This window comes from Ranitomeya variabilis, chromosome 1, assembly GCF_051348905.1.
Source record: "Ranitomeya variabilis isolate aRanVar5 chromosome 1, aRanVar5.hap1, whole genome shotgun sequence".
NCBI lineage: Eukaryota > Metazoa > Chordata > Amphibia > Anura > Dendrobatidae > Ranitomeya > Ranitomeya variabilis.
In genome coordinates this window covers 1,167,449,019-1,168,025,734 of record NC_135232.1, presented here as the reverse complement: position 1 = coordinate 1,168,025,734, position 576,716 = coordinate 1,167,449,019, and the positions used below count along the sequence as shown (strand labels likewise).

At 48.6% G+C, this 576,716-nt stretch overlaps 3 protein-coding genes and 1 long non-coding RNA gene across 17 annotated transcripts in view; 2 read left to right on the top strand and 2 right to left on the bottom strand.

Moving 5' to 3' along the window:
• Positions 1–200,724, bottom strand: part of M1AP (meiosis 1 associated protein) — a 209,066-nt gene extending 8,342 nt beyond the window's left edge. The window contains exons 1-10 of one of the 5 annotated variants that reach the window (XM_077280496.1): positions 200,636–200,724; positions 183,620–183,830; positions 143,737–143,922; positions 143,503–143,659; positions 143,288–143,428; positions 129,855–129,987; positions 99,200–99,341; positions 77,711–77,911; positions 20,152–20,210; positions 19,670–19,801 (exon numbers count right to left, since the gene is read on the bottom strand). In XM_077280496.1, coding sequence (XP_077136611.1) covers positions 19,670–19,801; positions 20,152–20,210; positions 77,711–77,911; positions 99,200–99,341; positions 129,855–129,987; positions 143,288–143,428; positions 143,503–143,659; positions 143,737–143,922; positions 183,620–183,829 — 1,361 coding nt within the window. In that variant the 5' untranslated portion in view covers position 183,830; positions 200,636–200,724. Of the gene's footprint in view, positions 1–19,669; positions 19,802–20,151; positions 20,211–77,710; positions 77,912–99,199; positions 99,342–129,854; positions 129,988–143,287; positions 143,429–143,502; positions 143,660–143,736; positions 143,923–183,619; positions 183,831–195,416; positions 195,449–195,493; positions 195,537–200,635 lie in introns of those variants that run through there. The other 4 variants (XM_077280494.1, XM_077280495.1, XM_077280497.1 and 1 more) reach the window with 4 other exon arrangements.
• A 15,078-nt stretch (positions 200,725–215,802) lies between these two features.
• On the top strand, positions 215,803–490,826 carry LOXL3 (lysyl oxidase like 3). Of its 7 annotated transcripts, XM_077280490.1 has the most exons (17): positions 215,804–216,110; positions 288,648–288,959; positions 311,591–311,754; positions 324,000–324,211; positions 332,792–332,851; positions 333,946–334,005; positions 334,908–334,958; positions 342,061–342,295; positions 342,377–342,557; positions 392,769–392,923; positions 447,828–447,995; positions 456,300–456,459; positions 456,814–457,057; positions 457,318–457,433; positions 487,672–487,808; positions 488,673–488,784; positions 490,173–490,826. In XM_077280490.1, the coding sequence occupies exons 2-17, from the start codon at positions 288,656–288,658 to the stop codon at positions 490,244–490,246; spliced, it is 2,433 nt and encodes an 810-aa protein (XP_077136605.1). In that variant the 5' UTR covers positions 215,804–216,110; positions 288,648–288,655; the 3' UTR covers positions 490,247–490,826. The 7 variants fall into 7 exon arrangements, with proteins under 7 accessions (XP_077136599.1, XP_077136605.1, XP_077136598.1 ...); XM_077280484.1 differs by lacking the exons at positions 332,792–332,851; positions 447,828–447,995 and adding an exon at positions 451,744–451,899 and having other exon boundaries at positions 215,803–216,110; XM_077280483.1 differs by lacking the exon at positions 332,792–332,851 and having other exon boundaries at positions 215,805–216,110.
• HTRA2 (HtrA serine peptidase 2) lies at positions 490,814–508,709 on the bottom strand. 4 transcript variants are annotated; one of them, XR_013220142.1, is made up of 9 exons: positions 508,280–508,684; positions 504,995–505,199; positions 502,658–502,852; positions 502,505–502,537; positions 498,213–498,324; positions 495,723–495,792; positions 493,582–493,677; positions 492,800–493,511; positions 490,814–492,574 (listed from the first exon to the last, which is right to left on the bottom strand). XR_013220142.1 is itself a non-coding variant. In XM_077280491.1 (8 exons), exons 1-8 carry the CDS (start codon positions 508,633–508,635, stop codon positions 493,346–493,348), a joined length of 1,233 nt encoding a protein of 410 aa, XP_077136606.1. In that variant the 5' UTR covers positions 508,636–508,709; the 3' UTR covers positions 490,814–493,345. The 4 variants fall into 4 exon arrangements, 3 of the variants coding, with proteins under 3 accessions (XP_077136606.1, XP_077136607.1, XP_077136608.1); XM_077280491.1 differs by having other exon boundaries at positions 490,814–493,511; positions 508,280–508,709; XM_077280492.1 differs by having other exon boundaries at positions 490,814–493,511; positions 508,593–508,659.
• Positions 493,685–494,923, top strand: LOC143793485 (uncharacterized). The gene is made up of 3 exons (XR_013220143.1): positions 493,685–494,116; positions 494,328–494,591; positions 494,806–494,923. It is a non-coding gene; the product is annotated as an uncharacterized LOC143793485 (long non-coding RNA).
• Positions 508,710–576,716: the final 68,007 nt, after the last annotated feature.

Here is a 576,716-nt window from a genome sequence, read left to right as displayed (position 1 = left end):
TTGCCACATGGGTTTTTTTTTGCCTTCCTCTGGATGAACATGTTAGGGCATGTTAGGTTAGGCTATGGGTTGAACTAGATGGACTTAAAGTCTTCCTTCAACCTTAATAACTATGTTATACACTCACCTTCCGGCGGCCCCCGGATCCAGCACAGGCCTGTTGTGAAATTGGATTTTGGGCTCCCCCGGTGGCCACTGGTGGAATTGAACTGGTGTGCATCATCCTCTCTGTTCACCTGTTTCCATCAGGATGTGGGAGTCGCTATTTAGCCTTGCTCCTCTGTCACTTCCATGCCGGTCAACATTGTAATCAGAAGCCTTTCTGTGCATGTTCCTGCTGCTAGACAACTCCCAGCTAAGTTGGACTTTAGTCCTTGTTTGTTTTTGCATTTTGTTCCAGTTCACAGCTGTAGTTTCGTTTCTGTGTCTGGAAAGCTCTTGTGATCTGAAATTGCCACTCTGATGTTATGAGTTAATACTAGAGTCTTAAAGTAATTTCAGGATGTGTTTTGATAGGGTTTTCAGCTGACCATGAAAGTGCCCTTTCTGTCTTCCTGCTATCTAGTAAGCGGACCTCAATTTTGCTAAACCTATTTTCATACTACGTTTGTCATTTCATCTAAAATCACCGCCAATATTTGTGGGGGCCTCTGTCTGCCTTTCGGGGAAATTTCTCTAGAGGTGAGCCAGGACTATATTTTCCTCTGCCAGGATTAGTTAGTCCTCCGGCCGGCGCTGGGCGTCTAGGGATAAAACGCAGGCTACGCTACCCGGCTACTGTTAGTTGTGCGGCAGGTTTAGTTCATGGTCAGTTTAGTTTCCATCCTTCCAAGAGCTAGTTCTTATGTTTGCTGGGCTATGTTCTCTTGCCATTGAGAACCATAACAGTTTGACCGGCCACAAAGGGTTAAATTAATTGACAGAGAAAGGAGAGAAAAGAGAAGTCTGCTGAAGATTTTTTATTTTTTTTTTCTCCTTCAGTTCTGAGTGTGCTTGTAATTGAATCTCTTGCAAGTCTGCCTATATTGCAGCCTTTCTCTCTCTCTCTCCTTCTAATCCTGGAATGGCTCTGTGTTCACCTGTTTAAAATGGATATTCAGAGTTTAGCTGCAGGTTTGAATAATCTCACCACGAAAGTTCAAAATTTACAAGATTTTGTTGTTCATGTTCCTATATCTGAACCTAGAATTCCTTTGCCTGAATTTTTCTCGGGGAATAGATCTTGCTTTCAAAATTTCAAAAATAATTGCAAGTTGTTTTTGTCCCTGAAATCTCGCTCTGCTGGAGATCCTGCTCAGCAGGTCAGGATTGTGATTTCCTTGCTCCGGGGCGACCCTCAGGATTGGACTTTTGCATTGGCTCCAGGGGATCCTGCGTTGCTCAATGTGGATGCGTTTTTTCTGGCCTTGGGGTTGCTTTATGAGGAACCTCAGTTAGAACTTCAGGCGGAAAAGGCCTTGATGTCCCTATCTCAGGGGCAAGACGATGCTGAAATATACTGCCAGAAATTCCGTAAATGGGCTGTGCTTACTCAGTGGAATGAGTGCGCCCTGGCGGCGAATTTCAGAGAGGGTCTCTCTGATGCCATTAAGGATGTTATGGTGGGGTTCCCTGTGCCTGCGGGTCTGAATGAGTCCATGACAATGGCTATCCAGATCGATAGGCGTCTGCGGGAGCGCAAACCTGTGCACCATTTGGCGGTGTCTACTGAGAAGACGCCAGAGAATATGCAATGTGATAGAATTCTGTCCAGAAGTGAACGGCAGAATTTTAGACGAAAAAATGGGTTGTGCTTCTATTGCGGTGATTCAACTCATGTTATATCAGCATGCTCTAAGCGTACTAAGAAGCTTGATAAGTCTGTTTCAATTGGCACTTTACAGTCTAAGTTTATTCTATCTGTGACCCTGATTTGTTCTTTATCATCTATTACCGCGGATGCCTATGTCGACTCTGGCGCCGCTTTGAGTCTTATGGATTGGTCCTTTGCCAAACGCTGTGGGTATGATTTGGAGCCTCTTGAAACTCCTATACCCCTGAAGGGGATTGACTCCACCCCATTGGCTAGTAATAAACCACAATACTGGACACAAGTAACTATGCGTATTAATCCGGATCACCAGGAGATTATTCGCTTCCTTGTGTTGTATAATCTACATGATGTGTTGGTGCTTGGATTGCCATGGCTGCAATCTAATAACCCAGTCCTCGACTGGAAAGCAATGTCTGTGTTAAGCTGGGGATGTCAGGGGACTCATGGGGACGTACCTTTGGTTTCCATTTCGTCATCTATTCCCTCTGAGATTCCGGAATTTTTATCTGATTATCGTGACGTTTTTGAGGAGCCTAAAATTGGTTCACTACCTCCGCACAGAGAGTGCGATTGTACAATAGATCTGATTCCGGGCAGTAAGTTTCCAAAGGGTCGTTTATTTAACCTATCTGTGCCTGAACATGCTGCTATGCGGGAATATATTAAGGAGTCCTTGGAAAAGGGACATATTCGTCCTTCGTCATCTCCCTTAGGAGCCGGTTTTTTCTTTGTATCTAAAAAAGATGGCTCTTTGAGGCCGTGTATTGATTATCGGCTTTTGAATAAAATCACGGTTAAATATCAGTATCCTTTGCCACTGCTTACTGATTTGTTTGCTCGAATAAAGGGGGCCAAGTGGTTCTCTAAGATTGATCTTCGTGGGGCGTATAATTTAGTGCGAATTAAGCAGGGGGATGAGTGGAAAACCGCATTTAATACGCCTGAGGGCCATTTTGAGTATTTAGTAATGCCTTTTGGTCTTTCAAATGCCCCTTCAGTCTTTCAGTCCTTTATGCATGACATTTTCCGTGAATATTTGGATAAATTTTTGATTGTGTATCTGGATGATATTTTGATTTTTTCGGATGACTGGGACTCTCATGTCCAACAGGTCAGGAGGGTTTTTCAGGTTTTGCGCTCTAATTCCTTGTGTGTAAAGGGTTCTAAGTGCGTTTTTGGGGTTCAAAAGATTTCATTTTTGGGGTACATTTTTTCCCCCTCTTCCATTGAGATGGACCCTGTCAAGGTTCAGGCTATTTGTGATTGGACGCAACCCTCTTCTCTTAAGAGCCTTCAGAAGTTTTTGGGCTTTGCTAATTTTTATCGTCGATTTATAACTGGTTTTTCTGATGTCGCTAAACCGTTGACTGATTTGACTAAGAAGGGTGCTGATGTTGCTGAATGGTCCCCTGCGGCTGTGGAGGCCTTTCGGGAGCTTAAGCGCCGCTTTTCTTCCGCCCCTGTATTGCGTCAGCCTGATGTTGCTCTTCCTTTTCAGGTTGAGGTCGACGCTTCAGAAATCGGAGCTGGGGCGGTTTTGTCGCAGAAAAGTTCCGACTGCTCCGTGATGAGGCCTTGTGCGTTCTTTTCTCGTAAGTTTTCGCCCGCTGAGCGAAATTATGATATTGGTAATCGGGAGCTCTTGGCTATGAAGTGGGCTTTTGAGGAGTGGCGTCATTGGCTTGAGGGGGCTAGACATCAGGTGGTGGTATTGACCGACCACAAGAATTTGATTTATCTTGAGTCCGCCAGGCGCCTGAATCCTAGACAGGCGCGCTGGTCGTTATTTTTCTCTCGGTTTAATTTTGTGGTTTCTTACCTACCGGGTTCTAAAAATGTGAAGGCGGATGCCCTTTCTAGGAGTTTTGAGCCTGATTCCCCTGGTAATTCTGAACCTACAGGTATCCTTAAGGATGGAGTGATATTGTCTGCTGTTTCCCCAGATTTGCGACGGGTCTTGCAGGAGTTTCAGGCGGATAGACCTGATCGTTGCCCGCCTGGTAGATTGTTTGTTCCTGATGATTGGACCAGTAGAGTCATCTCGGAGGTCCATTCTTCTGCGTTAGCAGGTCATCCTGGAATCTTTGGTACCAGGGATTTGGTGGCTAGGTCCTTCTGGTGGCCTTCCCTGTCGCGAGATGTGCGAGGTTTTGTGCAGTCTTGTGATGTTTGTGCTCGGGCCAAGCCTTGTTGTTCTCGGGCTAGTGGATTGTTGTTATCCTTGCCTATTCCAAAGAGGCCTTGGACTCACATCTCCATGGATTTTATTTCTGATCTCCCTGTTTCTCAGAAGATGTCTGTCATCTGGGTGGTGTGTGACCGTTTTTCTAAGATGGTCCATTTGGTTCCCTTGCCTAAATTGCCTTCCTCATCCGAGCTGGTTCCTCTGTTTTTTCAAAATGTGGTGCGCTTGCATGGTATTCCGGAGAATATCGTTTCTGACAGGGGAACCCAATTCGTGTCTAGATTTTGGCGAGCGTTCTGTGCTAGGATGGGCATTGATTTGTCTTTTTCGTCTGCTTTCCACCCTCAGACTAATGGCCAGACCGAGCGAACTAATCAAACTTTGGAGACTTATTTGAGGTGTTTTGTGTCTGCGGATCAGGATGATTGGGTTGCCTTTTTGCCCTTGGCGGAGTTTGCCCTCAATATTCGGGCTAGTTCTGCCACCTTGGTTTCTCCTTTCTTCTGTAATTCGGGGTTTCATCCTCGTTTCTCTTCCGGTCAGGTGGAGTCTTCGGATTGTCCTGGAGTGGATGCTGTGGTGGAGAGGTTGCATCAGATTTGGGGGCATGTGGTGGACAATTTGAAGTTGTCCCAGGAGAAGACTCAGCATTTTGCCAACCGCCGTCGTCGTGTTGGTCCTCGTCTTTGTGTTGGGGACTTGGTGTGGTTGTCTTCTCGTTTTGTCCCTACGAAGGTTTCTTCTCCTAAGTTTAAGCCTCGGTTCATCGGCCCGTACAAGATATTGGAGATTCTTAACCCTGTGTCCTTTCGTTTGGACCTCCCTGCATCTTTTTCTATTCATAATGTCTTCCATCGGTCATTGTTGCGCAGGTATGAGGTTCCTGTTGTGCCTTCCGTTGAGCCTCCTGCTCCGGTGTTGGTTGAGGGTGAGTTGGAGTACGTTGTCGAGAAGATCTTGGACTCCCGTGTTTCCAGACGGAGACTTCAGTATCTGGTCAAGTGGAAGGGCTACGGTCAGGAGGATAACTCTTGGGTGACAGCCTCTGATGTTCATGCCTCCGATTTTGTCCGTGCCTTTCATAGGGCTCATCCTGATCGCCCTGGTGGTTCTGGTGAGGGTTCGGTGCCCCCTCCTTGAGGGGGGGGGTACTGTTGTGAATTTGGTTTCTGGGCTCCCCCGGTGGTTTCTGGTGGTACTGCACTTATGTGCTTCATCTCCTCTGTTCACCTGTTTCCATCAGGATGTGGGAGTTGTCTATTTAGCCTTGCTCCTCAGTCATTTCTATGCCGGCCAACAATGTTACCAGAAGCCTTTCTGTTGCATGTTCCTGCTCCTAGACTACTATCAGCTAAGTTGGACTTTGAGTCCTAAGTTTGTTTTGCATTTTTGTTCCAGTTCTCTGTGTTTGAATATTTCTGAGGCTGGAAGCTCTTGTGAGCTGAAATTGCCACTCTGGTGTCATGAGTTGATATTAGAGTCTTAAAGTAATTTCAGGATGGTGTTTTGAAAGGGTTTTCAGCTGACTGTGTAGTTCCCTTTTCTGTCTTCCTACTATCTAGTAAGCGGACCTCAATTTGCTAAACCTATCTTCATACTTCGTATGTCAATTTCCTCTAAAATCACCGACACTATATGTGGGGGCTACTGTCTGCCTTTTGGGGAAAATTTCTCTAGAGGTAAGCCAGGTCTGTATTTTCCTCTGCTAGGGTCAGTCAGTTCTCCGGCTGGCGCTGGGCGTCTAGGGATAAAATGTAGGCACGCTACCCGGCCACTGTTAGTTGTGCGGTAGGTTTAGCTCACAGTCAGCTCGAGTTCCCATCTTCCAAGAGCTAGTCCTTTGTATGCTTTACTACAGTCTCTTGCCATTGAGAACCATGACAGTTTGGCCGGCCAAGGGTTAAAATAATTGGCAGAAGAAAGGAGAGAAAAGAAGTCTGCAGAGAATTTTTTTTTTTTTTTCCCGAGTTTGCTCATTAGTTGATTCACTAGCATCTCTGATTACTGCAGCCTTCGTCTCTCTCTCCTTCTAATCCTTGAATGGTTTTGATTTCAGCTGATTAATATGGATCCTCAGAGTTTAGCTATAGGTTTGGATAATCTCGCTGGGAAGGTTCAAAGTTTACAGGATTTTGTTATTCATGCTCCTATATCTGAACCTAGAATTCCTTTACCTGAATTTTTCTCCGGGGATAGATCTCGCTTCCAGAATTTCAAACATAATTGTAAATTGTTTTTGTCTCTGAGATCTCGCTCCGCTGGAGATCCTGCACAGCAGGTCAGGATTGTAATTTCCTTGCTCCGGGGCGACCCTCAGGACTGGGCATTTGCTTTGACACCAGGGGATCCTGCGTTGCTCAATGTGGATGCGTTTTTCCTGGCTTTGGGGCTGCTTTATGAGGAACCTCATTTAGAGATTCAGGCTGAAAAAGCCTTAATGGCCCTGTCTCAAGGGCAAGATGAGGCTGAAATATACTGCCAAAAATTTCGTAAGTGGTCTGTGCTTACTCAGTGGAATGAGTGCGCCCTGGCGGCGAATTTCAGAGAGGGTCTCTCTGATGCCATTAAGGATGTTATGGTGGGGTTCCCTGTGCCTACAGGTCTGAATGAGTCCATGACAATGGCTATTCAGATTGATCGGCGTTTGCGGGAGCGCAAACCTGTGCACCATTTGGCGGTGTCTACTGAGAAGGCGCCAGAGATTATGCAATGTGATAGAATTCTGTCCAGAAGCGAACGACAGAATTTTAGGCGAAAAAATGGGTTATGCTTCTATTGTGGTGATTCAACTCATGTTATATCAGCATGCTCTAAACGTACTAAGAAGGTTGATAAGTCTGTTTCAATTGGCACTTTACAGTCTAAGTTTATTCTATCTGTGACCCTGATTTGCTCTTTATCGTCTATTACCGCGGACGCCTATGTCGACTCTGGCGCCGCTTTGAGTCTTATGGATTGGTCCTTTGCCAAACGCTGTGGGTTTGATTTAGAGCCTCTGGAAGTTTCTATACCTCTGAAGGGTATTGACTCCACGCCATTGGCTAGTAATAAACCACAATACTGGACACAAGTAACTATGCGTATTAATCCGGATCACCAGGAGATTATTCGCTTCCTTGTGTTGTATAATCTACATGATGTGTTGGTGCTTGGATTGCCATGGCTGCAATCTAATAACCCAGTCCTCGACTGGAAAGCAATGTCTGTGTTAAGCTGGGGATGTCAGGGGACTCATGGGGACGTACCTTTGGTTTCCATTTCGTCATCTATTCCCTCTGAGATTCCGGAATTTTTATCTGATTATCGTGACGTTTTTGAGGAGCCTAAAATTGGTTCACTACCTCCGCACAGAGAGTGCGATTGTACAATAGATCTGATTCCGGGCAGTAAGTTTCCAAAGGGTCGTTTATTTAACCTATCTGTGCCTGAACATGCTGCTATGCGGGAATATATTAAGGAGTCCTTGGAAAAGGGACATATTCGTCCTTCGTCATCTCCCTTAGGAGCCGGTTTTTTCTTTGTATCTAAAAAAGATGGCTCTTTGAGGCCGTGTATTGATTATCGGCTTTTGAATAAAATCACGGTTAAATATCAGTATCCTTTGCCACTGCTTACTGATTTGTTTGCTCGAATAAAGGGGGCCAAGTGGTTCTCTAAGATTGATCTTCGTGGGGCGTATAATTTAGTGCGAATTAAGCAGGGGGATGAGTGGAAAACCGCATTTAATACGCCTGAGGGCCATTTTGAGTTTTTAGTAATGCCTTTTGGTCTTTCAAATGCCCCTTCAGTCTTTCAGTCCTTTATGCATGACATTTTCCGTGAATATTTGGATAAATTTTTGATTGTGTATCTGGATGATATTTTGATTTTTTCGGATGACTGGGACTCTCATGTCCAACAGGTCAGGAGGGTTTTTCAGGTTTTGCGCTCTAATTCCTTGTGTGTAAAGGGTTCTAAGTGCGTTTTTGGGGTTCAAAAGATTTCGTTTTTGGGGTACATTTTTTCCCCCTCTTCCATTGAGATGGACCCTGTCAAGGTTCAGGCTATTTGTGATTGGACGCAACCCTCTTCTCTTAAGAGCCTTCAGAAGTTTTTGGGCTTTGCTAATTTTTATCGTCGATTTATAACTGGTTTTTCTGATGTCGCTAAACCGTTGACTGATTTGACTAAGAAGGGTGCTGATGTTGCTGAATGGTCCCCTGCGGCTGTGGAGGCCTTTCGGGAGCTTAAGCGCCGCTTTTCTTCCGCCCCTGTATTGCGTCAGCCTGATGTTGCTCTTCCTTTTCAGGTTGAGGTCGACGCTTCAGAAATCGGAGCTGGGGCGGTTTTGTCGCAGAAAAGTTCCGACTGCTCCGTGATGAGGCCTTGTGCGTTCTTTTCTCGTAAGTTTTCGCCCGCTGAGCGAAATTATGATATTGGTAATCGGGAGCTCTTGGCTATGAAGTGGGCTTTTGAGGAGTGGCGTCATTGGCTTGAGGGGGCTAGACATCAGGTGGTGGTATTGACCGACCACAAGAATTTGATTTATCTTGAGTCCGCCAGGCGCCTGAATCCTAGACAGGCGCGCTGGTCGTTATTTTTCTCTCGGTTTAATTTTGTGGTTTCTTACCTACCGGGTTCTAAAAATGTGAAGGCGGATGCCCTTTCTAGGAGTTTTGAGCCTGATTCCCCTGGTAATTCTGAACCTACAGGTATCCTTAAGGATGGAGTGATATTGTCTGCTGTTTCCCCAGATTTGCGACGGGTCTTGCAGGAGTTTCAGGCGGATAGACCTGATCGTTGCCCGCCTGGTAGATTGTTTGTTCCTGATGATTGGACCAGTAGAGTCATCTCGGAGGTCCATTCTTCTGCGTTAGCAGGTCATCCTGGAATCTTTGGTACCAGGGATTTGGTGGCTAGGTCCTTCTGGTGGCCTTCCCTGTCGCGAGATGTGCGAGGTTTTGTGCAGTCTTGTGATGTTTGTGCTCGGGCCAAGCCTTGTTGTTCTCGGGCTAGTGGATTGTTGTTATCCTTGCCTATTCCAAAGAGGCCTTGGACTCACATCTCCATGGATTTTATTTCTGATCTCCCTGTTTCTCAGAAGATGTCTGTCATCTGGGTGGTGTGTGACTGTTTTTCTAAAATGGTCCATTTGGTTCCCTTGCCTAAATTGCCTTCCTCATCCGAGCTGGTTCCTCTGTTTTTTCAAAATGTGGTGCGCTTGCATGGTATTCCGGAGAATATCGTTTCTGACAGGGGAACCCAATTCGTGTCTAGATTTTGGCGAGCGTTCTGTGCTAGGATGGGCATTGATTTGTCTTTTTCGTCTGCTTTCCACCCTCAGACTAATGGCCAGACCGAGCGAACTAATCAAACTTTGGAGACTTATTTGAGGTGTTTTGTGTCTTCGGATCAGGATGATTGGGTTGCCTTTTTGCCCTTGGCGGAGTTTGCCCTCAATAATCGGGCTAGTTCTGCCACCTTGGTTTCTCCTTTCTTCTGTAATTCGGGGTTTCATCCTCGTTTCTCTTCCGGTCAGGTGGAGTCTTCGGATTGTCCTGGAGTGGATGCTGTGGTGGAGAGGTTGCATCAGATTTGGGGGCATGTGGTGGACAATTTGAAGTTGTCCCAGGAGAAGACTCAGCATTTTGCCAACCGCCGTCGTCGTGTTGGTCCTCGTCTTTGTGTTGGGGACTTGGTGTGGTTGTCTTCTCGTTTTGTCCCTACGAAGGTTTCTTCTCCTAAGTTTAAGCCTCGGTTCATCGGCCCGTACAAGATATTGGAGATTCTTAACCCTGTGTCCTTTCGTTTGGACCTCCCTGCATCTTTTTCTATTCATAATGTCTTCCATCGGTCATTGTTGCGCAGGTATGAGGTACCGGTTGTGCCTTCCGTTGAGCCTCCTGCTCCGGTGTTGGTTGAGGGTGAGTTGGAGTACGTTGTCGAGAAGATCTTGGACTCCCGTGTTTCCAGACGGAGACTTCAGTATCTGGTCAAGTGGAAGGGCTACGGTCAGGAGGATAACTCTTGGGTGACAGCCTCTGATGTTCATGCCTCCGATTTGGTCCGTGCCTTTCATAGGGCTCATCCTGATCGCCCTGGTGGTTCTGGTGAGGGTTCGGTGCCCCCTCCTTGAGGGGGGGGTACTGTTGTGAATTTGGTTTCTGGGCTCCCCCGGTGGTTTCTGGTGGTACTGCACTTATGTGCTTCATCTCCTCTGTTCACCTGTTTCCATCAGGATGTGGGAGTTGTCTATTTAGCCTTGCTCCTCAGTCATTTCTATGCCGGCCAACAATGTTACCAGAAGCCTTTCTGTTGCATGTTCCTGCTCCTAGACTACTATCAGCTAAGTTGGACTTTGAGTCCTAAGTTTGTTTTGCATTTTTGTTCCAGTTCTCTGTGTTTGAATATTTCTGAGGCTGGAAGCTCTTGTGAGCTGAAATTGCCACTCTGGTGTCATGAGTTGATATTAGAGTCTTAAAGTAATTTCAGGATGGTGTTTTGAAAGGGTTTTCAGCTGACTGTGTAGTTCCCTTTTCTGTCTTCCTACTATCTAGTAAGCGGACCTCAATTTGCTAAACCTATCTTCATACTTCGTATGTCAATTTCCTCTAAAATCACCGACATTATATGTGGGGGCTACTGTCTGCCTTTTGGGGAAAATTTCTCTAGAGGTAAGCCAGGTCTGTATTTTCCTCTGCTAGGGTCAGTCAGTTCTCCGGCTGGCGCTGGGCGTCTAGGGATAAAACGTAGGCACGCTACCCGGCCACTGTTAGTTGTGCGGTAGGTTTAGCTCACAGTCAGCTCGAGTTCCCATCTTCCAAGAGCTAGTCCTTTGTATGCTTTACTACGGTCTCTTGCCATTGAGAACCATGACAGCTTTGTCAATGAATGCACTGATACTATGTTATGTTCCCAGCAATATTTTTCTGGCTGGTCCGAGGTGGCATCCATTTTTCTTTGATCTCTGGAGAAGTTTTGGCATGTGCTGTGGCATTTTAGGAGCAGGATGATTCTTTGATGCACTCTCAACCATTTTTCCAGTGCGTCTTCTGCGTTTGATGGACTGGGTCGTGTTTTCTCAGCTGCCAATTCCATACTGTGGCTCAGACAAGCGACTTCTTCTGGTTAACATTATGCCATCCAGTTCTGTACCATCTGTACCAAGGACGCTCTCCTGGCCATCTTCCACGCCGGCTTACCAGTCAGGTAAGCAATGAACTCACTAGTAGAGATTTGCCATCCTCCCTTGAGGACTCCATTCCCTTTACCACTTGATTGGACTTGCATTTTAAAGAATGGTTTAGGGAAAAAACTTGGATTACCGTGTGCCACATCATTGAGCGTCTTCAAAATCTCCTCCCATAATGTTCGCCCTGTAAACCTTGGAGATTAGTCAGAACAGATTACACACTTAATAGTCCTCTGCCTGTACGCACACTGGCCGGTGACCGGATCATGCAGCGTTATTTTACTGTGCTAAAGCAAGGAAATGTGCGATACATGAAATGTGAATAGCATTATGGCTTGTGAAATCTATGAAAAAACACATGAGATGCTTAGCACAAGACTTGGCCAAAAATTGTGAGCCCATCCACCAAACGTCAAGGTAATCTCAAATCTAATGGGTACCTGACCTGACTGCCTAGTGTGAACACTTACCTCTGGCTAATAACATGGTAAAGCCTGCATTTATAGGAAGGTCGGAACCAACTGTGTTTGGATGTAATTAAAATCACAGCATGGTGAAGGGCGGGGCGTTCAAGTCAGAAAAGTAGGAATTAGTCCTACAGGTAAGTATGTTTCCAGGAGTCCATCATGACAGCACCACCAGGAGGTTGTCCTTCTTATCCTTGATAGGGAAAGGAAACACAGAAGAGGTTAAATAGCCCCTCCCCACCTCCACCCCTCAGTGATTTTTCCAAGTACCGCACCAGGATGGATGCAACTATTTTATTGAAATTCCTTCTACACATGTTTATATCACATATAAGACAGGAACTCAAGGGAGGGTATATAAGGGGTGCTGTCATGATGGACTCCTGGAAACATACTTACCGGTAGGACTAATTCCTACTTTCCAGGACGTCCCTCCTGACAGCACCACCAGGAGAAATACCAAATAACTCATTTTTTAGGGCGAGATTACAGCCTGGAGGACTTTCCTCCCAAATGTAGTCTGTTGATTCACAGTTACATCTAACTTATAATGTCTACAAAAGGTATTTGACCTCGACCATGTTGCAGCTTTGCATATTTGGTCCATAGAAGCCCCAGCGCTTTCTGCCCATGAGGCTGAGATTGCTCTCAATGAATGCGCCTTGAGGCTTTCTGGAGGAGTTCTTCCTGCCGAGATATAGGCTGCCGTGATGGTAGATTTGATCCATCTTGCTAGAGTAGCTTTGGATGCTTTTTTCCCTTTGTTCTTTCCGGCCATCTGGATGAAGAGGTTAGAGTCAATCCTCCAACTATCTGTGATCTCCAAGTAGTGTAGAATTGTCCTTTTTACATCTAGAGCGTGAAGAAACCGCTCCTTGTCATTACTGAAGTTCTGGCAGAATGTAGGCAGAACAATTTCTTGACTTCTGTGGAAGTCTGAAACCACTTTAGGAAGGAAACCGGTATTTAGTTTAAGGATGATACAGTCATCCTGGACCTTTAAGTATGGATGTTTAATAGAGAAAGATTGGATTTCACCAACGCGACGCGCTGATGTTATTGCCACTAGGAAGAGAGCACTAAATGTTACAGTTCTCAGGTCTGCTTGAGCTAATGGCTCATATGGTTCCTTACAAAGTTAATTTAGCACTAAGTTTAGGTCCCAGGGAGGCACTGAACTGCGTATTGTAGGCCTAAGTCTCTGAATGGCCCTGACGAACCTCACTATCCATGGATGGGAGGCTAGCTGGAAGTCATAGAAGGAACTGAGGGCCGAGATCTGTACCTTCAGTTTACTAGGCCTCAGAACTTTATCGAACCCCGACTGGAGAAAGTCTAGAATTTTTGGAATATTTGGACCGTGAGAGAACGATACGGGAACTGTACTCTGAGAGCAGAACTTTTTCCATATCTTTCTGTATTATGCGGCAGTTACCGGTTTTCTACTGTTTTGAATAGTAGCAATGACTGGCTCCGAGAGGCCTTTTGATCTTAGGATCTCTTTTTCAGGATTCATGCTGCTAACTGTAGTAGGCCCGGGTCGTGATGGACTAGGGGCCCTTGAGACAAAAGGTCCGGTACCGCTGGTAGATGGATTGGATCCTCCCAGGAATCTTCTTTAGTAGAGGAAACCAGCTCCTTTTGGGCCAGTAAGGGGCTATTAAGATAACTGATGTCTGGCTCTCCTGAACCTTCCTCAATACTCTCGGTATTAGGGCCAATGGAGGAAAAGCGTAAGCCAACTTCATGTCCCAGTTCTGAGCCAGTGCATCTATTCCTGATGGCCTGTTTCCTGGGTTTAGTGAGAAGAATCTTTCTGTCTTTGCGTTCTTCCCTGAGGCGAATAGATCTACTTCCGGGAAGCCCCAAAGTTGGGTTATTTGGAGGAAGATTTGTTCGTTTAAGGACCATTCTGTAGGACATAGTCTCTGTCTGCTTCGGAAGTCGGCTACCTGGATTTTGGTTCCCTTCAGGTGCACTGCCGTTATTGATCTGACTGTCTGTTCTGCCCAAGAGAATATTGTGTCTGATAGGTCTTGTAAGTGGCGATGCTTTGGATCTCCTTGGTGAAGTAGAAAGGCTACTGTTGTCGAGTTGTCTGAAAAGACACGGATGTGTTGGTCTTTTAACTTTCCCTGGAATGCCTTTAAGGCCTCCCAGACTGCCCTGAGTTCTCTGTAATTTGAAGACCTGCTTTGTACTGATAGAGGCCAAGTCCCCTGGGAGTAATTCTCTTCTATGTGGGCTCCCCAGCCGCTGTGACTTGCATCTGTAGTGATGTTTACACACGGAGATGTTCTCCAAGGCCTTCCTTTCTCGAGATTTTTTGTTATGGTCCACCATGACAGTGAACTTTTTGTATCTAGGGATAATCGTATTTTGTTGTCCAGGGTTACGTCCCTGCCGTCTCAAAGTGAGAGGATCTCTTGCTGCAGGGGTCTTGAGTGATATTGGCTCCACTGGACGCTGGAAATGCAAGAGGTCATCAAGCCCAATACCCGCATGGCCTTCCTTATGGATGTTTGCTTCTGCTTTTGTAACTTTTGGATTTCTTTTTTGAATGACTCCTGCTTGTGATGAGGGAGGTATGTATGTTCCTGAACTGAGTCTAGGATTACCTGTTGTGAATTCTGTTGTGGGTTCTGCTCTTGGGCTCCCTCCGGTGGTTATAAGTGGTAGTGCTGCTGTTTGTCCTTCACAGCAGTCATCAGGTGCGTCCACTTCGGACGGGGCTATTTAGTCTGGCTTCACCCTTTAGTGAGTGCCAGTTGTTCATTGTTTCTGGAGGATTCTCATCCCTTCCTGGTCGCTCCTGCTTGCAGTTCATTTCTACAAGATAAGTTCTGCTTGTTTTTCTGCCCACATGTTGTGGGCCTCATTGTTCAGTGCATTGCATGTTTTTTCTTGCCCAGCTTTATCTGTGTAAGGATTTATGCAGCCAAGCTGGAATCTCTGGAGAGGCAGATTTACCCTCCATGTCTTTAGTTAGATGTGGAGTTTTTGTATTATCTGTGGTGGACATTTCATAGTATTTTTATACTGACCGCATAGTTCTCTGTCCTATCTTTTCTATTTAGCTAGAAGTGGCCTCCTTTGCTAAATTCTGTTTTCAGCCTGTGTATGTTTTTTCCTCTCCTCTCACAGTCAATATTTGTGGGGGGCTGCCTATCCTTTCGGAATTTTCTCTGAGGCAAGATAGTTTTCCCTTTTCTATCTATACGGTTAATTAGTCCTCCGGCTGTGTCGAGGTGTCTAGGATTGGTAGGTACATCCCACGGCTACTTCTAGTTGCGGTGTTAAGTCCAGGGTCTGCGGTCAGTACAGTTACCACATTCTCCAGAGTACGTCTCATGCCGCTCCTAGGCCACCAGATCATAACAATTACCCCAAGAAATGATTTCCTCGTTTCGGGTTTGAGGCTTGACTTTTTGGAGTTTATTAGCCATCCTAGCTTTTCCAGGAGTGAAATAGTTGTTGATAAGTTCTCTTCCATCTGTTGTGGAGAGTCTGCTATGAGTAGGATGTCGTCCAGATAAGGGACGGTGAGTATCCCTTTTTCTCTCAAGAACGCCATCACTTCTGCCATGAGTTTGGTGAATACTCTGGGAGCAGACGAGATGCCGAATGGCAGACATGTGAACTGATAGTGTATAATTTGGCCCTGGTCTATTATGACGAATCTGAGATACTGTTGGTGTGAGGCGGAGATGGGAACCTGATAATAGGCACTTTTTAGATCTAATGTGCTCATTACTGATCCTTTCTGGATCAGAGGTATTGCAGATTTGAGGGATTCCATTTTGAATTGTTTGTAAGTAACTGACCGATTCAGAGGTTTTAGGTTTATGATCGTACGGAATTCTCCGCTTCGTTTTTTTTTTTTTATGGAGAATAGACTCGAATAGTGTCCTCTGAACCTCTGGGCATGGGGTACCGGAATTATGGCTTTTATCTGGATAAGTTCTTGAATATCCTTTAGAAGCCTCTGCTGAACCGATAAAGACTGGGTCTGAGTTAGGCAAAATCTTTTGGGAGGTGTTTGGCTGAACTCTATTTTGTACCCTCGTTCTATCAAACTTAGGATCCATGGGTTCTGAGTGATGTTTTGCCAACCCTGTAGGAAGTACTGAAGCCTTCCACCCACTAGGTTGGCGTCATTGTTTATTAGTTTTTGATTTTTGGTCCTGAAAGGTACCCCTGCCTCTACCACTTTTCGGGTAGCTCCATCTTCGGCCCTTCCCTTTCCCTCTATAGTCTTGCCTGGGATGGAATCGAGACCTACGAAAGGACGGCGTGTTTTTCGGTTTTTCTTCCGGGAAACCCTTTTTCTGATCCGCTGCTTTTTCAAGCAATTCATCCAATACCGGACCGAAGACATGAAGGCCAGAGAAGGGTATTGAACACAGTTTATTCTTTGACTGTGTATCACCGGACCATGATCTGAGCCATAGAGCTCTTCTTGCTGCATTAGATAAGGCATTGTTTCTTGCAGCAAACCGCACTGACTCTGCCGAAACATCGGCCATAAAGTCTGTTGCTATCTTCAGGAGTGGTAAAGATTTTAGGATCTCGTCTCTAGGCGTTTTATTATTAATCTGGGTCTCTAGTTTTTCTACCCACAGAGACATTGACCTGGCAACTGAGGTGGCCGCAATATTGGTCTTCATGATAGCGGCTGAAGCTTCCCAGGCCTTTTTGAGGAGATCTTCAGATCTTTTGTCCATAGGATACAGGTATATCCACTTTAGGAACGGATTCCCAGATTTTGGTCTCCTCTGGATCAAAGGGCAGACGATATTTGAAATCTCTTGGGACTATCAGTTTTTTCCCTACATTACCCCATTCTTCCAAGATCATTTCTTGAATATGGCGATTTACGGGAAACACTCTGCTTCTATGAGCTCTGAGCCCCCCAAACATCTCGTCTTGGATTGTAAGGGGTTCCGTGGCCTCCTCTACCCTCATGGTATCTCTGACGGCTTGTAGTAATGTCTCTGTGTGTTCAGAAGAAAATAGATATCTCTTCTTTTCCTCTGGGAGGATATTTGAAGAGCATTCTCCCTCCATGGAATCGGATACGGAGTAAGCTGAAAGCTCCCCTTCTTCTGAACTAAGATCCTGCTCCCACCTAGGTCTCTTAGGGCGGGGAGATTCGACTGGCAACAGTGCCGATACTGTGGACTGTACTTCCTCTCTGATCATAGTTTTTATACTATCCAGAAGGGAAGTCTGTTCTCCTTTAAGCAGTCCTGCCATACATTTATCACACACTTTCTTCCCATGTCCCTCTTGTAGCCTATTGGAGCATAGAGGGCATTTACTTTTTCTGCGCTTTTGGCCTGACGCTGGACGCTTGGAAGCCTCCTTATCCTGCAATAGATACAGAGAGGCCCTATAGCTTGTGTTGTAATATGTGATACAAACCCCTGTAGCATAGCGCCTACTACGTGTCTTGGGGAACACTCGCTTGGCAGCAGAATCAAAGCACTCGGGCACGGTTTTCTATCAAAAACAGTCTTTTCGGTTTATTTCACATAATGTAAACCACATCCACAGGAACTTGGTAACAGTTTGAACAAAGTCTGCATATATTCATCTTTACCACAATTCGACTCTTACCCCGGTCAGCATTATACACGGTTTTCAGACCGTTACCCGTTGGCAACCTTTATGGGTTCCTGGACACCCCTTGGCCTCCGAGGTGCCCATACACAATGTCTCTCACTCTGACCCCGGTCAGTGTCACACGGTTCCTTCCCGTTACCTGTTGGTGCCGCACAGGTTTCCCGGATCCCTCTTCTCCACAGAGGTATCCATCAGACGTTTCTCAGTCACACTGACTTCAGGTCAGTCCCAGGTCCTCAACACAGACCTCCCAGGTCTACGGTCTCCAGGTGCTTCCAGGACGACTCCACTCGCCGGAGCCTCCAACACCAACCGTCCGTGCTATGTCCAGCACGCAGGCTCTCCAGCCTGGAATGGTCACTGTGTGCTTCCAGGATGTCTGTCCCCACCTGGGACCGTCCAGCACACAGGCCACTTTGCAGTGTCCTGCCAGGACACACGGAAGTGTGTCCACCCTGACGGACACTTACCCACTAACACTCACATTCCACCATGTGCTCCACACACCTCCTTTACATAGGTGTAACCACACCCAGGTACCTGTCACATGGCTAGTCAGGTGAGCGTGACATCACAACAGGTCCTTGCACACCATAAATATGCCTCAATGCATATCTCAAGGAGCACACACACAGTGCCCCCTAGCTGCCACAGGGGTCGCTATACCACACCCCTTATGTATAACTTACATGATCGGGGGCGAGCTCTGAGGACAGGATCTCTGGACGATCTGCACCCTCCATCTCTCTAGGATCAGTGTGCAGTCAGATGTTCGTGATTAAATAGAACTCTTACCTGTCTTCAAATCATCTGATTCGTCCTCCTTCCGAGCTCAGCTGCCGGTGATCACTGCGGGTCTCTATGACGCCCACTGCTGCTGGGCGGGAATTTTCATTCTTCAGCTGTATGATACAGCCCGACGCCGACTTCCGGTGTCCCCGAGGCCACGAGATGCCCAGGAACGCCACCGGAAGTTCCCATAGGTGATTGCAGCGTCCTTGAAGCGGCGCGCCCCAGAGACGCGGCGCACTCGCCAGCGCGTCGCGCCCCGGTGATGCGGCACGCCCCAGAGACGCGGCGCGCCCCGAAGACGCGGCGCGCCCCGATGACGCAGCGCACCCCGATGACGCAGCGCACCCCGATGACGCAGCGCACCCCGATGACGCGGCACGCCCACTGTGCCCAATCCGAGGCACTCCCCGCAGGCCCAACCCGGCGCGCTCCCTGGCGTGTGTTGGGAGGATCACCGCCAGTATCAGGGTGCAGCAAAAAGGTGCAGAGCCCTCTGAAGAGGGATGCACCGGAGTCAGGAGCACAGCTCAACCGGCGCTGAGGGACCTCCAGCGGTGTCAGCGCTATTATGCGGAGTCCTGCTCCGCCTGCTCAGAGCCCTCGGGAGAGGGATGAGGCCGCTCCGGGAGCCCTGCTCGACCGGTTACCTGGAATCTTCAGCACGGTAAGCCGTGCCACTCTCCTCTGCGTCTGTCCCTGATAGGGACAGGAAAAACACTGAGGGGTGGAGGGGCTATTTAACCTCTTCTTCTTATCCTTGATAGGGACAGGAAACACAGGACAACCTCCTGGTGGTGCTGTCAGGAGGGACGTCCTGGAAAAATAGTACATAGTAAATATAGGAAAACTGACTGAACGGCAATCTAGTCTGAACTGGTGCATAACCAAAAAAGACATATAGCAAATAGATAAATGGCTACACTCAAATTTTACTGTGCTAAAGCAAAGGAACAGTTGGTTCCGACCTTCCTATAAATGCAGGCTTTACCATGTTATTAGCCATAGGTAAGTGTTCACACTAGGCAGACAGGTCATGTACCCATCCGATCTGAGATCACCTTGACGTTTGGTGGATGGGCTCACAATTTTTGGCCAAATCTTGTGCTAAGCTCATGTGTTTTTTCATAGATTTCACAAGCCATAATGCTATTCACATTTCATGTATCGCACATTTCCTTGCCGGTGTGACCTGACCTCATGTCCCTGTCCGCTGCAGGGGTGAACTGGCCGTATGTCGCTGTCCGCTGCGGGGGTTAACTGGCTGCTCTTCGCTGTCCGCTGCAGGCGTTAACTGGCCGCTTGTCGCTGCGGGTGTTTATGACGCAGGTCTCAGCTTGATGTGTGACGTTCATCCTGAAGGTCTCACTTCATGTTGCTTATTCCACCAATTTCAGTTACGAACAGCGCAATGTGCATCTCCACAACTAAATCTACAGTCTTTGCTTTTGACGTTATGCAGCGTCCTGCAGAACATTTGGAGAAATATCTGCCATGCATATAATTAATTTCTGTGGTAACAGGACGGCGTGGATATTAACATTTTGTATCTGACCGTCCGGTAATAACTGTGCAGTGTAGCGTGCTGAACACTGGATGAGAGCACTATGGCTCATTACCTGTCTGCTGGGCCCAGAAGATACGCGACGCTGAGGATTCTCCGAGAGCTTCTCCTGCAGATGTCGGCACAGATCACTACTGATATGCAGGGGGTTGTATATAGTATCGGCTTCCAGACTGCGCAGCACACCCTACACCAGGGAGAAAAGGACGGTGCGTCACATTGTGAAGGGGATGAGACACACACAGCGAGGGAGCTGCACACACACACACAGCGAGGGAGCGGCGCACACACACCGCAAAGGAGCTGCACGCACACACAGCGAGGGAGCTGCACGCACACACAGCGAGGGAGCTGCACGCACACACAGCGAGGGAGCTGCACGCACACACAACGAGGGAGCTGCACGCACACACAGCGAGGGAGCTGCACGCACACACAGCGAGGGAGCTGCACGCACACACAGCGAGGGAGCTGCATGCACACAGCGAGGGAGCTGCACACACAGCAAAGGAGCTGCACACTCACAGCACCCCTTACTGTTGGGGTTCCTCAAGGATCAGTCCTAGGCCCCCTCCTCTTCTCTTTGTATACTGAACCTATTGGACAAACAATCAGTAGATTTGGTTTCCAGTACCAACTCTATGCTGATGACACCCAATTATACACTTCTTCTCCTGATATCACGCCTGCCTTTCTAGAAAACACCAGTGATTGTCTTACCGCTGTCTCCAAAATCATGTACTCCCTCTGTCAGAAACTGAACCTGTCAAAAACTGAACTCCTCGTGTTTTCTCTCCCTCTACTAACCTACCTTTGCCTGACATTGCCATCTCCATGTGTGGCTCCACCATTACTCTCAAGCAACATGCCCTCTGCCTTGGGGTCATACTTGATTCTGAGCTTTCATTCACCCCCCACATCCGATCACTGGCTCGCTCTTATCTGCATCTCAAAAACATTTCTAGAATTCGACCTTTTCTTACTTTCGACTCTGCAAAAACTCTTACTGTCTCACTTATTCATTCTCGTCTGGACTATTGTAACTCTCCACTAATCGGCCTCCCTCTTACCAAACTCTCCCCGCTCCAATCTGTCCTGAATGTTGCTGCCAGGATTATATTCCTCACCAATCGTTATACCAATGTGTCTACCCTGTGCCAGTCATTACACTGGTTACCCATCCACTCCAGAATCCAGTACAAAACTACTACCCTCATCCACAAAGCCCTACATGGCTCAGCACCACCCTACATCTCCTCTCTGGTCTCAGTCTACTACCCTACCCGTGCTCTCCACTCCGCTAATGACCTGAGGTTAGCATCCTCAATAATCAGAACCTCCCACTCCCGTCTCCAAGACTTTTCACGTACTGCGCCAATTCTCTGGAATGCACTACCCAGGTTAATACGATTAATCCCCAATCCCCACAGTTTTAAGCGTGCCCTAAAAACAAATTTGTTCAGACTGGCCTACCGCCTCAACGCATTAACCTAACTATCCCTGTGTGGCCCATTCAAAAAACTTCAACCATAATCAGGTTCCTCGCATCATGTTCTCATACACTTTATACAGTTAATAGCCTCTGTGTCTGTACTGCTACATACTTAGGCAGTTAACTGGTTCATGCAGCTTTACATGAAATCCCCTCTATAATATAAAGCACTGCGGAGTATGTTATTATTATTATGTGTACCAGGACCAGACTGACTAATCACGGGTCAGTGTGAAGCACCGGGCTCATTCTACATTGTATGAAGCTGTAGGATACAGGTGACACTTGTGGTGTGTGCTAGGACCAGACTGACTGATCACGGGTCAGTGTGAAGCACCGGGCTCATTCTACATTGTATGAAGCTGTAGGATACAGGTGACACTTGTGGTGTGTGCTAGGACCAGACTGACTGATCACGGGTCAGTGTGAAGCACCGGGCTCATTCTACATTGTATGAAGCTGTAGGATACAGGTGACACTTGTGGTGTGTGCTAGGACCAGACTGACTGATCACGGGTCAGTGTGAAGCACCGGGCTCATTCTACATTGTATGAAGCTGTAGGATACAGGTGACACTTGTGGTGTGTGCTAGGACCAGACTGACTGATCACGGGTCAGTGTGAAGCACCGGGCTCATTCTACATTGTATGAAGCTGTAGGATACAGGTGACACTTGTGGTGTGTGCTAGGACCAGACTGACTAATCACGGGTCAGTGTGAAGCACCGGGCTCATTCTACATTGTATGAAGCTGTAGGATACAGGTGACACTTGTGGTGTGTGCTAGGACCAGACTGACTGATCACGGGTCAGTGTGAAGCACCGGGCTCATTCTACATTGTATGAAGCTGTAGGATACAGGTCACACTTGTGGTGTGTGCTAGGACCAGACTGACTGATCACGGGTCAGTGTGAAGCACCGGGCTCATTCTACATTGTATGAAGCTGTAGGATACAGGTCACACTTGTGGTGTGTGCTAGGACCAGACTGACTGATCACGGGTCAGTGTGAAGCACCGGGCTCATTCTACATTGTATGAAGCTGTAGGATACAGGTCACACTTGTGGTGTGTGCTAGGACCAGACTGACTGATCACAGGTCAGTATGAAGAACCTGGCTCATTCTACATTGTATGAAGCTGTAGGATACAGGTGACACTTGTGGTGTGTGCTAGGACCAGACTGACTAATCACGGGTCAGTGTGAAGCACCGGGCTCATTCTACATTGTATGAAGCTGTAGGATACAGGTGACACTTGTGGTGTGTACTAGGACCAGACTGACTGATTACGGGTCAGTGTGAAGTACCGGGCTCATTCTACATTGTATGAAGCTGTAGGATACAGGTCACACTTGTGGTGTGTGCTAGGACCAGACTGACTGATCACGGGTCAGTATGAAGAACCTGGCTCATTCTACATTGTATGAAGCTGTAGGATACAGGTGACACTTGTGGTGTGTACTAGGACCAGACTGACTGATCACGGGTCAGTGTGAAGCACCGGGCTCATTCTACATTGTATGAAGCTGAAGGATACAGGTGACACTTGTGGTGTGTGCTAGGACCAGACTGACTGATCACGGGTCAGTGTGAAGCACCGGGCTCATTCTACATTGTATGATGCTGTAGGATACAGGTGACACTTGTGGTGTGTACTAGGACCAGACTGACTGATCACGGGTCAGTGTGAAGCTCCGGGCTCATTCTACATTGTATGAAGCTGTAGGATACAGGTGACACTTGTGGTGTGTGCTAGGACCAGACTGACTGATCACGGGTCAGTATGAAGCACCGGCCTCATTCTACATTGTATGAAGCTGTAGGATACGGGTGACACTTGTGGTGTGTACTAGGACCAGACTGACTGATCACGGGTCAGTGTGAAGCACCGGGCTCATTCTACATTGTATGAAGCTGTAGGATACAGGTGACACTTGTGGTGTGTGCTAGGACCAGACTGACTGATCACAGGTCAGTGTGAAGCACCGGGCTCATTCTACATTGTATGAAGCTGTAGGATACAGGTGACACTTGTGGTGTGTGCTAGGACCAGACTGACTGATCACGGGTCAGTGTGAAGCACCGGGCTCATTCTACATTGTATGAAGCTGTAGGATACAGGTGACACTTGTGGTGTGTGCTAGGACCAGACTGACTGATCACGGGTCAGTGTGAAGCATCGGGCTCATTCTACATTGTATGATGCTGTAGGATACAGGTGACACTTGTGGTGTGTGCTAGGACCAGACTGACTGATCACGGGTCAGTGTGAAGCACCAGGCTCATTCTACATTGTATGAAGCTGTAGGATACAGGTGACACTTGTGGTGTGCTAGGACCAGACTGACTGATCACGGGTCAGTGTGAAGCACCGGGCTCATTCTACATTGTATGAAGCTGTAGGATACAGGTGACACTTGTGGTGTGTGCTAGGACCAGACTGACTGATCACAGGTCAGTGTGAAGCATCGGGCTCATTCTACATTGTATGAAGCTGTAGGATACAGGTGACACTTGTGGTGTGTACTAGGACCAGACTGACTGATCACGGGTCAGTGTGAAGCACCGGGCTCATTCTACATTGTATGAAGCTGTAGGATACAGGTGACACTTGTGGTGTGTGCTAGGACCAGACTGACTGATCACGGGTCAGTGTGAAGCATCGGGCTCATTCTACATTGTATGATGCTGTAGGATACAGGTGACACTTGTGGTGTGTACTAGGACCAGACTGACTGATCACGGGTCAGTGTGAAGCACCGGGCTCATTCTACATTGTATGAAGCTGTAGGATACAGGTGACACTTGTGGTGTGTGCTAGGACCAGACTGACTGATCACGGGTCAGTGTGAAGCACCAGGCTCATTCTACATTGTATGAAGCTGTAGGATACAGGTGACACTTGTGGTGTGTGCTAGGACCAGACTGACTGATCACGGGTCAGTGTGAAGCACCGGGCTCATTCTACATTGTATGAAGCTGTAGGATACAGGTGACACTTGTGGTGTGTACTAGGACCAGACTGACTGATCACAGGTCAGTGTGAAGCATCGGGCTCATTCTACATTGTATGAAGCTGTAGGATACAGGTGACACTTGTGGTGTGTACTAGGACCAGACTGACTGATCACAGGTCAGTGTGAAGCACCGGGCTCATTCTACATTGTATGAAGCTGTAGGATACAGGTGACACTTGTGGTGTGTACTAGGACCAGACTGACTGATCACGGGTCAGTATGAAGCACCGGGCTCATTCTACATTGTATGAAGCTGTAGGATACAGGTGACACTTGTGGTGTGTGCTAGGACCAGACTGACTGATCACGGGTCAGTGTGAAGCATCGGGCTCATTCTACATTGTATGAAGCTGTAGGATACAGGTGACACCTGTGGTGTGTACTAGGACCAGACTGACTGATCACAGGTCAGTGTGAAGCACCGGGCTCATTCTACATTGTATGAAGCTGTAGGATACAGGTGACACTTGTGGTGTGTGCTAGGACCAGACTGACTGATCACGGGTCAGTGTGAAGCACCGGGCTCATTCTACATTGTATGAAGCTGTAGGATACAGGTGACAGTTGTGGTGTGTGCTAGGACCAGACTGACTGATCACGGGTCAGTGTGAAGCACCGGGCTCATTCTACATTATAAGAAGCTGTAGGATACAGGTGACACTTGTGGTGTGTGCTAGGACCAGACTGACTGACCACGGGTCAGTGTGAAGCACCGGGCTCATTCTACATTGTATGATGCTGTAGGATACAGGTGACACTTGTGTTGTGTACTAGGACCAGACTGACTGATCACGGGTCAGTGTGAAGCATCGGGCTCATTCTACATTGTATGAAGCTGTAGGATACAGGTGACACCTGTGGTGTGTACTAGGACCAGACTGACTGATCACAGGTCAGTGTGAAGCACCGGGCTCATTCTACATTGTATGAAGCTGTAGGATACAGGTGACACTTGTGGTGTGTGCTAGGACCAGACTGACTGATCACGGGTCAGTGTGAAGCACCGGGCTCATTCTACATTGTATGAAGCTGTAGGATACAGGTGACAGTTGTGGTGTGTGCTAGGACCAGACTGACTGATCACGGGTCAGTGTGAAGCACCGGGCTCATTCTACATTATAAGAAGCTGTAGGATACAGGTGACACTTGTGGTGTGTGCTAGGACCAGACTGACTGACCACGGGTCAGTGTGAAGCACCGGGCTCATTCTACATTGTATGATGCTGTAGGATACAGGTGACACTTGTGTTGTGTGCTAGGACCAGACTGACTGATCACGGGTCAGTGTGAAGCACCGGGCTCATTCTACATTGTATGAAGCTGTAGGATACAGGTGACACTTGTGGTGTGTGCTAGGACCAGACTGACTGATCACAGGTCAGTGTGAAGCACCGGGCTCATTCTACATTGTATGAAGCTGTAGGATACAGGTGACACTTGTGGTGTGTACTAGGACCAGACTGACTGATCACGGGTCAGTGTGAAGCACCGGGCTCATTCTACATTGTATGAAGCTGTAGGATACAGGTGACACTTGTGGTGTGTGCTAGGACCAGACTGACTGATCACGGGTCAGTGTGAAGCTCCGGGCTCATTCTACATTGTATGAAGCTGTAGGATACAGGTGACACTTGTGGTGTGTGCTAGGACCAGACTGACTAATCACGGGTCAGTGTGAAGCACCAGGCTCATTCTACATTGTATGAAGCTGTAGGATACAGGTGACACTTGTGGTGTGTACTAGGACCAGACTGACTGATCACGGGTCAGTGTGAAGCACCGGGCTCATTCTACATTGTATGAAGCTGTAGGATACAGGTGACACTTGTGGTGTGTGCTAGGACCAGACTGACTGATCACAGGTCAGTGTGAAGCACCGGGCTCATTCTACATTGTATGAAGCTGTAGGATACAGGTCACACTTGTGGTGTGTGCTAGGACCAGACTGACTGATCACAGGTCAGTGTGAAGCATCGGGCTCATTCTACATTGTATGAAGCTGTAGGATACAGGTGACAGTTGTGGTGTGTGCTAGGACCAGACTGACTGATCACAGGTCAGTATGAAGCACCGGGCTCATTCTACATTGTATGAAGCTGTAGGATACAGGTGACACTTGTGGTGTGTGCTAGGACCAGACTGACTGATCACGGGTCAGTGTGAAGCACCCGGCTCATTCTACATTATATGAAGCTGTAGGATACAGGTGACACTTGTGGTGTGTGCTAGGACCAGACTGACTGATCACGGGTCAGTGTGAAGCACCGGGCTCATTCTACATTGTATGAAGCTGTAGGATACAGGTGACACTTGTGGTGTGTGCTAGGACCAGACTGACTGATCACAGGTCAGTGTGAAGCACCGGGCTCATTCTACATTGTATGAAGCTGTAGGATACAGGTGACACTTGTGGTGTGTACTAGGACCAGACTGACTGATCACAGGTCAGTGTGAAGCACCGGGCTCATTCTACATTGTATGAAGCTGTAGGATACAGGTGACACTTGTGGTGTGTACTAGGACCAGACTGACTGATCACGGGTCAGTGTGAAGCACCGGGCTCATTCTACATTGTATGATGCTGTAGGATACAGGTGACACTTGTGGTGTGTACTAGGACCAGACTGACTGACCACGGGTCAGTGTGAAGCACCGGGCTCATTCTACATTGTATGAAGCTGTAGGATACAGGTGACACTTGTGGTGTGTACTAGGACCAGACTGACTGATCACAGGTCAGTGTGAAGCACCGGGCTCATTCTACATTGTATGAAGCTGTAGGATACAGGTGACACTTGTGGTGTGTACTAGGACCAGACTGAGTGATCACGGGTCAGTGTGAAGCACCGGGCTCATTCTACATTGTATGAAGCTGTAGGATACAGGTGACACTTGTGGTGTGTGCTAGGACCAGACTGACTGATCACGGGTCAGTGTGAAGCACCGGGCTCATTCTACATTGTATGAAGCTGTAGGATACAGGTGACACTTGTGGTGTGTACTAGGACCAGACTGACTGATCACAGGTCAGTGTGAAGCACCGGGCTCATTCTACATTGTATGAAGCTGTAGGATACAGGTGACACTTGTAGTGTGTGCTAGGACCAGACTGACTGATCACGGGTCAGCGTGAAGCACCGGGCTCATTCTACATTGTATGATGCTGTAGGATACAGGTGACACTTGTGGTGTGTACTAGGACCAGACTGACTGATCACAGGTCAGTGTGAAGCACCGGGCTCATTCTACATTGTATGAAGCTGTAGGATACGGGTGACACTTGTGGTGTGTGCTAGGACCAGACTGACTGATCACGGGTCAGTGTGAAGCACCGGGCTCATTCTACATTGTATGAAGCTGTAGGATACAGGTGACACTTGTGGTGTGTACTAGGACCAGACTGACTGATCACAGGTCAGTGTGAAGCACCGGGCTCATTCTACATTGTATGAAGCTGTAGGATACAGGTGACACTTGTGGTGAGTGCTAGGACCAGACTGACTGATCACGGGTCAGTGTGAAGCACCCGGCTCATTCTACATTGTATGAAGCTGTAGGATACAGGTGACACTTGTGGTGTGTGCTAGGACCAGACTGACTGATCACGGGTCAGTGTGAAGCATCGGGCTCATTCTACATTGTATGAAGCTGTAGGATACAGGTGACACTTGTGGTGTGTACTAGGACCAGACTGACTGATCACGGGTCAGTGTGAAGCACCAGGCTCATTCTACATTGTATGAAGCTGTAGGATACAGGTGACACTTGTGGTGAGTGCTAGGACCAGACTGACTGATCACGGGTCAGTGTGAAGCACCAGGCTCATTCTACATTGTATGAAGCTGTAGGATACAGGTGACACTTGTGGTGTGTACTAGGACCAGACTGACTGATCACAGGTCAGTGTGAAGCACCGGGCTCATTCTACATTGTATGAAGCTGTAGGATACAGGTGACACTTGTGGTGTGTGCCAGGACCAGACTGACTGATCACGGGTCAGTGTGAAGCACCGGGCTCATTCTACATTGTATGAAGCTGTAGGATACAGGTGACACTTGTGGTGTGTGCTAGGACCAGACTGACTGATCACAGGTCAGTGTGAAGGACCGGGCTCATTCTACATTGTATGAAGCTGTAGGATACAGGTGACACTTGTGGTGTGTGCTAGGACCAGACTGACTGATCACGGGTCAGTGTGAAGCACCCGGCTCATTCTACATTGTATGAAGCTGTAGGATACAGGTGACACTTGTGGTGTGTACTAGGACCAGACTGACTGATCACGGGTCAGTGTGAAGCACCAGGCTCATTCTACATTGTATGAAGCTGTAGGATACAGGTGACACTTGTGGTGTGTGCTAGGACCAGACTGACTGATCACGGGTCAGTGTGAAGCACCGGGCTCATTCTACATTGTATGAAGCTGTAGGATACAGGTGACACTTGTGGTGTGTACTAGGACCAGACTGACTGATCACAGGTCAGTGTGAAGCACCGGGCTCATTCTACATTGTATGAAGCTGTAGGATACAGGTGACACTTGTGGTGTGTACTAGGACCAGACTGACTGATCACGGGTCAGTGTGAAGCACCGGGCTCATTCTACATTGTATGAAGCTGTAGGATACAGGTGACACTTGTGGTGTGTGCTAGGACCAGACTGACTGATCACGGGTCAGTGTGAAGCACCGGGCTCATTCTACATTGTATGAAGCTGTAGGATACAGGTGACACTTGTGGTGTGTGCTAGGACCAGACTGACTGATCACAGGTCAGTGTGAAGCACCGGGCTCATTCTACATTGTATGAAGCTGTAGGATACAGGTGACACTTGTGGTGTGTGCTAGGACCAGACTGACTGATCACAGGTCAGTGTGAAGCACCGGGCTCATTCTACATTGTATGAAGCTGTAGGATACAGGTGACACTTGTGGTGTACTAGGACCAGACTGACTGATCACGGGTCAGTGTGAAGCACCGGGCTCATTCTACATTGTATGAAGCTGTAGGATACGGGTGACACTTGTGGTGTGTGCTAGGACCAGACTGACTGATCACAGGTCAGTGTGAAGCACCGGGCTCATTCTACATTGTATGAAGCTGTAGGATACGGGTGACACTTGTGGTGTGTGCTAGGACCAGACTGACTGATCACGGGTCAGTGTGAAGCACCGGGCTCATTCTACATTGTATGAAGCTGTAGGATACAGGTGACACTTGTGGTGTGTGCTAGGACCAGACTGACTGATCACAGGTCAGTGTGAAGCACCGGGCTCATTCTACATTGTATGAAGCTGTAGGATACAGGTGACACTTGTGGTGTGTACTAGGACCAGACTGACTGATCACGGGTCAGTGTGAAGCATCGGGCTCATTCTACATTGTATGAAGCTGTAGGATACAGGTGACACTTGTGGTGTGTGCTAGGACCAGACTGACTGATCACGGGTCAGTGTGAAGCACCGGGCTCATTCTACATTGTATGAAGCTGTAGGATACAGGTGACACTTGTGGTGTGTGCTAGGACCAGACTGACTGATCACAGGTCAGTGTGAAGCACCGGGCTCATTCTACATTGTATGAAGCTGTAGGATACAGGTGACACTTGTGGTGTACTAGGACCAGACTGACTGATCACGGGTCAGTATGAAGCACCGGGCTCATTCTACATTGTATGAAGCTGTAGGATACAGGTGACACTTGTGGTGTGTGCTAGGACCAGACTGACTGATCACAGGTCAGTATGAAGCATCGGGCTCATTCTACATTGTATGAAGCTGTAGGATACAGGTGACACCTGTGGTGTGTGCTAGGACCAGACTGACTGATCACGGGTCAGTGTGAAGCACCGGGCTCATTCTACATTATATGAAGCTGTAGGATACAGGTGACACTTGTGGTGTGTGCTAGGACCAGACTGACTGATCACGGGTCAGTGTGAAGCACCGGGCTCATTCTACATTGTATGAAGCTGTAGGATACAGGTGACACTTGTGGTGTGTGCTAGGACCAGACTGACTGATCACAGGTCAGTGTGAAGCACCGGGCTCATTCTACATTGTATGAAGCTGTAGGATACAGGTGACACTTGTGGTGTGTGCTAGGACCAGACTGACTGATCACGGGTCAGTGTGAAGCACCGGGCTCATTCTACATTGTATGAAGCTGTAGGATACAGGTGACACTTGTGGTGTGTGCTAGGACCAGACTGACTGATCACAGGTCAGTGTGAAGCACCGGGCTCATTCTACATTGTATGAAGCTGTAGGATACAGGTGACACTTGTGGTGTACTAGGACCAGACTGACTGATCACGGGTCAGTATGAAGCACCGGGCTCATTCTACATTGTATGAAGCTGTAGGATACAGGTGACACTTGTGGTGTGTGCTAGGACCAGACTGACTGATCACAGGTCAGTATGAAGCATCGGGCTCATTCTACATTGTATGAAGCTGTAGGATACAGGTGACACCTGTGGTGTGTGCTAGGACCAGACTGACTGATCACGGGTCAGTGTGAAGCACCGGGCTCATTCTACATTATATGAAGCTGTAGGATACAGGTGACACTTGTGGTGTGTGCTAGGACCAGACTGACTGATCACAGGTCAGTGTGAAGCACCGGGCTCATTCTACATTGTATGAAGCTGTAGGATACAGGTGACACTTGTGGTGTGTGCTAGGACCAGACTGACTGATCACAGGTCAGTGTGAAGCACCGGGCTCATTCTACATTGTATGAAGCTGTAGGATACAGGTGACACTTGTGGTGTGTGCTAGGACCAGACTGACTGATCACGGGTCAGTGTGAAGCACCGGGCTCATTCTACATTGTATGAAGCTGTAGGATACAGGTGACACTTGTGGTGTGTGCTAGGACCAGACTGACTGATCACGGGTCAGTGTGAAGCATCGGGCTCATTCTACATTGTATGAAGCTGTAGGATACAGGTGACACTTGTGGTGTGTGCTAGGACCAGACTGACTGATCACGGGTCATTGTGAAGCACCCGGGCTCATTCTACATTGTATGAAGCTGTAGGATACAGGTGACACTTGTGGTGTGTGCTAGGACCAGACTGACTGATCACAGGTCAGTATGAAGCACCGGGCTCATTCTACATTGTATGAAGCTGTAGGATACAGGTGACACTTGTGGTGTGTGCTAGGACCAGACTGACTGATCACGGGTCAGTATGAAGCATCGGGCTCATTCTACATTGTATGAAGCTGTAGGATACAGGTGACACTTGTGGTGTGTGCTAGGACCAGACTGACTGATCACGGGTCAGTGTGAAGCACCGGGCTCATTCTACATTGTATGAAGCTGTAGGATACAGGTGACACTTGTGGTGTGTGCTAGGACCAGACTGACTGATCACGGGTCATTGTGAAGCACCCGGGCTCATTCTACATTGTATGAAGCTGTAGGATACAGGTGACACTTGTGGTGTGTGCTAGGACCAGACTGACTGATCACAGGTCATTGTGAAGCACCCGGGCTCATTCTACATTGTATGAAGCTGTAGGATACAGGTGACACTTGTGGTGTGTGCTAGGACCAGACTGACTGATCACGGGTCAGTGTGAAGCACCGGGCTCATTCTACATTGTATGAAGCTGTAGGATACAGGTGACACTTGTGGTGTGTGCTAGGACCAGACTGACTGATCACGGGTCAGTGTGAAGCATCGGGCTCATTCTACATTGTATGAAGCTGTAGGATACAGGTGACACTTGTGGTGTGTACTAGGACCAGACTGACTGATCACGGGTCAGTGTGAAGCACCGGGCTCATTCTACATTGTATGAAGCTGTAGGATACAGGTGACACTTGTGGTGTGTGCTAGGACCAGACTGACTGATCACGGGTCAGTATGAAGCATCGGGCTCATTCTACATTATATGAAGCTGTAGGATACAGGTGATACTTGTGGTGTGTGCTAGGACCAGACTGACTGATCACAGGTCAGTGTGAAGCACCGGGCTCATTCTACATTGTATGAAGCTGTAGGATACAGGTGACACTTGTGGTGTGTGCTAGGACCAGACTGACTGATCACGGGTCATTGTGAAGCACCCGGGCTCATTCTACATTGTATGAAGCTGTAGGATACAGGTGACACTTGTGGTGTGTGCTAGGACCAGACTGACTGATCACAGGTCATTGTGAAGCACCCGGGCTCATTCTACATTGTATGAAGCTGTAGGATACAGGTGACACTTGTGGTGTGTGCTAGGACCAGACTGACTGATCACGGGTCAGTGTGAAGCACCGGGCTCATTCTACATTGTATGAAGCTGTAGGATACAGGTGACACTTGTGGTGTGTGCTAGGACCAGACTGACTGATCACGGGTCAGTGTGAAGCATCGGGCTCATTCTACATTGTATGAAGCTGTAGGATACAGGTGACACTTGTGGTGTGTACTAGGACCAGACTGACTGATCACGGGTCAGTGTGAAGCACCGGGCTCATTCTACATTGTATGAAGCTGTAGGATACAGGTGACACTTGTGGTGTGTACTAGGACCAGACTGACTGATCACGGGTCAGTGTGAAGCACCGGGCTCATTCTACATTGTATGAAGCTGTAGGATACAGGTGACACTTGTGGTGTGTGCTAGGACCAGACTGACTGATCACAGGTCAGTGTGAAGCACCGGGCTCATTCTACATTGTATGAAGCTGTAGGATACAGGTGACACTTGTGGTGTGTGCTAGGACCAGACTGACTGATCACGGGTCAGTGTGAAGCATCGGGCTCATTCTACATTGTATGAAGCTGTAGGATACAGGTGACACTTGTGGTGTGTGCTAGGACCAGACTGACTGATCACGGGTCAGTGTGAAGCACCGGGCTCATTCTACATTGTATGAAGCTGTAGGATACAGGTGACACTTGTGGTGTGTGCTAGGACCAGACTGACTGATCACGGGTCAGTGTGAAGCACCCGGCTCATTCTACATTGTATGAAGCTGTAGGATACAGGTGACACTTGTGGTGTACTAGGACCAGACTGACTGATCACAGGTCAGTGTGAAGCACCGGGCTCATTCTACATTGTATGAAGCTGTAGGATACAGGTGACACTTGTGGTGTGTACTAGGACCAGACTGACTGATCACGGGTCAGTGTGAAGCACCGGGCTCATTCTACATTGTATGAAGCTGTAGGATACAGGTGACACTTGTGGTGTGTACTAGGACCAGACTGACTGATCACGGGTCAGTGTGAAGCACCGGGCTCCTTCTACATTGTATGAAGCTGTAGGATACTGGTCACACTTGTGGTGTGTGCTAGGACCAGACTGACTGATCACGGGTCAGTGTGAAGAACCTGGCTCATTCTACATTGTATGAAGCTGTAGGATACAGGTGACACTTGTGGTGTGTACTAGGACCAGACTGACTGATCACGGGTCAGTGTGAAGCACCGGGCTCATTCTACATTGTATGAAGCTGTAGGATACAGGTGACACTTGTGGTGTGTGCTAGGACCAGACTGACTAATCACGGGTCAGTGTGAAGCATCGGGCTCATTCTACATTGTATGAAGCTGTAGGATACAGGTGACACTTGTGGTGTGTACTAGGACCAGACTGACTGATCACGGGTCAGTGTGAAGCACCGGGCTCCTTCTACATTGTATGAAGCTGTAGGATACAGGTGACACTTGTGGTGTGTGCTAGGACCAGACTGACTGATCACAGGTCAGTATGAAGCTCCGGGCTCATTCTACATTGTATGAAGCTGTAGGATACAGGTGACACTTGTGGTGTGTGCTAGGACCAGACTGACTGATCACAGGTCAGTGTGAAGCACCAGGCTCATTCTACATTGTATGAAGCTGTAGGATACAGGTGACACTTGTGGTGTGTGCTAGGACCAGACTGACTGATCACGGGTCAGTGTGAAACACCGGGCTCATTCTACATTGTATGAAGCTGTAGGATACAAATGACACTTGTGGTGTGTGCTAGGACCAGACTGACTGATCACGGGTCAGTATGAAGCACCGGGCTCATTCTACATTGTATGAAGCTGTAGGATACAGGTGACACTTGTGGTGTGTGCTAGGACCAGACTGACTGATCACAGGTCAGTGTGAAGCACCGGGCTCATTCTACATTGTATGAAGCTGTAGGATACAGGTGACACTTGTGGTGTGTGCTAGGACCAGACTGACTGATCACAGGTCAGTATGAAGCATCGGGCTCATTCTACATTGTATGAAGCTGTAGGATACAGGTGACACTTGTGGTGTGTACTAGGACCAGACTGACTGATCACGGGTCAGTGTGAAGCACCGGGCTCATTCTACATTGTATGAAGCTGTAGGATACAAATGACACTTGTGGTGTGTGCTAGGACCAGACTGACTGATCACGGGTCAGTGTGAAGCACCAGGCTCATTCTACATTGTATGATGCTGTAGGATACAGGTGACACTTGTGGTGTGTACTAGGACCAGACTGACTGATCACAGGTCAGTATGAAGCACCGGGCTCATTCTACATTGTATGATGCTGTAGGATACAGGTGACACTTGTGGTGTGTACTAGGACCAGACTGACTGATCACGGGTCAGTGTGAAGCACCGGGCTCATTCTACATTGTATGAAGCTGTAGGATACAGGTGACACTTGTGGTGTGTGCTAGGACCAGACTGACTGATCACGGGTCAGTGTGAAGCACCGGGCTCATTCTACATTGTATGAAGCTGTAGGATACAGGTGACACTTGTGGTGTGTACTAGGACCAGACTGACTGATCACAGGTCAGTATGAAGCATCGGGCTCATTCTACATTGTATGAAGCTGTAGGATACAGGTGACACTTGTGGTGTGTGCTAGGACCAGACTGACTGATCACAGGTCAGTGTGAAGCACCGGGCTCATTCTACATTGTATGAAGCTGTAGGATACAGGTGACACTTGTGGTGTGTGCTAGGACCAGACTGACTGATCACAGGTCAGTATGAAGCATCGGGCTCATTCTACATTGTATGAAGCTGTAGGATACAGGTGACACTTGTGGTGTGTGCTAGGACCAGACTGACTGATCACAGGTCAGTGTGAAGCACCAGGCTCATTCTACATTGTATGAAGCTGTAGGATACAGGTGACACTTGTGGTGTGTGCTAGGACCAGACTGACTGATCACAGGTCAGTGTGAAGCACCGGGCTCATTCTACATTGTATGAAGCTGTAGGATACAGGTGACACTTGTGGTGTGTGCTAGGACCAGACTGACTGATCACGGGTCAGTGTGAAGCAACGGGCTCATTCTACATTGTAAGAAGCTGTAGGATACAGGTGACACTTGTGGTGTGTGCTAGGACCAGACTGACTGATCACGGGTCAGTGTGAAGCACCCGGCTCATTCTACATTATATGAAGCTGTAGGATACAGGTGACAGTTGTGGTGTGTACTAGGACCAGACTGACTGATCACAGGTCAGTGTGAAGCACCGGGCTCATTCTACATTGTATGAAGCTGTAGGATACAGGTGACACTTGTGGTGTGTGCTAGGACCAGACTGACTGATCACAGGTCAGTGTGAAGCACCGGGCTCATTCTACATTGTATGAAGCTGTAGGATACAGGTGACACTTGTGGTGTGTGCTAGGACCAGACTGACTGATCACGGGTCAGTGTGAAGCACCGGGCTCATTCTACATTGTATGAAGCTGTAGGATACAGGTGACACTTGTGGTGTGTACTAGGACCAGACTGACTGATCACAGGTCAGTGTGAAGCACCGGGCTCATTCTACATTGTATGAAGCTGTAGGATACAGGTGACACTTGTGGTGTGTGCTAGGACCAGACTGACTGATCACGGGTCAGTGTGAAGCACCGGGCTCATTCTACATTGTATGAAGCTGTAGGATACAGGTGACACTTGTGGTGTGTGCTAGGACCAGACTGACTGATCACGGGTCAGTGTGAAGCACCGGGCTCATTCTACATTGTATGAAGCTGTAGGATACAGGTGACACTTGTGGTGTGTGCTAGGACCAGACTGACTGATCACGGGTCAGTGTGAAGCACCGGGCTCATTCTACATTGTAAGAAGCTGTAGGATACAGGTGACACTTGTGGTGTGTGCTAGGACCAGACTGACTGATCACGGGTCAGTGTGAAGCACCGGGCTCATTCTACATTGTATGAAGCTGTAGGATACAGGTGACACTTGTGGTGTGTGCTAGGACCAGACTGACTGATCACAGGTCAGTGTGAAGCTCCGGGCTCATTCTACATTGTATGAAGCTGTAGGATACAGGTGACACTTGTGGTCTGTACTAGCACCAGACTGACTGGTCACAGGTCAGTGTGAAGCACCGGGCTCATTCTACATTGTATGAAGCTGTAGGATACAGGTGACACTTGTGGTGTGTGCTAGGACCAGACTGACTGATCACGGGTCAGTGTGAAGCACCGGGCTCATTCTACATTATATGAAGCTGTAGGATACAGGTGACACCTGTGGTGTGTGCTAGGACCAGACTGACTGATCACGGGTCAGTGTGAAGCACCGGGCTCATTCTACATTGTATGAAGCTGTAGGATACAGGTGACACCTGTGGTGTGTGCTAGGACCAGACTGACTGATCACGGGTCAGTGTGAAGCACCGGGCTCATTCTACATTGTATGAAGCTGTAGGATACAGGTGACACTTGTGGTGTGTGCTAGGACCAGACTGACTGATCACAGGTCAGTGTGAAGCACCGGGCTCATTCTACATTGTATGAAGGTGTAGGATACAGGTGACACTTGTGGTGTGTGCTAGGACCAGACTGACTGATCACGGGTCAGTGTGAAGCAACGGGCTCATTCTACATTGTAAGAAGCTGTAGGATACAGGTGACACTTGTGGTGTGTGCTAGGACCAGACTGACTGATCACGGGTCAGTGTGAAGCACCGGGCTCATTCTACATTGTATGAAGCTGTAGGATACAGGTGACACCTGTGGTGTGTACTAGGACCAGACTGACTGATCACGGGTCAGTGTGAAGCACCAGGCTCATTCTACATTGTATGAAGCTGTAGGATACAGGTGACACCTGTGGTGTGTACTAGGACCAGACTGACTGATCACGGGTCAGTGTGAAGCACCGGGCTCATTCTACATTGTATGAAGCTGTAGGATACAGGTGACACTTGTGGTCTGTACTAGCACCAGACTGACTGATCACAGGTCAGTGTGAAGCATCGGGCTCATTCTACATTGTATGAAGCTGTAGGATACAGGTGACACTTGTGGTGTGTGCTAGGACCAGACTGACTGATCACAGGTCAGTGTGAAGCTCCGGGCTCATTCTACATTGTATGAAGCTGTAGGATACAGGTGACACTTGTGGTCTGTACTAGCACCAGACTGACTGATCACAGGTCAGTGTGAAGCACCGGGCTCATTCTACATTGTATGAAGCTGTAGGATACAGGTGACACTTGTGGTGTGTGCTAGGACCAGACTGACTGATCACGGGTCAGTGTGAAGCACCGGGCTCATTCTACATTGTATGAAGCTGTAGGATACAGGTGACACTTGTGGTGTGTACTAGGACCAGACTGACTGATCACGGGTCAGTGTGAAGCACCGGGCTCATTCTACATTGTATGAAGCTGTAGGATACAGGTGACACTTGTGGTGTGTGCTAGGACCAGACTGACTGATCACGGGTCAGTGTGAAGCACCGGGCTCATTCTACATTGTATGAAGCTGTAGGATACAGGTGACACTTGTGGTGTGTGCTAGGACCAGACTGACTGATCACAGGTCAGTGTGAAGCACCGGGCTCATTCTACATTATATGAAGCTGTAGGATACAGGTGACACTTGTGGTGTGTGCTAGGACCAGACTGACTGATCACAGGTCAGTGTGAAGCACCGGGCTCATTCTACATTATATGAAGCTGTAGGATACAGGTCACACTTGTGGTGTGTGCTAGGACCAGACTGACTGATCACGGGTCAGTGTGAAGCACCGGGCTCATTCTACATTGTATGATGCTGTAGGATACAGGTGACACTTGTGTTGTGTGCTAGGACCAGACTGACTGATCACGGGTCAGTGTGAAGCACCGGGCTCCTTCTACATTGTATGAAGCTGTAGGATACAGGTGACACTTGTGGTGTGTACTAGGACCAGACTGACTGATCACAGGTCAGTGTGAAGCATCGGGCTCATTCTACATTGTATGAAGCTGTAGGATACAGGTGACACTTGTGGTGTGTGCTAGGACCAGACTGACTGATCACAGGTCAGTGTGAAGCATCGGGCTCATTCTACATTGTATGATGCTGTAGGATACAGGTGACACTTGTGGTGTGTACTAGGACCAGACTGACTGATCACGGGTCAGTGTGAAGCACCGGGCTCATTCTACATTGTATGAAGCTGTAGGATACAGGTGACACTTGTGGTGTGTACTAGGACCAGACTGACTGATCACGGGTCAGTATGAAGCACCGGCCTCATTCTACATTGTATGAAGCTGTAGGATACGGGTGACACTTGTGGTGTGTACTAGGACCAGACTGACTGATCACGGGTCAGTGTGAAGCACCGGCCTCATTCTACATTGTATGAAGCTGTAGGATACAGGTGACAGTTGTGGTGTGTGCTAGGACCAGACTGACTGATCACGGGTCAGTGTGAAGCACCGGGCTCATTCTACATTGTATGAAGCTGTAGGATACAGGTGACACTTGTGGTGTGTGCTAGGACCAGACTGACTGATCACGGGTCAGTATGAAGCACCGGGCTCATTCTACATTGTATGAAGCTGTAGGATACAGGTGACACTTGTGGTGTGCTAGGACCAGACTGACTGATCACGGGTCAGTGTGAAGCACCGGGCTCATTCTACATTGTATGAAGCTGTAGGATACAGGTGACACTTGTGGTGTGTGCTAGGACCAGACTGACTGATCACAGGTCAGTGTGAAGCATCGGGCTCATTCTACATTGTATGAAGCTGTAGGATACAGGTGACACTTGTGTTGTGTGCTAGGACCAGACTGACTGACCACGGGTCAGTGTGAAGCATCGGGCTCATTCTACATTGTATGATGCTGTAGGATACAGGTGACACTTGTGGTGTGTGCTAGGACCAGACTGACTGATCACGGGTCAGTGTGAAGCACCGGGCTCGTTCTACATTGTATGAAGCTGTAGGATACAGGTGACACTTGTGGTGTGTGCTAGGACCAGACTGACTGATCACGGGTCAGTGTGAAGCACCGGGCTCATTCTACATTGTATGAAGCTGTAGGATACAGGTGACACTTGTGGTGTGTGCTAGGACCAGACTGACTGATCACAGGTCAGTGTGAAGCACCGGGCTCATTCTACATTGTATGAAGCTGTACAGGTGACACTTGTGGTGTGTACTAGGACCAGACTGACTGATCACAGGTCAGTGTGAAGCATCGGGCTCATTCTACATTGTATGAAGCTGTAGGATACAGGTGACACTTGTGGTGTGTGCTAGGACCAGACTGACTGATCACAGGTCAGTGTGAAGCACCGGGCTCATTCTACATTGTATGAAGCTGTAGGATACAGGTGACACTTGTGGTGTACTAGGACCAGACTGACTGATCACAGGTCAGTGTGAAGCATCGGGCTCATTCTACATTGTATGAAGCTGTAGGATACAGGTGACACTTGTGGTGTGTACTAGAACCAGACTGACTGATCACGGGTCAGTGTGAAGCACCGGGCTCATTCTACATTGTATGAAGCTGTAGGATACAGGTGACACTTGTGGTGTGTGCTAGGACCAGACTGACTGATCACGGGTCAGTGTGAAGCACCGGGCTCATTCTACATTGTATGAAGCTGTAGGATACAGGTGACACTTGTGGTGTGTGCTAGGACCAGACTGACTGATCACGGGTCAGTGTGAAGCACCGGGCTCATTCTACATTGTATGAAGCTGTAGGATACAGGTGACACTTGTGGTGTGTACTAGGACCAGACTGACTGATCACAGGTCAGTGTGAAGCATCGGGCTCATTCTACATTGTATGAAGCTGTAGGATACAGGTGACACTTGTGGTGTGTACTAGAACCAGACTGACTGATCACGGGTCAGTGTGAAGCACCGGGCTCATTCTACATTGTATGAAGCTGTAGGATACAGGTGACACTTGTGGTGTGTGCTAGGACCAGACTGACTGATCACGGGTCAGTGTGAAGCACCGGGCTCATTCTACATTGTATGAAGCTGTAGGATACAGGTGACACTTGTGGTGAGTGCTAGGACCAGACTGACTGATGACGGGACAGTATGAAGAACCGGGCTCATTCTACATTGTATGAAGCTGTACAGGTGACACTTGTGGTGTGTGCTAGGACCAGACTGACTGATCACAGGTCAGTGTGAAGCTCCGGGCTCATTCTACATTGTATGAAGCTGTAGGATACAGGTGACACCTGTGGTGTGTACTAGGACCAGACTGACTGATCACAGGTCAGTGTGAAGCATCGGGCTCATTCTACATTGTATGAAGCTGTAGGATACAGGTGACACTTGTGGTGTGTACTAGGACCAGACTGACTGATCACAGGTCAGTGTGAAGCACCGGGCTCATTCTACATTGTATGAAGCTGTAGGATACAGGTGACACCTGTGGTGTGTGCTAGGACCAGACTGACTGATCACGGGTCAGTGTGAAGCACCGGGCTCATTCTACATTGTATGAAGCTGTAGGATACAGGTGACACTTGTGTGTGTGCTAGGACCAGACTGACTGATCACGGGTCAGTGTGAAACACCGGGCTCATTCTACATTGTATGAAGCTGTAGGATACGGGTGACACTTGTGGTGTGTGCTAGGACCAGACTGACTGATCACGGGTCAGTGTGAAGCACCCGGCTCATTCTACATTGTATGAAGCTGTAGGATACAGGTGACACTTGTGGTGTGTGCTAGGACCAGACTGACTGATCACGGGTCAGTGTGAAGCACCGGGCTCATTCTACATTGTATGAAGCTGTAGGATACAGGTCACACTTGTGGTGTGTGCTAGGACAAGACTGACTGATCACGGGTCAGTGTGAAGCACCGGGCTCATTCTACATTGTATGAAGCTGTAGGATACAGGTGATACTTGTGGTGTGTGCTAGGACCAGACTGACTGATCACAGGTCAGTGTAAAGCACCGGGCTCATTCTACATTGTATGAAGCTGTAGGATACAGGTGACACCTGTGGTGTGTGCTAGGACCAGACTGACTGACCACGGGTCAGTGTGAAGCACCGGGCTCATTCTACATTGTATGAAGCTGTAGGATACAGGTGACACTTGTGGTGTGTACTAGGACCAGACTGACTGATCACAGGTTAGTGTGAAGCACCGGGCTCATTCTACATTGTATGAAGCTGTAGGATACAGGTGACACTTGTGGTGTGTGCTAGGACCAGACTGACTGATCACGGGTCAGTATGAAGCACCGGGCTCATTCTACATTGTATGAAGCTGTAGGATACAGGTGACACTTGTGGTGTGTGCTAGGACCAGACTGACTGATCACAGGTCAGTGTGAAGCACCGGGCTCATTCTACATTGTATGAAGCTGTAGGATACAGGTGACACTTGTGGTGTGTGCTAGGACCAGACTGACTGATCACGGGTCAGTGTGAAGCACCGGGCTCATTCTACATTGTATGAAGCTGTAGGATACAGGTGACACTTGTGGTGTGTGCTAGGACCAGACTGACTGATCACGGGTCAGTGTGAAGCACCCGGCTCATTCTACATTGTATGAAGCTGTAGGATACAGGTGACACTTGTGGTGTGTGCTAGGACCAGACTGACTGATGACGGGTCAGTATGAAGAACCAGGCTCATTCTACATTGTATGAAGCTGTAGGATACAGGTGACACTTGTGGTGTGTGCTAGGACCAGACTGACTGATCACAGGTCAGTGTGAAGCACCGGGCTCATTCTACATTGTATGAAGCTGTAGGATACAGGTGACACTTGTGGTGTGTGCTAGGACCAGACTGACTGATCACAGGTCAGTGTGAAGCATCGGGCTCATTCTACATTGTATGATGCTGTAGGATACAGGTGACACTTGTGGTGTGTACTAGGACCAGACTGACTGATCACGGGTCAGTGTGAAGCACCGGGCTCATTCTACATTGTATGAAGCTGTAGGATACAGGTGACACTTGTGGTGTGTGCTAGGACCAGACTGACTGATCACAGGTCAGTGTGAAGCACCGGGCTCATTCTACATTGTATGAAGCTGTAGGATACAGGTGACACTTGTGGTGTGTGCTAGGACCAGACTGACTGATCACGGGTCAGTGTGAAGCATCGGGCTCATTCTACATTGTATGAAGCTGTAGGATACAGGTGACACTTGTGGTGTGTGCTAGGACCAGACTGACTGATCACAGGTCAGTATGAAGCATCGGGCTCATTCTACATTGTATGAAGCTGTAGGATACAGGTCACACTTGTGGTGTGTGCTAGGACCAGACTGACTGATCACGGGTCAGTGTGAAGCACCCGGCTCATTCTACATTATATGAAGCTGTAGGATACAGGTGACACTTGTGGTGTGTGCTAGGACCAGACTGACTGATCACAGGTCAGTGTGAAGCACCGGGCTCATTCTACATTGTATGAAGCTGTAGGATACAGGTGACACTTGTGGTGTGTGCTAGGACCAGACTGACTGATCACAGGTCAGTGTGAAGCTCCGGGCTCATTCTACATTATATGAAGCTGTAGGATACAGGTGACACTTGTGGTGTGTACTAGGACCAGACTGACTGATCACGGGTCAGTGTGAAGCACCGGGCTCATTCTACATTGTATGAAGCTGTAGGATACAGGTCACACTTGTGGTGTGTGCTAGGACCAGACTGACTGATCACAGGTTAGTGTGAAGCACCCGGCTCATTCTACATTGTATGAAGCTGTAGGATACAGGTGACACTTGTGGTGTGTGCTAGGACCAGACTGACTGATCACGGGTCAGTGTGAAGCACCGGGCTCATTCTACATTGTATGAAGCTGTAGGATACAGGTGACACTTGTGGTGTGTGCTAGGACCAGACTGACTGATCACGGGTCAGTGTGAAGCACCGGGCTCATTCTACATTGTATGAAGCTGTAGGATACAGGTGACACTTGTGGTGTGTGCTAGGACCAGACTGACTGATCACAGGTCAGTGTGAAGCACCGGGCTCATTCTACATTGTATGATGCTGTAGGATACAGGTGACACTTGTGGTGTGTACTAGGACCAGACTGACTGATCACGGGTCAGTGTGAAGCACCGGGCTCATTCTACATTGTATGAAGCTGTAGGATACAGGTGACACTTGTGGTGTGTACTAGGACCAGACTGACTGATCACGGGTCAGTGTGAAGCACCGGGCTCATTCTACATTGTATGAAGCTGTAGGATACAGGTGACACTTGTGGTGTGTGCTAGGACCAGACTGACTGATCACGGGTCAGTGTGAAGCACCGGGCTCATTCTACATTGTATGAAGCTGTAGGATACAGGTGACACTTGTGGTGTGTGCTAGGACCAGACTGACTGATCACAGGTCAGTGTGAAGCACCGGGCTCATTCTACATTGTATGAAGGTGTAGGATACAGGTGACACTTGTGGTGTGTACTAGGACCAGACTGACTGATCACGGGTCAGTGTGAAGCACCGGGCTCATTCTACATTGTATGAAGCTGTAGGATACAGGTGACACTTGTGGTGTGTGCTAGGACCAGACTGACTGATCACGGGTCAGTGTGAAGCACCGGGCTCATTCTACATTGTATGAAGCTGTAGGATACAGGTGACACTTGTGGTGTGTGCTAGGACCAGACTGACTGATCACAGGTCAGTGTGAAGCACCGGGCTCATTCTACATTGTATGAAGCTGTAGGATACAGGTGACACTTGTGGTGTGTACTAGGACCAGACTGACTGATCACGGGTCAGTGTGAAGCACCGGGCTCATTCTACATTGTATGAAGCTGTAGGATACAGGTGACACTTGTGGTGTGTACTAGGACCAGACTGACTGATCACGGGTCAGTGTGAAGCACCGGGCTCATTCTACATTGTATGAAGCTGTAGGATACAGGTGACACTTGTGGTGTACTAGGACCAGACTGACTGATCACAGGTCAGTGTGAAGCACCGGGCTCATTCTACATTGTATGAAGCTGTAGGACACAGGTCACACTTGTGGTGTGTGCTAGGACCAGACTGACTGATCACGGGTCAGTGTGAAGCACCGGGCTCATTCTACATTGTATGAAGCTGTAGGATACAGGTGACACTTGTGGTGAGTGCTAGGACCAGACTGACTGATCACGGGTCAGTGTGAAGCATCGGGCTCATTCTACATTGTATGAAGCTGTAGGATACAGGTGACACCTGTGGTGTGTGCTAGGACCAGACTGACTGATCACAGGTCAGTATGAAGCATCGGGCTCATTCTACATTGTATGAAGCTGTAGGATACAGGTGACACTTGTGGTGTGTGCTAGGACCAGACTGACTGATCACAGGTCAGTGTGAAGCACCGGGCTCATTCTACATTGTATGAAGCTGTAGGATACAGGTGACACTTGTGGTGTGTGCTAGGACCAGACTGACTGATCACAGGTCAGTGTGAAGCACCGGGCTCATTCTACATTGTATGAAGCTGTAGGATACAGGTGACACTTGTGGTGTGTACTAGGACCAGACTGACTGACCACGGGTCAGTGTGAAGCATCGGGCTCATTCTACATTGTATGAAGCTGTAGGATACAGGTGACACTTGTGGTGTGTACTAGGACCAGACTGACTGATCACAGGTCAGTGTGAAGCACCAGGCTCATTCTACATTGTATGAAGCTGTAGGATACAGGTGACACTTGTGGTGTGTGCTAGGACCAGACTGACTGATCACAGGTCAGTGTGAAGCACCGGGCTCATTCTACATTGTATGAAGCTGTAGGATACAGGTGACACTTGTGTGTGTGCTAGGACCAGACTGACTGATCACAGGTCAGTGTGAAGCACCGGGCTCATTCTACATTGTATGAAGCTGTAGGATACAGGTGACACTTGTGGTGTGTACTAGGACCAGACTGACTGATCACGGGTCAGTGTGAAGCACCGGGCTCATTCTACATTGTATGAAGCTGTAGGATACAGGTGACACTTGTGGTGTGTGCTAGGACCAGACTGACTGATCACGGGTCAGTGTGAAGCACCGGGCTCATTCTACATTGTATGAAGCTGTAGGATACAGGTGACACTTGTGGTGTGTGCTAGGACCAGACTGACTGATCACAGGTCAGTGTGAAGCACCGGGCTCATTCTACATTGTATGAAGGTGTAGGATACAGGTGACACTTGTGGTGTGTACTAGGACCAGACTGACTGATCACGGGTCAGTGTGAAGCACCGGGCTCATTCTACATTGTATGAAGCTGTAGGATACAGGTGACACTTGTGGTGTGTGCTAGGACCAGACTGACTGATCACGGGTCAGTGTGAAGCACCGGGCTCATTCTACATTGTATGAAGCTGTAGGATACAGGTGACACTTGTGGTGTGTGCTAGGACCAGACTGACTGATCACAGGTCAGTGTGAAGCACCGGGCTCATTCTACATTGTATGAAGCTGTAGGATACAGGTGACACTTGTGGTGTGTACTAGGACCAGACTGACTGATCACGGGTCAGTGTGAAGCACCGGGCTCATTCTACATTGTATGAAGCTGTAGGATACAGGTGACACTTGTGGTGTGTACTAGGACCAGACTGACTGATCACGGGTCAGTGTGAAGCACCGGGCTCATTCTACATTGTATGAAGCTGTAGGATACAGGTGACACTTGTGGTGTACTAGGACCAGACTGACTGATCACAGGTCAGTGTGAAGCACCGGGCTCATTCTACATTGTATGAAGCTGTAGGACACAGGTCACACTTGTGGTGTGTGCTAGGACCAGACTGACTGATCACGGGTCAGTGTGAAGCACCGGGCTCATTCTACATTGTATGAAGCTGTAGGATACAGGTGACACTTGTGGTGTGTGCTAGGACCAGACTGACTGATCACAGGTCAGTGTGAAGCACCGGGCTCATTCTACATTGTATGAAGCTGTAGGATACAGGTGACACTTGTGGTGTGTGCTAGGACCAGACTGACTGATCACAGGTCAGTGTGAAGCACCGGGCTCATTCTACATTGTATGAAGCTGTAGGATACAGGTGACACTTGTGGTGTGTGCTAGGACCAGACTGACTGATCACAGGTCAGTGTGAAGCACCGGGCTCATTCTACATTGTATGAAGCTGTAGGATACAGGTGACACTTGTGTGTGTGCTAGGACCAGACTGACTGATCACAGGTCAGTGTGAAGCACCGGGCTCATTCTACATTGTATGAAGCTGTAGGATACAGGTGACACTTGTGGTGTGTACTAGGACCAGACTGACTGATCACAGGTCAGTGTGAAGCACCAGGCTCATTCTACATTGTATGAAGCTGTAGGATACAGGTGACACTTGTGGTGAGTGCTAGGACCAGACTGACTGATCACGGGTCAGTGTGAAGCACCGGGCTCATTCTACATTGTATGAAGCTGTAGGATACAGGTGACACTTGTGGTGTGTACTAGGACCAGACTGACTGATCACGGGTCAGTGTGAAGCACCGGGCTCATTCTACATTGTATGAAGCTGTAGGATACAGGTGACACTTGTGGTGTGTGCTAGGACCAGACTGACTGATCACAGGTCAGTGTGAAGCACCGGGCTCATTCTACATTGTATGAAGCTGTAGGATACAGGTGACACTTGTGGTGTGTGCTAGGACCAGACTGACTGATCACGGGTCAGTGTGAAGCACCGGGCTCATTCTACATTGTATGAAGCTGTAGGATACAGGTGACACTTGTGGTGTGTGCTAGGACCAGACTGACTGATCACAGGTCAGTGTGAAGCACCGGGCTCATTCTACATTGTATGAAGCTGTAGGATACAGGTGACACTTGTGGTGTGTACTAGGACCAGACTGACTGATCACAGGTCAGTGTGAAGCACCGGGCTCATTCTACATTGTATGAAGCTGTAGGATACAGGTGACACTTGTGGTGTGTGCTAGGACCAGACTGACTGATCACAGGTCAGTGTGAAGCACCGGGCTCATTCTACATTGTATGAAGCTGTAGGATACAGGTGACACTTGTGGTGTGTACTAGGACCAGACTGACTGATCACGGGTCAGTGTGAAGCACCGGGCTCATTCTACATTGTATGAAGCTGTAGGATACAGGTGACACTTGTGGTGTGTGCTAGGACCAGACTGACTGATCACGGGTCAGTGTGAAGCATCGGGCTCATTCTACATTGTATGATGCTGTAGGATACGGGTGACACTTGTGGTGAGTGCTAGGACCAGACTGACTGATCACAGGTCAGTGTGAAGCACCGGGCTCATTCTACATTGTATGAAGCTGTAGGATACAGGTGACACTTGTGGTGTGTGCTAGGACCAGACTGACTGATCACAGGTCAGTGTGAAGCACCGGGCTCATTCTACATTGTATGAAGCTGTAGGATACAGGTGACACTTGTGGTGTGTGCTAGGACCAGACTGACTGATCACAGGTCAGTGTGAAGCACCGGGCTCATTCTACATTGTATGAAGCTGTAGGATACAGGTGACACTTGTGGTGTGTGCTAGGACCAGACTGACTGATCACAGGTCAGTATGAAGAACCTGGCTCATTCTACATTGTATGAAGCTGTAGGATACAGGTGACACTTGTGGTGTGTGCTAGGACCAGACTGACTGATCACAGGTCAGTGTGAAGCATCGGGCTCATTCTACATTGTATGAAGCTGTAGGATACAGGTGACACTTGTGGTGTGTGCTAGGACCAGACTGACTGATCACAGGTCAGTATGAAGAACCTGGCTCATTCTACATTGTATGAAGCTGTAGGATACAGGTGACACTTGTGGTGTGTGCTAGGTCCAGACTGACTGATCACAGGTCAGTGTGAAGCACCGGGCTCATTCTACATTGTATGAAGCTGTAGGATACAGGTGACACTTGTGGTGTGTGCTAGGACCAGACTGACTGATCACGGGTCAGTGTGAAGCACCGGGCTCATTCTACATTGTATGAAGCTGTAGGATACAGGTGACACTTGTGGTGTGTACTAGGACCAGACTGACTGATCACGGGTCAGTGTGAAGCACCGGGCTCATTCTACATTGTATGAAGCTGTAGGATACAGGTGACACCTGTGGTGTGTACTAGGACCAGACTGACTGATCACGGGTCAGTGTGAAGCACCGGGCTCATTCTACATTGTATGAAGCTGTAGGATACAGGTGACACTTGTGGTGTGTGCTAGGACCAGACTGACTGATCCCAGGTCAGTGTGAAGCACCGGGCTCATTCTACATTGTATGAAGCTGTAGGATACAGGTGACACTTGTGTGTGTGCTAGGACCAGACTGACTGATCACGGGTCAGTGTGAAGCTCCGGGCTCATTCTACATTGTATGAAGCTGTAGGATACAGGTGACACTTGTGGTGTGTACTAGGACCAGACTGACTGATCACAGGTCAGTGTGAAGCACCGGGCTCATTCTACATTGTATGAAGCTGTAGGATACAGGTGACACTTGTGGTGTGTGCTAGGACCAGACTGACTGATCACGGGTCAGTGTGAAGCTCCGGGCTCATTCTACATTGTATGAAGCTGTAGGATACAGGTGACACTTGTGGTGTGTACTAGGACCAGACTGACTGATCACAGGTCAGTGTGAAGCACCGGGCTCATTCTACATTGTATGAAGCTGTAGGATACAGGTGACACTTGTGGTGTGTACTAGGACCAGACTGACTGATCACAGGTCAGTGTGAAGCACCGGGCTCATTCTACATTGTATGAAGCTGTAGGATACAGGTGACACTTGTGGTGTGTGCTAGGACCAGACTGACTGATCACGGGTCAGTGTGAAGCACCGGGCTCATTCTACATTGTATGAAGCTGTAGGATACAGGTGACACTTGTGGTGTGTACTAGGACCAGACTGACTGATCACAGGTCAGTGTGAAGCATCGGGCTCATTCTACATTGTATGAAGCTGTAGGATACAGGTGACACTTGTGGTGTACTAGGACCAGACTGACTGATCACGGGTCAGTGTGAAGCATCGGGCTCATTCTACATTGTATGAAGCTGTAGGATACAGGTGACACTTGTGGTGTGTACTAGGACCAGACTGACTGATCACGGGTCAGTGTGAAGCACCGGGCTCATTCTACATTGTATGAAGCTGTAGGATACAGGTGACACTTGTGGTGTGTGCTAGGACCAGACTGACTGATCACGGGTCAGTGTGAAGCACCGGGCTCATTCTACATTGTATGAAGGTGTAGGATACAGGTGACACTTGTGGTGTGTACTAGGACCATACTGACTGATCACGGGTCAGTGTGAAGCACCAGGCTCATTCTACATTGTATGAAGCTGTAGGATACAGGTGACACTTGTGGTGTGTACTAGGACCAGACTGACTGATCACAGGTCAGTGTGAAGCACCGGGCTCATTCTACATTGTATGATGCTGTAGGATACAGGTGACACTTGTGGTGTGTACTAGGACCAGACTGACTGATCACGGGTCAGTGTGAAGCACCGGGCTCATTCTACATTGTATGAAGCTGTAGGATACAAATGACACTTGTGGTGTGTGCTAGGACCAGACTGACTGATCACAGGTCAGTGTGAAGCACCGGGCTCATTCTACATTGTATGAAGCTGTAGGATACAGGTGACACTTGTGGTGTGTACTAGGACCAGACTGACTGATCACAGGTTAGTGTGAAGTACCGGGCTCATTCTACATTGTATGAAGCTGTAGGACACAGGTGATACTTGTGGTGTGTACTAGGACCAGACTGACTGATCACAGGTCAGTGTGAAGCACCGGGCTCATTCTACATTGTATGAAGCTGTAGGATACAGGTGACACTTGTGGTGTGTACTAGGACCAGACTGACTGATCACAGGTCAGTGTGAAGCACCGGGCTCATTCTACATTGTATGAAGCTGTAGGATACAGGTGACACTTGTGGTGTGTACTAGGACCAGACTGACTGATCACGGGTCAGTGTGAAGCACCGGGCTCATTCTACATTGTATGAAGCTGTAGGATACAGGTGACACCTGTGGTGTGTGCTAGGACCAGACTGACTGATCACGGGTCAGTGTGAAGCATCGGGCTCATTCTACATTGTATGAAGCTGTAGGATACAGGTGACACTTGTGGTGTGTACTAGGACCAGACTGACTGATCACGGGTCAGTGTGAAGCACCGGGCTCATTCTACATTGTATGAAGCTGTAGGATACAGGTGACACTTGTGGTGTGTGCTAGGACCAGACTGACTGATCACAGGTCAGTGTGAAGCACCGGGCTCATTCTACATTGTATGAAGCTGTAGGATACAGGTGACACTTGTGGTGTACTAGGACCAGACTGAGTGATCACGGGTCAGTGTGAAGCACCGGGCTCATTCTACATTGTATGAAGCTGTAGGATACAGTTGACACTTGTGGTGTGTACTAGGACCAGACTGACTGATCACGGGTCAGTGTGAAGCATCGGGCTCATTCTACATTGTATGAAGCTGTAGGATACAGTTGACACTTGTGGTGTGTACTAGGACCAGACTGACTGATCACAGGTCAGTGTGAAGCACCGGGCTCATTCTACATTGTATGAAGCTGTAGGATACAGGTGACACTTGTGGTGTACTAGGACCAGACTGACTGATCACAGGTCAGTGTGAAGCACCGGGCTCATTCTACATTGTATGAAGCTGTAGGATACAGGTGACACTTGTGGTGTACTAGGACCAGACTGACTGATCACAGGTCAGTGTGAAGCACCAGGCTCATTCTACATTGTATGAAGCTGTAGGATACAGGTGACACTTGTGGTGTGTGCTAGGACCAGACTGACTGATCACGGGTCAGTATGAAGCACCGGGCTCATTCTACATTGTATGAAGCTGTAGGATACAGGTGACACTTGTGGTGTGTGCTAGGACCAGACTGACTGATCACAGGTCAGTGTGAAGCACCGGGCTCATTCTACATTGTATGAAGCTGTAGGATACAGGTGACACTTGTGGTCTGTACTAGGACCAGACTGACTGATCACAGGTCAGTGTGAAGCACCGGGCTCATTCTACATTGTATGAAGCTGTAGGATACAGGTGACACTTGTGGTGTACTAGGACCAGACTGACTGATCACGGGTCAGTGTGAAGCACCGGGCTCATTCTACATTGTATGAAGCTGTAGGATACAGGTGACACTTGTGGTGTGTGCTAGGACCAGACTGACTGATCACAGGTCAGTGTGAAGCACCGGGCTCATTCTACATTGTATGAAGCTGTAGGATACAGGTGACACTTGTGGTGTGTGCTAGGACCAGACTGACTGATCACGGGTCAGTATGAAGCACCGGGCTCATTCTACATTGTATGAAGCTGTAGGATACAGGTGACACTTGTGTGTGTGCTAGGACCAGACTGACTGATCACGGGTCAGTGTGAAGCACCGGGCTCATTCTACATTGTATGAAGCTGTAGGATACAGGTGACACTTGTGGTGTGTGCTAGGACCAGACTGACTGATCACGGGTCAGTGTGAAGCACCAGGCTCGTTCTACATTGTATGAAGCTGTAGGATACAGGTGATACTTGTGGTGTGTGCTAGGACCAGACTGACTGATCACGGGTCAGTGTGAAGCACCAGGCTCATTCTACATTGTATGAAGCTGTAGGATACAGGTGACACTTGTGGTGTGTGCTAGGACCAGACTGACTGATCACAGGTCAGTGTGAAGCACCGGGCTCATTCTACATTGTATGAAGCTGTAGGATACAGGTGACACTTGTGGTGTGTGCTAGGACCAGACTGACTGATCACGGGTCAGTGTGAAGCACCGGGCTCATTCTACATTGTATGAAGCTGTAGGATACAGGTGACACTTGTGGTGTGTGCTAGGACCAGACTGACTGATCACAGGTCAGTGTGAAGCTCCGGGCTCATTCTACATTGTATGAAGCTGTAGGATACAGGTGACACTTGTGGTGTGTGCTAGGACCAGACTGACTGATCACAGGTCAGTATGAAGCACCGGGCTCATTCTACATTGTATGAAGCTGTAGGATACAGGTGACACTTGTGGTGTGTGCTAGGACCAGACTGACTGATCACGGGTCAGTGTGAAGCATCGAGCTCATTCTACATTGTATGAAGCTGTAGGATACAGGTGACACTTGTGGTGTGTGCTAGGACCAGACTGACTGATCACAGGTCAGTGTGAAGCACCGGGCTCATTCTACATTGTATGAAGCTGTAGGATACAGGTGACACTTGTGGTGTGTGCTAGGACCAGACTGACTGATGACGGGTCAGTATGAAGAACCAGGCTCATTCTACATTGTATGAAGCTGTAGGACACAGGTCACACTTGTGGTGTGTGCTAGGACCAGACTGACTGATCACGGGTCAGTGTGAAGCACCGGGCTCATTCTACATTGTATGAAGCTGTAGGATACAGGTGACACTTGTGGTGTGTGCTAGGACCAGACTGACTGATCACAGGTCAGTGTGAAGCACCGGGCTCATTCTACATTGTATGAAGCTGTAGGATACAGGTGACACTTGTGGTGTGTGCTAGGACCAGACTGACTGATCACAGGTCAGTGTGAAGCACCGGGCTCATTCTACATTGTATGAAGCTGTAGGATACAGGTGACACTTGTGTGTGTGCTAGGACCAGACTGACTGATCACAGGTCAGTGTGAAGCACCGGGCTCATTCTACATTGTATGAAGCTGTAGGATACAGGTGACACTTGTGGTGTGTACTAGGACCAGACTGACTGATCACAGGTCAGTGTGAAGCACCGGGCTCATTCTACATTGTATGAAGCTGTAGGATACAGGTGACACTTGTGGTGTGTGCTAGGACCAGACTGACTGATCACAGGTCAGTGTGAAGCACCGGGCTCATTCTACATTGTATGAAGCTGTAGGATACAGGTGACACTTGTGGTGTGTGCTAGGACCAGACTGACTGATCACGGGTCAGTGTGAAGCACCGGGCTCATTCTACATTGTATGAAGCTGTAGGATACAGGTGACACTTGTGGTGTGTGCTAGGACCAGACTGACTGATCACAGGTCAGTGTGAAGCACCGGGCTCATTCTACATTGTATGAAGCTGTAGGATACAGGTGACACTTGTGGTGTGTACTAGGACCAGACTGACTGATCACAGGTCAGTGTGAAGCACCGGGCTCATTCTACATTGTATGAAGCTGTAGGATACAGGTGACACTTGTGGTGTGTGCTAGGACCAGACTGACTGATCACAGGTCAGTGTGAAGCACCGGGCTCATTCTACATTGTATGAAGCTGTAGGATACAGGTGACACTTGTGGTGTGTACTAGGACCAGACTGACTGATCACGGGTCAGTGTGAAGCACCGGGCTCATTCTACATTGTATGAAGCTGTAGGATACAGGTGACACTTGTGGTGTGTGCTAGGACCAGACTGACTGATCACGGGTCAGTGTGAAGCATCGGGCTCATTCTACATTGTATGATGCTGTAGGATACAGGTGACACTTGTGGTGTGTGCTAGGACCAGACTGACTGATCACAGGTCAGTATGAAGAACCTGGCTCATTCTACATTGTATGAAGCTGTAGGATACAGGTGACACTTGTGGTGTGTGCTAGGACCAGACTGACTGATCACGGGTCAGTGTGAAGCATCGGGCTCATTCTACATTGTATGAAGCTGTAGGATACAGGTGACACTTGTGGTGTGTGCTAGGACCAGACTGACTGATCACAGGTCAGTGTGAAGCATCGGGCTCATTCTACATTGTATGAAGCTGTAGGATACAGGTGACACTTGTGGTGTGTGCTAGGACCAGACTGACTGATCACAGGTCAGTATGAAGAACCTGGCTCATTCTACATTGTATGAAGCTGTAGGATACAGGTGACACTTGTGGTGTGTGCTAGGTCCAGACTGACTGATCACGGGTCAGTGTGAAGCACCGGGCTCATTCTACATTGTATGAAGCTGTAGGATACAGGTGACACTTGTGGTGTGTGCTAGGACCAGACTGACTGATCCCAGGTCAGTGTGAAGCACCGGGCTCATTCTACATTGTATGAAGCTGTAGGATACAGGTGACACTTGTGTGTGTGCTAGGACCAGACTGACTGATCACGGGTCAGTGTGAAGCTCCGGGCTCATTCTACATTGTATGAAGCTGTAGGATACAGGTGACACTTGTGGTGTGTACTAGGACCAGACTGACTGATCACAGGTCAGTGTGAAGCACCGGGCTCATTCTACATTGTATGAAGCTGTAGGATACAGGTGACACTTGTGGTGTGTGCTAGGACCAGACTGACTGATCACGGGTCAGTGTGAAGCACCGGGCTCATTCTACATTGTATGAAGCTGTAGGATACAGGTGACACTTGTGGTGTGTGCTAGGACCAGACTGACTGATCACGGGTCAGTGTGAAGCACCGGGCTCATTCTACATTGTATGAAGCTGTAGGATACAGGTGACACTTGTGGTGTGTGCTAGGACCAGACTGACTGATCACGGGTCAGTGTGAAGCACCGGGCTCATTCTACATTGTATGAAGCTGTAGGATACAGGTGACACTTGTGGTGTGTACTAGGACCAGACTGACTGATCACAGGTCAGTGTGAAGCATCGGGCTCATTCTACATTGTATGAAGCTGTAGGATACAGGTGACACTTGTGGTGTACTAGGACCAGACTGACTGATCACGGGTCAGTGTGAAGCATCGGGCTCATTCTACATTGTATGAAGCTGTAGGATACAGGTGACACTTGTGGTGTGTGCTAGGACCAGACTGACTGATCACAGGTCAGTGTGAAGCACCGGGCTCATTCTACATTGTATGAAGCTGTAGGATACAGGTGACACTTGTGGTGTGTGCTAGGACCAGACTGACTGATCACGGGTCAGTGTGAAGCACCGGGCTCATTCTACATTGTATGAAGCTGTAGGATACAGGTGACACTTGTGGTGTGTACTAGGACCATACTGACTGATCACGGGTCAGTGTGAAGCACCAGGCTCATTCTACATTGTATGAAGCTGTAGGATACAGGTGACACTTGTGGTGTGTACTAGGACCAGACTGACTGATCACAGGTCAGTGTGAAGCACCGGGCTCATTCTACATTGTATGAAGCTGTAGGATACAAATGACACTTGTGGTGTGTGCTAGGACCAGACTGACTGATCACAGGTCAGTGTGAAGCACCGGGCTCATTCTACATTGTATGAAGCTGTAGGATACAAATGACACTTGTGGTGTGTGCTAGGACCAGACTGACTGATCACAGGTCAGTGTGAAGCACCGGGCTCATTCTACATTGTATGAAGCTGTAGGATACAGGTGACACTTGTGGTGTGTACTAGGACCAGACTGACTGATCACAGGTTAGTGTGAAGTACCGGGCTCATTCTACATTGTATGAAGCTGTAGGACACAGGTGATACTTGTGGTGTGTACTAGGACCAGACTGACTGATCACAGGTCAGTGTGAAGCACCGGGCTCATTCTACATTGTATGAAGCTGTAGGATACAGGTGACACTTGTGGTGTGTACTAGGACCAGACTGACTGATCACAGGTCAGTGTGAAGCACCGGGCTCATTCTACATTGTATGAAGCTGTAGGATACAGGTGACACTTGTGGTGTGTACTAGGACCAGACTGACTGATCACGGGTCAGTGTGAAGCACCGGGCTCATTCTACATTGTATGAAGCTGTAGGATACAGGTGACACCTGTGGTGTGTGCTAGGACCAGACTGACTGATCACGGGTCAGTGTGAAGCACCGGGCTCATTCTACATTGTATGAAGCTGTAGGATACAGGTGACACTTGTGGTGTGTGCTAGGACCAGACTGACTGATCACAGGTCAGTGTGAAGCACCGGGCTCATTCTACATTGTATGAAGCTGTAGGATACAGTTGACACTTGTGGTGTGTACTAGGACCAGACTGACTGATCACGGGTCAGTGTGAAGCATCGGGCTCATTCTACATTGTATGAAGCTGTAGGATACAGGTGACACTTGTGGTGTGTGCTAGGACCAGACTGACTGATCACAGGTCAGTGTGAAGCACCGGGCTCATTCTACATTGTATGAAGCTGTAGGATACAGGTGACACTTGTGGTGTACTAGGACCAGACTGACTGATCACAGGTCAGTGTGAAGCACCAGGCTCATTCTACATTGTATGAAGCTGTAGGATACAGGTGACACTTGTGGTGTGTGCTAGGACCAGACTGACTGATCACGGGTCAGTATGAAGCACCGGGCTCATTCTACATTGTATGAAGCTGTAGGATACAGGTGACACTTGTGGTGTGTGCTAGGACCAGACTGACTGATCACAGGTCAGTGTGAAGCACCGGGCTCATTCTACATTGTATGAAGCTGTAGGATACAGGTGACACTTGTGGTCTGTACTAGGACCAGACTGACTGATCACAGGTCAGTGTGAAGCACCGGGCTCATTCTACATTGTATGAAGCTGTAGGATACAGGTGACACTTGTGGTGTACTAGGACCAGACTGACTGATCACGGGTCAGTGTGAAGCACCGGGCTCATTCTACATTGTATGAAGCTGTAGGATACAGGTGACACTTGTGGTGTGTGCTAGGACCAGACTGACTGATCACAGGTCAGTGTGAAGCACCGGGCTCATTCTACATTGTATGAAGCTGTAGGATACAGGTGACACTTGTGGTGTGTGCTAGGACCAGACTGACTGATCACGGGTCAGTGTGAAGCACCGGGCTCATTCTACATTGTATGAAGCTGTAGGATACAGGTGACACTTGTGTGTGTGCTAGGACCAGACTGACTGATCACGGGTCAGTGTGAAGCACCGGGCTCATTCTACATTGTATGAAGCTGTAGGATACAGGTGACACTTGTGGTGTGTGCTAGGACCAGACTGACTGATCACGGGTCAGTGTGAAGCACCCGGCTCATTCTACATTGTATGAAGCTGTAGGATACAGGTGACACTTGTGGTGTGTGCTAGGACCAGACTGACTGATCACGGGTCAGTGTGAAGCACCCGGCTCATTCTACATTGTATGAAGCTGTAGGATACAGGTGACACTTGTGGTGTGTGCTAGGACCAGACTGACTGATCACAGGTCAGTGTGAAGCACCGGGCTCATTCTACATTGTATGAAGCTGTAGGATACAGGTGATACTTGTGGTGTGTGCTAGGACCAGACTGACTGATCACGGGTCAGTGTGAAGCACCGGGCTCATTCTACATTGTATGAAGCTGTAGGATACAGGTGACACTTGTGGTGTGTGCTAGGACCAGACTGACTGATCACAGGTCAGTGTGAAGCACCGGGCTCATTCTACATTGTATGAAGCTGTAGGATACAGGTGACACTTGTGGTGTGTGCTAGGACCAGACTGACTGATCACGGGTCAGTGTGAAGCACCCGGCTCATTCTACATTGTATGAAGCTGTAGGATACAGGTGACACTTGTGGTGTGTACTAGGACCAGACTGACTGATCACAGGTCAGTGTGAAGCACCGGGCTCATTCTACATTGTATGAAGCTGTAGGATACAGGTGACACTTGTGGTGTGTGCTAGGACCAGACTGACTGATCACGGGTCAGTGTGAAGCACCCGGCTCATTCTACATTGTATGAAGCTGTAGGATACAGGTGACACTTGTGGTGTGTGCTAGGACCAGACTGACTGATCACGGGTCAGTGTGAAGCACCGGGCTCATTCTACATTGTATGAAGCTGTAGGGTACAGGTGACACTTGTGGTGTGTGCTAGGACCAGACTGACTGATCACGGGTCAGTGTGAAGCACCGGGCTCATTCTACATTGTATGAAGCTGTAGGATACAGGTCACACTTGTGGTGTGTACTAGGACCAGACTGACTGATCACGGGTCAGTGTGAAGCACCGGGCTCATTCTACATTGTATGAAGCTGTAGGATACAGGTGACACTTGTGGTGTGTGCTAGGACCAGACTGACTGATCACAGGTCAGTGTGAAGCACCGGGCTCATTCTACATTGTATGAAGCTGTAGGATACAGGTGACACTTGTGGTGTGTGCTAGGACCAGACTGACTGATCACGGGTCAGTGTGAAGCACCGGGCTCATTCTACATTGTATGAAGCTGTAGGATACAGGTGACACTTGTGGTGTGTACTAGGACCAGACTGACTGATCACGGGTCAGTGTGAAGCACCGGGCTCATTCTACATTGTATGAAGCTGTAGGATACAGGTGACACTTGTGGTGTGTGCTAGGACCAGACTGACTGATCACGGGTCAGTGTGAAGCACCGGGCTCATTCTACATTGTATGAAGCTGTAGGGTACAGGTGACACTTGTGGTGTGTGCTAGGACCAGACTGACTGATCACGGGTCAGTGTGAAGCACCGGGCTCATTCTACATTGTATGAAGCTGTAGGATACAGGTGACACTTGTGGTGTGTACTAGGACCAGACTGACTGATCACGGGTCAGTGTGAAGCTCCGGGCTCATTCTACATTGTATGAAGCTGTAGGATACAGGTGACACTTGTGGTGTGTGCTAGGACCAGACTGACTGATCACAGGTCAGTGTGAAGCACCGGGCTCATTCTACATTGTATGAAGCTGTAGGATACAGGTGACACTTGTGGTGTGTGCTAGGACCAGACTGACTGATCACGGGTCAGTGTGAAGCACCGGGCTCATTCTACATTGTATGAAGCTGTAGGATACAGGTGACACTTGTGGTGTGTGCTAGGACCAGACTGACTGATCACAGGTCAGTGTGAAGCATCAGGCTCATTCTACATTGTATGAAGCTGTAGGATACAGGTGACACTTGTGGTGTGTGCTAGGACCAGACTGACTGATCACGGGTCAGTGTGAAGCACCGGGCTCATTCTACATTATATGAAGGTGTAGGATACAGGTCACACTTGTGGTGTGTGCTAGGACCAGACTGACTGATCACGGGTCAGTGTGAAGCACCGGGCTCATTCTACATTGTATGATGCTGTAGGATACAGGTGACACATGTGGTGTGTGCTAGGACCAGACTGAATGATCACGGGTCAGTGTGAAGCACCAGGCTCATTCTACATTGTATGAAGCTGTAGGATACAGGTGACACTTGTGGTGTGTACTAGGACCATACTGACTGATCACAGGTCAGTGTGAAGCACCAGGCTCATTCTACATTGTATGAAGCTGTAGGATACAGGTGACACTTGTGGTGTGTACTAGGACCAGACTGACTGATCACGGGTCAGTGTGATGCACCAGGCTCATTCTACATTGTATGAAGCTGTAGGATACAGGTGACACTTGTGGTGTGTGCTAGGACCAGACTGGCTGATCACGGGTCAGTGTGAAGCACCGGGCTCATTCTACATTGTATGAAGCTGTAGGATACAGGTGACACTTGTGGTGTGTGCTAGGACCAGACTGACTGATCACAGGTCAGTGTGAAGCACCAGGCTCATTCTACATTGTATGAAGCTGTAGGATACAGGTGACACTTGTGGTGTGTGCTAGGACCAGACTGACTGATCACGGGTCAGTGTGAAGCACCGGGCTCATTCTACATTGTATGAAGCTGTAGGATACAGGTGACACTTGTGGTGTGTGCTAGGACCAGACTGACTGATCACGGGTCAGTGTGAAGCACCGGGCTCATTCTACATTGTATGAAGCTGTAGGATACAGGTGACACTTGTGGTGTGTGCTAGGACCAGACTGACTGATCACAGGTCAGTATGAAGCACCGGGCTCATTCTACATTGTATGAAGCTGTAGGATACAGGTGACACTTGTGGTGTGTGCTAGGACCAGACTGACTGATCACGGGTCAGTGTGAAGCATCGGGCTCATTCTACATTGTATGAAGCTGTAGGATACAGGTGACACTTGTGGTGTGTGCTAGGACCAGACTGACTGATCACGGGTCAGTGTGAAGCACCGGGCTCATTCTACATTGTATGAAGCTGTAGGATACAGGTGACACTTGTGGTGTGTACTAGGACCAGACTGACTGATCACGGGTCAGTGTGAAGCACCGGGCTCATTCTACATTGTATGAAGCTGTAGGATACAGGTGACACTTGTGGTGTGTGCTAGGACCAGACTGACTGATCACGGGTCAGTGTGAAGCTCCGGGCTCATTCTACATTGTATGAAGCTGTAGGATACAGGAGACACTTGTGGTGTGTGCTAGGACCAGACTGACTGATGACGGGACAGTGTGAAGCACCAGGCTCATTCTACATTGTATGAAGCTGTAGGATACAGGTGACACTTGTGGTGTGTGCTAGGACCAGACTGACTGATCACGGGTCAGTGTGAAGCACCGGGCTCATTCTACATTGTATGAAGCTGTAGGATACAGGTGACACTTGTGGTGTGTACTAGGACCAGACTGACTGATCACGGGTCAGTGTGAAGCACCGGGCTCATTCTACATTGTATGAAGCTGTAGGACACAGGTGATACTTGTGGTGTGTGCTAGGACCAGACTGACTGATCACAGGTCAGTGTGAAGCTCCGGGCTCATTCTACATTGTATGAAGCTGTAGGATACAGGTCACACTTGTGGTGTGTACTAGGACCAGACTGACTGATCACAGGTCAGTGTGAAGCACCGGGCTCATTCTACATTGTATGAAGCTGTAGGATACAGGTGACACTTGTGGTGTGTGCTAGGACCAGACTGACTGATCACGGGTCAGTGTGAAGCACCGGGCTCATTCTACATTGTATGAAGCTGTAGGATACAGGTGACACTTGTGGTGTGTACTAGGACCAGACTGACTGATCACAGGTCAGTGTGAAGCACCAGGCTCATTCTACATTGTATGAAGCTGTAGGATACAGGTGACACTTGTGGTGTGTGCTAGGACCAGACTGACTGATCACGGGTCAGTGTGAAGCACCAGGCTCGTTCTACATTGTATGAAGCTGTAGGATACAGGTGACACTTGTGGTGTGTGCTAGGACCAGACTGACTGATCACGGGTCAGTGTGAAGCACCGGGCTCATTCTACATTGTATGAAGCTGTAGGATACAGGTGACACTTGTGGTGTGTGCTAGGACCAGACTGACTGATCACGGGTCAGTGTGAAGCACCGGGCTCATTCTACATTGTATGAAGCTGTAGGATACAGGTGACACTTGTGGTGTGTGCTAGGACCAGACTGACTGATCACAGGTCAGTGTGAAGCATCGGGCTCATTCTACATTGTATGAAGCTGTAGGATACAGGTGACACTTGTGGTGTGTGCTAGGACCAGACTGACTGATCACGGGTCAGTGTGAAGCACCGGGCTCATTCTACATTGTATGAAGCTGTAGGATACAGGTGATACTTGTGGTGTGTGCTAGGACCAGACTGACTGATGACGGGTCAGTGTGAAGCACCAGGCTCATTCTACATTGTATGAAGCTGTAGGATACAGGTGACACTTGTGGTGTGTGCTAGGACCAGACTGACTGATCACAGGTCAGTGTGAAGCATCGGGCTCATTCTACATTGTATGAAGCTGTAGGATACAAGTGACACTTGTGGTGTGTGCTAGGACCAGACTGACTGATCACGGGTCAGTGTGAAGCACCGGGCTCATTCTACATTGTATGAAGCTGTACAGGTGACACTTGTGGTGTGTGCTAGGACCAGACTGACTGGTCACGGGTCAGTGTGAAGCTCCGGGCTCATTCTACATTGTATGAAGCTGTAGGATACAGGTGACACTTGTGGTGTGTGCTAGGACCAGACTGACTGGTCACGGGTCAGTGTGAAGCTCCGGGCTCATTCTACATTGTATGAAGCTGTAGGATACAGGTGACACTTGTGGTGTGTGCTAGGACCAGACTGACTGATCACGGGTCAGTGTGAAGCACCGGGCTCATTCTACATTGTATGAAGCTGTAGGATACAGGTGACACTTGTGGTGTGTGCTAGGACCAGACTGACTGATCACAGGTCAGTGTGAAGCTCCGGGCTCATTCTACATTGTATGAAGCTGTAGGATACAGGTGACACTTGTGGTGTGTACTAGGACCAGACTGACTGATCACAGGTCAGTGTGAAGCACCGGGCTCATTCTACATTGTATGAAGCTGTAGGATACGGGTGACACTTGTGGTGTGTGCTAGGACCAGACTGACTGATCACGGGTCAGTGTGAAGCACCGGGCTCATTCTACATTGTATGAAGCTGTAGGATACAGGTGACACTTGTGGTGTGTACTAGGACCAGACTGACTGATCACAGGTCAGTGTGAAGCACCGGGCTCATTCTACATTGTATGAAGCTGTAGGATACAGGTAACACTTGTGGTGTGTGCTAGGACCAGACTGACTGATCACGGGTCAGTGTGAAGCATCGGGCTCATTCTACATTGTATGAAGCTGTAGGATACAGGTGACACTTGTGGTGTATACTAGGACCAGACTGACTGATCACGGGTCAGTGTGAAGCACCGGGCTCATTCTACATTGTATGAAGCTGTAGGATACAGGTGACACTTGTGGTGTGTGCTAGGACCAGACTGACTGATCACGGGTCAGTGTGAAGCACCGGGCTCATTCTACATTGTATGAAGCTGTAGGATACAGGTGACAGTTGTGGTGTGTGCTAGGACCAGACTGACTGATCACAGGTCAGTGTAAAGCACCGGGCTCATTCTACATTGTATGAAGCTGTAGGATACAGGTGACACTTGTGGTGTGTACTAGGACCAGACTGACTGATCACGGGTCAGTGTGAAGCACCGGGCTCATTCTACATTGTATGAAGCTGTAGGATACAGGTGACACTTGTGGTGTGTACTAGGACCAGACTGACTGATCACGGGTCAGTGTGAAGCACCGGGCTCATTCTACATTATAAGAAGCTGTAGGATACAGGTCACACTTGTGGTGTGTACTAGGACCAGACTGACTGATCACGGGTCAGTGTGAAGCACCGAGCTCATTCTACATTGTATGAAGCTGTAGGATACAGGTGACACTTGTGGTGTGTGCTAGGAGCAGACTGACTGATCACAGGTCAGTGTGAAGCACCGGGCTTTCTACATTGTATGAAGCTGTAGGATACAGGTGACACTTGTGGTGTGTACTAGGACCAGACTGACTAATCACGGGTCAGTGTGAAGCACCGGGCTCATTCTACATTGTATGAAGCTGTAGGATACAGGTGACACTTGTGGTGTGTGCTAGGACCAGACTGACTGATCACGGGTCAGTGTGAAGCACCGGGCTCATTCTACATTGTATGAAGCTGTAGGATACAGGTGACACTTGTGGTGTGTGCTAGGACCAGACTGACTGATCACGGGTCAGTGTGAAGCACCGGGCTCATTCTACATTGTATGAAGCTGTAGGATACAGGTGACACTTGTGGTGTGTGCTAGGAGCAGACTGACTGATCACAGGTCAGTGTGAAGCACCAGGCTCATTCTACATTGTATGAAGCTGTAGGATACAGGTGACACTTGTGGTGTACTAGGACCAGACTGACTGATCACAGGTCAGTGTGAAGCACCGGGCTCATTCTACATTGTATGAAGCTGTAGGATACAGGTGACACTTGTGGTGTGTGCTAGGACCAGACTGACTGATCACAGGTCAGTGTGAAGCATCGGGCTCATTCTACATTGTATGAAGCTGTAGGATACAGGTGACACTTGTGGTGTGTGCTAGGACCAGACTGACTGATCACAGGTCAGTGTGAAGCACCGGGCTCATTCTACATTGTATGAAGCTGTAGGATACAGGTGACACTTGTGGTGTGTGCTAGAACCAGACTGACTGATCACGGGTCAGTGTGAAGCACCGGGCTCATTCTACATTGTATGAAGCTGTAGGATACAGGTGACACCTGTGGTGTGTACTAGGACCAGACTGACTGATCACAGGTCAGTGTGAAGCACCGAGCTCATTCTACATTGTATGAAGCTGTAGGATACAGGTGACACTTGTGGTGTGTACTAGGACCAGACTGACTGATCACGGGTCAGTGTGAAGCACCGGGCTCATTCTACATTGTATGAAGCTGTAGGATACAGGTGACACTTGTGGTGTGTGCTAGGAGCAGACTGACTGATCATGGGTCAGTGTGAAGCACCGGGCTCATTCTACATTGTATGAAGCTGTAGGATACAGGTGACACTTGTGGTGTGTACTAGGACCAGACTGACTGATCACGGGTCAGTGTGAAGCATCGGGCTCATTCTACATTGTATGAAGCTGTAGGATACAGGTGACACTTGTGGTGTGTGCTAGGACCAGACTGACTGATCACGGGTCAGTGTGAAGCACCGGGCTCATTCTACATTGTATGAAGCTGTAGGATACAGGTGACACTTGTGGTGTGTGCTAGGACCAGACTGACTGATCACGGGTCAGTGTGAAGCACCGGGCTCATTCTACATTGTATGAAGCTGTAGGATACAGGTGACACTTGTGGTGTGTGCTAGGACCAGACTGACTGATCACGGGTCAGTGTGAAGCACCGGGCTCATTCTACATTGTATGAAGCTGTAGGATACAGGTGACACTTGTGGTGTGTGCTAGGACCAGACTGACTGATCACGGGTCAGTGTGAAGCACCGGGCTCATTCTACATTGTATGAAGCTGTAGGATACAGGTGACACTTGTGGTGTGTGCTAGGACCAGACTGACTGATCACGGGTCAGTGTGAAGCTCCGGGCTCATTCTACATTGTATGAAGCTGTAGGATACAGGTGACACTTGTGGTGTGTGCTAGGACCAGACTGACTTATCACAGGTCAGTATGAAGCATCGGGCTCATTCTACATTGTATGAAGCTGTAGGATACAGGTGACACTTGTGGTGTGTGCTAGGACCAGACTGACTGGTCACGGGTCAGTGTGAAGAACCGGGCTCATTCTACATTGTATGAAGCTGTAGGATACAGGTGACACTTGTGGTGTGTGCTAGGACCAGACTGACTGATCACAGGTCAGTGTGAAGCACCGGGCTCATTCTACATTGTATGAAGCTGTAGGATACAGGTGACACTTGTGGTGTGTGCTAGGACCAGACTGACTGATCACGGGTCAGTGTGAAGCTCCGGGCTCATTCTACATTGTATGAAGCTGTAGGATACAGGTGACACTTGTGGTGTGTGCTAGGACCAGACTGACTGACCACGGGTCAGTGTGAAGCTCCGGGCTCATTCTACATTGTATGAAGCTGTAGGATACAGGTGACACTTGTGGTGAGTGCTAGGACCAGACTGACTGATCACAGGTCAGTGTGAAGCACCGGGCTCATTCTACATTGTATGAAGCTGTAGGATACAGGTGACACTTGTGGTGAGTGCTAGGACCAGACTGACTGATCATGGGTCAGTGTGAAGCACCGGGCTCATTCTACATTGTATGAAGCTGTAGGATACAGGTGACACCTGTGGTGTGTGCTAGGACCAGACTGACTGATCACAGGTCAGTGTGAAGCACCGGGCTCATTCTACATTGTATGAAGCTGTAGGATACAGGTGACACTTGTGGTGTGTGCTAGGACCAGACTGACTGATCACGGGTCAGTGTGAAGCTCCGGGCTCATTCTACATTGTATGAAGCTGTAGGATACAGGTGACACTTGTGGTGTGTGCTAGGACCAGACTGACTTATCACAGGTCAGTATGAAGCATCGGGCTCATTCTACATTGTATGAAGCTGTAGGATACAGGTGACACTTGTGGTGTGTGCTAGGACCAGACTGACTGGTCACGGGTCAGTGTGAAGAACCGGGCTCATTCTACATTGTATGAAGCTGTAGGATACAGGTGACACTTGTGGTGTGTGCTAGGACCAGACTGACTGATCACAGGTCAGTGTGAAGCACCGGGCTCATTCTACATTGTATGAAGCTGTAGGATACAGGTGACACTTGTGGTGTGTGCTAGGACCAGACTGACTGATCACGGGTCAGTGTGAAGCTCCGGGCTCATTCTACATTGTATGAAGCTGTAGGATACAGGTGACACTTGTGTGTGTGCTAGGACCAGACTGACTTATCACAGGTCAGTATGAAGCATCGGGCTCATTCTACATTGTATGAAGCTGTAGGATACAGGTGACACTTGTGGTGTGTACTAGGACCAGACTGACTGATCACGGGTCAGTGTGAAGCACCCGGCTCATTCTACATTGTATGAAGCTGTAGGATACAGGTGACACTTGTGGTGTGTACTAGGACCAGACTGACTGATCACAGGTCAGTATGAAGCATCGGGCTCATTCTACATTGTATGAAGCTGTAGGATACTGGTGACACTTGTGGTGTGTACTAGGACCAGACTGACTGATCACGGGTCAGTATGAAGCACCGGGCTCATTCTACATTGTATGAAGCTGTAGGATACAGGTGACACTTGTGGTGTGTGCTAGGACCAGACTGACTGATCACGGGTCAGTGTGAAGCACCGGGCTCATTCTACATTGTATGAAGCTGTAGGATACAGGTGACACTTGTGGTGTACTAGGACCAGACTGACTGATCACAGGTTAGTGTGAAGGACCGGGCTCATTCTACATTGTATGAAGCTGTAGGATACAGGTGACACTTGTGGTGTGTGCTAGGACCAGACTGACTGATCACGGGTCAGTGTGAAGCACCGGGCTCATTCTACATTGTATGAAGCTGTAGGATACAGGTGACACTTGTGGTGTGTGCTAGGACCAGACTGACTGATCACAGGTTAGTGTGAAGGACCGGCCTCATTCTACATTGTATGAAGCTGTAGGATACAGGTGACACTTGTGGTGTGTGCTAGGACCAGACTGACTGATCACGGGTCAGTGTGAAGCACCGGGCTCATTCTACATTGTATGAAGCTGTAGGATACAGGTGACACTTGTGGTGTGTGCTAGGACCAGACTGACTGATCACGGGTCAGTGTGAAGCACCGGGCTCATTCTACATTGTATGAAGCTGTAGGATACAGGTGACACTTGTGGTGTGTGCTAGGACCAGACTGACTGATCACAGGTCAGTGTGAAGCTCCGGGCTCATTCTACATTGTATGAAGCTGTAGGATACAGGTGACACTTGTGGTGTGTGCTAGGACCAGACTGACTGATCACGGGTCAGTGTGAAGCACCGGGCTCATTCTACATTGTATGAAGCTGTAGGATACAGGTGACACTTGTGGTGTGTGCTAGGACCAGACTGACTGATCACAGGTCAGTGTGAAGCATCGGGCTCATTCTACATTGTATGAAGCTGTAGGATACAGGTGACACTTGTGTGTGTGCTAGGACCAGACTGACTGATCACGGGTCAGTGTGAAGCACCGGGCTCATTCTACATTGTATGAAGCTGTAGGATACAGGTGACACTTGTGGTGTGTGCTAGGACCAGACTGACTGATCACGGGTCAGTGTGAAGCACCGGGCTCATTCTACATTGTATGAAGCTGTAGGATACAGGTGACACTTGTGGTGTGTGCTAGGACCAGACTGACTGATCACGGGTCAGTGTGAAGCACCGGGCTCATTCTACATTGTATGAAGCTGTAGGATACAGGTGACACTTGTGGTGTGTACTAGGACCAGACTGACTGATCACAGGTCAGTGTGAAGCACCGGGCTCATTCTACATTGTATGAAGCTGTAGGATACAGGTGACACTTGTGGTGTGTGCTAGGACCAGACTGACTGATCACGGGTCAGTGTGAAGCACCGGGCTCATTCTACATTGTATGAAGCTGTAGGATACAGGTGACACTTGTGGTGTGTGCTAGGACCAGACTGACTGATCACAGGTCAGTGTGAAGCACCCGGCTCATTCTACATTGTATGAAGCTGTAGGATACAGGTGATACTTGTGGTGTGTGCTAGGACCAGACTGACTGATCACGGGTCAGTGTGAAGCACCGGGCTCATTCTACATTGTATGAAGCTGTAGGATACAGGTGACACTTGTGGTGTGTACTAGGACCAGACTGACTGATCACGGGTCAGTGTGAAGCACCGGGCTCATTCTACATTGTATGAAGCTGTAGGATACAGGTGACACTTGTGGTGTGTGCTAGGACCAGACTGACTGATCACAGGTCAGTATGAAGCACCGGGCTCATTCTACATTGTATGAAGCTGTAGGATACAGGTGACACTTGTGGTGTGTACTAGGACCATACTGACTGACCACGGGTCAGTGTGAAGCATCGGGCTCATTCTACATTGTATGATGCTGTAGGATACAGGTGACACTTGTGGTGAGTGCTAGGACCAGACTGACTGATCACAGGTCAGTGTGAAGCACCGAGCTCATTCTACATTATATGAAGCTGTAGGATACAGGTGACACTTGTGGTGTGTGCTAGGACCAGACTGACTGATCACGGGTCAGTGTGAAGCACCGGGCTCATTCTACATTGTATGAAGCTGTAGGATACAGGTGACACTTGTGGTGTGTGCTAGGACCAGACTGACTGATCACGGGTCAGTGTGAAGCACCGGGCTCATTCTACATTGTATGAAGCTGTAGGATACAGGTGACACTTGTGGTGTGTGCTAGGACCAGACTGACTGATCACGGGTCAGTGTGAAGCACCAGGCTCATTCTACATTGTATGAAGCTGTAGGATACAGGTGACACTTGTGGTGTGTGCTAGGACCAGACTGACTGATCACGGGTCAGTGTGAAGCACCGGGCTCATTCTACATTGTATGAAGCTGTAGGATACAGTTGACACTTGTGGTGTGTGCTAGGACCAGACTGACTGATCACGGGTCAGTGTGAAGCACCGGGCTCATTCTACATTGTATGAAGCTGTAGGATACAGGTGACACTTGTGGTGTGTACTAGGACCAGACTAACTGATCACGGGTCAGTGTGAAGCACCGGGCTCATTCTACATTGTATGAAGCTGTAGGATACAGGTGACACTTGTGGTGTGTACTAGGACCAGACTGACTGATCACAGGTCAGTGTGAAGCACCGGGCTCATTCTACATTGTATGAAGCTGTAGGATACAGGTGACACCTGTGGTGTGTGCTAGGACCAGACTGACTGATCACGGGTCAGTGTGAAGCACCGGGCTCATTCTACATTGTATGAAGCTGTAGGATACAGGTGACACTTGTGGTGTGTGCTAGGACCAGACTGACTGATCACGGGTCAGTGTGAAGCACCGGGCTCATTCTACATTGTATGAAGCTGTAGGATACAGTTGACACTTGTGGTGTGTGCTAGGACCAGACTGACTGATCACGGGTCAGTGTGAAGCACCGGGCTCATTCTACATTGTATGAAGCTGTAGGATACAGGTGACACTTGTGGTGTGTGCTAGGACCAGACTGACTGATCACAGGTCCAGTGTGAAGCACCGGGCTCATTCTACATTGTATGAAGCTGTAGGATACAGGTGACACTTGTGGTGTGTGCTAGGACCAGACTGACTGATCACAGGTCAGTGTAAAGCACCGGGCTCATTCTACATTGTATGAAGCTGTAGGATACAGGTGACACTTGTGGTGTGTGCTAGGACCAGACTGACTGATCACAGGTCAGTGTGAAGCACCGGGCTCATTCTACATTGTATGAAGCTGTAGGATACAGGTGACACCTGTGGTGTGTGCTAGGACCAGACTGACTGATCACGGGTCAGTGTGAAGCACCGGGCTCATTCTACATTGTATGAAGCTGTAGGATACAGGTGACACTTGTGGTGTGTACTAGGACCAGACTGACTGATCACAGGTCAGTGTGAAGCACCGGGCTCATTCTACATTGTATGAAGCTGTAGGATACAGGTGACACTTGTGGTGTGTACTAGGACCAGACTGACTGATCACAGGTCAGTGTGAAGCACCGGGCTCATTCTACATTGTATGAAGCTGTAGGATACAGGTGACACTTGTGGTGTGTGCTAGGACCAGACTGACTGATCACGGGTCAGTGTGAAGCACCGGGCTCATTCTACATTGTATGAAGCTGTAGGATACAGGTGACACTTGTGGTGTGTGCTAGGACCAGACTGACTGATCACAGGTCAGTGTGAAGCTCCGGGCTCATTCTACATTGTATGAAGCTGTAGGATACAGGTGACACTTGTGGTGTGTGCTAGGACCAGACTGACTGATCACGGGTCAGTGTGAAGCATCGGGCTCATTCTACATTGTATGAAGCTGTAGGATACAGGTGACACTTGTGGTGTGTGCTAGGACCAGACTGACTGATCACGGGTCAGTGTGAAGCACCGGGCTCATTCTACATTGTATGAAGCTGTAGGATACAGGTGACACTTGTGGTGTGTACTAGGACCAGACTGACTGATCACAGGTTAGTGTGAAGTACCGAGCTCATTCTACATTGTATGATGCTGTAGGATACAGGTGACACTTGTGGTGTGTGCTAGGACCAGACTGACTGATCACGGGTCAGTGTGAAGCACCGGGCTCATTCTACATTGTATGAAGCTGTACAGGTGACACTTGTGGTGTGTACTAGGACCAGACTGACTTATCACAGGTCAGTATGAAGCATCGGGCTCATTCTACATTGTATGAAGCTGTACAGGTGACACTTGTGGTGTGTGCTAGGACCAGACTGACTGGTCACGGGTCAGTGTGAAGAACCGGGCTCATTCTACATTGTATGAAGCTGTAGGATACAGGTGACACTTGTGGTGTGTGCTAGGACCAGACTGACTGATCACGGGTCAGTGTGAAGCACCGGGCTCATTCTACATTGTATGTAGCTGTAGGATACAGGTGACACTTGTGGTGTGTACTAGGACCAGACTGACTGATCACAGGTCAGTGTGAAGCACCGGGCTCATTCTACATTGTATGATGCTGTAGGATACAGGTGACACTTGTGGTGTGTACTAGGACCAGACTGACTGATCACGGGTCAGTGTGAAGCATCGGGCTCATTCTACATTGTATGAAGCTGTAGGATACAGGTGACACTTGTGGTGTGTGCTAGGACCAGACTGACTGATCACAGGTCAGTGTGAAGCACCGGGCTCATTCTACATTGTATGATGCTGTAGGATACAGGTGACACTTGTGGTGTGTGCTAGGACCAGACTGACTAATCACGGGTCAGTATGAAGCACCGGGCTCATTCTACATTGTATGAAGCTGTAGGATACAGGTGACACTTGTGGTGTGTGCTAGGACCAGACTGACTGATCACGGGTCAGTGTGAAGCACCGGGCTCATTCTACATTGTATGAAGCTGTAGGATACAGGTGACACTTGTGGTGTGTGCTAGGACCAGACTGACTGATCACGGGTCAGTGTGAAGCACCGGGCTCATTCTACATTGTATGAAGCTGTAGGATACAGGTGACACTTGTGGTGTGTGCTAGGACCAGACTGACTGACCACGGGTCAGTGTGAAGCTCCGGGCTCATTCTACATTGTATGATGCTGTAGGATACAGGTGACACTTGTGGTGTGTGCTAGGACCAGACTGACTGATCACGGGTCAGTATGAAGCACCGGGCTCATTCTACATTGTATGAAGCTGTAGGATACAGGTGACACTTGTGGTGTGTGCTAGGACCAGACTGACTGATCACGGGTCAGTGTGAAGCACCGGGCTCATTCTACATTGTATGATGCTGTAGGATACAGGTGACACTTGTGGTGTGTACTAGGACCAGACTGACTGATCACGGGTCAGTGTGAAGCACCGGGCTCATTCTACATTGTATGAAGCTGTAGGATACAGGTGACACTTGTGGTGTGTGCTAGGACCAGACTGACTGATCACAGGTCAGTATGAAGCACCGGGCTCATTCTACATTGTATGAAGCTGTAGGATACAGGTGACACTTGTGGTGTGTGCTAGGACCAGACTGACTGATCACGGGTCAGTATGAAGCACCGGGCTCATTCTACATTGTATGAAGCTGTAGGATACAGGTGACACTTGTGGTGTGTGCTAGGACCAGACTGACTGATCACGGGTCAGTATGAAGCACCGGGCTCATTCTACATTGTATGATGCTGTAGGATACAGGTCACACTTGTGGTGTGTACTAGGACCAGACTGACTGATCACAGGTCAGTGTGAAGCACCGGGCTCATTCTACATTGTATGAAGCTGTAGGATACAGGTGACACTTGTGGTGTGTGCTAGGACCAGACTGACTGATCACGGGTCAGTATGAAGCACCGGGCTCATTCTACATTGTATGAAGCTGTAGGATACAGGTGACACTTGTGGTGTGTGCTAGGACCAGACTGACTGATCACGGGTCAGTATGAAGCACCGGGCTCATTCTACATTGTATGATGCTGTAGGATACAGGTCACACTTGTGGTGTGTGCTAGGACCAGACTGACTGATCACGGGTCAGTGTGAAGCATCGGGCTCATTCTACATTGTATGAAGCTGTAGGATACAGGTGACACTTGTGGTGTGTACTAGGACCAGACTGACTGATCACAGGTCAGTGTGAAGCACCGGGCTCATTCTACATTGTATGAAGCTGTAGGATACAGGTGACACTTGTGGTGTGTGCTAGGACCAGACTGACTGATCACGGGTCAGTGTGAAGCACCGGGCTCATTCTACATTGTATGAAGCTGTAGGATACAGGTGACACTTGTGGTGTGTACTAGGACCAGACTGACTGATCACAGGTCAGTGTGAAGCACCGGGCTCATTCTACATTGTATGAAGCTGTAGGATACAGGTGACACTTGTGGTGTGTGCTAGGACCAGACTGACTGATCACAGGTCAGTATGAAGCATCGGGCTCATTCTACATTGTATGAAGCTGTAGGATACAGGTGACACTTGTGGTGTGTACTAGGACCAGACTGACTGATCACGGGTCAGTGTGAAGCACCGGGCTCATTCTACATTGTATGAAGCTGTAGGATACAGGTGACACTTGTGGTGTGTACTAGGACCAGACTGACTGATCACAGGTCAGTGTGAAGCACCGGGCTCATTCTACATTGTATGAAGCTGTAGGATACAGGTGACACTTGTGGTGTGTACTAGGACCAGACTGACTGATCACGGGTCAGTGTGAAGCACCGGGCTCATTCTACATTGTATGAAGCTGTAGGATACAGGTGACACTTGTGGTGTGTACTAGGACCAGACTGACTGATCACGGGTCAGTGTGAAGCATCGGGCTCATTCTACATTGTATGATGCTGTAGGATACAGGTGACACTTGTGGTGTGTACTAGGACCAGACTGACTGATCACGGGTCAGTGTGAAGCACCGGGCTCATTCTACATTATATGAAGCTGTAGGATACAGGTGACACTTGTGGTGTGTACTAGGACCAGACTGACTGATCACAGGTCAGTGTGAAGCACCGGGCTCATTCTACATTGTATGAAGCTGTAGGATACAGGTGACACTTGTGGTGTGTACTAGGACCAGACTGACTGATCACGGGTCAGTGTGAAGCACCGGGCTCATTCTACATTATATGAAGCTGTAGGATACAGGTCACACTTGTGGTGTGTGCTAGGACCAGACTGACTGATCACGGGTCAGTGTGAAGCACCGGGCTCATTCTACATTGTATGAAGCTGTAGGATACAGGTGATACTTGTGGTGTGTGCTAGGACCAGACTGACTGATCACGGGTCAGTGTGAAACACCGGGCTCATTCTACATTGTATGAAGCTGTAGGATACAGGTGACAGTTGTGGTGTGTGCTAGGACCAGACTGACTGATCACGGGTCAGTGTGAAGCATCGAGCTCATTCTACATTGTATGAAGCTGTAGGATACAGGTGACACTTGTGGTGTGTGCTAGGACCAGACTGACTGATCACGGGTCAGTGTGAAGCACCGGGCTCATTCTACATTGTATGAAGCTGTAGGATACAGGTGACACTTGTGGTGTGTGCTAGGACCAGACTGACTGATCACGGGTCAGTGTGAAGCATCGGGCTCATTCTACATTGTATGAAGCTGTAGGATACAGGTGACACTTGTGGTGTGTACTAGGACCAGACTGACTGATCACGGGTCAGTGTGAAGCATCGGGCTCATTCTACATTGTATGAAGCTGTAGGATACAGGTGACACTTGTGGTGTGTGCTAGGACCAGACTGACTGATCACGGGTCAGTGTGAAGCATCGGGCTCATTCTACATTGTATGAAGCTGTAGGATACAGGTGACACTTGTGGTGTGTGCTAGGACCAGACTGACTGATCACGGGTCAGTGTGAAGCACCGGGCTCATTCTACATTGTATGAAGCTGTAGGATACAGGTGACACTTGTGGTGTGTACTAGGACCAGACTGACTGATCACGGGTCAGTGTGAAGCACCGGGCTCATTCTACATTGTATGAAGCTGTAGGATACAGGTGACACTTGTGGTGTGTACTAGGACCAGACTGACTGATCACAGGTCAGTGTGAAGCACCGGGCTCATTCTACATTGTATGAAGCTGTAGGATACAGGTGACACTTGTGGTGTGTACTAGGACCAGACTGACTGATCACGGGTCAGTGTGAAGCACCGGGCTCATTCTACATTGTATGAAGCTGTAGGATACAGGTGACACTTGTGGTGTGTGCTAGGACCAGACTGACTGATCACGGGTCAGTGTGAAGCACCGGGCTCATTCTACATTGTATGAAGCTGTAGGATACAGGTGATACTTGTGGTGTGTGCTAGGACCAGACTGACTGATCACGGGTCAGTGTGAAGCACCGGGCTCATTCTACATTGTATGAAGCTGTAGGATACAGGTGACACTTGTGGTGTGTACTAGGACCAGACTGACTGATCACAGGTCAGTGTGAAGCACCGGGCTCATTCTACATTGTATGAAGCTGTAGGATACAGGTGACACTTGTGGTGTGTGCTAGGACCAGACTGACTGATCACGGGTCAGTGTGAAGCACCGGGCTCATTCTACATTGTATGAAGCTGTAGGATACAGGTGACACTTGTGGTGTGTGCTAGGACCAGACTGACTGATCACGGGTCAGTGTGAAGCACCGGGCTCATTCTACATTGTATGAAGCTGTAGGACACAGGTGACACTTGTGGTGTGTGCTAGGACCAGACTGACTGATCACGGGTCAGTGTGAAGCACCGGGCTCATTCTACATTGTATGAAGCTGTAGGATACAGGTGACACTTGTGGTGTGTGCTAGGACCAGACTGACTGATCACAGGTCAGTGTGAAGCACCAGGCTCATTCTACATTGTATGAAGCTGTAGGATACAGGTGACACTTGTGGTGTGTGCTAGGACCAGACTGACTGATCACGGGTCAGTGTGAAGCTCCGGGCTCATTCTACATTGTATGATGCTGTAGGATACAGGTGACACTTGTGGTGTGTACTAGGACCAGACTGACTGATCACGGGTCAGTGTGAAGCATCGAGCTCATTCTACATTGTATGAAGCTGTAGGATACAGGTGACACTTGTGGTGTGTGCTAGGACCAGACTGACTGATCACGGGTCAGTGTGAAGCACCGGGCTCATTCTACATTGTATGAAGCTGTAGGATACAGGTGACACTTGTGGTGTGTGCTAGGACCAGACTGACTGATCACGGGTCAGTGTGAAGCACCGGGCTCATTCTACATTGTATGAAGCTGTAGGATACAGGTGACACTTGTGGTGTGTGCTAGGACCAGACTGACTGATCACGGGTCAGTGTGAAGCACCGGGCTCATTCTACATTGTATGAAGCTGTAGGATACAGGTGACACTTGTGGTGTGTACTAGGACCAGACTGACTGATCACAGGTCAGTGTGAAGCACCGGGCTCATTCTACATTGTATGAAGCTGTAGGATACAGGTGACACTTGTGGTGTGTGCTAGGACCAGACTGACTGATCACGGGTCAGTGTGAAGCACCGGGCTCATTCTACATTGTATGAAGCTGTAGGATACAGGTGACACTTGTGGTGTGTGCTAGGACCAGACTGACTGATCACAGGTCAGTGTGAAGCACCAGGCTCATTCTACATTGTATGAAGCTGTAGGATACAGGTGATACTTGTGGTGTGTGCTAGGACCAGACTGACTGATCACGGGTCAGTGTGAAGCACCGGGCTCATTCTACATTGTATGAAGCTGTAGGATACAGGTGACACTTGTGTGTGTGCTAGGACCAGACTGACTGATCACGGGTCAGTGTGAAGCACCGGGCTCATTCTACATTGTATGAAGCTGTAGGATACAGGTGACACTTGTGGTGTGTACTAGGACCAGACTGACTGATCACAGGTCAGTGTGAAGCACCGGGCTCATTCTACATTGTATGAAGCTGTAGGATACAGGTGACACTTGTGGTGTGTACTAGGACCAGACTGACTGATCACAGGTCAGTGTGAAGCACCGGGCTCATTCTACATTGTATGAAGCTGTAGGATACAGGTGACACTTGTGGTGTGTGCTAGGACCAGACTGACTGATCACAGGTCAGTGTGAAGCACCGGGCTCATTCTACATTGTATGAAGCTGTAGGATACAGGTGACACTTGTGGTGAGTGCTAGGACCAGACTGACTGATCACGGGTCAGTGTGAAGCACCGGGCTCATTCTACATTGTATGAAGCTGTAGGGTACAGGTGACACTTGTGGTGTGTGCTAGGACCAGACTGACTGATCACGGGTCAGTGTGAAGCACCGGGCTCATTCTACATTGTATGAAGCTGTAGGGTACAGGTGACACTTGTGGTGTGTGCTAGGACCAGACTGACTGATCACGGGTCAGTGTGAAGCACCGGGCTCATTCTACATTGTATGAAGCTGTAGGGTACAGGTGACACTTGTGGTGTGTACTAGGACCAGACTGACTGATCACAGGTCAGTGTGAAGCACCGGGCTCATTCTACATTGTATGAAGCTGTAGGATACAGGTGACACTTGTGGTGTGTGCTAGGACCAGACTGACTGATCACGGGTCAGTGTGAAGCATCGGGCTCATTCTACATTGTATGAAGCTGTAGGATACAGGTGACACTTGTGGTGTGTGCTAGGACCAGACTGACTGATCACGGGTCAGTGTGAAGCACCGGGCTCATTCTACATTGTATGAAGCTGTAGGATACAGGTGACACTTGTGGTGTGTGCTAGGACCAGACTGACTGATCACGGGTCAGTGTGAAGCATCGGGCTCATTCTACATTGTATGAAGCTGTAGGATACGGGTGACACTTGTGGTGTGTGCTAGGACCAGACTGACTGATCACAGGTCAGTGTGAAGCACCGGGCTCATTCTACATGAAACGTGATCTTCATTGGTGTAAGACGCGCTGGTGACTTATCACGGGTTTGAACTCTGTCTGTACCTAAGTTTCAAAGAGCCTCATACTTTTAAAGCCTGGAATACAGGACTCAGCAGCACAGTGCTCAGGGACTACGTGTGTACCATCAGAAGTACCTGAACTCGGTGAAAAGCATCATCTGCCATGGTGGGCGGTAGAGGAGGAACCTTCATGAGGAGCACAAGTTCCCTCACAGCGAGTGGTCGAAGCAGCAGAGCAGCAGAACCAGAGGATGACACCAGGACGTGATATCGGACAGGAGGAGCAGCGGAGGAACGGCGCTGGGTGCAGCCGGCAATAAGGGACAACTGCTGAGACTAAAGACATCACACATCTGTAGGAAGCAAGATGGAGGCCGCGGGACACACAGAAACATTGGAAGGTGGAGGCAGTATGTCCTGAGTAGACTGCAATATATACTGACCCCATACATCACCTGTGTATACGGTATATACTGACCCCATACATCACCTGTGTATACGGTATATACTGACCCCATACATCACCTGTGTATACGGTATATACTGACCCCATACATCTCATCACCTGTGTATACCGTATATACCGACCCCACACATCACATCACCTGTGTATACGGTATATACCGACCCCACACATCACATCACCTGTGTATACGGTATATACTGACCCCATACATCTCATCACCTGTGTATACGGTATATACTGACCCCATACATCACATCACCTGTGTATACGGTATATACTGACCCCATACATCACCTGTGTATACCGTATATACTGACCTCACACATCCCACCACCTGTGTATACAGTATATACTGACCCCACACATTCCATCACCTGTGTATACGGTATATACTGACCCTATACATCCCATCACCTGTGTATACGGTATATACTGACCCCATACATCACCTGTGTATACGGTATATACTGACCCCATACATCTCATCACCTGTGTATACCGTATATACCGACCCCACACATCACATCACCTGTGTATACGGTATATACTGACCCCATACATCCCATCACCTGTGTATACGGTATTTACTGACCCCATACATCCCATCACCTGTGTATACGATATATACCGACCCCATACATCCCATCACCTGTGTATACGATATATACCGACCCCATACATCCCATCACCTGTGTATACGGTATATACTGACCCCACACATCGCATCACATCACCTGTGTATACGGTATATACTGACCCCATACATCACCTGTGTATACGGTATATACTGACCCCATACATCCCATCACCTGTGTATACAGTATATACTGACCCCATACATCCCATCACCTGTGTATACGGTATATACTGACCCCATACATCCCATCACCTGTGTATACAGTATATACTGACCCCATACATCCCATCACCTGTGTATACGATATATACCGACCCCATACATCCCATCACCTGTGTATACGGTATATACTGACCCACACATCCCATCACCTGTGTATACGGTATATACTGACCCCATACATCACATCACCTGTGTATACGGTATATACCGACCCCATACATCCCATCACCTGTGTATACGGTATATACTGACCCACACATCCCATCACCTGTGTATACGGTATATACTGACCCCATACATCACATCACCTGTGTATACGGTATATACCGACCCCATACATCCCATCACCTGTGTATACGGTATATACCGACCCCATACATCCCATCACCTGTGCATACAGTATATACCGACCCCATACATCACCTGTGTATACAGTATATACCGACCCCATACATCACCTGTGTATACAGTATATACTGACCCCATACATCCCATCACCTGTGTATACCGTCTATACTTACCCCACACATCCCATCACCTATGTATACAGTATATACTGACCCCACACATCCCATCACCTGTGTATACGGTATATACCGACCCCACACATCACATCACCTGTGAATACGGTATATACTGACCCCATACATCCCATCACCTGTGTATACGGTATATACTGACCCCATACATCCCATCACCTGTGTATACAGTATATACCGACCCCATACATCCCATCACCTGTGTATACGGTATATACCGACCCCATACATTGTCAAGGTGAAAATATATATATCTTTATACTCTTTTTGTACTGCTATACTTTTATACTGTGAAACAATAAGTTTTTCCTATGCTTGCAGATATAATTATTTAAGATGGCTACCAATATTCACCTTTACCCTAGTTTTCGTCTCTGAAGGAAAAAGTATCGTTTCTTCTGAAATTGAAACTTCTGGAATGCGAGGAACGGAGCATTCGCAAGGACACATCAAGACAAATCAGAAAGGACTGAATATTAGACATATACTGCTTAAACCCCGCCTATTGCATTCCTTTTTGTAGAACAATAGTACTGTATTTTTGGAAATAAACGTAGTTGCTGTACCGCTGTTGACATAAGTGGACGCACGGACATCAGCTAAAATTGAATCAGCTGCGTGCCTGAATCATTTTTACTCGGTACCAGATGCCCTGCACACACTATAATTTGGAATGACTGGTGAATGAGGGTATATTGTCGTTACGACCCCGACAATTTGGAGCCCAACGGGGGGCGTGGCCAGCGATCCGAGACCCCCTGGACCCATGCCTGGATGTCTGTGGATGATACCCGTAGTGGCTGACCTCGAGGACTGATCACCCTCTGAACACGGTAAGTGGCGATCATATACACTGTATGTGTCACACTTGCTAGTGTCTCAGCCGTTATTGGTTTGTCTGTGGTCTCCTTGGGTCTGGGGAGTGACCGGTCGAGTGGTGAGATCGAATGCGATCCTGTGCCACGCTCTGAACCAGCAACTGAGAGACGTCGCATCCTGCGCGTCCTCGTGTACACACCACACCTCCTCCACCGGTCATTGTACTCCGTTCAACCACCCTACCCATGACTATTGTCTAGTAGTGAAGTGGAGTGATAAATTGAACAAGTTGTAGATTGTGGGGCGGCTGAGAGAAAGGGATAGGAGACGCAGCCTCTGTGATATTGTACTAACAGGTAATTAAGACGTCCCAAGTGGGGGACCACCAGAATTTTGAGTACAAATAGGTAATTAAGACGCCCCGTACGGGACCACCAGAAATAGGTAATTAAGACGTCCCGAAACGGGACCACCAGAAACAGGTAATTAAGACGCTCCGTACGGGACCACCAGAATTTTTGTGGAGGGCTCTCACTAGGAGACCGCCTCCCAACGGTTTGGAATATCGTGGCAGGATAGTCTGTTAATCACTGTTGTTCAGGTTAGGGACAGACAGGAAACATTGAGCGTGAGGCTCTTTTCCTAGTACGTCGAACGTGAGGCTCCGTACTATAGATAGAACACAGTGTTGATATCGCTGCCAGTGGTCTACTGCAGAAGGCCATAGTATTCTGGGAGCCAAGCTGCGTATCTTAAAGCAAAAGAAGTCTGTGCCCCACAAGTTAGATGAGGATGCCGTGGAAGTCAAGACAATAGTAGAGTCACGGGAGGGCAAGAAGGCAGTCAAGAATGTTGAGAGGTTGTACAAACATGTCGGATTGCCCTCGTCAGGGAGATTGCAGCCGTCTATGTGGCACAATCTCATAGAAAATAAAAGGGGCATGTTGAAAGATAAAGGATTGTTAGAACAAGCGCAAGCTCATCTGCGAGTTGCGTGAGGCTTGAAGAATGAAGGATGGAAAGAGGTTGATGGAGAGGGAGGATCAGAGAATGCAGAACCCGTGTTTGGTTATAAAATGTCTTTGAACTGTAATCTCACAGATTGTAAAATGGCCGCCGCGCCACTGATGATGAAAACGCAGTCCCAGCCACCGCCCTATAATGGCGGCGGGACGAGGTCTCTGGAAGCATGGGTGTGTCCTGTTTGTGGCGTGTAGAATCCAACCTGGGTGGAAACCTGCTGTGTGTGTGGGGCGGGCCGTCCTTGGGGCTCCGCCCAGACCACGGAGGATCATAGGAAAGTTTTGTAGAAATTAAGTCTGAAAACTGCTGCAATTTGTTACTGTGTAGAAGATACGGAGCTCTTATCAGTGCTGTGTAGGAGATGGGAGGAGGGAGCGGACCACTGCGCGACTGGTTTGAGATTTCTTCTCTTTTCTCCTTATCTGTGCTGCGTGCCGGAGAAAGGGGGGCAAAGAGCTGGGCTATTGTTTTCTCCCTTCTGTGCTGACTCGCTGAGGAATGCTGTGATTCTTCTTATCTCTGCGTCCCTGAAAAGGAGGGTGCACGCATGTGGCTGCGCTCTTCAGTCTCTCTGTATGTTCTTGGTGTAGAGTACGCGCTGGTAGATTTGTGTTTTGCTTAAAGCGACAATATTGTTTTGAAGTACAAAGAAATATTATAATCTGGAAATTTGAAAGTGAAATAGACCTGTGCCTAGTCTTAGAGGAAAACTTGTAAGTAATTGAAAGATTAGTTTAGTGTCCGAAGGGTTAAGTTTCATTTCTTCTGAATCGAAACTCGGGAATGTAAAGAAGAGGAGGAATCCACCAGAAGACGTCCGGACAAATCAGAAAGAGATTGAACACTAGACGTATACTGTTTAAACCCCGCCTATTGCATTCCTTTTAGTATTGTGTATTCTAGAATAAAGTTAGTTGCAGTACCGCGTCTGACATGTGTGGATGCAGGAACATCAGCTAAGAATGAATCAGCTGCGTGTCTGACTCATTTTTAATCGGTACCAGATGTTCTGCGCTCACATTTTAATTTGGAATGACTGGTGAATGAGGGTTTATTGTCGTTACGACCCCGACAACATCACCTGTGTATACGGTATATACTGACCCACACATCCCATCACCTGTGTATACGGTATATACTGACCCCATACATCACCTGTGTATACGGTATATACCGACCCCATACATCACATCACCTGTGTATACGGTATATACCGACCCCATACATCACATCACCTGTGTATACGGTATATACTGACCTCACACATCACCTGTGTATACGGTATATACTGACCCCATACATCACCTGTGTAGACGGTATATACTGACCCCATACATCACATCACCTGTGCATACAGTATATACTGACCCCATACATCACCTGTGTATACGGTATATACTGACCCCACAGATCCCATCACCTGTGTATACGGTATATACCGACCCCATACATCACATCACCTGTGTATACGGTATATACTGAACTCACACATCACCTGTGTATACGGTATATACTGACCCCATACATCACCTGTGTATACGGTATATACTGACCCCACAGATCCCATCACCTGTGTATACGGTATATACCGACCCCATACATCACATCACCTGTGTATACGGTATATACTGACCTCACACATCACCTGTATATACGGTATATACTGACCCCATACATCCCATCACCTGTGTATACAGTATATACTGACCCCATACTGACCCCATACATCCCATCACCTATGTATACGGTATACACTGACCCCATACATCCCATCACCTGTGTATACGGTATATACTGACCCCATACATCCCATCACCTGTGTATACGGTATATACTGACCCCATACATCCCATCACCTGTGTATACGGTATATACTGACCCCATACATCACATCACCTGTGTATACAGTATATACTGACCCCATACATCCCATCACCTGTGTATACAGTATATACTGACCCCATACATCACATCACCTGTGTATACGGTATATACTGACCCCATACATCACCTGTGTATACGGCATATACTGACCCCACACATCCCATCACCTGTGTATACGGTATATACTGACCCCATACATCACCTGTGTATACGGCATATACTGACCCCACACATCCCATCACCTGTGTATACGGTATATACTGACCCCATACATCCCATCACCTGTGTATACAGTATATACTGACCCCACACATCCCATCACCTGTGTATACGGTATATACTGACCCCACAGATCCCATCACCTGTGTATACGGTATATACTGACCCCACACATCACATCACCTGTGTATACGGTATACACTGACCCCATACATCCCATCACCTGTGTATACGGTATATACTGACCCCATACATCCCATCACCTGTGTATACAGTATATACTGACCCCATACATCTCATCACCTGTGTATACGGTATATACTGACCCCTACATCCCATCACCTGTGTATACGGTACATACTGACCTCATATATCCCATCACCTGTGTATACGGTATATACTGACCCCACAGATCCCATCACCTGTGTATACGGTATATACTGACCCCACAGATCCCATCACCTGTGTATACGGTATATACTGACCCCACACATCCCATCACCTGTGTATACAGTATATACTGACCCCATACATCCCATCACCTGTGTATACGGTATATACTGACCCCACAGATCCCATCACCTGTGTATACGGTATATACTGACCCCACACATCCCATCACCTGTGTATACGGTATATACAGACCCCACACATCCCATCACCTGTGTATACAGTATATACTGACCCCATACATCCCATCACCTGTGTATACGGTATATACTGACCCCATACATCACCTGTGTATACGGTATATACTGACCCCAAACATCCCATCACCTGTGTATACGGTATATACTGACCCCATACATCACCTGTGTATACGGTATATACTGACCCCAAACATCCCATCACCTGTGTATACGGTATATACTGACCCCATACATCCCATCACCTGTGTATACGGTATATACTGACCCCATACATCACATCACCTGTGTATACGGTATATACTGACCCCACACATCCCATCACCTGTGTATACGGTATATACTTACCCCACACATCCCATCACCTATGTATAATTACCCCACACATCCCATCACCTATGTATACAGTATATACTGACCCCATACATCCCATCACCTGTGTATACGGTATATACTGACCCCATACATCACCTGTGTATACGGTATATACTGACCCCATACATCCCATCACCTGTGTATACGGTATATACTGACCCCATACATCCCATCACCTGTGTATACGGTATATACTGACCCCATACATCACATCACCTGTGTATACGGTATATACTGACCCCATACATCACCTATGTATACGGTATATACTGACCCCACACATCACATCACCTGTGTATACGGTATATACTGACCCCATAGATCACCTGTGTATACAGTATATACTGACCCCACACATCACATCAACTGTGTATACGGTATATACTGACCCCATACATCCCATCACCTGTGTATACAGTATATATTGACCCCATACATCCCATCACCTGTGTATACGGTATATTCTGACCCCATACATCACATCACCTGTGTATACAGTATATATTGACCCCATACATCTCATCACCTGTGTATACAGTATATACTGACCCCACACATCTCATCACCTGTGTATACAGTATATACTGACCCCACACATCACATCACCTGTGTATACAGTATATACTGACCCCATACATCACATCACCTGTGTATACAGTATATACTGACCCCATACATCCCATCACCTGTGTATACGGTATACACTGACCCCATACATCCCATCACCTGTGTATACGGTATATACTGACCCCATACATCACCTGTGTATACGGTATATACGGACCCCATACATCCCATCACCTGTGTATACGGTATATACTGACCCCATACATCCCATCACCTGTGTATATGGTATATACTGACCCCATACATCACATCACCTGTGTATACGGTATATACTGACCCCATACATCCCATCACCTGTGTATACGGTATATACTGACCCCATACATCCCATCACCTGTGTATACGGTATATACTGACCCAATACATCACATCACCTGTGTATACGGTATATACTGACCCCATACATCCCATCACCTGTGTATACGGTATATACTGACCCCATACATCCCATCACCTGTGTATACGGTATAAACTGACCCCACACATCACATCACCTGTGTATACGGTATATACTGACCCCATAGATCACCTGTGTATACAGTATATACTGACCCCACACATCACATCACCTGTGTATACGGTATATACTGACCCCATACATCCCATCACCTGTGTATACAGTATATATTGACCCCATACATCCCATCACCTGTGAATACGGTATATACTGACCCCATACATCACATCACCTGTGTATACGGTATACACTGACCCCATACATCCCATCACCTGTGTATACGGTATATACTGACCCCATACATCACATCACCTGTGTATACAGTATATATTGACCCCATACATCTCATCACCTGTTTATACAGTATATACTGACCCCACACATCACATCACCTGTGTATACAGTATATACTGACCCCATACATCACATCACCTGTGTATACAGTATATACTGACCCCATACATCCCATCACCTGTGTATACAGTATATACTGACCCCATACATCCCATCACCTGTGTATACGGTATATACTGACCCAATACATCACATCACCTGTGTATACGGTATATACTGACCCCATACATCCCATCACCTGTGTATACGGTATATACTGACCCCATACATCCCATCACCTGTGTATACGGTATATACTGACCCCATACATCACCTGTGTATACGGTATATACTGACCCCATACATCCCATCACCTGTGTATACGGTATATACTGACCCCATACATCCCATCACCTGTGTAAACGGTATATACTGACCCCATACATCACATCACCTGTGTATACAGTATATACTGACCCCATACATCACCTATGTATACGGTATATACTGACCCCACACATCACATCACCTGTGTATACGGTATATACTGACCCCATAGATCACCTGTGTATACAGTATATACTGACCCCACACATCACATCAACTGTGTATACGGTATATACTGACCCCATACATCCCATCACCTGTGTATACAGTATATATTGACCCCATACATCCCATCACCTGTGTATACGGTATATTCTGACCCCATACATCACATCACCTGTGTATACAGTATATATTGACCCCATACATCTCATCACCTGTGTATACAGTATATACTGACCCCACACATCTCATCACCTGTGTATACAGTATATACTGACCCCACACACCACATCACCTGTGTATACAGTATATACTGACCCCATACATCACATCACCTGTGTATACAGTATATACTGACCCCATACATCCCATCACCTGTGTATACGGTATACACTGACCCCATACATCCCATCACCTGTGTATACGGTATATACTGACCCCATACATCACCTGTGTATACGGTATATACGGACCCCATACATCCCATCACCTGTGTATACGGTATATACTGACCCCATACATCCCATCACCTGTGTATATGGTATATACTGACCCCATACATCACATCACCTGTGTATACGGTATATACTGACCCCATACATCCCATCACCTGTGTATACGGTATATACTGACCCCATACATCCCATCACCTGTGTATACGGTATATACTGACCCAATACATCACATCACCTGTGTATACGGTATATACTGACCCCATACATCCCATCACCTGTGTATACGGTATATACTGACCCCATACATCCCATCACCTGTGTATACGGTATATACTGACCCCACACATCACATCACCTGTGTATACGGTATATACTGACCCCATAGATCACCTGTGTATACAGTATATACTGACCCCACACATCACATCACCTGTGTATACAGTATATACTGACCCCATACATCACATCACCTGTGTATACAGTATATACTGACCCCACACATCACATCACCTGTGTATACAGTATATACTGACCCCATACATCACATCACCTGTGTATACAGTATATACTGACCCCATACATCCCATCACCTGTGTATACGGTATATACTGACCCCACACATCCCATCACCTGTGTATACGGTATATACCGACCCCACACATCACATCACATCACCTGTGTATACGGTATATACCGACCCCACACATCACATCACCTGTGAATACGGTATATACTGACCCCATACATCCCATCACCTGTGTATACGGTATACACTGACCCCATACATCCCATCACCTGTGTATACGGTATATACTGACCCCATACATCACCTGTGTATACGGTATATACTGACCCCATACATCCCATCACCTGTGTATACGGTATATACTGACCCCATACATCCCATCACCTGTGTATACGGTATATACTGACCCCATACATCCCATCACCTGTGTATACGGTATATACTGACCCCATACATCCCATCACCTGTGTATACGGTATATACTGACCCCATACATCACCTGTGTATACGGTATATACTGACCCCATACATCCCATCACCTGTGTATACGGTATATACTGACCCCATACATCCCATCACCTGTGTATACGGTATATACTGACCCCAAACATCACATCACCTGTGTATACGGTATATACTGACCCCATAGATCACCTGTGTATACAGTATATACTGACCCCACACATCACATCACCTGTGTATACGGTATATACTGACCCCATACATCCCATCACCTGTGTATACAGTATATATTGACCCCATACATCCCATCACCTGTGTATACAGTATATACTGACCCCATACATCACCTGTGTATACGGTATATACTGACCCCATACATCCCATCACCTGTGTATACGGTATATACTGACCCCATACATCCCATCACCTGTGTATACGGTATATACTGACCCCATACATCACATCACCTGTGTATACGGTATATACTGACCCCATAGATCACCTGTGTATACAGTATATACTGACCCCACACATCACATCACCTGTGTATACGGTATATACTGACCCCATACATCCCATCACCTGTGTATACAGTATATATTGACCCCATACATCCCATCACCTGTGTATACGGTATATACTGACCCCATACATCACCTGTGTATACGGTATATACTGACCCCATACATCACATCACCTGTGTATACAGTATATATTGACCCCATACATCTCATCACCTGTGTATACAGTATATACTGACCCCACACATCTCATCACCTGTGTATACAGTATATACTGACCCCATACATCACATCACCTGTGTATACAGTATATACTGACCCCATACATCCCATCACCTGTGTATACGGTATATACTGACCCCACACATCACATCACATGTGTATACAGTATATACTGACCCCATACATCACATCACCTGTGTATACAGTATATACTGACCCCATACATCCCATCACCTGTGTATACGGTATACACTGACCCCATACATCCCATCACCTGTGTATACGGTATATACTGACCCCATACATCACCTGTGTATACGGTATATACGGACCCCATACATCCCATCACCTGTGTATACGGTATATACTGACCCCATACATCCCATCACCTGTGTATATGGTATATACTGACCCCATACATCACATCACCTGTGTATACGGTATATACTGACCCCATACATCACCTGTGTATACAGTATATACTGACCCCACACATCCCATCACCTGTGTATAAGGTATATACTGACCCCATACATCCCATCACCTGTGTATACGGTATATACTGACCCCATACATCCCATCACCTGTGTATACGGTATATACTGACCCCATACATCCCATCATCTGTGTATACGGTATATACTGACCCCATACATCCCATCACCTGTGTATACGGTATATACTGACCCAATACATCACATCACCTGTGTATACGGTATATACTGACCCCATACATACCATCACCTGTGTATACGGTATATACTGACCCCATACATCCCATCACCTGTGTATACGGTATATACTGACCCCATACATCACCTGTGTATACGGTATATACTGACCCCACACATCACATCACCTGTGTATACGGTATATACTGACCCCATAGATCACCTGTGTATACAGTATATACTGAGCCCACACATCACATCACCTGTGCATACAGTATATATTGACCCCATACATCCCATCACCTGTGTATACGGTATATACTGACCCCATACATCACATCACCTGTGTATACAGTATATATTGACCCCATACATCTCATCACCTGTGTATACAGTATATACTGACCCCACACATCTCATCACCTGTGTATACAGTATATACTGACCCCACACATCACATCACCTGTGTATACAGTATATACTGACCCCATACATCACATCACCTGTGTATACAGTATATACTGACCCCATACATCACATCACCTGTGTATACAGTATATACTGACCCCATACATCCCATCACCTGTGTATACGGTATATACTGACCCCACACATCACATCACCTGTGTATACAGTATATACTGACCCCATACATCACATCACCTGTGTATACAGTATATACTGACCCCATACATCCCATAACCTGTGTATACGGTATATACTGACCCCATACATCCCATCACCTGTGTATATGGTATATACTGACCCCATACATCCCATCACCTGTGTATACGGTGTACACTGACCCCATACATCCCATCACCTGTGTATACGGTATATACTGACCCCATACATCACCTGTGTATACAGTATATACTGACCCCACACATCACATCACCTGTGTATACGGTATATACTGACCCCATACATCCCATCACCTGTGTATATACGGTATACACTGACCCCATACATCCCATCACCTGTGTATACGGTATATACTGACCCCATACATCCCATCACCTGTGTATATACGGTATACACTGACCCCACACATCCCATCACCTGTGTATACGGTATATACTGACCCCATACATCCCATCACCTGTGTATATACGGTATACACTGACCCCATACATCACATCACCTGTGTATACGGTATATACCGACCCCACACATCCCATCACCTGTGTATACAGTATATACTGACCCCACACATCACATCACCTGTGTATACGGTATATACCGACCCCACACATCCCATCACCTGTGTATACAGTATATACTGACCCCACACATCCAATCACCTGTGTATACGGTATATACTGACCCCATACATCCCATCACCTGTGTATAAGGTATATACTGACCCCATACATCACCTGTGTATAAGGTATATACTGACCCCATACATCATCTGTGTATACGGTATATACTGACCCCATACATCCCATCACCTGTGTATACGGTATATACTGACCCCATACATCCCATCACCTGTGTATACAGTATATACTAACCCCATACATCCCATCACCTGTGTATACGGTATATACTGACCCCATACATCCCATCACCTGTGTATACAGTATATACTAACCCCATACATCACTTCACCTGTGTATATGGTATATACTGACCCCATACATCCCATCACCTGTGTATATGGTATATACTGACCCCATACATCATCTGTGTATACGGTATATACTGACCCCATACATCCCATCACCTGTGTATACGGTATAAACTGACCCCATACATCCCATCACCTGTGTATACGGCATATACTGACCCCACACATCCCATCACCTGTGTATACGGTATATACTGACCCCATACATCCCATCACCTGTGTAAACAGTATATACTGACCCCATACATCACATCACCTGTGTATACGGTATATACTGACCCCATACATCACCTGTGTATACGGCATATACTGACCCCACAGATCCCATCACCTGTGTATACAGTATATACTGACCCCACAGATCCCATCACCTGTGTATACGGTATATACTGACCCCATACATCCCATCACCTGTGTATACGGTATATACTGACCCCATACATCACCTGTGTATACGGTATATACTGACCCCATACATTCCATCACCTGTGTATACAGTATATACTGACCCCATACATCCCATCACCTGTGTATACGGTATATACTGACCCCATACATCCCATCACCTGTGTATACGGTATATACTGACCCCACAGATCCCATCACCTGTGTATACGGTATATACTGACCCCACAGATCCCATCACCTGTGTATACGGTATATACTGACCCCACACATCTCATCACCTGTGTATACAGTATATACTGACCCCACACATCCCATCACCTGTGTATACAGTATATACTGACCCCACACATCCCATCACCTGTGTATACAGTATATACTGACCCCATACATCCCATCACCTGTGTATACGGTATATACTGACCCCATACATCACCTGTGTATACGGTATATACTGACCCCAAACATCCCATCACCTGTGTATACGGTATATACTGACCCCATACATCACCTGTGTATACGGTATATACTGACCCCAAACATCCCATCACCTGTGTATACGGTATATACTGACCCCATACATCCCATCACCTGTGTATACGGTATATACTGACCCCATACATCACATCACCTGTGTATACGGTATATACTTACCCCACACATCCCATCACCTATGTAAACAGTATATACTGACCCCACACATCCCATCACCTGTGTATACGGTATATACCGACCCCACACATCACATCACCTGTGTATACGGTATATACCGACCCCACACATCACCTGTGAATACGGTATATACTGACCCCATACATCCCATCACCTGTGTATACGGTATACACTGACCCCATACATCACCTGTGTATACGGTATATACTGACCCCATACATCCCATCAGCTGTGTATACGGTATATACTGACCCCATACATCCCATCACCTGTGTATACGGTATATACTGACCCCATACATCCCATCAGCTGTGTATACGGTATATACTGACCCCATACATCCCATCACCTGTGTATACGGTATATAATGACCCCATACATCACATCACCTGTGTATACGGTATATACTGACCCCATACATCACCTGTGTATACAGTATATACTGACCCCACACATCCCATCACCTGTGTATACGGTATATACTGACCCCATACATCCCATCACCTGTGTATACGGTATATACTGACCCCATACATCCCATCACCTGTGTATACGGTATATACTGACCCCATACATCACATCACCTGTGTATACGGTATATACTGACCCCATACATCACCTGTGTATACGGTATATACTGACCCCACACATCACATCACCTGTGTATACGGTATATACTGACCCCATAGATCACCTGTGTATACAGTATATACTGACCCCACACATCACATCACCTGTGTATACGGTATATACTGACCCCATACATCCCATCACCTGTGTATACAGTATATATTGACCCCATACATCACATCACCTGTGTATACAGTATATATTGACCCCATACATCTCATCACCTGTGTATACAGTATATACTGACCCCATACATCCCATCACCTGTGTATACGGTATATACTGACCCCACACATCACATCACCTGTGTATACAGTATATACTGACCCCATACATCACATCACCTGTGTATACAGTATATACTGACCCCATACATCCCATCACCTGTGTATACAGTATATATTGACCCCATACATCACATCACCTGTGTATACAGTATATATTGACCCCATACATCTCATCACCTGTGTATACAGTATATACTGACCCCATACATCCCATCACCTGTGTACACTGTATATACTGACCCCACACATCACATCACCTGTGTATACAGTATATACTGACCCCATACATCACATCACCTGTGTATACAGTATATACTGACCCCATACATCCCATCACCTGTGTATACAGTATACACTGACCCCATACATCCCATCACCTGTGTATACGGTATATACTGACCCCATACATCACCTGTGTATACGGTATATACTGACCCCATACATCCCATCACCTGTGTATACGGTATATACTGACCCCATATATCACCTGTGTATACGGTATATACTGACCCCATACATCCCATCACCTGTGTATACTGTATATACTGACCCCATACATCACATCACCTGTGTATACGGTATATACTGACCCCATACATCCCATCACCTGTGTATATGGTATATACTGACCCCATACATCCCATCACCTGTGTATACGGTATATACTGACCCCATACATCACCTGTGTATACGGTATATACTGACCCCACACATCACATCACCTGTGTATACGGTATATACTGACCCCATAGATCACCTGTGTATACAGTATATACTGACCCCACACATCACATCACCTGTGTATACGGTATATACTGACCCCATACATCCCATCACCTGTGTATACAGTATATACTGACCCCATACATCACATCACCTGTGTATACAGTATATACTGACCCCATACATCCCATCACCTGTGTATACGGTATATACTGACCCCACACATCCCATCACCTGTGTATACAGTATATACTGACCCCATACATCCCATCACCTGTGTATACGGTATATACTGACCCCATACATCCCATCACCTGTGTATACAGTATATACTGACCCCATACATCACATCACCTGTGTATACAGTATATACTGACCCCACACATCACATCACCTGTGTATACGGTATATACTGACCCCATAGATCACCTGTGTATACAGTATATACTGACCCCACACATCACATCACCTGTGTATACGGTATATACTGACCCCATACATCCCATCACCTGTGTATACAGTATATACTGACCCCATACATCACATCACCTGTGTATACAGTATATACTGACCCCATACATCCCATCACCTGTGTATACGGTATATACTGACCCCATACATCCCATCACCTGTGTATATGGTATATACTGACCCCATACATCCCATCACCTGTGTATACGGTATACACTGACCCCATACATCCCATCACCTGTGTATACGGTATATACTGACCCCATACATCACCTGTGTATACAGTATATACTGACCCCACACATCACATCACCTGTGTATACGGTATATACTGACCCCATACATCCCATCACCTGTGTATATACGGTATACACTGACCCCATACATCCCATCACCTGTGTATACGGTATATACTGACCCCATACATCCCATCACCTGTGTATATACGGTATACACTGACCCCACACATCCCATCACCTGTGTATACAGTATATACTGACCCCACACATCCCATCACCTGTGTATACGGTATATACTGACCCCATACATCCCATCACCTGTGTATAAGGTATATACTGACCCCATACATCACCTGTGTTTACGGTATATACTGACCCCATACATCCCATCACCTGTGTATACGGTATATACTGACCCCATACATCCCATCACCTGTGTATACAGTATATACTGACCCCATACATCCCATCACCTGTGCATACAGTATATACTGACCCCATACATCATCTGTGTTTACGGTATATACTGACCCCATACATCCCATCACCTGTGTATACGGTATATACTGACCCCATACATCCCATCACCTGTGTATACAGTATATACTGACCCCATACATCCCATCACCTGTGCATACGGTATATACTGACCCCATACATCCCATCACCTGTGTATACGGTATACACTGACCCCATACATCCCATCACCTGTGTATATACGGTATACACTGACCCCATACATCCCATCACCTGTGTATACGGTATATACTGACCTCACACATCCCACCACCTGTGTATACAGTATATACTGACCCCACACATTCCATCACCTGTGTATACGGTATATACTGACCCTATACATCCCATCACCTGTGTATATACGGTATACACTGACCCCATACATCCCATCACCTGTGTATACGGTATATACTGACCTCACACATCCCATCACCTGTGTATACAGTATATACTGACCCCACACATTCCATCACCTGTGTATACGGTATATACTGACCCCATACATCCCATCACCTGTGTATACGGTATATACTGACCCCATACATCCCATCACCTGTGTATATGGTATATACTGACCCCATACATCCCATCACCTGTGTATCCAGTATATACTGACCCCACACATCCCATCACCTGTGTATAAGGTATATACTGACCCAATACATCTCATCACCTGTGTATACGGTATATACTGACCCCACAGATCCCATCACCTGTGTATAAGGTATATACTGACCCCATACATCATCTGTGTATACGGCATATACTGACCCCATACATCCCATCACCTGTGTATAAGGTATATACTGACCCCATACATCCCATCACCTGTGTATAAGGTATATACTGACCCCATACATCACCTGTGTATACAGTATATACTGACCCCATACATCTCATCACCTGTGTATACAGTATATACTGACCCCATACATCTCATCACCTGTGTATACAGTATATACTGACCCCATACACCTCATCACCTGTTTATAAGGTACATAATGATCATCACTATGATAATATGCATATAGAAAAGGGAAGGGATGCAATAAGGATGTGAACACCTTAAATGATGAATTATTTAAGACAAATAAAGTTTAAAAAACTTTAAAACCAGTATAAAACCTGGCATCCATATGGTCCACTGTAAACATAGATCACAATATGCTCAACATAGGGTAATGTTATACAGACATTTATACAGGGGGTCTGTCACGAAAATATGAATCATTTTTTCTTTTTTTTGTTTCTGTAAAGACCCAAAATCCTGCCTGCAGCTACAATCCCCCTCTGTCAAATACTAGTCCCTCTAAGATTTCTTTATTCCTATCCCAAAATACGTAAAGCCAAATTTAATAACTCTCAGTAATCCTAGAAATTGGATTTCCAGGATCTGGGCATGTAGGGCTGCGCCTGGTGGCATTCTGTGGCTGTTAGGGCCATCAGAAACCTGGGAAATGAATTTCTGCCCCCCAGTAACATGCCATGTTTGGTCTCAAAAAAATTGTAAATTCGCAGGGGAAAATATAATGCCCTAATAGTCACCCTGTGAGCTTCCTCGCCAAAGATATGTAAAATAGTAGTTTTGATAACTTCACAAAAAAGATGTATCTTCTTGAACACAGCCCACCAGTGAGGTCAGCAAGGGAGAAGTCTCTAGGTTTGTAGGCAAAGCATAAAACAGAAACGTACATTTTGGGAGGAGTTCAAAGTTGGAGAGACAGCTGAACACCATGCTGTGCTGCTGAATCGTTCGTTTCGGCACTCTCCCCCCTTTATCGACAGGTCATACTTTTGACAGTAGTAAGTTTCATATTTGAATCCCTTTCATTTTCTAACTGCTTGTACATATTTCATTTTGTCTCTTTTTGTAATATCTTTTGTATTTTTGTAAACACTGCCAATATTTTCTGGAGTAAACACAAATTTACTAGCTTTGTTGTTTTTGCTCTACGATCAAACTGACACATACTCAATGCAAATTCCCGCTACCTGGGGTTGGTTTCTGACCCAATTTTGGCTTGGAATTGGACTCTGCTTATATCAAACGAGTAAGTAGTGGCAGCTTAGCGTCCTGGTGTTCTTGGGGGATCCTGGCAGTGACGGACCGAAGGTTCATAGGTGTATCCCCGGCCTGGTGCTATATATACCAATCCTCACTGCAGAATGCCCGATAGCCATTACATGACTCGGAAGACTTTCCGGCGACTCCTTATCCTAGGTGCAGTTCCATGACTGACCTAAGGGTAAGGGAGGCGCCAGAGCTGCAATTTCCCAACTGGAAACAAAAAGGGGTTTCCCTGACAGGGTCGATGCAGGCGCTAGCAATAATGGACTGAAGAAAAGCCCGGGAATATCAATCTAGGACCCAAAATAGGAATTCCAACATCTACAAGACTGGATAGATAATATGGTATGTGAGGGCCTTTAAGTATCGCTCCCATAATATACAGTGGGTGCGGAAAGTATTCACACCCCTTTACATTTTTCACTGTTTCATTGCAGCCATTTGGTAAATTATAAAAAGTTCATTTTTTCTCATTATTATACACTCTGCACCCCATCCTGACTGAAAAAAACAGAAATGTAGTTACTTTTGCAAATTTAATAAAAAAGAAAAACTGAAATCTCCCATGGTCATAAGTCTTCAGCCCCTTTTCTCAGTATTGAGTAGAAGCCCCTTTTGAGCTAGTACAGCCATGAGTCTTCTTGGGAATGATGCAACAAGTTTTTCACCCCTGGATTTGGGGATCCTCGGCCATGCTTCCTTGCAGATCCTCTCCAGTTCCGTCAGGTTGGATGGTGAACGTTGGTGGACGCCATTTTCAGGTCTCTCCAGAGATGCTCCATTGGGTTTAGGTCAGGGACTTGGCTGGGCCGGTCAAGAATGGTCACATAGTTGTTCTGAAGCCGCTCCTTTGTTATTTTAGCTGTGTGCTTAGGGTCATTGTCTTGTTGGTAGGTGAACCTTCAGCCACGTCTGAGGTCCAGAGCACTCTGGAAGAGGTTGTCATCCAGGATATCTCTGTACTTGGCCACATTCATGTTTCCTTCAATAGCAACCAGTTGTCCTGTCCCTGCAGCTGAAAAACACCCCCCATAGCATGATGCTGCCACCACCATGTTTCACTGTTGGGATTGTATTGGGCAGGTGATGAACAGTGCCTGGTTATCTCCACACATACCGCTTAGAATTATCACCAAAAAGGTCTATCTTCGTCTCATCAGACCAGAGAATCTTATTTCTCATAGTCTGGGAGTCCTTCATGTGTTTTGTAACAAACTGTAGGCGGGCCGTCATATGTCTTCCACTGAGAGGCGTCCATCGGGCCACTCTGCCATAAAGGCCTGACTGGTGGAGGGCTGCAGTGACAGTTGACTTTGTGGTACTTTCTCCCATCTCCCTACTGCATCTCTGGTGCTCAGCCACAGTGATCTTGGGGTTCTTCTTTACCTTTCTCGCCAAGGCTCTTCCCACGATTGCTCAGTTTGGCTGGATGGCCAGGTCAAGGAAGACTTCTGGTGGTCCCAAACTTCTTCCATTTAAGGATTATGGAGGCCACTGTGCTGTTAGGAACCTTGAGTCCTGCAGAAATTCTGTTGTATCCTTGGCCAGATCTGTGCCTTGTCACAATTCTGTCTCTGAGCTCCTTGGCCAGTTCCTTTGACCTCATGATTCTCATTTGGTTTGACATGCACTGTGAGCTGTGAGGCCTTATATAGACAGGTGTGCACCTTTCCTAATCAAGTCCTATTAGTGTAATTACACACAGCTGGCCTCCAATGAAGGAGTAGAACCATCTTAAGGAGGATCACAAGGAAGTGGACAGCATGTGACTTAAATATGAGAGTCTGAGCAAAGGGTCTGAATACTTTCCGTACTCACTGTATATCATAAAGGTCTTATATACAGCACATTCAGAGCAGTATAATGTATATACAGATAAGACATATAATAAAGCTTATCCACTACCAAGACCAGAAACTCAATAAGAAAACAACATCATTGACGTCATAAAAAGGATATACCCCAGAGACTGGTGCCTGTGAGGCCAAAAGATAATATCTAGCTCAGGGGTTCAAAAATGATTCCTAGGAGACCCTAACAAAATAAAGTACATCAAATCATTCATCAATAATGTTCCTCATAGAGGCGTATCGCCGTGGATCACCTCTTCATCAGGGACTGTGAACACCGTTACTGCAGCTCGGCCCAATTTCTAGGACTCTTCTCTGATGAATGATGATGCTCCCTACGGCATTCTATGAGTTGACCATCCGGGGATTATATGGCCACACCACCTTACTATATACCACCACATGTCACATACTATGCCCCTTACACCCCCATTAGTGTATATATGAGCTGACGAGTCCACACAGACACCCACCTGCAGGCAGTGGCACAGGGCATGGAAGGTGTCTTGGTTGGCTTCCAGCTGGTCCCAGTCTAGTTCCCAGCATGCAGTGGGAGTAAGGATAGCAGGCAGTCCATAAAGCATGGAGCCACAGACCCCAGATGAGGAGACGGCCCTGAGAAAGAAACAAATCACCTGAAGCTGTAATTACTGTAATAATTGGGTCAGCCATGTAATGGAGCCGTGCGCTGGGGTCATCCATGTAATGGACCAGTGTGCTGGGGTCAGCCTTGTAATGGAGCGGTGTACTGGGGTCAGCCATGTAATGAAGCGGTGTGCTGGGGTCATCCATGTAATGGAGCCGTGTGCTCGGGTCAGCCATGTAATGGAGCGGTGTACTGGGGTCAGCCATGTATTGGAGCAGTGTGCTGGGGTCATCCATGTAATGGAGCGGCGTGCTGGGGTCAGCCATGTAATGGAGCGGTGTGCTGGGGTCAGCCATGTATTGGAGCAGTGTGCTGGGGTCATCCATGTAATGGAGCGGTGTGCTAGGGTCATCCATGTAATGGAGCGGTGTGCTGGGGTCATCCATGTAATGGAGCCGTGTGCTTGGGTCAGCCATGTAATGGAGCGGTGTGCTGGGGTCAGCCATGTAATGGAGCGGTGTGCTGGGGTCAGCCATGTAATGGAGCGGTGTGCTGGGGTCATCCATGTAATGGAGCGGTGTGCTGGGGTCAGCCATGTAATGGAGCGGTGTGCTGGGGTCAGCCATGTATTGGAGCAGTGTGCTGGGGTCATCCATGTAATGGAGCGGTGTGCTGGGGGTCATTCATGTAATGGAGCGGTGTGCTGGGGTCATCCATATAATGGAGCGGTGTGCTGGGGTCAGCCATGTAATGGAGCGGTGTGCTGGGGTCAGCCATGTATTGGAGCAGTGTGCTGGGGTCATCAATGTAATGGAGCGGTGTGCTGGGGTCATCCATGTAATGGAGCGGTGTGCTGGGGTCATCCATGTAATGGAGCAGTGTGCTGGGGTCAGCCATGTAATGGAGCCGTGTGCTCGGGTCAGTCATGTATTGGAGCAGTGTGCTGGGGTCATCCATGTAATGGAGCGGTGTGCTGGGGTCATCCATGTAATGAAGCAGTGTGCTGGGGTCATCCATGTAATGGAGCGGTGTGCTGGGGTCATCCATGTAATGGAGCGGTGTGCTGGGGTCAGCCATGTAATGGAGCGGTGTGCTGGGGTCAGCCATGTATTGGAGCAGTGTGCTGGGGTCATCCATGTAATGGAGCGGTGTGCTGGGGGTCATTCATGTAATGGAGCGGTGTGCTGGGGTCATCCATATAATGGAGCGGTGTGCTGGGGTCAGCCATGTAATGGAGCGGTGTGCTGGGGTCAGCCATGTATTGGAGCAGTGTGCTGGGGTCATCAATGTAATGGAGCGGTGTGCTGGGGTCATCCATGTAATGGAGCGGTGTGCTGGGGTCATCCATGTAATGGAGCCGTGTGCTCGGGTCAGCCATGTAATGGAGCGGTGTGCTGGGGTCAGCCATGTATTGGAGCAGTGTGCTGGGGTCAGCCATGTAATGGAGCCGTGTGCTCGGGTCAGCCATGTATTGGAGCAGTGTGCTGGGGTCATCCATGTAATGAAGCGGTGTGCTGGGGTCAGCCATGTAATGGAGCGGTGTGCTGGGGTCAGCCGTGTAATGGATCGGTGTACTGGGGTCAGCCATGTATTGGAGCAGTGTGCTGGGGTCATCCATGTAATGGAGCGGTGTGCTGGGGTCATCCATGTAATGGAGCCGTGTGCTCGGGTCAGCCATGTAATGGAGCCGTGTGCTGGGGTCAGCCATGTATTGGAGCAGTGTGCTGGGGTCAGCCATGTAATGGAGCCGTGTGCTCGGGTCATCCATGTAATGGAGCAGTGTGCTGGGGTCATCCATGTAATGGAGCGGTGTGCTGGGGTCATCCATGTAATGGAGCGGTGTGCTAGGCTCAGCCATGTAATGGAGCGGTGTGCTGGGGTCAGCCATGTATTGGAGCAGTGTGCTGGGGTCATCCATGTAATGGAGCGGTGTGCTGGGGTCATCCATGTAATGAAGCGGTGTGCTGGGGTCATCCATGTAATGGAGCAGTGTACTGGGGTCAGCCATGTATTGGAGCAGTGTGCTGGGGTCATCCATGTAATGAAGCGGTGTGCTGGGGTCATCCATGTAATGGAGCAGTGTACTGGGGTCAGCCATGTAATGGAGCGGTGTGCTGGGGTCATCCATGTAATGGAGCCGTGTGCTCGGGTCAGCCATGTAATGGAGCGGTGTGCTGGGGTCATCCATGTAATGGAGCAGTGTGCTCGGGTCATCCATGTAATGGAGCGGTGTGCTGGGGTCATCCATGTAATGGAGCAGTGTGCTCGGGTCAGCCATGTAATGGAGCAGTGTGCTGGGGTCATCCATGTAATGAAGCGGTGTGCTGGGGTCAGCCATGTAATGGAGCGGTGTGCTGGGGTCAGCCATGTAATGGAGCAGTGTGCTGGGCTCAGCCATGTAATGGAGCGGTGTGCTGGGGTCATCCATGTAATGGAGCGGTGTGCTGGGGTCATCCATGTAATGGAGCGGTGTGCTGGGGTCAGCCATGTAATGGAGCGGTGTGCTCGGGTCAGCCATGTAATGGAGCGGTGTGCTGGGCTCAGCCATGTAATGGAGCAGTGTGCTGGGCTCAGCCATGTAATGGAGCAGTGTGCTGGGGTCATCCATGTAATGGAGCGGTGTGCTGGGGTCATCCATGTAATGGGGCGGTGTGCTGGGGTCAGCCATGTAATGGAGCGGTGTGCTGGGGTCATCCATGTAATGGAGCGGTGTGCTGGGGTCATCCATGTAATGGGGCGGTGTGCTGGGGTCAGCCATGTAATGGAGCACTGTGCTGGGGTCAGCCATGTAATGGAGCGGTGTGCTGGGGTCAGCCATGTAATGGAGCGGTGTGCTGGGGTCATCCATGTAATGGAGCGGTGTGCTGGGGTCATCCATGTAATGGAGCGGTGTGCTGGGGTCATCCATGTAATGGAGCCGTGTGCTCGGGTCATCCATGTAATGGAGCGGTGTACTGGGGTCAGCCATGTATTGGAGCGGTGTGCTGGGGTCAGCCATGTATTGGAGCGGTGTGCTGGGGTCATCCATGTAATGGAGCCGTGTGCTGGGGTCAGCCATGTATTGGAGCAGTGTGCTGGGCCCAGCCATGTAATGGAGCGGTGTACTGGGGTCAGCCATGTATTGGAGCGGTGTGCTGGGGTCAGCCATGTATTGGAGCGGTGTGCTGGGGTCATCCATGTAATGGAGCCGTGTGCTGGGGTCAGCCATGTAATGGAGCGGTGTGCTGGGGTCAGCCATGTAATGGAGTCGTGTTCTCGGGTCATCCATGTAATGGAGCGGTGTACTGGGGTCAGCCATGTATTGGAGCGGTGTGCTGGGGTCATCCATGTAATAGAGCGGTGTACTGGGGTCAGCCATGTAATGGAGCGGTGTGCTGGGGTCATCCATGTAATGGAGCGGTGTGCTCGGGTCAGCCATGTAATGGAGCCGTGTGCTGGGGTCGGCCATGTAATGGAGCGGTGTGCTGGGGTCGGCCATGTAATGGAGCGGTGTGCTGGGGTCAGCCATGTAATGGAGCAGTGTGCTGGGGTCATCCATGTAATGGGGCGGTGTGCTCGGGTCAGCCATGTAATGGAGCTGTGTGCTCGGGTCAGCCATGTAATGGGGCGGTGAGCTGGGGTCAGCCATGTAATGGGGCGGTGAGCTGGGGTCAGCCATGTAATGGAGTAGTGTGCTCGGGTCAGTCATGTAATGGTGTTGTGTGCTCGGGTCAGCCATGTAATGGGGCGGTGTGCTGGGGTCAGCCATGTAATGGAGCTGTGTGCTGGGGTCAGCCATGTAATGGTGTTGTGTGTTGGGGTCAGCCATGTAATGGGGCGGTGTGCTGGGGTCAGCCATGTATTTGAGCGATGTGCTGGGGTCATCCATGTAATGGATCTGTGTGCTGGGGTCAGCCATGTAATGGGGCGGTGAGCTGGGGTCAGCCATTTAATGGAGGGGTGTGCTGGGGTCAGCCATGTAATGGAGCGGTGTGCTGGGGTCAGCCATGTAATGCAGTCGTGTGCTCGGGTCAGTCATGTAATGGAGCGGTGTGCTGGGGTCAGCCATGTAATGGAGTCGTGTGCTAGGGTCAGCCATGTAATGGAGCGGTGTGCTGGGGTCAGCCATGTATTTGAGCGATGTGCTGGGGTCAGCCATGTAATGGAGCAGTGTGTTCGGGTCAGCCATGTTATGGAGTCGTCTGCTGGGGTCAGCCATGTATTTGAGCAATGTGCTGGGGTCATCCATGTAATGGAGCAGTGTGTTCGCGTCAGCCATGTAATTTAGGCATGTCCCCATTTCAGCCATGTAATGGAGCAGTGTGCTTGGGTCAGCCATGTAATTGAACGGTGTGTTGGGGTCAGCCATGTAATGGAGCAGTGTGCTTGGGTCAGCCATGTAATTGAACGGTGTGTTGGGGTCAGCCATGTAATGGAGCGGTGTGCTGGGGTCAGCCATGTAATGGAGCGGTGTGCTGGGGTCAGCCATGTAATTTAGGCATGTCCTCATTTCAGCCATGTAATGGAGCAGTGTGCTCGGGTCAGCCATGTAATGGAGCAGTGTGTTGGGGTCAGCCATGTAATGGAGCGGTGAGCTGGGGTCAGCCATGTAATGGAGTCGTGTGTACGGGTCAGCCATGTAATGGGGCTGTGTGCTGGGGTCAGCCATGTATTTGTGCGATGTGCTGGGGTCATCCATGTAATGGAGCAGTGTGCTGGGGTCAGCCATGTAATGGAGCGGTGTGCTGGGGTCATCCATGTAATTGAACGGTGTGTTGGGGTTAGCCATGTAATTGAACGTTGTTTTGGGGTCAGCCATGTAATGGAGTCTGCTGGGGTCAGCCATGTATTTGAGCAATGTGCTGGGGTCATCCATGTAATGGAGCAGTTTGTTCGCGTCAGCCATGTAATTTAGGCATGTCCTCATTTCAGCCATGTAATGGAGCAGTGTGCTCGGGTCAGCCATGTAATGGAACGGTGTGTTGGGGTCAGCCATGTAATGGAGCGGTGTGTTGGGGTCAGCCATGTAATGGAGCGGTGTGCTGGGGTCATCCATTGTCACGATAATATAAATATGCCATGTTTTGAGTGTACACCTAGCAGGTTCCATGGATCTTCAGAAACACGCGGTTGGCTTTCTGACCCCCCACTTCACACTGCCTAGAAAGCTCTTCTTTTCACTGCTCCCTCCTCCCCTTGCATGCAGCTGTAATGTGAAACCAGTGTGCTGTGAGCAGGCCTACTCCGCTGTGTGCAAAGAGCATGTTCGGAAGGGGGGGGGGCATTCCCTTTGTTCTCTTAAACTCGTATATAAATCGTGCAGCTTATGTCTGGAAGCAGGACAAATACATTTTTTGGCCTCTCCATCAGCCGGGCCATCACCCAGTGCGTTTTCTAATTTTCGGGACCACTGGTATCTGAGAAATGAATTACTGCTTAGCCGCATTGCCTAGCCAGGTCATGTTTGTTCTTAATAGAATGCTAATCTCAAAACAAGATTAATGATAATTCCGTTGTCGCTATACAAGGTTGCATCCTGGAGCTACGGCGGATATGAATGTTCCATAACTATGAGTCCCACTGAGAAAGTAGGAGTACATTCCATAACTCAGCCCACTCAGTGATGTCACGACCAAGGGGTATAAGTGAGTGGGAGCTCATTTTTCACTAGTCTTGGTCAAGGAAGCTAGCTGAGAGATGGTCTGTGATGCATCGCCCCTCCCCTGCACCACATGGTCTGCTATGAAAAGACATAAACTGCAAGCTTATTTTCATCCCATGTATTTTTGTAACTGTCTGTACATACGGTACTGGTCTCATTTTATAACATCTTTTTACACTTTTGCAAACACTGCCTACCTTTTAGAGTAAAATACATAAAATAACAAGCTTCATTTCTCCTTGCTCTATAACGTAGTCACGCCCTCTGGAGAAAATTACTCTAATTGGGTTGGCTCCTGACCCATTATTAATTAAGGAACAGAAGCTGGTGGCAGCGGAAGTGTCCTGTGCTGGTAACTGCCTACCTTTTGGAGTAAAATATGTAAAATTACTAGCTTCGTTTCTCCTTGCTCTATAACATACTTACACATCCTCTGAAGTAAAATACGCTACTAATTGGGTTGGCTCCGGACCCGTTATTAAGGAACAGGAGATGGTTGCAGCGGAAGTGTCCTGCTCTGGTGGGTAATGATGGCATTGACGGCACGGGTTTTTATAGTGTATTGCGCGGCTGGGAATAATTATATCACCCTCACTGCAGTGTGTGCCCCACAGCCAGTACATAGCAGGCAGCCTTTCTGGGGACTAATTATCCTAGGTGCAGTTCCCTGACTGACCTGAGGGTGAGGGGGGCGCCAGAGAGCAGCGAGTTCCAAACCGGAACTGGGAAATGGGATATAACTAAATCCCCTTCAGAAAAAAAACGGGGCCAACCAAACAAGTACAGATCATGACATATTGGCGTCAGTGGTGGAGATGATAAAAATATCCCCCCTGTGATTCATGACATCCATGTAATGGAGTCGTGTGTTCAGGTCATACATCTAATGGAGCAGCGTGCTGGGGTCAGCCATGTAATGGAGCGGTGAGCAGGGGTCAGCCATGTAATGGAGCGGTGTCCTGGAGTCAGCCATGTAATGGAGCGGTGTGCTGGGGTCAGCCATGTAATGGAGCGGTGAGCAGGGGTCAGCCATGTAATGGAGCGGTGTCCTGGAGTCAGCCATGTAATGGAGCGGTGTGCTGGGGTCAGCCATGTAATGGAGCGGTGTGCTGGGGTCATCCATGTAATGGAGCGGTGAGCTGGGGTCAGCAATGTAATGGAGCGGTGTGCTGGGGTCATCCATGTAATGGAGCGGTGAGCTGGGGTCAGCAATGTAATGGAGCAGTGTGCTGGGGTCAGCAATGTACTGGAGCGGCGTGCTGGGGTCAGCCATGTAATGGGGCGGTGTGCTCGGGTCAGCCATGTAATGGAGCGGTGTGCTGGGGTCGGCCATGTAATGGAGCGGTGTGCTGGGGTCAGCCATGTAATGGAGCAGTGTGCTGGGCTCAGCCATGTAATGCGGCCGTGTGCTCGGGTCAGCCATGTAATGGAGCGGTGTCCTGGAGTCAGCCATGTAATGGAGCGGTGTGCTGGGGTCAGCCATGTAATGGAGCGGTGTGCTGGGGTCATCCATGTAATGGAGCGGTGTGCTGGGGTCAGCAATGTAATGGAGCAGTGTGCTGGGGTCAGCCATGTAATGGGGCCGTGTGCTCGGGTCAGCCATGTAATGGAGCGGTGTGCTGGGGTCGGCCATGTAATGGAGCTGTGTGCTGGGGTCAGCCATGTAATGGAGCAGTGTGCTGGGGTCAGCCATGTAATGGAGCGGTGTGCTGGGGTCAGCCATGTAATGGAGCGGTGTGCTGGGGTCATCCATCTAATGGAGCAGTGTGCTGGGGTCATCTATGTAATGAAGACGTGTGCTGGGGTCAGCCATGTAATGGAGCAGTGTGCTCCCATACCAGGAGATACCCACTGTCTCTCAACCTTTGGTTGGCCCACAGCTTTTGTAGCTCCCGCCAGTATACTCTGTACTCACAGTCCATGCTCCTCCAGAAGACGGATACCATGATTGCAGAACATGTCTCCAGCTAGCAACAACAGTCCTTAGGATAGTTCCTCAACAGTGGCGTATCTAGGGGGGGGCAGCCGGGGCATGTGCCCCGGGCGCAGCTGGTTGGGGGGTGCAGTCGGGCCACCTAATTCGGCGGCCCGCAGTGTCTCCCCCGGCGGCTGCATTCTGCCGCCCCTGGTCTGGGAGTCAGCTGTTCTCTGTGCCGACTGTCAAGCTAACAGCTGTCACAGAGAAGCTGCAGAGCGCCGGCTCCCAACATGTGCAGAGGTGGAGGGGGCCCCTGCAGGGTGGCTGCGGCGGGCAGGGAGAAATCCCCGCAGCTCCGCTGCCCAGCGATCTGTCTTCCTGCTTCCTCTCACACAGACGCGCCGCTGGATGACGTCATCATTCAGCGGCCGGCTGTGTCAGAGGAAGGCGATGGAGCTGCTGCGGCAGAGCGCGAGGAGAGGTGAGAGGTGTGTGTGTGTGAATGTGTGTATGTGAATGTGTGTGTGTGTGTGTGTGTGAATGTGTGTGTGAATGCGTGTGTGTATGTGAATGTGTGTGTGAATGTGTGTATGTGAATGTGTGTGTGAATGTGTGTGTGTGGCTCAGTATTGGGTGTGTGTGTATCGCGCTGCAGGGGAATGTGCAGAGAAGTGAATGGCGTGTGTGTGTGGGGGAAGGAGAGGGCAATGATGGGGCTGACGGGGAGAGAGCAATGATGGGGATGGTGGAGAAGAGGGCAATAATGGGGCTGACGGGGAGAGAGCAATGATGAGGATGGTGGAGGAGAGGGCAATGATGGGGCTGACGGGGAGAGAGCAATGATGGGGATGGTGGAGGAGAGGGCAATGATGGGGCTGACGGGGAGAGAGCAATGATGGGGATGGTGGAGGAGGAGAGGGCAATGATGGGGATGGTGGAGGAGAGGGCAATGATGGGGCTGGCGGGGAGAGGGCAATGATGGGGTTGACGGAGGGCATATGTCCTGGGGGGGGGGCACCAAAATGAATTCTTGCCCCGGGTGCCAGAAACCCTAGATACACCTCTGTTCCTCAAATCCAGACGACAGATACTGCGACCGTAGCACTTGTATCCAGCTCTAGCTGGCAATCTTCATAGGCCATCCATACACTTGCACCAGGACCAAGGACCACTTCAACTAACTCACTAAATATGTTATTGTTCTACCTTTCCGGGGATAAGCCCACTGGATGTGCAAAAGTGTTCACATCCTTCCCCTTAAACATTTGCTACATGTAACCCAAAGTATGCAGAAGGTTCCAGAAGCCAGTCTGAAAAATTGTGCATTGGTCAACCCCTTTGCAGAGAGAAACAAAGACTGTGAACACCACACCAGATGCAAGACAATAAATTCTACGTTAGTCTTCAGTATTAGGGTATGTGCACACGTCGCAGATTTGCCGGTGGAAATTTCTGTGTAGATTCTTCCTCTCTTGGCAGAAACCGCTGGTGCGGATTTGATGCGTTTTTTGATGCAGATTTTCATGCATTATTTTTTAATACAGATTTGTATGTGTTTTTGAAAGCTAAATAAAGATCTATTATTGAACAAAATAAAATAAATTGTGATGTCATTTCTTGTCCAACCTCTTCATTTACATACTCCATTGAAAAATGTTTACACACACATCGATATAGATTGAGACAGATATATAGATCGATATAGAGCAATATAGATTCAAATAGATCGATCTATCTATACATCTAACCATTGATATATCCATCTATACATCTATCTATCGATATATCCATCTATACATCTATCGATATATCCATCTATACATCTATATATCCATCTATATATCCATTTATACATCTATCTATCGATATATCCATCTATCTATACATCTATCCATCGATATATCCATCTATACATCTATCGATATATCCATCTATATATCCATCTATCCATCGATATATACATCTATACATCTATCTATCCATCGATATATCCATCTATACATCTAACCATTGATATATCCATCTATACATCTATCTATCGATATATCCATCTATACATCTAACCATCGATATATCCATCTATATATCCATCTATCCATCGATATATCCATCTATACATCTATCTATCCATCTAACCATCGATATATCCATCTATCCATCGATATATCCATCTATACATCTATCCATCGATATATCCATCTATACATCTATCGATATATATACATCTATACATCTATCCATCTAACCATCGATATATATCCATCTATCCATCGATCTATCCATCTATCTATCTATCGATATATCCATCTATCCATCGATATATCCATCTATCTATCGATATATCCATCTATACATCTATACATCGATATATCCATCTATACATCTATCTATCGATATATCCATCTATACATCTATCCATCGACATATCCATCTACACATCTATCTATCGATATATCCATCTATCTATCCATCTAACCATCAATATATCCATCTATACATCTATCTATCCATCGATATATACATCTATCGATATATCCATCTATCCATCGATATATGCATCTATACATCTATCTATCGATATATCCATCTATCCATCGATATATCCATCTATCTATCGATATATCCATCTATACATCTATCTATCTATATATCCATCTATACATCTATCTATCGATATATCCATCTATACATCCATCTATCGATATATCCATCTATACATCTATCTATCCATCTATCTATCTATCCATCGATATACACTCACTGGCCACTTTATTAGGTACACCATGCTAGTAACGGGTTGGACCCCCTTTTGCCTTCAGAACTGCCTCAATTCTTCGTGGCATAGATTCAACAAGGTGCTGGAAGCATTCCTCAGAGATTTTGGTCCATATTGACATGATGGCATCACACAGTTGCCGCAGATTTGTCGGCTGCACATCCCAAAGATGCTCCATACAAGGCAGGATGGATCCATGCTTTCATGTTGTTTACGCCAAATTCTGACCCTACCATCCGAATGTCGCAGCAGAAATCGAGACTCATCAGACCAAGCAACGTTTTTCCAATCTTCTACTGTCCAATTTCGATGAGCTTGTACAAATTGTAGCCTCAGTTTCCTGTTCTTAGCTGAAAGGAGTGGTACCCGGTGTGGTCTTCTGCTGCTGTAGCCCATCTGCCTCAAAGTTCGACGCACTGTGCGTTCAGAGATGCTCTTAGGCCTACCTTGGTTGTAACGGGTGGCGATTTGAGTCACTGTTGCCTTTCTATCAGCTCGAACCAGTCTGCCCATTCTCCTCTGACCTCTGGCATCAACAAGGCATTTCCGCCCACAGAACTGCCGCTCACTGGATTTTTTTTCTTTTTCGGACCATTCTCTGTAAACCCTAGAGATGGTTGTGCGTGAAAATCCCAGTAGATCAGCAGTTTCTGAAATACTCAGACCAGCCCTTCTGGCACCAACAACCATGCCACGTTCAAAGGCGCTCAAATCACCTTTCTTCCCCATACTGATGCTCGGTTTGAACTGCAGGAGATTGTCTTGACCATGTCTACATGCCTAAATGCACTGAGTTGCCGCCATGTGATTGGCTGATTAGAAATTAAGTGTTAACAAGAAGTTGGCCAGGTGTACCTAATAAAGTGGCCAGTGAGTGTATTCATCTATACATCTATCCATCGATATATCCATCTATACATCTATCTATCGATATATCCATCTATACATCGATATATCCATCTATATCCATCGATATATTCATCTATACATCTATCCATCGATATATCCATCTATCCATCAATATATCCATCTATACATCTATCTATCGATATATCCATCTATCGATATATCCATCTATACATCGATATATCCATCTAGACATCTATCTATCCATCGATATATGCATCTATACATCTATCCATCGATATATCCATCTATCTAGCTATCGATATATATCTATCTATACATCTATCTATCGATATATCCATCTATCGATATATCCATCTATACATCGATATATCCATCTAGACATCTATCTATCCATCGATATATCCATCTATACATCTATCCATCGATATATCCAGCTATCTATCTATCGATATATATCTATCTATACATCTATCTATCGATATATCCATCTATACATCTATCTATCGCTATATCCATCTATACATCTATCTATCGATATATCCATCTATACATCTATTGTCACGGGGATACAAGGAGGGCGAGAGCTAATAACCCGGGCCCTTGTAATTTCCCTCAGACTAGGGAAACCCTGACTGACCCTCTACCTGAAGTTTACACTGAACGTGTGCATGTTCAGGCCTCCAACCTCACCCTGACTCCTGATTCAGCCCTAGAATGAACACCACCGCCCACCACCCAGTGAATGCAATAGACCAATACCCATAGTTATAACAAACAAGGATAAAGGAAAATACACCACCAGCAACGATTCTCCAACAACCAGCTCTCCACTCCGGACCGAGATAACTACGGACAAGACAGAAGCTATAATCGGCGACGCCCAAAGATCAGGAGAACCATTTAAAGGAAATGGGTATGGCCCACCTTCCAATCCGAGGATCAGATAAATTAACCCCGGAGCAGCCAGACGAAAACTAGCCGACACCAATGAGCAAACAGTGGTCAAACGCGGAATTACCGCTGTCTGTCAGACGACCTGGTCTGGGCAGTGTCCGACATGACAGTACCCCGCCTTCTACGAGGGACCCCAGGGCCCTCACGGCTTATAGGACCCGGCTTGTCCGGATGGCGACGATGAAAACACCTGACCAGCCGATCCGCATGAATGTCCGAGGCTGGTACCCAGGACCTCTCCTCAGGCCCATAACCACGCCAGTGTACCAAATATTGTAAAGTGCGGCGCACCACACGAGAGTCAACCACCCTGGAGACTTCAAATTCTAGGTTACCATCCACCAAGACTGGAGGTGGCATAGGCGCCGTGTCCACAGAACCCACCACCTTCTTAAGAAGAGACCTGTGGAACATGTTGTGTATTTTATACACCGTAGGGAGCTCCAGTCGGTACGCTACTGGGTTAATGACGGCGGTGACCCTAAATGGACCAATAAACCGTGGACCCAATTTAAGGGATGGTATCTTGAGTCTTATGTTCTTTGTGGATAACCACACCCAGTCATCCACACTCAGGCCCGGACCTGGCACACGCCTACTGTCAGCCACACGTTTGTACCTAGCACCCACACTCAACAGGCGCTGTTTCACTCTCCTCCACACTGATGACAATTGTGCTCCTAACTGGTCTTCCTCCGGAACGCCGGAAGAGCCCCCCTGACTCAACGTACAAAACTGAGGATGTAGCCCGTAAACACAAAAAAACGGAGATTCACCAGACGACTCCTGGCGGTGATTATTGATGGCAAACTCAGCCAAAGGAAGAAAGGTAGACCACTCCTCCTGGTTATAAGAGACAAAGCAGCGTAAGTACTGCTCCAAATTTTGGTTCATACGCTCGGTCTGACCATTTGACTGGGGATGAAACGCAGACGAATGAGACAACTTGATCCCCAGCCGTGAGCAAAATGCTTTCCAAAATTTTGCTACAAACTGAGTACCCCTATCTGACACGATGTTAGACGGAACTCCATGAAGCCTGACCACCTCCTGCACAAACACCTGAGCAAGAGTCTTAGCGTTAGGTAAAGAAGGCAAAGACACAAAGTGCGACATTTTTGAAAACCGATCCACAATCACCAAAATGACCGTGTTCCCAGCTGAGGGAGGCAAATCAGTGATGAAATCCATGGAGATTTCCGTCCATGGCTTACTAGGTACCTCCAGAGGAAGTAGTGTACCAACAGGACGGGAGCGGGGCTTCTTCGCCCTAGCGCACGTGGTGCAAGCTGACACGTGAGACCACGTCCTGTCGGATTTTGGGCCACCAAAACCGATGTGACACCAACTCCAAAGTACCTCTAACCCCTGGGTGGCCAGCCAGGACAGTATCATGATGCTCCGCCAACACCTTTAGGCGGAGATGAAGCGGTACAAAAGATTTGTTGATGGGAAGCTCAGATGGTACCTCCTCCTGAGCCTCGGCAATCTCAGCCTCAACCTCGGTAGTGAGAGTCGAAACCACAACACCCTTTTGGAAGATGGGTACTGGATCTTCCCGAGGTTCTCCCCCCGGAAAACACCTGGACAGAGCATCCGCCTTAGTGTTTTTAGACCCTGGTCTGTAAGTGACAACAAAGTTGAACCGCGTGAAAAACAATGCCCAGCGAGCCTGCCTGGGAGACAGACGCTTGGCAGACTCCAAATAAAGCAAATTCTTATGGTCGGTAACAACAGTGACCTGATGAATCGACCCCTCCAAGAAGTGTCGCCATTCCTCAAAGGCCAACTTAATAGCCAACAACTCCCTGTTGCCGATATCGTAGTTATGTTCAGCGGACGAGTTTTTTGGAGAAATAGGCGCACGGACGCAAACCACTCAAGGATGAGCCTTGAGATAGTACCGCCCCCACACCAACCTCAGACGCATCGACTTCCACGACAAAGGGTTTAGATACGTCTGGCTGTACAAGAATGGGGGCTGAAACAAAACTGTTCTTGATAAATTCAAATGCGCGAACAGCAGCCTCAGGCCAAACGGAGAAATTGGTACCCTTTTTAGTCATGTCAGTTAGCGGTTTAGCAATGATAGAAAAATCCATGATAAATTTCCTATAGTAGTTAGAAAACCCAAGGAACCGCTGAAGTGCTTTCAGGTTATCAGGACGTTCCCAATGCAGCACCGCTTGCACCTTAGCGGTGTCCATTTTAAAACCAGAAGCAGACACAATATAACCCAAGAACAGCAACTCTTGAACAAAAAATACACATTTCTCAAGTTTAGCATACAGCTTATTCTCTCTGAGAAGCTGTAACACCTGCCTGACATGATCTAAATGAGCATCACGGTCGCAAGAATATATGAGGATGTCATCTAGGTACACGATAACGAATTTCCCCAAAACATGCGAGAACACATCATTGATGAAATGTTGGAACACTGCAGGTGCGTTAGTTAACCCAAAAGGCATCACCAAATTTTCAAAATGACCCTCAGGGGTATTAAAAGCCGTCTTCCACTCATCACCTTGACGGACTCTTATGAGGTTGTACGCCCCCCTGAGGTCAAGCTTGGTAAACCTCTTAGCACCTGCCACCTGGTTGAACAAGTCAGGTATCAGTGGCATAGGGTATGGATCACGAACCGTAATCTGGTTCAACTCCCTGAAATCCAAACACGGGCGTAATCCGCCATCTTTCTTCTTCACGAAGAAGAACCCTGCTGCCACCGGCGAGGATGACGGCCTGATGTGCCCTTTGCTCAAACTTTCAGAAATGTAATCCTTGAGCGCTTGTCTCTCCGGACCGGAGATGTTGAACATCCTTGCTTTAGGCAACTTGGCCCCTGGTTTAAACCTGATAGAACAGTCATAGGAGCGATGTGGCGGCAACTCTTAACAACCCTTCTCAGAGAACACATCCGCATAATCCTGAAGTGACTCAGGAACGCTTGAAGTCACAGCGGAAACACATGTGGCCAGGCAATTCTCCTGACAGAAATCACTCCACTGGATTATGTCCTGAGTTTTCCAGTCAATCACCGGGTTGTGTGTAGACAACCATGGAAAACCCAGAACCAATTGTGCCGGAAGACTCTTGAGCACCTTACATGTGACCTGCTCGAAATGAAGAACCCCAATGTGGAGTTTAACCTCAGCCACAAACTCAGTAATCTCCCCCTGTGGAAGAGGAGCAGAATTGATGGTGACCACACGGATAGGAGGAGGCAGTTTTTCAATCTTAAAACCAGCAGTGCGCGCAAACTCCTCATCAATGAGATTTGTGGCGGAATCACTATCCACAAAAATAGTGATTGGTATCTCTCTGCCAGCGACAACAACTTTGGCAGGGAGCATGCACTGAGAAATCATCATGGAGGATATACATAAGCTCAGATTGGACTCCTCCACACCCTCTGAGCTCAGAAGTTTTCCGCCGTTGCGTTTTTCTTTAACAGCAGAGGACAGATATTAATAAAATAACCAGTTTTACCGCAGAAAAAACAGGCTCCCTGCTTCCCGAGTACAGGAGTACGATTCTTAACATGTGACACCCCTGCGATTTGCATAGATTCCGTGGGCTCACCTGCAGCAACCTCACGTGAACCTAAACCTTCTCCCACAGGCGGCGTCTCATGATTCCCCTGACGCAAACGGCGATCAATGCGGACAACAAGACTCATAGCGGAATCTAGTGAAGCAGGAGTCTCGTACATCAGGAGGGCTTTTTTAACCCTATTAGAAACTCCATGAATAAAGTGACTCCGCAAAGCTGGATCATTCCATTGTGTATCGATCGCCCAGCAACGAAATTCAGAACAGTAATCCTCTGCAACACGCTCCCCCTGGCAAATAGTGCGTAACTTAGATTCTGCTAGAGCCATTCTGTCTGGATCGTCGTAAATGTGTCCTAGACCAGAAAAGAAACTCTCCACTGAGTTAAATGCAACAGAATCAGACGGCAACGAACATGCCCATGCTTGGGGATCCCCGCTCAATAATGACAACACCAGGTCCACACGTTGAGCCTCATTACCAGAGAAGATTGGGCGCATACGGAAATACAGTTTGCAAGCTTCACGAAAAGAAACAAATTCACTGCGTTCCCCAGCAAATTTTTCAGGCAAAGGAAACTTGGGCTCATTAACTCCTCCTGTCGCTCCAGCCTGTATATTAGATACTGCTAGTCCCTGTTGCTGCACTGCTCCCTTCAACTCAGTGACCTGTAGGGACAGCGCCTCCAATTGGCGGGTTATGGAAGTCATGGGATCCATGACAAAACACAGAGAAGAGAAAAAAAAAAAGGAACCCCCTTTTTTTTTTGTTGTTGTTAGGCCGATTATAATGTCACGGGGATACAAGGAGGGCGAGAGCTAATAACCCGGGCCCCTGCAATTTCCCTCAGACTAGGGAAACCCTGTCTGACCCTCTACCTGAAGTTTACACTGAAGGTGTGCATGTTCAGGCCTCCACCCTCACCCTGACTCCTGATTCAGCCCTAGAATGAACACCACCGCCCACCACCCAGTGAATGCAATAGACCAATACCCACAGTTATAACAAACAAGGATAAAGGAAAATATACACCACGCCGCAGTCAATCAGGAATACACTATAAAAGTGCAGGGCAAAATAAATACAAATATAGGAAGGAGTAAATAAGACAAAGGAAAATAGACCACCAGCAACGATTCTCCAACAACCAGCTCTCCACTCCGGACCGAGAGAACTACGGATAAGACAGAAGCTATAATCGGCGACGCCCAAAGATCAGGAGAACCATTTAAAGGAAATGGGCATGGCCCAGCTTCCAATCCGAGGATCAGATAAATTAACCCCGGAGCAGCCAGACGAAAACTAGCCGACGCCAATGAGCAAATAGTGGTCAAACGCGGAATTACCGCTGTCTGTCAGACGACCTGGTCTGGACAGTGTCCGACATGACATCTATCCATCGATATATCCATCTATACATCTATCCATCAATATATTCATCTATCTATCGATATATCCATCTATACATCTATCCATCAATATATCCATCTATCTATCGATATATCCATCTATACATCTATCTATCCATATATCCATCTATCTATCCATATATCCATCTATACATCGATATATCCATCTATCTATCCATCTATATATCCATCTATACATCTATCTATCGATATATCCATCTATCGATATATCCATCTAAACATCTATCCATCGATATATCCATGTATACATCTATCCATCGATATATCCATCTATGCATCTATCTATCCATCGATATATCCATCTATACATCTATCTATCCATCGATATATCCATCTATCGATATATCCATCTATACATCTAACCATCGATATATCCATCTATACATCTATCTATCGATATATCTATCTATACATCTATCCATCGATATATCCTTATATACATCTATCTATCCATCTATATATATCCATCTATCTATCGATATATCCATCTATACATCTAACCATCGATATATCCATCTATACATCTATCTATCCATCGATATATCCATCTATCCATCTATCTATCCATCGATATATCCATCTATCCATCTATCTATCCATCGATATATCTATCGATATATCCATCTATACATCTAACCATCGATATATCCATCTATACATCTATCCATCGATATATCCATCTATACATCTATCTATCGATATATCTATACATCTATCTATCCATCGATATATCCATCTATACATCTATCTATCGATATATCCATCTATACATCTATTTATACATCTATCTATCTATCTATCTATACATCAATCTACCGTATATACTCGAGTATAAGCCGAGATTTTCAGCCCAAATTTTTGGGCTGAAAGTGCCCCCTCGGCTTATACTCGAGTCATGATCGGTGGTGGGGTCGGCGGGTGAGCACCGTCATATACTCACCTGCTTCCGGGGCTCCTGGCGCTCCCCCTGCACGTCCCACGGTCTCCGGGTGCAGCAGCCTCTTCCCCTGAGCGGTCACGTGGGACCGCTCATTAGAGAAATGAATAGGCTGCTCCACCCCCCATAGGGGCGGAGCCGCCTATTCATTTCTCTAATGAAGCGGTGCCGGTGACCGCTGACAGAGAAAGAGGCTGCGGCACCGAAGACAGGCAGGGGGAAGGAGCGGGACGCCGGGAGCAGGTAAGTATCGCATATTCACCTGTCCTCGTTCCACACGCCGGGCGTCGGCGCCATCTTCCCGGCGTCTCTCTGCACTGACTGCAGGCAGAGGGCGCGATGACGCATATAGTGTGCGCGCCGCCCTCTGCCTGATCAGTCAGTGCAGAGAGACGCCGGGAAGATGGCGCCGAGGAGCTGCAAGCAAGACAGGTGAGTATGTGTTTTTGTTTTTTTTATTGCAGCGGCAGCAGCAGCACATATTTATGTGGAGCATCTATGGGGCAATGGTGCAGAGCAGTATATGGCAGAGCTATGGGGCAATGGTGCAGAGCACTATATGGCACAGCTATGGGGCAATGGTGCAGAGCACTATATGGCACAGCTATGGGGCAACGGTGCAGAGCACTATATGGCACAGCTATGGGGCAATGGTGCAGAGCACTATATGGCACAGCTATGGGGCAACAGTGCAGAGCACTATATGGCACAGCTATGGGGCAACAGTGCAGAGCACTATATGGCACAGCTATGGGGCAATGGTGCAGAGCACTATATGGCACAGCTATGGGGCAATGGTGCAGAGCACTATATGGCACAGCTATGGGGCAACAGTGCAGAGCACTATATGGCATAGCTATGGGGCAACGGTGCAGAGCACTATATGGCACAGCTATGGGGCAACAGTGCAGAGCACTATATGGCACAGCTATGGGGCAATGGTGCAGAGCACTATATGGCACAGCTATGGGGCAACGGTGCAGAGCACTATATGGCACAGCTATGGGGCAACAGTGCAGAGCACTATATGGCACAGCTATGGGGCAATGGTGCAGAGCACTATATGGCACAGCTATGGGGCAATGGTGCAGAGCACTATATGGCAGAGCTATGGGGCAATGGTGCAGAGCATTATATGGCACAGCTATGGGGCAATGGTGCAGAGCACTATATGGCACAGCTATGGGGCAATGGTGCAGAGCACTATATGGCACAGCTATGGGGCAACGGTGCAGAGCACTATATGGCACAGCTATGGGGCAACGGTGCAGAGCACTATATGGCACAGCTATGGGGCAACGGTGCAGAGCACTATATATGGCACAGCTATGGGGCAACGGTGCAGAGCACTATATATATGGCACAGCTATGGGGCAACGGTGCAGAGCACTATATATATGGCACAGCTATGGGGCAACGGTGCAGAGCACTATATGGCAGAGCTATGGGGCAACGGTGCAGAGCACTATATGGCACAGCTATGGGGCAATGGTGCAGAGCATATATATATATGGCACAGCTATCTATGGGGCAACGGTGCAGAGCATTGTATATATGGCACAGCTTTATGTGGAGTATCTATGGGGCAACGGTGCAGAGCATTGTATATATGGCACAGCTTTATGTGGAGTATCTATGGGGCCATAATGAACGGTGCAGAGCATTATATATGGCACAGCTTTATGTGGAGCATCTATGGGGCCATAATGAATGGTATGGAGTATCTATTTCTAATTTTGAAATTCACCGGTACCTGCTGCATTTTCCACCCTAGGCTTATATTCGAGTCAATAAGTTTTCCCAGTTTTTTGTGGCAAAATTAGGGGGGGGTCGGCTTATACTCGGGTCGGCTTATACTCGAGTATATACGGTATCTATCTATCTATAGATATATCTAGATAAAAAAAGAACACAGCAGCACATGTGCATGAATCTAGGCCATGTGAAAACACAGAAAAATATTCAATATGAATTATACTTTTCAAAAATATTTTTTCACATATGCGGTAAGAATCTTCATTTCATCTATTACTGTAAGTTTAATGGAAAAAATGTTTTTGAAAAGTATAATTCATATTGAATATTTTTCTGTGTTTTCACCTGGCCTAGATTCATGCACATGTGCTGCTGTGTTCTTTTTTATGTATATGATGCAGTTTGCACGTGTTCACATTAGGAGTGCTGGTTGTTGTTTTTTCTCTCTATAGATATATAAATACAAAGCCCGGTGTTTAGTAATAAATATAATAAAATGGTACATAAAGAGTTAAAGGGAACCTGTCACCCCGTTATTTGAAGATGAGCTAAAAATAGCGTTAAATAGGGGCAGAGCTGGGCTTTACATTACTGCCTTTTTGGTGCCTTTACACCCCCGTTAGGCTGCCGAAATACCTTTGTAAAGTCGCCGTTTTGTGCTGTCACTCACGCTGGTCTGGTCCTATGGGCGTGGTGACAGCGCTGTTTCTCCCGCAGATCAGGCTCATCATTACGTTGGTGGCGTAGTGGTGTGCGCATGTCCAACAGAGAATATCCACTGCCCAGGAGATGAAAAAGAGCGCGATCTGCGCTATTCAGCCGCTTACCGGTGGGCGCGGCCATCTTCCTGTGGCCGCGCGTGCGCAGATGGAGCGCTCTGCTGCCCGGGGCTTCAGGAAAATGGCCGCGGGATGCCGCGCGTGCGCAGATGGAGATCGCGGCGGCCATTTCCCAGAAGCCCCGGGCAGCAGAGCGCTCCATCTGCGCACGCGCGGCCACAGGAAGATGGCCGCGCCCACCGGTAAGCGGCTGAATAGCGCAGATCGCGCTCTTTTTCATCTCCTGGGCAGTGGATATTCTCTGTTGGACATGCGCACACCACTACGCCACCAAGGTAATGATGAGCCTGATCTGGGGGAGAAACAGCGCTGTCACCACGCCCATAGGACCAGACCAGCGTGAGTGACAGCACAAAACGGCGACTTTGCAAAGGTATTTCGGCAGCATAGGTGGGTAATAAAGGCACAAAAAATACACTAATGTAACGCCCAGCTCTGCCCCTATTTAACGCTATTTTTAGCTCATCTTCAAAAAACGGGGTGACAGGTTCCCTTTAAATAAAGACACACACAAAAACTGCATTATTAAATGCAGAATCTGTTTAATTTAAAAAAAAAGTGGTGTGGGCTCCCGCACAACTTTCTGCGCCAGAGAGGTAAAGCCGACGGCCGATGTTTATAGCCTGGGAAAGGGTTAATAACCATGGATCTTCCCAGGCTATGAATATTATATTTAGCCTTTACTGGCTGTTAAAATAGGGGGACACCCTCCCAAAAAATTACACGGGGTCCCCCTATAATTAATAGCCAGAAAGGCTACGCAGACAGCTGCGGGCTGATATTCATAGCCTAGAGAGGGGTCATGGATATTGCCCCCCCCCCCCCCCTACAAATACCAGCCGCCCCAGAAGTGGCGCATCTGTGAGATGCACCAATTCTGCCCTTTAGCCCCTCTCTTCCCACTGCCCTGTAGTGGTGGCATATGGGGTAATAAGGGGTTAATGTCACCTTTGACCTAAGACGCCTATCCATTACTAGTCCTATAGTAGTGAAAGAATTAGACACAGCCAGAAAAAAAGTATTTTAATATTCTTAATTTCGCCATACTTACAACCATGCCTAATTTCCCGAAGCCATCAATCACCTGCAAAAAAAAATACAATACAATAAATCAGCATTATACTCCCTGTTCCGACGTAGTCCAATTAATAACGAGTGTCCCACGACGATCTCCCCTATAGACCAGTGACATCGGGAGATGTCACCGCTCTACACTGTGTTCCAAATTATTATGCAAATAATATTTCCTCCTATCTTCTCTAAATTACCTATCTGAATTGCAGTCATTGTTATTTTCCAGTCATCTACTATTCTAGTATAATTGCAATGCTTTGGAACAAACTGCCTATGAAAACAGGATCTTTTTAAAAAAAATAAACACTCAAAATGCATGTTCCAAATTATTATGCACAGCAGAGTTTTCAACCTTTTTTATTTTATTTTGAACAAAAAAATGGTCAATTGTGAAGTTCTAATCATTATCAGCTTATTACAAAATGAAATCAAACAGTTTTCAAGTGAAAACTTTATTCTAGGTGATGTTACATTTGCACGTAGGACCCCTTGCTCAAAAGAAGCTTCTGAACTCTCTCGTCCATTGAATTTGTCAGTTTTTGGATGGTTTCTGCTTCAATTGTTTTGCATGTGGACAGAATCCCCTCCCAGGGCTGTTGCTTAGATGTGACCTGCCTCCCGCCATCATAGACACTCCTTTTGATGATGCTCCAGAGGTTCTCAATGGGGTTGAGGTCAGGGGAAGATGGTGGCCACACCATAAGTTTGTCCTCTTTTATGCCCATAGCAGCCAGAGATGCAGATGTGTTTTTTGCAGCATGAGACGGTGCATTATCATGCATGAAAATGATCTTGCTGTGGAAAGCATGGTTCTTCCTCTTGAACCATGGCAGGAAGTGTTGTTTTAGAAACTCCACATAGATTATGGAGTTCATCTTTACCCCTTCAGGGATCATAAAGGGGCCGACAATCTCTCTCCCCATGATTCCAGCCCAAAACATTACTCCACCTCCTCCTTGTTGGCGCCTTAGCCGTGTTTTCATGGGGTGTCCATCAACCAGACATCCTCCACTCCATCCATCTGGACCATCGAGCGTTGCACGGCACTCATCGGTGAGCAAAACAGTTTGGAAGTCAGTCTTCATGTATCGTTTGGCCCACTGGAGCTGTTTCTGCTTGTGTGCAGTGGATAGAGGTGGTCGACAGGATGGCTTACGCACCTCTGAAGGACACTGCATCTTGTTGTTCTGGGGACGTTGGAGGCACCAGCAGCTTCAAAAACTTGTCTGCTGCTATGACCAGGCATTTTTGCAGCTGCTCTTTTAACCTTACGCAATTGCCTGTTGGAAAGAGTCCTCAATTTTTCCTTATCAGCACGCACACGTGTGTGCTGGGAATCAGCTACATACTTCTTGATTGTGCGATGATCACGATGAAGTGTCTTGGCAATGTTGATTGTAGTCATGCCTTGACCTAAATACTCCACAATTTGTTGCTTCTCAGCAGCCGACACATCCTTTTTCTTTCCCATTTTGGCCAAAAATGTAGGCTGCTTAATAATGTGGAACAGCCTTCTTAAGTAGTCTTGCCTTTATTTGGACACACCGGCCAAACTAATGTGCACAGGTATCTGCAATTGCTTTCTGTGATGTAAAGAGCCCTGACACACATCACCATCAATGAGTTTACATGACAAACAAACAAATTCTAACCTTATCACTCCTAAACTCTTTGTGCAGAATAATTTGGAACACAGTGTATAGGCTTCCCATGATGCACTGACAGGAGTGAATGGCTCCTGCAGTGCATCACTGAGGTTACCCGAGTTCAGGCTCCCTTTATGGCAATGCTGCGTGGGAATTTTCTCACACAGCGCTGAACTCTCTCCCGGCAGCGGCAGAGGGATACATCGCAAAGGATTACCTCCGCCTGTCAGTTCATTGCGGAGGCCCTGTAGAGCGCTCACATCACCCGATGTCACTGTTCTACACGGGAGATCGTCATGTGACACTCGTTATTAACTGGACTCTGGCGGAAAGGTAGTATAGGTTGGTTTATGTTATTTTTATTACAGGTGATCGAGGGCTTCGAGGACTAGGTGATTGGTGAGTATGTGCTGTATGTTATATGTTGTATGCACTGTATGGGTTTTTTTGTTTTTTTACTACTGAACACAGTCATTTGTCTGATGGGACTACTTTCTCATTATCGGCAATGCTGTCACTGTGAGCATTCATAGCTGGATGGGAGCAGTAGTCCCATCAGACAATGGATGCTTACACAGACGCTCGCACTCAGGGACACACACACAGACCCGCGCACACTGATTCACGCAGATACCGGCACACACACAGGGACACACACAGACCCGAAGACACACACAGGGAGACACACACACAGAACCGCGCGCACAGATTCATGCAGACACCGGCGCACACACACACACACAGGGACTCACACACAGACCAACACACAGGGAAACACACACACAGACTCGCGCACACAGATTCATGCAGACACCGGCACACACACACACAGGGACACACACACACCCACTCACACACAGGGAAACACACACAGAACCGCGCGCACACACAGGGACACACACACACACAACCGCGCGCACACACAGGGACACATACACACAGACCAGCGTACACAGATCCATGCAGACACCGGCACACACAGACCCGGGCGCACACACAGGGACACACACACACATGCAGACACTGGCACACAAACACAGGGACACACACAGAACCGCGCGCACAGATTCATGCAGACACCGGCACACACACACACACAGGGACTCACAAAGAAACCAACACACAGGGACACACACACAGATTCATGTAGACACTGGCACACACACACAGGGACACACACAGAACCGCGAGCACAGTTTCATGCAGACACCGTCACACACACACAGGGACTCACACAGAAACCAACACACAGGGACACACACAGATTCATGCAGACACCAGCACGCACACACAGGGACACACACACACAGACCCGCGTACACAGATCCATGCAGACACTGGCGCACACACAGACCCACGCGCACACACAGGGACACGCACACACAGGGACACACACACACAGGGACACACACAGACCCGTGCACACCCGCACACACAGATTCACGCAGACACCTGCACACACACACAAGGGATCACACACAGGGACACACACACACACAGATTCACGTAGACACCGGCACACACACACACACACACACAGGGACACACACACAGATTCACACAGACACCAGCACACAGGGACACACACACAGATTCACGTAGACACCGGCACACACACACACAGGGATCACACACATACACAGACCCGCGCACACACAGGGACACACACACACAGATTCACACAGACACCAGCACACAGGGACACACACAGAGATTCATGCAGACACCGGCACGCACATACACAGGGACACACACACAGAACCGCGCGCACACACAGGGACACACACAGACCCGCATACACAGATCAATGCAGACACCGGCACACACAGACCCGCGCGCGCACACAGGGACACACACACACAGACCCGCGCACACACACACAGGGACACACACAGACCCGTGCACACCCGCACACACAGATTCACGCAGACACCGGCACACACACACACACACACACACACACAAGGGATCACATACAGGGACACACACAGATTCACGCAGACACCTGCACACACACACAGGGATCACACACATACACAGACCCACGCACACACAGGGACACACACACAGATTCTCACAGACACCAGCACACAGCTCCGCCCACACACTCCCTCCTCCCTGTCTGCGTTTCTTCCCAGCAAAACCTCAGATCTTTTTACATCTGCGGTTTTGTTGCAGATGTGCCTGACACAATGGAAGTCAATGGGTGCAGAGACGCTGGAGATCCGCCAAAAGAATTGACATGCTGTGAAAAAAAAAACTGCGATTCCGGGCGTTTTTCCCGCAGCATGTGCACAACAAATGTCAATTTCACACAGACTAACATTGGCTGTGCACTACACTGTGGATTTGATGCGAATCTGTGCGGCCAAAAACGCAGCGGAAATGCAACAAAATCCGCAACGTGTGCACGCAGCCCTAGAGTCCATGTAGACAGGAGGAGGGGTGACACTCTGTTACAGGGAGAATATAACAACAGGATACCCTGTTGAAAAAGCTACGCGAAACGCGCGTCCGGGGGGGCCAAGCGAGGTGGGGGTACCAGCCCTGACTACTAATGGGTAAGCAGCAACTGTATATAATTGTGTGATTGTATATACGAAGAGGCCGTGGTGTGGATACTATTAGACATAATGATATATATGTACATGGCCATATATGGAATTTTATATTATGGATTCATGCTGTTACCAGAAGGATGTACTAAAGTACTCCCCCTCTAACTTGGCTACTGTCACGTTCTCCTTTTACTGTCTCTTGCTATATGGTTGTGCTGACAGCACACATATTTTGTATTTTGTATATTGATGTACTAAGGTGATTATACTAATAAACATTTTGACTATTTTTATACAACTATGTTGAAGTGGACGTTTTTGCTCCGTATTTTTGTGGTAATAGGTTCTCAATGAGGTTGAGGGCAGAAGAGGGTGATGGCCGCCCATGAGCTTCCTCTCTTTATGCCTATAGCAGTCAATGACTGGGATTTCTTTGCAGCATGAGATGGGCATGGTCAGCATGAAGATGATTTTGCTATGGATGCTACAGTTCTTTTTGTACTATGGAAGAAAGTGGTCAGTCAGAAACTCTATACACTGTGAGCAGAATTATTAGGCAAGCTGTATTGTGATCACATGATACTTTTTATACATTTTGTCCTACTCCAAGCTGTTCAGGTTTGAGAGCCAACTACCAATTAAGTAAATCAGGTGATGTCATCTCTGTAATGAGGAGGGGTGTTGCCTAATGACATCAGAACCCTATATAAGGTGTGCTTAATTATTAGGCAACTTCCTTTCCTTTGGCAAAATGGGTCAGAAGAGAGATTTGACGGCTCTGAAAAGTCCAACATTGTGAGATGTCTTGCAGAGGGATGCAGCAGTCTTGAAATTGCCAAACTTTTGAAGCGTGATCACCGAACAATCAAGGGTTTCATGGCAAATAGCCAACAGGGTCACAAGAAGCGTGTTGGGCAAAAAAGGTGCAAAATAACTGCCCATGAATTGAAGAAAATCAAGTGTGAAGCTGCCAAGATGCCATTTGCCACCAGTTTTGCCATATTTCAGAGCTGCAATGTTACTGGAGTAACAAAAAAGCACAAGGTGTGCGATACACAGGGACATGGCCAAGGTAAGGAAGGCTGAAAAACGACCACCTTTGAACAAGAAACATAAGAAAAAACGTCAAGTCTGGGCCAAGAAACATCTTAAGACTCTTCAAAGGTTTTATGGACTGATGAGATGAGAGTGACTCTTGATGGGCCAGATGGACGGGCCAGAGGCTGGATCAGTAAAGGGCAGAGAGCTCCACTCCGACTCAGACAACAGCAAGGTGGAGGTGGGGGACTGGTATGGGCTGGTATCAAAGATGAACTTGTGGGACCTTTTCGGGTTGAGGATGGAGTGACGCTCAACTCCCAGATCTACTGTCAGTTTCTGGAAGACAACGTCTTCAAGCAGTGGTACAGGAAGAAGTCGGTATGGTTCAAGAAAAACATGATTTTCATGCAGGACAATGCTCCATCACATGCCTCCAACTACTCCACAGCGTGGCTGGCCAGTAAAGGTCTCAAAAAGAAAAAATAATGACATGGCCCCCTTGTTCACCTGATCTGAACCCCATAGAGAACCTGTGGTCCCTCATAAAATGTGAGATCTACAGGGAGGGAAAACAGTCCACCTCTCGGAGCAGTGTCTGGAGGCTGTGGTGGCTGCTGCACGCAATGTTGGTGGTAAACAGATCAAGCAACTGACAGAATCTATGGATGGAGGCTGCCGAGTGTCATCATAAAGAAAGGGGGCTATATTGGTCACTAAGTTTTTGGGGTTTAGTTTTTGCATGCCAGAAATGTTTATTTCTAAATTTTGTGCAGTGATATTGGTTTACCTGGTGAAAATAAACAAGTGAGATGGGAATATATTTGTTATTTTATTAAGTTGCCTAATAATTCTGCACAGTAATAGTTACCTGCACAAACAGATATCCTCCTAAGATAGCCAAATTTAAAAAAAAAAACACTGCAACTTCCAAAAATATTAAGCTTTGATATTTATGAGTCTTTGGGTTGATTGAGAACATAGTGGTTGATCAATAATAAAAATAATCCTCTAAAATACAACTTGCCTAATAATTCTGCACTCATTTTCACACCTTTAGAGAAGCTAAATAGGCTACCAAGCTCTCCTTCCATGATTCCGACCCAAGACATGACTCCTCCACCTCCTGGATGACATCGCAGCCTTGTTGCGACATGGTGGCCATCCACTGCTCCATCCATCTCGACCATCCAGAGTTGCCCAGTATTCATCAGTAGAGTTGAGCAAATTTCTTCGGGTCCCCACTTATTCGGCAAGCTATAGCGCTTGCAGAATAACCCGGATACATGGAGCGTGCAGGCTGATGAGCAGATGATGATGCCGCAGCCGCATGTGTCGCGGCTGTGTCACTAACAAACAGGCTCTCCATTCATGTGCTGTGACAGTGACACAGCCGCGACACATGCAGCTGGGCGCCCATCAGCCGGGGCTCTCCATGTTTCGGGGTTCCCTCTGCAGCTTATTCAGCAAGCAGGATAGCGTGCCGAATATGCGGGGACCCGAAGAAATTCGCTCATCTCTACTCATCAGCAAACAAGTCTTCAAGTACGTCTGGGCCCACTGCATCCATTTCTGCTTGTGAGCGCTGTCCAGGAGTGGCCGAATAGTAGGTTTATGCACAACTGCAGCCTCTGGAGGATCCTGCACCTTGAGGATCGCAGGACTCCAGAGGCACCAGCAGCTTCACAGAACTGTTTGCTGCTTTGTAATGATATTTTAGTAGCTGCTGTGTTAATCCAATTAATTTATCTGGCAGAAATATTGGTCATTATGCCTTCATCTGCAGGAACCTTCCTCATTATGCCTTCATCTGAACAAACCCATCTGTGCAGTGAACCAGCCACAAATCTCTTCACAGTAAGATGATCACACTTAAGTTTTCGTGAAATATCTATTGTTTTTTTTATTGTGACACTTAAGCAGCAGAGGTCCTTTTTCTTTCCCATATTACTTGAATCCTGTGGCTGCTTAATAATTGGAATGTATTTAAGTAGTTTTCCTTTAATTAGGCACATAGCAACTAATTATCACAGGTGATTGAGATTGATGTCAGTGATCCAAAGACCTTAAGACACAAACCGACCATGAGGTTATAGAAAACAGAAAATGACATCTTTATCGCACTTCCATCCAATCTGCAGGATAATGTGGAACGCAGTGGTTACTTATGGGAATACACATCACAGAATAACTACTCCACATGGATAGCAGTCATTATCTGACAGTAGCTTCTCCCAGTCAGTGCCCTATAGTGCAGCCCCAACCTGGGGAAACTTTAGAAAAATACGCTTTCTAATATTTTGGTGTCCTTTCAATTCTGACCTGTCACTGTCATCACCAATCAGACATTACCAGCTCCGGCAGTGTCCGGATGTTACTGGCGCCATCACGCAGGGTAGTGGCTGCTGCCAGGTACTGCAGATCAGCACTTGTGTGAACAGTAGTCACTAAACTGTGACGAGTCATGGAGCCTAGTCCTGTAAACTGTTCACAGGTCTGCTCACTGTGCCTAGCCCAAGGACAAGCTATCAGCATCAAACGAGTGGAAATCACCTTTAAGTATTTTGCCCTCCCTTCCTGAGTTTAATTTTCACAGTTTTGGGAAATGAGATGATATTGTGGCGACTGGTACCATGGTTTTCAAGATCAGTCATGATCCACATTCTAAGAAACAACAAAATCCAACAGCGCATCACTTTTTCCCAGATTTTCCACAACCTGCCCCATAAATTATCCTGCCACAATCTGTGAACCACCAGCATTCATCTAGGTAGCAGTATACGGGATGCCAGCGTCGTGGACTAGGCAATCATTTAGCTTTCCTCCCTGGGTCCTTCCACCACGGAGTACCTTACTTCTCGCACATGAATCGTGATGTAACAATTGTAAGAGAGTCACTGGTAATGTGCTGGAGGGGAGATATGTTTCACTGAGGTTCTTAGCTTCAGTGATATGAACCTGGATGAAAGCTCCAGCACGTTAATGGCCGAGAGGGGTTAATGGGCCATGACAGGGCCAGGTTTATTGTGAACAGTAAAGAGCTGGGCAGGACGGCTGTTCACCATATCTCCACCCTAGGGTGTGGTCCAGGAAGAAAAGTGAAGCCTCTGGACTTGAATGTTCGGTGGTCTCTTAAATTAGAGCTGACCTAAACAGCCGTGCTCTTGATTAAAGGAGCTGAACCCTGATTTCTAAGCGGGGATCCCGCAATTATATGGACTGTAATGTCTGCTGATTAGTTACGAAACCCAGACTGAATGTGTCTATTTGGGTATTGTCTGGTTTGTGAGGTGTATTTTAATAAACCAGCTGAAGATGTAAATGAAAAGCATTCCTCTGACGAGCTCGTCCAGCAGCCGAGTGAGCCGCTCTACAATACACTGACCGTTAGCGTTTGGCGTCACACCATATAGTCGGTTCACCTTGTCACACATGGATCTCACTATCCACTGCCCTCTCCTGCCCCCACTGTCCACCATCATAACCTGACCCCTCTACCCCATCGTTATCTGCCTCCTGGTCCTGCTGGCGTCTGTATCAGCTGCTCTTTACCTTATGACCTTCCAGGCTTGGGTGGCTCCTGTGCCTGCAGCCATATCTGAAACTCGAGGATACGCCTCGCCTCCCTCTCCATGGAGCAGTCCTGGATTTAGCAGAGGTAGGCTCACGTCACACATGACTTCTACTACAAGGTGAAGAATACGAGAGTCAGGCACGGCAGCACACGGCCATTCCCATGCAGGAGCACAGGATAGACGGCGCTCCCTCAGGACACAAGGTCCCATGCACAGTAACCTCACAAGATAATCCCACATCTACTCTTACAAATATATATATATATTCTATACATACAGTTAGGTCCAGAAATACAGTTGCCGCCAAAAGTTTACATACCCCGGCAGAATTTTTGCTTTCTTGGCTTTTTTTCAGAGAGTATGAATGATAACACCAAACCTTTTTCTCCACTCATGGTCAGTGGTCGGGTGAAGCCATTTATTGTCAGACTACTGTGTTTTCTCTTTGTAAGTCATATTGACAACCCAAAACATCCAAATGACCCGGATGAAAAGTTCACATTCCCTGGTGATTTTGGCCTGATAACATGCACAGAAGTTGACACAAATGGGTGTGAATGGCTACTAAAGGTAACATCCTCACCTGTGACCTGTTTGCTTGTAATCAGTGTGTGTGCATAAAAGCTGAGTGAGTTTCTGGGATCCAGACAGACTCTTGCATCTTTCATCCAGCCACTGAAGTTTCTGGATTGTGAGTCATGGGGAAAACAAAAGAATTGTCAACGGATCTACGGGAAACGGTAGTTGAAGTGTATAAAACAGGATAGGGATACAAAATGATATCCAAGGAATTGATAATGCCAGTCAGCAGCGTTCACACTGTGATTAACAAATGGAAAATCAGGGGCTCTGTAAAAACAAAACCACGGTCAGGTAGACCAACAGAAATATCGTCCACAACTGCCAGGAAAATTGTTCAGGATGTAAAGTAAAACCCACAAATAACATCAGCTGGAATACAGGACTCTCTGAAAACTAGCGGTGTGGCTGTTTCAGGATGCACAATAAGGAGACACTTGAAGAAAAATGGGCTGCACGGTCGAGTCGCCAGAAGAAAGCCATTACTGCGCAAATGTCACAAAGTATCTCACCTACAATACGTAAAACAGCACAGAGACAAGCCTCAACTTCTGGAACAAGATAATTTGGAGTGATGAGACCAAAATTGAACTTTTTGGCCACAACCATAAACGTTACATTTGGAGAGAGGTCAACAAGGCCTATGATGAAAGGAACACCATTCCTACTGTAAAGCACAGAGGTGGATCGCTGATGTTTTGGGGATGTGTAAGCTACAAAGGTACAGGAAACTTGGTCAAAGTTGAAGGAAAGATGAATGCAGCACGTTATCAGCAAATACTGGAGGCAAATATGCAATCATCAGCCCGGAAGCTGCGCATGGGACGTACTTGTACATTCCAACATGACAACGATCCAAAACACAAGGCCAAGTCGACCTGTCATTGGTTACAACAGTAGGTTTTTTGTTATCATTCATATTCTCTGAAAAAAGGCCAAGAAAGCAAAAATTCTGATGGGGTATGTAAACTTTTGAGCACAATTGTATTTGGACAGTGACACAGGTTTTGGCATTTTAGCAATTTACCAAAACATATTCTACATACAGTCCTATGATCAATGGGTTAAAGTGCCAACTCTCATTTGAGTGGTAATAGAATGCACCCTAGGGAAATATGGGAGCGCTACCTAAGCGTAGTATTAAAAAAGTATAATCAAACTAGATTGAGGGTGAATCTACTCACTTTGAAAAGCTGGCAAGCAGGCGAAACTCTGAAAAACAAACAAACAATCTCCAGTTCTGATACTCCATAGTGGTTTGCTGCCAGCATGGTTACAGCAGAGAATCAGAGGGGATTCGCATCCTAGCTGGAGGAAGGATTTAGGAATTATAGCTCTATTATGTTGCTGCCTCTTTTTAAGAAGAGGTTCCCGAAAAATGTGGTAAACTTAAGTAATGGCGATCATGTGGACACAGGAGCCGGGCCCGCATGATCGTCCCCGGGAGCTAGGCTTAAGTTATAGGCAGGAGCAGTACCCACACTGCCTGGGGCCATTTAACCTTCCAAATGCTGAGATAACTGCATTCAGAGGGCTGGAACAAGGAGAGGGCTGCCTCTCCCTTCCAATGGATGCCCCCATGACATCATCGCAATGACCCGATCATTGCTAAGGCAACCCGACAGTGACCTGATACACCATGTGCACCACTGACAGGTATAAAGCATTGCAATGCATTCCACCATCGATCAGAGTAGTAAAATTAAAGTCCTACAAAGTGACAACGTAAAAAAGAAAAAAAAATTGTATAAAGACATTTTTAAAAAAAATCACAAAATAAATTTAAAAAATTATACCCATAAATGTGCATATTTATGTAAAAACTAATGATGGGCAAGTACTAAAATGTCTACATTCCTAATACTTGCACGCTCGTTTCGAGTAATAAATACCTACAAAGAGGTCTGAGGAAAAAGTGAAAATGTTCAAATGGATGTGAGGTAAGAATTTAGGGAGGGACCACAGCCTGAAGCACCCTTCTTCCAAATGTGAGAACGGAAGAGGCACCCATATCAAGCCTATAATGCCTTACACACCTGCTTGATCGAAACCTCCGATCGTTCCGCCCAGAAGGCTGCCACGGCCCATGTGGAGTGAGCCCTCAGACCTCATGGCACTGCCTTACCACTTGACATATAAGCTGCCTCCCTGATCCACCTAAAGTGCCTCTTGAAATTCTAAGTCCATTTCTAGCACCCTGAATAAAGAATTATCCCTTTTGCAAGGATTAGTAACTGACATGTACTCTAATAGGCACCTCCTGACGTCTAGCGTATGGAGCTTCACCTCCTTCTGATTCTTAGGGTTGGAAAGGACGGAAGGACGAAAGAACACCTGTAACCCATGGAATTTAGAAGCTACCTTTGGTAAGATGGATCTGGCTTCAAGATCACTCTATCCTCCAAGACCTGGCTGTATGGTGGAAGTCTGGAAAGGGCCTGAATATCCCTAACCCTTCTGTCCGATGTCAATGCTACAAGGGCTGCTTTAAGGGAAAGCACTTTTATTGGGGCTGACAATGCGCTCAAAAAGAGATTCTGTCATAACCATTAGCACTAGGTTCAGGTCCCATGGCAATATTCTCTTTTTAAGGATGAGCCTACAGCTAGCCGATGCCATAATAAACCTAGCTACCCAGTAATTCCCTGCCAGATCTTAACTAAACAGGGCCACTAGAGCCGATACCTGGACTTTGAAAGTGTGAGTGGATAGACCCATCTCAAGACCTTTTTGTAGGAACTCCATAATCCAACCTATAGAGACTCCAACACCCACCCTCCCCAACCCCCAATTTTTTAATTTGAAGTGGAAAGTAATTTTCTTCAAGGTCCAACATAAATCTTGGTCGTTGCCACTTTCCGGCTCTTTAGGAGAGTGGCTACCAGATTAGGAGAAAAATTGTTTTCCCCTCAACAGCGCCCTCTCAAATTCCACGCCGTCAAATGTGAGCCGGACACTTGTGGATGGCAGACTGGCCCTTGAGAGAGGAGATCCAGGAGCTCCGGTAGTAACTATGGATCGGTGACTGACAATCATCAGCCACGAAAACCATTTCCTTTTGGGCCAAAAGGGGGCGATTACAATAATCCTTGCCCTGTCCTCTCTGACCTTCCTTACTACTAACAGCAACAGGGTTAATGGAGGGAAGGCAAAAGCTAGTCTGAAGTTCCACTGGACAAGAAAGGAATCCACCGCCAGTGGCTCTTCCCTGTTCAATATTTCGGTTTCCACCGGTGGCGAAGAGGTACAGTACATGTCCGGACCACCACATATCTGCACAATCCGCTCAAAGATGACCTGGTTCAGTTCAGTGGTTCAGATAGGAAATGGTCTTCCTCTACATTTAATATCAGATCTGCCACTTCCATCAAGGGTCTGGATCGGGTCCCCCCTTGGTGGTTGATGTAAGCTACTGTCATCTGATTGTCGGAAAGGATCCTGACATGAGGACCCTGTAGGGATATAAGGAGCTTTCTTATAGCTAATTCCACTGCCATCAGTTATTTTAGATTAGATGAGCTACTTAACTCCTTCCCTTCCAAATCCCTTGGACCATGACCTCACCAAGATGGGCCCTGCGGAGACACCGGTGGGAAGGGGGATTTGCCCCAGGTCTGCTAGCCTAAACTGCATGGTCCTGGGATCGTCCCGCCGAACGCCCGCTCTCCCTTTAATGTAGGGTAATGCTACTCAGACAACACAGGGTGAGGGTAAAACAGTATGGTAATGATTTATTGAAAAACAAAACAGGCAGATAACACATAGAACAGTCCCAGCACAGTACCAAAGATGGTGCACATTACAGAGTTTCACCCTTCCGCTGACTTGCTGGGATAATAGTAGCTGTGACTTTAGTTCTTGCAGGGTCAGTTACTCCACCTGTGGCACGCACACGGGGAGGAGGTAACGACAAGCGTAGGAAGATGACAGTCCACCGAGTCCATACAAGGTACAAGGCCAGTTCATCCGAGGATCACAACCTGGCTTCTCCAAACGTAGAATCTCTTGCTGTACCTCTGTCTCTGTCTCTTTACACAGAGGCATGTAACCTATTTTTAGATTTATCCAGTGTCCTTCAGTCCAGCATCACAGATAAGGGAGAAGAATGGTGATGAGATCAAGTAGCATAAAGGTACCTTCACATTAAGCGACGCTGCAGCGATAGCGACAACGATGCCGATCGCTGCAGCGTCGCTGTTTGATCGCTAGAGAGCTGTCACACAGACAGCTCTCCAGCGACCAACGATGCCGAGGCCTCCGGGTAACCAGGGTAAACATCGGGTTGCTAAGCGCAGGGCCGCGCTTAGTAACCCGATGTTTACCCTGGTTACCAGCGTAAAATGTAAAAAAAACAAACAGTACATACTTACATTCGCGTCCCCCGGCGTCCGCTTCCTGCACTGTGTGAGCGCCGGCCCTAACAGCAGAGCGGTGACGTCACCGCTGTGCTGTGCTTTCACTTTCACTTTACGGCGCTGAGTCAGTGTGGGAAGCGGACGCCGGGGGATGCGAAGGTGAGTATGTACTGTTTGTTTTTTTTACATTTTACACTGGTAACCAGGGTAAACATCGGGTTACTAAGCGCGGCCCTGCGCTTAGTAACCCGATGTTTACCCTGGTTACCAGTGTAAAACATCGCTGGTATCGTTGCTTTTGGTGTCAAACACGACGATACACGCCGGTCTGACGACCAAATAAAGTTCTGAACTTTGTTCAACGACCAGCGATATCACAGCAGGATCCTGATCGCTGCTGCGTGTCAAACTAAACGATATCGCTAGCCAGGACGCTGCAACGTCACGGATCGCTAGCGATATCGTTTAGTGTGAAGGTACCTTTACTTGATTACTTAATCTATTTGCATAGTTATTCCCTCTTTGCTTTCAAAGTCAACAAACTGGCTCCATAACACAATGTAAAATTAGCATATCAGCAAACATCACTAGTCATCAAGGATAAGATCACACTATGTTATATGAAATATCAGCTTATATTGTCACCGACACTCGGCCAAGTCTCTGCTCACTCGAACCCATATAAGCCTATGGGTGCAAGTGAGACAACGCACATCACTCAGATATCATCCAAGTGATCTGCATTATACGCTGACCCCGGCAATGGAGGAGATGGAGAAATTCATTTCTCCACCTCCTCCGCAGCTGTGCTCCGATCCGCTCTCTGCGAGAGGCTCGGAGCACAGACGCATGACACTCGGCTCCTGCTGACAAGCAGAGCAGGAGCCGAGTGTCATTAGCATATCGCATCCGATGCTCTTGCATCGGATGCAATACGCTAGTGTGACCCCGGCCTTAGGAGGCATGCCACGCTTCCGGCGCATACTTAAAGCAGCAGGGCACTTGTTCTCTATTACGGATGTTTGTACTGTGATGCTCTGTGCATAAGAGGCAGCGTGTTTATTCTGTAGGCCACCCTCTGCTGTGCTCTGTGATTTGAAGACTGTTGTTTTGCATTATACTAATACCTCGGTCTCCTCAGAATCCTCTGCTGGCAGTTCCCTATCCTGGATCCCTCTGGATACTCCGGATTCCATTCCAGGATGACCAGGCCTCTCCTCACGGAACCATCCAGATACCTCTACCAGCTGGACCAGCCTTTCCAGGATTACACGGAGCTTCCGGGATTCTTTCCACTGACAGAGCCAGTATTCCACAGTCTCTTCCATAGAGTCTGTATGGGTCGTCCCTCTGGTTCAGGATTTGCGGCATTTGGGCCTCCTGGTGTTGGGAAGGGAGGAACCCCTATATAGGGGTACACCTTGCCCAGTGCCCCACTACGTGGTACAGTGTCATGATCCAGAGTCCCCCTCAGGCACAGTTTCCCTTTTGTTTAACTTTCTTGAATAAATATCTTTAGTTTTTTGAAGGTCACTCTCTTGTCTCTTGAGTATCGGGTATACAGCTACCACTATACCATCAGTGTTCTAGTGAGTCCACGATACACCTTCACGCCCTGTGGGCATAACAGCCTGATCCAGACTTCCCTGTGAAGGTGTCAAATCCCCATGCTTTGGGCAGAGGGGGGGATATAAGAGTCACTTGAAAAATGCTGGTGGAAGATACGTTTCACTGAGGCCATTAGCTTGTGATTTGAAACCCAGTAGTTTTCTCCAGCATACTATGTGTTGTGAGGGGTTAAACAGCCATTTTAAGGGCTAGGTTTTTGTGGACCAACAAAGCGAGGGTGGGATCTGGTGCTTAAATAATTAGCCTCCAGAAGCAGTCAGTTTTCAGTAGGGCTGGAGAAAGGAACTGCAGCGTTTTGTGTCCTGAGGAGGATAGACTGAACCAGAGTGTGGTTATTATCCCGAGCGAGCAAATCCTCTCAGATGCAGAGACTGTATACCATTTTGTTTTTCTTTTCCTGTTTTTTTCCGGAGGGCTGGGTTTATTTTCACTTCACATTGGTTTATGCTGCATGTATAATAAACCAATGGAAGATATAAACAGACAGTGTACCTGTGTGTACCTCCGTGTGCAGCCGAGTGAGTCAATGTACCACATTATAAAAACACAAAAACTGAGCTTGGATTACCATAAGTTGGTATACATGCAGCACATAAACGCATGTTCACACTGGCCATAAAGCGCACAAAACGTACAAGAAACAAAATGAGCAAAAACCTGCTATAACTAAATAAGTAAAAAGCAAGTGCATTTAAATAACTCAGGGTTCTTCGTTTTTTACTTATTTAGATTAAAGAAGGTTGTTATATTAGACCAAGTTGCAGCCCTGCAAATCTGGTCCAGGGAAGCCCCTGCTCTTTCGGCCCAGGATACAGAAATCGCCCTTGTGGAGTGGGTTTAATTTTAAGAGGGGGATCTTTTTACTCCAACTCATACGCTAGTGCTATGGTTGACGTGATCCACCTAGACAAAGTTAATTTCAAGGCTTTTTTCCCCTTATTCTTTCCTGCATATTGTATTAATAGATTTGTATCCTGCCTCCAAGTAGCTGTGACCTCTACATAGTGCATCACTGCCCTTCTCACATCTAGTGTGTGAAACAGCCACATTTTTTGGGGAGATGACAAAAAGATGGAAGAACGATCTCTTGGCTCAAATTTGTCTCTGACACTACTTTCGGCAAAAAGGACAGATCAAGCCTAAATATTAACCGATCCTCTAGGATCTGTAAATAGGGATCCCTGACTGACAGTGCCTGTAACTCACCCAAACGTTTTGCCGAGGTGACTGCCACCAGGAATGCAGTCGTTATAGAAAGTTGATGCTGGATTCTTCCTAGAGCACATAGGGGGATCTGCACAACGTACTTAACACAAGGTTTAGGTCCCAAGGAGGAACGATCTCAATGACTGTGGGTCTTAACCTGGTAATAGCTCGAGAGAACCTTGCTACCCAAGGGTGGTCCGCTAAAGGAAAGTCCATGAAGGCACTAAGGGCAGAGATCCGTACCTTTAACGTACTCGGCCTTAGGCACATCTCAAATCCTCTCTGAGGAAGTCCAATATTCTGGGAATGACTGGGCAGGCTGTGCTCGGAGTAGATTTCCCCACGTAAGAACAGAACCTCTTCCATATTTTGGAATAGATCGCTGTTGTCACTGGTTTCCTACTCACCTGCATAGTAGTTATCACCTTGTCTGACAACCTTCTGGAGCTTAGGATTTTCCGCTTAGGATCCAGGCCGTCAGGCGCAGAAGATGAGGGTCTTGGTGCCAGAGGGGACCCAGGGACAGCAGGTCACGTCTGTCTGGAAGGGGAACTGGATCTTTCAAAGTCATGTGCTACAATATTGGAAACCAACTTCTCTTGGACCAGAAGGGAGCTACCAATACCACTGTGGCCTGTTCTTCTCCAAATTTCCTCAGGATCCTCGGTATGAGGGGAAATGCATACAGAAGACCTACTTCCCAACTCCGAGATAGGGCATTTATGCCTTCTGGGCTGTCCCCTGGATTTATGGAGAAAAATCTTGCCATCTTTGTGTTCTTCCGGGTCAGAAACAGGTCTATACGCGGAGTTCCCCATCTCCTGGTGAGCTGGTGGAATACCTCTGGGTTCAGTTCCCACTCGAAGAACCAAAGCTTTTTTCTCCTGAGAAAATCTGCTGTTATGTTCTCGGAACCCTTCAAGTGCACCGCGGAGACGGACCGAACATTTCTTTCTGCCCATCGAAATATACTTTCTTTTAAGGTCTGTAGGAGCTGTCCCCTTGGACCTCCCTGGCACCGCAGAATTGAAACTGCTGTAATGTTGTCAGACAGGACTTTCACATGACGATCTCTGACCGTTTCCTGGCAATGTTGCAGTCTCCCATACTGATACTGCCTTTAGCTCTCTGTAATTGAAGGATCTTTTCTCGTCTTCCGGGCACCATGTAGCCTGCAGGAAATGACCCTCCACCTCTGCGCCCCATCCCTGCAAACTTGCGTTGGTGGTAATACGGACGTAGGGAGAAAGGATCCATGGCACCCCTCTTCAAAGATTGCCCCTGGATGTCCACCTTGACAAGAAATGCCTTAGACTGGCCAGGATTCTCATCTTCCTATCCAGGCCCGAGTGATGCCTGTTTCAGGACCGAACTTTGAAGCAGTCTTGAGAGCCTGACTCCAATGTACGCTTGTAATGCAGGATGTCATCAATCCTAGGATCCTCAGGGCACACCTGATGGAGGTTGTCCTCTTCCTCTGTAACGCTCGGATCCTGCTTCTGATCTCTTCCTGTTTCACGCGCGGCTGGAATGACATCCTGCGATGGGAATCGAGGAGTACTCATAAGAACACCTTCTGGTTCCCTGGACATAGGTTGGATTTCTCCCAGCTCACTTGCCAACCCAGGCCCTCTAGATCATTGATAGTTTGGGCAAGTTGTTGATTGAGGGAGATAGTCTGCTACTAACAGGATGTCTTCCAGGTAGGGGACCACGATAATCCTTTGCCTTCTCAGAAAAGCTGCCACCTTGATATGTGAGGCTGAGGATAGGTCAAATGGAAGGCATGTAAACTGGAAATGGTGGCTCCAACCCTGATGGTGTAAAGCGAACCTCAGATATTGGCGGTGGTCTGGGTGAATTGGCACATGATAGTATGCATCTCTTAGATCTAATTTGCACATGGTGTTGTCTCTCCCTATTAGCTGAATGGTTGATTTTATTGTCTCCATTTTGAATCTTTTGTACCTGACCCACTGATTCAGGGGCTTTAGATTTATGATGGTCTGATATTTGCCCAAAGGCTTTTTTATGAAGAACAGGGAAGAGTAGTGGCCCTGATTCTACCTCTACAACAGGTACCGGCTTGACTGCACCCAATTCTAAGGCTGTGTGCCCACGTTGCGTTTTTTATGTGTTTCTGCGGCGTTTTTTGCTGCAGCGGAAACACGTAAAGAAACGCATTCCCATGCAATCCTATAGGATTCCGCAGTTGCTGTGCCCATGCTGCTGATTTTCCCTCTGCGGAATCGCATAGAGGTAAAATCCACAGCATATTCATTATTTCTACGGGATCGCGGAGATTCTGCAGCCATAGGATTGCATTGAAACGCTCACTTTACGCATGTGGCTATGCCCACCATGTGTAAAGTGAGCGCTTTCATGTGCGGATGGTACCCAGGATCTGGAGGAGAGGAGACTCTCCTTCAGGCTCTGGGATCCATAATCATATAAAAAAAAAAAAAAAATTTAAATAAAAAACAGGGATATACTTACCTTCCGATGGCCCCCGTAGTCCTCTCGCCTCTCAGCGGTGCACACGGTGGCTTCCTTTCCCAGGGATGCATTGCACGAATCACCTGAGATGCCGGCGCGATCACGCGACCGTGACGTCACAAAGGTCCTTCACGCAAAGCATCCCTGGGAACAGAACGTACCGGGAGCACCGCTGAGGAAATCGGGAGCCGTCGGAAGGTGAGAATAACCATATTTTTTTTTAGTATCTTTAACATTCTATCTTTTACTATTGATGCTGCATAGGTGGCATCAATAGTAAAAAGTTGGTCACAATTGTCAAGCACTATGCTTGACAAGTGAGACCAACCTGTCAATCACTTTTCCAAGCGATGCTTCAAATCGCTTGGAAAACGCAAGCATTCTGCAAGCTAAAAACGCTTGTATTTTGCGAGAAAATGCATGCGAATTCTGCATGCATTTTACCCGCGGCAGGGAGTTGCGGAAATGCTGCGGACATCTGTACAGAGCCTCCTTTGCGCGGAAAGGGACTAGGGTGGGAGATGGGAGAAGTCTATCCTGTAACTTTCTCATATGGTCTGCAGGATCTACTGGTTGTCCGTTATGGTTCCCCATTTTCCTAGGAAAAACTGCAGTCTCCCTCTTACCTTCCTGGTGTCAAGACCTTCTATGTGAGAAGGAGAGAACTGGGTGGATCTACCCTTACCTCCCTTGGGGTATCTCCACCTGCCTGATTTTCCTTTCCCCTTATAGTCCTGCCTAGGGGACTGACGGGGCCTATGAAAGGAACGAAATCTCCTGTTTTTTTCCCCTCCGGGAACCTCTTGTCAGCGGCCCTCTCTAAAATGTCGTCTAGTACCGGACTGAAGACATGAGCACCTGAGAAAGGGATGGAGAAGAGCTTGCTTTTAGATTGGCTGTCCCCTGACCAGGATTTAAGCCAGATGGCCCGCCGCGCCGAGTTAGAGTGCACATTACTCCTAGCTGCAAACCTTACAGATTCTGCTGGAGCATCTGCCATAAACTGCGTCGCCATATTTAACATAGGCAGAGATTCTGTTATATCCTCTCTAGGGGTATTAGATTTTATCTGGGTGGACAGCTCATCAATCCAGACACACATGGACCTAGCTACCGAGGTGGCTGCTATATTGGTCTTAATAACCACCGCAAGACTCCCATCTCCTCCTTCAACAGTTCTCTGCTTTCCTGTCCATGAATCCTCAAAACAGTATAGTGGTCTTCTTTGCCACTCTGGTAATAGGAATGTCCACATTGGGGATTTCCTCCCATTCCTTGATCTCCAAAGGGTCAAAGGGGAGACGGGCCTTAAAGTCCCAAGGGATGACTATGCGCTTTTCTGTATCTTCCCATTCTTCCAGGATCATAACTCTAATGTGCTGGTTGACCAGGAACACTATTTCTTTGTGTTCTGAGTCCGCCAACCATCTCACCCTGAATTGGGCGAAGGACCTCCGTTTCTTCAATCTTCATAGTTGCTCTAACCGCCTTCAATAAGTCATCCGTATTTTCAGATGAGAAAAAAAAAATACTTCTTCCTCTCCTCGGACAGCCTCTGGAAAAACTTTCTTCACCGTCTTTAGCATCTTCCTCTGAGTAGTACGAATATGGGTACGCTTTCTCCATCTCCCATCGGGCTCTCTTTTGACAGGAGGTGCTTGGATCTGGCTGTGGCGGCAAAAGACTGGCAATGGTGCTCTGGACCCCTTCCCAAATTATGACCCGCATGTCCGTTAGGAAGGACGCCTGTTCTTCTTCTCTTAGGAATTTTGCAACACACTCCGCATATAACTGCTTTGTGTATGAATCCGCTAACTTAAGTGTTGCATGGCAGACATGTCCTCATTCTTTTCCAGGAAGTGGAGCCGAATCTTAAGGGAGTCCCTTTATCCTAATACAAAAAAATGGAGCATTTCCTATTCTTACTGAGTGACCACTAACATGTGGTAAAGCAGGGGCTATGGGGTTATTTACACTGGCCAAGGACTGCTCGGCTGGAGCTTCTGAGCAAGGTGGATTAACCTTGATGGTTCAGACTGTGCACATCACCCATTCTGCGAGTAACCTTTTTAAAAGGGTCTTACCATGTCCAGGTGGCCTCCAGATTACCCCCATAGCCCTCTCATGTGTTCCTGATTGGAACGCACGCTGCGCCCCCCCCGATCAGAAGCGTCCCTCTAAACTGGAAGTGTGCATCCTCGAAAGGTGTCCAGCCAGATACACGTTCTCCCGGTGGAACGCACGCTCACGCGTGCGACCGAAAGTCAGCGGCCGGCGGCAGCGTGGAGCCGAGAGCCCTCCGGAGAGGGAAGCGGCAACGTCGGGAGCTTCTCTGCTCCACCAACAAGCTGAGGGACCCCCGCCCAGTGAGGTATCAGCGACAGAGCTTCGACAGCGGGAAGGGAAGAGAATCTGTCCCCTCCGATCCCACTGAGCTCCGGTAAGTATAGCGCTCCTATTGCACGCCCTGTCCTGCTAGGGACAGGAAAGAAAACACTGGGGGTGAGACGGAAGGAGGGGGCTTTTAACCTCTTGTGTTTCCTGTCCCTAGAGGATAAACGGGACTAACTCCTGTCGTGCGGTCATGAGGAACGTCCTGGGAAAAATAAATCGTTATTTTTTTTGTCCAATAGGACCAATAGAGCCATGTACATTGCACAGATTTCCCACAGGGCCACGTCTGTGACTAATAATCGTACCATCATGACAGACACCGGCTGCCAGCACAACCCACCAGTACCTCGCTATCTCACAGCATGGACCCCCATCTAAGCCCTTTGAGGCTGTGCTCATGTCAGATGTGTACAGGAGCCAGCACCTGTCACTTCTGGGGCCACACACAACACCTTCCTTATTTCCCATGGTCACCCATTTCCCATTCCTGGGGTGCAGCTACTGTAAAATGTATTCTGGTTTCCTCCAGGTCTTGCATTACTCGTATGAAGGAGGCTCCATGTGCCAAATGTACATGTCCCAGGGTGTCCCTATACTCCATCCTTTACAATGCAGGCAGGAATAAAAGAAAACCTGGAAGAAACTAAACACATTCATGGTCCAAACTGACTAAGCATCTGGCACCGGCATCCAGATGACCGAGGTTGTGGTGATACAGATGAGGGACATATAACATGAAGAATGGACTCACACTCTGAGGCGCCTTCAGGAAATATCAGGTGACATTTCTCTTTCTCGCCATTGTGCTCCAGCAGCCACGACTTCAAGAAAATCTCCAAACTCAGAACATTTGGTGGAACAACATGAAGGTCAATGTCATACACATGGGAACCTGTAGAAGAGCAGAAGACAGATGAGTGTGATGACTGGCAGTGAGCAGAATTTCCACCCATGGTCCCCTCATACCTTGCTCTGGAGGTGACTCAGTAGAACCACTCTGCTCCTGCTCGAACGAGATCTGGAGAACCAGCAGCCGGCGCAATGTGCCTAGATCGGCGTACTTCAGTCCATCATCCAGGTCACGCATCAGTTCACATCCTGATCGGGGGGAGACAACAGTCACCTGGTGAGAAAATGTAGTGAGCACCACTGACAGATCTGCAGGTGTATAACATGTCTACATGTGAGAAGGCTTGTCACCTCCACAAAGCAGCCACGTGATGTAGCTCCTGAGGAGCTGTGCTGCATTCGCTGCTTGTTCTGCTGCAGGGAGTCCAGCACAGCCACAGAGAGTGCGCTGTTCTTCACAGGTCCACAACCTTCTGTGGGGATAGCCTGCACTTCAGACAGGCACCACAGGAGGCGGCACAAGTTACCCTTCATTTCCTAGACAGAAAAAAGAAAGAAAATCATAACATTGGGATTATAAAACATGAGGGAGAAAGGGGATAGTCTACAAGAAGGAAGCAGGGGAGGAGAGTAGAAAGTCTACAGGAAGAAATCCAAAGAAGAGAGTGGAGAGTCTACAAGAAGGAAGCCGAGGAGAGTGGAGATTCTACAAGAAGGAAACTGAGGAGAGTGGAGATTCTACAAGAAGGAAGCCGAGATTCTACAAGAAGGAAACCAAGGAGAGTGGAGAGTCTACAAGAAGGAAGCCAAGGAGAGTGGAGATTCTACACGAAGGAAGCAGAGGAGGAGAGTCTACAAGAGGGAAACCGAGTGGAGATTCTACAAGAAGGAAGCAGGGGAGGAGGGTAGAAAGTCTACAGGAAGACATCCAAAGAAGAGAGTGGAGAGTCTACAAGAAGGAAGCCGAGGAGAGTGGAGATTCTACAAGAAGGAAACTGAGGAGAGTGGAGATTCTACAAGAAGGAAGCCGAGATTCTACAGGAAGGAAACCGAGGAGAGTGGAGAGTCTACAAGAAGGAAGCCAAGGAGAGTGGAGATTCTACACGAAGGAAGCAGAGGAGGAGAGTCTACAAGAAGGAAGCAGAGGAGAGTGGAGATTCTACAAGAAGGAAACTGAGGAGAGTGGAGATTCTACAAGAAGGAAGCCGAGATTCTACAGGAAGGAAACCGAGGAGAGTGGAGAGTCTACAAGAAGGAAGCCAAGGAGAGTGGAGATTCTACACGAAGGAAGCAGAGGAGGAGAGTCTACAAGAAGGAAGCAGAGGAGAGTGGAGAGTCTACAAGAAGGAAACAGAGTGGAGATTCTACAAGAAGGAAGCAGGGGAGGGTAGAAAGTCAACAAGAAGAAATCCAAAGAAGAGAGTGGAGAGTCTACAAGAAGGAAGCCAAGTGGAGATTCTACAAGAAGGAAGCAGAGGAGAGTGGAGATTCTACAAGAAGGAAGCAGAGGAGAGTGGAGATTCTACCAAAAGGAAGCAGAGGAGGAGAGTGGAGATTCTACAAGGAAGCAGAGGAGGAGAGTGGAGAGTCTACAAGAAGGAAGCAGAGGAGGAGAGTGGAGAGTCTACAAAAAGGAAGCAGAGGAGGAGAGTGGAGATTCTATATGAAGGAAGCCGAGGAGAGTGGAGACTCTACAAGAAGGAAGCAGAGGAGGAGAGTGGAGATTCTACAAGAAGGAAGCAGAGGAGGAAAGTGGAGACTCTACAAGAAGGAAGCAGGGGAGGAGAGCGGAGATTCTACGAGAAGGAAGCGGAGGAGGAAAGTGGAGACTCTACAAGAAGGAAGCAGGGGAGGAGAGCGGAGATTCTACGAGAAGGAAGCGGAGGAGGAAAGTGGAGACTCTACAAGAAGGAAGCACGGGAGAAGAGTAGAAAGTATACAAGAAGAAATCCAAAGAGTAGAGTGGAGAGTCTACAAGGAGCCGAGGAGAGTGGAGATTCTACAAGAAGGAAGCCGAGGAGAGTGGAGATTCTACAAGAAGGAAGAAGAGGAAGAGAGTGGAGAGTCTACAAGAAGAAATCCAAAGAGGAGAGTGGAGATTCTACAAGAAGGAAGAAGAGGTAGAGAGTGGAGAGTCTACAAGAAGAAAGCCTAAGACAAAAGTGGAGATTCTAAAAGAAGAAAGATGAGGAGAATGGAGAGTCTACAAGAAGGAAGCAGAGGAGAGTAGCGATTCTACAAGAAGGAAGAAGAGGAAAACCTTAAAGTTACATGATTCTAATATTCAGCAAAGAGTCCATATAAGTTTTGATTTTAATATATCTTCATATGCCATACATTCTCTCCATAACAAGAGTAGTGATTGTACAAGAAGAGAGCCAAGGAGGAGAAAATATTCTACAAGAGGAGATCAGAGAGTCTACAAGAAGAAATATGAGAGTAGAGATTCTACAAGGGAGCCAAGGAGGAGACTAGAGATTCTACAAGAGAGCCAAGGAGGAGAGCAGAGATTCTACAAGGGAGCCAAGGAGGAGAGTAGAGATTCTACAAGGGAGCCAAGAAAGAGACTAGAGATTCTACAAGGGAGCCAAGGAGGAGAGTAGAGATTCTACAAGAAGAGAGCAGAGGATGAGAGTAGAGATTCTACAAGGGAGCCAAGGAGGAGAGTAGAGATTCTACAAGAAGAGAGCAGAGGACGAGAGTAAAAATTCTACAAGGGAGCCAAGAAAAAGAGTAGAGATTCTACAAGGGAGCCAAGGAGGAGAGTAGAGATTCTACAAGAAGAGAGCAGAGGATGAGAGTAGAGATTCTACAAAGGAGCCAAGGCGGAGCCATCTTCCTGTGGCCACGCGTGCGCAGATGGAGATCGCGGCGGCCTCCGCGATCTCCATCTGCGCACGCACGGCATCCCGCGGCCATTTTCCTGAAGCCCCGGGCAGCAGAGCGCTCGATCTGCGCACGCGCGGCCACAGGAAGATGGCCGCCCCCACCGATCACCAGGGGAATAGCGCAGATCGCGCTCTTTTCCCTCCCATGTGCAGTGGATTCTGGACCTTGGGCATGCGCAAACCACTACGCCACCAACGGAAAACTAAGCAAGATCTGGGGGAAGACACCACGCCCATCTGACCAGACCAGCCTGATTGACAGGCGAAAACGGCTACTTTGGTAACGTATTTTAGCAGCATAGGTGGGGAATCGGGGTCCAAAATATACACTATTGTAATGCACAGCTCAGGCCCTATTTAACAGTATTTTTATCTCATACGGAAAAAACGGGGTGACAGGTTCCCTTTAACCCATATCTGCAAGTTAATCACATTATTTCATACGAAAAGTTCCCTTTAAAGAGGTCGCAAGATTTTACAATACAAGCTGTATACATTATTACATAGATCTCCTAGACCAGATGAAGCGGGTGTACTTAGTCAGATAACCCATCGCAGGGTGGCTGTGCTGTGTGCGACAAATAAAGCAGCACCATGTGTGACGCTGTAAAGTCTGGGGGCCAGGCCTCTCAGGTGGACCCTAAACCTGACACTACAGATGGAACACTCCCAGCCTCTAATGGCCCATAGTTCAGGGTGTGAAGCAGCTGATACATGTGAAGAGGGACGTCAGTCACAGAATTAACTGTGCATCATTAATGCAAGAAGACGTCATGGCCGACATATCACACAGGTGACAGACTATAAATTATCGCTAACACAAACAGGTCGCTGCTAATGTGCAAGGGTCCCACCCACATTGAACATATGGGGAAGAGGGAAAACTACCAGTAACTGGAGAAGAGCTGACAATCCAACCAACCTTCTTATAGCTAGGGAAAGAAACTAATGAAACCAACCTTTGTAGCAGAGACCTCCTGCCATAGACCGGCAACTAAACCAAGATATCTGCTGGGAAAACAGACGAGGCTGAGATCGGTCTACGCAGAGAAGGAGCAGTAGAGAGGCTGCCTTTGTTCCAAGGAAGAAGCATCCTGGGTTCAAAGGATTTTTCAGGGAGTGTTCTAGACGTTTGGTGTCCATTGACCAGATACGAATATTGGGGTTGGCATCGATCCCATATTCACGGGCTATACATTTTCAGCATTGTAGCAAAGGGACGTATGTGACACATCCACTCACATCGCCATGGGGCCAGTAGAACCCTGCAACCTAATGTTCTGATAAAGGATGCAAATCTCTATGTAACTGTATAATCAGGAAAACCTATATGACGTCAGAATCTACTGCCCGAGACCTCCAGGGGTGAAGATATCCTGTAAGGTGGGGATCTTATCAAATTCTAACAGACCCAGCACATCCCACAATCAGCCCCCACAAGGTTCATTAAGTAGGTGTGGGGGCATAACAGAGCTAATAAGCAGTATTTGGGCCATTCGTCAGTCCTAGGAAGGTGCAGCTTGCTGTAGCTTCGGTCCGTTTTCCTGGACTGTGTCCCTCAAACCATTTCCACAACACAGATTTAGAATGTTTCATTCTTATTACTTTTTATTTTATGTAACTTTCCTCTTGGTGTGTAAAACACACTCCTGAAGCCATAGGCTACCTGTAACGACTGCCCAGTCAGCCGACAAACGATTGGTGGTGGCAGAGGGTTGTTATTGAGTTCTGGTGGAGTTGGCAGTGACAGTCCCAGGGGTGTTTATACACTGTGTTCCAAATTATTATGCAAATAACATTTCCTCATATTTTCTCTAAATTACCTATCTGAATTGCAGTCATAGTTATTTTCCAGTCATCTACTATTCTAGTATAATTGCAATGTTTTGGAACAAACTGCCTATGAAAACAGGATCTTTAAAAAAAAAAATTAACACTCAAAATGCATGTTCCAAATTATTACGCACAGCAGAGTTTTCAACCTTTTTTATTTTATTTTGAACAAAAAAATGGTCAATTGTGAAGTTATAATCATTATCAGCTTATTACAAAATGAAATCAAACAGTTTAAGTGAAAACTTTATTCTAGGTGATGTTACATTTGCACGTAGGACCCCTTGTTGGAAAGAAGCTTCTGAACTCTCTCCTCCATTGAATTTGTCAGTTTTTGGATGGTTTCTGCTCCAATAGTTTTGCATGTGGACAGAATCCCCTCCCAGAGCTGTTGCTTAGATGTGAACGGCCTCCCGCCATCATAGACACTCCTTTTGATGATGCTCCAGAGGTTCTCAATGGGGTTGAGGCCAGGGGAAGATGGTGGCCACACCATAAGTTTGTCCTCTTTTATGCCCATAGCAGCCAGAGATGCAGATGTGTTTTTTGCAGCATGAGACGGTGCATTATCATGCATGAAAATGATCTTGCTGCGGAAAGCACAGTTCTTCCTCTTGAACCATGGCAGGAAGTGTTGTTTTAGAAACTCCACATAGATTATGGAGTTCATCTTTACCCTTCAGGGATCATAAAGGGGCCGACAATCTCTCTCCCCATGATTCCAGCCAAAAACATTACTCCACCTCCTCCTTGTTGGCGCCTTAGCCGTGTTTTCATGGGGTGTCCATCAACCAGCCATCCTCCACTCCATCCATCTGGACCATCGAGCGTTGCACGGCACTCATCAATGAACAAAACAGTTTGGAAGTCAGTCTTCATGAATCGTTTGGCCCACTGGAGCTGTTTCTGCTTGTGTGCAGTGGATACAGGTGGTCGACAGGATGGCTTACGCACAGCTGCAAACCTCTGAAGGACCCTGCATCTTGTTGTTCTGGGGACGTTGGAGGGACCAGCAGCTTCAAAAACACAGACGTTACACCGTGGCATAACGCAGTGTAACGTAGTCCGTTAACGATGCCATCGAGCTCTATTTCGGGCGCATCACTAGCGCACGCCCATAATGGGCGTGCGCTAGCAATGTGCAGTCATTGAGTGGCGGACCCTGGAACGCGGGCTGCAGCGTTTCCGGGTCCGTCACAGCTAGCGCAGATAGAGCTAGCAGATGCTCTATCTGCGCTAGCAAGTTGGCACTTGTAATAAACGCAGCCCGTTTAACGCATGTGTTGAACGGGCTGCATTAATGCAATGTGAACCTAGCCTAAAAGGTAGCAGAATTGCTGGGAGTTTCTGCATCACCCCAAAGAGTTAAAGGGTAAGTGACCTGCAGGGAATCCTCCAATAGAAAGCACAAAGAGGAGCTGCAGGGAATCCTCCAATAGACGGCAGACAGAGGAGCTGCAAGGAATCCTCCAATAGACGGCACACAGAGGAGCTGCGGGGATTCCTCCTATAGACGGCACACAGAGGAGCTGCGGGGATTCCTCCAAGAGACGGCACACAGAGGAGCTGCAGGGATTCCTCCAATAGACGGCACACAGAGGAGCTGCGGGGATTCCTCCAATAGACGGCACACAGAGGAGCTGCGGGGATTCCTCCTATAGACGGCACACAGAGGAGCTGCGGGGATTCCTCCAAGAGACGGCACACAGAGGAGCTGCGGGGATTCCTCCAATAGACGGCACACAGAGGAGCTGCGGGGATTCCTCCAATAGACGGCACACAGAGGAGCTGCGGGGATTCCTCCAATAGACGGCACACAGAGAAGCTGCGGGGATTCCTCCAATAGACGGCACACAGAGGAGCTGCGGGTAAGCCTCCAATAGAAGGCACAAAAAGGAGCTACAGGGAATCCTCCAATAGACGGCAGACAGAGGAGCTGCAGGGAATCCTCCAATATAAAGCACAAAGAGGAGCTGCAGGGAATCCTCCAATAGACAGCACACAGAGGAGCTGCGGGGATTCCTCCTATAGACGGCACACAGAGGAGCTGCGGGGATTCCTCCAAGAGACGGCACACAGAGGAGCTGCGGGGATTCCTCCAATAGACGGCACACAGAGGAGCTGCGGGGATTCCTCCAATAGACGGCACACAGAGGAGCTGCGGGGATTCCTCCAATAGACGGCACACAGAGAAGCTGCGGGGATTCCTCCAATAGACGGCACACAGAGGAGCTGCGGGTAAGCCTCCAATAGAAGGCACAAAAAGGAGCTACAGGGAATCCTCCAATAGACGGCAGACAGAGTAGCTGCAGGGAATCCTCCAATATAAAGCACAAAGAGGAGCTGCAGGGAATCCTCCAATAGACAGCACACAGAGGAGCTGCAAGGAATCCTCCAATAGACGGCACACAGAGGAGCTGCGGGGATTCCTCCAATAGACGGCACACAGAGGAGCTGCGGGGATTCCTCCAATAGACGGCACACGGAGGAGCTGCGGGGATTCCTCCAATAGACGGCACACGGAGGAGCTGCGGGGATTCCTCCAATAGACGGCACACAGAGGAGCTGCGGGGATTCCTCCAATAGACGGCACACAGAGGAGCTGCGGGGATTCCTCCAATAGACGGCACACAGAGGAGCTGCGGGTAAGCCTCCAATAGAAGGCACAAAAAGGAGCTACAGGGAATCCTCCAATAGACGGCAGACAGAGTAGCTGCAGGGAATCCTCCAATATAAAGCACAAAGAGGAGCTGCAGGGAATCCTCCAATAGACAGCACACAGAGGAGCTGCAAGGAATCCTCCAATAGACGGCACACAGAGGAGCTGCGGGGATTCCTCCAATAGACGGCACACAGAGGAGCTGCGGGGATTCCTCCAATAGACGGCACACGGAGGAGCTGCGGGGATTCCTCCAATAGACGGCACACGGAGGAGCTGCGGGGATTCCTCCAATAGACGGCACACAGAGGAGCTGCGGGGATTCCTCCAATAGACGGCACACAGAGGAGCTGCGGGGATTCCTCCAATAGACGGCACACAGAGGAGCTGCGGGTAAGCCTCCAATAGAAGGCACACAGAGGAGCTGCGGGGAATCCTCCAATAGACGGCAGAAAGAGGAGCTGCAGGGAATCCTCCAATAGACGGCAGACAGAGGAGCTGCAGGGAATCCTCCAATATAAAGCACAAAGAGGAGCTGCGGGGAATCCTCCAATATAAAGCACACAGAGGAGCTTCGGGGAATCCTCCAATATACAGCACACAGAGGAGCTGCGGGTAATCCTCCAATAGACGGCACACAGAGGAGCTGCGGGGAATGCTCCAATAAACGGCACACAGAGGAGCTGCGGGGAATCCTCCAATAGACGGCACACAGAGGAGCTATGGGGAATCCTCCAATAGACGGCACACAGAGGAGCTGCGGGGAATCCTCCAATAGACAGCACACAGAGGAGCTGCGGGGAATCCTCCAATAAACGGCACACAGAGGAGCTGCGGGGAATCCTCCAATAGACGGCACACAGAGGAGCTATGGGGAATCCTCCAATAGACGGCACACAGAGGAGCTGCGGGTAATCCTCCAATAGACGGCACACAGAGGAGCTGCGGGGAATCCTCCAATAAACGGCACAGAGGAGCTGCGGGGAATCCTCCAATAGACAGCACACAGAGGAGCTACGGGGAATTCTCCAATAGACGGCACACAGAGGAGCTGCGGGGAATCCTCCAATAGACAGCACACACAGGAGCTCCAAACAAACCATTGCTCATATGAGCCTGTACGTTGACGCTTGCTTTATTAGTTTGTGAAATGCCTGCTGTCATGAACCTGGGTTGTTTGGTTGGCCCCGGATCTTTTCTGAAGGGGATTTATTTATAACCCACTTCCTAGTTTGGAACTCGCTGCTCTCTGGTGCCCCCCTTACCCTCAGGTCAGTCAGGGAACTGCACCTAGGATAATAAGTCACCAGAAAGGCTGCCTGCTATGTACTGGCTGTGGGGCAAACACTGCAGTGAGGGTGATATAATTATTCCCAGCCGCAGCCAAGTAATACACAATAAAAACCTAGTTCCGTCGCTGCCAGCATTGCCCACCAGCGTAGGACTCTTCCGCTGCCTCCAGCTCCTGTTCCTTTATTAATAACGGGTCAGGAGCCAACTCAATTATTAGCGTAATATACTTCAGAGGACGTGTAAGTACGTTATAGAGAAAGTAGACACGAAGCTAGTAATTTTATATATTTTACTCCAAAAGGTAGGCAGTGTTTACAAAAGTATCAAAAGATATTATTTCATATCACGGCTCACCATGCGGCTGGGGGGAGGGGAGCATATGTCCCAATGCATCAGTGCTGTGGAGTCGGTAGGCTACATCTTCGACTCCAACTCCTCAATTTTCATGACACCAACTCCACGACTTCGACTCCCTCATACATGGCTCATGTTTAAGTGACAAATCTACTGTGGTAAAATGGTAACATCAGGCTTTTAATCATTATTATGATACAATAATCAAGCCATTTTAGGTAGAATATAAAATATGTTTATTGGAATACAACTTTAGAACATTTTTTTTTTCATATTTACAATTTATTACACTCTGCAGTAAGTGTATAAAAAAAAGTTTTCAACAAAAACGTACTGAATAGCATTTGTGCCGTCTATGAATTTGTTCTGAGAAACAGTATCGCCTCCATCAGATGCTCCTCCATAGATGACCTCACATCTGACCTAATTATTTTAAGGCTACAGAACAACCTCTCTACACTAACTTGGGTTGGTGGCAAAGCAGTAATCACATGGGCGACATCTCCAACAATTTCAGGGTATAGAGGAATTGCCTCGTGCAGTCAGTTTTGATGAACGATTGAACTCTTCTACTTTGAGAGCAAGTGAAAAACGCTGCTGAAATCTGGTCAATCTGTTTTCTATGGGAGTGGAATATTTTTCCCTGCAGCAACTCTTTGCCTGCTCCATGTTTTCCAAATACTTGTCGAAATCAAACTCCTCATCTGAGCAGTCCTCCTGCTCTTGGCCGTCCTGTAGCTCATCCTAACGGCTACCTCAATCAAACCTTCTTTTCCTTTAGTAAGCTGTTGATCATCCAGAAATATACGATGACTCGGGTCCACATAAACAGCTGCCAGAAGAAATTTATTTTCTAATGGCAGTGTCTCTCTCCGTTTCATTGAAGCAGCAATGCCATCTGCGATTATACCTGTTATGATCTGGTGGTAGGATCTCAAAACTGACCTGACACATGTGACCAGAATATAGGACCAGTTCTGGGGAGGTGGAAGCTATACTGACCGCAATCCTGATCCTATCCACAAACACTAAAGGCAGCCGTGGAGCGTTCCTAAAATCCTAGACGCCACGTTCACAGCCTGAGAAACTGACTACCCCTAGAGAGAAAGCAAAGACCTCACTTGCCTCAGAGAAATAACCCCAAAGATTTAGTCAGCCCCCCACAAATAATAACAGTGAATTAAGGGGAAAAGACAAACGTAGAAATGAAACAGATTTAGCAAATGAGGCCCGCTAACACTAGATAGACTGAAAATATATAGGAGTCTGTGCGGTCAGTACAAAAACTATCAAAAATAAACCACGCAGTGAATACAAGAACCCCCACACCGACTCACGATGTGAGGGGCGCACTCTGCACCCCAGAACTAACCAGCAAGCGCAAGATCACATATAAGCAAGCTGGACAGAACTCATCATATACAGAGAAACGTTTTCAAGGAAATAATGAGCAAAATGAACAAACTTAACTTCTCCAGCAGGAGACTGGTCACAAGGAATATTCAGGAGCTCTCAGAAACAGGACTGAATACACCGACAGCAGGCAACAAATGAAGGGCCAGGTGAATTAAATAGTCCCAGCATAGCAGGAAATGAAGAACCTGAGCCCAGCCAAGACCAGCCATATCGCTAAAGGCCACCAGAGGGAGCCCCAGAACAAACTCACACAATACCGCTCATGACCACAGGAGGGAGCTCGAGAACGGAATTCACAACATATACCTCCTCTTTGGGACAGGCAAAACAACAAGTTCTTCCACTCCTTTATAAAAGGAGCCTGCGCTTAGTAACCCGATGTTTACCCTGGTTACCAGGGGACTTCGGCACACGACTAAACAGCGATGCCGCAGCGATCGGCATCGTTGTCTGTATCGCTGCAGCGTCGCTTATGTGAAGGTACCTTTATTGCCAGTTGCAGCGTTTGCACAACACAGCGCGTGTGATGAATGGGAAAGAGGTGTGAAGCAGCTTCAACAACATCATCTAATTGTAAAGAATCATTTTGCTGTTCTTCTGTAATATCGGTTTGTTCCTCCGTTATGGGAACAGGACTATGGCCTTCCATCTCCAACATACTGAATGTGAAATGTTCTTCTAGCTGCTGTTCACCTTCATTATTCTCATTCATCAGTTTAATTGTACTTATCATATGTGCAGCATTATCAGTTACAATAGCAAGAACCTGTTCTTTTGTGAGTGCATAAACTTGCAGAACTTTTTCCACCAAGGTCTGGAGAAACTGGCTGCTGTGAAGAGCTTTAGTATCTTTTACTGCCAGCGTCTTAGTAACAATTTTTTTGTGGTCACAAACGTATTGAACGTTGATAGCAAAATAGTTCACTCTGTGACGTGTGCAGGGATCCATTTTAATAAACACAAAGAGTCTCTTGAGAGTCTTAAAGGGAACCTGTCACCTGAATTTGGCGGGACCAGTTTTGGGTCATATGGGCGGGGTTTTCGGGTGTTTGATTCACCCTTTCCTTACCCGCTGGCTGCATGCTGGCCGCAATATTGGATTGAAGTTCATTCTTTGTCCTCCGGAGTACATGCCTGCGCAAGGCAATATTGCCGAAATCCCCGCCCATATGACCCAAAACTGGTCCCGCCAAATTCAGGTGACCGGTTCCCTTTCAGATCTTCCATTTGGCTAAGGGCTTTTTCAATCACTAATTTTCTAACACTTTCTCTTTCCAGAGAAACACCAAGTTTGCAGCCATTTCTCCAGTAAGAGCTGCAAAAGCTGGTCATGCAAATAATGATAATGGTGCACAGTCCTTCACAACAAGCTCGATGAGCTGTCTTTCAAACACATCTTCTGTCATTGTTGCAGTAACTTTGTCACATACAAAATATCTTGTAACTGATGTTTGAAATGCTCTTTCCTCCTCCTTTGCCTGGCGGGAAGTGCTGGTCTCTGGTTTCTTGGTGCTGTTGTGATCTTTTTCAATCACAGCTTTGTAAATTTATGGGTGGCAGCGTTGTAAATGTCTTAGATTGGAATCTCTTGAAGGAGCATTTTTATCACTGCCCGAGTATGCACTGATTTTAGCATCACGATTTGATTTCATCTGGGTCACTTACAGTGGGGCAAAAAAGTATTTAGTCATTCAGCAATAGTGCAAGTTCCACCACTTAAAAAGATGAGAGGCGTCTGTAATTTACATCATAGGTAGACCTCAACTATGGGAGACAAACTGAGAAAAAAAAAATCCAGAAAATCACATTGTCTGTTTTTTTATCATTTTATTTGCATATTATGGTGGAAAATAAGTATTTGGTCAGAAACAAAATTTCATCTCAATACTTTGTAATATATCCTTTGTTGGCAATGACAGAGGTCAAACGTTTTCTGTAAGTCTTCACAAGGTTGCCACACACTGTTGTTGGTATGTTGGCCCATTCCTCCATGCAGATCTCCTCTAGAGCAGTGATGTTTTTGGCTTTTCGCTTGGCAACACGGACTTTCAACTCCCTCCAAAGGTTTTCTATAGGGTTGAGATCTGGAGACTGGCTAGGCCACTCCAGGACCTTGAAATGCTTCTTACGAAGCCACTCCTTCGTTGCCCTGGCGGTGTGCTTTGGATCATTGTCATGTTGAAAGACACAGCCACGTTTCATCTTCAATGCCCTTGCTGATGGAAGGAGGTTTGCACTCAAAATCTCACGAAACATGGCCCCATTCATTCTTTCATGTACCCGGATCAGTCGTCCTGGCCCCTTTGCAGAGAAACAGCCCCAAAGCATGATGTTTCCACCACCATGCTTTACAGTAGTTTGGTGTTTGATGGATGCAACTCAGTATTCTTTTTCCTCCAAACACGACAAGTTGTGTTTCTACCAAACAGTTCCAGTTTGGTTTCATCAGACCATAGGACATTCTCCCAAAACTCCTCTGGATCATCCAAATGCTCTCTAGCAAACTTCAGACGGGCCCGGACGTGTACTGGCTTAAGCAGAGGGACACGTCTGGCACTGCAGGATCTGAGTCCATGGTGGCGTAGTGTGTTACTTATGGTAGGCCTTGTTACATTGGTCCCAGCTCTCTGCAGTTCATTCACTAGGTCCCCCCGCGTGGTTCTGGGATTTTTGCTCACCGTTCTTGTGATCATTCTGACCCCACGGGGTGGGATTTTGCGTGGAGCCCCAGATCGAGGGAGATTATCAGTGGTCTTGAATGTCTTCCATTTTCTAATTATTGCTCCCACTGTTGATTTCTTCACTCCAAGCTGGTTGGCTATTGCAGATTCAGTCTTCCCAGCCTGGTGCAGGGCTACAATTTTGTTTCTGGTGTCCTTTGACAGCTCTTTGGTCTTCACCATAGTGGAGTTTGGAGTCAGACTCTTTGAGGGTGTGCACAGGTGTCTTTTTATACTGATAACAAGTTTAAACAGGTGCCATTACTACAGGTAATGAGTGGAGGACAGAGGAGCCTCTTAAAGAAGAAGTTACAGGTCTGTGAGCCAGAAATCTTGATTGTTTGTTTCTGACCAAATACTTATTTTCCACCATAATATGCAAATAAAATGATAAAAAAAACAGACAATGTGATTTTCTGGATTTTTTTTTCTCAGTTTGTCTCCCATAGTTGAGGTCTACCTATGATGTAAATTACAGACGCCTCTCATCTTTTTAAGTGGTGGAACTTGCACTATTGCTGACTGACTAAATACTTTTTTGCCCCACTGTATACACTGACACACAAAATGTTTTTTATCTTAAGTCACTGTAAAATGCTCAAATACAGCTGACTTCACAAGATGCTTCTTGGACATTTCGTAATTATGTAAATTCGCTCACAATATATTTTAGTCTTGTAAAAAAATAAGGTATATTGTAATTCTTGCCAGGATAGGAAATCATGCACTGTATAATTTAGGATATAAATAAAACCATCCGTAGAATGTCAGTCCGCAAGGACAGGGTCCTCTCCCCTCTGCACCAGTCTGTCATCCTAAATTTGTTTACTGTAAACGTATCTAAATCTATAACCGTGTATGTATCCCCTTTTCTCATGTACAGCACCATGGAATTAATGGTGCTATATAAATAATAATAATAAAAACAATCTTTGCATAAATCAATAGGACAGATGATAAATATTAAGTTTGAAAAATATTTTAGATAGCTTTATGTCGAACTTTCAATATCAGGCTTGTCTCAGGGTACAGCTCACTAAATGCTTCACATCATATTTCTTCAGTCTATGAAGAGGGGAGGAGGGAGGGACAATGTTTGTGCTGAATCACACTCCAGAACACACACACACAAATATATATGTTCTCATCGATCCGGTTACTGTATTTCTGAATTTGAGATGTTAGAAAACAGTTTTTCCCCTTATATTCTATGTATAGTGTATATAAGTCATCAGAGCAGCTAATTTATCCGAGCATACAGAGACAACATATACTGGACTATTGATTTATGCACAGTTTAGGGTCATTCCATGTCAAGTGAACCAATGATTTTTACCTCTATATTTTAATTCTTTTGAGATTTTGTTATTTGGTAATAGTGTGTCAGAATGCAAAATGTGAAGGAAAAAAATTCTAAATATTTTTTATTTTTTTATTGATTTTCAAAGTTTGGAAAAAGTGTGAATTTCTGTGTTGCCTGCCTTTACATTTCTCCTCATAACTCAGGCTAGAAAAAAGAGAAACCAAATAAACACCAGTCTACCCAGTACTGTACAGGCTTTCACCAGATATGGCACCAGAGTATCTTTGTTATTATTTTACCCATGTGAAAGCAAACGCAACGTTTAATTTCAAAATGTCAAAAACTGCACTTGTGCCTGTTATGCTCCTAGCCACATCTGTACCAAAATACAAGCTGGAATCGTGATGGGATCATATTCTAAAAAATAAAACTATTACACTGTCAATTTAAAAATCTGGAATTCAGATCTGTTCAGCCTGTGGTGTAGAAGTGTGCGGTCTATATTTACCAAATAATCCAAGATTGTTAGATATTCCTGTATTATTTTATTATGTTACAGCTTAGAAGCAGGAGAGGACAGAGGAGAAGCTTTGTTAGGGGCAGTGACTGCAGAGCAGATGACCGGCCGGCAGCTCCAGAGGCCACATTCACACCAAATCTTATCACCGAGGGAACTCCTCAAATGGTGGGAGAAACATATTCCTAACATCCAGCTCATGTATTGTACAAACCAGGACTACGGGGAGGAGGAGATCGCTGGTGGCGGCCACTGGACTCTCCAAAGAATGAGAAAATAAAGAAGTGACTTTTCTGCACCTTCTGGTCCAGCGCCGTCCTTTGTGTATCCAAGAAAATCAGACATTGTAAAAGTGAACAAAAATCAGATATAACTCAGGTGGAGCCGAGCACCATGACAGCCGCACATACTCTGACACAGGAGACGGCCATTGCTGGTGAGCGCTTATAGGCAAGATGACATTTCACCCACTAGAAGGGACACATTGATGATAGAAGGCCAGTGTAAAAACCTACTATTAATTGTTTGATTAGTTCATATTTTATAGAACGAGGATTTAACTCCTGGACTATTCTTCTTAAACACTTCAGAAATGACAGGTTTAGTGATGAATTGTTCCATGTATAAATGGGTGGTAAAAATATTGGTTCTTTTCATGTTGTTTGTAACATATAATTAGGATGAGACTATTTAGAGAATCACACTTGAGGATATGATCACCTTTTATCTTTTGGCCTGCTCAGCATTTTCAACCTGAATGCATTGAACAAGTTGTGTCATGATTAGGATGTATTTATTCTGGCACTTCGGTATTTGTTTGTGTTTCTTTATTGTTGCATATAAATGTTGAATTCAATAAGTTGTAATTTGAAAAGAAAAAAGGAAGAAACTCACACAGACATAAAATCAGATGATTCAAGGCTTAAAAAAATTAATAAAAAAGTGACAGGTCCCAAGTTGAATCCCTGTACAAATATAAACAAGAACACAAGTAAAGGTACCTTCACACGAAACGACATTATAACGATATCGCTAGCAATCCGTGACGTTGCAGCGTCCTGGCTAGCGATATCGTTTCGTTTGACACGCAGCAGCGATCAGGATCCTGCTGTGATGTCGCTGGTCGCTGAATAAAGTCCAGAACTTTATTTGGTCGTCCGATCGCTGTGTATCGTTGTGTTTGAAAGCAAAAGCAACGATACCAGCGATATTTTACACTGGTAACCAGGGTAAACATCGGGTTACTAAGCGCAGGGCCGCGCTTAGTTACCCGATGTTTACCCTGGTTACTAGCGTAAAATGTAAAAAAAACAAACAGCACATACTCACATTGCGTCCCCTGCAGTCTGCTTCCTCCTCTGACTCAGCGCCGCAAAGTGAAAGTGAAAGCAGCACAGCGGTGACGTCACCGCTCTGCTCTCACTGTACGGCGCTCAGTCAGTCAGGAAGTGGACGCAGGGGGACGTGAATGTAAGTATGTGCTGTTTGTTTTTTTTAGATTTTACGCTGGTAACCAGGGTAAACATCGGGTTACTAAGCGCGGCCCTGCGCTTAGTTACCCGATGTTTACCCTGGTTACCAGGGGACCTCGGCATAGTTGATCGCTGGAGAGCGGTCTGTGTGACAGCTCTCCAGCGACCAAACAGCGACGCTGCAGCGATCGACATCGTTGTCGCTATCGCTGCAGCGTCGCTTCGTGTGAAGGTACCTTAACGCACATGCATGTTTTCACAATATTAAAACATACGTTTTTTTCACAATTGTGCATCAAAATTTTGAATTTGATTTCTGCAAAAATAAAAATAAAAAGAAACAGTCTTGTGACATATCAAATGAAAGCGGTACCGTTCTGAGAAAATGCTGCCTCTCCCACCTCTTTATGGTAAATCTAGCCCGAGATATGAGAAAAAATGTAAAGCCATACCAGGCCAAAATCCGCGCTTTTTTGAAACTTTAGAAATGTGTAAAAAATTAACTGATGAAGAAAAAAATTCAATTAATTTGCAATTAACTAAAGTTGTACTTCATAAAAACAAAAAAGGGTCATTCGATATCAAGTGATCCAAATAGGAATATTTTTTTTACCTGACGTCTTCAGATTTTTTTTTATTTTTTGTTTTTATGAAGTACAACTTTAGTGTCCTCTCCTGGCCGCTGGCTTCTTCCTCCGGTAAGAAAATTGCAGGCGCATGCGCAGTGCGCCCGCCATGATCTGCCGGCCGGCAGCTAGAGGAGTTGGGGCTAAAATTAGGGTTAGGGTTGGGGCTAAAGTTAGGGTTGGGGCTAAATTTAGGGTTAGGGCTAAAGTTAGGGCTAGGGTTGGGGCTAATGTTAGAACTAGGGTTGCGGCTAAAGTTAGGGTTAGAGTTGGGATTAGGGTTAGGGTTTGAATTAGGGTTGGCATTAGGGTTAAATTAGGGTTGGGATTAGGGTTAGGGGTGTATTGGGATTAGTGTTAGGTTTGAGATTAGGATTAGGGGTGTGTTGGATTTAGGGTTCTGATTAGGGTTATGGTTGTTTTGGGGTTAGGGTTGTGATTATCGTTAGAGTTGTGATTAGGATTATGGATCGGGTTGGAATTAGGGTTAGGAGTGTGTTGGTGTTAGGGTTGGAGTTAGAATTGGGGGGGGTTCCACTGTTTAGGTAAATCAGGGGGTCTCTAAATGCACTAGCCAATTTTGCGCTCAAAAAGTCAAATGGTGCTCCCTCTCTTCTGAGCTCTGCCATGCGCCCAAACAGTGGATTACCCCCACATATGGGGCATCAGCGTACTCGGGATAAATTGGACAACAACTTTTGGGGTCCAATTTCTCCTATTACCCTTGTGAAAATAAAAACTTTGGAGGCTAAAAAATCTTTTTTGCGGAAAAAAATATGTATTTTATTTTCACGACTCTGCATTACAAACTTCTGTGAAGCACTTGGGCATTCAAACTTCTCACCACACATTTAGATAAGTTCCTTGGGGGGTCTAGTTTCCAAAATGGGGTCACTTGTGGGGGGTTTCTACTGTTTAGGCACATCAGGGGCTCTGCAAACGCAACATAACGCCCGCAGACCATTCTATCAAAGTCTGCATTCCCTGCTCCTTCCCTTCCGAGCTCTGCCATGCGCCCAAACAGTGGTTTACCCCCACATATGGGGTATCAGTGTACTCAGGATAAATTGCACAATACATTTTGGGGTCTAATTTCTCCTGTTACCCTTGTGAAAGTAAAAACTTGGGGGTGAAAAAATAATTTTTTGTGGAAAAAATATTTTTTTTTATTTTCATGGCTCTACATTATAAACTTCTGTGAAGCAGTTGGGGGTTCATAGTGCTCACCACACATCTAGATAAGCTCTTTCGGGGGTCTAGTTTCCAAAATGGTGTCACTTGTGGGGGGTTTCTACTGTTTAGGTACATCAGGAGCTCTGCAAATGCAACATGACGCCCGCAGACCATCCCATCAAAGTCTGCATTCCAAGCGGCGCTTCTTCCCTTCCGAGCCTCGATGGGTGCCCAAACAGTGCCCCACACACACATATTGGGTATCAGCACACTCAGGACAAACTGGTCAACAGATTTTGGGGTCCAATGTCTCCTGTTACCCTTGAGAAAATAAAAGATTGTAGGCAAAAAAAATCGTTTTTGAGGGGAAAAAAAAGGATTTTTTATTTTCACGGCTCTACGTTATAAATTTCTGTGAAGCACTTGGGGTTTAAAGTGCTCATCACCCATCTAGATAAGTTCCTTAAGGGGTCTAGTTTCCAAAATGGAGTCACTTGTGGGGGGTTTCTACTGTTTAGGCACATCAGGGGCTCTGCAAACACGACATGGTGTCCGATCTCAATTCCAGCCAATTCTACATTGAAAAAGTAAAACGGCACTCCTTCTCTTCCAAGCTCTGCGGTGCGCCCAAACAGTGGTTTACCCCCACATGCGGGGTATCGACGTACTCAGGAGAAATTGCACAACAAGTTTTGTGGTCTAATTTCTCCTGTTACCCTTGTCAAAATACGAATTTGTGGGCGAAAAGATCATTTTTGTGTAAACAAATGCGATTTTTTATTTTCACGGCTCTACTTTATAAACTTCTGTGAAGCACTTGGGGGCTCAAAGTGCTCACCACACATCTAGATAAGTTCCTTAAGGGGTCTAGTTTCCAAAATGGTATCACTTGTGGGGGTTTCCACTGTTTAGGCACGTCAGGGGCTCTCCAAACGCGACATGGCGTCCGATCTCAATTCCAGCCAATTCTGCATTGAAAAAGTCAAACGGCGCTCCTTCTCTTCCAAGCTCTGCGGTGCGCCCAAACAGTGGTTTACCCCCACATATGGTTAAATTTCTGTTTTTACACTTGCGAAAATAAAAAAAAATGGTTCTGAATTAAAATGTTTGCAAAAAAAAAGTTAAATGTTCATTTTTTCCTTCCACATTGTTTCAGTTCCTGTGAAGCACGTAAAGGGTTAAAAAAAACTTCTTTAATGTGGTTTTGAGCACCTTGAGGGGTGCAGTTTTTAGAATGGTGTCACCCTTGGTTATTTTGTATCATATAGACCCCTCAAAATGACTTCAAATATGATGTGGTCCCTAAAAAAAAATGGTGTTGTAAAAATGAGAAATTGTTGGTCAACTTTTAACCCTTATAACTCCCTAACGAAAAAAAAATAATTGTTTTCAAAATTGTGCTGATGTAAAGTAGACATGTGGGAAATGTTACTTATTAACTATTTTTTGTGACATATCTCTCTGATTTAAGGGAATAAAAATACAAAGTTTAAAAATTGCAAAATTTTAAAAATTTTCGCCATATTTCCGTTTTTTTCATAAATGATCACAAGTAATATCGAACTAACATGAAGTACAATATGTCACGAAAAAACAATCTCAGAATCAGCAGGATCTGTTAAAGCGTTCCAGAGTTATAACCTCATAAAGTGACAGTGGTCAGAATTGTAAAAATTGGCTCGGTCATTAACTACCAAATTGGCTCTGTCACTAAGGGGTTAATCATCATAACAACTTGCTCAGCATTTCCAACCTGAAAGCACTGAACAAGCCAAAAGATAAAAGGTGATCACATCCTCAGGTGTGATTCTCTAAATTGTAACATCTAATTAGGATGAGACTAACAAGATGAAAAGAACCAATATTTTTACCCCATTTATACATATATATCACTAAACCTGTCATTTCTGAAGTGTTTAAGAAGAATAGTCCAGGAGTTAAATCCTCATACTATAAAATATTAACTAATCAAACAATAGTAGGTTTTTACACTGGCCTGTTATCATCAATGTGTCCCTTCTAGTGGGTGAAATGTGACCTTGTCCATAAGCGCTCACCAGCAATGGCCGTTTCCTTCTGTGTCAGTATGTGCGGCTGTCATGGTGTCCGGCTCCACCTGAGTTATATCTGATTTTTGTTCACTTTTATAATGTCTGGTTTTCTTGGATACACAAAGGACGGCGCTGGACCAGAAGGTGCAGAAAAGTCACTTCTACGTCTTCATTTTCCCAATCTTTGGAGAGTCCAGTGGCCGCCACCAGCGCCGATCATATTCACAGGTCACATCACCAGTTATCTCGTGCCGCCTTCTACCACCTCATGGACGTCACGGTCTTTATTTCCACTACATGGGATGACAGTCCGGTATTGCTGAGTCCCTGTGACCGATGTTATAACAAACTCTCCTCCTCCCCGTAGTCCTGGTTTGTACAATACATGAACTGGATGTTAGGAATATGTTTCTCCCTCCATTTGAGGAGTTCCCTCGGTGATAAGATTTGGTGTGAATGTGGCCTCTGGAGCTGCCGGCCGGTCATCTGCTCTGCAGTCACTGCCCCTAACAAAGCTTCTCTGTCCTCTCCTGCTTCTAAGCTGTAACATAATAATACAGTAACATCTAACAATCTTGGATTATTTGGTAAATATGGACCGCACACTTCTACACCACAGCCTGAACAGATCTCAATTTGAGATTTTCGAATTGACACTGTAATAGTTTTATTTTTTAAAATATGATCCCATCACGATCCCATTAAACGTTTTTTTTCGGAAATACGTTTTAAAGTTTTGCGTTTGCTTTCACATGGGTAAAATATTATTAACCCCTTCACCCCCAAGGGTGGTTTGCACGTTAATGACCGGGCCAATTTTTACAATTCTGACCACTGTCCCTTTATGAGGTTATAACTCTGGAACGCTTCAACGGATCTTGGCGATTCTGACATTGTTTTCTCGTGACATATTGTACTTCATGATAGTGGTAACATTTATTTGATATTACCTGCGTTTATTTGCAGAAAAAATGGAAATTTGGCGAAAATTTTGAAAATTTTGCAATTTTCCAACTTTGAATTTTTATGCCCTTAAATCACAGAGATATGTCATGCAAAATACTTAATAAGTAACATTTCCCACATGTCTACTTTACATCAGCACAATTTTGGAACCAAAATTTTTTTTTGTTAGGGAGTTATAAGGGTTAAAAGTCGACCAGCAATTTCTCATTTTTACAACACCATTTTTTTTTAGGGACCACATCTCATTTGAAGTCATTTTGAGGGGTCTATATGATAGAAAATACCCATGTGTGACACCATTCTAAAAACTGCACCCCTCAAGGTGCTCAAAACCATATTCAAGAAGTTTATTAACCCTTCTGGTGCTTCACAGGAATTTTTGGAATGTTTAAATAAAAATGAACATTTAACTTTTTTTCACAAAAAATTTACTTCAGCTCCAATTTGTTTTATTTTACCAAGGGTAACAGGAGAAAATGGACCCCAAAAGTTGTTGTACAATTTGTCCTGAGTACGCCGATACCCCATATGTGGGGGTAAACCACTGTTTGGGCGCATGACAGAGCTCGGAAGCGAAGGAGCGCCATTTGACTTTTCAATGCAAAATTGACTGGAATTGAGATGGGACGCCATGTTGCGTTTGGGGAGCCCCTGATGTGCCTAAACATTGAAACCCCCCACAAGTGATACCATTTTGGAAAGTAGACCCCCTAAGGAACTTATCTAGAGGTGTGGTGAGCACTTTGACCCACCAAGTACTTCACAGAAGTTTATAATGCAGAACCGTAAAAATAAAAAAATCATATTTTTCACAAAAATTATTTTTCGCCCCCAATTTTTTATTTTCCCAAGGGTAAGAGAAGAAATTGGACCCCAAAAGTTGTTGTACAATTTGTCCTGAGTACGCTGATACCCCATATGTGGCGATAAACCACTGTTTGGGCGCATGGGAGAGCTCGGAAGGGAAGTAGCACCGTTTGACTTTTCAATGCAAAATTGACTGGAATTGAGATGGGACGCCATGTTGCGTTTGGGGAGCCCCTGATGTGCCTAAACATTGAAACCCCCCACAAGTGACACCATTTTGGAAAGTAGACCCCCTAAGGAACTTATCTAGAGGTGTGGTGAGCACTTTGACCCACCAAGTACTTCACAGAAGTTTATAATGCAGAACCGTAAAAATAAAAAATCATATTTTTTCACAAAAATTATTTTTCGCCCCCAATTTTTTATTTTCCCAAGGGTAAGAGAAGAAATTGGACCCCAACAGTTGTTGTACAATTTGTCCTGAGTACGCTGATACCCCATATGTGGCGATAAACCACTGTTTGGGCGCATGGGAGAGCTCGGAAGGGAAGTAGCACCGTTTGACTTTTCAATGCAAAATTGACAGGAATTGAGATGGGACGCCATGTTGCGTTTGGAGAGCCACTGATGTGCCTAAACATTGAAACCCCCCACAAGTGACACCATTTTGGAAAGTAGACCCCCTAAGGAACTTATCTAGATGTGTTTTGAGCGCTTTGACCCACCAAGGGCTTCACAGAAGTTAATAATGCAGAGCCGTAAAAATATAACAAAAATTTTTTCCCACAAAAATAATTTTTTTAGCCCCCAGTTTTGTATTTTCCCGAGGGTAGCAGGAGAAATTGGACCCCAAAATCTGTTGTCCAAGTTGTCCTGAGTGCGATGATATACCATATGTGGGGAGAACCACTGTTTGGGCGCATGGGAGGGCTCGGAAAGGAAGGAGCGCCATTTGGAATGCAGACTTAGATGGAATGGTCTGCAGGCGTCACATTGCGTTTGCAGAGCCCCTAATGTACCTAAACAGTAGAAACCCCCCACAAGTGACACCATGTTGGAAAGTAGACCCCCTAAGGAACTTATCTAGATGTGTGGTGAGCGCTTTGACCCACCAAGGGCTTCACAGAAGTTTATAATGCAGAGCCGTAAAAATAAAACAAAAATTTTTTCCCACAAAAATTATTTTTCAGCCCCCAGTTTTGTATTTTCCCGAGGGTAACAGGAGAAATTGGACCCCAAAAGTTGTTGTCCAATTTGTCCTGAGTGCGCTGATACCCCATATGTGGGGGGAAACCACCGTTTGGACGCATGGAATGGCTCGGAAGTGAAGGAGCGCCATTTGGAATGCAGACTTAGATGGAATGGTCTGCAGGCGTCACATTGCGTTTGCAGAGCCCCTAATGTACCTAAACAGTAGAAACCCCCCACAAGTGACACAATGTTGGAAAGTAGACCCCCTAAGGAACTTATCTAGATGTGTGGTGAGCGCTTTGACCTACCAAGGGCTTCACAGAAGTTTATAATGCAGAGCCGTAAAAATAAAACAAAAATTTTTTCCCACAAAAATTATTTTTCAGCCCCCAGTTTTGTATTTTCCCGAGGGTAACAGGAGAAATTGGACCCCAAAAGTTGTTGTCCAATTTGTCCTGAGTGCGCTGATACCCCATATGTGGGGAGAAACCACCGTTTGGACGCATGGAAGGGCTCGGAAGTGAAGGAGCGCCATTTGGAATGCAGACTTAGATGGAATGGTCTGCAGGCGTCACATTGCGTTTGCAGAGCCCCTAATGTACTTAAACAGTAGAAACCCCCCACAAGTGACACCATGTTGGAAAGTAGACCCCCTAAGGAACTTATCTAGATGTGTGGTGAGCGCTTTGACCCACCAAGGGCTTCACAGAAGTTTATAATGCAGAGCCGTAAAAATAAAACAAAAATTTTTTCCCACAAAAATTATTTTTCAGCCCCCAGTTTTGTATTTTCCCGAGGGTAACAGGAGAAATTGGACCCCAAAAGTTGTTGTCCAATTTGTCCTGAGTGCGCTGATACCCCATATGTGGGGGGAAACCACCGTTTGGACGCATGGAAGGGCTCGGAAGTGAAGGAGCGCCATTTGGAATGCAGACTTAGATGGAATGGTCTGCAGGCGTCACATTGCGTTTGCAGAGCCCCTAATGTACTTAAACAGTAGAAACCCCCCACAAGTGACACCATGTTGGAAAGTAGACCCCCTAAGGAACTTATCTAGATGTGTGGTGAGCGCTTTGACCCACCAAGGGCTTCACAGAAGTTTATAATGCAGAGCCGTAAAAATAAAACAAAAATTTTTTCCCACAAAAATTATTTTTCAGCCCCCAGTTTTGTATTTTCCCGAGGGTAACAGGAGAAATTGGACCCCAAAAGTTGTTGTCCAATTTGTCCTGAGTGCGCTGATACCCCATATGTGGGGGGAACCACCGTTTGGATGCATGGGAGGGCTCGGAAGGGAAGGAGCGCCATTTGGAATGCAGACTTAGATGGAATGGTCTGCAGGCGTCACATTGCGTTTGCAGAGCCCCTAATGTACCTAAACAGTAGAAGCCCCGCACAAGTGACCCCATTTTGGAAACTAGACCCCCCAAGGAACTTATCTAGATGTGTTGTAAGAACTTTGAACCCCCAAGTGTTTCACTACAGTTTATAACGCAGAGCCGTGAAAATAAAAAATCTTTTTTTTTCCCACAAAAATTATTTTTTAGCCCCCAGTTTTGTATTTTCCTAGGGGTAACAGGAGAAATTGGACCCCAAAGGTTGTTGTCCTATTTGTCCTGAGTACGCTGATACCCCATATGTTGGGGTAAACCCCTGTTTGGGCACACGGGAGAGCTCGGAAGGGAAGGAGCACTGTTTTACTTTTTCAACGCAGAATTGGCTGGAATTGAGATCGGACGCCATGTCGCGTTTGGAGAGCCCCTGATGTGCCGAAACAGTGGAAACCCCCCAATTATAACTGAAACCCTAATCCAAACACACCCCTAACCCTATTCCCAACAGTAACCCTAACCACACCTCTAACCCTGACACACCCCTAACCCTAATCCCAACCCTATTCCCAACCGTAAATGTAATCTAAACCCTAACCGTAACTTTAGCCCCAACCCTAACCCTAACTTTAGCCCCAACCCTAACTGTAGCCTTAACCCTAGCCCCAACCCTAGCCCTAACCCTAGCCCTAATGGGAAAATGGAAATAAATACTTTTTTTTTATTTTTCCCTAACTAAGGGGGTGATGAAGGGGGGTTTGATTTACTTTTATAGCGGGTTCTTTAGCGGATTTTTATGATTGGCAGCCGTCACACACTGAAAGACGCTTTTTATTGCAAAAAATATTTTTTGCGTTACCACATTTTGAGAGCTATAAATTTTCCATATTTTGGTCCACAGAGTCATGTGAGGTCTTGTTTTTTGCGGGACGAGTTGACGTTTTTATTGGTAACATTTTTGGGCACGTCACATTTTTTGATCGCTTTTTATTCCGATTTTTGTGAGGCAGAATGACCAAAAACCAGCTATTCATGAATTTCTTTTGGGGGAGGCGTTTATACCGTTCCGCGTTTGGTAAAATTGATAAAGCAGTTTTATTCTTCGGGTCAGTACGATTACAGCGATATCTCATTTATATCATTTTTTTATGTTTTGGCGCTTTTATACGATAAAAACTATTTTATGGAAAAAATAATTATTTTTGCATCGCTTTATTCTCAGGACTATAACTTTTTTATTTTTCTGCTGATGATGCTGTATGGTGGCTCGTTATTTGCGGGACAAGATGACGCTTTCAGCGGTACCATGGTTATTTATATCTGTCTTTTTGATCGCGTGTTATTCCACTTTTTGTTCGGCGGTATGATAATAAAGCGTTGTTTTTTGCCTCGTTTTTTTTTTTTTTTTTCTTACGGTGTTTACTGAACGGGTTAACTAGTGGGCCAGTTTTATAGGTCGGGTCGTTACGGACGCGGCGATACTAAATATGTGTACTTTTATTGTTTTTTTTTTTATTTAGGTAAAGAAATGTATTTATGGGAATAATATATTTTTTTTTTTCATTATTTTGGAATATTTTTTTTTATTTTTTTTTTACACATTTGGAAAATTTTTTTTTTACTTTTTTACTTTGCCCCAGGGGGGGACAATACAGATCGGTGATCTGCCAGTTTGCATAGCACTCTGACAGATCACCGATCTGATTGAAGTGCAGGCTGCTTCACAGTGCCTGCTCTGAGCAGGCTTCTGTGAAGCCACCTCCCTCCCTGCAGGACCCGGATCCGCGGCCATCTTGGATCCGGGTCTGGAGCAGGCAGGGAGGGAGGTAAGACCCTCGCAGCAACGCGATCACATCGCGTTGCTGCGGGGGGCTCAGGGAAGCCCGCAGGGAGCCCTCTCCCTGCGCGATGCTTCCCTGCATCGCCGGCACATCGCGATCATGTTTGATCGCGGTGTGCCGGGGGTTAATGTGCCGGGGGCGGTCCGTGACCGCTCCTGGCACATAGTGCCGGATGTCAGCTGCGATAGTCAGCTGACACCCGGCCGCGATCGGCCGCGCTCCCCCCGTGAGCGCGGCCGATCGGCTATGACGTACTATCCCTTCGAGGGTCAGATAGGCCCAGGTCACCTCGACGGGATAGTACGTCAAAGGTCACAGAGGGGTTAAAGATACTCTTGTGACATATCTGGTGAAAGCCTGTACAGTTCTGAGTAGAATGGTGTTTATTTGGTTTCTCTATCTTTTTTCTAGCCTGAGTTATGAGGAGAAATGTAAAGGCAGGCACCACCGAAATTCACACTTTTTCCAAACTTTGAAAATCAATTAAAAAAAAAAAAAAAATCCAGAATTTTTTTTTCCTTCACATTTTTCATTCTCTGACACTATTACCAAATAACAAAATCTGAAAAAAATTTAAAATATAGAGGCAAAAATCATTGGCTCACTTGACATGGAATGACCCAAAATAAAAAAAATCTAAAGACGTCAGGTAAAAAAAATATTCATATTTGGATCACTTGATATGGAATGACCCTTTATTGAAAGGTTAGATATGCTTAGGAAGTACTTACCTTCTTTAATCCTGCTTTCCTGTTCACTCCAGAAGTTCTGAGATGAATACAGGCATTCCTTCCCTGTGTGTTTGTTATTTTTCCCATTATCTGTAGAGGAGCTTCACTACTTACCATGAACCTAACCTGCAGCACAGATTAATCTCAGCTAAAAGTCGAGACCTTAGATCAGGAATAGGACAGTTATAGGACAGACAGTTATAGGACATTTCAGAACTTTCCCAAATTCTTATGAAAAAAATATTCCCCACAAACTGCATTGAACTACTGGACCCAATTTATTATATATTTTAGGAATCAAGAGTCGGTCCTTTTTATACCGACTCCAACTCCGACTCCACAGCCATGCTCAAAGTAAATTACGCTACTAATTGGGAGGGATCCTGACCCATTATTAAGGAACAGGAGCTGATGGCAGCGTTAGACTCCTGCGCTGGTGGGTAACTGTCACGATATTGTATGAAATATCATATAAGTTTAGTTTCTCTTGTTAACCCAGGCTGTGGGCTAAAAAAACCCCTTCCCTTTCACTCCGGCAAGAGCTTGCCTTGTCAATGTATGTGGGGGAGTTTTATTGAAGAAAGGTCTGATTCCCTTCTGTAAATGCAAGAAGTCCTTTGTTCCATTATTGTAAGATATTGGGCCAATGATGTAGGCTAGAAAAAGGAAAAGTACATATTGTTAACGTTCATCGGCGGTTCTGTCTGCCACTCTAAACATGTGCTTCTAACTCCATCAGGTAAAAGGTAGGGATTTCTCTGTAATTATGCATCACAAATAGGACATATTTGATATCATTAGAATGCCAACGTTAATACGAGATGAATGCTGGGTTTGTTATGACTATGACATGTTCTGTAGCGGAGTTATAGGCATTAGACAAATTTAGGTTGAATTTAGTTAAACTGAAGAGATAGGCGGGTCTGGGAAAACCCACCCTTTTTGTGATGTCATTAGGCTGAGCTATAAGTCTGCCAGGCACCCCAGCCTGTGGTCTGTCTGCTGGAGCCTATGTGAGTCTGACTTGAAGAGCTGTTCCTAACCAGAGTCCTGATGCATTGGGACATATGGGAACTCCACTAGCCTGGTTGCCTCAAATGAGCTGAACACATGTAAGTGTTATTTCTCATTTAACCCGTTATTTTTATAATTACCTTTGTACATATTTGCAATTGTCTCTTTTGTAACATCCTTGTAATATTTTTCTATAAACACTGCCTTAAACTTTAATGGAGTATAATATTTAATACTAGATTCGTTCTTCATGCTCTAAAACGTACCCTAAATCTTCTGAAGGGAATTACGCTACTGTTTTGGGTTAGCTTCGGATCCGTTTAATCGAAGCTGGTGGCAGCAATACCGTGCACTGTGCCTTTGGGAGTCGTTGTAGCGATGGCGACATTGATAATTATTGTTCCTGCCTGAGCGGGAGTAGTTAAATCGCCTCGCTGCAGCGTGCCCAATAGCCAGTACATAGCAGGCAGCCTTTCTGGCGACTAATTACCCTAGGTGCAGTACCTAATCTGACCTGAGAGTAAGCGGGGCGCCAGAGAGCTGCAAGGTTTAAGTGGAACTGTAAGCGGGATATACATAAATCCCTGCAGTTCGTGGTATATTGAAGAGCAGTGGGATACCTAAAATAAGCCCCTGCTGTAAACTAAGAGGTCAATAGCCTTGTGTGTTTTTTTCATCACATTGTAGCAGTGGAGGGATAACTAAGATAAGCCCCCCTGCACATGTGATAGCCGTCTGTTGGCCTAAGGTCACCCCGATCCGTGACGTAGGGGTGACGGTCACGGTGTGAATCGTGACATATTGGTGGCAGCGGGGCAGGATTCGTGACAGTAATGATGGCAATGACGGAAAGGGGTTTTTATAGTGTATTGCTCGGCTGCGGCTGGGAATAATTTTATCACCCTCACTGCAGTGTGTGCCCCAAAGCCAGTACATAGCAGGCAGCCTTTCTGGCGACTAAATCTAGGTGCAGTTCCCTGACTAACCTGAGGGTAAGGGGGCCCCAGAGAGCTGCGAGTTCCCCGTACCAAAGGATAAGCTTCAGGCAGCCTGGGAAGGCCCGTACGTCATCCACCAACAGCTCAACACAGTCACCTATGCGGTTACGCTTGACCACGCTCGGGGTAGGCAAAAGGCCTTTCAAGTCAATATTATGAAGGCTCATTACGAACGTGAAGGCTGCATCCTACCGGTCTGCAACTTGCCCAAGGACAAGGAGGAAGACGCACACCTGGACATGCAGGCCCAAACCAAGGCCGGTGGGTCCATCGAGGACGTGGAGGTAAGCGACTTGCTATCTGAACCCCAGCGGTCGCAGTTGCGGACCATGCTGGAACCCTTCCGGGCCGTGTTCTCCAACCGACCTGGAAGGACTGAGTTAGCAGTCCATGAGGTGGACACAGGGAATCATGCCCCACTACGGCGAACAACTTATCGGATCTCCGACGAGGTGCAATTGGTCATGCGCCAGGAGATCGATAAGATGTTACAGCTGGGGGTGATTCAACGGTCCAAAAGCGCATGGGCCTCACCTGTAGTTCTCGTGCCAAAGAAGGATTGGTATTATTTTATTATGTTACAGCTTAGAAGCAGGAGAGGACAGAGAAGCTTTGTTAGGGGCAGTGACTGCAGAGCAGATGAGCAGCCGGCAGCTCCAGCCTCCAGAGGCCGTATTCACACCAATTCTTATCACTCAGGGAACTCCTCAAATGGAGGGAGAAACATATTCCTAACATCCAGTTCATGTATTGTACGAACCAGGACTACGGGGAGGAGGAGAGTTTGTTATAACATCGGTCACAGGGACTCAGCAATACCGGACTGTCATCCCATGTAGTGGAAATAAAGACAGTGACGTCCATGAAGTGGTAGAAGGCGGCACGAGATAACTGGTGATGTGACCTGTGAATATGATCGGCGCTGGTGGCGGCCACTGGACTCTCCAAAGATTGGGAAAATGAAGATGTAGAAGTGACTTTTCTGCACCGTCTGGTCCAGCGCCGTCCTTTGTGTATCCAAGAAAACCAGACATTGTAAAAGTGAACAAAAATCAGATATAACTCAGGTGGAGCCGGACACCATGACAGCCGCACATACTCTGACACAGAAGGAAACGGCCATTGCTAGTGAGCGCTTATGGACCAGATGACATTTCACCCACTAGAAGGGACACATTGATGATAACAGGCCAGTGTAAAAACCTACTATTAATTGTTTGATTAGTTCATATTTTATAGAACGAGGATTTAACTACTGGACTATTCTTCTTAAACACTTCATAAATGACAGGTTTAGTGATATATATGTATAAATGGGGTAAAAATATTGGTTCTTTTCATCTTGTTTGTAACATCTAATTAGGATGAGACTATTTAGAGAATCACACCTGAGGATGTGATCACCTTTTATCTTTTGGCCTGCTCAGCATTTTCAACCTGAATGCATTGAACAAGTTGTGTCATGATTAGGCTACGTTCACATTTGCGTTGTGGTGTGTTGCGTCGGCGACGCAACGCACGCAAAACGCAGCGTTTTATGACGCATGCGTTCATTTTTTTAGCGCAAAACAAATGCAACATGCTGCGTCCTCAGCGCCCTCACGCTTGCGCCAAAAAACGCATGCGTCACAAAACGCAACACAACGCATGTCCATGCGCCCATGTTAAATATAGGGGCGCATGACGTATGCGTCGCTGCGGCTGCGCCTGACGCAACGCAAATGTGAACGTAGCCTTAGGATGTATTTATTCTGGCACTTCGGTATTTGTTTTTTGTGTTTCTTTATTGTTGCATATAAATGTTGAATGCAATAAGTTGTAATTTGAAAATAAAAAAGGAAGAAACTCACACAGACATAAAATCAAATGATTCAAGGCTTAAAAAAAAAAAAAAAAAAAAAGTGACAGGTCCCAAGTTGAATCCCTGTACAAATATAAACAAGGACACAAATAACACACATGCATCTTTTCAGAATTTTAAAACATACGTTTTTTTCAGAATTGCGCATCAACATTTTTAATTTGATTTCTCAAAAACAAAATATAAAGAAACATAGTCTTGTGACATATGAAATGAAAGCCGGTACCGTTCTGAGAAAATGCTGCCTCTCCCACCTCTTTATGTTAAATCTAGCCCGAGAATCTAGCCCAAGAATGTAAAGCCATACCAGGCCAAAATTCGCGCTTTTTCAAAACTTTAGAAATGTGTAAAAAATTAACTGATGAAGAAAAAAATTCAAAACTTTTAACTTGTAATTAACTAAAGTTGTACTTCATAAAAACAAAAAATAAAAAAAATCTAAAGACGTCAGGTAAAAAAAAATATTCCTATTTGGATCACTTGATATGGAATAACCCGAAAATGCCAGATGGGCATGAGCGAGGTCCACTTCCTGGGTCATCGGGTAGGCAGAGTCTCCATGAAGCCAGAGCCTGCAAAACCCTTGACGGACCTCACCAGGAAGTGGCTACCCCAAAAAGTCGACTGGACGGACGGCTGTGAGGTGGCTTTCCGGGCTTTGAAAACAGCCCTGTGCAACTCTCCCGTGTTAAAGGCAGTCGACAGTAGACGGCCATTCCTGGTAAAGACCGACGCCAGCGAATTTGGCCTCGGTGCTTTGCTCCGCCAGGTCGACTCGAAGAACCAAGAGCAAACCGTGTTGTACCTGAGCTGGAAGCTTCTTCCGAGGGAAGTGGCCTATTCCACCATCCAGAAGGAGTGCCTGGCCATGGGACCTGCAACGTTTGCAGCCCTACTTGTACGGCACCTTCACTGTGGTGACCGACCACAACCCTCGGCGCCGGCTACAATCCATGTCTGGTACCAACGGAAGGTTGCTGCGCTACAGCCTTGCTCTCCAGCAGTATGACTTTACAGTCAAACACAAAATGGTCAGCGAGCATGGCAATGCAGACGGGTTGTCCCGCCGGGGCAAACCTGCCGAGGTGAGCATGGATGAGTACCGAGAGGGCCTGCCTCCGTAGTGCAGTCCAAAAGGGGGAGGTGTCAGGAAATAGGAAAATGTCTTGTTGTCCCATTTGCACGTCCATAACTTTCCAGTGCATTTACTGATACAAAAACCAAGCCCTATGGCACGCACATGCCTGTAGGTGATGACAGCCCCCCTTCGCCTGAGAAATAAGCAAGCTATTCTCCTCTTCACTCTTACCTGTCAGTTCTGTGTAATTCTACACCCCTCATCCCCCATCCAGCCTGATACCAGCTATATCTGGTACAGCAACTTTCAAACTGCATGGGACTTTGCTCTTGAAAAGTTACGTATAATGATCAGGGATAGAGATATAAAACTTACATATTCTGAATGTTCACCGGGAGATCTATAACTCACTGAAATCGCTATGATCAAAACCCAACGAAATGCAAGGAACGGATTTCTCCGTAAGCGGCTCATGTATCCACTGAGTGTTTAAACTTAAATGAACCCCCATGCAGTGATGAGCATAATGATAATTTTGTCTTTCTTCTACGAGGTTCATACGCTGAGATATGTGTAGAGATGGTTTTTCAGCCACCCAGTGAAGTCACCTGTTGTGAATTAGACTTTTTTGGCTCTCTCTTGTGGTCACTGGTGATTTGACTCTGGGATTGTCTTTCTCAGTTTGGCACCCACCTGGGTCGTTAGTCCAGGGGTGTTGCTATATAAGCTTCCTGGTTTCTCAGTCCAGTGCCTGGCATCGTTGTAATCAGATCCTTTCTGTTTACTCCTGTCTGCTGATCCTGGTTCTTGCAAAATTAAGCTAAGTCGTGCTTCCTTGTTTTTTGGTTATTTGTATGGCTCTTATTTTCTGTCCAGCTTGTACTAAATGGGATTCCTGATTTTGCTGGAAGCTCTAGGGGGCTGGTATTCTCCCCCCGGGCCGTTAGACGGTTCGGGGGTTCTTGAATATCCAGCGTGGAAATTTTGATAGGGTTTTTGCTGACCGTATAAGTCATCTTACTATATTCTGCTATTAGTCAGTGGGCCTCTCTTTGCTAAATATCTAGTTCATTCTTACGTTTGTCTTTTCTCCTTACCTCACCGTTATTATTTGTTGGGGGCTTGTATCCAACTTTTGGGGTCGTTTCTCTGGAGGCAAGAAAGGTCTATCTTTTCCCTTCTAGGGTTAGTTAGTTCTCCGGCTGGCGCGAGACGTCTAGAACCAACGTAGGCACGTTCCCCGGCTGCTGCTATTTGTGGTGCTAGGATTAGATATACGGTTAGCCCAGTTACCACTGCCCTATGAGCTGGTTTTTTATGTTTGCAGACTTGGTATGTACTTTTGAGACCCTCTGCCATTGGGGTTATAACAGTATGCCAGGCCAAAATTGAATGTTTAATGCATTGCAGAAGTGGGATAATAAGAAAGGAAATTCTGAGGGTTTTTTTTTTTTTTTTCCTCTCTTTGTTCCTCCCCTTTACCTCTGAGTGGCTTGTGCTTGCTGCAGACATGAATGTCCAGACCTTGATTACAAGTGTGGATCAGCTTGCTGCTCGTGTGCAGGGCATACAAGATTTTGTTACCAGTAGTCCAATGTCTGAACCTAAAATACCTATTCCTGAACTGTTCTCTGGAGACCGATTCAAGTTTAGGAATTTCAGGAATAATTGTAAATTGTTTCTATCTCTGAGACCCCGTTCATCTGGAGACTCAGCTCAGCAAGTTAAAATTGTTATCTCTTTCTTACGGGGCAACCCTCAGGATTGGGCCTTCTCGCTAGCGCCAGGAGATCCGGCATTGGCAAATATTGATGCGTTTTTTCTGGCGCTCGGATTGCTTTACGAGGAACCCAATCTTGAAATTCAGGCAGAAAAAGCCTTGCTGGCTATTTCTCAGGGCCAGGATGAGGCTGAAGTGTATTGCCAGAAATTTCGGAAATGGTCCGGGCTTACTCAGTGGAATGAGTGTGCTCTGGCCGCAAATTTCAGAAATGGCCTTTCTGAAGCCATTAAGAATGTGATGGTGGGTTTCTCCATTCCTACAAGTCTGAATGATTCCATGGCGCTGGCTATTCAAATTGACCGGCGTTTGCGGGAGCGCAAAACTGCTAATCCTCTGGTGGTGTTGTCTGAACAAACACCTGATTTAATGCAATGTGATAGAATTCAGACTAGAAATGAACGGAAAAATCATAGACGTCAGAATGGGTTGTGTTTTTACTGTGGTGATTCTACACATGTTATATCAGCATGCTCTAAACGCCTAACAAGGGTTGTTAGCCCTGTCGCCATTGGTAATTTGCAACCTAAATTTATTTTGTCTGTGACTTTAATTTGCTCATTGTCCTCCTACCCTGTTATGGCGTTTGTGGATTCAGGTGCTGCCCTGAGTCTTATGGATCTGTCATTTGCCAAGCGCTGTGGTTTTGTTCTTGAGCCTTTGGTAAATCCTATCCCTCTTAGAGGTATTGATGCTACGCCATTGGCGGAAAATAAACCGCAGTTTTGGACACAGGTAACCATGTGCATGACTCCTGAACATCGGGAGGTGATTCATTTTCTTGTTCTGCATAAAATGCATGATTTGGTCGTTTTGGGTCTGCCATGGTTACAGACCCATAATCCAGTCTTGGATTGGAAGGCAATGTCTGTGTCAAGTTGGGGCTGTCAGGGAATTCATGGTGATTCCCCGCCGGTGTCTATTGCTTCCTCTACTCCTTCGGAAGTTCCTGAGTATTTGTCTGATTATCAGGATGTATTCAGCGAGTCCAGGTCCAGTGCTCTGCCTCCTCATAGGGACTGTGACTGCGCCATAGATTTGATTCCAGGTAGTAAATTTCCTAAGGGAAGACTATTTAATCTGTCTGTACCTGAGCATACCGCAATGCGTTCGTATATCAAGGAGTCTCTGGAGAAGGGGCATATCCGTCCATCCTCTTCCCCTCTTGGTGCGGGATTCTTTTTTGTGGCCAAGAAGGACGGATCTTTGAGACCTTGTATTGACTATCGGCTTCTGAATAAAATCACTGTTAAATTTCAGTATCCTTTGCCACTTGTTTGCCCGGATTAAAGGTGCCAAGTGGTTCACCAAGATAGATCTTCGTGGTGCGTACAACCTTGTGCGCATTAAGCAGGGAGATGAATGGAAAACTGCATTTAATACGCCCGAAGGTCATTTTGAGTACTTGGTGATGCCTTTTGGGCTCTCTAATGCCCCTTCAGTGTTTCAGTCCTTTATGCATGATATTTTCCGGAAGTATCTGGATAAATTTATGATTGTTTATCTGGATGATATTCTGGTTTTTTCTGATGATTGGGACTCGCATGTAGAGCAGGTCAGGATGGTATTTCAGGTTTTGCGTGAGCATGCTTTGTTTGTTAAGGGCTCAAAGTGTCTCTTTGGAGTACAGAAGGTTCCCTTTTTGGGGTTTATTTTTTCCCCTTCTGCGGTGGAGATGGACCCAGTCAAGGTCCGAGCTATTCATGATTGGACTCAGCCCACGTCAGTTAAGAGTCTTCAGAAGTTCTTGGGTTTTGCTAACTTCTACCGTCGTTTTATCGCTAATTTTTCTAGCGTTGTTAAACCTTTGACGGATATGACCAAGAAAGGTTCTGATGTTGCTAACTGGGCTCCTGCAGCCGTGGAAGCCTTTCAAGAGTTGAAGCGCCGGTTTACTTCGGCGCCTGTTTTGTGCCAGCCTGATGTCTCACTGCCTTTTCAGGTTGAAGTGGATGCTTCTGAGATTGGGGCAGGGGCCGTTTTGTCGCAGAGAGGCCCTGGTTGCTCTGTAATGAGACCATGTGCCTTTTTCTCTAGGAAGTTTTCGCCTGCTGAGCGGAATTATGATGTTGGCAATCGGGAGTTGTTGGCCATGAAGTGGGCATTTGAGGAGTGGCGTCATTGGCTCGAGGGTGCTAAGCATCGTGTGGTGGTCTTGACTGATCACAAAAATCTGATGTATCTCGAGTCTGCTAAACGCCTGAATCCTAGACAGGCCCGCTGGTCATTGTTTTTCTCCCGTTTTGACTTTGTGGTCTCGTATTTACCAGGTTCAAAGAATGTGAAGGCTGATGCTCTTTCAAGGAGCTTTGTGCCTGACTCTCCTGGAGTCGTAGAACCAGTTGGTATTCTTAAAGAGGGCGTTATCTTGTCGGCCATTTCTCCGGATTTGCGACGTGTGTTGCAGAGATTTCAGGCTGGTAGACCTGACTCTTGTCCACCTGACAGACTGTCTGTTCCTGATAAGTGGACCAGCAGAGTCATTTCCGAGGTTCATTCCTCGGTGTTGGCAGGGCATCCGGGAATTTTTGGCACCAGAGATCTGGTGGCTAGGTCCTTTTGGTGGCCTTCCTTGTCACGGGATGTGCGGTCATTTGTGCAGTCCTGTGGGACTTGTGCTCGAGCTAAGCCTTGCTGTTCTCGTGCCAGCGGGTTGCTCTTGCCCTTGCCTGTCCCGAAGAGGCCTTGGACACACATTTCCATGGATTTCATTTCAGATCTTCCGGTGTCTCAGGGCATGTCTGTCATCTGGGTGGTATGTGATCGCTTTTCCAAGATGGTCCATTTGGTATCTTTGCCTAAGCTGCCTTCCTCTTCCGATCTGGTTCCTTTGTTCTTTCAGAATGTGGTTCGTTTACACGGCATTCCTGAGAATATTGTGTCTGACAGAGGATCCCAGTTTGTTTCCAGGTTCTGGCGATCCTTTTGTGCTAAGATGGGCATTGATTTGTCGTTTTCGTCTGCCTTTCATCCTCAGACTAATGGACAAACGGAGCGAACTAATCAGACTCTGGAGGCTTATTTGAGGTGTTTTGTTTCTGCAGATCAGGATGATTAGGTGACCTTCTTGCCGTTGGCTGAGTTTGCCCTTAATAATCGGGCTAGTTCCGCTACTTTGGTTTCGCCTTTTTTTTCAACTCTGGTTTCCATCCCCGTTTTTCCTCGGGACATGTGGAGCCTTCTGACTGTCCTGGGGTAGATTCCGTGGTGGATAGGTTGCAGCAGATCTGGAATCATGTGGTGGACAACTTGAAGTTGTCACAGGAGAAGGCTCAGCGTTTTGCCAACCGCCGCCGCGGTGTGGGTCCCCGACTTCGTGTTGGGGATTTGGTATGGCTGTCTTCTCGATTTGTTCCTATGAAGGTCTCCTCTCCTAAATTTAAGCCTCGCTTCATCGGTCCTTACAAGATATTGGAAATCCTTAATCCTGTGTCCTTTCGCTTGGATCTTCCGGTGTCGTTTGCCATTCACAACGTGTTCCATAGGTCTTTGTTGTGGCGGTACGTTGTACCTGTGGTTCCTTCTGTTGAGCCTCCTGCTCCGGTCTTGGTTGAGGGCGAGTTGGAGTACGTGGTGGAGAAGATCTTGGATTCTCGTCTCTCCAGACGGAGGCTTCAGTATCTGGTCAAGTGGAAGGGCTACGGTCAGGAGGATAATTCCTGGGTGGTTGCCTCTGATGTGCATGCGGCCGACTTAGTTCGTGCCTTTCACGCTGCTCATCCTGATCGCCCTGGTGGTCTTGGTGAGGGTTTGGTGACCCCTCCTTAAAGGGGGGGTACTGTTGTGAATTAGACTTTTTTGGCTCCCTCTTGTGGTCACTGGTGATTTGACTCTGGGATTGTCTTTCTCAGTTTGGCACCCACCTGGGTCGTTAGTCCAGGGGTGTTGCTATATAAGCTTCCTGGTTTCTCAGTCCAGTGCCTGGCATCGTTGTAATCAGATCCTTTCTGTTCACTCCTGTCTGCTGATCCTGGTTCTTGCAAAATTAAGCTAAGTCGTGCTTCCTTGTTTTTTGGTTATTTGTATGGCTCTTATTTTCTGTCCAGCTTGTACTAAATGTGATTCCTGATTTTGCTGGAAGCTCTAGGGGGCTGGTATTCTCCCCCCGGGCCGTTAGACGGTTCGGGGGTTCTTGAATATCCAGCGTGGAAATTTTGATAGGGTTTTTGCTGACCGTATAAGTCATCTTACTATATTCTGCTATTAGTCAGTGGGCCTCTCTTTGCTAAATATCTAGTTCATTCTTACGTTTGTCTTTTCTCCTTACCTCACCGTTATTATTTGTGGGGGGCTTGTATCCAACTTTTGGGGTCGTTTCTCTGGAGGCAAGAAAGGTCTATCTTTTCCCTTCCAGGGTTAGTTAGTTCTCCGGCTGGCGCGAGACGTCTAGAACCAACGTAGGCACGTTCCCCGGCTGCTGCTATTTGTGGTGCTAGGATTAGATATACGGTTAGCCCAGTTACCACTGCCCTATGAGCTGGTTTTTTATGTTTGCAGACTTGGTATGTACTTTTGAGACCCTCTGCCATTGGGGTTATAACAGTCACCACAGGGGGAGTGCCTTGGTTTTGGGCACAAGTATAATACAGTGAGAGCTCACTAATCACTAGCTCTTGGTCCAGGGACTCAGCTGAGAGAGAGGCTCTGCAAATCTGCCTTATGCATTGGGACATGCTCCCCTCCGCACAGTCGAATGGTCAGCCATGATATGAAAGAAATGTAAGTCTATTTATTTCCTCTAATCCCTTTTTATTTTGTAATTGTCTGTATATACATAATTGTCTCATTTTTATAATATCTTTTGATACTTTTGTAAACACTGCCTGCCTTTTGGAGTAAAATATATAACATTACTAGCTTAGTTTCTGCTTGCTCTATAACATACGTACACGTCCTCTGAAGTACATTAAGCTACTAACTGGGTTGGCTCCTGACCCGTTATTAATTAAGGAACAGGAGATGGTTGCAGCGGAAGTGTCCTGCGCTGGTGGGTAATGATGGCATTGACGGAACGGGGTTTTATAGTGTATTGCTCGGCTGCGGCTGGGAATAATTATATCACCCTCACTGCAGTGTGTGCCCCACAGCCAGTACATAGCAGGCAGCCTTTCTGGGGACTAATTATCCTAGGTGCAGTTCCTTCACTGACCTGAGGGTAAAGGGGGCACCAGAGAGCAGCGAGTTCCAAAGAAGAACTGGGAAGTGGGATATAAATAAATCCCATTCAGAAAAGAACCGGGGCCAACCAAACAACCCCGATTCATGACATCTGGTTACACAGCGTTGCGCAGCCGCAGCCCCACCGACGGTGCCAGAGCGCAGATCCTCACATATCGGCCTGGTTACACAGCATGGTGCAACCGCAACCCCACCGACTGTGCCAGAGCGAAGATGTTCACAGATCAGCCTGGTTACACAGCGTTGTGCAGCCGCAGCCCCACCGATGGTGCCGGAGAGCAGATATTCACAAATCAGCCTGGTTACACAGCGTTGTGCAGCCGCAGCCCCACTGACGGTGCCAGAGCGCAGATATTCACACATTAGCCTGGTTACACAGCGTTGTGCAGCCGCAGCCCCATGATGGTGTCAGAGCGCAGATATTCACATATCAGCCTGGTTACACAGCGTTGTGCAGCCGCAGCCCCACTGACGGTATAGGAGTGCAGATATTCACATATCAGCCTGGTTACACAGCGTTGTGCAGCCGCAGCCCCACTGACGGTATAGGAGTGCAGATATTCACATATCAGCCTGGTTACACAGTGTTGTGCAGCCGCAGCCCATGACGGTGTCAGAGCGCAGATATTCACATATCACCCTGGTTACACAGCGTTGTGCAGCCGCAGCCCCACAGAGTTGATGGAGCTGAGGAGCAGATATTCTCATCTTGGTGACAATAAGCATTTATGGGAACATTTCCACATGAATAATAAGCTGGGGATTTCACATGGGCATTTTCAGCAGCCTCATGCACTCTAGCTGCAGAGGTGCCGACCAGTCCTGAGGATTTTCAGGCAATCACAGCTTATCCTGACAGCAGTACTGCGAGGATTACTCTTACAAAAGGACACAGCCGGTGCCCAACACTGCTATGCTGGCAGCAGAGAGCTTCGAGCAACATTGGAGGTCACATGGCGAACCTCTGTCTGGGTCATTGGAAGCATCACACAGCCTTTATCACATGGATTTTCAGAAGAAGTACACCAGCCTCATCAGGTCTGAGATCTTTGGAATCTTGTATGCAAGTTGAATTGTGAAATCTGATCACAAAGGGTAAAAGCTGGATTTCCCAGCAGCACATGGATGGGATACACGGACCCTATTTTCTCACCAGCAGAGGGAGCAGGCACTGGTGTCTCTCTCTTACGGTATAGACACTTAGTCGCTCTCCAGATTGGGCCGTTGCTGCACCTAGACACAGGACATTACGGAGAGCCTCACACAGCACGGACCGCACTGCAGACCACCCTGGGGGAACCACATCTAGCACCAGCACGCGAGGGTAGATGCAGATATTCTCCAAACCTAGACTGGAGGACATCCTGAGAAAGGAAATGGAAGACGTGAAGGTCACAGACTGAGATAAAAAAAACAGAGAAGGGCGAGACGCGGACGTTACAGCAGAGGACAGCGCAGCAACGGTGCAGCACAGTGCGGAGAGAAGCATCACGACCGGAGAACAGGACTGAGATAACTATGGAGGACAGCGCAGCAACGGTGCAGCACAGTGCGGAGAGAAGCATCACGACCGGAGCACAGGACTGAGATAACTATGGAGGACAGCGCAGCAACGGTACGGCACAGTGAGGAGAGAAGCATCACGACCGGAGCACAGGACTGAGATAACTATAGAGGACAGCGCAGCAACGGTGCAGCACAGTGCGGAGAGAAGCATCACGACCGGAGCACAGGACTAAGATAACTATAGAGGACAGGGCAGCAATGGTGCGGCACAGTGCGGAGAGAAGCATCACGACCGGAGCACAGGACTGAGATAACTATAGAGGACAGCGCAGCAACGGTGCAGCACAGTGCGGAGAGAAGCATCACGACCGGAGCACAGGACTGAGATAACTATAGAGGACAGCGCAGCAACGGTGCAGCACAGTGCGGAGAGAAGCATCACGATCGGAGCACAGGACTGAGATAACTATGGAGGACAGCGCAGCAACGGTGCGGCACAGTGCGGAGAGAAGCATCACGACCGGTGCACAGGACTGAGATAACTATAGAGGACAGCTCAGCAACGGTGCGGCACAGTGCGGAGAGAAGCATCACGACCGGTGCACAGGACTGAGATAACTATGGAGGACAGCGCAGCAACGGTGCGGCACAGTGCGGAGAGAAGCATCACGACCGGAGCACAGGACTGAGATAACTATGGAGGACAGCTCAGCAACGGTGCGGCACAGTGCGGAGAGAAGCATCACGACCGGTGCACAGGACTGAGATAACTATGGAGGACAGCGCAGCAACGGTGCGGCACAGTGCGGAGAGAAGCATCACGACCGGAGCACAGGACTGAGATAACTATGGAGGACAGCGCAGCAACGGTGCGGCACAGTGCGGAGAGAAGCATCACGACCGGAGCACAGGACTGAGATAACTATGGAGGACAGCGCAGCAACGGTGCGGCACAGTGCGGAGAGAAGCATCACGACCGGAGCACAGGACTGAGATAACTATAGAGGACAGCGCAGCAACGGTGCAGCACAGTGCGGAGAGAAGCATCACGATCGGAGCATCACGATCGGAGCACAGGACTGAGATAACTATGGAGGACAGCGCAGCAACGGTGCGGCACAGTGCGGAGAGAAGCATCACGACCGGAGCACAGGACTGAGATAACTACAGAGGACAGCGCAGCAACGGTGCAGCACAGTGCGGAGAGAAGCATCACGATCGGAGCACAGGACTGAGATAACTATGGAGGACAGCGCAGCAACGGTGCGGCACAGTGCGGAGAGAAGCATCACGACCAGAGCACAGGACTGAGATAACTATAGAGGACAGCGCAGCAACGGTGCGGCACAGTGCGGAGAGAAGCATCACGACCGGAGCACAGGACTGAGATAACTATAGAGGACAGGGCAGCAACGGTGCAGCACAGTGCGGAGAGAAGCATTACGACCAGAGCACAGGACTGAGATAACTATAGAGGACAGCTCAGCAACGGTGCGGAACAGTGCGGAGAGAAGCATCACGACCGGTGCACAGGACTGAGATAACTATAGAGGACAGCTCAGCAACGGTGCGGCACAGTGCGGAGAGAAGCATCACGACCGGTGCACAGGACTGAGATAACTATAGAGGACAGCTCAGCAACGGTGCGGCACAGTGCGGAGAGAAGCATCACGACCGGTGCACAGGACTGAGATAACTATGGAGGACAGCGCAGCAACGGTGCGGCACAGTGCGGAGAGAAGCATCACGACCGGAGCACAGGACTGAGATAACTACAGAGGACAGCGCAGCAACGGTGCAGCACAGTGCGGAGAGAAGCATCACGATCGGAGCACAGGACTGAGATAACTATGGAGGACAGCGCAGCATCGGTGCGGCACAGTGCGGAGAGAAGCATCACGACCAGAGCACAGGACTGAGATAACTATAGAGGACAGGGCAGCAACGGTGCAGCACAGTGCGGAGAGAAGCATCACGACCAGAGCACAGGACTGAGATAACTATAGAGGACAGCTCAGCAATGGTGCAGCACAGTGCGGAGAGAAGCATCACGCATCACGACCGGTGCACAGGACTGAGATAACTATAGAGGACAGCGCAGCAACGGTGCGGCACAGTGCGGAGAGAAGCATCACGACCGGTGCACAGGACGGAGATAACTATAGACGACAGCTCAGCAACGCTGCGGCAGAGTGCGGAGAGAAGCATCACGACCGGTGCACAGGACTGAGATAACTATTGAGGACAGCGCAGCAACGGTGCAGCACAGTGCGGAGAGAAGCATCACGACCGGTGCACAGGACTGAGATAACTATAGAGGACAGCGCAGCAACGGTGCGGCACAGTGCGGAGAGATGCATCACGACCGATGCACAGGACTGAGATAACTATAGAGGACAGCGCAGCAACGGTGCGGCACAGTGCGGAGAGAAGCATCACGACCGGTGCACAGGACTGAGATAACTATAGAGGACAGCGCAGCAACGGTGAGGCACAGTGCGGAGAGAAGCATCACGACCGGTGCACAGGACTGAGATAACTATAGAGGACAGCGCAGCAACGGTGCGGCACAGTGCGGAGAGAAGCATCACGACCGGTGCACAGGACGGAGATAACTATAGAGGACAGCTCAGCAACGTTGCAGCACAGTGCGGAGAGAAGCATCACGACCGGAGCACAGGACTGAGATAACTATGGAGGACAGCGCAGCAACGGTGCGGCACAGTGCGGAGAGAAATATCAAGAGCGGAGCACAGGACTGAGATACCTATAGAGGACAGCACAGCAACGGTGCGGCACAATGTGGAGAGAAGTATCAAGAGCGGAGCACAGGACTGAGATACCTATAGAGGACAGCACAGCAACGGTGCGGCACAATGTGGAGAGAAGTATCAAGAGCGGAGCACAGGACTGAGATACCTATAGAGGACAGCACAGCAACGGTGCGGCACAGTGCGGAGAGAAATATCAAGAGCGGAGCACAGGACTGAGATACCTATAGAGGACAGCACAGCAACGGTGCGGCACAATGTGGAGAGAAGTATCAAGAGCGGAGCACAGGACTGAGATAACTATAGAGGACAGCACAGCAATGGTGCGGCACAGTGCGGAGAGAAGCATCAAGACCAAAGCACAGGACTGAGATAACTATGGAGGACAGGGCAGCAACGGTGCGGCACAGTGCGGAGAGAAATATCAAAACCGGAGCACAGAACTAATAACTATAGAGGACAGCTCAGCAACGGTGCGGCACAGTGCGGAGAGAAGCATCAAGACCAAAGCACAGGACTTCGATAACTATAGAGGACAGCGCAGCAACAGTGCAGCACAGTGCGGAGAGAAATATCAAGAGCGGAGCACAGGACTAAGATAACTATGGAGGACAGCGCAGCAACGGTGCGGCACAGAGCGGAGAGAAGCATCAAGAGCGGAGCACAGGACTAATATGTGTTCAAAGTGCTGCCCATTGTGTTGGATTGTCAATGCAACCCTCTTCTCCCACTCTTGACACACTGATAGCAACACCCCAGAAGAAATGCTAGCACAGGCTTCCAGTATCCGTTGTTTCAGATGCTGCACATCTCGTATCTTCACAGCATAGACAATTGCCTTCAGATGACCCCAAACATAAAAGTCTAAAGGGGTCAGATCAGGAGACCTTGGTGGTCATTCAACTGGTCCATGATGGCCAATCCACTTTCCAAGAAACTGTTCATGTAGGAATGCTCGGACCTGACATCCAAAATGGCCGACTTCAAAATGGCCGTCATGGTCACCACCAATCTTAAAAAGTTTACCCCTCCCATATACTAATGTGCCACAAACAGGAAGTTGATATCACCAACCATTCCCATTAAATGTATACATATAAATGGCCCACCTTGTATATACAGCGCAGCCTCCGTGTATCACATATACACATAATATACACAGCGCAGCCCCGTGTATCACATATACATAATATATACAGCGCAGCCCCGTGTATCACATATATACACATAATATATACAGAGCAGCCTCCATGTATCACATATATACACATAATATATACAGAGCAGCCCCCGTGTATCACATATACACATAATATATACAGCGCAGCCTCCGTGTATCACATATATTCACATAATATATACAGCGCAGCCTCCATGTATCACATATACACATAATATATACAGCGCAGCCCCCGTGTATCACATATATTCACATAATATATACAGCGCAGCCTCCATGTATCACATATACACATAATATATACAGCGCAGCCTCCGTGTATCACATATACACATAATATATACAGCGCAGCCTCCGTGTATCACATATACACATAATATATACAGCGCAGCCCCCGTGTATCACATATACATAATATATACAGCGCAGGCCCCGTGTATCACATATACACATAATATATACAGAGCAGCCTCTGTGTATCACATATACACATAATATATACAGCGCAGCCCCCGTGTATCACATATATACACATAATATATACAGAGCAGCCTCCGTGTATCACATATATACACATAATATATACAGAGCAGCCTCCGTGTATCACATATATACACATAATATATACAGCGCAGCCCCCGTGTATCACATATATACATAATATATACAGAGCAGCCACCGTGTATCACATATACACATAACATACACAGCGCAGCCTCCGTGTATCACATATACACATAATATATACAGCGCAGCCCTCGTGTATCACATATACATAATATATACAGCGCAGCCTCCGTGTATCACATATATACAGATAATATATACAGAGCAGCCCCCGTGTATCACATATATACATAATATATACAGAGCAGCCCCCGTGTATCACATATATACATAATATATACAGCGCAGCCTCCGTGTATCACATATACACATAATATATACAGCGCAGCCTCCGTGTATCACATATATACAGATAATATATACAGAGCAGCCCCCGTGTATCACATATACATAATATATACAGCGCAGTCTCCGTGTATTACATATACACATAATATATACAGCGCAGCCTCCGTGTATCCCATATACATAATATATACAGCGCAGCCCCCGTGTATCACATATACACATAATATATACAGCGCAGCCTCCGTGTATCACATATATACATAATATATACAGAGCAGCCTCCGTGTATCACATATACACATAATATATACAGCGCAGCCCCCGTGTATCACATATATTCACATAATATATACAGCGCAGCCCCGTGTATCACATATACATAATATATACAGCGCAGCCTCCGTGTATCACATATACACATAATATATACAGCGCAGCCCCCGTGTATCACATATATACAGATAATATATACAGAGCAGCCCCCGTGTATCACATATATACAGATAATATATACAGAGCAGCCCCCGTGTATCACATATATACAGATAATGTATACAGCGCAGCCTCCGTGTATCACATATATACAGATAATATATACAGAGCAGCCCCCGTGTATCACATATATACAGATAATATATACAGCGCAGCCTCCGTGTATCACATATACACATAATATATACAGCGCAGCCTCCGTGTATCCCATATACATAATATATACAGCGTAGCCCTCGTGTATCACATATATTCACATAATATATACAGCGCAGCCCCGTGTATCACATATACATAATATATACAGTGCAGCCTCCGTGTATCACATATACACATAATATATACAGCGCAGCCTCCGTGTATCACATATATTCACATAATATATACAGCGCAGCCCCCGTGTATCACATATACATAATATATACAGCGCAGCCTCCGTGTATCACATATATTCACATAATATATACAGCGCAACCCCGTGTATCACATATACATAATATATACAGCGCAGCCTCCGTGTATCACATATATTCACATAATATATACAGCGCAGCCCCGTGTATCACATATACACATAATATATACAGCGCAGCCCCCGTGTATCACATATATTCACATAATATATACAGCGCAGCCTCCGTGTATCACATATATACAGATAATATATACAGAGCAGCCCCATGTATCACATATACATAATATATACAGCGCAGCCTCCGTGTATCACATATATACAGATAATATATACAGCACAGCCCCCGTGTATCACATATATACAGATAATATACACAGAGCAGCCCCCCTGTATCACATATACACATAATATATACAGGGCAGCCTCCGTGTATCACATATACACATAATATATACAGCGCAGCCCCAGTGTATCACATATACACATAATATATACAGCGCAGCCCCCGTGTATCACATATACACATAAAATGAACAGCGCAGCCTCCGTGTATCACATATACACATAATATATACAGCGCAGCCTCCGTGTATCACATATACACATAATATATACAGCGCAGCCCCCGTGTATCACATATACATAATATATACAGCGCAGCCACCGTGTATCACATATACATAATATATACAGCGCAGCCCCGGTGTATCACATATACATAATATATACAGCGCAGCCCCGTGTATCACATATACACATAATATATACAGCGCAGCCTCCGTGTATCACATATACACATAATATATACAGCGCAGCCCCCGTGTATCACATATATTCACATAATATATACAGCGCAGCCCCCGTGTATCACATATACATAATATATACAGCGCAGCCCCGTGTATCACATATACACATAATATATACAGCGCAGCCCCCGTGTATCACATATACACATAATATATACAGCGCAGCCTCGGTGTATCACATATATACATAATATATACAGCGCAGCCTCCGTGTATCACATATACACATAATATATACAGCGCAGCCCCCGTGTATCACATATATACAGATAATATATACAGAGCAGCCCCCGTGTATCACATATATACAAATAATATATACAGAGCAGCCCCCGTGTATCACATATATACAGATAATATATACAGCGCAGCCTCCGTGTATCACATATATACAGATAATATATACAGAGCAGCCCCCGTGTATCACGTATATACAGATAATATATACAGCGCAGCCTCCGTGTATCCCATATACATAATATATACAGCGCAGCCTCCGTGTATCACATATACACATAATATATACAGCGCAGCCCTCGTGTATCACATATATTCACATAATATATACAGCGCAGCCCCATGTATCACATATACACATAATATATACAGAGCAGCCTCCGTGTATCCCATAAACATAATATATACAGCGCAGCCCCCGTGTATCACATATACACATAATATATACAGTGCAGCCTCCGTGTATCACATATACACATAATATATACAGCGCAGCCTCCGTGTATCACATATATTCACATAATATATACAGCGCAGCCACCGTGTATCACATATATTCACATAATATATACAGCGCAGCCCCGTGTATCACATATACATAATATATACAGCGCAGCCTCCGTGTATCACATATATTCACATAATATATACAGCGCAGCCCCGTGTATCACATATACATAATATATACAGCGCAGCCTCCGTGTATCACATATATTCACATAATATATACAGCGCAGCCCCGTGTATCACATATACACATAATATATACAGCGCAGCCCCCGTGTATCACATATATTCACATATATTCACATAATATATACAGCGCAGCCTCCGTGTATCACATATATACAGATAATATATACAGCGCAGCCCCCATGTATCACATATACATAATATATACAGCGCAGCCTCCGTGTATAACATATATACAGATAATATATACAGCGCAGCCCCCGTGTATCACATATATACACATAATATATACAGCGCAGCCCCCGTGTATCACATATACACATAATATATACAGGGCAGCCTCCGTGTATCACATATACACATAATATATACAGCGCAGCCACCGTGTATCACATATACACATAATATATACAGCGCAGCCTCCGTGTATCACATATACACATAATATATACAGCGCAGCCCCCGTGTATCACATATACACATAATATATACAGGGCAGCCTCCGTGTATCACATATACACATAATATATACAGCACAGCCTCCGTGTATCACATGTATACATAACATATACTGCGCAGCCTCCGTGTATCATATACATAATATATACAGCGTAGCCTCCGTGTATCACATATACACATAATATATACAGCGCAGCCTCCGTGTATCACATATACACATAATATATACAGCGCAGCCCCCGTGTATCACATATACACATAATATATACAGGGCAGCCCCCGTGTATCACATATACACATAATATATACAGAGCAGCCCCCGTGTATCACATATACACATAATATATACAGCGCAGCCTCCGTGTATCACATATATACAGATAATATATACAGAGCAGCCCCCGTGTATCACATATATACATAATATATACAGCGCAGCCTCCGTGTATCACATATACACATAATATATACAGCGCAGCCCCCGTGTATCACATATATTCACATAATATATACAGCGCAGCCCCCGTGTATCACATATATTCACATAATATATACAGCGCAGCCTCCATGTATCACATATACACATAATATATACAGCGCAGCCTCCGTGTATCACATATACACATAATATATACAGCGCAGCCCCCGTGTATCACATATATACAGATAATATATACAGAGCAGCCTCCGTGTATCACACATACACATAATATATACAGCGCAGCCTCCGTGTATCACATATACACATAATATATACAGCGCAGCCTCCATGTATCACATATATACACATAATATATACAGAGCAGCCCCCGTGTATCACATATACATAATATATACAGGTGTGGGACTAAATCCCCTAAGTCTTATATATATTTTTTATTCTTATATAATCTTTTCACATTTTACCTGCCGTGACCTCCATTGTATATGTTTTAATGCTGGCAAGATATATGTACGTTGTATGCTATTTAACACAGTGGATTTATGCTGGGTTATGGATTAACATATGTTTGTTTTCCTCATTTATACCTCTTTGGAGTTATGTTCCCCGGCGTAGTGATTTTTGATGGTGCGCGTGCGCGCTGTGCCTCATCTAAACATGGTATTTTTCTGTGTGGTGATGGGGTGATACAACGTGATTGCTCTTTTCATCTTCTTCCGTCTGAGACTCTAGCCTTATTATAGTTAGATTGCTGGTGGTGCGCGTGCGCGCCGCGTCTCTTCTAGCACAACGTACCTCTATGTAGCGACAATGCTGCACAGTGCGCCTGCACCTGACGTCATTGGGTATATCTTTTACCCGCATGCGCACTGTGCGAGTGACGCCAATAGGAGGCGACTCTCCTTTACATGCGTGTGGGAGAGCGCGGGCGCATGCGCCGATTAATCACCAGCAATCTGGGGTAGTATATAAGAGCGGGCAAGTGCAGGACTAACTCATATCCCCTTTGAAAAAGCTATCTAAACGCGAAACGCGCGTCAGGGGTCCTGGGGCGGACCACTGTTCCTGGTTGGACTTACAATGGGTAAGCATTGATGTCGGTCATTCCATATGCTATGTTGACTACTCTTGGATACAAGCGCTATCTTTTATGCTTTAATAGTAGTGATACTTTCTTTGAAATATATGGACTCATGCTACACCAGGTCATACTATAGAAGCAGTGTTTCCTTCTCGGAGTGCTCAACTGTTGTTCCCTTTTTTGTACCTTTCTGTATGGGTTTTTATATTTAATATTTAATAAACTGATTATCTTAAGATTATGTGGTGGTGAATTTTATATACTCCGGTCCTTTCTGTGTTTCAATAGTATATACAGCGCAGCCCCTTGTATCACATATACACATAATATATACAGCGCAGCCTCCGTGTATCACATATATACATAATATATACAGCGCAGCCTCCGTGTATCCCATATACATAATATATACAGCGCAGCCCCTTGTATCACATATACACATAATATATACAGCGCAGCCCCCGTGTATCACATATATACATAATATATACAGCGTAGCCTCCGTGTATCACATATACACATAATATATACAGTGCAGCCCCGTGTATCACATATACACATAATATAAACAGCGCAGCCTTCGTGTATCACATATACACATAATATATACAGTGCAGCCCCGTGTATCACATATACACATAATATAAACAGCGCAGCCTTCGTGTATCCCATATACATAATATATACAGCGCAGCCTTCGTGTATCCCATATACATAGTATATACAGCGCAGCCTCCGTGTATCACATATATGCATAATATATACAGCGCAGCCCCCGTGTATCACATATACATAATATATACAGCGCAGCCCCTTGTATCACATATACATAATATAAACAGCGCAGCCTCCGTGTATCACATGTATACATAACATATACAGCGCAGCCTCCGTGTATCATACATAATATATACAGCGTAGCCTCCGTGTATCACATATACACATAATATATACAGTGCAGCCCCGTGTATCACATATATGCATAATATATACAGCGCAGCCTCCGTGTATCCCATATACATAATATATACAGCGCAGCCCCCGTGTATCCCATATACATAATATATACAGCGCAGCCTCCGTGTATCACATATATTCACATAAAATATACAGCGCAGCCCCGTGTATCACATATACACATAATATATACAGCGCAGCCTCCGTGTATCACATATACACATAATATATACAGCGCAGCCTCCGTGTATCACATGTATACATAACATATACTGCGCAGCCTCCGTGTATCATATACATAATATATACAGCGTAGCCTCCGTGTATCACATATACACATAATATATACAGTGCAGCCCCGGTGTATCACATATACACATAATATATACAGCGCAGCCTCCGTGTATCACATATATACACATAATATATACAGCGCAGCCCCCGTTATCACATATACATAATATATACAGCGCAGCCTCCGTGTATCACATATATTCACATAAAATATACAGCGCAGCCCCGTGTATCACATATACATAATATATACAGCGCAGCCTCCGTGTATCACATATACATAATATATACAGCGCAGCCCCCGTGTATCACATATACACATAATATATACAGCGCAGCCTCCGTGTATCACATATACATAATATATACAGCGCAGCCTCCGTGTATCACATATATACATAATATATACAGCGCAGCCTCCGAGTATCACATATATAGATAATTATACAGCTCGGCTCCTCACCTCCCGCCTCTCTCTCTGTGCTCCGTCCTCACCTCCCACCTCTCTCCGCTCCTCACCTCCCGCCTTTCTCTGTGCTCCGCTCCTCACCTCTCGCCTCTCTCTGTGCTCAGCTCCTCACCTCCGGCCTCTCTCTGTGCTCCGCTCCTCACCTCCCGCCTCTGTGCTCCGCTCCTCACCTCCCGCCTCTGTCTGTGCTCCGCTCCTCACCTCCCACCTCTCTGTGCTCCGCTCCTCACCTCCCGCCTCTCTGTGCTCCGCTCCTCACCTCCCTCCGCTCCTCACCTCCCGCCTCTCTCTGTGCTCCGCTCTTCACCTCCCGCCTCTCTGTGCTCCGCTCCTCACCTCCCGCCTCTCTGTGCTCCGCTCCTCACCTCCCGCCTCTCTGTGCTCCGCTCCTCACCTCCCTCCGCTCCTCACCTCCCGCCTCTCTCTGTGCTCCGCTCCTCACCTCCCGCCTCTCTATGCTCCGCTCCTCACCTGCTGCCTCTCTCTCCGCTCCTCACCTCTCTGTGCTCCGCTCCTCACCTCCCATCTCTCTCTGTGCTCCGCTCACCTCCCGCCTCTCTGTGCTCCACTCCTCACCTCCCGCCTCTCTCTGTGCTCCGCTCCTCACCTCCCGCCTCTCTCTCTCTGTGCTCCGCTCACCTCTCGCCTCTCTGTGCTCCGCTTCTCACCTCCCGCCTCTCTCTGTGCTCCGCTCCTCACCTCCCGCCTCTCTCTGTGCTCCGCTCCTCACCTCCCGCCTCTCTCTCTCTGTGCTCCGCTCACCTCTCGCCTCTCTGTGCTCCGCTTCTCACCTCCCGCCTCTCTCTGTGCTCCGCTCCTCACCTCCCGCCTCTCTGTGCTCCGCTCCTCACCTCCCTCCGCTCCTCACCTCCTGCCTCTCTCTGTGCTCCGCTCCTCACCTCCCGCCTCTCTCTGTGCTCCGCTCCTCACCTCCCGCCTCTCTATGCTCCGCTCCTCACCTCCTGCCTCTCTCTCCGCTCCTCACCTCTCTCTGTGCTCCGCTCCTCACCTCCCACCTCTCTGTGCTCCGCTCACCTCCCGCCTCTCTGTGCTCCACTCCTCACCTCCCGCCTCTCTGTGCTCCACTCCTCACCTCCCGCCTCTCTCTGTGCTCCGCTCCTCACCTCCCGCCTCTCTCTCTGTGCTCCGCTCACCTCCCGCCTCTGTGCTCCGCTTCTCACCTCCCGCCTCTCTGTGCTCCGCTCCTCACCTCCCGCCTCTCTGTGCTCCGCTTCTCACCTCCCGCCTCTCTCTCCGCTCACCTCTGTGCTCCGCCCCTCACCTCCTGCCTCTCTCTCCGCTCCTCACCTGTCTCTCTGTGCTCCGCTCCTCACCTCCCACCTCTCCGCTCCTCACCTCCCGCCTCTCTCTGTGCTCCGCTCCTCACCTCCCACCTCTCTCCGCTCCTCACCTCCCGCCTCTCTGTGCTCCGCTCCTCACCTCCCACCTCTCTCCGCTCCTCACCTCCCGCCTCTCTCTGTGCTCCGCTCCTCACCTCCTGCCTCTCTCCGCTCCTCACCTCCTGCCTCTCTCTCCGCTCCTCACCTCTCTCTCTGTGCTCCGCTCCTCACCTCCTGCCTCTCTCCGCTCCTCCTCTCTGTGCTCCGCTCCTCACCTCCCGCCTCTCTCCGCTCCCCACCTCTGTGCTCCGCTCCTCACCTCCCGCCTCTCTCCGCTCCCCACCTCTCTGTGCTCCGCTCCTCACCTCCCGCCTCTATCTCTGTGCTCCGCTCCTCACCTCCCGCCTCTCTCTATGCTCCGCTCCTCACCTCCCGCCTCTCTATGCTCCGCTCCTCACCTCCCGCCTCTCTCTCTGTGCTCCGCTCCTCACCTCCCGACTCTCTGTGCTCCGCTCCTCACCTCCCGCCTCTCTCTGTGCTCCGCTCCTCACCTCCCACCTCTCTGTGCTCCGCTCCTCACCTCCCGCCTCTCTGTGCTCCGCTCCTCACCTCCCGCCTCACCTCCCGCCTCTCTGTGCTCCGCTCCTCACCTCTTTCTCTGTGCTCCGCTCCTCACCTCCCGCCTCTCTCTATGCTTCGCTCCTCAGCTCCCGCCTCTGTGCTCCGCACCTCAGCTCCCGCCTCTCTCTGTGCTCCGCTCCTCAGCTCCCGCCTCTCTCTGTGCTCCGCTCCCGCCTCTCTCTGCGCTCCGCTCCTCACCTCCCGCCTCTCTCTGTGCTCCGCTCCTCACCTCCCGCCTCTCTCTCTGTGCTCCGCTCCTCACCTCCCGCCTCTCTCTCTGTGCTCCGCTCCTCACCTCCCGCCTCTCTGTGCGCCGCTCCTCACCTCCCGCCTCTCTCTGTGCTCCGCTCCTCACCTCCCGCCTCTCTGTGCTCCGCTCCTCACCTCCCACCTCTCTCCGTGCTCCGCACCTCACCTCCCGCCTCTCTCTGTGCGCCGCTCCTCACCTCCCGCCTCTCTGTGCTCCGCTCACCTCCCGCCTCTCTCTCTGTGCTCTGCTCCTCACCTCCCGCCACTCTCTCTGTGCTCTGCTCCTCACCTCCCGCCTCTCTGTGCTCCGTTCCTCACCTCCCGCCTCTCCTGTGCTCCGCTCCTCACCTCCCACCGCTCCTCACCTCCCGCCTCTCTCTGTGCTCCGCACCTCACCTCCCGCCTCTCTGTGCGCCGCTCCTCACCTCCCGCCTCTCTCTGTGCTCCGCACCTCACCTCCCGCCTCTCTGTGCGCCTCTCCTCACCTCCCGCCTCTCTCTGTGCTCCGCTGCTTACCTCCCGCCTCTCTGTGCTCCGCTCCTCACCTCCCGCCTCTCTCCGCTCCTCACCTCCCGCCTCTCTCTGTGCCTCGCTCCTCACCTCCCGCCTCTCTCTGTGCCTCGCTCCTCACCTCCCGCCTCTCTCTGCTCCTCACCTCCCGCCTCTCTCTGCTCCTCACCTCCCGCCTCTCTCTGTGCTCCGCTCTTCACCTCCCGCCTCTCTGTGCCTCGCTCCTCACCTCCCGCCTCTCTCTGTGCTCCGCTCCTCACCTCCCGCCTCTCTCCGCTCCTCACCTCCCGCCTCTCTCTGTGCCTCGCTCCTCACCTCCCGCCTCTCTCTGTGCCTCGCTCCTCACCTCCCGCCTCTCTGTGCCTCGCTCCTCACCTCCCGCCTCTCTGTGCCTCGCTCCTCACCTCCCGCCTCTCTCTGTGCCTCGCTCCTCACCTCCCGCCTCTCTCTGCTCCTCACCTCCCGCCTCTCTGTGCCTCGCTCCTCACCTCCCGCCTCTCTCTGTGCCTCGCTCCTCACCTCCCGCCTCTCTCTGCTCCTCACCTCCCGCCTCTCTCTGTGCTCCGCTCTTCACCTCCCGCCTCTGTGCCTCGCTCCTCACCTCCCACCTCTGTGCTCCGCTCCTCACCTCCCGCCTCTCTCTGTGCTCCACTCCTCACCTCCCGCCTCTCTGTGCTCCGCTCCTCACCTCTCTCTGTGCTCCGCTCCTCACCTCCCGCCTCTCTCTGTGCTCCGCTCCTCACCTCCCGCCTCTCTGTGCTCCGCTCCTCACCTCCCGCCTCTCTCTGTGCTCCGCTCCTCACCTCCCGCCTCTCTGTGCTCCGCTCCTCACCTCCCGCCTCTCTCCGCTCCTCACCTCCCGCCTCTCTCTGTGCTCCGCTCCTCACCTCCCGCCTCTCTCTCTGTGCTCCGCTCCTCACCTCCCGCCTCTCTCTGTGCTCCGCTCCTCACCTCTCTCTGTGCTCCGCTCCTCACCTCCCGCCTCTCTCTGTGCTCCGCTCCTCACCTCCCGCCTCTCTCCGCTCCTCACCTCCCGCCTCTCTCTGTGCTCCGCTCCTCACCTCCCGCCTCTCTCTGTGCTCCGCTCCTCACCTCCCGCCTCTCTCCGCTCCTCACCTCCCGCCTCTCTCTGTGCTCCGCTCCTCACCTCCCGCCTCTCTCTGTGCTCCGCTCCTCACCTCCCGCCTCTCTCCGCTCCTCACCTCCCGCCTCTCTCTGTGCTCCGCTCCTCACCTCCCGCCTCTCTCTGTGCTCCGCTCCTCACCTCCCGCCTCTCTCTGTGCTCCGCTCCTCACCTCTCTCTGTGCTCCGCTCCTCACCTCCCGCCTCTCTCTGTGCTCCGCTCCTCACCTCCCGCCTCTCTGTGCTCCGCTCCTCACCTCCCGCCTCTCTCTGTGCTCCGCTCCTCACCTCCCGCCTCTCTCTGTGCTCCGCTCCTCACCTCCCGCCTCTCTCCGCTCCTCACCTCCCGCCTCTCTCTGTGCTCCGCTCCTCACCTCCCGCCTCTCTGTGCTCCGCTCCTCACCTCCCGCCTCTCTCCGCTCCTCACCTCCCGCCTCTCTCTGTGCTCCGCTCCTCACCTCCCGCCTCTCTCTGTGCTCCGCTCCTCACCTCCCGCCTCTCTCTGTGCTCCGCTCCTCACCTCTCTCTGTGCTCCGCTCCTCACCTCTCTCTGTGCTCCGCTCCTCACCTCCCACCTCTCTCTCTGTACTCCGCTCCTCACCTCCCGCCTCTCTCTCTGTGCTCCGCTCCTCACCTCCCGCCTCTCTGTGCTCCGCTCCTCACCTCCCACCTCTCTCTCTGTGCTCCGCTCCTCACCTCCCACCTCTCTCTCTGTGCTCCGCTCCTCACCTCCCGCCTCTATCTCTGTGCTCCGCTCCTCACCTCCCGCCTCTCTGTGCTCCGCTCCTCACCTCTCTCTGTGCTCCGCTCCTCACCTCTCTCTCTGTGCTCCGCTCCTCACCTCCCACCTCTCTCTGTGCTCCGCTCCTCACCTCCCGCCTCTCTCTCTGTGCTCCGCTCCTCACCTCCCGCCTCTCTCTGTGCTCCGCTCCTCACCTCTCTCTCTGTGCTCCGCTCCTCACCTCCCGCCTCTCTCTCTGTGCTCCGCTCCTCACCTCCCGCCTCTCTCTCCGCTCCTCACCTCCCGCCTCTCTCTGTGCTCCGCTCCTCACCTCCCGCCTCTCTGTGCTCCGCTCCTCACCTCCCGCCTCTCTCTCTGTGCTCCGCTCCTCACCTCCCGCCTCTCTGTGCTCCGCTCCTCACCTCTCTCTCTGTGCTCCGCTCCTCACCTCCCACCTCTCTGTGCTCCGCTCCTCACCTCCCGCCTCTCTGTGCTCCGCTCCTCACCTCTCTCTGTGCTCCGCTCCTCACCTCCCACCTCTCTCTCTGTGCTCCGCCCCTCACCTCCCGCCTCTCTCTCTGTGCTCCGCTCCTCACCTCCCGCCTCTCTCTCCGCTCCTCACCTCCCGCCTCTCTCTGTGTGCTCCGCTCCTCACCTCCCGCCTCTCTCTCCGCTCCTCACCTCCCGCCTCTCTCTGTGCTCCGCTCCTCACCTCCCGCCTCTCTCTGTGCTCCGCTCCTCACCTCCCGCCTCTCTCTGTGCTCCGCTCCTCACCTCTCTCTGTGCTCCGCTCCTCACCTGTCTCTCTGTGCTCCGCTCCTCACCTCCCGCCTCTCTCTGTGCTCCGCTCCTCACCTCCCGCCTCTCTCTGTGCTCCGCTCCTCACCTCCCGCCTCTCTCTCTCTCTTCTCCTCAGAGTCGCTGACTTCCGGCTTTGGACCCCGCCCCTTTCCTTTCCACCTGCGTTTGTTTCAGCCAATAGTTCATAAACCCGCGAGGTAGCAAAAGCGCAGACTGCTCAGTCAGCCAATCACAGGCCGAGAACGGAAGCCCGCGAAATGCACGAGCTCAGAGAGCGTGTCACCTCAGAGACAGTCACATCACACAGGTGGAGGACGGAGGTTATAGTGAGGAGGTGGTAGATGGAGGATATGGTGAGGAGGTGGTAGATGGAGGATATAGTGAGGAGGTGGTAGATGGAGGTTATGGTGAGGAGGTGGTAGATGGAGGTTATAGTGAGGAGGTGGTAGATGGAGGATATGGTGAGGAGGTGGTAGATGGAGGTTATAGTGAGGTGGTGGTAGATGGAGGTTATGGTGAGGAGGTGGTAGATGGAGGTTATAGTGAGGAGGTGGTAGATGGAGGATATGGTGAGGAGGTGGTAGATGGAGGATATAGTGAGGAGGTGGTAGATGGAGGATATGGTGAGGAGGTGGTAGATGGAGGTTATAGTGAGGAGATGGTAGATGGAGGTTATAGTGAGGTGGTGGTAGATGGAGGTTATAGTGAGGTGTTGGTAGATGGAGGTTATAGTGAGGTGGTGGTAGATGGAGGTTATAGTGAGGAGGTGGTAGATGGAGGATATGGTGAGGAGGTGGTAGATGGAGGTCATAGTGAGGTGGTAGATGGAGGTTATAGTGAGGAGGTGGTAGATGGAGGTTATAGTGAGGTTGTGGTAGATGGAGGTTATAGTGAGGTGGTGGTAGATGGAGGATATGGTGAGGAGGTGGTAGATGGAGGTTATAGGGAGGAGGTGGTAGATGGAGGTTATAGTGAGGAGGTGGTAGATGGAGGATATGGTGAGGAGGTGGTAGATGGAGGTTATAGTGAGGAGGTGGTAGATGGAGGTTATAGTGAGGAGGTGGTAGATGGAGGTTATAGTGAGGAGGTGGTAGATGGAGGTTATAGTGAGGAGGTGGTAGATGGAGGTTATAGTGAGGAGGTGGTAGATGGAGGTTATAGTGAGGAGGTGGTAGATGGAGGTTATAGTGAGGAGGTGGTAGATGGAGGTTATGGTGAGGAGGTGGTAGATGGAGGATATGGTGAGGAGGTGGTAGATGGAGGTTATAGTGAGGAGGTGGTAGATGGAGGTTATAGTGAGGAGGTGGTAGATGGAGGTTATAGTGAGGAGGTGGTAGATGGAGGTTATAGTTAGTAGGTGGTAGATGGAGGTTATAGTGAGGAGGTGGTAGATGGAGGATATAGTGAGGAGGTGGTAGATGGAGGATATGGTGAGGAGATGGTAGATGGAGGATATAGTGAGGTGGTGGTAGATGGAGGTTATAGTGAGGAGGTGGTAGATGGAGGTTATAGTGAGGAGGTGGTAGATGGAAGTTATAGTGAGGAGGTGGTAGATGGAGGTCATAGTGAGGTGGTGGTAGATGGAGGTTATAGTGAGGTGGTAGATGGAGGTTATAGTGAGGTGGTAGATGGAGGTTATAGTGAGGTGGTGGTAGATGGAGGTCATAGTGAGGTGGTGGTAGATGGAGGTTATAGTGAGGTGGTGGTAGATGGAGGTTATAGTGAGGTGGTGGTAGATGGAGGTCATAGTGAGGTGGTAGATGGAGGTTATAGTGAGGAGGTGGTAGATGGAGGTTATAGTGAGGTGTTAGATGGAGGTTATAGTGAGGTGGTGGTAGATGGAGGTTATAGTGAGGAGATGGTAGATGGAGGTTATAGTGAGGTGGTGGTAGATGGAGGTTATAGTGAGGTGGTGGTAGATGGAGGTTATAGTGAGGAGGTGGTAGATGGAGGTTATAGTGAGGTGATGGTAGATGGAGGTTATAGTGAGGAGGTGGTAGATGGAGGATATGGTGAGGAGGTGGTAGATGGAGGTCATAGTGAGGTGGTAGATGGAGGTTATAGTGAGGAGGTGGTAGATGGAGGTTATAGTGAGGTGGTGGTAGATGGAGGTTATAGTGAGGTGGTGGTAGATGGAGGATATGGTGAGGAGGTGGTAGATGGAGGTTATAGGGAGGAGGTGGTAGATGGAGGTTATAGTGAGGAGGTGGTAGATGGAGGATATAGTGAGGAGGTGGTAGATGGAGGATATGGTGAGGAGATGGTAGATGGAGGATATGGTGAGGAGGTGGTAGATGGAGGTTATAGTGAGGAGGTGGTAGATGGAGGTTATAGTGAGGAGGTGGTAGATGGAGGTTATAGTGAGGTGGTGGTAGATGGAGGTTATAGTGAGGTGGTGGTAGATGGAGGTTATAGTGAGGTGGTGGTAGATGGAGGTTATAGTAAGGTGGTAGATGGAGGTCATAGTGAGGTGGTGGTAGATGGAGGTTATAGTGAGGTGGTGGTAGATGGAGGTTATAGTGAGGTGGTGGTAGATGGAGGTTATAGTGAGGTGGTAGATGGAGGTTATAGTGAGGAGGTGGTAGATGGAGGTTATAGTGAGGAGGTGGTAGATGGAGGTTATAGTGAGGAGGTGGTAGATGGAGGTTATAGTGAGGTGGTGGTAGATGGAGGTTATAGTGAGGTGGTGGTAGATGGAGGTTATAGTGAGGAGATGGTAGATGGAGGTTATAGTTAGGTGGTGGTAGATGGAGGTTATAGTGAGGTGGTGGTAGATGGAGGTTATAGTGAGGTGGTGGTAGATGGAGGTTATAGTGAGGAGGTGGTAGATGGAGGTTATAGTGAGGAGGTGGTAGATGGAGCTTATAGTGAGGAGGTGGTAGATGGAGGATATGGTGAGGAGGTGGTAGATGGAGGTTATAGTGAGGAGGTGGTAGATGGAGGTGGTAGATGGAGGTTATAGTGAGGAGGTGGTAGATGGAGGTTATAGTTAGGAGGTAGTAGATGGAGGTTATAGTGAGGAGGTGGTAGATGGAGGATATGGTGAGGAGATGGTAGATGGAGGATATGGTGAGGAGGTGGTAGATGGAGGTTATAGTGAGGAGGTGGTAGATGGAGGTTATAGTGAGGAGGTGGTAGATGGAGGTCATAGTGAGGTGGTGGTAGATGGAGGTTATAGTGAGGTGGTAGATGGAGGTTATAGTGAGGTGGTAGATGGAGGTTATAGTGAGGTGGTGGTAGATGGAGGTCATAGTGAGGTGGTGGTAGATGGAGGTTATAGTGAGGTGGTGGTAGATGGAGGTCATAGTGAGGTGGTGGTAGATGGAGGTTATAGTGAGGTGGTGGTAGATGGAGGTTATAGTGAGGTGGTGGTAGATGGAGGTCATAGTGAGGTGGTAGATGGAGGTTATAGTGAGGAGGTGGTAGATGGAGGTTATAGTGAGGTGGTGGTAGATGGATGTTATAGTGAGGAGATGGTAAATGGCGGTTATAGTGAGGTGGTGGTAGATGGAGGTTATAGTGAGGTGGTGGTAGATGGAGGTTATAGTGAGGAGGTGGTAGATGGAGGTTATAGTGAGGTGGTGGTAGATGGAGGTTATAGTGAGGAGGTGGTAGATGGAGGATATGGTGAGGAGGTGGTAGATGGAGGTCATAGTGAGGTGGTAGATTGAGGTTATAGTGAGGAGGTGGTAGATGGAGGTTATAGTGAGGTGGTGGTTGAATGAGGTTATAGTGAGGTGGTGGTAGATGGAGGATATGGTGAGGAGGTGGTAGATGGATGTTATAGGGAGGAGGTGGTAGATGGAGGTTATAGTGAGGAGGTGGTAGATGGAGGATATAGTGAGGAGGTGGTAGATGGAGGATATGGTGAGGAGATGGTAGATGGAGGATATGGTGAGGAGGTGGTAGATGGAGGTTATAGTGAGGAGGTGGTAGATGGAGGTTATAGTGAGGAGGTGGTAGATGGAGGTTATAGTGAGGTGGTGGTAGATGGAGGTTATAGTGAGGTGGTGGTAGATGGAGGTTATAGTGAGGTGGTGGTAGATGGAGGTTATAGTGAGGTGGTAGATGGAGGTTATAGTGAGGTGGTAGATGGAGGTCATAGTGAGGTGGTGGTAGATGGAGGTCATAGTGAGGTGGTGGTAGATGGAGGTTATAGTGAGGTGGTGGTAGATGGAGGTTATAGTGAGGTGGTGGTAGATGGAGGTTATAGTGAGGTGGTAGATGGAGGTTATAGTGAGGAGGTGGTAGATGGAGGTTATAGTGAGGAGGTGGTAGATGGAGGTTATAGTGAGGTGGTGGTAGATGGAGGTTATAGTGAGGTGGTGGTAGATGGAGGTTATAGTGAGGAGATGGTAGATGGAGGTTATAGTGAGGTGGTGGTAGATGGAGGTTATAGTGAGGTGGTGGTAGATGGAGGTTATAGTGAGGAGGTGGTAGATGGAGGTTATAGTGAGGTGGTGGTAGATGGAGGTTATAGTGAGGAGGTGGTAGATGGAGGTTATAGTGAGGTGGTGGTAGATGGAGGTTATAGTGAGGTGGTGGTAGATGGAGGTTATAGTGAGGTGGTGGTAGATGGAGGTTATAGTGAGGAGGTGGTAGATGGAGGTCATAGTGAGGTGGTAGATGGAGGTTATAGTGAGGTGGTGGTAGATGGAGGATATAGTGAGGTGGTGGTAGATGGAGGTTATAGTGAGGTGGTGGTAGATGGAGGTTATAGTGAGGACGTGGTAGATGGAGGTCATAGTGAGGTGGTAGATGGAGGTTATAGTGAGGTGGTGGTAGATGGAGGTTATAGTGAGGTGGTGGTAGATGGAGGTTATAGTGAGGAGATGGTAGCTGGAGGTTATAGTGAGGTGGTGGTAGATGGAGGTTATAGTGAGGTGGTGGTAGATGGAGGTTATAGTGAGGAGGTGGTAGATGGAGGTTATAGTGAGGTGGTGGTAGATGGAGGTTATAGTGAGGAGGTGGTAGATGGAGGTTATAGTGAGGTGGTGGTAGATGGAGGTTATAGTGAGGTGGTGGTAGATGGAGGTTATAGTGAGGTGGTGGTAGATGGAGGTTATAGTGAGGAGATGGTGGTGGTAGATGGAGGTTATAGTGAGGTGGCGGTGGTAGATGGGGGTTATATTGAGGAGATGGTGGTAGTTGGAGGTTATAGTGAGATGGTGGTAGATGAAGATTATAGTGAGGAGGTGGTAGATGGAGATTATAGTGAGGAGATGTTGGTGGTACATGGAGGTTATAGTGAGGTTGTTGTAGATGGAGGTTATAGTGAGGAGATGGTAGTGGTAGATGGAGGTTATAGTGAGGAGATGGTGGTGGTAGATGGAGGTTATAGTGAGATGGCGGTGGTAGTTGGAGGTTATAGTGAGGTAGCGGTGGTAGATGGAAGTTAAAGTGAGGTTGTGGTAGATGGAGGTTATAGTGAGGAGATGGTAGATGGAGATTATAGTGAGGTTGTTGTAGATGGAGGTTATAGTGAGGAGATGGTGGTGGTAGATGGAGGTTATAGTGAGGAGATGGTGGTAGATGGAGGTCATAGTGAGGTGGCGGTGGTAGATGGGGGTTATATTGAGGAGATGGTGGTAGTTGGAGGTTATAGTGAGGTGGTGGTAGATGGAGATTATAGTGAGGAGGTGGTAGATGGAGGTTATAGTGAGGAGATGGTGGTGGTACATGGAGGTTATAGTGAGGTGGTTGTGGTAGATGGAGGTTATAGTGAGGAGGTGGTAGATGGAGGTTATAGTGAGGTGGTGGTAGATGGAGGTAACAGTGAGGAGGTGGTAGATGGAGGTTATAGTGAGGTGGTGGTAGATGAAAGTTATTGTGAGATGGTAGGTGGAGGTTATAGTGAGGAGGTGGTAGATGGAGGTTATAGTGAGATGGTGGTAGATGGAGGTCATAGTGAGGAGATGGTAGATGGAGGTTATAGTGAGGGGGTGGTGGTAGATGGAGACTATATTGAGGTGGTGGTACAGGGAGGTTATAGTGAGGAGATGGTGGTGGTACATGGAAGTTATAGTGAGGTGGTTGTGGTAGATGGAGGTTATAGTGAGGAGATGGTGTGGTAGATGGAGGTTATAGTGAGGTGGTGGAACAGGGAGGTTATAGTGAGGTGGTGGAACAGGGAGGTTATAGTGAGGAGATGTTGGTGGTACATGGAGGTTATAGTGAGGTGGTTGTAGATGGAGGTTATAGTGAGGAGATGGTGGTGGTAGATGGAGGTTATAGTGCGGTGGTAGATGGGGGTTATATTGAGGAGATGGTGGTTGGAGGTTATAGTGAGGAGGTGGTAGATGGAGGTTATAGTGGGATGGTGGTAGATGGATGTTATAGTGAGGTGGTGGTGGTAGATGGAGGTTATCGTGAGGAGATGGTGGTAGATGGAGGTTATAGTGAGGTGGCGGTGGTAGATGGAGGTTATAGTGAGGAGATGGTGGTAGATGGAGGCTATAGTGAGGTGGTGGTAGATGGAGGTTATAGTGAGGTAGCGGTGGTAGTTGGAGGTTATAATGAGGTGGCGGTGGTAGATGGAGGTTATAGTGAGGAGGTGATAGATGGAGGTTATAGTGAGGAGGTGGTAGATGGAGGTTATAGTGAGGAGGTGGTTGATGGAGGTTATAGTGAGGTTGTTGTAGATGGAGGTTATAGTGAGGAGATGGTGGTGGTAGATGGAGGTTATAGTGAGATGGCAGTGGTAGTTGGAGGTTATAGTGAGGTGGCGGTGGTAGATTGAGGTTATAGTGAGGTTGTGGTAGATGGAGGTTATAGTGAGGAGATGGTAGATGGAGGTTATAGTGAGGAGATGGTAGATGGAGATTATAGTGAGGTTGTTGTAGATGGAGGTTATAGTGAGGAGATGGTTGTGGTAGATGGAGGTTATAGTGAGAAGATGGTGATAGATGGAGGCTATAGTGAGGAGGTGGTAGATGGAGGTTATAGTGAGGTTGTGGTATATAGAGGTTATAGTGAGGAGATGATGGTGGTAGATGGAGGTTATAGTGAGGAGATGGTAGATGGAGATTATAGTGAGGTTGTTGTAGATGGAGGTTATATTGAGGAGATGGTTGTGGTAGATGGAGGTTATAGTGAGGAGATGGTAGATGGAGATTATAGTGAGGTTGTGGTAGATGGAGGTTATAGTGATGAGATGATGGTGGTAGATGGAGGTTATAGTGAGGAGGTGGTAGATGGAGGTTATAGTGATGAGATGATGGTGGTAGATGGAGTTTATAGTGAGGTTGTGGTAGATGGAGGTTATAGTGATGAGATGATGGTGGTAGATGGAGATTATAGTGAGGTTGTGGTAGATGGAGGTTATAGTGATGAGATGATGGTGGTAGATGGAGGTTATAGTGAGGAGGTGGTAGATGGAGGTTATAGTGAGGTTGTGGTATATGGAGTGTAAGAGTCATGTCGGTCTGGTAGTCGGGGGCAGGTATATCTCGCCCAGGTATTTGTCCTATGTGAATTAGGCCGCTCAGTATCTTCAGGATACTGAGGGGTTAATAAGTGCAGGAATAAAGGCTGACCAGCTGGAGGTTTCAGGTGTCAGCCTGGGGCACACAGAATGCCTGTCTGTGTGAGACAAACGTGAGTGAGAGCTGTGCTCATGATCTGTGTAATGTTAGCTGGGAGGAAGAGGCCCCCCCAGTTGTTAGATAGGGACGTATTTGTTTAGTTAGCGCCGGACAGGCTAGGATTTATTTTTATGTTTTGTTTTCTTTATTTGCTTTCACTTTAATAAACCTGACTTGAGGTCAGTCAACTTGGAAACCTGCTGTCGCCTCAGAACTCAATGCACAAACCACGTGACCTTTGACCCCAGCAAAGGCGATCCCGGACTGTTTTGTCACATTGTGGTGGAGAATTGCGGGCAATACGTGGCACAGGCGACAGTATGGAAGACGTGGTGAAAGCCCTAGTGCAGGCCACCGCCACACAGCATGAAGCTAATCGCTTGATGGCCGCACAGCTGAAGGAATTAGTGGACATGACGGCTGCAGACCGCCACCTTCTCCAACAGGTGGCGCAGTGCCTGGTGAGCATGCCTGAGGTAGACCCGGAAGCAGAGTCCAGAAGGATCCATGTGAGTCGGTACTGGCAAAAGTTGACTGCAGAAGATGACGTCGAAGCATACCTGACAACGTTTGAGCGGACGGCGTTGAGGGAAAAGTGGCCGAAGGCACGATGGGCCGATTTGATTGCTCCGTTTCTCTCCGGCAAGGCCCAAAAAGCTTATCATGACTTGGACCCAGAAGTCGCTCAGGACTTTGAGAAGCTGAAAGTTGAGATCCTGGCCCGGCTAGGTGTAACGACGGCTGTCCGTGCACAGAGGGTACATGAGTGGACATACCAGCCAGATAAACCGCCGTGGTCTCAGATGTTCGACCTGATCTACTTGACAAAGAAATGGCTGCAACCCGAGGTACTAACAACCCCGGAGATAATCCAGCGGGTTGTCCTGGATAAGTATCTGAGAGTGCTACCTCCAGCGCTGAAAAGGTGGGTAAGCCAAGGAAATCCCACGACAGCGGATCAACTTGTGGAGTTGGTTGAGCGTTATTCCGTGGCAGAAGGACTTCCCGACGAAACCGCTAGCACCCGGTCTGTGCCTTCTCCTCGTGGAACCGGTAAGACTGTTCCAGCGACTACGGGTGAAGGAAAATCACCAAAAACTGTGGGGGAGGAACCCGGGACTGCTCGCACCCCGAGACCGAGAGTATGGGACGGTGGTCTCAGTAGGGGGCCTGTTAGGTGTTTCCGCTGCCGTGAGAAGGGCCATGTTTCTGTGAACTGTCCTGTTACCACTGAACCCATGCAGTGCGATGTTATAGACTCTAAGAATGTCTTTGGTTACACGGCTGGTGAATGTGAATGCGGGTCAAAGTGATATAGCAAAACACCTGTGTGAATTATCTGTTGATGGGAAAAGTGTTGTGGCGTTACTAGACTCTGGAAGCGTGGTGACTCTGGTGAAAACTAGCCTGGTGGCACTTCCGTCTGGTTCGTCTGACAAATTTTCTGTAACGTGTGTGCATGGTGACACCTGCTCGTACCTAACGGCGGTCATGTCGATTTCCACTCCCTATGGGTCTGTGCAACACAAAGTGGGACTTGTTCCTGCATTGTTACAGGATGTAATCCTGGGCAGGGATTTTCCCCATTTCTGGCAGTTGTGGGAGAATCAGTTGCTCCTTCACCGTAGCTGTGAATCTGTTCCCATGCCATCTGGAGGTCCCGAACTCCTAGAGGAGGTCCCACAGGCAGACGTTACTGGGGAGGTTATTGAATCTAACCTTCAGTTCCCCTTCTCAGTTATGGCGGGGGAACAGTTGTGTGCAACAGTTAGTGGTACCCAAACCTTATCGGCGGAAGGTACTGGACCTGGCCCACGGACATATAATGGGGGGACATCTGGGGGTACAGAAAACCACAGAAAGGATATCGCATTGTTTTGTGTGGCCCGGAATACATAATGATGTGCGTAACTATTGTGAGTCCTGTCCAGAGTGCCAAGTCTCTGCGCCTAAAACTCGGTTCTGTAGCCCTTTGGTACCCCTCCCTATCATTGGGGTCCCTTTTGAGAGAATTGGGATGGATCTGGTTGGGCCCCTTCCCCGGTCCGCACGTGGGCACCAACATATCCTCGTCATCATGGACTATGCCACTCGTTACCCCGAAGCCATCCCTTTGCGTAACACTGCTACCAAAACGATCGCCAAAGAGTTGGTACAAGTGTTTAGTCGGGTGGGAATTCCAAAACAGATACTCACCGACCAGGGGACTCCCTTTATGTCAAGGGTGATGAAGGAGCTCTGCAGGCTCTTACAAATAGACCAGTTGCGTACTTCTGTCTATCACCCTCAAACAGATGGGTTGGTTGAGCGGTTCAATAAAACCTTAAAGCAGATGCTCCGGAAGGCGATAGACAAAGATGGGAAGAACTGGGATTACTTGTTACCCTATTTGCTGTTTGCCATTAGGGAAGTTCCCCAGTCTTCCACAGGGTTCTCGCCTTTCGAGCTATTATACGCCCGTCGTCCCCGTGGACTGTTGGACGTCACAAAAGAAACCTGGGAAGGTCAAGTCACTTCCTTTAAAACGGTGATAGACCATGTAACGCAAATGCAGGACCGTATTGCTGCTGTCATGCCCGTTGTTAGGGAACATATGTTACAGGCCCAGGGAGCCCAGAGGCTAAGTTATGATAGAGGCGCCAAGGTCCGTACGTTTGCACCCGGGGATAGGGTGTTGATCCTAATCCCTACGGTGGATAGTAAATTTCTGGCGAAATGGCAGGGCCCCTTTGAGGTCATGGAACGAGTTGGAGAAGTGAACTATAAAGTGCACCAGCCTGGTAAGAGAAAACCAGAACAGATTTATCATGTGAATCTGATAAAACCCTGGAAAGACCGCGCTGCCCTAACAGCGGATCTGCCCCATCCGGTTTGCTCACCTACCGTACCGGAGGTGCAGATTGCCGAGACTCTCTGAACGACAAAAATCTGAGGTTAAGCAGTTTTTGTTACAGAACCAACAGTTTTTCTCGGAAAAACCTGGCCAGACTAGGCTAGTGAAACATGAGATTGTCACAGAGCCTGGTGTCACAGTTCATGTGAAGCCATACCGGATTCCGGAAGCACGCCGTGAAGCCGTCTCCCGGGAGGTGAAGGCAATGTTGGACTTTAGGAGTCATTGAAGAGTCGCACAGCGCCTGGTCCAGTCCAATCGTGTTGATACCTAAGCCGGATGGCTCTATACGGTTTTGCAATGACTTTAGGAAACTGAATGCGGTTTCTAAATTTGATGCCTACCCTATGCCCCGGGTCGATGAGTTGATCAATCGGCTGGGTAAAGCCCGATACATTACGACCCTGGATCTAACAAAGGGGTACTGGCAGATCCCTCTGGCTGAGGCAGCCAGAGAGAAGACGGCATTTGCTACACCGGAAGGGCTGTTCCAGTATATCTACATGCCGTTTGGACTTCACGAAGCCCCAGCAACGTTCCAGAGATTGATGGATCGAGTCTTGAGGCCCCACAGGCAGTACGCTTCTGCCTACCTAGACGACATCATAATTTACAGCGTGGACTGGGAAGCTCACCTCCGGAAGGTACAGGCGGTGATTGATGACCTGAGAGACGCAGGCTTAACGGCGAATCCCAAGAAATGTCACATCGGCCTTGAAGAAGCCCGATACTTGGGCTACGTGATTGGCAGAGGAGTGGTTAAACCCCAGATCGACAAAATACAGGCAATTCAGGGCTGGCCACAACCAGTGAACAAGAAACAAGTTCAAGCTTTCCTGGGCATTGCTGGCTATTATCGCCGGTTCATACCCAACTTTGCGGCCATGGCTACCCCCTTGACGGATCTTACCAAAGGGAGGGATTCCGTCATGGTAAAATGGTCCTCAGTGGCTGAAGAGGCCTTCCACAGTCTGAAACGGGCTTTGTGCTCTCAGCCCGTACTAGTTACTCCTGATTTCAGCAGCGAATTTGTGGTGCAAACTGATGCTTCTGATACTGGTGTCGGAGCTGTACTTTCCCAGGTAAGGGACGGAGTCGAACACCCGGTCCTCTACCTCAGTCGGAAACTGAATGTACATGAGCAGAGGTATGCCGTGATTGAAAAAGAGTGCCTAGCCATCAAATGGGCTCTCGACTCCCTCAAATATTACCTGGCAGGTAGGAAGTTTAGGCTGGTCACGGACCATGCCCCTCTCAAGTGGATGCATCTCCACAAGGACCGTAATAGTCGGGTAACCCGGTGGCTCCTTGCCCTGCAGGCTTACTCTTTCACGGTGGAGCACCGCCCCGGGGTGCAGATGGGGAACGCTGATGCCCTGTCCCGAGTACACTGTTTTGAGAGTATTCTTGCTCGACCTGAGTGGTCTGAGCAGGGGGGGAGGATATGTAAGAGTCATGTCGGTCTGGTAGTCGGGGGCAGGTATATCTCGCCCAGGTATTTGTCCTATGTGAATTAGGCCGTTCAGTATCTTCAGGATACCGAGGGGTTAATAAGTGCAGGAATAAAGGCTGACCAGCTGGAGGTTTCAGGTGTCAGCCTGGGGCACACAGAATGCCTGTCTGTGTGAGACAAACGTGAGTGAGAGCTGTGCTCATGATCTGTGTAATGTTAGCTGGGAGGGAGAAGCCCCCCCAGTTGTTAGATAGCAACGTATTTGTTTAGTTAGCGCCGGACAGGCAAGGATTTATTTTTATGTTTTGTTTTCTGTATTTGCTTTCACTTTAATAAACCTGACCTGAGGTCAGTCAACTTGGAAACCTGCTGTTGCCTCAGAGTTCAATGCACAAACCACGTGACCTTTGACCCCAGCAAAGGCGATCCCGGAGTGTTTTGTCACAGGAGGTTATAGTGAGGAGATGGTAGATGGAGGTTATAGTGAGGTTGTAGATGGAGGTTATAGTGAGGAGATGGTGGTAGATGGAGGTTATAGTGAGGTTGTGGTAGATGGAGGTTATAGTGAGGAGATGGTAGATGGAGATTATAGTGAGGTTGTTGTAGATGGAGGTTATAGTGAGGAGATGGTGGTAGATGGAGGTTATAGTGAGGAGATGGTGGTGGTAGATGGAGGCTATAGTGAGGAGATGGTGGTAGATGGAGGTTATAGTGAGGTTGTGGTAGTTGGAGGTTATAGTGAGGAGGTGGTAGATGGACGTTATAGTGAGGTGGTGGTGGTAGATGGAGGTTATAGTGAGGTGGTGGTGGTAGATGGAGGTTATAGTGAGGTTGTGGTAGTTGGAGGTTATAGTGAGGAGGTGGTTGATGGACGTTATAGTGAGGTGGTAGATGGACGTTATAGTGAGGTTGTGGTAGATGGAGGTTATAGTGAGGTTGTAGATGGAGGTTATAGTGAGGAGATGGTGGTGGTAGATGGAGGTTATAGTGAGGAGGTGGTAGATGGAGGCTATAGTGAGGAGATGGTGGTAGATGGAGGTTATAGTGAGGTTGTGGTAGTTGGAGGTTATAGTGAGGAGGTGGTAGATGGAGGTTATAGTGAGGTGGTGGTGGTAGATGGAGGTTATAGTGAGGTGGTGGTGGTAGATGGAGGTTATAGTGAGGTTGTGGTAGATGGAGGTTATAGTGAGGAGGTGGTAGATGGACGTTATAGTGAGGTTGTGGTAGATGGAGGTTATAGTGAGGTTGTTGTAGATGGAGGTTATAGTGAGGAGATGGTGGTGGTAGATGGAGGTTATAGTGAGGTGGTGGTAGATGGAGGTTATAGTGAGGTGGTGGTAGATGGAGGTTATAGTGAGGAGGTGGTAGATGGAGGTTATAGTGAGGAGATGGTAGATGGAGGTTATAGTGAGGTGATGGTAGATGGAGGTTATAGTGAGGTTGTGGTAGTTGGAGGTTATAGTGAGGTTGTGGTAGATGGACGTTATAGTGAGGTGCCAAAACCAATCACCAAAGCAACAGATACACCAAAAGAGACCAAATGGATCAATAATAGTATTTTATTAATGTTTACCAGTGATACAGTCTATGAATATTAATAAAAATACAAAAAAGAAAGTCACAGAATATCATTAAAAAAATGTGTATGACACGAACGGTATATATAAAAATAGATATGCAGGTACCCTCAAGCACAGTATCAAAAATTATAAAATATATCTGTGCAAGGTATATACTTTCCCCTAATTCCTGAGAATTTAGTAAAATCCAATAAAAATCAAGTGGAAAAATTAATAAAAACTCCAAATATATTGTGCAATATGTGCAAAAATGTGCAAAAATATTAAAGTGCCAATAAGAAAGAAGTTGATATTAAAGAGCAGGATTTCTCCTGTCCTACAGTGTTGCGCCCACAAAGTGCCATGTGCTAAAGGAAGATTCCCAGGAAACTCAAACGCCCGACGCGCGTTTCAGAACTAAATTCCTTCGTCAGGGGATGACGCGCGTCGGGCGTGTGTGTATGCAGGACGGTACGGTACCCTAAGGTAATAGTGATTATATTTAACTAGTTTGAGTTTCCTGGGAATCTTCCTTTAGCACATGGCACTTTGTGGGCGCAACACTGTGTAGGACAGGAGAAATCCTGCTCTTTAATATCAACTTCTTTCTTATTGGCACTTTAATATTTTTGCACATTTTTGCACATATTGCACAATATATTTGGAGTGTATCACTGCTAAACATTAATAAAATACTATTATTGATCCATTTGGTCTCTTTTGGTGTATCTGTTGCTTTGGTGATTGGTTTTGGTTCCTTGTTTAAGTGGTTTCCACTTCTTTTCTTTCAAAAGACACCCTGGTGAATAAATGTCAGTATATTTATGGTTATTATTTTTATTTTTATAAACATTGACATATAGTTTGTTTACAACTGGCTTGATTTTTTGGTAAGTTTCTTCCGTTATAGTGAGGTGGTAGTTGGAGGTTATAGTGAGGTTGTGGTAGATGGACGTTATAGTGAGGTGGTAGTTGATTTTTGTAGTGAGATTTTTCCATGATTTGAACGCAATTAAGAAGTGCAAAAAAGCAGCAAAACGTTGTCGTCATTTTTGGTGAAAACAAAACTCTGCTACAGCAGGATAAGAAACACATTTATTTTTGTGATTTTCTCCCGTTTATACCATAGTTTATTGGTATCCTCACATGAGCATGGCTTTTAGTACCGTACTTGTACAACTAAATTAATTTTAATTAAAGTAAGTCATGCCTGACCAATTCAATGCCCAACCAATGTGTGAAAGTGAACAATGCTCGACCATCTCCACTTCCCCCACTCTTTTACATTTGCAGTTGTATATTTTTTCATTGACTCATATGAACTTTGTTGTTTAGCATAGTCATTATTTTTCAGGCATATAAAAAAAAACTTTTTTGACTAAATAATTTAATAAAATTGCCTTTTAAAAATTATTTAGGATTTCAAAAACGTTGTGCTTTGGGGACCTAACCCCTTGTTTTGTTCATGCTTGCATAGTCGAAGCAAAGCTGTAATTTGTGATCCTGAAATTGACAGCAAAAAAGCCATTAAAACATTTTTTTTGTCTGCAGTTTTTTTTACTTCCAAGAGATCAGGTTATGGCTGGAGGAAAAAAGAAATATGTGAACCTAGCCTAATAGGGGCTGATATTGCCGTGGTTGTTAGCTGGTCCTACAATGCTGGACACAGTGTGGAGTGTGATGTGGACACTTTCTCCCCCTCCATAGCTCAATGCACAAAAGATAGAATTATTGGGGAATCTGAGTAAGTTGTGAGAGTGAGCGTTCTGAGGAGCTGCGGAGACCTCGCGGTGCTGTGCGCTCACATGTGTTTGGCTAGGTGTGTACATGGTTATGTGGCACTCTAAGTCCCCCTTCCCTCCGTCCTTGTTTGCTTAAAATCCTGTGGGACACAGAGGGGAAAGTATGAACACTGAGACAGTCAGATGTAGAGAGACAGTGGGGGAAGAGCGTTGTAGGAGTCTCACAGAGTGAGACACCAGACTGAAGGAAGGAGGAGAGAAGCGCCAGAAGGAAGTGGAAGAAGAAGGACTTTGGGAAGAGGCTACGTGCAGGCAAGCAAACTTCAAAAGGTAAATAAAAGCACAAGGAAGCGTTCTCCTAAACATACGAGTGTGCGAATGGATGGAAAGTGTATGCAGGGTGACTGACAAGAGCGTGCGATTATATGACAGAGTGTACAGTGTAAGTGTGCGATGCAGAAGAGAGGACAGCATAAGTGTGTGATGCAGAAGAGAGAACGGCGTAAGTGTGCCATGCAGAAGAGAGGACAGCGTAAGTGTGCCATGCAGAAGAGAGGACAGCGTAAGTGTGTGATGCAGAAGAGAGAACAGCGTTAGTGTGTGATGCAGAAGAGAGGACAGAGTAAGTGCGATGCAGAAGAGAGTACAGAGTAAGTGTGTGATGCAAAAGAGTACAGAGTAGATTTGCGATGCAGAAGAGAGGACAGCGTAAGTGTGCGATGCAGAAGAGAGTACAGAGTAAGTGTATGATGCAGAAGAGAGGACGTTGTAAGTGTGTGATGCAGAAGAGAGGACAGCGTAAGTGTGCGATGCAGAAGAGAGGACAGCGTAAGTGTGCGATGCAGAAGAGAGGACAGCGTAAGTGTGCGATGCAGAAGAGAGTACAGAGTAAGTGTGTGATGCAGAAGAGAGGACAGCGTAAGTGTGCGATGCAGAAGAGAGGACAGCGTAAGTGTGCGATGCAGAAGAGAGGACAGCGTAAGTGTGCGATGCAAAAGAGAATACAGCGTAAGTGTGCGATGCAGAAGAGAGTACAGCGTAAGTGTGCGATGCAGAAGAAAGGACAGAGTAAGTGTGCGATGCAGAAGAGAGGACGGCGTAAGTGTGTGATGCAGAAGAGAGGATGGCGTAAGTGTGATGCAGAAGAGAGGACAGCGTAAGTGTGCGATGCAGAAGAGAGTACAGAGTAAGTGTGCGATGCAGAAGAGAGGACAGCGTAAGTGTGTGATGCAGAAGAGAGGACAAAGTGTGTGATGCAGAAGAGAAGACAAAGTGTGTGATGCAGAAGAGAGGACAGCGTAAGTGTGCGATGCAGAAGAGAGTACAGAGTAAGTGTGCGATGCAAAAGAGTACAGAGTAAGTTTGCGATGCAGAAGAGAGGACAGCGTAAGTGTGTGATGCAGAAGAGAGGACAGCGTAAGTGTGCAATGCAGAAGAGAGTACAGAACAGAGTAAGTTTGCAATGCAGAAGATAGTACAGAGTAAGTGTGCGATGCAGAAGAGAGGACGTCGTAAGTGTGCGATGCAGAAGAGAGGACGTCGTAAGTGTGCGATGCAGAAGAGAGGACGTCGTAAGTGTGCGATGCAGAAGAGAGGACGTCGTAAGTGTGCGATGCAGAAGAGAGTACAGAGTAAGTGTGCGATGCAGAAGAGAGGACAGCGTAAGTGTGTGATGCAGAAGAGAGGACAGAGTAAGTGTGCGGTGCAGAAGAGAGTACTGCGTAAGTGTGCGATGCAGAAGAGAGGACAGCGTACGTGTGCGATGCAGTAGAGAGGACAGCGTAAGTGTGATGCAGAAGAAAGGACAGTAAGTGTGCGATGCAGAAGAGAGGACAGCGTAAGTGTGCGATGCAGAAGAAAAGACAGTGTAAGTGCGATGCAGAAGAGAGGACAGCGTAAGTGTGCGATGCAGAAGAGAGTACAGAGTACGTGTGTGATGCAGAAGAGAGGACAGCATAAGTGTGCAATGCAGAAGAGAGTACATCGTACGTGTGTGATGCACAAGAGAGGACAGCGTAAGTGTGTGATGCAGAAGAGAGGACAGCATAAGTGTGTGATGCAGAAGAGTACAGAGTACGTGTGTGATGCAGAAGAGAGGACAGCGTAAGTGTGTAATGCAGAAGAGAGGACAGAGTAAGTGTGCGATGCAGAAGAGAGTACAGAGTAAGTGTGCGATGCAGAAGAGAGGACAGAGTAAGTGTGATGCAGAAGAGGACAGCATAAGTGTGCGATGCAGAAGAGAGGACAGAGTAAGTGTGCGATGCAGAAGAGAGGACAGAGTAAGTGTGCGATGCAGAAGAGAGGACAGCATAAGTGTGTGATGCAGAAGAGAGTACAGAGTAAGTGTGTGATGCAGAAGAAAATACAGAGTACGTGTGTGATGCAGAAGAGAGGACAGCGTAAGTGTGCAATGCAGAAGAGAGTACAGCGTAAGTGTGCTATGCAGAAGAGAGTACAGCGTAAGTGTGCGATGCAGAAGAGAGTACAGAGTACGTGTGTGATGCAGAAGAGAGGACAGCGTAAGTGTGATGCAGAAGAGAGGACAGCGTAAGTGCGATGCAGAAGAGAGTACAGCGTAAGTGTGCGATGCAGAAGAGAGGACAGCGTAAGTGTGCGATGCAGAAGAGAGGACAGCGTAAGTGCGATGCAGAAGAGAGGACAGCGTAAGTGTGATGCAGAAGAGAGGACAGCGTAAGTGTGCGATGCAGAAGAGAGGACAGCGTAAGTGTGTGATGCAGTAGAGAGGACAGCGTAAGTGTGCGATGCAGAAGAGAGGACAGCGTACGTGTGTGATGCAGAAGAGAGGACAGCGTAAGTGTGTGATGCAGAAGAGAGTACAGCGTAAGTGTGTGATGCAGTAGAGAGGACAGCAGAGTAGAGTAGAGTAACTGAGCGACACAGGAGAGGGAGCAGAGTAACTGTGACACAGGAAAGGGAGCAGAGTATGGTGATTGTGTGCGGCACAGGAGAGGAGAGTTCAGGCTGTGTGATATGACATGTGCTGTATGTTATTTGACCACCCTAGGAAGCTCTGGCTATTATATTTCTATATACTGCCTGTGTCAAACACATCCCTACCTGACTTTATGTTCGGTGGGCCTGACCAGGCCCAGTCCTCAAGAAGACGTTTAGTATCATTATCTGCAGGTCATGAAAGTATTGTCCTCTGTTTCCCTGCATATACGGCTCATTGCTCCGTATTGTAATACATGATTTTCCATTTTCTCTGGCTCTGGTGTTTTAACCACTGAACAGATACCAGACAATAGCAGAATGAGGCAGGGATTTACAGTGCATTCAAAAAGTCTTCATACCCCATGAACATTTCTACATTTTTTTTATGTTACATCCACAAACTTAAAATGTATTTTATTGGGATTTTATATGACACCAATTCATAGTAGCAAGTATTTTGTGACATGTAAAGGAAATGATTCTGGGTTTTCAAAATATTTTAAAAATATGATTCTGACAATTGTGAGGTGCGTTTGCGTTCAGCCTCCTGCAGTTTGATAACCCGAAATAAAATCCTGAGTGACCAATTGACCTCCAGACATCACATAATTAGTACCTTGAGTCCACCTTTGTGTAACTTCTTATCAGTATAACTACAGTTATTCTGTGAAGGCCTCAGAGGTTTCAGAACATTAGGGATCAAAGAGCATCATGAAAACCAAGGAGCCCACCAGACAGGTCAGGCATAAAGTTATGGAGAAGATAAAAGCAGGGTTTGGTTATAAAAAGAAAAGAAAATAGCCCAAGCGTTAATCATCTCACACATCACTGTTCAATCCATTATCCAGAAATGGAAGGAGAATAGCACAACTGCAAACCTACCAAGACATGGCCTACACTGTCCACCAAAGCAAGGAGAACACTTATCAGAGAGGCAGCTAAATGGCCAATGGTCACTGGAGAAGTTGCAAAGAACCACAGCTCAGGTGGGAGCATATGTCCACAGGACAACTGTTAGTTGTATACTCCACAAATCTGGTCTTTATGGCAGATGGGCAAGAAGAAAGACATTTTTAAAGCAAGCCATAGGAAGTTCCCTTTACAGTTTGTAAAAAGCCATGTAGGGGACACAGTGAGCATGTGGAAGAAGAGGTTCTGGTCAGATGAGTTTGGGCTAAATGCAAAACACTATTGTGGAGAAACGGAGTCAGTGGGAGCTCTCATCCGCTGGCTCGGCTGCCTTTAGCAAGACTGCATGGACCAGGGCTCATACCACTGAACGCCTGCTCTATCTCTCGGTGGGCAATACACTACGCAGAAAACAGGGTTAAGGTAAAACAGTGTGGCAGTACTTTATTGAACCACAACACACAATAGCAAACAGAACAATCCCAGCAATTACCCCACGATGGTGCACATTACAGGGCCTCACCCTTCCGCTGACTCACCGGGATAATGGTAGATGTTATGTCCGAGCTCCCAGGGTCGCTACTCCATCTGTGGTATGCATGCAGAGAGGAGGTAACGACAAGCGTAGGGAGATATCCGAGAGCAGTCCTGTGTTTCAGCTGGGTCGGATGTACCCTCAGCTGAGATACAGAAGAGTCACACCAACCAGAAGAAAAGAAGTCTCTTATACCTGAGGCCTGTAAGCTATTTTAGAACCCAGTGTCCTTCAGTCCCCCTCACAGCCTTTCCCTATCTACCTTCGAAGTCAACAAACTGGTTGTAGAACACAATACACAATTAGCATATCAGCACACAATAAACAAAGATAAACACATACTATGTACAGTCACTATTACAGACTTATATGTTAAATGGTATATCAGTTTGCAAGTCTGTCTTCTTGACCCACCAGACATAAACACTTAAATCCACAAGCCAATATACAGATAAAAATTCAATTCTTCTTGGTTTCCAAGAAAACTAACACCCTTAAAAACACCATCCCCACCATCACACGTGGTGGAGGCAGCATCATGCTTTGTGGACGCTTTTCTTCAGCAGGGGGAGGAAATCTGGTCTGCATGATGGGAAGGTGGATGTAACTAAATACAGGACAATACTGGAGGAAAACTTGTGAAAGGCTGCAAAAGACTTGAGACCGGGGCATAGATCCAACGTCCAGAAGGACAAGTACCCTAAATATCCTGCCAGAGCTGCAATGAAGGGTTTAATCAGTCTATTCATGTGTGTGATCAGCCCAATCACAGTCCTGACTCACATCCCAGAGAATCTGTGGCAAGATGTGAAGATTGCTGATCACAGAAGTCTCCATCCAACCTCACTGAGTGAGGGCGAGTGTGCAAAGAAGAAGGGGCAAAATGTCAGATGTGCAAGCTGGAGAGACAGACCCCAAAACACTGCAGCAGTAATTGCAGTGAAAGGTTGTCCTACAAAGCAATGACTCAGGGGCTGAATGCTAATGCACATCACAATGGTCAGTTTTATATATATATATTTATTTATTTATTTAAAAAAAAAAATTAGAAAACCTTATCATTTCATTTAACCCTTCGCAAATACTTGCTACTTTGTGTCGGTATCACATACAATCCCAATAAAATATATTTAAGTTTGTGAGTGTAAAGTGGAAGAGTTCATGGGGATGTTTTTTCAAGGCACTGTAAGCTTTTAGAAGAAAAACCATTTTTACTGCTTCAGTGCATATGAAATAAATGCAAGTTTGTAAGGTTAATTCTCTCCCTATACGTGTAAGCAGGTGTTGTGCAATTCTTTGTGTCTCCATATTTACAGACTGAGCACTGTGTAGTCTGATCCAGGAGTCACGTCCTTCCATTTGTCCCCTAATTATTGATAAGGTTTTCTTAGATCAGCTCTAACCCTCCACTGAGGTTTTCATTTGTTGGCGCTCACCCTCCAGCGAGGTTTTCATTTGTTGGCGCTCACCCTCCAGTGAGGTTTCCTTAGATCGGTGCTCACCCTCCAGTGAGGTTTTCTTAGATCGGTGCTCACCCTCCTGTGAGGTTTTGATTTGTTGGTGCTCACCCTCCACTGAGGTTTTCATTTGTTGGCGCTCACCCTCCAGTGAGGTTTTCATTTGTTGGCGCTCACCCTCCAGTGAGGTTTTCTTAGATCGGTGCTCACCCTCCTGTGAGGTTTTCATTTGTTGGCGCTCACCCTCCAGTGAGGTTTCCTTAGATCGGTGCTCACCCTCCAGTGAGGTTTTCATTTGTTGGCGCTCACCCTCCAGTGAGGTTTTCATTTGTTGGTGCTCACCCTCCAGTGAGGTTATCTTAGATCAGTGCTCACCCTCCAGTGAGGTTTACATTTGTTTGCGCTCACCCTCCAGTGAGGTTTTCTTAGATCGATGCTCCCCCTCCAGTGAGGTTTTCATTTGTTGGCGCTCACCCTCCAGTAAGGTTTCCTTAGATCGGTGCTCACCCTCCAGTGAGGTTTTCATTTGTTGGCGCTCACCCTCCAGTGAGGTTTTCATTTGTTGGTGCTCACCCTCCAGTGAGGTTTTCTTAGATCGGTGCTCACCCTCCAGTGAGGTTTTCATTTGTTGGCGCTCACCCTCCAGTGAGGTTTTCTTAGATCGGTGCTCACCCTCCAGTGAGGTTTTCTTAGTTCGGCGCTCACCCTCTAGTGAGGTTTTCATTTGTTGGCGCTCACCCTCCAGTGAGGTTTTCTTAGATCGGTGCTCACTCTCCAGTGAGGTTTTGATTTGTTGGTGCTCACCCTCCAGTGAGGTTTTCTTACATCAGTGCACACCCTCCAGTGAGGTTTTCATTTGTTGGCGCTCACCCTCCAGTGAGGTTTTCTTAGATCGGTGCTCACTCTCCAGTGAGGTTTTGATTTGTTGGCACTCACCGTCCAGTGAGGTTTTCTTAGATCGGTGCTCACCCTCCAGTGAAGTTTTCTTAGTTCGGCGCTCACCCTCTAGTGAGGTTTTCATTTGTTGGCGCTCACCCTCCAGTGAGGTTTTCTTGGATCGGTGCTCACTCTCCAGTGAGGTTTTGATTTGTTGGTGCTCACCCTCCAGTGAGGTTTTCTTACATCAGTGCACACCCTCCAGTGAGGTTTTCAATTGTTGTCCCTCTCCCTCTAGTGAGATTTTCATTTGTTGGCGCTCACCCTCCAGTGAGGTTTTCTTAGATCAGCGCTCACCCTCCTGTAAGGTTTCTTGTTGTTGGTGCTCCCCCTCCTGTGTGGGTTTCATATGTGGGTTCTTTCCTTCCTAGGAGGGATTCATATATTGGTTCTCCCTCTCCAGTGAGGTTGTCATGACTCTGGATGGGCTGGTTCTGGCTCCTTCCTGGTCAGGTCTGGGTTAAATTTGTCCGCCTCTCTTTGGTTCTGGGGGGCTATTTAATGCTGGTAGTTCCTGGGTTCTGAGTTTGTTATACTTCCGTCTATTCGGTTTGAGATGGCTGACCCAGGTTATTCGTCTGTGCGTGTGTCTCTTGCTGTGTATGACCCGGTTTGCTCCCTGACTACTGCCCCTGTTTTCTGCTTGGTACTTCTCTGTCTGTCCTGGTTTTCTGACCCCTTGGCTTGTCTCTGATTAATCTGCTGTTTTGCCCCTTGGTACCTCGCTCCCGTCTGGCTCCCGACCCTTGGCTTGTCCTTTGACTATGTCTCTGTCTTAGTACACTGTATCCTGTGTTTTTTGTAGACCCTCCTTTCTCGCATGGTAGCTCCGCCCCATAATCCCTGCAGTGATCACGCGACCTGCCTAGTTCATGTCCAGTGTGCACTGTGTGCCTCATTCCTCCCCTCCCTGCACTCCCGATCTCCACGTCACCAGGCAGCTTCATTACAGAGGTTTTATATGTCTGTTGTCCCCCTCCTCTGAGGGTTTCATATGTCGGTTTTCTCCCTCCTGTGAGGTTTTCTTACGTCGGTGCTTACCCTTCAGTGAGGGTTTCATATGTGGGTTCTCCCCCTCCTGTGAGGGTTTCATTGTCTGTTCTCCCCCTCCTGTGAGGGTTTCATATGTGGGTTCTCTCCCTCCTGTGAGGGTGTCATTGTCTGTTCTCCCCCTCCTGTGAGGGTTTTATATGTCTGTTATCTCCCTCCTGTGAGGGTTTTATATGTCGGTTCTCTCCCTCCTGTGAGGGTTTCATATGTGGGTTCTCCCCCTCCGGTTAGGGTTTCATTGTCTGTTCTCCCCCTCCTGTGAGGGTTTTATATGTCTGTTATCTCCCGCCTGTGAGGGTTTTATATGTGGGTTCTCTCCCTCCTGTGAGGGTTTCATATGTGGGTTCTCCCCCTCCTGTGAGGGTTTCATATGTGGGTTCTCTCCCTCCTGTGAGGGTTTCATATGTGGGTTCTCCCCCTCCTGTGAGGGTTTCATATGTGGGTTCTCCCCCTCCTGTGAGGGTTTCATATATGGGTTCTCTCCCTCCTGTGAGGGTTTCATTGTCTGTTCTCCCCCTCCTGTGAGGGTTTTATATGTCTGTTATCTCCCTCCTGTGAGGGTTTTATATGTCGGTTCTCCCCCTCCTGTGAGGGTTTTATATGTCGGTTCTCCCCCTCCTGTGAGGGTTTCATATGAAGGTTCTCTCCCTCCTGTGAGGGTTTCATATGTTGGTTCTCTACCTACTTTGGTGGTTTCATGTCTGTTTTCTCCTGTGAGGGTTTCATTGTCTGTTCTCCCCCTCCTGTGAGGGTTTTATATGTCTGTTATCTCCCGCCTGTGAGGGTTTTATATGTGGGTTCTCCCCCTCCTGTGAGGTTTTCTTACGTCGGTGCTTACCCTTCAGTGAGGGTTTCATATGTGGGTTCTCCCCCTCCTGTGAGGGTTTCATTGTCTGTTCTCCCCCTCCTGTGAGGGTTTCATATGTGGGTTCTCTCCCTCCTGTGAGGGTGTCATTGTCTGTTCTCCCCCTCCTGTGAGGGTTTTATATGTCTGTTATCTCCCTCCTGTGAGGGTTTTATATGTCGGTTCTCTCCCTCCTGTGAGGGTTTCATATGTGGGTTCTCCCCCTCCGGTTAGGGTTTCATTGTCTGTTCTCCCCCTCCTGTGAGGGTTTTATATGTCTGTTATCTCCCGCCTGTGAGGGTTTTATATGTGGGTTCTCTCCCTCCTGTGAGGGTTTCATATGTGGGTTCTCCCCCTCCTGTGAGGGTTTCATATGTGGGTTCTCTCCCTCCTGTGAGGGTTTCATATGTGGGTTCTCCCCCTCCTGTGAGGGTTTCATATGTGGGTTCTCCCCCTCCTGTGAGGGTTTCATATATGGGTTCTCTCCCTCCTGTGAGGGTTTCATTGTCTGTTCTCCCCCTCCTGTGAGGGTTTTATATGTCTGTTATCTCCCTCCTGTGAGGGTTTTATATGTCGGTTCTCCCCCTCCTGTGAGGGTTTTATATGTCGGTTCTCCCCCTCCTGTGAGGGTTTCATATGAAGGTTCTCTCCCTCCTGTGAGGGTTTCATATGTTGGTTCTCTACCTACTCTGGTGGTTTCATGTCTGTTTTCTCCTGTGAGGGTTTCATTGTCTGTTCTCCCCCTCCTGTGAGGGTTTTATATGTCTGTTATCTCCCGCCTGTGAGGGTTTTATATGTGGGTTCTCCCCCTCCTGTGAGGTTTTCTTACGTCGGTGCTTACCCTTCTGTGAGGGTTTCATATGTGGGTTCTCCCCCTCCTGTGAGGGTTTCATTGTCTGTTCTCCCCCTCCTGTGAGGGTTTCATATGTGGGTTCTCTCCCTCCTGTGAGGGTGTCATTGTCTGTTCTCCCCCTCCTGTGAGGGTTTTATATGTCTGTTATCTCCCTCCTGTGAGGGTTTTATATGTCGGTTCTCTCCCTCCTGTGAGGGTTTCATATGTGGGTTCTCCCCCTCCGGTTAGGGTTTCATTGTCTGTTCTCCCCCTCCTGTGAGGGTTTTATATGTCTGTTATCTCCCGCCTGTGAGGGTTTTATATGTGGGTTCTCTCCCTCCTGTGAGGGTTTCATATGTGGGTTCTCCCCCTCCTGTGAGGGTTTCATATGTGGGTTCTCTCCCTCCTGTGAGGGTTTCATATGTGGGTTCTCCCCCTCCTGTGAGGGTTTCATATGTGGGTTCTCCCCCTCCTGTGAGGGTTTCATATATGGGTTCTCTCCCTCCTGTGAGGGTTTCATTGTCTGTTCTCCCCCTCCTGTGAGGGTTTTATATGTCTGTTATCTCCCTCCTGTGAGGGTTTTATATGTCGGTTCTCCCCCTCCTGTGAGGGTTTTATATGTCAGTTCTCCCCCTCCTGTGAGGGTTTCATATGAAGGTTCTCTCCCTCCTGTGAGGGTTTCATATGTTGGTTCTCTACCTACTCTGGTGGTTTCATGTCTGTTTTCTCCTGTGAGGGTTTCATTGTCTGTTCTCCCCCTCCTGTGAGGGTTTTATATGTCTGTTATCTCCCGCCTGTGAGGGTTTTATATGTGGGTTCTCCCCCTCCTGTGAGGTTTTCTTACGTCGGTGCTTACCCTTCAGTGAGGGTTTCATATGTGGGTTCTCCCCCTCCTGTGAGGGTTTCATTGTCTGTTCTCCCCCTCCTGTGAGGGTTTCATATGTGGGTTCTCTCCCTCCTGTGAGGGTGTCATTGTCTGTTCTCCCCCTCCTGTGAGGGTTTTATATGTCTGTTATCTCCCTCCTGTGAGGGTTTTATATGTCGGTTCTCTCCCTCCTGTGAGGGTTTCATATGTGGGTTCTCCCCCTCCGGTTAGGGTTTCATTGTCTGTTCTCCCCCTCCTGTGAGGGTTTTATATGTCTGTTATCTCCCGCCTGTGAGGGTTTTATATGTGGGTTCTCTCCCTCCTGTGAGGGTTTCATATGTGGGTTCTCCCCCTCCTGTGAGGGTTTCATATGTGGGTTCTCTCCCTCCTGTGAGGGTTTCATATGTGGGTTCTCCCCCTCCTGTGAGGGTTTCATATGTGGGTTCTCCCCCTCCTGTGAGGGTTTCATATATGGGTTCTCTCCCTCCTGTGAGGGTTTCATTGTCTGTTCTCCCCCTCCTGTGAGGGTTTTATATGTCTGTTATCTCCCTCCTGTGAGGGTTTTATATGTCGGTTCTCCCCCTCCTGTGAGGGTTTTATATGTCGGTTCTCCCCCTCCTGTGAGGGTTTCATATGAAGGTTCTCTCCCTCCTGTGAGGGTTTCATGTGTTGGTTCTCTACCTACTCTGGTGGTTTCATGTCTGTTTTCTCCTGTGAGGGTTTCATTGTCTGTTCTCCCCCTCCTGTGAGGGTTTTATATGTCTGTTATCTCCCGCCTGTGAGGGTTTTATATGTGGGTTCTCCCCCTCCTGTGAGGTTTTCTTACGTCGGTGCTTACCCTTCAGTGAGGGTTTCATATGTGGGTTCTCCCCCTCCTGTGAGGGTTTCATTGTCTGTTCTCCCCCTCCTGTGAGGGTTTCATATGTGGGTTCTCTCCCTCCTGTGAGGGTGTCATTGTCTGTTCTCCCCCTCCTGTGAGGGTTTTATATGTCTGTTATCTCCCTCCTGTGAGGGTTTTATATGTCGGTTCTCTCCCTCCTGTGAGGGTTTCATATGTGGGTTCTCCCCCTCCGGTTAGGGTTTCATTGTCTGTTCTCCCCCTCCTGTGAGGGTTTTATATGTCTGTTATCTCCCGCCTGTGAGGGTTTTATATGTGGGTTCTCTCCCTCCTGTGAGGGTTTCATATGTGGGTTCTCCCCCTCCTGTGAGGGTTTCATATGTGGGTTCTCTCCCTCCTGTGAGGGTTTCATATGTGGGTTCTCCCCCTCCTGTGAGGGTTTCATATGTGGGTTCTCCCCCTCCTGTGAGGGTTTCATATATGGGTTCTCTCCCTCCTGTGAGGGTTTCATTGTCTGTTCTCCCCCTCCTGTGAGGGTTTTATATGTCTGTTATCTCCCTCCTGTGAGGGTTTTATATGTCGGTTCTCCCCCTCCTGTGAGGGTTTTATATGTCGGTTCTCCCCCTCCTGTGAGGGTTTCATATGAAGGTTCTCTCCCTCCTGTGAGGGTTTCATATGTTGGTTCTCTACCTACTCTGGTGGTTTCATGTCTGTTTTCTCCTGTGAGGGTTTCATTGTCTGTTCTCCCCCTCCTGTGAGGGTTTTATATGTCTGTTATCTCCCGCCTGTGAGGGTTTTATATGTGGGTTCTCCCCCTCCTGTGAGGTTTTCTTACGTCGGTGCTTACCCTTCAGTGAGGGTTTCATATGTGGGTTCTCCCCCTCCTGTGAGGGTTTCATTGTCTGTTCTCCCCCTCCTGTGAGGGTTTCATATGTGGGTTCTCTCCCTCCTGTGAGGGTGTCATTGTCTGTTCTCCCCCTCCTGTGAGGGTTTTATATGTCTGTTATCTCCCTCCTGTGAGGGTTTTATATGTCGGTTCTCTCCCTCCTGTGAGGGTTTCATATGTGGGTTCTCCCCCTCCGGTTAGGGTTTCATTGTCTGTTCTCCCCCTCCTGTGAGGGTTTTATATGTCTGTTATCTCCCGCCTGTGAGGGTTTTATATGTGGGTTCTCTCCCTCCTGTGAGGGTTTCATATGTGGGTTCTCCCCCTCCTGTGAGGGTTTCATATGTGGGTTCTCTCCCTCCTGTGAGGGTTTCATATGTGGGTTCTCCCCCTCCTGTGAGGGTTTCATATGTGGGTTCTCCCCCTCCTGTGAGGGTTTCATATATGGGTTCTCTCCCTCCTGTGAGGGTTTCATTGTCTGTTCTCCCCCTCCTGTGAGGGTTTTATATGTCTGTTATCTCCCTCCTGTGAGGGTTTTATATGTCGGTTCTCCCCCTCCTGTGAGGGTTTTATATGTCGGTTCTCCCCCTCCTGTGAGGGTTTCATATGAAGGTTCTCTCCCTCCTGTGAGGGTTTCATATGTTGGTTCTCTACCTACTCTGGTGGTTTCATGTCTGTTTTCTCCTGTGAGGGTTTCATTGTCTGTTCTCCCCCTCCTGTGAGGGTTTTATATGTCTGTTATCTCCCGCCTGTGAGGGTTTTATATGTGGGTTCTCCCCCTCCTGTGAGGTTTTCTTACGTCGGTGCTTACCCTTCAGTGAGGGTTTCATATGTGGGTTCTCCCCCTCCTGTGAGGGTTTCATTGTCTGTTCTCCCCCTCCTGTGAGGGTTTCATATGTGGGTTCTCTCCCTCCTGTGAGGGTGTCATTGTCTGTTCTCCCCCTCCTGTGAGGGTTTTATATGTCTGTTATCTCCCTCCTGTGAGGGTTTTATATGTCGGTTCTCTCCCTCCTGTGAGGGTTTCATATGTGGGTTCTCCCCCTCCGGTTAGGGTTTCATTGTCTGTTCTCCCCCTCCTGTGAGGGTTTTATATGTCTGTTATCTCCCGCCTGTGAGGGTTTTATATGTGGGTTCTCTCCCTCCTGTGAGGGTTTCATATGTGGGTTCTCCCCCTCCTGTGAGGGTTTCATATGTGGGTTCTCTCCCTCCTGTGAGGGTTTCATATGTGGGTTCTCCCCCTCCTGTGAGGGTTTCATATGTGGGTTCTCCCCCTCCTGTGAGGGTTTCATATATGGGTTCTCTCCCTCCTGTGAGGGTTTCATTGTCTGTTCTCCCCCTCCTGTGAGGGTTTTATATGTCTGTTATCTCCCTCCTGTGAGGGTTTTATATGTCGGTTCTCCCCCTCCTGTGAGGGTTTTATATGTCGGTTCTCCCCCTCCTGTGAGGGTTTCATATGAAGGTTCTCTCCCTCCTGTGAGGGTTTCATATGTTGGTTCTCTACCTACTCTGGTGGTTTCATGTCTGTTTTCTCCTGTGAGGGTTTCATTGTCTGTTCTCCCCCTCCTGTGAGGGTTTTATATGTCTGTTATCTCCCGCCTGTGAGGGTTTTATATGTGGGTTCTCCCCCTCCTGTGAGGGTTTCATATGTGGGTTCTCCCCCTCCTGTGAGGGTTTCATATATGGGTTCTCCCCCTCCTGTGAGGGTTTCATATATGGGTTCTCCCCCTCCTGTGAGGGTTTCATATGTGGGTTCTCTCCCTCCTGTGAGGGTTTCATATATGGGTTCTCCCCCTCCTGTGAGGGTTTCATATGTGGGTTCTCCCCCTCCTGTGAGGGTTTTATATGTCGCTTCTCCCACTCCTGTGAGGGTTTCATATGTCGGTTCTCTCCCTCCTGTGAGGGTTTCTTACATCGGTGTTTACCCTTCCGTGCAGGAAAGATATATATCTTTGTACCGTGTTAGCCAGTAGATAGAATAATATTTGGAATTGAGAGTCCTCAGTGGTTGATACCTTTTAGTCTATGCCTGATGAAGAGACCTGAGTAGTCTCGAAAGCTGCAATTTGTTACCATCTTTTCAGTTAGCCATTAAAAGGTATCAACCACTGAGGACTCTCAACTCTAAATGTTATTCTACCCTTCAGTGAGGATTCCCTGCACTGGTGAATTATGTCCCTCTAGTCTTGACTTTTGGATATATATATAGCTGGAGGAGCCAGTTGTGTGCACACCAGTAAATCACACAGCAGATAAATGGGAGACATGGTGCTTGAGGTTGTAGGTCTGTCTCCTGCGCTTGCCAGTGATTTAGCGCTTTGCATACAATAACACATATGGAACCTCACTATGTGTCAGCCAGCATGGAGCTACTGCTTGGTCTTAGATGGTGGTCAGGACATAGCACTATGGCTGATTAGAGCATGTATGAACATTATAAATCAGACACAATCCCATAACTTGCTCACAAAGTAACAAGACTAAGTCCAGCTATGTTGGCTATTGGCTTCTTGGTAAATGGTGTCTCTGTTGGTCAGATTCTGGCCGTACATGGCTGCCGATGTAGTCTACGTACCAGGACTGCTGATCTTGTTGACTTGTCTGATTGACAAGTTCTCTGTATTATTTTCATCTCACGTGATGTCTGGGCTCCTGCTTCGTCCTGTGCATGTTCTTGCATTATAGGCCCTAAGCTCAGGGGTGGACGGTTCACTGAGTGACTGTATGGACACAGTGCACATCTCGGCGGCCACTCTGCTGTCACAATGGTGTATAGTAACTTTTCATTGTCAGACCGGTGACTATTGATTACGACAAGAAAGCTTTATGGGGTAAGAAGCGTGGAGACTTGTGGAGCGATTTGTAATAAGTAATTAACCAGCTGCACAGTGGGGAGAAGTGAATTTGAATAAAGGCACCTATTCATGGGATGATAATCGTCTCCGTGTGAACAAGCCACAATCAGCAAAGTGCTACTTCATTATCGTTGGGTCACAAGCGATCGGCTAATTTATGTGGCTTGCATGTCTTCCTGCATCAGCTGAGTTGTGCTGCCCACAATATGTACTGTACGGGGACCGAGAGATCATGGTAACTATCAATGGCCCTCACAATTTGTACCAGCCAGAGTTAAGGTACCGTCACACTAAGCGACGCTGCAGCGATACAGACAACGATGCCGATCGCTGCAGCGTCGCTGTGTGGTTGCTGGAGAGCTGTCACACAGACCGCTCTCCAGCGACCAACGATGCCGAGGTCCCCGGGTAACCAGGGTAAACATCGGGTTGCTAAGCGCAGGGCCGCGCTTAGTAACCCGATGTTTACCCTGGTTACCAGTGTAAAATGTAAAAAAACAAACAGTACATACTCACCTTCGCGTCCCCCGGCGTCCGCTTCCTGCACTGACTGTGAGTGCCGGCCCTAACAGCAGAGCGGTGACGTCACCGCTGTGCTGTGCTTTCACTTTACGGCCGGCGCTCAGTCAGTGCAGGAAGCGGACGCCGGGGGACGCGCAGGTGAGTATGTACTGTTTGTTTTTTTTACATTTTACACTGGTAACCAGGGTAAACATCGGGTTACTAAGCGCGGCCCTGCGCTTAGTAACCCGATATTTACCCTGGTTACCATTGTAAAACATCGCTGGTATCGTTGCTTTTGCTGTCAAACACAACGGTTACACGGCGATCTGATGACCAAATAAAGTTCTGAACTTTAATCAACGACCAGCGATATCACAGCAGGATCCTGATCGCTGCTGCGTGTCAAACACAACGATATCGCTATCCAGGACGCTGCAACGTCACGGATCGCTAGCGATATCGTTTAGTGTGACGGTACCTTAAGGCCTCTTTCACACTTCCGTTTTTTACAGTCAGTCACAATCCGTCAGAATGTTGAAAAGACGGATCCTGTGCGGATTGTAAATAAATGGATGCACTGGGTCCGTTTTTTTGGCGGATCCGTAGAGGCTATGTGCACACGTTGTGTATTATTATTATTTATTATTATAGCGCCATTTATTCCAATATGCTTTACATGTGAGGAGGGGTGTAAATAATAAAAACAGGTACAATAATCTTGAACAATACAAGTCACAACTGGTACAGGAGGAGAGAGGACCCTGCCCTCGAGGGCTCACAATCTACAAGGAAAATGCATATGGAGCGCCCCCACTGCCGCAGGGCCAAGGGGTACCCGGTACCGGGCCTCTCTGTCTCAGTTCTGAGGTTGTCACGGTGGCTAGACCCGGTCCGTGACCCTGCTGAGGGGCGTCCAGTGAAAGTGGAGAGTGATGATGTTGTGGTGTGGTGCAAGTCGTGATGAATAACGAGGACACCAGGTTGCAGTCTCTTTACCTCTTTACTGAAGGCTTCTGGATCCTCAATCCGGAGTACGGTTAACAGGGCTTTCTGAGACCGGCCGGTCCGATGGCACCTCCAGAGTTCCCTTTGCAGGTGGAAATCTGTGCCTACCTTCTAGCGCTTGTGTGTTGTAGTCCTTCCCTGCTTAGCACCACGGGATAGTCCTCACAACTGTTGTGTCTGTTTCTGAAGTTCCCTCACAACTGCTTCTGATGTTCTTCTTCGTCCCCCAGATGATATGGCTAGGACGCACCCGTATGACGGGTAGGCCTGGAGGTCTTCCTGGACCCTAGAGTCGCCCCTCTCCAACTGTTGCCCCCTATGTCTGCTTAGGTGATTTGGGTGAGACAGCCCGCCTATAACTGACTGTCCTGCCATAGGTTTGAAGTAAGGCCTGGAGCTCAATACTTCCTCAGCGTTTCCGGCCACCGGCTACGCGCCTCAGTAGGATGTTGCCTCGTCTTACAGCACGACTCCTACTGGTGTTTCTCCTTGTTGCGTTGATCTCGTTTCTCACTCTTCACAATATACCTCGCTTCTTGTCCTTTCTTGGGGTACCGCCGCAATGAAGTGCAGGCTCGGTCCCGTAACATTCTTTCTGTTCGCTAGGCCTCTGTCAGGATCCCACCCCTGACAGGGATCCCCCTGAATCTTCCCCTGCAACACCCTCTGCCACAGGATGTTGCCTGGTTCCAACCCAGTCAGCTTTCTGTCTAACTTCCTATCTAACCCCCAGTTTTACCAGAATGTGAGGAGTGGCCTAATACATAGCACCCTTAGCTCCCCCTGGAGGCCAGACTGTGAAGTGTATTGGTGTCTGTGATACCTGGTCAGGTGAACTCCTTAAGTGCCATCAAACGTACCAATACCCCCCTTAGCGGCGGAGCATCAGTACTGCAACGACCAGGACTCTGGGGCGCTGCACATAGACAACACAAACCATGATAAAAATAATAATAAAAAGAAAAAATAGTGATCATCTTACCTTCTGGCATCCCTCGCAGCCTTCCCGCGGTCCCCGCAGCCTTCCCGATGCTCCCGGCAGCTCCCGTTCCCAGTGATGCCTTGCGAAATGACCCGATGACATATCGGTCTCGCGAGACCGCTACGTCATCACAGGTCATTGTCTCGCCGGAAGGTAAGAATATCACGATTTTTTTTTTTATTATTATTTTTAACATGGGTTGTGTTGTGTATGCATTTTCGCAGTGAAAAAATGTGGCGAAGACGCATACACAACATGTGCACATAGCCTTAGATTCTGGCAACAACTGCTTTGACGGATCCATCAAAAAAATGGATCCAGTGCATCCGTTTTTTACAATCTGCACAGGATCCGTCTTTTCAACATTTTTACGGATTGTGACTGATTGTAAAAATGGAAGTGTGAAAGAGGCTTTAGAGGGTGCAGATCTACTTTTTATCTCATTGCTGCATGCTTCTTGTGGCCAGAAATGCTGAGTAACCCATATGGAGGAGTCAGGGAGATTTATGACTTCAGAAGACCACAAGAACAAGGAGATGTTCTGAGGACAACACTCTGCACATCTGTGTTACAGGCCTGTCACACTCACAGTTCTGCAATGTGTCCACATGTGGAAGGCCAATGGGGAATTGGCATCCATCATCATTATAAGCTGAGGTAACACATTGCAAACATCCCTACTTATCTCCAGAGCAGGGCTGAGTGAGATCCTTTCTGGTGCCTCAATCCCAGAAAGATAATTTTCCTACATTAATCTACCTGGTGTGGTTGGACACGATGACCCTTGAAGTCCCTTCCAACTCAAACATTCTATGAAAACCTTTAAAAGCCCCGTATACATGACGCTAATGTAATCTGCCCATACTGAAATCGATGGGGGTGCCGACCGGCTAATGCTTTGGAAAGTTGTCCATCAGGCATGTCCTATTCCGATCTGTCCATCACTTTGTTCAACCAGAATTAAGCCACCAGCCAACGTGTCAGTCGGCAACTTTCCCATAGAGAACATGCTCTGCTCCAGCTGCATACTACGTGTTTGTTGCCTTGAGAAAAGCAATAAACAGTTAACTGTCCCCCTGACATCAGGACTGGATTTAAGGGGCTGTGAGAAATTTATGTAGAGTGCTATAATTATACATTACATGATCTTTGGATTTTGCCAGACTCCACTGGAATTTAGGTCAGGAAATCTTGGCAGCACATACTGAACATATGGAAATAAATCAGTTTTTCTGAAGCTGACACACTCCTCAGCCGTAGGACAGAGTAGCATGTGTGCTTTGTCCATGGTGCTTCACTAAACCTTGCACACAGGGTCTACAGAAGAACTCGCTGCTCCAATGCGGAGATCCGTCCTGTAATTCAAGGTGTTAGGAATCGAGTTCCCACCGCTGCACAGGAGGAATCTCGAACCATGTCCTCTGCGGTCTCCCATTCTGCATCAGCCGCAGTGGAGACATCGGTCCCAGCGTCTGGCTCAGGCAGATACTGTGCGTTCGGTTACTGCTGCCCTTCCAGGCTCATCCTTTGTAACCAGCATTGATCAGAGGCAAGCAGACGTTCTAGGGACTAAGTCCTGCTTTTCTTCTACTGAGCATGCCCACGGGATGACCTCTCATTGGTGGTCGGGGGTCACATGCTCAGGTCCTGTAGCAGCTCCGATTGGAGCACTAGGAAGGTCCTGGAAGGCTACAGATATAAAAGGTTTGCATGGCCGCTCAGCCATGCGCTAGTATAAATCAGTTATAGTGTGTTTGTGGATGTATGCCTGTTTTGGTGAAAGCTCCGAATCATTCCCATCCCTAGTGTTGATGAATGCTCACGAATGTTGGAGCTGTCTAGTGTCAGTTAGTGCCATCCAGCACCAGGCACAATCTATAGCATCTAACAGCAGCGTTAGCCAGTGCGCTTAGGCCTCTTTCAAACTTCTGTCGGCACGGGGCCGTCGCAAAACGTCGGCCCGACGGACGTTGTGCAAAATTGTGCACAACGTGGGCAGCGGATGCTGTTTTCCGACGCATCCGCTGCCCATTCTGAAGTCCGGGGAGGAGCGGGTGGAGTTCCGGTCAGCCATGCGCTGTTGGAAATGGCGGATCCGACGGACAAAAAACCACTTTGAACGTTTTTTCGGCACGACGGTCTGCTAAAACACGACGCATCCGTTTGCACGACAGATGCGACGTGTAGCCATCCGTCGCAATCTGTTGTCAATAAAAGTATGGCAAAAAAACGCATCCTGAGAGCACATTTGCAGGATCCCTTTTTTTACTAAAACGACGGATTACGACGGATAGCAAAAAACAGAAGTGTGAAAGAGGCCTTACCTGTCCCTAGTTTGGGCGGTTAGTGGTGTTCTTGAATAGAAGATCCAGCTCAGAAAGTATTTAAAGATAAAAAAATTCTTTATTCCAAAAATTATTAAAAATGGAAACACTGCATGTCAAAATCAGCGAAAAACATTTACAGAGGGACATCCATGAAACAGCTGAACGCGTTTCGAACACTCAGTGTTCTTAGTCCACAGCCAGTGGTGTTAGTGGTGTTCGCCAGAGCGGCGCTGCACGCACCCAGTGCGGTAAATCATTATTTAGGTTTTTCCCTGGCACCGCAGTTGCGGCGGTGAGCACTGGTGGTCTAGAGGGACTCTAACCCCCGTGTCCTTTGGGCAGAGTCCTGTGACCCAATATTAGCGTTCACTCTGCGGTATTGCGGCCCCGTGACGCAACAGGGTTTGCTTTCTTACATACCAGGTGAAGCTAACCCGTGTTTGTTCACATTATACCGCCATAAACTGTCCGCCATTACCGAGCAGCAGGTGTCGTCTCTGCACGGTGGACCCCGGGCTGCGAACGCACCTTATACCATCCTTAGGGCTGGCGGAAAGCACCAAATAATTCTAACACAAGGTTTCTGGATTTCCTAAGCACTATGAAAGCCATAGGAGTGGAGGAGGATCTGGTGATGACTTATATCTTTGATACCCCTCTGTTTTGGTCTTGAGTTGGGAATTAGATGAACATTTTCATTGCAGGGACATTTCCAGCTTTGGGCTCATCCAATTTGCAGACTTCCTTGTCATCAGCGTCCTCTGAAGACATTTCTGGCTGGACCACTTCTGATCTTCTGCTACTAGAGTCAATGGTAGTACAACCTCCTGATCTGTAACCTGAAGTTCTTGTCACTTTCCACCTCCAGCTTAAGATTGCTCTGCATTCATACTGTATTTGAGGAGATCAATATAAAATTATAAATAATAGTGCTACATAATGTAGAAGAGCAAGACTCCCCAAATAACAAGAGGGGCATTTATGTGTGATGAGGATATGATGTATGTGGTTTCTCCTTTCTACTTCATGTTGGAAGGCTAATGCTCCTGCGTCATCCTCTTTTTGATAGTTGATCTTTCGTCCTCCATATTGGATTGTTGCATCTTTCATCTACGTACAGTACTTCTTTACCATTGCTCGGTTCTGCCAATGATCTAAGTTGAATAATACGAACTTTCCCCTTTAATCTATAGGAATCCTCTCATGCTGCACCAGTCCTATGGAATGTACTATTACTACTGACTTTTTAATTCCTCACATCCCAATCTTTCATTAGTATTGCCCACCATGCACCCTAATGCCCTCATGTCTGTGTCCGCACATACATAGCGCAGGGTCGGATCAAGCAGCTTTGTGTCCATTCTGTGTATAGATCTTTCTACTCTTGTTTCTGTCACCCCTATCTTTATATAGATTGTAAGCTTCTGGGATCCCCCTGTACCTTCTGAATTTTACAGGACTATGGAATATGTTGGCACTATCATAACACTTGGATTTGCTATATAAAAAGGGTTATGATTGATAAGTTCAGATGTCGTGAAGGTCTCTGTCCACATTAGGGTGCTGTTTCTGGGGTTGGCAGTAATCCTGGTATCACGGGTTTACCGTGAAAGAGAGGAGCCAGAAGACCACAGCATCTGATTTCTCATACGCCTGCACTGATTAGAAGCACTTCACTTGCATATTAAGCAGTGCAGGTTTATTTTAGCAGTGCAGGGGTTAATCTGCTAGTTGGAAGCTCCTGGAAGATTTCCTGCATTAAGGTTCTCTGCTGTTCACTATTAGCCACTCCCCTCTCCTATGTATTCTGGGCCCTGGCTAGCATTCATTGCCAGAGATAGCATGGTTGGAGATAGTGGTTTGTGATTGTTTGAGAAGGTGTTTGGTCAATTTTTCTGAGACTGTTGCTAGTGTAATGTTGCGGTAGCACTGTACGCAGTGAAGAGGCAGTGACCCACAAAGTTCAAACATAAAAGTCTCTTTAATGTGTTACTTTAAACATAAAGGTACATAGCATCTCATAGTACATGTCATCAAAGTTCAATACACACAGTTGCATCTCGTCTCAGTGCCCGTTTCATAGCACTACACATCATATGGCTTTTAGATTGCAGTCCCTAAATACGCCAGACCTCTCCTTGTCCAGTATCCTTGGGGGCGACTGCATGCCATATTACAGTCTCCAAACACAGCTTCACATGTTGCAGACACTACACACGCCAGTCCTCCTGTGATTAGTTCCCGTGGGTGTCCTGCACCGCTGTATCACAGACTCCTTACTCACACAGCCCAGGATATCCTCCGGATAGCAGCGGGGCACCATATCCACCTGTTTGCAATCGTTACACATGCCAGTCCTCTTTCGGGCACAGGACATCCACCTCCAGTACACCTCCCGGCACAGGACTGTCCACATCCAACTTTCGGGCACAGGACATCCACCTCTGGGCACAGAACTGTCCACATCCGAGACCAGTTACCATGGATGACTTGCATCGCTGTGTATAGCTGCTGGCTCCGCTGGCCTGTGCTGCTTCACACACACAACCAGCGCTCTGCAGGCCTCTGCTTTGTTCCAACAGCACACACCAGACTGACACTGACCTTGCACCTGACTCACCCATACCCGCCAAGCATGGGCATTCTCTCTCCTGTTGGACTCCCAATCGCTCCGGGTCGTGGAGGAATTTTTTCTGGCGATGGGTCATATATACAATGACTGCATCTCCCTGGCTGAGTCCACACTACGTCAGCTTCAGCAGGGAGACTAGCGGGCGGAGGAGTATTGCTCCAAGTTTTGGCAGTGGTCCACTTACAGTAAGTGGAATGACTGTGCGCTCCTTAGACAGTTCTGTCAAGGGCTATCGGTAATGGTGATGGATGCCTTTGCCTTATGAGACTCCAGTTTTCCTTGAGGTAGACATATCTCTGGCTATTTGGGTGGATCGCTCTTTTCACCAGAGACATAAGGAGACACCCCAATCTACAGGACATCCGGGGCCAAGGGAACTCAGGTCTGAGTGATCTGAGGAAACCATGCAGTTCGGTGGGGCGAGTCTTTCTAGCAATCAAACTAGTTTGGCATAAAGGGAGATTGTGTTTTTACTATGGGAGAAACGGCCATTTTGTGGGTGCTTTTCCTTCACTACCTCACTGTAAACAGCTGCCGGAGAACTAAGGAGCCCGGGTCATGGGTAGGTTAGCAACCCGCGTGAATATATCTCCTCTCTGAGTAGGACACAATTTTTTCTACCAGCTGAACTCCATCTGGGCAAAAGTAAGTTGGTTATTTCTACCTTTCTGGACAGTCGACTCAAAGGATAGGATGGCTAGCACTCAACTAAAAGTTAGAATGACGGTGCTAGTGAAAGGGGCCAGTGGTCCCATAAACAATAGTTCCAAAAAATCACTGCACACGTACAAGTTGAAAATTATGCTTCAAGTGCGGATTTATTAATAGTGATTGTTGAAGCGACAGGCAAAATGACGTTTCGGCCAGTTAATAGCCTTGATCACATAATCGCCCATTTAATGAAGCATCTTAGGTCAAAGATAGTTATTATTCCTGTGGTGTAGTATTTCATACAATATGATATGGTGTATCCCCACTGGTACAGACTGGACTTATGTTAAGGTGAGGTACCCAGAGTAATGGGTTCTAAATTGGACAGGGATCTTTTCACAGGTGCTGACAAAAGACGGTTCCACACAGTAGGTTCTGGTGTGGAGCTGTCGCTATCAGTTGGTGGCACAGTGGTAGAAGCTGACACTTCAGTGTCTAAGCATGGTGTAGCCTAAGGCCCTAAGGGGTACATCAAGATGTCCGGAAGTATGTAACCACCTGCAGTGTCTGTGCCCGTTTTATAACCTCTCATACTCATCCGTCTGAGTCTCTCCAACCATTGGTGATTCCCAGTAGACCTTGGACTCATTTATTTGGCGATTTTCATCACTGATCTTCCCATGTTGGCAGTTAATGGTGTAATTTTGGTGGTGGATAGATTCAGTAAAATGCCACATTTCATTGTGCTACACGCTTAGCCTAACGCCAAGACCTTGGCGCAAATTTTCATCAGAGGTCGTAAAATTACATGTGATTCCCTACCGATATTGCTTCTGATTGTGGGGTGTAGTTTATTTCCAAATTTTGGAGGGGTTTGTACTTGTCTGGAGATCCATCTGTCATTCTCTTTTGCATTTCACCCACAGTCTAATGGGCAAACTGAACAGGTTGACCAGAATCTTGAGACTTATCTTGGGTGTTTTTGTGTCTGAGAATCAGGAGGATTAGGTCACCTACTTACCTCTAGCTGAATTTGATGTAAATAATCTGTGTCATGAGTCTACGGGTAAGTCCCTGTTGTTCGGGGCATACGGGTTTCATCCTCAGTTCTGCTCATTCAATAGGAATCGTTCTTCTGGAAAACCCGAAGAACGGTTTTCAGCATCAATTACGTCTGTATGGCAAGGGATTCTTGATAATTTGATGGAGATAGGGTCCAACTATAAGAGTGTGGAGTGTGGCTGATCGCAAACTTTTGGTGGATATGGACCTGTGTGTTGGTGACCTGGTGTGGTTGTCCTCAAGGAACATTAAGCTGAAGGTTCTCTCTTGGAAACTGAGTCATAGGTTCATCGGTCCTTATAAGATCGTGGCTGTCGTGAATCTCAAAGCATTCCATCTTCCTTTGCCCCCCCCCACACTTTTAGGATTGTTAAATATGCTTATTTCGCACATTTATTTAATCAAGACTATTCACCAGGTGCATTACTCTTAAAGAAAAATGTCATGATATTCTCATTAAAACGGTGGTGGTTTATTGAATTGTCCACAGAATAACCACATTGCAGCAAAACATAAAAAATAGCCGAAATAGTTACGAACAGATTGTCCATGTGTAGATATCAGCACTTATACTCATCTTTCCCAAAGTTTGGATGATAAAAGCCGTCTATCTGTGTGAAGTCTGAAGGTTATCATGATGGCTGCCAGCTAACAGCTGTTGCCTTCCTTGTCAAACGTCCATGGAGAATGATGGTGAAATAGGAGGTGGCAGTCCCACGTGACAAAAGGCCCCACACCCTCCTAAAAGACGCTTATATATCTTTTTTACAGACCACGTGTTCCCTGTATATGGAGTTGACTTATACATACACAGAAATAGCTTTTGGTAATGTCAGCAAGAAGCGATGTGCACTGCTCAGTACTGCATTGAGATTAAGAATAATTCAATTAATTAATATTTAACAAGGATTCAGATTGTATTTAATTGATCTATACTCAAAAAATATGTTGAATTTTCTGTACAATCACTGTACCGCCATTTCCAGTCACTGTGGATGGAAATTTAGAATTTCAAATAGCTAAAATTGGTTATTCTCGCTTAGTTTGTCGCTTCAGTATCTGGTTCACTGGAAGGGTTACGGTCCTGAAAAGAGGATGTGGATATCAGCATCTGACATCCATGAGGCCAGGTTGATCCAGTCTTTTTACATGGCACACCCTGATAAATCTGGATCTGAGGTTCCGGAGGTCCCTCGTAGAAGCAGGGTAATGTCACGGGTTTATCTAGACAGAGTGGAGCCAGAAGACCACAGTGTCTGATTTCTCCTACTTTTTCACTTCACCTGCATATTAAATGGTGCAAGTTTCTTTCAGCAATGCAGGGATTAATCTGCTTCCTGCATTAAGGCTCTCAGCTGTTCACTGTTAGCTGCTCCCATCTATAGATTCTGGGACCTGGCAAGCACACATTGAGCACTCAGCTTAATGCTGCATGGTTGTTTGTGGTTGTTGTTTGAGAAGGCGTTTGTATTTATCTTAGACTGTTGCAAGGTTTTGGGTGTGTGCTAGTCCCCTTTTTCTCCTACTTTAGTATTTCTCCATCCTCCACTCCTCGGTGTTTACCTCTGTTGTTTGTGTGAGTAATTTGTATGATTGGTGTTTTTTCCTTTATCCCACTCTGTTTATCCCTGTTTTACCTTGTTAGTCTTGTTGCTGTATTACGTGTGACAGGGTCACTGGCACCGTATATGAGGGGAGATATGTGTCGCAAAAGGTTGTTATCCTGCGTGATGTAAAAACCCATGTTTCGCTCCAGCATGCTGTGTGCTGAGAGCTTAATCAGCAGTTACCAGGGTTTGGGTTTTTTTGTGAGTAGGTGTAAGAGATGGGCAGGACGCCTACTCACCATATATCCACCTCCAGGGTGTGGTTAGTGGGAGTTAAATGTCCAGCTACTGTTTTTTTTTTTTTTTGTCTGGTGTGTTTAGAGGAATGAAGTCTCCAGGCTGAAGCTTCGGTGGGAGCTGCACTATCTTTTGTCCTTGAAGGCTGGAGCCATACTGGGGAGGACTTTTGTATGGACTTTTTAATTTCATTTGTGCCAGATAGACCATTTTGTGCTACTATTTTGTCTTTATAGACTCAAGGAGGGAAGGGAAAAGGGAAAGTCAGCTCACCACATCCAGGAGCATCTCGTCAGGGAAAAGTAGTCAGCACTGAGCCGTCCCGGTCTCTATCGTAATCAGCAAATGCAGAAGAAAAGAGGTATCTATCTGGGAATAGGATGTTGTAGATAAAAAGCAGCTATTATCATACCAAATATAAAAAATCAATGTGCTGGCCACTTTTGGACAGAACAGTAATGAACACCAACACGTTTCAGCTAAGAGCCTTAATCATGGTGTAACACAATAAACTAAACAGGGTTCTGATATAACCTGCTTGATCCTAACACCGGTGTGGATGTGAAGGGTTTGATTATTGTAACCAAATTTAACCCTTTAGTGAAAGGTAAGGACAAATGAGATCCAATACATAAATGGAAAAACGCATATAAAACCCAACAAGTACACAGACAACAGCCAAGTTACAAAAAAGTAAAATAATTGTATTGTAGAATTAGGTCTTGTCTATGTAGAATTCATACCAAGGGGGACTCTGGTTTGTACTTTAGAAATCCAAAAAGATTCCCTATGAAGTATTTTATGTTTAGGGAGTATTTAAATGTTTAGAGACTGCGGAGATATTAACTGTTGTATGTCTAATATAAGGGACTTATCCCACGCGGTCAACCCCTATTAGAAGGGACTTATCTCACGCGGTCAACCCCTATTAGAAGGCACTTATCCCACGCGATTAACCCCTATTAGAAGGCACTTATCCCACGCGGTCAACCCCTATTAGAAGGCATTTATCCCACGCGATTAACCCCTATTAGAAGGCATTTATCCCACGCGATTAACCCCTATTAGAAGGCATTTATCCCACGCGATTAACCCCTATTAGAAGGCACTTATCCCACGCGGTCAACCCCTATTAGAAGGCACTTATCCCACACGGTCAACCCCTATTAGAAGGCACTTATCCCACGCGGTCAACCCCTATTAGAAGGCATTTATCCCACGCGGTCAACCCCTATTAGAAGGCACTTATCCCACGCGGTCAACCCCTATTACAAGGCACTTATCCCACGCGGTCAACCCCTATTACAAGGCACTTATCCCACGCAGTCAACCCCTATTAGAAGGCACTTATCTCATGCGGTTAACCTTACACCTGCTAATATCTCCGCAGTCTCTAAACACGTTTCCCACATATACCAACTCTTCCAGATTTTGTGGCATGGAGAAGATTTTCAAACCTAATAGAGGAGGCGATATTAAACATAAAATACTTCATAGGGAATTTTTTGGGAATTCTAAAGTACAAACCAGGGTCCCCCTTGGTATGAATTTTAGACAAGACCTAATTCTACAATACAATTATTTTACTTTTTTGTAACTTTCTTGGCTGTTCTCTGTGTACTTGTTGTGTTTTATATGCATTTTTCCATTTATGTATTGGATCTCATTTGCCCCTCTTACCTTTCTCTAAAGGGTTAAATTAGGTTACAATAATCAAACCTTTCACATCCACACCGGTGTTAAGGTACCGTCACACTAGGCGATATCGCCAGCGATCCGTGACGTTGCAGCGACCTGGATAGCGATATCGCTGTATTTGACACGCAGCAGCGATCTGGATCCCGCTGTGAAATTGCTGGTCGCTGCTAGAAGGTCTGCACATTATTTGGTCGCTAGGTCGCCGTGTATCGCCGTGTTTGACAGCAAAAGCAAGGATACCAGCGATATTTTACACTGGTAACCAGGGTAAACATCGGGTTACTAAGCGCAGGGCCGCGCTTAGTAACCCGATGTTTACCCTGGTTACCAGCGTAAAAGTTAAAAAAACAAACAGCACATACTCACCAGCGCGTCCCCCAGCCTCTGCTTCCTGACACTGACTGAGCGCCGGCCCTAAACTGAAAGTGAAAGCACAGCGGTAACGTCACCGCTGTGCTGTAGGGCCGGAGCTCAGTCAGTGTCAGGAAGCAGAGGCTGGGGGACGCGCTGGTGAGTATGTGCTGTTTGTTTTTTTAACTTTTACGCTGGTAACCAGGGTAAACATCGGGTTACTAAGCGCGGCCCTGCGCTTAGCAACCCGATGCTTACCCTGGTTACCCGGGGACCTCGGCATCGTTGGTCGCTGGAGAGCGGTCTGTGTGACAGCTCTCCAGCGACCAAACAGCGACGCTGCAGCGATCGGCATCGCTGTGGCTATCGCTGCAGCGTCGCTTAATGTGACGGTACCTTTAGGATCAAGCAGGTTATATCAGAACCCTGTTTAGTTTATTTTGCTACACCATGATTGAGGCTCTTGGCTGAAAAGTGTTGGTCTTCATTACTGTTCTGTCCAAAAGTGGCCAGCACATTGATTTTTTTTATTTTTGGTATGATAAAAGCTACTTTTTATGTTCAACATCCGTTTCCAAGATATTCTGTCACTGGAGATTACCTCTTTTCTTCTGTATTTTGTCTTTGGGTGGTTTATTGCTTCATAAACCATAGAGACTTTAATATCAAGAGTTCCTTTGTCTACCTCGGGGAGCAGCTGAGCGATTTGACCTACACATACGGTACACTACTACTCTTCCCTGTATGGTGGAATGGTACAGACTGAGGGTGAATTCAGGTGCTAAGGAGAGGTACGTGGCCCCGGCATCTTCACCATCAGAAGTATTCCGGAGAACAGGACGAGCTAGGGCGCACCTAGCGTTAGGGACAGGGAAGGAGCCCCTGGTCCCGGGACACTAGACAACAGAGTCGATACACCTGGTGGACATTTGTAATGGCTGACACTGCTGCTAATTGAGATGTTTGGAGAGGTCTTGGCAGGACAGGAAGACTTCTGTACATAAAAAGGGCTCTATACACAGATTGAGGAGATGTTTATCCCTGACTCCGGCCTGAAGGAGTCATGAACATGTATAGGTCCTTTCTCTCTGCAGTAATGGCATATATACTATATATAGTCCTCACAGGCTTCTCTGTTACATTATAGTCTCTGTATTAGTAGCTACAAAGCTGCTGATGAAGGATCCATGTCTGTCTGATGTTATCTAATGATGAATGGCCTTCACCAAATAATGCAACACATCACACTTCACATGAAGTAAAAAAAGGACATCCCTGCTCACATGTGTAAGACCGAGCTGGGGAAGATCCAAAATGATATACATGGTGGACCCATGGAATGTAATGGACGTCCCTAGTCATGTGTACAAGGCTGAGCTGGAAAGGATCCAAAGTAATACTCACGGTGAACACATGGAATATAATATACCTCTGGTCACCCGTGTATAAGGCCAAGCTGGAGAAGATCAGAGTGATCTACGTGGACACATGGTGTATAATAGCCATCTCTGATCAACTGGAGCTGGAGAAGATCCAGAATGATGTGTATACTGTACACATTGAATATAATGGACATCTCTGATCACATGTATGAGACTAAGCTGGAGAAGATCCAGAGTGATGTGTATGGTGGACACATGGAATATAATTTACATCTCTGGTAATCTGTGTATAAGACCGAGATGGAGAAGATCCAGAGTGATATAAAAGGTGGATACATGGACTATAATAGGTCAACTGTATATAAGATTGAGCTAAAGAAGATCCAGAGTGATGAAAATGGGAGGAATAGGGCTAAGCAAGAGCACGTGGAAAAGTCAACAAGTGTGATGCAGCAGCAAAAAAGGCAAATACAATTCTGGGATGTATTAACAGAAGCATAGAGTCTTGATCACGTGAAGTCATTATTGCCCTCTACTCCTCTTTGGTCAGACCTTATCTGGAATATTGTGTCCAGTTCTGGGCAGCACATTTTAAAAAAGACATCAACAAACGGGAACAGGTTCAGAGAAGAGCGACCAGAATGGTGACCGGTCTGCAAACCATGTCCAATGAGGAACGGTTACAGGATTTGGGAATGTTTAGCTTGCAAAAAAGAAGACTGAGAGGAGACTTAATAGCGGTCTACAAATATCTCACGGGCTGTCACATTGTAGAAGGATCATCTTTATTCTCATTTGCACAAGGAAAGACTAGAAACAATGGGATGAAACTGGGAGAACAAAAAACGTTTTGACAGTTAGGGTGATCAATGAGAGGAACAGGCTGCCACGAGAGGTGGTGAGCTCTCCTTCAATGGAAGTCTTCAAACAGAGGCAGGACAGACATCTGTCTGGGATGATTTAGTGAATCCTGTTTTGAGCACGGGGTTGGACCAGGTGACCCAGGAGGTCCCTTCCAATTCTACCATTCTATGATTCTATGAATATGGTGGACACATGGACTATAATGGACATATCTGTGTTGTGGTAAATCAGCTCACACGGCTGTACACGGAGGTAGGAAAGTAGACATGGGAACACTGTTGCTTTAGTAATGTCCTTGGTTTATTAGATGCCTCATAAACTAAGGTGAAGCACAAAGTAAACACATCCCTCTGGGCTAAAACAGCAAAGCAAAACAAAATGGTAGCATTAAGCACAGTCCTTTTTATTAGCGGGGCTCAGCCTGCTCAGGGTTAGCAAGACCCACGGTTCAAGTATCAGCAAACCACAAACACTTCTCTGGAGTGTTCCTCTCCAGATACTAAACCCCTACTGCCTCTGGAGGCCAGCTATTTAGGCCCCAGACCACACCTTGGGGTGGAGATAAGGTAGACAACCTCCCACTCACTCTATGGTTGTCCACTAAAAACCCAGACCTTTATTTAAATTGGCTTCTAACTCCTTGCAACACTTAGGCTGGGTTCACATTTGCATTCAGGAGGGCTGCAGATGGCTGCGTACTTCCTCCCTTAAGCTCCACCCACTTCTGTATGTGTGTTGCGTTTCCCTGCGTACCTATCTTTAACATTGGGTACGCAAGGACATGCGTTGTATGCGGATGCGTCCGCATGCGGCGATTTCACGTGTGCGGCAACCGGTCACACTATAGAGCTGTGTACTGTAAGAGCGGTCACACTATAGAGCCCTGTACTGTAAGAGCGGTCACACTATAGAGCTCCGTACTGTAAGAGCGGTCACACTATAGAGCTCTGTACTGTAAGAGCGATCACACTATAGAGCTCTGTACTGTAAGAGCGGTCACACTATAGAGCTCTGTACTGTAAGAGCGGTCACACTATAGAGCTGTGTACTGTAAGAGCGGTCACACTATAGAGCTCTGTACTGTAAGAGCGGTCACACTATAGAGCTGTGTACTGTAAGAGCGGTCACACTATAGAGCTGTGTACTGTAAGAGCGATCACACTATAGAGCTCCGTACTGTAAGAGCGGTCACACTATAGAGCTCTGTACTGTAAGAGCGATCACACTATAGAGCTCTGTACTGTAAGAGCGGTCACACTATAGAGCTCTGTACTGTAAGAGCGGTCACACTATAGAGCTGTGTACTGTAAGAGCGGTCACACTATAGAGCTCTGTACTGTAAGAGTGGTCACACTATAGAGCTGTGTACTGTAAGAGCGGTCACACTATAGAGCTGTGTACTGTAAGAGCGGTCACACTATAGAGCTGTGTACTGTAAGAGCGGTCACACTATAGAGCTCTGTACTGTAAGAGCGGTCACACTATAGAGCTGTGTACTGTAAGAGGGGTCACACTATAGAGCTCTGTACTGTAAGAGCAGTCACACTATAGAGCTCTGTACTGTAAGAGCGGTCACACTATAGAGCTCTGTACTGTAAGAGCGGTCACACTATAGAGCTCTGTACTGTAAGAGCGGTCACACTATAGAGCTCTGTACTGTAAGAGCGGTCACACTATGGAGCTCTGTACTGTAAGAGCGGTCACACTATAGAGCTCTGTACTGTAAGAGCGCTCACACTATAGAGCTCTGTACTGTAAGAGCGGTCACACTATAGAGCTGTGTACTGTAAGAGGGGTCACACTATAGAGCTCTGTACTGTAAGAGCGGTCACACTATAGAGCTCTGTACTGTAAGAGCGGTCACACTATGGAGCTCTGTACTGTAAGAGCGGTCACAATATAGAGCTCTGTACTGTAAGAGCAGTCACACTATGGAGCTCTGTACTGTAAGAGCGGTCACACTATAGAGCTGTGTACTGTAAGAGCGGTCACACTATGGAGCTCTGTACTGTAAGAGCGGTCACACTATAGAGCTCTGTACTGTAAGAGCGGTCACACTATAGAGCTCTGTACTGTAAGAGCGGTCACACTATAGAGCTGTGTACTGTAAGAGGGGTCACACTATAGAGCTCTGTACTGTAAGAGCGGTCACACTATACAGCTCTGTACTGTAAGAGCGGTCACACTATAGAGCTCTGTACTGTAAGAGCGGTCACACTATAGAGCTCTGTACTGTAAGAGCGGTCACACTATGGAGCTCTGTACTGTAAGAGCGGTCACACTATAGAGCTCTGTACTGTAAGAGCGGTCACACTATAGAGCTCTGTACTGTAAGAGCGGTTACACTATAGAGCTCTGTACTGTAAGAGCGGTCACACTATAGAGCTCTGTACTGTAAGAGCGGTCACACTATAGAGCTCTGTACTGTAAGAGCGGTCACACTATAGAGCTCTGTACTGTAAGAGCGGTCACACTATAGAGCTCTGTACTGTAAGAGCGGTCACACTGTAGAGCTCTGTACTGTAAGAGGGGTCACACTATGGAGCTCTGTACTGTAAGAGCGGTCACACTATGGAGCTCTGTACTGTAAGAGCGGTCACACTATAGAGCTCTGTACTGTAAGAGCGGTCACACTATAGAGCTGTGTACTGTAAGAGCGGTCACACTATAGAGCTCTGTACTGTAAGAGCGGTCACACTATAGAGCTCTGTACTGTAAGAGCGGTCACACTATAGAGCTCTGTACAGTAAGAGCGGTCACACTATAGAGCTGTGTACTGTAAGAGCGGTCACACTATAGAGCTCTGTACTGTAAGAGCGGTCACACTATAGAGCTCTGTACTGTAAGAGCGGTCACACTATAGAGCTCTGTACTGTAAGAGCGGTCACACTATAGAGCTCTGTACTGTAAGAGCGGCCACACTATGGAGCTCTGTACTGTAAGAGCGGTCACACTATAGAGCTCTGTACTGTAAGAGCGGTCACACTATAGAGCTCTGTACTGTAAGAGCGGTCACACTATAGAGCTCTGTACTGTAAGAGCGGTCACACTATAGAGCTCTGTACTGTAAGAGCGGTCACACTATAGAGCTCTGCACTGTAAGAGCGGTCACACTATAGAGCTGTGTACTGTAAGAGCGGTCACACTATAGAGCTCTGTACTGTAAGAGCGGTCACACTATAGAGCTCTGTACTGTAAGAGCGGTCACACTATAGAGCTCTGTACTGTAAGAGCGGTCACACTATAGAGCTCTGTACTGTAAGAGCGGTCACACTATGGAGCTCTGTACTGTAAGAGCGGTCACACTATAGAGCTCTGTACTGTAAGAGCGGTCACACTATAGAGCTGTGTACTGTAAGAGCGGTCACACTATAGAGCTCTGTACTGTAAGAGCGGTCACACTATAGAGCTCTGTACTGTAAGAGCGGTCACACTATAGAGCTCTGTACTGTAAGAGCGGTCACACTATGGAGCTCTGTACTGTAAGAGCGGTCACACTATAGAGCTCTGTACTGTAAGAGCGGTCACACTATAGAGCTCTGTACTGTAAGAGCGGTCACACTATAGAGCTCTGTACTGTAAGAGCGGTCACACTATAGAGCTCTGTACTGTAAGAGCGGTCACACTATGGAGCTCTGTACTGTAAGAGCGGTCACACTATAGAGCGCTGTACTGTAAGAGCGGTCACACTATGGAGCTCTGTACTGTAAGAGCGGTCACACTATAGAGCTCTGTACTGTAAGAGCGGTCACACTATAGAGCTCTGTACTGTAAGGGCGGTCACACTATAGAGCTCTGTACTGTAAGAGCGGTCACACTATGGAGCTCTGTACTGTAAGAGCGGTCACACTATAGAGCTGTGTACTGTAAGAGCGGTCACACTATGGAGCTCTGTACTGTAAGAGCGGTCACACTATAGAGCTCTGTACTGTAAGAGCGGTCACACTATAGAGCTCTGTACTGTAAGAGCGGTCACACTATAGAGCTCTGTACTGTAAGAGCGGTCACACTATAGAGCTCTGTACTGTAAGAGCGGTCACACTATGGAGCTCTGTACTGTAAGAGCGGTCACACTATAGAGCGCTGTACTGTAAGAGCGGTCACACTATGGAGCTCTGTACTGTAAGAGCGGTCACACTATAGAGCTCTGTACTGTAAGAGCGGTCACACTATAGAGCTCTGTACTGTAAGAGCGGTCACACTATAGAGCTCTGTACTGTAAGAGCGGTCACACTATGGAGCTCTGTACTGTAAGAGCGGTCACACTATAGAGCTGTGTACTGTAAGAGCGGTCACACTATAGAGCTCTGTACTGTAAGAGCGGTCACACTATAGAGCTCTGTACTGTAAGAGCGGTCACACTATAGAGCTCTGTACTGTAAGAGCGGTCACACTATAGAGCTCTGTACTGTAAGAGCGGTCACACTATGGAGCTCTGTACTGTAAGGGTACGTTCACACAGGACTTTTTTGCTGCTTTTTTTTGCTGCTTTTTTTAATGCTAATTTAGGTGCGTTTTTTTGGTGCGTTTTTGGTGCGTTTTTTGGGTACGTTCACACAGGACTTTTTTGCTGCAGATTTTTGCTGCTTTTTTATGCCAATTTTCAGCTGCTAGGACACCTCACAATGGCTCTTCACACCTTACTACCAGGAACTCCCTCACAATAGATCACCATCAGGACACCTCACAATGGCTCTTCACACCTCACAATGGCTCACAATGGCTCTTCACACCTCACTAACCACACCCCTAAGCTCTTGGCTGTGAGATCCCTTCCTGCTGGCCATGATTTTCTGCACAAAAAACGCAGCAAATAATGCTACATGCGTTTTTTCAGCGTTTTTGCAGCGTTTTTTTCATCACCCATTCAAGTCAATGGGTGAAAAAACGCTGCAAAAACGCAGCAAAAACGCTGAAAGAAGTGACATGCCCTATGTCCAAAAAAAGCAGCAAAGCAGAAAAAAACTGATCAAACAAAAAACCAACGTGTGTGCATGAGATTTCTGAAATCTCATAGGCTTTACTGGTACTGTAAAAAGCAGCTGAAAATTAGCATAAAAAAAGCAGCAAAAAAAAGCAGCAAAAAAGTCCTGTGTGAACGTACCCTAAGAGCGGTCACACTATAGAGCTCTGTACTCTAAGAGCTGTCACACTATAGAGCTCTGTACTGTAAGAGCGGTCACACTATAGAGCTCTGTACTGTAAGAGCGGTCACACTATAGAGCTCTGTACTGTAAGAGCGGTCACACTATAGAGGTCTGTACTGTAAGAGCGGTCACACTATAGAGCTCTGTACTGTAAGAGCGGTCACACTATAGAGCTCTGTACTGTAAGAGCGGTCACACTATAGAGCTCTGTACTGTAAGAGCGGTCACACTATAGAGCTCTGTACTGTAAGAGCAGTCACACTATAGAGCTCTGTACTGTAAGAGCGGTCACACTATAGAACTCTGTACTGTAAGAGCGGTCACACTATAGAGCTCTGTACTGTAAGAGCGGTCACACTATAGAGCTCTGTACTGTAAGAGCGGTCACACTGTAGATAATCTACTGTAAGAGCGGTCACACTATAGAGCTCTGTACTGTAAGAGCGGTCACACTATAGAGCTGTGTACTGTAAGAGCGGTCACACTATGGAGCTCTGTACTGTAAGAGCGGTCACACTGTATAGAGCTCTGTACTGTAAGAGCGGTCACACTATAGAGCTCTGTACTGTAAGAGCGGTCACACTATGGAGCTCTGTACTGTAAGAGCGGTCACACTATAGAGCTCTGTACTGTAAGAGCGGTCACACTATAGAGCTCTGTACTGTAAGAGCGGTCACACTATAGAGCTCTGTACTGTAAGAGCGGTCACACTATAGAGCTCTGTACTGTAAGAGCGGTCACACTATAGAGCTCTGCACTGTAAGAGCGGTCACACTATAGAGCTGTGTACTGTAAGAGCGGTCACACTATAGAGCTGTGTACTGTAAGAGCGGTCACACTATGGAGCTCTGTACTGTAAGAGCGGTCACACTATAGAGCTCTGTACTGTAAGAGCGGTCACACTATAGAGCTCTGTACTGTAAGAGCGGTCACACTATAGAGCTCTGTACTGTAAGAGCGGTCACACTATAGAGCTCTGTACTGTAAGAGCGGTCACACTATAGAGCTCTGTACTGTAAGAGCGGTCACACTATAGAGCTCTGTACTGTAAGAGCGGTCACACTATAGAGCTCTGTACTGTAAGAGCGGTCACACTATGGAGCTCTGTACTGTAAGAGCGGTCACACTATAGAGCTGTGTACTGTAAGAGCGGTCACACTATAGAGCTCTGTACTGTAAGAGCGGTCACACTATAGAGCTGTGTACTGTAAGAGCGGTCACACTATAGAGCTCTGTACTGTAAGAGCAGTCACACTATAGAGCTCTATACTGTAAGAGCAGTCACACTATAGAGCTCTGTACTGTAAGAGCGGTCACACTATAGAGCTCTGTACTGTAAGAGCAGTCACACTATAGAGCTCTGTACTGTAAGAGCGGTCACACTATGGAGCTCTGTACTGTAAGAGCGGTCACACTATAGAGCCCTGTACTGTAAGAGCGGTCACACTATAGAGCTCTGTACTGTAAGAGCGGTCACACTATAGAGCTCTGTACTGTAAGAGCGGTCACACTATAGAGCTCTGTACTGTAAGAGCGGTCACACTATAGAGCTCTGTACTGTAAGAGAGGTCACTATAGAGCTCTGTACTGTAAGAGCGGTCACACTATAGAGCTCTGTACTGTAAGAGCGGTCACACTATGGAGCTCTGTACTGTAAGAGCGGTCACACTATAGAGCTCTGTACTGTAAGAGCGGTCACACTATAGAGCTCTGTACTGTAAGAGCGGTCACACTATAGAGCTCTGTACTGTAAGAGCGGTCACACTATGGAGCTCTGTACTGTAAGGGTACGTTCACACAGGACTTTTTTGCTGCTTTTTTTTGCTGCTTTTTTTAATGCTAATTTAGGTGCGTTTTTTTGGTGCGTTTTTGGTGCGTTTTTTGGGTACGTTCACACAGGACTTTTTTGCTGCAGATTTTTGCTGCTTTTTTTATGCCAATTTTCAGCTGCTAGGACACCTCACAATGGCTCTTCACACCTTACTACCAGGAACTCCCTCACAATAGATCACAATCAGGACACCTCACAATGGCTCTTCACACCTCACAATGGCTCACAATGGCTCTTCACACCTCACTAACCACACCCCTAAGCTCTTGGCTGTGAGATCCCTTCCTGCTGGCCATGATTTTCTGCACAAAAAACGCAGCAAATAATGCTACATGCGTTTTTTCAGCGTTTTTGCAGCGTTTTTTTCATCACCCATTCAAGTCAATGGGTGAAAAAACGCTGCAAAAACGCAGCAAAAACGCTGAAAGAAGTGACATGCCCTATGTCCAAAAAAAGCAGCAAAGCAGAAAAAAACTGATCAAACAAAAAACCAACGTGTGTGCATGAGATTTCTGAAATCTCATAGGCTTTACTGGTACTGTAAAAAGCAGCTGAAAATTAGCATAAAAAAAGCAGCAAAAAAAAGCAGCAAAAAAGTCCTGTGTGAACGTACCCTAAGAGCGGTCACACTATAGAGCTCTGTACTCTAAGAGCTGTCACACTATAGAGCTCTGTACTGTAAGAGCAGTCACACTATAGAGCTCTGTACTGTAAGAGCGGTCACACTATAGAGCTCTGTACTGTAAGAGCGGTCACACTATAGAGCTCTGTACTGTAAGAGCGGTCACACTATAGAGCTCTGTACTGTAAGAGCGGTCACACTATAGAGCTCTGTACTGTAAGAGAGGTCACACTATAGAGCTCTGTACTGTAAGAGCGGTCACACTATAGAGCTCTGTACTGTAAGAGCGGTCACACTATAGAGCTCTGTACTGTAAGAGCGGTCACACTATAGAGCTCTGTACTATAAGAGCAGTCACACTATAGAGGTCTGTACTGTAAGAGCGGTCACACTATAGAGCTCTGTACTGTAAGAGCGGTCACACTATAGAGCTCTGTACTGTAAGAGCAGTCACACTATAGAGCTCTGTACTGTAAGAGCGGTCACACTATAGAGCTCTGTACTGTAAGAGCAGTCACACTATAGAGCTCTGTACTGTAAGAGCGGTCACACTATAGAACTCTGTACTGTAAGAGCGGTCACACTATAGAGCTCTGTACTGTAAGAGCGGTCACACTATAGAGCTCTGTACTGTAAGAGCGGTCACACTGTAGATAATCTACTGTAAGAGCGGTCACACTATAGAGCTCTGTACTGTAAGAGCGGTCACACTATAGAGCTGTGTACTGTAAGAGCGGTCACACTATAGAGCTGTGTACTGTAAGAGCGGTCACACTATAGAGCTCTGTACTGTAAGAGGGGTCACACTATAGAGCTCCGTACTGTAAGAGCGGTCACACTATAGAGCTCTGTACTGTAAGAGCGGTCACACTATAGAGCTCTGTACTGTAAGAGCGGTCACACTATAGAGCTGTGTACTGTAAGAGCGGTCACACTATAGAGCTCTGTACTGTAAGAGCGGTCACACTATAGAGCTCTGTACTGTAAGAGCGGTCACACTGTAGATAATCTACTGTAAGAGCGGTCAAGCTGTAGATTCTCTGCTGTAAGAGCGGTCACGCTGTAGATTCTCTACTGTAAGAGCGGTCACGCTGTAGATTCTCTGCTGTAAGAGCACTGTCACGGGGCTACCGCGACAGAGAGGTTCCAGAGAACCGCAGCGCTCTGGGCCTCGTTCACACACGGAGAACAGAAGCTCTTCTCCTCAATTCTGACCTGGCTGTCTTGTGCCAGCAGGGCAGGAGTTAAACCTTGTTGCTGAGAGCTTGGTATCTCAGCTGAAATGGTTTTTGTAATCTCCTCTCCTATATAGACTCAGCTTGGACTACAACTGTTGTCAGTGATCAGTTCTGCTGCCTGGCTTGGAGTGGGAAGGAGCGTGGTGTTAGGAGCTTGGAGGTTTATCTACAGAGATTGTTGTCTGCTGTTGTGGTTGCATGGTAAACCTGTTTTCCTTCCTAGTTCCCCCCCCCCCCCCACACTTCCCTTCTCTGTGTTTCCTCTGTGGCTGTGTGAGCATTTGGTGAGTTTGAGTTTTTAGTTACCTTGTCTGCATACCCTGTTTACTTGTCATATTTATACACTGTTGCAGTCCTCCTCCCTGGGGGGAGAGGGGGCCACTGATAGGGCCTGCACAGGAGACAGGGATACGCTGGCGGCTCAGGCCTCCTAACCATTATAGGTACCCCTGAGATAAGGGTAAGCCAGGGCCCCTATATAGTGGCAGGGACAGGTGCGGGTCCCAGTTCGCCGTCCTGCCCCTTTATCGGCGTGACCGTATCACTGACCTTTAAAATTTTCTTGGTCCAATATGGACCCTATTGCTGCTTTAGCTGGACAATTGCAGCAACTCAGTCTAGAGGTGGCTGACCTCCGCTCGGCGGTTGTGCAGCGCACTCCAGTGGCCACTGCAGGGGTTGCTACACCTCCACAAGCTTCGCTGGAGCCTAAAATTGCATTACCTGACAGGTTCTCTGGGGGGCGCGACAAATTTGTTACATTCAGGTTGCGTCCTCACACTTCAGGTTCAGAGGAGCAGAGGATTGGAATTGTAGTATCGCTCCTACAGGGTGATCCTCAGGCCTGGGCTTTTTCACTTCCCACTGACGCTTTGCCGTTACGGTCTGTGGAGGAGTTTTTTCGAGCCTTAGGTCAAGTGTATGATGATCCTGACCGCGTCTCCCTCGCTGAGTCCACAATACGCCACCTTCGGCAGGGAGACAGGCCAGTAGAGGAGTACTGCTCTGTGTTTCGGAGATGGGCTACTGACACAAGTGGAATGACCCTGCACTCCGCAGTCAATTTTATCAGGGACTATCTGATAAGATAAAAGATGCCTTCACCCTACAGGAGACACCAACCACACTGGAGGCAGCCATGTCTCTAGCGATCTGTGTGGACCGCCGCCTGCGCCAGAGACTTAATGAATCGCCGCTATTCAAGGGTAACTCAGATTTGGACTTACCAGAACCTGAGTCTCCAGGGGAACCTATGCAGTTAGGTGGCGCTTCTCGTCCTAAGGGGGCTGCCGAAGTATGACGTAAGGGAGGTGCATGTTTTTTTTTGTGGCAGAAGGGGTCATTATGTAAATGTGTGTCCATCTAGAAGACCACGCCGGAAAACTATTGAGCCCGGGTTGCGGGGAGGTTGGCAACTCGGGTGTACTTGTTTCCTTCATAGGTAAGCCACCATTTTTCTTACTAGCCGAGATTCGTCTTGGTGAAAGTAGGCTCATAATATCTGCCTTCCTGGAGTCTGGGGCAGGGTTTAATTTAATTGATGCTGGGTTTATTCATGCACAGGGGCTTAAGCCTCAAGAGTTGTCTATACCCATACCTATAATTGCTATTGATTCCGCACCTTTGAGCAGGGGACTTTCACTCAGATCGTCCGTGGGGTGAGCCTACAAATAGGGGCGTTGCACTCCAAGTCAATAGATTGTTATGTGTTGGGGGGGATTGCCGCCGCCTGTAGTTCTCGGTTTACCATGGCTCACGTTACACAATCCGGTGTTAGACTGTCAGACTCGGGAGGTTACTAGATGGAGTGAGTTTTGCCATGAACATTGTCTGAGCACTCGGCTGGCCGGGTTGAGTTCTCAGGTTCTGCCAGACTTCTCAGATTTTGAGGATGTATTCTCTGAGGGGAGTCAGTAGCTACCTCCACACCGCTCTTATGATTGCGCCATACGTCTCATTCCTGGTGCTAAACTGCCTAAGAGTAGGCTATACAACATCTCTGCCCCAGAGAAACAGGCCATGAAGGACTATATCATGGAGAGTCTGGCCAAGGGTCATATCAGACCCTCGTCATCACCCATTGCTGCTGGGTTCTTCTTTGTAAAGAAGAAGGACGGGGGTTTACGCCCATGCTTAGATTTCCGTGAATTAAATCAAATTACGTTCTGGGATTCTTTCCCGCTCCCTCTTATTCCGGACCTCTTTAATCAAATTGTGGGGGCCAAGTGGTTCTCCAAATTAGACCTCAGGGGGGCATATAATCTCATTCGCCTGAAGGAGGGGGATGAATGGAAAACTGCATTTAATACTCCAGAGGGACACTACGAGAACCTGGTTATGCCTTTTGGGTTATGTAATGCTCCTGCTGTGTTTCCACACATTGTCAATGATATATTTAGTCACCTGGTAGGTTTGTGGTGGTATATCTTGATGACATCTTAATTTATTCCCCTGACCTCAAGTTCCATCAGGTTCATGTAAGGCAGGTCCTTCAGGTACTCAGGGACAATAAACTATTTGCCAAACTTGAGAATGCATGTTCGCGGTCAAAGAGATTCCGTTTTTGGGTTATTTCTTGTCCTCCACAGGATTTCGTATGGATCCGGCTAAGGTCAAGGCGGTCTTGGAGTGGGAGCGTCCTGAAGACCTTAAGGCCTTACAGAGGTTTTTAGGTTTTGCAAACTACTATCTGTAAGGACTCTGGATTCCTTGTTTATCTGTGGTGTTTTATTGCCATTTTCCAAGATGGCGTCTGCTGCTTCAAATCTGCTCATGTGATCGGACTTCCCTGTCTTTATAAGCCTGGCTTGCTTCATTCTCTTTGCTTGTGTATTCTGCCTGAATCCCTGGCTTGTGCTGCAAGAGACTTCCCCTCTCCAGATTCTCCAGCTTTGCCTATTCAGCTAACCTTCTCAGCTCTCAGAGGTTCTCCTGCATTTCTCTGCATTCTTCTCCTGCCTGCTGGGACATGTAAGCTCATCCTTCTACAGCTAAGCTTGTTTGATTTTCACTACTGGTTTATGTGACTGTTTCTGGACTCGAAGCTCTGCACTGCTTCTGGACTCGTTGCTAATACTGCCAGCCCTGGTATGAACTGTGTCTTATCCTCTGCATTTCCCCAGAAGGTGCTACGCCCATAAGACTTTGCCTGCAGCAGAGCTGCAAATAAACTATTTCTAAGGCTGGGGTCACACTTGGCGTAAGACAATACGCCACGTATTATACATCCGTACTATGGCCGTAATACGGAGAAATGTTCCCAAAATATTGATCCGTAGTAAGGGTGTGTCAGCGTATTTTGCGCATGGCATCCTCCATATGTAATCCGTATGGCATCCGTACTGCGAGATTTTCGCGCAGGCTTGCAAAACCGACATCTAATGGATTTATGTGCTCAAATGTTAGGGAAAACATATATACAGTATATATATATATATATATATGTCTGTATTTAGATTTCATTCAGCGTGATATCTGTGATAAGCCGGTAATTCAATTGCCGGCTTTTGCTCTCTCCTGCACAAACCCGACAGGATATGAGACATGATTACATACAGTAAACCATCTCATATCCCCTTTTTTTTGCATATTCCACACTACTAATGTTAGTAGTGTGTATGTGCAAAATTTCAGCGCTGTAGCTGCTAAAATAAAGGGTTAAATGGCGGAAAAAATTGGCGTGGGCTCCCGCGCAATTTTCTCCGCCAGAATGGTAAAGCCAGTGACTGAGGGCAGATATTAATAGCCAGGAGAGGGTCCATGGTTATTGGGCCCCCCCCCTGGCTACAAACATCTGCCCCCAGCCACCCCAGAAAAGGCACATCTGGAAGATGCGCCTATTCTGGCACTTGGCCACTCTCTTCCCACTCCCTGTAGCGGTGGGATATGGGGTAATGAGGGGTTAATGTCACCTTGCTATTGTAAGGTGACATTAAGCCAGATTAATAATGGAGAGGCGTCAATTATGTCACCTATCCATTATTAATCCAATTGTATGAAAGGGTTAAAAAAACACACACACACGATTTAAAAGTATTTTAATGCAATAAACACAGCGGTTGTTTTAATAATTTATTGTTCTCTCAATCCATTTCCAGGCCCTCGCTTGGCAAAATAATAAACCCACAATATACATACCTTCTGATGTCCGATCACGTCCCACGAGGTAATCCATCTGAAGCGGTTAACTAATATTACAGGCACGAGCTGCGATAAACCACTCGCTCATACCTGTAATCCCCGGGTGCTGAAAGGAAAGCTGGATCTGTACTTACATTGAGTCGCGGTGAGGCGCCCTCTGCTGGATGTTCTCATGAACTGCAGCCTGGGAACTTTTTCCCACGCTCCAGGTCATATGAGGACATCCACCAGGGGGCGCATCACCGCGACTGAAGGAAATGTAGGTCAATGACCTACATTTCATTCATTCGCCGGGGATTACAGGCACGGAGCACCGCTGCATTAGCAGGGCTCCTGCCTGTAATATTTGTTAACCCCTTCAGATGGATTACCTCGTGGGACGAGACGGTTCACCAGAAGGTATGTATCTTGTGCGTTTATTATTTTGCCAAGCGAGGGCCTGGAAATGGATTGAGAGAGCAATAAATTATTACAACAACCGCTGTGTTTATTTCATTAAAATACTTTTAAATCATGTGTGTGTTTTTTTAACCCTTTCAATCAATTGGATTAATAATGGATAGGTGTCATAATTGACGCCTCTCCATTATTAACCTGGCTTAATGTCACCTTCCAATAGCAAGGTGGCATTAACCCTTCATTACCCCATATCCCACCGCTACAGGGAGTGGGAAGAGAGTGGCCAAGTGCCAGAATAGGCGCATCTTCCAGATGTGCCTTTTCTGGAGTGGCTGGGGCAGATGTTTGTAGCCAGGGGGGCCAATAACCATGGACCCTCTCCTGGCTATTAATATCTGCCCTCAGTCACTGGCGTTACCATTCTGGCGGAGAAAATTGCGCGGTAGCCCACGCCAATTTTTTCCGCCATTTAACCCTTTATTTTAGCAGCTACAGCGCTGAAATTTTGCACATACACACTACTAACATTAGTAGTGTGGAATATGCAAAAAAAAAGGGGATATGAGATGGTTTACTGTATGTAATCATGTCTCATATCCTGTCGGGTTTGTGCAGGAGAAATGAAAAGCCGGCAATTGAATTACCGACTTTTCACTAACACCGCTGCGTATTTCTCGCAAGTCACACTGCTGGTCCGTGTGGAATCCGTATTTTTCTCGCCCCCATAGACTTTCATTGGCGATTTTTTTTTTTTGCGCAATACGCTGACAAACGCAGCATGCTGCGATTTTGTACGGCCGTAGAAAGCCGTATAATACTGAACCGTAATATACGGCTGATAGGAGCAGCCCCATTGAGAATCATTGTGCCGTATGTTATGCGAGTTTTACGGACGTAGTTTCTGCGCTCTTACGTCCGTAAAATACGCATGTGTGACCCCGGCCTAAGAAGGACCCAGTTTGCCGTCCACTTGAACTGTTGTGCACATGCTGCATACACGTTTGTGCGTTTGAATATTGACTTTGCCTGCAGCCGAGATGCAAGGAACTTATCCTGATTTCACCTTATTTGCTGTGTTTTGAACTTGCTCACACTTTGCACCAGTGTTTGTTTGAATAATACAGACTTATCACTATATTTGGTTCTGCTGCTTATTTGTCTCAAGCCAAGAGATTCCTGAGTGTTCCACTATAATTGTTACACTATCTCAAATTTATTAAAGACTTTTCAGTAGTAGCCAAACCTTTAACAGACATGACCAAAAGAGGTACGGACTTCTCTGTCTGGTCCAGTGCGGCCTGCCAGGCTTTTGAAACTTTGAAGAAGTGTTTTTCCACTGCACCCATACTAATACAGCCTGACATCACGCAGCCATTTGTGGTAGAGGTGGATGCCTCTGAGGTGGGAGCTGTATTGTCACAGGGGATTTCTCCGAGTAAGTGGCGTCCATGTGCATTTTTCTCGAAAAAATTATCTCCTACTGAAAAGAATTATGATATTGGTAACAGGGAGCTGTTGGCAATTAAATGGACATTTGAAGAATGGCGTCATTTTTTGGAGGGAGCACTTCACCCAGTCATGGTGATCACAGATCACAAAAATCTGTTGTATTTAGAATCTGCAAAGCGTCTGACACCTAGGCAAGCTAGGTGGTCTCTGTTCTTCGTCAGGTTCAATTTCTACAATACGTATAGGCCAGGAAGCAAGAACGTCAAGGCTGATGCGTTATCCCGTTGTTTTTCGGGGGGTGGGGATAATTATGAGCCAGGTCCTGTACTGCAGAAGGGTGTATTTGTTGCCGCAATTAATTCGGATCTTGAGAGAGAGAGATCCTAGAGGCGCAGGGGGACGCCCCAACAGCCTGTCCTTTAGGTAAACTTTATGTTCCTAATCTTTGTCTTAGGGTCATCAATGAACATCATGATTCGGTTTTGGCCGGACACCCTGGAAGTAAAGTTACCATGGACCTTCTCACTCGGCGTTTTTGGTGGTCTGGGGTAAATCATGATGTACAGGGATATGTCGCTGCCTGCAGTGTGTGTGTGTGCACGTTCCAAGACCTCTCGTACTCGTCCGTCCGGGTCTCTCCAACCTCTGGAGATTCCCAATAGACCTTGGACCCATTTGTCAATAGACTTCATCACCGACTTACCGGTTTCTGAGGGTAATACAGTTATTTTAGCCGTAGTTGACAGATTTAGCAAGATGTCACATTTTATTGCTCTTCCCGCGTTACCTAATGGCAAGACTCTGGCACAGATCTTTATCAAGGAGGTTGTGAGATTGCATGGTGTTCCTTCAGATATTGTGTCAGACCGTGGGGTGCAGTTTATTTCTAAGTTTTGGAGGGCTTGTTGCAGCCGGCTGGGGATTCATTTGTCGTTTTCTTCAGCTTTTCATCCTCAATCCAATGGTCAGACAGAACGTGTAAATCAAAATCTTGAAACTTTTTTCAGGTGTTTCATTTCAGAAAATCAGGAGGACTGGGTTAAGTACTTACCGTTGGCAGAGTTTGCAATAAAAAACACCGTACTCAGGAGTCTACTGGTAAGTGCCCGTTTTTCGGGGCATATGGTTTTCATCCCCAATTCAGTTCATTTAATAGGAAGCATTCTTCAGGGGTTCCTGAAGAGGAGAGGTTTTCTTCGTCCATCACGTCCGTATGGCAAGGGGTTCTTGATAAATTAAAGAGGATGAGTTCCTGAAATAAGAATGCGGCTGATTGGAGACATATGGAAGGTCCGGACCTATGTGTGGGTGATTGGGTTTGGTTGTCCTCAAAGAATATTAAACTGAGAGTTCCCTCATGGAAATTGGGCCCTAGGTTTATTGGCCCTTATAGGATTATGGCCGTCGTCAATCCTGTTGCATTTCGGCTGGCTTTACCTCAGTCGTTTAGGATCCATAATGTTTTTCATCGCTCCTTACTCAAGAGGTTTGTGGCGTCACCTAATCCATCACCTTCACCTCCCTCTCTAGTCCTTGTTGATGGAAATCTCGAGTACCAGATAGCCAGGGTCATGGATTCTCGATTTGTTTTGTCTCTACAGTATCTAGTACATTGGAAAGGGTACGGTCCTGAGGAGAGGATGTGGGTACCTGCAGCCGATGTCCATGCGGTTAGGTTAGTCCGGGCATTTCATACAGCTCATCCTGAGAAACCTGGTCCTGAGGTTCCAGAGGTCCCTCGTAGAAGGGGGGTACTGTCACGGGGCTACCACGACAGAGAGGTTCCAGAGAACAGCAGCGCTCTGGGCCTCGTTCACACATGGTGAACAGAAGCTCGTCTCCTCAATTCTGATCTGGCTGTCTTGTGCCAGCAGGGCAGGAGATAAACCTTGTTGCTGAGAGCTTGGTCTCTCAGGTGAAATGGTTTTTGTAATCTCCTCTCCTATATAGACTCAGCTTGGACTACAACTGTTGTCAGTGATCAGTTCTGCTGCCTGGCTTGGAGTGGAAAGGAGCGTTGTGTTAGGAGCTTGGAGGTTTTTCTACAGAGACTGTTGTCTGCTGTTTTGGTTGCATGGTAAACCTGTTTTCCTTCCTAGTTTTTCCCCTCTCTTCCCTTCTCTGTGGCTGTGTGAGCATTTGGTGAGTTTGAGTTTTTAGTTACCTTGTCTGCATACCCTGTTTACTTGTCGTATTTATACACTGGTGCAGTCCTCCTCCCTGGGGGGGGAGAGGGGGCCACTGATAGGGCCTGCACAGGAGACAGATGCGCTGGCGGCTCAGGCCTCCTAACCATTATAGGTACCCCTGAGATAAGGGTAAGCCAGGGCCCCTATATAGTGGCAGGGACAGGTGCGGGTCCCAGTACGCCGTCCTGCCCCTTTATCGCCGTTATCGGCGTGACAAGCGCTCACGCTGTAGATTCTCTACTGTAGGAGCGCTCACGCTGTAGATTCTCTGCTGTAGGAGCAGTCACGCTGTAGATTCTCTGCTGTAAGATAGGCACACAGCTCTATGAGCCGGTATACATGTGTACAGGGTTTTTCACCCTTAGTATGGCATTTCGCTCACTTGTGTCTGGAGGATCCTGCCCGTTTGCTGTCGTCTGCATTTTATCCGGGGCCCATGAGCCGACTCTTTCTCTGGCTCTGCTGGTCCTTAGTTTTCTGCTGGAATTTATCTTGGGAAATCGGACACACTGAACCTCAGCTGACCACAGTTACTTCACTGAAAGTCTCAGTTTATTACATTTCCATTAACATGAAGTGCGTCATCCGGCCAGAGATAATGTGGCTACTGGTGGTGGCGCTGTGTTATGTCATACCTTCTGTCCATATATTTACCCTCCACTCCTGGCCTCCTATCATGGCCCTTCTTACATCCCAGCTTCCACCTTTCTGAGCACAGAGGAGATCCCGGATTGTTCTCCACCTGGTTGTCTTTTTTACTTATATTTTTGTATATGAATATTCTAGAATTCCTGGAATTCTTTCCATGCTTGAATCAGATCCCTGGGGGGGAGATTTCCTTCTGCCTGGCCAGCCGAGACATGAATCCAGTCATAAGGCTGTAACAGCCTGAGGGACAAAGTGATGTCAGCGGTGACTACAGATGAACGAATATTTCAAATAGGTCGGTTCGGATTACGTTCGCCGAATTTACAATATTCACCGATTAATTCGCTGAACATTAATGAACACCATTCACGTCAATGGGAGACAAAAGGAAACACATGCACAACACCTTATAACGGCCCCAAAAGCAGCCAAACACATCAAATGAGGGACAGACACCAGGAAAGTGGCCTCAATTCACCCACAATGTAGATTGTAGCATGGAACTGCAGCAATCAGCCAGGCATGAGGTATCGGGGGTCCAGGACAGCATCTACAGCTTTCCAATGAGCGTCACAGTAAGACGAGTGGGTGAGGGATCGGTGTAGACCTCCTGTGCTGGGTGAGGGGTCGGTGTAGACCTCCTGTGCTGGGTGAGGGGTCGGTGTAGACCTCCTGTGCTGGGTGAGGGGTCGGTGTAGACCTCCTGTGCTGGGTGAGGGGTCGGTGTAGGCCTCCTTTGCTGGGTGAGGGATCGGTGTAGACCTCCTGTGCTGGGTGAGGGGTCGGTGTAGGCCTCCTTTGCTGGGTGAGGGGTCGATGTAGGCCTCCTGTGCTGGGTGAGGGGTCGGTGTAGGCCTCCTGTGCTGGGAGCCCTGATACCACATGTAACACCTCTACCTGATCTCATGCTCAGCCACACTCAGGTGGCACAAATATCAGTTTTCTAGACTACCATTGTCAGAAAAATGTAAGGATAGTAACACGGGTAGTTGAGTCCAAGGTAGTGGAGGCCTGATGATGTCGGTGGCCTACTGCTACAGGCAACACGCATGAAGGAGACCCAACCAGGAGTGCACATTTCCAAAAATTATCGGCAGACACCACAAAAGTGGCATCAATTTCACCACAGCAGAAATAGTAGAATAGGGAGCGACAGGTCTTCTATTACACCCAATCCAGCAGATGGACACCCAACCAGGAGGGCCTGACACCACAGAAGTGGAATACGGTAGCTGTCACATGAATACAAATAGTATAATTGTCTTTTTGACTTGTTCATCTTAATGAAAGTTAGGCGGTCAACACTTTCAGGGGACAACTATATGCTCTTATCCGTCAGGACACCACCAGCAGCGCTGGGATCGACATGTCTTCTACTACAGCTAACCCAGCAGATGTAGACCAACCAGGGCTGTTCACATTTCCACAAATTTGTGTTAACATCAGCAGGAGCCACACTAAAGATATCACAGTGCAGTGCCTGGGGGAGGCAGAGTTGGCACACAGGACGTGCCTGGGGGAGGCAGAGACGGCAGATAGGAAGTGCCTGAGGGAGGCAGAGGTGGCACACAGGAAGTGCCTGGGGGAGGCCGAGGTGGCACACAGGAAGTGCCTGGGGGAGGCCGAGACGGCACACAGGAAGTGCCTGGGGGAGGCAGAGACGGCACACAGGAAGTGCCTGGGGGAGGCAGAGATGGCACACAGGAAGTGCCTGGGGGAGGCAGAGATGGCACACAGGAAGTGCCTGGGGGAGGCAGAGATGGCACACAGGAAGTGCCTGGGGGAGGCCGAGATGGCACACAGGAAGTGCCTGGGGGAGGCCGAGATGGCACACAGGAAGTGCCTGGGGGAGGCCGAGATGGCACACAGGAAGTGCCTGGGGGAGGCCGAGATGGCACACAGGAAGTGCCTGGGGGAGGCCGAGATGGCACACAGGAAGTGCCTGGGGGAGGCCGAGATGGCACACAGGAAGTGCCTGGGGGAGGCCGAGATGGCACACAGGAAGTGCCTGGGGGAGGCCGAGATGGCACACAGGAAGTGCCTGGGGGAGGCCGAGACGGCACACAGGAAGTGCCTGGGGGAGGCCGAGACGGCACACAGGAAGTGCCTGGGGGAGGCCGAGACGGCAGATATGAAGGGCTTGGGGGAGGCATAGACAGCAGACTGGAAGGGTTTGAGGGAGGCAGAGATTGCACAGAGGAAGGGACTGGAGGAGGCAGAAATAGCATATAGGAAGTGCCTGGGAGAGGCAGAGACAGCACGGAAGGACATTCAGTTTAATAATCTTACAATGTCTGAATGAGGTAAAAATACCCGAATGCCAAGAATTGAGGTTGTCACAAATTTTTGCATGTAGGGGGATGAAGTTCATGTCAGAGTCACAAGAAAGGCTCATCGGAATCAGAGTCCCAGATATTTTATGGCTTAATCAGAATATATACCCTCTCATATGTCGTCACTTACGGTCTGTGAACAGGCTCCACTTCAGATCTAGGTCATGGTAACGTTACCCAACCGCATCAGCTCTAATAGGAGATTGGGAGGAGAACGTTTGGTTTGGATGCGAAAAACAATCCGTTGTCTGAGTAAGCTGCTATTTTCTTGTTGATTGGAGGTGTCATAGAAAACAATAAAGTCCCCTAAGATGTCTCTGGGAAGGGGGCATTCAGCCCGTTACTCTCTCTCACAGAATTTCCAGTAGGAGAAAGAGGTGACATTCTGATCCTCTTTCAGTAGTAGAAGCAAATGTTTAACATAGGGAAGTGCGACAATTACATATAGCTAAGGGTACTGTCACACAGTGCCATTTTGATCGCTACGACGGCACGATCCGTGATGTCGCAGCGATCGTATGATTATCGCTCCAGCGTCGTAGACTGCGGTCACACTGTGCAATCACGGCGCTGGAGCGATGCCGAAGTCCCCGGGTAACCAGGGTAAACATCGGGTTACTAAGCGCAGGGCCGCGCTTAGTAACCCGATGTTTACCCTGGTTACCAGCGTAAACGTAAAAAAACAAACAGTACATACTCACATTCCGGTGTCTGTCCCCCGGCGTTCTGCTTCTCTGCACTGTGTAAGCGCCATAGCCGGAAAGCACAGCGGTGACGTCAGGCGTCACCGCTGTGCTCGCTTTCCGGCCGGCGCTCACAGTGCAGAGAAGCTGAGACGCTGGGGGACAGACACCGGAATGTGAGTATGTACTGTTTGTTTTTTTTACATTTACGCTGGTAACCACGGTAAACATCGGGTTACTAAGCGCGGCCCTGCGCTTAGTTACCCGATGTTTACCCTGGTTACAAGCGAACACATCGCTGGATCGGTGTCACACACAACGATCCAGCGATGTCAGCGGGTGATCAAGCGACGAAAGAAAGTTCCAAACGATCTGCTACGACGTACGATTCTCAGCAGGGGCCTGATCGCTGCTGCGTGTCAGACACTGCGATATCGTAACGATATCGCTAGAACGTCACGAATCGTACCGTCGTAGCGATCAAAGTGCCAATGTGTGACAGTACCCTAAGAAGGGAAAAACAGATTACAGGTAATTAAGCAGGAAAGATCTTTTCTGAGGTCCAGATAAGGCTATTTGTTTACACATAGATAGAAAAGTGGCAAAGTCTCCTTTATTCCCAGGAAAGAACTCCTGAGTTGAAGGCCATGTGCACACGTTCAGGATTTTTCACGTTTTTTTCCGCGTTTTTTCGCTATAAAACATGATAAAAACGCGAAAAAAACGCTTACATATGCCTCCTATTATTTACAGGGTATTCCGCATTTTTTGTGCAAATGTTGCGATTTTTTTCCACGAAAAAAATCGCATCGCGGAAAAAAAAGCAACATGTTCATTAAAAATGCGGAATTGCAGGGATTCCGCACACCTAGGAGTGCATTGATCTTCTTACTTACCGCACGGGGCTGTGCACACCATGCGGGAAGTAAGCAGATCATGTGCGGTTGGTACCCAGGGTGGAGGAGAGGAGACTCTCCTCCACGGACTGGGCACCGTATAATTGGTAAAAAAAAAGAATTAAAATAAAAAATAGTCCTATACTCACCCTCTGATGGACCCCGAAGTGTTCCCGCCTCTCCGGTGCATGCTCTCTCTTCGGTTCCTATAGATGGTGTGGTTCAGGACCTGTGATGATGTCACTGTCTTGTGATTGGTCGCGTGACCGCTCATGTGACTCACGCGACCAATCACAAGCCGCGACGTCATCACAGGTCCTGAACCACACCGGCATCTATAGGAACGGACGCCGCTGAGGAGATCGTCTGGGTGAGTATAACCATTTTTTATTTTTTTTATTATTTTTAAACATTCTATCTTTTACTATAGATGCTGCATAGGTTGCATCTATAGTAACAAGTTGGTCACACTTGTCAAACAGTATGTTTGACAAGTGTGACCAACTTGTCAGTCAGTTTTCCAAGCGATGCTACAGATCACTTGGAAAACTTTAGCATTCTGCAAGCTAATTACGCTTGCAGAATGCTAAAAAACGCGAAAAAAAAATGCAAAAAAAAAATGCGGATTTCTTGCAGAAAATTTCCGTTTTTCTTCAGGAAATTTCTGCAAGAAATCCGGACGTGTGCACATACCTGAAAGGAAACTTTACATCTACAACTATACATTTAGGCATCGGTAGAAAGTTATGAATATTGGGGTTTCTATAGATATGATATTGATGGGACATACATCTTCAACTTCAGGATTAATAGGGGAAAAATATGCATAACAATTTTTCATAACTGTGACACCTGCCAATAAGCCCCAAATCAGTAGTGTCCAGATTATACAGCCATATTATGCTTGTTTACTATGAAAAGGTAAAATCTCATTAAAAAATATGGCGTCGGCGATATCGAACGAATGCTTGTGATTGTCAGGAGTGAAGATATTGTGAATGTTGGGAATATCATAATTTTCTGAAACTGAAGCCACATCTCATGACCAGCCCTGTTGTGAGTCATCAAGGGGAGCAGTGTGCCTGTAAATGCCAACTTCTAATATTTCTGACTCAGTTATTGGATGTCATTCTTTAATTTTTGAGCTTGGGTAGAATGCTGATGTAGTTTTATGTACACTGTGTGCAGAGTTATTCGGCAAGTTGTATTTTGATCACCTGATACTTTTTATACATGGTGTCTTACTCCAAGCTGTTCAGGTTTGAGAGCCAACTACCAATTAAGTAAATCAGGTGATGTGCATCTCTGTAATGAGGAGGGGTGCTGTCTAATGACATGAAAACCCTATATAAGGTGTGCTTAATTATTAGGCAACTTCCTTTCCTTGTTCACCTGATCTGAACCCCATAGAGAACCTGTGGTCCCTCATAAAATGTGAGATCTACAGGGAGGGAAAACAGTCCACCTCTCGGAGCAGTGTCTGGAGGCTGTGGTGGCTGCTGCACACAATGTTGGTGGTAAACAGATCAAGCAACTGACAGAATCTATGGATGGAGGCTGCTGAGTGTCATCATAAAGAAAGGGGGCTATATTGGGCACTAATCTTGGGGGGTTTTGTTTTTGCATGCCAGAAATGTTTATTTCTAAATTTTGTGGAGTTATATTGGTTTACCTGGTGAAAATAAACAAGTGAGATGGGAATATATTTGGTTTTTATTAAGTTGCCTAATAATTCTGCACAGTAATAGTTACCTGCACAAACAGATATCCTCCTAAGATAGCCAAATCTAAAAAAACCCACTCCAACCTCCAAAAATATTAAGCTTTGATATTTATGAGTCTTTTGGGTTGATTGAGAACATAGTTGTTGATCAATAATAAAAATAATACTCTAAAATACAACTTGCCTAATAATTCTGCACACAGTGTTTGATGCAGAAATATGGAAAATTCTGAAAGGTTCACAAACTTTCAAACAGCACTGTATGTTTTTTTTTGTACAGTCGTCCCAATTTTCCATATGTGGCCAGTGGTTTGTAGTGCCTGATATAATGACATGATCGTATCTGACCTGGTGTCACTCCGCGTTCCCGAGCTTCATTCATGGCCATGACGCTGAGATCCAGGGAATGTGATGCCGATATGGTCTGGACTCAGGAATCCTCAGCGAGAAGTCACCAGACGTCTGACCAGGGAGTTTCAGGCCGTGGAGGCCTCCTGGCATTAGCCTGTTTGTTTTTCCTGGGTTGTGGGGCGGTTACTGACTTCGCACAGAGCACAAGCGCTTCATTCAGCGGCTTCAGAGAAAGAGACGGATTTATTAGATTCATAATGGTGGATTGTGACTGCAGAGCCGACTCTGGAAGACCATGGAGGTTATGCTCTATAGAGGTGGGGGAGGTCAAGACTGTACAGGGCTGTGTGTACTGCAATGGATTATGACATACCTCCAGAAGACTCCTCGTGAAGGCTCTGCCATCATCCTCCTGAAGTGGTGGACTGATGTGTGCAAGTCTGGTGTAGCCGGGGGTCTCCACCATTAGTGTCCTGCCATAGTGACCACTGGAGATCTAGGTCTTCACCTCCCGAGTCCCCTGGTGAAGGTCCTGCCACATCCTCCCCAGCCTTGCTGTGTCCCGAGCCGAAGTGGTGAGTGCCCCCGCCAGACTGATGTGTGTAAGTCTGGTGTAGCCGGGGGTCTCCACCATTAGTGTCCTGCCATAGTGACCACTGGAGATCTAGGTCTTCACCTCCCGAGTCCCCTGGTGAAGGTCCTGCCACATCCTCCCCAGCCTTGCTGTGTCCCGAGCCGAAGTGGTGAGTGCCCCCGCCAGACTGATGTGTGTAAGTCTGGTGTAGCCGGGGGTCTCCACCATTAGTGTCCTGCCATAGTGACCACTGGAGATCTAGGTCTTCACCTCCCGAGTCCCCTGGTGAAGATCCTGCCACATCCTCCCCAGCCTTGCTGTGTCCCCAGCCGAAGTGGTGAGCGCCCCCGCCGGACTGATGTGTGTAAGTCTGGTGTAGCCGGGGGTCTCCACCATTAGTGTCCTGCCATAGTGATCACTGGAGATCTAGGTCCTCACCTCCCGAGACACCTGGTGAAGGTCCTGCCACCATCCTCCCCAGCCGAAGTTGTGAGCACCCCCGCCAGACTGATGTGTGTAAGGCTACTTTCACACATCAGTTTTTTGGTTTCAGGCTAAATCCGGCAAATTTAAAAAAAAAAACGGATCTGGCGTAAATTGTGAAAGACTGATGCACCGCATCCGTTTTTTAGCTGGATCCGGCTTTCTTTAATGCGCATGGATTTTTGACTTCCTGATTCCGGGGACGAGAGAGAGAGAGACTGCTTCATTTGTATGGGAAATGCTTTGAAAACTGGATCCGGGCGCCGGATTCATACTTTCACACCTCCGTTTCATGTGTTTTTGACCGATTCCGTCACTGTGTGTTTTTTTGCGCCAGACAGAAAAACGTTGCAGTGGACGTTTTCTCCATCTGCTGGAAATGATTATTTGGACGGATCCGGAAAAAAACGGATGAAACGTGTGGCAATCAGGCACAATCCGGTGCTAATACAACTCTATGGGAAAAAAACGGATCCGGCGTAAAAAAAACGGATCCGTTTTTTCCAAAAATGCCGGATTGTGCCTGCATCAAAAAACCTGATTTGTGAAAGTAGCCTAAGTGTGGTGTAGCTGGGGGTCTCCACCATTAGTATCTTGCCATAGTGACCACTGGAGATCTAGATCCTCACCCCCTGCCACCCGAGACCCCTGGTGGTAGGCCCTGCCACCATCCTCCTGAAGTGGTGAGCATCCCCACCGGAGTCTGCAGCAGTTCTGTACTCCGCAGCAGTTCTGTACTCTGCAGTTCTGTCTCCACCATTAGTGTCCTGCCATAGTGATCACTGGAGATCTAGGTCCTCACCTCCTGCGACCCGAGACCCTTGGTGAAGGCCCTGCCACCATCCTACCCAGCCCTGCTGTGCCCCCAGCCGATGTGGTGAGCGTCCCCACCGGACTGATGCGTGTAAGTCTGGTGTAGCCGGGGGTCTCCACCGTTAGTGTCCTGCCATAGTGACCACTGGAGATCTAGGTCCTCACCTCCTGCGACCCGAGACTCCTGGTGAAGGCCCTGCCACCATACTCCTGAAGTGGTGAGCGTCCCCACCGGACTGCGCAGCAGTTCTGTACTCCGCAACTGTTCTGTACTCCATGCAGCAGTTCTGTGCTCTGCAGCAGTTCTGTGCTCTGCAGCAGTTCTGTGCTCCATGCAGCAGTTCTGTACTCCATGCAGCAGTTCTGTACTCCGCAGCAGTTCTGTACTCCGCAGCAGTTCTGTACTCCGCAGCAGTTCTGTACTCCGCAGCAGTTCTGTACTCCGCAGCAGTTCTGTACTCCGCAGCAGTTCTGTACTCCGCAGCAGTTCTGTACTCCGCAGCAGTTCTGTACTCCGCAGCAGTTCTGTACTCCGCAGCAGTTCTGTACTCCGCAGCAGTTCTGTACTCCGCGCGGCAGTTCTGTACTCCGCGCGGCAGTTCTGTACTCCGCGCGGCAGTTCTGTACTCCGCGCGGCAGTTCTGTACTCCATGCGGCAGTTCTGTACTCTGCCATTCTGTACTCCATGCGGCAGTTCTGTACTCCATGCGGCAGTTCTGTACTCCGCAGCAGTTCTGTACTCTGCAGTTCTGTACTCCATGCAGCAGTTCTGTACTCTGCCATTCTGTACTCCATGCAGTTCTGTACTCCGCAGCAGTTCTGTACTCCATGCAGCACTTCTGTACTCCGCCATTCTGTACTCCATGCAGTTCTGTACTCCATGCAGTTCTGTACTCCATGCAGTTCTGTACTCCGCAGCAGTTCTGTACTCCATGCAGCAGTTCTGTACTCCATGCAGCAGTTCTGTACTCCATACAGCAGTTCTGTACTGTATGCAGTTCTGTACTCCACAGCAGTTCTGTACTCCGCAGCAGTTCTGTACTCCACCATTCTGTACTCCGCAGCAGTTCTGTACTCCATGCAGCAGTTCTGCACTCCATGCAGCAGTTCTGTACTCCGCAGCAGTTCTGTACTCCGCAGCAGTTCTGTACTCCGCAGCAGTTCTGTACTCCGCAGCAGTTCTGTACTCCGCAGCAGTTCTGTACTCCGCAGCAGTTCTGTACTCCGCAGCAGTTCTGTACTCCATGCAGTTCTGTACTCCGCAGCAGTTCTGTACTCCGCAGCAGTTCTGTACTCCGCAGCAGTTCTGTACTCCGCAGCAGTTCTGTACTCCGCAGCAGTTCTGTACTCCGCAGCAGTTCTGTACTCCACTCAGCATCTCTGTATTCCACGCAATTATGTACCCCGCTCCGTTCTATACTCTGCACAGTTCTGTACTTTGCGCAGCACTTCTTTGCTCCACGCAGTTCTGTACTCCGAACAGTGGCTGTTCCCGAGTGCGACTGCTCCAATCACATTCACTTCACTAAAAGCTGAACTTTAGCAACAGTAACAGCCACAGCACACTGGTCCTTCTCTGTCCACTGCTTACATCGGCCACCGCTGGATAGTTGTGGTGTCGTGGGTGCACTGAACTGGTGTTGATTCCAAATGAGGATAGCAAATTAATGTCTCATTGCAAAAACCCCTTTAATGTTTGTATTCCTGGTGGTCTATGGTAAAGTAGATGTTTAATGCTAGCGTCCCTGGTGGTCTAGGGCATTAAAGTATTAATGTTAGCTTCCCTGGTGGTATAGGGCTGAGAAGGATTAATGTTAGTGTCCCTGGTGGTCTAGGGCATAAAAGGATTAATATTGATATATTTGGTGGTCTAGGACATACAAGGATTAATGTTAGTGTCCCTGGTGGTTAAGTCTATTGTCAGTGTCCCTTTTGGTCTAGTGTAATGTTAGTGTCCCTTGTGGTTCCGTCTAATGTTAGTGTCCCTGTTGGTCTAGTGTAGTGTTAGCGTCCCTGTGGGTCTAGTGTAGTGTTAGCGTCCCTGTTGGTCTAGTCTAATGTTAGTGTCCCTGTTGGTCTAGTGTAGAGTTAGCGTCCCTGTGGGTCTAGTGTAGTGTTAGCGTCTCTGTTGGTCTAGTCTAATGTTAGTGTTCCTGTTGGTCTAGTGTAGAGTTAGCGTCCCTGTTGGTCTAGTGTAGTGTAAGGCTAGTTTCACACTAGCGTTAACTGCAATACGTCGCAAATGCGTCGTTTTGCCGAAAATACGCATCCAGCAAAAGTTCTTGCTGGATACGTTTTTTCGTCATAGACTAACATTAGCGACGCATTGCAAAACGTCGCGTCCGTTTTGCGACGCTTGGGCGTGTGTTAGCGGACCATCGGGAGAAAAAAACGTTACATGTAACGTTTTTTGCTCCCGACGGTCCGCTTTTTCCGACCGCGCATGCGCGGCCGGAACTCCGCCCCCACCTCCCCGCACTTCTCCGCACCTCACAATGGGGCAGCGGATGCGTGGGAAAAATGCATCCGCTGCCCCCGTTGTGCGGCGGAGACCACACTAGCGTCGGGAACCTCGGCCCGACGCACAGCGACGGGTTGTTCCCGACGCTAGTGTGAAAGTAGCCTTAGCGTCCCTGTTGGTCTAGTGTAGTGTTAGCGTCCCTGTTGGTCTAGTGTAGAGTTAGCGTCCCTGTTGGCCTAGTGTAGTGTTAGCGTCCCTCTTGGTCTAGTGTAGAGTTAGCGTCCCTCTTGGTCTAGTGTAGAGTTAGCGTCCCTCTTGGTCTAGTGTAGTGTTAGCGTCCCTGTTGGTCTAGTGTAGTGTTAGCGTCCCTGTTGGTCTAGTGTAGTGTTAGCGTCCCTGTTGGTCTAGTGTAGAGTTAGCGTCCCTCTTGGTCTAGTGTAGTGTTAGCGCCCCTCTTGGTCTAGTGTAGTGTTAGCGTCCCTCTTAGTCTAGTGTAGAGTTAGCGTCCCTGTTGGTCTAGTGTAGAGTTAGCGTCCCTGTTGGTCTAGTGTAGAGTTAGCGTCCCTGTTGGTCTAGTGTAGAGTTAGCGTCCCTGTTGGTCTAGTGTAGAGTTAGCATCCCTCTTGGTCTAGTGTAGTGTTAGCGTCCCTCTTGGTCTAGTGTAGTGTTAGCGTCCCTCTTGGTCTAGTGTAGTGTTAGCGTCTCTGTTGGTCTAGTGTAGTGTTAGCGTCCCTGTTGGTCTAGTGTAGAGTTAGCGTCCTGTCATGTTCCCAATGGCAGGGAATTAAACACATAACACGGGCAAAAACAGGACGAGCTCTAGGGTGATGGAACCTGAGCTGACCGCGATCCTGAACCTCAACACTCAACTAACAGCAGCCGGGGAACGTTCCTGGGGGACTCTAGACGTCTCGCGCCAGCCGGAGATCTAGCTACCCCTGTCAGAAGAATCACAGACCTATCTTGCCTCCAGAGAAATATTCCCACAGAAATAGCAGCCCCCCACATATGACGGTGAAATGAGAGGAAGGCACAAACGTAGTTATGAAAACAGATTCAGCAAAATGAGGCCCGCTTAAGCTAGATAGCAGAGGATACAAAAGGTGAACTGCGCGGTCAGCTTAAAACCCTTCAAAATATCATCCTGAAATTACTTGAACTCATGTGCCAACTCATGGTACATGAGTGGTAATTTCAGCCCACTAGAGCAACCAGCAGCAGAGAATTACATATCCGCAAGCTGGACAAAAAACATGAAAGCAAACATGAAACAGGGAAATCCAGACTTAGCTTGTCTTGAAGGCCTAGGAGCAGGTAGCAAAGGTAACAGAGACACACTGATACATTGATAGCCGGCAAGGGAATGACAGGAAGGCCAGGTTAAATAGGAAACACCCAGCCTCTGATGGACAGGTGGAAACCAGAGACCGCAACCCACCAAAGTCACCCAGTACCAGTTGTAACCACCAGAGGGAGCCCAAAAACAGAATCCACAACAGTACCCCCCCCTTGAGGAGGGGTCACCGAACCCTCACGAGAACCCCCAGGGCGATCAGGATGAGCTCTATGGAAGGCGCGGACCAAATCAGTCGCATGAACATCAGAGGCGACCACCCAGGAATTATCCTCCTGACCATAACCCTTCCACTTAACGAAATACTGGAGTTTACGTCTGGAAACACGAGAATCCAAGATCTTCTCAACAACATACTCCAATTCTCCCTCCACCAGCACCGGAGCAGGAGGCTCAACCGAAGGAACAACGGGCACCTCATACCTCCGCAATAACGACCGATGGAACACATTATGAATAGCAAACGATGCTGGGAGATCCAAACGAAAAGATACAGGGTTAAGAATCTCCAAGATCTTATAAGGACCGATGAACCGAGGCTTGAACTTAGGAGACCTTCATAGGGACAAAACGAGAAGACAACCACACCAAGTCCCCAACAAGAAGTCGGGGACCCACGCGGCGACAGCGATTAGCAAACTGCTGAGCCTTCTCCTGAGACAACTTCAAATTGTCCACCACCTGATTCCAAATCTGATGTAGCCTGTCCACCACCACGTCCACTCCAGGACAATCCGAAGGCTCCACCTGACCAGAGGAAAAACGAGGATGAAACCCCGAATTACAAAAGAAAGGAGAAACCAAAGTAGCAGAACTAGCCAGATTATTAAGGGCAAATTCGGCCAGTGGCAAAAAGGCAACCCAGTCATCTTGATCAGCAGAAACAAAACACCTTAAATAAGTTTCCAAGGTCTGATTAGTTTGCTCCGTCTGGCCATTCGTCTGAGGATGGAATGCAGACGAGAAAGACAAATTAATGCCCATCTTAGCACAAAACGTCCGCCAAAATCTAGACACAAACTGGGATCCCCTGTCAGAAACGATATTCTCCGGAATCCCATGCAAACGAACCACGTTCTGAAAAAATAAAGGGACCAACTCAGAGGAGGAAGGCAAGTTAGGCAAGGGTACCAAATGAACCATCTTAGAAAAGCGGTCACACACAACCCAGATAACGGACATTTTCTGTGAGACAGGGAGATCTGAAATAAAATCCATGGAAATGTGCGTCCAAGGCCTCTTCGGGATAGGCAAGGATAACAACAACCCACTGGCCCGAGAACAGCAAGGCTTAGCCCGAGCACACACTTCACAAGACTGCACAAAGGTGCGCACATCCCTTGACAAGGAAGGCCACCAAAAAGACCTGGCCACCAAGTCTCTAGTACCAAATATTCCAGGATGACCAGCCAACACAGAAGAATGGACCTCGGAGATGACTCTACTGGTCCAATCATCCGGAACAAACAGTCTTTCTGGTGGACAAAGATCAGGTTTATCCGCCTGAAACTCCTGCAATGCACGTCGCAAGTCTGGGGAGACGGCGGACAATATTACCCCCTCCCTAAGGATACCAGTAGGCCCAGAGTCTCCAGGAGAGTCAGGCACAAAACTCCTGGAAAGAGCATCTGCCTTCACATTCTTTGAACCTGGCAGGTATGAAACCACAAAATTGAAACGAGAAAAAAACAACGACCAACGAGCCTGTCTAGGATTCAGACGCCTGGCAGACTCAAGGTAAATCAGATTTTTGTGATCAGTCAAGACCACCACACGATGTCTAGCACCCTCAAGCCAATGACGCCACTCCTCAAATGCCCACTTCATGGCCAAAAGCTCCCGATTACCCACATCATAATTGCGCTCGGCGGGCGAGAATTTTCTAGAAAAGAACGCACATGGCTTCATCACCGAGCCATCAGAACTTCTCTGTGACAAAACCGCCCCCGCTCCAATCTCGGAAGCATCAACCTCAACCTGAAAAGGAAGTGAAACATCTGGTTGACATAACACAGGAGCAGAAGAAAACCGGCGCTTAAGTTCCTGAAAGGCCTCCACAGCCGTAGGAGACCAATTAGCAACATCAGCACCCTTTTTAGTCAAATCAGTCAAAGGTTTAACAACACTGGAAAAATTAGTAATGAACCGACGATAAAAATTAGCAAAACCCAAGAACTTCTGAAGACTCTTAACAGATGTAGGCTGTGTCCAGTCAGAAATCGCCTGAACCTTGACGGGATCCATCTCAATAGTAGAAGGAGAAAAAATGTACCCCAAAAAAGAAATCTTCTGGACTCCGAAGAGACATTTTGAGCCCTTCACAAACCGAGAATTGGCCCGCAGAACCTGAAACACCTTCCTGACCTGTAGAACATGAGACTCCCAGTCATCAGAAAACACCAAAATATCATCCAAATACACAATCATAAACTTATCCAGATATTCACGGAAAATATTGTGCATAAAGGACTGAAAGACTGAAGGAGCATTAGAAAGTCCAAAAGGCATTACCAAATACTCAAAATGGCCCTCAGGCGTATTAAATGCGGTTTTCCACTCATCACCCTGCTTTATCCGCACAAGATTATACGCACCGCGAAGATCTATCTTAGTGAACCACCTAGCCCCCTTAATGCGAGCAAACAAATCAGTCAATAATGGCAATGGATACTGGTATTTGACTGTAATCTTATTCAGAAGGCGATAATCTATACAAGGCCTCAGGGAACCATCTTTTTTTGCCACAAAAAAAAAACCTGCTCCCAGAGGGGACGAAGATGGACGAATATGTCCCTTTTCCAAGGACTCCTTAATATAATTCCGCATAGCAGTATGCTCTGGCACTGACAGATTAAATAAACGACTCTTAGGGAACTTACTGCCAGGAATTAATTCTATAGCACAGTCACAATCCCTATGAGGAGGGAGCGAATTGAGCTTAGGCTCCTCAAAAACATCCCTATAGTCAGACAAAAACGCAGGGATCTCAGAAGGAGTAGATGAAGCGATTGAAATCAGAGGTGCATCATCATGAACCCCCTGACATCCCCAGCTTAACACAGACATTGTTTTCCAATCCAGGACTGGATTATGAGTTTGTAACCATGGCAGACCAAGCACTAGTACATCATGTACATTATACAGTACAAGGAAGCGAATCACCTCCTGATGAACGGGAGTCATGCGCATGGTCACTTGTGTCCAGTACTGCGGTTTATTCATAGCCAATGGTGTAGAGTCAATTCCCTTCAAAGGAATAGGAACTTCCAGAGGCTCCAGACTAAAACCGCAGCGTTTGGCAAATGACCAATCCATAAGACTCAGGGCAGTGCCCGAATCCACATAGGCATCGACGGAAATGGATGACAGTGAACAAATCAGAGTTACAGACAAAATGAACTTAGACTGCAGAGTACTAATGGCAAAAGATTTATCAACCTTTTTTGTGCGTTTAGAGCATGCTGATATAACATGAGCTGAATCACCACAATAAAAACACAATCCGCTTTTCCGCCTATAATTTTGCCGTTCACTTCTGGACTGAATTCTATCACATTGCATAGTCTCAGGTGCCTGTTCAGAAGACACCGCCAACTGGTGCACAGGTTTGCGCTCCCGTAAACGCCGATCAATCTGAATGGCCATAGCCATAGACTCATTCAGACCTGTAGGCGCAGGGAACCCCACCATAATATCCTTAATGGCCTCAGAAAGACCATCTCTGAAGTTTGCAGCCAGGGCGCACTCATTCCACTGAGTAAGCACCGACCATTTCCGAAATTTTTGACAATATACTTCCGCTTCATCTTGCCCCTGAGAGAGGGCTAATAAAGCCTTTTCAGCCTGAATCTCCAGATTAGGTTCCTCATAGAGCAATCCCAGTGCCAGAAAAAACGCATCCACACTGAGCAATGCAGGATCCCCTGGTGCCAATGCAAATGCCCAATTCTGAGGGTCGCCCCGCAGGAAAGATATTACAATCTTGACCTGCTGAACAGGGTCTCCAGAGGAGCGAGATTTCAAAGAAAGAAACAATTTGCAATTGTTCCTGAAATTATGGAAGGTAGATCTATCTCCAGAAAAAAACTCTGGAATAGGAATTCTAGGTTCAGACATAGGAGTGTGAACAACAAAATCCTGTATATTCTGAACTTTTGCAGCAAGATTATTCAGGCTGGAAGCCAAACTCTGGACATCCATGTTAAACAGCTAAGGTCAGAGCCATTCAAGGGTTAAGAGGAGGTAAGAAGCAGCTAGACAGCAATTAAGGGCTAGGCAGCAAAACTCTGAGGGGGAAAAAAAAAAAAAAAAATTTCCCTTCAACACTTCTTTTCCTCCTGCTTCAGCCCAAACAATTAACACTTTGTGGGCCGGCTATACTGTCATGTTCCCAATGGCAGGGAATTAAACACATAACACGGGCAAAAACAGGACGAGCTCTAGGGTGATGGAACCTGAGCTGACCGCGATCCTGAACCTCAACACTCAACTAACAGCAGCCGGGGAACATTCCTGGGGGCAGGGCCGGACTGGCCATAGGGCACTTCTGGCAAATGCCAGAAGGGCCGGTGCCAGTGGTGGGCCGCTCAATCCGCCGCCCCCGCCGTCGCATTCAACTATACCGGCGTATAGACGCCGGTACAGTTGAATGCAATGATGGAGGAGAGCGTCTACAGACGCTCCTCTCCCATCATTCCCCGCTCTGCCTCTGACACTGCGGGTGCGCGATGATGTCATATCATCACGTACCTGCTGTGTCCCGGGCAGACTGCAGCTGCTGAGACAGGAGCAGGAACCAGGAAGCAACGCTGGGCACGAGGAGAGGTGAGGAGAGTTTTGTTTTTTTTCTGGACTGTGGGGCCATTCTCGGAGGAGGTGAGGGGAGGAAGAGAAGAGATGTGGGCTGTATATAGTTCTCTGTGGGCTGTGCTCTGTGCTGTATACTGCTGTGGGCTGTATATAGTTCTCTGTGGGCTGTGCTCTGTGCTGTATACTGCTGTGGGCTGTATATAGTTCTCTGTGGGCTGTGCTCTGTGCTGTATACTACTGTGGGCTGTATATAGTTCTCTGTGGGCTGTGCTCTGTGCTGTATACTGCTGTGGGCTGTATATAGTTCTCTGTGGGCTGTGCTCTGTGCTGTATACTGCTGTGGGCTGTATATAGTTCTCTGTGGGCTGTGCTCTGTGCTGTATACTACTGTGGGCTGTATATAGCTCTCTGGGCTGTGCTCTGTGCTGTATACTACTGTGGGCTGTATATAGTTCTCTGTGGGCTGTGCTCTGTGCTGTATACTACTGTGTGCTGTATATAGTTCTCTGTGGGCTGTGCTGTATATAGTACTCTGTGGGCTGTGCTGTATATAGTACTCTGGGCTGTGCTGTATATAGTACTCTGTGGGCTGTGCTGTATATAGTACTCTGTGGGCTGTGCTGTATATAGTTCTCTGTGGGCTGTGCTCTGTGCTGTATACTATTGTGGGCTGTATATAGTTCTCTGTGGGCTGTGCTCTGTGCTGTATACTGCTGTGGGCTGTATATAGTTCTCTGTGGGCTGTGCTCTGTGCTGTATACTGCTGTGGGCTGTATATAGTTCTCTGTGGGCTGTGCTCTGTGCTGTATACTGCTGTGGGCTGTATATAGTTCTCTGTGGGCTGTGCTCTGTGCTGTATACTGCTGTGGGCTGTATATAGTTCTCTGTGGGCTGTGCTCTGTGCTGTATACTGCTGTGGGCTGTATATAGTTCTCTGTGGGCTGTGCTCTGTGCTGTATACTGCTGTGGGCTGTATATAGCTCTCTGTGGGCTGTGCTCTGTGCTGTATACTACTGTGGGCTGTATATAGCTCTCTGTGGGCTGTGCTCTGTGATGTATACTACTGTGGGCTGTATATAGCTCTCTGTGGGCTGTGCTGTATACTGCTGTGTGCTCTGTGCTATATATAGTACTCTGTGGGCTGTGCTCTGTGCTGTATACTACTGTGTGCTATATATAGTTCTCTGGGCTGTGCTCTGTGCTGTATACTACTGTGTGCTCTGTGCTATATATAGTACTCTGTGGGCTGTGCTCTGTGCTGTATACTACTGTGTGCTATATATAGTTCTCTGGGCTGTGCTCTGTGCTGTATACTACTGTGGGCTGTATATAGTACTCTGTGGGCTGTGCTCTGTGCTGTATACTACTGTGGGCTGTATATAGTTCTCTGTGGGCTGTGCTCTGTGCTGTATACCACTGTGGGCTGTATATAGTTCTCTGTGGGCTGTGCTCTGTGCTGTATACTACTGTGGGCTGTATATAGTACTCTGTGGGCTGTGCTCTGTGCTGTATACTACTGTGGGCTGTATATAGTACTCTGTGGGCTGTGCTCTGTGCTGTATACTACTGTGGGCTGTATATAGTACTCTGTGGGCTGTGCTCTGTGCTGTATACTGCTGTGGGCTGTATATAGCTCTCTGTGGGCTGTGCTCTGTGCTGTATACTACTGTGGGCTGTATATAGCTCTCTGTGGGCTGTGCTCTGTGCTGTATACTACTGTGTGCTCTGTGCTATATATAGTACTCTGTGGGCTGTGCTCTGTGCTGTATACTACTGTGTGCTATATATAGTTCTCTGGGCTGTGCTCTGTGCTGTATACTACTGTGGGCTGTATATAGTACTCTATGGGCTGTGCTCTGTGCTGTATACTACTGTGGGCTGTATATAGTACTCTGTGGGCTGTGCTCTGTGCTGTATACTACTGTGGGCTGTATATAGTTATCTGTGGGCTGTGCTCTGTGCTGTATGCTACTGTGGGCTGTATATAGTTCTCTGTGGGCTGTGCTCTGTGCTGTATATAGTTCTCTGTGGGCTGTGCTCTGTGCTGTATACTACTGTGGGCTGTATATAGTTCTCTGTGGGCTGTGCTCTGTGCTGTATACTACTGTGGGCTGTATATAGTTCTCTGTGGGCTGTGCTCTGTGCTGTATACTACTGTGTGCTGTATATAGTTCTCTGTGGGCTGTGCTGTATATAGTACTCTGTGGGCTGTGCTGTATATAGTACTCTGTGGGCTGTGCTGTATATAGTACTCTGTGGGCTGTGCTGTATATAGTACTCTGTGGGCTGTGCTGTGTATAGTACTCTGTGGGCTGTGCTGTATATAGTACTCTGTGGGCTGTGCTGTATATAGTACTCTCTGGGCTGTGCTGTATATAGTACTCTGTGGGCTGTGCTGTATATAGTACTCTCTGGGCTGTGCTTTATATAGTACTCTGGGCTGTGCTGTATATAGTACTCTGTGGGCTGTGCTGTGTATAGTGCTCTGTGGGCTGTGCTGTATATAGTACTCTGGGCTGTGCTGTATATAGTTCTCTGTGGGCTGTGCTGTATATAGTTCTCTGTGGGCTGTGCTGTATATATTACTTTGTGGGCTGTGCTGTATATATTACTTTGTGGGCTGTGCTGTATATATTACTCTGTGGGCTGTGCTGTATACTACTGTGTGGACTGTGCTGTATACTTCTACGTGGGCTGTGCTGTATACTACTGTGTGGTCTGTGCTGTATACTACTGTGTGGTCTGTGCTGAATACTGCTGTGTGGGCTGTGTTATCTACTACGCGAGCTGTGCTATAGTATGCAGGCTGTGCTGTATACTATGCGGTTTGTGCTATATAATATGCGGGCTTTGCTATATACTATGGGGAGTATATTATATTCTATGGGGGAGGCCATGTTATGTACTATGTGGCTGTGTTATATACTATTGTGGGGGTATATTATATTCTATGGGGGAGGCTGCGTTATATACTATGGGGGGCTGCATTATATTCTATGGGGGGCTACATTATATATTATGGGGAGGTGGGCTGTATTATATTCTATGGGGGTTACATACTCTGGGGTGGCTGCATTATACTCTGTGGGGTGGCTGCATTATACTCTGGGGTGGCTGCATTATACTCTGGGGTGGCTGCATTATACTCTGGGGTGGCTGCATTATACTATATGTGGGCTGCATTATACTGTATCGAGGACTATGGGGAATACGTTATACTATATGAAGAACTATGGGGTGCATTATACTATGGGAAGTGAATTGTACTACATGGATGACTGTGGCGGTGCATTATACTATATGGAGCACTATGAGGATTGTATTATGCTATATGGAGGACTATGAGGATTGTATTATGCTATATGGAGGACTATGAGGAGTGTATTATACTATGTGGAGGACTGAGCAGTGTATTTTAATATATGGAGGACTATAGGGAGTGTATTATACTATATGGAGGACTATGGAGCACATTATAATATATGGAGGACTATGGGGTGTATTTTACTAAACAAGTAAAATGCTGCATATTCGGATTGTTTTTGCTGGAACAAAAAGCCTTGTTGTCAGCAGCACATTGCCAGTGTAAACTGTAGATGTGCTGCTGAAAACATGATACTGTATGGTGATCTGTTAGTGATCTATTAGTGATCGTTCTGTCTCATCATTATTCCTCAGCTGGTGGAAAGAGGCCGGGAAACAAGCGTTGAACAACTTCAGTATTGTCGATCAAACTCGTTTAGCGGCCTGAACTCAGCGCACGTAAATACAACAGAAAGGCTTCTGTGTGATGTGCAATATGTTAGCATTTGGGGACCCATTTTAAACTTTGCCTAGGGCCCCACTTTGCCTAACACCGGCCCTGCCTACAAGTGTACAAAGATATTATACAGTCACCTGTGGGCCTGTGTAACTTCAAATGCCAGGGCTGAATTTTAGTCCCAGTCCGGCCCTGCCTGGGGGGACTCTAGACGTGTCGCGCCAGCCGGAGATCTAGCTACCCCTATCAGAAGAATCACAGACCTATCTTGCCTCCAGAGAAATATTCCCACAGAAATAGCAGCCCCCCACATATAATGACGGTGAAATGAGAGGAAGGCACAAACGTAGTTATGAAAACAGATTCAGCAAAATGAGGCCCGCTTAAGCTAGATAGCAGAGGATACAAAAGGTAAACTGCGCAGTCAGCTGAAAAACCCTTCAAAATACCATCCTGAAATTACTTGAACTCATGTGCCAACTCATGGTACATGAGTGGTAATTTCAGCCCACTAGAGCAACCAGCAGCAGAGAATTACATATCTGCAAGCTGGACAAAAAACATGAAAGCAAACATGAAACAGGGAAATCCAGACTTGGCTTGTCTTGAAGGCCTAGGAGCAGGTAGCAAAGGTAACAGAGACACACTGATACATTGATAGCCGGCAAGGGAATGACAGGAAGGCCAGGTTAAATAGGAAACACCCAGCCTCTGATGGACAGGTGGAAACCAGAGACCGCAACCCACCAAAGTCACCCAGTACCAGTTGTAACCACCAGAGGGAGCCCAAAAACAGAATCCACAACAGCGTCCCTCTTGGTCTAGTGTAGTGTTAGCGTCCCTCTTGGTCTAGTGTAGAGTTAGCGTCCCTCTTGGTCTAGTGTAGTGTTAGCGTCCCTGGTTGTCTAGTGTAATGTTAGCGTCCCTATTGGTCTAGTGTAATGCTTTCGTCCCTGTTGGTTTAGTGTAGAGTTAGCGTCCCTCTTGGTCTAGTGTAGAGTTAGTGTCCCTCTTGGTGTAGTGTAGTGTTAGCGTCTCTCTTCGTCTAGTGTAAACTTAGCATCCCTGTTGGTCTAGTGTAGAGTTAGCGTCCCTCTTGGTCTAGTGTAGTGTTAGCGTCCCTGGTGGTCTAGTCTAATGTTAGTGTCCCTCTTGGTCTAGTGTAGTTTTAGCATCCCTCTTGGTCTAGTGTAGTGTTAGCGTCCCTCTTGGTCTAGTGTAGTGGTAGCGTCCCTGTTGGTCTAGTGTAATGTTAGTGTCCCTGTTCGTCTAGTGTAGTGTTAGCGTCCCTCTTGGTCTAGTGTAGTGTTAGCGTCCCTCTTGGTCTAGTGTAGAGTTAGCGTCCCTCTTGGTCTAGTGTAGTTTTAGCGTCCCTCTTGGTCTAGTGTAGACTTAGCGTCCCTGTTGGTCTAGTGTAGAGTTAGCGTCCCTCTTGGTCTAGTGTAGACTTAGCATCCCTGTTGGTCTAGTGTAGAGTTAGCATCCCTCTTGGTCTAGTGTAGTGTTAGCGTCCCTCTTGGTCTAGTGTAGAGTTAGCGTCCCTCTTGGTCTAATGTAGTTTTAGCGTCCCTCTTGGTCTAGTGTAGACTTAGCGTCCCTGTTGGTCTAGTGTAGAGTTAGCGTCCCTCTTGGTCTAGTGTAGAATTAGCGTCCCTGTTGGTCTAGTGTAGAGTTAGCGTCCCTGTTGGTCTAGTGTAATGTTAGTGTATCGGGCAGTCTAGTATAATGTTAGTGTCCCTGGTGGTCTAGTGTAGTGTTAGTGTCCCTGGTGGTCTAGTGTAGTGTTAGTGTCCCTGGTGGTCTAGTGTAGTGTTAGCGTCCCTGTTGATCTAGTGTAGTGTTAGTGTCCCTGTTAGTCTAGTGTAGAGTTAGCATCCCTCTTGGTCTAGTGTAGTGTTGGCGTCCCTCTTGGTCTAGTGTAGAGTTAGCGTCCCTCTTGGTCTAGTGTAGAGTTAGCGTCCCTCTTGGTCTAGTGTAGTGTTAGCGTCCCTGGTTGTCTAGTGTAATGTTAGCGTCCCTATTGGTCTAGTGTAATGCTTTCGTCCCTGTTGGTTTAGTGTAGAGTTAGCGTCCCTCTTGGTCTAGTGTAGAGTTAGTGTCCCTCTTGGTGTAGTGTAGTGTTAGCGTCTCTCTTCGTCTAGTGTAAACTTAGCATCCCTGTTGGTCTAGTGTAGAGTTAGCGTCCCTCTTGGTCTAGTGTAGTGTTAGCGTCCCTGGTGGTCTAGTCTAATGTTAGTGTCCCTCTTGGTCTAGTGTAGTTTTAGCATCCCTCTTGGTCTAGTGTAGTGTTAGCGTCCCTCTTGGTCTAGTGTAGTGGTAGCGTCCCTGTTGGTCTAGTGTAATGTTAGTGTCCCTGTTCGTCTAGTGTAGTGTTAGCGTCCCTCTTGGTCTAGTGTAGTGTTAGCGTCCCTCTTGGTCTAGTGTAGAGTTAGCGTCCCTCTTGGTCTAGTGTAGTTTTAGCGTCCCTCTTGGTCTAGTGTAGAGTTAGTGTCCCTCTTGGTCTAGTGTAGTGTTAGCGTCCCTCTTGGTCTAGTGTAATGTTACTGTCCCTCGTGGCCTAGTCTAATGTTAGTGTCCCGGGCGGTCTAGTATAATGTTAGTGTCCCTGTTGGTCTAGTGTAATGTTAACGTCCCTGTTAGTCTAGTGTAGAGTTAGCGTCCCTCTTGGTCTAGTGTAGTGTTAGCGTCCCTCTTGGTCTAGTGTAGAGTTAGTGTCCCTCTTGGTCTAGTGTAGTGTTAGCGTCCCTCTTGGTCTAGTGTAGTGTTAGTGTCCCTCTTGGTCTAGTGTAGTGTTAGTGTCCCTCTTGGTCTAGTGTAGTGTTAGTGTCCCTCTTGGTCTAGTGTAGTTTTAGCGTCCCTCTTGGTCTAGTGTAGAGTTAGCGTCCCTCTTGGTCTAGTGTAGAGTTAGCGTCCCTCTTGGTCTAGTATAATGTTAGTGTCCCTGGTGGTCTAGTATAATGTTAGTGTCCCTGGTGGTCTAGTGTAGTGTTAGTGTCCCTGGTGGTCTAGTGTAGTGTTAGCGTCCCTCTTGGTCTAGTGTAGTTTTAGCGTCCCTCTTGGTCTAGTGTAGAGTTAGCGTCCCTCTTGGTCTAGTGTAGAATTAGCGTCCCTGTTGGTCTAGTGTAGAGTTAGCGTCCCTGTTGGTCTAGTATAATGTTAGTGTCCCTGGTGGTCTAGTGTAGTGTTAGTGTCCCTGGTGGTCTAGTGTAGTGTTAGCGTCCCTGTTGGTCTAGTGTAGTGTTAGCGTCCCTGGTGGTCTAGTGTAGTGTTAGCGTCCCTGTTGGTCTAGTGTAGTGTTAGCGTCCCTCTTGGTCTAGTGTAGTGGTAGCGTCCCTGTTGGTCTAGTGTAATGTTAGTGTCCCTGTTCGTCTAGTGTAGTGTTAGCGTCCCTCTTGGTCTAGTGTAGTGTTAGCGTCCCTCTTGGTCTAGTGTAGAGTTAGCGTCCCTCTTGGTCTAGTGTAGTTTTAGCATCCCTCTTGGTCTAGTGTAGAGTTAGTGTCCCTCTTGGTCTAGTGTAGTGTTAGCGTCCCTCTTGGTCTAGTGTAATGTTACTGTCCCTCGTGGCCTAGTCTAATGTTAGTGTCCCGGGCGGTCTAGTATAATGTTAGTGTCCCTGTTGGTCTAGTGTAATGTTAGCGTCCCTGTTAGTCTAGTGTAGAGTTAGCGTCCCTCTTGGTCTAGTGTAGTGTTAGCGTCCCTCTTGGTCTAGTGTAGAGTTAGTGTCCCTCTTGGTCTAGTGTAGTGTTAGCGTCCCTCTTGGTCTAGTGTAATGTTAGTGTCCCTCTTGGTCTAGTGTAGTGTTAGCGTCCCTCTTGGTCTAGTGTAGAGTTAGCGTCCTTGTTGGTCTAGTGTAGTGTTAGCGTCCCTGGTTGTCTAGTGTAATGTTAGCGTCCCTGTTGGTCTAGTGTAGTGTTAGTGTCCCTCTTGGTCTAGTGTAGAGTTAGCATCCCTCTTGGTCTAGTGTAGAGTTAGCGTCCCTCTTGGTCTAGTGTAGAGTTAGCGTCCCTGTTGGCCTAGTGTAGAGTTAGCGTCCCTCTTGGTCTAGTGTAGAGTTAGCATCCCTCTTGGTCTAGTGTAGAGTTAGCATCCCTCTTGGTCTAGTGTAGAGTTAGCGTCCCTCTTGGTCTAGTGTAGAGTTAGCGTCCCTGTTGGCCTAGTGTAGAGTTAGCGTCCCTCTTGGTCTAGTGTAGAGTTAGCATCCCTCTTGGTCTAGTGTAGAGTTAGCATCCCTCTTGGTCTAGTGTAGTGTTAGCGTCCCTGGTTGTCTAGTGTAATGTTAGTGTCCCTGGTGGTCTAGTGTAGTGTTAGTGTCCCTCTTGGTCTAGTGTAGTGTTAGTGTCCCTCTTGGTCTAGTGTAGAGTTAGCGTCCCTCTTGGTCTAGTGTAGAGTTAGCGTCCCTGTTGGTCTAGTGTAATGTTAGTGTCCCTGGTGGTCTAGTGTAATGTTACTGTCCCTCGTGGCCTAATCTAATGTTAGTGTCCCTGGTGGTCTACTATAATGTTAGTGTCCCGGGCGGTCTAGTGTAATGTTAGTGTCCCTGGTGGTCTAGTGTCATGCCAGTATCGTTTCCTGTGGAGGGCTCGGGCTGTGTAACCCCGTCCTCCCCATCATTTCTTCTCCTGGCTGTGGTCACCGCCTTCACGTTCTGGGGTGTTGTGGAGGATCGCCCTCCAGTGGTCAGTAACGACTGTGCTTTGTGTCCTCAGGTCACACCATGGGACGTCTCTGCGCTGGGTTGTGGGTGGTCTGCGTACTCTCAGCCATCGTTCCTGGATGGACACAACACACCCCACAACCTTCCAGCCGCTCGCCCACACAGAGCAGCAGCCTGAAGTTTCGCCTGGCCGGGTACCCCCGAAAGCACAACGAGGGGCGGATCGAAGTCTTCTACAACCAGGAATGGGGCACAATCTGCGACGATGACTTCACCATGGAGAACGCTCACATTCTGTGCCGCCATCTGGGGTTTACGGAGGCCACGGGGTGGACGCACAGCGCCAAATACGGGAAAGGAATAGGTAGGTTACCGCCAGCACCCACCGTACACCCCGCACCCAATACCGGCTGTCACCCACAGCTCGGCCATTCCTGTGTGATCACTGGAAAGTGAAAGGGTTATTGGTCATGTCTGTGCCCCGCTCCAGTCACATCCAGAGCTGCATTCAGAATTCTGCATGTTTCCCAGGATCAGAATGTAAGGGCGTGTGCAGACCAATGCTGCGGGTCGGACGCTGCTTGCATGTGCAGCATCCAGATTGTACAGAATAATGGGGGGATTTCAACAAATCCCATGTCCACTACACGTCCACAGACACCCACGGAGACCAACACCGGAGCGTCACTCCAGACCGCAGCATGTCTGAGCCGCGCGTCTCCCAACACAAATGTCACCCAGGGAATGTGCTGGACGCCGTGAAACCGCATGGTGCAGTGATCACAGAGGAGTCACATGCGCTCAATAGGCAGGCGAACACACGGTGCGTCCACATACGGTGCGTCCACAGCGCTGCCATGTCCGGACCGTCTACACACACCCATAGACGGCAGAGAACACACCGTGCATCCACAGCGCTGCCACTTCCTGATCGTCTGCACACACCCATAGATGGCAGAGAACATACGGTGCGTCCACAGCGCTGCCATGTCCGGACCGTCTACACACACCCATAGACGGCAGAGAACACACCGTGCGTCCACAGCGCTGCCACTTCCTGATCGTCTGCACACACCCATAGATGGCAGAGAACATACGGTGCGTCCACAGCGCTGCCACTTCCTGATCGTCTGCACACACCCATAGATGGCAGAGGACACATGGTGCGTCCACAGCGCTGCCACATCCGGATCGTCTGCACACACCCATAGACGGCAGAGAACATACAGTGCATCCACAGTGCTGCCACTACCGGATCGTCTGCACACACCCATAGACGGCAGAGAACACACGGTGCGTCCACAGCGCTGCCACTACCGGATCGTCTGCACACACCCATAGATGGCAGAGAACATACGGTGCATCCACAGTGCTGCCACTACCGGATCGTCTGCACACACCCATAGACGGCAGAGAACATACGGTGCGTCCACAGCGCTGCCACTACCGGATCGTCTGCACACACCCATAGATGGCAGAGAACACACGGTGCGTCCACAGCGCTGCCACATCCTGATCGTCTGCACACACCCATAGATGGCAGAGGACACATGGTGCGTCCACAGCGCTGTCACATCCTGATCGTCTGCACACACCCATAGACGGCACAGAACACACGGTGCGTCCACAGCGCTGCCACATCCGGATCGTCTGCACACACCCATAGACGGCAGAGAACATACGGTGCGTCCACAGTGCTGCCACTTCCTGATCGTCTGCACACACCCATAGACGGCAGATAACACACGGTGCGTCCACAGCGCTGCCACATCCGGATCGTCTGCACACACCCATAGACGGCAGAGAACACACGGTGCGTCCACAGCGCTGCCACATCCGGATCCTCTGCACACACCCATAGACGGCAGAGAACACACGGTGCGTCCACAGTGCTGCCACATCCGGATCGTCTGCACACACCCATAGACTGCAGAGAACATACGGTGCGTCCACAGCGCTGCCACATCCGGATCCTCTGCACACACCCATAGACGGCAGAGAACATACGGTGCGTCCACAGTGCTGCCACTTCCTGATCGTCTGCACACACCCATAGACGGCAGAGAACACACGGTGCGTCCACAGCGCTGACACTTCCTGATCGTCTGCACACACCCATAGACGGCAGAGAACACACGGAGCGTCCACAGTGCTGCCACTTCCTGATCGTCTGCACACACCCATAGATGGCAGAGAACACACGGTGCGTCCACAGCGCTGCCACATCCTGATCGTCTGCACACACCCATAGATGGCAGAGGACACACGGTGCGTCCACAGCGCTGACACTTCCTGATCGTCTGCACACACCCATAGATGGCAGAGAACATACGGTGCGTCCACAGCGCTGTCACATCCTGATCGTCTGCACACACCCATAGACGGCAGAGAACATACGGTGCGTCCACAGTGCTGCCACTTCCGGATCGTCTGTACACACCCATAGATGGCAGAGAACACACGGTGCGTCCACAGCGCTGCCACTTCCTGATCGTCTGCACACACCCATAGACAGCAGAGAACATACGGTGCGTCCACAGCGCTGCCACTTCCTGATCGTCTGCACACACCCATAGACGGCAGAGAACACACGGTGCGTCCACAGCGCTGCCACTTCCTGATCCTCTGCACACACCCATAGACTGCAGAGAACATACGGTGCGTCCACAGCGCTGCCACTTCCTGATCGTCTGCACACACCCATAGACTGCAGAGAACATACGGTGCGTCCACAGCGCTGCCACTTCCTGATCGTCTGCACACACCCATAGACAGCAGAGAACATACGGTGCGTCCACAGCGCTGCCACTTCCTGATCGTCTGCACACACCCATAGACGGCAGAGAACATACGGTGCGTCCACAGCGCTGCCACTTCCTGATCGTCTGCACACACCCATAGACTGCAGAGAACATACGGTGCGTCCACAGCGCTGCCACTTCCTGATCGTCTGCACACACCCATAGACAGCAGAGAACATACGGTGCGTCCACAGCGCTGCCACTTCCTGATCGTCTGCACACACCCATAGACTGCAGAGAACATACGGTGCGTCCACAGCGCTGCCACATCCGGATCCTCTGCACACACCCATAGATGGCAGAGGACACACGGTGCGTCCACAGCGCTGACACTTCCTGATCGTCTGCACACACCCATAGATGGCAGAGAACATACGGTGCGTCCACAGCGCTGTCACATCCTGATCGTCTGCACACACCCATAGACGGCAGAGAACATACGGTGCGTCCACAGTGCTGCCACTTCCGGATCGTCTGTACACACCCATAGATGGCAGAGAACACACGGTGCGTCCACAGCGCTGCCACTTCCTGATCGTCTGCACACACCCATAGACAGCAGAGAACATACGGTGCGTCCACAGCGCTGCCACTTCCTGATCGTCTGCACACACCCATAGACGGCAGAGAACATACGGTGCGTCCACAGCGCTGCCACTTCCTGATCGTCTGCACACACCCATAGATGGCAGAGAACATACGGTGCGTCCACAGTGCTGTCACATCCTGATCGTCTGCACACACCCATAGATGGCAGAGGACACACGGTGCGTCCACAGCGCTGCCACATCCGGATCGTCTGCACACACCCATAGACGGCAGAGAACATACGGTGCGTCCACAGCGCTGCCACTTCCTGATCGTCTGCACACACCCATAGACGGCAGAGAACACACGGTGCGTCCACAGCGCTGCCACTTCCTGATCGTCTGCACACACCCATAGATGGCAGAGAACACACGGTGCGTCCACAGCGCTGCCACTTCCTGATCGTCTGCACACACCCATAGACGGCAGAGAACATACGGTGCGTCCACAGTGCTGCCACTTCCTGATCGTCTGCACACACCCATAGATGGCAGAGAACATACGGTGCGTCCACAGCGCTGCCACTTCCTGATCGTCTGCACACACCCATAGATGGCAGAGAACACACGGTGCGTCCACAGCGCTGCCACTTCCTGATCGTCTGCACACACCCATAGACGGCAGAGAACATACGGTGCGTCCACAGTGCTGCCACTTCCGGATCGTCTGCACACACCCATAGATGGCAGAGAACATACGGAGCGTCCACAGCGCTGCCACTTCCTGATCGTCTGCACACACCCATAGATGGCAGAGAACATACGGTGCGTCCACAGCGCTGCCACTTCCGGATCGTCTGCACACACCCATAGATGGCAGAGAACACACGGTGCGTCCACAGCGCTGCCACTTCCTGATCGTCTGCACACACCCATAGACGGCAGAGAACATACAGTGCGTCCACAGCGCTGCCACTTCCTGATCGTCTGCACACACCCATAGACGGCAGAGAACATACGGTGCGTCCACAGAGCTGCCACATCCGGATCGTCTGCACACACCCATAGACGGCAGAGAACATACGGTGCGTCCACAGCGCTGCCACTTCCTGATCGCCTGCACACACCCATAGATGGCAGAGAACATACGGAGCGTCCACAGCGCTGCCACTTCCTGATCGCCTGCACATACCCATAGATGGCAGAGAACATACGGTGCGTCCACAGCGCTGCCACTTCCTGATCGTCTGCACACACCCATAGATGGCAGAGAACATACGGTGCGTCCACAGCGCTGCCACTTCCGGATCGTCTGCACACACCCATAGATGGCAGAGAACACACGGTGCGTCCACAGCGCTGCCACATCCGGATCGTCTGCACACACCCATAGACGGCAGAGAACACACGGTGCGTCCACAGCGCTGCCACTTCCTGATCGTCTGCACACACCCATAGACGGCAGAGAACACACGGTGCGTCCACAGCGCTGCCACTTCCTGATCGTCTGCACACACCCATAGACTGCAGAGAACACACGGTGCGTCCACAGCGCTGCCACTTCCGGATCGTCTGCACACACCCATAGACGGCAGAGAACATACGGTGCGTCCACAGCGCTGCCACTTCCGGATCCTCTGCACACACCCATAGACTGCAGAGAACATACGGAGCGTCCACAGCGCTGCCACTTCCTGATCGTCTGCACACACCCATAGACGGCAGAGAACATACGGTGCGTCCACAGCGCTGCCACTTCCTGATCGTCTGCACACACCCATAGATGGCAGAGAACATACGATGTGTCCACAGCGCTGCCACTTCCTGATCCTCTGCACACACCCATAGACGGCAGAGAACATACGGTGCGTCCACAGCGCTGCCACTTCCTGATCTTCTGCACACACCCATAGACGGCAGAGAACACACGGTGCGTCCACAGCGCTGCCACTACCGGATCCTCTGCACACACCCATAGATGGCAGAGAACACACGGTGCGTCCACAGCGCTGCCACTTCCTGATCGTCTGCACACACCCATAGACGGCAGAGAACATACGGTGCGTCCACAGCGCTGCCACATCCGGATTCTCTGCACACACCCATAGACTGCAGAGAACATACGGTGCGTTCACAGCGCTGCCATATCCTGATCGTCTGCACACACCCATAGACGGCAGAGAACATACGGTGCGTCCACAGCGCTGCCACTTCCTGATCGTCTGCACACACCCATAGACGGCAGAGAACACACGGTGCGTCCACAGCGCTGCCACTACCGGATCCTCTGCACACACCCGTAGATGGCAGAGAACATACGGTGCGTCCACAGCGCTGCCACTTCCTGATCGTCTGCACACACCCATAGATGGCAGAGAACATACGGTGCGTCCACAGCGCTGCCACTTCCTGATCGTCTGCACACACCCATAGACGGCAGAGAGCATACGGTGCGTCCACAGCGCTGCCACTTCCTGATCCTCTGCACACACCCATAGACTGCAGAGAACATACGGTGCGTTCACAGCGCTGCCATATCCTGATCGTCTGCACACACCCATAGATGGCAGAGAACACACGGTGCGTCCACAGCGCTGCCACTTCCTGATCGCCTGCACACACCCATAGACGGCAGAGAACATACGGTGCGTCCACAGCGCTGCCACTTCCGGATCGTCTGCACACACCCATAGACGGCAGAGAACACACGGTGCGTCCACAGCGCTGCCACTTCCTGATCGTCTGCACACACCCATAGACGGCAGAGAACATACGATGTGTCCACAGCGCTGCCACTTCCTGATCCTCTGCACACACCCATAGACGGCAGAGAACATACGGTGCGTCCACAGCGCTGCCACTTCCTGATCTTCTGCACACACCCATAGACGGCAGAGAACACACGGTGCGTCCACAGCGCTGCCACTACCGGATCCTCTGCACACACCCATAGATGGCAGAGAACACACGGTGCGTCCACAGCGCTGCCACTTCCTGATCCTCTGCACACACCCATAGACGGCAGAGAACATACGGAGCGTCCACAGCGCTGCCACATCCGGATCCTCTGCACACACCCATAGACTGCAGAGAACATACGGTGCGTTCACAGCGCTGCCATATCCTGATCGTCTGCACACACCCATAGACAGCAGAGAACACACGGTGCGTCCACAGCGCTGCCACTTCCGGATCGTCTGCACACACCCATAGACGGCAGAGAACATACGGTGCGTCCACAGCGCTGCCACTTCCGGATCGTCTGCACAGACCCATAGACGGCAGAGAACATACGGTGCGTCCACAGCGCTGCCACTTCCTGATCGTCTGCACACACCCATAGACGGCAGAGAACATACGGTGCGTCCACAGCGCTGCCACTTCCGGATCGTCTGCACACACCCATAGATGGCAGAGAACATACGGTGCGTCCACAGCGCTGCCACTTCCGGATCCTCTGCACACACCCATAGACGGCAGAGAACATACGGTGCGTCCACAGCGCTGCCACTTCCTGATCGTCTGCACACACCCATAGATGGCAGAGAACATACGATGTGTCCACAGCGCTGCCACATCCTGATCCTCTGCACACACCCATAGACGGCAGAGAACATACGGTGCGTCCACAGCGCTGCCACTACCGGATCCTCTGCACACACCCATAGATGGCAGAGAACACACGGTGCGTCCACAGCGCTGCCACTTCCTGATCGTCTGCACACACCCATAGATGGCAGAGAACATACGGTGCGTCCACAGCGCTGCCACATCCGGATTCTCTGCACACACCCATAGACTGCAGAGAACATACGGTGCGTTCACAGCGCTGCCATATCCTGATCATCTGCACACACCCATAGACAGCAGAGAACACACGGTGCGTCCACAGCGCTGCCACTTCCTGATCGTCTGCACACACCCATAGACGGCAGAGAACATACGGTGCGTCCACAGCGCTGCCACTTCCTGATCGTCTGCACACACCCATAGATGGCAGAGAACATACGATGTGTCCACAGCGCTGCCACATCCTGATCCTCTGCACACACCCATAGACGGCAGAGAACATACGGTGCGTCCACAGCGCTGCCACTTCCTGATCGTCTGCACACACCCATAGACGGCAGAGAACACACGGTGCGTCCACAGCGCTGCCACTTCCTGATCGTCTGCACACACCCATAGTCTGCAGAGAACATACGGTGCGTCCACAGCGCTGCCACTACCGGATCCTCTGCACACACCCATAGATGGCAGAGAACATACGGTGCGTCCACAGCGCTGCCACTTCCTGATCGTCTGCACACACCCATAGACGGCAGAGAGCATACGGTGCGTCCACAGCGCTGCCACTTCCTGATCGTCTGCACACACCCATAGACGGCAGAGAACACACGGTGCGTCCACAGCGCTGCCACTTCCTGATCGTCTGCACACACCCATAGACGGCAGAGAACATACGGTGCGTTCACAGCGCTGCCATATCCTGATCGTCTGCACACACCCATAGATGGCAGAGAACACACGGTGCGTCCACAGCGCTGCCACTTCCGGATCGTCTGCACACACCCATAGACGGCAGAGAACACACGGTGCGTCCACAGCGCTGCCACTTCCTGATCGTCTGCACACACCCATAGACGGCAGAGAACATACGGTGCGTCCACAGCGCTGCCACTTCCTGATCGTCTGCACACACTCATAGACGGCAGAGAACACACGGTGCGTCCACAGCGCTGCCACATCCGGATCCTCTGCACACACCCATAGATGGCAGAGAACATACGGTGCGTCCACAGCGCTGCCACTTCCTGATCGTCTGCACACACCCATAGACGGCAGAGAACATACGGTGCGTCCACAGCGCTGCCACTTCCTGATCGTCTGCACACACCCATAGATGGCAGAGAACACACGGTGCGTCCACAGCGCTGCCACATCTGGATCGTCTGCACACACCCATAGACGGCAGAGAACACACGGAGCGTCCACAGCGCTGCCACTTCCGGATCGTCTGCACACACCCATAGACGGCAGAGAACACACGGTGCGTCCACAGCGCTGCCACTTCCGGATCGTCTGCACAGACCCATAGACGGCAGAGAACACACGGTGCGTCCACAGCGCTGCCACTTCCTGATCGTCTGCACACACCCATAGACGGCAGAGAACATACGGTGCGTCCACAGAGCTGCCACTTCCTGATCGTCTGCACACACCCATAGATGGCAGAGAACATACGATGTGTCCACAGCGCTGCCACATCCGGATCGTCTGCACAGACCCATAGACGGCAGAGAACATACGGTACGTCCACAGCGCTGCCACTTCCGGATCGTCTGCACACACCCATAGACAGCAGAGAACATACGGAGCGTCCACAGCGCTGCCACTTCCGGATCGTCTGCACACACCCATAGACGGCAGAGAACATACGGTGCGTCCACAGCGCTGCCACTTCCTGATCGTCTGCACACACCCATAGACGGCAGAGAACACACGGTGCGTCCACAGCGCTGCCACTTCCTGATCGTCTGCACACACCCATAGTCTGCAGAGAACATACGGTGCGTCCACAGCGCTGCCACTACCGGATCCTCTGCACACACCCATAGATGGCAGAGAACATACGGTGCGTCCACACGCTGCCACTTCCTGATCGTCTGCACACACCCATAGACGGCAGAGAGCATACGGTGCGTCCACAGCGCTGCCACTTCCTGATCGTCTGCACACACCCATAGACGGCAGAGAACACACGGTGCGTCCACAGCGCTGCCACTTCCTGATCGTCTGCACACACCCATAGACGGCAGAGAACATACGGTGCGTTCACAGCGCTGCCATATCCTGATCGTCTGCACACACCCATAGATGGCAGAGAACACACGGTGCGTCCACAGCGCTGCCACTTCCGGATCGTCTGCACACACCCATAGACGGCAGAGAACACACGGTGCGTCCACAGCGCTGCCACTTCCTGATCGTCTGCACACACCCATAGACGGCAGAGAACATACGGTGCGTCCACAGCGCTGCCACTTCCTGATCGTCTGCACACACTCATAGACGGCAGAGAACACACGGTGCGTCCACAGCGCTGCCACATCCGGATCCTCTGCACACACCCATAGATGGCAGAGAACATACGGTGCCTCCACAGCGCTGCCACTTCCTGATCGTCTGCACACACCCATAGACGGCAGAGAACATACGGTGCGTCCACAGCGCTGCCACTTCCTGATCGTCTGCACACACCCATAGATGGCAGAGAACACACGGTGCGTCCACAGCGCTGCCACATCTGGATCGTCTGCACACACCCATAGACGGCAGAGAACACACGGAGCGTCCACAGCGCTGCCACTTCCGGATCGTCTGCACACACCCATAGATGGCAGAGAACACACGGTGCGTCCACAGCGCTGCCACTTCCTGATCGTCTGCACACACCCATAGACTGCAGAGAACATACGGTGCGTCCACAGCGCTGCCACATCCTGATCGTCTGCACACACCCATAGACTGCAGAGAACATACGGTGCGTCCACAGCGCTGCCACTTCCGGATCGTCTGCACACACCCATAGACGGCAGAGAACACACGGTGCGTCCACAGCGCTGCCACTTCCGGATCGTCTGCACAGACCCATAGACGGCAGAGAACACACGGTGCGTCCACAGCGCTGCCACTTCCTGATCGTCTGCACACACCCATAGACGGCAGAGAACATACGGTGCGTCCACAGCGCTGCCACTTCCTGATAGTCTGCACACACCCATAGACGGCAGAGAACATACGGTGCGTCCACAGCGCTGCCACTTCCGGGTCCTCTGCACACACCCATAGATGGCAGAGAACATACGGTGCGTCCACAGCGCTGCCACTTCCGGATCGTCTGCACAGACCCATAGACGGCAGAGAACACACGGTGCGTCCACAGCGCTGCCACTTCCTGATCGTCTGCACACACCCATAGACGGCAGAGAACATACGGTGCGTCCACAGCGCTGCCACTTCCGGGTCCTCTGCACACACCCATAGACTGCAGAGAACATACGGTGCGTCCACAGCGCTGCCACTTCCGGATCGTCTGCACACACCCATAGATGGCAGAGAACATACGGTGCGTCCACAGCGCTGCCACTTCCGGATCGTCTGCACAGACCCATAGACGGCAGAGAACACACGGTGCGTCCACAGCGCTGCCATATCCGGATCGTCTGCACACACCCATAGATGGCAGAGAACACACGGTGCGTCCACAGCGCTGACACTTCCTGATCATCTGCACACACCCATAGATGGCAGAGAACATACGGTGCGTCCACAGCGCTGCCACTTCCTGATCGTCTGCACACACCCATAGACTGCAGAGAACACACGGTGCGTCCACAGCACTGCCACTTCCGGATCGTCTGCACAGACCCATAGATGGCAGAGAACACACGGTGCGTCCACAGCGCTGCCACTTCCGGATCGTCTGCACACACCCATAGACGGCAGAGAACATACGGTGCGTCCACAGCGCTGCCACATCCGGATCCTCTGCACACACCCATAGACTGCAGAGAACACACGGTGCGTCCACAGCGCTGCCACTTCCAGATCGTCTGCACACACCCATAGATGGCAGAGAACATACGGTGCGTCCACAGCGCTACCATATCCAGATCATCTGCACACACCCATAGATGGCAGAGAACATACGGTGCGTCCACAGCGCTGCCACATCCGGATCGTCTGCACACAGCCATAGATGGCAGAGAACATACGGTGCGTCCACAGCGCTGCCATATCCGGATCGTCTGCACACACCCATAGACGGCAGAGAACATACGGTGCGTCCACAGCGCTGTCACATCCTGATCGTCTGCACACACCCATAGATGGCAGAGGACACACGGTGCGTCCACAGCGCTGCCACTTCCGGATCGTCTGTACACACCCATAGATGGCAGAGAACACACGGTGCGTCCACAGCGCTGCCACTTCCTGATCGTCTGCACACACCCATAGACAGCAGAGAACATACGGTGCGTCCACAGCGCTGCCACTTCCTGATCGTCTGCACACACCCATAGACGGCAGAGAACATACGGTGCGTCCACAGAGCTGTCACATCCTGATCGTCTGCACACACCCATAGATGGCAGAGAACATACGGTGCGTCCACAGCGCTGCCACTTCCTGATCGTCTGCACACACCCATAGATGGCAGAGAACATACGGTGCGTCCACAGCGCTGCCACTTCCTGATCGTCTGCACACACCCATAGACGGCAGAGAACATACGGTGCGTCCACAGCGCTGTCACATCCTGATCGTCTGCACACACCCATAGATGGCAGAGGACACACGGTGCGTCCACAGCGCTGCCACATCCGGATCGTCTGCACACACCCATAGACGGCAGAGAACATACGGTGCGTCCACAGCGCTGCCACTTCCTGATCGTCTTCACACACCCATAGATGGCAGAGAACACACGGTGCGTCCACAGCGCTGCCACTTCCTGATCGTCTGCACACACCCATAGACGGCAGAGAACATACGGTGCGTCCACAGTGCTGCCACTTCCTGATCGTCTGCACACACCCATAGACGGCAGAGAACATACGGTGCGTCCACAGTGCTGCCACTTCCGGATCGTCTGTACACACCCATAGATGGCAGAGAACACACGGTGCGTCCACAGCGCTGCCACTTCCTGATCGTCTGCACACACCCATAGACAGCAGAGAACATACGGTGCGTCCACAGCGCTGCCACTTCCTGATCGTCTGCACACACCCATAGACGGCAGAGAACATACGGTGCGTCCACAGAGCTGTCACATCCTGATCGTCTGCACACACCCATAGATGGCAGAGAACATACGGTGCGTCCACAGCGCTGTCACATCCTGATCGTCTGCACACACCCATAGATGGCAGAGGACACACGGTGCGTCCACAGCGCTGCCACATCCGGATCGTCTGCACACACCCATAGACGGCAGAGAACATACGGTGCGTCCACAGCGCTGCCACTTCCTGATCGTCTGCACACACCCATAGACGGCAGAGAACATACGGTGCGTCCACAGCGCTGCCACTTCCTGATCGTCTGCACACACCCATAGACGGCAGAGAACACACGGTGCGTCCACAGCGCTGCCACTTCCTGATCGTCTGCACACACCCATAGACGGCAGAGAACACACGGTGCGTCCACAGCGCTGCCACTTCCGGATCGTCTGCACACACCCATAGACGGCAGAGAACATACGGTGCGTCCACAGCGCTGCCACTTCCTGATCGCCTGCACACACCCATAGATGGCAGAGAACATACGGAGCGTCCACAGCGCTGCCACTTCCTGATCGCCTGCACACACCCATAGATGGCAGAGAACATACGGTGCGTCCACAGCGCTGCCACTTCCGGATCGTCTGCACACACCCATAGATGGCAGAGAACACACGGTGCGTCCACAGCGCTGCCACTTCCTGATCGTCTGCACACACCCATAGACGGCAGAGAACATACGGTGCGTCCACAGAGCTGCCACATCCGGATCGTCTGCACACACCCATAGACGGCAGAGAACATACGGTGCGTCCACAGCGCTGCCACTTCCTGATCGCCTGCACACACCCATAGATGGCAGAGAACATACGGAGCGTCCACAGCGCTGCCACTTCCTGATCGCCTGCACATACCCATAGATGGCAGAGAACATACGGTGCGTCCACAGCGCTGCCACTTCCTGATCGTCTGCACACACCCATAGATGGCAGAGAACATACGGTGCGTCCACAGCGCTGCCACTTCCGGATCGTCTGCACACACCCATAGATGGCAGAGAACACACGGTGCGTCCACAGCGCTGCCACATCCGGATCGTCTGCACACACCCATAGACGGCAGAGAACACACGGTGCGTCCACAGCGCTGCCACTTCCTGATCGTCTGCACACACCCATAGACGGCAGAGAACACACGGTGCGTCCACAGCGCTGCCACTTCCTGATCGTCTGCACACACCCATAGACTGCAGAGAACACACGGTGCGTCCACAGCGCTGCCACTTCCGGATCGTCTGCACACACCCATAGACGGCAGAGAACATACGGTGCGTCCACAGCACTGCCACTTCCGGATCCTCTGCACACACCCATATACTGCAGAGAACATACGGAGCGTCCACAGCGCTGCCACTTCCTGATCGTCTGCACACACCCATAGACGGCAGAGAACATACGGTGCGTCCACAGCGCTGCCACTTCCTGATCGTCTGCACACACCCATAGATGGCAGAGAACATACGATGTGTCCACAGCGCTGCCACTTCCTGATCCTCTGCACACACCCATAGACGGCAGAGAACATACGGTGCGTCCACAGCGCTGCCACTTCCTGATCTTCTGCACACACCCATAGACGGCAGAGAACACACGGTGCGTCCACAGCGCTGCCACTACCGGATCCTCTGCACACACCCATAGATGGCAGAGAACACACGGTGCGTCCACAGCGCTGCCACTTCCTGATCGTCTGCACACACCCATAGATGGCAGAGAACATACGGTGCGTCCACAGCGCTGCCACATCCGGATTCTCTGCACACACCCATAGACTGCAGAGAACATACGGTGCGTTCACAGCGCTGCCATATCCTGATCGTCTGCACACACCCATAGACGGCAGAGAACATACGGTGCGTCCACAGCGCTGCCACTTCCTGATCGTCTGCACACACCCATAGACGGCAGAGAACACACGGTGCGTCCACAGCGCTGCCACTACCGGATCCTCTGCACACACCCATAGATGGCAGAGAACATACGGTGCGTCCACAGCGCTGCCACTTCCTGATCGTCTGCACACACCCATAGATGGCAGAGAACATACGGTGCGTCCACAGCGCTGCCACTTCCTGATCGTCTGCACACACCCATAGACGGCAGAGAGCATACGGTGCGTCCACAGCGCTGCCACTTCCTGATCGTCTGCACACACCCATAGACTGCAGAGAACATACGGTGCGTTCACAGCGCTGCCATATCCTGATCGTCTGCACACACCCATAGATGGCAGAGAACACACGGTGCGTCCACAGCGCTGCCACTTCCTGATCGCCTGCACACACCCATAGACGGCAGAGAACATACGGTGCGTCCACAGCGCTGCCACTTCCGGATCGTCTGCACACACCCATAGACGGCAGAGAACACACGGTGCGTCCACAGCGCTGCCACTTCCTGATCGTCTGCACACACCCATAGACGGCAGAGAACATACGATGTGTCCACAGCGCTGCCACTTCCTGATCCTCTGCACACACCCATAGACGGCAGAGAACATACGGTGCGTCCACAGCGCTGCCACTTCCTGATCTTCTGCACACACCCATAGACGGCAGAGAACACACGGTGCGTCCACAGCGCTGCCACTACCGGATCCTCTGCACACACCCATAGATGGCAGAGAACACACGGTGCGTCCACAGCGCTGCCACTTCCTGATCCTCTGCACACACCCATAGACGGCAGAGAACATACGGAGCGTCCACAGCGCTGCCACATCCGGATCCTCTGCACACACCCATAGACTGCAGAGAACATACGGTGCGTTCACAGCGCTGCCATATCCTGATCGTCTGCACACACCCATAGACAGCAGAGAACACACGGTGCGTCCACAGCGCTGCCACTTCCGGATCGTCTGCACACACCCATAGACGGCAGAGAACATACGGTGCGTCCACAGCGCTGCCACTTCCGGATCGTCTGCACAGACCCATAGACGGCAGAGAACATACGGTGCGTCCACAGCGCTGCCACTTCCTGATCGTCTGCACACACCCATAGATGGCAGAGAACACACGGTGCGTCCACAGCGCTGCCACTTCCTGATCGTCTGCACACACCCATAGACGGCAGAGAACATACGGTGCGTCCACAGCGCTGCCACTTCCGGATCGTCTGCACACACCCATAGATGGCAGAGAACATACGGTGCGTCCACAGCGCTGCCACTTCCGGATCCTCTGCACACACCCATAGACGGCAGAGAACATACGGTGCGTCCACAGCGCTGCCACTACCGGATCCTCTGCACACACCCATAGATGGCAGAGAACACACGGTGCGTCCACAGCGCTGCCACTTCCTGATCGTCTGCACACACCCATAGACTGCAGAGAACATACGGTGCGTTCACAGCGCTGCCATATCCTGATCGTCTGCACACACCCATAGATGGCAGAGAACATACGGTGCGTCCACAGCGCTGCCACTTCCTGATCGTCTGCACACACCCATAGACGGCAGAGAACATACGGTGCGTCAACAGCGCTGCCACTTCCTGATCGTCTGCACACACCCATAGATGGCAGAGAACATACGATGTGTCCACAGCGCTGCCACATCCTGATCCTCTGCACACACCCATAGACGGCAGAGAACATACGGTGCGTCCACAGCGCTGCCACTTCCTGATCGTCTGCACACACCCATAGACGGCAGAGAACACACGGTGCGTCCACAGCGCTGCCACTTCCTGATCGTCTGCACACACCCATAGTCTGCAGAGAACATACGGTGCGTCCACAGCGCTGCCACTACCGGATCCTCTGCACACACCCATAGATGGCAGAGAACATACGGTGCGTCCACAGCGCTGCCACTTCCTGATCGTCTGCACACACCCATAGACGGCAGAGAGCATACTGTGCGTCCACAGCGCTGCCACTTCCTGATCGTCTGCACACACCCATAGACGGCAGAGAACACACGGTGCGTCCACAGCGCTGCCACTTCCTGATCGTCTGCACACACCCATAGATGGCAGAGAACACACGGTGCGTCCACAGCGCTGCCACTTCCTGATCGTCTGCACACACCCATAGACGGCAGAGAACACACGGTGCGTCCACAGCGCTGCCACTTCCTGATCGTCTGCACGCACCCATAGACGGCAGAGAACATACGGTGCGTCCACAGCGCTGCCACTTCCTGATCGTCTGCACACACTCATAGACGGCAGAGAACACACGGTGCGTCCACAGCGCTGCCACATCCGGATCCTCTGCACACACCCATAGATGGCAGAGAACACACGGTGCGTCCACAGCGCTGCCACTTCCTGATCGTCTGCACACACCCATAGACGGCAGAGAACATACAGTGCGTCCACAGCGCTGCCACTTCCTGATCGTCTGCACACACCCATAGATGGCAGAGAACATACGGTGCGTCCACAGCGCTGCCACTTCCTGATCGTCTGCACACACCCATAGATGGCAGAGAACATACGGTGCGTCCACAGCGCTGCCACTTCCTGATCGTCTGCACACACCCATAGACGGCAGAGAACATACGGTGCGTCCACAGCGCTGCCACTTCCTGATCGTCTGCACACACCCATAGATGGCAGAGAACACACGGTGCGTCCACAGCGCTGCCACATCTGGATCGTCTGCACACACCCATAGACGGCAGAGAACACACGGAGCGTCCACAGCGCTGCCACTTCCGGATCGTCTGCACACACCCATAGACGGCAGAGAACACACGGTGCGTCCACAGCGCTGCCACTTCCGGATCGTCTGCACAGACCCATAGACGGCAGAGAACACACGGTGCGTCCACAGCGCTGCCACTTCCTGATCGTCTGCACACACCCATAGACGGCAGAGAACATACGGTGCGTCCACAGCGCTGCCACTTCCTGATCCTCTGCACACACCCATAGATGGCAGAGAACATACGGTGCGTCCACAGCGCTGACACTTCCGGATCCTCTGCACACACCCATAGATGGCAGAGAACATACGGAGCGTCCACAGCGCTGCCACATCCTGATCCTCTGCACACACCCATAGACGGCAGAGAACATACGGTGCGTCCACAGCGCAGCCACTTCCTGATCGTCTGCACACACCCATAGACGGCAGAGAACATACGGTGCGTCCACAGCGCTGCCACTTCCTGATCGTCTGCACACACCCATAGACGGCAGAGAACATACGGTGCGTCCACAGCGCTGCCACTTCCTGATCGTCTGCACACACCCATAGATGGCAGAGAACATACGGTGCGTCCACAGCGCTGACACTTCCCGATCGTCTGCACACACCCATAGATGGCAGAGAACATACGGTGCGTCCACAGCGCTGCCACTTCCTGATCGTCTGCACACACCCATAGACTGCAGAGAACACACGGTGCGTCCACAGCGCTGCCACTTCCTGATCGTCTGCACACACCCATAGATGGCAGAGAACATACGATGTGTCCACAGCGCTGCCACATCCTGATCCTCTGCACACACCCATAGACTGCAGAGAACACACGGTGCGTCCACAGCGCTGCCACTTCCTGATCGTCTGCACACACCCATAGATGGCAGAGAACATACGGTGCGTCCACAGCGCTGCCACTTCCTGATCGTCTGCACACACCCATAGACGGCAGAGAGCATACGGTGCGTCCACAGCGCTGCCACTTCCTGATCGTCTGCACACACCCATAGACTGCAGAGAACATACGGTGCGTTCACAGCGCTGCCATATCCTGATCGTCTGCACACACCCATAGATGGCAGAGAACACACGGTGCGTCCACAGCGCTGCCACTTCCTGATCGCCTGCACACACCCATAGACGGCAGAGAACATACGGTGCGTCCACAGCGCTGCCACTTCCGGATCGTCTGCACACACCCATAGACGGCAGAGAACACACGGTGCGTCCACAGCGCTGCCACTTCCTGATCGTCTGCACACACCCATAGACGGCAGAGAACATACGATGTGTCCACAGCGCTGCCACTTCCTGATCCTCTGCACACACCCATAGACGGCAGAGAACATACGGTGCGTCCACAGCGCTGCCACTTCCTGATCTTCTGCACACACCCATAGACGGCAGAGAACACACGGTGCGTCCACAGCGCTGCCACTACCGGATCCTCTGCACACACCCATAGATGGCAGAGAACACATGGTGCGTCCACAGCGCTGCCACTTCCTGATCCTCTGCACACACCCATAGACGGCAGAGAACATACGGAGCGTCCACAGCGCTGCCACATCCGGATCCTCTGCACACACCCATAGACTGCAGAGAACATACGGTGCGTTCACAGCGCTGCCATATCCTGATCGTCTGCACACACCCATAGACAGCAGAGAACACACGGTGCGTCCACAGCGCTGCCACTTCCGGATCGTCTGCACACACCCATAGACGGCAGAGAACATACGGTGCGTCCACAGCGCTGCCACTTCCGGATCGTCTGCACAGACCCATAGACGGCAGAGAACATACGGTGCGTCCACAGCGCTGCCACTTCCTGATCGTCTGCACACACCCATAGATGGCAGAGAACACACGGTGCGTCCACAGCGCTGCCACTTCCTGATCGTCTGCACACACCCATAGACGGCAGAGAACATACGGTGCGTCCACAGCGCTGCCACTTCCGGATCGTCTGCACACACCCATAGATGGCAGAGAACATACGGTGCGTCCACAGCGCTGCCACTTCCGGATCCTCTGCACACACCCATAGACGGCAGAGAACATACGGTGCGTCCACAGCGCTGCCACTACCGGATCCTCTGCACACACCCATAGATGGCAGAGAACACACGGTGCGTCCACAGCGCTGCCACTTCCTGATCGTCTGCACACACCCATAGACTGCAGAGAACATACGGTGCGTTCACAGCGCTGCCATATCCTGATCGTCTGCACACACCCATAGATGGCAGAGAACATACGGTGCGTCCACAGCGCTGCCACTTCCTGATCGTCTGCACACACCCATAGACGGCAGAGAACATACGGTGCGTCCACAGCGCTGCCACTTCCTGATCGTCTGCACACACCCATAGATGGCAGAGAACATACGATGTGTCCACAGCGCTGCCACATCCTGATCCTCTGCACACACCCATAGACGGCAGAGAACATACGGTGCGTCCACAGCGCTGCCACTTCCTGATCGTCTGCACACACCCATAGACGGCAGAGAACACACGGTGCGTCCACAGCGCTGCCACTTCCTGATCGTCTGCACACACCCATAGTCTGCAGAGAACATACGGTGCGTCCACAGCGCTGCCACTACCGGATCCTCTGCACACACCCATAGATGGCAGAGAACATACGGTGCGTCCACAGCGCTGCCACTTCCTGATCGTCTGCACACACCCATAGACGGCAGAGAGCATACGGTGCGTCCACAGCGCTGCCACTTCCTGATCGTCTGCACACACCCATAGACGGCAGAGAACACACGGTGCGTCCACAGCGCTGCCACTTCCTGATCGTCTGCACACACCCATAGATGGCAGAGAACACACGGTGCGTCCACAGCGCTGCCACTTCCTGATCGTCTGCACACACCCATAGACGGCAGAGAACACACGGTGCGTCCACAGCGCTGCCACTTCCTGATCGTCTGCACGCACCCATAGACGGCAGAGAACATACGGTGCGTCCACAGCGCTGCCACTTCCTGATCGTCTGCACACACTCATAGACGGCAGAGAACACACGGTGCGTCCACAGCGCTGCCACATCCGGATCCTCTGCACACACCCATAGATGGCAGAGAACACACGGTGCGTCCACAGCGCTGCCACTTCCTGATCGTCTGCACACACCCATAGACGGCAGAGAACATACAGTGCGTCCACAGCGCTGCCACTTCCTGATCGTCTGCACACACCCATAGATGGCAGAGAACATACGGTGCGTCCACAGCGCTGCCACTTCCTGATCGTCTGCACACACCCATAGATGGCAGAGAACATACGGTGCGTCCACAGCGCTGCCACATCCTGATCCTCTGCACACACCCATAGACTGCAGAGAACATACGGTGCGTCCACAGCGCTGCCACTTCCTGATCGTCTGCACACACCCATAGACGGCAGAGAACATACGGTGCGTCCACAGCGCTGCCACTTCCTGATCGTCTGCACACACCCATAGATGGCAGAGAACACACGGTGCGTCCACAGCGCTGCCACATCTGGATCGTCTGCACACACCCATAGACGGCAGAGAACACACGGAGCGTCCACAGCGCTGCCACTTCCGGATCGTCTGCACACACCCATAGACGGCAGAGAACACACGGTGCGTCCACAGCGCTGCCACTTCCGGATCGTCTGCACAGACCCATAGACGGCAGAGAACACACGGTGCGTCCACAGCGCTGCCACTTCCTGATCGTCTGCACACACCCATAGACGGCAGAGAACATACGGTGCGTCCACAGCGCTGCCACTTCCGGATCGTCTGCACACACCCATAGATGGCAGAGAACACACGGTGCGTCCACAGCGCTGCCACTACCGGATCGTCTGCACACACCCATAGACAGCAGAGAACATACGGTGCGTCCACAGCGCTGCCACTTCCTGATCCTCTGCACACACCCATAGATGGCAGAGAACATACGGTGCGTCCACAGCGCTGACACTTCCGGATCCTCTGCACACACCCATAGATGGCAGAGAACATACGGAGCGTCCACAGCGCTGCCACATCCTGATCCTCTGCACACACCCATAGACGGCAGAGAACATACGGTGCGTCCACAGCGCTGCCACTTCCTGATCGTCTGCACACACCCATAGACGGCAGAGAACATACGGTGCGTCCACAGCGCTGCCACTTCCTGATCGTCTGCACACACCCATAGACGGCAGAGAACATACGGTGCGTCCACAGCGCTGCCACTTCCTGATCGTCTGCACACACCCATAGATGGCAGAGAACATACGGTGCGTCCACAGCGCTGACACTTCCTGATCGTCTGCACACACCCATAGATGGCAGAGAACATACGGTGCGTCCACAGCGCTGCCACTTCCTGATCGTCTGCACACACCCATAGACTGCAGAGAACACACGGTGCGTCCACAGCGCTGCCACTTCCTGATCGTCTGCACACACCCATAGATGGCAGAGAACATACGATGTGTCCACAGCGCTGCCACATCCTGATCCTCTGCACACACCCATAGACTGCAGAGAACACACGGTGCGTCCACAGCGCTGCCACTTCCGGATCGTCTGCACACACCCATAGACGGCAGAGAACATACGGTGCGTCCACAGCGCTGCCACATCCGGATCCTCTGCACACACCCATAGACTGCAGAGAACACACGGTGCGTCCACAGCGCTGCCACTTCCTGATCGTCTGCACACACCCATAGATGGCAGAGAACATACGATGTGTCCACAGCGCTGCCACATCCTGATCCTCTGCACACACCCATAGATGGCAGAGAACACACGGTGCGTCCACAGCGCTGCCACTTCCGGATCGTCTGCACACACCCATAGACGGCAGAGAACATACGGTGCGTCCACAGCGCTGCCACATCCGGATCCTCTGCACACACCCATAGACTGCAGAGAACACACGGTGCGTCCACAGCGCTGCCACTTCCAGATCGTCTGCACACACCCATAGACGGCAGAGAACACACGGTGCGTCCACAGCGCTACCATATCCAGATCGTCTGCACACACCCATAGATGGCAGAGAACACACGGTGCGTCCACAGCGCTACCATATCCGGATCGTCTGCACACACCCATAGATGGCAGAGAACATACGGTGCGTCCACAGCGCTGCCATATCCGGATCGTCTGCACACACCCATAGACGGCAGAGAACATACGGTGCGTCCACAGCGCTGACACTTCCGGATCGTCTGCACACACCCATAGACGGCAGAGAACATACGGTGCGTCCACAGCGCTGCCACTTCCGGATCGTCTGCACACACCCATAGATGGCAGAGAACACACGGTGCGTCCACAGCGCTACCATATCCGGATCGTCTGCACACACCCATAGACGGCAGAGAACATACGGTGCGTCCACAGCGCTGCCATATCCGGATCGTCTGCACACACCCATAGATGGCAGAGAACATACGGTGCGTCCACAGCGCTGCCACTTCCGGATCGTCTGCACAGACCCATAGATGGCAGAGAACACACGGTGCGTCCACAGCGCTGCCACTTCCTGATCGTCTGCACACACCCATAGACGGCAGAGAACACACGGTGCGTCCACAGCGCTGCCACTTCCGGATCGTCTGCACACACCCATAGACGGCACAGAACACACGGTGCGTCCACAGCGCTGCCACATCCTGATCGTCTGCACACACCCATAGACGGCAGAGAACATACGGTGCGTCCACAGTGCTGCCACATCCGGATCGTCTGCACACACCCATAGACGGCAGAGAACACACGGTGCGTCCACAGCGCTGCCACTTCCTGATCGTCTGCACACACCCATAGATGGCAGAGAACATACGGTGCGTCCACAGCGCTACCATATCCGGATCGTCTGCACACACACCCATAGACGGCAGAGAACATACGGTGCGTCCACAGCGCTGCCACTTCCGGATCGTCTGCACACACCCTAATACATGGTGTAGATTATCCACAGTCTGTTTCCAGTGATGGCAGCACTGGATGCAACTGTTGTAATAGAGTGTGATGTCCTCTTGACTTGGTGACTGATTACATGGAGGCAGATTGTAACCTCCGTTCTCTTAGTAGGTAAAATTTTTAGAGTTGTAGTCCGGTGGTCCATGGCCACCATTATTCCTGACGTTTCTGTTTTCCAGGTCGTATCTGGTTGGATAATGTGATTTGTTCAGGAAGTGAGAAGAGTATCGCTGATTGCAGCTCCCGGGGCTGGGGCAATAGTGACTGCACCCATGAAGAGGACGCAGGGGTGGTGTGTAAGGACGAGAGGATTCCCGGCTATGTGGAGCCCAACACCATAGAGGTAATGATGCACGAACTGCAAGGCAGGAGTCACTGAGGGGAGCAAAGAGTGTGGCTACAAAGAGGGATATAGGAGGGTAGGTGCAGTGAATGACACAGCATAGTCCCAGGGCAGAAGGCAGAGAGCGTGGCTGCTGCAAGAGAGGAGGCGGAGAGCGTGGCTGCTGCAAGACAGAAGGCGGAGAGCGTGGCTGCTGCAAGACAGGAGGCGGAGAGCGTGGCTGCTGCAAGACAGGAGGCGGAGAGCGTGGCTGCTGCAAGACAGGAGGCACAGAGCGTGGCTGATTGCAAGACAGGAGGCAGAGAGCGTGGCTGATTACAAGACAGGAGGCAGAGAGCGTGGCTGCAAGACAGGAGGCAGAGAGCATAGTAGAAGGATGAGAGGCAGGTGTCATGCTGGAGCAAGGAAATCCCCGACGAGCAGCGCAAAAGAGGAAAAGAAGGTAAAGGGAGCCCTGCAAATAGGGAAAAGGGAGAGGGGAAACCACCTGACCTGAGGCTGCACCCTGTGCTCCATATCGTCCCTAGATGGGTCCTTCCCACCATGCGCCGTCATGTGCATATGCCCTGGCTCTCCCTGAATTAGCCCCAACTGGTGAGTAGGCCAGCAAGACTGTAGTCTTACTACTAAAGTGAGGGAGACAGGGAGAAATCAAACAACTGGAACAGCTTCTCCAGTGAGGTCAGAAAAGAAAACCTATAACCTGCACAGGAGAGAGCTAGGAGGGAGTGTAAATAATGGAAGCGAACGGCAATAAGAGGCAGCAGCTGAGATTAGAGTCATTTGGAATCCCAGCAGGATCAAAAGGGAAGTTATTAACCCTTCCACACCAAGTGAAAACCAATCCGCTCCACTTAAATTAATTGTTGTGCGAACTCCAAAGAGGACCTGCGATCTGCCAATCACTGCAACTCCCTGATCCCAGAGACCCCAAGAGTCTCAGCAGGCTATGAGCGTGGCTGTGAAACTGCAGATAGAGAGCACAGCTGAAAGTCAGGAGGCAGAGAGTGTGGCTGCGGTGTGGGGGACAGGCTGCCAGTGTGGAGGCAGATAATGTGTCTGTGAGATTGGAAGTAGGACGCGTGGCTTCAACATGGCAGACATAGGCCGTTACTGCGAGATAGGAGGCAGAGACTGTGGCCAAGAAGTGGGAAGCTGAGAGCGTGGCTGCGAGGCAGGTCTGGAGCAGGAGGACAGAGGAGTCTGAAGGAAGAGGAAAGGGGATTCTGAAGGAAGAGGGTGGGTAGGTGGGTCTGATGGAAGAGGACAGAAAATTTTGGAGGAAGAGGAGAAAAGAGGAATCTAGAGAAGGGAAACAGAAGGGTCTGGAAGAGGAGGATATAGCAGTCATGAGGAGGAGGGCATATGTGTCTGGAGAAGGAAGATAGAGGTTCTACATGAGGAAGAGAAGTCTTAAGGTGTCTGAAGAATTCTGAAGAATTAAAAGGACATAGTCTGGAGAAGGAGGAAAATGACAGAGGTGTCTGGAGAAGGAAAGGGTGTCTGAAGGTAAAAGACCAAGGTGATGACAGAAATAGGATAGACTGGTTTGGTGGAAGAATACAGAGAAGTCTGGAGGAAGAGAATAATAGAGGAATTTGGTGAAGGGAGACAGAGTGATGTGGAGGCAGAGAAGGTAGAGGTAACCCTAAGGTAGAGAAGGACAGGGCAGCCTGGAGGAGAAGGAGTGTACATATGTGTCTGACAAAGGAGGATAGAGACTGCACGAACAGAAAGTGATTTTAAAGAGGGGTCTTGTCTGGAGGAGGACGGTGGGATTTGGACTGGAAGAACACAGGGGTCTGCTCTGCAGGAGGACATGGTGGATGAAAGAGGGGTGTAGAGGAGGACAATGTCAGTGGCATCTGGAGAAGGGCAGAGGCGTCTAAAGAAAGAAGATAGTTTCTTCTGGCAGAGGAGGAGTATAGACTGGCCTGGAGCGGGTGGAGGAAGAGAATGACTAATGGGTCTGAAGGAGGAAGAGGACATAGGTGCCTGAATAAAGATAATGACTGAAGGAGGGGGAGGAAATTGTGGAGGGAGCGGAAGATGGAGAAGGAGGAAAGAAAAAAAATCTTGAGGAGTACAGAGGGGTATGGAGGTGAGGAGGGTTTCAAAAAGGTCTGGAGGCGTACAGGTGTATATATACTTTAGAGGATAGAGGGGTCTAAAGGAGGAGGACAGAGGAGTATTGAAGAAGAGTAGCAGGACTGAGGAGTCTGGAGGAGGAGTAGCACAGAGAAGCCAGAAGAAGGGTGGAGAGAAACAGAGGGCTCTGGAGAAGGCAGAGGAGGACATAGGTGTCTGAAGGGGGAAGACAGACACAAAGGAGGCAGATGGGTTTGGAGGATGAAGACAGAGCTGTCTGGAGGAGAAGTATGAAATGATGTCTTGGAGGATGACAGAGAATGAAGGAGGAAGCCAAAGTGGTATGAAAGTGGAGAATGGAGCAGTCTGGAAGAGGAGGACAGAACCATCTTGAGGAAGTGTACAAAAGGGTTTGGAGTCGAGAGAATAAAAACAGGTTTTGGCTGCGGAAAGTAAGGATGATAAAAAGGTTTGGATCAGGAGTAGGACAGAGGGGTTGAGAGGAGGATAAAAATGAATGGGGTCTGGAGAAAGTCAAAGGTGTCTAAAGAAAGAATAGAGTGGTCTGGAGGAAGAGAACAGAGGAATCTGGAGAAGGGAGATAGAGGGGTCTGGAAGAGGAGATCAGAAGGGTCTGAAGAAGGATAGGTAGCACAGATTGGTCTAGAGGAAGAGGATGACAAAGTGGTCTGAAGGAGGAAGATGACATGGGTGTTTGAATGAGGAGAATAGAGACTGAAAGAGGATGACAAAGTGGTCAGACAGGAAGAGTCTTGATGTGGTAGGATAGAGAGGTCTTGAAGATAAGTATAGGGGGATCTGGTAGTCAGGAGAAACAAAACGTGTCTGAAGGAAGAAAAGGACAACAGTAAGGTCTAGAGGAGGACAGGGAGGTCTGAAGAATAAGGATAGAGGTGTCTAAAGGATGAGAACAAAGGGGTTTGAAGGAGTAGTATGGAGAAGTCTAGAGCAGGAAGACAAAGGAGAACAGAAAGGTCTAGAAGAGGAAGAGGAGGACAAAAGGGTCTGGGGGATGAGGAGGAGTACAGAGGAGTATGGCAGAAGAAGGACCGAGGTCTGGAGGAGGACACGGATCTTGAGGAGGACAGAGGGGTCTGAAAGAAGAATATACGCATTTGAAAGAAGACAATAGAGGGGTCTGGTGAAAGAGGTTGGAAGGGTTTGGAGGAGAATAGATGGTTATGGAGGAGAACAAAGTGATCTGACAGGAAGATGGAAGAGTCGTGATGGAGGAGGACAGAGGGCTTGAGAAATATGGGGGGATCTGGAGGTAAGGAGAAACAAAGTGTCTGAAGGAAAAGGACAGCAGTAAATTCTAGCCGAGAACACCGGTCTGAAGAATGAAGATAGTGGTGTCTAAAGGATGAGGATAAAAGGGTTAGAAGGCGTAGGATATAGAAGCCTGGAGAAGAAAGACAAAGGGGTCTTGAGGAGGAAAACCAAAACCTCTGGGGGATCAATAGGAGGACAGAGGAGTCTGTAGCAGGAGGACAAAGGAGTCAGAGAGAAGGATATTGGTGTTTGAAAGTGAGTGATAGAGGTGTCTGAAGGAATAGAATAGATGGGTCTAGGGGATTAGGAGGAGAACATGGATGTCTGGATCAAGAGGAGGACAGAGGGGTCTGGAGGAGAAAGATAGATGTCTGAAGGAAGAGAATAGATGGGTCTAGGGGATTAGGAGGAGAACATGGGTGTCTGGATCAGGAGGAGGACAGATGAGTCTGCAGGAGAAAGATAGATGTCTGAAGGAAGAGAATAGATGGATCTAGGGGATTAGGAGGAGAACATGGGTGTCTGGATCAGGAGGAGGACAGAGGGGTCTGGAGGAGAAAGATAGATGTCTGAAGGAAGAGAATAGATGGGTCTAGGGGATTAGGAGGAGAACATGGGTGTCTGGATCAGGAGGAGGACAGAGGGGTCTGGAGGAGAAAGATAGATGTCTGAAGGAAGAGAATAGATGGGTCTAGGGGATTAGGAGGAGAACATGGGTGTCTGGATCAGGAGGAGGACAGAGGGGTCTGGAGGAGAAACATAGATGTCTGAAGGAAGAGAATAGATGGGTCTAGGGGATTAGGAGGAGAACATGGGTGTCTGGATCAGGAGGAGGACAGAGGGGTCTGGAGGAGAAAGATAGATGTCTGAAGGAAGAGAATAGATGGGTCTAGGGGATTAGGAGGAGAACACGGGTGTCTGTGTAGAGACCGCAGGTAAAGAAGGATGCAGGGACAAATAGGAGCCAGAAAGCAAATAGCGTTTTTAACTTTCTTTTTAACTTCCAACCAAAAAGATAACAAACGTTTTCCACGCAGGGAACTTATATACAAGAACACAATCTCGCAGTAAATCCCAATTATTATATGGCCGCCCTGAACTACACCCGTAGAACGCGGCAGCGCCTCACTAGTGACTCCCTACTAAGATAAAGTCAACAACGGTCACTTATCAGTGCTGGTTCAGCGATGTAGTCCTGACGGTGAGGCTCCGACAACGCCGTAGTCCTGATGGCGGAGGAAGGAGGTGTCTTCTGGCGACGGGCCCAGGCGTAGAGTCGAGTCCAGAATGTCTTTTGCGGTGCTGCGTTCCCTCCTGCAGGCGGACGTTGATCCGAGGTAACAGCCTCCCAGTCCAGAGAGGAGTCTTTTTGAGGAGGATTAGGAGAATAATCAGTATCAGTCACAGCTGAGACGAAACCATGCGAGTCTGTGGCACTCTCTGGCAAGGTGTTCTCAGGGAGCGCGGTAATACTGTCCCTGAGCTGGTCAGCACTACCCCTCTGCCTGGGGGGTCGCTGACGACGAATGCGTCTCTTTTTGGGGGCTCCAGTAATTGCCCGCAGTGTCTGTTGCACGTTTTCCCCCTGCTTCCTGCAAGTCTCACTGCGGCCTGCACACTCACAGCAACTGCGCTGCAGTTTCCTCTCCTCAGAGATTTCCCGCGCTTCTCTGCCCCTGCTTTCGCGCGTTTTGCTTTTTATCCTCTCCTCTCCCTGCGTCACTCTGCCTCCTGTCACATGAGCCTGGCTTCCCATGCACCCCTCAAATCCGTCCCCCGGAACCCCGACTCCCGGCAACAATGGTTCCACCCGTCTGCACAGCTCACCAGGTCCCTGTCCCCTACATTCCCCCACCCTGTATGCTCGCCAGTCCCTAGGCGAGGCCTTCGCACTGACAGGTCGCCCACCTGACGGATTGTTCCACACTTGGGTCTGTCTAGTGTGTAAGTCAGGACTGTAGCGAGTTGGGGGTCTACCGGCAGTAGAACGTTCAGAACGTCGTGGCTCGGGTCCTTGTATAGGGGGTGTTGGGGAAATGTCGTCAGCGGAAGAGTGACTGGTCAGGGGTAGTGTAGTAGTCGAGATAGGGGGAGTATTTTGACGCCGTTCTTCTTCTTCATCATCTTCTTCATCCCACCAATGGTTGTTGGGGGACTCAGTCGTAGGTGGCTCTTCCCTGATTGCGGATTCCGGGGTGTCCGAGTCAACAGAGCGACACAACCGGAGCATGTTGCGATGAAGAATGCGAGTACCTGTACTTCCGAGGGCCTCAGACTGCACTTCATATACAGGTCCATGCGGGTCTATACGGCGAAGCACCCGATAGGGTGTTTTTTCCCAACGATGGTCTAACTTGTTTTGCGGTCTTTGCTCTCGAACGAGTACTCGATCACCTGGCCGGAACTCTGGGGGTTTTGCTGTAGGGGTGCTCCGATGCTCCACTTCCCGAATTCGAGTGTGTACCAGTCGGTGTAAGGTCTGCAGCCGATGCCGATGATCACGCACCCACGAAGCCATCCCTGTTCGGGGGCCTTCTTCCTCCGAAGACAGTTCCAGATCTGTCATGCCTTTTCCTGGGCGCCCAAAGACCACTTCATACGGGGTGCGTCCTGTGACTTGATGAACTCTATTGTTGTAGACCCACACTAGGTCAGACACGTACTCCGGCCAGCGGGCCTTCTGATCTTGTTCTAGCGCACGCAGCATTTGAAGCAAAGTCCGGTTAAACCGCTCACAAGCCCCATTTCCCTGGGGATGATACGGTGTGGTGCGTGACTTATCAATGCCGTAGAGGCGATGCAGCTCTTCCATGACCTTGCCCAAGAAACAGGCGCCTTGATCCGAATGTATTCGCCTCGGACAGCCGTAAACTTGAATAAAGTTCTTACAGATAGCGCTCGCCGCCGACTCAGCTGTCTGATCACGGGTAGGGATGACTACCGCGAATTTTGAAAAATGATCTACCATAACGAGGCAGTGTTCGTAGCCTTGATGCGCTGCTCCAATGGTAATGTAGTCTATCATTAATACTTCAAAAGGGGCAGACGTCGTGATGCTCTGCACAGGCGCCCTTTCCTCCGGTGACTTGGTTAGCTCACATTGTCGACATTGTCTACAGGCAGTTTGTACTTCCGCAAGCAGCCGAGGATGATAGAACCGAGTTTGCAGCCACTTAAACGTCCTCTTCACTCCGAAGTGTGCCCCGGACTCATGAGCTTCTTTAGCAACTGCGGCCACCACAGGCCCTGGTAAGACCATCTGCCAGGTCGGCTCAGAATCTGCCAGAGCCATGGTTAAGTGGCATAAGAGCCCGTCCTGAAGAGTTAGGCGCTCCCACTGCCGCAGAAGAAGGTTCAGATCTGACGGGAGAATTTGTCCAGGGGTTCTCACGGGCAATAGACCATTCGTTATCCACTGTCGCAATGGAGCTAGTTCCTGGTCTTCCTGTTGTAGCCGTATCCATTCGTCCCGACTCTGAACCAACAGTCCTGCAGCCGTTCCGTTCCCGGTCTGTTCCCGGCTCACAGCCGTCTGAGCAGCGCCCCCGATGGCGTAGGGGATTTCTTCTCCCTCCAGCTCCTCATCTCGGTTAGTTCTTGGGGGATTTTTCCGCAGACGAGATAATGCGTCAGCATGAACATTCTCCGCTCCTCGCTTGTAAAGGATACGGTATCTGTACTTGGCCATCCGGGCTACCCAGCGCTGTTCTAGGGCACCCAATTTCGCATTTTCCAGATGTGCCAATGGGTTGTTATCCGTGCGTATCAGCACCTCGGAACCGGCCAGGTACTCAGCGAACCGCTCCGTCATAGCCCACACCACGGCCAGCAGCTCCACCTTGAAAGAACTGTAATTGTCTGGGTTCAACTCAGAGTCATGAAGAGACCGACTCGCATAGGCGATCACTCTCTCCCGCCCATCCTGAACCTGAGACAACACAGCCCCCAATCCCTGAGAGCTGCCGTCGGTGTGTAGGATGAACGGTTGCGAAAAGTCCGCATAAGCCAACACCGGCGGCTCCATGAGAGCTGTCTTCAAGTCCCGGAACGCTGCTTCTTGTGGCTCCTGCCATTGTATCTTCTTTCCCCGTTCCTTGGGGGAGCTTCCTTTCAGCAGGACTTGTAGATTGTGAGAACGGCGAGCAAAATTCTTCACGAAGCGCCGGTAGTACCCATCGAGGCCCAAGAACGCCCGTACATCTTTAGCGGTCTCCGGTGTGGGCCACTCCTGGATTGCAGCAATCTTCTCCTGCGATGGCCGGACTCCTTCGGCGGACACCACATGCCCCAGGTACTCGATCTGTTCCCGGAACAAGTGACACTTCTGGGGCTTCACCTTAAGCCCGTATTTCAGCAACCGGTCTAGTACCTGTTCCAGTCGGCACAGATGTTCCTCGAATGTTGGGGCGTAGATGATGATGTCATCCAGATAAATGAGAGTGGCCTCGAAGTTCAAATCCCCCAGACACCGCTCCATTAATCGTTGGAAGGTGCCTGGAGCGTTGGCCAGCCCAAACGGCATTCGATTGAACTCAAATAGTCCCATGGGAAGGATGAACGCTGTCTTAGGACGATCTGCTTCTGTCATCGGGACCTGCCAGTATCCGCTGGCTAGGTCTAAGGTGGAAAAATATTTGGCCCGACCCAGCACGGAGAGAGACTCCTCGATACGGGGAAGTGGATAAGAGTCTCGGACGGTGCATGCATTTAGCTTACGATAGTCCACACAGAACCGGAGCGTGCCGTCCTTTTTCCGCACCAGCACGATCGGGGCAGCCCACGGGCTCTGACTCTCGCGGATCACTCCCTTTTGTAGCATCTGGCCTAACAACGTCTTTACTTCCTGGTACATCTGCGGGGGAATCTGTCTGTACCGCTCCCTGATGGGCACTGTATCTCCGGTCGGAATTCCATGTTCGATGGCCGTGGTACAGCCAAAATCATCTTCATGTTGCGCAAACACTTCAGCATAGTGTCCAAGGAGCCGCTGCACTCGCGAGACTTGTGATGGATCCAGACCCGGTAATTCTGCTCGCATATGTTCCAGAATAGTTTGACCTTTTCGTAACGCTATCAGCTCAGGATCCTGTGTAGACCGGACACTGACCATCCAGGGATCAGGGGAATCCACCTTTAACTGTAAAGTATCTGGAGGAGGCATCACTTCTAACGGTCGTAACACTTTGGCCATCTCACTTCGGACCCGTAGCACGACATCGTGTTCGTCCACATTCACACATCGCACTGGTACGGCCCCATTTTTAACAGTAGCCAGAGATCGGGCCACCAGCAGTCCTGTGGGCAAAGGGGACGTAAAGGTGGGCTCAACCTGCACTTGCACTCCTTCCAGAGGGATGCGAGCTCGGATGGGCAGGGATATAACAGTCTGTCCTGGGGGAAACGTCACTTCTGCTGTCGGAGAGGTGATTACTTTCCCTAGTATGTCTCCCTCCTGAAAGGTCTCTTGCACACGGACTTCCCTCACTAACTGTCTGAACACGGAGCCTTGAGGTGTACTGGTCCCCCACTGATTGAGTGTCTCTTGTGTGGTCTCCCCTAACAGCAAACTGCCAAAGTCCTTCAATACATTCATCCCCAAAGTCACGATATGTTGTAGGCTGGGATCCCCCCGTGTCAACACAACCCCCCGGCGGCCCAGGTCTTTCCCACATAAAGATATTTGCATCCAGGTGACCCCTTCCACTGGGATGGGCAGCTGATTGGCGGCCTGCAACCGGATTACGGGGCCCCATTGGGGTCTGACTGACACAGGGAAGTGTTTTCTAAAATAGGCCTCGGGCATAGTCGTGACTTGAGATCCGGTGTCCACCAGACAACGTACAGCCCGCCCTTCAAACTCTGCCCAAACCAGGGGGCAGCTGGCAACCAAATTTTCGGGACTTTCACCACCCATCCGCGGGGATTCTGACTCCGAGCGTCGTCCCCTTAGCTCGGAGTCCTCTAGTTTAACGCCCGCCGTGACGAGGCCCTCCCTCTCCGGGGGCACTCCCGTGCGAAATGTCCTGCCTCCCCGCAACTATAGCAAGCACCGGAGACCGGATAATATCCTGAACGAGCGCCACGAGCTGGACTCCCAGACCCTTGCCCCCGGGGTAGCTCCCTTGGGCTTCGCGCATTTTTTTTTACTTCGGCCAGTTCGTCTCGGATTTGTTTGAGCTCCTGCCGCATCTCCTGAACCCACGACGGCTCACCCCCTCCTGGTGCAGCGGTCTGGATAACCCGAGCCTCTCCTGTCAGGACCGTCACCCCCCTCTCTTGCTCCCGGGTGCGGGCCTCATTGCCTATGTCGGAGAAAGTCAGGCGCGGGTCGACCCGCACTCGTTCACGTAGAGCCTGTTTGGTCAACTCATCCCGCAGTCCCGTCACCAGTTGGTCGCGCAGGGTCACGTCGACATGTCCCATCCCCATACCATCTTTCCGCACGATTGCAATGTTTAGCTCTTGCAGAGCATTCATGTACTGAGTGACAGTCTCGCCCTCTTTTTGTCGCCGTCCAAACAACCGGGCCCGCAGCTCTCCCACGTCGGTGGGATCCCCGTGCGTCCCCTCTAACACATGTAACACCCCGGTAAAAGTATTCCGCTCTGTGGGGGGTCTCAACATCACTGAATCTCGGGCCTCTCCGTCTAATGCCATAATGGCTACCTCAGCTTCCAGGGCCGGGGTCATAGGATGCATTCTCAACAGCCCCCTCATCCTCTCAGTCCAGCTCCACAACAACATGTTGCTCCCATTAAACTTGGGCAAATTGTTTAACATGGCCCCCAATGAGAGAGAAGCTCTAGGCCCAGCCCCATCCTCCGTATCTTCTGGCTCCTTCTTTGGATCCTGCATCCTGCCGACTACGCCAAATGTAGAGACCGCAGGTAAAGAAGGATGCAGGGACAAATAGGAGCCAGAAAGCAAATAGCGTTTTTAACTTTCTTTTTAACTTCCAACCAAAAAGATAACAAACGTTTTCCACGCAGGGAACTTATATACAAGAACACAATCTCGCAGTAAATCCCAATTATTATATGGCCGCCCTGAACTACACCCGTAGAACGCGGCAGCGCCTCACTAGTGACTCCCTACTAAGATAAAGTCAACAACGGTCACTTATCAGTGCTGGTTCAGCGATGTAGTCCTGACGGTGAGGCTCCGACAACGCCGTAGTCCTGATGGCGGAGGAAGGAGGTGTCTTCTGGCGACGGGCCCAGGCGTAGAGTCGAGTCCAGAATGTCTTTTGCGGTGCTGCGTTCCCTCCTGCAGGCGGACGTTGATCCGAGGTAACAGCCTCCCAGTCCAGAGAGGAGTCTTTTTGAGGAGGATTAGGAGAATAATCAGTATCAGTCACAGCTGAGACGAAACCATGCGAGTCTGTGGCACTCTCTGGCAAGGTGTTCTCAGGGAGCGCGGTAATACTGTCCCTGAGCTGGTCAGCACTACCCCTCTGCCTGGGGGGTCGCTGACGACGAATGCGTCTCTTTTTGGGGGCTCCAGTAATTGCCCGCAGTGTCTGTTGCACGTTTTCCCCCTGCTTCCTGCAAGTCTCACTGCGGCCTGCACACTCACAGCAACTGCGCTGCAGTTTCCTCTCCTCAGAGATTTCCCGCGCTTCTCTGCCCCTGCTTTCGCGCGTTTTGCTTTTTATCCTCTCCTCTCCCTGCGTCACTCTGCCTCCTGTCACATGAGCCTGGCTTCCCATGCGCCCCTCAAATCCGTCCCCCGGAACCCCAACTCCCGGCAACAATGGTTCCACCCGTCTGCACAGCTCACCAGGTCCCTGTCCCCTACATCTGGATCAGGAGGAGGACAGAGGGGTCTGGAGGAGAAAGATAGATGTCTGAAGGAAGAGAATAGATAGGCCTAGGGGATTAGGAGGAGAACACGGGTGTCTGGATCAGGAGGAGGACAGAGGAGTCTGGAGGAGAAAGATAGATGTCTGAAGGAAGAGAATAAATGGGTCTAGGGGATTAGGAGGAGAACACGGGTGTCTGGATCAGGAGGAGGACAGAGGAGTCTGGAGGAGAAAGATAGATGTCTGAAGGAAGAGAATAAATAGGCCTAGGGGATTAGGAGGAGAACACGGGTGTCTGGATCAGGAGGAGGACAGAGGAGTCTGGAGGAGAAAGATAGATGTCTGAAGGAAGAGAATAGATAGGCCTAGGGGATTAGGAGGAGAACACGGGTGTCTGGATCAGGAGGAGGACAGAGGGGTCTGGAGGAGAAAGATAGATGTCTGAAGGAAGAGAATAGATGGGTCTAGGGGATTAGGAGGAGAACACGGGTGTCTGGATCAGGAGGAGGACAGAGGAGTCTGGAGGAGAAAGATAGATGTCTGAAGGAAGAGAATAGATGGGTCTAGGGGATTAGGAGGAGAACACGGGTGTCTGGATCAGGAGGAGGACAGAGGGGTCTGGAGGAGAAAGATAGATGTCTGAAGGAAGAGAATAGATGGGCCTAGGGGATTAGGAGGAGAACACGGGTGTCTGGATCAGGAGGAGGACAGAGGAGTCTGGAGGAGAAAGATAGATGTCTGAAGGAAGAGAATAAATAGGCCTAGGGGATTAGGAGGAGAACACGGGTGTCTGGATCAGGAGGAGGACAGAGGGGTCTGGAGGAGAAAGATAGATGTCTGAAGGAAGAGAATAGATGGGTCTAGGGGATTAGGAGGAGAACACGGGTGTCTGGATCAGGAGGAGGACAGAGGAGTCTGGAGGAGAAAGATAGATGTCTGAAGGAAGAGAATAGATGGGTCTGGTGGAGTCAAGAGGGAGGAGTCAGACAGGACTCAGGAAGGAGGGCCCAGAAGATGACTGACAATAGCTGTATAAGTAGAGCTCTGTGTACTCTCATCATAGACAGAGCAGAAGCAGCTGGAGGAGATCCGCCTGCGCCCCGTCATCGCCACCGCCAAGAATCGGCTACCCATCACTGAGGGCGTCCTGGAGATCAAGAGCAGTGACTCCTGGGAGCAAGTGTGTGACGAGGGCTGGACCCAGAAGAACTCTCATGTGGTCTGTGGGATGATGGGATTCCCTTCCGATAAGAAATACAACAAGAACTTCTACAAGTAAGATGATGGGAGTGATCACCTCCAGAGCAGTGTATAGATGATGGGAGTGATCACCTCCAGAGCAGTATATAGATGATGGGAGTGATCACCTCCAGAGCAGTATATAGATGATGGGAGCGATCACCCCCAGAGCAGTATATAGATGATGGGAGTGATCACCTCCAGAGCAGTATATGATGGGAGCGATCACCTCCAGAGCAGTATATAGATGATGGGAGCGATCACCTCCAGAGCAGTATATAGATGATGGGAGTGATCACCTCCAGAGCAGTATATAGATGATGGGAGGGATCACCTCCAGAGCAGTATATGATGGGAGCGATCACCTCCAGAGCAGTATATAGATGATGGGAGTGATCACCTCCAGAGCAGTATATAGATGATGGGAGTGATCACCTCCAGAGCAGTATATAGATGATGGGAGCGATCACCCCCAGAGCAGTATATGATGGGAGCGATCACCTCCAGAGCAGTATATGATGGGAGTGATTACCTCCAGAGCGGTAAAGTGATCACCATATAGTGTCATAGACAGTTGCCAAAGACGCCAGGTATATTTTGTCATCTGAGTTATTGTAAGGCTCACCGGGTGAGGTGGATCCACTAAGCCTCAGTCTAAGCAGTCACACAGACCCCGGCAGTGGTGCAGATTCCCCAAGAACACATGGAACCAAGAGGACATAGACAGACAGCAATCACAGGAGCAGTCGGCCCGATGGAGTGGAATCCAAAAGGGATGAAAAAACTTTAAGCACCAGAGACACAGATGATGGCGCTCACCGACATAAGAAGCACAATAGACACAGATGATGGCACTCACCAACATAAGCACAATAGACACAGATGGTGGAGCTCACCAACATAAGAAGCACAATAGACACAGATGATGGCGCTCACCAACATAATAAGCACAATAGACACAGATGGTGGCGCTCACCGACATAAGAAGCATAATAGACATATATGGTGGCGCTCACCGATATAAGCATAATAGACACAGATGGTGGCGTTCACAGACATAAGCATAATAGACACAGATGGTGGCGCTCACCAACATAAGAAGCACAATAGACAGATGATGGCGCTCACCAACATAAGAAGCACAATAGACACAGATGATGGCGCTCACCGACATAAGAAGCATAATAGACACAGATGGTGGCGCTCACCGACATAAGAAGCATAATAGACACAGATGGTGGCGCTCACCGACATAAGAAGCATAATAGACACAGATGGTGGCGCTCACCAACATAAGCATAATAGACACAGATGGTGGCGCTCACCAACATAAGCATAATAGACACAGATGGTGGTGCTCACCAACATAAGAAGCATAATAGACACAGATGGTGGCGTTCCCCGACATAAGCATAATTTACACAGATGGTGGCACTCACCAACATAAGAAGCACAATAGACACAGATGATGGTGCTCACCAACATAAGCATAATAGACAGATGATGGCGGTCACCGACATAAGAAGCACAATAGACACAGATGGTGGCGCTCACCAACATAAGAAGCATAATAGACACAGATGGTGGCGCTCACCGACATAAGAAGCATAATAGACATATATGGTGGCGCTCACCAACATAAGAAGCATAATAGACACAGATGGTGGCGCTCACCAACATAACCATAATAGACACAGATGGTCATGCTCACTGACATAAAAAGCACAATAGACACAGATGATGGTGCTCACCAACATAAGCATAATAGACACAGATGATGGTGCTCACCGACATAAGAAGCACAATAGACACAGATGGTGGCGCTCACCGACATAAGAAGCATAATAGACAAAGATGGTGGTTCTCACCAACATAAGCATAATAGACACAGATGATGGCGCTCACCGACATAAGAAGCATAATAGACAAAGATGGTGGTTCTCACCAACATAAGCATAATAGACACAGATGGTGGCGCTCACCGACATAAGAAGCATAATAGACAAAGATGGTGGTTCTCACCAACATAAGCATAATAGACATATATGGTGGTGCTCACCAACATAAGCATAATAGACACAGATGGTGGCGCTCACCAACATAAGCATAATAGACACAGATGGTGGCGTTCACCGACATAAGCATAATAGACACAGATGGTGGCGCTCACCAACATAAGAAGCACAATAGACACAGATGGTGGCGCTCACCAACATAAGAAGCACAATAGACACAGATGGTGGCGCTCACCAACATAAGAAGCATAATAGACACAGATGGTGGCGCTCACCAACATAAGAAGCATAATAGACACAGATGGTGGCGCTCACCAACATAAGCATAATAGACACAGATGGTCATGCTCACTGACATAAAAAGCACAATAGACACAGATGATGGTGCTCACCGACATAAGAAGCATAATAGACACAGATGATGGTGCTCACCAACATAAGCACAATAGACACAGATGATGGTGCTCACCGACATAAGAAGCACAATAGACACAGATGGTGGCGCTCACCGACATAAGAAGCATAATAGACAAAGATGGTGGCGCTCACCAACATAAGAAGCATAATAGACAAAGATGGTGGTTCTCACCAACATAAGCATAATAGACATATATGGTGGTGCTCACCAACATAAGCATAATATACACAGATGATGGCGCTCACCGACATAAGAAGCATAATAGACCAGATGGTGGCGCTCACCAACATAAGAAGCACAATAGACACAGATAATGGCGCTCACCAACATAAGAAGCATAATAGACACAGATGGTGGCGCTCACCGACATAAGAAGCATAATAGACACAGATGGTGGCGCTCACCAACAAAAGCATAATAGACACAGATGGTGGCGCTCACCAACATAAGCATAATAGACACAGATGGTGGCGTTCACCGACATAAGCATAATAGACACAGATGGTGGCGCTCACCAACATAAGAAGCACAATAGACACAGATGGTGGCGCTCACCAACATAAGAAGCACAATAGACACAGATGGTGGTGCTCACCAACATAAGAAGCATAATAGACACAGATGGTGGCGCTCACCAACATAAGAAGCATAATAGACACAGATGGTGGCGCTCACCAACATAAGCATAATAGACACAGATGGTCATGCTCACTGACATAAAAAGCACAATAGACACAGATGATGGTGCTCACCGACATAAGAAGCATAATAGACACAGATGATGGTGCTCACCAACATAAGCACAATAGACACAGATGATGGTGCTCACCGACATAAGAAGCACAATAGACACAGATGGTGGCGCTCACCGACATAAGAAGCATAATAGACAAAGATGGTGGCGCTCACCAACATAAGAAGCATAATAGACAAAGATGGTGGTTCTCACCAACATAAGCATAATAGACACAGATGATGGCGCTCACCAACATAAGAAGCATAATAGACACAGATGATGGCGCTCACCAACATAAGAAGCATAATAGACACAGATGATGGCGCTTACCAACATAAGAAGCACAATAGACACAGATGGTAGTTCTCACCAACATAAGCATAATAGACACAGATGATGGCGCTCACCGACATAAGCACAATAGACACAGATGGTGGCGCTCACCAACATAAGAAGCATAATAGACCAGATGGTGGCGCTCACCGACATAAGAAGCACAATAAATACAGATAGTCGGGATCACCGACATAAGACTCTGAAATCTAATGCTAACACACAGCTATGAGTCCTAATGGGTTTTATGTACGATCAGGGAGATGACGTCACTAAGCAATGTCGAGCAATGTGCAAAACCCGATGTGGAGCACAACAGAGGGTGGCGGGCCCTTGGGAACGAAGCAGAGCCCAGGATAGGAGTGTAACTGTTATAAACTGATTCCAGGTATATTACAATCTGGGCTATAATCTGACACCCAGAGGACAAAACAGTCTACAGGAGGAAATAAGAGTTTAGAAGAAGTCCCTGAGGGGTCTGAGGAGGACATAGGAGTCTGAGGAAAGGGAACAGAAGTCTGATGGAGGAAGATAGAAGAATTAGAGGGAGAAGGAAGATAGAAGAGACTGTAGTGGGGAGGAGGACTGAGGAGTCTGCAAGAGGATGATAAAGGAGCCTGTAGGGGGAAGAAAGGAGGAAAGAAGAGGGTGAAGACAGAGGAATTTGGAGGAGAACATAGAAGCCTGAAGGGAGTGGGAAAGTGAAGTCTATAGGAGGGCAGAGTGGTCTGGAGAAGAGGAAAATGGGGTATTGGACTATCGAGGAGGGGAAGTGCAGATAAGTCTGGGGGAGAACACAGGGGTCTGGAAGGACTGAGGAATCTTGCCTTGCGCAGGAGTGTACTATGGAGGACAGAGAATGAACTTCAATCCCATATTGCAGCCAGCATGCAGCCAGAGGGTAAGGAAAGGGTGAATCAAACACCCCAAAACCCCGCCCCTATGGCTAAAGATTGTTCCCTCCAAATTCAGGTGACAGTGTCCCTTTAAGTCCATCTAGTCCAACCCATAGCCTAACCTAACATGCCCTAACATGTTGATCCAGAGGAAGGCAAAAAAAAACCCCATGTGGTAAGAGTAACTCCACCATGGGGAAAAAATTTCTTCCCGACCACATACGGCAATCAGACTAGTTCCCTGGATCAACGCCTTATCAAGGAATCTAATATATATACCCTGTAACATTATACTTTTCCAGAAAGGCATCCAGTCCCCTCTTAAATGTAAGTAATGACTCACTCATTACAACATCATACGGCAGAGAGTTCCATAGTCTCACTGCTCTTACAGTAAAGAATCCGCGTCTGTTATTATGCTTAAACCTTCTTTCCTCCAGTCGTAGAGGATGCCCCCTTGTCCCTGTCTCAGGTCTATGATTAAAGATCATCAGAAAGGTCTTTGTACTGGTCTTTGTACTTTGTGGCTGGTCTTCCTCCATAGGTGGTTGTGGCTCTAGCCTCGTGTCCTCCTCACTTGTGAGGGTCACTGTCCTCTATAGTTGGGGTGCAGGGTTGCGTCTCTGGCCTCGTGTCCTCCTCACTTGTGAGGGTCACTGTCGTCTATAGTTGGGGTGCAGGGTTGCGTCTCTGGCCTCGTGTCCTCCTCACTTGTGAGGGTCACTGTCCTCTATAGTTGGGGTGCAGGGTTGCGTCTCTGGCCTCGTGTCCTCCTCACTTGTGAGGGTCACTGTCCTCTATAGTTGGGGTGCAGGGTTGCGTCTCTGGCCTCGTGTCCTCCTCACTTGTGAGGGTCACTGTCCTCTATAGTTGGGGTGCAGGGTTGCGTCTCTGGCCTCGTGTCCTCCTCACTTGTGAGGGTCACTGTCCTCTATAGTTGGGGTGCAGGGTTGCGTCTCTAGCCTCGTGTCCTCCTCACTTGTGAGGGTCACTGTCCTCTATAGTTGGGGTGCAGGGTTGCGTCTCTGGCCTGGTTTCCTGCTCACTTGTGGGGTCACTGTCCTAAGCAAGGGAAGAAGGAAAAGAGTCAGCTTACCCACATGGAAGTCCAAGGCTCAGACCCAGAAGTGCCTCAGGATTATCAGTTGAAAAAGGAAAGGATGTTCCAGCGTCAGGATCTTCTTAAAATCAAATTTATTAGGTAAGAATAAAAATATATAACAAACAAGTCACAACCCCACAGGGATACTTTGTTATAGCCAACACGTTCCAGACTAGGTGTGATGTATTATATACAGTCTGTACAGAGTCTTGTGCTTGGGTGCGCGGAACACAGGTTCCTTTAAGAAGTGCTTGTATTACTTCATACAAGTCAGCATGCCACAGGGAAAAGGTTTCACACAATTGCAGGTTCAGAGGCAGGAGACACGGCAGGCCGGAATAACCCTTAAATTCAGCATAAATCACAGACATAGGTTCAGAGTCTCTCTCTTACGTCCTTAGCAAATGTTGATGGCAAACAGAGGGATTCCAGTGGCCACACGTGACCCAAAGTTCCACAGTAGGAGATGGCTGGAATACTATGTCCAAGACTTCCAGGAGCAGGTCACAGGGGAGCAAAGATTGAACAGCTGAGGCGGCTTAAAAAGGCAAGAGGCAAAGAACAGGGCGGAAACATAGAAACTAGAAGCTCCATACTGAGTGAGGGCAAGGTAGCTGCAGCAGGACAGAAAGCAAAATGGCCTACAGGGAAAACTAGGCTTCAACAGCAAAAAATAACAGCGGATTTGGCAAAGAGACTGAGAACCTTCCACTAGGCGTCTTTAATCATTGCATGTAAATGTATCCCTGCAGGATTGTGACTTGTTTGTTATATATTTTATTCTTACCTAATAAATTTGATGAGTTTAAGAAGATCCTGATGCTGGAACACCCTTTCCTTTGTCCACTGTCCTTTATAGTTGTAGTGCAGGGGGGCTGGTGTTCCTCCATAGAGAGCTGTCTCTGACCTTGTATCCACTAAATAATGGAGGTCACCTTCCTCTATATTCGGGGGCAGGGGTAGTTGGTGTTCCTCCATAGAGGACTTTGTCTCTGGCCTTGTGTCCACCTTACATGTTGGGGTCTCTGTCCTCCACAGTTGGGGTGTAGGTATCAGTCTCTGGCATGGTGTCTGCTTATTTCTGGAGGGCAATGTCCTCTGTAGTCGGGGTGCAGGGGTGGCTGGTGTTCTTCCATAGAGGGCTGTCCGCTAATTTCTGGTGGCCACTGTCCTTGCTTGATGTCCTTTTTTGTGGGGGTCACTGTCCTCTATAGTTGGGGTGCAAGGATGAGTCTGTGGCCTAGGGTCCACTTCACTTGTGGGGATCACTGTTCTCTGTAGTTGTGGTGCAGGGTTGGTGGTGTTTTTCCACAGAGGGCTGTGTCTCTGGCCTTGTGTCCACCTTACATGTTGGGGGTCACTGTCCTCCACAGTTGGGGTGTAGGTATCAGTCTCTGGCATGGTGTCTGCTTATTTCTGGAGGGCAATGTCCTCTGTAGTCAGGGTGCAGGGGTGGCTGGTGTTCTTCCATAGAGGGCTGTCCGCTAATTTCTGGTGGCCACTGTCCTTGCTTGATGTCCTTTTTTGTGGGGGTCACTGTCCTCTATAGTTGGGGTGCAAGGATGAGTCTGTGGCCTAGGGTCCACTTCACTTGTGGGGATCACTGTTCTCTGTAGTTGTGGTGCAGGGTTGGTGGTGTTTTTCCACAGAGGGCTGTGTCTCTGGCCTTGTGTCCACCTTACATGTTGGGGTCACTGTCCTCCACAGTTGGGGTGTAGGTATCAGTCTCTGGCATGGTGTCTGCTTATTTCTGGAGGGCAATGTCCTCTGTAGTCGGGGTGCAGGGGTGGCTGGTGTTCTTCCATAGAGGGCTGTCCGCTAATTTCTGGTGGCCACTGTCCTGGCTTGATGTCCTTTTTTGTGGGGGTCACTGTCCTCTATAGTTGGGGTGCAAGGATGAGTCTGTGGCCTAGGGTCCACTTCACTTGTGGGGATCACTGTTCTCTGTAGTTGTGGTGCAGGGTTGGTGGTGTTTTTCCACAGAGGGCTGTGTCTCTGGCCTTGTGTCCACCTTACATGTTGGGGTCACTGTCCTCCACAGTTGGGGTGTAGGGATGAGTCTCTGGCATGGTGTCTGCTTATTTCTGGAGGGCAATGCCCTCTGTAGTCGGGGTGCAGGGGTGGCTGGTGTTCTTCCATAGAGGGCTGTCCGCTAATTTCTGGTGGCCACTGTCCTGGCTTGATGTCCTTTTTTGTGGGGGTCACTGTCCTCTATAGTTGGGGTGCAAGGATGAGTCTGTGGCCTAGGGTCCACTTCACTTGTGGGGATCACTGTTCTCTGTAGTTGTGGTGCAGGGTTGGTGGTGTTTTTCCACAGAGGACTTTGTCTCTGGCCTTGTGTCCACCTTACATGTTGGGGTCACTGTCCTCCACAGTTGGGGTGTAGGTATCAGTCTCTGGCATGGTGTCTGCTTATTTCTGGAGGGCAATGTCCTCTGTAGTCGGGGTGCAGGGGTGGCTGGTGTTCTTCCATAGAGGGCTGTCCGCTAATTTCTGGTGGCCACTGTCCTGGCTTGATGTCCTTTTTTGTGTGGGTCACTGTCCTCTATAGTTGGGGTGCAAGGATGAATCTGTGGCATTGTGTCCTCTTCACTTGTGGGGATCACTGTTCTCTGTAGTTGTGGTGCAGGGTTGGTGGTGTTTTTCCACAGAGGGCTGTGTCTCTGGCCTTGTGTCCACCTTACATGTTGGGGTCACTGTCCTCCACAGTTGGGGTGTAGGTATCAGTCTCTGGCATGGTGTCTGCTTATTTCTGGAGGGCAATGTCCTCTGTAGTCGGGGTGCAGGGGTGGCTGGTGTTCTTCCATAGAGGGCTGTCCGCTAATTTCTGGTGGCCACTGTCCTGGCTTGATGTCCTTTTTTGTGTGGGTCACTGTCCTCTATAGTTGGGGTGCAAGGATGAATCTGTGGCATTGTGTCCTCTTCACTTGTGGGGATCACTGTTCTCTGTAGTTGTGGTGCAGGGATGGTGGTGTTTTTCCACAGAGGGCTGTGTCTCTGGCTTGGTGTCCGCTCACTTTTGGGGGTCACTGTTCTCTATACTTGAGGTACAGGGGTCACTGGGGTTGGAGTTTGGCCCTGTCTCTTTGTGACCTTTTAAATCTCACATTTTTCAGACAAGTTAAAACATCTTCAAACAAAAAACGTTCCTCCAAGGCAAAGCATCAGCTCAGAAGGTAACACCGGGCAGTTTATTTCATGACCGCAAATAAACTCCCATGTGGTGTATTGACCACATCAGTACTGCAGATCTGAGGCCCCACAGTGGCCACTGTGATAACCCGTCCTAACTCCTAGGCCTTCCTAACCTTGGACTAATATTGCCATAATCCAAAAGAGAGAAAAAAAAAAGCAGCATAGAGTCCGGATAAATATATTAACAAACTTTATTAACAATTATTCCAAGCTTAAAATGGACAGAGGGAAATGGTCCCCGTGCTGTACTCAGCACGCACCTACAAGGACAGGGGATAGGTGCCTACAGTATACATATATCCACATTTTAACCGAAGCTGGTATAACAGAAGATTAAAGTGACTGTGCATAGGATTCAAAAAGCCTGCATTGGACACACAGGTCCATAAAATTATCTGACAAGCACATTTCACACTAAGTATACAGTACTATACATACCAAGTAATGTGGAGACAAGTCACGGCGTGGATTGGCCCTTCATCCCTGTATGCTGCTTTCCAGTAATACCTGTTGGATGTAGCTTCACTTGAGATAATGATGAGCCTTGCCTACTATTATTAAGCTTTGCTTATATAGCGCTATCTTATTCCGCAGCGCTTTACAGACATTATCATCACTGTCCCCATTGGGGCTCACAATCTAGATTCCCCATCAGTATGTCTTTGGAGTGTGGGAAGAAACCGGAGAACCCGGAGGAAACCCACGCAAACACAAGGAGAACATACAAACTCCTTGCAGATGTTGTCCTTGGTGTGATTTGAACCCAGGACCCCAGTGCTGCAAGGCTGTATTGCTAACCACTGAGCCACCATGTTAGCCCAATCGCTTGGGGGTCATTTGCATACTTTCTCCCAGGGAGCATTGCTTGGTTCATAAGCCATTGTTCTTGGTACTTTACCATTAGACCACACTGAAGTGAAGCCTCCCTCAGTGTGGGTAATTGGCTGATATGGAGACTCCTCGATCCTGCTGTGTGATCGTTGTCCATGGTGCAGCAACCACCTGTCTTCTCTGAGAATGGTCAGCATTTGATAATCTCCGCCTAATATTACATTCATCCATTATTTTCCCTCAGCCGTATGAAGAAACAAGCCGCCTCTAAACGGGTGTTCAAGGTAGCAGCCTCCAGCCCAAGGTACCAGGAGAGTTTATTTCCTGTGATTCCTTCACTGTAAGGATTGGAGAATAAACTTCTGTGCAAATTATAAGAAGTAGATCATTGTGAAGGCCACATGGATGTGGTCATCTCCACCTATACGTAGACATCTTTACCTTGATGGGGTCATCTCCATCTAGACGTGGCCATCTCCACCTATATGTGGTCATGTCAGCTAGAAGCAGTCTTCTGGAGAAAGCTGTGGATATGGCTGCCCACAGTAAAAGCTGATAAGTTTGTGATACAAGTCTGACCTGAGGCATAGCCTCGGTTGGCCCTCTAGATTACATTCATTTGTTACTGTCTTATGTGGCTTTAATGCGTTGTTCAGGCTCTCGTGGCCAATGGAATAATGTCCATGTCTCAGTGACTCATCATGCACTAGCGCTCTCATCGTGACTGGTGTCCCATGTGATGTGCTGTTGTCCGAAAGTAGGATGATGAATTATTATTATTATTATTATTTATTGTTATAGCGCCATTTATTCCATGGCGCTTTACAAGTGAGGAGGGGTATACATAATAACAAGTACAATAATCTTGAACAATACAAGTCATAACTGGTACAGTAGGAGAGAGGACCCTGCCCGCGAAGGCTCACAATCTACAAGGGATGGGTGAGAATACAGTAGGTGAGGGTAGAGCTGGTCATGCAGCGGTTTGGTCGATCGGTGGTTACTGCAGGTTGTAGGCTTGTCGGAAGAGGTGGGTCTTCAGATTCTTTTGGTGACCTGACTAATAAGCTTTGAGATGATCAGCATGCAGGTGAATATTCCTTGGACAGGGAAGTTCAGCCGGCCTGGGTAGTGACACTGTGCAAAGTCTTCATACCTCCTTCCCATATTTCCAACAATTTGTGATTTCCTGCCTCTGTCTGACAGATCCCCTCCTAAACAAGAACCCAAAAAGAAGGACGTGAAGACCAACAACAGGTACCAGGCAGATAACATGTCCATCATGAGATGTGGCTAAAGATGAGCAAATCCAACCTGACACAAAAGTCAATTCTGATACAGGAATTCACAAAAACAACAATTTCTCCAAAGATCTAAATAAGTATTTGTCCCTTCCACGTGTTCCTCAATATCAAAATGTTTGTCACACTGAATGGTTCTGATCTTAAACATTATATTATAAATAGGAAAAATGAAACATGGGTACTGTTTGTCACCCATGTAAGGATTGTGACCCGAGAGCCTTAGGATTGTGCCTCATCAGTCACAGACCTTGTTGTCTTCTTCATTCCTCCAGAATCTGGGGATGGATAATTCTCCTTGAAGCCTCAGGGAGGCACCATTGATATACCTCAGGCTGAGCATTGATGGTCCCCTTGGATATCACAGCTCTCTCCTTGTAAACGCAGTGCTAGATGTTTGTCAGCTTTTCTGATGGCTTTTATAAGCTGCCCGGCCTTATGGTGGAGTCGTAAGCTGAGCATGGAGACTGAACTCCAGAGACTCCTTTGAGATGTTTTGTCACTTTCTGGGGACTGGAGGATAAATAACACTCACTTTTTGGGTACCTGTAGATAATGCATACAGTCGTCATCAAGCATATTTCTCATCTATCTTGTAGACAGTGTCCATTCAAGAGAGGTGACCACTTTGTTATGGCTCAGAATATGGTAAGGTCAGGATCGTACAACACGAGTCTGCAGATGATCAAACGGCTGGACCTAGATCCATAAGGAGGCACTTACTTTCTCACACATTTGACACAGAGAATAGATTTGTCTAGTAATCCAATCAGTGTGACAAACACAATACTGTGTGAGGATTAGAGCCCTACATCTGCTCATCTATAGATCCAGCCTCATATCACATCTGGGTGGTGGCTTTGCTGGTCCTGATGGCGTTCCTTCCCCTTCATGTTTTGTGTGATCATTGCATGATTGAGTGGTGAGGATGGTGAATAATGTGTGGGAGGCTGGGGGTTGGGAGGTATTACTCATCTCCGTGTAGATGATGTACCTCACACGTACAACTCTCTCCTCCTCAACCAGGACATTACCTGCTGTCTCGTTGGTCTCCATGTCGTTATTGAGGGTGATGTCCCTTTTATATTTCATTTTCTGATCTAATAAGAGTGTAATGGCATCAGTATTGGACAAATAATGGGCATCTTGGTCCGTTCTCTTTCCTCCTTCTAAGTCTCCACCATTTCGCTAAAATACTTCACCCTTCCATCTTAGCCTTCTATCACTGTTTGAAGTCTCCTCTACTTCCCATTTACGAGCTCTTCCTATCTCCAGGACATATGCTTCCAACCAAAGAGTATGATCCATCTGCATGCCTGAGCGAGAGTGACCCTCGGCCTTTCCAGTGTATAGCTCCTCTGCTCTACCAGTTACCCTAAAGTACAGCCGGTCTCTGCTCTGTAGGCCAAGTACTTACCCCTCTAGAATAACTCTTTTCCTTGCTTACAGCAAAGCAACTCTCCATTTTTCCAGAATGCAGTGAATATAAAATAATCCTACCAAGAGAAGTCATTTCAAGAACTTTCCCCCCTTTCGTGTGACCGTAATCTGCACAAATCAATTAAGGAATAAACTGAAGTCTTTTTGGGTGTAAAAAGAAAAAAAAAAAGAAGTAAAGTAACATGGGTGAATAAATCTGCACGCCCTTACACTAATACTTTGCTGCAGACCCTTTGAATTTCTGGCAGCGGTCAGGGCTTTTGGGTTGGGTCTATCAGTGCGCACATCTAGGATTGGCGATCTTTGCTCCTCCTGGCAGCTGCTCCACATCTGTGATATTGCGGGACCATCTGCTGTGTTTAGCGCACTCTTCAGGTCTCCACAGACTGTGCTTGGGTCAGGTCTGTGCTCGGCTGTTCCAGAACCTCCATCTTCTGGGGAAGCTGTTCTCTTGGTGGCGAGTCCGAAAGGTTCTGATGTATAATTGACTGATATTTGGACTGTTCATATTTCCCTCCCCCTTGTCTAAAGCTCCAGTTGCAGCTGATGAAAAACAGCCCCAAAGCATAAAGCTGCCCCCATCATGCCTCACTGTGGGGATGATGATCTTCTGGTAATGCGTGGTGTCGGCTATACATCAAACATGCCGTTTCAAAAAGTTCCCACTCGATCTCATCAAACATAACACGTTGCCCACATGATTTAGGCAGACTTGATTGAGGTTTTGGCAGAACACCGCCGCGCCTGGATATTTTTCTGTGTAAGAAGAGGCTACCATCTTTCATGCGACCCCATGGGCTGGACATCTGAAGAATGCAGGAGATTGTTGTCACATGCAGGACATAACCAGAACTGACTAGAAATTCCTGCAGCTCCTTTAATGTTCTTGTCGGACTCTTGCAGCCTCCAGCACCAATTTGTTATGATCCGGTGACCTTGGAGCCGCATGAGACTTTCTCAGGAGTAGGTGGAACCTGTACTGACCGCAAACCCTAAACTGACACCGCAACTAGAAGTAGCCGTGGGGTGTGCCTAACAAACCCTAGACACCTCGACACAGCCGGAGGACTAAATACCCCTATAGATGGAAATGGGAATTCTATCTTGCCTCAGAGCAGAACCCCAAAGGATAGGCAGCCCCCCACAAATATTGACTGTGAGTATTAGAGGAAAGACACACGCAGGCAGAAATCAGGATTTAGCAAAAGAGGCCACGCTAGCTAAATAGGAAAGGATAGGACAGAATACTAAGCGGTCAGTATTAAAACCCTAAAAATATCCACAGCAGATAATACAAAAATTCCACCATCTAACTAAAGACATGGAATGTATATCTGCATCTCCAGAAAATCCAACTAGACTGAAATATCCAAACACAGTCTAAGCTGGACAAGAAAAAAACAATGAATAGCACTGAATTGTAAAGCACACAGCATGTGTGCTGCAGAAACAAAACCAGACACTTATCTTAGGTGATTTGGCAGCAGGGCAGGAGGAACCAGACAGAGATGCAAAACCTCCAAGAACAATGGACAACTGGCAAGGGCTAATGAATCCTGCACACCTAAATATCCCAGTCAGAGCTGCAATCAGCAGGGACACCTGCCCAGGACTGCAACCCAGGGACAACTGCATTACTATCAACAACCACCGGAGGGAACCCAAGAGCAGAATTCACAACACCAATTGTCTCCATGTCTTTTTAGCAATGTTTTGATTGACGTTCAGTTCTCGGTAATGTCACTGTAGTGCCAAAATGTAACCCCTTCTTGATGACGTCTCACAGTGTTCATGGTGGATCTAATGCCTGGAAAATGTTTTTGTCTTTTCTCCTGACTGACAACTTTCCACACTGAGATCCTTTGCTGTGTTGTCAGCTGTTTACAGACCAGAAAATGTGAGGAAAATCCCCGTAGAGCAGCGTCACTTTCTCTGGGGTTAATCAGAGTCACTGTAAATGTCGGTGGCCGAGCACTGACTACTTTGTAACATGACGTGGAATGTGATCGGCTGATATGTAACACAACCACATACCAATTACAAGAGGGTGTGCAAACTTATACAACTGCATTAATTTAGTTTTGCTATTTTTATTTTCCCTTCGAATGATTTCAGTTTGTTTCTCAGCGGATTTCTACAGATTGTAAGCGACATTAAAGGGGAAAAAGTTCTGAAATGATTCTATTTGGTAGGATTATTATATATAACAAAACCTGGGATTTTAACAATAGAGAGGAAGAGAAAGTTATAAGGAAAAGGCGTGCGCCCATTATAACAAATGCTACATTTTATTACAGACAATTAGCAAAGCAGAAAATCAGCATAGACAGAAAGTAAAAAAACATGTAAATGAATACACAGGAAAACTGTCCGGGCCTGGAAATGACAGTCTGGTGAGGGCGTCTCCAACAGGCAAACACGGAGGTGGCAGAAACCTGGTGCAGATCGTGTCAATTCCTCATGACGTAATATAATGAGAAATAGATGGCATAAATACACAATTCACATGAAGACCTGAGTGGAAAAACACAGCACAAAATCCACCACATATACCATACATCAGCAGCATCTACACTTATGATAATTACCAGGGTAAGTTAGCAGCACCTGAAGAAGCAGAATCCCACGTGTTTCGCTGCTTTCCAGCAGTGTCATCAGGGGGAATCTGCTTATGTTGATTGCTTGGTTTATATTGGGGCAATGGGCTTGGCCAATGTGGGGGGCAGAAGTATGGTATATGTGGTGGATTTTGTGCTGTGTTTTTCCACTTCATGTGAATTGTGTATTTATGCCATCTATTTCTCATTATATTACGTCATGAGGAATTGGCACAATTTGCACCAGGTTTCTGCCACCTTCGTGTTTGCCTGTTGGAGACGCCCTCATCAGATTGTCATTTCCAAGCCCTGCCAGTTTTTCATGTGTATACATTTACATGTTTTTGTTCCTTTCTGTCTATGATGATTTTCTGCTTTGTTAATTGTCTGTAATAAACTGTATCATTTTTATAATGGGCGCACGCCTTTTCCTTCTAACTTCCTCTTCCTGCCTATTATTAATAGCCCTTGTAGGGTTTATATAGCACCCGCTGTATTATCTGCTGTGCCCTCCTTCTCTATTAGTTCCAAAACCTGGGATTCTATCACGGGCGTGTAAACTTTACATCCATTGTTGCGCTTCTCTCTTTCAGTATTGTCCTCTGTCATTCCAGCATTGTCCTTTTCTCTTCCATCATTGTCCTTCTCTGCTTTTCCAGTATAGTCCTTCTCTGCTCTTCTAGTATAATTCTTGTCTGCTCTTTCACTGTAGTCCTTCTCTGCTCTTCTGCAATAGTCCTTCTCTGCTCTTCCACTATTGTTCTTCTCTGCTCTTCCAATAAAGTCATTCTCTGCTCTTCCAGTAAATCCTTCTCTGCTCTTCCAGAATTGTCTTTCTCTGCTCTTCCAATAAAGTCCTTCTCCGCTCTTCCTGCATTGTCATTCTCTGCTTTTCCAGTAAACTCCTTCTCTGCTCTTGTACTATTGTTCTTCTCTACAGTTTCGGCATTGCCCTTCTCTGCTCTTACAGTATTGCCATGTTCCTATCTTCCAGTAATGTCTTTCACTGTTCTTTCGTATTGTCCTTCTCAGCTCTTCCAGTATAGTCTTTTTTCTGTTCTTCCAGCATTGTCTCTCTCTGCTCTTCTGTATTGTCTCTCTCTGCTCTTCCGTATTGTCCTCTGTTCTTCCAGCACTGTCATTCTCTGCTCTTCCAGTATTGTCCTTCTCAGCTCTTCCAGCATTGTCCTTCTCTGCTCTTCCGTATTGTCTCTCTCTGCTCTTCCGTATTGTCCTCTGTTCTTCCAGCATTGTCCTTCTCTGCTCTTCCGTATTTTCCTTCTAAGCTCTTCCATTATAGTCTTTATCTGTTCTTCCAGCATTGTCTTTCTCTGCTCTTCTGTATTGTCCTTCTCAGCTCTTCCATCATTGTCCTTCTCTGCTCTTCCGTATTGTCCTCCTCTGCACTTCCATATTGTTCTTCTCTGCTCTTCATGCAATATTCTTTTCTGCTCTTTCCTTTTCTGTTCTTCCAGCATTGTCCTTCTTTGCTTTTCCAGCATTGTCATTCTCAGTTCTTTCTGCATTGTCCTTCTCTGCTCTTCCGTATTGTCTCTCTCTGCTCTTCCGTATTGTCCTCTGTTCTTCCAGCATTGTCCTTCTCTGCTCTTCCGTATTGTCCTCTGTTCTTCCAGCATTGTCCTTCTCTGCTCTTTCGTATTTTCCTTCTAAGCGCTTCCATTATAGTCTTTATCTGTTCTTCCAGCATTGTCCTTCTCTGCTCTTCTGTATTGTCCTTCTCTGCTCTTCCGTATTGTCCTCCTCTGCACTTCCATATTGTTCTTCTCTGCTCTTCATGCAATATTCTTTTCTGCTCTTTCCTTTTCTGTTCTTCCAGCATTGTCCTTCTTTGCTTTTCCAGCATTGTCATTCTCAGTTCTTTCTGCATTGTCCTTCTCAGCTCTTCTGTATTGTCCTTCTCAGCTCTTCCATCATTGTCCTTCTCAGCTCTTCCATCATTGTCCTTCTCTGCTCTTCCGTATTGTTCTTCTCTGCTCTTCATGCAATATTCTTCTCTGCTCTTTCCTTTTCTGTTCTTCCAGCATTGTCCTTCTTTGCTTTTCCAGCATTGTCATTCTCAGTTCTTTCTGCATTGTCCTTCTCAGCTCTTCTGTATTGTCCTTTCCTGCTCTTTCAGCATTGTCCTTCTTTACTCTTACAGTATTGCCGTGTTCCTCTCTTCCAGTTTAGTCTTTCTCTGTCCTTCCAGTGCAACCATCATGCTTTAGAACATTCTTTTTTAACCTTTTTTCTCCAGTACTTCTCATTTATGAAGACATCTTTTTGATTTGTGGGGTTGAGGATTTTTGCACTCCCGTTCTGGTGAGCATTCTGAGCACTCATACAATGGCTCTGTCTCTACAAGGGACTGAGAAGGCCTCAGATAGATTTCACTCTTTTTAGCATTGTTTCTTCATTAGTTCTAGTTGGAGGTTGAGATGCCTTCATATGTTTTTTCTTTTTAACCCTTATTTCCAGTCAAGGACTTTGTAACTTCTCTGAGTGTTTCTGCTTTTTCATACTCATGTATGGCAGAAGGCAGGTGAGCATAAACACGCGGGGCTTCTTTAATCTGTCTCAAATTGTCTTGTGAGATCTTCAGTGATTAATCACACACTTCACAAATGGAGACAAGTGAATCAATCACTGTTCCCCCGATCCATCAGTCAGTAGGATCACTTTGTGAATGATTTCACAATTGTATGGAAGGAAGCATATTGAATGCCGAGTCCTGCGAGTCCTCAGCTGGGTGATGGCTTTGTCTTTACTCACCGCTGCATTTGACCATATCTTTCTTTAGATTAGATTTTGCTCATCCTTCTTTTTTTGGTTTATACTTCACATCAGTACTTGTGAGACTGGCTCCAAAATACAGAGGATGTGAATTTCTGGTTTCTCCTTACAATACTGATGCACGGAAAGCAAGTATGAAAGTTTCCTGAGTGCCCTGTTGTCCTGGTTGGGGTGCGCTGGTCCCTGGTGCTCAGATTGATCATTAGTCTTTCTGTTACTCTCCCGCAGGCTTTATCTGGACAGACAGAAGCCATCGTTCCGCTTGCACTCAGTGAAGTGCTTGGGCACCGAGGTTCACTTGTCTCTGTGCCCTTTTGAAGTCTATAAGGTGAACAACTCTGCAGCGTGCCAGGACGGGGGCCCAGTGGTCATAAGCTGCACTCTCGGCTCTGCATTTGCAGCTCAAAACACAGCACATATGGCAATGAAGAAGAAGAAAGTTGTGCAGGAGGCACAACGGGAGGTCAGCAATTGTAAGGGGTCACTGGGCGCTCTCTGTGCTTCACCGTGTGTCCTCACTGTCCAATTCTTCTCTGTCCTACAGGAAATCATCCGACTGAAAGGAGGTTCTCGCCCTGGTGAGGGTCGTGTTGAGGTTTTGAAGAATGGTCAGTGGGGCACTGTGTGCGATGACCGCTGGGACCTGCAGGCAGCCAGTGTGATTTGTAGAGAGCTGGGCTTTGGAAGTGCCAAGGAAGCCTTGCCTGGTGCTCGCATGGGTCAAGGTGAGTGGTCTCCAGATAAGTAGTGGTGGTACCTCCATTCTGAAAGTGATACACAGGATGAAGCAGAATGCCCTAGATCATTCATCACCACGCTGCATACCACATTTCTCATCCTGAGGCTGGTAGAGCGCCTTTCCAAAGATCTGGAGATTTACGGTAGTGATGAGCGAATTTTTTCGGAAAACGATCGTCAAACATAAATTTGGCACAAATAAGGCACATTTGGATTCGTGATCGGAAACACGATAAATCGGGAAAAAATGGTAAAATGCGGGAAAATATTTGCGTTGCCACAAAAATATTTTCAGTACTTTAGCAATGATAAAGGTGGTGTATCATGAGCGTTTCACACGTGGTTGATGAGGCGAGGGGGTTTGCAGAGCTTCGAGTCAGTCATTTTTTCCCCCTAACTTTATGTGTGCACATTGCGGCTAGCCACAACGGTTTGTATCATTGGCTGCTGAAATCACATGTCCTTCTTCATATAAATAGTGGACATCTTGTTGTAGCGCTATTTTGACACTGTAACAGCTCAGACAGTCTGCTCCTGACGCTGACACTGTTAGCACCAAGATTTTAGCTAGTTAGCTAAGTGGCTGTTAAATTTACCTTCCAGCACTTTTTTTGGCCATTACTGAGGTCCACAGACAAAGCCAGCAGGACACGTGTCCCACAAGTGTGTTGTGCACTTCTTCTATTGTGCTCCATGCACGAGTATAGCATTCTGAATAATATTTTTTCACTACCTAAATTTGAAACAGCGTGCTGTATCCCACCTTGTAATTTAATGTTGTGGTGATATGAAACTGTCTGCCGACCTAAATCACATTCAAAAAAATTATAATTTTTCAGTTGCAAAAAGTTAAACAGCCCACTGTATCACACTTTGTCATTTTGTTGGGTTGAAATTAAGCTGTAAAGGCCTGATCCAGAGGCCACAAAATAAAATTCTTCTGTTCCTAGTGTCATACAGTAGGGGACCTGACTTTCAAATAGTTTGTAGCATCTAGTGTGTTATAGAGGCCTGATCAGGAAGCCACAAAAAGTCTGTTTCTAGTGTCATACTTTCAAATTGTTTGTAGCATAACTTCTTTGTCATACAGGCCTCATCCACACTCAAACAATTCTTTCTTCTGTGACTAAAATGATACAGCACTCCATATTTCCACTTTGAAATTACTGTCTCTGAAATTCAGCTGTTTGCAGAGGTAATGCAGAGTTTAAAATCAATTTTTTGTTGCTAATACTGTGCTCCTACCACACTATCTGAGCAACATGACCGGGAAAAAGTGAATCTATGGTGGAAGGGGAATTAGGCTTGGTGTTCAAGGTGTACGTAGGGTAGGTGGTAATGTTTGTGAAAGCCCTAGTGAACCAACGTCACATCCTATGCAAAGACAACTGACAACTTCTGTTACTGGACAGACTACCTTTCTTTGACAGATGCACAGGGGTACACCTTGTCGATGATGCCCAGAAAGAGCATGTGCTCAAGTGGATGGCAAGAGCAGCTTCAAGTGGCCTCTCCTCCTCTTCCTCCACCTCAACATCACACACAGTACAGTCCACAATTGTGGCACCCAAATTCCCCTTGCTTCTCCCCGCGTCCCAACTCTCCAACCATACAACTGACTGTACGGAACCACAAATTGGTGAGTCTCAAGAGCTGCTCACACATTCTATGCCATGTTCATCAGAAGTGTACTCAAAAGCTTCACAGAGTCAAGAGGAGGAAGTCTGCACCGATGCCCAAAATATTTTTAGCTTTTGTCCGGGGCAGGATGAAGTAGGGTCCGAGCAGCATCTTGACACTCGCCATTAGACTTTAACCCCTTGGGGGGTGATCCTGATGAGACTCAGATAACTGAGGCTTATGTGGACAGTACTGTGCTGTCAGGGCAGGAAGAGGAGGAGGGTGACTCCAAGGGCAAGGAATGTGATAACATAGAGGATAATGATGATGAGATATTAGATCCCAGTTGATGTGAACATAGAGGCACACAGGTAAGTAGGTCATCTGAGGAGGAAGACAAGGAGTTTACGTTGCGCTGTACATTGCAGACACATAGTGATGCAGCCACAACCAGCAAGGTATCCTCAGCCACAACTGTGGCGATGACAAGTAGCGTCTGCGAGTCTGCAGCTCCCAGGGGTGGCAAGGGTTGCCTTGCCCAGGCCTTTTTTGACACTGCAAAGGATGAGCCAACTCACGTAATCTGCCAACTTTGCAAAAAAAACTGAGTCGAGGTGAAAAGTGCAATAATTTGACTACTACATGTATGAACCTTCACATGCGCAATCAACATGCTTTACTGTGGGAATCCCACTGCACAAGAATGCGGACCAGTGGACCTCAACAACTATCAGCTGCCCAATTGCAACTGACGCTGCTTCCTCCTCCTCTGTTATCGTGACAGCTATTGACACACAGGTCTTCGACCGCAGAAACTTTGGTTCTTTACCCGCTCCAGTCGCGCTGACTGAAAGCCCGCCTTCAGATGTAATGGAAGTGGACGTGCCTGCTGTTTTTGACCCATCTGAGAGAATGAGCACACCAAAACTTTCTCAATCCATCGTATCATTTCCACCTGCACCTCTCTCACAGTCCAGCAATTTGTCCAATTCACCGTACTCCGCCTTCTCTCAGTACTGTAGCCAGCCCACAGTACCGCAGTTGTGGTCACTTGAAAGATTGTTTCCTTCTACGCATGGCAAAGGTAAGAGGTTGACCTCCATCATCTCCAATCTGATGGCCACGGAAATGCTGCCTTCCGCCTGGTAGATATAGATGGTTTCCGAAAGCTGATGACCGTTGCAGTCCCCTAGTACAAATTGCCCATTCGCCATTACTTTTCTAAGAAAGCTGTGCCTGTGCTACATGCCATGCCACAGACAACCTCATCTGTTCCTTGACTAAATCTCTGTCTGCCAGGGTTCATTTCACCACAGACATTTGGAAGAGTAAGCATGGCCAAGAGTGTTACAACTCGCTGACTGGACACTGGGTGACTCTGGTGGCTGTGGGGACAGGCGCTGCTCCACAAGTTTGGGAATCCCCAAGGCTTGCAGGACCAACCTTTACATTTCCCACTTCTTCTCGGATTCAGTCACAAGGGTTTTTCCTGGGGGAATTTTTTTTTTTTGTAAATTCTTTATAAACAAACGTAGTCATACAAGCAAGTTTACATAGATCATGTCAATTAGCTCATAAATTAAAGCATTAGGAAGTTCGAGGACTACGTGATTAGATAGGGAGAAGGGGGAGGGGATGTTAGGATAATGGGAGGGGACAGCTTTGGAAGAGAGGGGGGGGAAGGGAACCAGAGTATGAGGTTAAAAGGGGAAAGGAAAAGAAGGGGGCAAGAGACGGGAGATAAAATAGTGGGGAGAACAGGGGGTTTCAACTAAGACAACTAAGACATGGTACAATGGGTTGAGTCCTAGCAATTAACATAATGAGTTTAATGAAATTACAACTAGTGACAACTTAAACAGTACAGGCATACATTCAAAGAATAAGGCAAATTAAGCAGTTTGGGCTGCTCGGAATTCCTTCCAAGGGGACCAAATTCGCTCGAACATGTCGTGGCTGTTCATTTCCCAACTAGATAGTTCTTCAAGCCGTAAGATTTGGTCAACCTTGGAGAACCACTCTGTCATGGTAGGAGGGGAAACATCTCTCCAATGCAAGGTGATTATATGTTTTGCTGCGCTAATCAGCAGTGGAAGAAGTCTGTGCTTCTTGGGCCCAGGGCCGGTTTTAGGCAAAGTGGGGCCCTAGGCAAAAGTTTAAAATGGGGCCCCAAATACTAACATATTGCACATCACACAAAAATAGTAAAAATCTAATCTAATGTAATCTAATGTAAAAAAATACACACAGATACACATTCATATACCCTCATACATACACATACCGTACATACAGTTAGGTCCATATATATTTGGACAGAGACAACATTTTTCTAATTTTGATTATAGACATTACCACAATGAATTTTAAACAAAACAATTCAGATGCAGTTGAAGTTCAGACTTTCAGCTTTCATTTGAGGGTATCCACATTAAAATTGGATGAAGGGTTTAGGAGTTTCAGCTCCTTAACATGTGCCACCCTGTTTTTAAAGGGACCAAAAGTAATTGGACAGATTCAATAATTTTAAATAAAATGTTCATTTCTAGTACTTGGTTGAAAACCCTTTGTTGGCAATGACTGCCTGAAGTCTTGAACTCATGGACATCACCAGACGCTGTGTTTCCTCCTTTTTGATGCTCGGCCAGGCCTTCACTGCGGTGGTTTTCAGTTGCTGTTTGTTTGTGGCCTTTCTGTCTGAAGTTTAGTCTTTAACAAGTGAAATGCTGCTCAATTGGGTTGAGATCAGGTGACTGACTTGGCCATTCAAGAATATTCCACTTCTTTGCTTTAATAGACTCCTGGGTTGCTTTGGCTTTATGTTTTGGGTCATTGTCCATCTGTAGTATGAAACGACGACCAATCAGTTTGGCTGCATTTGGCTGGATCTGAGCACACAGTATGGCTCTGAATACCTCAGAATTCATTCCTGTGTCACATCATCCATAACCACTAGTGACCCAGTGCCACTGGCAGCCATGCATGCCCAAGCCATCACACTGCCTCCGCCGGGTTTTACAGATGATGTGGTATGCTTTGGACCATGAGCTGTACCACGCCTTCACCATACTTTTCTCTTTCCATCATTCTGGTAGAGGTTGATCTTGGGTTCATCTTTCCACAGAATGTTCTTCCAGAACTGTGCTGGCTTTTTTAGATGTTTTTAGCCTTTTTCTTCTTGATGCTTATGAGTGGCTTGCACCGTGCAGTGAACCCTCTGTAGTTACTTTCATGCAGTCTTCTCTTTATGGTAGATTTGGATATTGATACGCCGACCTCCTGGAGAGTGTTGTTCACTTGGTTGGCTGTTGTGAAGGGGTTTCTCTTCACCATGGAGATTATTCTGCGATCATCCACCACTGTTGTCTTCCATGGGCGCCCAGGTCTTTTTGCATTGATGAGTTCACCAGTGCTTTCTTTCTTTCTCAGGATGTACCAAACTGTAGATTTTGCCACTCCTAATATTGTAGCAATTTCTCGGATGTTTTTTTCTCTGTTTTTGTAGCTTAAGGATGGCTTGTTTCACCTTCATGGAGAGCACTTTTGACCGCACGTTTACTTCATAGGAAAACCTTCCAAATGCAGCACCACACCTCAAATCAACTCCAGGCCTTTTATCTGCTTAGTTGAGAATGACATAACAAAGGGATTGCCCACACCTGTTCATGAAATAGCCCTGGAGTCAATTGTCCAATTACTTTTGGTCCCTTTAAAAAACAGGGTGGCACAGGTTAAGGAGCTGAAACTCCTAAACTCTTCATCCAATTTTAATGTGGATACCCTCAAATGAAAGCTGAAAGTCTGAACTTCAACTGCATCTGAATTGTTTTGTTTAAAATTAAATTGTGGTAATGCCTATAACCAAAATGAGAAAAATGTTGTCTCTGTCCAAATATATATGGACCTAACTGTACACACATGCATATACCGTACATTCACATACATACCGTACATACACACAGATACACGTACATATACCGTACATACATATACATGCATATACCTTACATACATACACAGATACACATCCATATACCCTCATACATACACATACCGTACATACACACACATACCGTACATACACACAGATACACATACATATACCGTACATACATATACATGCATATACCATACATACACACACCACCGTACATACATATACACGTACTGTACACACATACTGTACATACACACATAGTTATATACACATACCGTACATACATATACCATACATACACACAAATACACATAAATACAGTATACCGTAAATACATACACATACCGTACATAGATATGCCGTGCATACACACAGATACACACATATATGTACATAGATACACATACATGTACCGTACATACACACATTATATACACATGCCGCACACACATGCACATAAACATACATATATACCATATATACATACAAATTTATTGCACTTACAGATACACATACATATACTGTACATACACACACGCAGCCATACAAATATACCATGCATACACACATACCGTACATATATACACAGATACACACAGATAGAAACATACACATAGATACACACTGTACATACACAGATGCACACATACATACATACACATACATACTAATCTGTGATATCAGGTGATCAGAGGAGCCTTGGCTGAGGTCACATAGTTCAGCTGGAGAGGGCTGCAGACCCCACTACTGTGGGGGATGGGGCACAGAGCAGACAGCACTGATATCAGCCCCCTGGTGCTGCCGTGCAGTGAGCCTCCTCCCCCATCTCTTCTCTGTGAGGAGACGCTGCAGCCTGCTCTGATTAGAACAGTGGAGGGAGCAGAGGACCCCCTGTAAGTCCTGCTCTTCCTCCACTGCTGTCTATGTGCTGTGCCCTGGGGCCCCTGACTGTAGGTGAGCACTCACCATTAGGACGCTCCATGCAGCAGGACAGACGGCAGCCAGTGAGCGCTCTCCTCAGTCTAGTGAGGAAAGCTTTCATTGGCCAGCGTCTCTCCCTGCATGACACGCCCCTTTTTGATCTCCTGCACTTCGCGCCTCGCTCTCTCCCTGGCACCCGGTGTTCCATGATTACAGGAGGGAGTGAGAGGGGCCCGATCCTGCATGATACCGGGTCTGTCTGCAGGGGGCCCCCTCCACCTCTGGGCCCCGGAGCAGTGCCATCAGCAGTATGTCCACCACTGGCTGGGGGCCCCTAGGGCAGCGGGGGCCCTAGGCAGCTGCCTAGTCTGCCTGCCCCTAACGCCGGCCCTGCTTGGGCCTGTAATTTTTGGATGGGTAAGAGAGTAAAATTTCGGAAGCCTGTAACTTAGTCTTGGTTAACTGCAGTTTTTGCACAGTTTTATTAATATCCCTCCAAAATTTTCTCAATTTAGGGCAGTCCCAGAATATATGAGTATGATGGCCTAAAGAGTTATGGCAGCGCCAACAAGAACTATCGTCGGCAACACCTGATTGGGTCAGTTTAGCTGGGGTCAAATGCCACCTAGTCAGTATTTTATATGAATTCTCCTGAAGAGAAACCGCGTGCATTGGCTAAAATTTTCGAAATTTCAACCCCCGTGAAGGTAACCCCCAATTCTAGCTCCAGTGGATAAATACAGGTTTAGACTGGTCAGATGGGGAATTAAGGTGTGCATAGACACGAGAGATGTTTTTCATTTTTGGTTGGATGAGGGGCTCTAGACACTGTCAAGCCAAGACCAGTTGGTTTTGTTCGGGAACTTCTGTTTGAAATTGAGAAGCGTGCGTCTAATATGTTGTGTTTGGAGAAAATGTTTGGGCTGTTTCAGGGAATCTGAAGGCCAAGTCCCTCCGAGAAAGATTCTATTATTATAGAAGTTTTTCAGGGGTTCTTTGGGAAGAGAAGACCATAAACCATATGGGTCTCTATAACTAGGGTCCAGCAGAAATAGTATAGTGCAAATTGGGGCCAACATGGAGGGGAAGGAGTCTAAAGGAAGTTCCTTGTTTAATAAGCGTTTAATTCGAAGTGTAGTTAAAGTCACCTCATCCAGTCTAAGCTTGGTAGGAGGCTTAGCCATTGACCAGAGGCAGGGGACTCCATCAGGCCCTAGTAATGTAGGTCCATGTTATCTTGTTCTCCTTTCTCATAGCTAGATACAATCCTCAACCATCTACATAAGTGTACCGCTCGGAAATATAAAGCTGGGTCAGGAACTCTCAATCCACCTGATGAGCTCGAGTGGGAAAGAAAACTATATGTAATTCTAGCTGGTTTCTGTTTCCAGATGAACTTGGTTATTAGGGATTTTAAGTTCCTAAAATAGATTTGTGGGACATTAATAGGGACCATGTTCAAGGTGTATAAGATGATTGGCATAACATACGCCTTAAAAACATTAATGCGTCCCAACCATGACAGTGTGGGCAGATTATACGATTTCAACAGGCACTCTACCTTTTTGAATAATGTGAAGTAGTTGGCTTGAAAGAGGTTACTAGGGTCTCTTGTTATAGTTATTCCTAAGTGTTTTATGGAATACGTGGACCAAGTAAAGGGGGATTGGGTACGTAATTGGGAGTGTGGGAGGGAGATATTTAAGGCTACAGATTTTGAGGTGTTTATTTTGAAATTAGATAGTTGTCCGAATTGCTGAAAGATGTCCAGAATTACCGGAAAAGCCTGGGAAGGGTTGGTGAATAAGAATAACAAATCGTCAGCAAATGCTAACGTTTTTAATTCTAAAGAGCCAATCTTCAGACCTCTAATAAGTGTTTCCTGTCTGATTTTTTGTATTAATATTTCAATGACTAGAATAAATAAAGATGGGGACAAAGGGCATCCCTGTCTCGTGACATTGTGAATATTAAAGCTATTTGACAGGGTGCCATTTATTCGCACTTTAGCAGTAGGTTGTGAATAAAAGGAAAAAATTGCATTAATAAACTGTAACGGAAAGCCAAACTTAATCAATGCCTGTTCCATATATCTTCAGCCCACCGTATCAAAAGCTTTCTCAGCGTCCGTTGACAGAAGGGCCAGAGGAATCCCCCTATTCTTAGCTTGATCTGTGTGAATCAGTTTGGGTAAGAAAGTGCTTAATCTATTTGCTAAGATTTTTGTCCAGAGCTTAATATCTGAATTAAGTAAAGAAATAGGTCTCTAGCTAGAGCATGCAGCTGGATCTTTACCCTCTTTTGGGATTACGGAGATAAAGGCTTCTAAGGATTGCTTGGGCAAGGGTTGGCCTTCCAGAAATGAGTTGAACAGAGATACTAAATGGGGCTGTAGCTGTTTAATGAATTTTTTGTAATAAATAATAGGCAGTCCATCCGGACCTGGGGCTTTTCCATTGGGGATCGTTGCTAGAGTGTCCAGTATCTCTTTAGGGGAAATGGGTGCTAATAATCTCTGATGGCCTTCTATAGAAACCTTGGGGAGCTTTAAGGGTAGTAGAAATTTGTTTATTTTATTAGAAGCCTCAGATGGATCCCCTAAGTTTGGTGGTGTGGGTAAGTTATAAAGGCCTTCATAAAAAATTCTAAACTCCTCAGCAATGTCAGAGGTCCTATGTTTAAGCGATTTGTCAGTTGATTGAATGTGATTTATAAACTTCTTTTCATTGCGCTTCTTAAGTAGTGAGGACATTAGTTTACTGCCTCTATTACCATGTAAATAAAATTTTTGCTGACCTCTCATGTAAATTTTGGCTGACTGTATATTGAGAAGGTTTTTTAGAGTACGTCTCAAATCTAATAACGCCTTTTGTATTAACATACTTTGGGATTTTTTATGGATCTTCTCTAGGGTATTAATTTGATGTATTATTGATATTGTTTGTTTTGCCCTTTTTTTTGACAAAGAATTCCAGAGCTATGAGTTCACCCCTCATAACGGCTTTGTGTGTTTCCCAGATAATGGGAGTTGGTGGTCCTGAATGGGAATTTTCCTGGAAAAAGCGGTCAAGAGTGTCTGCTAGTGTAGTTGTGTGGGGACCTGAGTCCAACAAAGTTTTGTTTAAGGTCCAGGACATTGTTCGCTTGGGTAAGGATGAAATACTAATTTCTAAAAAGACGGGGGCATGGTCTGACAGTGTCATAATATCAATTGTAGCCGATTTGATGAGTTGAAGACAAGGCATCGGAGTTAAAAGATAATCTATTCTATGATAGGTGTTGTGTGGGGGTGAGTAAAAGATATAGTCTCTATCGGCAGGATGAAGGGTCCTCCAGGTATCAACTAGGTTTAATGATTGCAGAAAGAGGTGCAGCTTCCTAAGGGCTTTTTGAGATATGTGGGTCTTTCCAGTTGATGTATCTAGTAATGGGTTGAGAGGTAAGTTAAAATCTCCACCAACTACCGTCATCCCTTCCGCAAATAGCTTCAGAATGTTCAATGTTTTACATAGCCAACCTATTTGATCACGATTTGGAGCATAAAGGTTACAAAAAGTTATTTTGGTGTTAGCAACAAGGCCTTTAAGCATGATAAATCTTCCCTCAGAGTCTGACAAGGAGTCTTCAAGCGTAAAAGGCACATTTTTTCCAATGATTATACTAACTCCTCTAGAAGCTGAGGTACCTGTGCTATGAAACCAATACGGGAAGTAGGATCTAGGCATGTTGGGAACTTTGTTTTGTTTAAAGTGGGTCTCCTGTAAGAAGGCAATTCTTGTCTTTTTAGAGTGTAAAAATCTCAGGATTTGGCTCCTTTTATTTGGTGAGCGTATGCCTTTGACATTATATGAGGCCACAACAATGGTGGCATATTATTATTATTATTATTATTTATTGTTATAGCGCCATTTATTCCATGGCGCTTTACATGTGAGGAGGGGTATACATTATAAAAACAAGTACAATAATCTTAAACAATACTAGTCATAACTGGTACAGGAGCAGTGAGGACCCTGCCCGTGAGGGCTCACAGTCTACAAGGGATGGGTGAGAATACAGTAGGTGAGGATAGAGCTGGTCATGCAGCGGTTGGTCGATCGGTAGTTACTGCAGGTTGTAGGCTTGTCGGAAGAGGTGGGTCTTCAGGTTCTTTTTGAAGGTTTCGATGGTGGGCGAGAGTCTGATGTGTTGTGGTAGAGAGTTCCAGAGTAGGGGTGATACGCGAGAGAAATCTTGTATACGATTGTGGGAAGAGGAGATAAGAGGGGAGTAGAGAAGGAGATCTTGTGAGGATCGGAGGTTGCGTGTAGGTAAGTACCGGGAGACGAGGTCACAGATGTATGGAGGAGACAGGTTGTGGATGGCTTTGTATGTCATGGTTAGGCTTTTATACTGGAGTCTCTGGGTAATGGGGAGCCAGTGAAGGGATTGACAGAGGGGAGAGGCCGGGGAATAGCGGGGGGACAGGTGGATTAGTCTGACAGCAGAATTTAGAATAGATTGGAGGGGTGCGAGAGTGTTAGAGGGGAGGCCACAGAGCAGGAGGTTGCAGTAGTCAAGGCAGGAGATGATGAGGGCATGGACTAGGGTTTTTGCAGATTCTTGGTGGAGGAATGTACGGATTCGTGAAATATTTTTGAGATGAAGTCGGCAGGAAGTGGAAAGGGCTTGGATATGTGGTTTGAAGGAGAGATCAGCGTCAAGGATTACCCCGAGGCCGCGAGCTTGTGGGACTGGGGAGAGTGGGTAGCCATTTACTGTAATGGATAGGTTCGTTGGGGGGGGTCGCGTGAGATGGGAGAAAGATGATGAATTCTGTTTTGTCCATGTTAAGTTTCAGAAATCTAGCGGAGAAGAAGGATGAAATAGACAGACATTGAGGGATTCTGGTTAGTAGGGAGGTGATATCTGGTCCAGAGATGTAGATCTGTGTGTCATCAGCATAGAGATAATACTGAAAGCCATGAGATTCTATGAGCTGTCCCAGGCCAAAGGTGTAAATAATGAAGAGCAGGGGCCCTAGGACTGAACCTTGTGGGACTCCGACAGATAGGGGGCGAGGTGAGGAGGTGGTCTGTGAGTGGGAGACGCTGAATGTCCGGTCTGTTAGGTATGATGAGATCCAGGATAGGGCCAAGTCTGTGATGCCAAGGGATGAGAGGGTCTGTAATAATAGGGAATGGTCCACAGTGTCAAAGGCAGCCAACAGGTCGAGGAGGAGGAGGATGACAGAGTAGTGTCGCTTGCTCTTGGCGGTTAAGAGGTAATTGGTGACCTTAGTTAGGGCAGTTTCAGTGGAATGGTGTGACCGGAAGCCAGATTGTAAGCGTTCAAAGAGGGAGCAAGAAGATAGATGGGAGGACAGTTCAAGGTAGACATGTTGTTCCAGTAGTTTGGAGGCATAGGGGAGAAGTGATACAGAGGATGGGTCAAGAGAAGGCTTTTTGAGGATAGGTGTGATGGAGGCATGTTTAAAGCTTGAGGGGAAAACACCAGTTGTTAGTGATAGGTTGAAGAGATGGGTTAGGGTTAGGATGAAGACTGTGGTGAGGTTTGGGATGAAGTGGGATGGGAGCGGGTCAAGTGCACAGGTGGTGAGATGCGATCTTGAGAGTAGAGTGAAGAGTTGATCTTCTGTAATGGTGGAGAAGTTGGTTTTGGGGGTGGAGGGTAGGGAAGTCAGGAGGAAATGCTCTGGGGGTTGTTGACCAAAACTGTCTCTGATGTTATCAATCTTCTGCTTGAAAAATGAGGCAAAGTCTTCAGCTGAGATAAGTGGGGAGGGAGGAGGTGCTGGGGGACGGAGGAGAGAATTGAAGGTGTTGAATAACTGTTTAGGGTTGTGAGACAGGGAGGATATGAGAGATGAGAAGTAGGTTTGTTTAGCTGTGGTGAGTGTGGTCTTGAAAGTAGTGAGGGACTGTTTGAATGCGATGAAGTGTTCGTTGGAGTGGGATCTTTTCCATCTGCGCTCATCAACCCTGGAATCTCGCCTCAGTTCTTTGGTCAGGCTGGTGTGGCAGGGCTGTCTGTTAATTTTGCGAGCTTTGGTATGTGTAAGTGGGGCAGCAGATTCCAAAGCTACAGCTATTGTGGTGTTATATAGAGTGGCAGCGTCATCCACATTGTGTAAGGAACTTATATCTGTGAAAGGGAGGAGGGATTCAGAGAATGAATGTAGGTCAAGATGTTTAAGATTTCTGCGAGGGTGTAAAAGTTTGTGGGGTAGGGATTGTAGACATGGAGTGGAGAACGAAGAGAGAAGGTTGTGGTCAGAGTGAGGAAGAGGTGAGTTAGAGAGGTTAGATAGGGAGCAGAGGCGGGTGAAGATGAGGTCCAGTGTGTGACCATCTTTGTGGGTGGCTGTAGAAGACCATTGAGTGAGGCCAAAGGAGGAAGTGAGAGATAGAAGTTTAGTGGCAGCTGAGAGGGAAGTGTCAATGGGGATGTTGAAGTCGCCCATGATGATAGTGGGGATGTCCGTGGAAAGGAAATTAAATAGCCAGGTGGTGAAGTGGTCAAAGAAGGTGGTGGCTGGCCCTGGGGGGCGGTAAATGACAGCCAGTTGGAGGTTGGAGGGGGAGTAGATGCACACAGAGTGCACCTCAAAGGAAGGGAGGGTGACAAAGGGTGGCAGTGGGATTGGGGTGAAGGAGCAGTTATCTGACAGGAGAAAACCAACTCCTCCGCCATGTTTGCTGCTGGGGCGGGGTGTGTGAGAAAGGTGGAAGCCACCGTAAGAGAGTGCAGCAGGGGAGGCTGTGTCAGAAGGGGTGAGCCAGGTTTCGGTGATGGCGAGGAAGGAAAGTTTGGTAGTAAATGAATCAATATCAGTCATGACTGGATAGATGGGGAGGCTAGGAGTGCTCGTATGTATGGACTGTACCTGTGCCAAAACAATAAGAACCAGGGAAACAATAGAAACTGGGGGAGAGAAAGATAAACAATTGTATACAAACAAAATGCCCATCTGCCGCAGAGGCGGGGGCCAGGGAATCCTCCCATAGCAGATAGGGTGGGTGTGTTCCCACGCACAAGCAGCGATCTGTCAAGTGAAAAAGAACAATTTTCTAACATCAAGAATCAGCATATATCTATTACTATCTGAAAGATGAAAAAACAACAGTTGAAGACATTGATAATCTCCATACATATCAATCTGGTTGCATGGAGTGTGAAGACTCATGGGGGGAGGCTTCTTTTTAGCTCCCGATTTCCCCTGTCTGGGGGATGCCAGCCTTTTAACTGGAGACCAGTCACGCTGGTCCCCTGAAATCGCTCTTAATGGGGGAGGCGAATAAGGGTCCATATCCATGGGGAGCCAGGAGGGGATCTCCAGTGGAGCCAAATTAAAGGTGTCCCACACTTTAGGGAGGTCCTCTGGGCTTCTGACAACTACTTGTTTGCCCCCACTATGTATGGCCAGGCCAAAAGGGAAAAGCCATTTATAGAGAATTTTGTTGGAGTGTAAGGCATCCAGTAAGGGTCTCAATACCCTACGTTTCATCAAGGTGGATGGAACAAAGTCTTGATATAGTTGTATGGAGGACCCTTCTTAGCAAAGCGATTTATGATCCCTAGAGGCCGTCATTATAGCAGCAGTATCTAGGTAGCTCAGTAATCCACAAATTACATCTCTCGGCAGGTCAGAAGACTTTGGTTTTGATCTTAGCGATCTGTGGACTCCCTCAATGACGATCTGGTCACATTTATCTTGTGGTAGCAGCAGAGCGAAAATCTCTCTGGTAGCCTTCTCAAGTATCTCCTGGGAAACACTTTCAGGCAGGCCCTTGATTCTTATATTCTTTCTACGGCTCTGATTCTCCTGGTCCTCCAATGCAAGAGATGCATTATTCAGTTGTAGTCTGTGGAAATCAAAGTGGTCCTTCATTGAATTTGACTGGCTGATAAGGGAGGATTGTGCGTTCTCTAGTGATTCAACTCTGTTTCCTATGTGTGAAAGATCAGCCCTCATGCCAGCTATTTCAGCTATTAAAGGTTTCATGGCCTGAGAGAGCGACTTTTTGAGAAACGATCTGGATAATTTTCCTGAGTCAGATTGAGGGAAGTCACTCCCAGAAGCCTCATCACTAGAATCAGAGTCCTCAACTAGGTCCTCAGTGCCAATATTGGAGTTAGAGTTCTTTGGCGTTGCTCTGGCTGCTGTTTTATGTTTGAGGAACTTCTCCATTTCTCCCTGTTTTCCTTGGTAAAGAGCTGAGGCTAAGCTCTTAGTGCATTCCTTGCTTGTCTTCACCATTATAATAACTCAGAATTAGAGATGTAAGATTATAAAATCACCGCTCACCCACAGGAAATCAGACTATGTGAACATGTCTTAGCAAATGGCCCCCATATTTAGTACAAATAAAGGCTCAATGATAAGGATGAGGGCGAACTGTGAGTCACAGAGTGGTTGGTAGCTTATTGCATTTACGTAATGAGGTGAGGACCCCGTCGCCTCCAAACTTATTTTATTAATGGGGCGATGCTTCAAATTAATCTTAAATCAGGAGGATCCAGAAGCATATAGGGGAAGGAGGGAAGTCATTAGGTGTCGCAGAGATCAGTTTAATGCCCCCAGCTGCTCCTTAGGTTCAGGTCCTGGACCTGCAGCAGAGGCTGAGAGAGGCGTGGACGGCAAGCTGATCGCGTCCATCGCCTGTACAGCTCTGCAAGATGGCGGCGGCCGCGTGTGATTACCTCCGTGGGCGGAGCTTTCCCGGTCAGTCTCCCGCCGCCTCGTCCCGCACCGTCTCAGGGAAACCGGAGGGTCTACGCCCCACGCCTCCCTCATCCACCGGAATTCCGGTCTTCGCGTCTCTGACCTCGCGGCCAGGTACGTACCCCTGTGGTGTCTTCGGCGGGTGCCGGCTTCTGCTGCCGGTGCCTCACAATGCGCCCTCGGCTGCGTCACAACTCCTCCAAATCGCCGCGGTCTGGGGCAGCTGCAGCTGAGGTCTTCCAGCGGTGAGTAAGTGGAGAAATGAAGGGGCGAGAGGTCGTGCTATAGTCCCAGTCTGCGGCGACACCAGGCCTCCATCTGCCTCAATACTCCAGTGCACTCCTCTCAAAAGGTGGACAAAAAGCTCCCTGAGATGCTGTAACAGAGTCCCGTCGTCTAGGATAGCCCTTGGGGTCAATCCTTTGCCGAAACCGTCAGCTAAATCTCCTCAAAAAGGGATAATTGTGTGGCTAGGAGCGGGAGCTAACATAAAGCTCGTCCGACCTCGTTGCATCCCAGGCCACGCCCCCTTTCCTGGGGGAATTTGCGACAGGCTGACTATAGCAACAGTAACCATCTTGGACGGTTCAATGCTAAACTGAGGATTCTCCTCTTGATCCCCGGACAGAAATGAGCGAGAGAGGGCATTCGCTCTGACCGTCTTGTCACCGGACCTGAATTGTAATAAAAAGTTAAAACGGGCAAAAAACAAAGACCACCTGGCTTGGCTTGGATTAAGTCTCTGGGCGGAGTGAAGGTACACCAGGTTCTTACGTAGATGACCACAGGGTAGCCTGCGCCCTCCAGCAGGTATCGCCACTCCTCCAAAGCCATCTTAACCCCTTCATGCCGCGGCCCTTTTTCGTTTTTGTGTTTTCGTTTTTCGCTCCCCTCCTTCCCAGAGCCAAAACTTTTTTATTTTTCCGTCAATTTGGCCATGTGAGGGCTTATTTTTTGCGGGACGAGTTGTACTTTTGAACGACATCATTGGTTTTACCATGTCGTGTACTAGAAAACAGGAAAAAAATTCCAAGTGCGGTGAAATTGCAAAAAAAGTGCAATCCCACACTTGTTTTTTGTTTGGCTTTTTTGCTAGGTTCACTAAATGCTAAAACTGACCTGCCATTATGATTCTCTAGGTCATTACGAGTTCATAGACACCTAACATGTCTAGGTTATTTTTTATCCAAGTGGTGAAAAAAAATTCCAAACTTTGCTTAAAAAAAAAAAAAAAAAAAAGTGCCATTTTCCGATACCCGTAGCGTCTCCAATTTTCGTGATCTGGGGTCAGGTGAGGGCTTATTTTTTGCGTGCCGAGCTGATGTTTTTAATTATACCATTTCGGCGCAGATGCGTTCTTTTGATCGCCCGTTATTGCATTTTAACGCAACGTCGCGGCGACCAAAAAAACGTAATTCTGGCGTTTCGGATTTTTTTTTCGCTACGTTATTTAGCGATCAGGTTAATGCTTTTTTTTAATTGATAGATCGGGCGATTCTGAACGCGGCGATACCAAATATGTGTAGGTTTGGGTTTTTTTTAATTGTTTTATTTAGGATGGGGCGAAAGGGGGGTGATTTAAACTTTTATATTTTTAATATTTTTTTCACATTTTTAAAAACTTTTTTTTTTCACTTTTGCCATGCTTCAATAGCCTCCAAGGGAGGCTAGAAGCAGGCACAGCCCGATCGGCTCTGCTACATAACAGCGATCATCAGATCGCTGCTACACAGCAGAAATGCAGGTGTGCTGTGAGCGCCGACCACAGGGGGGCGCTCACAGCAGGCCGGCATCAGTAACCATAGAGGTCTCAAGGACCTCTATGGTTACCATCCTGATGCATCGCCGACCCCCGATCATGTGACGGGGGTCGGCGATGACGTCATTTCCGTCCGCCCGGCCGGATGCGGTAGTTAAATGCCGCTGTCTGCATTTGACAGCGGCATTTAACAGGTTAATAGCGGCGGGTGAATAGCGATTTGCGCGCACATGTCAGCTGTACAAAACAGCTGACATGTCGCGACTTTGATGTGCGCTCACCGCCGGAGCGCACATCAAAGCAGGGGACCCGACATGCGCAGTACATGTACGGCGCATGTCGCGAAAGGGTTAATTGCGAGTAACTCCCTGTCACCAATGGAGTAGTTGTGCTCTGAAGCGGAGAAGCCTTAGAGAAGAAACCGCAGGACACACAGCAACCCGAGGATGACTTCTGGGTGAGCACAGCTCCAGCCCCTAACGAGGATGTGTCCACCTCTAGGGCGAACTGTTTGTTCAAATCCAGACAATGCAGAATGGGAGTGGTGGAGAAGGACCATTTAAGAGCGGAAGGCCACCTCAGCCTCGGAGGACCAGTTCTTTGGATCGGCTTCTTTTCGGGTCATAGCAGAGATCAGCGAGGTCAAAATGGAGAAGTGAGAAATGAATTGTCGATAATAGTTAGAAAAGCCAAGGAATCTCTGTGTTGCTTTGACTCCAATGGGCAGCAGCCATTTAAGGATGGAAGAGACTTTCTCAGAATCCATCCTGCGGCTGGTATCTGAGATAATGTAACCCAAGGAGGGAAGGGCGGACGGACTGTTCAAAAATGCATTTCTTGTACTTGGCGTAGAGGCGATTCTCCCTAAGACGCTGAAGAACTTGCCGAACGGCTCGTCCATGGGAGGCCAGATCCCGGGAAATTACCAAAATATCATCCAGATACACCACAACGCAGGTATAAAGCAGGTCCCGGAAGATATCATTGATGAACTCCTGAAAAACTGCCGATGCATTGCTGAGACCGAAGGGCATCATTCAGTATTCATAATGTCTGTCCCTGGTGTTGAAAGCCATCTTCCATTCATCTACCTGGCGAATGTGGATTAGATTGTAGGCGCCCCTTAAATCTAATTTGGTGAAGATCCTGGCACCTCTTAATCAGTCAAAGAACTCAGGGATCAATGGAATAGGGTATTTATTTTTCACCATGATCTGGTTGAGACGCTGATAGTCTATACTGGGTCGGATTGATCCATCTCTCTTTTTAAGGAAGAAAAACCCAGCCACAGCAGGAGAGGGGGACTCCTGAATGAACCTCTGGCCAAATTTTCCAGAATTTAGTCCGACATAGCCTTAGTTTCAGCTGGGGACAAAGGATAAATTCGACCTCTAAGGGGCGTAGATCCATGAATTAAGTCGATAGGGCAGTCATACAGTCTGTGGGGCGGCAAAGTCTCTGCTTTCTTTTTGTCAAATACATCGGTAAAGGACCAATATGCAGATGACAAACCAGGCAACGATGCTGGAGAAGACGGGACCTTAGCTGGACGTACTGGAGCCAGACACTTTTCATGACAGGAATGTCCCCAGTGGAGCACCTCTCCAGTTGCCCTAGTCCAACTCAGGTTCGTGCTTTTGTAGCCATGGTAGACCTAAGAGAAAGACCTGAGACATGTGGGAAAGGACATAGAAGATTGTCTTCTCAGTATGAAGCATCCCAGTACGGACCTCAAGCGGCTCAAGGGCCAGATGAACCGTCTCTTGAAGAATTCTCCCATCAACAGATGTTATAGCCAGGGGGTCTTGGAGCGGATGAACTGGGATTCAGAAGCAATCTACTACAGCCCGGAGGGTAAAATTTCCTGCTGCCCCTGAATCCAAATACGCAGTCTCAATAACCTGGGATTCACCGGTTGTCACGACCACAGTAAGAGTCAGGGGTAGGGAGATGTCTTTTCCATCTAGGAAAACCTCTCCTACCAACTCTAGGCACTGGAGTTTCCCGGCTTCTCCGAACAGGCGCTTATGAAGTGGCCTACGTCTCCACAATACACTCACTGGCTTTTAGCACGGCGATCCCTCTGTCGCTGACTGATGAGGGCAAAGCAGTCGACCTGCATGGGTTCCAGTGAGGCCTCGACAAGAGAGGGTGGAGGAACAAGCAGCCTTTGACAGGGCTGAGCCAGGCGCCGCGGTCCTTTTTCACGTGCCATGTCATGAGCACGCTCATGGAAGCATAGGTCTATATCGATGGCGAGGGAGACTAGGTCATCGAAGGTAGTTGGTAGGTCTTGACCAGCTAGCTTATCCCTAATGTTTCTGGAAAGCCCTTCCCAGAATGTCACCACCTAAGGTTCATTATTCCATCCGAGTTTGGACGCTAGGGTACGGAAGCATACCGAATATTGTCCCATAGAAGAGCTGGACTACGTAAACGGAGAAGAGCGGAAGCTGAAGAGGTGGTTCATCCAGGTTCATCGAATACTTTACGGAAAGCCTCGAAGAATACAGGCAAATTGGAGATGATAGGATCCTCTTTTGTCCCCAATGGGTTCAACCACGACAGGGCCTTACCTCCAAGGTGCAACATAAGTATGGCTACTTTTGTTCGGTCTGTTGGGAATTGATGAGGAAGAAGTACATAATGTAGCCGGCACTGACTTTGAACCCTCGGCAGAGCTTCAGATTGCCATCAAAGTGGTGTGGGGCTGTGAGTCGGAGACCTGAAACTCGAACTAAGCAAACAGACTGAGAAGTTTCTTGAGAAGATACGGCTGATGGAACGTGAGGAGACTCTGGAGAGATGTTTAAGGCCTCCAACTTGGTAGTCAGGGACTGCAACTGCATCGACATCCTCTCCTGCATGCTTTTCTGTCGACAAAGCTCTTGGTACATGGTCTAATCAGGCGGGATGCGGGGTCCATGGCTTGAGCAAACTGTTACGGACGTAGTTTGTGGAACCTCTGTGCCTCGGACCGCGGAGAGCCTGGAGGGGCGTGACTAAGGGAGCACCAGACTGTTCACTAGAGCCTCTGATGGTGAGGTTAGACTTGACTACCGATAAACGCCAGGTGCCACTCCAGAAAAGACCAACGGACGCTCGGCAGCTGGACCCAGAAAAACAGACTGGATGGTGCAGCAGGCAGAGTTTGAATCAGAGTGCAACAAGCAGAGTACAAATCAGAGTGCAGCAGGCAGGATCTGCACCAGAGTGCAGCAGGCAGGATCTGCACCAGAGTGCAGCAGACAGGATCTGCACCAGAGTGCAGCAAGGACTGGTATGCAGCTTTACACAACTTAGACTGCAGAACAGAAAGGTTTCCCAGGCACCTCCCCAGTGAGGAGGAAGTAATATATACATAATGCTCCACAGCCATTGGCTAGAGAGGAAATAGCAAGTGCACTTGCAGACCCTTTAAGAGGGTGGAAGCGTGCGCACACATGCTCTAAGGACATGGCTGGAGGCCCGGCTGGAAGCATGCAGAGCATGGGGAAGGGAAGCACTGACTGCAATGAGGGTGAGTGAAGTGACATGCCGGAGATCCTGCCTGTCAGAGCAGGGATCCGGCATGGTGCTAACAATCTGCTGGGTCCCAATTATACTATTTCTATTCTCGTGACATTTATTCATCTTCGGTGGTGTTAGGCCCTCATTTTTTAAATTGTGAAAACTACAGCTTGGGTGTCCATCTGTTGCATTGGGTGTAGTGGAAGACCTGTCGGTCCCTATTCTACTATTTTCTACTGTTGTGAAATTGCAGTAGGAATCCATGACTGTCAGGCCTCCACTACCTTGTACTCAACTACCCGTGTTACTATCCTTAAATTTTTCTGACAACGGTAGTCTACAAAACTGATATTTGCGCCACCTGAGTGTGGCTCAGCAGGAAAGCAGGTAGAGGTGTTGCATGTGGTGTTAGGGCTCCGCGCAAGGGGGCCCTACACCAATCCCTCACCCACCTCGTCTTACTGTGACGTTCACTTGAAAGCTGTAAATGCTGTCCCAGACCCCGATGCCTCATGCCTGGCTGCAGGGACGCCATCAGGGCATTACTGCCCTTACTGGCATATGGGGCCCAATTAACAGAGGGGCCCGCAATGGGCCCCCTCTGTTCTGCTCATCGGGCCCCAGCGGCAGGATTCTGCCAGCGCAATAACTGCCCGTGCTTCCTCAGACACACGGGCAGCTGACATCAGTGGGCACGTCGCCGGCACATGATGTCACTGTCATACGCCGGAACGACGCTGTGCGCCTCAGATGCATCGACCGGAGGACACCCATGGAGCTTGGCCAGGTGAGGAGAAACTTATTTTTTTATACAGTCGTGGTATGGGCTGCATTATACTGTTTGGTGCATTGTATTATTGGGGTGCATTATACTGCTATGGGTGTGCATTATACTATGGGGGTGCATTATAATGCAATGGGGTGCACAATACTATGGACGTGCATTATATTATGGGGTGCATTATACTGCTGTGTGGGTGCATTATTCTATGGGGGTGCATTTTATTATGAGGGGCATTATACTACTATGGGGTGCATTATACTACTATAGGGTGCATTATACTACTATGGGGTGCATTATACTGCTATAGGGTGCATTATACTACTATTGGGCTGCATTATACTACTATGGGGTGCATTCTACTATGGGGCTGTATTCTACTATGGGCTGCATTATACTGCTATGGAATGCATTATATTACTATGGGGTGCATTATACTGCTATGGGGTGCATTATACTACTATGGGGGAGCATTATACTACTATGGGGTACATTATACTACTATGGGGTGCATTATACTGCTATGGGGTGCATTATACTACTATGGGGCTGCATTATACTACTATGGGGCTGCGTTCTACTATGGGGCTCCATTCTACTATGGGCTGCGTTATACTGCTATGGGGTGCATTATATTACTATGGGGTGCATTATACTGCTATGGGGTGCATTATACTACTATAGGGTGCATTATGCTACTATGGGGTGCATTATACTGCTATAGGGTGCATTATACTACTATGGGGCTGCGTTCTACTATGGGGCTCCATTCTACTATGGGCTGCGTTATACTGCTATGGGGTGCATTATATTACTATGGGGTGCATTATACTGCTATGGGGTGCATTATACTACTATGGGGTGCATTATACTACTGTAGGGTGCATTATACTACTATGGGGTGCATTATACTGCTATAGGGTGCATTATACTACTATTGGGCTGCATTATACTACTATGGGGTGCATTCTACTATGGGGCTGTATTCTACTATGGGCTGCATTATACTGCTATGGAATGCATTATATTACTATGGGGTGCATTATACTGCTATGGGGTGCATTATACTACTATGGGGGAGCATTATACTACTATGGGGTGCATTATACTACTATGGGGTGCATTATACTGCTATGGGGTGCATTATACTACTATGGGGCTGCATTATACTACTATGGGGCTGCGTTCTACTATGGGGCTCCATTCTACTATGGGCTGCGTTATACTGCTATGGGGTGCATTATATTACTATGGGGTGCATTATACTACTATGGGGGAGCATTATACAGCTATGGGGTGCATTATACTACTATGGGGAAGCATTATACTACTATGGGGTGCACTATACTACTATGGGGTGCATTATACTGCTATAGGGTGCATTATACTACTATGGGGCTGCATTATACTACTATGGGTGCATTCTACTATGGGGCTGCATTCTACTATGGGCTGCATTGTACTGCTATGGGGTGCATTATATTACTATGGGGTGCATTATACTGCTATGGGGTGCATTATACTTCTATGGGGTGCATTATACTACTACGGGGAGCATTATACTGCTATGGGGTGCATTATACTACTATGGGGGAGCATTATACTACTATGGGGTGCATTATGCTACTATGGGGTGCATTATACTGCTATGGGGTGCATTATACTACTATTGGGCTGAATTATACTGCTATGGGGTGCAGTCTACTATGGGGCTGCATTCTACTATGGGCTCCATTATACTGCTATGGGGTGCATTATATTAATATGGGGTGCATTATACTGCTATGGGATGCATTACACTAGTATGGGGCTGAATTATACTGCTATGGGGTGCATTCTACTATGGGGCTGCATTATACTGTTATGGGGTGCATTATATTATGGGGTGCACTATACTATGGAGTGCATTATACTACTATGGGGCTGCATTAAAATGCTGCGGGGGTGCATTATATTATGGGGTGCATTATAATACTATGGGGCTGCACTATACTATGGGGGTGAATTATACTACTGTGGGGGTGCATTATACTACTATGTGATGCATTATACTGCCATGGGGCTAATTATACTATTGGGCTGCATTATACCTGTGAAGGAAGCCCAGTTCCTCCCACGTCACGAATCCGTGATGTCACTACACAGGCACAGCTTTCCGGCGCCCCCTTTGTCTCTCAAGTCAGTAAGGGAACTGCACCTAGAGCAAATGGCCTCCGGGGAGACTGCCCTGTTACCCACGCTGGGTATTCTAAGATTCGCAATCAGAGTAAAAGGATCAGCCCAAAATTAATTTATGATTTAATTGCCTTAAGGGCGCACTAGGTAATTACAAGAAATATACAGTCAAAATATATCAAGAGTTACAGTCAGAGTAAAATATAGCAATCATAAGACAAGGCTTAGAGGTATAAAGCTGGAGGTCAATTAACCAGGTTGAAGGTCGCTTGTGGAAGCCGGGGGGCTCAGCGTTCCGCAGGTCCAAGACTTAGTTGCCGGGCAGCCCCCAGAAAGCGTGTGCTTGCTCCCCTCTGGCTGGCATATGCCCTGTTCCTTAGTTCCTTAGTAAGTCATCTTCCTCTGTTCTGACCCACTCTCCATGTGTCCCAGCTCTTAACCCTGCTGTGTCCCTCCCCCTGTAGCTGAGTGGGCTTAGCAATCTCCACCCCTCTGCATCCCTGCAAGATTTATTCCAATATCTAATAAATGGGATAACTGCTCTCAGGGTGATCGGATCAGTACCCGGGCAGTACCAGCGCATGTGGTTTGTTCTGCCGGTTGTACAGGGATCAAACCTGGGCCCATTAGGTCGCTGTGGGAGGCTGATCTCTATATCTCAGGTTTCAGTACTCCCACAGACCCGGGAGTCGCACTGTCAGATGCGCAATTTCTTTAGGGCGAGGGGGATATTTTTTATGAGCCGGTACCTCGGACGATGCGTCCATAATTCACGATTCCATGTTGGAGACGGTTCGACTGGACGGCCATAATAGATGTGTATCCTGTGGCCACTTGGCATGTGTGCTTTAATTAAGCCCCTCAGGCACCTCTATGTTCCCTGCTGGTGTGGCTTCCTCACTCAGGCTTTGAAATGCCATCTGCCTGCTACACTGTGCTCAGTCCATCACCATACTAAAAGGAACTTTATTCATTAGAAAAGGTGGGGGCCAGGAGCACTCCTCTCTGCAGACCTGTGACCAGGAGACAAAATGGAGTCACGCCAATCTCTGTTAGTATGCCCATCCAAGATGGCGGCTGTTCCCTCATCACAATACTGCTATGGGGCAGCATTATACCGTTATGGGGTTGCATTATACTATTATGGATGACTATGGGGGCAATATGGAGAGACATGTTGCAGAATAGAAGGGCACGTGGGGTCCAGAATGGGAGGACACGTGGGGTCCAGAATGTGAGATATTATTACTGTAGGGGCTAATTAAAGGTTAATATTTTTGAGGATACTGTTTTCAGTGTGGTGAAGGAGAGGTCCTGCTACTGTGCAGGGCGACATGGTCGCTTTTTTCTTCATCTGGCATTGTAGTTGGGGAAAAATTGAGGAATGTGTTCTAGATAACTGTGTTATTTTTTGCAGTGATGAGTCCTGGCTGGAAGAAGTGATGGCGATCTGAACTGGATGAAGAAGAAAAGTGAAGATGAAGGACTTCAACTAGAGATGTCACCAGTGAGTCAGTGTGTTACCTGTACTCTTACACTATATACTGTATACAGAGCTCCAGTGTATAATGTCACTGGTGATAACTGTATTACCTGTACACTATACACTATATACAGAGCTCCTGTGTATTATAATTCTATGTGTCTGAAAGGAAGAGGGGGAGCTACAGTTCAGTATCATAATACAGTAGTATAGTGGGGTTTTTAATACAATGACAAGCGTATAATTTAGGAAGAAATTTACTGCTGTAATAAATGTAAAAATTGTCCAAGAAAATAATAATAGAATATAGTAGTTATAATAAACCAGCTGACCAAGGATTTACAGGAAAATCAACCTAATATAAAAAATTATAATTGTGTGTGTGTATATATATATATATATATATATATATATATATACATATATACGTGTATATATATATATATATATATAATAGCAAAAAATTGGAACAGCACAACTCCTTTACTTTAGTTTGAACCTGCTATTATATAAATTCACATCAATTGCATAAAGTGCTTAAGTGCTAAAATGGTGTCCGGTGCTCACATTATTCCACATTCCATCTAGTGGATTGTTTATAATCTTAACAGTTGTTCCTGCTTACCTCCGGAGTGACATGTCGCTAATGGGGCATATCGGCGTTCTAAATTGTCCTAACGCTTACCGATACGTCATAATCATGTGTGCGACTGGAGGCCAATCATATACAAGAGGCGGTGTCTAGATACAGACGCATGCGCTGTAACGTCTGTTAGCGCCATATTGGATGTGGCAACCGCACAGGATTCCATCTGCCGCCATCTTAGCTGTGGAATATCCTGATATAAGCGATAACTATATACTCAGAAAGGGAGATCAATTACCTCCATACCGCTCTATACCAATAACAGTTGTGGCACCGCTTGCAAAGTGCTTGCCATCCACTCATCCATTTATTTCAGCGCTTATAATACAAGCTTATTCCGCCTGCTATGACGCAGCATTCTTTCATTGCCGCATGGACATTCTCATGCCTAATCCCGCCCTGGCTACCAGAACTGGCCTTATCACAGACCATCCTCCAGTAACCAAACAGTGTCTAGAGGGGGCATTAAGCCTTTCACGGCAAAACTGCCTCACCTCCTGACTCCTGCATAGCGGTGGCAATACAGTCCCGGCTACCATCTAAACCAAAGCTGTGTGAACAGACACACTAGTACAACCCCTAGGTTTTACACATCACTTCACAAACCATTAGTATAACTAAAGAATAATGTCCAAGAATACCAGTATATCATTTTGCAAATAATTTTTTGTTACTATTGGCCTCCAAATCGCATCACACATATGACTAGTATTATTTTTTGCACATTAAGTTTATATTTTGTAACTAAGAGCCTCAACATCTCTCCATCACCGCACGTCACTTCAGGCAAGTTCTTATAGCCAGTTACAGGCAGCAGAAACACCTCGATAAAACAAGTGCATAAAATTAGGAACATAACCATAACAGATCAATTCCTAAATATAAAATAATAATAAACTAACACTTCAGTATCTTCAACATTACTGTACTAGACAGGAAAATAATGCTTTACAAAATTGTATGCATCTTAAAATCTATATTTAGGACTTTAGGCCTAAGGGTATTCAGTTTATAGATCCACATTAGTTCTCTCTTCTTAATAATAATAATAATAATAATAATAATCTTTATTTATATAGCGCCAACATATTCCGCAGCGCATTACAATTTAACAGTTTCAAACAACAATCATAGGTAACAATGTTAGCAATACAATAATAAAGCAAAATTAAGCCGCCCCTGCTCGTGAGAGCTTACAATCTACAATGAGGTGGGGAGATACAAAGTACAGGTGTGTATTTACAATGATGTATTTACAATGATGGTCCAGCCATCTTCAGGGGGTGGGGGGTAGATGGAGATAGTGAATGGGCTACACACACACAAACATAAAATGACTTTGATTAGGGACCATGATAGGCCGCTCTGAACAAATGAGTTTTGAGTGAGCGCCTAAAGCTATGCAAGTTGTGGATGGTCCTAATATCTTGGGGTAGAGCATTCCAGAGGATTGGCGCAGCACGGGAGAAGTCTTGGAGTCGGGAGTGGAGGTACGGATTAGTGCAGAGGTTAGTCGAAAGTCGTTTGCAGAGCGCAGCGGTCGGCTAGGACAATAGACAGAAATGAGGGAGGAGATGTAAGGGGGGCCGCACTATGGAGAGCTTTGTGGGTGAGAACAAAGGGAAGGTGCCACCAGTTTTCTTGTAGTTTGTTTTTTTGTGAAATTAAACTTAAAATAGTAAATAAAATGTATTAATGCAATGTTTGCACTGTTTGCAAACATTTCTATATGAAAAATATTATATATTTTCTTACAAATATATATATTGAGCACTAGGGGGAGCATTTTCCGTTTTAGACCTCAAGCAGCTATAGTAAGACTTACCAGCTTTACTGTTAGCTGGAAAATCGGGGCAGTAACTGCTGACATCAGCATTTCCCTCCCCTTTTGGGTGGTCTAATATCCCTGGGGCAGAATGAAGAGCAGCATCACAGGGCAGCGCCATTTTGTGTGTGACTGCCCTGTGATCTGCTATCACCAGCAGTTTATAGTTTATGTGGTGTGTATGGAGCAGCATTGTCTGTGCAGGGCTGTCTGTGCCTCATCCCTCAGTAAGATAAGAAGGAGCTCCAGGTCTGCAGTGAATGGCCAGGCATTGTGGAGGGAGGGGAGAGATACATTGTATCAGGTGTCACCTCTCTCTGCAGGCTGGGAATGCAGCTTACCAGAGATCACAGGGTCTGTGTGTGACTGCCCTGTGATCTGCTATCACCAGCAGGTACTGCATCAGAAGCACAGTTACATAGTTTCTGTGGTGTGTCCACATACAGCAGCATTGTCTGAGCAGAGCTGTCTGTGCCTCATCCCTCAGTAAGATAAGCAGGAGCTCCAGGTCTGCAGTGAATGGCCGGCATTGTGGAGGGAGGGGAGAGATACATTGTATCAGGTGTCACCTCTCTCTGCAGGCTGTGAATGCAGCTTACCAGAGATCACAGGGACTGTGTGTGAGGGGCAGAGGATGTCTGCCCAGTGCCTGGAGCTGTCTGTGCCTCATCCCTCAGTAAGATAAGCAGGAGCTCCAGGTCTGCAGTGAATGGCCAGGCATTGTGGAGGGAGGGGAGAGATACATTGTATCAGGTGTCACCTCTCTCTGCAGGCTGGGAATGCAGCTTACCAGAGATCACAGGGTCTGTGTGTGACTGCCCTGTGATCTGCTATCACCAGCAGTTTATAGTTTATGTGGTGTGTATGGAGCAGCATTGTCTGTGCAGAGCTGTCTGTGCCTCATCCCTCAGTAAGATAAGAAGGAGCTCCAGGTCTGCAGTGAATGGCCGGGCATTGTGGAGGGAGGGGAGAGATACATTGTATCAGGTGTCACCTCTCTGCAGGCTGGGAATGCAGCTCCTGTGATAGAGAGTAAGTGGAGCTGGGCAGAGAGCACTGGGCTATAATAAAATGGCAGCTAGTCACACCTACAGCAGTGAGTTGTGCAGCCCACAGAGGCATGCCCAGCTCACTGCTAACACCTCTCCTATGTTAAAGATAGGGTCAGCGCCGGTCTATTAGCTCCTATGTCCATGGGGTGCTGTAAAATGACACTGTTAGTGCCCTGCTACTGCTGCAAAACCAAGATGTCAGCCCCCAGTTCCTTCTTTAAACTCATATAACACACGAAATCTGTTTCACATGCATTTAAAACTTGGTTATAGCAGCATGTTATGCTACATTACAGTGATTTATTAATGATCTACAAACGCGGTACCTTACCTTTAAGGACTTGCTCCCTATCACCACCCCTCCTATCTATTGGTACCCTATCTATAATTTTGAATTTTAGATCTCTCTCAGAATGATTACAGTCAATAAAGTACTTATTTATATGTCTTTCTTGTTATGGGGTGTTCAAAAGTGTCCCCCTTGACCATATACAGTTAGGTCCATATATATTTGGACAGAGACAACATTTTTCTAATTTTGGTTATAAACATTACCACAATGAATTTTAAACAAAACAATTCAGATGCAGTTGAAGTTCAGACTTTCAGCTTTCATTTGAGGGTATCCACATTAAAATTGGATGAAGGGTTTAGGAGTTTCAGCTCCTTAACATGTGCCACCCTGTTTTTAAAGGGACCAAAAGTAATTGGACAGATTCAATAATTTTAAATAAAATGTTCATTTCTAGTACTTGGTTGAAAACCCTTTGTTGGCAATGACTGCCTGAAGTCTTGAACTCATGGACATCACCAGACGCTGTGTTTCCTCCTTTTTGATGCTCGGCCAGGCCTTCACTGCGGTGGTTTTCAGTTGCTGGTTGTTTGTGGCCTTTCTGTCTGAAGTTTAGTCTTTAACAAGTGAAATGCTGCTCAATTGGGTTGAGATCAGGTGGCTGACTTGGCCATTCAAGAATCTTCCACTCCTTTGCTTTAATAAACTCCTGGGTTGCTTTGGCTTTATGTTTTGGGTCATTGTCCATCTGTAGTATGAAATGACGACCAATCAGTTTGGCTGCATTTGGCTGGATCTGAGCACACAGTATGGCTCTGAAGACCTCAGAATTCATTCCTGTGTCACATCACCAATAAACACTAGTGACCCAGTGCCACTGGCAGCCATGCATGCCCAAGCCATCACACTGCCTCCGCCGTGTTTTACAGATGATGTGGTATGCTTTGGATCATGAGCTGTACCACACCTTCAACGTACTTTTCTCTTTCCATCATTCTGGTAGAGGTTGATCTTGGTTTCATCTGTCCAAAGAATGTTCTTCCAGACCTGTGCTGGCTTTTTTAGATGTTTTTTAGCCTTTTTATTCTTGACACTTATGAGTGGCTGCACCGTGCAGTGAACCCTCTGTATTTACTTTCATGCAGTCTTCTCTTTATGGTAGATTTGGATATTGATACGCCGACCTCCTGGAGATCGTGTTCACTTGGTTGGCTGTTGTGAAGGGGTTTCTCTTCACCATGGAGATTATTCTGCGATCATCCACCACTGTTGTCTTCCGTGGGCACCCAGGTCTTTTTGCATTGATGAGTTCACCAGTGCTTTCTTTCCTTCTCAGGATGTACCAAACTGTAGATTTTGCCACTCCTAATATTGTAGCAATTTCTCGGATGGTTTTTTTCTGTTTTCGCAGCTTAAGAATGGCTTGTTTCACCTTCATGGAGAGCTCCTTTACCGCATGTTTACTTCATAGGAAAACCTTCCAAATGCAGCACCACACCTCAAATCAACTCCAGGCCTTTTATCTGCTTAGTTGAGAATGACATAATGAAGGGATTGCCCACACCTGTCCATGAAATAGCCTTGGAGTCAATTGTCCAATTACTTTTGGTCCCTTTAAAAAACAGGGTGGCACAGGTTAAGGAGCTGAAACTCCTAAACCCTTCATCCAATTTTAATGTGGATACCCTCAAATGAAAGCTAAAAGTCTGAACTTCAACTGCATCTGAACTGTTTTGTTTAAAATTAAATTGTGGTAATGTCTATAACCAAAATGAGAAAAATGTTGTCTCTGTCCAAATATATATGGACCTAACTGTATGTACAATTCACACAATTTAGGCAAGGAAAACATCCATTTTTTCTGGAGCCAGTCAGGAACAACTGTCTGTTCGTCTTACTTGGACCTACATCCGATTTAATCAAAAAGTCCCTAATATTCTTGTTCTTTTTATATGAATATAAAGGTGGTAATCTCAGCTCTTGTATATCCGGCAAACATTTCCCCAGCATCCCCCAATGTTTAGTTATAACCTTCGCCACCAACTTACTCTCCTCTCCATATGTGGTAACGAATGGGACACGTCTCTGTTTACTTTTACCTCCCTCTTTTGCCTCCTTCTGAATAAGTTTAGTTCTATTCTCTTGTAATGCCTTCTTTTTGGTTAGTTCCAATAAGTTTCTGGGGTAACCCCTATCCATGAATTTTTTAACCATTGAGTCCACCTCTGTACCTAGATCTTCCTCCTTCTTAACAATACGTCTTACTCTCAGCAATTGACTTAACGGAATAGACTATCAAATAATAACAAATTGTTTCTATCTATATTTTTTACAAAGAGTGTGGTACTCAATTCTCCTCTATCTAGACTGACAAGTACATCAAGGAACTGAATATTTTCTCTAGACATAACCAATGTGAATTTGATACTATCGTTAACAGTATTTAAATACGCATGAAAGTTTTCCAATTCACTCTGAGACCCTGTCCATAGGAGGAAGACATCATCTATGTACCTCCACCACACCAAAACATGTCGGAAGTGGTGGGATACAGAGATGAGGTCCTCCTCCAGGACTTCCATGACCAAATTTGCATAAGCGGGGGCCATATTGGCCCCCATAGCGGTTCCACGCTTTTGCGTATAAAACGCATCACTGAACATGAAGTAATTTCACTTCAAAATAACTTCCAAGATTCTCAATAAAAATGTTTTACCTTCCAGTGTGAACCTCGGTGGATCTAGTTTCTTTTCAACTGCCCTTAAACCCTGTTCGTGGTCAATGGACGTGTAGAGAGACACTACGTCAAAGGATGCGAGTATCACATCACCCTCTAGACGCAGTGCATCCAATTTTTTTAAAAAGTCAGTTGTATCTCTAACATATGACTTACATTAATCATCCACAAAAAACAGTGCAAAAAAAGACTTAATAAAATTATTATTTTATTAGAATTCATACATATAAAAAACTAAATTTGATCAAGTAAAGCTGATATACAGAAACACAAATGTAATGGTAAAATTAGACGCCACCCAAACAACATACATTAATAACATTAATAATCCTCCACAATGGTATAAAATAAACCAGCACTAATTTCCACAAAAATAGGACAATATATAAAAATAAATTGAGCAGAAAATGAAATAAATATTAATTTAAAAAAACAAAATACGTGTAAAAAAGTATATATATATATGATGTGCATATAATCAAAGTGCAATGTGCTATATAAAGTGCCAAAGTATTCACACCTGGGCCTATAATACACAGGCCCATAAAACTATATGCACTACCAAACAAGAATAAGTGCAATGTGCTAAATAAAGTGCCCAAAATACTTCTCAAAATATTTATATTTCAACTAGGCCTATATTGCACAAGCCCATACAAAATGTGCAAATGTGCTAAATAAAGTGGCTACACAGTATATATTGCACTACATATAATCACAAAAGCACAAAGGATAACGCTATATAGATCATAAAGTACTCAGTGCTAAAGTGCAAACAGTGCTGGACGGATAAAATCAATTACCATACAAGCATACCAGGGAGGATAATGTTAAATAAATATAGTGGCTCATAATACCTACATGTGTACAATCATACAAATTGGGATTGTTTCTTGTTTGGTAGTGCATATAGTTTTATGGGCCTGTGTATTATAGGCCCAGGTGTGAATACATGTGAATGTACTCATATCCTTATCATTAAACCATTCTCTTAAGGTACCGTCACATTTAGCGACGCTGCAGCGATCTAGACAACGATGCCGATCGCTGCAGCGTTGCTGTGTGGTCGCTGGTGAGCTGTCACACAGACCGCTCTCCAGCGACCAACTATGCGAAGTCCCCTGGTAACCAGGGTAAACATCGGGTTACTAAGCGCAGGGCCGCGCTTAGTAACCCGATGTTTACCCTGGTTACCAGTGAAGACATCGCTGGATCGGTGTCACACACGCCGACTCAGCAATGTCTACGGGAGATCCAGCGACGAAATAAAGTTCTGGCCTTTCTCCTTCGACCAACGATGGCACAGCAGGATCCTGATCGCTGCTGCCTGACAAACTCAACGATATCGCTATCCAGGACGCTGCAACGTCACGGATCGCTAGCGATATCGTTTAGTGTGAAGGTACCTTTAGTTTAATCTGTCTAAAGAAACGTTCAAGGTCCAGCTGCAACTCAAACCAGTCTATATGTGCACATGGACTGAAACTTAACCCTTTACTTAACCTGCATGTCCGTTAGTACCTTTTTTGAAATATTTACTATGAGTTCTGTTCCCTTCTCCTGAGATTTATAGTCTTCTGGGGTTGTGCCTTGGGTTTTTCTGGCTTCTTTTTGCCTCCGATGCTGGCGCCTACCTCCCCGCCTTTTTCTTCTTCTGTAGTTTTGGTCATATCTGTAAGGAACATAATCATAGTCGGTAGTCAAAGGATACACTATCAATTAGCCTAGTAATAGCCAAAAGTGGCATTAAAGCTATGCCTCCTGAAAGCTGTTCATTACCTTAGTAGGACAGGTGAAGCGATAGTGTGGCAGATGGTGCTGGCCACGGACGTTTGTCATAAGGCTGTGCTCTCTCTCCCACACTGACACTATATACAGAGCTCCTGTGTAAGATAATATCACTGGTTATCACTGTATTACCTGTACACTGTATACTATATACAGAGCTCCTGTGTATAATGTCACTGGTGATCCCTGTATTACCTGTACACTGACATTATATATACAGCTTCTGTGTATAATGTCACTGATTATCACTGTATTACCTGTACACGGACACTGTATACAGAGCTCCTATGCTTATTGTCACTGGTGATCACAGTATTACCTGTACCCTGACGCTATATACAGAGCTCCTGTGTATAATGTCACTGGTGATCACTGTATTACCTGTACACGGACACTGTATACAGAGCTCCTGTGCTTATTGTCACTGGTGATCACAGTATTACCTGTACCCTGATGCTATAAACAGAGCTCCTGTGCATATTGTCACTGGTGATCCCTGTATTATCTGTACACTGACACTATATACAGAGCTCCTGTATATAATGTCACTGGTGATCACTGTATTACCTGTACACAGACACTATATACAGAGCTCCTGTATATAATGTCACTGGTGATCACTGTATTACCTGTACCCTGACGCTATATACAGAGCTCCTGTGTATAATGTCACTGGTGATCCCTGTATTACCTGTACACTGACATTATATATACAGCTTCTGTGTATAATGTCACTGATTATCACTGTATTACCTGTACACGGACACTGTATACAGAGCTCCTATGCTTATTGTCACTGGTGATCACAGTATTACCTGTACCCTGACGCTATATACAGAGCTCCTGTGTATAATGTCACTGGTGATCACTGTATTACCTGTACACGGACACTGTATACAGAGCTCCTGTGCTTATTGTCACTGGTGATCACAGTATTACCTGTACCCTGATGCTATAAACAGAGCTCCTGTGCATATTGTCACTGGTGATCCCTGTATTATCTGTACACTGACACTATATACAGAGCTCCTGTATATAATGTCACTGGTGATCACTGTATTATCTGTACACAGACACTATATACAGAGCTCCTGTATATAATGTCACTGGTGATCACTGTATTACCTGTACCCTGACGCTATATACAGAGCTCCTGTGTATAATGTCACTGGTGATCCCTGTATTACCTGTACACTGACATTATATATACAGCTTCTGTGTATAATGTCACTGATTATCACTGTATTACCTGTACACGGACACTGTATACAGAGCTCCTGTGCATATTGTCACTGGTGATCACAGTATTACCTGTACCCTGACGCTATATACAGAGCTCCTGTGTATAATGTCACTGGTGATCCCTGTATTACCTGTACACTGACACTATATACAGAGCTCCTGTATATAATGTCACTGGTGATCACTGTATTACCTGTACACTGACACTGTATACAGAGCTCCTGTGTATAATGTCACTGGTGATCACTGTATTACCTGTACACTGACACTGTATATAGAGCTCCTGTGTATAATGTCACTGGTGATCACAGTATTACCTGTACCCTGACGCTATATACAGAGCTGTGTATAATGTCACTGGTGATCCCTGTATTATCTGTACACTGACACTATATACAGAGCTCCTGTATATAATGTGACTGGTGAGAGTCTGATGTGCTGGGGTAGAGAGTTCCAGAGTATAGGGGAAGCACGGGAGAAGTCTTGGATGCGGTTGTGGGAAGAAGAGATGAGAGGGGAGTAGAGAAGGAGGCCTTGAGAGGATCGGAGGTTGCGTGTTGGTAGGTACCGGGAGATCATGTCACAGATGTATGGAGATAGGTTGTGGATGGCTTTGTAGGTCATTGTGAGGGTTTTGAACTGGAGTCTCTGGGCGATAGGAAGCCAGTGAAGGGCTTGGCATAGGGGAGAGGCTGGGGAATAGTGGGGAGACAGGTAGATTAGTCGGGCAGCAGAGTGTAGGATGGATTGGAGTGGTGCCAGAGTGCTAGAGGGGAGTCCAGAGAGTAGGAGGTTGCAGTAGTCGAGGCGGGAGATGATAAGGGCATGCACTAGTGTTTTTGCGGTGTCGCGGTCAAGGAATGCGCGGATCCGGGAAATGTTTTTGAGTTTGAGGCGGCAGGAGGAGGCAAGGGCTTGGATTTGTGGCTTGAAAGAGAGGGCAGAGTCGAGGATCACCCCGAGGCATCGGGCGTGTGGGACTGGGGAAGGTGAGCAGTCATTGACATTGATGGATAGGTCTGGTGGAGGGGTAGAGTGAGATGGGGGAAAGATGATGAATTCTGTTTTGTCCATGTTCAGTTGTAGAAAGCGAGCAGAAAAGAAGGCTGAAATAACAGACAGACAGTGTGGGATTTTGGTAAGTAAGGAGGTGAGGTCAGGTCCGGATAGGTAGATCTGCGTGTCATCAGCATAGAGATGGTACTGCATACCGTGGGATTCTGTGAGCTGTCCTAGACCGAAGGTGTAGATGGAGAAGAGTTGGGGTCCTAGAACAGAGCCTTGAGGAACACCAACTGACAAGGGGCGAGGTGAGGAGGTGGTGTGGGGGAGGGAGACACTGAATGTCCGGTCTGTCAGATATGACGAGATCCAGGAAAGGGCCAAGTCTGTGATGCCAAGAGATGAGAGGATTTGTAGCAGAAGGGAGTGGTCCACAGTGTCAAAGGCAGAAGACAGGTCCAGGAGAAGGAGGACAGAGTAGTGTCGCTTGCTCTTGGCGGTTAGTAGGTCATTGGTGACTTTAGTTAGGGCAGTTTCAGTTGAGTGATGGGAACGGAAGCCAGATTGTAACCGATCAAAGAGGGAGCAGGAGGAGAGGTGGGTGGACAGTTCAAGATGGACATGTTGCTCCAGCAATTTGGAGGCATAAGGGAGAAGAGATATCGGGCGATAGCTAGATACAGAGGATGGGTCGAGGGAGGGCTTTTTGAGGATGGGTGTGATCTTGGCATGTTTGAAGGATGAGGGGAAGACACCTGTTGTGAGTGAGAGGTTGAAGAGGTGCGTTAGGGTTGGGATGAAGACCGCGGAAATGTTAGGGACGAGGTGGGACGGGAGCGGGTCGAGCGTGCAAGTGGTGAAATGTGATCTTGACAGGAGGGTGGAGAGCTGATCTTCTGTCATGGTGGAGAAGCTGGTTTTGGAGGAGCAGGGGTGAGCAGCTAAGAGGGGCAGTGGGTGCTGTGGGCCAAAGCTTTCTCTGATCGTATTGATCTTCTGTTTAATGAAAGAGGCAAAGTCTTCAGCAGAAATGAGAGGGGAGGGAGGGAGTGAAGGGGGATGGAGTAGAGAATTGAAAGTGTTGAAAAGCTGTTTAGGGTTGTGAGACAGGGAGGATATGAGAGATGAGAAGTTTGTTTTGCGGCAGTGAGCGCAGCCTTGAAGCTGGCGAGGGACTGCTTGTATGCGGTGAAGTGGTCAGCAGAGCGGGATCGCTTCCATCTCCGCTCAGCGATCCTGGAAGCCCGTCTCAGTTCTTTGGTCAGGCTGGTCAGCCAAGGCTGCCTGTTGATTGTACGAGTTTTGCTATGCATGAGCGGGGCGGCCGAATTGAGTGTTGCTGTTATTGTGGTGTTATAAAAAGCAGCAGCAGCATCTGTGTCATGAAGGGAAGCTATGTCAGTAAGAGGGAGAAGGGACTCGGAGAGAGATTGTAAGATGAGATGTTTGAGATTTCTGTGAGGGTGAGTGAGTTTGTGGAGAGGGGGTTGCACACTAGGAGAGGAGAGGGAAGAGAATGTCAGTAGGTTGTGGTCAGACAGGGGGAGGGGTGAATTAGTGAGATTGGTAAGGGAGCAGAGGCGGGAGAAGATGAGGTCCAGCAGGTGGCCATCTTTGTGAGTGGCCTCAGAGGACCATTGAGTGAGGCCAAAGGAGGCAGTCAGTGATAAAAGTTTAGAGGCAGCTGAGGTGGAAGTGTCAATGGGGATGTTGAAATCACCCATGATGATAGTGGGGATGTCAACAGAGAGGAAATGAAGTAGCTAGGTGGTGAAGTGGTCGGGAAAGGTGGAGATGGCTAGTTCTGGGGGGCAATAGATGACAGCCAGCTGGAGGTTGGAGGGGGAATAGATGCGGATGGAGTGCACCTCAAATGAGGGAAGAGTAGCGGAGGGTGGTAGCGGGATTGGAGTGAAGGAGCAGTTGTCGGACAGGAGCATGCCAACCCCTCCACCACGTTTGTTGGTGCAGCGAGAGGTGTGAGAGAGGTGGAGACCGCCGTAGGAAAGCACGGCTGGAGAGGCTGAGTCAGAGGGGGTGAGCCAGGTTTCAGTGATGCCGAGGAAGGAGAGTTTGTTGGTGATGAAGAGGTCATGGATAAATGGCAGTTTGGTGCAGACGGAGCGTGCGTTCAGTAGTGCTCCAGGTAAGGGGACCGGGGGAGTGGGGGCTGGATGAATGGGTATGAGGTTGTCATAGTTGGGAAAACGTGCGGAGGATCGAGGTAGGGGGTTAGAAATGAGTGTGGGGATGTGTTGAGGAGGGCCGGGATTTGGGGATAGATCACCAGCAATGAGGAGTAGCAGACTGAGCGTTAGAAGGTGGGAGCAGGATAGGACATGATGTGGCCGTGTGTGTCTGGAGAAAAAGGATTGTATGTGGAGGAACAGTTCTGAGGAGAAGGTGAGATGGCTGGGGAGGATGGAGGAAGAAATGACTAGTTCCTTACAAGGTGGAGGGATTGCAGGAGATTGTAAGAAGGAAAGTAGTATGGGGGTGAAAGAGAAAAGAAACCGAAACATTGTAGTGGTTTGGTGTTCTGTTACCTTCCAGTCAATTCCAGTCTAATTCAAAGTCATAATTAAAAATATGTAATTTAAAAGATGATCATCCTGTCTGTCTGGGATCACATGAAGAGAGGAGGATCCGCACCAGCCTCATACACAGAAGATCTGGGGTGATGATCCGGCCCCGATTTCACATCATCCTGTCTGTCTGGAATCACATGAAGAGACAGAAAGATCTGCACAAACATCATACACAGAAGATCTGGGGTGATGATCCGGCCCCGGAGCCCTGATCGCACATCATCCTGTCTGTCTGGGATCATATGAAGTGAAGAAACAGAAGGATCCACACAAGCCTCATACACAGAAGATCTGCAGTGATGAGTCGGCCCCGGAACCCGATCTCACATCATCCTGTCTTTCTGGGATCACATGAAGAGACAGAAAGATCCGCACAAGCCTCATACACAGAAGATCTGAGGGTGATGATCCGGCCCCGGAGCCCCGATCTCACATCATGCAGTCTGTCTTGGATCACATGAAGAGAGAAGGATCCGCACAAGCCTCATACACAGAAGATCTGACGGTGATGATCCGGCCCTGGAGCCCTGATCTCACATCATCCTGTCTGTCTGGGATCATATGAAGTGAAGAAACAGAAGGATCAGCACAAGCCTCATACACAGAAGATCTGCAGTGATGATCCGGCCCCGGAACCCCGATCTCACATCATCCTGTCTGGGATCATGTGAAGCAAGAAGGATCCACACAAGCCTCATACACAGAAGATCTGGGGTGATGATCCGGCCCCGGAGCCCCGATCTCACATCATCCCGTCTGTCTGGGATCACATGAAGAGACAGAAGGATCCGCACAAGCCTTATACACAGAAGATCTGGGGTGATGATCCGGCCTCGGGGCCCTGATCTCACATCATCCTGTCTGTCTGGGATCATGTGAAGAGAGAAGGATCCACACAAGCCTCATACACAGAAGATCTGGGTTCATGATCCAGCCCCGGAGCCCGGATCTCACATCATCCCGTCTGTCTGGGATCATGTGAAGCAAGAAGGATCCACACAAGCCTCATACACAGAAGATCTTGGGTCATGATCCAGCCCCGGAGCCCGGATCTCACATCATCCCGTCTGTCTGGGATCACATGAAGAGGGAAGGATCTGCACCAGCCTCATACACAGAAGATCTGGGGTGATGATCCTGCCCCGAAGCCCCGATCTCACATCATCCCGTCTGTCTGGGATCATGTGAAGCAAGAAGGATCCGCACAAGCGTCGTATACAGAAGATCTGAGGGATGTTCTCCAAGATGTTTGGCACAACCTCCTACCGAGATCCTCCATAACCTGCGTACAACTGATGAATGACCAAGAACTGGTCATCAGAATTAAAGGATACATCACCTGAGAAGAGCTGAATACCAAATCCAAGAAATGTGAATACCAACTAGAAGAAATTATTATTTATTTTCATTGCACCATTGATTCCATGGAGGTGTACATGTGAGGAGTTGCAGTTGTTGAGGCGGCAGGAGCTTGAATGTGCAGGACAGGGCAGAGTCGAGGGTAACTCCAAGGCAGCGGACTTCTTGAACTGTGGACAGGGTGGTGTTGTTAGTTGTGATATATTGGTGCAGGGGTTAGTTGAGATAGACGAAAGATGATGAGTTGTGTTTTGTCCACGTTGAGTTTTAGGAAGTGAGAGGCGGAGGATATGGCTAAGGGCTTGCTCACACTAGCATGTAACACGGCCCATTGATGTGCGATAAAACATGACGTAGCACTCGGCCCAGTGTTATACTATGGGGCAGCTCACAACTGCCATTATTTTTTCATGCTGATTTGAAAGCATGCTGTGAGTGCATCCCAGAATTAGATCACATGCACCCAAACAAGTCTATAGGTGCGTGTAAAACATCGGACTGCACTCAGATGTCATCTGAGTGCAGTGTGATTAATCTGGATGCCGACATTTGTGGAAATGGAGAAATTACTTTCTCCGTCCCCTCTGCGTCTTATCTCCGATTCTCTCAAGCCGAGACTAACTGAGCACAGAGCACTGACCCTCGGCTCACACTCTCAGCAGAGCCTGAGCCGCGCATCATTAGCATTTCTTTAGTGATGGTGAGGAGGAAGGTTACCAGGTAGGGGTTGTGATGCTTGTGCAGTAAAGACTTGTCTTGTTTGGTCAATCTTATTTTTGAAATATTCAGCAAAGTCTTCTGCAGCAATAAGAGAGGTTGGAGGGGGCGGTGGAGGAAGTTAAAGGTGTTGAATAGCTTTTTGGGGTTGTAGGATATAGAGGAGACAAGGGTGGTGAAGTAGTCTTGTTTAGTAGAGGTGAGGGCCGACTTGAATATTAGAGTTTCTTTTTTAATGCAGTGAAGGCGTCTTGTAAGTGCATTTTCTTCCAGTGCAGTTCTGCAACCCTGGACACTGGAGTCTTGTGCCTGGATTGTCCATTAATTCGTCACACTCTGCCAAGTGCAAGAGGGATGCCCGTGTCAATAGCTGATGCCAGTGTGGTGCTGTAGACATCAGTGGCACTGCCTGTGTCGTGGAGTGAAGATATGGAGGACAGTGGTAGAATAGAGTCAGCGAGTGTGGGTGTCTAGATGAGCGAGGTTTCGGTGGGGGTGTGCTAGTTGCTGGACATGGACTGCAGGTGAGGAGGACAGGGATGAGAACACAAGTGGATTGTGCTCAGATAAGTGGAGAGGTGAGGTTAGAAAGGGAGCAGAGGCAGGTGAAGATAAGGTCTAATGCATGTCCGTCTGGGTGAGTGGATGTGGGGGACCACTGAGAAAGACCAAGGCATGAAGCAAGCGACAGGAGTTTGGAGGCTGCTGACTCATGGGTGTCCGTGGGGTTGTTGAAGTCACCCATGATGATGTGGGAATGTCAGCAGAAAGTATAGAAGCCAGGTAAAGTGGTCCATAAGGGCTGTGGCCGGTATGAGTGCTACTTGGAGGTTGGAGGGAGAGTAGGTATAGACACAATGCACTTCAAACTAAGGGAGGATGAAGGAGGGTAGAGGTGGGATTTGGTTGAAGGTGCAGTTATTAGAAAGAATACCCGCTCCTCCACCATGTTTATTGCCAGAACGAGGAGTGTGGGTGAAGTGAAGCCCACCATAACACAGCACAGCAGGAGAAGCTATAGCAGAGGGTTTCAGCCATGTTTCAATGAGGCCCAGTATGGATAGGTTATGAAAGGTAAAGAGATTGTGGATGACGTGGAGCTTATTGCAGATGGAACGGCGTTACAGAAAATGGATTGATGGAGTGGGGGTCAAAGGAATGTGGTTATGTTGGACAGATGGCAATATTTTCTTGGAGGTGGTGGTTGATAAGAGGGAGAATTAATTGGGCGTAACAGCTGTGGTGGTCCTAGATTAGGAGATATATCTCCAGCAATGAGGAGCAGAGCGAGGGAGATGTGAGAAGGAGAAGAAAGAAGGAGGGAGGGGAGATGGGAGGAGATGTTAGAAGGAGGGAGAGGAGAAGGGAGAAACAGAGGGGAGAAGGAGTGTGGGGGGTTGGAGGGCACCCAGGTCCGCTAGCTGAAACCGCATGGGCCAGGGATCGTCTCGCCGAACGCCCGCTCTCCCTTTAACATGGGCATAACACTACTCAGACAGCACAGGTTGAGGGTAAACAGTATGGCAATGTTTATTGAACCACAAAACAGGTAGATAACACATAGAACAGTCCCATCACAGTACCCAAGATGGTGCACTTTACAGAGTCCCACCCTTCCACTGACTCCTCGGGATAATGGCAGATGTTATGTCAGAGTTCCCAGGGTCGGCTACCCCACCTGTGGCACACACACAGAGGAGGTAACGACAAGCATAAGAAGATGACAGTCCATTGAGTCCATACAAGGTACAAGGTTAATTGACACAAGAGTCACAACCTGGCTTATCCAAACATCTCAATGGAGCTAGGCGACTGGTGGGTCCCAATCCTGGCTTTCTCTAAACGTATCCATGGTCAATGGAGCAAATCTGTATTCTTCCAACCAGAGCCAAAAACCCCTAGGTTGTTTCCTGTAGAATGATAGATCCATGTCCCTTGTGATGGTGCCATGATATTGGCTGCTGTCCTAGTGATCAAGGGTAAGAGCACACTATGTTATATGGAATATCATCTTACAAGTCACTATAACAGGCTTACGCAAGCAAAAGTATAGATAACAGCATATTCTTCTTGGTTTGCTAAAAATATTCATCTGACTAATTAAAGTGTAATCCGGTTTCTTCACAAGGAGATGGAAGAACGAGATGTTAGAAGGAGGGAGAAGAGATGGAAGAAAGAGATGTGAGAAGGAGGGCGAGGAGATGGGAGAAGGAGAGAAGAAGGGAGAAGAGGTGGGAGAATGAGATTGGAGAATTAGATGGGAGAAGGAGATTTGAGAAGGAGGAGGAGATGGGAGGAGATTTGAGAAGGAGGGAGAGGAGATGGGAGAAGGAGATGAGAGAATGAGACGAGAGAAGGAGGGAGAAGAGATGGGACAAGGAGGGAGAGAAGATGACAGGAGGAGATGACAGAAGGAGATGGGAGAAGGAAGGAGAGCTGATGGGAGAAGGAGGGAGAAGAGATGGGAGGGGAGAAGGAGGGAGAGGAGATGGGAAAAATAGCGAAGGAGGGAGAGGAGATGGGAAAAGGTGATATGAGAAGGAAGGAGAGGCGATGGGTTAAGGAGATGTGAGAAGGAGAGAAAGGAGATGGCAGAAAGGATGAAATGGGAGGAGATCAGAGAGGGAGGGAGAGGAGATGGGAGGAGAGAAAGAGGGATACGAGATGGGAGAAGGAGAGAATGACGGCAAAGAGATGGGAGAAGGAGGGAGAGGAGAAGGTGGGAGAGGAGATGAGAGAAGGAAAGGAGGGATAGGAGATGAAAGAAGGAGGGAGATGAGGAGGTGGGAGAAGTAAATGGAAGAAAAATGGATAAGGAGATGTGAAGAGGGAGAGGAGATGGGAGAAGGATGGAGAGGAGATGAGAGAAGTAAAGGAGGGAGAGGAGATGGGAGAAGCAGATGGGAGAAAGATGGAGAGGAGATGGAAGAAGGAGATGAAATGAGAGAAGGAGATATGAGGAGGGATACAAGATGGGAGAAGGATATCAGAGAAGGAGGGAGAGGAGATGGGAGAAATAGATCTGAGAACGAGGGAGAGGAGATGGGAGGAGATGTAAGGAGGGAGAAGAGAAAGAGGGAGAGGAGATGAGAGAAGGAAAGGAGGGAGAGGAGATGGGAGAAGGAGAGGAGGGAGATGAGAAGGAAGGAGAGGAGGTGGGAGAAACAGATGGGAGAAAAATGTAGAGGAGATGGGAGAAGGAGGGAGAGGAGATGAGAGGAGGGAGAGGAGATGGGAGAAGGAGATGAAATGAGAGGAGATATGAGAAGGAGGGAGAGAAGATCGGAGGAGGATATCAGAGAAGGAGGGAGAGGAGATGGGAGAAATAGATCAGAACGAGGGAGAGGAGATGGAGATGTGAAAAGGAGGGAGAGGAGATTGGAGGAGATGTGAGAAGAAGGGAGAGGACATGGAAGGAGAGGAGATGGGGAAGGAGGGAGTGGAGAAGGGAGAAGGAGATGTGAGGAGGGAGAGGGGATGGGAGGAGGGAGAGGAGATGGGGAAGGAGAGAGACCATCTTGTTTTAGCACAAGCGATCTGAGGTTACTGAGCAGGTCTGCAGATGAGGTTAGGATGTAAGAGGGAGAGTGAGATAAACATTTGTTTGAAGAGTACTGGAGTTTAGGTGTAGTGAAGGAAAGTAAGAATTAGTGGAGCTAAACCTGTAGGAAGAGATGTAAGCATGGAGAAAAGTAAGTGTGGGAGATAAAGGGGAAAGCAGAGTTAACAGTGGTAGCTCTTATTATTATTATTATTTATTATTATAGTGCCATTTATTTCATGGCACTTTACATGTGAGGAGTGGTGTTAATTATAAAAAACAAGTACAGTAGTCTTAAACAATGCAAGTCATGACTGGTACAGGAGGAGAGAGGACCCTGCCTGCGAAGGCTCACAATCTACAAGGGATGGGTGAGGATACAGGAGGAGAGAGGACCCTGCCTGCGAGGGCTCGCAATCTACAAGGGATGGGTGAGGATACAGTATCTATCCATCTATACCCTTGGCCTAGGACAACTCATAAAGTCCCATGGCTTCCAGTACCACCTGTATGCAGATGACACTCAGATCTACCTCTCTGGCCCAGATGTCGCCTCTCTGCTGTCCAGAATCTCAGTGTCTATCAGCCATATCCTCATACCTCCCAACTTTTGAAGATGGGAAAGAGGGACAAAGTTTGCGGCGCGCTTTGCGCGCCGCAGCAAATTTTAGGCCACGCCTCTGACCACACCCATTCATAATTAGTCACACCCATATCCACATCCCAACCACACCCATTTAGCACTGCCGATCACACTGTTTCATATACAATAATTATAAACAAAAAAATATGGCCACACAGTGCCCCATACTGTATAATGGCCACACATGATGCTCCATACTGTACGATGACCACACATGACGCTCCATAATATATAATGACCACACATGACGCTCCATAATATATAATGAACACACATGACGCTCCATACTGTATAATGAACACACATGATGCTCCATACTGTATGACCGCACATGATGCTCCATAGTGTATAATGACCGCACATGATGCTCCATAGTGTATAATGACCGCACATGATGCTCCATACTGTATAATGAACACACATGATGCTCCATACTGTATGACCGCACATGATGCTCCATAGTGTATAATGACCGCACATGATGCTCCATACTGTATAATGACTGCACATGATGCTCCATACTGTATAATGACCGCACATGATGCTCCATACTGTATGACCGCAAATGATGCTCCATACTGTATAATGACCGCACATGATGGTCCATACTGTATAATGACCGCACATGATGCTCCATACTGTATAATGACTGCACATGATGCTCCATACTGTATAATGACCGCACATGATGCTCCATACTGTATGACCGCAAATGATGCTCCATACTGTATAATGACCGCACATGATGCTCCAGACTGTATAATGACCGCACATGATGCTCCATACTGTATAATGACCGCACATGATGCTCCATACTGTATGACCGCAAATGATGCTCCATACTGTATAATGACCGCACATGATGCTCCATATTGTATAATGACCACACATGATGCTCCATACTGTATAATGACCGCACATGATGCTCAATACTGTATAATGACTGCACATGGTGCTCCATACTGTATAATGACCGCACATGATGCTCCATACTGTATAATGGCCACACATGATGCTCCATACTGTATAATGACCGCACATGATGCTCCATACTGTATAATGACCGCACATGATGCTCCATACTGTATAATGGCCGCACATGATGCTCCATACTGTCTAATGACCGCACATGATGCTCCATACTGTATAATGACCGCACATGATGCTCCATACTGTATAATGACCGCACATGATGCTCCATATTGTATAATGACCGCACATGATGCTCCATACTGTATAATGGCCGCACATGATGCTCCATACTGTCTAATGACCGCACATGATGCTCCATACTGTATAATGACCGCACATGATGCTCCATACTGTATAATGACCGCACATGATGCTCCATACTGTATAATGACCGCACATGATGCTCCATATTGTATAATGACCACACATGATGCTCCATACTGTATAATGACACACAGGCACGCAGCTCACACGCACGCAGCTCACACACGCACGCAGCTCACACACGCACGCAGCTCACACACGCACGCAGCTCACAAACACATGCAGCTTTGACACAAATGCATCACACACGCAGCCATCACACACACACGCAGCCATCACACATACACACGCAGCCATCACACACACACACACGCAGCCATCTCACACACACACAGCCATCACACACACACACCCAGCCATCACACACACACACGCAGCCATCACACACACGCAGCCATCACACACACACACACACGCAGCCATCACACACACACGCAGCCATCACACACACACAGCCATCACACACACACAGCCATCACACACACACACGCAGCCATCACACACACACACACGCAGCCATCTCACACACACACAGCCATCACACACACACACCCAGCCATCACACACACACACGCAGCCATCACACACACACACACACACGCAGCCATCACACACACACGCAGCCATCACATACACACACACACGCAGCCATCACACACACACGCAGCCATCACACACACACACACACGCAGCCATCACACACACACACACACACGCAGCCATCACACACATCACACACACACAATCTCCTCTGTGATGCAGGGGCGGCTGATGTCCATGTGCAGCTCTCTGCTGAAGTCTTCAGTCTCCTGCTCACAGCTCTGCACTATCCCGGCACCTCCCCCGTCTCTCCTTCTCTGCCGGGATAGCAGATAAGAGCAGGAGAAGCCAGAGCTCCGTGCACACACAGCCAGAGGTAGTGAATCGCTGACCTTTCTTCTTGATTGCTGCAGGCTCTCTCCTTCAGCGTGGCAGCGCCGCACAGGGGGCGGGGGCGGGGGGGGGGTGTTGCGCGGGCGGTCAGGAGGCAGCTTTTATTAAAAAAAAAAAAAAAACAGGCTGGCTCTCTCTACGTCCCGGAAGTGGGCGGGGCTTCACCGGCGGCCGCAAATTCGGGATTTTAAATGCCCGAAGCGGGACAGCGGGACCCCGGTGCCAAAGCGGGACTGTCCCGCTGAAATCGGGACGGTTGGGAGGTATGATATCCTCCTTCTTCAACTCTCGCTTCCTAAAACTCAATGTAGACAAAACCGAACTCATTATTTTTCCCCCACCTCACGTATCCCCCCTACCTGATCTATCTATTATGGTAAACGGCATCACGCTCTCTCCCGCACCTGAAATCCGCTGCCTCGGGGTAACTCTCGACTCTGCCCTGTCCTTCAAACCGCACGTCAAAACTCTTGCCACCTCCTGTCGCCTCCAACTCAAAAATATTGCCAGAATCCATCCCTTACTCAGCCCACAATCTACTAAAACTCTTGTGCATGCCCTCATCATCTCCTGCCTCGATTACTGCAACACCCTCTTCTGTGGCCTTCCCACTAACTCCCTTGCACCACTCCAGTCTGTTCTCAACTCTGCTGCCCGGCTAATCCACCTCTCTCCTCGCTACTCCCCTGCTTCTCCCCTCTTCAATTCCCTCCACTGGCTCCCAATTCCCCAACGAATCCAGTTCAAACTACTAACACTGATCTACAAAGCCATCCACAACCTGTCCCCTCCCTATATTTCTGAACTAATGTCCCACTATCTTCCCTCACGCAATCTTCGATCCTCCCAAGACCTCCTACTCTCCTCCGCACTTATTCGTTCCTTACACAACCGCCTCCAAGATTTCTCCCGAATATTCCCCATCCTATGGAATTCCACGCCTCAACACATCCGATTATCCACCACCCTCGGATCCTTCAGACGGAACCTGAAAACCCATCTCTTCAAGAAAGCCTACAGCCTGCAATAACCATTCTGCCCCTCACCAACCACCCGAGCTGCCACCTCACCAACCACCAGAGCTGCCGCATCCCCAACCTTCAGTCTCTTCCCCAGTATCCCGTAGAATGTAAGTCCGCAAGGACAGGGTCCTCTCTACCCTCTGTACCAGTCTGTCATCGTAAATTTGTGTACTGTAAATGATATCTATAACCCTGTATGTAACCCCTGTCTCATGTACAGCACCATGGAATTAATGGTGCAATATAAATATAATACAGTAGGTGAGGGCAGAGCTGGTCATGCATTGGTTTGGTGGATCTGTGGTTACTGCAGGTTGTAGGCTTGCCGGAAGAGGTAGGTCTTCAGGTTCTTTTTGAAGGTTTCGATTGTAGGCGAGAGTCTGATATGTTGTGGTAGAGGGTTCCAGAGTAGGGGTGATACGCGGGAGAAATCTTGTATACGATTGTGGGAAGAGGAGATAAGAGGGGAGTAGAGAAGGAGATCTTGTGAGGATCGGAGGTGGCGTGCAGGAAAGTACCGGGAGACGAGGTCACAGATGTATGGAGGAGACAGGTTGTGGATGGCTTTGTTTGTCATGGTTAGGGTTTTGAACTGGAGTGTTTGGATAATGGGGAGCCAGTGCAGGGATTGACAGAGTGGAGAGGCTGGAAAATAGTCGAGGGACAGGTGGATTAGTCAGGCAGCGAAGTTTAGAATAGATTGGAGGGGTGCGAGAGTGTTAGAGGGGAGGCCACAGAGCAGGAGGTTGCAGTAGTCAAGGCGGGAGATGAGGGCATGGACTAGGGTTTTTGCAGATTCTTTGTTGAGGAATGTACGGATCTGGGAAATATTTCTGAGTTGAAGTTGGCAGGAAGTGGAAAGGGCTTGGATATGTGGTTTGAAGGAGAGATCAGTGTCAAGGATTACCCCGAGACAGCGAGCTTGCGGGAATGGGAAGAGTGATCAGCCATTTACTGTAATGGATAGGTCTGTTGGGGGAGTCAAGTAAGATGGGGGAAAGATGAATTCTGTTTTGTTCATATTAAGTTTTAGAAATCTAGCGGAGAAGGATGAAATAGGGGAGAGACATTAAGGGATTCTGGTGAGTAGGAAGATGATATCTGGTCCAGAAAGGTAGATCTGTGTGTCACCAGCATAGATGTGACACTGAAAGCCGTGAGATTCTATGAGCTGTCCCAGGCCGAAGGTGTAAATCGAGAAGAGCAGAGGCCCTAGAAGTGAACCTTGCGTGACTCCGACAGATAGAGGGCGAGGTGAGGAGGTGGTGTGTGAATGGGAGACACTAAATGTCGGGTCAGTTAGGTATGATGAGATCCTCTACCACAACATATCAGAGTCTCGCTTACCAGGGAAACCTTCAACAGGAACCTGAAGACCTACCCCTTCCAACAAGCCTACAACCTGCAGTAACCACCGATCGACCAAACCGCTGCACGACCAGCTCTGCCCTCACTTACTATATCCTCACCCATCCCTTGTAGATTGGTAGTCCTCACAGGCAGGGTCCTCCATCCTCCTGTACCAGTGGTATTGTTTGAGACTACTGTACTTGTTTTTATTATGTACACCCCTCCTCATATGAAAAGTGCCATGGAATAAATGGTGCTATAATAATAAATAATAATAATTATAATAATAATAATTGCACATGAAATATACCAAGTGAGCCCAGAAAGTAGGAGCTGCCGGGAGACAGGTCGGGCAATCGGAGAAATAGGATAAATTAACAGACAGGTGTGAATACAAAACAGACATACCAAAAATAGACAGACCGGTGTGAACTGTGACCGGTGAATGTGAGGAATATTCAGGAAGCAGCATACCAAACATAGATTGACCAAAGCGCTTAAGGGATGATGTCTGCTGACTTCTTACAGAAGGAAAAACATCTGTTACTGAAATTATCACCAGAAAATCTTTCCCAGAAGAGTGGGAGCTGTTGTATCTGCGGAGTAGTGTCCATGGATGCGCAGCTCCTGGAGACAGGACGTGGAGAGCTTCAGAGACTACATCCATGGAGACTTCGTCTTCTGCTTTCTGTAGGGCATCTGAAATAAGGTCCACATTGCTCTCCTGCCCATGAGCAGATCTGGTGTTTGGATCACACTAGTTCGGTGGTGACTGCACGTCTGTGGGGTGCACCTTAAACCGGGGTAGTGCATGTAGCAGGCACAAAGCCTTCCCTAGACTATCCCACTTCCATATGTAAAGCAAGGTCTCCCGAGATGGTAAATCCCCCACAGTAGGGCACATCATTTACTTCTGTGCATTGAGATGCTCACGCTCATGACACAGCTGTATAGCAGAGCAGTGATAACCTGCCATGGAGGCGCACGAGGTCTCTACTGTACACCCGTTTAGCTCTCATTTCGTGAAAACAATTGTGGCGTACCCCATTGTACAGAGGGAATGAGTGTGGTGGAGGTGAAGCCTCTGGGGATGAGACCTAGAACTCCAGGCACAGCATGTGCAGAGGGTGTGGACACTGTAAACAAATGTATGACCTACACCAAAAAGGAGCAATATGTATCGGAGACATTACATTGTCATATTGCATCATCGCATAAATACTTTATCTAATGGCCGTGCCTTTTCTCTGACAGGTATGGGTCCCGTGCACATGAATGAGGTCAGATGTACTGGGAACGAGCAGTCCCTCTTTGACTGTCAGTATAAGAACATCACACAAGAGGACTGCAAGCACAGCGAAGACGCCTCCGTCAAGTGCAATATTCCATACATGGGCTACGACAAAGTGGTCAGTATGTCACATCTACCCACGGGTTTACCATCCTGTAGTCAGATGGGTGAGGAATGCGTGGAGATGACACAAGTGTGGAGGAGACAATGATGTGTGGATGAGCTGGACGTAATGACAGTCATTATTCTGATGGGTGCCTCTGTCCTGCATGAAGCCAGATCTCATACTGGGAAAATCATGTGCGCATGACATTTTATAGGGATCATTTCCAGGATCAACACATTTAAATTCATGTCCACAGTGCTGAGCAATCACTAGGCAAGTCCAAGTAGCTGCAGGGACATCCACAGTCCATATAGTCTTCATGTCTCCAGTCTTTTACTGAGTCCCAGTGACTCCTGACCAGCACTTAACAGTCTAGTTTCTCCTTTCTCTGACCTTCATACAGTCCTGGTGACCCCAGTCCTTCTCTGACCTTCATACAGTCCTGATGACCCCAGTCCTTCTCTGACCTTCATACAGTCCTGATGACCCCAGTCCTTCTCTGACCTTCATACAGTCCTAGTGACCCTAGTCCTTCTCTGATCTTCATACAGTCCCGGTGACCCCAGTCCTTCTCTGACGTTCATACAGTCCTGGTGACCCCAGTCCTTCTCTGACCTTCATGCAGTCCCGGTGTCCCCAGTCCTTCTCTGACCTTCATACAGTCCTGATGACCCCAGTCCTTCTCTGACCTTCATACAGTCCTGGTGACCCCAGTCCTTCTCTGACCTTCATACAGTCCTGATGACCCCAGTCCTTCTCTGACCTTCATACAGTCCAGGTGACCCCAGTCCTTCTCTGACCTTCATACAGTCCCAGTGACACCAGTCCTTCGCTGACATTCATACAGTCCTAGTGACCGCAGTCCTTCTATGCCCTTCATAGAGTCGCGGTGACCCCAGCCGTTCTCTGATCTTTATAGTCCCAGTGACCTTAGTCATTCTCCACCTTTCATAATGTCTTAGTGACCCCAGTTCTTATCTGAAATTCATACAGTCCCGGTGACCCCAGTCCTTCTCTGACCTTCACACAGTCCCGGTGACACCAGTCCTTCTCTGACATTTTACAGTCCTAGTGACCCCAGCCCTTCTCTGACGTTCATACAGTTCTTGTGACCCCAGTCGTTCTACGCCCTTCATACAGTCCCGGTGACCCCAGCCCTTCACTGATGTTCATAGTCCCAGTGACCTCAGTCATTTTCTGATCTTCATAGTCCAAGTGACCTTATTCATTCTCTGCCTTTCATACAGTCCCAGTGACCCCAGTTCTTCTCTGATCTTCATACAGTCCTAGTGACCTCAGTCTTTCTCTGATCTTCATACAGTCCCAGTGACCTCAGTTCTTCTCTGATCTTCATACAGTCCCAGTGACCCCAGTTCTTCTCTGATCTTCATACAGTCCCAGTGCCCCAGTTCTTCTCTGATCTTCATACAGTCCCAGTGACCCCAGTCTTTCTCTGATCTTCATACAGTCCCAGTGACCTCAGTTCTTCTCTGATCTTCATACAGTCCCAGTGACCCTAGTTCTTCTCTGATCTTCATACAGTCCCAGTGCCCCAGTTCTTCTCTGATCTTCATACAGTCCCAGTGACCCCAGTCTTTCTCTGATCTTCATACAGTCCCAGTGACCCCAGTCTTTCTCTGATCTTCATACAGTCCCAGTGACCTCAGTTCTTCTCTGATCTTCATACAGTCCCAGTGACCCTAGTTCTTCTCTGATCTTCATACAGTCCCAGTGCCCCAGTTCTTCTCTGATCTTCATACAGTCCCAGTGACCCCAGTTCTTCTCTGATCTTCATACAGTCCCAGTGCCCCAGTTCTTCTCTGATCTTCATACAGTCCCAGTGACCCCAGTTCTCTTATCTTCATACAGTCCCAGTGACCCCAGTCATTCTCTGCCCTTCATACAGTCCTAGTGACCCCAGTTCTTCTCTGATCTTCATACAGTCCTAGTGACCCCTGTTCTCTGCTCTTTATACAGTACCAGTGACCCCAGTTCTTCTCTGATCTTCATACAGTCGCAGTGACCCCAGTCATTATCTGATCTTCATACAGTACCAGTGACTCTAGTTCTTCTCTGATCTTCATACAGTCCCAGTGACCCCAGTCATTATTTGATCTTCATACAGTCCCAGTGACCCAAGTTCTTCTCTGATCTTCATACAGTGTCAGTGACCCCAGTTCTTATCTGATCTTCATACAGTCCCAGTGACCCCAGTTCTTCTCCGCTCTTCATACAGTCCCAGTGACCCCAGTTCTCTTATCTTCATACAGTACCAGTGACCCCAGTTCTTCTCTGATCTTCATACAGTCCCAGTGACCCCATTCCTTCTCAGCTCTTCATACAGTCCCAGTGACCCCAGTCATTATCTGATCTTCATACAGTACCAGTGACTCTAGTTCTTCTCTGATCTTCATACAGTTCCAGTGACTCCAGTTCTTCTCTGATCTTCATACAGTCCCAGTGACTCCAGTTCTTCTCTGATCTTCATACAGTACCAGTGACCCCATTCCTTCTCAGCTCTTCATACAGTCCCAGTGACCCCAGTCATTATCTGATCTTCATACAGTACCAGTGACTCTAGTTCTTCTCTGATCTTCATACAGTTCCAGTGACTCCAGTTCTTCTCTGATCTTCATACAGTCCCAGTGACCTCAGTTCTTCTCTGATATTCATACAGTCCCAGTGACCGCAGTTCTTCTCTGATCTTCATACAGTCCCAGTGACCTCAGTTCTTCTCTGATATTCATACAGTCCCAGTGACCGCAGTTCTTCTATGATCTTCATACAGTCTCAGTGACCCCAGTTCTTCTCTGATCTTCATACAGTCCCAGTGACCGCAGTTCTTCCTCTGATATTCATACAGTCCCAGTGACCCCAGTTCTTCTGTGATCTTCATACAGTACCAGTGACCCCATTTCTCTGATCTTCATACTGTCCCAGTGACTCTAGTTCTTCTCTGATCTTTATACAGTCCCTAGTGACCCCAGTCCTTCTATGCCCTTCATAGAGTCGCGGTGACCCCAGCCCTTCTCTGATCTTTATAGTCCCAGTGACCTTAGTCATTCTCCGCCTTTCATAATGTCTTAGTGACCTCAGTTCTTATCTGAAATTCATACAGTCCCGGTGATACCAGTCCTTCTCTGACCTTCACACAGTCCTAGTGACCCCATCCCTTCTCTGACATTCATACAGTTCTTGTGACCCCAGTCATTCTACGCCCTTCATACAGTCCCGGTGACCCCAGCCCTTCACTGATGTTCATAGTCCCAGTGACCTCAGTCATTTTCTGATCTTCATAGTCCAAGTGACCTTATTCATTCTCTGCCTTTCATACAGTCCCAGTGACCCCAGTTCTTCTCTGATCTTCATACAGTCCCAGTGACCCCAGTTCTTCTCTGATGTTCATACAGTCCCAGTGACCCCAGTTCTTCTCTGATCTTCATACAGTCCCAGTGACCCCAGTTCTTCTCTGATCTTCATACAGTCCCAGTGACTCCAGTTCTTCTCTGATCTTCATACAGTCCCGAGGACCGCAGTTCTTCTCTGATCTTTATACAGTCCCAGTGACCCCAGTTCTTCTCTGATCTTCATACAGTCCCAGTGACCCCAGTTCTTCTCTGATCTTCATACAGTCCCAGTGACCCCAGTCTTTCTCTGATCTTCATACAGTCCCAGTGACCCCAGTTCTTCTCTGATCTTCATAGAGTCCCAGTGACCTCAGTTCTTCTCTGATCTTCATACAGTCCCAGTGACCCCAGTTCTTCTCTGATCTTCATACAGTCTCAGTGACCTCAGTTCTTCTCTGATCTTCATACAGTCCCAGTGACTCTAGTTGTTCTCTGCTCTTCATACAGTCCCAGTGACCCCAGTTCTTCTCTGATCTTCATACAGTCGCAGTGACTCCAGTCATTATCTGATCTTCATACAGTACCAGTGACTCTAGTTCTTCTCTGCTCTTCATACAGTCCCAGTGACAATAGTCATTTTCTTATCTTTTTACAGTCAGTGACCCCAGTTCTTCTCTTAGTGTAGTCCTTGTTCCAGTAGTCATTCTCTGATCTTCAAACAGTCCCAGTGACCCCATTTCTCTGATCTTCATACAGTCCCAGTGACTCTACTTCTTCTCTGATCTTCATACAGTCCCAGTGACCGCAGTTCTTCTCTGATCTTCATACAGTCCCAGTGACCCCAGTTCTTCTCTGATCTTCATACAGTCCCAGTGACCCCAGTTCTTCTCTGATCTTCATACAGTCCCAGTGACCCCAGTTCTTCTCTGATCTTCATACAGTCCCAGTGACCCCAGTTCTTCTCTGATCTTCATAGAGTCCCAGTGACCTCAGTTCTTCTCTGATCTTCATAGAGTCCCAGTGACCGCAGTTCTTCTCTGATCTTCATACAGTCCCAGTGACCCCAGTTCTTCTCTGATCTTCATACAGTCCCAGTGACCCCAGTTCTTCTCTGATCTTCATACAGTCCCAGTGACCCCAGTTCTTCTCTGATCTTCATACAGTCCCAGTGACCCCAGTTCTTCTCTGATCTTCATAGAGTCCCAGTGACCTCAGTTCTTCTCTGATCTTCATAGAGTCCCAGTGACCCCAGTTCTTCTCTGATCTTCATACAGTCCCAGTGACCGCAGTTCTTCTCTGATCTTTATACAGTCCCAGTGACCCCAGTTCTTCTCTGATCTTCATACAGTCCCAGTGACCCCAGTTCTTCTCTGATCTTCATACAGTCCCAGTGACCCCAGTTCTTCTCTGATCTTCATAGAGTCCCAGTGACCCCAGTTCTTCTCTGATCTTCATACAGTCCCAGTGACCCCAGTTCTTCTCTGATCTTCATACAGTCCCAGTGACCTCAGTTCTTCTCTGATCTTCATACAGTCCCAGTGACCCCAGTTCTTCTCTGATCTTCATACAGTCCCAGTGACCCCAGTTCTTCTCTGATCTTCATACAGTCCCAGTGACCCCAGTTCTTCTCTGATCTTCATACAGTCCCAGTGACCCCAGTTCTTCTCTGATGTTCATACAGTCCCAGTGACCCCAGTTCTTCTCTGATCTTCATACAGTCTCAGTGACCTCAGTTCTTCTCTGATCTTCATACAGTCCCAGTGACTCTAGTTCTTCTCTGCTCTTCATACAGTCCCAGTGACCCCAGTTCTTCTCTGATCTTCATACAGTCCCAGTGACCCCAGTTCTTCTCTGATCTTCATACAGTCCCAGTGACCCCAGTTCTTCTCTGATCTTCATACAGTCCCAGTGACCCCAGTTCTTCTCTGATCTTCATACAGTCTCAGTGACCTCAGTTCTTCTCTGATCTTCATACAGTCCCAGTGACCCCAGTTCTTCTCTGATCTTCATAGAGTCCCAGTGACCCCAGTTCTTCTCTGATCTTCATACAGTCCCAGTGACCCCAGTTCTTCTCTGATCTTCATACAGTCCCAGTGACCTCAGTTCTTCTCTGATCTTCATACAGTCCCAGTGACCCCAGTTCTTCTCTGATCTTCATACAGTCCCAGTGACCCCAGTTCTTCTCTGATCTTCATACAGTCCCAGTGACCCCAGTTCTTCTCTGATCTTCATACAGTCCCAGTGACCCCAGTTCTTCTCTGATGTTCATACAGTCCCAGTGACCCCAGTTCTTCTCTGATCTTCATACAGTCTCAGTGACCTCAGTTCTTCTCTGATCTTCATACAGTCCCAGTGACCCCAGTTCTTCTCTGATCTTCATACAGTCCCAGTGACCCCAGTTCTTCTCTGATCTTCATACAGTCCCAGTGACCCCAGTTCTTCTCTAATCTTCATACAGTCTCAGTGACCTCAGTTCTTCTCTGATCTTCATACAGTCCCAGTGACCCCAGTTCTTCTCTGATCTTCATACAGTCCCAGTGACCCCAGTTCTTCTCTGATCTTCATACAGTCCCAGTGACCCCAGTTCTTCTCTGATCTTCATACAGTCTCAGTGACCTCAGTTCTTCTCTGATCTTCATACAGTCCCAGTGACCCCAGTTCTTCTCTGATCTTCATACAGTCCCAGTGACCCCAGTTCTTCTCTGATCTTCATACAGTCCCAGTGACCCCAGTTCTTCTCTGATCTTCATACAGTCTCAGTGACCTCAGTTCTTCTCTGATCTTCATACAGTCCCAGTGACCCCAGTTCTTCTCTGATCTTCATAGAGTCCCAGTGACCCCAGTTCTTCTCTGATCTTCATACAGTCCCAGTGCCCCAGTTCTTCTCTGATCTTCATACAGTCTCAGTGACCTCAGTTCTTCTCTGATCTTCATACAGTCCCAGTGACCCCAGTTCTTCTCTGATCTTCATAGAGTCCCAGTGACCCCAGTTCTTCTCTGATCTTCATACAGTCTCAGTGACCTCAGTTCTTCTCCGATCTTCATACAGTCCCAGTGACTCTAGTTCTTCTCTGCTCTTCATACAGTCCCAGTGACAATAGTCATTTTCTTATCTTTTTACAGTCAGTGACCCCAGTTCTTCTCTTAGTGTAGTCCTTGTTCCAGTAGTCATTCTCTGATCTTCAAACAGTCCCTGTGACCCATCATTTTCTGATCTTACATAGATTGAAAAAAGACCATGATCCATCAAGTTCAACCTTTCTCCACCAATTGTACATTTCGCCACTAATTTAACTATAACCTGATGAAATCATCCAGCCCCTTTATTAAAAGCTGTTATAGTGTCGGCCATTACTACCTCTTGTGATCGGCGCTCCACAGTCTGACTGCTCTAACTGTAAAGAAGCCTTTCCTGCTTAGCTGCCGGAATCGCCTTTCTTCCATCTGTAATAAGTGTCCCTCAGTCCTTAGCATGTTCTTTGGAAGGAATAAGTCCTGTGCCCGTGTTTTGTACTGGCCACACTTACACACGTGGTCAAAATTTGTTGGTCCACCTCGTTTAATGCCAGAAAAACCCTCAATGGTCACAGAAATAACTTGAATCTGACAAAAGTAATAATAAATAAAAGATCTATGAAAATGAACAAATGAAAGTCAGACATTACTTTTCAGCCATGCGTCCACAGAATTTACAAAAATAAATCTCGTCTCCGCTAGGTGTCTATTTCTAAGCTAAACAAGCCCAACATTTCCAACCTTTCATCATATGAGAGGTCTCCATCCCTTGTATCTAGTTGCCCGTCTTTGAACTGATTCTTACTTCTGAATGTCCTTTTTTAAATATGGAGCCCAAAACTGTTTCCCATATTCTAGATGTGGCCTCACCAGTGATTTATAAAGGGGTAATAATACATTGGGATCACGGGATTTCATCTGTCTTCTTATACATCCTAAAATCTTCTTTGCTTTTGCGGCTGCTGCCTGACATTGAGTGCTGCTGCTCAGCTTACTTGTAACCAGAATCCCCCATCCTTTTCCTGTTCTATAGTACCAAGTACAGTGCTGCTTACCATTATTGGTGCCCCTTCACTTTTTTCATAGACTGTACAATATCTTCAGAAATAAATGGAAATGTACTACAGTTATATCCTTAGGATATAATTAATTGCCCAAAGTAATACAACAATAAAACATTGTTTTTTAAACTTACATTTTGCAATTTTAGAGAAGAAACTGAATAATCATCATGTACAGCAACAACTGCCCCTTATTAATACTTGGCTGCCCACCCTTTAACATTGATGGCGGCCTCCAGACTTTTCGTGTAGCCATCTATAAGCTTCTTGTACCTCTCCACTGGTATTTTCTCCCACTCTTCCTTTGCAGTTTGTTCGAGCTCTTGAATGTTTGCGGGTTCTTTTTCCCAATGGCAGATTTCAGCTCACCCCAAAGATTTTCAACGGGATTGAGGCCATGACTCATTGCTAGCTATTTTAAATCAGTTCATTTTTTCATTTTCAACCATTCCTATGTTCTTTCGGATGTGTGCTTTGAGTCATTGTCTTGCTGGAGGACCCATGATCTTCGATTGAAACCAAATTTTCTTACACTGGGTAGGACATTTCTCTCTAAAATCTGTTGATAATTCTCTGATTTCATGATTCCTCTGATACTGTCAAGGCCTCCGGTAGCAGGCACAGCAAAGCAACCCAACTGCATTATGGATCCTCCACCATGGTTAACTGTTGGTAGGGTGTTCTTTTCATTTTAAGCTTAACTGTGCAGTCTGAGCTTTAACCCCTTCTCCCCGAATCCTGTTTGCACCTTCCTGTCCAGGCTAATTTTTACAATTCTGACCACTGTCAATTTATGAGGTCATAACTCTGGAATGCTTGTACATATCCAGGTGATTCTGAGACTGTTTTCTCATGACATCTTGTACTTTATGATAGTCATAAAATTTCTTTGATATATTTATGAAAAAAATTGAAATTTGGCGAAAATGTTGAAAATTTCTCAATTTTCAAGCTTTTAATTTTGATGCCATTAAATCAGAGAGTCATATCACACAAAATACTTAATAAGTAACATTTCCCACATGTCTACTTTACATGAGCACAATTTTGGAAACATTTTTTTTTTGTTAGGAAGTTATAAGGGTTAAAAGTTGACCAGCGATTTCTCATTTTTACAACAAAATTTGCAAAACCATTTTTTTAGGGACCACCTCACATTTGAAGTGACTTTGAGGGGTCTATATGACAGAAAATACCCCAAAATGACATCATTGTAAAAACTGCACCCCTGAAGGTGCGCAACACCACATTCAAGAAGTTTATTAACCCTTTAGGTGCTTGACAGGAATTTTTGGAATGTGGAAGAAAAAAATAAATGTTTACTTTTCTTTCACAAAAATTTTCATTTAGCTCTAATGTTTTTTACTTTCACAGGAGAATATGGACCATACATTTTGTTGTGCAATTTCTCCGGAGCATGACAATACCCCATATGTGGGGAAATCTACTGTTTGACACACGGCAGGGCCCAGAAGGAAGGGAAGGAGCGCCATTTGAATTTTTGAATGTAAAATTTGCTGGCATAATTAGCGGACATCATGTCGGGTTTGGAGACCCCTGATGTGCTTAAACAGTGGAAACCCCCACAAGTGACTCCATTTTGGAAACAAGGCCCCTTATGGAACTTATCTAGATGTGTACTGAGCACACTGAACCCGCAGGTGCTTTACAGAAGTTTATAACGTAGAGCCATGGAAATAACAAAATCACATTTTTCACAAATAAATCTTTTTTAGCTCCAAGTTTTGCATTTTTATAAGTGTAACAGTAGAAATTGTGCCATACAATTTGTTGTGCCATTTCTCCTGAGTACGTTGATACCCAATACATGGGGGAAATCTGCTGTTTGGGCGCACGGCAGGGCTTGGAAGGGAAGGAGCACTATTTGACTTTTTGAATGGAAAATTTGGTGGCATAATTAACGAACGCTCTGTCGCATTTGGATAGCCTCTGATGTGCCTAAACAGTGGAAACCCTCCACAAGTGACACCATTTTGGAAACTAGACCCCTTTGTGACCTTTTCTAGATGTGTATTGAGCACCTTGGACCCCCAGGTGCTTCACAGAAGTTTATAATGTTAAGCTGTGGAAAAAAAAAATCACATTTTTCCCTCAAAATTTTTTTTTAGCTACAAGTTGCGAATGGTTTGTTGTGCAAGTGCTCCTGAGTTCACAGATAACCGATATGTGGTTGAAAACTATTTTTGAGGCACAGTGCAAAGTTCAGAACGGAAGAAGCTGCATGTTACAGTGCAGATTTTGCTGCACTTGTTTGAGGGTGCCATGTTACATTGACAGAGCCTCCGAGGTGCCAGAAGAGCAGAACCCCCCATAAATTACCCCATTTTACCAATTAAACCTCTCAATTAATTCATCTAGGAGTGCAGTGATTATATTGATGTAAGGAGGAAGACCAGGCTGCGGGTACCTGTCCTGTGCCGGGTCCGGAACGGTCGTTGCTGTCTCCTCTGTTGTCAGAGGGAAAGAATAAAAGACCGGACAAATCTCCTTACCCGGAAGCAGGGGGCATGGCTATGGCGCAGCGCGTGCGGATGCAGTTAGTTTTGGCATGAGCAGGGAGCAAGCAACAGGCGAAGGAGTGTGCGAAGGGCCTTGTACGCGGCTCTCACTGCCACTTGCGGGATCTTTGAGTAGAAAGGTGCTGTGCGCTCCAGTACTGTGAGCACAGCGGGTGTACAGAGTAGAGGAGGCCCGGTACCAGAGAAATATCTGCGGCCCTCCTTGTCAGTGAACCTTTTAGAAATAACTTATCGTGTCCTTGGTACTCTTCCACAGCAGATGATTCCGCAGGGAGTTGCAGCGTCAGCCACAGCTGAAATAATGTCCAGAAATGAATCCACATGGCGGTCAGTCTTCTGGCGGCAGCGGTCAGTGTCCGGTACCTTCCGCTGAGCCCCTAGTCCATGAATTGCTGAGGCCGAAGTAAAGAGGGCCACAGTGTCCCTCAGGTCCTGGGTGCACCTGCCAAGACTGTTCTCATTCTGCACTTACTGTTCTGTATATTTTCCCCTTAATTATTTGTCTCCTTGCGAGGAGTAAATCCCTTGTTTAATTAAACTGTTTAATTTGTTAACTCTTACTCTGCCTTCTGTCTGTCACTGCATTCGGCAACCTGCTAACACTTGGCGTAGTCGGCAGGATGCAGTCCATAGGCACAGAAGTGACAGACCAAGCGGCCAGCTTAGTAACCTCCCAAAGTTTACAGGAAGCAATTCACTGTTATGAGATTGGACCTAGTGTGTTAAGGGTATGTTGAGAATGCACCCCATGACCCCCCGCGATGCAGGCAGAGATTGCTACGATGACCCTGGACGGAGAAGCAAGGTGCTCCGTCATGCTCCGGCCCCCGCACGAGCGAGACACTTTCACCAAAGTCTTACAAATCCTAGAAGAAATGCACGGGGACCCCATGGGCTTCTGTGAATTGCAAATGCACTTGTTTAGACGTGTCCAAAGGGAGACAGTTGTCCGTGAATCAATATATGAATGTGCTGCAGGAGATTTACGCTGCAATCACTAAGCGGGACAATATGGGTGTAGGGCCTCCTGACGTCATCCTGAGAGACCAGTTGGTGACAGGCTTCAGGGATGCGCTGCTTAAACAGGCCCGCGGGAGCGCTTGCGAGTAAATCCGCACATGACTTTTCTGTAAGTTGGGGCAGAGGCGCGCGCATGTGAGCAGGAGCAGGGGACGACAACCTTGGCGGGGAAGGTCCGGAGCGGGAAGGTATCTGTTTCGCCTGAAGCTAAACCAGGTTGGGTGAGAGAAATCCGGAAGGAAATCCAAAACATGTGGGAAAAGTGGTCCAATGTTATGATCCGGTGGTAGGATCACCAAACTGACATGATAGGTAAACCTGAATAGTAGAACAAGCTCCGGGGATGTGGGAACTATACCGACCGCAATCCTGATCCTATCCATACACACTAAAGGCAGCCGTGGAGCGTTACCTAAAAACCTAGACGCCTCATCACAGCCTGAGAAACTGGCTACCCCTAGAGAGAAAGCCAAGCCTCACTTGCCTCAGAGAAATAACCCCAAAGTTTAGACAGCCCCCCACAAATAATAACGGTGAGTTAAGGGGAAAATACAAACGTAGGAATGTAAAACAGGTTTAAGCAAATGAGGCCCGCTAACACTAAATAGACAGAAGAGAGCAAGGGATCTGTGCGGTCGGTACAAAAACTATCAAAAACTATCCACGCAGAAAGTACAAGAACCCCCACACCAACTCACGATGTGAGGGGCGCACTCTGCACCCCAGAGCTACCAGCAAGCGAAAAATCACATATAAGCAAGCTGGACAGAACACATCATATACTGAGAAACATTTTCAAGGAAACAATGAGCAAAAAGAACTAGCAAAACTTAGCTTCTCAGAAAGAAACAGGTCACCAGGGAAATCCAGGAGAGGTCAGAACCAGTACTGAATGCAACAACAGCAGGCAACAAGTAAAGGTCCAGGTGGAGTTAAATAGGAACCAGCATAGCAGGAAATGAGGCAGCTGAGCCCAGCTCCAGACCCGCAGTATCGCTAAAGGCCACCAGAGGGAGCCCAGATGGAATTCACAACAGTCCAAGTTACAGAAGCCGCAAGCAACCCTGAACCACTCCGGAGCCAGATCTGACCCCGAACCTGGCCAAGAAACAAGACAATCCCGTGCAGAGAGACAGCCGATTTGTTTCACTTGTGGAGCCACTGGACTTTATGCCCAAGGATGCTCGCAATGGGGCCAACCACTTGCCCATCGGCCGTTAAACTAGTGGGCTCCATGGCTGGGGGACGCCGCCCGGAGCCTGAGCAGCCAAGGAGAGAAGGAAGTCCCACAAGTCTGGTTTCTCTGAGTCCTCTCGTATGGACTGAAATGGATGGCTAGGCTGTCCGCCGTCTGGTTGATATCGGCTCCCAAGTGACCACCATGCCCGAGACTTATTTCAGACGTCATTTCCCGGAGGCAATACGACCTCAATGGGGCCCAGTGATCAAGCTAACGGCAGCCAATCAGTTGCCCATCCCGTTCGCAGGGGTGGTCTGGATGCAAATCACTGTGTGTGGCAAAAGATGTGGGCTGGAAAGGAGTTGTGTTAACCGCCAGGGACCCTGGTAACGGCCCCACTGTAACTTTAGGAATGAATGTGTTGAAGGAACTCGGAACATCCTGGTCAGTGAGTCGCCAGATGCATTTCTAAATCGATGGAGCCCTCGTACCTCTCAGAGAAAAGTGTTCCAACAGTTGATACAGGTGGCCAAGGCCCAAGAAATGTTACGTGAAGGAAAAGTCCTGGGGAAAGTGATAGTCCCGGCCTCTGCTAAACTCGTTTTACCACTAGGTCAGACTATGCCCGTACGAGCCTGCACGCCTCTTGAAGGGGTAGAAGTCCAGGTAGAACCAGCTCTAATGGATCAACTGCTTCCTGGGCTCCTCATTGCACGGACGTTAGCTACCGTTCACGACGGTAATGCACTAGTGCGGTGTGTCACCCTTGGAGAGGACAGTCTCACGCTCCTGACCAAAAGTGAAGTGGCACAGATAATGGGTATGCCAGAGAGAACTGATGCAACCAGAGGCCGTAAGTTGGCTGTGAAACAAGGAGATCCCTGGACAGTGACCGTTAATGTGTCCTCAGAGTCACCTCCTAACAACCTCAAGGAAGGGCGCCATATCCTGTTGCAGATGCAGGCTGAGCTAACGGAACTCTCACTGCAACAGGTACAACAAGTGGAAGTGTTGCTGGAATGTTACCAGGACGTTTTTGCTCATCATGACAATGATTTCGGGTGTACCACAGCCATCTCTCACGAGTGAGACTCTTACCCACTACCGAGAATGGAAGAGTCGTCGTCTGCCCTGGAAAAAGCGAAGTACTTCTCGTCGTTGGACCTGGCCAGTGGATACTGGCAAGTGCCTATGGCTGAGCATGACCAGCTGAAGATGGCATTTATACTGCTTATGGAATTGTTCGAGTTCAATCGGATGCCCTTCGGCCTTACCAACGCGCCTGGGACCTTCCAGCGTCTGATGGAGAGATGTTTGGGAGACTTGAACTTTGAAGCTACCCTCATTTATCTAGATGACATCATTGTTTACGCTGCTACTTTTGAGGAGCATCTTCGGCTGCTGGAGCAGGTGTTGAGTCAGCGGCAGAAGCATGGACTGAAAGTGAAACCCCGAAAGTGTCACCTTTTCCATAAGCAAATTGAATACCAAGGACATGTGGTGTCCTCTGAGGGAGTGAGACCGGCGCGCGAGGAGATCGTGGTTATGCAAGACTGGCCTACTACGAAGACAGTGAAGGACATGTGGGCATTTCTGGGGCTTACTGGATATTATCGACGGTTCATGAAAAACTTCACCCGTATTGTCAACCCATTACTGGAAGTAGGAATAGAAGAGAACGCGGCAACACTCACCGACCTGTGATGAAGACTTTTCCTTTTATTAAAGCGACTGTGAACACATCTTCACGGCACGGGAGAGACAAGGAACAAAAGAGTTGAGCGGGGAGAGGACAACGGCCGTTTTACGCCAACACCGGCGCTTCTACGGGTCCACACTGAGAGGAAATGACGCCGGGAGAGATAAGTGGAAAACCACCGCCTCCCCAGACGTAAGTCCCAATCAGTGCGAGCAAAAAACAGGTGCAAGTTAAAATACAATTAAAAAAATGAATATCAACATCAGCAGAGGAACATATATAGAATAATATTATACATGTACACCTAGCGCAGCGAAATAATGATGTTAAATGCAAATAATCATTTAAAACAACACTGAGACCGTACAAAGGACATTTTAAATAACACTGAGACCGGTATCAATGCGTGGTATCCAAAAACCCATTATTATACCTTGTTCCTCTATATCAACTAATCCATTTATCTATATGTATGACTGGCCAAGAGATAGCAACGAAAAATGGACATCCACTATTCAGGCAGATGCACCGCTGATTAATAACAATAAGAGTAGCAATATTATAGCGGTTACCAATATTCTAACAAAACTCTTCACAAGAAGACTGACATGTCGATTTTCTCATTAAGACCAGCCGGTCCTGTCGCCCTCGTCCTCATAATCCATCTAGCCTCCCATTGTAATAATAACTTCTGCAGGTCTCCTCCTTGTTTTGGCAAAAAAACTTTTTCAATACCTGCAAAAGTCAATATATCGGGGTTGCCCTCATGGCATTCTCTAATATGTTGGATCAATCTGGGAACACCTTTTCCTGAATGAATGGACTTATAATGTTCCCTGAAACGCATATATAATTTTCTTATTGTTTTCCCGATGTAAAATCTTCTGCAAGGACAGAAAACCACATATACCACGTAGTCTGTCTTGCAGGTAATCAATTGTTTGACACTGTGTGAACAAGGACCAATGTTCAGAACGGAATCCTGAATGTGGAACCGGCAATACCGACATTGTCCACATCGGTGATTCCCTTTCGGGGTCATCTGCTCCAACCAAGTAGTTTTGTCGTTGACTATACGGTTCCGGACTAACACATCTCTCATTCTTTTACCTCGTCTATTAGAGATAAGAGGTCCACCTGCGGCTTTGCTGGCCAAATCTCTATCTCTTTCTAGTACATGCCAGTGTTTTCTTATTATCGATCTAATATCCCTATCCATAGGGCTATATTGAAAACAAAAGGTAAAACGCCAAGGGAGAGTCTCAATAGAGTGGGTAGAGTGGGGATGGGTATTGACCTGTTCTATGGCATTCACTAGAATGTCCTCAGGATACCCTCTATCACGAAACCCGAAACCGTTGGCACAATTCTTTTGATTGTTCCTCAAAACCTCTAGGTGTATTATTAACCCTTTTTGTCCTCAACAATTGGCTATAGGGCAATGATCTTTTAATGTGAGGGGGATGGAAGCTGTCAAAGTGTAACAGTGAATTGACGGCAGTGGGTTTTCGGAAGACAGACGTACACAGCCTGTCCTCCTGAATATTGATCCAAGAATTCCAATTTTTCACCACCAAAAATTGGAAGTGAAAGACATACCCATGGTATTTTTTGTGTTCAAAAAATCTACAAACTGGATAAATTTGCCCTCAGTTCCATCCCAAATCAAGAACACGTCATCGACGTATCTTAAATATACTCTAATATGTTTCAAAAAGACATTCAAACTAGAGTACACATAGTCTTCTTCGAACACCGCCATGTACAGGTTGGCGAAAGTACATGCAGCCGGGGTCCCCATGGCAGTGCCAGTGGTCTGCCTGTACCAGGTGTCGAGGAAAGTGAAGACATTGTGAGTGAGGATAAAATGAAGACCCTCACACACAAAGTCCACATAACCCGGACTCTTATCAGTGGTCTCTAGAATACGTCTAATGGAGTGAATACCCAGCTCCTGCAGGATATTGGTGTACAGACTGACCACATCTATGGATGCCAAGGAGAACCCCGGCTGCCAATCCACATTCTGTATGTGTTCCAAGAAGGAATTCGTATCCTTGATATATGAGGGGATATCTTTTAAAAGGGGACGTAAAAGCCAATCGATGTATTGGGAAAGGGGCTCGGTAAGTGATCCGATCCCCGACACAATCGATCTCCCAGGGGGCAGCGTGACAGATTTATGAATTTTAGGGAGATAGTACCAATGAGGTTTTGTGGGAAACTGAGGAAGTAATCTTTCTGCTTTTTTTTGTGTGATAATTTTATTCTCCACTGCTCTCCTCAAGAGGGAGCAGAGTTCCCCTTTAAATTTTTGTGTACAGTCTCCCTTCAATTGAAGATAGGTGTTAGTATCTGACAACTGCCGTTGGGCTTCCACTATATATGCCTCTCTTGATATTAACACGACTTTACCCCCTTTGTCGGCTGGACGTATTATAACATCCGTCCAGGCGGCCATATCTTTTACTGCCTCTTTTTCAGCCACAGTCAAATTAGCAGGTGATTTTTTTGTACAATAGGGCTTCCATGTCCTTTAATACAAGTGTCTCAAATAAATCCACCATATTCCCGGGAGAAGTGGGGAGCATATATGTGGAAGAAATTCCACCAAGAAAGGGACCATCAGCCATAGCTGTAGAGCCCCCATGATTGGATGGGGTATTGGCAACGTCCAGGAGGAGCATAGCATCCTCCCGCACATCAGCCAGGACCTCCTCTTTATCACCAGCCATGAACCCGAAAGCTCCCACATGGCATGGCTGTTCACCCTCCCGGACTACAGGATCAGTCACATTTGAGGAAAAAGATTTGTGTAAATTAATTTTTCTAATGGCCTTGAACAGGTCAATCTGAAAAGTGGGGAAATCAAAGGTTTCGGGTATACAAAAATTCAGGCCTTTCGAGAGTAATGTTAGATGCGCGGGATCCAGTTCACGTTGAGTTAAATTGACGACACAGTCACCAGGATTCAGTACAGATCCATATGGTCCAAACTGCTCCTAGTACAGTTCCCTAAGGTCCCCACTGCTCCCAATACAGATCCCTGCAGGCCCCACTGCTCCCGGTACAGATCCATGTGGTCCCTACTGCTCCCAGTACAGATCCCTGCGGTCCCCACTGTTCCCAGTGCAGATCCCTGTGGTCCCCACTACTCCTGGGACAGATCTCTGTGGTCTCCACTGCTCTCAGAACATAGCTCTGTGGTCCCCACTGCTGCCAGTACAGATCCCTGCAGTCCCAACTGTTTCCAGCACAGATCCTTGCGGTCCCCACTGCTCCCAGTACAGATCCCTGCGGTCCCCACTTCTCCCAGTACAGATCCATGTAGTCCCCACTGTTCCCAGCACAGATCCCTGCGGTCCCCACTGCCCCAGTACAGATCCCTGTAGTCCCCACTGTTCCCAGCACAGATCCCTGCGGTCCCCACTGCCCCAGTACAGATCCCTGCAGTCCCCACTGCTGCCAGTACAGATCCCTGTGGTCCCTACTTCTCCCAGTGCAGATCCCTGTGGTCAATACTGCTCTCGGTACAGATCCTTGCGGTCCCCACTGCTCCCAGTGCAGACCCTTTGGTGCCCTCTGCTCCTAAGACAGATCTCTGTGGTCTCCACTGCTCCCAGTACAGCTCTCTGTGGTCCCCACTGCTCCCAGTACAGATCCCTGCAGTCCCAAATGCTCCCAATACAGATCCCTGCAGTACCCACTGCTGCCAGTACAGATCCCTATGGTCCCCACTTCTCCCAGTACAGATCCCTGCGGTCCCCACTGTTCCCAGTACAGATCCCTGTGGTCCCCACTGCTCCCAATACAGATCTCTGTGGCCCCCACTACTCCCGGTACATGTCCCTGTGGTCCCCACTGCTGCCTCTATCCCATTTAGAGAGCGTAACATTTATGACGACTCTTTGTTTCCTCCTCATTTAGCCAATTCCTTACCCATCTGCATATAGTTTCCCCCAGTCCTTCTGTAGCTTCAGTATAAGGCTGTTATGTGGTACAGGATCAAAGTCCAGATAAATACTATCAGCTGCACGACCAACATCCAGATCTGCACTTACCTCCTCCTAGAAAACCAACATGTTGTCAGACACGACTTATCTTTCATGAATCCATGCTGGTTGTCAATTATTATATTATTCTCTGTAATATATCTCTGTGGTCATCTCTTATAATGCCCTCATATATGTGACAGTACCGATGCCAGACTTACTGGACGGAAGTCTCCTGGATCCACCTTCTTACCTTTCTTAAATATCGGTACCACGTAAGCCATCCTCAAATCCTGTGGCACTACCCCTGTTACAAGAGTCTAAGAAAGAGATATGTAGCGCCCCCACTGCCGCAGGGCCGAGGGGTACCCGGTACCGGGCCTGTGAGTCTCTGCTCTGGGGTTGTCACGGTGGCTAGGCCCGGTCCGTGACCCTGCTGAGGGGGCGTACAGTGATAGATGTGGGTAGATGATGGTGGTGGTGATGCTGTAGTGGTGCGGTGCAGTAAATAACGAGGACACCAAGTTGCAGTCTCTTTACCTCTTTACTGAAGATCTCTGGGTCCTCAGTCCGAAGTCCAGATAGCCAGGCTGCGCAAGTCCGGCCGGTCCAATGGCACCTCCAGAGTTTTCTTAGCAGGTGGAAATCTGTGCCTTCCTTCTAGCGCTATGTGTTGCGGTCCTTCCCTGCTGTGCTTACGGAAAGTCCCCACAACTGTTGTGTCCGTTTCTTAAGTTCCCTCACAACTCGATTAGATGATGTTCTGCTAATTATCCGTCCCTCCCTGATGTTACGGTTAGGACGGCACCCGTTTGACGGGTAGGCTCGGAGCTCTTCCGGGACCCTAGAGTCGCCCCTCTCCACTAGTTGCCCCCCAAGACTGCATAGGTGATTTAGGTGAGACAGCCCGCCTTAGACTGACTGTCCTGCCGCTGTTTAGAGTATCGCTTGAAGCTGAATATTGTAATACTCCCTCGGCGTTCCGGCCACCGGTAGTGCGCCTCAGTAGGATGTTGCCTCGGTCTTACAGCACGACCCCTACTGGTATTCTCCTTCTTGCTTTGATCTCGTTTCTCACTCAGCACAATCTATCTCGCTTCCAATCCCTTCTTGGGCACCGCCGCTATACTGAGCAGGCACGGTCCCGTTACTTTCGCTCAAGTTGCCAGGCCTCTGTCCGGATCCCACCCCTGACAGAGACCCTACCGAATCTTCTCCCGCAACACCCTCTGCCACAAGGTGTTGCCTGGTTCCAACCCAGTCAGCTTTCTGTCTAACTTCCTGCCTGACCCCCAGTTTTACCAGTATGTGGAGAGTGGCCTAATGAATAGAACCCTTAGCTCCCCCTGGAGGCCCGGCGGTGAAATGCATTGGTGTCTGTGATACCTGATCAGATGAACTCCTTCAGTGCCATCGGACGTACCACAGCTCCCCTTAGTGGCGGAGCCACAGTACTGCAACGACCAGAACTCTGGGGTGCTGCACTCCCCCCCGGTTAAATCCAGTACTCCGGGACTGGGAAGAAAACAACAATACAGTTTAGCAAAAAGACATACAATTTTGTTGAGTGCAATAACAATAAGTATATTTAAACAGAGCTTCCCTTTATGGGAGGTGAGGACACTTGAACGTTACAAACATGGTTAAATATCATAGCAACATGCTATGAATAACTTTTCTTACCCAACCGGGTATTCTACTTAGTACAAATTTTCGAACAATAATTTAACATTGCCTTTAAGGACGTACACTCTGAATCCGCTAAAGACCTTCTTATAATCACATTATAAGGCAATTTAACTTTTACATTCTCCTTCTTTAAATCTGCAGGACCGCCTGTCCTAACGGCGCCAGACCTACTGCCTCTCCTTTCTTACAGGACCGCTCCTTTCAGCCCGAGCCTTCTGTCTTTTCAACTACTATACACAGTATAGAACATAACATTTCTTTCAGTTTAGGATCAATGAGCCCTTTCTTCAAGGCTCCTAAGAGGACTTACTAACTAACCCCAGTAGGGAGCACCTTTAATAAGGTGCAAACTATTTACAGAGAGTGTGTATCATGCACTGTTCATGACTGCGGCAGTTCTGGAAACTTGTGCAAAACTTGGAAAAAGCAAACAAAACAATAGGGATCCCGGGTCAACAAAGGGATCCCTTTAAGAGTTAACCCTAGACGGGTTTAGCAGCAAAACAGTAGAACAGTAACTATTTACATGTGCAGAAGTAGTAATATCTTACTCATTTTTCGGTAGCCCCCACCGGGGCTTCACCTGGCAGGTGGCCCTCTGCAGGCCAGGCAGGTCGGACTCCAAGCTCACTCCCGCGGCCAGGTGCACCCCGTGGGTTCGGGTCTCCTGCACGACCAGGTCGTGCGCCGCGATGAGTGTCTGTGTGGGCCGATGGATAATGCTGGCAGCAGCAGCGGCGGCAGCAGCGGCTTCAGCGGCGAGCTCCTCCCCCTCGGTGCGGGATACCGCCAGAACGGCCGTGCAGCGCTGCATATCCCGGGCCCACCAGCCGCTCCCCTTTAGGTGCCGGCGGTATGTGACCACATCCCCCGGCTTCAGGAAGGACTTGGCGCCGTCTCCACACAGGCAGGGCTCCACTTCATCCCGGGTGATGCGGACTCTCAGGGCTGTCCCGATCTCCTGCACAAAGCCCTTTCCCGTCTGGGGCAGGTAAACAACCACAACGCCCCACTTCGGCAGGGAGCCCTCCAGCAGTTCTCCTTGCGCCTCCCGCTCCACTTCTCGCTGGAACTCCACGATCAGGTGGTTTCGGTATTCCCCCCAGGGGAAGGGCCCGAGGTCATGCCCCCCCGGTGCATTGGTGCCAGACGGCGGGGACATCGGGGCGCCACTGGTCGCAGCAGTGGCCGGGTCGTGTGTAGAGGTGAGGTGGCCTCCCCGGGAGTCGCGGCATTGGGTACCTTCACTCACGGTAGCTCCTCCGGTGCCGCTCTCCTCTCCTGCGGAAGGCGTATGAACCGGAGACCATTCAGGCACGGGATGCCCCATCGGCAACTCCCCAGGATCCAAATCTTCCAGCGGGGGCATATCGGAATAATCCGCTGGTGACGGGGGTCGATGCCGGGCCATTCTTTTCTGCAGGCCTTCTCTGGTCTCCAGTTCCACCTCATCTGAGTCATAGTTTCGTTTCTTTGGTCTCCGCCCGCCATAGAAGATCAAGAGGCGGATCTCTCCTGTCGACGGGCCCGCCCTTAAGATGCAACAATATTTAGACTGGGCGGCCATTGTCCTTCGCGCTCTTTAATTTGTCTACGCCTATTCCACGCCCCTCTTCTTCTCTTGCGCTCTCCTCAGCGCTGCAATGGCGGCGGATTTTGGCGGCAAGTGGCCCGGCACAGTCTTTACAATAAAGTCCAGTCCACGCACAACAAATCACAGTTCCAAGGCACACATGACCTGATTTTTCAGGCTTAAGTAGATCCTGTTCGTGACGCCAAGTTGTAGCGCCCCCACTGCCGCAGGGCCGAGGGGTACCCGGTACCGGGCCTGTGAGTCTCTGCTCTGGGGTTGTCACGGTGGCTAGGCCCGGTTCGTGACCCTGCTGAGGGGGCGTACAGTGATAGATGTGGGTAGATGATGGTGGTGGTGATGCTGTAGTGGTGCGGTGCAGTAAATAACGAGGACACCAAGTTGCAGTCTCTTTACCTCTTTACTGAAGATCTCTGGGTCCTCAGTCCGAAGTCCAGATAGCCAGGCTGCGCAAGTCCGGCCGGTCCAATGGCACCTCCAGAGTTCTCTTAGCAGGTGGAAATCTGTGCCTTCCTTCTAGCGCTATGTGTTGCGGTCCTTCCCTGCTGTGCTTACGGAAAGTCCCCACAACTGTTGTGTCCGTTTCTTAAGTTCCCTCACAACTCGATTAGATGATGTTCTGCTAATTATCCGTCCCTCCCTGATGTTACGGTTAGGACAGCACCCGTTTGACGGGTAGGCTCGGAGCTCTTCCGGGACCCTAGAGTCGCCCCTCTCCACTAGTTGCCCCCCAAGACTGCATAGGTGATTTAGGTGAGACAGCCCGCCTTAGACTGACTGTCCTGCCGCTGTTTAGAGTATTGCTTGAAGCTGAATATTGTAATACTCCCTCGGCGTTCCGGCCGCCGGTTGTGCGCCTCAGTAGGATGTTGCCTCGGTCTTACAGCACGACCCCTACTGGTATTCTCCTTCTTGCTTTGATCTCGTTTCTCACTCAGCACAATCTATCTCGCTTCCAATCCCTTCTTGGGCACCGCCGCTATACTGAGCAGGCACGGTCCCGTTACTTTCGCTCAAGTTGCCAAGCCTCTGTCAGGATCCCGCCCCTGACAGAGACCCTACCGAATCTTCTCCCGCAACACCCTCTGCCACAAGGTGTTGCCTGGTTCCAACCCAGTCAGCTTTCTGTCTAACTTCCTGCCTGACCCCCAGTTTTACCAGTATGTGGAGAGTGGCCTAATGAATAGAACCCTTAGCTCCCCCTGGAGGCCCGGCGGTGAAATGCATTGGTGTCTGTGATACCTGATCAGATGAACTCCTTCAGTGCCATCGGACGTACCACAGCTCCCCTTAGTGGCGGAGCCACAGTACTGCAACGACCAGGACTCTGGGGCGCTGCACTTACAGCGGTCTGTCAATTATTGAGCTCAGCTCGCTCAGTATCGGTGGATGAATGCTGTCTGGACTGATTTGCTCAGATGCCCGTGTGCTTCTTCTTGTGCTATACTAGTTATACCACGTGGTGAATTTTGATTTTTTGCCCTGTTGAATGATCCCTGGAACAGACAGTTCATTGGTGAACACGGATGAAAAGTGCCTGCTTAATATCTTGGCCTTTTCTTTGTCCTCTATAATTATCTTGTTATTATCATCTCCAGGGGCACAGAATTCCAGAGGATGAGGGATACATGGGAGAACTCTTGCAGGCAATTGGGGGAGAAACGTATTAGAGTGGAGGAGAGAATGAGGTCTTTAGAGAACTAGACATTACATGAGGGAAATATTTGGAGATTACATTGGAGATATATGAAGGAAACAGATTATAGACAGCATTGTAGGTCAATGTTAATAGTTTGAACTGTAGACGTTGGGAACTTGGGCACCAATAAATGGATCTGGAGAGGGGAGTAGCAGAGGAGAAAGGTGGATTAATTGGGCAGTAGTAGTATTGTCAGGTAGGCCACAGAGAAAGATATTGCAGTAGCCAAGGCGGAAGATGAGGGCACTAACATTTTAGTAGATTCAGGGTGGAGAAAAGAACAGGTTCTGGAAATATTTTTGAGTTGGAGGCGAGAGGAGGTAGTCGATGCTTGGATGTGCAGTTTGAAGGACAAGGCAAAGTCACAGGGTTATTCTGAGATAGCGGCAAGGGAAAGTGTGGTGCTATTTAGGGTTGAGCGAAACGGATCGGTCAATTTCATAAGTCGCCGACTTTCGGCAATTCGGGTTTCGTGAAACCCGAGCCGATCACAGTGTGGGATCAGCCACGTGGTCGGCGATCTTGGCGCCAAAGTTGCGTTTCATATGACGCGTTCAGCGCCATTTCTCAGCCAATGAAGGTGGACGCAGAGTGTGGGCAGCGCGATGACATAGGTCTCAGTCCCCACCATCTTAGAGAAGGGCATTGCAGTGATTGGCTTGCTTTCTGCGGCGTCACAGGGGCTATAAAGGGGCGTGCACGCCGACCGCCATCTTACTTCTGGCGATCGTAGCATAGGGAGAGGTTGCTGCTGCTTCGTCAGAAGCAGGGATATTGTTAGGGAGGAAATATTAACCCCAAAACCGCTTGTGCTGTAGCGATTTCCACTGTCCAACACCACCTTTTCTTTGCAGGGACTGTGGAGGCTAGATTTCAGTGCATCAGCTCTGCAGCTTATAAGGCTCCCTGATAGCTGCGTTGCTGTGTGTACGCCGCTGTGCAAACCAACTGCTTTTGTAAAAGCAAAAATCCTGTTGCTCTTTCCTTTCTGCACAGTTATCTTGTTTATTTGTCCACACTTTTGTGTGCAGCAGTCCTTTTTATTGCTGGCTACCATACTTGTCCTGACTGAGATCATTGTAGGGAGATTGTTATAGTAGTGCAGGCCCTTTTTTTTTTTTAATATACAGTATCTGCCAGCCACTGTCTGCCACTGAAACTGTGTAGTGTAATAAAGTGGGCCTGATTTTTTCTGCTGTCTCCCACAAATTAAAAGGGAGATTTATACTGCCACTGAGTGCATCTGCGTCAGTCCTGTTTGTGGCATATCTGCCAGCCACTGTCTGCCACTGAAACTGTGTAGTCTAATACAGTGGGCCTGATTTTCCCAGCACTTTCCAACACCTATTAAGGGAAATTTAAATTCACAACAAGCTAACGTACACCTTCTACCTGGTTTTACAGTACCATATAACGGTTGTTAGTTTGGTTACATTTTTCCAAGAATGAGGAAGTCTGGTGGAAGAGGTCGTGGCCGTGGGCGGTCATTGCCAGCTGGTAATGATGGTAGTGGTGGTGGTCGTGGAGCAAGCAATATAGCACCTAAGTCTCGAGTTGTTGAGCCAGCGTCTTCGTCTGGCTACACAAGGCCTCGAACGCTCCCTTTTCTGGGAGTAGGAAAACCGCTTTTAAAGCCGGAGCAGCAGGAAAAAGTTTTGGCTTTCCTTGCTGACTCTGCCTCTAGCTCTTTCGCCTCCTCTTCGGAAAGTGCAAAATTTAAAAGCAGCGCGTCGTTAGTGGATGCTCCCGGTTAGGAACAAGTCACTTCCTTGTGTCCTTCACCCAAAGCAAAAGTGAAGGATGCGGCAGGTGACGCAACAGTTTACTCCATGGAGCTCTTTACACATACCGTGCCAGGGTTAGAAAGGGAAATAGTTCACAGCCCATTACAAGATGAATCGGACATGGAGTGCACAGATGCACAGCCACGGCTAGATTATTATGCTGTTCCATTGACTCAGATCACAACATTGCCCTCGCAGTGTACTGAGGCAGAATCTGACCCTGATGAGATTATGTGTTGTGAATTCGGTTTGTGGGCTCCCCCGGTGGTTTGTTATGGTAGTGTCTCTTATGTGCCTTCTTCCATCTCTGATTACCTGTCGCCACCCTCTAGGGGAGTTTCCTATTTAAGGCTGCTTGGCTGTTAGTCATATGCCGGCCATCAATGTGCTAGTAGCATTCTGTTGCATTCACCTGCTTCAAGTCCCAGTTCAGCTAAGTTGAATTTTGTTTCTTGTTTTGCTATTTTTGTCCAGCTATCTGCAATGTGACCTTTCAGTGCTGGAAGCTCTTGTGGACAGAAAATTACTACTCCAGTGGCATGAGTTGTCACTGGAGTTTAAAGTAGTTTCTGGATGGTGTTTTTGAATAGTGTTTTTAGGTTGACCGTGAAGTAACACTTTCCTGTCCTTCTGCTATCTAGTAAGCGGACCTCACTGTGCTAAATCTGCTGTTCATCCTACGTATGTTATTTCCTCTGAACTCACCGTCAATATCTGTGGGGGCCTACTATCATCTTTTGGGGTTCCTCACTGGAGGTAAGGCAGGCCTGTATATTCCTCTTATAGGGGTAGTTAGATCTCCGGCTGGCGCGTGGTGTCTAGGGCATCGTAGGTACATCCCCCGGCTACTGTAAGTGTTGGGTCAGGTTCAGGTCACGGTCGACCTTAGTTTCCATCACCCGAGAGCTAGTCCGTTTTGTATTTTTATTCCCCTGGTCATTGGGGTAACCATAACAGTTTGGCCGGCCTGTAAAAAATCTATGTGTTAAAATATGCACTAAAGCAGGAAGGAGGAGAAAAGGTTTTTTTTTTTTTTTCTGTGTTTGAAAGTGCACCTTAGTTTGCTCATTTGTATTCCTTGCTTAAATTGCAGTCTTCAGCCTTTTTTTTTTTCTCCTCTCCTCTTAACCTCTGAATGCTTGGGTTACACCCATTTGAATCATGGATTCACAGAGTTTAGTTGCAGGTTTGAATAACCTTGCGACAAAAGTACAGAACCTACAAGATTTTGTTATACGTGCTCCAATGTCTGAACCTAAGATTCCTCTGCCTGAATACTTTACCGGAGACAGATCCCGGTTTTTGAGTTTCAGGGAAAATTGCAAATTGTTTTTGTCTCTGAGATCTCACTCTGCTGGTGATCATACTCAACAAGTTAAAATTGTTATCTCTCTACTGCGCGGCGACCCACAAAGTTGGGCATTTGCATTATCGCCAGGGGATCCTGCGTTGTTAAATGTAGATGCGTTTTTTCAGGCTTTGGGGTTGCTTTATGAAGAGCCTAATTTGGAGATTTTGGCTGAGAAAGCCTTGATAGCTCTTTCCCAAGGGCAAGATGAAGCTGAGATATACTGCCAGAAATTCCGTAAATGGTCGGTGCTTACTAGATGGAATGAGTGCGCTTTAGCAGCTAATTTCAGAGAAGGTCTCTCTGATGCCGTGAAGGATGTCATGGTGGGGTTCCCAGTGCCTACAGGTCTGAATGATGCCATGAAATTGGCTATCCAGATTGATCGGCGTTTGCGGGAGCGCAAATCTGTGCACCATATGGCGGGGTCTTCTGAGGAAAAATCTGTGCACCATATGGCGGTATCTTCTGAGCAAAAACCTGTGCACCATATGGCGGTGTCTTCTGAGCAAAGACCTGTGCACCATTTGGCGGTGACCTCTGAAAAGGCATTAGAGCATATGCAATGCGATCGTGTTTTGTCTAGAGGCGAACGTCAAAATTACAGGCGCAAAAATGGATTGTGCTTCTACTGTGGTGATCCAGCTCATGTTATATCAGCATGCTCTAAACGTATAAATAAGGTTGATAAAAAGGTTGATAAATCTTTTTCTACAGGTACCTTGCAGTCAAAATTTCTTTTGTCCGTGACATTGATTTGTACTTTATCATCTGTTACTGTGAATGCTTATGTGGATTCTGGCGCCGCTCTGAGTCTCATGGATTGGTCCTTTGCCAAGCGTTGTGGGTTTGATTTGGAGCCGTTGGAAGTTTCTATTCCCCTGAAGGGTATTGATTCTACACCTTTGGCTAGCAATAAACCACAATATTGGACACAAGTGACTATGCGTCTTACCCCAGACCATCAGGAGATTATTCGTTTCCTTGTATTATATAACCTACATGATGTCTTAGTGCTTGGATTACCATGGTTACAGATTCATAATCCCGTCTTGGACTGGAAATCTATGTCTGTGTTGAGCTGGGGATGTCGGGGTATTCATGGGGATGCACCTTTGGTTCCTATTTCTTCATCTACTCCCTCTGAGATCCCAGCATTTCTGTCAGATTTTTATGATGTCTTTCAAGAGCCTAAAGTTGATTCTCTCCCTCCCCACAGAGAGTGTGACTGCGCTATTGAATTGATCCCCGGTAGTAAGTTTCCTAAGGGTCGCTTGTTTAATTTGTCTGTGCCCGAACATACTGCTATGCGGGAGTATATCAGAGAATCCTTGGAAAAGGGTCATATTCGCCCCTCGTTGTCTCCACTAGGGGCAGGATTTTTCTTTGTAGGTAAAAAGGATGGTTCATTGAGACCTTGTATCGACTATCGACTTTTGAATAAGATTACAGTTAAATACCAGTACCCGTTACCTTTACTGACTGATCTGTTTGCTCGTATAAAGGGGGCTAAGTGGTTCACTAAGATCGATCTACGTGGTGCGTATAATTTGGTGCGGATTAAGCAGGGGGATGAGTGGAAGACCGCATTTAATACGCCTGAAGGCCATTTTGAGTATTTGGTAATGCCTTTCGGTCTCGCAAATGCCCCTTCCGTTTTTCAGTCCTTTATGCACGATATTTTCCGTGAATATCTGGATAAGTTTATGATTGTGTATTTGGATGATATTCTTGTTTTTTCGGAGGACTGGGAATCTCACGTTCAACAGGTCAGGAGAGTTTTTCAGGTTTTGCGAGCTAATTCTCTTTTTGTAAAGGGCTCAAAGTGTAGTTTTGGAGTTCAGAGAATTTCCTTTTTGGGATATATTTTTTCCCCTTCATCTATGGAGATGGACCCTGTCAAGGTCCAGGCTATTTGTGATTGGATGCAACCTACTTCTTTGAAGAGTCTGCAGAAGTTCTTGGGTTTTGCTAATTTCTATCGCCGATTTATAGCGGGTTTTTCTGCCATTGCTAAACCTTTGACTGATTTGACCAAAAAGGGTGCTGATGTTGCTAATTGGTCCTCTGCGGCTGTGGAGGCCTTTCAAGAGCTTAAGCGCCGCTTTTCTTCCGCTCCTGTGTTGCGCCAACCTGATGTGTTACTTCCGTTCCAGGTTGAGGTGGATGCTTCGGAGATCGGAGCAGGTGCAGTTTTGTCGCAGAAAGATCCTGACTGCTCAGTAATGAGACCATGTGCGTTTTTCTCCCGAAAGTTTTCGCCCGCTGAGCGAAATTATGATGTGGGAAATCGGGAACTTCTGGCCATGAAGTGGGCGTTTGAGGAGTGGCGTCATTGGCTTGAGGGTGCTAGACACCAGGTGGTGGTCCTCACTGACCACAAGAATCTAATTTATCTTGAGTCGGCCAGGCGTCTGAATCCTAGACAGGCGCGCTGGTCGTTGTTTTTCTCCCGATTTAACTTTGTGGTGTCATATCTGCCTGGGTCCAAGAATGTGAAGGCGGATGCCCTCTCTAGGAGTTTTGAGCCTGACTCGCCTGGTGATTCCGAACCTACCGGCATCCTGAAGGATGGGGTGATATTGTCAGCTGTCTCCCCAGACCTGCGGCGTTCTTTGCAGGAGTTTCAGGTGGATAGGCCTGATCGCTGTCCGCCTGGTAGACTGTTTGTCCCTGATGATTGGACCAGTAGAGTTATCTCGGAGGTTCATTCTTCCGCGTTGACAGGTCATCCTGGAATTTTTGGCACCAGGGATTTGGTGTCTAGGTCCTTCTGGTGGCCTTCTTTGTCTCGAGATGTGCGCATGTTTGTGCAGTCTTGTGATGTTTGTGCTCGGGCCAAGCCCTGCTGTTCTAGGGCCAGTGGGTTGTTGTTGCCCTTGCCTATTCCTAAGAGGCCTTGGACGCACATCTCTATGGACTTTATTTCTGACCTTCCGGTTTCTCGTAGGATGTCTGTCATCTGGGTGATTTGTGACCGTTTTTCTAAGATGGTTCATTTGGTACCTTTACCCAAATTGCCCTCCTCCTCTGAGTTGGTTCCTCTATTTTTTCAGAATGTGGTGCGTTTGCATGGTATTCCTGAGAATATAGTGTCTGACAGGGGTACTCAGTTTGTGTCTAGATTTTGGCGGACGTTCTGTGCCAGGATGGGTATCGATTTGTCTTTTTCGTCTGCATTCCATCCTCAGACTAATGGCCAGACTGAGCGTACTAATCAGACCTTGGAGACTTACTTGAGGTGTTTTGTGTCCGCTGATCAGGATGATTGGCTTGACTTTTTGCCGTTGGCAGAGTTTGCCCTTAACAATCGGGCCAGTTCTGCTACTTTGGTTTCTCCATTTTTTTGTAATTCAGGGTTTCACCCTCGGTTTTCGTCCGGTCAATTGGAGTCTTCGGATTGTCCTGGAGTGGATGCTGTGGTTGATAGGATGCATCGGATTTGGGGACAGGTTGTGGACAATCTAAAGTTGTCCCAGGAGAAGACTCAACAGTTCACTAATCGTCATCGGCGTATTGGTCCTCGTCTTTGTGTTGGGGACCTGGTGTGGCTGTCTTCTCGATTTGTTCCTATGAAGGTCTCGTCTCCTAAGTTTAAGCCTCGGTTTATCGGCCCTTATAGGATTCTGGAGGTTCTTAATCCTGTGTCCTTTCGTTTGGACCTCCCAGCATCTTTTAATATCCATAATGTTTTCCATCGGTCATTATTGCGGAGGTATGAGGTACCGGTTGTTCCTTCTGCTGATCCACCTGCTCCTGTGTTGGTTGAGGGTGAATTGGAGTATGTGGTGGAAAAGATCTTGGACTCCCGTGTTTCCAGACGGAAACTTCAGTATCTGGTTAAGTGGAAAGGTTATGGCCAGGAGGATAATTCTTGGGTGACAGCATCCGATGTTCATGCTCCCGATTTGGTTCGTGCATTTCATAGTGCTCATCCAGATCGCCCTGGTGGTTCTGGTGAGGGTTCGGTGCCCCCTCCTTAAGGGGGGGGTACTGTTGTGAATTCGGTTTGTGGGCTCCCCCGGTGGTTTGTTATGGTAGTGTCTCTTATGTGCCTTCTTCCATCTCTGATTACCTGTCGCCACCCTCTAGGGGAGTTTCCTATTTAAGGCTGCTTGGCTGTTAGTCATATGCCGGCCATCAATGTGCTAGTAGCATTCTGTTGCATTCACCTGCTTCAAGTCCCAGTTCAGCTAAGTTGAATTTTGTTTCTTGTTTTGCTATTTTTGTCCAGCTATCTGCAATGTGACCTTTCAGTGCTGGAAGCTCTTGTGGACAGAAAATTACTACTCCAGTGGCATGAGTTGTCACTGGAGTTTAAAGTAGTTTCTGGATGGTGTTTTTGAATAGTGTTTTTAGGTTGACCGTGAAGTAACACTTTCCTGTCCTTCTGCTATCTAGTAAGCGGACCTCACTGTGCTAAATCTGCTGTTCATCCTACGTATGTTATTTCCTCTGAACTCACCGTCAATATCTGTGGGGGCCTACTATCATCTTTTGGGGTTCCTCACTGGAGGTAAGGCAGGCCTGTATATTCCTCTTATAGGGGTAGTTAGATCTCCGGCTGGCGCGTGGTGTCTAGGGCATCGTAGGTACATCCCCCGGCTACTGTAAGTGTTGGGTCAGGTTCAGGTCACGGTCGACCTTAGTTTCCATCACCCGAGAGCTAGTCCGTTTTGTATTTTTATTCCCCTGGTCATTGGGGTAACCATAACAATTATGGTGCCCCGTCCCGAACGCTATAGCACCGGCTTACACGGTGACACAGAGGAAGGTGCACAGGACATAGAAGAGGAGGTGATAGATGACCCTGTTGTTGACCCCGATTGACAGCCATTGGGGGAACAGGGTGCCGCTGGCAGTAGCTCTGAAGCGGAGGAGGAGGAGCCGCAGCAGGCATCAACATCGCAACAGCTGTCATCTGCCAGGCCCGTATCTGGCCAAAAACGTGTGTCCAAACCAAAAACAGTTGTAGGACAGCGTGGCCATCCGGTTAAAGTAGCACAGTGTGCAATGCCTGAAAAGGTATTCGATAGTAGGAAGAGTGCAGTCTGGCAATTTTTTAACCAAGATCCGAATGATCAGTGCAAAGTGATCTGTAAGAAATGCTCAAGGACCATTAGCAGAGGTCAGAATGTCAAAAATTTAAATACAAGTTGCATGCGTAGACATTTAACCACCTTGCACTTGCAAGCCTGGACTAACTACCAAATGTCCCGTAAAGTTGTTGCACCCGCTGACAATGAAGCTAGTCAGCAACGCTATATTCCTTCCCTCACTGTAAGCCCACCGGTTACGACACCACCTGCAGCAAATGTGGAGTTATTGTCGCAAGGCCAAACCAGTCAGGGAATCACCAGGTTCTTGGTAGGAAACACTGTATGTAGGCCAACAGCAAAGAATACCATCACCAAATCAGTCTGCCATGTCCACCACCACCCCTGCTAGTTCCACCATATGCAGCTCTCCAGTCCAGCTCACCCTACAAGAGACTCTCGTTAGGAAAAGGAAGTACTCATCCTCTCATCCGCGTACACAGGGTTTGAGCGACCACATTGCTAGACTAATCTAGTTAGAGATGATGCCCTACCGGTTGGTTGAAAGCGAAGCTTTCAAAGCCCTGATGGCCTACGCAGTACCACGCTATGACCTACCCAGTTGACACTTCTTTGCAAGGAAAGCCATCCCAGCCCTCCACCAGCATGTGAAAGACCGCATTGTCCATGCACTCAGGCAATCTGTCAGTAGAAAGGTGCACCTCACAACAGATGCATGGACCAGTAGGCATGGCCAGGGACGTTACGTTTCCATCACGGCACACTGGGTTAATGTGGTGGATGCAGGGTCCACAGGGGACAGCCATAGTGGCACAGTTCTGCCTAGCCCACGGTGTAGGAAACAGTTGGCTGTAGGCGTTCACCATCCGTCCTCCTCCTCCTCGTCCTCCAGCAGAAGCGAGAGCTCATCCACAGACCGCAGTCGCATGACCACTCCATCCGCAGCTGCCAGTGTTGCACACAAGGTGTCCCATTATGGAACAGCTAGTGGTAAGCGTCAGCAGGCTGTGTTGGAAATGAAGTGTTTGGGCAACAACAGACACACCGCGGAAGTTCTGTCCGAGTTCTTGCAGCAAGAAACTCAGTCATGGCTGGGCAGTGTACATCTTGAGGCAGGCAAGGTAGTCAGTGATAACGGAAGGAATTTTATGGCTGCCATAGCCCTTTCACAACTGAAACACATACCTTGCCTGGCTCACACCTTGAACCTGGTGGTGCTGTGCTTCCTGAAAAGTTATCCGGGGTTACCCGACCTGCTCCTCAAAGTGCGCAGACTTTGCTCGCATATCCGCCGTTCGCCCGTACACTCCAGCCGTATGCAGAACCATTAGCGATCGCTGAAGCTTCTCCAGCATCGCCTAATCATCGACGTTGCAACAAGGTGGAACTCCACACTGCACATGCTTCAGAGGCTATGCGAACAGAGGCGTGCTGTTATGTATTTGTGGGAGGATACACATACACGGGCAGGCAGTTGGATGGCAGACATGGAGTTGTCAGGTGTGCAGTGGTCGAAGCTACAAGACCTGTGTCAAGTCCTTCAGTGTTTTGAGGAATGCACATGGCTGGTTAGTGCAGACAACGCCATCATAAGCATGAGCATCCCCCTAATGCGTCTGCTGATGCAAAGTTTGACGCACATAAAGGAGCAGGCGTCTGCAGCCGAGGACGAGGGAAGCCTTGATGACAGTCAGGCATTGTCTGGTCCGGGAAGTCTCCTGGACGAGGTGGCGGACGAAGAGGAGGAGGACGAAGAGGATGATGGGGATGAATATTTATGGGAGGAGGAAGCTTCTCAGGGGGCAATAGAAACTGGTGGCATTGCAAGGTCAGGTACAGGGTTTTTGAGGGAGACAAGTGATATTGATTTGCCAGAAAGTGCTCCCCAGCCCAGCACAAGCAGTGAATTGACACCTGGAACATTGGCCCACATGGCTGATTATGCCTTGCGTATCCTAAAAAGGGACCCCCGCATTATCAAAATGATGACCGATGACGATTACTGGTTGGCCTGCCTCCTGGATCCACGCTATAAAGGGAAATTGCAAAATATCATGCCACATGACAACCTTGAGCAAATATTGGCTACCAAACAAGCAACTCTTGTAGACCGTTTGGTTCTGGCATTCCCAGCACACAGCGCCGGTGATGGTTCTCACACAAGCTGCAGGGGGCAACATGGCAGAGGTGTTAGAGGTGCACAAATCAGAAGTGGCGTTGGACAGAGGGGTTTTATGACCAGGTTGTGGAGTGATTTCGCAATGACCGCAGACACGACAGGTACTGCAGCATCGATTCAAAGTGACAGGAGACAACATTTGTCCAGTATGGTTACGAACTATTTTTCCTCCCTTATCGATGTTCTCCCTCACAGGTCATTCCCCTTTGATTACTGGGCATTTAAAATAGACACCTGGCCTGAATTGGCAGAATATGCATTACAGAAGCTTGCTTGCCCTGCTGCCAGTGTGCTATCAGAAAGAGTATTCAGTGCTGCTGGTTCAATACTGACCGAAAAAAGGACTCGTCTGGCGACCCAAAATGTTGATGATCTAACCTTCATTAAAATGAACCACTCATGGATTTCAAATTATTTTGCCCCACCTTCCCCTGCTGACACGTAGCTTTCCTGTAAAAAGGTCTTGCTTTTGGACTCGTCTTACTGACTGCTCCAATTTCTCCATTTTTACACCTTAGGCCATTTTTACACCTCCCTAAATGGGCAGACTCCCCCCACGGGGCCGTGGTCACCACTTGGCGCAAGCACCCGTGCGAGTGCCATTTGGCTGAACAGGTGGGTGTGCCCACTTTTGGGCGACGGCACTGGCACAGGGTCCCTCATAGTACAATGAAGTGTCTCTGGCGGTGGTGGTGCACACCCAATGTCAGACACACCGTCGTAACATGAGGGGCCCTGGGCCAGTACCGCTGCCCACGAAAGAGTGTCCCCCCCCCCAGCTCAAACAGTGCTCTACCACTTGCAAAATTACCTCTCACTGCTCCACCACTGTTTAGTCTGTGCTGTTAAATCCTTCAATGGCACTGCCAATACCAATTTGTTGACATGATTGTTGCTAGTAAAAATATTCAGGGGCCCTGTCCTACGTTTACACCAGTTAATACTTTGCGCCAACTACCACTGTCTGCAAGTCAGCAGAGGAGCCCACCCCTGTACCTAGGTATGCCACCTGTTTATTTGTGAATTTTTTTTGGGCCAGACATTAACCTCACTTTATTGTTTTGGCCTGCTAACTGTGTCAGACACTCCTTACAGTTGTCCTCCACTGACCACACCAATGCTGCCTGTGTACCCCTGTAACCAATTTAAAGCTGCATAGAGCCTATTTTTTTATTTTAGGCCTAGGAAGTCTGTCTGCGGTGCCTCCTTCCAATTATCCTCCGCTGACCACACTAATGCTGCCTGTGTACCCCTGTAACCTTTTTAAAACTGCATTGAGCCAACTTTTTTGTTTAAGGCCTACTACCTGTGTCTGTCTGCGCCACTCAATACAGCTGTCCTCCTCTGAAAAAAGCTGAGCTTCAATTGTCAGGTTTTCAGCCTATAGGAATTTGAAAACTGCATTGGGGCTACTAGTTTGGTTGGGCCTACTAACGGTGTCTGCCTCTCCTTGGTGTTCTCCTTTTTTTTTTTTCCTGAGCTTGAATCTTCGGGCTTTCGGCCTATATTTTTTATATGAAACTGCATTTGGGATACAAGTTGGGTTGGGCCTGCTAACGGTGTCTGCCGCTTCCAGGTGTTGTCCTCCACTGAACAAAGCTGAGCTTCAATCTTCAGGCTTTCGGCCTATATTTTTAATATGAAACTGCATTTGGGATACTAGTTGGGTTGGGCCTACTAACGGTGTTTGCCACTCCCTGGTGTTGTCCTCCACTGAAGAAAGCTGAGCTTCAATCTTCAGGCTTTCTAGAGCAGGTGCAGAGAAGAGCGACCAAGGTTATTAGAGGACTGGGGGTCTGCAATACCAAGATAGGTTATTACACTTGGGGCTGTTTATATTTTTTATATTATATATTATTATATTATTTATATTATTTTTATATTTTTAATATTAAACGGCATTTGGGATACTAGTTGGGTTGGGCCTACTAACGGTGTCTTCCGCTCCCTGGTGTTGTCCTCCACTGAACAAAGCTGAGCTTCAATCTTCAGGCTTTCGGCCTATATTATCAGATATTAAACTGCATTTGGCCTACTAGTCTGGTTGGGCCTACTAACGTTGTCTGCCGCTCCCTGGTGTTGTCCTCCACCGAACAAAGCTGAGCTTCAATCTTGGTGTTCTCCTGGTTTTTTTTCCTGAGCTTCAATCTTCAGGCTTCGGCCTATATTTTTAATATGAAACTGCATTTGGGATACTAGCTTGGTTGGGCCCTACTAACGGTGTCTGCCGCTCCTTGGTGTTCTCCTCCACTGAACAAAGCAGTGCCGCCTGTTTACTCCTGTTACCAATTTTGAACTTTATTTGGCCCACTTTATTATTTGGGCCTACTAACTGTGTCTGCCTCTCATTACAGTTGTTCTACACTGAACAAAACAATGCCGCCTGGTTAGTCCTGTTACCAATTTTGAACTGCATTTAGCCTACTTTATTATTTGGGCCAATATCTGTGTTTCCTCCTCATCCTGCCCATTGCCCAGCCAGTGCTACATGAGTCTGCTGGTACATTGACCCAGACCACTACATTCCCCTTGCCCTCTACACATCCAGAATCTGACCCTGCTGAAAGTCAGCTTCCCCTTTCCGCATACTATACCACCTTACACGGGGACAAAGAGGAAGGCGCAGATGAAAGTGCAGGTTCCTTCATCAGGTGAGGAGGGCATACTTGTTGGCGACGTCACTGTCACAGGGCCCCTCATAGTACGCAAAAGTGTTGCTGCCGGTGGGAGGCACCCCCGCCGTCAAACACAACGCCGAACTTTGAGGGGCCATGTGCCAGTGCCAATGTGCCTGCTTGCTCAGGATCACAGCACTTGCAAAGTTGAAATACTGACCTCTCCCTGCTCCACCGCCGTGACGTAGTCCGCGTTTCCTGGGCCCACGAAAAACTTGAGCCAGCCCTACCCCCCCCCACAACTTTAGTCAAATGACCCCCAATTTTAAATGCCTAACTATTATTATAAGGTAAATTAAGATTGACAAGCTTAAGTGACACGAATTGATGTTTTTGACATTAAAATGGGCACTGTGGGTGTTTTCCTGTCCTCCACTCACTGCTGACTTTGCTTCCCCATTGACTTGCATTGGGTATCGTGTTTCGGTCGACCCCGACTTTGCGCGATAATCGGCCGATTTCACTCGACTCGACTTTTGACAAAGTCGGGTTTCGCGAAACCAGACTTGATCCTAAAAAAGTAAAAGTCGCTCAACTCTAGTGCTATTTATTTTGAAGGATCAGGTAGGGGAATTTAGTGGGATGGAGGAAAGATGAGGACTTCATTTTTGTCCACATTGAGCTTTAGAGAGCGTGATGAGAAGGCAGATATGGCTGATACACACTCTGATATTCTGGACAGCAGAGAGGTGACATCTGGGACAGACAGGTAGATCTGTGAGTCTTCAGTGTATAGGTGGTAATGGAAGCCATGGGTCTTTGATTTGTCTTGGGCCAAAGATAGAAATGTGAACAGTAGGCATCCTAAGACAGAGCCTTAAGGGACTCTGACAGAAATAGGGAGGAAATGGGAGATGCTAAATGTGCAGTTACTAGGATATAAGGAGATCCAAGAGATGATATGGTCTTTGACGTCAAGAGAATAGAAAATTTGCAGCAGGAGGGAGTGGTTGACTATGTTGAAGGCAGAGAACAGGTATATAAGGAGGAATATAGATAATTCTTTTAGCTTTGGCAGTAAGTTATTAGTAATTTTGGTCAGGTCCGTTTCAGTGGAGTGGAGGGACAGAAGCTGGATTGTAGGTTGTCGAAGAGCGAACTGGATGACGGTGGGAGGAAAGTTTAATGTGGACATGCTGTTTGGAGGCGAACGGGAGCAGAGACATGAGATAGCTGGATATAGAGGTCGGGTCGGCGGATGGGATCTTTAGGATAGGTTTGATTGTGGCGTGACTGAAAGCAGATGGGAAGGAACCAGGAGTTACTGAAGGTTGAAGAGATGGGTTAGGGCTGGGAAAAGCATGGCGGTGAGATTGGAAAGGAGGTGGGATGGGGTCAAATACACAAGTGGTGACAATTGATTTGGAGGAATGAGAAAGTTCTCATTCAGTGATGGCGAGGAGGAAGGTTATAGAGGAAGGGCATTGGTCTGTTATACATAGGGGTTGTAGTTGTTGATTGGTAAAGACTTCCCTAATTTTGTATTTAAAACATGTGGCAAAATCTGTAGAGATGAGGGAGGCCGGAGGGGGCAGTGATGGATGGTAAAGGGATTTGAAAGTGTTGCATAACTGTTTAGAGTTGTGGGATAAAGAAGATATGAAGTTTGTGAAGTCATCCTCTTTAGCAGAGGTGAGGGCCAACTTAAATGTGAAATTTGCTTGTTTAAATGTGGTCCCATCTTCCTGTGAGTGACTTTTCTTCCAGCGCCCCTCAGTAACCCTGGATACTTGCCGAAGATTTTTAGTGAGATTGGTCCCAGGGTTATCTATTGATTCGTCAAACTCTGCCGTGCACGAGAGGGGCAACCGAGTCAAGTGCTGATTTTAGTGTTGCATTGTAGAAAATGGTGGCAGTGTCTGTGTCGTAGAGATATGGAGGACAGAGGTATAATACAATCAGAGAGTGTGTGAATGTTTAAGTGTGCGTGATTTCTGTGGAGCTGTGCTCGCTGCTGGACTGAGGGGGCAGGTGAGGACAGGGATGAGTCATGATACACCTGATGAAGGTTAGCCAGCTGAAACGAATCGTGTTTGTTTTATTACGTTTTTTAAATTTGTCCTAAGTAATTTTGTAAACCTTTGCTAGTTTTTTTAAATTAAAAATTTCCATCCATCCCTCTGGATCCTCGATGCATCTGAATGGAAGCGGCTTCTGGCTTGGTCTTTTGTTTCTTTGCTCTAGTACACATGTAAAGCTTTTACTCATTTTCCTGTATTGGCTGTTACATTCAACATGAACAATTGAACATGGTCGCCCACTTTGAGCAGGACAACCATTCACAAGGCTAATGTTCACGTATGTAAGAATCAAAATAGCAGATGGAAATCGCTTTCTATGATGTGGAAATATAAAGTTTAGCCTTCTGACAATGGTGTCCAAAGACACGGCTCATCCTGGCACAGGTAAAAAGTGGTATTGTAACATATAGTAACATAGTTAGTAAGGTTGAAAAAGCCATTTGTCCATCCAGTTCAGCCTATATTCCATCATAATAAATCCCCAGATCTACGTCCTTCTACAGAACCTAATAATTGTATGATACAATATTGTTCTGCTCCAGGAAGACATCCAGGCCTCTCTTGAACCCCTCGACTGAGTTCGCCATCACCACCTCCTCAGGCAAGCAATTCCAGATTCTCACTGCCCTAACAGTAAAGAATCCTCTTCTATGTTGGTGGAAAAACCTTCTCTCCTCCAGACGCAAAGAATGCCCCCTTGTGCCCGTCACCTTCCTTGGTATAAACAGATCCTCAGCGAGATATTTGTATTGTCCCCTTATATACTTATACATGGTTATTAGATCGCCCCTCAGTCGTCTATTTTCTAGAATTAATAATCCTAATTTTGCTAATCTCTCTGGGTATTGTAGTCCCCCATCCCCTTTATTAATTTTGTTGCCCTCCTTATAGTAACATACAGTGGGGCAAAAAAGTATTTAGTCAGTCAGCAATAGTGCAAGTTCCACCACTTAAAAAGATGAGAGGCGTCTGTAATTTACATCATAGGTAGACCTCAACTATGGGAGACAAACTGAGAAAAAAAAATCCAGAAAATCACATTGTCTGTTTTTTTATCATTTTATTTGCATTTTATGGTGGAAAATAAGTATTTGGTCAGAAACAAAATTTCATCTCAATACTTTGTAATATATCCTTTGTTGGCAATGACAGAGGTCAAACGTTTTCTGTAAGTCTTCACAAGGTTGCCACACACTGTTGTTGGTATGTTGGCCCATTCCTCCATGCAGATCTCCTCTAGAGCAGTGATGTTTTTGGCTTTTCGCTTGGCAACACGGACTTTCAACTCCCTCCAATGGTTTTCTATAGGGTTGAGATCTGGAGACTGGCTAGGCCACTCCAGGACCTTGAAATGCTTCTTACGAAGCCACTCCTTCGTTGCCCTGGCGGTGTGCTTTGGATCATTGTCATGTTGAAAGACCCAGCCACGTTTCATCTTCAATGCCCTTGCTGATGGAAGGAGGTTTGCACTCAAAATCTCACGATACATGGCCCCATTCATTCTTTCATGTACCCGGATCAGTCGTCCTGGCCCCTTTGCAGAGAAACAGCCCCAAAGCATGATGTTTCCACCACCATGCTTTACAGTAGGTATGGTGTTTGATGGATGCAACTCAGTATTCTTTTTCCTCCTAACACGACAAGTTGTGTTTCTACCAAACAGTTCCAGTTTGGTTTCATCAGACCATAGGACATTCTCCCAAAACTCCTCTGGGTCATCCAAATGCTCTCTAGCAAACTTCAGACGGGCCCGGACATGTACTGGCTTAAGCAGTGGGACACGTCTGGCTCTGCAGGATCTGAGTCCATGGTGGCGTAGTGTGTTACTTATGGTAGGCCTTGTTACATTGGTCCCAGCTCTCTGCAGTTCATTCACTAGGTCCCCCCGCGTGGTTCTGGGATTTTTGCTCACCGTTCTTGTGATCATTCTGACCCCACGGGGTGGGATTTTGTGTGGAGCCCCAGATCGAGGGAGATTATCAGTGGTCTTGTATGTCTTCCATTTTCTAATTATTGCTCCCACTGTTGATTTCTTCACTCCAAGCTGGTTGGCTATTGCAGATTCTGTCTTCCCAGCCTGGTGCAGGGCTACAATTTTGTTTCTGGTGTCCTTTGACAGCTCTTTGGTCTTCACCATAGTGGAGTTTGGAGTCAGACTGTTTGAGGGTGTGCACAGGTGTCTTTTTATACTGATAACAAGTTTAAACAGGTGCCATTACTACAGGTAATGAGGGGAGGAAAGAGGAGACTCTTAAAGAAGAAGTTACAGGTCTGTGAGAGCCAGAAATCTGGATTGTTGGTTTCTGACCAAATACTTATTTTCCACCAGAATATGCAAATAAAATGATAAAAAAAACCAGACAATGTGATTTTCCGGATTTTTTTTTCTCAGTTTGTCTCCCATAGTTGAGGTCTAACTATGATGTAAATTACAGACGCCTCTCATCTTTTTAAGTGGTGGAACTTGCACTATTGCTGACTGACTAAATACTTTTTTGCCCCACTGTATGTGTGTTATGCAGAGTATAATACAGTATGTCGCTTGGTGTGTGATATGCAGAGAGTACTATGTCGCTCGGTGCCTAATGCAAAGCGTGTAATATGGCACTCGGTATATGATATGCACAGTATTGTGGTTCCCCCATCCCCTTTATTAATTTTGTTGCCCTCCTTTGTACTCGCTCTAGTTCCATTATATCCCTCCTGAGCACCGGTGCCCAAAACTGGACACAGTACTCCATGTGCGGTGTAACTAGGGATTTGTACAGAGGCAGTATAATGCTCTCATCATGTGTATCCAGACCTCTTTTAATGCACCCCATGATCCTGTTTGCCTTGGCAGCTGCTGCCTGGCACTGGCTGCTCCAGGTAAGTTTATCATTAACTAGGATCCCCAAGTCCTTCTCCCTGTCAGATTTACCCAGTGGTTTCCCGTTCAGTGTGTAATGGTGATATTGATTCCTTCTTCCCATGTGTATAACCTTACATTTATCATTGTTAAACCTCATCTGCCACCTTTCAGCCCAAGTTTCCAACTTATCCAGATCCATCTGTAGCAGAATACTATCTTCTCTTGTATTGACTGCTTTACATAGTTTTGTATCATCTGCAAATATCAATATTTTACTGTGTAAACCTTCTACCAGATCATTAATGAATATGTTGAAGAGAACAGGTCCCAACACCGACCCCTGCGGTACCCCACTGGTCACAGCGACCCAGTTAGAGTATCTACCATTTATTACCACCCTCTGCTTTCTATCACTAAGGCTACTTTCACACTAGCGTTGTTCACTGCACGTCTGCAATGCGTCGTTGTGGAGAAAAAACGCATCCTGCAAAGTTGTCCCCAGGATGCGTTTTTTCTCCGGTTGCGTTGTGTTTTGGCGCACCGCCGGCACAAAAAAAAGTTACATGTAACTTTTTTTGTGCTTTGGGACCGCCCCCTCCTCCCCGGACCTTGCAATGGGGCAGCGGAAGCGTCTTAAGACTGCTTCCGCTGCCCACGTTGGGCATTTTTATCACAGTATGTGTCGGTACGTCGGGCCTATGCAGCGCGATGGCCCCGTACCGACGCTAGTGTGAAAGCAGCCTTAGCCAGTTACTTACCCATTTACACACATTTTCCCCCAGACCAAGCATTCTCATTTTGTGTACCAACCTCTTGTGCGGCTCGGTATCAAACGCTTTGGAAAAATCCAGATATACCACGTCCAATGACTCACCGTGGTCTAGCCTATAGCTTACCTCTTCATAAAAACTGATTAGATTGGTGACAGGAGCGATTTCTCATAAACCCATGCTGATATGGAGTTACACAGTTATTCTCATTGAGATAATCCAGAATAACATCCTTCAGAAACCCTTCACATATTCTACCAACAGTAGAGGTTAGACTTACTGGCCTATAATTTCCAGGTTCACTTTTAGAGCCCTTTTTGAATATTGGCACCACATTTGCTATGCGCCAGTCCTGCGGAACAGACCCCGTCGCTATAGAGTCCCTAAAAATAAGAAATAATGGTTTATCTATTACATTACTTAGTTCTCTTAGTACTCGTGGGTGTATGCCATCCGGACCCGGAGATTTATCTATTTTAATCTTATTTAGCCGGTTTCGCACCTCTTCTTGGGTTAGATTGGTGACCCTTAATATAGGGTTTTCATTGTTTCTTGGGATTTCACCTAGCATTTCATTTTCCACCGTGAATACCGTGGAGAAGAAGGTGTTTAATATGTTAGCCTTTTCCTCGTCATCTACCACCATTCTGTCCTCACATTTTTTTAAGGGGCCTACACGTAGTAACGCATCGGACTGTACAGAGGAGCAATCAAGCAATCAATGCATGCTCCTAGCAGTGAAATGTCCATGCTGGTTGGCAATGAATGTGTTTCAATTGTGTTTATTAAATTTTACATTTTTTACATAAGGATAAAACAGAGGGAAGGGGAAGGATTGGTAAACAAAGGAAATCAGGGAAAGGAGTTAAAATGTAGAGAACTCACAATATAGTTACATATAAAAGAAACAAAAATGAACAATACAATAATCAAGATGTATCTGAAGAACAAACATTATAGTATAACCAAGGTCAGTTTACGTAGGAACAAATTCTGAAATAAAATACAGAATCTGAAATATTTCAGCCGAACCAGCCACATATTAAAGTATATAATGGGGAACTGAGGAATTCAAAACATATCGTGAGAGAGGAAAGATAGGATTACAATTGTGGAAATGTTACATTCCATTGGTCCCATTTTCTTGAATATTTTGCGAGACAATTATTGTTTATTGCAAAACGTAAATCCATAGAACTATGTAAGTACATTTGCCATTATTATCGACCATAAAGAACCAAAAAATGCCCCTAAAATATACCTTTTATTGTATTAAGTTTATATTGTTAAGTTTAACTATTATCTCCTGACCCTTCAGTAGGTCATTTTACCTAACCCTAAAAAGGATAGAGGTATAACAAGTGAGGGGGTGCTCTCTCCCTACCTCGCCCTACCGTACCGCGGAGGTTGGCACCCTAAGTTCGACATGGCGCCCCACTCAACGACGGCTCTCGCTAAGACCCTAAGGGGGACTAACAAAGAAACACCATCACCAACACCAGTATATTAAAGTGCTTAAATAACACCTGCATAGGTATATACCAATATTCTCATATACCAGTGTTTTCTTTATTCAGGATTCCTATTTATATGAGTCCTGATACCTTATAACGAAGGTGCAGCCGTGAGCAGAGATATAGAATAATCTTGTACCAGTACTAATTGTGCCGTATCTCGAACCATTAATTATCACCTCCTAATAAAGATGCGAAGCTCTTGTACCCTATCTCATTAGTATCAGCAATATACCACAAGAGAGGGATAAAGGTACCGTCACACTAAACGACTTTATAACGATATCGCTAGCGATCCGTGACGTTGCAGCGTCCTCGCTAGCGATATCGTTTAGTTTGACACGCAGCAGCGATCAGGATCCTGCTGTGATATCGCTGGTCGGAGCTAGAAGTCCAGAACTTTATTTGGTCGTCAGGTCGGCGTGTATCGTCGTGTTTGACAGTAAAAGCAACGATGCCAGCAATGTTAAACATGGAGCTAACGACCTGTGAGAACGATAAGTGAGTCACCGTTACGTCACAGGATCGCTCCTGCATCGTTCTGGAGCTGCTGTGTTTGACATCTCTACAGCGACCTAAACAGCGACGCTGCAGCGATCGGATCGTTGTCTATATCGCTGCAGCGTCGCTTAGTGTGACGGTACCTTAACCAATGGGGGTAATAACACTGTTTCTGGTTAATTCAATAATCAGGTTACCAGATATCACCAGTCGCAGTGTATCCACAAATGTGGAGGCACAATCATGCTCACAAATGCTTAATAAGTAGTACATTCCCTCGTTATATACCACATTATGCAAAAATGCAGGGATATAGGTGATCCAGAATTAGATCGTGGTCATAGAAAAATTAGTACAGATGGTACTTATCAATTTGTTGCCCATCCCGATGCCTTTCCCCCAGGAAGATAGACCGGGGTACATCAGGGGACCAAACAGGGGGCTTGTTTTCCGGACGGGGGCTGCTACAGTGCGCTGCACCCCGTCCTGACCGCTCACTATGAAGGGTTAGCTCATCGTCGCTGTCCTGCTTAAATAGCGTTCGCTGCCATAATCAGCGTGCCCACCTACCGGATGTACGGACTTCGGGCCAGACTTCCGGTATAGGAAGCGCATAACCGTTCCTGCCGAGAGGAAGATGTTCCTGGTGATACTCGGCCGTGCGTTCCACCATGCGCAGTCGCAATTAAAGGAAGGAGTGTCCACAACTCTGCTTTTAGATAGGCGGAGGTGATACTCCACTACATAATATGTTCACCATTCAGATTCCTCATACTAAAGCATTTTAGAAGATACAGTCACATAATCACGGCACCTTGTCTTGGAGCATTTAAAGGCGCCATTACATATGTTAATATGGGCAAAAAGTAAGAACGCATATATACAATATCTGAATAACAGGACTTAGCGGAAAGAACTGGCAACCCCTCTATGAAGGTCTCTTATTAGAACTTACATTTTTCGCTCACCACCACTGTATCAGTGGGGTTAACTTTGAAAGACCAATTTGATATTGTTCCACTGATTAAGTAGGAACTACTTTTGTGGTCTTACAAAAGACCTATACACTATCAGTTCGCTGTCACTAGGTTCCTTGTGAACACAACCATAAGTACTTTAAACAAAGCTTGTAAAGTTGAGTTGCTCATTCAGACCTGAAGGAGACATGGATTCCAAAAGATAGATCCACCTTGTCTCTCGCTGGAGTATTTTTCTATCCCAGTCTCCCATCCTGGCAGATATAGGGACGGTCTCTATAGCCTGGAACGAGAACGAGTCGAGATCCCCCCCATGTTTTCCACCATATGTCGTGCTAGCGGGGTCTCGCGTTTATGCTTAATATCCCCTACGTGTTCACCTATCCTGGTCCTCAGTTGTCTTTTTGTTTTCCCAACATAGTTTAACCCCTTCGCGCCATGCGCCGTACTAGTACTGCGCTTCCGGCACTGCATTAGTGCCAGCCGCAGTACTAGTACAGCGCCCCGATCACCGCGGTCTCACGCTGAGCGCCACGGTGATTGGGTGCGGGTGTCAGCTGTATATGACAGCTGACACCCCGCAGCAATGCCCACGATCGGCGCTGTCACCGATCGCAGGCATTTAACCCCTCTGATGCCGCTGTCAGTAGTGACAGCGGCATAGAGGGGGATCGCGCAGGGACGGGGGCTCCCTGCGCTCTCCCACCGGAGCAACGCGATGAGATCACGTTGCTCCGGTGATCCGGAAGGAGTCCCCAGATCCAAGATGACCGCGGGACTCCTTCCGGGTCATGAAATGACCTGGCTAGCCGGCGCCTGCTGAGAGCTGCTGAGAGCAGGCGCCGGAAAGCCTCCTGAACTTGCCTGTCAGATCATTGATCTGACAGAGTGCTCTGCACACTGTCAGACCAGCGATCTGACCTAATACAGTGATGTCCCACCCTGGGACAATAATAGAAAGTAAAAAAAAAAAAAAAAATAGAATGTATAAAAAAAATAAATAACTCCCCAAATAAAGAAAAAAAAACATTTCCCAGTAAATCCATTTATTTATGTAAATTAAAAAAAGCAATAAAAGTACACATATTTGGTATCGCCGCGTCCGTAACGACCCGCTCTATAAAACTATCCGACTAGTTAACCCCTTCAGTGAACACCGCAAAAAATAAAAATAAAAAACAAGGCAAAAAACAACGCTTTATTATCATACAGGCGAACAAAAAGTGGAATAACACGCGATCAAAAAGACGGATATAAATAACCATGGTACCGCTGAAAACGTCATCTTGTCCCGCAAAAAAAAGCCGCCATACAGCATCATCAGCGAAAAAAAAAAAAAAATAAAGCTCTCAGAATAAAGCGATGCAAAAACAATTATTTTTTTATATAAAATAGTTTTTATTGTGTAAAAGCGCCAAAACATAAAAAATTACATAAATGAGGTATTGCTGTAATCGTACTGACCTGAAGAATAAAGCTGCTTTATCAATTTTACCACACGTGGAACGGTATAAACGCCCCCCATAAAAGAATTTCAGGAATTGCTGGTTTTTGTTCATTCCGCCTCCCAAAAATCGGAATAAAAAGCGATCAAAAAATTTCATGTGCCCGAAAATGGTACCAATAAAAACGTCAACTCGTCCTGCAAAAAACAAGATCTCACCTGACTCTGTGGGCCAAAATTTGGATAAATTATAGCTCTCAAAATGTGGAGACGCAAAAACTATTTTTTGCAATAAAAAGCGTCTTTTAGTGTGTGACGGCTGCCAGTCATAAAAATCCGCCAAAAAAACGCTATAAAAGTAAATCAAACCCCCCTTCATCACCCCTTAGTTAGGGAAAAATAATAAAATTTTAAAAAATGTATGTATTTCCATTTTCCCATTAGGGTTAGGGCTACGGTTGAGGCTAGAGTTAGGGCTAGGGTTAGGGTTAGGGCTGGGGTTAGGGTTGGGGTTAGGGTTTCAGTTATAATTGGGGGGTTTCCACTGTTTCGGCACATCAGGGGCTCTCCAAACGCGACATGGCGTCCGATCTCAATTCCAGCCAATTCTGCTTTGAAAAACTAAAACAGTGCTCCTTCCCTTCCGAGTTCTCCTGTGCGCCCAAACAGTGGTCCCCCCCAACATATGGGGTATCAGCGTTCTCAGGACAAGTTGGACAACAACTTTTGGGGTCCAATTTGTCCTTTTACCCTTGGGAAAATAAAATGTGGGGGCTAAAATATCATTTTCGTGGAAAAACTTTTTTTATTTTCACGGCTCTGCGTTATATACTGTAGTGAAACACTTGTTGGTTCAAAGTTCTCACAACACATCTAGATAAGTTCCGTGGGGGGTCTAGTTTCCAATATGGGGTCACTTGTGGGGGGTTTCTACTGTTTAGGCACATCAGGGGCTCTGCAAATGCAACATGACACCTGCAGACCATTCCATCTAAGTCTGCATTTCAAACGGCGCTCCTTCCCTTCCGAGCTCTGCCGTGCGCCCAAACAGTGGTTCCCCCAATGTATGGGGTATCAGCGTACTCAGGACAAATTGGACAATAACTTTTGTGGTCCAATTTCTCCTGTTACCCTTGGGAAAAAAAATTGCGGGCTAAAACATCATTTTGTGGAAAGAAAAAATGATTTTTTTAATTTTCACAGCGCTACATTCTAAACTTTAGTGAAACAATTGGGGGTTAAAAGTGCTCACCACACATCTAGATAAGTTCCTTAGGGGGTCTTCTTTCCAAAATGTGGTCACTTGTGGGGGGTTTCTACAGTTTAGGCACATCAGGGGCTCTCCAAACACGACATGGGTTCCGATCTCAATTCCAGCCAATTTTGCATTGAAAAGTCAAACGGAGCTCCTTCCCTTCCGAGCTCTGCCCTGCGCTCAAACAGTGGTTTATCCCCACATATGAAGTATCAGCGTACTCAGGACAAATTGCACAACAACTTTTGGGGTCCAATTTATCCTGTTACCCTTGGGAAAATAAAAAATTTGGGGCAAAAAGATCATTTTTTGTGAAAATTAGTATGACATTTTTTTTACGGCTCTACATTAAAAACTTCTGTGAAGCACTTGGAGGTTCAAAGTGCTCACCACACATCTAGATTAGTTCCCTGGAGGGTCCACTTTCCAAAATGGTGTCACTTATGGGGGTTTCCACTGTTTAGGCATGTCAGGGGCTCTCCAATTGCAATATGGCGTCCGATCTCAATTCCAGCAAATCTTGCATTGAAAAGTCAAACGGCGCTCCTTCCCTTCCGAGCTCTGTCATGCGCCCAAACAGTGGTTTACCCCAACATGTGGGGTATCGGCGTACTCAGGACAAATTGTACAACGACTTTTGTGGTCCAATTTCTCCTGTTACCCTTGGTAAAATAAAACAAATTGGATCTGAAGTAAAAATTTTGTGAAAAAAAAGTTAAATGTTCAATTTTTTTAAACATTCCAAAAATTCATGTGAAGCACCTGAAGGGTTAATAAACTTTTTGAATGTGGTTTTGAGCACCTTGAGGGGTGCAGTTATTAGAATGGTGTCACTTTTGGGCATTCTCTGTCATATAGACCCCTCAAAGTCACTTCAAGTGTGAGGTGGTCCCTAAAAAAATGGTTTTGCAAATTTTGTTGCAAAAATGAGAAATCGCTGGTCAAATTTAACCCTTATAACTCCCTAACAAAAAAAAAATTATGTTTCCAAAATTGTGCTGATGTAAAGCAGACATGTGGGAAATGTTGTTTATTAACTATATTATGTGATATAACTCTCTAATTTAAGGGTATAAAAACGAAAAATTTGAAAATTGCTAAATTTTCATAATTTTCTACAAATTTTTGTTTTTTTCACAAATAAATGCAAGTCATATCGAAGAAGTTTTACCACTATCATAAAGTACAATATGTCACGAGAAAACAATCTCAGAATCACCAGGATCCGTTGAAGCGTTCCAGAGTTATGACCTCATAAAGTGACAGTGGTCAGAATTGTAAAAATTGGCCGTGTCACTAAGGTGAAAACAGGCTTTGGGGTGAAGGGGTTAACGGGCAACTGCATGTACAGAGGTAAACTACTCCCATTGTCCTGCAACTGGCAAAACCCCTATTTTTAAAGGGACGTCCTGTAGCCACACTACGGAATGTATCTGATTGATTAATCAGTTTACAAGTTTACAGCCTCTACACTTAAATGTACCCACATTTCTGCGCTCCAACCATGTACCTCCCACCTTTTGGGGATTTAGGTGACTGTGGACCACATGTTTACGTATAGAATTCCCTCTTCTGTATGTCACTGAGGGAAACCTAGGGATACACCCGACCAAATCCGGGTCAGCTCTCAAAATACCCCAATAACGCCTCAGGATACCCATCACCTTCTGAGTTTGATTGTCATAGGTGCCGATCAATCTAGTTCCATTGCCATTTTGTTTTTTTGATCGTACAGTTAATAATTGATTCTGATTTGATCCTTGTGCCGTCTCATATCCGGCATTAATCACACGGTCTGGGTATCCTCTGTCTCTAAAGCGTTGTTTTAGTTTCCCTGCTTGATGTTCAATACCTATACCGGAAGTCTGGCCCGAAGTCCGTACATCCGGTAGGTGGGCACGCTGATTATGGCAGCGAACGCTATTTAAGCAGGACAGCGACGATGAGCTAACCCTTCATAGTGAGCGGTCAGGACGGGGTGCAGCGCACTGCAGCAGCCCCCGTCCGGAAAACAAGCCCCCTGTTTGGTCCCCTGATGTACCCCGGTCTATCTTCCTGGGGGAAAGGCATCGGGATGGGCAACAAATTGATAAGTACCATCTGTACGATTTTTTCTATGACCACGATCTAATTCTGGATCACCTATATCCCTGCATTTTTTGCATAATGTGGTATATAACGAGGGAATGTACTACTTATTAAGCATTTGTGAGCATGATTGTGCCTTCACATTTGTGGATACACTGCGACTGGTGATATCTGGTAACCTGATTATTGAATTAACCAGAAACAGTGTTATCACCCCCATTGGTTATCCCTCTCTTGTGGTATATTGCTGATACTAATGAGATAGGGTACAAGAGCTTCGCATCTTTATTAGGAGGTGATAATTAATGGTTCGAGATACGGCACAATTAGTACTGGTACAAGATTATTCTATATCTCTGCTCACGGCTGCACCTTCGTTATAAGGTATCAGGACTCATATAAATAGGAATCCTGAATAAAGAAAACACTGGTATATGAGAATATTGGTATATACCTATGCAGGTGTTATTTAAGCACTTTAATATACTGGTGTTGGTGGTGGTGTTTCTTTGTTAGTCCCCCTTACGGTCTTAGCGAGAGCCGTCGTTGAGTGGGGGCGCCATGTCGAACTTAGGGTGCCTGTAGGATAGCTGCGGAGACACCATCACGTGTTTCTCAACGCAAGCAGTGAATAGCCAGACCTTTCCCCGGGAAGGAACAACCACGGGAAGGGCAGCATCCCATAAAGGAAAACATCCAATACAGGAAAACCACCTATGCCAAGCATGGTATCCATCCACAGACAGCTGTTTTGGGGGGTTTCCTTTATTGGATGCTGCCCTTCCCGTGGTTGTTCCTTCCCGGGGAAAGGCCTGGCTATTCACTGCTTGCGTTGAGAAACACGTGATGGTGTCTCCGCAGCTATCCCACATGCATTTGCATATTTCCCATAAGGGATGGGGGCAGTGTTCTGGATCACTGCGTTGAGAAACACGTGATGGTGTCTCTGCGGTGTTGGATGTTTTGGTCTCCCCGAGGCCAATCATCTGTGCCTTTACGAACTTAGGGTGCCAACCTCCGCGGTAAGGTAGGGAGAGAGCACCCCCTCACTTGTTATACCTCTATCCTTTTTAGAGTTAAGTTTATATTGTTAAGATTAACTATTATCTCCTGACCCTTCATTAGGTCATTTTACCTAATACAATAAAAGTTATATTTTAGGGGCATTTTTTGTTTTTTTATGGTCGATAATAGTTTGTATGCTCCATTCCAATTGTTTTTGGTTTATTTACATTTGCCATTATACAGAGAATTTATGTACTTCTGGTTCCTTAAAAAAAAAAAAAAAAAGCCAAGGGATTTTTCAATCCCAGGAAAAGATGGCTGATAACATGTCTGAATGAAGAATCAATGACTTCCAAACCTATCGAGAGTAATGCCGTCTGGGGGTAATCAGGAGATTTCTCTTAGGGCTGTCCCACACGTCCAGATAATTCCGGTACCGGAATAAATCGGTACTGGAGTTATCCGTGTCCGTGTGCCTGGGAACTCACGGAGGCCATACGTGCGGCACACGTGTGCCGCCCGTATGGCGAGTGGGTACCACACGGAGCGTGTGGTACCCACTCTGCATGGTGCTGAAGCTGCGATTCATATCTTCCCTGCAGCAACGTTTGCTGTAGAGAAAATATGAAGTGTTAAAAATAAAGATCCATGTGTCCGCCGCCCCCCCACCCCCTGTGCGCCCCCCCACCCCCTGTGCGCCCCCCCGCTGGTCAGAAAATACTCACCCGCTCCCTCGCTGCTTCCTGTCCTGGCCGCGGCTTCTCCTGTATGCGGTCACATGGGGCCGATCATTTACAGTCATGAATATGTGGCTCCACCTCCCATAGGGGCGGAGCCGACTATTCATGATTGTAAATGATCGGCCCCACGTGACCGCATACAGTAGGAGGCGCGGCCAGACCAGGAAGGAGCGAGGGAGCGGGTAAGTATTTTCTGACCAGCGGGGGGGTGCACAGGGGGTGGGGGGGCGGCGGACACATGGATCTTTATTTTTAACACTATTCTTCATATTTTCTCTACAGCAAACGCTGCTGGAGAGAAGATATGAATACCGGCTTCAGCACCATGTGGGGGGGACAGCGCTTACTGTAGCGCTGTCTCCTGCACGCACACGGACCCCAGACGGAGAATGTCCGTGTGAGGTCCGTGTTTTTCGCGGACCCATTGACTCTATTGGGTCCGTGTAAAACGTGCGCTCCCACGAACACTGACATGTCTCCGTGTTTGGCACACGGAGACACGGTCTGCAAAAAATCAATGACATCTGCACAGATGCATTGATTTTTATGGGTCTACGTGTGTCAGTGTCTCCGGTACGTGAGGAAACTGTCACCTCACGTACCGGAGCCACTGACGTGTGAAACCGGCCTTAGGAAGTATATTTATGTTGAGGGAAGCTTGTTTCCAGAAATGTTTGACTTTTGGACAAAGATTTCCACAATCTCTGCAACATTGTGGTGAGTATTCCGGGGTGACACGAGAAAGTCTGACGGGCGTATGATGCCATCTGGCCAAGAGTTTACAATGTGACTCGTGGAAAGCCACCGATATGTTCGAAGCATAAGGAGATGCAATGTTCAACCTGCAGAGGAACATTCAAGTCCGGCTCCCAGCGAGACATCTATACATTTTTGGAGAATACACTATCTTTATTAACGTCGTCATATAGATTTGTTATGCTCCAGAGAAATGAATGATTTAGATCATTCAGAAGTAGGATAATTATTTCTGCCTTGGAAAATGTGCTGCTGATAAGGTTTTGGATGTGTTCCTTTAATATTAGGAAAAACATGAAGTCTGAGGAAGAGAGGTTATATTTGCTTCTGATTTCTTTATGAGATGTAAATTTAGTCCTATCATGTCTGTTGTTTATCTTTTTAATTCCAGATTGAATCCAATTATCTGGAATATCAAGTTTATAAATGTTTGCCAATAACTTCATTGGAAAGTCTTTAATAAAGTCTATTCTGTTATAACCCCTACCTGCTTTTGCAAGAAGCTTCCAAGCGTAAATTATGGCTTTAAAAACTGGAAATTGGGGTTCATAAGGATTGGGCTTAAATAAATGATTGTATATATTATCTTGCAAAGGACAATTTTTGTGATTGGCAATGAATGTGACAATATTTCTTGAGTGTGGTTTTAAGTTACAATGGTCAACGAAAGAGGAGTACAGGTCCTTCTCAAAAAATTAGCATATAGTGTTAAATTTCATTATTTACCATAATGTAATGATTACAATTAAACTTTCATATATTATAGATTCATTATCCACCAACTGAAATTTGTCAGGTCTTTTCTTGTTTTAATACTGATGATTTTGGCCTACAACTCCTGATAACCCAAAAAACCTGTCTCAATAAATTAGCATATCAAGAAAAGGTTCTCTAAACGACCTATTACCCTAATCTTCTGAATCAACTAATTAACTCTAAACACATGCAAAAGATACCTGAGGCTTTTAAAAACTCCCTGCCTGGTTCATTACTCAAAACCCCCATCATGGGTAAAGGTACCTTCACACGAAGCGACGCTGCAGCGATAGCGACAACGATGTCGATCGCTGCAGCGTCGCTGTTTGGTCGCTGGAGAGCTGTCACACAGACCGCTCTCCAGCGATCAACTATGCCGAGGTCCCCTGGTAACCAGGGTAAACATCGGGTAACTAAGCGCAGGGCCGCGCTTAGTAACCCGATGTTTACCCTGGTTACCAGCGTAAAATCTAAAAAAAACAAACAGCACATACTTACATTCACGTCCCCCTGCGTCCACTTCCTGACTGACTGAGCGCCGTACAGTGAGAGCAGAGCGGTGACGTCACCGCTGTGCTGCTTTCACTTTCACTTTGCGGCGCTGAGTCAGAGGAGGAAGCAGACTGCAGGGGACGCAATGTGAGTATGTGCTGTTTGTTTTTTTTTACATTTTACGCTAGTAACCAGGGTAAACATCGGGTAACTAAGCGCGGCCCTGCGCTTAGTAACCCGATGTTTACCCTGGTTACCAGTGTAAAATATCGCTGGTATCGTTGCTTTTGCTTTCAAACACAACGATACACAGCGATCGGACGACCAAATAAAGTTCTGGACTTTATTCAGCGACCAGCGACATCACAGCAGGATCCTGATCGCTGCTGCGTGTCAAACGAAACGATATCGCTAGCGAGGACGCTGCAACGTCACGGATTGCTAGCGATATCGTTATAATGTCGTTTCGTGTGAAGGTACCTTAAGACTAGCGACCTGACAGATGTCAAGAAGGCCATCATTGACACCCTCAAGCAAGAGGGTAAGACCCAGAAAGAAATTTCTCAACAAATAGGCTGTTCCCAGAGTGCTGTATCAAGGCACCTCAATGGTAAGTCTGTTGGAAGGAAACAATGTGGCAGAAAACGCTGTACAACGAGAAGAGGTGACCGGACCCTGAGGAAGATTGTGGAGAAGGACCGATTCCAGACCTTGGGGAACCTGAGGAAGCAGTGGACTGAGTCTGGTGTGGAAACATCCAGAGCCACCGTGCACAGGCGTGTGCAGGAAATGGGCTACAGGTGCCGCATTCCCCAGGTAAAGCCACTTTTGAACCATAAACAGCGGCAGAAGCGCCTGACCTGGGCTACAGAGAAGCAGCACTGGACTGTTGCTAAGTGGTCCCAAGTACTTTTTTCTGATGAAAGCAAATTTTGCATGTCATTCGGAAATCAAGGTGCCAGAGTCTGGAGGAAGACTGGGGAGAAGGAAATGCCAAAATGCCTGAAGTCCAGTGTCAAGTACCCACAGTCAGTGATGGTGTGGGGTGCCATGTCAGCTGCTGGTGTTGGTCCACTGTGTTTCATCAAGGGCAGGGTCAATGCAGCTAGCTATCAGGAGATTTTGGAGCACTTCATGCTTCCATCGGCTGAAATGCTTTATGGAGATGAAGATTTCATTTTTCAGCACGACCTGGCACCTGCTCACAGTGCCAAAACCACTGGTAAATGGTTTACTGACCATGGTATTACTGTGCTCAATTGGCCAGCCAACTCTCCTGACCTGAACCCCATAGAGAATCTGTGGGATATTGTGAAGAGAAAGTTGAGAGACGCAAGACCCAACACTCTGGATGAGCTTAAGGCCGCTATTGAAGCATCCTGGGCCTCCATAACATCTCAGCAGTGTCACAGGCTGATTGCCTCCATGCCACGCCGCATTGAAGCAGTCATTTCTGCCAAAGGATTCCCGACCAAGTATTGAGTGCATAACTGAACATTATTATTTGATGGTTTTTTTGTTTGGTATTAAAAAACACTTTTATTTGATTGGTCGGGTGAAATATGCTAATTTATTGAGACAGGTTTTTTGGGTTATCAGGAGTTGTAGGCCAAAATCATCAGTATTAAAACAATAAAAGACCTGACAAATTTCAGTTGGTGGATAATGAATCTATAATATATGAAAGTTTAATTGTAATCATTACATTATGGTAAATAATGAAATTTAACACTATATGCTAATTTTTTGAGAAGGACCTGTATATGTTGAAGAAATTGGTTTCTGCGGCCAGAGGCCATTGTAATCTGATGGATTACTGTATTTGTTTCCTAATGGATTTGAAATATGGGATCCTAATTATTCCTCTCAGATCCGCCTGGCAGGGGGTCGGAGCCAGCATGAGGGGCGGGTGGAGGTTTTGTGGGGACCTCGTGGAGAAGAGCGCTGGGGATTTGTTTGTGGAGAAGGTTGGGGAATCAAGGAGGCTGCGATGGTCTGCCAACAGTTGGGTCTAGGATTTGTCAGCAGTGCCCTTCAGGTATGTATTAGACTTGTGGTGTACACGGTGATGGGAGAAGGGATATATACACACAAGGGTATACAGGTTATACTAAGCAGGAAGCAAGGTCGAGCTAGGTGAGGCATTCACTGCTATATGTGTCTGTGGCTCCACCATTGTGCTGCTACTAACCTCAACTACAACTGCCGCTAGCTACATACAAGAAATCTCATTCATCTGCTGTTCTCCATCTTCAGATTCTCACTGGGCTTAGGAGGGTATAACTACATGATCCTGACGTGCAAATCCCCTCTAGGCATTCAGCTGTAGGGTGTCCACTGTCAGGAATATGGCCTGGACCTCTAAGCACTTTTCATGCAATTATGCACAGCACAACATCTTCCAGAAGAATGTGTCCACCTAAAAGAATGATCACCACCTCCACACCATTCACTGAGCTGATTCTCATTCATTATCATTCACTTAGTGGCTGTATCTGAGCATCTGCCCTGCAATCCTACTTTGCATTCTATTTGGTGAGGTCTGTATCTGCTGGCTGTGTCAGGTCATTCCCAGCCAGGCGAGTGTGCATTCGCTGGCTTAGAACACGTATGTGCTCTGTCACGTCATGCTTGGCCAGGTGGAGTCTGTATATGTTGGCTTGGTCATGTCACGGATGGCTGGGTGGAATCTGTATATACTGGCTTGGTCATGTATGTGCTCTGTCACGTCATGCTTGGCCGGGTGGAGTCTGTATATACTGGCTTGGTCATGTATGTGCTCTGTCATGTCATGCCTGGCTGGGTGGAATCTGTATGTCCTGGCTTGATCACGTATGTGCTCTGTCATGTCATTCTTGGCCGGATGGAGACTCTATATCCTGGCTTGGTCACGTATGTGCTCTGTCATGTCATTCTTGGCCGGGTGGAATTTGTATTTGCTCACTTGGTCACATATGTGCTCTGTCATGTCATGCTTGGCTGGGTGGAATCTGTATCTGCTGGCTTGGTCACGTATGTGCTCTGTCATGTCATGCTTGGCCGGGTGGAGTCTGTATATGCTGGCTTGGTCATGTATGTGCTCTGTCATGTCATGGATGGCTGGGTGGAGTCTGTATATGCTGGCTTGGTCACGTATGTGCTCTGTCATGTCATGCTTGGCCGGGTGGAGTCTGTATATGCTGGCTTGGTCATGTATGTGCTCTGTCATGTCATTCTTGGCCGGGTGGAATTTGTATTTGCTCACTTGGTCACATATGTGCTCTGTCATGTCATGCTTGGCTGGGTGGAATCTGTATATACTGGCTTGGTCATGTATGTGCTCTGTCATGTCATGCTTGGCCGGGTGGAGTCTGTATATACTGGCTTGGTCACGTATGTGCTCTGTCACGTCATGCTTGGCCGGGTGGAGTCTGTATATCCTGGCTTGGTCATGTATGTGCTCTGTCATGTCATGCCTGGCTGGGTGGAATCTGTATATGCTGGGTTGGTCATGTATGTGCTCTGTCATGTCATGCTTGGCCGGGTGGAGTCTGTATATACTGGCTTGGTCACGTATGTGCTCTGTCACGTCATGCTTGGCCGGGTGGAGTCTGTATATCCTGGCTTGGTCACATATGTGCTCTGTCATGTCATGCTTGGCCGGATGGAGACTCTATGTCCTGGCTTGGTCACATATGTGCTCTGTCATGTCATGCTGGGCAGGGTGGAATCTGTATATGCTAACTTGGTCACGTATGTGCTCTGTCATGTCATTCTTGGCCGGGTGGAATTTGTATTTGCTCACTTAGTCACATATGTGCTCTGTCATGTCATGGATGGCTGGATGGAGTCTGTATATGCTGCGTTGGTCACATATGTGCTCTGTCATGTCATGGCTGGCTGGAATCTGTATATGCTGGTTTGGTCACATATGTGCTCTGTTATGTCATGGATGGCTGGGTGGAATCTGTATATGTTGGGTTGGTCACATATGTGCTCTGTCATGTCATGGATGGCTGGGTGGAATCTGTATATGCTGGCTTGGTCACATATCTGGTCTGTCATGTCATGGATGGCTGGGTGGAATCTGTATCTGCTGGCTTGGTCACATATGTGGTCTATCATGTCATGCTTGGCTGGGTGGAGTCTGTATATACTGGCTTGGTCACGTATGTATGCTCTGTCATGTCATGCTTGGCTGGATGGAGTCTGTATATGCTGCGTTGGTCACATATGTGCTCTGTCATGTCATGGATGGCTGGGTGGAATCTGTATATGCTGGCTTGGTCACATATGTGGTCTGTCATGTCATGGATGGCTGGGTGGAATCTGTATATGCTGGCTTGGTCACATATGTGGTCTGTCATGTCATGGATGGCTGGGTGGAATCTGTATCTGCTGGCTTGGTCACATATGTGGTCTATCATGTCATGGATGGCTGGGTGGAATCTGTATATGCTGGCTTGGTCACATATGTGCTCTGTCAAGTCATGGATGGCTGGGTGGAATCTGTATATGCTGGCTTGGTCACATATGTGGTCTGTCATGTCATGGATGGCTGGCTGGAATCTGTATATGCTGGCTTGGTCACATATGTGGTCTGTCATGTCATGGATGGCTGGGTGGAATCTGTATATGCTGGCTTGATCACATATGTTTTCTGTCATGTCATGGCTGGCTGGGTGGAATCTGTATATGCTGGCTTGGTCACATATGTGGTCTGTCATGTCATGGATGGCTGGGTGGAATCTGTATATGCTGGCTTGATCACATATGTTTTCTGTCATGTCATGGCTGGCTGCGTGGAATCTGTATATGTTGGCTTGATCACATATGTTTTCTGTCACGTCATGCTTGGCTGGGTGGAATCTGTATATGCTGGCTTGGTCACGTATGTGCTCTGTCATGTCATGCTTGGCTGGATGGAGTCTGTATATGCTGCGTTGGTCACATATGTGCTCTGTCATGTCATGGATGGCTGGGTGGAATCTGTATATGCTGGCTTGGTCACGTATGTGCTCTGTCATGTCATGCTTGGCTGGATGGAGTCTGTATATGCTGGGTTGGTCACATATGTGCTCTGTCATGTCATGGATGGCTGGGTGGAATCTGTATATGCTGGCTTGGTCACGTATGTGCTCTGTCATGTCATGCTTGGCTGGATGGAGTCTGTATATGCTGCGTTGGTCACATATGTGCTCTGTCATGTCATGGATGGCTGGGTGGAATCTGTATCTGCTGGCTTGGTCACATATGTGGTCTATCATGTCATGCTTGGCTGGATGGAGTCTGTATATGCTGCGTTGGTCACATATGTGCTCTGTCATGTCATGGATGGCTGGGTGGAATCTGTATCTGCTGGCTTGGTCACATATGTGGTCTATCATGTCATGCTTGGCTGGATGGAGTCTGTATATGCTGCGTTGGTCACATATGTGCTCTGTCATGTCATGGATGGCTGGGTGGAATCTGTATCTGCTGGCTTGGTCACATACTGTATGTGGTCTATCATGTCATGCTTGGCTGGATGGAGTCTGACATTCTCAGCCAGATCAAGTCTGTGTGTGATGGCTTTGGCCATCATTTCACTTAGTTGTAATGTTCTAGTTATAATTTATAGTTCCAGCGTCTTGCTGCATGAATGAAACCCATAAAACCATGCTTACAAGATTTGACAGATCGCCTCCATCTCACATTTGATGTGCCATGGAGCAGACTAGTTCCCACCCGCTTCTCTGTCCTTGGCTGTCTCATGTCTTGTTCTTGTTATGTGTCATTGCTTGCTGCTCCTGGGCTGACCACTGTAGATTCGCATTATTGGGGGGCGCACACAGTTTGAAGGACGCGTGGAGCTGAAGCTTGGAAACTCATGGGGCTACCTGTGCAGTGATGGCTGGACAACTAAGGAAGCAATGGTGGCATGTCGGCAGCTCGGCTTGGGGTACTCTCTGCATGCGGTGACGGTATGTACAGCGAAGTCCCACGTAGATTACAATTAAGGTTTATGAGGAATTGGTACAGTAATGGGGCTCCAAGAAGCGCCATATACAAGAGTCTCTTAGGCTGTGGGAGAATACATGGGCTATGCTGCTATAGAGCTAGTAGGCTTAGAGTGGCATGCAAACGTTTGGGCACCCCTGGTCCAAATTGCTGTTATTGTGGACAGTTAAGCAAGTTGAAGATGAAATGATCTCTAAAATGCATAAAGTGAAAAACAACACTTTTTTTAAAATATTATAGGCAAATATACACTGCTCAAAAAAATAAAAGGAACACTAAAATACCACATCCTAGATATCACGGAATGAAATATTCCAGTTGCAAATTTGTATTCATTACATAGTGGAATGTGTTCAGAACAATAAAACATAACAATTATCAATGTAAATCAAAATGAATATCCCATGGAGGTCTGGATTTGGAATGATACTCAAAATCGAAGTGGAAAATCAAATTACAGGCTGATCCAACTTCAGTGGAAATGCCTCATGACAAGGAAAAGATGCTCAGTATTGTGTGTGGCCTCCACGTGCCTGTATGACCTCCCTACTGTACAATGCCTGGGCATGCACCTGATGAGGCGGCGGATGGTCTCCTGAGGGATCTCCTCCGAGATCTGGACTAAAGCATCCGCCAAGTCCTGGACAGTCTGTGGTGCAATGTGACGTTGGTGGATGGTGACATGATGTCCCAGATGTGTTCAGTCGGATTCAGGTCTGGGAAACAGGCGGGCCAGTCCATAGCTTCAATGCCTTCATCTTGCAGGAACTGCTGACACACTCCAGCCACATAAGGTCTGGCATTGTCCTGCATTAGGAGGATCCCAGGGCCAACGGCACCTGCATATGGTCTCACAAGGGGTCTGAGGATCTCATCTCGGTACCTAATGGCAGTCAGGCTACCTCTGGCGAGCACATGGAGGGCTATTCAGCTCTCCAAAGAAATGCCACCCCACACCATTACTGACCCACTGCCAAACCGGTCATGCTGAAGGATGCTGCAGGCAGCAGATTGCTTTCCACGGCGTCTCCAGATTCTGTCACATGTGCTCAGTGTGAACCTGCTTTCATCTGCGAAGAGCACAGGGCACCAGTGGCGAATTTGCCAATCCTGGTGTTCTGTGGCAAATGTCAAGCATCCTGCACAGTGTTGGGCTGTGAGTACAACCCCATCTGTGGATGTCGGGCCATCAGACCATCCACATGGAGTCGGTTTCTAATCGTTTGTGCAGACACATGCACATTTGTGGCCTGCTGGAGGTCATTTTGCAGGGCTCTGTACAAGGAGAAACAGGAGGAGCCCTGCCAAAGGCTGAGGTAGCGGTCCTGCTGCTGGGTTGTTGCCCTCCTACGGCCCCCTCCACGTCTCCTGGCATACTGGCCTGTCTCCTGGTAGCACCTCCAGACTCTGGACACTATGCTGACAGACACAGCAAACCTTCTTGCCACAGCTCGCATTGATGTGCCATCCTGGATGAGCTGCACTACCTGAGCCACTTGTGTGGGTTGTAGAGTCCGTCTCATGCTACCACGAGTGTGAAAGCACAACCGACATTCAAAAGTGACAAAACATCAGCCAGAAAGCATTGGTACTGAAATGTGGTCTGTGGTCCCCACCTGCAGAACCACTCCTTTATTGAGGGTGTCCTGATAATTGCCAATAATTTCCATCTGTTGTCTATTCCATTTGCACAACTGCATGTGAAATTGATTGTCAATCAGTGTTGCTTCCTAAGTGGACAGTTTGATTTCACAGAAGTTTGATTTACTTGGAGTTATATTCTGTTGTTTAAGTGTTCCCTTTATTTTTGAGCAGTGTGGATATATACAGTACAGACCAAAAGTTTGGACACACCTTCTCATTTAAAGATTTTTCTGTATTTTCATGACTATGAAAATTGTACATTCACACTGAAGGCATCAAAACTATGAATTAACACATGTGGAATTATATACTTAACAAAAAAGTGTGAAACAACTGAAACTATGTCTTATATTCTAGATTCTTCAAAGTTGCCACCTTTTGCTTTGATGACTGCTTTGCACACTCTTGGCATTCTCTTGCTGAGCTTCAAGAGGTAGTCACCGGGAATGGTTTTCACTTCACAGATGTGCCCTGTCAGGTTTAATAAGTGGGATTTCTTGCCTTATAAATGGGGTTGGGACCATCAGTTGTGTTGTGCAGATGTCTGGTGGATACACAGCTGATAGTCCTACTGAATAGACTGTTAGCTTTTTTCTTGCCATAATACAAATTCTAAGTAAAGAAAAACGAGTGGCCATCATTACTTTAAGAAATGAAGGTCAGTCAGTCCGAAAAATTGGGAAAACTTTGAAAGTGTCCCCAAGTGCAGTTGCAAAAACCATCAAGCGCTACAAAGAAACTGGCTCACATGAGGACCGCCCCAGGAAAGGAAGACCAAGAGTCACCTCTGCTTCTGAGGATAAGTTTATCTGAGTCACCAGACTCAGAAATCGCAGGTTAACAGCAGCTCAGATTAGAGACCAGGTCAATGCCACACAGAGTTCTAGCAGCAGACACATCTCTACAACAACTGTTAAGAGGAGACTTTCTGCAGCAGGCCTTCATGGTAAAATAGCTGCTAGGAAACCACTGCTAAGGACAGGCAACAAGCAGAGGAAACTTGTTTGGGCTAAAGAACACAAGGAATGGACATTAGACCAGTGGAAATCTGTGCTTTGGTCTGATGAGTCCAAATTTGAGATCTTTGGTTCCAACCACCATGTCTTTGTGTGACGCAGAAAAGGTGAACGGATGGACTCTACAAGCCTGGTTCCCACCGTGAAGCATGGAGGAGGAGGTGTGATGGTGTGGGGGTGCTTTGCTGGTGACACTGTTGGGGATTTATTCAAAACTGAAGGCATACTGAACCAGCACGGCTACCATAGCATCTTGCAGCGGCATGCTATTCCATCCGGTTTGCGTTTAGTTGGACCATCATTTATTTTTCAACAGGACAATGACCCCAAACACACCTCCAGGCTGTGTAAGGGCTATTTGACCAAGAAGGAGAGTGATGGGGTGCTACGCCAGATGACCTGGCCTCCACAGTCACCAGACCTGAACCCAATTGAGATGGTTTGGGGTGAGCTGGACCGCAGAGTGAAGGCTAAAGGGCCAACAAGTGCTAAGCATCTCTGGGAACTCCTTCAAGATTGTTGGAAGACCATTCCCGGTGACTACCTCTTGAGCTCATCAAGAGAATGCCAAGAGTGTGCAAAGCAGTCATCAAAGCAAAAGGTGGCTACTTTGAAGAACCTAGAATATAAGACATAATTTCAGCTGATTCACACTTTTTTGTTAAGTATATAATTCCACATATGTTAATTCATAGTTTTGATGCCTTCAGTGTGAATGTACAGTTTTCATAGTCATGAAAATACTGAAAAATCTTTAAATGAGAAGGTGTGTCCAAACTTTTAGTCTGCACTTTATATATATAATATTGCTTAAAGGGAACCTGTCACCCCCAAAATCGAGGGTGAGCTAAGCCCACCGGCATCAGGGGCTTATCTCCAGCATTCTGTAATGCACTCTGTAATGCTGCAGATAAGCCCCCGATGTATCCTGAAAGGAAAGAAAAACAGGTTAGATTATACTCACCCAGGGGCGGTCCCGTCCCGGTCCGATGGGTGTCGCAGTCCGCTCCGGTGCCTCCCATCTTCTTACGATGACGTCCTCTTGTCTTCCTGCTGCGGCTCCGGCACAGGCGTACAGATCTGTCCTGTTGAGGATGGTATAAAGTACTGCACTGCGCAGGCGCTGGGCCTCTCTGACCTTTCCCGGCGCCTGCGCACTGCAGTTCTTTGCTCTGCCCTCAACAGGACAGATCAGTACGCCTGCATCAGAGTCGCAGCGTGAAGACCAGAAGAGGATGTCATCCTATGAAGATGGGAGGCCCCGGACCGCAACGCTCACCGGATCGGACCGCCCGCCCAGGTGAGCATAATCTAACCTCTTTTTCTCATCTTTTAGGATACATCGGGGCTTATCTACAGCATTACAGAATGCATTACAGAATGCTGTAGATATGCCCCTGATGCTGGTGGGCTTAGCTCACCCTCGATTTTGGGGGTGACAGGTTCCCTTTAACTGTTCACAATGACAGGAATTTTGACCAGGGGAGCTCAAACTTTTCCATGCCACTGAACATAGCAGATGAGTATGCAATGCAATTATGTGCAGCACTGCACCTTGTGGCCATGATATCTTACACATAATGAGGATAGTTATTATCAACTATAGGGGGATTAGGAATAGCAGATGAATTGTTTCATTGGTTGGTTTGTATTTCGGAACATTACTAGTTTTTTTTCTGTTATGAGTCACTTTTTTCACCTAGGAAACTTGGTATTGGGATGCCACGAATGTGACGGACATGATCATGAGTGGAATACGCTGCACTGGCACAGAAATGTCTCTCCTACAGTGCTCCCGCCATAAGACTGTCAGCTGCAAAAACACTGGCACTAGGCACGCGGCTGGTGTCATCTGTTCTGAGAGTAAGTATCGCACCTATTGCTCTCGGTCATTGCCACCTCTCGTGTCTCCCCTTTTCCTATAGTCTGTAGCTTGCGAGCAGCAGGGCCCTCATTCCTCCTGGTATCTATTTGGAACTGTGATTTCTGTTATGCTGTAATGTCTATTGTCTGTACAAGTCCCCTCTATAAGTTGTAAAGCGCTGCGGAATATGTTGGCGCTATATAAATAAAATTATTATTATTATTATTATTGCGGCCTCCGTTCACACGAGCCGTGGCCTTCTATGGTTCCGCTGTGTACTTCCTCTGTAATTCTGCAACATATTAAAGCTTTAGTGAGTGGCGCCTTACCACTGTTCCTTATGTAATCTGCAGCTGCCTCCGACATGGTACTGCATGCAACTCTTGTTCAGGAGACTGCATATATTGAAGACCGACCACTCCATATGTTGTACTGTGCAGCTGAAGAGAACTGCCTGTCCAGCTCTGCCCGCCATGCCAACTGGCCTTATGGACATAGACGCCTTCTACGCTTCTCCTCTCAGATACACAATAATGGACGAGCTGATTTTCGACCCAAAGCTGGCAGACACTCCTGGGTATGGCACGAGTGCCATGGGTAAGTCAAGTGGAGATCTTATGTAAGTACTTGGCACCTCATGTAGTTTACATAATCTTGGCACCTAGGGAAGCAATTCATTTAGGAATCTTGGAATTTGAGTAAAGTCGTTAATTAAGATATTAGACAAGGAATTTTTAAAAATACACTGGTTCACCAATCCTGGGCCTAGTGACTCGGTGTTACCATGACGTCACTTATATAGACATTGTATGGCCTGATGCATGGATGCCCTCCCTGACTGCACCCTGTCTCTGTAGGCACTACCATAGCATGGACATCTTCACTCACTATGACCTGCTGACATCTAATGGAACTAAAGTGGCTGAAGGGCACAAAGCAAGCTTCTGCCTGGAGGACACCGAGTGCCAAGATTGTAAGTGTCAGTTAGTAGATTCTGTGGTATAAAGAATGTTCAGCACAGCCTGGGAGGGGAGGTGCACAGTTATAGCTTCCCAAACCTTGATATGTAGAATATAGGTAACTAGCACACTCCAATAAATTGTGATGCAAAACGGCGGGGTTTATTTACATACAGTAGTCACAAACGTTTCGGTCTGCACTTGACCATCATCAGTGTGCTAAACGTAGTGGTACACTTGGTAGGACCCCGGTAGTAATTACTTAATTTGCATCCACTTGGAACGAACTGGGAAATATATGCCAGTATGGGCAGCAAGTCAGTCAACTTGTGGGAGGGAAGGAGGTATGAACATTACGCGGTGTCCAAGCTTTACTTGCGGTGGACACTACCAAGTGTACCACTACATTTAGCACACTGATGAAGGTCAAGTGCAGACCGAAACGTTTGTGACTACTGTATGTAAATAAACCCCCCGTTTTGCATCACAATTTATTGGAGTGTGCTAGTTACCTATAATTAGTAGATTCTGTCACAGCTGCTGACTCTGGGAAAGCTGTGAAGGCAGATTCTGTCACTGCTGCTGACAATGAGAAAACTGTAAAGGTAGATTCTGCCACTGCTGCTGACAATGGGAAAGCTGTGCTGTGAAGGTAGATTCTGCCACTGCTGCTGGTTCTAGGAAAGCTGGGAAGGTAGATTATACTATTGATGCTGACTCTGGAAAAGCTGTAAAGTTAGATTCTGCCACTGCTGCTGACAATGGGAAAGCTGTAAAGGTAGATTCTGCCATTGCTGCTGACTCTGGGAAAGCTCTGAAGGTAGATTATACTATTGATGCTGACTCTGGAAAAGCTGTAAAGGTAGATTCTGTCACTGCTGCTGACTCTGGAAAAGCTGTAAAGGTAGATTCTGTCACTGCTGCTGACTCTGGGAAAGCTGTGAAGGCAGATTCTGTCACTGCTGCTGACAATGAGAAAACTGTGAAGGTAGATTCTGCTACTGCTGCTGACAATGGGAAAGCTGTGATGTGAAGGTAGATTCTGCCACTGCTGCTGGTTCTAGGAAAGCTGGGAAGGTAGATTATACTATTGATGCTGACTCTGGAAAAGCTGTAAAGGTAGATTCTGCCATTGCTGCTGACTCTGGGAAAGCTCTGAAGGTAGATTCTGCCACTGCTGCTGACAATGAGAAAACTGTGAAGGTAGATTCTGCCACTGCTGCTGACAATGGGAAAGCTGTGCTGTGAAGGTAGATTCTGCCACTGCTGCTGGTTCTAGGAAAGCTGGGAAGGTAGATTATACTATTGATGCTGACTCTGGAAAAGCTGTAAAGGTAGATTCTGCCATTGCTGCTGACTCTGGGAAAGCTCTGAAGGTAGATTCTGCCACTGCAGCTGACTCTGGGAAAGCTGTGAAGGCAGATTCTGTCACTGCTGCTGACAATGAGAAAACTGTGAAGGTAGATTCTGCCACTGCTGCTGACAATGGGAAAGCAGTGCTGTGAAGGTAGATTCTGCCACTGCTGCTGGTTCTAGGAAAGCTGGGAAGGTAGATTATACTATTGATGCTGACTCTGGAAAAGCTGTAAAGTTAGATTCTGTCACTGCTGCTGACTCTGGGAAAGCTCTGAAAGTAGATTCTGTCATTGCTGCTGACAATGAGAAAGCTGTAAAGGTAGATTCTGCCATTGCTGCTGACTCTGGGAAACCTCTGAAGGTAGATTCTGCCACTGCTGCTGACAATGAGAAAACTGTGAAGGTAGATTCTGCCACTGCTGCTGACAATGGGAAAGCTGGGAAGGTAGATTATACTATTGATGCTGACTCTGGGAAAGCTCTGAAGGTAGATTCTGCCACCGCAGCTGACTCTGGGAAAACTGTGAAGGTAGATTCTGTCACTGCTGCTGACAATGGGAAAGCTGTGCTGTGAAGGTAGATTCTGCCACTGCTGCTGGTTCTAGGAAAGCTGGGAAGGTAGATTATACTATTGATGCTGACTCTGGAAAAGCTGTAAAGGTAGATTCTGTCACTGCTGCTGACAATGAGAAAGCTGTAAAGATAGATTCTGCCACTGCTGCTGACAATGCGAAAGCTGTAAAGGTAGATTCTGCCACTGCAGCTGACTCTGGGAAAGCTCTGAAGGTAGATTGTGTCATTGCTGCTGACAATGGGAAAGCTGTGCTGTGAAGGTAGATTCTGCCACTGCTGCTGGTTCTAGGAAAGCTGGGAAGGTAGATTATACTATTGATGCTGACTCTGGGAAAGCTGTGAAGGCAGATTCTGCCACTGCTGCTGGTTCTAGGAAAGCTGGGAAGGTAGATTATACTATTGATGCTGACTCTGGGAAAGCTGTGAAGGCAGATTCTGCCACTGCTGCTGACAATGCGAAAGCTGTAAAGGTAGATTCTGCCACTGCTGCTGACAATGTGAAGCTGTAAAGGTAGATTCTGTCACTGCTGCTGACTCTGGGAAAACTGTGAAGGTAGATTATACTATTGATGCTGACTCTGGAAAAGCTGTAAAGGTAGATTCTGTCACTGCTGCTGACAATGAGAAAACTGTGAAGGTAGATTCTGCTACTGCTGCTGACAATGGGAAAGCTGTGATGTGAAGGTAGATTCTGCCACTGCTGCTGACAATGAGAAAGCTGTAAAGGTAGATTCTGCCACTGCTGCTGACAATGCGAAAGCTGTAAAGGTAGATTCTGTCACTGCTGCTGACTCTGGGAAAACTGTGAAGGTAGATTCTGCCACTGCTGCTGACAATGGGAAAACTGTGAAGGTAGATTCTGCCACTGCTGCTGACTCTGGGAAAACTGTGAAGGTAGATTATACTATTGATGCTGACTCTGGAAAAGCTGTAAAGGTAGATTCTGCCACTGCTGCTGACAATGGGAAAGCTGTAAAGGTAGATTCTGCCATTGCTGCTGACTCTGGGAAAGCTCTGAAGGTAGATTATACTATTGATGCTGACTCTGGAAAAGCTGTAAAGGTAGATTCTGTCACTGCTGCTGACTCTGGAAAAGCTGTAAAGGTAGATTCTGTCACTGCTGCTGACTCTGGGAAAGCTGTGAAGGCAGATTCTGTCACTGCTGCTGACAATGAGAAAACTGTGAAGGTAGATTCTGCTACTGCTGCTGACAATGGGAAAGCTGTGATGTGAAGGTAGATTCTGCCACTGCTGCTGGTTCTAGGAAAGCTGGGAAGGTAGATTATACTATTGATGCTGACTCTGGAAAAGCTGTAAAGGTAGATTCTGCCATTGCTGCTGACTCTGGGAAAGCTCTGAAGGTAGATTCTGCCACTGCTGCTGACAATGAGAAAACTGTGAAGGTAGATTCTGCCACTGCTGCTGACAATGGGAAAGCTGTGCTGTGAATGTAGATTCTGCCACTGCTGCTGGTTCTAGGAAAGCTGGGAAGGTAGATTATACTATTGATGCTGACTCTGGAAAAGCTGTAAAGGTAGATTCTGCCACTGCTGCTGACTCTGGGAAAGCTCTGAAAGTAGATTCTGTCATTGCTGCTGACAATGAGAAAGCTGTAAAGGTAGATTCTGCCATTGCTGCTGACTCTGGGAAAGCTCTGAAGGTAGATTCTGCCACTGCAGCTGACTCTGGGAAAGCTGTGAAGGCAGATTCTGTCACTGCTGCTGACAATGAGAAAACTGTGAAGGTAGATTCTGCCACTGCTGCTGACAATGGGAAAGCAGTGCTGTGAAGGTAGATTCTGCCACTGCTGCTGTTTCTAGGAAAGCTGGGAAGGTAGATTATACTATTGATGCTGACTCTGGAAAAGCTGTAAAGTTAGATTCTGTCACTGCTGCTGACTCTGGGAAAGCTCTGAAAGTAGATTCTGTCATTGCTGCTGACAATGAGAAAGCTGTAAAGGTAGATTCTGCCATTGCTGCTGACTCTGGGAAACCTCTGAAGGTAGATTCTGCCACTGCTGCTGACAATGAGAAAACTGTGAAGGTAGATTCTGCCACTGCTGCTGACAATGGGAAAGCTGTGCTGTGAAGGTAGATTCTGCCACTGCTGCTGGTTCTAAGAAAGCTGGGAAGGTAGATTATACTATTGATGCTGACTCTGGAAAAGCTGTAAAGGTAGATTCTGTCACTGCTGCTGACAATGAGAAAGCTGTAAAGATAGATTCTGCCACTGCTGCTGACAATGCGAAAGCTGTAAAGGTAGATTCTGCCACTGCAGCTGACTCTGGGAAAGCTCTGAAGGTAGATTGTGTCATTGCTGCTGACAATGGGAAAGCTGTGCTGTGAAGGTAGATTCTGCCACTGCTGCTGGTTCTAGGAAAGCTGGGAAGGTAGATTATACTATTGATGCTGACTCTGGGAAAGCTGTGAAGGCAGATTCTGCCACTGCTGCTGGTTCTAGGAAAGCTGGGAAGGTAGATTATACTATTGATGCTGACTCTGGGAAAGCTGTGAAGGCAGATTCTGCCACTGCTGCTGACAATGCGAAAGCTGTAAAGGTAGATTCTGCCACTGCTGCTGACAATGTGAAGCTGTAAAGGTAGATTCTGTCACTGCTGCTGACTCTGGGAAAACTGTGAAGGTAGATTATACTATTGATGCTGACTCTGGAAAAGCTGTAAAGGTAGATTCTGTCACTGCTGCTGACAATGAGAAAACTGTGAAGGTAGATTCTGCTACTGCTGCTGACAATGGGAAAGCTGTGATGTGAAGGTAGATTCTGCCACTGCTGCTGACAATGAGAAAGCTGTAAAGGTAGATTCTGCCACTGCTGCTGACAATGCGAAAGCTGTAAAGGTAGATTCTGCCACTGCTGCTGACAATGTGAAGCTGTAAAGGTAGATTCTGTCACTGCTGCTGATTCTGGGAAAACTGTGAAGGTAGATTCTGCCACTGCTGCTGACAATGGGAAAACTGTGAAGGTAGATTCTGCCACTGCTGCTGACTCTGGGAAAACTGTGAAGGTAGATTATACTATTGATGCTGACTCTGGAAAAGCTGTAAAGGTAGATTCTGCCACTGCTGCTGACAATGGGAAAGCTGTAAAGGTAGATTCTGCCATTGCTGCTGACTCTGGGAAAGCTCTGAAGGTAGATTATTGTCATGATTCCCCAATGGCATGGGAACATCAGAAACACAAAAATTACAGACTAGCTCTCGGGTGATGGAAACTCAAGCTGACCATGACCTAAATCTACCACACAACTAACAGTAGCCAGGGAGCATTCCTACGGCTGCCTAAATGCCACGCGCCAGCCGGAGAACTAACTACGCCTGGAAGAGGAAGGAACAGACCTGGCTTACTTCTAGTGAAATTCCCCAAAGATGATAGTAGCCCCCACATATATTAACGGTGAGTTCAGAGGAAAAGACATACACAGTATGAAGGTAGATTTAGCAAAGCGAGGTCCACTTACTAGATAGAGGAAGGATACAAAAGAGGACTTCACGGTCAGCTGAAAAACCCTTTCAAAAACCCATCCTGAAATTACTTTAAAACTCCTGTGTCAACTCATCACACAGGAGTGGCAATTTCAGTCCACAAGAGCTTCCAGTAACAGGAAATGACAAAACTGTAAACTGGACAAAAATACAAAACAATAAGGACAAGAGTCCACTTAGCTGATCAGCAGACTAGTAGCAGGAACATGCAACTGAATGACTCAGGTTACAATGATGACCGGCAAGGAAGTGACTGGAGAGCAAGGCTAAATAGGGAACTGATGGATGCAGGTGAGCGAGGCAGAAAAGAACACACAAGTCTCCAGTACCACCAGCCACCACTAGGGGAGCCCAAAAAGCGATCACAACAGTACCCCCCCCTTAAGGAGGGGGCACCGAACCCTCACAAGAACCGCCAGGGCGACCTGGATGAGCCCTATGAAAGGCACGAACCAAATCCGAGGCATGAACATCAGAGGCAGTTACCCAAGAATTATCTTCCTGACCATAGCCCTTCCATTTAACCAGATACTGGAGTCTCCGCCTGGAAATACGGGAGTCCAAGATTTTCTCTATAACGTACTCCAATTCACCCTCAACCAGCACAGGAGCAGGAGGCTCAGCAGAAGGGACCACCGGCACCTCGTATCTCCGCAACAACGACCGATGGAACACATTATGGATAGCGAAAGATGCCGGGAGGTCCAAACGAAAGGAAACAGGGTTAATAATCTCCAAAATCCTATAGGGACCGATAAACCGAGGCTTAAATTTAGGAGAAGAAACCCTCATTGGGACAAAACGGGAAGACAACCACACCAAGTCCCCAACACGAAGGCAAGGACCAACCCGACGCTGGCGGTTAGCAAACCGCTGAGTCCTCTCCTGGGACAAATTCAAATTGTCCACCACTTGTTCCCAAATCCGATACAACCGAACCACCACAGCATCCACTCCAGGACAATCCGAAGACTCCACCTGACCAGAAGAAAAACGGGGATGAAACCCCGAATTGCAAAAGAAAGGGGAAACTAAAGTGGCCGAACTAGCCCGATTATTAAGAGCAAACTCCGCCAACGGCAAAAAGGCAACCCAATCTGTCATGATCTCCATGGCCAGAGAACTAGCATCAGCCTCAATAGGAACAAGCTCTTGGAAGATGTAACTATACTGACCATGAACTAAACCTACCGCATCATCTAGAAGTAGCCAGGTAGCATGTCCTACTTTTTATCCCTATATGCCCAGCGCCGGCCGGAGAACTAAATAATGCTAGCAGAGGGAAATATAAGACCTGACTCACCTCTAGAGAAATGCCCAAAAAGGAGACAGAGGCCCCCCACATATATTGGCGGTGATATGAGATGAAACAACAAACGCAGCAGGAAAATAGTTTTAGCAAATTTGAGGTCCGCTTTCTAGATAGCAGAAGACAGAAAGCATACTTTCATGGTCAGTAGAAAACCCTAACAAAACACATCCAGAAATTACTTTAGGACTCTGGCATTAACTCATAATACCAGAGTGGCAATTCCTGATCAACAAGAGCTTTCCAGACACAGTAACGAAACTGCAGCTGTGAACTGGAACCAAAATGCAAAAACAAAACATGGACGAATGTCCAACTTATCTAGTAGATGTCTGGGAGCAGGAACAAGCACAGAGAGGCTTCTGATAACATTGTTGACCGGCAAGCATCTAACAGAGAAGCCAGGTTATATAGCGACACCCAGAACTAATCAGAACAGGTGAACAGGGAAGATGATGTCACAAGTTCAATTCCACCAGTAGCCACCGGGGGAGCCCAGAATCCAAATTCACAACAGTACCCCCCCCTCAAGGAGGGGGCACCGAACCCTCACCAGAACCACCAGGGCGATCAGGATGGGCCCTATGAAAGGCACGAACCAGATCAGAGGCATGAACATCAGATGCAGTGACCCAAGAATTATCCTCCTGGCCGTATCCCTTCCACTTGACCAGATACTGGAGTCTCCGTCTGGAAACACGGGAGTCTAGGATTTTTTCCACAACGTACTCCAACTCACCCTCAACCAACACCGGAGCAGGAGGCTCAACGGAAGGCACAACCGGTGCCTCATACCTGCGCAATAACGACCGATGAAAAACGTTATGAATAGAAAAGGATGCAGGGAGGTCCAAACGGAAGGAAACAGGGTTAAGAATCTCCAATATTTTATACGGACCGATGAACCGAGGCTTAAACTTAGGAGATGAGACCCTCATAGGGACAAAACGAGAAGACAACCACACCAAATCTCCAACACAAAGCCGAGGACCAACACGACGGTGACGGTTGGCAAAAAGCTGAGTCTTCTCCTGGGACAACTTTAAATTGTCCATCACCTGCCCCCAGATATGATGCAATCTCTCCACCACCGCATCCACTCCAGGACAATCCGAGGATTCCATCTGACCGGAGGAAAATCGAGGGTGGAACCCCGAATTACAGAAAAACGGGGACACCAAAGTGGCAGAGCTGGCCCGATTATTGAGGGCGAACTCCGCCAATGGCAAAAAAGCAACCCAATCATCCTGGTCAGCAGACACAAAACACCTCAGATATGTCTCCAGGGTCTGATTAGTCCGCTCGGTCTGGCCATTAGTCTGAGGGTGAAAAGCAGACGAAAAAGACAAATCTATGCCCATCCTAGCACAGAATGCCCGCCAAAATCTAGACACAAATTGGGTTCCTCTGTCAGAAACGATATTCTCAGGAATACCATGCAAACGAACAACATTTTGAAAAAACAGGGGCACCAACTCGGAAGAAGAAGGCAATTTGGGCAGGGGAACCAAATGGACCATCTTAGAAAAACGGTCACACACCACCCAGATGACAGACATCTTCTGAGAAACAGGCAGATCTGAAATAAAATCCATCGAGATGTGTGTCCAAGGCCTCTTAGGAATAGGCAAGGGCAACAATAATCCACTAGCCCGAGAACAACAAGGCTTGGCCCGAGCACAAACGTCACAAGACTGCACAAAGCCTCGCACATCTCGTGACAGGGAAGGCCACCAGAAGGATCTTGCCACCAAATCCCTGGTACCAAAAATTCCAGGATGACCTGCCAATGCAGAAGAATGTACCTCAGAGATGACTCTACTGGTCCAATCATCAGGAACAAACAACCTATCAGGCGGACAACGATCCGGTCTATCCGCCTGAAACTCCTGCAAGGCCCGCCGCAGGTCTGGAGAAACGGCTGACAAGATAACTCCCTCCTTAAGAATACCTGTGGGGTCAGAGTTGCCGGGTGAATCAGGCTCAAAACTCCTAGAAAGGGCATCCGCCTTAACATTCTTAGAACCCGGTAGGTACGATACCACAAAATTAAACCGAGAGAAAAATAATGACCAGCGCGCCTGTCTAGGATTCAGGCGCCTGGCGGTCTCAAGATAGATCAAATTTTTGTGGTCAGTCAATACCACCACCTGATGTCTGGCCCCCTCGAGCCAATGGCGCCACTCCTCAAACGCCCACTTCATGGCCAAAAGCTCCCGATTCCCAACATCATAATTCCGCTCAGCGGGCGAAAATTTACGGGAAAAGAAGGCACAAGGCCTCATCACGGCGCAGTCAGAACTTTTCTGCGACAACACTGCCCCAGCCCCGATCTCAGAAGCGTCGACCTCAACCTGAAAAGGAAGAGTCACATCAGGCTGACGCAACACAGGGGCAGAAGAAAAACGGCGCTTAAGCTCCTGAAAGGCCTCCACAGCATCAGGGGACCAATTAGCAACATCAGCACCCTGTCTAGTCAAATCGGTCAATGGCTTAACGACATCCGAAAAACCAGAAATAAATCGACGATAAAAGTTGGCAAAGCCCAAAAATTTCTGAAGACTTTTAAGAGAAGAGGGCTGCGTCCAATCACAAATAGCTTGAACCTTGACAGGATCCATCTCAATGGAAGAGGGAGAAAAAATATATCCCAAAAAGGAAATTCTCTGAACCCCAAAAAGGCACTTAGAACCCTTGACACACAGAGAATTAGACCGCAAAACCTGAAAAACCCTCTTAACTTGCCGGACATGAGAGTCCCAATCATCCGAAAAAATCAGAATATCATCCAGATACACTATCATAAATTTATCCAAAAAATCGCGGAAAATATCATGCATAAAGGACTGGAAGACTGAAGGGGCATTAGAAAGACCAAAAGGCATCACCAAATACTCAAAGTGGCCCTCGGGCGTATTAAATGCGGTTTTCCACTCATCCCCCTGCCTGATCCGCACCAAATTATACGCCCCACGGAGATCAATCTTAGAGAACCACTTGGCCCCCTTTATGCGAGCAAACAAATCAGTCAGCAACGGCAATGGGTATTGATATTTAACCGTGATTTTATTCAAAAGCCGATAATCAATACATGGTCTCAAAGAGCCGTCTTTTTTTGACACAAAGAAAAAACCGGCTCCTAAGGGAGATGACGATGGACGAATATGTCCCTTTTCCAAGGACTCCTTTATATATTCTCGCATAGCAGTATGTTCAGGCACAGACAGATTAAATAAACGACCCTTTGGGTATTTACTACCCGGAATTAAATCTATAGCACAATCGCACTCACGGTGCGGAGGTAGTGAACCCAGCTTGGGTTCTTCAAAGACGTCACGATAATCAGACAGGAACTCAGGGATTTCAGAGGGAATAGATGATGAAATGGACACCAAAGGTACGTCCCCATGAGTCCCCTTACATCCCCAGCTCAACACAGACATAGCTCTCCAGTCAAGGACTGGGTTGTGAGACTGCAGCCATGGCAATCCCAGCACCAAATCATCATGTAGATTATACAGCACCAGAAAACGAATAGTCTCCTGGTGATCCGGATTAATACACATAGTCACTTGTGTCCAGTATTGTGGTTTATTATTAGCCAATGGGGTGGAGTCAATCCCCTTCAGAGGAATAAGAGTCTCCAAAGGCTCTAAATCATACCCACAACGATTGGCAAAGGACCAATCCATAAGACTCAAAGCGGCGCCAGAGTCGATATAGGCGTCCGTAGTAATAGATGACAAAGAGCAAATCAGGGTCACAGACAAAATAAATTTAGACTGTAAAGTGCCAATGGGAACGGATTTATCAAGCTTTTTAGTACGCTTAAAGCATGCTGATATAACATGAGTAGAATCCCCACAATAGAAACACAACCCATTTTTCCGTCTAAAATTCTGCCGCTCGCTTCTGGACAGAATTCTATCACACTGCATGTTTTCTGGCGTCTTCTCAGTGGACACCGCCAGATGGTGCACTGGTTTGCGCTCCCGCAGACGCCTATCGATCTGAATGGCCATAGTCATGGACTCATTCAGACTTGCAGGCACAGGGAACCCCACCATAACATCCTTAATGGCATCAGAAAGACCCTCTCTGAAAGTAGCCGCCAAGGCACACTCATTCCACTGAGTAAGCACAGACCATTTACGGAATTTTTGGCAGTAAATTTCAGCTTCATCTTGCCCCTGCGATAGGGACATCAAAGTTTTTTCTGCCTGAAGTTCCAAATGAGGTTCCTCATACAGCAAGCCCAAGGCCAGAAAAAACGCATCCACATTGCGCAACGCAGGATCCCCTGGTGCCAATGCAAAAGCCCAATCTTGAGGGTCGCCGCGGAGCAAGGAAATCACAATCCCAACCTGCTGTGCAGGGTCTCCAGCAGAACGAGATTTCAGGGACAAAAATAACTTACAATTATTTCTAAAATTCTGAAAGCTAGATCTATTCCCTGAGAAGAATTCCGGCAAAGGAATTCTCGGCTCTGATACCGGAGCATGAACAACAAAATCTTGCAAACTTTGTACTTTCGTGGCGAGATTATTCAAACCTGCAGTTACACTCTGTAGATCCATTATAGACAGGTGAACATAGAGCCATTCAAAGATTAGAAGGAGAGAGAAAAAAAAAAAAAAAAAAAAAAAAAAATTTTCAGCAGACTTCTTATTTCTCTCCTTTCTCAGCCAAGGATTTTAACCCTTTAGTGGGCCGGTCAAACTGTCATGATCTCCATGGCCAGAGAACTAGCATCAGCCTCAATAGGAACAAGCTCTTGGAAGATGTAACTATACTGACCATGAACTAAACCTACCGCATCATCTAGAAGTAGCCAGGTAGCATGTCCTACTTTTTATCCCTATATGCCCAGCGCCGGCCGGAGAACTAAATAATGCTAGCAGAGGGAAATATAAGACCTGACTCACCTCTAGAGAAATGCCCAAAAAGGAGACAGAGGCCCCCCACATATATTGGCGGTGATATGAGATGAAACAACAAACGCAGCAGGAAAATAGTTTTAGCAAATTTGAGGTCCGCTTTCTAGATAGCAGAAGACAGAAAGCATACTTTCATGGTCAGTAGAAAACCCTAACAAAACACATCCAGAAATTACTTTAGGACTCTGGCATTAACTCATAATACCAGAGTGGCAATTCCTGATCAACAAGAGCTTTCCAGACACAGTAACGAAACTGCAGCTGTGAACTGGAACCAAAATGCAAAAACAAAACATGGACGAATGTCCAACTTATCTAGTAGATGTCTGGGAGCAGGAACAAGCACAGAGAGGCTTCTGATAACATTGATGACCGGCAAGCATCTAACAGAGAAGCCAGGTTATATAGCGACACCCAGAACTAATCAGAACAGGTGAACAGGGAAGATGATGTCACAAGTTCAATTCCACCAGTAGCCACCGGGGGAGCCCAGAATCCAAATTCACAACACCAATCATCCTGATCCGCAGACACAAAACACCTCAAATACGTCTCCAAAGTCTGATTAGTTCGCTCCGTCTGGCCATTAGTCTGAGGATGGAAGGCAGACGAAAAAGACAAATCAATGCCCAACCTGGCACAAAATGCCCGCCAAAATCTAGAAACGAACTGGGTACCCCTATCAGAAACGATATTTTCAGGAATACCATGCAAGCGAACCACATTTTGAAAAAACAAAGGAACCAACTCAGACGAGGAAGGCAACTTCGGCAATGGCACCAAATGAACCATCTTAGAAAAACGGTCACACACCACCCAGATAACAGACATCCTCTGAGAGACAGGAAGATCAGAAATAAAGTCCATCGAGATGTGCGTCCAAGGCCTCTTCGGAATAGGCAAGGGCAACAACAACCCGCTAGCCCTAGAACAACAAGGCTTGGCCCGAGCACACACATCACAAGACTGCACAAAAACACGCACATCTCGAGACAGAGATGGCCACCAGAAGGATCTAGCCACCAAATCCCTGGTACCAAAAATTCCAGGATGACCCGCCAGCGTAGAAGAATGAACCTCCGAGATGACTCTACTGGTCCAATCATCAGGAACAAACAGTCTACCAGGTGGACAGCGATCAGGTCTATCCGCCTGAAACTCTTGCAAAGCACGTCGCAGATCTGGGGAAATAGCGGATAATATCACCCCATCCTTAAGGATACCTGTAGGTTCCGAATCACCAGGGGAATCAGGCTCAAAACTCCTAGAAAGGGCATCCGCCTTCACATTCTTAGAACCTGGTAGATATGAGACCACAAAATTAAACCGAGAGAAAAACAACGACCAGCGCGCCTGTCTAGGATTCAGGCGCCTGGCAGACTCAAGATAAATCAGATTCTTGTGATCAGTCAAAACCACCACCTGATGTCTAGCACCCTCAAGCCAATGACGCCACTCCTCAAATGCCCACTTCATGGCCAAAAGCTCCCGATTACCGACATCATAATTTCTTTCGGCGGCAGAAAATTTTCGAGAAAAGAACGCACAAGGTCTCACCACTGAGCAATCGGAACTTTTCTGCGACAAAACCGCCCCCGCTCCGATCTCGGAAGCATCGACCTCAACCTGAAAGGGGAGAGAGACATCGGGCTGGCGCAACACAGGGGCAGACGAAAAGCGGCGCTTAAGTTCCCGAAAGGCCTCCACAGCGGCAGAGGACCAATTGGCCACATCAGCACCCTTCTTAGTCAAATCCGTAAGAGGCTTAGCAACACCAGAAAAACCAGTTATAAATCGACGATAAAAATTAGCAAAGCCCAAGAACTTCTGAAGACCCTTTAGAGAAGTAGGCTGCGTCCAGTCACAAATAGCCCGAACCTTGACAGGGTCCATCTCAACAGAAGAAGGGGAAAAAATGTACCCCAAAAAGGAAATCTTTTGAACCCCAAAAACACACTTAGAACCCTTTACACACAGAGAATTCTCCCGCAAGACCTGAAAAACCCTCCTGACCTGCTGAACATGAGACTCCCAGTCCTCAGAAAAAATCAAAATATCGTCCAAATACACAATCATAAATTTATCCAGATATTCACGGAAAATATCATGCATAAAGGACTGAAAAACTGAAGGTGCATTAGAAAGGCCGAAAGGCATTACCAAATACTCAAAGTGGCCCTCAGGCGTATTAAATGCGGTTTTCCACTCATCCCCTTGCTTAATTCGCACCAAATTATACGCCCTACGGAGATCAATCTTGGAGAACCACTTAGCCCCCCTTATGCGAGCAAACAAATCAGTAAGCAGCGGCAACGGATACTGATATTTGACAGTAATTTTATTCAGGAGTCGATAATCAATACAAGGCCTCAGCGAGCCATCCTTTTTAGAGACAAAGAAAAACCCAGCTCCTAAAGGTGATGAAGAAGGACGAATATGTCCCTTTTCCAGGGACTCCTTAACATACTCTCGCATGGCAGCATGCTCAGGTACAGATAGGTTAAACAAACGACCCTTTGGAAATTTACTGCCTGGAATCAGATCTAAGGCACAATCACACTCTCTGTGGGGAGGGAGAGAACCAATTTTAGGCTCTTCAAAAATATCCCCAAAATCCGACAAAAATGCCGGAATCTCAGAGGGAATAGATGACGAGATAGAACCCAAAGGTATGTCCCCATGAGCCCCCCGACATCCCCAGCTTAACACAGACATAGTTTTCCAGTCCAGTACTGGGTTATGAGATTGTAACCATGGTAATCCAAGCACTAACACATCATGTAAATTATGCAACACGAGGAAGCGAATCATCTCCTGATGGTCTGGAGTCATACGCATAGTCACTTGCGTCCAGAACTGTGGTTTATTACAAGCCAAAGGTGTAGAATCAATACCCTTCAGAGGTATAGGGACTTCCAGAGGCTCTAAATCAAACCCATAGCGCCTGGCGAAGGACCAGTCCATAAGACTCAGAGCGGCGCCAGAGTCCACATAGGCATCCACGGTAATAACTGATAATGAACAAATCAGAGTTACAGACAGAAGAAATTTAGACTGTAAAGTGCCAATAGAAACAGACTTGTCAACCTTCCTAGTACGTTTAGAGCATGCTGATATAACATGCGCGGAATCACCACAGTAGAAGCACAAGCCATTTTTGCGCCTATAATTCTGCCGCTCGCTTCTTGACAGAATTCTGTCACATTGCATTTTCTCTGGCGTCCCTTCAGAAGATACCGCCAAATGGTGCATGGGTTTGCGCTCCCGCAAACGCCGATCAATCTGAATCGCCATTGTCATGGACTCATTCAGACCTGTGGGCGTAGGAAACCCCACCATGACATCCTTAACAGCATCAGAAAGGCCCTCTCTGAAAATTGCCGCTAGGGCACACTCATTCCACTGAGTAAGCACAGACCATTTACGAAATTTTTGGCAGTATATCTCGGCTTCATCTTGCCCTTGAGACAGGGCTATTAAAGCTTTTTCAGCTTGAATCTCCAAATTAGGTTCCTCATACAGCAACCCTAAAGCCAGAAAAAACGCATCCACATTGAGCAACGCAGGATCCCCTGGTGTCAATGAAAATGCCCAATTTTGAGGGTCACCTTGCAGCAAAGAAATCACAATCTTAACCTGCTGAACAGGATCTCCAGAGGAGTGAGGTCTGAGAGAAAGGAATAATTTACAATTACATTTGAAATTCAGAAACCGAGATCTATCTCCGGAAAATACCTCTGGTGTAGGAATCTTAGGTTCAGAAATAGGAGTACGTATAACATAATCTTGTAAATTCTGAACCTTCGTAGCAAGATTATTTAAACCTGCAGCCAAACTCTGAGAGTCCATCCTTAAACCGGAGAGATCAGAGCCATTCAAGGATTAGAAGGAGAGAAAGGCAAGGCTGTAAATAGAGCAGAAATACAACTGAGCCAACTAAGTAGCAAACATGAGAGGAAAAAAAAAAAAAAAAAAATCTACAGACTTCTTTTACTCTCCTTTCTTCTGCCAATTACTTTGACAGTGGCCGGTCATACTGTCATGATTCCCCAATGGCATGGGAACATCAGAAACACAAAAATTACAGACTAGCTCTCGGGTGATGGAAACTCAAGCTGACCGTGACCTAAATCTACCACACGACTAACAGTAGACAGGGAGCATTCCTACGGCTGCCTAAATGCCACGCGCCAGCCGGAGAACTAACTACGCCTGGAAGAGGAAGGAACAGACCTGGCTTACCTCTAGTGAAATTCCCCAAAGATGATAGTAGCCCCCACATATATTAACGGTGAGTTCAGAGGAAAAGACATACACAGTATGAAGGTAGATTTAGCAAAGAGAGGTCCACTTACTAGATAGCAGAAGGATACAAAAGAGGACTTCACGGTCAGCTGAAAAACCCTTTCAAAAACCCATCCTGAAATTACTTTAAAACTCCTGTGTCAACTCATCACACAGGAGTGGCAATTTCAGTCCACAAGAGCTTCCAGTAACAGGAAATGACAAAACTGTAAACTGGACAAAAATACAAAACAATAAGGACAAGAGTCCACTTAGCTGATCAGCAGACTAGTAGCAGGAACATGCAACTGAATGACTCAGGTTACAATGATGACCGGCAAGGAAGTGACTGGAGAGCAAGGCTAAATAGGGAACTCCCAAAACTGATGGAAGCAGGTGAGCGAGGCAGAAAAGAACACACAAGTCTCCAGTACCACCAGCCACCACTAGGGGAGCCCAAAAAGCGATCACAACAGATTATACTATTGATGCTGACTCTGGAAAAGCTGTAAAGGTAGATTCTGTCACTGCTGCTGACTCTGGGAAAGCTCTGAAGGTAGATTCTGTCATTGCTGCTGGCAATGTGAAAGTTGTAAAGGTAGATTCTGCCACTGCTGCTGACTCTAGGAAAGCTCTGAAGGTAGATTGTGTCATTGCTGCTGACTCTGGGAAAGCTCTGAAGGTAGATTGTGTCATTGCTGCTGACTCTGGGAAAGCTGTGAAGGCAGATTCTGCCACTGCTGCTGACTCTGGGAAAGCTCTGAAGGTAGATTCTGTCATTGCTGCTGACAATGGTAAAGTTGTGAAGGTAGATTCTGTCACTGCTGCTGACTCTGGGAAAGCTCTGAAGGTAGATTCTGTCATTGCTGCTGACAATGGGAAAGTTGTGAAGGTAGATTCTGTCACTGCTGCTGACTCTGGGAAAGCACTGAAGGTAGATTCTGTCATTGCTGCTGACAATGGGAAAGTTGTAAAGGTAGATTCTGCCACTGCTGCTGACTCTGGGAAAGCTCCGAAGGTAGATTCTGTCATTGCTGCTGACAATGGGAAAGTTGTGAAGGTCGACTCTGTCACTGCTGCTGACTCTGGGAAAGCTCTGAAGGTAGATTCTGTCATTGCTGCTGGCAATGTGAAAGTTGTAAAGGCAGATTCTGCCACTGCTGCTGACTCTGGGAAAGCTCTGAAGGTAGATTCTGTCATTGCTGCTGACAATGGTAAAGTTGTGAAGGTAGATTCTGTCACTGCTGCTGACTCTGGGAAAGCTCTGAAGGTAGATTCTGTCATTGCTGCTGACAATGGGAAAGTTGTGAAGGTAGATTCTGTCACTGCTGCTGACAATGGGAAAGTTGTGAAGGTCGACTCTGTCACTGCTGCTGACTCTGGGAAAGCTCTGAAGGTAGATTCTGTCATTGCTGCTGGCAATGTGAAAGTTGTAAAGGTAGATTCTGCCACTGCTGCTGACTCTGGGAAAGCTCTGAAGGTAGATTGTGTCATTGCTGCTGACTCTGGGAAAGCTGTAAAGGTAGATTCTGCCACTGCTGCTGGTTCTAGGAAAGCTGGGAAGGTAGATTATACTATTGATGCTGACTCTGGAAAAGCTGTAAAGGTAGATTCTGTCACTGCTGCTGACTCTGGGAAAGCTCTGAAAGTAGATTCTGTCATTGCTGCTGACAATGAGAAAGCTGTAAAGGTAGATTCTGCCATTGCTGCTGACTCTGGGAAACCTCTGAAGGTAGATTCTGCCACTGCTGCTGACAATGAGAAAACTGTGAAGGTAGATTCTGTCATTGCTGCTGACAATGAGAAAGCTGGGAAGGTAGATTCTGTCACTGCTGCTGACTCTGGGAAAGCTCTGAAAGTAGATTCTGCCACTGCTGCTGACAATGAGAAAACTGTGAAGGTAGATTCTGCCACTGCTGCTGACAATGGGAAAGCTGGGAAGGTAGATTATACTATTGATGCTGACTCTGGGAAAGCTCTGAAGGTAGATTCTACCACTGCTGCTGACTCTGGGAAAGCTCTGAAGGTAGATTCTGTCACTGCTGCTGACTCTGGGAAAGGTCTGAAGGTAGATTCTGTCATTGCTGCTGACAATGGGAAAGTTGTGAAGGTAGATTCTGTCACTGCTGCTGACTCTGGGAAAGCACTGAAGGTAGATTCTGTCATTGCTGCTGACAATGGGAAAGTTGTAAAGGTAGATTCTGCCACTGCTGCTGACTCTGGGAAAGCTCCGAAGGTAGATTCTGTCATTGCTGCTGACAATGGGAAAGTTGTGAAGGTAGACTCTGTCACTGCTGCTGACTCTGGGAAAGCTCTGAAGGTAGATTCTGTCATTGCTGCTGGCAATGTGAAAGTTGTAAAGGTAGATTCTGCCACTGCTGCTGACTCTGGGAAAGCTCTGAAGGTAGATTGTGTCATTGCTGCTGACTCTGGGAAAGCTCTGAAGGTAGATTGTGTCATTGCTGCTGACTCTGGGAAAGCTGTGAAGGCAGATTCTGCCACTGCTGCTGACTCTGGGAAAGCTCTGAAGGTAGATTCTGTCATTGCTGCTGACAATGGGAAAGTTGTGAAGGTAGATTCTGTCACTGCTGCTGACTCTGGGAAAGCTCTGAAGGTAGATTCTGTCATTGCTGCTGACAATGGGAAAGTTGTGAAGGTAGATTCTGCCACTGCTGCTGACTCTGGGAAAGCTCTGAAGGTAGATTCTGTCATTGCTGCTGACAATGGGAAAGTTGTGAAGGTAGATTCTGTCACTGCTGCTGACTCTGGGAAAGCTCTGAAGGTAGATTCTGTCACTGTTGCTGACTCTGGGAAAGTTGTAAAGGTAGATTCTGCCACTGCTGCTGACTCTGGGAAAGCTCTGAAGGTAGATTGTGTCATTGCTGCTGACTCTGGGAAAGCTGTGAAGGCAGATTCTGTCACTGCTGCTGACTCTGGGAAAGCTCTGAAGGTAGATTCTGTCATTGCTGCTGGCAATGTGAAAGTTGTAAAGGTAGATTCTGCCACTGCTGCTGACTCTGGGAAAGCTCTGAAGGTAGATTGTGTCATTGCTGCTGACTCTGGGAAAGCTCTGAAGGTAGATTGTGTCATTGCTGCTGACTCTGGGAAAGCTGTGAAGGCAGATTCTGCCACTGCTGCTGACTCTGGGAAAGCTCTGAAGGTAGATTCTGTCATTGCTGCTGACAATGGGAAAGTTGTGAAGGTAGATTCTGTCACTGCTGCTGACTCTGGGAAAGCTCTGAAGGTAGATTCTGTCATTGCTGCTGACAATGGGAAAGTTGTGAAGGTAGATTCTGCCACTGCTGCTGACTCTGGGAAAGCTCTGAAGGTAGATTCTGTCATTGCTGCTGACAATGGGAAAGTTGTGAAGGTAGATTCTGTCACTGCTGCTGACTCTGGGAAAGCTCTGAAGGTAGATTCTGTCACTGTTGCTGACTCTGGGAAAGTTGTAAAGGTAGATTCTGCCACTGCTGCTGACTCTGGGAAAGCTCTGAAGGTAGATTGTGTCATTGCTGCTGACTCTGGGAAAGCTGTGAAGGCAGATTCTGTCACTGCTGCTGACTCTGGGAAAGCTCTGAAAGTAGATTGTGTCATTGCTGCTGACTCTGGGAAAGCTGTAAAGGTAGATTCTGCCACTGCTGCTGGTTCTAGGAAAGCTGGGAAGGTAGATTATACTATTGATGCTGACTCTGGGAAAGCTCTGAAGGTAGATTCTGTCACTGCTGCTGACTCTGGGAAAGCTCTAAAGGTAGATTCTGTCATTGCTGCTGACAATGGGAAAGTTGTGAAGGTAGATTCTGTCACTGCTGCTGACTCTGGGAAAGCTCTGAAGGTAGATTCTGTCACTGTTGCTGACTCTGGGAAAGTTGTAAAGGTAGATTCTGCCACTGCTGCTGACTCTGGGAAAGCTCTGAAGGTAGATTGTGTCATTGCTGCTGACTCTGGGAAAGCTGTGAAGGCAGATTCTGTCACTGCTGCTGACTCTGGGAAAGCTCTGAAAGTAGATTGTGTCATTGCTGCTGACTCTGGGAAAGCTGTGAATGTAGATTCTGCCACTGCTGCTGGTTCTAGGAAAGCTGGGAAGGTAGATTATACTATTGATGCTGACTCTGGAAAAGCTGTAAAGGTAGATTCTCTCACTGCTGCTGACTCTGGGAAAGCTCTGAAAGTAGATTCTGTCATTGCTGCTGACAATGGTAAAGTTGTGAAGGTAGATTCTGTCACTGCTGCTGACTCTGGGAAAGCTCTGAAGGTAGATTCTGTCATTGCTGCTGACTCTGGGAAAGCTTTAAAGGTAGATTCTGTCACTGCTACTGACTGTGGGAAAGCTCTGAAGGTAGATTGTCACTCTTGCTGACTCTGGGAAAGCTGTGAAGGTAGATTCTGCCACTGCTGCTGGCTCTGGGAAAGCTGTAAAGGTAGATTCTACCATTGCTGCTGACTCTAGGAAAGCTGAGAAAATAAAATCTACCCCTGCTGCTGTCTCTGGGAAAGCTGTGAAGGCAGATTCTGTCACTGCTGCTGACTCTGGGAAAGCTCTGAAGGTAGATTCTGTCATTGCTGCTGACAATGGGAAAGTTGTGAAGGTAGCTTCTGCCACTGCTGTTGGCTCTGGGAAAGCTCTGAAGGTAGATTCTGTCATTGCTGCTGACAATGGGATAGTTGTGAAGGTAGATTCTGTCATTGCTGCTGACTCTAGGAAAGCTCTGAAGGTAGATTCTGTCATTGCTGCTGACAATGGGAAAGTTGTGAAGGTAGCTTCTGCCACTGCTGTTGGCTCTGGGAAAGCTCTGAAGGTAGATTCTGTCATTGCTGCTGACAATGGGAAAGTTGTGAAGGTAGATTTTACCATTGCTGCTGACTCTGGGAAAGCTGAGAAAGTAAAATCTACCACTGCTGCTGACTCTGGTAAAGCTGTGAAAGTAGAATCTACCATTGCTGATTCTGGGAAAACTGTGAAGGCAGATTCTGTCACTGCTGCTGGCTCTATGAAAGCTGTGAAGGTAGATTCTGTCACTGCTGCTCACTCTGGAGAAGCTGTGAATGTAGATTCTGTCACTGCTGCTGGCTCTGGGAAAGCTCTGAAGGTAGAATCTGCCACTGTTGCGGACTCTAGGAAAGCTGTGAAGACGGTAGATTCTGTCACTCTTGCTGACAATGGGAAAGCTGTGAAGGTACGTTCTACCATTGCTGCTGACTCCGGCAAAGCTTTGAAGGCAGATTCTACCACTGCTGCCGACTCCGGGAAAGCTGTGAAGGTAGATTCTGCCTCTGCTGCAGACTCTGGGAAAGCTGAGATGATAGATTCTGTTACTGCTGCTGGCTCTGGTAAAGTTGTTAAGGTAGATTCTGTCAGTGCTGCTGACAAATTGAAAGCTGAATTACAGCTTAGGAATGATACATTAGTGAGACTGCTGCTGACAAGAAAGCTGGATAAGCACACAGCTAAACATTATACTTTATGTTAAGAACCTATAATTCTGCCTTTCACCTCGCCAAACAGACCTACTATACCACCCTGATTATCCAAGAACCCCACGAAACTTTTTGACACTTTTCACTCCCTCCTCAGGCCAAAAACACAAGCCCCTATCACAGACATTTATCCTGATGACCTGGCCTCTCACTTTATAGAGAAAATAGAGAATATCCATCAGGAAATCCGCTCCCAGCCACTAAGTGCTGTGACTCCCATCCCTCCCTGCATTTCCCCTGGCTCACTCTCCACATTTGATCCCATCACAGAAGAAGTCTTAAGGCTCCTCTCCTCGTCTGACTACATGCACTACTGACCCCATTCCCTCACATCTCCTCCAGTCGCTCTCTCCAGTCATCACAACTCACCTAACTACAATCTTTAATCTCTCCCTCTCCTCGGGCATCTTCCCATCCTCCTTCAAACACTATCATTACTCCACTATTAAAGAAACCCTCTCTCGATCCATCCTGCACAAATAAATAGAGACCAGTCTCCAGCCTCCCCTCCATCTCTAAACTCTTAGAGCGCCTGGTCTACTCCCGCCTTACCCGTCACCTCTCCACTCATTCCCTCCTAGACCCTTCACAGTCTGGCTTCCGCCCTCTACACTCAACAGAAACTGCACTCACCAAAGTGACCAATGACCTTCTGACACCAAAGTGTAACGGTGACCACTCTCTGCTCATTCTTCTCGACTTTTCTGCAGCTTTCGACACTGGTGACCACCCTCTCCTACTCTCTAGTCACTAGGCATTAAGGACACTGCTCTCTCCTGGTTCTCTTCCAACCTTTCTGACCGCTACTTCAGTGTTTCTTCGCTGGCTCCACTTCGTCCCCTCTTCCTCTCACTGTCAGGGTACCTCAGGGCTCAGTCCTTGGCCCACTTCTTTTCTCTCTCTACACAGCTCCAATTGGACAGACCATCAGCAGATTTGGCTTTCAGTACCATCTTTATGCCGATGACACACAACTATATACGTCATCCCCTGACCTTACTCCCGCTGTACTACAGAACACCACTGACTGTCTGTCTGCAGTCTCTGACATCATGTGCGCTCTCTACCTGAAACTCAACCTCTCCAAAACTGAACTTCTTCTGCTCCCACCATCTACTAACCTCCCTAAACCTGACATTTCCCTCTCCATGGGTGGCACCATAATAACACCCCAGCAGCAGGCACGCTGTCTGGGTGTTATGTTTGACTCTGAGCTCTCCTTCACATGCCATATATAACGTCTTGCCCGCTCGTGCCGCTTACACCTAAAGAACATCTCTAGAATCCGCCCTTTTCTCACCATGGAAACAACAAAAACCCTCACTGTCGCCTTGATCCACTCCCGCCTGGACTGTAACGCTCTATTAATTGGCCTCCCCATTACTCGACTTTCCCCTCTTCGGTCTATCCTTAATGCAGCAGCCAGGGTCATCTACCTGGCTAATCGGTATTCAGATGCAGCCGCTCTTCACCAGTCATTAGACTTGCTGCCCATTCATTATAGGATCCAATTCTAACTACTTGTTCTCACTCACAAAGCTCTCCACAGTGCGGCACCCCCTTACATCTCCTCCCTTATCTCTATCGGCCTAACCGACCACTGTGCTCTACAAATGACTTTCGACTAACCTCTGCACTAATCCGTACCTCCCTCTCCCGACTCCAAGACTTCTCCCGTGCTGCACCAATCCTCTGGAATGCTCTACCCCAAGATATTAGGACCATCCACAACTTGCATAGTTTTAGGCGCTCGCTCAAAACACATTTATTCAGAGCGGCCTATCACGTTCACTAATCAAAGTCATTTTATGTTTGTGTGTGTGTGTAGCCCATTCACTATCTCCATCTACCCCCACCCCTGACGATGGCTGGACCCTCATTGTAAATACATCATTGTAAATACACATCTGTACTTTGTATCTCCCCACCTCATTGTAGACTGTAAGCTCTCACGAGCAGGGGCGGCTTATTGTGCTTTAATTATTGTATTGTTAACGTTGTTACTTATGACTGTTGTGTTTGAAACTGTTAAGCGCTGTGGAATATGTTGGCGCTATATAAATAAAGATTATTATTATTATACTTTATATGACTGCAACTCCAGAGCAAACCTAGTGAATACTGTGTTGACATTTATGTCTTCTTCTGCCAGGAGCAAAGTTGTATAACTTAAGCCTTAATGAAATTGCATCCATGTCATAGTAAACCTTCAGAGGCAGTACAATGAGCGAGTCTTCCTCCAGTGCACTCATTACACTGATAATCTTCCATAATACAGTGATGTCGGTTATGTTGTCGTGTAGTGACAGAGTCTTCCTCCAGTGCAGGCATTACAGTGATAACCTTCCATAATGCAGTGATATCGGTTATGGTGTCCTGCAGTGAGTCTTTCTCCAGTGCAGGCATCATAGTGATAATCTTCCATAATGCAGTGATATCGGTTATGGTGTCCTGCAGTGAGTAAGTCTTTCTCCAGTGCAGGCATTACAGTGATAATCTTTCATAATGCAGTGATGTCAGTTAAGCTGTCATGCAGTGAGCGAGTCTTCCTCCAGTACAGGCTTCATAGTGATAACCTTCCATAATGCAGTGATATCGGTTATGGTGTCGTGTAGTGAGTCTTCCTCCAGCGCAGGCATCATAGTGATAATCTTCCATAATGCAGTGATATCGATTATGGTGTCCTGCAGTGAGTAAGTCTTCCTCCAGTGCAGGCCTCATAGTGATAATCTTCCATAATGCAGTGATATCAGTTATGGTGTCCTGCAGTGAGTAAGTCTTCCTCCAGTGCAGGCATTACAGTGATAACCTTCCGTAATGCAGTGATATCGGTTATGGTGTCCTGCAGTAGCGAGTCTTCCTCCAGTGCAGGCCTCATAGTGATAATCTTCCATAATGCAGTGATATCGGTTATGGTGTCGTGTAGTGAGAGTCTTCCTCCAGCGCAGGCATTACAGTGATAATCTTCCATAATGCAGTGATGTCAGTTAAGCTGTCATGCAGTGAGCTAGTCTTCCTCCAGTACAGGCATCATAGTGATAACCTTCCATAATGCAGTGATATCGGTTATGGTGTCGTGTAGTGAGAGTCTTCCTTCAGCGCAGGCATCATAGTGATAATTTTCCATAATGCAATGATATCGGTTATGGTGTCCTGCAGTGAGTAAGTCTTTCTCCAGCGCAGGCATTACAGTGATAATCTTCCATAATGCAGTGATGTCAGTTAAGCTGTCATGCAGTTGAGCGAGTCTTCCTCCAGTACAGGCATCATAGTGATAACCTTCCATAATGCAGTGATATCGATTATGGTGTCCTGCAGTGAGTAAGTCTTCCTCCAGTGCAGGCCTCATAGTGATAATCTTCCATAATGCAGTGATATCAGTTATGGTGTCCTGCAGTGAGTAAGTCTTCCTCCAGTGCAGGCATTACAGTGATAACCTTCCGTAATGCAGTGATATCGGTTATGGTGTCCTGCAGTAGCGAGTCTTCCTCCAGTGCAGGCCTCATAGTGATAATCTTCCATAATGCAGTGATATCGGTTATGGTGTCGTGTAGTGAGAGTCTTCCTCCAGCGCAGGCATTACAGTGATAATCTTCCATAATGCAGTGATGTCAGTTAAGCTGTCATGCAGTGAGCTAGTCTTCCTCCAGTACAGGCATCATAGTGATAACCTTCCATAATGCAGTGATATCGGTTATGGTGTCGTGTAGTGAGAGTCTTCCTTCAGCGCAGGCATCATAGTGATAATTTTCCATAATGCAATGATATCGGTTATGGTGTCCTGCAGTGAGTAAGTCTTTCTCCAGCGCAGGCATTACAGTGATAATCTTCCATAATGCAGTGATGTCAGTTAAGCTGTCATGCAGTTGAGCGAGTCTTCCTCCAGTACAGGCATCATAGTGATAACCTTCCATAATGCAGTGATATCGGTTATGGTGTCGTGTAGTGAGAGTCTTCCTCCAGCGCAGGCATTACAGTGATAATCTTCCATAATGCAGTGATGTCAGTTAAGCTGTCATGCAGTGAGCAAGTCTTCCTCCAGTACAGGCATCATAGTGATAACCTTCCATAATGCAGTGATATCGGTTATGGTGTCCTGCAGTGAGTAAGTATTTCTCCAGCGCAGGCATTACAGTGATAATCTTCCATAATGCAGTGATGTCAGTAAAGCTGTCATGCAGTTGAGCAAGTCTTCCTCCAGTACAGGCATCATAGTGATAACCTTCCATAATGCAGTGATATCGGTTATGGTGTCGTGTAGTGAGAGTCTTTCTCCAGTGCAGGCATCATAGTGATAATCTTCCATAATGCAGTGATATCAGTTATGGTGTCCTGCAGTGAGCGAGTCTTCCTCCAGTGCAGGCATTACAGTGATAATCTTCCATAATGCAGTGATATCGGTTATGGTGTCCTGCAGTGAGTGAGTCTTTCTCCAGTGCAGGCCTCATAGTAATAATCTTCCATAATGCAGTGATATCGGTTATGGTGTCCTGCAGTGAGTGAGTCTTTCTCCAGTGCAGGCCTCATAGTAATAATCTTCCATAATGCAGTGATATCGGTTATGGTGTCCTGCAGTGAGTGAGTCTTTCTCCAGTGCAGGCCTCATAGTAATAATCTTCCATAATGCAGTGATATCGGTTATGGTGTCCTGCAGTGAGTGAGTCTTTCTCCAGTGCAGGCCTCAGTGATAATCTTCCATAATGCAGTGATATCGGTTATGGTGTCCTGCAGTGAGTAAGTCTTTCTCCAGTGCAGGCATTACAGTTATAATCTTCCATAGTGCAGTGATATCGGTTACGGTGTCCTACAGTGAGTAAGTCTTTCTCCAGTGCAGGCATCATAGTGATAACCTTCCATAATGCAGTGATATCGGTTATGGTGTCGTGTAGTGAGAGTCTTCCTCCAGCGCAGGCATTACAGTGATAATCTTCCATAATGCAGTGATGTCAGTTAAGCTGTCATGCAGTGAGCAAATCTTCCTCCAGTACAGGCATCATAGTGATAACCTTCCATAATGCAGTGATATCGGTTATGGTGTCCTGCAGTGAGTAAGTATTTCTCCAGCGCAGGCATTACAGTGATAATCTTCCATAATGCAGTGATGTCAGTAAAGCTGTCATGCAGTTGAGCGAGTCTTCCTCCAGTACAGGCATCATAGTGATAACCTTCCATAATGCAGTGATATCGGTTATGGTGTCGTGTAGTGAGAGTCTTTCTCCAGTGCAGGCATCATAGTGATAATCTTCCATAATGCAGTGAAATCGGTTATGGTGTCCTGCAGTGAGCGAGTCTTCCTCCAGTGCAGGCATTACAGTGATAATCTTCCATAATGCAGTGATATCGGTTATGGTGTCCTGCAGTGAGTGAGTCTTTCTCCAGTGCAGGCCTCATAGTAATAATCTTCCATAATGCAGTGATATCGGTTATGGTGTCCTGCAGTGAGTGAGTCTTTCTCCAGTGCAGGCCTCATAGTAATAATCTTCCATAATGCAGTGATATCGGTTATGGTGTCCTGCAGTGAGTGAGTCTTTCTCCAGTGCAGGCCTCAGTGATAATCTTCCATAATGCAGTGATATCGGTTATGGTGTCCTGCAGTGAGTAAGTCTTTCTCCAGTGCAGGCATTACAGTTATAATCTTCCATAGTGCAGTGATATCGGTTACGGTGTCCTACAGTGAGTAAGTCTTTCTCCAGTGCAGGCATCATAGTGATAACCTTCCATAATGCAGTGATATCAGTTATGGTGTCCTGCAGTGAGTAAGTCTTCCTCCAGTGCAGGCATTACAGTGATAACCTTCCGTAATGCAGTGATATCGGTTATGGTGTCCTGCAGTGAGTCAGTCTTCCTCCAGCGCAGGCATCATAGTGATAATCTTCCATAATGCAGTGATATCGGTTATGGTGTCGTGTAGTGAGAGTCTTCCTCCAGCGTAGGCATTACAGTGATAATCTTCCATAATGCAGTGATGTCAGTTAAGCTGTCATGCAGTTGAGCAAGTCTTCCTCCAGTACAGGCATCATAGTGATAACCTTCCATAATGCAGTGATATCGGTTATGGTGTCCTGCAGTGAGTAAGTATTTCTCCAGCGCAGGCATTACAGTGATAATCTTCCATAATGCAGTGATGTCAGTAAAGCTGTCATGCAGTTGAGCGAGTCTTCCTCCAGTACAGGCATCATAGTGATAACCTTCCATAATGCAGTGATATCGGTTATGGTGTCGTGTAGTGAGAGTCTTCCTCCAGCGCAGGCATCATAGTGATAATCTTCCATAATGCAGTGATATCGGTTATGGTGTCCTGCAGTGAGCGAGTCTTCCTCCAGTGCAGGCCTCATAGTAATAATCTTCCATAATGCAGTGATATCAGTTATGGTGTCCTGCAGTAGCGAGTCTTCCTCCAGTGCAGGCCTCATAGTAATAATCTTCCATAATGCAGTGATATCAGTTATGGTGTCCTGCAGTGAGCGAGTCTTCCTCCAGTGCAGGCATTACAGTGATAATCTTCCATAATGCAGTGATATCGGTTATGGTGTCCTGCAGTGAGTGAGTCTTTCTCCAGTGCAGGCCTCATAGTAATAATCTTCCATAATGCAGTGATATCGGTTATGGTGTCCTGCAGTGAGTGAGTCTTTCTCCAGTGCAGGCCTCATAGTAATAATCTTCCATAATGCAGTGATATCGGTTATGGTGTCCTGCAGTGAGTGTGTCTTTCTCCAGTGCAGGCCTCATAGTAATAATCTTCCATAATGCAGTGATATCGGTTATGGTGTCCTGCAGTGAGTGAGTCTTTCTCCAGTGCAGGCCTCAGTGATAATCTTCCATAATGCAGTGATATCGGTTATGGTGTCCTGCAGTGAGTAAGTCTTTCTCCAGTGCAAGCATTACAGTTATAATCTTCCATAGTGCAGTGATATCGGTTACGGTGTCCTACAGTGAGTAAGTCTTTCTCCAGTGCAGGCATCATAGTGATAACCTTCCATAATGCAGTGATATCAGTTATGGTGTCCTGCAGTGAGTAAGTCTTCCTCCAGTGCAGGCCTCATAGTAATAATCTTCCATAATGCAGTGATATCAGTTATGGTGTCCTGCAGTAGCGAGTCTTCCTCCAGTGCAGGCCTCATAGTAATAATCTTCCATAATGCAGTGATATCAGTTATGGTGTCCTGCAGTGAGCGAGTCTTCCTCCAGTGCAGGCATTACAGTGATAATCTTCCATAATGCAGTGATATCGGTTATGGTGTCCTGCAGTGAGTGAGTCTTTCTCCAGTGCAGGCCTCATAGTAATAATCTTCCATAATGCAGTGATATCGGTTATGGTGTCCTGCAGTGAGTGAGTCTTTCTCCAGTGCAGGCCTCATAGTAATAATCTTCCATAATGCAGTGATATCGGTTATGGTGTCCTGCAGTGAGTGAGTCTTTCTCCAGTGCAGGCCTCAGTGATAATCTTCCATAATGCAGTGATATCGGTTATGGTGTCCTGCAGTGAGTAAGTCTTTCTCCAGTGCAGGCATTACAGTTATAATCTTCCATAGTGCAGTGATATCGGTTACGGTGTCCTACAGTGAGTAAGTCTTTCTCCAGTGCAGGCATCATAGTGATAACCTTCCATAATGCAGTGATATCAGTTATGGTGTCCTGCAGTGAGTAAGTCTTCCTCCAGTGCAGGCATTACAGTGATAACCTTCCGTAATGCAGTGATATCGGTTATGGTGTCCTGCAGTGAGTCAGTCTTCCTCCAGCGCAGGCATCATAGTGATAATCTTCCATAATGCAGTGATATCGGTTATGGTGTCGTGTAGTGAGAGTCTTCCTCCAGCGTAGGCATTACAGTGATAATCTTCCATAATGCAGTGATGTCAGTTAAGCTGTCATGCAGTGAGCAAGTCTTCCTCCAGTACAGGCATCATAGTGATAACCTTCCATAATGCAGTGATATCGGTTATGGTGTCCTGCAGTGAGTAAGTATTTCTCCAGCGCAGGCATTACAGTGACAATCTTCCATAATGCAGTGATGTCAGTAAAGCTGTCATGCAGTTGAGCGAGTCTTCCTCCAGTACAGGCATCATAGTGATAACCTTCCATAATGCAGTGATATCGGTTATGGTGTCGTGTAGTGAGAGTCTTCCTCCAGCGCAGGCATCATAGTGATAATCTTCCATAATGCAGTGATATCGGTTATGGTGTCCTGCAGTGAGCGAGTCTTCCTCCAGTGCAGGCCTCATAGTAATAATCTTCCATAATGCAGTGATATCGGTTATGGTGTCCTGCAGTGAGTAAGTATTTCTCCAGCGCAGGCATTACAGTGACAATCTTCCATAATGCAGTGATGTCAGTAAAGCTGTCATGCAGTTGAGCGAGTCTTCCTCCAGTACAGGCATCATAGTGATAACCTTCCATAATGCAGTGATATCGGTTATGGTGTCGTGTAGTGAGAGTCTTCCTCCAGCGCAGGCATCATAGTGATAATCTTCCATAATGCAGTGATATCGGTTATGGTGTCCTGCAGTGAGCGAGTCTTCCTCCAGTGCAGGCCTCATAGTAATAATCTTCCATAATGCAGTGATATCGGTTATGGTGTCCTGCAGTGAGTGAGTCTTCCTCCAGTGCAGGCCTCATAGTAATAATCTTCCATAATGCAGTGATATCGGTTATGGTGTCCTGCAGTGAGTCTTCCTCCAGTGCATGTTGGTTATGCCGTGTTAGGACAGTAGACTTCTCAGTAGCAGGCATGCATCGCTCGGGGAGCATTAGTACAGAACTTAGTGGATGACTACATGAAATGGTCTCAGCCTCTAACCACCATGTTCTCTCTCTACAGCGGTCAGTAAGAGGTATGAATGTGCCAACTTTGGTGAGCAGGGCATCACCGTGGGATGTTGGGATTTGTATCGTCATGACATAGACTGTCAATGGATTGACATAACGGATGTAAAACCAGGAAACTACATACTTCAGGTAAGCGCTTGGTCTGTCATGTAGGAAGCGTGCCCTATGCTGTAGCATTATTATTTATTTATATAGCACCATTAATTCCATGGTGCTGTACATGAGAAGGGGTCACATACAGAATTATGGATATTGTTTACAGTAAACAAATTTACAATGACAGACTGGTACAGAGAGGAGAGTACCCTGTCCTTGCGGACTTACATTCTACGGGATAATGGGGAAGAGACAGGTTTGGGGTGCAGCAGTTCAGGTGGTGATGAGGCGTCAGCTCGGGTTGTGGTGAGGCGGCAGCTCGGGTGGTGGTGAGGTGGCAGCTCGGGGGGTGGAGAGGCAGCAGAATGGTTATTGCGGGCTGTAGGCTTTCCTGAAGAGGTGGGTTTTCAGGTTCCGTCTGAAGGATCCGAGGGTGGTGGATAATCGGTCGTGTTGAGGCGTGGAATTCCACAGGATGGGGGACACTCAGGAGAAATCTTGGAGGCGGTTGTGTGAGGAAGAAATAAGTGTGGAAGAGAGTAGGAGGTCTTGGGAGGATCGGAGATTGCGTGAGGGAAGATATTGGGAGATTAGTTCAGAGATATAGGGAAGGGACAGGTTTTGGATGGATTTGTAGATCAGTGTTAGTAGTTTGAACGCAGAGTTGAGGACAGACTGGAGTGGTGCAAGAGAGTTAGCGGGGAGGCCACAGAGGAGGGTGTTGCAGTAATCGAAGCGGGAGATGATGAGGGTATGCACAAGAGTTTTAGTAGATTGGGGGCTGAGGAAGGGACGGATGCTGGCATGGAGATTAATTGCCACCACAGTGGGTCTGTGACCAGCAGTTGTTTGGCTTTTTCCGCCATTCTCATTTATGTGTATTTCTTTATTCGTAAGGTCGTCATTAATCCAAATTTTGAAGTGGCAGAAAGTGACTTCACCAACAATGCCATGAAATGTAACTGCAAATATGATGGGCACCGCATCTGGATACACAACTGTCATATAGGTGAGCGGCTGTGGATGAGACACTCGGGGAGAGGACCCTTGTCCTGTAATGCTCAGGGGGCTATAGGAGGTAGAACACACGTGCAGACAAGGTGGTGATCATCCAGTACAGAATACATGGCAGCTGACTGCTCGTCTCGACGCCCACACTTTCACTGTGATAGATGATGGCCAGTGTTATAGCTTATTGGGGAGGCAGGATACACCCGGGTTGAGGCGTCGCTATAAATTTCACTTTGTTACAGGGGCTGAAGTCTTAAATGTTGTATGTCACCTTCAGGGCGAAGCTGCTTCTATGTTACACCCTACACATCTAAACAGAATCATGTAATGCCATTAATAAGACCCTCAACACAAGAGAGAATGCCCCTGCAGTGGACTTCACAGAGATTCCCATTAATGAAAGCGACTGGGTTGTAACTCTCCAATGATAAGTTTATATAGTATAATGCATGGGACCAGCAGCCCACTCTACATTGAAGGGGTCCAAATGGTCTCCATCTATCTAAGCCCCACTGGTACCAACCAACCAATCATCCATGTAAGGAGCAGGCCACAGCTAGACGAATCCCACTGAGGTTCCTTACCTCACTTCCCCAGCACCTCCTCTGTGACTTACATGTTGAGTCACAACCTAGACAGCTCCCTGACTAAGGGACATCACAAATTAGTATAGCATAGGCACTAGTGATGAGAGAGTATACTTGTTGCTCGTGTTTTCCCGAGTATGCTCGTGTGTCCTCAGGGTATTTTGTTGTGCTCGGAGATTTAGTTTTTGTCGACCCAGCTGCATGATTTACGGCTGCTAGACAGCCTGAATACAGGTGGGGATTGCCTGTTAGGCCATCCCCACTTGTATTCAAGCTGTTTAGCAGTGGCAAATCATGCAGCTGGGTCGACAAACTAAATCTCTGAGCACTAGTGATGAGCGAGTGTACTCGTTGCTCAGGTTTTCCCGAGCACGCTAGGATGACCTCCGAGTATTTATGACTGCTCGGAGATTTCGTTTTCATCACGGCAACTGAATGATTTACAGCTATTAGCCAGCCTAAGTACATGTGGGGGTTGCCTGGTTGCTAGGGAATCCCCACATGTAATCAAGCAGGCTAGTAGCTGTAAATCATTCAGCTGCCGCGATGAAAAATAAATCTCTGAGCAGTCATAAATACTAGGAGGACACCAGAGCGTGCTCGGGAAAACCCGAGCAATGAGTACACTCGCTCATCACTACTGAGCACGCCGAAATACTCGGAGACCACCCGAGCATGCTCGAATAAACTTGAGTAACAACCATACTCGCTAGTAGGCACACAACAGACATGACCAGCCATCTGTAAAGGACAGCTAGCAAACCACTGTGTGACTCCATGTTGTCTCATATTGTTTCAGGTGACGCATTCAGTGAAGAAGCGAACAAGAGGTTTGAACAGTATAGGGGGCAGCTCAACAACCAAATCCTTTAACACCACTGCTTCTCATTCTGAAAGCCTCAGCCAAGAATTCCCACATGGTAATATATGGCAGGAGCACAAAGCTTATGAAATACCACCCATGGCTTTGGACTGGTGATGTGGGCGTCCATGGCCTGATGTCAGCTGAGGCACCAGTCACATACTGGCAAGATCAGTGCTGGCTCTGCCGGCGTCTTTCATTTGTTTTCGTGATCATCTCTTGGTGGCAGTAAATTTGTAGCGGTACACGCAGACAACATATATGGTGAATCCTACACTCCATCATGTGAGCTGCTGCTACTGACTGATGATGACACTAAAAAGACAACGAGGAGACTGGACTGTATACACGCAGACGTTCCTCCTTGACCTCAGCCTCTCTTCACGACCCTCCCTACAGACGACGTGTCCAGGTGCAGAAGATCCAAGGTTATGTCAACATGGAGCCGTCACACGTCCTACACAATACATGGGTGCTACTAACACACGGGTCCTCCGGTGATTACATCCTTTCGCAAAGGTGCTCACACAAATTTCATTATTTGTGCTACTAAGTTATAGGGTTTTTTCTTCATAAATTCTTCCATATTAAGTTGGTGTGGTGCATTACTGAAACGGCAAAATGCAGATAACAGTACCACGTCACACAAGTATAAACACCACACAATACAGCTATGAACAGGAACACAGCTACAGGGAATGGTCACGCTAGAAGAGCCTCCCCTCTAGCAGCACATTTCCCCTCAGAACCAAGAACCACAGCAATTCAGTGAGACGTTCCCACAAGCTGAAGATCTCGTTATCACGGATATCATTCCGGGTGGACAGGATCATTAGATGGAAGTACTAAAACTTCGTCTATTCTCAATCCATGACTATACCACCCTCGTGTCACTGGGCACTGTCTTCCTGCCATAGGAAACAGCTCTTTGGTAAGCCAAACTATCCAAACCTGGATCTAGTGTGGGTCAAAACACTTAAACCAACCCCATTATGCCATTAGATTAAGTAGGATTCATTCATCCACAGAGTGTGGAAATAAAATCTTCCACCCACAATTATTCCACCTCCATTAGTCCAAGGAAAGGGGTTGTTCATCCACAGTTTTGAGGCTCTTCGTGTTGTCCACCAAACCCTTCATACGAACAATTTTCACCTTTTATCTTCATGTCTTTCTCTGATTTTTTTGGGAACAATTATTCACATCCTCCAGATTCTTTCATTAGTAAGATTCTTCACATCCTCTTCTGATCATTTTATTCAAACCAATCTTCACATCCTTATGATTCTTTCATTAGAACGATTCTTCACATCCTACCGAATCCTTCATTATGACATTTCTTCATTATACTCTTCTGATCACTCATAGTGATGAATTTTTCCCGTGCAAATTCCTAAATCACACCATTGTCTGTATACTCTCCATTCTATGGCACCAGAAAACCCCACAAGGCTAGCAGTGGATTCCTAGCCCCAAAAAGTCTAGAACCGATGATCAAGCTTTAATTTAAGTTGCTCAGATAACTAGATTTTCCTATATTGATATGGAGTCACCGAGCGTCTAATTTTCAGATGGTGAAGCTCCTGGTTTCTATAATGAACACGTCATACACCTATGTATAGGACAGAGGTAGGAAACTCATTCTATTATAATTCTTGAGGGGCAACTAGTAGGTAAAGAGAAACAGTGCCCCTGCAGGATAGGAGGAGGTATTAAACCCAAGTTATTACAGAAAAAGGACCAATTTATATAGGACAGAACTGGGGGCTAAACAAACCCGGCTCTACCACATTAGGCAGAAGATCACAGAATGTGGAGTAGTGAAAATGTAGTTTTTATTATAACTATAATATTGGATATAGAGTGGAGGGTCCACACCCACCTCTCTGGACCTCCTCGGCTACACATGCCAGCACTACAAGACCAAAAAATCGTGTTAGAAATCTCTCAAGTAAGACCTGTGGTATGTCAGAAGTAGGTCTCCTTAATAAAGGGCGGGCATATATACTGTTCTCAAAATGTGACTTTTCCCTTTGCGAGCTAGACCGGTAGTTCAGAAGGAAATTGAATGACACAAGATCTTTAAAGTAAAAGATGAAAGAAGAGGTAATCATTTGCTATAACTGTTATTTTGCTTTTGAATGGCTATAATTACACCCCACATCACAATACACGACAGATCCATGCTCCTGACCTGGAGTCCACAAACCCTCCAACACTGGATAGACCTTCAGGTGGATTCATCGTCAGCCTCTAGAGAAGCTCTACACGAGGTAAAGCTAAGGAGTGCCGATTAGTGATGAGCGAGTATACTCGTTGATTGAAATTTCCCGAGCACGCTCGGGGGGTCTCCGAGTATTTGTAAGTGCTTGGAGATTTTGTTTTTGTTGATGCAGCTGCATGATTTACAGCTGCTAGCCAGCATAAGTACATGTGGGGGTTGCCTGGTTGCTAGGGAATCCCCACATGTAACAAGCTGCCTAACAGATGTAAATCATTCAGATGAGGCAACGAAAACTAAATCTCTAAGCACTAAAAAATACTCGGAGGACCCCCGAGCGTGCTCGGAAAATCTCGAGTAGCGAGTATATTCGCTCCTCACTAGTGCCGATAAATGTGAGCTCCAACAAGAGGTGATATTCTTACTGTGTGCAGCACATACTGCATACATTGGAGTAATGACCCCACCAGCACGGCCTCACTGGATCGTTTTACGTGAGACATAACCCAGTAAGTACTCAGAAGTGACGTCGGCGATATCAGGCTAACAATTATTATAAAGGGTCTTCCACATCGCTACTCGTCTAGAATCCATGACAGAGAGACGAATGGGATGAGAGAAGTCACTTATAGCAGCATCTGGGCCTGCCACTCCATCCAGACAGGAAAGTCCAGCGGTGAAAGTAGTGAACCCCACTGTTACACTCCATCATACTCAGGACTCACAGTTCCATACCTATGTATTTGGTAGAAGGACCAGCGATTCCATGCCTATCCCTCAGGAGTGGTTGCTATCCACTGTGGGCCTGGCCGATGAGGATAGACTTGTGGACGCTCAGCTGGTAACTCCACCAGTTCTCACCCCAGTGTGCACTTATATCGAGCAGCCATCACTCCACCGGTTCAGGGATGACTGTCACCATCAGTGTCTCATAGCTGCGGCGGATCATCATGGTGAGCTTCTCCTGAGAGTTCACAGCATCAAACACATCCTCTGCAGTGGCCGCCTTTCGAGAATTGATCTCTAGAATAATGTCTCCGGCTTTCAGACCCGCCCTGAGGAGTCAGAAGAGGTCAGAGAACCCAGCCAGCAGGGGCACAAATCTCTATAAATGCAAACACTTACTGGTGAGCAGGCGATCCAATGATCACTTTATGGATGAGGATTCCGTGAAGAACGTCTGGAAATCCGGGATCCCGGAATTTCATGTCTGCCAGGATCCTGCCAATAATAGGGCAAGGTACTACATATAGGGAGTCTTGTTACAGAAATCAGATTACATTTGGGAGACTATATGTGGGGAGGTATCAGAAGATTAGAGCAGAGATGTATGGAGAAGACAGGTAATAAAGGACAAAGCAATGAAAAGGACACAGAGGACAAGTCTAGGAGAGGGGCACAGTAATGAACAATGCAGAGGACAAGTCTAGGAGGAGCACAGTAATGTAGAAGGCAGAGGACAGGTCAAGGAGGAGGAGGACAGGTCTAGGATGAGGAGCACAGAGTAATGTAGAAGGCAGAGGACAGGTCTAGGAGGAGGACAGGGTAATGTAGAAGGCAGAGGACAGGTCCAGGAGGAGAAGCACAGAGTAATGTAGAAGGCAGAGGACAGGTCTAGGAGGAGAAGGAACACAAGAGTAATGTAGAAGGCAGAGGACAGGTCTAGGAGGAGAAGGAACACAAGAGTAATGTAGAAGGCAGAGGACAGGTCTAGGAGGAGAAGGAACACAAGAGTAATGTAGAAGGCAGAGGACAGGTCTAGGAGGAAAGGAACACAAGAGTAATGTAGAAGGCAGAGGACAGGTCTAGGAGGAGAAGGAACACAAGAGTAATGTAGAAGGCAGAGGACAGGTCAAGGAGGAGGAGAACAGGTCTAGGAGGAGGAGCACAGAGTAATGTAAAAGGCAGAGGACAGGTCTAGGAGGAGGAGCACAGTAATATAGAAGGCAGAGGACAGGTCTAGGAGGAGGAGGAGCACAGTAATATAGAAGGCAGAGGACAGGTCCAGGAGGAGGAGCACAGAGTAATGTAGAAGGCAGAGTACAGGTCTATGAGGAGGAACACAGAGTAACGTAGCAGGCAGAGGACAGGTCTAGGAGAAGGAACACAAGAGTAATGTAGAAGGCAGAGGACAGGTCCAGGAGGAGGAGCACAGAGTAATGTAGAAGGTAGAGGACAGGTCTAGGAGGAGGAGCACAGAGTAATGTAAAAGGCAGAGGACAGGTCTAGGAGGAGGAGCACAGAGTAATGTAGAAGGCAGAGGACAGATCTGGGAGGAGCACAAAGTAATGTAGAAGGCAGAGGACAGGTCTAGGAAGAGCACAGAGTAATGCAGAAGGCAGAGGACAGGTCTAGGAGGAGGCGCAGAGTAATGTAGAAGGCAGGGGACAGGTCTAGGAGGAGCACAGAGTAATGTAGAAGGCAGGGGACAGGTCTAGGAGGAGCACAGAGTAATGTAGAAGGCAGAGGACAGGTCTAGGAGGAGCACAGAGTAATGTAGAAGGCAGAGGACAGGTGTAGGAGGAGCACAGAGTAATGTAGAAGGCAGAGGACAGGTCTAGGAGGAGGAACACAGAGTAATGTAGAAGGCAGAGGACAGGTCTAGGAGGAGGAACAGAGTAATGTAGAAGGCAGAGGACAGGTCTAGGAGGAGGAGCACAGAGTAATGTAGAATGCAGAGGACAGGTCTAGGAAGAGCACAGAGTAATGTAGAAGGCATAGGACAGGTCTAGGAGGAGCACAGAGTAATGTAGAAGGCAGAGGACAGGTCCAGGAGGAGGACAAAGTAACGTAGAAGGCAGAGGACAGGTCTAGGAGGAGGAGCACATAGTAATGTAGAAGGCAAAGAACAGGTCTATGAGGAGGAACACAGAGTAATGTAGAAGGCAGAAGACAGGTCCAGGAGGAGCACAGAGTAATGTAGAAGGCAGAGGACAGGTCTAGTAGGAGGAGCACAGTGTAATGTAGAAGGCAGAGGACAGGTCCAGGAGGAGGAGCACAGAGTAATGTAGAAGGCAAAGGACAGGTCTAGTAGGAGTACAGGGTAATGTAGAAGGCAAAGAACAGGTCTAGGAGGAGGAGCACAGAGTAATGTAGAAGGCAGAGGACAGGTCTAGGAGGAGGAAGAGCACAGAGTAATGTAGAAGGCAGAGGACAGGTCCAGGAGGAGGAGCACAGTAATATAGAAGGCAAAGGACAGCTTTAGGAGGAAGAGAACAGAGAAGTTTGAATTGGTTGTTTATTTGGGTAGGAGATGTGCCCTGTACCTTGGTGTCAATGTTAGCATCATAACTCCAATGTATCTCTGCTTCACTTCGGAGCGTCCGAACCAAGAACCTGGATCAGAAAGCAACTTATAACATTACCCTGATTCTGTGCTTCAGCACTACCCCTGACCACATTACCCGACTTGACCTTCATGCCTCAGTTCTAATTGTAGGCCCAAATCCATGGTGAAAACTCATAAATACATTACCCTGACTCTGCCTCAGTGCTGCAGAGCCACCAATGAGTACATTACCCCGAGTCAGCCTCAGTGCTGCAGAGGAACCCCTCAGCACATTACATTAACTCCGCCTCAGTGCTGGAAGACTCACCCCCGAGCACATTACTCTGACTCCACCTCAGTGCTGGAGACTCACCCCGGTGTACATTACCCTGACTCCGCCTCAGTGCTGGAAGACGCACCCCTGAGCACATTACCCTGACTCCGCCTCAGTGCTGGAGACCCACCCCTGTGTACATTACCCTGACTCCGCCTCAGTGCTGGAGACTCACCCCTGTGTACATTACCCTGACTCCGCCTCAGTGCTGGAGACTCACCCCGGTGTACATTACCCTGACTCCGCCTCAGTGCCGCAGACCCACCCGAGTACATTACCCTGACTCCACCTCAGTGCTGCAGACCCACCCCTGTGTACATTACCCTGACTCCGCCTCAGTGCTGGAGACTCACCCCCGAGCACATTACTCTGACTCCACCTCAGTGCTGGAGACTCACCCCGGTGTACATTACCCTGACTCCGCCTCAGTGCTGGAAGACCCACCCCTGAGCACATTACCCTGACTCTGCCTCAGTGCTGCAGAGCCACCAATGAGTACATTACCCCGAGTCAGCCTCAGTGCTGCAGAGGAACCCCTCAGCACATTACATTAACTCCGCCTCAGTGCTGGAAGACTCACCCCCGAGCACATTACTCTGACTCCACCTCAGTGCTGGAGACTCACCCCGGTGTACATTACCCTGACTCCGCCTCAGTGCTGGAGACTCACCGCTGTGTACATTACCCTGACTCCGCCTCAGTGCTGGAAGACCCACCACTGAGCACATTACCCTGACTCCGCCTCAGTGCTGGAAGACCCACCCCTGAGCACATTACCCTGACTCTGCCTCAGTGCTGGAGACCCACCCCTGTGTACATTACCCTGACTCCGCCTCAGTGCTGGAGACCCACCCCTGTGTACATTACCCTGACTCCGCCTCAGTGCTGGAGACTCACCCCGGTGTACATTACCCTGACTCCGCCTCAGTGCCGCAGACCCACCCGAGTACATTACCCTGACTCCATCTCAGTGCTGCAGACCCACCCGAGCACATTACCCTGACTCCGCCTCAGTGCTGGAGACTCACCGCTGTGTACATTACCCTGACTCCGCCTCAGTGCTGGAGACTCACCCCGGTGTACATTACCCTGACTCCGCCTCAGTGCCGCAGACCCACCCGAGTACATTACCCTGACTCCATCTCAGTGCTGCAGACCCACCCGAGCACATTACCCTGACTCCGCCTCAGTGCTGGAGACCCACCGCTGTGTACATTACCCTGACTCCGCCTCAGTGCTGGAGACCCACCCCTGTGTACATTACCCTGACTCCGCCTCAGTGCTGGAGACCCACCCCTGTGTACATTACCCTGACTCTGCCTCAGTGCTGGAGACTCACCCCGGTGTACATTACCCTGACTCCGCCTCAGTGCCGCAGACCCACCCCTGAGTACATTACCCTGACTCCGCCTCAGTGCCGCAGACCCACCCGAGTACATTACCCTGACTCCATCTCAGTGCTGCAGACCCACCCGAGCACATTACTCTGACTCCACCTCAGTGCTGGAGACTCACCCCTGTGTACATTACCCTGACTCCGCCTCAGTGCTGGAGACTCACCCCGGTGTACATTACCCTGACTCCGCCTCAGTGCTGGAAGACCCACCCGAGCACATTACTCTGACTCCACCTCAGTGCTGGAGACTCACCCCGGTGTACATTACCCTGACTCCGCCTCAGTGCTGGAAGACCCACCCCTGAGCACATTACTCTGACTCCGCCTCAGTGCTGGAGACTCACCCCGGTGTACATTACCCTGACTCCATCTCAGTGCTGCAGACCCACCCGAGTACATTACCCTGACTCCGCCTCAATGCTGGAGACTCACCCCTGTGTACATTACCCTGACTCCGCCTCAGTGCTGGAGACCCACCCCTGTGTACATTACCCTGACTCCGCCTTAGTGCTGCAGATCCACCCGAGTACATTACCCTGACTCCACCTCAGTGCTGCAGACCCACCCCTGAGTACATTACCCTGACTCCGCCTTAGTGCTGCAGACCCACCCCTGAGTACATTACCCTGACTCCGCCTTAGTGCTGCAGATCCACCCGAGTACATTACCCTGACTCCACCTCAGTGCTGCAGACCCACCCCTGAGTACATTACCCTGACTCCGCCTTAGTGCTGCAGACCCACCCCTGAGTACATTACCCTGACTCCGCCTCTCCTCCTGCTGAAGAAAACGTCTCACTCTGTCTGACGGAATTGCGAAGGAGATGCCAGCCGTCACTTTAAGAGTATTAATACCTATGACTTCACCGTCCTGCAATCAGGAAAATAGTGTAATATGCTAATCAGTGAGAAACATACAGATCGTAATATCCCTGTGTGTGTAATACGCCGGTGGCTGACCACTATGATGCTGGGTGTGTAATATACAGATTATAATCGGCCACTCGCTGTATAATATACAGAGTGTAAAATGCCGCTTGGTGTGTGATATGCACACTTCATGGTCAAAATTATTATGCAAATGACATTTTTCTCGGATTTTCCTAAATGGTCGGTGCAAATGACAGTCAGTCTAATAAGGTTCTCTGTAGGGTTGAGGTCAGGGGAAGATGGCGGCCACGCCATGAGTTTATCTCCTTTTATGCCCATAGCAGCCAATGACTCAGAGGTTTTCTTTGCAGCATGAGATGGGGCATTGTCAGCATGAAGATGATTTTGCTCCTGAAGGCACGTTTCTGCTTTTTATACCATGGAGGAAAGTTGTCAGTCAGAAACTCTATATACTTTGCAGAGGTCATTTTCACACCTTCAGGAACCTTAAAGGGCCCTACCAGCTGTTTCTCCATGATTCCAGCCCACAACATGACTCCTCCACCTCCTTGCTGTTGTTGCAGCCTTGTTGGGACATGGTGGCCATCCACCAACCATCCACTACTCCATCCATCTGGACCATCCAGGGTTGCTCAACACTTATCAGTAAACAATACTGTTTGGAAATTAGTCTTCATGTATGTGTGGGCCCAATACAACCATTTCTGCTTGTGAACACTGTTTAAGGGTGGCCGAATAGTAGGTTTATGCACCACAGCAAGCCTTTGAAGGAGCCTACACCTTGAGGTTCGAGGGACTCCAGAGGCACCAGCAGCTTCAAATATCTGTTTGCTGCTTTGTAATGGTGTTTTAGCAGCTGCTCCCTTAATCCGATGAATTTGTATGGCAGAAACCTTCCTCATTATGCCTTTATCTGCATGAACTCTGTCAGTGCTCAGATACAGCCACAAATCTCTTAACAGTACGATGATCACACTTATGTTTTTGGAAAATTTCTACTGTTTTCATCCCTTCACCAAGGCATTGCACTATTTGATGCTTTTCAGCAGCAGAAAGATCCTTTTCCTTTCCCATGTTACTTGAAACCTGTGGCTGCTTAATAATGTGGAACATCATTTTAAGTAGTTTTCCTTTAATTAGAATCACCTGGAAAACTAATTATCACATGTGTTTAAGATTGATTTCAGTGATCCATTGAGCCCTGAGACACAATACCATCAACGAGTTTATTTGAAAAACAAAACAATTAAATCTTTATCACACTTAAATCCAATTTGCATAATAATTTGGAACATGGTGTACTCTAATATGCAGTGTACTATGCCGCTCGGTGTGTGATACGTAGGGTGTAATACGTCACTCGGTGTGTCTTATGCAGAGTGTAACATGTTGCTTGGTGTGTGTAATATATTGTAATATTATATTGGTGTGATTTGCAGAGTGTAAATTGCCGGTCCGTGTGTGATATACAGACTATAATATGCCGCTCGGTGTGTGATATGCAGAGTGTAACATGGCGCTTGGTGCGTAATACAGAGAGTGTAATATGGCATTCAGTATGTGATGTGTAACATGTCGCTGATATGCAGAGTGTAAAATGCTGCCAGGTGTGTGTTATGCAAAGAATAACATATCGTTTGGTTGTATGATATGTCGCTCAGTGTGTGTTCTGCAGAGTGTAACATGTCGCTCGGTGTGTGTTCTGCAGAGTGTAACATGTCGCTCGGTGTGTGTTCTGCAGAGTGTAACATGTCGCTCGGTGTGTGTTCTGCAGAGTGTAACATGTCGCTCAGTGTGTGTTCTGCAGAGTGTAACATGTCGCTCAGTGTGTGTTCTGCAGAGTGTAATATGTCGCTCAGTGTGTGTTCTGCAGAGTGTAATATGTCGCTCAGTGTGTGTTCTGCAGAGTGTAACATGTCGCTCGGTGTGTGTTCTGCAGTGTAACATGTCGCTCGGTGTGTGTTCTGCAGAGTGTAACATGTCGCTCAGTGTGTGTTCTGCAGAGTGTAACATGTCGCTCAGTGTGTGTTCTGCAGAGTGTAACATGTCGCTCAGTGTGTGTTCTGCAGAGTGTAATATGTCGCTCAGTGTGTGTTCTGCAGAGTGTAATATGTCGCTCGGTGTGTGTTCTGCAGAGTGTAACATGTCGCTCAGTGTGTGTTCTGCAGAGTGTAACATGTCGCTCAGTGTGTGTTCTGCAGTGTAATATGTCGCTCAGTGTGTGTTCTGCAGAGTGTAATATGTCGCTCAGTGTGTGTTCTGCAGAGTGTAATATGTCGCTCGGTGTGTGTTCTGCAGAGTGTAACATGTCGCTCGGTGTGTGTTCTGCAGAGTGTAACATGTCGCTCAGTGTGTGTTCTGCAGTGTAATATGTCGCTCAGTGTGTGTTCTGCAGAGTGTAATATGTCGCTCAGTGTGTGTTCTGCAGTGTAATATGTCGCTCAGTGTGTGTTCTGCAGAGTGTAATATGTCGCTCAGTGTGTGTTCTGCAGAGTGTAATATGTCGCTCGGTGTGTGTTCTGCAGAGTGTAACATGTCGCTCAGTGTGTGTTCTGCAGAGTGTAACATGTCGCTCGGTGTGTGTTCTGCAGAGTGTAACATGTCGCTCAGTGTGTGTTCTGCAGAGTGTAACATGTCGCTCGGTGTGTGTTCTGCAGAGTGTAACATGTCGCTCAGTGTGTGTTCTGCAGAGTGTAATATGTCGCTCAGTGTGTGTTCTGCAGAGTGTAACATGTCGCTCAGTGTGTGTTCTGCAGAGTGTAACATGTCGCTCAGTGTGTGTTCTGCAGAGTGTAACATGTCGCTCAGTGTGTGTTCTGCAGAGTGTAACATGTCGCTCAGTGTGTGTTCTGCAGAGTGTAACATGTCGCTCAGTGTGTGTTCTGCAGAGTGTAACATGTCGCTCAGTGTGTGTTCTGCAGTGTAACATGTCGCTCGGTGTGTGTTCTGCAGAGTGTAACATGTCGCTCAGTGTGTGTTCTGCAGAGTGTAACATGTCGCTCAGTGTGTGTTCTGCAGAGTGTAACATGTCGCTCAGTGTGTGTTCTGCAGAGTGTAACATGTCGCTCAGTGTGTGTTCTGCAGAGTGTAACATGTCGCTCAGTGTGTGTTCTGCAGAGTGTAACATGTCGCTCAGTGTGTGTTCTGCAGAGTGTAACATGTCGCTCAGTGTGTGTTCTGCAGAGTGTAACATGTCGCTCAGTGTGTGTTCTGCAGAGTGTAACATGTCGCTCAGTGTGTGTTCTGCAGAGTGTAATATGTCGCTCAGTGTGTGTTCTGCAGAGTGTAATATGTCGCTCAGTGTGTGTTCTGCAGAGTGTAACATGTCGCTCGGTGTGTGTTCTGCAGAGTGTAATATGTCGCTCGGTGTGTGTTCTGCAGAGTGTAATATGTCGCTCGGTGTGTGTTCTGCAGAGTGTAACATGTCGCTCAGTGTGTGTTCTGCAGAGTGTAACATGTTGCTCAGTGTGTGATATGCAGAGTGTAATATGCTGCTCGGTGTAATATGCAGAGTGTAATATGCTGCTCGGTGTAATATGCAGAGTGTAATATGCTGCTCGGTGTGATATGCCGCTCCATGTGTGATATGCAGAGTGTAATATGCCGCTCGGTGTAATATGTCGCTCGGTGTGATATGCCGCTCCATGTGTAATATGCTGCTCGGTGTAATATGCCGCTCCATGTGTGATATGCAGAGTGTAATATGCCGCTCGGTGTAATATGTCGCTCGGTGTGATATGCCGCTCCATGTGTAATATGCTGCTCGGTGTAATATGCCGCTCCATGTGTGATATGCAGAGTGTAATATGCCGCTCGGTGTAATATGTCGCTCGGTGTGATATGCAGAGTGTAATATGCCGCTCGGTGTAATATACCGCTCCATGTGTGATATGCAGAGTGTAATATGCCGCTCGGTGTAATATGTCGCTCGGTGTGATATGCAGAGTGTAATATGCCGCTCGGTGTAATATACCGCTCCATGTGTGATATGCAGAGTGTAATATGTCGCTCGGTGTGATATGCAGAGTGTAATATGTCGCTCGGTGTGATATGCAGAGTGTAATATGCCGCTCGGTGTAATATGCAGAGTGTAATATGTCGCTCAGTGTAATATACCGCTCCATGTGTGATATGCCTGCTATGCCTCAGACTATTCTCACCAGGTTGACCAGGGGGCCTCCAGAGTTTCCGACCTGTGAGTGAAGGAGAAGTGGGGTTAGGAGGCTGATCAGCTGCAGATATCACAAGTGTAAATCCCTCCCCTGCTGCTGACATGTCCGGTCCGATCAGCGGCGCCCCCATGTGGCACTCACATCTATGATGGCGTCCGTTTGGATGAAGTCCATGTCCTTATTTGAGAGTCCGAGCTCCCGACTCCCGCGCTGCACGGAGCTGACAATCCCGGAGGTGATGGTGTTCCGCAGCAGATACGGCGTTCCCATGGCAACAACAAACTCTCCCTGTCTAACATCTGAAGAGCAAGCGAGAGGCAGAGGGTGCAGTGGGCCCTGCAATGGCGACAAGGGCAACAACAAATCATCAGGGTCCACACGTTACTTAACAGGTGGGGGAAGGGCAGCAAGCCACCCCGCAATTGGGGGGGGGGGGGGGGGATGGGGAGGACAGCAAGCTGCCCCGCAGAAGGGAGAAGGACGATGAGACACCACGCAGGTGGGGGGGGAGGACCCCAAGCCACCAAGCAGGAGGGAGGACAGCGAGACACCACGCAGGTGAGGGAAGAACCGTGAGTCGCCACGCAGAAGGGAGAAAGAAAGTGAGACACCACGCAGGCGGTGGAAGGACCCCGAGCCACCAAGCAGGAGGGAGGACAGCGAGACACCACGCAGGTGAGGGAAGAACCGCGAGTCGCCACGCAGAAGGGAGAAAGAAAGTGAGACACCACGCAGGCGGTGGAAGGACCCCGAGCCACCACGCAGAAGGGAGAAGGACGGTGAGACACCACGCGGGGGGGGGGAGGACCCCGAGCCACCAGGCAGGAGGGAGGACAGCGAGACACCACGCAGGTGAGGGAAGAACCGCGAGTCGCCACGCAGAAGGGAGAAAGAAAGTGAGACACCACGCAGGCGGTGGAAGGACCCCGAGCCACCCCGCAGAAGGGAGAAGGACGGTGAGACACCACGCAGGTGGGGGGGGAGGACCCCGAGCCACCAAGCAGGAGGGAGGACAGCGAGACACCACGCAGGTGAGGGAAGAACCGCGAGTCGCCACGCAGAAGGGAGAAAGAAAGTGAGACACCACGCAGGCGGTGGAAGGACCCCGAGCCACCCCGCAGAAGGGAGAAGGATGGTGAGACACCACGCAGGTGGGGGGGGAGGACCCCGAGCCACCAAGCAGGAGGGAGGACAGCGAGACACCACGCAGGTGAGGGAAGAACCGCGAGTCGCCACGCAGAAGGGAGAAAGACGGTGAGACACCACGCAGGCGATGGAAGGACCACGAGCCACCCCGCAGAAGGGAGAAGGACGGCAAGACACCACGCAGGCGGGAGAAGAAATGCAAGTCGCCACGCAGGCGGTGGAAGGACCCCGAGCTGCCTCGCAGAAGGGAGAAGGACGGTGAGATACCACGCAGGCGGGGGAAGGGCAGCAAGCCACCCCGCAAGTAGGGGGGGGGGATGGGGAGGACAGCGAGCTGCCCCGCATAAGGGAGAAGGACAGTGAGACACCACGCAGGAGGGGGGACAGTGAGACACCACGCAGAAGGGAGAAAGACAGTGAGACACCACGCAGGCGGGGGAAGAATCGCGAGCCACCACGCAGGCGAGGGAAGGACTGTGAGTCAACCTGTAGAAGGGAGGAGGACGGCGAGACACCATGCAGGCGGGGGAAGAACTGCAAGCCACCACGCAGAAAGGAGGACAGCGAGACACCACGCAGGTGAGGGAAGAACCGCGAGTCCCCAGGCATGCAGGGGAAGAATCGCGAGTCATCCCGCAGGCGGTGGAAGAATCGCGAGCCATCCCACAGGCGGGGGAACGACTGTGAGTCACCCCGCAGAAGGGAAAAGGACGGCGAGACACCACGCAGGAGGGGCAAGAACTGCGAGTCACCATGCAGGCGGTGGAATAACTGCAAGTCACCACGCAGAAGGGAGAAGGACGGCGAGACACCACGCAGGCAAGGGAAGAACGGCGAGCCACCCCGCAGGCGAGGGAAGAACCCCAAGTCACCACGCAGGCAAGGTAAGAACCGCGAGTCACCATGCAGGCGGTGGAAGGACCCCGAGCCATCCCGCCGAAGGGAGAAGGACGGCGAGACACCACGCAGGTGGGCAAAGGACCCCAAGTCACCACGCAGGTGAGGGAAGAACTGCGAGTCACAATGCAGGCGGGGGAAGGACTGCGAGTCACTCCGCAGAAGGGAGAAGGACGGCGAGATACCATGCAGGCGGTGGAAGGACCCTGAGCCACCCCGCAAAAGGGAGAAGGACGGCGAGACACGTGCATCAGTCTCTCATTATTGGGGGACGCACACCAGTCTCTCATTATTGGGGGGGCACGCACCAGTCTCTCATTATTGGGGGACGCACACCAGTCTCTCATTATTGGGGGGAAACACACCAGTCTCTCATTGTTGGGGGGGACATGTATCAGTCTCTCATTATTGTCTCATCACTGGGATGCACCTTACCTTCGGGGTGATGCGGACAGTGGCGATGTCCTGTATGGGGTCCAGGGCGCAGACCGTCGCCTCGTACGTGTCCCCGTCGTGCAGTCGCACCCTCACCCGCCTCTTATTAGCCACCACGTGGGCGTTGGTGACGATCAGCCCGTCTGCTGACACCAGGAACCCGGAGCCGCTGGAAATGACGGCCTCCCGCCCGGAGAACGGATGCCTGCGGGGTCACAACACCCCACACATCAGAGACCCAGATAACACTAAACCCAAAATATGGTACAAGGGTCGGGGGTGTGGGGTCGGGCGTGTGGGGTCTGGGGGCGTTTCTGGGCCTTTTTGGCTCCGCAGTGGTCACTGGAGGGTGTAACTTGTAAGGTGGGGGTGCAAGACAAATACTGTGATATGGGGGTGACAGAAAATATCTGGGGGTCCGTGTGATGTCACAGTCGGGGGTCACCGAGTTCTGGGGCCACAGACTTTGGATCCGGTAACTTTCCATGGTTTGGGATGTTGATGGTTAAGGAAATGTAGGTGTGAGAGTCTCGGTCAGGGGTCCGGCTCCTCATAGGGCGTCCAGTGCTTCAGGGGCCGCTGTCCGGCCGCCCTGTGACTCGGGGTCCCGTGTCACCCCACTCCGTCTCTCGGGGTCCCTGTAGTCCCCTGCTATGTCTTGGTGTCCCCCCCTGTCTCGGTGGCCCACATCCATGCCTTGGTAGACCCTACTGTCTCGATAGCGCCTTGAAGTGTCTGTAGCCCCCCAAAGCATCGGTAGCCCCCCAGTATCTCAGTAGCCCCCCAGTATCTCGGTAGCCCTCCAGTACCTCAGTAGCCCCCCAGTACCTCAGTAGCCCCCCAATATCTCCCTTAGTATCTCAATAGCCCCCCAGTACCTCGGTAGCCCCCCAGTATCTCAGTAACCCCCCCAGTACCTCGGTAGCCCCCCAGTATCTCCCTTAGTATCTCAGTAGCCCCCAGTATCTCGGTAGCCCCCCAGTACCTCGGTAGCCCCCCAGTCTCTCAGTAACCCCCCCAGTCCATCGGTAGCCCCCCAGTATCTCGGTAGCCCCCCAGTACCTCGGTAGCCCCCCAGTATCTTAGTAGCCCCCCAGTATCTCGGTAGCCCTCCAGTGCCTCAGTAGCCCCCCAATATCTCCCTTAGTATCTCAGTAGCCCCCCAGTCTCTCAGTAACCCCCCCAGTACCTCGGTAGCCCCCCAGTCTCTCAGTAGCCCCCCCAGTCTCTCGGTAGCCCCCCAGTACCTCGGTAGCCCCCCAGTACCTCGGTAGCCCCCCAGTACCTCGGTAACCCCCCCAGTCTCTCGGTAGCCCCCCAGTCTCTCGGTAGCCCCCCAGTACCTCGGTAGCCCCCCAGTACCTCGGTAGCCCCCCAGTATCTCGGTAGCCCTCCAGTACCTCAGTAGCCCCCCAATATCTCCCTTAGTATCTCAGTAGCCCCCCAGTCTCTCGGTAGCCCCCCAGTCTCTCGGTAGCCCCCCCAGTCTCTCGGTAGCCCCCCAGTACCTCGGTAGCCCCCCAGTCTCTCAGTAACCCCCCCAGTCTCTCGGTAGCCCCCCAGTACCTCGGTAGCCCCTCCCCCCAGTACCTCGGTAGCCCCCCAGTACCTCAGTAGCCCCCCAATATCTCCCTTAGTATCTCAGTAGCCCCCCAGTCTCTCAGTAACCCCCCCAGTCTCTCGGTAGCCCCCCTAGTCTCTCAGTAGCCCCCCCAGTCTCTCAGTAGCCCCCCCAGTCTCTCGGTAGCCCCCCCAGTCTCTCGGTAGCCCCTCCCCCCAGTACCTCGGTAACCCCCCAGTCTCTCGGTAGCCCCTCCCCCCAGTACCTCGGTAGCCCCCCAGTCTCTCAGTAACCCCCCAGTCTCTCGGTAGCCCCTCCCCCCAGTACCTCGGTAACCCCCCAGTCTCTCGGTAGCCCCTCCCCCCAGTACCTCGGTAACCCCCCAGTCTCTCGGTAGCCCCTCCCCCCAGTACCTCGGTAGCCCCCCAGTCTCTCAGTAACCCCCCAGTCTCTCGGTAGCTCCCCCCAGTACCTCGGTAGCCCCCCCCAGTCTCTCAGTAGCCCCCCAGTCTCTCGGTAGCCCCCCAGTGTCTCAGTAACCCCACAGTCTCTCGGTAGCCCCCAGTGTCTCAGTAACCCCACAGTCTCTCGGTAGCCCCCCCCCAGTCTCTCGGTAGCCCCCCAGTATCTCGGTAGCCCTCCAGTACCTCAGTAGCCCCCCAATATCTCCCTTAGTATCTCAGTAGCCCCCCAGTCTCTCAGTAACCCCCCCAGTCTCTCGGTAGCCCCCCCAGTCTCTCAGTAGCCCCCCCAGTCTCTCGGTAGCCCCCCGGTCTCTCGGTAGCCCCTCCCCCCCAGTCTCTCGGTAGCCCCCCCAGTCTCTCGGTAGCCCCCCCCAGTACCTCGGTAGCCCCCCAGTCTCTCGGTAGCCCCCAGTGCCTCGGTAGCCCCCCAGTCTCTCGGTAGCTCCCCCCAGTACCTCGGTAGCCCCCCCCAGTCTCTCAGTAGCCCCCCAGTCTCTCGGTAGCCCCCCAGTACCTCGGTAGCTCCCCCCAGTGTCTCAGTAACCCCCCAGTCTCTCGGTAGCCCCCCAGTCTCTCAGTAACCCCCCAGTCTCTCGGTAGCCCCCCCCCAGTACCTCGGTAGCCCCCCAGTCTCTCAGTAACCCCCCAGTCTCTCGGTAGCCCCCCCCCAGTACCTCGGTAGCCCCCCAGTCTCTCAGTAACCCCCCAGTCTCTCGGTAGCCCCCCCCCAGTACCTCGGTAGCCCCTCCCCCCAGTCTCTCAGTAGCCCCCCAGTCTCTCGGTAGCCCCCCAGTACCTCGGTAGCCCCCCAGTACCTCGGTAGCCCCTCCCCCCAGTGTCTCAGTAACCCCACAGTCTCTCGGTAGCCCCCCCAGTACCTCGGTAGCCCCCCAGTCTCTCGGTAACCCCCTCAGTACCTCGGTAGCTCCCCCCAGTGTCTCAGTAACCCCAGTCTCTCGGTAGCCCCTCCCCCCAGTACCTCGGTAGCCCCTCCCCCAGTCTCTCGGTAGCCCCCCCAGTCTCTCGGTAGCCCCCCCCCAGTCTCTCGGTAGCCCCCCAGTGTCTCAGTAACCCCCCCAGTCTCTCGGTAGCCCCTCCCCCAGTACCTCGGTAGCCCCTCCCGCCAGTCTCTCGGTAGCCCCTCCCCCCAGTCTCTCGGTAGCCCCTCCCCTCAGTACCTCGGTAGCCCCTCCCCCCAGTCTCTCGGTAGCCCCTCCCCCAGTACCTCGGTAGCCCCCCAGTCTGTCGCCCCCCGCTCACCTCCCCAGGGTCTCGATATTCACCACGCCCGGGCTGCACTTCTCAGCCACATCTGCAATAAAGTTGAAGACTTTCCGGGGGTTCGGGGGGTCAGGGGGCGGGGCATCGGATCTCGGGGGGTCAGGGGGCGGGGTCACCGGTCTGGCCGCTTCTACCCGTCGCCAACTCCACAACCCGAGTCCCGCCCCCAGCAGGGCCCCGATATACCGCGCCCCCCGACTCCCTCCGTCACGTGACTGTGCCCCCGGGGAATCCTGACACCGAGACCCGAAGACCCCGGAGCACAGAGCCCGAGAGCCGACCCCCCACACACCCGGGCGGCGCCCCCACACCCGACACACCACGGAGGCCGCCATCTTGTCCGGAGGCTCCGCCCCCTGGGAGGCGTCTGCGCTCTGTGCAACCCCGGGCTGAGGGGACAGGAGGGCGGCGGGAGTGTGTGTGATCCGTCAGTGATCCGTCAGTGATCCGCCAGTGATCCGTCAGTGATCCGCCCGCTCCTTCTTATTATCCGTCCGCTCCTATATCCGTCCGCCCGCTCCTTCTTATTATCCGTCCGCTCCTATATCCGTCCGCCCGCTCCTTCTTATTATCCGTCCGCTCCTATATCCGTCCGCCCCTATATCCGTCCGCCCGCTCCTTCTTATTATCCGTCCGCTCCTATATCCGTCCGCTCCTATATCCGTCCGCCCGCTCCTTCTTATTATCCGTCCGCTCCTATATCCGTCCGCTCCTATATCCGTCCGCCCGCTCCTTCTTATTACCGTGCCGCTCCTATATCCGTCCGCTCCTATATCCGTCCGCCCGCTCCTTCTTATTACCGTGCCGATCCTATATCCGTCCGCTCCTATATCTGTCCGTCCGCTCCTTCTTATTACCGTGCTGATCCTATATCCGTCCGCCCCTATATCCGTCCGCCCGCTCCTTCTTATTACCGTGCTGATCCTATATCCGTCCGCTCCTATATCCGTCCGCCCGCTCCTTCTTATTACCGTGCCGATCCTATATCCGTCCGCTCCTATATCCGTCCGCCCGCTCCTTCTTATTACCGTGCTGATCCTATATCCGTCCGCTCCTATATCCGTCCGCCCGCTCCTTCTTATTACCGTGCTGATCCTATATCCGTCCGCTCCTATATCCGTCCGTCCGCTCCTTCTTATTACCGTGCCGATCCTATATCCGTCCGCTCCTATATCCGTCCGCCCGCTCCTATATCCGTCCGCTCCTATATCCGTCCGCCCGCTCCTTCTTATTACCGTGCCGATCCTATATCCGTCCGCTCCTATATCCGTCCGCCCGCTCCTTCTTATTACCGTGCTGATCCTATATCCGTCCGCTCCTATATCCGTCCGCCCGCTCCTTCTTATTACCGTGCCGATCCTATATCCGTCCGCTCCTATATCCGTCCGCCCGCTCCTTCTTATTACCGTGCTGATCCTATATCCGTCCGCTCCTATATCCGTCCGCCCGCTCCTTCTTATTACCGTGCCGATCCTATATCCGTCCGCCCCTATATCCGTCCGTCCGCTCCTTCTTATTACCGTGCCGCTCCTATATCCGTCCGCTCCTATATCCGTCCGCCCGCTCCTTCTTATTACCGTGCCGCTCCTATATCCGTCCGCTCCTATATCCGTCCGCCCGCTCCTTCTTATTACCGTGCCGATCCTATATCCGTCCGCTCCTATATCCGTCCGTCCGCTCCTTCTTATTACCGTGCTGATCCTATATCCGTCCGCTCCTATATCCGTCCGCCCGCTCCTTCTTATTACCGTGCTGATCCTATATCCGTCCGCCCCTATATCCGTCCGCCCGCTCCTTCTTATTACCGTGCCGATCCTATATCCGTCCGCCCGCTCCTTCTTATTACCGTGCCGATCCTATATCCGTCCGCTCCTATATCCGTCCGTCCGCTCCTTCTTATTACCGTGCTGATCCTATATCCGTCCGCCCCTATATCCGTCCGCCCGCTCCTTCTTATTACCGTGCTGATCCTATATCCGTCCGCCCGCTCCTTCTTATTACCGTGCCGATCCTATATCCGTCCGCTCCTATATCCGTCCGTCCGCTCCTTCTTATTACCGTGCTGATCCTATATCCGTCCGCCCCTATATCCGTCCGCCCGCTCCTTCTTATTACCGTGCCGATCCTATATCCGTCCGCTCCTATATCCGTCCGCCCGCTCCTTCTTATTACCGTGCTGATCCTATATCCGTCCGCTCCTATATCCGTCCGCCCGCTCCTTCTTATTACCGTGCCGATCCTATATCCGTCCGCCCCTATATCCGTCCGTCCGCTCCTTCTTATTACCGTGCTGATCCTATATCCGTCCGCTCCTATATCCGTCCGCCCGCTCCTTCTTATTACCGTGCCGATCCTATATCCGTCCGCTCCTATATCCGTCCGTCCGCTCCTTCTTATTACCGTGCTGATCCTATATCCGTCCGCTCCTATATCCGTCCGCCCGCTCCTTCTTATTACCGTGCTGATCCTATATCCGTCCGCCCGCTCCTTCTTATTACCGTGCCGATCCTATATCCGTCCGCTCCTATATCCGTCCGTCCGCTCCTTCTTATTACCGTGCTGATCCTATATCCGTCCGCTCCTATATCCGTCCGCCCGCTCCTTCTTATTACCGTGCTGATCCTATATCCGTCCGCCCGCTCCTTCTTATTACCGTGCCGCTCCTATATCCGTCCGCTCCTATATCCGTCCGCCCGCTCCTTCTTATTACCGTCCGCTCCTATATCCGTCCGCCCCTATATCCGTCCGCCCGCTCCTTCTTATTACCGTGCTGATCCTATATCCGTCCGCCCCTATATCCGTCCGCCCGCTCCTTCTTATTACCGTGCCGATCCTATATCCGTCCGCCCCTATATCCGTCCGCCCGCTCCTTCTTATTACCGTGCTGATCCTATATCCGTCCGCTCCTATATCCGTCCGCCCGCTCCTTCTTATTACCGTGCTGATCCTATATCCGTCCGCTCCTATATCCGTCCGCCCGCTCCTTCTTATTACCGTGCCGCTCCTATATCCGTCCGCCCCTATATCCGTCCGCCCGCTCCTTCTTATTACCGTGCCGATCCTATATCCGTCCGCCCCTATATCCGTCCGCCCGCTCCTTCTTATTACCGTGCTGATCCTATATCCGTCCGCTCCTATATCCGTCCGCCCGCTCCTTCTTATTACCGTGCCGCTCCTATATCCGTCCGCCCCTATATCCGTCCGCCCGCTCCTTCTTATTACCGTGCCGATCCTATATCCGTCCGCCCCTATATCCGTCCGCCCGCTCCTTCTTATTACCGTGCTGATCCTATATCCGTCCGCTCCTATATCCGTCCGCCCGCTCCTTCTTATTACCGTGCTGATCCTATATCCGTCCGCTCCTATATCCGTCCGCCCGCTCCTTCTTATTACCGTGCTGATCCTATATCCGTCCGCCCCTATATCCGTCCGCCCGCTCCTTCTTATTACCGTGCCGATCCTATATCCGTCCGCCCCTATATCCGTCCGCCCACTCCTTCTTATTACCGTGCTGATCCTATATCCGTCCGCTCCTATATCCGTCCGCCCGCTCCTTCTTATTACCGTGCTGATCCTATATCCGTCCGCTCCTATATCCGTCCGCCCGCTCCTTCTTATTACCGTGCTGATCCTATATCCGTCCGCTCCTATATCCGTCCGCCCGCTCCTTCTTATTACCGTGCTGATCCTATATCCGTCCGCCCCTATATCCGTCCGCCCGCTCCTTCTTATTACCGTGCTGATCCTATATCCGTCCGCCCCTATATCCGTCCGCCCGCTCCTTCTTATTACCGTGCTGATCCTATATCCGTCCGCTCCTATATCCGTCCGCCCGCTCCTTCTTATTACCGTGCCGATCCTATATCCGTCCGCCCCTATATCCGTCCGCCCGCTCCTTCTTATTACCGTGCTGATCCTATATCCGTCCGCTCCTATATCCGTCCGCCCGCTCCTTCTTATTACCGTGCCGATCCTATATCCGTCCGCCCCTATATCCGTCCGTCCGCTCCTTCTTATTACCGTGCCGCTCCTATATCCGTCCGCTCCTATATCCGTCCGCCCGCTCCTTCTTATTACCGTGCCGCTCCTATATCCGTCCGCTCCTATATCCGTCCGCCCGCTCCTTCTTATTACCGTGCCGATCCTATATCCGTCCGCTCCTATATCCGTCCGTCCGCTCCTTCTTATTACCGTGCTGATCCTATATCCGTCCGCTCCTATATCCGTCCGCCCGCTCCTTCTTATTACCGTGCTGATCCTATATCCGTCCGCCCGCTCCTTCTTATTACCGTGCCGATCCTATATCCGTCCGCTCCTATATCCGTCCGTCCGCTCCTTCTTATTACCGTGCTGATCCTATATCCGTCCGCCCCTATATCCGTCCGCCCGCTCCTTCTTATTACCGTGCCGATCCTATATCCGTCCGCTCCTATATCCGTCCGCCCGCTCCTTCTTATTACCGTGCTGATCCTATATCCGTCCGCTCCTATATCCGTCCGCCCGCTCCTTCTTATTACCGTGCCGATCCTATATCCGTCCGCCCCTATATCCGTCCGTCCGCTCCTTCTTATTACCGTGCTGATCCTATATCCGTCCGCTCCTATATCCGTCCGCCCGCTCCTTCTTATTACCGTGCCGATCCTATATCCGTCCGCTCCTATATCCGTCCGTCCGCTCCTTCTTATTACCGTGCTGATCCTATATCCGTCCGCTCCTATATCCGTCCGCCCGCTCCTTCTTATTACCGTGCTGATCCTATATCCGTCCGCCCGCTCCTTCTTATTACCGTGCCGATCCTATATCCGTCCGCTCCTATATCCGTCCGTCCGCTCCTTCTTATTACCGTGCTGATCCTATATCCGTCCGCTCCTATATCCGTCCGCCCGCTCCTTCTTATTACCGTGCTGATCCTATATCCGTCCGCCCGCTCCTTCTTATTACCGTGCCGCTCCTATATCCGTCCGCTCCTATATCCGTCCGCCCGCTCCTTCTTATTACCGTCCGCTCCTATATCCGTCCGCCCCTATATCCGTCCGCCCGCTCCTTCTTATTACCGTGCTGATCCTATATCCGTCCGCCCCTATATCCGTCCGCCCGCTCCTTCTTATTACCGTGCCGATCCTATATCCGTCCGCCCCTATATCCGTCCGCCCGCTCCTTCTTATTACCGTGCTGATCCTATATCCGTCCGCTCCTATATCCGTCCGCCCGCTCCTTCTTATTACCGTGCTGATCCTATATCCGTCCGCTCCTATATCCGTCCGCCCGCTCCTTCTTATTACCGTGCCGCTCCTATATCCGTCCGCCCCTATATCCGTCCGCCCGCTCCTTCTTATTACCGTGCCGATCCTATATCCGTCCGCCCCTATATCCGTCCGCCCGCTCCTTCTTATTACCGTGCTGATCCTATATCCGTCCGCTCCTATATCCGTCCGCCCGCTCCTTCTTATTACCGTGCCGCTCCTATATCCGTCCGCCCCTATATCCGTCCGCCCGCTCCTTCTTATTACCGTGCCGATCCTATATCCGTCCGCCCCTATATCCGTCCGCCCGCTCCTTCTTATTACCGTGCTGATCCTATATCCGTCCGCTCCTATATCCGTCCGCCCGCTCCTTCTTATTACCGTGCTGATCCTATATCCGTCCGCTCCTATATCCGTCCGCCCGCTCCTTCTTATTACCGTGCTGATCCTATATCCGTCCGCCCCTATATCCGTCCGCCCGCTCCTTCTTATTACCGTGCCGATCCTATATCCGTCCGCCCCTATATCCGTCCGCCCACTCCTTCTTATTACCGTGCTGATCCTATATCCGTCCGCTCCTATATCCGTCCGCCCGCTCCTTCTTATTACCGTGCTGATCCTATATCCGTCCGCTCCTATATCCGTCCGCCCGCTCCTTCTTATTACCGTGCTGATCCTATATCCGTCCGCTCCTATATCCGTCCGCCCGCTCCTTCTTATTACCGTGCTGATCCTATATCCGTCCGCCCCTATATCCGTCCGCCCGCTCCTTCTTATTACCGTGCTGATCCTATATCCGTCCGCCCCTATATCCGTCCGCCCGCTCCTTCTTATTACCGTGCTGATCCTATATCCGTCCGCTCCTATATCCGTCCGCCCGCTCCTTCTTATTACCGTGCCGATCCTATATCCGTCCGCCCCTATATCCGTCCGCCCGCTCCTTCTTATTACCGTGCTGATCCTATATCCGTCCGCTCCTATATCCGTCCGCCCGCTCCTTCTTATTACCGTGCCGATCCTATATCCGTCCGCTCCTATATCCGTCCGCCCGCTCCTTCTTATTACCGTGCCGATCCTATATCCGTCCGCTCCTCGTCCGCCCGCTCCTTCTTATTACCGTGCCGATCCTATATCCGTCCGCTCCTATATCTGTCCGCCCGCTCCTTCTTATTACCGTGCCGCTCCTATATCCGTCCGCTCCTATATCCGTCCGCCCGCTCCTTCTTATTACCGTGCCGATCCTATATCCGTCCGCTCCTATATCCGTCCGCCCGCTCCTTCTTATTACCGTGCTGATCCTATATCCGTCCGCTCCTATATCCGTCCGCCCGCTCCTTCTTATTACCGTGCTGATCCTATATCCGTCCGCCCCTATATCCGTCCGCCCGCTCCTTCTTATTACCGTGCCGCTCCTATATCCGTCCGCTCCTATATCCGTCCGCCCGCTCCTTCTTATTACCGTCCGCTCCTATATCCGTCCGCCCCTATATCCGTCCGCCCGCTCCTTCTTATTACCGTGCTGATCCTATATCCGTCCGCCCCTATATCCGTCCGCCCGCTCCTTCTTATTACCGTGCTGATCCTATATCCGTCCGCTCCTATATCCGTCCGCCCGCTCCTTCTTATTACCGTGCTGATCCTATATCCGTCCGCCCCTATATCCGTCCGCCCGCTCCTTCTTATTACCGTGCTGATCCTATATCCGTCCGCTCCTATATCCGTCCGCCCGCTCCTTCTTATTACCGTGCCGATCCTATATCTGTCCGCTCCTATATCCGTCCGCCCGCTCCTTCTTATTGCCGTGCCGCTCCTATATCCGTCCGCTCCTATATCCGTCCGCCCGCTCCTTCTTATTACCGTGCTGATCCTATATCCGTCCGCTCCTATATCCGTCCGCCCGCTCGTTCTTATTACCGTGCCGATCCTATATCCGTCCGCCCCTATATCCGTCCGCCCGCTCCTTCTTATTACCGTGCCGATCCTATATCCGTCCGCCCCTATATCCGTCCGCCCGCTCCTTCTTATTACCGTGCTGATCCTATATCCGTCCGCTCCTATATCCGTCCGCCCGCTCCTTCTTATTACCGTGCCGATCCTATATCCGTCCGCTCCTATATCCGTCCGCCCGCTCCTTCTTATTACCGTGCTGATCCTATATCCGTCCGCTCCTATATCCGTCCGCCCGCTCCTTCTTATTACCGTGCTGATCCTATATCCGTCCGCTCCTATATCCGTCCGCCCGCTCCTTCTTATTACCGTGCTGATCCTATATCCGTCCGCTCCTATATCCGTCCGCCCGCTCCTTCTTATTACCGTGCTGATCCTATATCCGTCCGCTCCTATATCCGTCCGCCCGCTCCTTCTTATTACCGTGCTGATCCTATATCCGTCCGCTCCTTCTTATTACCGTGCTGATCCTATATCCGTCCGCTCCTATATCCGTCCGCCCGCTCCTTCTTATTACCGTCCGCTCCTATATCCGTCCGCTCCTATATCTGTCCGCCCGCTCCTTCTTATTACCGTGCCGATCCTATATCCGTCCGCTCCTATATCCGTCCGCCCGCTCCTTCTTATTACCGTGCTGATCCTATATCCGTCCGCTCCTATATCCATCCGTCCGCTCCTTCTTATTACCGTGCCGATCCTATATCCGTCCGCTCCTATATCCGTCCGCCCGCTCCTTCTTATTACCGTGCTGATCCTATATCCGTCCGCTCCTATATCCGTCCGCCCGCTCCTTCTTATTACCGTGCCGATCCTATATCCGTCCGCTCCTATATCCATCCGTCCGCTCCTTCTTATTACCGTGCCGCTCCTATATCCGTCCGCCCGCTCCTTCTTATTACCGTGCTGATCCTATATCCGTCCGCTCCTATATCCATCCGTCCGCTCCTTCTTATTACCGTGCCAATCCTATATCCGTCCGCTCCTATATCCGTCCGCCCGCTCCTTCTTATTACCGTGCCGCTCCTATATCCGTCCGCCCCTATATCCGTCCGCCCGCTCCTTCTTATTACCGTGCCGCTCCTATATCCGTCCGCCCGCTCCTTCTTATTACCGTGCCGCTCCTATATCCGTCCGCTCCTATATCCGTCCGCCCGCTCCTTCTTATTACCGTGCTGATCCTATATCCGTCCGTCCGCTCCTTCTTATTACCGTGCCGCTCCTATATCCGTCCGCTCCTATATCCGTCCGCTCCTATATCCGTCCGCCCGCTCCTTCTTATTACCGTGCTGATCCTATATCCGTCCGCCCGCTCCTTCTTATTACCGTGCCGATCCTATATCCGTCCGCTCCTATATCCGTCCGCCCGCTCCTTCTTATTACCGTGCCGATCCTATATCCGTCCGCTCCTATATCTGTCCGCTCCTATATCCGTCCGCCCGCTCCTTCTTATTACCGTGCCGCTCCTATATCCGTCCGCTCCTATATCCGTCCGCCCGCTCCTTCTTATTACCGTGCCGATCCTATATCCGTCCACTCCTATATCCGTCCGCCCGCTCCTTCTTATTACCGTGCTGATCCTATATCCGTCCGCTCCTATATCCGTCCGCCCGCTCCTTCTTATTACCGTGCTGATCCTATATCCGTCCGCTCCTATATCTGTCCGCCCGCTCCTTCTTATTACCGTGCCGCTCCTATATCCGTCCGCCCGCTCCTTCTTATTACCGTGCCGATCCTATATCCGTCCGCTCCTATATCCGTCCGCCCGCTCCTTCTTATTACCGTGCTGATCCTATATCCGTCCGCTCCTATATCCGTCCGCCCGCTCCTTCTTATTATCCGTCCGCTCCTATATCCGTCCGCCCGCTCCTTCTTATTATCCGTCCGCTCCTATATCCGTCCGCCCCTATATCCGTCCGCCCGCTCCTTCTTATTATCCGTCCGCTCCTATATCCGTCCGCTCCTATATCCGTCCGCCCGCTCCTTCTTATTATCCGTCCGCTCCTATATCCGTCCGCTCCTATATCCGTCCGCCCGCTCCTTCTTATTACCGTGCTGATCCTATATCCGTCCGCTCCTATATCCGTCCGCCCGCTCCTTCTTATTACCGTGCCGATCCTATATCCGTCCGCTCCTATATCCGTCCGCCCGCTCCTTCTTATTACCGTGCTGATCCTATATCCGTCCGCTCCTATATCCGTCCGCCCGCTCCTTCTTATTACCGTGCCGATCCTATATCCGTCCGCCCCTATATCCGTCCGTCCGCTCCTTCTTATTACCGTGCTGATCCTATATCCGTCCGCTCCTATATCCGTCCGCCCGCTCCTTCTTATTACCGTGCCGATCCTATATCCGTCCGCTCCTATATCCGTCCGTCCGCTCCTTCTTATTACCGTGCTGATCCTATATCCGTCCGCTCCTATATCCGTCCGCCCGCTCCTTCTTATTACCGTGCCGATCCTATATCCGTCCGCCCCTATATCCGTCCGCCCGCTCCTTCTTATTACCGTGCTGATCCTATATCCGTCCGCCCGCTCCTTCTTATTACCGTGCCGATCCTATATCCGTCCGCTCCTATATCCGTCCGTCCGCTCCTTCTTATTACCGTGCTGATCCTATATCCGTCCGCCCCTATATCCGTCCGCCCGCTCCTTCTTATTACCGTGCTGATCCTATATCCGTCCGCTCCTATATCCGTCCGCCCGCTCCTTCTTATTACCGTGCTGATCCTATATCCGTCCGCCCCTATATCCGTCCGCCCGCTCCTTCTTATTACCGTGCCGCTCCTATATCCGTCCGCTCCTATATCCGTCCGCCCGCTCCTTCTTATTACCGTGCTGATCCTATATCCGTCCGCTCCTATATCTGTCCGCCCGCTCCTTCTTATTACCGTGCTGATCCTATATCCGTCCGCCCCTATATCCGTCCGCCCGCTCCTTCTTATTACCGTCCGCTCCTATATCCGTCCGCCCCTATATCCGTCCGTCCGCTCCTTCTTATTACCGTCCGCTCCTATATCCGTCCGCCCCTATATCCGTCCGCCCGCTCCTTCTTATTACCGTGCTGATCCTATATCCGTCCGCCCCTATATCCGTCCGCCCGCTCCTTCTTATTACCGTGCCGATCCTATATCCGTCCGCCCCTATATCCGTCCGCCCGCTCCTTCTTATTACCGTGCTGATCCTATATCCGTCCGCTCCTATATCCGTCCGCCCGCTCCTTCTTATTACCGTGCCGATCCTATATCCGTCCGCCCCTATATCCGTCCGCCCGCTCCTTCTTATTACCGTGCTGATCCTATATCCGTCCGCTCCTATATCCGTCCGCCCGCTCCTTCTTATTACCGTGCTGATCCTATATCCGTCCGCCCCTATATCCGTCCGCCCGCTCCTTCTTATTACCGTGCTGATCCTATATCCGTCCGCTCCTATATCCGTCCGCCCGCTCCTTCTTATTACCGTGCCGATCCTATATCCGTCCGCCCCTATATCCGTCCGTCCGCTCCTTCTTATTACCGTGCTGATCCTATATCCGTCCGCTCCTATATCCGTCCGCCCGCTCCTTCTTATTACCGTGCCGATCCTATATCCGTCCGCTCCTATATCCGTCCGTCCGCTCCTTCTTATTACCGTGCTGATCCTATATCCGTCCGCTCCTATATCCGTCCGCCCGCTCCTTCTTATTACCGTGCTGATCCTATATCCGTCCGCCCGCTCCTTCTTATTACCGTGCCGATCCTATATCCGTCCGCTCCTATATCCGTCCGTCCGCTCCTTCTTATTACCGTGCTGATCCTATATCCGTCCGCTCCTATATCCGTCCGCCCGCTCCTTCTTATTACCGTGCTGATCCTATATCCGTCCGCCCGCTCCTTCTTATTACCGTGCCGCTCCTATATCCGTCCGCTCCTATATCCGTCCGCCCGCTCCTTCTTATTACCGTCCGCTCCTATATCCGTCCGCCCCTATATCCGTCCGCCCGCTCCTTCTTATTACCGTGCTGATCCTATATCCGTCCGCCCCTATATCCGTCCGCCCGCTCCTTCTTATTACCGTGCCGATCCTATATCCGTCCGCCCCTATATCCGTCCGCCCGCTCCTTCTTATTACCGTGCTGATCCTATATCCGTCCGCTCCTATATCCGTCCGCCCGCTCCTTCTTATTACCGTGCTGATCCTATATCCGTCCGCTCCTATATCCGTCCGCCCGCTCCTTCTTATTACCGTGCCGCTCCTATATCCGTCCGCCCCTATATCCGTCCGCCCGCTCCTTCTTATTACCGTGCCGATCCTATATCCGTCCGCCCCTATATCCGTCCGCCCGCTCCTTCTTATTACCGTGCTGATCCTATATCCGTCCGCTCCTATATCCGTCCGCCCGCTCCTTCTTATTACCGTGCCGCTCCTATATCCGTCCGCCCCTATATCCGTCCGCCCGCTCCTTCTTATTACCGTGCCGATCCTATATCCGTCCGCCCCTATATCCGTCCGCCCGCTCCTTCTTATTACCGTGCTGATCCTATATCCGTCCGCTCCTATATCCGTCCGCCCGCTCCTTCTTATTACCGTGCTGATCCTATATCCGTCCGCTCCTATATCCGTCCGCCCGCTCCTTCTTATTACCGTGCTGATCCTATATCCGTCCGCCCCTATATCCGTCCGCCCGCTCCTTCTTATTACCGTGCCGATCCTATATCCGTCCGCCCCTATATCCGTCCGCCCACTCCTTCTTATTACCGTGCTGATCCTATATCCGTCCGCTCCTATATCCGTCCGCCCGCTCCTTCTTATTACCGTGCTGATCCTATATCCGTCCGCTCCTATATCCGTCCGCCCGCTCCTTCTTATTACCGTGCTGATCCTATATCCGTCCGCTCCTATATCCGTCCGCCCGCTCCTTCTTATTACCGTGCTGATCCTATATCCGTCCGCCCCTATATCCGTCCGCCCGCTCCTTCTTATTACCGTGCTGATCCTATATCCGTCCGCCCCTATATCCGTCCGCCCGCTCCTTCTTATTACCGTGCTGATCCTATATCCGTCCGCTCCTATATCCGTCCGCCCGCTCCTTCTTATTACCGTGCCGATCCTATATCCGTCCGCCCCTATATCCGTCCGCCCGCTCCTTCTTATTACCGTGCTGATCCTATATCCGTCCGCTCCTATATCCGTCCGCCCGCTCCTTCTTATTACCGTGCCGATCCTATATCCGTCCGCTCCTATATCCGTCCGCCCGCTCCTTCTTATTACCGTGCCGATCCTATATCCGTCCGCTCCTCGTCCGCCCGCTCCTTCTTATTACCGTGCCGATCCTATATCCGTCCGCTCCTATATCTGTCCGCCCGCTCCTTCTTATTACCGTGCCGCTCCTATATCCGTCCGCTCCTATATCCGTCCGCCCGCTCCTTCTTATTACCGTGCCGATCCTATATCCGTCCGCTCCTATATCCGTCCGCCCGCTCCTTCTTATTACCGTGCTGATCCTATATCCGTCCGCTCCTATATCCGTCCGCCCGCTCCTTCTTATTACCGTGCTGATCCTATATCCGTCCGCCCCTATATCCGTCCGCCCGCTCCTTCTTATTACCGTGCCGCTCCTATATCCGTCCGCTCCTATATCCGTCCGCCCGCTCCTTCTTATTACCGTCCGCTCCTATATCCGTCCGCCCCTATATCCGTCCGCCCGCTCCTTCTTATTACCGTGCTGATCCTATATCCGTCCGCCCCTATATCCGTCCGCCCGCTCCTTCTTATTACCGTGCTGATCCTATATCCGTCCGCTCCTATATCCGTCCGCCCGCTCCTTCTTATTACCGTGCTGATCCTATATCCGTCCGCCCCTATATCCGTCCGCCCGCTCCTTCTTATTACCGTGCTGATCCTATATCCGTCCGCTCCTATATCCGTCCGCCCGCTCCTTCTTATTACCGTGCCGATCCTATATCTGTCCGCTCCTATATCCGTCCGCCCGCTCCTTCTTATTGCCGTGCCGCTCCTATATCCGTCCGCTCCTATATCCGTCCGCCCGCTCCTTCTTATTACCGTGCTGATCCTATATCCGTCCGCTCCTATATCCGTCCGCCCGCTCGTTCTTATTACCGTGCCGATCCTATATCCGTCCGCCCCTATATCCGTCCGCCCGCTCCTTCTTATTACCGTGCCGATCCTATATCCGTCCGCCCCTATATCCGTCCGCCCGCTCCTTCTTATTACCGTGCTGATCCTATATCCGTCCGCTCCTATATCCGTCCGCCCGCTCCTTCTTATTACCGTGCCGATCCTATATCCGTCCGCTCCTATATCCGTCCGCCCGCTCCTTCTTATTACCGTGCTGATCCTATATCCGTCCGCTCCTATATCCGTCCGCCCGCTCCTTCTTATTACCGTGCCGATCCTATATCCGTCCGCCCCTATATCCGTCCGCCCGCTCCTTCTTATTACCGTGCCGCTCCTATATCCGTCCGCTCCTATATCCGTCCGCCCGCTCCTTCTTATTATCCGTCCGCTCCTATATCCGTCCGCCCCTATATCCGTCCGCCCGCTCCTTCTTATTACCGTGCTGATCCTATATCCGTCCGCTCCTATATCCGTCCGCCCGCTCCTTCTTATTACCGTGCTGATCCTATATCCGTCCGCTCCTATATCCGTCCGCCCGCTCCTTCTTATTACCGTGCTGATCCTATATCCGTCCGCTCCTATATCCGTCCGCCCGCTCCTTCTTATTACCGTGCTGATCCTATATCCGTCCGCTCCTTCTTATTACCGTGCTGATCCTATATCCGTCCGCTCCTATATCCGTCCGCCCGCTCCTTCTTATTACCGTCCGCTCCTATATCCGTCCGCTCCTATATCTGTCCGCCCGCTCCTTCTTATTACCGTGCCGATCCTATATCCGTCCGCTCCTATATCCGTCCGCCCGCTCCTTCTTATTACCGTGCTGATCCTATATCCGTCCGCTCCTATATCCATCCGTCCGCTCCTTCTTATTACCGTGCCGATCCTATATCCGTCCGCTCCTATATCCGTCCGCCCGCTCCTTCTTATTACCGTGCTGATCCTATATCCGTCCGCTCCTATATCCGTCCGCCCGCTCCTTCTTATTACCGTGCCGATCCTATATCCGTCCGCTCCTATATCCATCCGTCCGCTCCTTCTTATTACCGTGCCGCTCCTATATCCGTCCGCCCGCTCCTTCTTATTACCGTGCTGATCCTATATCCGTCCGCTCCTATATCCATCCGTCCGCTCCTTCTTATTACCGTGCCAATCCTATATCCGTCCGCTCCTATATCCGTCCGCCCGCTCCTTCTTATTACCGTGCCGCTCCTATATCCGTCCGCCCCTATATCCGTCCGCCCGCTCCTTCTTATTACCGTGCCGCTCCTATATCCGTCCGCCCGCTCCTTCTTATTACCGTGCCGCTCCTATATCCGTCCGCTCCTATATCCGTCCGCCCGCTCCTTCTTATTACCGTGCTGATCCTATATCCGTCCGTCCGCTCCTTCTTATTACCGTGCCGCTCCTATATCCGTCCGCTCCTATATCCGTCCGCTCCTATATCCGTCCGCCCGCTCCTTCTTATTACCGTGCTGATCCTATATCCGTCCGCCCGCTCCTTCTTATTACCGTGCCGATCCTATATCCGTCCGCTCCTATATCCGTCCGCCCGCTCCTTCTTATTACCGTGCCGATCCTATATCCGTCCGCTCCTATATCTGTCCGCTCCTATATCCGTCCGCCCGCTCCTTCTTATTACCGTGCCGCTCCTATATCCGTCCGCTCCTATATCCGTCCGCCCGCTCCTTCTTATTACCGTGCCGATCCTATATCCGTCCACTCCTATATCCGTCCGCCCGCTCCTTCTTATTACCGTGCTGATCCTATATCCGTCCGCTCCTATATCCGTCCGCCCGCTCCTTCTTATTACCGTGCTGATCCTATATCCGTCCGCTCCTATATCTGTCCGCCCGCTCCTTCTTATTACCGTGCCGCTCCTATATCCGTCCGCCCGCTCCTTCTTATTACCGTGCCGATCCTATATCCGTCCGCTCCTATATCCGTCCGCCCGCTCCTTCTTATTACCGTGCTGATCCTATATCCGTCCGCTCCTATATCCGTCCGCCCGCTCCTTCTTATTATCCGTCCGCTCCTATATCCGTCCGCCCGCTCCTTCTTATTATCCGTCCGCTCCTATATCCGTCCGCCCCTATATCCGTCCGCCCGCTCCTTCTTATTATCCGTCCGCTCCTATATCCGTCCGCTCCTATATCCGTCCGCCCGCTCCTTCTTATTATCCGTCCGCTCCTATATCCGTCCGCTCCTATATCCGTCCGCCCGCTCCTTCTTATTACCGTGCTGATCCTATATCCGTCCGCTCCTATATCCGTCCGCCCGCTCCTTCTTATTACCGTGCCGATCCTATATCCGTCCGCTCCTATATCCGTCCGCCCGCTCCTTCTTATTACCGTGCTGATCCTATATCCGTCCGCTCCTATATCCGTCCGCCCGCTCCTTCTTATTACCGTGCCGATCCTATATCCGTCCGCCCCTATATCCGTCCGTCCGCTCCTTCTTATTACCGTGCTGATCCTATATCCGTCCGCTCCTATATCCGTCCGCCCGCTCCTTCTTATTACCGTGCCGATCCTATATCCGTCCGCTCCTATATCCGTCCGTCCGCTCCTTCTTATTACCGTGCTGATCCTATATCCGTCCGCTCCTATATCCGTCCGCCCGCTCCTTCTTATTACCGTGCCGATCCTATATCCGTCCGCCCCTATATCCGTCCGCCCGCTCCTTCTTATTACCGTGCTGATCCTATATCCGTCCGCCCGCTCCTTCTTATTACCGTGCCGATCCTATATCCGTCCGCTCCTATATCCGTCCGTCCGCTCCTTCTTATTACCGTGCTGATCCTATATCCGTCCGCCCCTATATCCGTCCGCCCGCTCCTTCTTATTACCGTGCTGATCCTATATCCGTCCGCTCCTATATCCGTCCGCCCGCTCCTTCTTATTACCGTGCTGATCCTATATCCGTCCGCCCCTATATCCGTCCGCCCGCTCCTTCTTATTACCGTGCCGCTCCTATATCCGTCCGCTCCTATATCCGTCCGCCCGCTCCTTCTTATTACCGTGCTGATCCTATATCCGTCCGCTCCTATATCTGTCCGCCCGCTCCTTCTTATTACCGTGCTGATCCTATATCCGTCCGCCCCTATATCCGTCCGCCCGCTCCTTCTTATTACCGTCCGCTCCTATATCCGTCCGCCCCTATATCCGTCCGTCCGCTCCTTCTTATTACCGTCCGCTCCTATATCCGTCCGCCCCTATATCCGTCCGCCCGCTCCTTCTTATTACCGTGCTGATCCTATATCCGTCCGCCCCTATATCCGTCCGCCCGCTCCTTCTTATTACCGTGCCGATCCTATATCCGTCCGCCCCTATATCCGTCCGCCCGCTCCTTCTTATTACCGTGCTGATCCTATATCCGTCCGCTCCTATATCCGTCCGCCCGCTCCTTCTTATTACCGTGCTGATCCTATATCCGTCCGCTCCTATATCCGTCCGCCCGCTCCTTCTTATTACCGTGCCGATCCTATATCCGTCCGCCCCTATATCCGTCCGCCCGCTCCTTCTTATTACCGTGCTGATCCTATATCCGTCCGCTCCTATATCCGTCCGCCCGCTCCTTCTTATTACCGTGCTGATCCTATATCCGTCCGCCCCTATATCCGTCCGCCCGCTCCTTCTTATTACCGTGCTGATCCTATATCCGTCCGCTCCTATATCCGTCCGCCCACTCCTTCTTATTACCGTGCTGATCCTATATCCGTCCGCCCCTATATCCGTCCGCCCGCTCCTTCTTATTACCGTGCCGCTCCTATATCCGTCCGCTCCTATATCCGTCCGCCCGCTCCTTCTTATTACCGTCCGCTCCTATATCCGTCCGCCCCTATATCCGTCCGCCCGCTCCTTCTTATTACCGTGCTGATCCTATATCCGTCCGCCCCTATATCCGTCCGCCCGCTCCTTCTTATTACCGTGCTGATCCTATATCCGTCCGCTCCTATATCCGTCCGCCCGCTCCTTCTTATTACCGTGCTGATCCTATATCCGTCCGCTCCTATATCCGTCCGCCCGCTCCTTCTTATTACCGTGCCGCTCCTATATCCGTCCGCCCCTATATCCGTCCGCCCGCTCCTTCTTATTACCGTGCCGATCCTATATCCGTCCGCCCCTATATCCGTCCGCCCGCTCCTTCTTATTACCGTGCTGATCCTATATCCGTCCGCTCCTATATCCGTCCGCCCGCTCCTTCTTATTACCGTGCTGATCCTATATCCGTCCGCTCCTATATCCGTCCGCCCGCTCCTTCTTATTACCGTGCTGATCCTATATCCGTCCGCCCCTATATCCGTCCGCCCGCTCCTTCTTATTACCGTGCCGATCCTATATCCGTCCGCCCCTATATCCGTCCGCCCACTCCTTCTTATTACCGTGCTGATCCTATATCCGTCCGCCCCTATATCCGTCCGCCCGCTCCTTCTTATTACCGTGCTGATCCTATATCCGTCCGCCCCTATATCCGTCCGCCCGCTCCTTCTTATTACCGTGCTGATCCTATATCCGTCCGCCCGCTCCTTCTTATTACCGTGCTGATCCTATATCCGTCCGCCCCTATATCCGTCCGCCCGCTCCTTCTTATTACCGTGCCGATCCTATATCCGTCCGCCCCTATATCCGTCCGCCCGCTCCTTCTTATTACCGTGCTGATCCTATATCCGTCCGCTCCTATATCCGTCCGCCCGCTCCTTCTTATTACCGTGCTGATCCTATATCCGTCCGCTCCTATATCCGTCCGCCCGCTCCTTCTTATTACCGTGCTGATCCTATATCCGTCCGCCCCTATATCCGTCCGCCCGCTCCTTCTTATTACCGTGCCGCTCCTATATCCGTCCGCTCCTATATCCGTCCGCCCGCTCCTTCTTATTACCGTCCGCTCCTATATCCGTCCGCCCCTATATCCGTCCGCCCGCTCCTTCTTATTACCGTGCTGATCCTATATCCGTCCGCCCCTATATCCGTCCGCCCGCTCCTTCTTATTACCGTGCTGATCCTATATCCGTCCGCTCCTATATCCGTCCGCCCGCTCCTTCTTATTACCGTGCCGATCCTATATCCGTCCGCCCCTATATCCGTCCGCCCGCTCCTTCTTATTACCGTGCCGATCCTATATCCGTCCGCCCCTATATCCGTCCGCCCGCTCCTTCTTATTACCGTGCTGATCCTATATCCGTCCGCTCCTATATCCGTCCGCCCGCTCCTTCTTATTACCGTGCCGATCCTATATCCGTCCGCTCCTATATCCGTCCGCCCGCTCCTTCTTATTACCGTGCTGATCCTATATCCGTCCGCTCCTATATCCGTCCGCCCGCTCCTTCTTATTACCGTGCTGATCCTATATCCGTCCGCTCCTATATCCGTCCGCCCGCTCCTTCTTATTACCGTGCTGATCCTATATCCGTCCGCTCCTATATCCGTCCGCCCGCTCCTTCTTATTACCGTGCTGATCCTATATCCGTCCGCTCCTATATCCGTCCGCCCGCTCCTTCTTATTACCGTGCTGATCCTATATCCGTCCGCTCCTATATCCGTCCGCCCGCTCCTTCTTATTACCGTCCGCTCCTATATCCGTCCGCTCCTATATCTGTCCGCCCGCTCCTTCTTATTACCGTGCCGATCCTATATCCGTCCGCTCCTATATCCGTCCGCCCGCTCCTTCTTATTACCGTGCTGATCCTATATCCGTCCGCTCCTATATCCATCCGTCCGCTCCTTCTTATTACCGTGCCGATCCTATATCCGTCCGCTCCTATATCCGTCCGCCCGCTCCTTCTTATTACCGTGCTGATCCTATATCCGTCCGCTCCTATATCCGTCCGCCCGCTCCTTCTTATTACCGTCCGCTCCTATATCCGTCCGCTCCTATATCCGTCCGCCCGCTCCTTCTTATTACCGTGCCGATCCTATATCCGTCCGCTCCTATATCCATCCGTCCGCTCCTTCTTATTACCGTGCCGCTCCTATATCCGTCCGCCCGCTCCTTCTTATTACCGTGCTGATCCTATATCCGTCCGCTCCTATATCCATCCGTCCGCTCCTTCTTATTACCGTGCCAATCCTATATCCGTCCGCTCCTATATCCGTCCGCCCGCTCCTTCTTATTACCGTGCCGCTCCTATATCCGTCCGCCCCTATATCCGTCCGCCCGCTCCTTCTTATTACCGTGCCGCTCCTATATCCGTCCGCCCGCTCCTTCTTATTACCGTGCCGATCCTATATCCGTCCGTCCGCTCCTTCTTATTACCGTGCCGCTCCTATATCCGTCCGCTCCTATATCCGTCCGCTCCTATATCCGTCCGCCCGCTCCTTCTTATTACCGTGCTGATCCTATATCCGTCCGTCCGCTCCTTCTTATTACCGTGCCGCTCCTATATCCGTCCGCTCCTATATCCGTCCGCTCCTATATCCGTCCGCCCGCTCCTTCTTATTACCGTGCTGATCCTATATCCGTCCGCCCGCTCCTTCTTATTACCGTGCCGATCCTATATCCGTCCGCTCCTATATCTGTCCGCTCCTATATCCGTCCGCCCGCTCCTTCTTATTACCGTGCCGCTCCTATATCCGTCCGCTCCTATATCCGTCCGCCCGCTCCTTCTTATTACCGTGCCGATCCTATATCCGTCCACTCCTATATCCGTCCGCCCGCTCCTTCTTATTACCGTGCTGATCCTATATCCGTCCGCCCGCTCCTTCTTATTACCGTGCCGATCCTATATCCGTCCGCTCCTATATCCGTCCGCCCGCTCCTTCTTATTACCGTGCTGATCCTATATCCGTCCGCTCCTATATCCGTCCGCCCGCTCCTTCTTATTACCGTGCTGATCCTATATCCGTCCGCTCCTATATCTGTCCGCCCGCTCCTTCTTATTACCGTGCCGCTCCTATATCCGTCCGCCCGCTCCTTCTTATTACCGTGCCGATCCTATATCCGTCCGCCCGCTCCTTCTTATTACCGTGCTGATCCTATATCCGTCCGCTCCTATATCTGTCCGCCCGCTCCTTCTTATTACCGTGCCGCTCCTATATCCGTCCGCCCGCTCCTTCTTATTACCGTGCCGCTCCTATATCCGTCCGCCCGCTCCTTCTTATTACCGTGCTGATCCTATATCCGTCCGCTCCTATATCTGTCCGCCCGCTCCTTCTTATTACCGTGCCGCTCCTATATCCGTCCGCCCGCTCCTTCTTATTACCGTGCCGCTCCTATATCCGTCCGCCCGCTCCTTCTTATTACCGTGCCGCTCCTATATCCGTCCGCTCCTATATCCGTCCGCCCGCTCCTTCTTATTACCGTGCCGCTCCTATATCCGTCCGCCCCTATATCCGTCCGCCCGCTCCTTCTTATTACCGTGCCGATCCTATATCCGTCCGCTCCTATATCCGTCCGCCCGCTCCTTCTTATTACCGTGCTGATCCTATATCCGTCCGCTCCTATATCCGTCCGCCCGCTCCTTCTTATTACCGTGCCGCTCCTATATCCGTCCGCTCCTATATCCGTCCGTCCGCTCCTTCTTATTACCGTGCCGCTCCTATATCCGTCCGCTCCTATATCCGTCCGCCCGCTCCTTCTTATTACCGTGCCGATCCTATATCCGTCCGCTCCTATATCCGTCCGCCCGCTCCTTCTTATTACCGTGCCGCTCCTATATCCGTCCGCCCGCTCCTTCTTATTACCGTGCTGATCCTATATCCGTCCGCCCGCTCCTTCTTATTATCGTGCCGATCCTATATCCGTCCGCTCCTATATCCATCCGCTCGCTCCTTCTTATTACCGTGCCGATCCTATATCCGTCCGCCCCTATATCCGTCCGCCCGCTCCTTCTTATTACCGTGCCGATCCTATATCCGTCCGCTCCTATATCCGTCCGCCCGCTCCTTCTTATTACTGTGCCGCTCCTATATCCGTCCGCCCGCTCCTTCTTATTACCGTGCTGATCCTATATCCGTCCGCTCCTATATCTGTCCGCCCGCTCCTTCTTATTACCGTGCTGATCCTATATCCGTCCGCTCCTATATCCGTCCGCCCGCTCCTTCTTATTACCGTGCCGCTCCTATATCCGTCCGCCCGCTCCTTCTTATTACCGTGCCGCTCCTATATCCGTCCGCTCCTATATCCGTCCGCCCGCTCCTATATCCGTCCGCCCGCTCCTTCTTATTACCGTGCCGATCCTATATCCGTCCGCCCGCTCCTTCTTATTACCGTGCCGATCCTATATCCGCCCGCTCCTATATCCGTCCGCCCGCTCCTTCTTATTACCGTGCTGATCCTATATCCGTCCGCCCGCTCCTTCTTATTACCGTGCCGATCCTATATCCGCCCGCTCCTATATCCGTCCGCCCGCTCCTTCTTATTACCGTGCCGCTCCTATATCTGTCCGCCCGCTCCTTCTTATTACCGTGCCGCTCCTATATCCGTCCGCTCCTATATCCGTCCGCCCGCTCCTATATCCGTCCGCCCGCTCCTATATCCGTCCGCTCCTATATCCGTCCGCCCGCTCCTTCTTATTACCGTGCCGCTCCTATATCCGTCCGCTCCTATATCCGTCCGCCCGCTCCTTCTTATTACCGTGCTGATCCTATATCCGTCCGCCCGCTCCTTCTTATTACCGTGCCGCTCCTATATCCGTCCGCTCCTATATCCGTCCGCCCGCTCCTTCTTATTACCGTGCCGCTCCTATATCCGTCCGCTCCTATATCCGTCCGCCCGCTCCTTCTTATTACCGTGCCGCTCCTATATCTGTCCGCTCCTATATCCGTCCGCCCGCTCCTTCTTATTACCGTGCCGCTCCTATATCCGTCCGCTCCTATATCCGTCCGCCCGCTCCTTCTTATTACCGTGCCGATCCTATATCCGTCCGCTCCTATATCCGTCCGCCCGCTCCTTCTTATTACCGTGCAGATCCTATATCCGTCCGCTCCTATATCCGTCCGCCCGCTCCTTCTTATTACCGTGCCGCTCCTATATCCGTCCGCTCCTATATCCGTCCGCCCGCTCCTTCTTATTACCGTGCCGCTCCTATATCCGTCCGCTCCTATATCCGTCCGCCCGCTCCTTCTTATTACCGTGCCGATCCTATATCCGTCCGCTCCTATATCCGTCCGCCCGCTCCTTCTTATTACCGTGCTGATCCTATATCCGTCCGCTCCTATATCCGTCCGCCCGCTCCTTCTTATTACCGTACCGATCCTATATCCGTCCGCTCCTATATCCGTCCGCCCGCTCCTTCTTATTACCGTGCTGATCCTATATCCGTCCGCTCCTATATCCGTCCGCCCGCTCCTTCTTATTACCGTGCCGATCCTATATCCGTCCGCTCCTATATCCGTCCGTCCGCTCCTTCTTATTACCGTGCTGATCCTATATCCGTCCGCTCCTATATCCGTCCGCCCGCTCCTTCTTATTACCGTGCTGATCCTATATCCGTCCGCTCCTATATCCGTCCGCCCGCTCCTTATTACCGTGCTGATCCTATATCCGTCCGCTCCTATATCCGTCCGCCCGCTCCTTCTTATTACCGTGCTGATCCTATATCCGTCCGTCCGCTCCTTCTTATTACCGTGCCGCTCCTATATCCGTCCGCTCCTATATCCGTCCGCCCGCTCCTTCTTATTACCGTGCTGATCCTATATCCGTCCGCTCCTATATCCGTCCGCCCGCTCCTTCTTATTACCGTCCGCTCCTATATCCGTCCGCTCCTATATCTGTCCGCCCGCTCCTTCTTATTACCGTGCTGATCCTATATCCGTCCGCTCCTATATCCGTCCGCCCGCTCCTTCTTATTATCCGTCCGCTCCTATATCCGTCCGCCCCTATATCCGTCCGCCCGCTCCTTCTTATTACCGTGCTGATCCTATATCCGTCCGCTCCTATATCTGTCCGCCCGCTCCTTCTTATTACCGTGCCGATCCTATATCCGTCCGCTCCTATATCCGTCCGCCCGCTCCTTCTTATTACCGTGCTGATCCTATATCCGTCCGCTCCTATATCCGTCCGCCCGCTCCTTCTTATTACCGTGCTGATCCTATATCCGTCCGCTCCTATATCCGTCCGCCCGCTCCTTCTTATTACCGTGCTGATCCTATATCCGTCCGCTCCTATATCCGTCCGCCCGCTCCTTCTTATTACCGTGCCGCTCCTATATCCGTCCGCCCGCTCCTTCTTATTATCCGTCCACTCCTATATCCGTCCGCCCGCTCCTTCTTATTACCGTGCCGCTCCTATATCCGTCCGCTCCTATATCCGTCCGCCCGCTCCTTCTTATTACCGTGCCGCTCCTATATCCGTCCGCTCCTATATCCGTCCGCCCGCTCCTTCTTATTACCGTGCCGCTCCTATATCTGTCCGCTCCTATATCCGTCCGCCCGCTCCTTCTTATTACCGTGCCGCTCCTATATCCGTCCGCTCCTATATCCGTCCGCCCGCTCCTTCTTATTACCGTGCCGATCCTATATCCGTCCGCTCCTATATCCGTCCGCCCGCTCCTTCTTATTACCGTGCAGATCCTATATCCGTCCGCTCCTATATCCGTCCGCCCGCTCCTTCTTATTACCGTGCCGCTCCTATATCCGTCCGCTCCTATATCCGTCCGCCCGCTCCTTCTTATTACCGTGCCGCTCCTATATCCGTCCGCTCCTATATCCGTCCGCCCGCTCCTTCTTATTACCGTGCCGATCCTATATCCGTCCGCTCCTATATCCGTCCGCCCGCTCCTTCTTATTACCGTGCTGATCCTATATCCGTCCGCTCCTATATCCGTCCGCCCGCTCCTTCTTATTACCGTACCGATCCTATATCCGTCCGCTCCTATATCCGTCCGCCCGCTCCTTCTTATTACCGTGCCGATCCTATATCCGTCCGCTCCTATATCCGTCCGTCCGCTCCTTCTTATTACCGTGCTGATCCTATATCCGTCCGCTCCTATATCCGTCCGCCCGCTCCTTCTTATTACCGTGCTGATCCTATATCCGTCCGCTCCTATATCCGTCCGCCCGCTCCTTATTACCGTGCTGATCCTATATCCGTCCGCTCCTATATCCGTCCGCCCGCTCCTTCTTATTACCGTGCTGATCCTATATCCGTCCGTCCGCTCCTTCTTATTACCGTGCCGCTCCTATATCCGTCCGCTCCTATATCCGTCCGCCCGCTCCTTCTTATTACCGTGCTGATCCTATATCCGTCCGCTCCTATATCCGTCCGCCCGCTCCTTCTTATTACCGTCCGCTCCTATATCCGTCCGCTCCTATATCTGTCCGCCCGCTCCTTCTTATTACCGTGCTGATCCTATATCCGTCCGCTCCTATATCCGTCCGCCCGCTCCTTCTTATTATCCGTCCGCTCCTATATCCGTCCGCCCCTATATCCGTCCGCCCGCTCCTTCTTATTACCGTGCTGATCCTATATCCGTCCGCTCCTATATCTGTCCGCCCGCTCCTTCTTATTACCGTGCCGATCCTATATCCGTCCGCTCCTATATCCGTCCGCCCGCTCCTTCTTATTACCGTGCTGATCCTATATCCGTCCGCTCCTATATCCGTCCGCCCGCTCCTTCTTATTACCGTGCTGATCCTATATCCGTCCGCTCCTATATCCGTCCGCCCGCTCCTTCTTATTACCGTGCTGATCCTATATCCGTCCGCTCCTATATCCGTCCGCCCGCTCCTTCTTATTACCGTGCCGCTCCTATATCCGTCCGCCCGCTCCTTCTTATTATCCGTCCGCTCCTATATCCGTCCGCCCGCTCCTTCTTATTACCGTGCCGCTCCTATATCCATCCGCTCCTATATCCGTCCGCCCCTATATCCGTCCGCCCGCTCCTTCTTATTACCGTGCTGATCCTATATCCGTCCGCTCCTATATCCGTCCGCCCGCTCCTTCTTATTACCGTGCCGCTCCTATATCCGTCCGCCCCTATATCCGTCCGCCCGCTCCTTCTTATTACCGTGCCGCTCCTATATCCGTCCGCCCGCTCCTTCTTATTACCGTGCCGCTCCTATATCCGTCCGCTCCTATATCCGTCCGCCCGCTCCTTCTTATTACCGTGCTGATCCTATATCCGTCCGTCCGCTCCTTCTTATTACCGTGCCGCTCCTATATCCGTCCGCTCCTATATCCGTCCGCCCGCTCCTTCTTATTACCGTGCTGATCCTATATCCGTCCGTCCGCTCCTTCTTATTACCGTGCCGATCCTATATCCGTCCGCTCCTATATCTGTCCGCTCCTATATCCGTCCGCCCGCTCCTTCTTATTACCGTGCCGCTCCTATATCCGTCCGCTCCTATATCCGTCCGCCCGCTCCTTCTTATTACCGTGCCGATCCTATATCCGTCCGCCCGCTCCTTCTTATTACCGTGCCGATCCTATATCCGTCCACTCCTATATCCGTCCGCCCGCTCCTTCTTATTACCGTGCTGATCCTATATCCGTCCGCTCCTATATCCGTCCGCCCGCTCCTTCTTATTACCGTGCTGATCCTATATCCGTCCGCTCCTATATCTGTCCGCCCGCTCCTTCTTATTACCGTGCCGCTCCTATATCCGTCCGCCCGCTCCTTCTTATTACCGTGCTGATCCTATATCCGTCCGCTCCTATATCCGTCCGCCCGCTCCTTCTTATTACCGTGCTGATCCTATATCCGTCCGCTCCTATATCCGTCCGCCCGCTCCTTCTTATTACCGTACCGATCCTATATCCGTCCGCTCCTATATCCGTCCGCCCGCTCCTTCTTATTACCGTGCTGATCCTATATCCGTCCGCTCCTATATCCGTCCGCTCCTATATCCGTCCGCTCCTATATCCGTCCGCCCGCTCCTTCTTATTACCGTGCCGATCCTATATCCGTCCGCTCCTATATCCGTCCGCCCGCTCCTTCTTATTACCGTGCCGATCCTATATCCGTCCGCTCCTATATCCGTCCGCCCGCTCCTTCTTATTACCGTGCCGCTCCTATATCCGTCCGCTCCTATATCCGTCCGCTCCTATATCCGTCCGCCCGCTCCTTCTTATTACCGTGCCGATCCTATATCCGTCCGCTCCTATATCCGTCCGCTCCTATATCCGTCCGCCCGCTCCTTCTTATTACCGTGCCGATCCTATATCCGTCCGCCCCTATATCCGTCCGCCCGCTCCTTCTTATTACCGTGCTGATCCTATATCCGTCCGCTCCTATATCCGTCCGCCCGCTCCTTCTTATTACCGTGCTGATCCTATATCCGTCCGCTCCTATATCCGTCCACCCGCTCCTTCTTATTACCGTGCTGATCCTATATCCGTCCGCTCCTATATCCGTCCGCCCGCTCCTTCTTATTACCGTGCTGATCCTATATCCGTCCGCTCCTATATCCGTCCGCCCGCTCCTTCTTATTACCGTGCCGCTCCTATATCCGTCCGCCCCTATATCCGTCCGCCCGCTCCTTCTTATTACCGTGCCGCTCCTATATCCGTCCGCCCGCTCCTTCTTATTACCGTGCCGCTCCTATATCCGTCCGCTCCTATATCCGTCCGCCCGCTCCTTCTTATTACCGTGCTGATCCTATATCCGTCCGTCCGCTCCTTCTTATTACCGTGCCGCTCCTATATCCGTCCGCTCCTATATCCGTCCGCCCGCTCCTTCTTATTACCGTGCCGATCCTATATCCGTCCGCTCCTATATCTGTCCGCTCCTATATCCGTCCGCCCGCTCCTTCTTATTACCGTGCCGCTCCTATATCCGTCCGCTCCTATATCCGTCCGCCCGCTCCTTCTTATTACCGTGCCGATCCTATATCCGTCCGCCCGCTCCTTCTTATTACCGTGCCGATCCTATATCCGTCCACTCCTATATCCGTCCGCCCGCTCCTTCTTATTACCGTGCTGATCCTATATCCGTCCGCTCCTATATCCGTCCGCCCGCTCCTTCTTATTACCGTGCTGATCCTATATCCGTCCGCTCCTATATCTGTCCGCCCGCTCCTTCTTATTACCGTGCCGCTCCTATATCCGTCCGCCCGCTCCTTCTTATTACCGTGCCGATCCTATATCCGTCCGCTCCTATATCCGTCCGCCCGCTCCTTCTTATTACCGTGCTGATCCTATATCCGTCCGCTCCTATATCCGTCCGCCCGCTCCTTCTTATTACCGTGCCGCTCCTATATCCGTCCGCCCCTATATCCGTCCGCCCGCTCCTTCTTATTACCGTGCTGATCCTATATCCGTCCGCTCCTATATCCGTCCGCCCGCTCCTTCTTATTACCGTGCTGATCCTATATCCGTCCGCTCCTATATCCGTCCGCCCGCTCCTTCTTATTACCGTGCTGATCCTATATCCGTCCGCTCCTATATCCGTCCGCCCGCTCCTTCTTATTACCGTGCTGATCCTATATCCGTCCGCTCCTATGTCCGTCCGCCCGCTCCTTCTTATTACCGTGCCGCTCCTATATCCGTCCGCCCGCTCCTTCTTATTACCGTGCTGATCCTATATCCGTCCGCCCGCTCCTTCTTATTACCGTGCCGATCCTATATCCGTCCGCTCCTATATCCATCCGCTCGCTCCTTCTTATTACCGTGCCGATCCTATATCCGTCCGCTCCTATATCCGTCCGCCCGCTCCTTCTTATTACCGTGCCGATCCTATATCCGTCCGCTCCTATATCCGTCCGCCCGCTCCTTCTTATTACCGTGCTGATCCTATATCCGTCCGCTCCTATATCTGTCCGCCCGCTCCTTCTTATTACCGTGCCGATCCTATATCCGTCCGCCCGCTCCTTCTTATTACCGTGCCGCTCCTATATCCGTCCGCCCGCTCCTTCTTATTACCGTGCTGATCCTATATCCGTCCGCCCGCTCCTTCTTATTACCGTGCCGATCCTATATCCGTCCGCTCCTATATCCATCCGCCCGCTCCTTCTTATTACCGTGCCGATCCTATATCCGTCCGCTCCTATATCCGTCCGCCCGCTCCTTCTTATTACCGTGCTGATCCTATATCCGTCCGCTCCTATATCCGTCCGCCCGCTCCTTCTTATTACCGTGCCGATCCTATATCCGTCCGCTCCTATATCCGTCCGTCCGCTCCTTCTTATTACCGTGCCGATCCTATATCCGTCCGCTCCTATATCCGTCCGTCCGCTCCTTCTTATTACCGTGCCGATCCTATATCTGTCCGCTCCTATATCCGTCCGCCCACTCCTTCTTATTACCGTGCTGATCCTATATCCGTCCGCTCCTATATCCGTCCGCCCGCTCCTTCTTATTACCGTGCCGATCCTATATCCGTCCGCTCCTATATCCGTCCGTCCGCTCCTTCTTATTACCGTGCCGATCCTATATCCGTCCGCTCCTATATCCGTCCGCCCGCTCCTTCTTATTACCGTGCTGATCCTATATCCGTCCGCTCCTATATCCATCCGTCCGCTCCTTCTTATTACCGTGCCGATCCTATATCCGTCCGCTCCTATATCCGTCCGCCCGCTCCTTCTTATTACCGTGCCGATCCTATATCCGTCCGCTCCTATATCCGTCCGCCCGCTCCTTCTTATTACCGTGCCGATCCTATATCCGTCCGCCCGCTCCTTCTTATTACCGTGCCGCTCCTATATCCGTCCGCCCGCTCCTTCTTATTACCGTGCTGATCCTATATCCGTCCGCCCGCTCCTTCTTATTACCGTGCTGATCCTATATCCGTCCGCTCCTATATCCGTCCGCCCGCTCCTTCTTATTACCGTGCCGATCCTATATCCGTCCGCTCCTATATCCGTCCGCCCACTCCTTCTTATTACCGTGCTGATCCTATATCCGTCCGCTCCTATATCCGTCCGTCCGCTCCTTCTTATTACCGTGCCGATCCTATATCCGTCCGCCCCTATATCCGTCCGTCCGCTCCTTCTTATTACCGTGCCGATCCTATATCCGTCCGCCCCTATATCCGTCCGTCCGCTCCTTCTTATTACCGTGCCGATCCTATATCCGTCCGCTCCTATATCCGTCCGCCCGCTCCTTCTTATTACCGTGCCGATCCTATATCCGTCCGCTCCTATATCCGTCCGCCCGCTCCTTCTTATTACCGTGCCGCTCCTATATCCGTCCGCTCCTATATCCGTCCGCCCGCTCCTTCTTATTACCGTGCCGATCCTATATCCGTCCGCTCCTATATCCGTCCGCCCGCTCCTTCTTATTACCGTGCCGATCCTATATCCGTCCGCCCGCTCCTTCTTATTACCGTGCTGATCCTATATCCGTCCGCTCCTATATCCGTCCGCCCGCTCCTTCTTATTACCGTGCCGATCCTATATCCGTCCGCTCCTATATCCGTCCGCCCACTCCTTCTTATTACCGTGCTGATCCTATATCCGTCCGCTCCTATATCCGTCCGCCCGCTCCTTCTTATTACCGTGCTGATCCTATATCCGTCCGCTCCTATATCCGTCCGCCCGCTCCTTCTTATTACCGTGCTGATCCTATATCCGTCCGCCCCTATATCCGTCCGTCCGCTCCTTCTTATTACCGTGCCGATCCTATATCCGTCCGCCCCTATATCCGTCCGTCCGCTCCTTCTTATTACCGTGCCGATCCTATATCCGTCCGCTCCTATATCCGTCCGCCCGCTCCTTCTTATTACCGTGCCGATCCTATATCCGTCCGCTCCTATATCCGTCCGCCCGCTCCTTCTTATTACCGTGCCGCTCCTATATCCGTCCGCTCCTATATCCGTCCGCCCGCTCCTTCTTATTACCGTGCCGATCCTATATCCGTCCGCTCCTATATCCGTCCGCCCGCTCCTTCTTATTACCGTGCCGATCCTATATCCGTCCGCCCGCTCCTTCTTATTACCGTGCCGCTCCTATATCCGTCCGCCCGCTCCTTCTTATTACCGTGCCGATCCTATATCCGTCCGCTCCTATATCCGTCCGCCCACTCCTTCTTATTACCGTGCTGATCCTATATCCGTCCGCTCCTATATCCGTCCGCCCACTCCTTCTTATTACCGTGCTGATCCTATATCCGTCCGCCCCTATATCCGTCCGCCCGCTCCTTCTTATTACCGTGCCGATCCTATATCCGTCCGCTCCTATATCCGTCCGCCCGCTCCTTCTTATTACCGTGCTGATCCTATATCCGTCCGCTCCTATATCCGTCCGCCCGCTCCTTCTTATTACCGTGCTGATCCTATATCCGTCCGCTCCTATATCCGTCCGCCCGCTCCTTCTTATTACCGTGCTGATCCTATATCCGTCCGCTCCTATATCCGTCCGCCCGCTCCTTCTTATTACCGTGCCGCTCCTATATCCGTCCGCCCGCTCCTTCTTATTACCGTGCTGATCCTATATCCGTCCGCCCGCTCCTTCTTATTACCGTGCCGCTCCTATATCCGTCCGCCCGCTCCTTCTTATTACCGTGCTGATCCTATATCCGTCCGCTCCTATATCCATCCGCTCGCTCCTTCTTATTACCGTGCCGATCCTATATCCGTCCGCTCCTATATCCGTCCGCCCGCTCCTTCTTATTACCGTGCCGATCCTATATCCGTCCGCTCCTATATCCGTCCGCTCCTATATCCGTCCGTCCGCTCCTTCTTATTACCGTGCTGATCCTATATCCGTCCGCTCCTATATCCGTCCGTCCGCTCCTTCTTATTACCGTGCCGATCCTATATCCGTCCGCCCGCTCCTTCTTATTACCGTGCCGATCCTATATCCGTCCGTCCGCTCCTTCTTATTACCGTGCCGATCCTATATCCGTCCGCCCGCTCCTTCTTATTACCGTGCCGCTCCTATATCCGTCCGCCCGCTCCTTCTTATTACCGTGCTGATCCTATATCCGTCCGCCCGCTCCTTCTTATTACCGTGCCGATCCTATATCCGTCCGCTCCTATATCCATCCGCCCGCTCCTTCTTATTACCGTGCCGATCCTATATCCGTCCGCTCCTATATCCGTCCGCCCGCTCCTTCTTATTACCGTGCTGATCCTATATCCGTCCGCTCCTATATCCGTCCGCCCGCTCCTTCTTATTACCGTGCCGATCCTATATCCGTCCGCTCCTATATCCGTCCGCCCGCTCCTTCTTATTACCGTGCTGATCCTATATCCGTCCGCTCCTATATCCGTCCGCCCGCTCCTTCTTATTACCGTGCCGATCCTATATCCGTCCGCTCCTATATCCGTCCGTCCGCTCCTTCTTATTACCGTGCCGATCCTATATCCGTCCGCTCCTATATCCGTCCGCCCGCTCCTTCTTATTACCGTGCTGATCCTATATCCGTCCGCTCCTATATCCGTCCGTCCGCTCCTTCTTATTACCGTGCCGATCCTATATCCGTCCGCTCCTATATCCGTCCGCCCGCTCCTTCTTATTACCGTGCCGATCCTATATCCGTCCGCTCCTATATCCGTCCGCCCGCTCCTTCTTATTACCGTGCTGATCCTATATCCGTCCGCTCCTATATCCGTCCGCCCGCTCCTTCTTATTACCGTGCCGATCCTATATCCGTCCGCTCCTATATCCGTCCGTCCGCTCCTTCTTATTACCGTGCCGATCCTATATCCGTCCGCTCCTATATCCGTCCGTCCGCTCCTTCTTATTACCGTGCTGATCCTATATCCGTCCGCTCCTATATCCGTCCGCCCGCTCCTTCTTATTACCGTGCCGCTCCTATATCCGTCCGCTCCTATATCCGTCCGCCCGCTCCTTCTTATTACCGTGCCGATCCTATATCCGTCCGCTCCTATATCCGTCCGTCCGCTCCTTCTTATTACCGTGCCGATCCTATATCCGTCCGCTCCTATATCCGTCCGCCCGCTCCTTCTTATTACCGTGCTGATCCTATATCCGTCCGCTCCTATATCCGTCCGTCCGCTCCTTCTTATTACCGTGCCGATCCTATATCCGTCCGCTCCTATATCCGTCCGCCCGCTCCTTCTTATTACCGTGCCGATCCTATATCCGTCCGCTCCTATATCCGTCCGCCCGCTCCTTCTTATTACCGTGCTGATCCTATATCCGTCCGCTCCTATATCCGTCCGCCCGCTCCTTCTTATTACCGTGCCGATCCTATATCCGTCCGCTCCTATATCCGTCCGTCCGCTCCTTCTTATTACCGTGCCGATCCTATATCCGTCCGCTCCTATATCCGTCCGCCCGCTCCTTCTTATTACCGTGCTGATCCTATATCCGTCCGCTCCTATATCCGTCCGTCCGCTCCTTCTTATTACCGTGCCGATCCTATATCCGTCCGCCCCTATATCCGTCCGTCCGCTCCTTCTTATTACCGTGCCGATCCTATATCCGTCCGCCCCTATATCCGTCCGTCCGCTCCTTCTTATTACCGTGCCGATCCTATATCCGTCCGCTCCTATATCCGTCCGCCCGCTCCTTCTTATTACCGTGCCGATCCTATATCCGTCCGCTCCTATATCCGTCCGCCCGCTCCTTCTTATTACCGTGCTGATCCTATATCCGTCCGCTCCTATATCCGTCCGCCCGCTCCTTCTTATTACCGTGCCGCTCCTATATCCGTCCGCTCCTATATCCGTCCGCCCGCTCCTTCTTATTACCGTGCCGATCCTATATCCGTCCGCTCCTATATCCGTCCGTCCGCTCCTTCTTATTACCGTGCCGCTCCTATATCCGTCCGCTCCTATATCCGTCCGCCCGCTCCTTCTTATTACCGTGCCGATCCTATATCCGTCCGCTCCTATATCCGTCCGCCCGCTCCTTCTTATTACCGTGCCGATCCTATATCCGTCCGCTCCTATATCCGTCCGCCCGCTCCTTCTTATTACCGTGCCGCTCCTATATCCGTCCGCCCCTATATCCGTCCGCCCACTCCTTCTTATTACCGTGCCGATCCTATATCCGTCCGCTCCTATATCCGTCCGCCCGCTCCTTCTTATTACCGTGCCGCTCCTATATCCGTCCGCTCCTATATCCGTCCGCCCGCTCCTTCTTATTACCGTGCCGATCCTATATCCGTCCGCTCCTATATCCGTCCGCCCGCTCCTTCTTATTACCGTGCCGCTCCTATATCCGTCCGCCCCTATATCCGTCCGCCCGCTCCTTCTTATTACCGTGCCGATCCTATATCCGTCCGCCCCTATATCCGTCCGTCCGCTCCTTCTTATTACCGTGCTGATCCTATATCCGTCCGCTCCTATATCCGTCCGCCCGCTCCTTCTTATTACCGTGCTGATCCTATATCCGTCCGCTCCTATATCCGTCCGCCCGCTCCTTCTTATTACCGTGCTGATCCTATATCCGTCCGCTCCTATATCCGTCCGCCCGCTCCTTCTTATTACCGTGCCGATCCTATATCCGTCCGCTCCTATATCCGTCCGCCCGCTCCTTCTTATTACCGTGCTGATCCTATATCCGTCCGCTCCTATATCTGTCCGCCCGCTCCTTCTTATTACCGTGCCGATCCTATATCCGTCCGCTCCTATATCCGTCCGCTCCTATATCCGTCCGTCCGCTCCTTCTTATTACCGTGCTGATCCTATATCCGTCCGCTCCTATATCCGTCCGCCCGCTCCTTCTTATTACCGTGCTGATCCTATATCCGTCCGCTCCTATATCCGTCCGTCCGCTCCTTCTTATTACCGTGCCGATCCTATATCCGTCCGTCCGCTCCTTCTTATTACCGTGCCGATCCTATATCCGTCCGCCCGCTCCTTCTTATTACCGTGCCGCTCCTATATCCGTCCGCCCGCTCCTTCTTATTACCGTGCTGATCCTATATCCGTCCGCCCGCTCCTTCTTATTACCGTGCCGATCCTATATCCGTCCGCTCCTATATCCATCCGCCCGCTCCTTCTTATTACCGTGCCGATCCTATATCCGTCCGCTCCTATATCCGTCCGCCCGCTCCTTCTTATTACCGTGCTGATCCTATATCCGTCCGCTCCTATATCCGTCCGCCCGCTCCTTCTTATTACCGTGCCGATCCTATATCCGTCCGCTCCTATATCCGTCCGCCCACTCCTTCTTATTACCGTGCTGATCCTATATCCGTCCGCTCCTATATCCGTCCGCCCGCTCCTTCTTATTACCGTGCCGATCCTATATCCGTCCGCTCCTATATCCGTCCGTCCGCTCCTTCTTATTACCGTGCCGATCCTATATCCGTCCGCTCCTATATCCGTCCGCCCGCTCCTTCTTATTACCGTGCTGATCCTATATCCGTCCGCTCCTATATCCGTCCGTCCGCTCCTTCTTATTACCGTGCCGATCCTATATCCGTCCGCCCCTATATCCGTCCGTCCGCTCCTTCTTATTACCGTGCCGATCCTATATCCGTCCGCCCCTATATCCGTCCGTCCGCTCCTTCTTATTACCGTGCCGATCCTATATCCGTCCGCTCCTATATCCGTCCGCCCGCTCCTTCTTATTACCGTGCCGATCCTATATCCGTCCGCTCCTATATCCGTCCGCCCGCTCCTTCTTATTACCGTGCCGCTCCTATATCCGTCCGCTCCTATATCCGTCCGTCCGCTCCTTCTTATTACCGTGCCGCTCCTATATCCGTCCGCTCCTATATCCGTCCGCCCGCTCCTTCTTATTACCGTGCCGATCCTATATCCGTCCGCTCCTATATCCGTCCGCCCGCTCCTTCTTATTACCGTGCTGATCCTATATCCGTCCGCTCCTATATCTGTCCGCCCGCTCCTTCTTATTACCGTGCCGATCCTATATCCGTCCGCTCCTATATCCGTCCGCTCCTATATCCGTCCGTCCGCTCCTTCTTATTACCGTGCCGCTCCTATATCCGTCCGCTCCTATATCCGTCCGTCCGCTCCTTCTTATTACCGTGCCGCTCCTATATCCGTCCGCTCCTATATCCGTCCGCCCGCTCCTTCTTATTACCGTGCCGCTCCTATATCCGTCCGCTCCTATATCCGTCCGTCCGCTCCTTCTTATTACCGTGCCGCTCCTATATCCGTCCGCTCCTATATCCGTCCGCCCGCTCCTTCTTATTACCGTGCCGATCCTATATCCGTCCGCCCCTATATCCGTCCGCCCGCTCCTTCTTATTACCGTGCTGATCCTATATCCGTCCGCTCCTATATCCGTCCGCCCGCTCCTTCTTATTACCGTGCCGATCCTATATCCGTCCGCCCGCTCCTTCTTATTACCGTGCCGCTCCTATATCCGTCCGCCCGCTCCTTCTTATTACCGTGCCGATCCTATATCCGTCCGCTCCTATATCCGTCCGCCCGCTCCTTCTTATTACCGTGCTGATCCTATATCCGTCCGCTCCTATATCTGTCCGCCCGCTCCTTCTTATTACCGTGCTGATCCTATATCCGTCCGCTCCTATATCCGTCCGCCCGCTCCTTCTTATTACCGTGCCGCTCCTATATCCGTCCGCCCCTATATCCGTCCGCCCGCTCCTTCTTATTACCGTGCTGATCCTATATCCGTCCGCTCCTATATCCGTCCGCCCGCTCCTTCTTATTACCGTGCTGATCCTATATCCGTCCGCTCCTATATCCGTCCGCCCGCTCCTTCTTATTACCGTGCTGATCCTATATCCGTCCGCCCGCTCCTTCTTATTACCGTGCCGATCCTATATCCGTCCGCTCCTATATCCATCCGTCCGCTCCTTCTTATTACCGTGCCGATCCTATATCCGTCCGCTCCTATATCCGTCCGCCCGCTCCTTCTTATTACCGTGCCGATCCTATATCCGTCCGCTCCTATATCCGTCCGCCCGCTCCTTCTTATTACCGTGCTGATCCTATATCCGTCCGCCCGCTCCTTCTTATTACCGTGCCGATCCTATATCCGTCCGCTCCTATATCCATCCGTCCGCTCCTTCTTATTACCGTGCTGATCCTATATCCGTCCGCTCCTATATCCGTCCGCCCGCTCCTTCTTATTACCGTGCTGATCCTATATCCGTCCGCCCGCTCCTTCTTATTACCGTGCCGATCCTATATCCGTCCGCTCCTATATCCATCCGTCCGCTCCTTCTTATTACCGTGCTGATCCTATATCCGTCCGCTCCTATATCCGTCCGCCCGCTCCTTCTTATTACCGTGCTGATCCTATATCCGTCCGCTCCTATATCCGTCCGCCCGCTCCTTCTTATTACCATGCCGCTCCTATATCCGTCCGCTCCTATATCCGTCCGCCCGCTCCTTCTTATTACCGTGCTGATCCTATATCCGTCCGCCCCTATATCCGTCCGCCCGCTCCTTCTTATTACCGTGCTGATCCTATATCCGTCCGCTCCTATATCCGTCCGCCCGCTCCTTCTTATTACCGTGCTGATCCTATATCCGTCCGCTCCTATATCCGTCCGCCCGCTCCTTCTTATTACCGTGCCGCTCCTATATCCGTCCGCTCCTATATCCGTCCGCCCGCTCCTTCTTATTACCGTGCTGATCCTATATCCGTCCGTCCGCTCCTTCTTATTACCGTGCCGCTCCTATATCCGTCCGCTCCTATATCCGTCCGCCCGCTCCTTCTTATTACCGTGCCGATCCTATATCCGTCCACTCCTATATCCGTCCGCCCGCTCCTTCTTATTACCGTGCCGATCCTATATCCGTCCGCTCCTATATCTGTCCGCTCCTATATCCGTCCGCCCGCTCCTTCTTATTACCGTGCCGCTCCTATATCCGTCCGCTCCTATATCCGTCCGCCCGCTCCTTCTTATTACCGTGCTGATCCTATATCCGTCCGTCCGCTCCTTCTTATTACCGTGCCGCTCCTATATCCGTCCGCTCCTATATCCGTCCGCCCGCTCCTTCTTATTACCGTGCCGATCCTATATCCGTCCACTCCTATATCCGTCCGCCCGCTCCTTCTTATTACCGTGCTGATCCTATATCCGTCCGCTCCTATATCCGTCCGCCCGCTCCTTCTTATTACCGTGCTGATCCTATATCCGTCCGCTCCTATATCTGTCCGCCCGCTCCTTCTTATTACCGTGCCGCTCCTATATCCGTCCGCCCGCTCCTTCTTATTACCGTGCTGATCCTATATCCGTCCGCTCCTATATCCGTCCGCCCGCTCCTTCTTATTATCCGTCCGCTCCTATATCTGTCCGCCCGCTCCTTCTTATTACCGTGCTGATCCTATATCCGTCCGCTCCTATATCCGTCCGCTCCTATATCCGTCCGCCCGCTCCTTCTTATTACCGTGCCGATCCTATATCCGTCCGCTCCTATATCCGTCCGCCCGCTCCTTCTTATTACCGTGCCGATCCTATATCCGTCCGCCCCTATATCCGTCCGCCCGCTCCTTCTTATTACCGTGCCGATCCTATATCCGTCCGCCCCTATATCCGTCCGCCCGCTCCTTCTTATTACCGTGCTGATCCTATATCCGTCCGCTCCTATATCCGTCCGCCCGCTCCTTCTTATTACCGTGCTGATCCTATATCCGTCCGCTCCTATATCCGTCCGCCCGCTCCTTCTTATTACCGTGCCGCTCCTATATCCGTCCGCTCCTATATCCGTCCGCCCGCTCCTTCTTATTACCGTGCCGCTCCTATATCCGTCCGCTCCTATATCCGTCCGCCCGCTCCTTCTTATTACCGTGCTGATCCTATATCCGTCCGTCCGCTCCTTCTTATTACCGTGCCGCTCCTATATCCGTCCGCTCCTATATCCGTCCGCCCGCTCCTTCTTATTACCGTGCCGATCCTATATCCGTCCGCTCCTATATCCGTCCGCCCGCTCCTTCTTATTACCGTGCCGATCCTATATCCGTCCGCTCCTATATCTGTCCGCTCCTATATCCGTCCGCCCGCTCCTTCTTATTACCGTGCCGCTCCTATATCCGTCCGCTCCTATATCCGTCCGCCCGCTCCTTCTTATTACCGTGCCGATCCTATATCCGTCCGCCCGCTCCTTCTTATTACCGTGCCGATCCTATATCCGTCCACTCCTATATCCGTCCGCCCGCTCCTTCTTATTACCGTGCTGATCCTATATCCGTCCGCTCCTATATCCGTCCGCCCGCTCCTTCTTATTACCGTGCTGATCCTATATCCGTCCGCTCCTATATCTGTCCGCCCGCTCCTTCTTATTACCGTGCCGCTCCTATATCCGTCCGCCCGCTCCTTCTTATTACCGTGCCGATCCTATATCCGTCCGCTCCTATATCCGTCCGCCCGCTCCTTCTTATTACCGTGCTGATCCTATATCCGTCCGCTCCTATATCCGTCCGCCCGCTCCTTCTTATTACCGTGCCGCTCCTATATCCGTCCGCCCCTATATCCGTCCGCCCGCTCCTTCTTATTACCGTGCTGATCCTATATCCGTCCGCTCCTATATCCGTCCGCCCGCTCCTTCTTATTACCGTGCTGATCCTATATCCGTCCGCTCCTATATCCGTCCGCCCGCTCCTTCTTATTACCGTGCCGCTCCTATATCCGTCCGCCCCTATATCCGTCCGCCCGCTCCTTCTTATTACCGTGCTGATCCTATATCCGTCCGCTCCTATATCCGTCCGCCCGCTCCTTCTTATTACCGTGCCGATCCTATATCCGTCCGCTCCTATATCCGTCCGCCCGCTCCTTCTTATTACCGTGCCGCTCCTATATCCGTCCGCCCCTATATCCGTCCGCCCGCTCCTTCTTATTACCGTGCCGCTCCTATATCCGTCCGCTCCTATATCCGTCCGCCCGCTCCTTCTTATTACCGTGCTGATCCTATATCCGTCCGCTCCTATATCCGTCCGCCCGCTCCTTCTTATTACCGTGCCGCTCCTATATCCGTCCGCCCGCTCCTTCTTATTACCGTGCTGATCCTATATCCGTCCGCCCGCTCCTTCTTATTACCGTGCCGATCCTATATCCGTCCGCTCCTATATCCGTCCGCCCGCTCCTTCTTATTACCGTGCCGATCCTATATCCGTCCGCTCCTATATCCGTCCGCCCGCTCCTTCTTATTACCGTGCTGATCCTATATCCGTCCGCTCCTATATCTGTCCGCCCGCTCCTTCTTATTACCGTGCCGATCCTATATCCGTCCGCCCGCTCCTTCTTATTACCGTGCCGCTCCTATATCCGTCCGCCCGCTCCTTCTTATTACCGTGCTGATCCTATATCCGTCCGCCCGCTCCTTATTACCGTGCCGATCCTATATCCGTCCGCTCCTATATCCATCCGCCCGCTCCTTCTTATTACCGTGCTGATCCTATATCCGTCCGCTCCTATATCCGTCCGCCCGCTCCTTCTTATTACCGTGCCGATCCTATATCCGTCCGCTCCTATATCCATCCGCCCGCTCCTTCTTATTACCGTGCCGATCCTATATCCGTCCGCCCCTATATCCGTCCGTCCGCTCCTTCTTATTACCGTGCCGATCCTATATCCGTCCGCCCCTATATCCGTCCGTCCGCTCCTTCTTATTACCGTGCTGATCCTATATCCGTCCGCTCCTATATCCGTCCGCCCGCTCCTTCTTATTACCGTGCCGCTCCTATATCCGTCCGCTCCTATATCCGTCCGCCCGCTCCTTCTTATTACCGTGCCGCTCCTATATCCGTCCGCTCCTATATCCGTCCGTCCGCTCCTTCTTATTACCGTGCCGCTCCTATATCCGTCCGCTCCTATATCCGTCCGCCCGCTCCTTCTTATTACCGTGCCGATCCTATATCCGTCCGCTCCTATATCCGTCCGCCCGCTCCTTCTTATTACCGTGCCGCTCCTATATCCGTCCGCCCGCTCCTTCTTATTACCGTGCTGATCCTATATCCGTCCGCCCGCTCCTTCTTATTACCGTGCCGATCCTATATCCGTCCGCTCCTATATCCGTCCGTCCGCTCCTTCTTATTACCGTGCCGCTCCTATATCCGTCCGCTCCTATATCCGTCCGCCCGCTCCTTCTTATTACCGTGCCGATCCTATATCCGTCCGCTCCTATATCCGTCCGCCCGCTCCTTCTTATTACCGTGCCGCTCCTATATCCGTCCGCCCGCTCCTTCTTATTACCGTGCTGATCCTATATCCGTCCGCTCGCTCCTTCTTATTACCGTGCCGATCCTATATCCGTCCGCCCCTATATCCGTCCGCCCGCTCCTTCTTATTACCGTGCCGATCCTATATCCGTCCGCTCCTATATCCGTCCGCCCGCTCCTTCTTATTACTGTGCCGCTCCTATATCCGTCCGCCCCTATATCCGTCCGCCCGCTCCTTCTTATTACCGTGCTGATCCTATATCCGTCCGCTCCTATATCTGTCCGCCCGCTCCTTCTTATTACCGTGCTGATCCTATATCCGTCCGCTCCTATATCCGTCCGCCCGCTCCTTCTTATTACCGTGCCGCTCCTATATCCGTCCGCCCGCTCCTTCTTATTACCGTGCTGATCCTATATCCGTCCGCCCGCTCCTTCTTATTACCGTGCCGCTCCTATATCCGTCCGCTCCTATATCCGTCCGCCCGCTCCTATATCCGTCCGCCCGCTCCTTCTTATTACCGTGCCGATCCTATATCCGTCCGCCCGCTCCTTCTTATTACCGTGCCGATCCTATATCCGCCCGCTCCTATATCCGTCCGCCCGCTCCTTCTTATTACCGTGCCGCTCCTATATCCGTCCGCTCCTATATCCGTCCGCCCGCTCCTTCTTATTACCGTGCCGCTCCTATATCCGTCCGCTCCTATATCCGTCCGCCCGCTCCTTCTTATTACCGTGCCGATCCTATATCCGTCCGCCCGCTCCTTCTTATTACCGTGCTGATCCTATATCCGTCCGCTCCTATATCCGTCCGCTCCTATATCCGTCCGCCCGCTCCTATATCCGTCCGCTCCTATATCCGTCCGCCCGCTCCTTCTTATTACCGTGCCGCTCCTATATCCGTCCGCTCCTATATCCGTCCGCCCGCTCCTTCTTATTACCGTGCTGATCCTATATCCGTCCGCCCGCTCCTTCTTATTACCGTGCCGATCCTATATCCGCCCGCTCCTATATCCGTCCGCCCGCTCCTTCTTATTACCGTGCCGCTCCTATATCCGTCCGCTCCTATATCCGTCCGCCCGCTCCTTCTTATTACCGTGCCGCTCCTATATCCGTCCGCTCCTATATCCGTCCGCCCGCTCCTTCTTATTACCGTGCCGATCCTATATCCGTCCGCTCCTATATCCGTCCGCCCGCTCCTTCTTATTACCGTGCCGCTCCTATATCCGTCCGCTCCTATATCCGTCCGCCCGCTCCTTCTTATTACCGTGCCGATCCTATATCCGTCCGCTCCTATATCCGTCCGCCCGCTCCTTCTTATTACCGTGCCGCTCCTATATCCGTCCGCTCCTATATCCGTCCGCCCGCTCCTTCTTATTACCGTGCCGCTCCTATATCCGTCCGCTCCTATATCCGTCCGCCCGCTCCTTCTTATTACCGTGCCGATCCTATATCCGTCCGCTCCTATATCCGTCCGCCCGCTCCTTCTTATTACCGTGCTGATCCTATATCCGTCCGCTCCTATATCCGTCCGCCCGCTCCTTCTTATTACCGTGCCGATCCTATATCCGTCCGCTCCTATATCCGTCCGCCCGCTCCTTCTTATTACCGTGCTGATCCTATATCCGTCCGCCCGCTCCTTCTTATTACCGTGCCGATCCTATATCCGTCCGCTCCTATATCCGTCCGCCCGCTCCTTCTTATTACCGTGCCGATCCTATATCCGTCCGCTCCTATATCCGTCCGCCCGCTCCTTCTTATTACCGTGCTGATCCTATATCCGTCCGCTCCTATATCCGTCCGTCCGCTCCTTCTTATTACCGTGCCGATCCTATATCCGTCCGCTCCTATATCCGTCCGCCCGCTCCTTCTTATTACCGTGCTGATCCTATATCCGTCCGCTCCTATATCCGTCCGCCCGCTCCTTCTTATTACCGTGCCGCTCCTATATCCGTCCGCTCCTATATCCGTCCGCTCCTATATCCGTCCGCTCCTATATCTGTCCGCTCCTATATCCGTCCGCCCGCTCCTTCTTATTACCGTCCGCTCCTATATCCGTCCGCCCGCTCCTTCTTATTACCGTGCCGCTCCTATATCTGTCCGCTCCTATATCCGTCCGCCCGCTCCTTCTTATTACCGTGCCGATCCTATATCCGTCCGCTCCTATATCCGTCCGCCCGCTCCTTCTTATTACCGTGCCGATCCTATATCCGTCCGCTCCTATATCCGTCCGCCCGCTCCTTCTTATTACCGTGCCGATCCTATATCCGTCCGCTCCTATATCCGTCCGCCCGCTCCTTATTACCGTGCCGCTCCTATATCTGTCCGCTCCTATATCCGTCCGCCCGCTCCTTCTTATTACCGTGCCGATCCTATATCCGTCCGCTCCTATATCCGTCCGCCCGCTCCTTCTTATTACCGTGCCGATCCTATATCCGTCCGCTCCTATATCCGTCCGCCCGCTCCTTCTTATTACCGTGCCGCTCCTATATCCGTCCGCTCCTATATCCGTCCGCCCGCTCCTTCTTATTACCGTGCCGATCCTATATCCGTCCGCCCGCTCCTTCTTATTACCGTGCCGCTCCTATATCCGTCCGCCCGCTCCTTCTTATTACCGTGCTGATCCTATATCCGTCCGCCCGCTCCTTCTTATTACCGTGCCGCTCCTATATCCGTCCGCCCGCTCCTTCTTATTACCGTGCCGCTCCTATATCCGTCTGCTCCTATATCTCTCCGCCCGCTCCTTCTTATTACCGTGCCGCTCCTATATCCGTCCGCCCGCTCCTTCTTATTACCGTGCTGATCCTATATCCGTCCGCCCCTATATCCGTCCGCCCGCTCCTTCTTATTACCGTGCCGATCCTATATCCGTCCGCCCCTATATCCGTCCGCCCGCTCCTTCTTATTACCGTGCCGATCCTATATCCGTCCGCCCCTATATCCGTCCGCCCGCTCCTTCTTATTACCGTGCCGATCCTATATCCGTCCGCTCCTATATCCGTCCGCCCGCTCCTTCTTATTACCGTGCCGATCCTATATCCGTCCGCCCGCTCCTTCTTATTACCGTGCCGCTCCTATATCCGTCCGCCCGCTCCTTCTTATTACCGTGCTGATCCTATATCCGTCCGTCCGCTCCTTCTTATTACCGTGCCGCTCCTATATCCGTCCGCTCCTATATCTCTCCGCCCGCTCCTTCCTATTACCGTGCCGCTCCTATATCCGTCCGCCCGCTCCTTCTTATTACCGTGCTGATCCTATATCCGTCCGCCCCTATATCCGTCCGCCCGCTCCTTCTTATTACCGTGCCGATCCTATATCCGTCCGCCCCTATATCCGTCCGCCCGCTCCTTCTTATTACCGTGCCGATCCTATATCCGTCCGCCCCTATATCCGTCCGCCCGCTCCTTCTTATTACCGTGCCGATCCTATATCCGCCCGCTCCTATATCTGTCCGCTCCTCGTCCGTCCACTCATTATCCATCCGCTCCTCGTCCGTCCGCTCCTTATTATCCGTCCGCTCCTCGTCCGTCCGCTCCTTCTTATTATCCGTCTGCTCCTCGTCCGTCCGCTCCTTATTATCCGTCTGCTCCTCGTCCGTCCGCTCCTCGTCCGTCCGCTCCTTCTTATTATCCGTCTGCTCCTCGTCCGTCCGCTCCTTATTATCCGTCTGCTCCTCGTCCGTCCGCTCCTTATTATCCGTCCGCTCCTCGTCCGTCCGCTCCTTATTATCCGTCCGCTCCTCGTCCGTCCGCTCCTTCTTATTATCCGTCTGCTCCTCGTCCGTCCGCTCCTTATTATCCGTCTGCTCCTCGTCCGTCCGCTCCTCGTCCGTCCGCTCCTTCTTATTATCCGTCTGCTCCTCGTCCGTCCACTCCTTATTATCCGTCTGCTCCTCGTCCGTCCGCTCCTTATTATCCGTCTGCTCCTCGTCCGTTCGCTCCTCGTCCGTCCGCTCCTTCCTATTATCCGTGCCGCTCCTCGTCCGTCCGCTCCTTCTTATTATCCGTCTGCTCCTCGTCCGTCCGCTCCTTATTATCCGTCTGCTCCTCGTCCGTCCGCTCCTTATTATCCGTCTGCTCCTCGTCCGTCCGCTCCTTCCTATTATCCGTGCCGCTCCTCGTCCGTCCGCTCCTTCTTATTATCCGTCTGCTCCTCGTCCGTCCGCTCCTTATTATCCGTCTGCTCCTCGTCCGTCCGCTCCTTCCTATTATCCGTCTGCTCCTCGTCCGTCCGCTCCTTCTTATTATCCGTGCCGCTCCTCGTCCGTCCGCTCCTTCCTATTATCCGTCCGCTCCTCGTCCGTCCGCTCCTTATTATCCGTGCCGCTCCTCGTCCGTCCGCTCCTTATTATCCGTCTGCTCCTCGTCCGTCCGCTCCTTCCTATTATCCGTCCGCTCCTCGTCCGTCCGCTCCTTCTTATTATCCGTGCCGCTCCTCGTCCGTCCGCTCCTTATTATCCGTCTGCTCCTCGTCCGTCCGCTCCTTCTTATTATCCGTGCTGCTCCTCGTCCGTCTGCTCCTTCCTATTATCCGTCCGCTCCTCGTCCGTCCGCTCCTTCTTATTATCCGTCTGCTCCTCGTCCGTCCGCTCCTTATTATCCGTCTGCTCCTCGTCCGTCCGCTCCTCGTCTGTCCGCTCCTTCCTATTATCCGTGCCGCTCCTCGTCCGTCCGCTCCTTCTTATTATCCGTCTGCTCCTCGTCCGTCCGCTCCTTATTATCCGTCTGCTCCTCGTCCGTCCGCTCCTTATTATCCGTCTGCTCCTCGTCCGTCCGCTCCTTCCTATTATCCGTCCGCTCCTCGTCCGTCCGCTGCTTATTATCCGTCTGCTCCTCGTCCGTCCGCTCCTTCCTATTATCCGTGCCGCTCCTCGTCCGTCCGCTCCTTATTATCCGTCCGCTCCTCGTCCGTCCGCTCCTTCTTATTATCCGTGCCGCTCCTCGTCCGTCCGCTCCTTATTATCCGTCTGCTCCTCGTCCGTCCGCTCCTTCCTATTATCCGTCCGCTCCTCGTCCGTCCGCTCCTTCCTATTATCCGTCCGCTCCTCGTCCGTCCGCTCCTTCTTATTATCCGTGCCACTCCTCGTCCGTCCGCTCCTTATTATCCGTCTGCTCCTCGTCCGTCCGCTCCTTCTTATTATCCGTCCGCTCCTCGTCCGTCCGCTGCTTATTATCCGTGCCGCTCCTCGTCCATCCGCTCCTATGGAGCGATCCCCCAAACGCAGGGCAGTGGGGTACTCGGTACCGGGTCCCTCGGTCTCGGTTCTGGAGATGTCACGGTGGCCTGGCCCGACCCGGTCCGTGGCCCTGCTAAGGGGCGCCCAATTAAAGGTGATGAAAGTCTGTCAAGGGTTCGTGACGCCACCTGTGGTATTCGGTCAGGGTGACCGACGCTGCTAGGGGTCCGCTGGGGTGATGGAATGGCAGCTAGATGGTGTAACTTCCCACAGGTGAAGTATGTCCCCAGGGCTTCCCAGTAAGGTAGATGATGATGGTGTAGGTCGCAGTAAATGACGAGGACACAGGGTTTCAGTCTTTTTACCTCTTTACTGAAGGCTTCGGCATCCACAATCCAGAGCACTGCTAACAGGGCTGGCTGAGACCGGCCGGTCCGAAGGCACATCCAGAGTTCCCTTTGCAGGTGGAAATCAGTAGCCTTCCTACTAGCGTCTGGGTGTTGTAGTACCTCCCTGCTGAGCACCACGGGATAGTCCTCACAACTGTCGTGTACAGGTCCTTCTCAAAAAATTAGCATATAGTGTTAAATTTCATTATTTAAACTTTCATATATTATAGATTCATTATCCACCAACTGAAATTTGTCAGGTCTTTTATTGTTTTAATACTGATGATTTTGGCCTACAACTCCTGATAACCCAAAAAACCTGTCTCAATAAATTAGCATATCAAGAAAAGGTTCTCTAAACGACCTATTACCCTAATCTTCTGAATCAACTAATTAACTCTAAACACATGCAAAAGATACCTGAGGCTTTTAAAAACTCCCTGCCTGGTTCATTACTCAAAACCCCCATCATGGGTAAGACTAGCGACCTGACAGATGTCAAGAAGGCCATCATTGACACCCTCAAGCAAGAGGGTAAGACCCAGAAAGAAATTTCTCAACAAATAGGCTGTTCCCAGAGTGCTGTATCAAGGCACCTCAATGGTAAGTCTGTTGGAAGGAAACAATGTGGCAGAAAACGCTGTACAACGAGAAGAGGTGACCGGACCCTGAGGAAGATTGTGGAGAAGGACCGATTCCAGACCTTGGGGAACCTGAGGAAGCAGTGGACTGAGTCTGGTGTGGAAACATCCAGAGCCACCGTGCACAGGCGTGTGCAGGAAATGGGCTACAGGTGCCGCATTCCCCAGGTAAACAGCGGCAGAAGCGCCTGACCTGGGCTACAGAGAAGCAGCACTGGACTGTTGCTAAGTGGTCCCAAGTACTTTTTTCTGATGAAAGCAAATTTTGCATGTCATTCGGAAATCAAGGTGCCAGAGTCTGGAGGAAGACTGGGGAGAAGGAAATGCCAAAATGCCTGAAGTCCAGTGTCAAGTACCCACAGTCAGTGATGGTGTGGGGTGCCATGTCAGCTGCTGGTGTTGGTCCACTGTGTTTCATCAAGGGCAGGGTCAATGCAGCTAGCTATCAGGAGATTTTGGAGCACTTCATGCTTCCATCGGCTGAAATGCTTTATGGAGATGAAGATTTCATTTTTCAGCACGACCTGGCACCTGCTCACAGTGCCAAAACCACTGGTAAATGGTTTACTGACCATGGTATTACTGTGCTCAATTGGCCTGCCAACTCTCCTGACCTGAACCCCATAGAGAATCTGTGGGATATTGTGAAGAGAAAGTTGAGAGACGCAAGACCCAACACTCTGGATGAGCTTAAGGCCGCTATTGAAGCATCCTGGGCCTCCATAACATCTCAGCAGTGTCACAGGCTGATTGCCTCCATGCCACGCCGCATTGAAGCAGTCATTTCTGCCAAAGGATTCCCGACCAAGTATTGAGTGCATAACTGAACATTATTATTTGATGGTTTTTTTGTTTGTTATTAAAAAACACTTTTATTTGATTGGACGGGTGAAATATGCTAATTTATTGAGACAGGTTTTTTGGGTTATCAGGAGTTGTATGCCAAAATCATCAGTATTAAAACAATAAAAGACCTGACAAATTTCAGTTGGTGGATAATGAATCTATAATATATGAAAGTTTAATTGTAATCATTACATTATGGTAAATAATGAAATTTAACACTATATGCTAATTTTTTGAGAAGGACCTGTATGTTTCTGTTCTCTCTCTCCGTCCCCCAGATGGTTTGGATAGGATGCACCCGTATGACGGGGTAGGCCTAGAGACGCCCCTCTCCCACAATTGCCTCCGTTGTCTTCGTTAGGTGTAAAGGTGAGACAGCCAACCTAGAGCTAACTGCCCGGCCGTAGTTCAAGTAATGCGTGGAGTCTATTACTTCCTCGGCGTTCCGGCCGCCAGCTACGCGCCTCAGTAGGATGTTGCCGATCTTGGGGCACGACTCCTGGTTCTATCTCCTTTGTGCTGTGATTCCGTTTCTCACTTCTCCACAATATACTTCGCCTCCTGTCCTTTCTTAGGAGTCTGCCGCTATAAGGCACAGGCACGGCTCCGTAACGATCTGTCTGTGCTAGGCCGCTGTCAGGATCCCACCCCTGACAGGTGCTCTCTCGAACTCTCCCCAGCTACTTTCTCCCTAACTTCCTATCCAACCCCCAGTTTTACCCATGTGTGAGGAGTGGCCTAGTAGATAGGACCTTTTGCTCCCCCTGGTGGCCGGAGTGTGAAGTGTAATGTGACTGTGATACCTGCAAGGTGAACTCTTTTAGTAAAATCAGACGTACCATCGCTCCCCCTGGTGGAAGAGCGACAATACTGCAACGACCAGGACTCTGGGGCGCTGCACCTATATCCGTCCGCTCCTCGTCCGTCAGGTTCTTTCCTGTGTGTTACTATACGTGTAATAATCAGTAATAATCCTCACAATAACAACAGCACAGACTGCAGCGCAGAGCCCGAGGGGAGACCCTGGAAAGTCTCACAGATTTCAATAAGTAACTGGTGTTTTTAAGGGGTTAACCCCATGTGGGCCCCGGCCCTCACTGTCTGTGCATTCGCACTTGCGTCGGTGCGGGTCCGTCACTATGTGTTGGGCCGACGCACGTTGTGAAATTTGTGCACGACGTGGGCAGCGGGGTAAGTGTTTCAACGCATCTGCTGCCCATTCTGAAGTCCGGGGAGGAGGGGGCCGCGTTCCAGTCGCGCATGCGCGGTAGAAAATGGTGGACGAGACAGACAAAAAAAACATTCACTTGAAGGTTTCTTCGTGCCAAAACACGACGGATCCAGTACACGACGGACGCAGCGTGTGGCCATCCATCGCTAATACAATTCTATGGGTAAAAAATGCAATATGGTGAGCACATTTACAGGATCCACTTCTTCCCAAAACGACGGATTGGAACGGAGGCCAAACGACGCAAGTGTGAAAGTAGCCTTCCTGTGAGGTCAGAGGCCCAAGCACATTTAACTCCTTAAAATCATCACTTATTCAAACCTGTGAGAATGGACCCTCTGCCCTGTGATGCCCCGAACCCATGGGGGCCCGGCCGGAGGGTGCTGGGCCGGAGAGTGCTGGGCCGGAGGGTGCTGGGCCGGAGGGTGCTGGGCCGGAGGGTGCTGGGCCGGAGGGTGCTGGGCCGGAGGGTGCCCGGCCAGAGGGTGCCCGGCCAGAGGGGGCCCGGCCAGAGGGGGCCCGGCCAGAGGGGGCCCGGCCAGAGGGGGCCCGGCCGGAGGGGGCCCGGCCGGAGGGGGCTGGGCCGGAGGGTGCCGGGCCGGAGGGTGCTGGGCTGGAGGGTGCTGTCCTATCTGTCTGCAGGGTGGTCACGGACCCAGTCATTTAACCCTTTCTTCAGCGCTCTTTGATGCCAGTTTTATTGTTTTTGTAGCTACTATAAAGTGTCTTCCCCTCGGGCTCCTCGCTCCATTCTGTGTTGTTATTGTGCGGATAATTATTTGTTATTACACCTATAAAAAACTGACAAATAAGAAACAGACTTCATCCTCGTATTCTACATGACCAAAGACGAACACTAAAGAAGGACGAAGACGTCAGACTGCAGGCGGTGACACAGGGCTCAGTGCAGACAATCCAGAAGTGGCAGCGCTATGGACCCACCGTTTGTAAGAGCTTACACTCTACAGGAGAGGACCCCACTGACCATAAGAGCTTACACTCTACAGGAGAGAGAGGACCCCGCTGACCATAAGAGCTTACACTCTACAGGAGAGAGAGGACCCCACTGACCATAAGAGCTTACACTCTACAGGAGAGAGAGGACCCCACTGACCATAAGAGCTTACACTCTACAGGAGAGAGAGGACCCCACTGACCATAAGAGCTTACACTCTACAGGAGAGAGAGGATCCCACTGACCATAAGAGCTTACACCCTACAGGAGAGAGAGGACCTCACTGACCATAAGAGCTTACACTCTACAGGAGAGAGAGGACCTCACTGATCATAAGAGCTTACACTCTACAGGAGAGAGAGGACCTCACTGACCATAAGAGCTTACACCCTACAGGAGAGAGAGGACCTCACTGACCATAAGAGCTTACACTCTACAGGAGAGAGAGGACCCCACTGACCATAAGAGCTTACACTCTACAGGAGAGAGAGGACCCCACTGATCATAAGAGCTTACACTCTACAGGAGACAGAGGACCCCGCTGACCATAAGAGCTTACACTCTACAGGAGAGAGGACCCCACTGACCATAAGAGCTTACACTCTACAGGAGAGAGAGGACCCCACTGACCATAAGAGCTTACACTCTACAGGAGAGAGGACCCCACTGACCATAAGAGCTTACACTCTACAGGAGAGAGAGGACCCCACTGACCATAAGAGCTTACACCCTACAGGAGAGAGGACCCCACTGATCATAAGAGCTTACACTCTACAGGAGAGAGGACCCCACTGACCATAAGAGCTTACACTCTACAGAAGAGAGAGGACCTCACTGACCATAAGAGCTTACACTCTACAGGAGAGAGAGGACCCCACTGACCATAAGAGCTTACACTCTACAGGAGAGAGAGGACCCCACTGACCATAAGAGCTTACAATCTACAGGAGAGAGAGGACCCCACTGACCATAAGAGCTTACACTCTACAGGAGAGAGAGGACCCCACTGACCATAAGAGCTTACACTCTACAGAAGAGAGGACCCCACTGATCATAAGAACTTACACTCTACAGGAGAGAGAGGACCCCACTGACCATAAGAGCTTACACTCTACAGGAGAGAGAGGACCTCACTGACCATAAGAGCTTACACTCTACAGGAGAGAGAGAGGACCCCACTGACCATAAGAGCTTACACTCTACAGGAGAATGAGGACCTCACTGACCATAAGAGCTTACACTCTACAGGAGAGAGAGGACCCCACTTACCATGAGAGCTTACACTCTACAGGAGAGAGAGGACCCCACTGACCATAAGAGCTTACACTCTACAGGAGAGAGAGGACCCCACTGACCATAAGAGCTTACACTCTACAGGAGAGAGAGGACCCCACTGACCATAAGAGCTTACACTCTACAGGAGAGAGAGGACCCCACTGACCATAAGAGCTTACACTCTACAGGAGAGAGGACCCCACTGACCATAAGAGCTTACACTCTACAGGAGAGAGGATCCCACTGACCATAAGAGCTTACACTCTACAGGAGAGAGAGGACCTCACTGACCATAAGAGCTTACACTCTACAGGAGAGAGAGGATCCCACTGACCATGAGAGCTTACACTCTACAGGAGAGAGGACCCCACTGACCATAAGAGCTTACACTCTACAGGAGAGAGAGGACCCCACTGACCATAAGAGCTTACACTCTACAGGAGAGAGAGGACCCCGCTGACCATAAGAGCTTACACTCTACAGGAGAGAGAGGACCCCACTGACCATAAGAGCTTACACTCTACAGGAGAGAGGACCCCACTGACCATAAGAGCTTACACTCTACAGGAGAGAGAGGACCCCACTGACCATAAGAGCTTACACTCTACAGGAGAGAGAGGACCCCACTGACCATAAGAGCTTACACTCTACAGGAGAGAGAGGACCCCACTGACCATAAGAGCTTACACTCTACAGGAGAGAGAGGACCTCACTGACCATAAGAGCTTACACTCTACAGGAGAGAGAGGACCCCACTTACCATGAGAGCTTACACTCTACAGAAGAGAGAGAGGACCCCACTGACCATGAGAGCTTACACTATACAGGAGAGAGAGGACCCCACTGATCATAAGAGCTTACACTCTACAGGAGAGAGAGGACCCCACTGACCATAAGAGCTTACACTCTACAGGAGAGAGAGGACCTCACTGACCATAAGAGCTTACACTCTACAGGAGAGAGAGGACCCCACTGACCATAAGAGCTTACACTCTACAGGAGAGAGAGGACCCCACTGACCATGAGAGCTTACACTATACAGGAGAGAGAGGACCCCACTGACCATAAGAGCTTACACTCTACGGAAGAGAGGACCCCACTGACCATAAGAGCTTACACTCTACAGGAGAGAGAGGACCCCACTGACCATAAGAGCTTACACTCTACAGGAGAGAGAGGACCTCACTGACCATAAGAGCTTACACTCTACAGGAGAGAGAGGACCCCACTGACCATAAGAGCTTACACTCTACAGGAGAGAGGACCCCACTGATCATAAGAGCTTACACTCTACAGGAGAGAGAGGACCCCACTGACCATAAGAGCTTACACTCTACAGGAGAGAGGACCCCACTGACCATAAGAGCTTACACTCTACAGGAGAGAGAGGACCTCACTGACCATAAGAGCTTACACTCTACAGGAGAGAGAGAGGACCCCACTGACCATAAGAGTTTACACTCTACAGGAGAGAGAGGACCCCACTGACCATAAGAGCTTACACTCTACAGGAGAGAGAGGACCCCACTGACCATAAGAGCTTACACTCTACAGGAGAGAGAGGACCTCACTGACCATAAGAGCTTACACTCTACAGGAGAGAGAGGACCCCACTGACCATAAGAGCTTACACTCTACAGGAGAGAGAGGACCTCACTGACCATAAGAGCTTACACTCTACAGGAGAGAGAGGACCTCACTGACCATAAGAGCTTACACCCTACAGGAGAGAGAGGACCTCACTGACCATAAGAGCTTACACTCTACAGGAGAGAGGATCCCACTGACCATAAGAGCTTACACTCTACAGGAGCGAGAAGACCCCACTGATCATAAGAGCTTACACTCTACAGGAGAGAGAGGACCCCACTGACCATAAGAGCTTACACTCTACAGGAGAGAGAGGACACCACTGACCATAAGAGCTTACACTCTACAGGAGAGAGAGGACCCCACTGACCATAAGAGATTACACTCTACAGGAGAGAGAAGACCCCACTGACCATAAGAGCTTACACTCTACAGGAGAGAGGACCCCACTGACCATAAGAGCTTACACTCTACAGGAGAGAGAGGACCCCACTGACCATAAGAGCTTACACTCTACAGGAGAGAGAGGACCTCACTGACCATAAGAGCTTACACCCTACAGGAGAGAGGACCCCACTGACCATAAGAGCTTACACTCTACAGGAGAGAGAGGACCCCACTGACCATAAGAGCTTACACTCTACAGGAGAGAGAGGACCTCACTGACCATAAGAGCTTACACTCTACAGGAGAGAGAGGACCCCACTGACCATAAGAGCTTACACTCTACAGGAGAGAGAGGACCCCACTGACCATAAGAGCTTACACTCTACAGGAGAGAGAGGACCCCACTGACCATAAGAGCTTACACTCTACAGGAGAGAGAGGACCCCACTGACCATAAGAGCTTACACTCTACAGGAGAGAGAGGACCCCACTGACCATAAGAGCTTACACTCTACAGGAGAGAGAGGACCCCACTGACCATAAGAGCTTACACTCTACAGGAGAGAGAGGACCCCACTGACCATAAGAGCTTACACTCTACAGGAGAGAGAGGACCCCACTGACCATAAGAGCTTACACTCTACAGGAGAGAGAGGACCCCACTGACCATAAGAGCTTACACTCTACAGGAGAGAGAGGACCCCACTGACCATAAGAGCTTACACTCTACAGGAGAGAGAGGACCCCACTGACCATAAGAGCTTACACTCTACAGGAGAGAGAGGACCCCACTGACCATAAGAGCTTACACTCTACAGGAGAGAGAGGACCCCACTGACCATAAGAGCTTACACTCTACAGGAGAGAGGACCCCACTGATCATAAGAGCTTACACTCTACAGGAGAGAGGACCCCACTGACCATAAGAGCTTACACTCTACAGGAGAGAGAGGACCCCACTGACCATAAGAGCTTACACTCTACAGGAGAGAGAGGACCCCACTGACCATAAGAGCTTACACTCTACAGGAGAGAGAGGACCCCACTGACCATAAGAGCTTACACTCTACAGGAGAGAGAGGACCCCACTGACCATAAGAGCTTACACTCTACAGGAGAGAGAGGACCCCACTGACCATAAGAGCTTACACTCTACAGGAGAGAGAGGACCCCACTGACCATAAGAGCTTACACTCTACAGGAGAGAGAGGACCCCACTGACCATAAGAGCTTACACTCTACAGGAGAGAGGACCCCACTGATCATAAGAGCTTACACTCTACAGGAGAGAGGACCCCACTGACCATAACAGCTTACACTCTACAGAAGAGAGAGGACCTCACTGATCATAAGAGCTTACACTCTACAGGAGAGAGGACCTCACTGACCATAAGAGCTTACACTCTACAGGAGAGAGAGGACCCCACTGACCATAAGAGCTTACACTCTACAGGAGAGAGGACCCCACTGACCATAAGAGCTTACACTCTACAGCAGAGAGAGGACCCCACTGACCATAAGAGCTTACACTCTACAGGAGAGAGAGGACCCCACTGACCATAAGAGCTTACACTCTACAGGAGAGAGAGGACCCCACTGACCATAAGAGCTTACACTCTACAGGAGAGAGAGGACCCCGCTGACCATAAGAGCTTACACTCTACAGGAGAGAGAGGACCCCACTGACCATAAGAGCTTACACTCTACAGGAGAGAGAGAGAGGACCCCACTGACCATAAGAGCTTACACTCTACAGGAGAGAGAGGACCCCACTGACCATAAGAGCTTACACTCTACAGGAGAGAGGACCCCGCTGACCATAAGAGCTTACACTCTACAGGAGAGAGAGGACCCCACTGACCATAAGAGCTTACACTCTACAGGAGAGAGAGGACCTCACTGACCATAAGAGCTTACACTCTACAGGAGAGAGAGGACCCCACTGACCATAAGAGCTTACACTCTACAGGAGAGAGAAGACCCCGCTGACCATAAGAGCTTACACTCTACAGGAGAGAGAGGACCCCACTGACCATAAGAGCTTACACTCTACAGGAGAGAGAGGACCTCACTGACCATAAGAGCTTACACTCTACAGGAGAGAGAGGACCCCACTGACCATAAGAGCTTACACTCTACAGGAGAAAGAGGACCTCACTGACCATAAGAGCTTACACTGTACAGGAGAGAGAGGACCTAACTGACCATAAGAGCTTACACTCTACAGGAGAGAGAGGACCCCACTGACCATAAGAGCTTACACTCTACAGGAGAGAGGACCCCACTGACCATAAGAGCTTACATTATACAGGAGAGAGAGAGGACCCCACTGACCATAAGAGCTTACACTCTACAGGAGAGAGGACCCCACTGACCATAAGAGCTTACACTCTACAGGAGAGAGAGGACCCCACTGACCATAAGAGCTTACACTCTACAGGAGAGAGAGGACCCCACTGACCATAAGAGCTTACACTCTACAGGAGAGAGGACCCCACTGACCATAAGAGCTTACACTCTACAGGAGAGAGAGGACCCCACTGACCATAAGAGCTTACACCCTACAGGAGAGAGAGGACCTCACTGACCATAAGAGCTTACACTCTACAGGAGAGAGAGGACCCCACTGACCATAAGAGCTTACACTCTACAGGAGAGAGGACCTCACTGACCATAAGAGCTTACACTCTACAGGAGAGAGAGGACCCCGCTGACCATAAGAGCTTACACTCTACAGGAGAGAGGACCCCACTGATCATAAGAGCTTACACTCTACAGGAGAGAGGACCCCACTGACCATAAGAGCTTACACTCTACAGGAGAGAGAGGACCCCACTGACCATAAGAGCTTACACTCTACAGGAGAGAGAGGACCCCACTGACCATAAGAGCTTACACTCTACAGGAGAGAGAGGACCCCACTGACCATAAGAGCTTACACTCTACAGGAGAGAGAGGACCCCACTGACCATAAGAGCTTACACTCTACAGGAGAGAGGACCCCACTGACCATAAGAGCTTACACCCTACAGGAGAGAGGACCCCACTGACCATAAGAGCTTACACTCTACAGGAGAGAGGACCCCACTGACCATAAGAGCTTACACTCTACAGGAGAGAGAGGACCCCACTGACCATAAGAGCTTACACTCTACAGGAGAGAGAGGACCTCACTGACCATAAGAGCTTACACTCTACAGGAGAGAGAGGACCCCACTGACCATAAGAGCTTACACTCTACAGGAGAGAGAGGACCCCACTGACCATAAGAGCTTACACTCTACAGGAGAGAGAGGACCCCACTGACCATAAGAGCTTACACTCTACAGGAGAGAGAGGACCCCACTGACCATAAGAGCTTACACTCTACAGGAGAGAGGACCCCACTGATCATAAGAGCTTACACTCTACAGGAGAGAGGACCCCACTGACCATAAGAGCTTACACTCTACAGGAGAGAGAGGACCCCACTGATCATAAGAGCTTACACTCTACAGGAGAGAGGACCTCACTGACCATAAGAGCTTACACTCTACAGGAGAGAGGACCTCACTGACCATAAGAGCTTACACTCTACAGGAGAGAGAGGACCCCACTGACCATAAGAGCTTACACTCTACAGAAGAGAGAGGACCCCACTGACCATAAGAGCTTACACTCTACAGAAGAGAGAGGACCTCACTGACCATAAGAGCTTACACTCTACAGCAGAGAGAGGACCCCACTGACCATAAGAGCTTACACTCTACAGGAGAGAGAGGACCCCACTGACCATAAGAGCTTACACTCTACAGGAGAGAGGACCCCACTGATCATAAGAGCTTACACTCTACAGGAGAGAGGACCTCACTGACCATAAGAGCTTACACTCTACAGGAGAGAGAGGACCCCACTGACCATAAGAGCTTACACTCTACAGAAGAGAGAGGACCCCACTGACCATAAGAGCTTACACTCTACAGAAGAGAGAGGACCTCACTGACCATAAGAGCTTACACTCTACAGCAGAGAGAGGACCCCACTGACCATAAGAGCTTACACTCTACAGGAGAGAGAGGACCCCACTGACCATAAGAGCTTACACTCTACAGGAGAGAGAGGACCCCACTGACCATAAGAGCTTACACTCTACAGGAGAGAGAGGACCCCGCTGACCATAAGAGCTTACACTCTACAGGAGAGAGAGGACCCCACTGACCATAAGAGCTTACACTCTACAGGAGAGAGAGAGAGGACCCCACTGACCATAAGAGCTTACACTCTACAGGAGAGAGAGGACCCCACTGACCATAAGAGCTTACACTCTACAGGAGAGAGGACCCCGCTGACCATAAGAGCTTACACTCTACAGGAGATAGAGGACCCCACTGACCATAAGAGCTTACACTCTACAGGAGAGAGGACTCCACTGACCATAAGAGCTTACACTCTACAGGAGAGAGAGGACCCCACTGACCATAAGAGCTTACACTCTACAGGAGAGAGAGGACCCCACTGACCATAAGAGCTTACACTCTACAGGAGAGAGAGGACCCCACTGACCATAAGAGCTTACACTCTACAGGAGAGAGGACCTCACTGACCATAAGAGCTTACACTCTACAGGAGAGAGAGGACCCCGCTGACCATAAGAGCTTACACTCTACAGGAGAGAGGACCCCACTGATCATAAGAGCTTACACTCTACAGGAGAGAGAGGACCCCACTGATCATAAGAGCTTACACTCTACAGGAGAGAGAGGACCCCACTGACCATAAGAGCTTACACTCTACAGGAGAGAGAGGATCCCACTGACCATAAGAGCTTACACTCTACAGGAGCGAGAAGACCCCACTGATCATAAGAGCTTACACTCTACAGGAGAGAGAGGACCCCACTGACCATAAGAGCTTACACTCTACAGGAGAGAGAGGACCCCACTGACCATAAGAGCTTACACTCTACAGGAGAGAGGACCCCACTGACCATAAGAGCTTACACTCTACAGGAGAGAGAGGACCCCACTGACCATAAGAGCTTACACTCTACAGGAGAGAGAGGACCTCACTGACCATAAGAGCTTACACTCTACAGGAGAGAGAGGACCCCACTGACCATAAGAGCTTACACTCTACAGGAGAGAGAGGACCCCACTGACCATAAGAGCTTACACTCTACAGGAGAGAGAGGACCCCACTGACCATAAGAGCTTACACTCTACAGGAGAGAGAGGACCCCACTGACCATAAGAGCTTACACTCTACAGGAGAGAGGACCCCACTGATCATAAGAGCTTACACTCTACAGGAGAGAGGACCCCACTGACCATAACAGCTTACACTCTACAGAAGAGAGAGGACCTCACTGATCATAAGAGCTTACACTCTACAGGAGAGAGGACCTCACTGACCATAAGAGCTTACACTCTACAGGAGAGAGAGGACCCCACTGACCATAAGAGCTTACACTCTACAGAAGAGAGAGGACCCCACTGACCATAAGAGCTTACACTCTACAGAAGAGAGAGGACCTCACTGACCATAAGAGCTTACACTCTACAGCAGAGAGAGGACCCCACTGACCATAAGAGCTTACACTCTACAGGAGAGAGAGGACCCCACTGACCATAAGAGCTTACACTCTACAGGAGAGAGAGGACCCCACTGACCATAAGAGCTTACACTCTACAGGAGAGAGAGGACCCCGCTGACCATAAGAGCTTACACTCTACAGGAGAGAGAGGACCCCACTGACCATAAGAGCTTACACTCTACAGGAGAGAGAGAGAGGACCCCACTGACCATAAGAGCTTACACTCTACAGGAGAGAGAGGACCCCACTGACCATAAGAGCTTACACTCTACAGGAGAGAGGACCCCGCTGACCATAAGAGCTTACACTCTACAGGAGATAGAGGACCCCACTGACCATAAGAGCTTACACTCTACAGGAGAGAGGACTCCACTGACCATAAGAGCTTACACTCTACAGGAGAGAGAGGACCCCACTGACCATAAGAGCTTACACTCTACAGGAGAGAGAGGACCCCACTGACCATAAGAGCTTACACTCTACAGGAGAGAGAGGACCCCACTGACCATAAGAGCTTACACTCTACAGGAAAGAGAGGACCTCACTGACCATAAGAGCTTACACTCTACAGGAGAGAGAGGACCTCACTGACCATAAGAGCTTACACTCTACAGGAGAGAGAGGACCCCACTGACCATAAGAGCTTACACTCTACAGGAGAGAGAGGACCCCACTGACCATAAGAGCTTACACTCTACAGGAGAGAGAAGACCCCGCTGACCATAAGAGCTTACACTGTACAGGAGAGAGAGGACCTCACTGACCATAAGAGCTTACACTCTACAGGAGAGAGAGGACCCCACTGACCATAAGAGCTTACACTCTACAGGAGAGAGAAGACCCCGCTGACCATAAGAGCTTACACTCTACAGGAGAGAGAGGACCCCACTGACCATAAGAGCTTACACTCTACAGGATAGAGAGAGGACCTCACTGACCATAAGAGCTTACACTGTACAGGAGAGAGAGGACCCCACTGACCATAAGAGCTTACATTATACAGGAGAGAGAGAGGACCCCACTGACCATAAGAGCTTACACTCTACAGGAGAGAGGACCCCACTGACCATAAGAGCTTACACTCTACAGGAGAGAGAGGACCCCACTGACCATAAGAGCTTACACTCTACAGGAGAGAGAGGACCCCACTGACCATAAGAGCTTACACTCTACAGGAGAGAGAGGACCCCACTGATCATAAGAGCTTACACTCTACAGGAGAGAGAGGACCCCACTGACCATAAGAGCTTACACTCTACAGGAGAGAGGACCCCACTGACCATAAGAGCTTACACTCTACAGGAGAGAGAGGACCCCACTGATCATAAGAGCTTACACTCTACAGGAGAGAGAAGACCCCACTGACCATAAGAGTATACACTCTACAGGAGAGAGAGGACCCCACTGACCATAAGAGCTTACACTCTACAGGAGAAAGAGGACCCCACTGACCATAAGAGCTTACACTCTACAGGAGAGAGAGGACCACACTGACCATAAGAGCTTACACTCTACAGGAGAGAGAGGACCCCACTGACCATAAGAGCTTACACTCTACAGGAGAGAGAGGACCCCGCTGACCATAAGAGCTTACACTCTACAGGAGAGAGAGGACCCCACTGACCATAAGAGCTTACACCCTACAGGAGAGAGAGGACCCCACTGACCATAAGAGTTTACACTCTACAGGAGAGAGAGGAGCCCACTGACCATAAGAGCTTACACTCTACAGGAGAGAGAGGACCCCACTGATCATAAGAGCTTACACTCTACAGGAGAGAGGACCCCACTGACCATAACAGCTTACACTCTACAGAAGAGAGAGGACCTCACTGATCATAAGAGCTTACACTCTACAGGAGAGAGGACCTCACTGACCATAAGAGCTTACACTCTACAGGAGAGAGAGGACCCCACTGACCATAAGAGCTTACACTCTACAGGAGAGAGGACCCCACTGACCATAAGAGCTTACACTCTACAGAAGAGAGAGGACCTCACTGACCATAAGAGCTTACACTCTACAGGAGAGAGGACCCCACTGACCATAAGAGCTTACACTCTACAGGAGAGAGAGGACCCCACTGACCATAAGAGCTTACACTCTACAGGAGAGAGAAAGGACCCCACTGACCATAAGAGCTTACACTCTACAGGAGAGAGAGGACCCCACTGACCATAAGAGCTTACACTCTACAGGAGAGAGAGAGGACCCCACTGACCATAAGAGCTTACACTCTACAGAAGAGAGGACCTCACTGACCATAAGAGCTTACACTCTACAGGAGAGAGAGGACCCCACTGACCATAAGAGCTTACACTCTACAGGAGAGAGGACCCCACTGACCATAAGAGCTTACACTCTACAGGAGATAGAGGACCCCACTGACCATAAGAGCTTACACTCTACAGGAGAGAGGACCCCACTGACCATAAGAGCTTACACTCTACAGGAGAGAGAGGACCCCATTGACCATAAGAGCTTACACTCTACAGGAGAGAGAAAGGACCCCACTGACCATAAGAGCTTACACCCTACAGGAGAGAGAGGACCTCACTGACCATAAGAGCTTACACACTACAGAGGAGAGAGGACCCCACTGACCATAAGAGCTTACACTCTACAGGAGAGAGAGAGGACCCCACTGACCATAAGAGCTTACACTCTACAGGAGAGAGAGGACCCCACTGACCATAAGAGCTTACACTCTACAGGAGAGAGAGAGGACCCCACTGACCATAAGAGCTTACACTCTACAGGAGAGAGAGAGGACCCCACTGACCATAAGAGCTTACACTCTACAGGAGAGAGGACCCCACTGACCATAAGAGCTTACACTCTACAGGAGAGAGAGGACCCCACTGACCATAAGAGCTTACACTCTACAGGAGAGAGGATCCCACTGACCATAAGAGCTTACACTCTACAGGAGAGAGAGGACCCCACTGACCATAAGAGCTTACACTCTACAGGAGAGAGAGGACCTCACTGACCATAAGAGCTTACACTCTACAGGAGAGAGAGGACCCCACTGACCATAAGAGCTTACACTCTACAGGAGAGAGGACCCCACTGACCATAAGAGCTTACACTCTACAGGAGAGAGAGGACCCCACTGACCATAAGAGCTTACACTCTACAGGAGAGAGAGGACCCCACTGACCATAAGAGCTTACACTCTACAGGAGAGAGAAAGGACCCCACTGACCATAAGAGCTTACACTCTACAGGAGAGAGAGGACCTCACTGACCATAAGAGCTTACACTCTACAGGAGAGAGAGAGGACCCCACTGACCATAAGAGCTTACACTCTACAGGAGAGAGGACCCCACTGACCATAAGAGCTTACACTCTACAGAAGAGAGAGGACCCCACTGACCATAAGAGCTTACACTCTACAGGAGAGAGGATCCCACTGACCATAAGAGCTTACACTCTACAGGAGAGAGAGGACCCCACTGACCATAAGAGCTTACACTCTACAGGAGAGAGAGGACCTCACTGACCATAAGAGCTTACACTCTACAGGAGAGAGAGGACCTCACTGATCATAAGAGCTAACACTCTACAGGAGAGAGAGGACCCCACTGACCATAAGAGCTTACACTCTACAGGAGAGAGAGGACCCCACTGACCATAAGAGCTTACACTCTACAGGAGAGAGAGGACCCCACTGACCATAAGAGCTTACACTCTACAGGAGACAGAGGACCCCGCTGAGCATAAGAGCTTACACTCTACAGGAGAGAGAGGACCCCACTGACCATAAGAGCTTACACTCTACAGGAGAGAGAGGACCCCACTGACCATAAGAGCTTACACTCTACAGGAGAGAGAGGACCTCACTGACCATAAGAGCTTACACTCTACAGGAGAGAGAGGACCTCACTGATCATAAGAGCTAACACTCTACAGGAGAGAGAGGACCCCACTGACCATAAGAGCTTACACTCTACAGGAGAGAGAGGACCCCACTGACCATAAGAGCTTACACTCTACAGGAGAGAGAGGACCCCACTGACCATAAGAGCTTACAACCTACAGGAGAGAGGACCCCACTGACCATAAGAGCTTACACTCAACAGGAGAGAGAGGACCCCACTGACCATAAGAGCTAACACTCTACAGGAGAGAGAGGACCCCACTGACCATAAGAGCTTACACTCTACAGGAGAGAGAGGACCCCACTGACCATAAGAGCTTACACTCTACAGGAGAGAGAGGACCCCACTGACCATAAGAGCTTACAACCTACAGGAGAGAGGACCCCACTGACCATAAGAGCTTACACTCTACAGGAGAGAGGACCCCACTGATCGTAAGAGCTTACACTCTACAGGAGAGAGAGGACCCCACTGACCATAAGAGCTTACACTCTACAGGAGAGAGAGGACCCCACTGACCATAAGAGCTTACACTCTACAGGAGAGAGGACCCCACTGACCATAAGAGCTTACACTCTACAGGAGAGAGAGGACCTCACTGACCATAAGAGCTTACACTCTACAGGAGAGAGGACCCCACTGACCATAAGAGCTTACACTCTACAGGAGAGAGAGGACCCCACTGACCATAAGAGCTTACACTCTACAGGAGAGAGGACCCCACTGACCATAAGAGCTTACACTCTACAGGAGAGAGAGGACCCCACTGACCATAAGAGCTTACACTCTACAGGAGACAGAGGACCCCGCTGACCATAAGAGTTTCTACTCTACAGGAGAGAGAGGACCCCACTGACCATAAGAGCTTACACTCTACAGGAGAGAGAGGACCCCGCTGACCATAAGAGCTTACACTCTACAGGAGAGAGAGGACCCCACTGACCATAAGAGCTTACACTCTACAGGAGAGAGAGGACCCCACTGACCATAAGAGCTTACACTCTACAGGAGAGAGAGGACCCCACTGACCATAAGAGCTTACACTCTACAGGAGAGAGAGGACCCCGCTGACCATAAGAGTTTCTACTCTACAGGAGAGAGAGGACCCCACTGACCATAAGAGCTTACACTCTACAGGAGAGAGGACCCCACTGACCATAAGAGCTTACACTCTACAGGAGAGAGAGGACCCCACTGACCATAAGAGCTTACACTCTACAGGAGAGAGAGGACCCCACTGACCATAAGAGCTTACACTCTACAGGAGAGAGAGGACCCCACTGACCATAAGAGCTTACACTCTACAGGAGAGAGAGGACCCCACTGACCATAAGAGCTTACACTCTACAGGAGAGAGAGGACCCCACTGACCATAAGAGCTTACACTCTACAGGAGAGAGAGGACCCCACTGATCATAAGAGCTTACACTCTACAGGAGAGAGAGGACCCCACTGACCATAAGAGCTAACACTCTACAGGAGAGAGAAGACCTCACTGACCATAAGAGCTTACAGTCTACAGGAGAGAGAGGACCCCGCTGACCATAAGAGCTTACACTGTACAGGAGAGAGAAGACCTCACTGACCATAAGAGCTTACACTCTACAGGAGAGAGAGAGGACCTCACTGACCATAAGAGCTTACACTCTACAGGAGAGAGAGGACCTCACTGACCATAAGAGCTTACACTGTACAGGAGAGAGAGAGGACCCCACTGACCATAAGAGCTTACACTCTACAGGAGAGAGAGAGGACCCCACTGATCATAAGAGCTTACACTCTACAGGAGAGAGAGGACCCCACTGACCATAAGAGCTTACACTCTACAGGACAGAGAGGACCTCACTGACCATAAGAGATTACACCCTACAGGAGAGAGAGGACCCCACTGACCATAAGAGCTTACACTCTACAGGAGAGAGAGGACCTCACTGACCATAAGAGCTTACACTCTACAGGAGAGAGAGGACCCCGCTGACCATAAGAGCTTACACTCTACAGGAGAGAGAGGACCCCACTGACCATAAGAGCTTACACTCTACAGGAGAGAGAGGACCTCACTGACCATAAGAGCTTACACTCTACAGGAGAGAGAGGACCCCACTGACCATAAGAGCTTACACTCTACAGGAGAGAGAGGACCCCGCTGACCATAAAAGCTTACACTCTACAGGAGAGAGGACCCCACTTATCATAAGAGCTTACACTCTACAGGAGAGAGAGGACCCCACTGACCATAAGAGCTTACACTCTACAGGAGAGAGAGGACCTCACTGACCATAAGAGCTTACACTCTACAGGAGAGAGAGGACCCCACTGACCATAAGAGCTTACACTCTACAGGAGAGAGAGGACCCCACTGACCATAAGAGCTTACACTCTACAGGAGAGAGGACCCCACTGACCATAAGAGCTTACACTCTACAGGAGAGAGAGGACCCCACTGACCATAAGAGCTTACACTCTACAGGAGACAGAGGACCCCGCTGAGCATAAGAGCTTACACTCTACAGGAGAGAGAGGACCCCACTGACCATAAGAGCTTACACTCTACAGGAGAGAGAGGACCTCGCTGACCATAAGAGCTTACACTCTACAGGAGAGAGAGGACCCCACTGACCATAAGAGCTTACACTCTACAGGAGAGAGAGGACCCCACTGACCATAAGAGCTTACACTCTACAGGAGAGAGGACCCCACTGACCATAAGAGCTTACACTCTACAGGAGAGAGAGGACCCCACTGACCATAAGAGCTTACACTCTACAGGAGACAGAGGACCCCGCTGAGCATAAGAGCTTACACTCTACAGGAGAGAGAGGACCCCACTGACCATAAGAGCTTACACTCTACAGGAGAGAGAGAGGACCCCACTGACCATAAGAGCTTACACTCTACAGGAGAGAGAGGACCCCACTGACCATAAGAGCTTACACTCTACAGGAGAGAGAGGACCCCACTGACCATAAGAGCTTACACTCTACAGGAGAGAGAAAGGACCCCACTGACCATAAGAGCTTACACTCTACAGGAGAGAGAAGACACCGCTGACCATAAGAGCTTACACTCTACAGAAGAGAGAGGACCCCACTGACCATAAGAGCTTACACTCTACAGGAGAGAGGACCCCACTGACCATAAGAGCTTACACTCTACAGGAGAGAGAGGACCCCACTGACCATAAGAGCTTACACTCTACAGGAGAATGAGGACCCCACTGACCATAAGAGCTTACACTCTACAGGAGAGAGGACCTCACTGACCATAAGAGCTTACACTCTACAGGAGAGAGAGGATCCCACTGACCATAAGAGCTTACACTCTACAGGAGAGAGAGGACCCCACTGACCATAAAAGCTTACACTCTACAGGAGAGAGAGGACCCCACTGACCATAAGAGCTTACACTCTACAGGAGAGGACCCCACTGACCATAAGAGCTTACACTCTACAGGAGGGAGAGAGGACCCCGCTGACCATAAGAGCTTACACTCTACAGGAGAGAGAGGACCCCACTGACCATAAGAGCTTACACTCTACAGGAGAGAGAGGACCCCACTGACCATAAGAGCTTACACTCTACAGGAGAGAGGACCCCACTGACCATAAGAGCTTACACTCTACAGGAGAGAGAGGACCCCACTGACCATAAGAGCTTATACTCTACAGGAGAGAGAGGACCCCACTGACCATAAGAGCTTACACTCTACAGGAGAGAGAGGACCCCACTGACCATAAGAGTTTACACTCTACAGGAGAGAGAGGACCCCACTGACCATAAGAGCTTACACTCTACAGGAGAGAGAGGACCCCACTGACCATAAGAGCTTACACTGTACAGAAGAGAGAGGACCCCACTGACCATAAGAGCTTACACTCTACAGGAGAGAGAGGACCCCACTGACCATAAGAGCTTACACTCTACAGGAGAGAGAGGACCCCACTGACCATAAGAGCTTACACTGTACAGGAGAGAGAGAGGACCCCACTGATCATAAGAGCTTACACTCTACAGGAGAGAGAGGACCCCACTGACCATAAGAGCTTACACTCTACAGGAGAGAGAGGACTCCACTGACCATAAGAGCTTACACTCTACAGGAGAGAGAGGACCTCACTGACCATAAGAGCTTACACTCTACAGGAGAGAGAGGACCCCACTGACCATAAGAGGTTACACCCTACAGGAGAGAGAGGACCCCACTGACCATAAGAGCTTATACTCTACAGGAGAGAGAGGACCCCACTGACCATAAGAGCTTACACTCTACAGGAGAGAGAGGACCCCACTGACCATAAGAGCTTACACTCTACAGGAGAGAGAGGACCCCACTGACCATAAGAGCTTACACTCTACAGGAGAGAGAGGACCCCACTGACCATAAGAGCTTACACTCTACAGGAGAGAGAGGACCCCACTGACCATAAGAGCTTACACTCTACAGGAGAGAGAGGACCCCACTGACCATAAGAGCTTACACTCTACAGGAGAGAGAGGACCCCACTGACCATAAGAGCTTACACTCTACAGGAGAGAGAGGACCTCACTGACCATAAGAGCTTACACTCTACAGAAGAGAGGACCTCACTGACCATAAGAGCTTACACTCTACAGGAGAGAGAGGACCTCACTGACCATAAGAGATTACACTCTACAGGAGAGAGAGGACCTCACTGACCATAAGAGATTACACTCTACAGGAGAGAGAGGACCCCACTGACCGTAAGAGATTACACTCTACAGGAGAGAGGACCCCACTGACCATAAGAGCTTACACTCTACAGGAGAGAGAGGACCCCACTGACCATAAGAGCTTACACTCTACAGGAGAGAGAGGACCCCACTGACCATAAGAGCTTACACTCTACAGGAGAGAGAGGACCTCACTGACCATAAGAGATTACACTCTACAGGAGAGAGAGGACCTCACTGACCATAAGAGATTACACTCTACAGGAGAGAGAGGACCCCACTGACCGTAAGAGATTACACTCTACAGGAGAGAGGACCCCACTGACCATAAGAGCTGACACTCTACAGGAGAGAGAGGACCCCACTGACCATAAGAGCTTACACTCTACAGGAGAGAGAGGACCCCACTGACCATAAGAGCTTACACTCTACAGGAGAGAGGACCCCACTGACCATAAGAGCTTACACTCTACAGGAGAGAGAGGACCCCACTGACCATAAGAGCTTACACTCTACAGGAGAGAGAGGACCCCACTGACCATAAGAGATTACACTCTACAGGAGAGAGGACCCCACTGACCATAAGAGCTTACACTCTACAGGAGAGAGAGGACCCCGCTGACCATAAGAGCTTACACTCTACAGGAGAGAGGACCCCACTGACCATAAGAGCTTACACTCTACAGGAGAGAGAGGACCCCGCTGACCATAAGAGCTTACACACTACAGAGGAGAGAGGACCCAGCTGACCATAAGAGATTACACTCTACAGGAGAGAGAGGACCTCACTGACCATAAGAGCTTACACTCTACAGGAGAGAGAGGACCCCACTGACCATAAGAGCTTACACTCTACAGGAGAGAGAGAGGACCCCACTGACCATAAGAGCTTACACTCTACAGGAGAGAGAGGACCCCACTGACCATAAGAGCTTACACTCTACAGGAGAGAGAGGACCTCACTGACCATAAGAGCTTACACTCTACAGGAGAGAGAGGACCCCACTGACCATAAGAGCTTACACTCTACAGGAGAGAGAGAGGACCCCACTGACCATAAGAGCTTACACTCTACAGGAGAGAGAGGACCCCACTGACCATAAGAGCTTACACTCTACAGGAGAGAGAGGACCTCACTGACCATAAGAGCTTACACTCTACAGGAGAGGGAGGACCTCACTGACCATAAGAGCTTACACTCTACAGGAGAGAGAGGACCTCACTGACCATAAGAGCTTACACTCTACAGGAGAGAGAGGACCCCACTGACCATAAGAGCTTACACTCTACAGGAGAGAGAGGACCCCACTGACCATAAGAGATTACACTCTACAGGAGAGAGAGGACCCCACTGACCATAAGAGATTACACTCTACAGGAGAGAGAGGACCCCACTGACCATAAGAGCTTACACTATACAGGAGAGAGAGGACCTCACTGACCATAAGAGCTTACACTCTACAGGAGAGAGAGGACCCCACTGACCATAAGAGCTTACACTCTACAGGAGAGAGGACCTCACTGACCATAAGAGCTTACACTCTACAGGAGAGAGGATCCCACTGACCATAAGAGCTTACACTCTACAGGA

What these genes read in the sequence shown, in the direction of transcription:
- LOXL3 (XM_077280490.1), top strand. Translation starts at nt 288,656, where the DNA reads ATGGGACGTCTCTGCGCTGGGTTGTGGGTGGTCTGCGTACTCTCAGCC. An exon ending in CAAATACGGGAAAGGAATAG is followed by an intron (nt 288,960 to 311,590) that starts GTAGGTTACCGC and finishes TCTGTTTTCCAG; the next exon opens with GTCGTATCTGGTTGGATAAT. An exon ending in GACGTGAAGACCAACAACAG is followed by an intron (nt 334,959 to 342,060) that starts GTACCAGGCAGA and finishes ACTCTCCCGCAG; the next exon opens with GCTTTATCTGGACAGACAGA.
- HTRA2 (XM_077280491.1), bottom strand. Translation starts at nt 508,635, where the DNA reads ATGGCGGCCTCCGTGGTGTGTCGGGTGTGGGGGCGCCGCCCGGGTGTG. An exon ending in GAGGCCCCCTGGTCAACCTG is followed by an intron (nt 498,325 to 502,504) that starts GTGAGAATAGTC and finishes TCCTGATTGCAG; the next exon opens with GACGGTGAAGTCATAGGTAT. An exon ending in GGAGGAGAGGCGGAGTCAGG is followed by an intron (nt 495,793 to 498,212) that starts GTAATGTACTCA and finishes TTTCTGATCCAG; the next exon opens with GTTCTTGGTTCGGACGCTCC.